This window comes from Ovis canadensis, chromosome 12, assembly GCF_042477335.2.
Source record: "Ovis canadensis isolate MfBH-ARS-UI-01 breed Bighorn chromosome 12, ARS-UI_OviCan_v2, whole genome shotgun sequence".
In the NCBI taxonomy this organism is placed as follows: Eukaryota; Metazoa; Chordata; class Mammalia; order Artiodactyla; family Bovidae; genus Ovis; species Ovis canadensis.
In genome coordinates, this window is record NC_091256.1 from 79,741,272 (window position 1) to 80,255,000 (window position 513,729).

General features: G+C 42.6%; 3 protein-coding genes, 1 long non-coding RNA gene and 1 pseudogene across 5 annotated transcripts; 1 reads left to right on the forward strand and 4 right to left on the reverse strand.

Annotated features, from left to right (window-relative positions):
* Window positions 1–32,122: 32,122 nt before the first annotated feature.
* LOC138415856 (histone-lysine N-methyltransferase SETMAR-like) lies at window positions 32,123–34,207 on the reverse strand (annotated as a pseudogene).
* Window positions 34,208–92,255: 58,048 nt separating this feature from the next.
* On the reverse strand, window positions 92,256–155,742 carry CENPF (centromere protein F). The gene is made up of 20 exons (XM_069544949.1): window positions 155,438–155,742; window positions 152,489–152,691; window positions 151,017–151,213; window positions 143,833–143,954; window positions 143,315–143,406; window positions 140,885–141,176; window positions 139,569–139,771; window positions 130,466–130,591; window positions 129,213–129,341; window positions 127,266–127,388; window positions 121,349–121,484; window positions 116,096–119,493; window positions 111,559–114,846; window positions 110,189–110,341; window positions 105,827–106,003; window positions 105,275–105,436; window positions 102,873–103,035; window positions 98,905–99,381; window positions 96,303–96,481; window positions 92,256–93,232 (listed from the first exon to the last, which is right to left on the reverse strand). Exons 2-20 carry the CDS (start codon window positions 152,648–152,650, stop codon window positions 93,029–93,031), a joined length of 9,783 nt encoding a protein of 3,260 aa, XP_069401050.1. The 5' UTR covers window positions 152,651–152,691; window positions 155,438–155,742; the 3' UTR covers window positions 92,256–93,028.
* A 40,023-nt stretch (window positions 155,743–195,765) lies between these two features.
* PTPN14 (protein tyrosine phosphatase non-receptor type 14) lies at window positions 195,766–382,429 on the forward strand. Its single transcript, XM_069544951.1, has 19 exons — window positions 195,766–196,327; window positions 266,844–267,165; window positions 278,450–278,619; window positions 326,215–326,312; window positions 329,864–329,931; window positions 339,960–340,030; window positions 340,981–341,068; window positions 344,664–344,752; window positions 348,030–348,117; window positions 348,886–348,968; window positions 351,932–351,989; window positions 355,517–355,595; window positions 357,681–359,164; window positions 363,867–364,010; window positions 365,722–365,940; window positions 369,756–369,884; window positions 373,065–373,299; window positions 376,772–376,935; window positions 382,028–382,429. Exons 2-19 carry the CDS (start codon window positions 266,992–266,994, stop codon window positions 382,154–382,156), a joined length of 3,570 nt encoding a protein of 1,189 aa, XP_069401052.1. The 5' UTR covers window positions 195,766–196,327; window positions 266,844–266,991; the 3' UTR covers window positions 382,157–382,429.
* Window positions 272,943–300,705, reverse strand: LOC138416162 (uncharacterized). Its single transcript, XR_011247559.1, has 3 exons — window positions 300,561–300,705; window positions 278,797–278,907; window positions 272,943–274,907 (listed from the first exon to the last, which is right to left on the reverse strand). It is a non-coding gene; the product is annotated as an uncharacterized lncRNA (long non-coding RNA).
* Window positions 382,430–392,914: 10,485 nt separating the features above from the next.
* On the reverse strand, window positions 392,915–446,774 carry SMYD2 (SET and MYND domain containing 2). Of its 2 annotated transcripts, XM_069544952.1 has the most exons (12): window positions 446,434–446,767; window positions 426,062–426,125; window positions 415,804–415,914; window positions 413,121–413,181; window positions 412,282–412,406; window positions 406,711–406,778; window positions 403,881–403,983; window positions 400,406–400,516; window positions 399,593–399,713; window positions 398,306–398,480; window positions 395,494–395,602; window positions 392,915–393,354 (listed from the first exon to the last, which is right to left on the reverse strand). In XM_069544952.1, the coding sequence occupies exons 1-12, from the start codon at window positions 446,604–446,606 to the stop codon at window positions 393,274–393,276; spliced, it is 1,302 nt and encodes a 433-aa protein (XP_069401053.1). In that variant the 5' UTR covers window positions 446,607–446,767; the 3' UTR covers window positions 392,915–393,273. The 2 variants fall into 2 exon arrangements, with proteins under 2 accessions (XP_069401053.1, XP_069401054.1); XM_069544953.1 differs by lacking the exon at window positions 426,062–426,125 and having other exon boundaries at window positions 446,434–446,774.
* Between the last annotated feature and the right edge of the window lie 66,955 nt (window positions 446,775–513,729).

Sequence of the window (513,729 nt, forward strand, 5' to 3'; positions counted from 1 at the left end):
GCTACCATGCAAGATACAGTAAATGCTCTGAAATAGAAGCAAATCTATGGAACCTAACAATGGTTTCATTGGAAGCTGACAGTTTCAGACATCTTCTAATAATGGGTAAAAATGAGGGAAATTATGGTATGGCACTGGTGATTATTTCTGATGAGCCAAAAGAATAAACTGGCAGCTACTGCCTGGAGGACAAGAAAAAGAGTATGGCCAGAGGCCAGATTATCTTTTGTAAAATCCCCCTGGTATAGTCAAGTCTAGAGGAAGAGTTAATTAATTAACCTACTCTGTGCCAGGCACTGGAATAGGCATTTGGAATACTGAAGTGAAAAAATGGGCAAGACTAGAATCATCCTGACCCCAAAAATCATGTGAAAGGTTGACTCATTGGAAAAGACCCTGATGCTGGGAGGGATCGGGGGCAGGAGGAGAAGGGGACGACAGAGGATGAGATGGCTGGATGGCATCACTCACTTGATGGACGTGAGTCTGAGTGAACTCTGGGAGTTGGTGATGGACAGGGAGGCCTGGCGTGCTGCGATTCATGGGGTCACAAAGAGTCGGACACAACTGAGTGACTGAACTGAAACCGACCCCAAAAAAGAGAGAGGCAAGGGATTATCTAAAGAGTTATGCAGAAGCATAGCATCAGCATCCCTCTGTTCTAAAGCAATCCAAGATATTTAAACCAGAATATTCTAAGTCTGGACTCTGATCATTTCACTCTTCAAAATCTTAGTAGCCATCTACCAACATATCTCACCTCTGCCACCTACTGAATTAAGTGATACCCTCTCACCATGGATGAGCTTTCTGGCATTATGCCCACTACCTCTCTGTCTCTACAGAATGCTATGACTTTCTGTTCTCCAAAGCACACACCATGTTTTTATGATACTGTACCTTTGCTTACCCTGTGCTCTCCATCTATACTGTTACATCTCTACCGATTAAAGTTCCATCCATCAGTTACGGCGCATCTCCAACGGCACCTCCTACATAATACCTTGCAAATCTACCGCCCAAAACATATAATCTCTTCTTCTTTTGAATTTTTCAGAGTATTTTGCATTTCTTCTCTTACATCAGTCATAGTATTTCATCTTATAATTATTCATGGACTTCTCTTCTCATTTTAGAATGGAAATATTTAAATATTTTTCTTTGTGGATCCTAAAGCACCTGGTACGTATCCCCTCGCAAAATATGACTGAATAAGATTATTGGATGAATTCGACACATAATGCATCAACTGCTAACACACGAAATGACACACGTTCTGTGTGAAGAAAAGTTAAATCACCATGTCCAATATGACAAAGGTGCTTATTGGAAAGCAAGTAGCCTTCTAACATGGCTTCTTGTACTAGAGAGGCTGGAAATCTGGGACCTGGGGACACACCAGCCACAGTTTTTGTACTTCCCAGAAATTTGATTATATATATACATACATATATAATGACTTGGGCTCCTCACATGACTTGGACACCAAGAAAGCAAACACAATCACATTATAGTTGGGAGTGGGTATGAGTGATGGAGACAGTGCCTCACTAAAGGAAACTGGCCAGAGACTCGTTTGCCTGCTTACAGCAATGTCCTGTGCAGGCCCAAAGGCAGCAAGTGTCATGTGCCATCTACTCAGATGGCATTTCTCTTTCTTCTAGTTCAATTTTATAACTACATTTGGCTGGGATATTATGTCTGTAGTTTTTCACTGTGCATTTCCTAGAAAAGACACATCAGCCAGTTGTTAGAAGGAATCATTACTTGTTTTCATGGAATCTGAAACGGATTTTTTGATTAAATATCTTTGACTTATTTATAACATGTCACACTGAAGTATTTTCCCCAGACAGTAAGGCTTTAATGAATTTTAAATTCTAGGCTTCATAAGAGATTTTAAATATCCAAAGCAATTAAATTCTTTATAAATTAAATCCTTCCTGTGTAATGTGTCGAGGTTCTAGCCATTATTTGAAAATAATTGTTTTATTTGTTTAGCACTATGTTATAGAGCTTTTGTTCTTTGTCGTTCCCGGCTTTCACTAATAACAGTGGAACAATAATACAGTATTCTATCATTTTTATTATGCTATATGCCCCCATTTCCCCTCATTTTATATTAAATACAATAGGTAGAAAATAATCACACCATCAAATCTACTGACAGAAAAGCATAGTAATGCATTCATGTCTGACTAGGAAACACGGATTGTTATCATCCTTCAAAATCAAAAGACATTAATACTGCACTGCAAACACTCAATATGAACGGGTCTTAAATTCCTGCTGCACCAAATTCTCTCAGCTCCCCAAAGATAGCCAAACCTTCAAGATTCCATCTTAAATTTCTTTCCGTATCAGATCATACATCATACTACTAAGTAATAAAACTCAATGATAGAACACAGGCTTTTATGTCAGTAAAAAGCTTTTGCAAAGTTGTTCATGCAGACTGCTGTGTCAGGCACACATGCCTGGTATATTTCTCTCTAAAAGCAGTTCCTTAATGGCTCTCTCTGGGGTGCTGAGTTAATTATTAGTCTTAATTATAGTGCTCTCCATTCAAGAATTATAAAGTCTTCTCCACTCATAAACTTACTGATAGGATATACTGTTACAGTATTTCCACAGAATACCTTGACAATGTATTAAGCCTTAATATACATTTGAAACTCTTTAAAAAAAAAAAAAAGCATACTTTTGTCCAAAACCTGCGACTTTTAGAAATTTATCCTAAGAAAAAAATTACTCTGAAAGATGGCATCATATATGTGCATAATAATGTTAGATGCAACATTGTTAATCATATTAAAAATCAGGAAAAACCTAAATATCTAGCAATAAAAGACTGGCTAAGAAAATGACAATACATTTTGTTACATGGTGGCTACCAAGCATATATTAAATATGTTCTAGAAAAATATTTGTTAGCATGCAAAAAAGTCACAATAGATTGTTAAATGAAAAAAAAAATCACATCACTCAAATACTATTTTGTTCAAATATGTATCCAGAAAAGGGGTGGACTGCTTACAAAGCCAGTACACTTCAGTTCCAACCCCCACTTTGCACCCGCCCTTCTAAAGTCAGGCATATCTTTGCTCAAGAGGAAAGGAACAGCTTCAGTCACTGCCCTAGATTGGAGGTCACCGTCTATATCCCGGGGATCATCTGGGAGTTCGTGAGCCTGCAGGCTTCCAGACCTACCTGCATATCTGCCAGGTCTGCAAACACACACCTCAGAGAATCTTCTACAGCATTTAGATCCTATGTTTGTCCCCTAAAAGAAGGATCTGAATGAGTCACCGCCTAGTCACTGCCTAGACGGAAACACCTTTCTAGGTTTGATATAGAATGTTGTTCTTGTTGTTTAATCACTAAGTCATGTCTGATTCTGTGCAACTTCATGGACTGCAGCCCGCCAAGCTCCTCTCTCCACACGATTCCCTAGGCAAGAATAACAGAGTGGGTTACCATTTCCTTCCCCAGGGGATCTTTCTGACCCAGGGATCAAACCCTCATCTACTGCTTGGCAGGAGGATTCTTTACCACCGAGGCATCTGGGAAGCCCATTTCTGTAGAATATGTTATTTCAAAATTGTTGTCTTATGAAGAAGCAATAAATGATTGCTCAACCCAAAATGTGGCAGGGGGGAGGATAATCAAACAAAATATTAAACAGTAATTTGTTATTTTTCTGGATTGTGTGACATTTGTGGTCATTTTCAAGTTTATAAAATTCATGATTTCTGTGATTTCCTTTACCTTTCTATATAAACATTCACTTTTGAACTCAAATTTGTATCTATGCTTGTGTATTCTTTTAAAAGTCCTCCAAAATGTGAAAGTTTGGATCTCATAAAAGTTCTAGATTCACTCCTGATCTAGAAAAAGTACTGAACAGACCAAAATATACGTGGTATTAACAATGAAGAAACCAATCATGTTATGGGGGATTCTTATCTTGCTCTGCTTTTCCATGTTTCCTACACTATGTAGTTATACTTTTTTAAAAAACATACAATAGGAAATGTTTAGAGAATTGCAGTATTTTTTGTATCCTATCATACATCTTATATCTTAACTAACCCCCTAGGCTGAATTTAAAATATGATTTAAAAAATAAACACTATATCCTATATCATAACTAACCCCTTAGTATGAATTTAAAATATGATTAAAAAAATAAGCACTACACACACTCTATCCACTTGGGCACATAAGAAGGATGCCTTACGTTCAGTTAGCACTCAGCAACTGAGTACAAAACATTGGGGAAAAAACTCTTTAAAAATATAGTCTTTATATTTAATTGAGAGAAATATCTTGCTAATGACATTTTTAACATTGGAAGCTTATTAAATTACCTAAATTAGCCTATGAATTGACCTGCCCATAGATTAATTAAAAGCTATTCCGGGAAAACATAAAATTGCAACCAACCCAAGAAATTATTAAACACCTCTCACAGATACGAGCCCTTCTTTAGGTATGAAGGAACACAAAATAATTACACTGAGAGAGTTTCTCGGAGGAGGTTTGTAATTGAAGAAGTAAGGATGTACCATGAAATAATTCATGAACAAAACTAACATCCATTACCATTTGTGTAAAAGTACACAGCAGAAACATCTGAAGAACAAGGCAGTATATATATATTAAGATTCTGATTAGGTAGCACAAATTTGAAAGGATTTAGAGAAGGAAATAAATCAATGTGTGCAGATATCCGGAATGAGGTCTTATAGAATATGGTAAAACAGGACTGGAAAAGGCCTTCCAGATTATATAAATGTATTTTTTTAAAACTCAGGGTAAATGTGAGCATAGCAGGGCTAAGAAACAGGAGGGAGACCAACATGAAGGAAGCAAATTGTATTTGTAGAGGAGGGTTGGACTGTGAAGAAAGCTGAGCGCTGAAGAATTGATGCTTTTGAACTGTGGTGCTGGAGAAGACTCTTGAGAGTCCCTTGGACTACAAAGAGATCCAACCAGTCCATCCTAAAGGAAATCAGTCCTGGTGTTCATTGAAAGGACTGATGCTGAGGCTGAAACTCCAATATTTTGGCCACCTCATGCGAAGAGTTGACTCATTGGAAAAGACTCTGATGCTGGAAGGGATTGAAGGCAGGAGGAGAAAGGGATGACAAAGGATGAGATGGCGGGATGGCATCACCGATTCGATGCACATGAGTTTGGGTGAACTCCGGGAGTTGATAGGGAGGCCTACATGCTGCGATTCATGGGGTCGCAAAGAGTTGGACTGAGTGACTTAACTGAACTGAACTGAAAGATTCATATGGACTTTTTAAAAGATGACTAGACAGTGACATTTGAAAAAATTCATCTCTGCTGTGAAATATAAACTAAGAAAGTCAGTGACATAAATAAGTTTTAATTGAGGAAATGCTCTTGATTAGAAAATCAAAAATGCAAATTATTGTAATTATTCATCCAAGTCCAGTTTTGTTAACCTAGATTTATTTGCATAACTAACTCTCTCCTGTTGAAACCTGAAAACATGGACATATGTTAAAATATACACATATATCTTTTATTTATTAGCAAATGTCAATAACTGAACCAGAATAATTTGCATGTTTTGTATAGATATGGATAGATTAAGAAATCAAGTTTATAAGAATCCATTACATGGTAACTTGGTGTACTCTGGCCAGGCATAATTCTCAGTAGTGAAAGGGAATTATTTTTCACATGTCCACCAGGTACTCTATTAAATCTTTTTAAAAATATTATGATGGTTAATTCATTTCCTGGTAGAGAGAGAACATTTTCTCCTCTAGTTTAGGGTTTCAGGAGATAATATGGTATACTAGAGAGTTTCAGCCAAAAAAAAAAAAAGAAGAAATTTCTGGTTCAGAAATGATGCAGATTTTGAGCCACTTAACTATATGTTCAAATCAAATATTATGGCTCTTTCATAGGAAAGTTTAAAACTGTCAAAGTGGAATATAAAACATAAGAAAATGAAAATATGACATATGTTGAAAACAGAAATAAGAATATGAAAATAAACAGACTCTTGTTCTTTCATTCCTAAATAAAAGAAGACTTACTAGATCAAAGAGCCCATAAGTACAACACAGGCATACTGAGAGTATGAATTTTTAACTATCCTAAATTTCTCTCAGATTCATGAACATCAGTCTTTGTGACCCATCTCTCTCCAAAATAAAATGATCAGAGGGTACAAAAAGATCAACATTAGAGTTAACAAGAGCCACTTCTAAGTTCACTGATACCTAGTGTCAGTTCAGTTCAGTTCAGTTCAGTTCAGTTGCTCAGTCATGTCCAACTCTTTGCGATCCCATGAATTGCAGCACGCCAGGCCTCCCTGTCCATCAACAACTCCCGGAGTTCACTCAGACTCACATCTATCGAGTCAGTGATGCCATCCAGCCATCTCATCCTCTGTCGTCCCCTTCTCCTCCTGCCCCCAATCCCTCCCAGCATCAGAGTCTTTTCCAATGAGTCAACTCTTTGGGTGAGGTGGCCAAAGTACTGGAGCTTCAGCTTTAGCATCATTCCTTCCAAAGAACACCCAGGGCTGATCTCCTTTAGAATGGACTGGTTGGATCTCCTTGCAGTCCAAGGGACTCTCAAGTCTTTGCCAACACCACAGTTCAAAAGTATCAATTCTTCAGCACTCAGCTTTCTTCACAGTCCAACTCTCTCATCCATACATGACCAATGGAAAAATCATAGCCTTGACTAGACGGACCTTTGCTGGCAAAGTAACGTCTCTGCTTTTGAATATGCTATCTAGGTTTGTCATAACTTTTCTTCCAAGGAGTAAACTTTTCATTTCATGGCTGCAATCACAATCTGCAGTGATTCTGGAGCCCAAAAAAATAAAGTCTGACACTGTTTCCACTGTTTCCTCATCTATTTCCCATGAAGTGATGGGACCAGATGCCATGATCTTTGTTTTCTGAAAGTTGAGCTTTAAGCCAACTTTTTCACTCTCCTCTTTCACTTTCATCAAGAGGCTTTTGAGTTCCTCTTCACTTTCTGCCATAAGGGTGGTGTATCTGCATATCTGAGGTTATCGATATTTTTCCCGGCAATCTTGATTCCAGCTTGTGCTTCTTCCAGTCCAGCGTTTCTCACAATGTACTCTGCATAGAGGTTAAATAAGCAGGGTGACAATATACAGCCTTGACCCACCCCTTTTCCTATTTGGAACCAGTCTGTTGTCCCATGTCCAGTTCGAACTTTGCTTCCTGACCTGCATATAGGTTTCTCAAGAGGCAGGTCAGGTGGTCTGGTATTCCCATCTCTTTCAGAATTTTCCACAGTTTATTGTGATCCACACAGTCAAAGGCTTTGGCATAGTCAATAAAGCAGAAGTAGATGTTTTTCTGGAACTCTCTTGCTTTTTCCATGATCCAGCAGATGTTGGCAATTTGATCTCTGGTTCCTCTGCCTTTTCTAAAACCAGCTTGAACATCTGGAAGTTCACGGTTCATGTATTGCTGAAGCCTGGCTTGGAGAATTTTGAGCATTACTTTACTAGTGCGTGAGATGAGTGCAATTATGCGGTAGTTTGAGCATTTTTTGGCATTGCCTTTCTTTGTGATTGGAATGAAAACTGATCTTTTCCAGTCCTGGCATATTGAGTGCAGCACTTTCACAGCATCATCTTTCAGGCTTTGAAATAGCTCAACTGGAATTCCATCACCTCCACTAGCTTTGTTCATAGTGATGCTTTCTAAGGCCCACTTGACTTCACATTAGGAGGATGTGGCTCAGACGGTAAAGCATCTGTCTACAATGCAGGAGATCCAGGTTCGATCCTTGGGTTGGGAAGATCCCCTGGAGAAGGAAATGGCAATCCACTCCAGGACTATTGCCTGGAAAATCCCATGGACAGAGGAGCCTCGTAGGCTACAGTCCATGGGGTCGGAAAGGGTTCAACATGACTGAGTGACTTCTCTCACTCACCTGGTATCAGTTCCAGGTCAAAGGCCACCTGGGGCTGCTCTCACAGGCATACAAATGGCATGAATGCCACCACCCTTCCCTCACTACTCCTATTCTCAAAAGGTTCCCAGGGTGCGAAAATAACGGCCCCAGCCATAATCCTCCCACTGCTCATTATGACTGGGGTCACATAGAGAAAATTCACTTGCACTGCAACCTACCACCAACTCTGGATATTCACTCAATTTCTTAAAGAAATGCTTAATGGTGCAAATTTTACTTAATTTTTTTTATTTAATTTTTACTTCTTATTCAGTCCCTCCTCCTAGGTCACTGACAAAGCTCCCCTGGGAGGCAGAGCCATTTGCTACTCTGGGTTTACACCATTAACCAGGTATTTACGGCTGGCTGAGCTGGTAAGGAATACAGTCAGGCATCACTTTTCTGCCCCATCCTCAATTCCGCATTTTACCTCTACTCACTACTCAGGTATTTATTTGCTATACTAACAGAGGTATGGGCTTCCCTGGTGGCTCAGACGGTAGAGAATCCGCCTGCAACACAGGAGACCTGGGTTTGATCCCTGTTGGGAAGATCCCCTGGAGGAGGGCATGGCAACCCACTCCAGTATTCTTGCCTGGAGAATCCCCAGAGGGGCCTGGTGGGCTGCAGACCATAAGGTTACAGAGAGTCAGACACGACTGAGCAACCAAGCATAGCAATAGAGGTATACTCCCACTTTAGAAGCAACAGTTGAGGGTCAAGAAAAGGGGTAAGGAGAGAGTAGGTTGGTGGGGGATGGAGTGTGAGGTATAGCTTCTATTCCCGAATAATCCTCCTGGACTCTGTTGGAACACCTGGCTTGGTCAATTAGAAGGAGGTGAAGAGGAGCCAGGCTTCAAGAGCTGTGGCCTGGGTGACATCCTGGCTCTTCTGCTTTTCCATCTGTAAAATTGCTGTGATGATTAGATCATTATTTTATAGTCTGATAAATAGTAAGCCCTCTGGATAGAAAAATTAGGTCTTGAGAACAAAATTTTTCCTTTGAATTGCCTACTTGGTAAGTTAATGTGAAAATTGAAAAAATATCTTGTAGATCTTCCTATGATATAGAATATTGCCCTTCTAAAGTACATACATAATTGAAAACTGTGAACAGTGTCAGAAAATCCTCAGTTCTTGCTCTCCAAAGGCCTAGTTCATAAAAGAGAAAACTTAATGGCTGGTTTCTGCCTAAGGAGAGAAAAGTCCATTGCAAAGTTGAGATATTTTTGCTTAAAAAGAAAGTGAAAGAAAAAATATAAGGGGAAAAAAAGGATATTATTAGCAGAACACTGTTCCCACTATCTCAGACTATCACATGAAGAATCCAAGCAAGCCATTTTGGGGACAGCTCAACTTTTCAACATCAGCTCTTGGAGGTCATTAAAAAGTAAACTTCAATAATAAAGGATGTTTATTTAAGACAGTATCTACCCCCCCCCCCAAAAAAAAAACCTTAAAAATGCTTCCAATAGAAGATAATCATAGCCATAACACAATGTAAAAATAGAAGCAATTTCTCAGATTCAGAAAATAATCTCAAAACTTTAAAAATGGCAACCAGGCCTCAACTTGCAACATATGATCGCTAATGCATAGGAGTTTTGTCATTTTCTGACCTCTGTAAAGAGTAAAAAATAAAATCTCTCAGCTATGCAATGAAGGATGATATAGTGTGATTTATTTATATCTAGTTCCACCTAAAGGATCCTGTTATGCTTAAATTTTTCTCCCAAGAGGCATGCATTTAGAATGAAAACAAGTTGTCAGTTTCTCTCCAGCATACCAATTAAAACTTCCACACTTGGTGGGATAAACGGTGGTTTGAGGCTTGAGGTTGCAGGGAAAATGAGAAAATGGGAAAATTTTTAAATCTGACTTTATTTGCTTCATTATCCAAGCATCACACTGGTTAGTCAATTATTATTTTAGTAACTGTCATTATCACAAAGCACTGATTTCTAGTAATACCTATCTCACTTATTCATAAATGTATTCTAATCCCTGTTTTAAAGAACATTCTGTTCATTGGAATAGGTTACAGCACTTTGACACAAGACTAGAACCTAATCAACCTAAATTTTTCTCAAGGATAGTCTTAGAAACACACTTAGTAATCAATCCTACAGGATGTAAGCAAATAATAACCATAAGAGAAGAAAATGCTACAAGTTACACCACATTCAAGGCATATCAAAAGGTATGAGAAGACCTGCAGTAGAGAACACTTGAGTATTTTTCATCTAGTGCTTATAAATTTTGTTTTTGCTACAAAACTTTTTTTTGCACAGAACATCTATAAACATCTTAAACATCGATCATATTTGGCCAGCCCATTGGGAAATGCTGGATTAGAGAGCAGTAAGGCAAAAAGCTGTATGGATGATATTTTAGAGTCCTAGGATGTGTCCCATGATCCTTTGATTTATGGTGTTCTAGGACTTTTCAAGAAGGAATGCACTTTTATGTTATTCTGTAATGAACTTTCTGAATCACGACATAAATCTCAGTAACAGTTCATCTGTATTCCACTTTCATTTCAACCAAGCCATTTATTATGCTCACCCTAAGAGCAAAGCGTTCACAACAACCCTGTGTGGGTAGCAATTATTGTTTCATTTTACAAATGAGGAAGCTGAGTTCAGAAAGGTTAATTAATTTGTGTAAGATCAAGTTGTTATTAAGGGGCAAAAGCAAAGTCTGTTTCAAAAGTCAGTACATTTTTCTAGTACCTTAGAATGCAAAATGAGTATGAATATTAACTTTTTGAGCACTTGTTATAGAGTCTTCCTGCATTCAGCCCTACAGATTCAATATTTAGCAAAAAATAGACAAGACTCTTGCCATCATGGAGCCAGAGGCCAGAGGGTAAAACCAGCACTAGTCAAGTAATCATGAATATGACCAAGGCACTATGATAGTGATTCAGGGAAATATAGATTATACATTTCATTGAAGATGTTACCAACTAATCGAGTGCTTTATAAAATGAGAAACTAACAATAGTAGTACATAACAATATAAACTTAAAATACAACTAATCTTCAGTTCAGTTCAGTCTCTCTGTCGTGTACAACTCTTTGCAATCCCATGCACACCAGGCCTCCCTGTCCATCACCAACTCCCGGAGCTTATGTCCATCGAGTCAGTGATGCCATCCAACCATCTCATCCTCTGTCATCCTCTTCTCCTCCTGCCTTCAATCTTACCCTTTTCCAAAGAGTCAGCTCTTTACATCAGGTGGCCAATTAATATTCAGGACTGATTTCCTTTAGGGATGACTAGTTTGATCTCCTTGCAGTCCAGGGGACTCTCAAGAGTCTTCTCCAACACCATACTTTAAAAGCATCAATTCTTCGGCACTCAGCTTTCCTCATGGTTCAACTCTCACATCCATACATGACTACTGGAAAAACCATAGCATTAACTATACAGACCTTTGTTGGCAAAGTAATGTCTCTGTCTTTTAATACGCTCTCTAGGTTGGTCATAGCTTTTCTTTCAAGGAGCAAGCGTCTTTTAATTTCATGGCTGCAGTCACCATCTGCAGTGATTTTGGAGTCCAAGAAAATAAAGTCTCTCAGTTTCCATTGTTTCTCCATCTATTTGCCATGGAGTGATGGGACCAGAGGCCATGATCTTCGTGTTTTGAATGTTGAGTTTTAAGCCAGCTTTTAAGCCAGTTTTAAGCCTCCTCTTTCAAGAGCCTCTTTTTTCTTAAGAGGGGAATACATGACTCCCAGAATCAAAACTGACTATATGAATAAGAACCTCCAGATATTTATAAGAACTCTGGGGAGAACATTGGACTTTCCAAAGGACATGAGATAGAGGGGTGTGACATACTTACCTAAGCCTTAAAGGTTACTCAGCTGAGAGGACACAACAGGTAGGCAGAACAATGAACCGACCTTTGTTGCTACAGTATAGAGGTAAAGATATAAAGACACTTATTTATTCATCAATGAATAATTACTGAGTCACAATTACATGTCAGGCACTATGTTGCATTTGGAGCAGATTATAAAGGGCTTTTTTAAACCAAGACAAAATGTTTAGCCAGCCAAGCAAATTCTCATTCCTGGCTCCACTATACAGAAGTTGCATGAGGGTGGACAAAGGACACTGTAAATTTTATTTTCATCATCTATGGAATAGATGCGGCAGGAAAATAGACTTCATTGGAGCTTTTGTGATATTTAAACCAGAAAGTGTATGGGAACAGCTTTCTAGAGTGACGGGAATATAGTGCAAGCTCAATAAATAGCAGTGATCAGTAGTCAACAGAAGTGAAGAGTCTTGGGAGTTTTCTGAGGATAGAGAGGACACGACCAATGAATGACTGGAGAAGATTAATTGGCAGTGAGGTTAAAATTGGTTGCAGTAGGGAAGGATGAAGCCATGTGCTCTACCATACCAGACAGAAGGGCAGGCTGGGTATGGGACGAAAAGAGAGTGGGGACAGGCGTCATGATCTTCAGAACTACAGGTGAGAAATGTATCAGGGGAGAATGGATAGGACAGTACTGAACCTCAGACAATACTGAATGCTTATTGGTCAAGGACATTTTCATTGACTGTCAAGTTGTTATATATTTGAACATGGTGATTTCGCAGCATGTCCTGCCCCTCCAATAGCATGGCCCCAGCCCACTGCTTGGTTCAAAATGATTCAAGATTCAACAGTGACCTATGAAAAAATGAAAAGCATCACTTTAAAAGTCATATAGGCACTATTATGTACGAGCCTTTCTGTGTATTTTCTATTTAACAAATTAGACAGCAGAGAAATTGAAAACTGAACTCAGCATTTAAAATCCTACAAAAGAAATGCTTTAGCGTTTCTCTTCATCCCTGCTTACCTCTAGAAATGTTTCCCAGGAGCCCCACAAAATGAGCAAGAGTGTTCAGGCGGTTTTATGAATAATGAGTCCTGATTATATTCAGACCCAATGCAAGGCAGGCAGACCAATAATGCCATCAAAGGGATATTTAGGGTGACAGCAAGGCCAAGAGGTAGTGTGTGGGAGCATCTGTGTCAGAACTAGGAGGGACTGGAAAGATCATCCATTAGAATTCCTCACCCACTGTTCCTGTGGGCCGTTGACCCAACATGTTCAAGGATGCAACGATCTACCTGAAAAATGCCATGAGGGAGACCACAGATATTTTAGGGTTTGTGAAAGTACTGGTTGTTAAGAGTTTCACTTAAATGATTTGAAATTCTGCACCCACATGCCTTGGCTGAGGGCGTCTTAGAACCTGGTGTTCTCATCGCCAATTTCTTCTGAATTCTTTCAAAAGACAACTTCAATTCATTAACAATAGGTAGCAAATGAAGCATTGTACTTTCTGTGGTTCTCTAATTATGTTTTAATTCCAGTATATTCAGCAAACAAATTGCATTTGCAAAACAAAATCCACCATTTATGAAATGGAAATAATAACAAAAATGAAAAAGAATGAAAGAAATATAGTAAGAGACAAAGGGATAAGAGTAGCTGAAGAAAAGCACTTCCTAAAAACAAATATTGGTAACTTTTAAAAACACATAGGATTTCCATTAACAGCAGATTGAAAGCCATGGGCCATAAAACATCTGGAAATGCTAGATAAGAGAGTTTAAACACTTTTAAATGCATTGCTGAGCTTGTAAGAAAGTAACAAATCTCCAGATGCCATAAATAAAGTCATGACTATAAAAGCCAGCCCAGCAGATGCCTATTTCCAGTAAACTTGAACTTCAGTTTTAGTAGGTGGCTCTTTGCATATAAATAGTAAATTAATAAAGATGAGAAAGAAATCACAAAAATAGCAACACAAATCAAAGCAGACTTCTCAGTTATGTGCAAACAAATAGGAAAACATAGATGAAATGAATTGCTTTCTAGAAGAGTCAAAAGCAGTACAATAATTTTTATTCTCTGATACAAACAGTCAACTCATTTGGAAAAGACCCTGATGCTGGGAAAGACTGAGGGCAGGAGAAAGGGGTGACAGAGGATGAGATGGTTGAATGGCATCATCAAAACAATGGACATGAGTTTGAACAAACTCCAGGAGATGGTGAACGACTGGGAAGCCTGGTGAGTTGTAGTCCACGGGGTCACAGAGTCGCACATGACTTAGCTACTGAACAACAATTTTCATTAGATCAAGGATAAGTCTTAGCTTGTTAACTATTGCCACAACTGACTAGCAGAGTTCTCAACCTACTAACCAAGGCAAATAACGAACAGAAAGAAATAAGTCAGGCTCTCTGACTACACATGCACAGAAGGGCTCCTTGGAGGTCAAAAGGAAGGGGGTGTCACCTCATAGTAAGTGAGGTGGACTACCCATAGGCCTCATCACTAGAATCCATCTTGGCTAAGAGATACATGTGCACACATGGGAGGACCCTGAGATACACCAAATACGGACTCAGAATCAGGCAAAGCAAGATGACTGGCCAAAGGAAACCCAGAAGAAATGCCCCATAAATGTGATTCAAACTGTGATTCAAACTGTCATAAGGGCATAACTCTCTCTGAGCCTACCCATGTGTCTGTGTATACATACTCTTTTCCTCCTAATAAACACTTCCTTGTTTCACTACTTTCCATCTCTCTGTGGAAATCCATTTCTATACAGCTGACAGGCCAGGGTCTCGCCACTGACCACGGTCCCTGGTGGTCTAGTGGCTCACTGCTCTCCCTACCTCTGCCCGACCTTGACCTCTGGCCAAGAACCTTGCTTCAAGCCGATTCAGGCCAAAGTCACCAGAGATCAGTAACATGTACATTTTTTTCAAGATGAGATCATTATAAACCTGGAAAATCCAAGATAATTCACTAGGAAACTATTATACTGCACACATATGAGAATTCAAAAGAGGATGGTGTTCAAAATTAATTCAAACGATAGGCAAAACCACTAGGCACACACTAGAGGAGAAGACACTCAAAATAGTATCAAAAATATCAAATATCTAAAAATAAACTTAGTCCAAGTATGAAAACTTTCTATGCAGAAATATTTTAAATGTGACTGAGAGATACATTAGACCTTGGAAAGTGGGAAAACATACAATGCTATTATTAGATAGGAAAATTCATTGTTACCAAGATGCCAGTTTTCCCTAAATAAATGTTTATTACCACTGCAACTATTTATAAAACAAAATGGGAGTTACTTTTTATATAAGCAAGCTGATTCCAAAATTCCCATGGAGGGGGGGAACAAAAAATATTCTGAAAAAATTTAAAGAGAAATGATGACTAGACATGGTAGACCCACCAGATATTGAAGTCTATTTTAAAGGTACAATAATCAATGGATCAGAATAAAGGATCCAGAAATAGGGGCAAATACATTGCGGTCTTTGTGTCTTTCTATTCCCCAAAATAATGACTGATTACTGGATAAATTTATTATTCAATAAATACTGCTGTATCAACAGGGTAGCCATATAGGAAAAACTACTTCACTCCTCTTCCATTCTTTACTCATGCTCAATCATGTCTGATTCTGTGACCCCATGGACTGTAGCCTGCCAGGCTCCTCTGTCCAGAGGATTTTTCAGATATGAATACTGGAGTGGTTTGCCATTTCCTTCTCTAGGGAATATTCCTGACCCAGGAATGGAACCCACTTCTCTTACAGCTCCTAAATCAGCAGGCAGATTCTTCACCACTGAGCCAACTGCAAAGCCATTTTATTCTTTACATATATATATATAAGTAGACAAGAAAATAAAACCATAAACCATTAGCAAATACCAAGGGAAAAAAAATATTTTATCTTTCATCTTAAGGTATAAAAGGCCTTTCTAAGCTTGGCCAACAGATGTGAAGAACTAATTCACTGGAAAAGACCCTGAAGCTGGGAAAGACTGAAGGCAGGAGGAGAAGGGGATGATAGAGGATGAGATGGCTGGATGGCATCACCAACTAAATGGACATGAGTTTGAGCAAGCTCTGGGAATTGGTGATGGACAGGGAGGCCTGGCGTGCTGCAGTCCATGAGGTGGCAAACAGTCGGACACAACTGAGCCACTGAACTGAACTGAAATATGACACGAAATCCAAAAGTCAAAGAGAAAAGACTAAATATTTCAAACACATAGAGAAAATAAATTTCTTCATTGCAAAAAACAGAAACAAATATTTACAGCAATATGTCATTAACCATTAATATATAATGAATTCCTATTAAGACCAACAGATCAACAGAAAAAAATGATCAGAGGATATAAACAGATGATTCACAGTATAACAGAAATGGCTGTCAACATTTTAAAAGATACTGCACTTCACGCATAATAAAAGAAATTCTAAATAAAACGATAAGATACCTGGTATTTTCTTACGTATCACCTTATTAAACAAAATTCCAAAAATCAAAAAGTCTGATACTTTTTGGTAAGGGTAGGGATAAACAGCCCCTAATCTCTTCACTGGTGTGAAATTAGTGCTACTTTATGTTGTTAGTGAATGTCAGGTCCATGAATCAAGGCAAACTGGAAGTGGTCAAACAAGGGATGGCAAGAGTGAACGTCGATATTCTAGGAATCAGCAAACTAAAATGCACTGGAATGGGTGAATTTAACTCAGATGACCATTATATCTACTACTGTGGGCAGGAATCCCTCAGAAGAAATGGAGTCGCCATCATGGTCAACAAAAGAGTCCAACATGCAGTACTTGGATGCAATCCCAAAAACTACAGAATGATCTCTGTTCGTCTTCAAGGCAAACCATTCAATATCACTGTAATCCAAGTCTATGCCCCAACCAGTAACACTGAAGAAGCTGAAGTTGAACAGTTCTATGAAGACCTAAAAGACCTTGTAGAACTAACACCCAAAAAAGATGTCCTTTTCATTATAGGGGACTGGAATGCAAAAATAGGAAGTCAAGAAACACCTGGAGTAACAGGCAAATTTGGCCTTGGAATGCGGAATGAAGCAGGGCAAAGACCAATAGAGTTTTGCCAAGTAAATGCACTGGTCATAGCAAACACCCACTTCCAACAACACAAGAGAAGACTCTACACATGGACATCACCAGACGATCAACACCAAAATCAGATTGATTATATTCTTTGCAACCAAAAATGGAGAAGCTCTATACAGTCAGCAAAACCAAGACCAGGAGCTGACTGTGGCTCAGATCATGAACTCCTTATTGCCAAATTCAGACTTAAATTGAAGAAAGTAGGGAAAATCGCTAGACCATTCAGGTATGACCTAAATCAAATCCCTTATGATTATACAGTGGAAGTGAGAAATAGATTTAAGGGCCTAGATCTGATAGAGTGCCTGATGAACTATGGAATGACGTTCGTGACACTGTACAGGAGACAGGGATCAAGACCATCCCCATGGAAAAGAAATGCAAAAAAGAAAAATGGCTGTCTGGGGAGGCCTTACAAATAGCTGTGAAAAGAAGAGAGGTGAAAAGCAAAGGAGAAAAGGAAAGATATATGCATCTGAATCCAGAGTTCCAAAGAATAGCAAGGAGAGATAAGAAAGCCTTCCTCAGCGATCAGTGCAAAGAAATAGAGGACAACAACAGAATGGGAAAGACTAGAGATCTCTTCAAGAAAATTAGAGACACCAAGGGAACATTTCATGCAAAGATGGGCTCGATAAAGGACAGAAATGGTATGGACCTAACAGAAGCAGAAGATATTAAGAAGAGGTGGCAAGAATACACAGAAGAACTATACAAAAAAGATCTTCACGACCCGGATAATCATGATGGTGTGATCACTAATCTAGAGCCAGACATCCTGGAATGTGAAATCAAGTGGGCCTTAGAAAGCATCACTACGAACAAAGCTAGTGGAGGTGATGGAATTCCACTGGAGCTATTTTAAATCCTGAAAGATGATGCTGCAAAAGTGCTGCACTCAATATGTCAGCAAATTTGGAAAACTCAGCAGTGGCCACAGGACTGCAAAAGGTCAGTTTTCATTCCAATCCCAAAGAAAGGCAATGCCAAAGAATGCTCAAACTACCACACAATTGTACTCATCTCACACGCTAGTAAAGTAATGCTCAAAATTCTCCAAGCCAGGCTTCAACAACATGTGAACCGTGAACTTCCTGATGTTCAAGCTGGTTTTAGAAAAGGCAGAGGAACCAGAGATCAAATTGCCAACATCCGCTGGATCATGGAAAAAGCAAGAGAGTTCCAGAAAAACATCTATTTCGGCTTTATTGACTATGCCAAAGCCTTTGTCTGTGTGGATCACAATAAACTGTGGAAAATTCTGAGAGAGACGGGAATACCAGACCACCTGACCTGCCTCTTGAGAAACTTCTATGCAGGTCAGGAAGCAACAGTTAGAACTGGACATGGAACAACACACTGGTTCCAAACAGGAAAAGGAATACGTCAAGGCTGTATATTGTCACCCTGCATATTTAACTTCTATGCAGAGTTCATCATGAGAAATGCTGGGCTGGAAGAAGCACCAGCTGGAATCAAATTGCCAGGAGAAATATCAATAACCTCAGATATGCAGATGACACCACCCTTATGGCAGAAAGTGAAGAGGAACTCAAAACCCTCTTGATGAAAGTGAAAGAGGAGAGTGAAAAAGTTGGCTCAACATTCAGAAAACAAAGATTATGGCATCTGGTCCCATCACTTCATGGGAAATAGATGGGGAAACAGTGGAAACAGTGTCAGACTTTATTTTGAGGGGCTCCAAAATCACTGCAGATGGTGACTGCAGCCATGAAATTAAAAGACGCTTACTCCTTGGAAGGAAAGCTATGATCAACCTAGATAGCACAGTCAAAAGCAGAGACATTACTTCGCCGACTAAGGTCCATCTAGTCAAGGCTATGGTTTTTCCAGTCGTCATGTCTGGATGTGAGAGTTTGACTGTGAAGAAGGCTGAGCGCTGAAGAATTGATGCTTTTGAACTGTGGTGTTGGAGAAGACTCTTGAGAGTCCCTTGGACTGCAAGGAGATCCAACCAGTCCATTCTGAAGGAGATCAGCCCTGGGATTTCTTTGGAAGGAATGATGCTAAAGCTGAAACTCCAGTACTTTGGCCACCTCATGTGAAGAGTTGACTCATTGGAAAAGACTGTGATGCTGGGAGGGATTGGGGGCAGGAGGAGAACGGGACGACAGAGGATGAGATGGGTGGACGGCATCACTGACTCGATGGACATGAGTCTGAGTGAAATCCGGGAGTTGTTGATGGACAGGGAGGCCTGGCGTGCTGCGATTCACGGGGTCTCAAAGAGTCGGTCACGACTGAGCGACTGAACTGAACTACGGTGTTAGTATGTCAACATCTACCAAATTTTAAAACATGGTTCCTTTGTCCTAACAACTCTACATCTATAAATGAGTCCTACAGAAACGCTCCAACATGTACTCAGCATTGTAAGTGCAAAGCTTTAGCTGAGCAAGAGCAAAAGACTGTTTAAGGCTGCAGACAACCCATTGATGCAGACTGGGTAAATACACCTTGGTACATATGTGTGTTTAAGTGTGTGTATGTGTGCGTGGTCAGCCGTGTCCAACTTATTTGTGACCCCATGGATGGCATCACCGATTCGACAGACATGAGTTTGAGCAAGCTCTGGGAGTTGGTGATGGACAGGGAAGTCTGGGGTGCTGCAGTCCATGGAGTTGTAAAGTGTCCAACACAACTGAGCAACTGAACTGACTAACCAAAAAATATTGTAGATCTTTAAAAAATATACATTAAAAGAGGAATATGTATTATTCCACTCAATTTCCATAAAGATGTTTTATATCTCAATTCTAAGATGATCATAATCATCTACATAATGAAAGTTTTAGTAGCAAAAGTTTTTTTTTTTAATATAGTGATAAATGCCTAAGAACAGCCATTTATAGAGATAATACAATTTTAGGAAATGTGATGGCAATTACTTTAATATGTGACAATTCTTAAAGTTCACTCTATAAAGAGTCAACATTAATATATAATTAAAATGTTAAGATAGTGTTCGAGGGTTCTACTAATAAAGTTTTAGGAAGGAAAACACAGCTGTGTGACTATTTCCCAAACAATCCTTAAGAATGTCAAAGTAAGTAACCAAGAATTCAGAATATTAACCTATTAACTGACACATGCAGAATGAGAATCTCTTATGAGTCCAGTATTATGTCAAAGTCATAGCTATAAAAACCATGTAACCACGTGTGAGATGCACAAAGACACACACACCTGTATCACATAATGGAAAAAAAGAAGAAAGAAAGTTAGTTGCACAATCGTGTCCAACTCTTTATGATCCCATGACTGTAGCCCACTAAGCTCCTCTGTCCATGGAATTCTCCAGGCAAGAGTACTGGGGTGGGTTGCCATTTCCTTCTCCAGGGTACTTCCCAACCCAGGGATCGAACCCAGGTCTCCTGCATTGCAGGCAGATTCTTTTATCAACTGAGCCACTAGGGAAGTACATATATAATATGAGAGACTTTATGAGTAGGGATTGAATGGGGTATGCTATATACTCAAAACAAGAGTCCAGCAAAGAGGGAGCTCATATAACCTGCAAAGGCCTCTAGGATTCATCATCATGTGATAAATAGGGAGGATTCTTTTTTTAATTAAAAAGTTTAACCTAGATAAAAGACATAAAGAATGGAGTTTTTTGGTCCAAAAAGTTTATGGGCCAAGGCAGAAATCCACTTTTCCGATGTGTATGTTGGAAAATAGGAAGCACAGTAAGATAAGCAGACAGAGGGCAGGCTACAGGGATTTCGAAGCTCAACAAATCAAGGAATCTTCCTAAGATCACAGAGCCAGTGAGGGCCTAAGCCAGGACACAGCCCACCAGGACTGCTGCATTACTTGTTCTTACGCCCTCCAGCCTCAGATATATTTTACAAAATTTGCAGTTAGGAAAAAATTGTTTCCAACACAAACAACTATTTTGGGGGGTTAATGGTTCCATCACCATGAAAGCCTTTTCTTCAACTCCCTGCCCATATGATGGATCTTCTCTATCACACTTTCATCCAGCCAATTCCTACGGGGCAAGAAATCCTTTGTCACCTCCTCATCTTTGCTGGGTGCTGCTCCATCTAGACAAGCATGCCCTCCCTCTTCTTGGTTTCTGAACGAATTCTAACTTTCCTTCAAGGATAAACTCTCAGAATGTTCTGTTGCCCATCTCACTTCCTCTAAATCCACCCCAATGTCGGCTTTCTCTGAATCTTTCTAGTGTTTACAACTTACACCACATGACTGAGCTCTTAATTATATATTATTTTGTATTGTTCTCTAATGTTTACATCTCTCTGATTTATAGTTTCTTACTAAAAACATCATATATATAGGAATCACATTATATTTTTTCCTGTGTTTGCCATAACTCTAGATAGGTATTATTTACCTTTATTACTCTTTCCCCTTTCCTTCAGTACTGTTTTACTTGAATGGTTCCACAGGTCAGATATACTGATGGCTAACAGGGGCAGTGGTTTCCAGATCCTCTCCTGGGAGAACTGAATAGGACATGAAACTAAGAACATCTTGTAAATTTCCAAGTCAGTTAACCTTTTCAAAATGATCTCACTGGACATGTTAGATAATACAGAGAGCTAAAATAACAAAGACTTCCCCCCTCCCCCGCCCCTGCTCATTTTTCTGTTTGAAACACAGAGAAATGAATTATGGGTTCTAAAATCTGAAATGTTCAATTCAGCCACTTCAGAAAAATAAGCAAATTAAAATGCAATGTTTATCTTAAAATTTGCTCCTAGTAGGATCCAAAATTTAAAATCAAGATGAGTCATAAGTTTTATCTTTATGTTTAATTCAAGGACCAGAAAGAGTCAAAGGTCAATAAGAGTTGAGCTGCTACAAACTGATATGCAAAACTGCATCTCCCTGGCAGTTCATAACACTCCTTCAGGCAAAGAGTCTCAGGGCTACTCAATTAGCAATGGCTTAATCCGCTGGAGAAGGGATGGGCTACTCACTCTAGTATTTGGGGGCTTCCCTTGTGGCTCAGCTGGTAAAGAAACCACCTGCAACGCAGGAGACCTGGGTTTGATCCCTGGTTGGGAAGATGCCCTGGAGAAGGGAGAGGCTATCCACTCCAGTATTCTGGCCTAGAGAACTCCATGGACAGTCCATGGGGTTGCAAAGACTCAGACACGACTGAGCAACTTTCACTTTCACTTCAATCTGATATTTGAAGTGTTAGAATATAAGAGATTTCATTAGGAAAAGCATTGGATAAAGTGATAAGATCAAACTACCAACATCCACTGGATCATGGAAAAAGCAAGAAATTTCCAGAAAAACATCTATTTCTGCTTTATTGACTATGCCAAAGCTTTTGACTGTGTGGATCACAATAAAATGTGGAAAATTCTGAAAGAGATGGGAATACCAGACTACCTGACCTGCCTCTTGAGAAACCTATATGCAGGTCAGGAAGCAACAGTTAGAACTGGACATGGAACAACAGACTGGTTCCAAATAGGAAAAGGAGTATGTCAAGGCTACATATTGTCACCCTGCTTATTTAGCTTATATGCAAAGTACCTCATGAGAAATGCTGGACAGAAAGAAGCACAAGCTGGAATCAAATTGCTGGAAGAAATATCAATAACCTCAGATATGCAGATGATACCACCCTTATGGCAGAAAGTGAAGAGGAACTCAAAAGCCTCTTGATAAGAGTGAAAGAGGAGAGTGAAAAAGTTGGCTTAAAGCTCAACATTCAGAAAACAAAGATCATGGCATCTGGTCCCATCACTTCATTGGGAAATAGATGGGGAAACAGTGGAAACAGTGTCAGACTTTATTTTTTGGGCTCCAAAATCACTGCAGATTGTGATTGCAGCCATGAAATTAAAATATGCTTTCTCCTTGGAAGAAAAGTTATGACCAACCTAGATAGCATATTCAAAAGCAGAGACAATACTTTGCCAACAAAGGTCCATCTAGTCAAGGCTATGTTTTTTCCAGTGGTCATGTATGGATGTGAGAGTTGGACTGTAAAGAAAGCTGAGAGGCAAAGAATTGATGCTTTTGAACTGTGGTGTTGGAGAAGACTCTTGAGAGTCCCCTGGACTGCAAGGAGATCCAACCAGTCCATTCTAAAAGAGATCAGTCCTGGGTATTCTTTGGAAGGAATGATGCTAAAGCTGAAACTCCAGTACTTTGGCCACCTCATGCAAAGAGTTGACTCACTGGAAAACTCTGATGCTGGGAGGGATTGGAAGCAGGAGGAGAAGGGGATGACTGGAGGAATGGATGGCTGGATGGCATCACTGACTCGGACATGAGTTTGAGCGAACTCTGGGAGTTTGTGATGGACAGGGAGGTCTGGCGTGCTGCAATTCATGGCGTTGCAAAGAGTCGGACACGACTGAGTGACTGAACTGAAAGTGATAACTATTGCCATTCTTGCAAAATGATTGGTGAAGTACCTTTCTACTTTACCATGTAAAAATTCTTGGACATACACAAGAATGGGGTAAGACAATTTAAAAGAAGGTTTTACAGTGCTAACAGGTGCTTCCTTAACTCCTCCACTTAAGACTGACAGTTAATATACTCCTAAGAGGACATATCAGGGGCTTCCCTGATAGCTCAATTGGTAAAGAACTCAGCTGTAATGAGGGAGACCTGGGTTTGATTCCTGGGTTGGGAAGATCCCCTGGAGAAAGGAAAGGCTACCCACTCCAGTATTCTGGCATGGAGAATTTCATGGACTGTGTAGTCCATGGGGTCTCAAAGAGTCAGACACAACTGAGCCACTTTCACAAGAGGACATAAATTCTACATTTTATTCTCAGATTATAATTTGACATGTCAGGAGATACAGGAAGGTTCTGCTATATAAGAGCATTTACCTCACCACCTCCCATGGTATCTATGAGCCATACAGATGGACCAGACTCAGGCACTTTTCAGGCTGCAAGGAAAGGGGAGGTATGCTAAACAGAGCCCAAAGTTGAGGAGAAGAGACTGAGTTGGGGGAGGCCTAGATGGTTAGAATTTGCAGGGTCAAGACCAGGAGAGGAGGCACTATGTGGAGAGAGGGCACCTGAACCCTGGAGACCCTGCAGGCTGAGCACTGGCTGGCACACGTGTGTAAGGCCAAGGAAAGAACTAACAGAAAGGAGCGGAACAATTTCCAAAGATCACACAAAGCTGTGAGTAGTTCCTATTCCTGCCAACTTTTAGGGAGCAAAGAAACTCAGCACCAAAGTGGTGGGAGGACTGTTCAGGGAACTGCTACTTTTCATAAGAGGCCTCGTGCCCCTATCTGACTTTCAAACTATGTGTTTATACAGTTTTGATTTTTTTTAAAAAAATGCTTAAAAACACTTATTAGAGCTTCACTATTCACAATAGCCAAAAGGTGGAATCAGCCCAAATGTTCACCAACAAATGAGTAAATAAACAGACCTTGGTAGAAGCACACAATGAAATATTATTAAGCCATAAAAAGGAATGAAGGGATAATTGTGGTGTCACATCACCAAGGTGGAGACATAGCCTGATCCTGAATTTCCCCCCTTCCACAGATAAATTTACAGCTATGCACAGAGCAGCTCTCTCTCAGAGAAATCCAGAAACTAGTTGAGTGACCCTTCCATTTCAGATGACAAAAAAATTATCCACATTGAAGCAGGTGAAAAAGGCTAAAAACAATCTCACGATAAACCCCACCTCCAGCCCCACCTCTGCAATCAGGAGTGAAGCTCCAAAGTCCAGCTTCTCCCTAAGGAGTGAAGGGCCTGGACTACAAACGTATCACTTCAACTTTTAAGGCTGCCACCCAAAGGTTCCCAAATCATCTACCTCTGAGAGCCAATGGAGTTTGCACCAGTCCCACAGCACTATAGAAAACATAGAGCAATTTTTAAATGGGTGTGCAAGTATTTCTCAAAGCTATCCCCCAGGCTCAGCCCAGGGGAAGCAGACAAAAAAACCTCCATCTCCCAGATTTTTTCTAGAAGGAATTTGAGGGCATATGTTACTAGCAGACATGGAAAAAATGTAAAGTCTCTATCCCCCCCTCAAAAAAAAATCTGTTTGAAACTAATAAATTCAGTGAAGTTGTAGGATAGAAAGTCAATATATAAAAATCAGTCACATTTTTTAAACATTAACAACAAACTGTGGGAAAGAAATTCAAAAAACAATCTCATTTACAAACAGCATCAAAAATAAAATACTTGGGAATAAATTCAACTAAGGAAGTGAAAGATCTATACACTGAAAACTATAAAGCACTGACAAAAGAAATTGAAAAAGACACAAAAGAAAAGATACTTAGTGCTCATGGATGGGGAAAATTAATGCTGCTAAAATTCTTACTACTGAAAGTGATCTACAGATTCAATTCAATCCTTAGCAAAATTCCAGTAGAATTTTTCGCAGAAACAGAGCAAACAATCCTACTACTAGCATGGAACCACAAATTACCCCAAATGGATAAAACGATCTTGAAAAAGAACAATGCTAGAGGCATGACAGGGCCTGATTTCAAAAGACATTACAAAGTTCCAGTAACCCAAATAGTACTATTAGCATAGATTAGTGAAACATAATAGAGAGCCCAGAAATAAACCCACAGATACATGGGCAATTAATTTTTGACAAGGCATGATATTACTTATATGTGAATCTTAAAAAAAAAAAAAACAACTCAAACTCTCAAGGGCGCTGGACGATGCCCGGGAGCGCTGACCCAGTGGCTTCCCTGAGTTCAGGACGGTGACTTGGGGTCCTTGCACAGGCTTGGCTGCGTTTTCTGGCCACACGGGTTCTGAAAGGGCTGGTGCCTCCTTAAGCCGCGGGTCTGGAAACACGCGGTGCCTGATGGGAGCAGAGAAGGCTCTGCACCGCCCCCTGACGCGTCGAGGGGCGGTGCCAGTCGCGGCCACGCCCCCAGGCCCGACTTGGCCTGGCTTTCTTGGATATCCCGGAAATCGGAAGCCAGAGACGTCTGTGTGGGTTCTGAGGTGAGGCTTTGTACTGGAGTCTTCCCCTCGTGACGTGGTGGTGAGTGTGGTGGTGGCAGTCTTGGCAGCTCAGACCCAGAAACTACCTTCCTCTTTCGTCATCTTCCCATGGAGCTGTGGCGCCTTCCTGCGCCCCCTGCCTGCCAGCCTTGCAGTGGGGTGACCCTAGCACAGGCTGTCGGTGCTTCTTGTACTGGTCTTAGGTTCCCAGAAGAGCCAAAGCATCTTATTTGGCCGTAAGTGGGGAATGAAGAGATGGCAGTGACTTTTGCCCGTCCCGAAGGCCTCAAGCCTTAGGCTGAATAGCAGCACCCCCGCTGGGCCGTCTAGTACCGACCCACCTCTTTGGCACCTGTTCACGGAGAAGGCAATGGCACCCTACTCCGGTACTCTTGCCTGGAAAATTCCATGGACGGAGGAGCCTGGTAGGCTGCAGTCCATGCGGTCGTAAAGAGTCGGACACGACTGAGCGACTTCACTTTCACTTTTCACTTTCATGCATTGGAGAAGGAAATGGCAACCCACTCCAGTGTTCTTGCCTGGAGAATCCCAGGGACGGGAGAATCTGGTGGGCTTCCCTCTTTGGGGTCGCACAGAGTCGGACACGACTGATGTGACTTGGCAGCAGCAGCAGCAGCATGGGCTGCCGTCAATGGGGTTTCGGTGGAGTCGCCTTTGGTGGTAAAAGACCTTCCCGTGATTTAGAGTCTCAACTCCTACCTACCTCTCTGTGTCTGTGGCGCTGGGCCTGCTGGTGGTGACCCTGTGGAGGCAGCTGGCCAGGGCAAAGGCCTGAGCGGGCCCCCTTCCGTGGTCTCCTGCTGCTGCTGCTGTGGTGACTATTGGCTGTATCCAGGGGCCCAGGGCCTGGGCTGCAGGTGGGAGCCCCTGGAGTGAAGGTGGAGGCCTACCTCTGCGGGAGCCATCCAGCCAAGCAGCAGGCATCACCCCCAGCCCAGACCCTGTGGACCTTTGGTTCAGTTCAGTTCAGTCTCTCAGTCGTGTCCAACTCTGCAACCGCATGGACTGCAGCACGCCAGGCCTTGCTGTCCATCACCAACTCCCAGAGCTTGCTCAAACTCATGTCCATTGAGTCTGTGATGCCGTCCAACCATCTCATCCTCTGTCATCCGCTTCCCCTCCCACCTTCAATCTTTCCCACCATCAGGGTCTTCAGCTGCTCTCTACCCGTCCTACCCTCCTCCTGGCCACCCCCAACGCTTTGATCAAGGACGTGTTGCTGTTGTGCAGAGCTAGTTCTGCTTGCTCTGTGGGTGCCTGGCCTAGGACTTGGTAGTGCTGGTCTGTGCCACCAACTCCCTCACCTGCTTCCTGACCACCAGTGTTCTAGTCAGGTCTCTCTATACTCTACATGCTCTTTGGAGCCTAATGGCGCTGGCAATCCTGAGCCCCCGTGTGTCCCCTGGTAGGTACCTCTTCCAGGTTGGCCCTTGTGTGGTGTTGTGGATTCTGTGTCTGGGCATGTTCCATGCGAGGGTAGCTGGCCAGCTCCTGGCTGCACTGGGAGGTTAGGAGGGGTGGGGGGAGCAGGGAGCATTTTTATTACAAAGAAAAAAATCAGACTCACAGAAACAGAGTAGAATGGTGGATGCCAGGTATTTTCATTATTTCAATGAAAACAGATTGGTGAAGAGTACAAACTTTGTTATAAAGTGAGTAAGTTCTGTGGGTCTAACATATAGCATGGTGATTATAGTTGATTAGACTGTACTGTGTATTTTAAATTTGCTAAGATAATAGATCTTAAGTGTTCTCACATGCACACAGACAAAAAATAAATATATAACGTGATGAGAGTGATGGATATATTACCTTGATTGTGGGAATCCTTTTATGATGTATATGGATATGAAATCATCATGCTGTACCCTTTAAATATATTTCAGTTTTGTCAATTATACCTCAGTAAAGCTGAGAACTAAGATCATGGCACTTGGTGCCATCACTTCATGGGAAATAGATGGGGAAACAGTGGAAACAGTGTCAGATTTTATCTTTTGGGGCTCCAAAACCATTGCAGATGGTGATTGCAGCCATGAAATTAAAAGACGCTTACTCCTTGGAAGGAAAGTCATGACCAACCTAGATAGCATATTCAAAAGCAGAGACATTACTTTGTCAACAAAGGTCCGTCTAGTCAGGGCTATGGTTTTTCCAGTGGTCATGTATGGATGTGAGAGTTGGACTGTGAAGAACGCTGAGCACCAAAGAATTGATGCTTTTGAACTGTGGTGTTGGAGAAGACTCTTGAGAGTCTCTTGGACTGCAAGGAGATCCAACCAGTCCATTCTAAAGGAGATCAGTCCTGGGTGTTCATTGGAAGGACTGATGCTGAAGCTGAAACTCCAGTACTTTGGCCACCTCATGTGCAGAGTTGACTCATTGGAAAAGACCCTGATGCTGGGAGGGATTAGGGGCAGGAGGAGAAGGGGACGACAGAGGATGAGATGGCTGGATGGCATCACTGACTCAATGGACATGAGCTTGAGTAAGCTCCAGAAGTTGGTGATGGACTGGGAGGCCTGGCGTGCTGTGATTCACGGGGTCACAAAGAGTCAGACACAACTGAGCAACTGAACTGAACTGAAAGCTGAGAAAGAAAAGGAATGAAATATTGATATATGCTGCAAAGTGGATGAACCTCAGAGTCATTATACTGAGTGAAAGAAACCAGACACAAAGGATTACATATTGTTAAATCCAGAGATCAAATACAGAATGGTGGTTGACAGGGGCTTGGAAGGGGAAGGAATTGGGAGGAACTGCTTAATGGATAGGGACTTTACTTTGGAGTGATGGAAATGTTTTGAAACTAGACAGAGGTGGTGGTTTTACAACATTGTTATTGCGCTAAATGCCACTGAATTGTTCACTCCAAAATGGTTCTTTTTATGTTATGTGAATTTCATGTTCATAAGTCATTTTTAAAAGCACTTATAAAACAAAAGCAATAGATGCTGTGTGTAATCAAGCTTTAGATGTGAATTGCCACTCAGTTGAGCTCTAATTAAGCTTCGTAATAACCAACACAATTTATTTTCTCCAGAAATCTTGATGGGAGGACTTTCAAAAGAGTAAATCCACAGTGAGTGCCAGTCGTCATTGCCAGAATATTAACACAAGAAAAGTTGCTAATTTGTTTGCAATTTAATGAAGAAACAAACATTGACGAGAGTGGGGAGGATTTGTTGACGTTGAATCTCTGCCACATTTGTACAGGGAAGCCTTAAAGCACCTTTATCTTTTAACAAAATGTAAATTTGCTTTTTGATTCAACACTGTTACCCTAACAAATGAGAAATTTCTCCTACTTTAAATTCAGCTGAAGATGAGAATTGTATCTTAGTGTATAATGAAGGAGAGCTATTTAGAAACATAAATGTAAATGTTCCATGGCTTATGGTCAGTCCTTTGTTTTCAACAACTTATGCGTTTGGCTTCTCTAGCTTGTATTTGTATTCTGATTGTGAAGATTATTTCTGAATCTTTATTTCGTATATTGCCATGTCATTTAACATTTGAAAAGCTGGACGATATGATTGTGACTCAGCTGGTAAAGAATCCATCTGCAATGCAGAAGACCTGGGTTTGATCCCTGGATTGGGAAGATCCTCTGGAGAAGGGAAATGCTACCCACTCCAGTATTCTGGCCTGGAGAATTTCATGGATTGTATAGTCCATTGGGTCACAAAGCACAGGACACGACTGAGCGACTTTCACTTATGATTCCTTTGGGTTGGATTTTCTTTTGTTTGAATGCAAATCAAAATGACATGGAAACATTACAAGCCTTTCTGCAATCTGCACTTTCCTTTATTTTTAACAAGATAAATCAAACATTAATTTCTTCCTTTGGATTACAATAAGGAGGCAACATGATGTGGAGTTTGGGAGTCAAGAGGACCTGTATTTGAACCTTGGTCCTGCCCCTTAAAAACTTACATTGCAGTGCACGTAATAGATAGCTATAACTATTACCATTACCCAAAAAAGCAGACGTTTGAAGGAGAAAAGAAAGGAAATATTTGAGAAAGGAAGGGGAAAGAAAAAAATTAGGAAAATGAAAGGGAAAATGAGGAAAGAATAAATTAGAATTTCAAGAGAAGCTAATTGGTAATTTATGCAAGAATCCTGAATCTTTGCCTTGGTTATTCCTCTGATTTTACTGTTTGTTCTTCCTTTTCTTTGCTTTCCTCTCTGGGGATGTTACATAAAATATCTCATCATTTTCCATCTCCTCTTGGGTAATATTTTATGAATACACAGAATTCATTAGTGGGATAAAGGAGCAACAAGCCAGTGAGGAAAATATAACTAGATCATAACATAATGGAAAGGTAGTTGTTCAAGCCCAAAGACTTGGCTTTACAAGTTTTTTTCTGACTGTTAAAGTCACTATTAATACATGACCCACAGAAAGTTTAAAAACACAGGAAAGTACTAGGAAAAAGTTAAAATCACAGTAAATATGCCCACCCTGATATAACACAGGTAATTTTTTTTCCAGTCTTTTTTCCCCTAGTCTTTGGTCTCAGTCTGTAATGTAATACTGTCTTCTGATGTTTTAGTTTGCGTTATGTCATGAGCATTTTCCATGTCATTTTTTCCAAAAATGCCATTTTTATTGTATAGGTATATCTTAGTTCCATTTAACATTAATAAAACATTAATATCACCTTCTACGCCAACTCATACCCCCACCCCAAATGCATCCCCTCAGAATCCTGACAGAGCTGTAAAAGAAAGGTAATATGGGCTTTAAGAGTTGGGTATTGTTATATGTGTCTTAATTTTACAAGTAAAGACTAACAGTATATCTGAAAAATCTAAAAAGTTGGAAAAGATTGAGAAATAATACAGCCTTCTTCCCAACTATTATTTTACTCTTCTTAGTTTATTACACCTGCCATTTCAACATCAACTTCCATTGAAGCATAAGGAAAACTCTTCCCCTCAAGTCCTTTTTTGACTTAAATTTGTTCCTTGCTTTAGCAAAGGCAAGGCCATGTCCTCCAGAAGAGAAAGATCATTTTGGCCACAGACATGCTCAGGCCTTGACTTTTCCTTAGTCAGGGAGGCAATTTGCCAATGAAATTAACTAAGTCATGTCTCAGCTGACTGCAAGTTTTCCCTCAAATTTGGTCCAACTTAGCCCAGACCTGACATAAAAATTAAAATGAAAACAAATTCAGGTGCTATCTTGAGCTTTTGGGGTTTTGTTTATTTCAGAAAAGAAACTGTGGAATGCACATCTTCTTAGTTCTCTGGAGACAGGAAATAGGGAGAGGCATCTTAAATATTTCAACTCCCTTAACTATTTTAATCTCATAAATACTATGCACTAAATATTTGTTGACAGATGAGTGCATAAATGAATAAATTTTAGCCTTAAATAATGTAGAGTTTGGAAACCAGGGAACAGGAGTCAGTTCTTGTGAACCCCAGTGACAGGAGTGTTAAGTTGAGATAATCATGAATGTCCATGTATGTTGCAAACAGCAGAGTAAACGGAGAGCCATAGACCTCAGACCACATTTTTTTAGCCATGCCAACTTGGGCAAATGACTCAAATTCAGTAAACCTGGTTTCTTACCAGTAAAACTGGGATAATATGAATTTAGGAAACTGCAAGTTTTAAAATGTGGTAATATGTGTAATACACGTTGCAGATTAAATACTCTTTTCCTCAGGAATTAAAATTGTTTAAATTTGTCAAGAACTTTTAGGTGTAGATTAAGTTGTAATTATGTTTCAAGAACTCTTGATGCTACAGTTTAAAAAGTAGCATCAAGTAGCATACTTGTTTGTCTTTAATTTTTTCCCCTTTGCTGGTTTCTTAAAAACAGAACAACTTTCACTATTCGTGACATAGATATAAGGCAGAATAATAATTAGGAGACTACTAGTATTTAATGTCAAGGACATTTATTTGGCAGGTATTGATGAAATTTTGTGTTCAAACATTAATAGTTTTCATAAGTAAGGAGTCAACTTCAGAGTTATGCTTCCTTAATGAAATGATTACCACCAAATAATTTCAGAAACATATTTTATTAATAAAAGTATAATGAACAAAAACCAATTGTAATGCTGAAATTGATAAGGTGATATAAGTTTATTCAAAATAATTTTGCTTCCATTAACACCCTTACAAAGTGAATTTTTGTATTTTTCAAAATAAAGTGGAAATAAGCACCTAGACACACCCTCCCCAAGGACCTCACCCATCTTGAAGGCATGTAAACTCCTGCAGGAAGTCATCTAATATATAGTAAGAAACTATCCCCCAAAGTCTTGCAACAGTTAATTCATGTACTGTGCAAAGAATAGTCTTTGTGATAGTTTTTTCCCCAGATAGTTGCCATTATTTTTCCCTCCTGATACCATTCCCCCATCATACAGTGGAATGGATTTTTTATGTCATTCCCCCATGGAAAAGTGGAATTTTCCCTTCCTTCCCTTGAAACTGGGCTGAGTTGAGAGATTGGACTGACCAATAGAACACAGAGGAATGAAGCTCTGGGACTTTTGAAGCTAAGTAGTAGGTTGGTGCAAAAGTAATTGTGGTTCCGGACCATGAATTTTAAATCATTATAACTAGGCTCATGTTTTGATTATCACATTTTGCCAACAAGAAATGTTTGTTTATTCCTGTAGCATAAAAACTCATGCTTTGGAATTCAACAAACTCTTGGAAAGCATTTTCTGCCTCCTGCTGGTTGTAGAAATGTTTTCCCTGCCGAAAGCTATCAAGATGCTTGAAGAAGTGGTAGTTGGTTGGCAAGAGGTCAGGTGAAAATATCGGAAGAGGCAAAACTTCATAGCCCAGTTCATTCAACTTTTGAAGCATTGGTTGTGTGACATGCCATTGGACATTGTCATGGAGAAGAATCGGGCCCTTTCTGTTGACCAATGCAGGCTACAGGCATTACAGTTTTTGGTGCATCTCATCAATTTGCTGAGCATACTTCTCAGAGGTAATGGTTTCACCAGGATTCAGAAAGCTGTAGTGGATCAGACTGGCAGCAGACTACCAGTGACCATGACCTTTTCTTGGTGCAAATTTGCTTTGGGAAGTGCTTTGGAGCTTCTTCTTGGTCCAGCCACTGAGCTGGTCATCACCAGTTGACATATGAAATCCAGTTTTTGTCGCACATCACAGTCTGATCAAGAAATGGTTGATAGTTGTTGTGTAGAATAAGAGAAGACAGCACTTCAAAACGATGATTTTTTTTTTTTTTTGCAGTCAGCTCATGAGGCACTCAGTTATCGAGCTTTTTCACCTTTCCAATTTGCTTCAAATGCCGAATGACCATAGAACGGTCAACACTGAGTTCTTCAGCAACTTGTTGTGTAGTTGGAAGAGGATCAGCTTCGATGATTACTCTCAATTGGTCATTGTCGACTTCTGATGGCCAGCCACTCTATTCCTCATCTTCAAGACTCTTGTCTCTTTTATGAAACTTCTTGAACCAAAATTGCACTGTACATTTGTGCCAAAGGAATCAAACTTCTCATGTGGTAGCTGGTTTCCTCTAGAGCATTTTAAGAGAAAGCAAAAACATACCAAGCTGTAAGGCTTCTAATTTTTAAGTCAGTACAAAGGTAATTGCAGTTTTGCATTGTTGGAATTTTGCCATTTGATATTGAAATGTATTCTTAAATAAGTGTGGTTATGTTATACATCATTTTAGTGCATGTTTCTAGCCTTTTGTGTTTTGCTAATGACTTATTACTTGCTGTTTATTTTAGATTTACTTTAAACTGTAGAGGACTTCCCTGGTGGCTCAGCTGGTAAAGAATCCACCTGCAATGCAGGAGACCTGGTTTTAGTCCCTGGGTTGGGAAGATCCCCTACAGAAGGGAATGGATACCCACTCCAGTATTCTGGCCTGGACAGTTCCATGGACTGTATATATAGTCCATGGGGTCGCAAAGAGTTGGACACGACTGAGCAACTTTCACTCACTTAAACCAGTCAGATTCTTTACCAGCTGAGCTATGAGGGAAGCCTTGAGACTATAGAAATGATGTAAGCAAATTAGAGCGACTTTTTTATTCAAGTTCATTAACCGTTCCTGGGCAAAATGCATTGTTGATGTTTGGAGTTGTCTCTGTTGCTTTATGACCCATTTTGAACTCAAATAAAAAAGTGTGTTCTGAGGTAATGCTCAAGTGAAGGTAACGTATGTTGTCATGTCTCATAAATGTATTTTTTATCATCGTTAAATATTTATACATTTGTATCTTTTTGTATTGAATTTTTTAGCCTTAGTTGGTGACAGTGAATTAGAAATTAAGTCTAAAATCTTTAGACGTTTTTCAGCCTGACATGTCATTGATTAATGTAAATATTTAGAGTTTAGAAAGCACTAAAAAAATGACAACTTTATCTAGAAAGCAAGGTAAACTACTGCATAGTTACAATTGATGTCTAACTAATGTAATTGCAATCAATTATCCTGTCAGTATCTTTTCTTTTTAAGGGAACCAGATATTGTGTTTTTATTTTCTGATAATCTCATTTTATTGTTCTACTTCAAAGGGCATTTGGCTTCATTTTCAGACACACACTAAGAATAGATAAGTTCTCAAATAAGCCTGAGGTTTGGGGACAAGAGCTTGAATTCACCTCCTCCCATATAAATACCAAAATCACGAGTAACTGCAAAAAAAAAAAAAAAGAGTAAAAAGATATTCTATATCTAAAGATGAAGAAGATGAAGAAGAAACCACAGCAAGAGGGTAAGAAGGGCATACTCATAATATTATCAAATCCCATACCTCCCAGGTGGGCAACCCACAAACTAGAGAAGCCCCCAGAGCACTTGACTTTGAAGGGCAAAGGGGCTTGAATCATAACTTGAAAGAAAAGCTGTGACACACCTAAACAGCATTTTAAACACCAGAGACATCACTCTGTCAACAAAGGTCCATCTAGTCAAAGCTATGGTTTTTCCAGTAGTCATGTATGGATGTGAGAGCTGGACCATAAAGAAGGCTGAACACTGAAGAATTGATGCTTTTGAACTGTAGTGCTGAAGAAGACTCTAGAGAGTCCCTTGGACTGCAAGGAGATCAAAGCAGTCAATCCTAAAGGAAATCAACCCTGAATATTCATTGGAAGGACTGATGCTGAAGCTGAGGATCAATACTTTGGCCATCTGATGCAAAGAGCCAACTTATTGGAAACAACCCTGGGGGTGGGAAAGATTGAGGGCAGGTGAAGATGAGGGTGACAGAGAATGAGGTGGTTGAATGGCATCACCAACTCAATGGACATGAATTTGAGCAAACTCCAGGAGATAGTGAAGGACAAGGAAGCTTGGTGTGCTACAGTTTATGGGGTTGCAAAAAGTCAGACCCTACAGAGCAACTAAACAACAACACAGTCATAAAACGAGAAGTTGGCAGTAACACAATTAATATGTGGGATTTTAACATCTCATTTTCATCAATGGACAAATCATTCAGACAGAATAAGGAAACACAAGCCTTAAATGACACAGTAGACCAGCTCTACTGAATTGAATATTCCATTCAAAGGCAGCAGAATACCCATTGTTCTCAAGAGATCATAGAACATTCTCCAGGATAGATCACATGCTAGGCCAAAAAGCAATCCTAGGTAAATTTAGGAAAATGAAGATCATATCATGCATAAATTCTGACCACAATGATACGAGATTAGAAATCAGCTACAAGAAAAATTTCAAAGAAACACGAACACAATGCTAAACAACATGCTACAAAATAACCAGTGGATCACAGAGGAAATCAAAAAATATGTAAAGATAAATGAAAACAATACCACAATCTAAAACCTATCAGTTTAGTTCAGTAGCTCAGTCATATCCAACTCTTTGCGACCCCATGGACTATAGCACATCAGGCTTCCCTGTCTATCACCAGCACTGGAGCTAGTGCGAACTCATGTCCATCAAGTCAGTGATGCCATCCAAACATCTCATCCTCTATCATCCCCCCTTTCCTCCTGCCTTCAGTCTTTCCCAGCATCAGGGTCTTTTCCAAAGAGTCAGTTCTTTGCATCAGATGGCCAAAGTATTGGAGTTTCAGCTTCAGAATCCGTCCTTTCAATGAATATTCAGGACTGATTTCCTTTATGATTGACTATTTTGATCTCCTTGCAGTCCAAGGACTCTCAAGAATCTTCTCCAACAAGTCAGTTCAAAAGCATTAATTCTTAGGTGCTCAGCTTTCTTCATGGTCCAACTCTCACATCCAGACATGACTGTGACTTCACTTAACTTTACTCTGCTTTACTGGAAAAACCATGGCTTTGACGAGACAAGCCTTTGTCGACAAAGTAATGTCTCTGCTTTTTAATGTGCTATCTAGGTTTGTCATAGCTTTTCTTCCAAGGCCTAAGTGTCTTTTAATTTTATGGCTGTAGTGACCATCTGCAGAGATTCTGGAGCCCAAGAAAATAAAGTTGGTCCCTGTTTCCATTGTTTCCCATCTATTTGCCATGAAGTGATAGGACTGGATGCCATGACCTTAGTTTTTTGAATGTTGAGTTTTAAGGCGGTTTTTTCACTCTCCTTTCATCTTCATCAAGAAGCTCTTTAGTTCCTCTTCACTTTCTGCCATAAGGGTGGTGTCATCTACTTATCTGAGGTTATTGATATTTCCCCCGGCAATCTTGATTCCAGCTTTTGCTTCATCCAGCCTGGCATTTCACATGATGTACTCTGCATATAAGTTAAATAAACAGCATGACAATATACAGCCTCAATATACTCCTTTCCCAATTTGGAACCAGTCTATTGTTCCAGGTCTGCTTCTAACTGTTTCTTCTTGATCTGCACACAGATTTCTCAGGAGGCAGATCAGGTGGTCTGGTATTCCCATCTCTTGAAGAATTTTTCATAGTTTGTTGCAATCCACAAGTTAAAGGTTTTGGCATGGTCAGTAAAGCAGAAGTAGATGTTTTTCTGAAACTTTCTTGCTTTTGCTGTGATCCAGTGGATGCTGGCCATTTGATCTCTGGATCCTTTGCCTTTTCTAAATCCAGCTTGAACATCTGGAATTTCATGGTTCACATACTGTTAAAGCCTGGCTTGGAGAATTTTGAAGATTACTTTGCTAGCATGTGAGATGAGTGCAGTTGTGCAGTAGTTTGAGCATTCTTTGGCATTGCCTTTCTTTGGGATTGGAATGAAAACTGACATTTTCCAGTCCTGCTGAGTTTTCCAAGTTTGCTGGAGTATTGAGTGCAGCACTTTCACAGCATCATCTTTTAGGATTTGAAATAGCTCAACTGGAATTCCATCACCACCACTAGCTCTGTTCATAATGATACTTCCTAAGGCCCACTTGACTTTGCATTCCAGGATATCTGGCTCTAGGGGAGTGAACACACCATTGTGGTTATCTGGGTCATGAAGTTGTTTTTTTTTTTTTTTTTATAGTTCTGTGTATTCTTGCCACCTTTTCTTAATATCTTCTGCTGCTGTTAGGTCCATACAATTTCTGTCCTTTATTGTGCCCATCTTTGCATGAAATGTTCCCTTGGTATCTCTGATTTTCTTGATGAGATCTCTAGTCTTTCTCATTCTGTTGTTTTTCTCTATTTCTTTGCACTGATCACGGAGGAAGGCTTTCTTGTCTCTCCTTGCTATTCTTTGGAACTCTGCATTCAGATGGGTGTATCTTTCCTTTTCTCCTTTGCTTTTCACTTCTTTTCTTTTCACAGCTATTTGTAAGGCCTCCTCAGGCAACCATTTTGCCTTTTGGCATTTCTTTTTCTTGGGGATGGTCTTGATCACTGCCTCCTGTACAATGTCATGAACCTCTGTCCATAGTTTTTCAGGTACTCTATCAGCTCTAATCCCTTGAGTCTATTTGTCTCTTCTATTGTATAATCGTAAGGGATTTGATTTAGGTATTACATAAATGGTCTAGTGGTTTTCCCTACTTTCTTCAATTTAAGTCCAAATTTTGTAATAAGGAGTTCATGATCTGAGCCACAGTCAACTCCCAGTCTTGTTTTTGCTGATTGTATAGAGCTTCTCCATATTTGCTTGCAAAGAATATAATCAGTCTGACTTCGGTATTGGCCATCTGGTGATGTCCATGTGTAGAGTCATCTTTTGTGTTGTTGGAAGAGGGTGTTTGCTATGAACACAACTATGGGACACAACAAGAGCAATTCTAAGAGGAAACTGTATAGCAGTACAGTCTTACCTCAGAAAACAAGAAAAATATCAAATAGACAACCTAGCCTTACACCTAAAGCAACTAGAGAAATGAGAACAAACAAAACCCAAAGTTAGTAGAAAGAAAAAAATTCATAAAAATCAGAGCAAAAATAAATGAAGTAGACACTAAAGAAAAAAAAATAGAAAAAATCAGCAGACCTAAAAGCTGGTTCTTTGAAAAGATAAACAAAATTGATAAAAATTTAGCCAGACTTATTAAAAAACAAAGCGGGGGCCCAAATCAATAAAATTAGAAATGAGAAAGGAGTAATTACAACTGATATCACAGAAATACAAAGTAGCATAAGAAACTAGTATAAACAACTATATCTCAATAAAAAGAACAACCTGGAAGAAACACAATTAGAAAGGTACAATCTTCAAAGATGAACCAGAAAGATATAGAAAATATGTACAAGCAAGTTACAAGTCCTGAAATTGAATATTTGATTTTAAAACTCCCAATAAATAAAAGTCTAGGACTAAGTGGCTTCACAGTAGAATTCTATCAAACATTTAGAAAAGAGGTAACACCTATCCTTATCAACTATTATAAACAACTGAAGAGGAAGGAACACTTCCACATTCATTCTATAAGACCTGATACTGAAACCAGATAAATATATCACCAAAAAAGAAAATTATCAGCTAATATCACTGATGAACATAGACACAAAGAACTCAACAAAATACTAGCAAACTGAATCCAACAGTACATGAAACATATAATACACCATGATCAAGTGGGATTTATCCTAGGGATGCAAGGATTTTTCAATATACACAAATCAATCAATGTGATACACCACATTAATAAATTGAGAATAACAGAGATGATCGTCACAATAGATGAAAAAAAATCTCCTAATATTCAACATCTTTTTATAATTTAAAAAAAAAATACTCTCCAGAAAGTATGCGTAGAGGAAAAATACCTTGACATAATAAAGGCCATATAAGACAAACCCACAGCTAACATCATACTCCCTGCTGAAAACCTGAAAGCATTTTTCTCTAAAATCAGAATCAAAAAAAAGGATGTCCACTGTAACCACTAAAACCAATGAAACTATGCTTTATTCAACATAGATTTGGTAGTCATAGTCACAGCAATCCGAGAATAAAAAGGAAAAAAAGGAATCCAAACTGGAAAAGAAGAAGTAAAACTGCCATGTTTCTGGGTGACATGATTCTATACATAGTAAAGCCTAAAGATGCTATCAGAAAGCTACTAGAGCTCATCAATGAATTTGGTAAAGTTGCAAGATATAAGATTAATACATAGAAATTTGTTGCATTTCTATACACTAACAATGAAAGCTCAAAAAGAGAAATTAAGGAAATGATCCCATTTACCATCACATCAAAAAGAACAATATCTAGGAATAATCCTACCTTAGGAGACAAAAGACATAAATTCCAAAACTGTGAGACACCAATAAAAGAAATTGAAGATGATGCAAACAGAAGGAAAGATACACCAAGTTCTTGGATTGATGGAATCAATATTGTCAAAATGACTGTACTACCTAAGGCAATCTACAGATTCAGTGCAATCCCTGTCAAATTACCAATGGCATTTTTCAAAATGTTTAAGTGTGTATGAAAACACACAAGAAAGACCCAAGTAGCCAAAGCAGTCTTGGGAAAGAAAAATGGAGTTAGAAGCATCAAGCTCCCTGACATCAAACTATGTGCCAAAGCTACAGTCATCAAAAGTACAGTATGGTACTGAAACAAAAATAGAAATACAGATCAATGGAACAGGATAGAAAACCTTTCAATAAATGGTGCTGGGAAAACTGGCCAGCTACATGTGAAAGTATGAAATTAGGACTTCCTTGGTCCAGTGGTTGAGAGTTTGCCTGTCAGTGCAGGGGACACAGGTTCTGTCTCTGGTCTGGGAAAATGCCACATGCCAAGGAGCAATTAAGCCTGTGCATAACAACTACTGCACCAGGGCTCTAGAGCCTATAAGCCACAACTGCTGAGCCAGCACATTATACAACTACTAAGGCCTGAGCACGTGCAGCCCATGCTCCACAAGAGAAGTCAGTGCAATGAGAAGCCCATGGACCACAAGAAAGAGTAGCCTCTGCTTGCTGCAACTAGAAAAAGCCCATATGCAACAATGAAGACCCAGAGAAGCCATAAAAAATAAATACCTTTTTTTAAAAAAAGAATAAAATTAGAATATTCTCTAATACCATATACAAAGAGAAACACAAGATTTATTAAAGACCTAAATGTAAAACCAGATATTATGAAACTCCTAGAGAAAAACATAGGCAGAACATTCTTTGACAGAAATTGCAGTAGTATTACTTGGGTCCACCTCCTGTAGTAAAGGAAATAAAAACAAAAATAAACAAACAGGACCAAATTAAACTGAAAAGCTTTGCACAGGAAAGGAAATCATAAAACAAAAAATAACTTACAGAAGGGGAAGAAATATTTGCAAATGATGCACCTGACAAGGGATTAATCTCCGAAATATATAAACAGCTCGTGCAACTCAGTCTTAACACCACCTAATAAACCAATCAAAAATGGCAGAAGATCTAAGTAGATATATCTCCAAAGAAGACATTCAGATGGCCAACAGGCACATGAAAAGATGCTCAACATCACTAATTATTCAGTTCAGTTCAGTTCAGTCGCTCAGTCGTGTCCAACTTTTTGCGACCCCATGAATTGCTGCATGCCAGGCCTCCCTGTCCATCATCAACTCCCGGAGTTCACTGAAACTCATGTCCATCGAGTCAGTGATGCCATCCAGCCATCTCATCCTCTGTCATCCCCTTCTCCTCCTGCCCCCAATCCCTCCCAGCATCACAGTCTTTTCCAATGAGTCAACTCTTCTCATGAGGTGGCCAAAGTACTGGTGTTTCAGCTTTAGCATCATTCCTTCCAAAGAACACCCAGGACTGATCTCCTTTAGAATAGACTGGTTGGATCTCTGATCTCCTTTAGAATGGACTGATTGGATCTCCTCGCAGTCCAAGGGACTCTCAAGAGTCTTCTCCAACACCACAGTTCAAAAGCATCAATGCTTTGGCACTCAGCTTTCTTCACAGTCCAACTCTCACATCCATACAAATCAAATCTGCAGTGAGGTATCACCTCACAGAGGTCAGAATGGTCATCATCAAAATGTCTGCAAATAATAAATGCTGAAGAGAATATGGAAGAAAAGAAACCCTCCTACACTATCCTTGGGAATGTAAATTGGCATAGCCATTATAAGGAACAGTATGGAGGTCATTTAAAATACTGAAAATAGAACAACAAAGTGATCCTACAGTCCCACTCTTGGACATACAGCTGGAGAAAACTCTAATTCAAAAAGATAAATGCACTCAAATGTCCATTGCAGCGCTATCTACAATGGCAAAGACATGGAAGCAACCAAAGAGTTTACTGACAGATGAATGGATAAAAAAGATGTGATATATATACACACAATGGAATATTACTCAGCCATTAAAAAGAATGAAATAATTTCATTTGCAGCAACATGGATGGACCTTGAGATTATCGTACTAAGTGAAGTAAACCAGACAGAGAAAGACAAATATCATATGATAAATGTTTTTATGTGGAATCTTTAAAAAAAAATGATACAAGTGAGCTTATTTAACAAAAGAGCACTAGACTCACAGACATAGAAAACAAGTTTATGGTTACCAAAGGGTTAAAGGGGGGATAAATTAGTAGTTTGGAATTAAAAAATACACACTGTGCTAGTGGTAAAGAACTCAACTGCCAATGGAGACATGAGATGCAGGTTTGACTCATTGGTTGGGAATATCTGGAGAAGTCCATGGCAACCCACCCCAGTATTCTTGCCTGGAGAATCCCAGGGACAGAGAAACCTGGTGGGCTGCAGTCCACAGGGTCACAAAGAGTTGGACATGACTGAAGCGACTTAGCACACACATATATAAAATAGATAATCAGTAGAACCTACTGTATAGCACAAGGAACTATACTCAGTGTCTTGTAATAACCTGTAATGGAAGAGAATGTTAAGGTAGCTTTGGCACCTAAGGATTCAGATTTTATTTTTTTAATTAAAATAATATTGAAATATAGTTGATTTATATTATAAATTATATATTTTACATATATATGAATTCAGTTATATATAGTTATTCAGTTTTATATATATATTCTTAGGGATTCATATATATTATATATATAGTTGATTTACAATATTTCAATATTGTTTCAGTTTTAAAAAGCTGAATACTTAGGTACCAAAGCTGCCCTATGAGTTTGAACTTTGGAGGAAAAAAAAAAGAATAGATAAGCCTGGGCTTGCTGAGATAGGTTAATCTAAGTATATTAAGTTTGCATTTTTGTAGTCACCTCACAGTCTTTCTTAACATCTTTCAAATCAAGGTTGAAAACTAAAGTTGTTTTAATCCACTGTGTTCCCAGATAGTAGAAAGAACTTCCAAGCTTCCTTTCTTTTATGTTTTAATTTTTTTTGGTAACTTCTGCCTCCAAAATCGTAAACCATTTGGACACTGTGCTTACTGGTTTAAATACTTTAGGTCTTGGTAGAGGTGCTGTTTGTCTCTACAAATTTCTTCTCTGTCATGTGTGAAGCACAAGAGAGAATGAACATATAACTTTTGTTTTGAAATCGATCTGAGAGTAGATCCACTTCAAAAGCTTAGGGTCCAGCTTTGAAGTTTACTTCACTTCAAAAGCTTTGCCTTGAAGTGTGTTATAGAAAGAAATGCACACCAAGATATCCTGAATTTTAAGGTTTATTGAGAATTACTTCCTGTAGAGAAAAATAAAAACAAAATAATAAACGAGGGAAAACCAGCCTGAAAGTAAACTTGAAGAGAGGTAGAAATAAATTTTTTTCTTTAACCAAAAAAAAAAAAAATCATATGTTTATTTTGCGTAAGTTTTAGCCTACTTTTTCTTCAAGGCTTATTCTACTAATAATTAAAAAAAATTTTCATTCTAAATAAAATAATATTGTAAACAGTTTGAGTATTTTTTTAATCTAATAAAATTTAAAATAGTATTAAATAGAGACCACAACTTGGAGTCAAGGATAATAAAGAATAGTGCTATTTCTCTTTGTCATGTAAAAAGTTTAAAGTGTTACTTTATGAAATAAGGAACAGAAAAAGATGTAGTATAAAAGATACCTGTCATTTTATTTTCTTTAGAAGTTTCACTTAAACAAAGGCACTTCCTTAAAGATAAGGTGTTTTCTGTTTTATTCACTGATGTATATATTTCACTAGATTAATGCCAGCCACATTGTAGGTACTCAAAAATCGTTTACTAAATAAATGAATGCATCATGAGTGAACCAGAGAGGATACAGAGCCTCAGAATTTTTTTTCCTTTCATCTGCAAATTCAGATAATAATACACATTTCATGTGACTAGCACTTTCACTTTGATACCCTTCAAACTATCAGTTCCATTCTTTAGTTCAATTCAGTTCAGTTGCTCAGTCATGTCCAATTCTTTACGACCCCATGAATTGCAGCACACCAGGCCTCCCTGTCCATCACCAACTCCCGGAGTTCATCCAGACTCATTTCCATCGAGTCAGTGATGCCATCCACCCATCTCATCCTCTGTCGTCCTCTTCTCCTGCCCCCAATTCCTCCCAGCATCAAAGTCTTTTCCAATGAGTCAACTCTTCGCATGAGATGGCCAAAGTACTGGAGTTTCAGCTTTAGCATCATTCCTTCCAAAGAAATCCCAGGGCTGATCTCCTTCAGAATGGACTGGTTGGATCTCCTTGCAGTCCAAGGGACTCTCAAGAGTCTTCTCCAACACCACAGTTCAAAAGCATCAATTCTTCAGCGCTCAGCCTTCTTCACAGTCCAACTCTCACATCCATACATGACCACTGGGAAAAACATAGCCTTGACTAGACGGACCTTAGTCGGCAAAGTAATGTCTCTGCTTTTGATATGCTATCTAGGTTGGTCATGACTTTTCTTCCAAGGAGCAAGCCTCTTTTTATTTCATGGCTGCAGTCACAATCTGCAGTGATTTTGGAGCCCCAAAAAATAAAGTCTGACACTGTTTCCACTGTTTCCCCATTTATTTCCCATGAAGCAATGGGACCAGATGCCATGATCTTCGTTTTCTGAATGTTGAGCTTTAAGCCAACTTTTTCACTCTCCTCTTTCACTTTCATCAAGAGGCTTTTGAGTTCCTCTTCACTTTCTGCCATAAGGGTGGTGTCATATGCATATCTGAGATTATTGATATTTCTCCCGGCAATCTTGATTCCAGCTTGAGTTTCTTCCAGTCCAGCGTTTCTCATGATGTACTCTGCATAGAAGTTAAATAAGCAGGGTGACAATATACAGCCTTGACGTACTCCTTTTCCTATTTGGAACCAGTCTGTTGTTCCATGTCCAGTTCTAACTGTTGCTTCCTGACCTGCATACAGATTTCTCAAGAGGCAGGTCAGGTGGTCTGGTATTCCCATCTCTCTCAGAATTTTCCACAGTTTATTGTGATCCACAGTCAAAGGCTTTGGCATAGTCATTCTTAGACATATACTTTTAACTATAGACAATCTTGCACATGTGAACAAAAAGAATTTCTGTAGCAACATAAAATACTAATAGCCAAACTGAAAACAACTAAACCATACCTTGACTGAAGAGCAGATAGATAAATTGTAGTATAATTATATAAATGGAATAACTTACAGCAATGACAGTTCATGAATAAAATCTATGTATTTTGGCTAAATCTTTATAATATTAGATTTAGAGATATAAGCAAACTCATAAGGACTAGTACTACTTTGTTTTAATTAAAGTTTGAAAGCAAATTAAACTTAAAATGTTGAAGTATTTGTAAGTATTAAAACTGAAAAGTAAGGCAAGGAATGATAAGCACAGAAGTTCAAAATAGTTTCAACAGGATGGGAAAAAACAAATGGAGGAAATAAAGAGAAGCATAATGATGAAAGTTGTACCAATACCCTTGAATTGAATCCTGGATAGGAGGGTACCAATTATATTATTAAATAAATGAATCTAAAGGCCAATGATTAAACTGTGTAATAAACAAGGATGATCACTAATGTCAGGGCTGTACACTGACCATGCTAATTTAGAAAAGAAAATAATAGAAAAAGGGTTAAATTTTTTTATAAGGTTGCAAAAGTCAAATATCTTGTGAAAATTATCAAATCATATATAATCAGAAATATTAAGAAATCATTTGAGTTATTTTTACTCTAAGAATAAATACATATGTGCATTTAAAGGCAGAATATTGTTAACTTTAAGATAAAATCAATTTATTTTCATAATTTTAACTTTAAGTGTCAAACTTTTTTCTGTTTGTTGTTTTGCTCAAAATGGTAAATTTTGATTGGTCCTTTTCTAGAACCAATAATCTTAAATTAATATGTGTTGGAAAGAGCTTCCACATATTAGTCCAAAATCTGCCCTTTGCAGTTTCTCTGTTGCTCAAGTTCCGTGTTTTGGTATGCTTCCCTACTTACTTGAAACAACCTTGCTTCTAGATTTCTGCCTTCTCCTTTATAAATCTTACTCTGAGTACCCTAACACTCCTAAAAGATTGCTGTCTTTTATGAATCCTTGTCTGCACCAGTGGGCTGATCATTTAAATTTTTAATTGAATTTATATGCTCATTCCTGGCCTCCTCAACTACATTATAAGCTACTTGAGGGCTACAGACTTACATGTTTATATCTCATATTTGGAGTGTCAGACACTCCCGTTTCCTCCTATCCAAGTTCTTCCCAGTAAAGAAAGGATCCTGGAAGATGTATAGATATATAAAATCCAGTTTTATTAGTGATGATCTAATAACTTAAAAAAACTGATAAAGCTAGGTTGGAGAATGTAACTGAAACCTGAGGCCACACTGGGAGCTCTTGAAAACAGTTGAGTCTTCAAAGTATTTGCAGCTAGAGAAAATGGAAAATGTCAGACTTTCCCTCCTCTGTCCTTGGTCTCTTAAAAAGCCCCTCACAAGGGTGCTGTGGTATGGAAAATAGTCATGCAGGACCATCCTGCGTGAGCACAGAGTACAGGCATTTCCCAAGAGGGAGATTTCCCACTGTCAGGTAACAGCCCCAACCAATAAAATTGTTAGTCCATCTAATTAGGTGAAAAGAGGAAGAAACTGAAGTGTTCACTGCGCCAGTCCCACGTTCACTGGGAAAGGAGTAGCACTCTTCCCTGGTAGAAATACCAGGGAGAACATGAGCATCCTCTGTTGAATGAATGGATGAAATGAAAATGTTCATGAGACAAAAGGCAAATTGTGATAAGGGATGCCCCTGTACAAAGAGAAATAAACACAGATATTCTTGATGCAAATGATACCTGACCTACAATCTTATTGGTCCCCTGTACAACAGCTGCAAATCAAAATAGTGTACACTGGGCTGGTATCCTATATACATACAATATTATAAACTGAATTTTCATGTCTGAAAACAGTTTATATCTAAAGAAATGAATATAAACCACAAACATGTTTTTACAAATAACTGAATATAAAGCTAAGTATAAATATTGCTAAATCCTAAAGGAAATCAATCCTGAATATTCATTGGAAGGATAGATGATGAAGCTGAAGCTCCAATACTTTGGCCACCTGATGAGAAGAGGCGACTCATTAGAAAAGACCCTGATGCTGGGAAAGATTGAAGGCAGGAGGAAAAGGGGATGACAGAGGATAAGATAATTGGATGGCATCACTGACTCAATGGACATGAGTTTTGAGCAAGCTCCAGGAGATGGTGAAGGACAGGAAAGCCTGGCATGCCGCAGTCCATGGAGCTGCAAAGAATCGGACACGACTGAGACACTGACCAACAGCAACAATGACTATTGCAGGGCTTGGCAGGGGAAGGTTCTCTAACTGATCTGAACTAGGTCAGGCTTTCTCAGGTATATGTCCAAGAATATGCCTCTTTCCTGATCAGTCTTCCCTACATCAGACAAAGACATTCTTTTCCTCCAAGGAACTTTGATCCGCATTCCATCTTTTCTACAGTTATCATTGCCCATGCAATGTTCATAAATGTGTTCAAAAGTTTTTGAAAAGTAAATGGTAAGAGAATGAGAGAGTGGAGGAGGGAAGAGATGGCAGTTTCCATAGTGACTTCTTTACTGTGCCTAGTAGATGTATTTAGTGGAACAGTCATTCATTCTGCGTCACATTCTTTAGACTGTCATCCATAAATAAGAGTTAGGATCAGTATTATAAATAGCATAAAAGCAGAAGTGGAGGGACTCTTAGGTCAAACTATTTATGAATGTCCTATGCCAGTAAGTGACTTAAGATGTGCATATTTGTTCATTTCCTAGTCTCTTTTTTATTTAATTGACTAAAATGTTTTAAATGGAAAATTATACATATTTATGCCTTTTAGGCACCAAAAAATAATGACTCTTAGTTTCTCATTTCTAGTAAAGTAATAAATCCCACAATCTATTTGAGGTGGAGAGAGAGGAGTTTCAAATATCTTCAGCTGATGGTGAAGTAGCCATATGTATAAAGCCAAGGGATGTAAAAAAGAAAAGAAAAGAAAAGAAAAAAAGTGATAGCATCAATAGGTCCTTCTGTGTCATTTAGCTTCACGGGGGTAAGTGATCAAATAAATACAGAACTGGAATCAGAGTGGTATCATTAAGTTTTCCACCCTTCACAGCTTTGTGGCAGCCAACTACCATAGCAAAAGAGGGAGAGGAGTTAGTGACTTAAATCAACTTATAAGCTCTGTCAAAAGTAAGAATATAATCACCTATTTGCAGTTCTTAAGCTTTTTGTCTTGTTCGGTAGAACTCTTCAGCTGGGTTACTTATAGGGTATGCCTTTCCTAAGAGGACAATTCTTTACATTCAGGCACAAAGAAAAGCAATATTAGAACCAGCAATGACAACAATGCTATGTAAACATCAATTTAGTAATTTTCTCCTATAGATTACCAGTTTTATCATAGAAATTCTTTAAGTACTTACAGAAGTAGAAAATATCTCCACTGGATATTGTAAGGGAAGACAATGAGGAAAGCACAGAATCTCCAAGGAGTTTACAAACTAATCCAAAAGTGTTAATACAAAAGTATGACAGCTGGCATTTATGGAAACTGAAAGATAATCTAAGAAATAACACCTTCATTAAAGAGGAAATTTTAAGGAAAATTATTAAATGCTAAGCACTGAGTAATACCGAAGACACTGCATGCCAATATCTGTGGGATATCACTAAAGCAGTACTCAAAGAAATTTTATATGTGCTACTATATTCCCTGGTGGCTCAGACGGTAAAGCGTCTGCCTGCAATATGGGAGACCCAGGTTCAGTTTCTGGGTTGGGAAAATCCCCTGGAGAAGGAAATGGCAATCCACTCCAGCACTCTTGCCTGGAAAATCCTATGGACGAAGGAGCCTGATAGGCTACAGTTCATGGGATCACAAAGAGGCGGACACAACTGAACGCCTTCACTGTATAGCACAGGTAACTCTACTCAATATTCTGTAATGACCTATATGGAAAAGGATATAAAAAAGAATAGAGTAGGTATGTATATGTATGACTGATTCACTTTTCTGTACAGCAGAAACTAACACAACATTGCAAATCAACTATATTCCAATAAAGATTAATTTTAAAAAGAAATGTTATAGTTTAAATAAAAATTTTAAATAAGGGATCTACATGTCCAAATTGAGAAGAGATGAAAAGCAATGAATAAGCCCAAAAGAAAAAGAACTAATTGACAGCTCACTAAGGGCTCAATGAATTAGAAAACAAAAGAATCAAAACTTAATAAATTACACAAAAGTCAGATTCTTTGACAAGTTTAATAAGAAGGGGAAAAAAGGAGTTAAAATATATAATAAAAAGGAGAAATAATGTATCAAAATGTAAAAGAATAAAAAGATAGAATGAAACTTTAGAATAAAAAGATAACAAGAAAAAGCATACACTGGTAATCTAGAAGAAATGGACATAAGTTTGAAAAAATAAAAGATGCCCAAATTGGAAGAAATAGTAAGCTTGAACATATCCAGAAAATTGTACAAGTGAATTCCACCCAACATTAACGTAACAAATGACCTACTACAGGGGGAAAAAAAACTGTTCGAAAAAAGACAGTAAGTAAAGTAGTCCTCTTTATCTTATGAGGTCAAAGTAGTCTTGATTCCAAAATTGAAATATAAAAGCAAGAAGAAATGAAGAGTATAGGACTATTTCACTTAAAAATGTAGATGCAAAAGCATCCTAAATAAAATGTTAACTGAATAGAACGGTTTATTTCAAAATATAGTACTACATAATAATAAAATGGAATTCAGTACAAGAACAGAAATAAATCTCAGAAAAATCAATGTGATTCACCACATTAATTATGGAAGAAAAACCACACAAAAACCCAGAAAACTTTTTGATACAACTTAACAAATTAATTTCTAATTATTAGAAATTAGTAACAGAAAAGAATTCCCCTGACCTTATAAAAACTATTTACCAAAAACCTCTGCAAATATCATGGGTAAACAGAAACTTTATATTGATGTGTGTTAGTTAATTCTTCGGGTAGAACTCCTTCTAGGCATGCTAGAGAAGCTGTGCTAGACTTGCTGGAGGAGGAAATTGCAACCCACTCCAGTATTCTTGGAGAATTCCATGGACGGAGGAGCCTAGCAGGTTACAATCCATGGGGTCACAAAGAGTAGGACACGACTGAGCAACTGAGCATGTATGCACCAGACTTGCTTTCACAACAAATATAGCTATAAGTAAGAAAATTAAAATCAATGATAAAAGAGATAAGATATGTGAATGACTTATTTAAGATAAGAAAAAAGAATGTCCTTAGTATACTAGAGAAGTTTTGTTTCCACAGTGGTTAATATAGCATCTGGAATAAAATACATGCTCAGTAAATATTTTTAGAATGTATGGTCATTGGTACTCCAAAGTCTTCACCAGCACCTAAGAAAAGAAAAAAAAAAAAGGAGTTCTTGTAAGTATTGGGGAAATAATACAGTTCAGCCTCATATGCATATGATTTCCTCTTTTACAGAGAAACCGCAAGTGAATCAATATAATGCACAAACTAATTGTTTAATTGTTGTTCAGTTGCTCAGACATTTGCAACTGTTTGCAACCCCATGGACTGCAGCACGCCAGGCTTCCCTGTCCTTCACCATCTCCTGGAGCTTCCTCAAACTCATGTCCATTGAGTCTGTGATGCCGTCCAACCATCTTATCCTCTGTCGCCCCCTTCCCCTCCTGCCTTTAGTCTTTCCCAGCATCAGGGTCTTTTCTGATGAGTCCTGTCTTCACATCAGGTTGCCAAAGTATTGGAGCTGGAGCTTCAGCAGCATCATCAGTCCTTCCAATGAATATTCAGGATTGATTTCTTTCAGGATTGACTAGTTTGATCTCCTTGCAGTCCAGGGGACCCCCAAGAGTCTTCTCCAACATCACAGTTCAAAAACATCAATCCTTTGGCACTCGGCCTTTTTTATGGTCCAACTCTCACATCCATGCATGACTTCTGGAAACACCATAGCTTTGACTTTATGGACCTTTCTTGGCAAAGTAATGTCTCTGCTTTTTAATATGTTGTCTAGGTTTATCATGCATTTCTTCCAAAGGAGCAAGAGTCTAGAACTAATGCAAATTTCTACGATATCAATCTACATAAATTGTGTTCTCCTATGCCAGCGATATCAAATTAGGAAGTACAATGGATAATAAGCTACATATCAGTTAGCTTTTGTTCAGCTACATGTACGAGGAAAAAAAATAAAGTCACTTATAGCAGTCTAAACATAGGTGTGCCAGTCCCTTCTCCAGTGGACCACGTTATATCAGCACTCTTCCACCATGACCTGCCTATCTTGGGTGGCTCTGCACAGCATGGCTCATAGCTTCCTTGAGTTACACAAGCCTGTGATCCATGTGATCCTTTTGGTTAGATTTCTGTGATTTTGGTTGTCATCCTGGAGGCTGTGACATTCTAGTTCTTGCTTCCTGATGAGAGGGACTGTTGGTAGGGAAAACTGGGTCTTGCTTTCATGGGCAGGACCATGCTCAGTAACTCTACTTATTTAACTTTTATGCAGAGTGTGTGTGTTAGTCACTCAGTCGTGTGCAACTCTTTGTGACCCCACAGACTGTAGCCTGCTAGGCTCCTCTTCCATGGAATTCTCCAGGCTAGATAGTGATATTTTTTCTGGAAAGCTGGAATCAAGATTGCCAGAAGAAATATCAACAACCTCAGATATGCAGATGATACCACCCTAATGGCAGAAAGTGAAGATAAACAAAAGAACTTCTTGATGAGGGTGAAAGAAGAGAGTGAAAAAGGTGGCTTTCAAACTCAACATTCAAAAAATGAAGATTATGGCATCCAGTCTCATCACTTCCTGGCAAATAGATGGGGGGAAAGCAGAAACAGTGACAGATTTTATTTTCCTGGGCTCCAAAATCACTGTGGATGGTAACTGCAGCATGAAATTCAAAGATGCTTGCTCTTTGGAAGAAAAGCTATGACAAACCTAGATACTGTATTAAAAAGCAGAAACATCACTTTGCCGACAAAGGTCCATATAGTGAAAGCTTTGGTTTTTCCAGTAGTCGTGTTTGTATGTGAGAGTTGGACGATAAAGAAGGCTGAGCAACAAAGAATTGATGCTTTTGAATTGTGGTACTGAAGAAGACTCTTAAGAGTCCCTTGAACAGCAGAAGATCAAACCAGTCAATTCTAAAGGAAATCAGTCCTGAATAGTCATTGGAAGGACTGATGCTGAAACTCCAATACTTTGGCTACCTGATGTGAACAGCTGACTCATTGGAAAAGACCTTGAAGCTGGGAAAGATTGAAGGTGGAAGGAGAAGGGGCTGACAGAGGATGAGATGGTTGGATGGCATCACCAACTCAATGGACTTGAGTCTGAGCAAACTCCAGGAGTTGGTAAAGGACAGGGAAGCCTGGCATGATACAGTCCATGGGTTTGCAAAGACGTGGATACAACTGAGCAACTGAACAACATCAAAAGGGGTTACAACTCAAAATCAGAAAAACAACCCAATTTAAAAAGGGGAAGAAGACTTGAGTAAATATTTTTCCAAAGACATACAGGTGGTCAGCAGGTACATGAAAAAATGCTCAATATCATGTGATACTTAAAACTTGAGATAGTAGCAGGACCAAGGGGAAATACGTTGTAACAGGAAATGACATGTTTAGAGGCAGAGATGGAGCAAGCAGAAAAGGCAAAAGTGAAGCGCTACCAGAGACTGGGACTTTGTGTGTGTGTTCAGTCCATAGGCCATATCTGACTCTCTGTGACTATTGCCATGAACTATTGCCCACCAGGTTCCTCTGTCCATGGGATTTTTCAGTCATGAATATTGGAGTGGGTTGCCATTTTCTCCTGCAAGGGATCTTCCTAACCCAAGGATCAAAGTCATGTCTCCTGAATCTCCTGCATTGGCAGGAGAATTCATTTACCACTGAGCCTCCTGGGACATAGTGTAGCCAAGAAGGACACACAAAATGGAATCATGAGCTCAGATACCAGTTTTGAACTTAGCAAGGACAAGGGAAAATTCTTACCTAGAAAAGAAGTGGGAAAGCTAAGACATGCAAAGTGATCCAGAACTCAATCTTATCTATAAAATTGAAGCCGAGGTTATTGTCAAGAAAGAAATGGACAGAGATGAGTTAAAAACATTAAAAAAGCAGACAATCTTTTTGAAATTTTGCTGTCTACCATAAATATTTCATCATCCCTGTCTTGATATTTGAAAATGAATATTATATCTAGAAAAATATTGAGAGCCTGAAATCTCACCCTATGGTTAGTACCCTGCAAATTCCAAAGCTGATTTTGCAAACAACCACTTCATTCATTCAGTCTGCAGTATATATACTACAATTTGCATACCTGCTATCTGGCCAGTAGGGTTGGATACCCTTGTCAGGCAGTGGGGGAAGAAGCTGTTTTGCTTTGTTTTACTGTTTGTGCTGCCTAGGGAGAGAAATGATTAGTAAAACACATTCAGTAGGTTGATGAACATTTGCACTTATTTTGACCACATGGATGAGACCCTTAAGAAATAAACCTGAAATCTGCCCTCAAGGAAATGTGTTTGAAGCCAATTTGATTTTATCTAAAATAATTATAATAATGTATTTGAATCTTAGTAGTGACAGCTTCCTCAAGACTTCCTAAAAATATTCATGTGCATTTAACCATTTTCTATTAGCCAAATCAGTAGCAGAGGACTTTCTGAAGTGAATGTGGTGGTGTTTTAAAGTTACTCAAATTGTGGTAGAATCAGGTTTTTGAAAATTTGCCATAACTTTTTTTTCTAATACTATCATTCTACACATAGAAAATGTCAGCATCCTGATGTTTGGTTTTGCATTATTTTACATGATAGGTATGTGGGAGTGAAATATGTGCAGTGTATGAAAATGGAACCACAATCAACATACTTTGATAGTGTGTTAAATGCAAAAAATAATCTCAGATTCTTCATGAGGTCTCAATTAGTATAGAATTGATGTTTTCAGTGGTTGTTTAAATTTTAATTTGAATGACATAGGGTAGGCAATGAATATTCTCTTACGGAAAAAGAAGTTGAAATCTTTCAGTTAATCTTTTTGACAAAAAGCAACTTTGTAGAAAGAAATGAGTATCTGTAATGATCCATGCTTCCCCTCTCCTAAGACTCACTTCAGGATTGTTTTCCTTTGTAATAGCTTCTCTTCCCTATGAGTGTTGATTTTCAACTGATTGTTGCTCTCTGGGTGTTCTCTTAAACATTCAGTTCAGTTCAGTCACTCAGTCGTGTCCGACTCTTTGCGACCCCATGAATCGCAGCACACCAGGCCTCCCTGTCCATCACCATCTCCCGGAGTTCACTCAGACTCACGTCCATCGAGTCCATGATGCCATCCAGCCATCTCATCCTCTGTCATCCCCTTCTCCTCCTGCCCCCAATCTTTCCCAGCATCAGAGTCTTTTCCAATGAGTCAACTCTTCACATGAGGTGGCCAAAGTACTGGAGCTTCAGCTTTAGCATCATTCCTTCCAAAGAAATCCCAGGGCTGATCTCCTTTGGAATGGACTGGTTGGATCTCCTTGCAGTCCAAGGGACCCTCAAGAGTCTTCTCCAACACCACAGTTCAAACACATCAATTCTTCGGCGCTCGGCCTTCTTCACAGTCCAACTCTCACATCCATACATGACCACAGGAAAAACCATGGCCTTGACTAGGTGGACCTTAGTCGGCAAAGTAATGTCTCTGCTTTTGAATATGCAGTCTAGGTTGATCATAGCTTTTCTTCCAAGGAGTAAGCGTCTTTTAATTTCATGGCTGCAGTCACCATCTGCAGTGATTTTGGAGCCCCTAAAAATAAAGTCTTACACTGTTTCCACTGTTTCCCCATCTATTTCCCATGAAGTGATGGGACCGGATGCCATGATCTTTGTTTTCTGAATGTTGAGCTTTAAGCCAACTTTTTCACTCTCCTCTTTCACTTTCATCAAGAGGCTTTTTAGCTCCTCTTTACTTTCTGCCATAAGGGTCGTGTCATCTGCATATCTGAGGTTATTGATATTTCTCCCAGCTATCTTGATTCGAGCTTGCATTTCTTCCAGTCCAGCGTTTCTCATGATGTACTCTGCATATAAGTTAAATAAGCAGGGTGACAATATACAGCCTTGACATACTCCTTTTCCTATTTGGAACCAGTCTGTTGTTCCATGTCCAGTTCTTAAACGTTAGCTCCTGGCATTACTTTACAGTCACTCAGACTCAGCCAAAAGTACAAACTTAATCCTCTTTCTAGAGGACATTGTGACACGTTTTTTTGAGATTTATAACTGTATGTTAAATTTGTATGTTTACCATGAGCAGCAGTTGCTGTCCATGTATGTTCCCTAGTGAACAAGGGAGACTCTTTGAAAATCACTCCAGAAGTCTATCCAGGTTCATTCTATCTAGGTTTCATGCATTCCCTCATATAAAAGAGAGAGTTAAGCACACACAATAAAAGAAACAAATGACTGTGCTCTGTGCTGCTTTTCCTTTTATCTCCCTACTGTGCATAGTCAATGCTCCATTGTGGTTTGGTCGCTGCATTGTGTCTGACTCTTTGCAGCCCCATGGACTGCCACATGCCAGGCTTCCCTGTTCGTCACTGGCTCCTGCAGTTTGCTCAGATTCTGCCATTGAGTCAGTGATGCCATCTAATGATCTCATCCTCTTCTGCCCCATTCTCCCTTTGCCCTCAGTCTTTTCCAGCATCAGAGTCTTTTCCAGTGAGTCAGCTCTTCTCATCAGGTGGCTAAAGTATCGGAGCTTCAGCATCAGTCCTTCCAATGAATATTCAGAGTTGATTTCCTTTAGGAACAATTGGTTTGATCTCCTTGCTCTCCAAGGGACTCTCAAGAGTCTTCTCCAGTACCGCGGTTCAAAAGCGTCAGTTCGTTGGTGCTCAGGCTTCTTTATGGTCCATCTCTCACGTCTGTACATGACTACTGGAAAAATCTTAGCTTTGACTTTATAGATATTTGTCAGCAATTGATGTCCTGGTTTTTAATTGCTGTCTAGGTTTGTCATAGCTTTTCTTCCAAGGGCAAGCTTCTTTTAATTTTATGACTGCAGTCACTGTCCACAGTGATTTAGTGATTTAATGCTCTGTATTCAGTAGCATTTTGTATTATGTGATGTACTTCTTCTTAATAATACACCAAAGACATCATATTTAGCAAGAAAACAACTAGCAGAAATTTAGATCCAGAAAGTTGTATAATTTTTTAAAACTTACCCGGGCTACTTGTGCCAGCAACTAGAAGAGCTAATTCTAGAAACCCTGCTACAATTTCAGATAGAGAACTGTGGTTGGCTCCTCACTGCTCCATGTTAGTTCATAAATCCAAACCAGTTCTCAAATGATACAGCAAATGCAGCGCACAAATCTACAAGTTAAAAAAACGGAGACTTCTGGGAATTATTAAATTACCAAATAAATATAACCAGTCATACACCAGGATAGGAACAGATAGAATACACTGCTCCTTTTATTTTTTATTTATTTTTTTAATTCATTTATTTTAATTGGAGGTTAATTACTTTACAATATTGTATTGGTTTTGCCAAACATCAACATGAATCTGCCACCGGTATACATGTGTTCCCCATCCTAAACCCCCCCCTCCTTCCTCTCTCCCCGTACCATCCCTCTGGGTCATCCCAGTGCCCCAGCCCCAAGCATCCAGTATCATGCATAGAACCTGGACTGGCGATTTGTTTCATATATGACATTATACATATTTCAATGCCATTCTCCCAAATCATCCCACCCTCGCCCTCTCCCCACAGAATCCAAAAGTCTGGCCTATACATCTGTGTCTCTTTTGCTGTCTCGCACACAGGGTTATCATTACCATCTTTCTAAATTCCATATATATGCGTTAGTATATGGTATTGGTGTTTTTCTTTCTGGCTTACTTCACTCTGTATAATAGGCTCCAGTTTCATCCACTTCATTAGAACTGATTCAATGTATTCTTTTTAATGGCTGAGTAATACTCCATTGTGTATATGTACCACAGCTTTCTTATCCATTTGTCTGCTGATGGACATCTACGTTGCTTCCATGTCCTGGCTATTATAAACAGTGCTGCGATGAGCATTGTGGTACATGTGTCTGTTTCGATTCTGGTTTCCTTGGTGTGTATGCCCAGCAGTGGGATTGCTGGGTCATAAGGCAGTTCACTGCTCCTTTTATTGTAGTTCGGTATCTTTCCGGGATTACTTTTCTGTGTTTTCCATGTTATTTTTTCATGCTGTTTCAACACCATTTGTAGATCCCTATCATGCTATGAATGACTGGTTCTTCTTCCTTTGGACTGATCCAGACTCTCACACTTCTGAACACAATCTGCACAGAGGTGCTAGTGAGGGTAGGGTGGAGGTGAAGGTTTGATATGTGGCCTAGAAGTAAAGTTCAACATTTTAAAACTTGCTCCCCTGTGATACCAAAGAGTTGACATTTTTGTTTTCCATGTCATGTGATCCAAATGCCACACCTTCTAGTCAAAGAATCAGGAGAGGGACTTCCCTGGTGGTCCAGGGCAGAGGGCCTAGGTTTGATCCCTCATCAGGGAACTGGATCGTGCATGCCACAATGAAGATCCTGCACATGGCAACAAGGATCCTCCATGCCACAAGTAAGACCCGGGACAGCCAAGTTTATAAAGAAAAATCTGGAGAGGAGAAAACCTAGCAATAGAGAAACATTTTGGACAATAACCACTCTATTCTGAAAACAATATGTGGGTGCTAAGTCGCTGCAGTCATATTCTACTCTTTGCACCCCTATGGACTGCAGCCTGCCAGGCTCCTCTGTCCATGGGATTCTCCAAGCAAGAAAATGGGAGTGGGTTGCCATGCCCTCCTCCAAAGGATCTTCGCAACCTGGGGACTGAACCCGCATCTCTTTGTCTCTGGCATTGGCAGGCAGGTTCTTTACCACTAGTGCCACCTGAGAAGCCTCTACCCATGCCAGAAAAGGGCAAATGGGGAGCTCAGAATTCAGCCTTAGCAAGGCTATAACAAGGCACCCAAACACTTCTCCACTGGCATGGCATCAAAGGAACTCTAGTAGGGACTCAGGACATTCACCATTACCCAGTGTTAATATGGCCACCATGCCATGGTGTCAGTGGAGACCATGTGGAGAGGAGAAACTTTCATCCTCATCCAGTGGTAATGAGGGGTCTCCTCTCTCAAAATATCCAGAGTCTCATAATGTAATACAGAAATGTCTGAGTTTCTATTGAAAATCATTTGCCATACGATGAATGAGGAATTATCTCAAACTAAATAAGAAAAAGAAAATCAACAGATGTCATCACCAATATGACAGGGATGCTAAAAGTATCTTGACAAAAATTCTCAAACAGCCATGATAAAGATGCTAACAATGAGCAACTATGAACATGCTTGAAACAAATGAAAAAAAAAAAAAACCTCAGAGATTAAGTAGAAAGTCTCATCAATGAAATATAAAAACAATGTAAAGAACAATGTGGAAATTTCAGATCTGAAAAATAGAAATAACCAAAATTTAAAAGTTCAGTCGGATAAACAAGGTCCTACAGTATAGCACAGATTAATAGATACACATTACTATATATAAAATTGATAAACAAGGACCTACTGTACAGCACAGAGAACTATGCACAGTATCTTATAATAGCCTATAATGAAAAAGAATCGCAAAAAGAATATATATATATATATATAAAATACACACACACACATATATATAATTGAATCAGTTTGCTGAATACCTGAAACATTGTAAATTAACTATATTTTCAATTAAAATAAAATTTACATGGAAAGGCAAGGGAACTGTAGTAGCTAAAATAGTTTCATAAAAATAATGTAGATGCAATCAGTCTACTTGATTTCAAAACTTATTATATACCTACACTCTTCAAGACTGTGAATTATTGGGAGAAGGATAGATACATAGGTCAATAGAACAGAAAACCCAAAAGTAGACCAACATAAATATGCCCAACTTATTTTTGACAAAAATGAAAAATCAGTTCAGCAGAGAAAAGATAGCCTTTTCCATAAATAGTGCTAGAGAAAAAAAAAAAAAGAGAAAGATTTTCAATTTAGGTTTCCCACCTTACACAAATAGTCACTCAAAATTGATCGTAGACTTAAACATAGAAGATAAAACTATAATCAAATTTTAAGAAAAATATCATAGAAAAATCTTAGTCTAGGGCTAAGCATAGAGTTCCTAGACTTAACAGGGAAAGCAGGAAAGAAAACATTTGATAAATTGGTCATCGTCAAACTTAAAAACAGTCCTCTGTGAAAGACTCAGTTAAGAAAGTTAAAAGACAAGCAACAGAGGGGAAAAAAACATTTACAAACTACCTATCTATCACAGGACTGTCATCTAGAATATATAAAGGGACTCTGGAAACTCAGCAGGGACAAAAGATATGAAGTGACACTTTACCAAAGAAGATATACAGGTGGCAGATAAATACATAAGATGCTCAACAGCATTAGCCCCTAGGAAAACGCAAATTAAAGCTACAAGGAGATATCACTGCACACCTATCAGAATGGCTAAAATAAAAAGTAGCGCCAACACCAAATGTTGACAAGAATGCAAAGAAACTGGATCATTCATCCATTGCTGACGGGAATGTAAAATATTACACCTTCTCTGGAAAGCAGTGCAGCAATTTCTTTAATAAATTAAACATTAAGCTACTATATGACTCAGCAATTGCATTCCTGGGCATTTATTCAAGAGAAGTAAAATTTTATGGTAACACAAAAACTTGTACACTAATGCTTATTATAATTTTATTCCTAATAGCCAGAACCTAGAAATAACCCAGATGTCCTTTCAAGGAGTGGTTCAATAAATTGTGGCATAGCCATACCATACCTTTTTATTACTCAGCAATAAAAAGAAATAAACTACTGGGGACTTCCCTGGTGGTCCAGTGGTTAAGCATTTGCCTTCCACTGCAGGGTACATGGGTTCAGTCCCTGGTCAGGGAACTGAGATCCCACATGCTGCCGGGCAACCAAGCCCGTGTGCCACAACACTCTGGAGTCCGCACCACAGCTAGAGAGAAGCCTGCCTACCCTAAACGAAAATATCCCACGTGTGGCAACAAAGATCCCACCTGCCACAACTAAGAGCTGACTCAGCCAAATAAATAATTATTTTTAAAGAAAGGAAGAAACTATTAACACACACACACACCAAACTAGACGTATCTCTAGAGAATTATGCTGAGTGTTTTTTTTTAATCCCCAAAGATTATATGCTATGTGAGTCCATGTCTCTAATATCCTTGAAATGAAAAAAACTATAGAAATGAAGAACAGATTACTGGTTGGCCAGGGTTAGGGAGGGAATAGGGGTGGAAGGAATGTGGCTGAGGTTATAAAAAGTAATGTGATGACTCCTTATGCGGATGGAAATATCACGTATCCTGACTGCATCAATGTCCATATTCTGGTTGTGACATTGCAGTATACGATTGTAAGATGCTACCATTGGGGGCATTGGAGCAAAAAGTGCATCAGAGCTCTCTGTACTGTTTATTACAACTGCAAGTGAATCTGCAGTTAGCTCAACGTGAAATCATTAATTAAAAGGAATAAAATCAATGAGAAATTACTATTAGAGGCAATTCTGCCAGCTTTTCCTTTATAATTCTGGTGTTGTCTGCTTGGGAAGTGTCTGCTCTGCTCACGATTGCACAAGTGCCCTGATGCATCTAATGCTTTAATAGTTTTATTTTTAAAATTTGGAACTTTTCTCCATTTTGATGTTTTAAAATTCAACAAGTCATGGCATTCCTTCTTCTGGATCAAACCACAGGTCTCTTGATAAAATCCTGTATGCACGTATGCTGTTTTTACACCACACAGATTATCTGCATTCTCTTAAGAGACGGGATGACATTGGCCCATCTGTATTCTCTCTCACATACCGTGAACTGTGCTGTTGGCAACTATGATGGATTCTATAAATTCTCAAAGAGAATTGCTAATTTTAAGAAATCACCTTATTTTTCCACAAGCATTTTCACAAGCAAAACCTAAACACAGAGTTAGGAAGTTAGTCACTGACATGAAAAGTAAACTAGTAGGTCTTCAGTTAAACCGCGTTGCACCTGGCTGAGGTTGCCCCGTGCAGCGGTGCAGGTAGGCGCAACTGCGGACAGCACCGTGAAAGTGAACGACAGCCTGCACAGCCTACTTGCAGCACTTTTCATTCAGCCTCGCCACCCTTTTGTCCATTGGCTCTCTGCCAGTTTACAACACCCAGGTGCTACCGCCCATGGCTCTGCGATGGAAGAAAAGCTTTTGGGCAAAGGGAGGAAGTTTACTAGGAAAAACAAGAGGAAAGGCTCATCAAGAGAGGAGAGTAACTGAGCATCTGAGCTTTCTTCTCAGATACCCTGACCACACATTTCGCTGTACTGAGATATGAAAAGACAGGCCATTTTTCTCATCCACATTCCTCCATCTCCCGAGTTCCAGCTCTCTGAATCTAGAGTAGGACTCCCAGTGACCAGGTGCAGAGAGAGAGAAAGGGTCACTTAAGGAAATGGACCCAGGATGAAGAAGCAATGCAAGGGCTTGCCCTGCCTGAAGCCACGGGACTCCCTGACAGCTGGAACAGTTTCTCTGGCACTCTTCAGCCCACAGTTCAGAAGTACAGCCTGGGGAGATCAAAGAAAGTACAAAAACCCCAGGCTTCTAGTAAGCAGCAGAAATATGTGATTGTAGTGACCGAAGATTTGGAGTCCTGCTAAATATATTATGGCCTTCAATTTCCATAAGCACTAGCCAAAATGTCTAAACTCTAGCTTAATTATCTAGCTTCCTTGAGAAAACAAGAAAATGACATCACATCAAGTATACAGAGTCAAAGAGAATAACTGTCTTTGAAAAACAGACCTAGAGAGTATCCTCAAAATGTTTAATCATGAAGAATGATTATAACAAGGAGTCGCTGAGTGCTACTATCCCCGCAGCACAGTTACCAAGGGATTCTGAATAGGGACTTAATCTTGTAGGTGGAATGTCTTTATTCAGCTTCACTTGCCCCCTGCTAAAATGGATGGGTACACAATTTAAACAAAGAAATATCAATGGAAAAAATTCTAAATCAAAATCTAGCTTTTTTCATCCAGTTATCATAGAACTAGCAAGAAATCTGCATTTCTAGTGTAATCCAAATATCATTTCCAGTAAACCAAACACTGAGAATCTTATATTAATGTTTTGCAGATTTAAAACTAAGAGGTTTATGTGTGTGAGGAGAGATTATTCCAGAAGTTGAATTTGGTTGAAATAACACCAGTACCATTGATTTAGGTGGTGCTGTCAGTAGTAAGAGTTCAAAGTGCTTTCACAGGGAGGTGCTTCACGTACCAGTAAATCCAGAGATTACTGAGATTCAAACCACTCCTCACGTTTGTAGTCTGATTTATGTTATCCGCTAGAAACTACTTCCAGTGAGTGTTGCTTGAAATAAGCAAGGAGCGGAAATATTTTTTATGAATTTAAGATTGAGATTTGCTGGGGATGGAAGGTATTTATTTCCTCATAATGGGATTCAGTTCAGTTCAGTTCACTCCAATTGCTCAGTTGTGTCTGACTCTCTGCAACCCCATGGACCGCAGCACACCAGGCCTTCCTGTCCATCACCATCTCCCAGAGTCCACCCAAACCCCTGTCCATTGAGTCGGTGATGCATCCAACCATCTCATCCTCTGTCATCCCCTTGTCCTGCCCTCAATCTTTCCCAGCATCAGGGTCTTTTCCAATGAGTCAGCTCTCTGCATCAGGTAGCCAAAGTATTGGAGTTTCAGCTTCAGCATCAGTCCTTCCAGTGAATATTCAGAACTGATCTTTAGCAAGGACTGGTTGGATCTCCTTGCAGTCCAAAGGACTCTCAAGAGTCTTCTCCAACACCACAGTTCAAAAGCATCAGTTCTTCTGTGTTCAGCTTTCTTTATAGTCCAACTCTCACATCTATACATGACCACTGGAAAAACCAAACCCTTACCTAGATGGACCTTTGTTGACAAAGTAATGTCTCTGCTTTTTAATATGCTATCTAGGTTGGTCATAACTTTCCTTCCAAGGAGTAAGTATATTTTAATTTCATGGCTGCAGTCACCATCTGCAGTGATTTTGGAGCCCCCCAAAATAAAGTCTGACACTGTTTCCCCATCTATTTCCCATGAAGTGATGGGACCAGATGCCATGATCTTCGTTTTCTGAATGTTGAGCTTTAAGCCAACTTTTTCCACTCTCTCACTTTCATCAAGAGGTTCTTTAGTTCTTCTTCACTTTCTGCCATAAGGGTTGTGTCATCTGCATATCTGAGGTTATTGATATTTCTCCCAGAAATCTTGATTCCAGCCTGTGCTTCCTCCAGCCCAGCGTTTCTCATGATGGACTCTGCATATAAGCTAAATAAGCAGGGTGACAATATACAGCCTTGACATACTCCTTTTCCTATTTGGAACCAATCTGTTATCCCATGTCCAGCTCTAACTGATGCTTCCTGACCTGCATATATGTTTCTCAGGAGGCAGGTCAGGTGGTCTGGTATTCCCATCTCTTTCAGAATTTTCCACATTTTATTGTGATCCACACAGTCAAAGGCTTTGGCATAGTCAATAAAACAGAAATAGATGTTTTTCTGGAACTCTCTTGCTTTTTTGATGATTCAGTGAATGTTGGCAATTTGATCTCTGGTTCCTCTGCCTTTTCTAAAACCAGCTTGAACATTTGGAAGTTCACGGTTCACGTATTGCTGAAACCTGGCTTGGAGAATTTTAAGCATCACTTTACTAGCATGTGAGATGAGTGCAATTATGCGGTAGTGTGAGCATTTTTTGGCATTGCCTTTCTTTGGGATTGGAATGAAAACGGACCTTTTCCAGTCCTGTGGCCACTGCTGAGTTTTCCAAATTTGCTGGTGTATTGACTGGAGCACTTTCACAGCATCATCTTTTAATCTTTCCCATTCTATTGTTTTCCTCTATTTGTTTGTATTGATCACTGAGGAAGGCTTTCTTATCTCTCCTTGCTATTTTCTGGAACTTTGCATTCAGATGAGTATATCTTTCCTTTTCGCCTTTGCTTTTTGCTTCCCTTCTTTTCACAGCTATTTGTTAGGCCTCCTCAGACAGCCATTTTGCTTTTTTGCATTTCTTTTTCTTGGGGATTGTCTTGATTCCTGTCTCCTGTACAATGTCATGAACCTCTGTCCATAGTTTATCAGGCACTCTGTCTATCAGATCTAGTCCCTTAAATCTATTTCTCACTTCCACTTTATAGTCATAAGGGATTTGATTTAGGTCATACCTGAATGGCCGAGTGGTTTTCTCCACTTTCTTCAATTTAAGTTTGAATTTGGCAATAAAGAGTTCATGATCTGAGCCACAGTCAGCTCCCGGTCTTGTTTTTGCTGACTATATACAGCTTCTCCATCTTTGGCTGCAAAGAATATAATCAATCTGATTTCGGTGTTGACCATTTGGTGATGTCCATGTGTGGAGTCTTCTCTTGGGTTGTTGGAAGAGGGTGTTTGCAATGACCATTAGCCTATTAGCCTTTGCCCTGCTTCATTCTGTACTCCAAGGCCAAATTTGCCTGTTACTCCAGGTGTTTCTTGACTTCCTACTTTTGCATTCCAGTCCCCTATAATGAAAAGGACATCTTTTCTGGGTGTTAGTTCTAAAAGGCCTTGTAGGTCTTCATAGAACTGTTCAACTTCTGCTTCTTCAGCATTACTGATTGGGATATAGACTTGGATCACTGTGATATTGAATGGTTTGCCTTGAAAACAAACAGAGATCATTCTGTCATTTTTGAGATTGCATCCAAGTACTGCATTTCAGACTCTTTTGTTGACCATGATGGCTACTCCATTTCTTCTAAGGGATTCCTGCACACAGTAGTAGATATAATGGTCATCTGAGTTAAATTCACCCATTCCAGTCCATTTTAGTTCACTGATTCCTAGAATGTCAACGTTCACTCTTGCCATTTCCTGTCTGACCACTTCACTTGCCTTGATTCATGTACCTGACATTCCAGGTTCCTATGCAATATTGCTCTTCACAGCATTGGACTTTGCTTCTATCACCAGTCACATCCACAACTGGGCATTGTTTTGGCTTTGGCTCCATCCCTTCATTCTTTCTGGAGTGCTTTCTCCACTGATCTCCAGTAGCATATTGGGCACTTATCAACCTGGGGAGTTCCTCTTTCAGTATCCTGTCATTTTGCCTTTTCATACTGTTCGTGGGGTTCTCAAGGCAAGAATACTGAAGTGGTTTGCCATTCCCTTCTCCAGTGGACCACATTCTGTCAGACCTCTCCACCATGACCCGTCCGTCTTGGGTGGCCCCACATGGCATGGCTTAGTTTCACTGAGTTAGACAAGGCTGTGGTCTGTGTATTCAGATTGACTAGTTTTCTGTGATTATGGTTTCAGTGTGTCTGCCCTCTGATGCCCTCTTGCAACACCTACCATCTTACTTGGGTTTCACTTACCTTGGGCGTGGGGTATCTCTTCATGGCTGCTCCAGCAAAGCACAGCCGCTGCTCCTTACCTTGGGCAATGGGTATGTCCTCATGGCCACCGCCCCTGACCTCAGGCATGGGGTAGCTCCTCTCGGCCCTCCCCTTCCTTAACTGAACATTTCCTAAAAACAGTGAATGTATCACTTAGATAATGCATCACCTTTATGTAGTTAATAATCAGGGCAAAGCTTTTTAAGGTACCTGCCAGTCCCTTTTCTAAACACTGTAAATACACAAATATCACCTAATAGTTAGTACTATTGTTGTCCCAACTCTATAGCTGAGGAACTTTCCCAAGAGCACGCAGCCAGTGAGTGGCAGAGCCATGTCCACACCAGGAAGCACTGAGGGTCCCCTAGTGAATCTGAGCAGGACCTGGATGCTCAACTCTGTCCTGGGCTCCAGGGAAGCTACTATGAACCAAGCAGACTGACTTTCTGGAGCACTAAGTCTGGTATGAAAGGTAGAAATTGATCCTATCAATACACATATGATTTCAACCTATAATAAATATATGAAGAAAATGAAGCAGGAGCTAAGAAAGCATAACAGGGACCTCTCTTGTGCTGATCAGGCCAAGCAGGCCTCTGTGAGAAACTCCATCTAAGCCAAGACCTGCAATGGAAGAGGAGCTGGGCACACGGAGCCTCCACGCCCAGAAAGCAGTGTGTGGAGGCAAAACTGATGTTGGGACATCCTGACAACATCAACTCATTTCCTTATTATTTTAAAACTGTAAGAACATCCTAAACTGTGGCTTGTTCTATGTTTATTCTCCCCATTGGCTGACAGCAAAATAATAAATCCAAGACATCCCCACAGAACTTGCCAAGAGGGTACCCAGGCATCCTTTCCTCAATCCCTAATCTACCACCCATCTTGAGACTACAACAGAGTTGGAGTTGAAAAAGTTGAGAGCAAGAATTTCTCTGAAGAAGCTCTCATTCTGCATCCACTCCCTCAATCTGTCTCTTCCACAATGAGGAAGAAGAGGGATCTTTTACCCCCACACTTTGCGATCTAGTGGGAGATTCCAGGAGACTCCTCAGTGTACTGCAGTCAGATTTGGCTGAAATATCTGAAGTCATGCTAACAAGCAGCATTCAGAGAAAGTGAATGTGAATTGCACTTTACACAGGCAAGGATGTAAGGAGAGATCCTTTTCAACCATATAAGGGTCTCCTGGGAGCCGGACTGGGGCCATCTTCAAAGAGACCTTGCTCTAAGAGGCTTACCACAGAGAGTCTGGTAAGGTGGAAGGCCCAGGGCTCCAAGTCTGAGAGCTTGTACTGTAAAGTGGCCAACCACATCCCACATCACAGGACTGGTCACTGTCGGAGATTCCTGGTGAGGCCAGGGGCGGAGGGTGGGAGGCGGGTGGCAAGCAGGGTTTCTTAGAAATCCACAAGATGTATTGCAAGAGAAAGACCTAGATCTAGGTTTATTTTTGCCAAGCCTCATGAGCACCAAGGACAGATTGTAAAAACAGCAATCTCTGATCCTGTTTGTTTCCTTAATGCCTTCTTCCCAATTCAGAAGGAATGAGGAGTCATAAGCTGGCCTAGTGAGCAGGATTTAGAAATGGTAAGTCTATGGATTAGAAGCATCCATGCTTCCCTTCCCAGTACAGGATTCAGCAGCTGGGGATGGTGATTCAATTGTTTTTCATCATTAAGCAAGTATGTAGAGTGCTTTCAACGTGCCATGTATCAGTATGATCCCATGCTTGGAAATATCAGCAAACAGACCAGATATCTACATTCTTCTGGGGTGGGGGTAGGGAGATAGGATAAGAGAACACAGTAAATAGGATGAATAGGTAAATTATATATTATGTTTCAAATGATTAATACTTGGACTTCCCTGGAGGTCCAGTAGTTAGGAATCTACCTGCCAGTGCAGGGGACACGGGTTTGATACCTGGCCTGGGAACTAAGATCCCACATGCCAAGGAGCAGTTAAGCCCATGAGCCATAACTACTGAAGCCCATGGGCGCTACAGCCCATGCTCCACAGCAAGAGAAGCCACCCATGAGAAGCCTGTGTACTGCAACTAAAGAGTAAACCCCACTCACCACAAGGAGAGAGAACCTACGCACAACAACACAGACCCAGAATAGCCAAAGATTTTCTTTTAAGTGATGAATGCCGTGTGTAATTTGATCAAACTAAGGGCATTGAGAATGCTGAGAGACAGGGTAGCTTTATACGTTTAAATCAAGTGTTTATTGTCAAGTCTTAGGAGATTTAAATCAAAAGTCAGATCTTGTCACTCCTCTGGTCAAAAAGCGAGCAATGGCTCCTACAGTTTGGCTGCTGAGTCAACAAACTATAAATGGGAAGAGTGGAAGCAGAGAGAACTGATAGGAGGCCACTATAATAAAATGGGAGATCGTGGTGGCTGATAGCAGCAGTGCGGGAGGTGAGAAGTGACCAGATTCTGGAGATATTTCCAAGTAGACATCCTGACCGGTAGATGTGAAGTGTGGGGAAAGGGGGAAATGGGAGGAGAGGTAAGTTCCAGTTGATTCCAAGGTTTTTGACCTAAGCAGATGGAATTTTGGAATTACCCAAAACTGACACAGGGAAAACTCCTAGTAGAATATATTTGGGGTTAAAAGACAGTCTTGGGCTCTGTTCAGTGTGAGGTGTCCATGGGACCATCAGGTTAAAAACTACCTAGATTATTTGGTACATAAAGATGTAGGCTGGGGCTCCAAACTTAGGGATAGAGACCAAGAATTGTCTACAACTTGTAATAAGGGCCCCAATATAAAAGACAAACCTAGACAGCATATTAAAAAGCAGAGACATTACTTTGCCAACAAAGGTCTGTGAACACTTTGGTTTTTCCAGTAGTCATGTATGGATGTGGGAGTTGGATCATAAAGAAGGCTGAGCCCAAGGAATTGATGCTTTTGAACTGTGGTGAAGACTCTTGAGAGTCCCTTGGACTGCAAGGAGATCAAACTAGTCAATCATAAAGGAAATCGATCCTGAAGATCCATTGGAAGGACGGATGCTGAAGCTGAATCTCCAATACTTTGGCCACCTGATGTGAAGAACTGACTCATTAGAAAAGACCCTGATTCTGGGAAAGATTGAAGGCAGGAGGAGAAGGGCATAACAGAGAATGAGATGGTTGATGGCGTCACGGACTCATGGTGAAGGACACGGAAGCCTGGTGTGCTGCAGTCCTTGGGGTCGCAAACAGTCGGACATGACTGAGCTGCTGAACAACATAAGAGAAAAAGCAGCTATTGTAAAGCACCATGAGTGAACTGTGAGGTATCCAGAACCCAGGTAGAAAAGAAAAGAAACAGTAATGAATTTACTTAAAACCAGAACAGAACTTTCTGCCGAGTCTTGTTGTTCAAAAAAAATCTTACTACATAGATACTGTTTAGTAATTCAGAAAGTTTTTTCAATAATTACTGTTTTTTAAAAGATATTCTGGGTTTCTTTTTCTAGATTTTTATTTGTTGAATTTCTTAAAATGGGAAGCACTATGTATCTTCCATACTGGGGAGAAGAGAGACTGCCTAGGGTCAGAGGTGGCTTGAAAATGTGATAGAAACTCTCTATTCTCAACATATAAAAGGCTCTCCTGTTAAACTTGTCTCTCTTGTTTCATCTATTCATCTTTTCTCTTGGTTGACATAATAATCTGTCGATCACGTAATCAGGGCCCTGGAAGGTAAGTGGCCCACTCACCCAATTCTCTTCCCAAAGAGCACCCAGGGCACCAGCTGAGACTCAGCCTGCTTGTCCAGGAGAGCTTCTTGCTCATACCTTCCTGATAAGCCTTCATCAGAGCCCAGTTAGCTCTGCAGTTCTTGACAACGTAACTGGCATGGCATTTTTCTGGTAGAAGAAAAGAAATAAATGTCTAAATCAGTGTTATCAATAAAGCCAAATATAATTACTTTTCTCCCTGAAGAGTTGGAGTAAAGTCCTTCTTCAGCAATTTTTTTCAAATTTAGAGTACCACACCTCTCTTAAATATAGACAAAATTATTTATTATAGAAGAGTGTTAATTTCTTTATGCCAACCAGTCAGTTAAGAATATTTTTGGAGTCCCCTCTGCTTGTGAAGTATTAGTTATCTATGATTTCAGAACTCAGAGCTACATTCCTACCATTGTTCCTTGGTGAACCCTCTAACTACAATTTAAAAAAAGGAAATTTAGCCTCCCCTCTCTGCAGTCCAGACAAAGAAAATTGCAGCCAGAGGTCAGAGGAATGGACTAAATGTCACTCTGACCCAAAGGTTTGGAAAGACTGTAAAAAATGCCATTATGAAAAATAAGGGGCTGAGAGAAATCATGGTATAATATCAAACTGCTAGGTATATTCCTGGGATGATTATGTTCCCATGATGGATGGATCTGGAACACAGAAGTATAGACAGTCTGTTCAGTTGCCTTTCAGACTGAAGGACAGACTAGACCAGTCAGTCCTTAACAGTCCCAAGGCTCTAACACAGTGCATAACCAGAGTACAGAAAACAATGGCACAAACCCCCAAAACACAGAGATGTAAGAATAAACATAGCCTAATAAAGGAAAACATTTGTAATAGACTTAAACTCAGAGGATTTCAGTAGAAGAACTAGTTCCAAATCAGGCTGAGAGAGCTGTTTATTTTGCTTTGCTCAAGTCAGAGCTAATGATCCTAATGACTTTAAATGTTCCTAAATTATTCCCCAGACTTGGTTAGATTTTGTGCTGGGGCCATAGTTTAGACAACAGACGCTGATTTATTTAGTGTTCAATCAATCCAGCTCTCAGTTTGCCAACATTCTGGCCCACTGTTCATACAGTGAGGGTTGAAATTCATACTCCCACCTCTAAAATATTTCAAAGTCATAGCATCACTTCAGATTTATCAAGGTACATTTTCAGAGTTAACTGTATAGGCTTTTTTTTTCTTTTTTCATTTCTTTCTTTCTTTGATTTGTACTTCCTGAGCCATATGTGTTATCTTTCTGTTACCCAGAAAATTCCACTGACTAGAACCTCTTTCTCTAGAACTGTGCTGTGCAATAGAACTTTTCTGCAGTAAGGGACATGCTCTGTATCTGCATTGCCTAATACAGTAGCTACTAGTCACATATGACTTGATGTGTGACTCGTGTATCTAAGGAACTAAATTCTTAATTTAATAATTTTACTTAAATTTGTATTTTAAAGAACCGCATGTAACTAGTGGTGACTATGTTACTGGACAGTGCTATTGCAGAAAAACAGAGAAGGTGTTGTATATTACTAGATTGTAGACAGATACTGCCTTTATGTGCAAATGTGTCTGCAAAACAGTGATTCTTTCCATACTCTAAGCAGAAGAAACCTATCTTTTATTATATGGCCTGTAGTAGGCCATACGCAGAATTGATATGTGACTGCTGACAAGATAAGAAGGAGTATTAGTTATACCAAACAGTGGATGGCTTGAAACAATAAGACTATATTGTCTTACAATGTTGGAGGCCAGAAGTGCAAACCAAGATGTTGGCAGGGCCATGCTCTCTCTTCCACCTCCAGAGGAAAATCCTTCCTAGCCTATTCTGGCTTCTGTTGTTTGCCAGCCATCCTTGGTATTCCTTGACTTGTAGATAGCATTTTTGAGTCATATGGATAAAGTCCCCTGTGCGTCTTCATATTGTTTTCCTTCTGTGTCTCTGTCCTAATTTCTCTTTTTTATAGGGATACTAGTCACAGGGACTAGGGCCCACTCAGTGACCAGATTTTAACTTGATAACCTCTGTAAAGACCTTTATTTCTGGGTCAGAGACTTTCCCAGTTTTCCTGTAGATATCACGTTTTCCCTAAGGAAAATAGAGGCAAGTTCTGTTTTCCAGTCTTTTAAAAGAATAAAAATAATAATTATAATAAAGACCCTATTTCTAAGTATGGGCAATCTCTGAGGTGCCTGGGATTAGAACTTCAGCATATCTTTGCCAGGGGGAAACTGAATACAGAACATTCACTGTAGCAGTCATTTCTTTGCATGGATGTAAGCGGGTCCCTGAAAGCTGACAAGCCCCATCTTTCATTCTGATCCTTAAAAGGCAGCTGGTACAGGTCAGAAGTCCTGATGGCCCTCCATTCCCATGTAAACAGTATTGATCACATAACTATGAAAAGAAGATATTGAGAAGCCTCATCTGCTTGTCTTTAACCTTCTCTAGTCCTTGCTGTGTACAAGTTTCACCCTAGACTAAGGAGAAAGTGACTTTGAATGGAAACCAAGGCGTCATTCTCTGGCCTTCAAACGAGACCAGCTCTATGGTCCGGCCTGCACAGTGTTGCTCTCTGAACTCACCACTGTTCACAGCTTTCAGGAAGTTTAAGGAAGGCTTTCCCTTTCATTTCTTTTTCCTTTAGGAAGTGCATACTTGCCCTTCTCTCCTTTTGCCTGTCTTCTCAATTCCCTCCGCTAAGTGAATCCGATGTGTCTAGTGCTCCTTTTGTGTCAGGCAACATGCTTCTGCTACCCCTTCACTTTATACCTGATGCTTCAGAAAACCTGTTAGGTCAGTCAAAAGCAAAGGGCACAAATCTCCCCCAGATTAAATCAGATCCAGGCAGCAGCTCAGCGGAAAGCCATAGGCCCTGATGAGCTGGGCTGTGGAAAATGTCCCTGATGAAGCTGAAGACCCATGACTGCTAGGAGGGAAGAGGATTTGCATGAGCAAGAAAGTCCAAGGGGCTTCCCAGATGGCTGTACAGGAGAGGCAAAAAACCTGGGTTCGATCCCTGGGTTGGGAAGATCCTCTGGAGAAGGGAATGGCAAACCACTCCAGTATCCTGGCCTGGACAATTCCATGGACAGAGGAGCCTGGCAGGCTACAGTCCATGAGGTCACAAAGAGTCGGACATGACTGAGCAACTGAGCAAAAGAAAGTCCAAAAGCCACAAAAGGAAGGGAAAATGGTATGAAGGGACTGGAGAGATGAGGTTTGTCAAGGTAGCTCAATAGGGGACTTTGAGAAGCAGAACAATAAGGAGGGTATGAGATGAGATGCTGAGGAACTTACTGTGTTGTAGCATGAGGAGTGAAAGCGAATGACTCAGTCGTGTCCCACTTTTTGTGACCCCATTCAGTCTATGGAATTCTCCAGACCAGAATAGTGGAATGGGTATCTTTTCCCTTCTCCAGGGGATCTTCCCAACCCAGGGATCGAACCCAGATCTCCCACATTGCAGGCAGATTCTTTACCAACTGAGCTATCGGGGAAACCCAACATGAGAAGAGGGAGGTGAAAAAATAAAAAAGAGAAAAGCCTGTTCAATCAGCATCTCCAAGGACTGAGTAAGATGATGTCAACCAGACTCTCAATAATACTTCATCAGTGGAAACCTGAGTTGAGTTAGACAATAAGCTTCTTGAGGGCAATCTTATGAGCTTTCTCTATCAGCACCTAGTGTAGTCCCTGGTGCATGGAAATTGTCCAGTAGCTGCTAATGTGTTTTATTTCACCTGCATGGGGTTAAAAAATAGTTTTTAAAACGGAGATTTCCAATGGACATAAAACTCACTGGACTGTGGTTCACAGTGGCATGCCTGCTCAGGCTTACCACAGTCTGCACCGATCTCTGTTATATCTCCAGAGTCCATTTTACCCCACCTCTGTGGCCAGTGTCTGTTTTGATTGATAAATGTCACTCCCGTAACAGTGAAACATCATTAATAGCATCTCTACATGTAGGTCACCTGCCAGTTTCCCACAGGCCTTTGAGACTGCCACCTCTCTCAAACATTAGCCATCTCTCCATCTCATCCACAGGTGCTCATCTGAGCTTCTGTGCCCTATATATCTTCTTCTCCTGCTCCCCTATATGTCTCAAAATATTTGGCTTGTTGACATCCTCATGTCACCTGTAGAACGTGGCTTTTTTAATAGCCTCATTCCCCTGGAAAGCCCTAAGTAATTTCTGTGTCCAGCCTCTAAGTTTAATCACTCCTCTAGTCCTCTTCATTGTTGGTTGTTAGTTTCCATGATCTCTTCCCGGAAAACCCACTTTTGCTCACTTCTCTGGGGCTCCGTCCACCCCCATGGTTGCTGTTTATTACTGGATTTGAATTCTAAATGTTTGGGTACTCTTTGTTTACCTAAAATTTAGGCAAAATAAAACAAGAAGAGGGAGTTTTATTGCAGAAAATATTCTATAGATTAAAAAAATTACTTTCCTAAAGAAACTTGAATCATCAGCAGATAAGAAAGAAAATCAGAAGCATAAATTTTTGGACCAATTTTCTAAGGGTTCTGTGTAAGCCAAGAAAATATCTAAAGTACTAGGAGCTCCGTCTTAACACTGAACTCCTGTGGTGGCCGGAATTTGGCTGCATTTCAAAATAATAAGCATTTGGTTCAGAAGGCTGTTTAAAGGAAATAAAAAGGCATAAAATCTCAGTCATTCAATATGGTTTGTATTAGAATAAATTGATTACCCAAAACCTAACGTGATTAGAGCTCTGCCAAGAGGCTGGCAAGCAACCACTGTTGACATAGTCCAAATTCTAATCAGTTACTTGTAACAAGTGATTATTTAATAACCATTCACATTCATCTTTGCTTCTTCAGCCAAAAAAAAAAACGAGAAAAAAGAGAAGAATCCTCAGAGGGAATAGAGTTCCAAGCTTTTTTTTTCTTCTCTTCGTGAGTGCAAGAAAATGTATCCATATGCAAAGAAAAATTCAGTGTTGTCAGTCAGACCCTACAGAGTGAAAATCCAAGTCCCTCTCTCCATCCCTGAAACTTAAAGAGCAGTTGACTTACTCAGCGGTCCTTAGGGTATAAATATTGGATGAGATGTGGTGTCATGATGCTTCTCTTAGAGAGAAAATTATTTTTTTCTCTTGTAACCTGTATAAAAGCTTGAAACTGCAAAGCAGAATTCAATTTAAAAATGTTCCATTCTTTCTTGGTACTTAATATTGAATGATGAATCCATTTCATCAAGCTTCTGAAATTCCAAAAATGAACTTATCAGGTATATTGAATAATGATAAGCGTGGCAAATTTAAAGAGAAAATTCAGAACATGTTTAAGACAGTGATGCTTTACTAATAGACAATTAACTTTAAAAAAAAAGTTTTTGTTAACCAGAATCTTGAACAGAAAAAAAAAAAAAAGCAGCATTTCTTTTTACTGCATGTTATCACTATAAAGAATATTTCTCCTCATTTCTTCCTTGATGAATTTTGGTAAAAACATTTGTAGTTAGCTTTTGACTTCCTAGTATTTTATTTACTTCACAAGACACCCCTTAGTTGTTCAGGTTGCTATCCAGTTGTCTTTTGTAACTGTCTGAAAACAGGATAGAACTGTCAAAGGTATATGAAACTAGTTACATAAATCTTGAAAGTCAGTATTATTTGCTCTCTGATGGTATATATTTTCAGCCAAAAAGTTAATATAAAGAAAAGCTATAAATGCCATTTGCGGGAGAGATCAGACACAACCATGCCTGTTTACCGGCATCAGCACCAATGGCAGCATCTGTGATGTTGGCACAGAAGTTCCGTGGCCGCTTGCTCTTGAACTGAACTGAGTGAGGTCTTAATGCAGACCCTTCCCACCACCCTACAGTGTACACCTCTGCCCTGGAGAGCACTGAGCGCAGAGCCAGCTACATCTCACCCTTTTCCCACGTTTTCCCAAAAAGGCTGAGCCGGGACAGGCATCTTCAGCATGGGTCAGGAGAGACCCTGTGAGAGGGACCCTGAGAAGGATAGCTTTCTCTGGGTCATCTCTGGTATTCCCTGAGAAGAGCTCGTGTCTGAGAAAATTGCTTCTGCATCTTAGGTTGCTCAGGTGTTCCTAATCTTCTAGCATTTGCTTTTTCATGCACATGGAAGAAGGCCTTATAGGATGCTAACTCAGCCCATGTGTGTGTGTGTATGTGTGTGTGCATGAATGTGTGCATGTGACTGTGTGTCTTGCTAACTCCGTTTTCAGCCCATACATGTGTGTGTGTGTTGCTAACTCCATTTTCAGCCCATACGTTTGTGTGTGTGTGGGTATGTGACTTAGTCACTCAGTCATGTCCTCATGTCCAACTCTTTGTGATAAATCCATTTTCAGCCTATACCTTCATGTGTGTGTGTGAGAGAGATTTAGTCACTCAGGCATGTCCTCATGTCTGACTCTTTGCGATAAATCCATTTTCAGCCCATACCTTCGCGTGTGTGAATGTGTGTGCAGGCATGCACTTAGTCACTCGGTCGCGTCCAACTCCTTATGATACCTTCCTAGCTCTGTTAACTGGCAAGCAAAGTCTCCATGGCCACTTGTCAAGGCTACTGTCAGGACCTTCTGGTGCACACACACTCCTGCAGTGGCCAATTTCTCAGCCAAGATAGGGAATTTGGAAGGGAGAAACCTCTTTTTTCGTACCTTTTAATTGAGGCTCACTTCCTTCAAAATCCTACTGAGAAACATTCTAACCCATGAAGTCCTCTCTTGGCTTTTAATTAATTCCCTTGACTCAATTAGTTCATCTTATTTAGAGATCATAGTCTTAAAATATTGCAATGAAAAGAAAAAAGTATCACTGTAGTCTCAAATGCCTTGTCTGTCTCTACAAGGGTACAAGATCTTAAGAAATCATCTAAAGTTTTGTACCTCAGTGTTCTCAACTGTAAATGGGTATTTGAGTATGTTATTCCTCATTCATTCAGCATTTATTTCATGCTCAAACACTAAGCTTCTAGGGGCATCTCTGATAGCTCAGCCAGAGAAGGCAATGGCACCCCACTCCAGTGCTCTTGCCTGGAAAAGCCCACGGATGGAGGAGCCTGGTGGGCTGCGGTCCATGGGGTTGCAAAGAGTTGGACACAACTGAACAACTTCACTTTCACTTTTCACTTTCATGCATTGGAGAAGGAAATGGCAACCCACTCCAGTGTTCTTGCCTGGAGAATCCTAGGGATGTGGGAGCCTGGTGGGCTGTCATCTATGGGGTTGCACAGAGTCAGACATGACTGAAGTGACTTAGCAGAAGCAGCTGATGGCTCAGCAGGTAAAAAATCTGCTTGTAGTGCAGGAGACACAGGTTCAATCCCTGGATCAGGAAGATCGCATGGAGGAGGGCAGGGCAGCCTACTCCAGTATTCTTGCCAGGAAAATCCCATGGACAGAGGAACCTGGTGGGCTACAGTCCATAGAGTCAAACAGTCAGACATTACTGAGCATGCATGCACGCATAAGCTCTTCTTTCCTTGAGAAGCTGATAGTTTACCGGGATTACCCCAAAGTGTCCCTATTTCTCTTTCTTGCCTTTACTCCCTCATTCCACAAATATGTTATGAGTTTATATTATATTGCAAGCATTATTCTAGTCACCAAAGTGGAGAGAAGAGAATGAAGGGAGAGGAGAGATAAAATTCCCTAACCTCATGGAATTTGTTGGGGAGACATAGATTACTTTTTTGAAAAAGAAGATCTAAAATACTAAGCAGGTAATAGACACTGAAAGCATAGACTGTATTAAACTCTAAAGGAATTGGAGGGAGAGAGGTGTGTGGATATCTGGCAAGATTTTCCCCCGCAGGGAGCATAGCAAAAACCAATACTGAAACAAGAGCACCTGGCACTTTAACAGTCAGAGAGGCCAGACCAGACAAGAGGGTGAGACTAGGAGATGAGGGCCGGAGCACAATGGGATCCTGCTCACGAAGGCCATGGAGAGGACGTTGACATTTACCGCAAGGTAGAAGGGAGCTCACTGGGGATTTTTAGCAGAACAGTGACATAATTCTACTTTCTTTTAATGGAAAGGCGAAGACATCATCAGAGAACTTTATAAAGCAACTTAAAAAATCAAGGTGAAAAATAATAGTATCAGGGACCCAAATGGAAACAGTCATGACAGAGGTGGGAAGAAATTTGCTTTTGTTCAGTCACTCAGTCATGTCCGACTCTGCAACCCCACGGACTGCAGTGTGCAAGGCTTCCCTGTCCTTCACTATCTCCCAGCGCCTGCTCAAACTCATGTCCATTGAGTCATTGATGCCATCCAGCCACTGCATCCTCTGAGGCCCCCTTCTCTTCATGCCCTCAATTTTCCCCAGCATCAAGGTCTTTTCCAGTGAGTGGGCTCTTTGCATCAGGTGGCCAAAGTATTGGAGCTTCAGCATCAGTCCTTCCAATGAGTATTCAGAGTTGATTTCCTTTAGGATTAACTGGTTTGATTTCCTTGCTGTCCAAGGAACTCTCAAGAGTCTTCTCCAGCACCACAGTTTGAAAGCATCAATTCTTCTACACTCAGCCTTCTTTATGATCCAACTCTCACATCTGTACATGACTCCTAGAAAAATCATAACTTTGACTATTCAGACCTTTGTAGGCAAAGTAATGTCTCTGCTTTTTAATATGCTGTCTAGGTTGGCCATAGCTTTTCTTCCAAGGAGCAAGTGTGAAAGAAAATTTTAGTTTCATGAGAAGAAATGGTTGGATGTTTTATATGTTCTGGGAAGTCTTAATACGCTGTGTATCTTTCCATTGTATCATTTACCAAGCTGTTCTGTGAACGGTGCATTTATTAGGACTGAGAGCTGCTGAAAACAGTGGTTTTGTCTTTTCCCTTTGTACCTAAGCAGAATTCTCTAGACTTTATTTATTAATTGCTTAATAAACATTTTCTGAAAATTGAATGAACCTGGACCAGAACATAGAGCTCAGAATTGACCCACACGAATACAGTCAATTGATCCTTGACAAAGGAACAAAGGTAATGCAATATAGAAGAGATAGTCTTTGCAGCAAATGGTGCTGGTACAACTGGCTGTTATACAGATAAAAATCAAAATCTGAATACCTTACACCCTTTGCAAAAATTAACTCAGAATGGATCACAGACCTAAAGATAAAATTGAACACTATAAAACTTCTAGAAGAAAGCATGGGAGAAAAGTCTACGTGCCTTTGGATTTGGTGATAACTTTTTAGGTGCAACATCATAAACATGTCCCATGAAACAAAGAATTGTTAAATTAGACTTCACTGAAGTTAAAAACTTCTGCCCTGCAGAAGATACCATTCCATAACAACAACAAAAAAAAAAACACACAAGAGCACTGCTCTCAGCACAAAAGTTCTCAAGGGAGAAACTTTGCTCTGACCTCAGAATAGCCAACTTCAAGCCAAAGTCTCTGTTCCTAAAGCCCATCTGCACTCATGCTGAGCAATGTTGAAAGGAATATTTAAATCGATTCTGTTGCTCCCACTGGGGCTTCTCCTTCCCTGCCAAGAACAAGAAAGACCCAGGATCACTGCTTCTTGGGGGAGATGATTTTCATAATGTCCTGCATTGCCCCCTCCTGTGATTTGGAAGGTGTCACAAGAGTGGAACTGACTTGGATACTCCCATTCCAACTCATCCCCTCTTCCTAGGATGTGAGGAGACAAGGAGACACAGAACCATATCAACTCTCATCTGCTGGAAATGGAGATTGGTGGACTTTTTTTTTTTTTTTTGAGGTATTAGCATCAAGCCTGGTAAATAGATTGTTGCAGAAGGATTTCTAGAACATGTCACTAATTCAGACACATTTGGTGAACAATTTAAAAGGTGGAAAACATAGAGAATTTTATATATTTCCATTACCTCCATATACACCAGAGAACCTGTGTGGTCTTTCACACAGGGTCCAACCAGAATGCAGAAATGACACCAACTATTTCAACAGAATGAATTTAATAAAGAATTGTTCATTAGATATTGCGGAACTGAAAAAGCAAACAAAAGAACACGAAGGGTTTACAGAGACTGCAAGTGCGATAAGCAGTCATTATTCCTAAGATGAAAGGAACAAAGGGAAGAGGTGAAAATTATTAAAATAAAAATACCTGAAGGAAAGGCCTTGCAGGTGCAGGGTCACTCAGGGAGGTTAATGAGGCTGGTAAGTGCTGGGAATGTTGTAAATTGAATCCATTTGGAAAGCCTGTTCTTCCCAGATGGTGCAGACAGATCTCAACCTAGATCTGAAAACGTATGTAAGACGTTTTCACAAGTGCCAAATTAATGAAGAATGGATACATTAGGTTTTACTATACCTGCAAAGTTATATAAGGCTTGAAACTTCTAATCCAGTTCTCAGAATTGTACTACGGTGGTGAATGTGAAAGTCACTCAGTCATGTCCAACTCATTGCAACCCCATGGACTGTAGCCCTACCACACTCAGATGAGCCTGGAAGTCCACGAGTCCATGGAATTCTCTAGGCAAGAATATCGGAGTGGGTTACCATTTTCTTCTGCAGGGGATCTTCCTGACCCAGGGATCAAACCCAGGTCTCCTGCATTGCAGGCAGACTCTTTACCCTCTGAGTCTAGGGTAGAGGACTGCAAACCATTCCAAGTCAATACAGGAGAGCATCACTGGTCACAAGTGTGAGGGTGGGAGCTACAACTATTAGTTAAATCAGAGTTGGAATCGGAATAACCTGACTTTAAACTTCTTTAAATAAGCAGAGGCTTTTTGACGATGCCTGAAAAGGAAGTGTGTATGTACGGAAGGAAGACTTTAAACACTGGATAGAGCCTTGGAGTGGCTTCCATGAGTTCATAGTTGTGAAATGGGTTTTGGCAAGTAATAGCTGTGAGATAAGGGTCCAAGGTCTGCCCAGCCAAGAATTAGCAGTCCTCTCATGCAACTGAACTTCCAGTTCTTGAACTGTAACTGTGAAAGCCTCCAGTGCTCTCTGGGTGTGTTCTGACCCCCAGCCTGCATTCCTTTCCCGTGTGTGTCCCTCCCCATCTGCTCAATGTTCTCCTTCACACCTTTTTTTCCTTCCTTCACTGTGTATCTTTCCGCATTTCCTGATCACCACCAGTAGTACATTCATTACCAATTACTGTGAGCTGGTCATGGTATCTAAGTCAACCAACTTTAAATCCTGGGGCTCATTTACTTCAGTGACTAGAAACATAGTCTCTAACATAGTTAGATAACTCTAACATAGTCTTTAACATAGTTAAATTGGAAATGTAATATGTGAAACCAGAAAACAAAAAAGACTTTTTTATCTTTTTGAACTTAAAAAATATATAACAGTTAAGAACAGAATTGAGAGGAAACCTTAGTGGGTAACTCTCTAGCTAAGATGAGTGTGTGGTTAGTAACTCTTCTCTGATGGTGTGTCATGAAGAGTTACATGAGGAAAAAGAGTTTTCTTAATATCTCTATCTCTGTTAAAATAATTTTTGAGTTAGGGTGAGTTTATAGACAATATTTCTATTTTCAAAATTCCATTATTTTTGATATTGACTTCAAATATATTTTCAGGATTTCTCTGGTGTCGCAGCGCTGCACGCCCAATGCAGGGAGCATAGATTCAATCCCTAGTCAGGGAACTACCACATGGTGTGGCCACAAGAATAAATAAACAAAACTAAACACAAAAAATTAAATATATTTTGCTTTTGCAATGACCACCATGGATTCTTCATCTGTATTTCTACTTGATCTTCAGCGGGTGTAACCCTCTAACTAACCTCACTATTAAATTTCTCTCTAAACACTCTGTCAAGTGATTAATTCTCCTCAAAGCAATATAGTAGAGCTCTCACCCACTGTTACTTCAAGGGAATACCTGGGAATGATTTGGAAAGGTTGATATTCATACTCTGATTTGGTTCTGGTCTTCATCAATTGAGGATATAGGTTGTACATATGAAGAGAAGGAGTCTGGGAGGAGAAGTTCTTTAAATTCTGACAAATTCTATCTGAGGATTTTTTTTTTTTAATTTAAAGCCCTATTTGTGTAAAAGACACATACAGCCATGTTTGAGAGCTCAGCAGTGGCTGCAGGACTGGAAAAGGTCAGTTTTCATTCCAATCCCAAAGAAAGGCAATGCCAAAGAATGCTCAAACTACCACACAATTGCACTCATCTCACATGCTAGTAAAGTAATGCTCAAAATTCTCCAAGCCAGGCTTCAGCAATACGTGAACCATGAACTCCCTGATGTTCAAGCTGGTTTTAGGAAAGGCAGAGGAACCAGAGATCAAATTGCCAACATCCGCTGGATCATCGAAAAAGCAACAGAGTTCCAGAAAAATATCTACTTCTGCTTTATTGACTATGCCAAAGCCTTTGACTGTGTGGATCACAATAAAATGTGGAAAATTCTGAAAGAGATGGGAATGCCAGACCACCTGACCTGCCTCCTGAGAAATCTGTATGAAGGTCAGGAAGCAACAGTTAGAACTGGACATGGAACAACAGACTGTTTCCAAATAGAAAAATGAGTACGTCAAGGCTGTATATTGTCACCCTGCTTATTTAACTTATATGCAGAGTACATCATGAGAAACACTAGACTGGAAGAAACACAAGCTGGAATCAAGATTGCTGGGAGAAATATCAATAACCTCAGATATGCAGATGACACCACCCTTATGGCAGAAAGTGAAGAGGAACTAAAAAGCCTCTTGATAAAAGAGGAGAGTGAAAAAGTTGGCTTAAAGCTCCACATTCAGAAAACGAAGATCATGGCATCTGGTCCCATCACTTCATGGGAAATAGGTGGGGAAACAGTGGAAACAGTGTCAGACTTTATTTTGGGGGGCTCCAAAATCACTGCAGATTGTGACTGCAGCCATGAAATTAAAAGACGCTTACTCTTTGGAAGGAAAGTTATGACCAACCTGGATAGCATATTCAAAAACAGAGACATTACTTTGCCGACTAAGGTCCGTCTAGTCAAGGCTATGGTTTTTCCAGTGGTCATGTATGGATGTGAGAGTTGGACTGTGAAGAATGCTGAGTGCCGAAGAATTGATGCTTTTGAACTGTGGTGTTGGAGAAGACTCTTGAGAGTCCCTTGGACTGCAAGGAGATCCAACCAGTCCATTCTGAAGGAGATCAGCCCTGGGATTTCTTTGGAAGGAATGATGCTAAAGCTGAAACTCCAGTACTTTGGCTACCTCATGCGAAGAGTTGACTCATTGGAAGACTCTGATGCTGGGAGGGATTGGGGGCAGAAGGAGAAGGGGACGACAGAGGATGAGATGGCTGGATGGCATCACGGACTCGATGGACGTGAGTCTGAGTGAACTCCGGGAGATGGTGATGGACAGGGAGGCCTGGCGTGCTGCGATTCATGGGGTCACAGAGTTGGACACGACTGAGAGGCTGAACTGAACTGAAGAGAGGAGCCTTTGAGCACACAGAGGCATTGGCTTGGGGGAAAGCCTGGTGAAGGAGGTGGATAGCTTCTGTGATTCTGTCACCAGAAACACTGAGGGTTCATTCTCTGTGTGTCTGTCCCACAGTGATTCCATTAACATGCACACTCGTACATCTCTCTGCAGCTGGCATCCTAATCGTGGCTTCGTTACTGGTTTTCCTAGTGAAATCGCCTGTAAGGCCAGAACAGAGCAAAGGGATATTCGACCCGCGTAGAACTCAAGATCCAATTTTCTGGGTGTGGTTCACACTTGCTGCTCCTTTGGGGGCTGCAAATGATCATTTCTAGAAAATATTATTCATATTGGTCACATGCTTTATTTTTTTTAAAGCACCATTCTGAGGAGCTGGAATGCAGGTTTCAGGACAAAGTGTGGGATGTAGAGAAAACAATTTCTTATTCAGGATCTCAATGTCTTCATCTTCAAAGTGATAAAGGAGACCTAAATAATTAAACCATACTGTCATAATAGAAGTTATGGATGCCCCCCAAGGGCATTTGATTTTTGGACTTTGTATTGGATACAATACAAAGTATTGTACTGGATATTTGTACTGGATATTGAGGGAAATCCCAATAGAGTAATGAATGACTTTCAAGATGAGCATTAAGAGGCACTGGGGAGACCTCCCTGGTGATCCAGTGGTTGAGAATCCACCTTCCAATGCAGGGGATGAGGGTTTAATCTCTGGTCAGGGAACTAAGCTCCCCCATGCTATGGGGCAACTAAAGTGAGTGCTGTTAGTAGAGAAGCCACCAGGCGCCTCCACTACCGAGCCCATGCGCCCTAGGGCCCATGCACCCCAACAAGAGAAGCCCATGCACCGCAAGGAAGAGCCCACACACGCTAGGACCCAGCGCAGCCAAAGATAAAATAAAAAGCATCAGGAAGTGATGTGCTTTCTTTATGTCCTCCCCAGTGTAATTTAGGTTTCAGACAGGTACCCTGTGCCAATCCAGGCAGAAATGCTATTCATGACAGACCTGGAGAAAGTAGGATTGTTAGGCATATGAGCTTCAAAGGGCTCTCTTGCTCAGGTAGCAGACAAAAGACAAAGTATGAAGAGTGCAGGAACTGGCTAACAAAAATCAGAAAACAGGCTTTGCAATTATATCAGGAAGCTTGTGGGCAGCGTAACAGCGTTTCCTCCTGAAAGTTACCTTAAAATATAATAGCTTATTTTCTGACATGACGAGAAATCCAAGATTGGTTCAGAGGCTTGACATAGTTGTCAATGACCCACCTTTGTGATCTGGCATCTGTGTTTTGGAAATGCTTCATTTCTGGTCTCAGAATCAGTGACTATAGAGTGGTCATGATAATCAATCTCTGGCAAAAGAGAATGGAATGACCATAATTGGCTTATGCTAATTTCATTCCTTTCCTAGGAATGGGACCATATTTTCTGAGCAAATGCTGCCCAGCATCTGAACAAAAGCAGGTTCCATTGGCAAGAAAGAAAGTGGAAGTGCAGTTGAGTAGGCAATCAACCATCTCTACCACAACAAGGAAAATTTTCTGTCTGGGGATAATTTGATTTTTAACTTACTAAATTTGCTTTAAAAATATTAATAATTCTTCATTGACTACAACCTTCATTGACTACAACATTCCAAATATGTTTGGAAGAGCAGTGTGAGACTCTGCAAACCAATATATTCTCAATGAGTTTATAACAACTTCAAGGAGGAAAAAATTCTAATTTTGTTATACATGTTGGAATAAGATTTAGGATGCTAATTTGGGCTTCTGGTTTTTATAACAACAGATTGGTAAGTGGGATCTTCAGTAAATCTTCTCAATAAGAACTTGTTTTTACTTCTAGGAATGATGGGTATCTTCCATTTATTTGCTCTGCCATTAAAATCTGTTATATGCAAGCCCATGAACATCTCGCATTTCAACTTGTCTCACAGGTTGAATACGTAACCTCTGAAAGAACCTAAGTGAGCCAAGGTGTAGCTCACATACCTGCTCCAAATCGTGGCTGTTTCCAAAGAAAAATAAGACTCCACACTCACTACACCAGTTTACGAATCAGCAGTAGCGCTTCTTTCCTTCCCCACAGGTCTATGATTTGGAAGAAAATGACCACCAGCCTGCTGTGAATACATAAGTTGTGGGCCGCCCATAAACAGCACAGAGACAAAGCATTGCGGGCGGACACAAGGCACGCTCATGACCCTCTGCTGGCCCACGTCCAAGAAGATGACCATTAAAACAACAGGCAGGTGGCAACCAGGACAATGGACAGCCCAAGAGATAGATAGCAAGAAGGCAAGGGCTCTCAGCCAGTACACGTGGTTAGAAAACAGCTTCGATTTCAACACCCAGAGAATCAGCTCACATTTAAAACTCAAAAAAATCCCAATATTTCCCTAAAAAGCATGTAACTGCGGAAAGCTGCCATTTTCCTACCTCCTTGCAAGAGCAGCATTGGAGGAAATTTTGAAGTGGAAAAAATTGAAATTCCCTATGATTACAAGAGTGTAACTTTTACTAGAAACCATTCCTGACTAAAGCGTTGCTGCCGCTGCTAAGTCGCTTCAGTCGTGTCCGACCCCGTGCGACCCCATAGATAGCAACCCACCAGGCTCCCCCGTCCCTGGGATTCTCCAGACAAGAATACTGGAGTGGGTTGCCATTTCCTTCACCAATGCATGAAAGTGAAAAGTCAAAGTGAAGTCGCTCAGTCGTGTCCGACTCTTAGCGACCCCGTGGACTGCAGCCCACCAGGCTCCTCCGTCCATGGGATTTTCCAGGCAAGAGTACTGGAGTGGGGTGCCATTGCCTTCTGCTGACTAAAGCGTTAAGTAAAGTTAAATACAGCACATTTTCCTTGGGTGTGGAGTTGTACTGAGCCCTAAAAAAAGAACTCCCCCACCACTGGGTTCAGAATAGGATCCTAAAAAGAACTCATCGGGATGGTGTTTGACTTCTTGGTCTCCTTTACTCTCTACTAGAAGGTATATGGTAATATATGAGGAGCTTTGGCCTGGAGATCAGTCTAGAACCTCAGCTTTGTTTTGCTACAAACTTTGTAACATTTTTGGCTAGCTTGGAGGGTGTCTTCTTGAGTGCCAAAATAGGGCCCACTCCAGTATTCTTGGGCTTCCCTGGTGGCTCAGACAGAAAAGAATCTGCCTGCAATGTAGGAGACCTCGATTCAGTCCTTGGGTTGGGAAGATCACCTGGAGAAAGGAATGGCTACCCACTCTAGTATTCTTGCCTGGAGAATTTCATGGACAAAGGAGCTTGGCAGGCTACTGTCCATGGTGTCACAAAGAGTCAGATACGACTGAGCAACTAACACTTTTCACAAAATTATTAAATATCAAATGAGATAAGGCATTTGAAACTGCAAAGATTCCCCTTGACAAGTATGGTTATTTGTATACATATAAACATTACCCTTTGATCACCTTCAAGGTGTCCTAGAGGAGAGGAATAACAAAGGACAGTCATCTTATTCATCTCCTACGGTCTTTGTTTGGAGGGGATGAGGGCTGGTGGGAATTTTGTGTGCTGGAATTCAATCTGCAAGTCAACAAAAATGTATTAAGTTTGGGGATATGCGTGTTTCCTTGTGGTTTTCTAAAACATCAGTAGAACATTTACATACATAAATACATCCACATCACATAGGAAGATCTTGCTGCAGCATCAGAATCAACACAAAAGCAGTCCCTTTGGCTTTCATACCAGGAAAGACTGCTGCTAGAAATGTGGCAGGCAAGAATCTGCACACCTATTACTCTCCAGAAACCACAGAAAATTCTGTCCAACACTACACCGGGTGGAAGAGTGGGACGTACTAGAAAAAAAACTGAGGTGTAGAAAAATGAGTTTCTGTAACGCAAAGCTTAAAATACATTTTTCTTCCAGTAAAACAATGCTATGAGTGGAGGTGCTGATAGTTGAAACGAAAGTATTTCTCATTTTTAATTTATTATGTGTGAGCTCAGTTGACTTTCTAAGCTTGAATTAGGCACAACTTGTAATGCTGTTTCTGTAAAGAAATGTATTTTGAGTTCCAAATGGTCAATTTATATGAACTTCAGTGACACAACTTATTTGTAATTAAAATTACAGCAACTGTTTTCTTTGAGTATTTTTAATGAGCCAAAGAAAAAGCAAAACTAGTGGACAGTACATTTGCAAGATCAGTAATTCAACAATATGAACAAGTCTACAGGGATTAAATTCATTTGCAAAACAAGCATTAGTGGTTTTGAGAATGGTGAGAATTTTGTAGGACAGAACTTCATCTGAAATTAATGTGTAGCGTTGGATGAACAGATTTATCTAACAATTGTAAACGGAAAATTTAAAATCACCTGTGTAATTATCTGTATATAGAATTGTTTGATTGTTAAGTCGTGTCCAAATCTTTTGCAACCCCATCGACTGTAGCCTGCCGGGTCCCTCTCCATGGGATTTCCCAGGCGAAAACACTGGAGTGGGTTGCCACTTTGTTCTCCAGGGGATATTCCCAACCCAGGGATCGAATCTGGGTGTCCTGCATTGGTAGGCAGATTCTTTACCACTGAGCCACCAGGAAGCTCAGGAAGCTACAGAATAACCAACAGTTTATTAAGTATAAAATCATTTGTGTAAGTAAATAGTAAGCAATGAATTTAATTATCATGACCGCATCAGGAAGTATTGTTGTTGTTGTTTAGTCACTAAGACGTGTCCAACTCTTTGCGACCCCATGGACTGCAGCACACCAGGTTTTATTCAGTTCAGTTCGGTCGCTCAGTCATGTCAGACTCTTTGGAACCTGTTGGATTGCAGCATGCCAGGCTTCCGTGTGCATCACCAACCCCCAGAACTTGCTCAAACTCACATCTATCAAGTTGGTGATGCCATCCTACCATCTCATCCTCTGTCATCCCCTTCTCCTCCTGCCTTCAGTTTTTCCCAGCATCAGTGTCTTTTCTAAGGAGTCAGTTCTTCGCATCAGGTAGCCGAAGTATTGGAGCTTCAGCATCAGTCCCTCCAATGAATATTCAGGACTGATTTCCTTCAGGATTGACTGGTTTTATCTCCTGGCAGTCCAGGGGACTCTCAAGAGTCTTCTCTGACACCACAGTTCAAAAGCATCAATTTCTCAGCACTCAGCCTTCTTTATGGTCCAACTCTCACATCCATACATAATTACTGGAAAAACCATGGCTTTGACTAGATGGACCTTTGTTGGCAAAGTAATATCTGTTTTTCAATATGCTGTCTAGGTTTGTCATAGCTTTTCTTCCAAGGAGCAAGCGTCTTTTAATTTCATGGCTGCAGTCACTGCCTGCAGTGATTTTGAAGCCCAAGAAAGTAAAGTCTGTCACTGTTTCCATTGTTTCCCCATCTCTTTGCCATGAAGTGATGGGACCAGATGCTATGATCTTCATTTTGTGAATATTGAGTTTTAAGCTAACTTTTTCACTCTCATCTTTCTCCTTCATCAAGAGGCTCTTTAGTTCCTCTTCCCTTTCTGTCATAAGGGTGGTGGTGTCTGCATATCCAAGGTTATTGGGTATTTCTCCCAGCAATCCTGATTCCAGCTTGTGCTTCATCCAGCCCAACATTTCCCATGATGTACTGTGTGTATAGGTTAAATAAGCAGGGTTACAATATACAGCCTATATGTACTCCTTTCCCAATTTGGAATCAGTTCGTTGTTCCATGTCCAGTTCTAACTGTTGCTTCTTGACCTGCACACAGATTTCTCAGGAGGCAGGTAAGGTGGTCTGGTATTCCCCATCTCTTTAAGAATTTTTCACAGTTTGTTGTGATCCACACAGTCAAAGGCTTTGGTGTACTCAATGAAGCAGATGTTTTTTTTCTGGAATTCTCAGGCTTTATTACTATTCCCAATTTTACCAGAGGAAACTGGGGCACAGTGAAGGTCAAACTTGGCCCAAGGTCACATGGGCAGCCCAGGCATTCTGACACTTGACTTTTAATGTCTACATTATATTAAACATGCATTTTAAATAGTGCTTATGCATTGAGTTGGGGCTTCCCAGCTGGCGCCAGAGGTAAACGTATCTCTGCTGCCTGCCAATGCGGGAGAGATAAGAGATGTGGATTCCCTCCCTGGGACAGGAAGATCCCCTGGAGGAGGGCATGGCAGCTCACTCCAGTATTCTTGCCTGGAGAGTCCCCATGGACAAGAGGAGATTGGTGGGCTACAGTCCATTGTGTCTCAAAGAGTCCGACATGACTGAAGTGACTTAGCACGCACACATGCATGCATTGTGTTAGTAGTTATAAGTTTTACAAGTTGAAATTTATAGCTAGCCTCATTTTAAGGTTTTGAAAATTCAACAGAAGGTAACACAAGCCAGATGCCATCATCCTAGACTGAAGGACAGACATCTGCATTGCACAAAATGGAAAAGCTACTTCTATCACAGGAATATCTGTGCTATCAAAATTATTCTGGAACAGCCTGCTCCCAGAGAGGCACAGTATAAACAAGAGAGTGGCCTCTCGGCTCACAAAACCAAGTTTGAAATACTTCAACTCTCTGAGCCCCTGTCATTTTTTATCCAAGGAGGATAATCCCCATTTTGCAAGCTTGTGGTGAGATCCATTGTTATGATTCTTAACAAGCTCTCTCCAGACGTCAGCAGCTCTGTGTCTCTTCCTTAATCTTAGCGGATGAAATGGAGATCCTAATGCCTACCTCACGAAGGTGTAAGGTCTGAGCAAACATGTGAAACACTTTGTGAGATGAATACAACTTTCCACACAGTGTCTTAAGTGGCTGAGCCACAGCTCAGGTGACTAGTGCCCTTAGATACACAGCTCCACCCGGAGGGAGGATGCTAGTGTTAAGTCCTCAGGCTTTTCTCACTAGAACGACCTGGTTCTTCTGAAGCTCCCCAAGTTCTATCTCCTCAGTGTTCCCTCTGGTCAGTAAAGCCCATTTCTCTAAAGGGAAGGCAGCTTATGTGAATAGAAGTAGGAGAAAAAAACGTAGCTCAACTATCCTCAGTCGTCAATTAATTTGCAGCTACCGATTCCAATGTCCTGCTGAAGAAACACTTGTATCCACTTTGTCAACCACAAAAGGAAAATAAAATACATGCCAATGATTAGTTCAACTCCTGATTGTGGTATAAGAAACCTCTGACTTAAAAAAGGACTTCCCTGGTGGCTCAGTGGTGAAGAGTCTGCCTGCCAATGCAAGAGACACAGGTTTGATTCCTGATCCAGAAGATTCCACACGCGGCAGAGCAACTAAGCCCATGTACTGTAACTACTGAGTCTGTGCTCTAGAGCCTGGGAACCACAGCTACTGAGCCCCCATGCCCTAGAGCCCGTGCTCCACAACAGAAGTCACAGCAGCGAGAAGCCTGCACCCAAGGAGAGCAGCCCCTCGCCACAACTAGAGAAAAGCACACACAGGAACAAAGACCCAGCAGAGCCACACAAATGCATAATCCTTGTTGAAAAAACAAAACAAAACATTGGTCATAGTTTATTCCCACTTATTTTCATGACATCTTGCCCTAGCCTGAATGGCTTTGGGAAAGCTAACTTGGAAATTCCAAGATCAATGTTCTGAGCCATCCTAAGAGTAGTAGAACTCTTTTTAAACAAAAACAGTTAGCAAGGGAAACAGATCACCCCTTCTAGAGTTAGGAGCCCCTGGGAAGAAGTATACTGACTACTTTCCAGGTTCAAACAAATGTAAATTTGATAGTTCCAATAAAAGAAATAGATTGGAATTGAATGAGAAAAATCACAAATCTTGGAGAAAATCAGTATGTATACAGAGTTGAGGGGTTACCCTTAGACACTTGGGCTACAATTCCAATGTTGGTTTTTATTCCTTTTTATTGAAGATGCAGTCCCTTTGGACTCCTGATAACTCTTAATAATACAAAGAGCCATCTCAGTTCCTACAAAATATTCAAGATGAAAATAATCATCTCAATCGAGCCTGTCATTGTACAAATGAGAATCAAATACCTAGATCTCTGGACCTGGTCTATTTTCCCCTATGATTTTTCAGCCGGCTCTTACTTGTGACTCAACTGGCTTATCAGGTACTTCGGGGTTAGGACTAGTATATAAAGTTTTCATGCTCTATGCAATGAGATGGGAATGGCAACTCACGCCAGTATTCTTGCCTGCAAATCCCATGGACAGAGGAGTCTGGCAGGCTATAGTCCACAGGGTCACAGAGTCAGATACAACAACTAAACCACGACCTATATGCAACTCAGCTCATAGTATAACAAGTATTGTTAGCTTAAGGAAAAAAATATTTAACGTCTTGACTGTCCATTTATAAGACTGTGAACAATTCTCTACAATTATATAAATGGAAGACATGCTGAGTATTTCCCATAACAAGGAGCAGCAGCTATAGTCCACCTGGGAAAAGATCAAGATGCTTACATACAATGGAATATTACTCAGCCATAAAAAGGAACAAAATTGAGTCATTTGTAGAGACATGGATGGACGGAAATAGTGTCATACAAAATGAAGTAAGTCAGAAAAATAAATACCGTATATTAATATATGTGGAATCAAGAAAAGTGGTATAGATGATCTTATTTGCAAAGCCAAAATAGAAACACAAACATAGAGAATATACAGATACCAAGGGGGAAGGTAGGAGGGGTGGGAGGAACTGGGAGACTAGGATTGCCATATATACACTGTTGATACTGTGAGTAAAATAGATAACTAATGAAAACACACTGTATAGCTTAGGGAACTCTTACTCAGTGCTCTGCAGTGATCCAAATGGAAAGGAAATTCAAACAGGAGGGATTATGTGTATATACATAGCTGATTCATTTTACTGTACAGAGAATACTACATTGTAAAGCAAATATACTCTAGTAAAAAATTAATAGGAAAGAAAAAAAAAGGATGCTTTCAAGGACCCAGGGAACCACCCAGCCAGACCTACTGAGTGGAATCTTCCAATAACTGCAGGCAGCCAATAAAGTTGATGGCCTGGTATTAGTAATGTCTCCTCTGGGCCATGCCCTTGAGCACATGGCAGCCTTGGGATGACTTTTGATAAGGATATTGCACCAGACCACAACACCGAGCAACTGAAAAAACAGGAGGAAAGACAGGATATCACTTTCAGCAGATGAATACTAAGCAGCTTCATATTATTGAAGCATTATCCAGCAATACAGGCCACCTAGCTAAGGACAATTTTAAAATGTAAATGTCAGTATTTGTCAAAGTTTATACATAAATCTGAACTGAAAGTCAACAGCAAATTATCTTTTACTAGTTCATGTCCTGGAAAACTTCTTTACCCTGGTTCGAGGACACAAGGACTTATTCCAGAGTTCTTGGAATTGATATGGCTCAGAATGCCTGCATATTTACAAAACTTTGTCATCCATAAATGAGCTGGAAAATACCACATACTTGTAACCTTGTTGATGAGATTTAACGAGTACACACAATGTGCTAGGCACTGGCTGAACGTATTATATGCCTACATAATCTTCATGACCCACATTCCAAACCATGTCTTTTTAATATAACTGAATGTGTTTTCTAAATGTAGTAGTACCATTTGTTAAAACTTTATAAGAGGCTGTTGAAGTTAGCAAGAAATGGTACCAAAGTTCATAACATATTTATATTTAGAAATCATTTGTACGTAAAACAAAGGTGAATTGAATTTTTTATTGGAAAAAATGCCATATTTTATAGATCACCATTTATGAGAATCCTACCAAAACACTACAACAAACTGGCCTTGAAGAGAAACAGCACAATGACAGAAAACTCAAAATACTATACCTTTGAGGAGCCTGCAACCAGGCTAATCAAAAATCAACATACAACGCCCACCACACCACACCACACACAAATATGAACAGGTTACATAAGTAAGCCGAGATTTAGAACACACACTGGAAGAGGGGACACACCCACACATGTATCTGCGTGCATGTTTTCCTGAAAAACATGTAACAGGGTTTCCTTCATTTTACTCAACTCAAAGGAATTCTTGATCTAAAATTATTCCATGTCTAACATTATACAAAAGAAATGTCATAAAGCAAAAGTTTACATTTTCCTGGGAGCTGTCCATTGCAAGCAAAAAAAACGTTACTTGCATTTTTTAGTGTAAAATCCACATAAAAACAGGAGTTGTAATATAGTGCTTGCCATTTAAGTGTAACATTGCCAAAATGCTTTATACAGGACTATTTTACATTACAGAAGAGGAATATCAATGTAGCGGTAATCAGTGCTTCCAAATTTTTCTAATTCTTCTACGGGGGGATCTAAATAGTCAATATATTTCTGTTCAAAAGGAGTTGTTTTCTTCCCTCTGGTACAGTGCTTGCTGATGAATAAAGACAAGCGCAGTCACACTGCTTTCTGTTCAACAACTGCCACCTTCCAGGAGTCCTGACACACACGGGCTCTTCTACTGGACCCTACAGTTCTCACTGCCCTTGGACTGCAGGCTGGCTTCTGGGCTGGGGGCGTGGTGGCCTCGCTTGGCTCTCAGGCCCTCCCTGGGGCTGCCCGCTGGACTTCTCTCAGGAAGATTACTGATGGAGAGAGATCTGGCAGTGGGATCTCGGAAGGTTGTGCCTGAATCCACTGGGCTCTGCTGAGAAACCTTGACCTGCAACACAAGTATGACAGAGGTCTAAAATCACATTCGCATTTCTACAACATGAAAAATAAAGTACTTATTTAGGTCATCACATTTGAAGTGCAATTCTTCTTCTAGGAGTTGTACACGGTTTGACTATTTCTTCTTCTCTGAAAACAGGCCCCCACCTAAACAGAGAAGCTAGAGAAAAGGGTCAGACACCACCTCTGATGAGCCACTTTGCAAAGCTTTCCTTGACATGTCTAATGACCAGACACTCGTTCTGAAGACCACTGTGACCTTCTCAGATCAGAAGGTAAGCTCTCTGAGGGCAAAGACTATGTCCTCTTTACCTTTGCATCCACAGTGCCCAGAATATGCTTGACTAATGGCAAACATTCAATATTTGTATAAGAACCCAAACCAGCTTCCATTTATCTTACTTGATCCTCTATCATTCAAATAAACGTGTACCAGTGAGTCATAACAGTTGCATAAGGTGGAAGCTTTATTTACAACATTTAAAAGACCTAGATTCTCTTCCTCACATAATAACATTTTCATCATTCTCCTTCCATTTAAAGTCCAGAAAAAAAGTAAGTTCCCTTTCCAATGTCCTGCCTTTTAAGAGAAAGGGGGATCTCAAAAAATGTGAGACTTTAAGTAGATGAGAGGGTAATGCATTACCAGGTAACACAACACTGGTAGTGTTGAGATTTTTTGAGGTTTCTATAGTAGTGAGAAAAAATACGGGGTCAGGAAAGAGAAAGAGCAAGACAGATGAAATATAGAAAAATGTCACAACCAAAGTGAAAGGGCAAGAGTAGACGGTTCAGGTAGGAAGGTCTTTAACAGAAAAAGAGGAAGGACCCTTAACCAGGGTGATACGTGTTTAGTACCAACTCTGAGAAGCACCTATGTGACAGGCCACTCCCTGCCCAACCGCCTGCCCGGGACCGCCTTCTGAAGCAGAAGAAGAAAGGATGGAAATTATCTCCCTGTGCATATTCTTTCCATAGGAAGTGTGTGGTTTTAAAAGGCAACTAAATACTTTTCATTACAGAAAACATAGTAAATCTGGCCAACAGATCAGATCCCTAGAAAGGTTGCCTCTACCTCAGATGATGTGCGGGACACTTAAAAGGAGTGGCCTTGAAGGATCAGGACTTAATGGAAAATTACTGTCCATGGAAATTTGAAGGAAAAAAATAAGAGTTTTACTGGCACTCTTTTCTTTCCTTTTTTTTTTTTAAAGTAGAAAGTGATACAGAAGACAGACACTTCCCTTGAACCCATGAGCTGCAGGAGAATCAAACCTTTAGTTGCACCCATTAAAAAACAGAGGAGGTGGGGAGAGAGGCTGCACTGGGGAAAGAGAATCTGAGCTAGTAACACTCCTTCTGAAACCCAACAGAATAGCCAAAGTTCACCCTTGGGCCTCCCCTTCCGGACTCAATCTCTTAATTCTGAATTGAGGTAACTGTAGTTGGTAATCAGAGTTTTAACTTTGGATTTGATCCTCATGTTGGTTAGTTAGCCTCAGACTTATCCGTAACTAGATGAGGTCAGACTTCCCAGGTATTTAACCTATTAAGTGCACCATACCCTAACTGTCTACAAACCGTGTCTGCAGCCACAGTGGGGAGATGGCGGGTATGCAAATAGCTCATTGGAAAAGGAACTCATAAGTAGGAAAAATGGTTAAGATCCCACTGAACTGCTGACAGGCCCTGTGGTGATGACCTCACAATCACCTCGTACAGTTAATGGATGGCCCTCTGGAGCTAACTCCCAGAGACAAAGCAGAGACTGATCCTCACCTATTCTGCATCTTACCCATGTTCCCCTTCAAACTTGTCAGCTGTCACTAACAGTTCTGTTAAATAATCTAGGAAATCTCTCAACACTCAGCCAGTGACTTCAGGCGAAGATTCATAATCTGAAGTTTCTAAGCAACCGTTTTAGCAAAGGATAACTTGCTGTCTCTTTTTTCAAACTGAATGATGAAATATGCTCAGCAGATGAGGCAAGAATTTTATAAAGTGACTCAGAAAATGTTGAGTTACATTAAAAATCAATAGGCTGGGTTTTGAAGGCTTGCATCTAATCATGAGTCCCCTATAACCTCCTTTCAAGAGGAACCACCCGCCATTCATGTGCACAAGTGCACAAAATTGCTTAGCAATTCATAACCACTGGCGCCTGCTGCAGCCTATAGCTCCTGCACTCGCAAGTCTGCAGGAAACCATGGTTACTGCTCTGTCCCCAGCAGACGCGACAGCAGTGTGGAAAGCAGGCCCCCTAGCGTGCAAAGCTCTCTTAGAAAGTAAGTTCAAACTCCACGTGAAAACTGCTTTACCATCAGTACCTCATAAAAGAAGGAAACGTGACCCCTATGGTAATCTTATGAGGTGATTTCCTGCACACCTTTAAACATCTACCATTGCAATCACTTCAGGACATTAACAGCTCCATTAATTCAGAAGATATCTGTATTAGATATGAGGACACAAGTAAATTGTTAACATAATCAGCGACATCACAGAAGGGATACTGGAAAGAGCCAAAGACTTCACTTCAGGAATTAGGTTGCAGTTGATAGCTTTGGTCAAGTCTGGAAGCTTCACTCTTTAAAGGCACTAGTTACTTTATGGAAAAGAAACTCTTCTTATGGTCCCTGGAGAGTTAGGACCTACTCCAGTATACTTCAGTGTTTTATGGCTACCAACATTTAAAAGTTAACTCCAAATGTGAGTGAGTGAGTGAGTAAGAAAGAAAAATGGAGAAAGGTAGGTTGGAGGTGGGAGGACTGATGGGGAAGGGAAAGAAATATGCACAAAATAGCAGAATATTTCTAATTGCAAGTCTCGAAGGGTCAGACACGACTGAGCGACTCTGATGGGAAATGGTGGTGTCAGAGCAGAGCTCCAAGGGTGTGTTAGCAAGTTTTGGGCAGAACCACGGAAGGACACGGCACAGGCAGTGGTCTTTGCTTGTTTACAGGAGCTCCTGAGTCAGCCAGTGCAATGGCAAAGCCTTGCCCAGATGCCACTCTCATTTCCTGGATTTCACACAGTCGATATATGTTCACAGAGCTTACCTTTTGTGATCTGCTGCCACCAGCTGTTGGTTTGGAGGTCTCGGTGAGATTTTCTTTGTCGAGACTTAGCGGGGATGCTGCTAACTTCTGGGCAGCAAGGCGGGGGCTGGTCCTGGTTGCCATGGTTGTCCTCCGCAGGATGTACGGGCTAGTCTTTCCGGTTGGGATATCGGCAAACCCTAAGGGCACAAAACTGATTGTCAGCACTGCTGGCTGCAATTCCATCAGCCTCTCCAGTGGGAGTGATATTCACAAGTGACATTCATGAGTGAGCAAGGATAAGGGTGACTCCAAAACCACTTCCTCCTTGCCGCAGTGGACAGTGGACCCATTTTATTCATAATTACCCTGGAAGGCAGCAAACAGTAAATCCCTAACAGGTTTTGTTTTTTTTTTTTCTTATTAGAAACATAAGAAACAACATGGGGAAAAGGGAGGTGGGGGCGGAAATAATATTAAAGAGAAAGAAGTTCTTCCTGCTTCTACTAAGAACAAACCAGCAGGCCTTCCTGTTAGACGGATTGGAGGGGAAAATATGGGGGGTAAAATGGAAAGAGACAGGCAAAAGAAAAGGCCTGCTCCCGTGGAAAGGGGGAAAATGTGAAGTCACAACAGCTACTTGCAGTGACTACTCTCACGTTGAAAGACTGGATGGGAGGAAAGTCTGGATCTTGCTAAGAGCGATTTCCCTCGGTATCATCTGCCCCCATAGAGGGAACTGATGCAACTCGTGATGACCAAGAGGAGAACAGCAACCCCAAGGACACTAAAAGAAAGCATGTCACACAGGCTCGGAACAGCTTTAAAGTAACTACAGTAACTACAAGAGCTGTGTTTTTGCTTTGTTTTTAACCCTTTACCTACAAATAAAAAACAGTAATGAAAAAGAGCAAGCAAACTATTTGGAGGTTAGATTTCCTAAGGGTTAGAATTACTCAGAATAGTGCCTCTCAAACCATCTATGGCAAAAAAAAAAAAAAAAAAATTTCTTTTTTTTTACCCCCAAATCATTTCCCAGAATTTTTTCTTTTTAATTGTGGTATAGTTGATTGACGGTATTATATTAGTTTCAGGTGTACAACACAGTGATTCACAATTTTTAAAGGTTATATTCCATTTTAGTTGTTATAAAATATTGGCTACATTACTGGCTCTATTCACTATGCTGAATGATATATCCTTGTAGCCTATTTATTTCAAACATAGTAGGTCTGTACCTCTTAGTCTCCTGCACCCATCTTGCCCCTCCCCCAGTCCTCTCTCCACTGGTAACCATTAGTTTTCTATATCCCAGAATTCATTTTTAAAAATAAATTGTTACTGGAGTATAGCTGCTTTACAATGCTGTGTTAATCTCTAGTGTACAGCAAAGTGAATCAGCTATACGTATACACATAACCCCTCTTTTTGGAACTGCATTTCCGTTTAGGCCACCACAGAGCACTCAACAGAGCTCCCTGCGCTATACAGTGCATGCCGGTTTAGTCAATTAGCTGTGTCTGGCTCTTGGTGACCCTTTGGACCGTAGCCCACCAGGCTCCTCAGTCCATGGGATTTCCCAGGCAAGAATATAGAGTGGGTTTCCATGCCCTCCTCCAGGGGATCTTCCCGATCCAGGAGTGGGATGCTGGTCTCCTGCATTGGTAGGCAGATTATTTATCATTCTTAAAGAATATCATTTACTCTTTATCACCTGGGAAGCCCATGCTATACAGTAGGTTCTCATTAGTTACCTATTTTATACATAGGATCAACAATGTCATATGTCAATATATATATATATGTCAGTCCTCATCTCCCAAATCATCCTGCCTCCCCACTTTTCCTCTTGCTGTCCATGTTTGTTCTCTACTTGTGTCTTTATTTCAGCTCTATAAATAAGATCATCTATAGCAATTTTTTCAGATCCCACATATACGCATTAATATATGATATTTGTTTTTCTCTAGTTCTACAGAAAGAGGGGTGGGGAGCAATCTCTCATCAGCTGTGGAATGATACTTTTATATAATACAATGAGTATAATAAAAACGGATTATGTGCTTGGATATTGCAAACAGCAAAATAGCAAATGGCTATGAAAATTTTAAACTCTAACTCATGATTTCTATACATTGTTTTGGTCATGGGCCAGTAACAAACATTCCTAGACTGGCCCCAGTCTCTGGGCTACACGTTGAGGAACACTGGGGTTAAAAAAAAAAAAAAAAAAAGTGGTAAGCAGCTGCAGCCAGGAGCCAGCATCAGGGCCCATCCCTCCACTCCCCTACTACCTGGGCCGCACAACACTAAAGGTGGGAAACTTGAAGGGTTATCTTTGATTTGGGGATTTTTCAGCACAGAAATATCAAATTCCAAACAGTTTTCTGACAGTCATTTTTCAAATCTCCTAGTAGTTTTTGTACTGTGACATAAGTAATTAGACCTGTCATTCTCTCACAACAGAAAAGAAAGTATATACCTTACCAATTTAACAGTGGACTATTGCTTCTGAAGATTAACTAGGACCATGGTGTAATAATCCCCAAATACAAATGCCTTTTTTCTTTTTGTATGTGAATTTCTTTAAAAGAACACAAATACTTTTAAAATCATGTCATACCTTTCTTTACAACTTCTGGAAGCCCCTCTGGCTCAAATTCAGCATCTTCTGCATCCTCTGGAGGGTGAGTACCACTTTTGATGGCTTTCCTGCTTTTTTTGGAAAATGTCTCTGGTGTAGAGGGTGTGGTTTCTCCCCCATCTTCCCGAATCCCACTGGACCTTTGCCTTTTGCCTGAAGATTTATTTTGGCCAGATGGTAACTTCTTTTCAGTGGCAGAAGGGACTGGGGATGGTCCTGGAGCAACCGAATTCACCAAAGGAGAACTCCGAAGATTAAGTTTAGATTGTTGTGAACTCAAACGAGCAACTTGTGTTTCTAACATCTCTTTGGCTTTCTCTAACTTCTCATGGCTTATAAGCAGGGAACAGTATTTATCCAGGTATTCGTCTGCCTCCTTGGTTTTTTCTTCAAGGGATTCTTTCAGTTCTTTCATTTCAGTTATTAATTCATCGACATTAGCATCTACAACGGTATCTGTCAAAAGTAAAATGACAAGTTATTTGTAACATGACACTTCTCTAGTTAACACTGGGCATCATCAAGCAGATAACCTTGATTTTTTTTATTTTGCAGGAATGGGGGAAAATGTAGCTACAGATGTTCTTATATTTCAAACAGCTCTTATTTGGAAGGGATTGTATGAAGATACATATTCTAGTGAGTTACATACTTATTGTTGTTTACTCACTAAGCCATGCCCGATTCTTTTGAGACCCCACAGACTGTAGCCCACAAGGCTACTCTGTCCATGGGATTTCCTAGGCAAGAATACTGGAGTGGGTTGCCATTTCCTTCTCCAGGGATTGAACCCACGTATCCTCCTTGGCGGGCAGATTCTTTACTACTTTGCAGGCAGAGTCTTCAGTCAACAGGGGAACGCACATACTTACTGGGATAGTTTAAATATAACCCAACAATATCTCAAACTAGTATTTCAGCCAATCCATCAAACCACCTTGTAGTTATACTACCTAAAATGAATTAATTTATTACACTCTGTATATTCCTCTGTCCATTCTTTCTATTTTAAGTGAATGAACAGTAAAAGTCGACAGAGAATACAAAGTTACTGTTGTAAAGGCTTTGGGAGGCAGTTCAGTTGCTCAGTCGTGTCTTACTCTTTGTGACCCCATGGACTGCAACACGCCAGGCCTCCCTGTCCATCACCAACTCCCAGAGTTTACTCAAACTCATATCCCTTGAGTCCGTGATGCTATCTAACCATCTCATCCTCTGTCATCCCCTTCTACTCCTGCCCTCAATCTTTCCCAGCATCAGGGTCTTATCTAATAAGTCAGCCCTTCCATCAGGTGGCCAAAGTACTGGCATTTCAGCTTCAGCATCAGTCCTTCCAATGAATATTCAAGACTGATTTTCTTTAGGTTGGATCTCCTTGCAGGCCAAGGGACTCTCAAGAGTCTTCTCCAACACCACAGTTTAACAAGCATCAATTCTTCAGTGCTCAGCTTTCTTTATAGTCGAACTCTCACATCCATACATGACTACTAGAAAAACCATAGCCTTGACTAGATGGACCTTTGTTGGCAAAGTGATGTCTCTGTTTTTTAATATGCTGTCTAGGTTGGTCACAACTTTGCTTCCGAGGAGTGTCTTTTAATGTCATGGCTGCAGTCACCATCTGCAGTGATTTTTAGCCCTGAAATTAAAGTCTGTCACTGTTTCCACTGTTTCCCCATCTATTCGCCATGAAGTGATGAGACCAGATGCCACGATCTTAGTTTTCTGAATGTTGAATTTTCAGCCAACTTTTTCACTCTTATCTTTCACTTTCATCAAGAGGTTCTTTAGTTCTTCTTCACTTTCTGCCATAAGGGTGGTGTCATCTGCACATCTGAGGTTACTGATATTTCTCCCTTGATTCCAGCTTGTGCTTTACCCAGTCGAGCATTTCTCATGATGTACTCTGCATATAAGTTAAACAAGCAGGTTGACAATATTCAGCCTTGATGTACTCCTTTCCTGATCCCTTAGGATTATACAGAGGAAGTGACAAATAGATTCAAGGGATTAGATCTGATAGACAGAGTGTCTGAAGAACTATGGATGGAGGTTCATGACATAGTACAGGAGGCAGTGATCAAGACCATTTCCAAGAAAAGAAATGCAAAAAGGCATAATGGTTGTCTGAGGAGGCCTTACAAATAGCTGTGAAAAGAAGAGAAGCGAAAGGCAAAGGAGAAAAGGAATGAGATACCCATTGGAATGCAGAGTCCCAAAGAATAGCAAGGAGAGATAAGAAACCCTTCCTCAGTGATCAATGCAAAGAAATAGAGGAAAACAGAATGGGAAAGACTAGAGATATCTTCAAGAAAATCAGAGATACCAAGGAAACATTTCATGCAAAGATGGGCACAATAAAGGACAGAAATGGTATAGACCTAACAAAAGCAGAAGATATTAAGAAGAGGTGGCAAGAATACATAGAAGAGCTACACAAAAAAGATCTTCATGACCCAGATAATCACAATGGTGTGATCACTCACCTAGAGCCAGACATCCTAGAATGCAAAGTCAAGTGGGCCTTAGGAAGCATCACTACAAACAAAGCTGGTGGAGGTGATGCAATTCCAGTTGAGCTATTTCAAATCCTAAAAGATGATGCTGTGAAAGTGCTGCACTCAATATGCCAGCAAATATGGAAAACTGAGCAGTGGCTACAGGACTGGAAAAGGTCAGTTTTCATTCCAATCCAAAAGAAAGGCAATGCCAAAGAATGCTCAAACTACCAGACAATTGCACTCATCTCACATGCTAGCAAAGTGATGCTCAAAATTCTCCAAGCCAGGCTTCAACAGAATGTGAACTGAGAACTTCCAGATGTTCAAACTGGTTCTAGAAAAGGCAGAGGTACCAGAGATCAAATTGACAACATCTGTTGGATCATCAAAAAAGCAAGAGAGTTCCAGAAAAACATCTATTTCTGCTTTATTGAATATGCCAAAGCCCTGTGTGGATCACAACAAACTGGAAAATTCTGAAAGAGATGGGAATACCAGACCACCTACCCTGCCTCCTGAGAAATCTGTATCCAGGTCAGGAAGCAGCCGTTAGAACTGGACATGGAACAACAGACTGGTTCCAAATCGGGAAAGGAATACATCAAGGCTGTATATTGGGATACAAGCAGGGGCCAATGAAAAGACAAGTCCAAAGAAATGCTGAAAAGTGCATGGAGGCAATGGAGGATCTGACGGACAAGTGTTTGAAGGACACTACATGGAAAGATGTCTCAGTCACTTGTAGCCGCCTGGTTGGCATTGATTCCATCCTTGAAGCCCCAGTCCATTCTGCCTACTCTTCTCAGCAGGGAAGACTGTTGACCCCTCACCCCTGCCAAGCTATGTATGGTCCAGAAGAGCCATGCGTACTATATTTGCCGTCATCTATCCATACAGAAAAAGCATTCCACTCTAGGGGTGTGTGTGTGGAGAAAAGAGACAAAAAGCGTTGTTACTACTGTTTCATTCTACCTACACACCCAAAAATATAGTCCCCAACCTATTTAGTAGAGCCAAGGACAACTAGAATCATCTGTTTGTAAATTCCCAGTGCCAGCTCAGAGGCCAGTCTTCCTTTGATGTAGGAACTAGGTAATGGACATCCACATGAATAACTCTTCTTGGAAAGGCTCATTAGCAAACGGGGCTGCCAGGTTTTTGAACGTTTGATAGAACAGAAGGTGCAGTCATTCTATTTTTTAAATGCAGGCTTCATTCTGAATCCCATTAATGACCCCAGCCCGTGCACAAAATTCAGAAATTGGGAAACGGTTCACCGCTCAATCTCGGCGTGCCGCCACAAAACAGAGCGCTGACCACGCTTCCTGCGCAGACACACCAGTGTGATGTCACTAGTCGGCGCCAGTCAGGGCCTGTCGATGTGTATGTGACGTCACTAGTAGGCGCCAGTCAGGGCTTGTCTATGTGGGCCCGGCTAGCACCCACCTGCTCTCTGTTTCTCCTGTGCAGCTTCAAGATGAGACAGTTCTTTCTGCAACATCACCTTTTCCTCTTCCAGCTGTTTACAGGATTTCATCAACAACTTTATTTTACTCTGGGCACGATCGTTTTCCTTCTTCAATTTATCTGCATGTTTTAGATTTTCCATCTACAAAATGAAAGCAATTCCACTTAAAAACCTTGAATTGCTTTTCGTGAGCATATGGAAAAATAATAATGAGATAAAATTAAGAATCATATGCTGTAAGTTTAAGAACAAGACAAAACATCTAAAGATGCATAAAACAATTCCTCGTCTCTGTTCAGTGTCCTAAGTCCCCCCAATAAACACTGTCTTTGTCACTCCCTTTCTTAAGATAATGCCCTACTAAGTAGCCCAATATATCTGTGTTTACCCAACAGGAATCACACCCGGGAGGTAGGGGCAGGGGTCCATGGACCTACTCTTGGTGGGCCGAACACTCCAGATGAGAGGATTGTGTCCCATTTGCAATTCTGTGCTGTTGCACAGTTTCAATGCCTGAGATGACATTTGCTGAGTCACACCAGATGAAGGCCAGAGATGTGGCTCACAACACTAATTTAAAGCCAAATGATATTATGGTTTATAACATAAATTTAAATGTTATAGTACCTCAAACAAAAAGTGAACAGAATGGTGGGAGAATTATGTCATCAAGCACTTCTTAGTAGTACATGTTCATAGTTCCTTAAGCACAATTGCAAAATCAAAAAAACAAGTTCTGAAAATGATTTACAGGCAAAACTTGACCTGAACAGATATAAAGGAATTTACAGTCTTTATTTATCCCACCTTGTGAAAATATTCATACATTTTGCTATAAAACTATGAATTTGATTAAAGTATCACCCAGACTTTGATAGGATATTATGTGATCTGTGGCTTATGCATTACATTATCTAATATCTAAGAAATACAGAATTCTAAAACAATCTAGCTCTAAGAGTTTCTGATAAGAGATCATAAACATACAAAGGCAGACCAAACTATCAAAAAAAGAAAGAAGCAGCTTAGTAGCACATTGATGTTACAAGTAGATTTCCCTCTTTGTACCTTTCACCTTGAAATAATTTCATCAGCAATGTTGCAATAAGTCTGCACTTTCAGAATTTTCTATTTCTGATTCCAAACATAAATGGATCAGAGACAGATTTAATTCAATTTCAACAATGCTTATCAACTTCAATAAAATTATGAGATTTGAATAGACTCAACTAACAGTGTACCATTTTGTACATATATAAATAGACATTCCCCACAGTACAACTGTCAAAGATTTTAAAAAAGGAGAAAGTAAGTAAATTAAAAAGTAGACCTGAAGCTATTTCTTTCTGTTATTAAACCTATTATCTCTCATTTTGTAGCAACAGGACATTATTGATCATTAATGTTATTTTAAACTTAGTTTGTATTTCCTTGGTATATTTCCTTCACTGTGATAATTGTATAAGACTATAAACATAAGAAATCTATACCTAGTTATCTTAACTTTTCTGAAAGATATTTATTTTCCAGGTTCATATTTTACATTCTGGATGGTATTCGTTTTATGCAAAGTATTTGTGGGAATAAAAACAGCCTCCTTCTCCAAGTAGAATTACTATAGGACTTCCTATACTCTAACAATGGAACTGTCCAGGTGGCACAGTGGTAAAGAATCCGCCTGCCAATGCAGGAGACACAAGAAACATGGGCTGGATCTCCGGGTAGGGAAGATCCCCTGGAGTAGGAAACGGCAACCCATTCCAGTATTCTTGCCCAGAAAATTCCATGGACAGAGGAGCCCAGTGGGCTACAGTCCACAGGGTCGCAAAGAGTCAGACATGACTGAGCAACTGAGCCCACACACACAGTCTAACAATACTGAGATTAGGGTTCACCTTTTTTCTAAAGAAAAAAGTTTGATGGTCCCTGCATCGAGAGGAAGAGGAGAACGTATACTTATGTATGGCTGGCCACGTGCTTGGCCCACCTTGAGCCCCAAAGTCATGGAAAAGAAGATTTGGTGGTAGTGAACCTGAAGACCAATCATTAAGACTTTCACCAAATCATTATCTACATCTGGAGGGGCTTGCCGTCATCTGTTATAGGCTTGATCTTCATATCCACTTCCAGAAGTCTCTGACATCCTCTGCTTTGACAGGATTCACTGAGTGATGAATAAAGTCTGCTCAAGCTGTGGAACTGCATGCTGTCCTCTCATTTGTAGAAACAACTCAGCAGACAACTGATGAATGATTTTATTCATCACTACAAAAACCTTTTTCATGAAAATTAAAATGAAAACACTTAATTTCATACCGCTCAAACCATTGTTACATGTATGAGCCATTCTAAGTTATGAAGTAATGATAAGTGTACATACCTTGGTTTTCTCCAATTCTTCTAAAATCTCAGTGGTCGCTTTCAAAGAATTATTGAGTTCTTCTTTACTGGACTTTAAGAGGTCTATCTCCACCTTCTGTGAGCTGAGACATTCCTCTTTAGAAGTCAGTTTCTCTCGATATGTCTGGATTTCCATTTCATGCTAGGGCAGAAAAATGTTACTTTAGCCAGGAGGCTCAAGTAAAAACATCATAAGGGAAACAAACAGAAAAGAAAACTGCTATTCCAAAGTGAAGTGAGCTCGCTCAGTCATGTCCGACTCTTTGCGACCCCATGGACTGTAGCCCACCAGGCTCTTCCAAGACCATGGTTTTTGGAACTCTCTCCAAGATGGAAATGTATTTTTTAAAAACTCAAGGCATAAAATAAGACACGTGCAAATAACTGGGGGAAAGAAAGGGAAGTTAATAGAACGAGACCATTCAAAAAATTGTGAAGCATAACAACACTGGCTTCCTTGCAAAAAATGCCTCATCACCACCATCGACACATACTCTTCAGCTTGCCCAGTCACCAGACCACCCATTTTTACCTGTTTGTTTGTATCCAGAAGCAAAGCCTGATGTTTGTTTTCAGCTTCCTGAAGCCGTAGCTGATATTCAGCTATTTCTCCTCTCATTTTCCCTTGTTCTTCCATATGGTCTTTGTGTACACAATCCAAACTCTTCTTCAATTCACTATTTTCTAGCATGAGCTCATTCAGTTGACCCTAATTAGAAAAACAATAAAATTATGGGAAGATAATTAAGAACCTGGACATATATATTTAGGAACACTGAGCATAGAAGGGAAAAAAATCATTTACAGGCAAGACAAAATCTATATAAAATTAGTGCTATAATTCTTAGCAATGTACAGTTGATGTTCTATAGCCACAGATTAAACATCCACAAATTTAGCCAACTACAAAACAAAAATATTCCATACCCCCTCCCCCAAAATTCCAGACAGTTCCAAAAAGTCAAACTTGAATTTTCTGTGTACCAGGAATTTTCCACACAGCATTTACACTGTAATTACATATTCTAGTGAGTTACTTATTGTTGTTGTTTAGTCGCTCAGTCCTGTACAATTCTTTTCAACCCAATGGACTGGGGCCCACCAGGTTCCTCTGTCCATGAGGACTCTCCAGGCAAGAATACTGGAGTGGGTTGCTCTGGAAGATACAGAGGATTTTCCCAACACAGGTATCGAACCCAGGTCTCCCACACTGCAGGTGGATTCTTTACTGTCTGAGCCACCAGGGAAGTCCAAGAATACTGAAGTGAATAGCCTATCTCTTCTCCAGGGGATCTTCCCAAACCAGGGTCTCCTGCATTGCAGGCAAGAGTATTTACAACTATTTACATAGTATTAGCTATTTTAAGTAATCCAGTATGGGCTTCCCAGGCGGCTCAGTGGTAAAGAATCCACCTGCCAATGCAGACACAGAAGACTTGGGTTCGATCCCTGGGTCGGGAAGATCCCCTGGAAGAGGAAATGGCAACCCACTGCAGTATTCCCAAGGATAGAGAAGCCTGGCGGGCTACTGTCCATGGAGTTGCAGAGTCGGACATGACTTAGCAACTGAGCACATGCAGACTTGAAGCATACGGGAGGATGTGTGTAGGTTAGATGCAAACACTATGCCATTTTATATGAGGGACTTGAACTTCTGTGAATTTTGGAATCTGGAGGGCCTAGAACCCATCTCCTGTGGATACAGAGGGATGACTTAATCCACTTTAAATGGCGACTTCACCTCCAGGGGCAATTTCCGTTGTTCCAACCCCAGGTCACCTCCACAAGGAACACGGGATCTCTGAAACCTCAACTTTACAACTAAGACACCCTGGACCAAACCTTCCTTGGCTCCTTTGGCTTCTCACTTTTTTAAGTACTTCTATTACAGTAATTTCTTGACCTCATCAACAGGACCACCAACACCTTTACACTCAAGCCCCTCCAGGCTTGTGTTTCCTTCCTTGGCCAGCTTAGGTGCATCTTCTGTCACTTTAAGAATTTCCTTCCACATGCTCCCCACTCCTCTGCCCCTCTCTCCCTTCACGGTGCAGGACTAGCAAAACTGCAGCCCTAGAGGCATCTGGCTTCTCTGTGCATGATCCCAAATAGCTATTCCTACATGTGTTTATATACATGCTGTGTCCACTTTCTCATCAACCACTCCTCAACCCACTCCCACTCCTTTTATCCCAGCTGCTCCTGAAACAGCATCAAGCCCCATGTTACAGACCCCATCCTTTAGCTCTCATCTCTTTCAACCTCTGAGCAGAATCTGATGCTGCTGACCACTCCTTCAGTCCCAAGACAGCCTCCACTCGTGCCTTCAGGAACAGGATACTCTCCTGGTTTGCCTCCTCTTGTCTTCTCAGTTTCTTTGCTGGCTCTTTCTCCTGTCTCACCCTACGTGCTGGGGGTCACCTGGGCTGGGCCCAGAGCCGCCTCTTTTCCACCTTCTCTTCTCCGTCTGTATTTTCCACCATCCTCATAATTTGTAAACACTACCTATATTGTGAACTAGCCAAATTCATGGAGCTATCCTAAACCTTCCCTTCAATCACCAGCCTCCTGTGTTTTGTCACTTTAGATTGTACCCTAGTTCTTTACCATCTCTTCCTACTGCTCCAACCTTCCTTCGTACTATTTTCCACCTGACTCCAGCCACAATGGCTTCCTTTCAATTTTGAAAATGTCCATAGGTGTTTATAATTTCAGAGTTTTGTTCCACCCACCGCCCCTCCCCACCCCCCTTTTGGCTGCTCCACGTCTTCTCAACACACAGGACCTTCAATCTTCATCACAGCATGCGGGATCTTTAGTTGAGGCACGTGAACTCTTAGTTGCAGCATATGGGACCTAATTCCCTGACCAGGGATTGCACCCAGGCCCCCAGCATTGGGAGCATGGAGTCTTTGTCACTGGACCACCAGAAAGTCCCTAATTTCAGAGATTTTGTCACACTGCTCTATAGACTCAGAAGGCTCCCTCCTTGGTCGTGTTCTTCACATGGTGACTTCGTGCCTTTTGGGTGGCATTCTCAGACCACCTTGTCTAAATTAGGTTGTTCCCTACTCCTATACCCAACTTCCTAAACGTTCTGCAGAAAGAATCCTGTTTCCTTTATCACACTTAACGGTTGTTTGTTGTTTTGTTTTTTATTTATTTGCCAACACTGAGTCTTCACCACTGCACACGGGCTTTCTCTAGTTGCAGCAAGGGGGAACTACTCTCTAGCTCTGGTGCCCAGACTTCTCACTGCAGCGGTATCTCCTATTGCAGAGCACAGGCTCAGTAGTTGGGTACATGGGCTTAGCTGCCTCAGGGTTTGGGGAATCTCGCCGGACCAGGGATCAAACCAGTGTCCCCTGCAGTGGCAGGCAGATTCTTAACCACTGGACCACCAAGGAAGTCTTATAGCACTCAAAGCGTTTATGATTATTTTATACATTTCCTATGAGCGATTTCCTGTGTCGAGATGGTAAGCTCTGTGAGTGCAGGGACCACTGGGTAGCTATCGTTCACCATTCCGTCCTCTGACCTTAGCAGTGTTTACAGAATGAATAAAGCCACTGCAGACCAACACATACACACGGCCTTCAAGCTGAACACTTAGCTTTTTTTTTTAGTAGAGCCTATAAATGAAATGCAAGTAACAATATACTAGGGATACTCTCAAACTGCTCAGTTCCAAGCAGATTTCAGCAGGTGCAGGACTCAGATATCATTCATAGGAACTCCTTCCACATAGCATTGCCACAAATCCCATGAACCAACTGCTGAGATTAAATGCCAAAGCTTTTCCACTTTTATTAAATATCATATTTAAAGAAAAGCACAGGGCTTCCCTGGTGGTTCAGTGGTCAGAATCCACCCTGCAATGCAGGGGACATCGGTTCCATCCCTGGTCCAGGAAGATCCTATAAGCCGCACAGCCACTAAGCCCATGTGCCGTAACTACTGAGCTTGGACTCTAGAGCCCATCCTCCGCAACAAGAGAAGTCACGGCAGCAAGAAGCCTGAGCGCTGCAACCCCAGACTAGCTCCCGCTCTCCATAACTAGAGAAGGTCCACAGGCAGCAGCAAAGACACAGCAAAGACATCAAGTTAATAATTTTTTAAAAACCTACCTTATTAAAAAAAAACACACACACACAAATTTCCCCCATTTCTTATACAGGCTATTCCAAATATCATTGCAACTTTATGTGATTATTCTGTGTCATAATCACAATTATATTTTGCTATCCTTTTCTAAGAACTACTTGGGGATGAAGTTGCACACAGACTATATGGATATAGGAATTTTACCCTCTGGCTGCATGGTAGCTGCTACCTAAGGCTCGTTGTTAAGAGATTCAGGAGAAAGCACATGAATCAGCAATGTCTATTATGAGACCAGCAGTGGGAGTGGCAGCCCAAATGCTATAGTTCTGCCATCACCGGCCCTAAAATAGCACCCCAAGACGGCTCCAACTCTACATTTTACTGTGACTCTGTTACACTGTTAGTTCTTTGCAAGATCAGTGCATCTGTCTCTAGCAACACTCTGGCTTGTAATCTGGGGCAGGCCAGGAAAACAGCCTATTGAAAGCTGCATGCAATCCATTTCTGGTATGAGTTAATATAGTCAGAAGGGCTGTCTTCTATGAAAAAGGTATCTGGGCTCCTTGACAGGTATTTTGATGTGTTTGGGGGCCTCTTTGGACTCCTTCAGGGCTCATGACAGTGCTGGATGGCAACGATTACTGCACGTCTGACCGTGACATACCTTTGGGTTACTCTTTTCAAAAGCTAAAAAAAGTTTGATACATCTCAGAAGATCTTACAAAAATAAACAAGGAAACAGTGCACAAGAATTATTAGAGTATAATGAATCGGTCATAGAGAAACTTACTTTGCTGCTCTTTACTTCTTCCAACATTAAATTTAATTCTTCCGTTAGCCTGTTTTTCTCCCCACTAAATTCTTCTTTCAGTTCCGCCGTTTTTTGTATCATTGCATGCATTTCCTTCTGAAGCTCAGTTTCCTTCACAGTCATTGTGTTTACCTGAAATTTCATTTTCCATTAGGATCTGCTTATGGTTGTCTGTTTGATCAAATTAATCACTGTGATACAGCATATTCGTGACATCCACATCACTCCAATAATAAAATAAAACCCAGCTAATCCTCCTGTTACTAATCCACTCAACCAATATTCTCAAAACCGACTGATAAGCTTGCCTTTTCTTCTCTGCAAGATTTAACATAAGACAGCAATAAGGAAAGGAATGACAAAAAAAAGATAATATTATCAAATCTTAAAATCCTTCATAGAGGTAATGATTTGAATTAAACATCAGAAAGTATTTACAAGGCAGTGACTTAATCTATCAGACCTTGGATCTCTTATGTATTCTCTAGAGCCATGCTAAAATTCAAGAAACAGGATGATAGTTTGTTAAAACCAGTTAAAGCAGGATTGTATCCATCCCTACACCAGACTGAAATAGCCTGGTAAAGTCTGTCTACTTGTCTCTACCATAACTGCTACCCTTGCAAGCTATGCAAAAACTTGAAATTCTTGGAAAATATTGAGATATGATTGACTGTATTTTCTGGATAATCTACTTGTCCAATAAAAACTTAATTTGAAGGCATCACTTTCCTAGATCAGTAAGTATAGGGGAAATTTTTAACTTTTCTTTAAAAATTGAGTTTCTTGATGGCAGATCTTCCCTTTCATCATCAGCTAACAAAAGAGGAGACTGCCCAAAGAGAATGGGGCTGAAAGCACCAAATCCCTAGGAGGGACATGTCCTGGGAGCCGCGAGGGTTCTGTTGGTTATATCAGTATCTTTAACAGTTCTTTCTCCTAAAGGCAAAAATGGTAGGGCAGAGGCAAAAGCGATCTCTACTGATTCTGACTAATATGTGTTATACTCTCCGCAGCAGTGGTCCTCAGCTGGGTATGGGTATGCAGCCTACTATTCTGATGTACTACAAGAAATGAACCATACACAACCCAAAGCTTCTTCCCTGTCCAGGTGTCACAGTGAAAACTGGGCCAATCCACAGAAGCACCCCATGGAAGTGTGTGCCAAAGGTAAGACTCACTCACTATTGGAGCCAAATCAATATCCCCCACAGCTGAAGACCCCCAAACTTAAAGCCTTTACAAAGTTTGATCCAATACAGCAAACACTGTCCAGAAGGAAATAGAATTCACACAGTGGTTGCCCCTCCTGACAACAGATTCAAATGTAAAGACATAAAGCCACTTACTTTTTCAACAAAGGACGTTTTTTCCAAATTTGTCAATTCAAGCTCTTTCTCCAGATTCCTGTAAGAATTCTGCAGAGCTTCTAAGGTGTCCTGTAAAGCATCATTTTTGGATTGCAGCACCTGAATCTTCTGCTCCAATTCCACCATCAGATTTTCCAGGTCTGCCTTTTGCTTCTTCCAAAGTTGCTGTTCTCCTTCCATCTGGGACAGTTTAGAGACAAGCTGCTCTTGGTCCCGAGTCTGACTTTTTAGTATGCTGATTTCTTCATCCTTTTTCTCTAGTTTCTGTTTGCCATCTTCAACTTCTTGAATGAGGTCATTCACAGAAGACTGCAAAATCATGTAATTACTTTTGGCATCATCAAGGCCCTGCAGCAGCTGAGCCTTCTCATGTTCAAGGGAATCTACCTGACTACTCAGGCTCTGTTCTTTGACCTTCCAGGTCTCTTGGTCATTACCCAAGGCTGCCATTTTCTCGTTTAGCTCTTCTAATTCTTTTTGCAGCATCTCCAATGCAGCTTTAGATTCTTCCTGCATCTGTACTTTTTCTTGCTCTTTTTCCCGCAACATATTTTCAAATGAAGAATTTAATGTTTCTAATTCAGACACTCGACTCTGCTCTTTTTGTAATTCTTTACTCAGATCTTCTTTTTCTGATCTTATATTGACAAGATCTAATTGCAAACCTCTCAGATTTTGGTCCATCTCCTCCATTGTTGTTTTCAGGGTCTCCACTTCTGCTTTGGACTTCTCAGCCTCAAGAGTCACATGCTCTTGGTTTTTTCCTGATAGCTCGAGTTCTCTTTCAAGGTTCTCAACTGTATCCTTAAGGAAATCTGCCTGATGCTGACTTTCCTTCAATTTTTCTAAGATACAGAGCTGTTGCTTTTTATCAGCATCTAAGCAGACTTTCAGCTTTCCAAGGTTATTTCTCAGCTGTTGTACCTCCTCAACTGGGGAGTCCAGACTCTGTTCTTCAACGTTCCAGGTCTCCTGGTCAACATACAAGGCTGCTACTTCCTCACTTAGCTCTTTCAGTTGTGTCTGCAGCATCTCCACTGCAGCTTTAGATTCTTCCTGCATCTGTACTTTTTCTTGCTCTTTTTCTCGCAATAGGTTTTCAAATGAAGAATTTAATGTTTGTAATTCAGACACTCGACTCTGCTCTTTCAGTAATTCTTTAGTCAGATCTTCTTTTTCTGATCTTATATTGACAAGATCTAATTGCAAACCTCTCAGATTTTGGTCCATTTCCTCCGCTGTTGCTTTCAGGGTCTCTACTTCAGCTTTGGACTGCTCAGCCTCAAGAGCTACATGCTCTTGGTTTTCTCCTGATAGCTTGAGTTCTCTTTCAAGGTTCTCAACTGTATCCTTAAGCAAATCTGCCTGATGCTGACTTTCCTTCAGTTTTTCTAGAATATGGAGCTGCTGCTCTTTATCAATGTCCAAGTGGAGTTTCAGCTTTTCAATGTTATTTCTCAGCTGTTGTACCTCCTGGGCAGGAGAGTCCAGACTCTGTTCTTTGACCTTCCAGGTCTCCTGGTCATCACATAAGGCTGCTACTTCCTCACTTAGCTCTCTCAATTGTGTTTGCAGCATCTCCACTGCAGCTTTAGATTCTTCTTTCATCTGTATTTTCTCTCGCTCCTTTTCTTCTAATAGGTTCTTCAATGAAGAGAGCAGCGTATCTAACTCAGACGCCTGACCTTGTTTTTCTTGTAGCTGTTTCACAAGATTTTCTTTTTCAGTCCGTATTGTGACAAGGTCTGATTCTAAATCTTTCAGGCATTCAGTCGTCAGCTCTATTTGTGTTTTTAGGTTCTCCACCTCTGCTTTGCAATTCTCAGCATCAAGAATCACCAGCTCCTGGTTTTCTTCTGCCATCTGCAACTCCCTTTCAAGGGTCTCAACCTTGTCCTGAAGCGAGTCATTCCTCCGCTCGCTTGCTTTCAGTTTTTCTGAGACATGGAGCTGCTTCTTTTCATCAGCCTCAATGCGGACCCTGAGTTTCTCAATGCCTTTTCTCAACTGGTGCACTTCCTCTTGCGTGGAGCTCAGCCTCACTGCGACCTCACCCTTCTCCATCAGTGCAGTCTCCAAAGCCTTGGTGATGGCCAGCTTTTCATTCTCCGATTCACTCAGTTTGGTCTGCAGGCTTTCGGATTCCCATACAAGTGAGTCTTTCTCTTTATTCAGTTGTTCAATTTGGTTTTCCAATTCACTTCTTACCAGGGACAGTGCCTGTGAGTCCTTTTCCAAACTCTGAAGCTGCTCTTGGAGATGCAGACACTCACGTTGATGAGATTCAAGCTCCCGTATTTCCTCCTTCATCTTTTCAGACATCTGATCTAGCTCTTGATTTTCTTTTGACAAAGTATCTAACTCTCCACGAAGCTGATCTCTCTCACTTGTGACCACAGAGAGTCCTTCCTCAAGACAGGTTATAACTGTTTGTTTATTTTCATTGTCTTTTTCTAAATATAGTTTCTCTGTTTGAACTGCCTCTAAGCTGGCTTCCGCAGAGAGGGTGTGATGCTCCATGCTATCTTTCTCAGATTGAATCCTCTGTAGTTCATTTTCCACCTGGAGACATTTCTCTCTCCAGTTGTCAGTCACCTTGGCTACATCATCTTCAATATCTTCATGTGGCAATTTGCTTGTGACCATTTCTAAGCTAGGAGTGAGACCTCCTGAACTTTCTTCTCTCTGGTTATGATAAGAAAAGGATGCCAATTTTTCATTTAAATCCAATTTTTCTTTCTTAAGTTCCTCAACTATTTTTTCCAATGCCACACATGCTTCAATCTTGGTAGTTAGTTGTACTTCCAGTAAATGGAATTTTGAATCTAACTCTTTGATTTCATTTAGCAAGTTGTCAACTTTTTGGTCACGTTCCTCTATGCCATGAAGTAATCTCAAATTCTCATTTGATGTCTCTTTTACTTTCAGCTCGAGACTCTGAATGGTTACCTGATTCTCCAGAACATCCCTAGGCACTGAAGCATTAGGCCCAGGAAGGTACAGTTCAGAAATGCACTCTGAACAGCCCTGGGCTGGATCTCCCACTGGGGCCTCAGGGCTGGCTTCTGAGGACTGCTCTCTGGACCATTCTTCTGTAAGTTTGGCTGCACCAGTCTTTGTTATTTTCTCCATCTCTAGACTGAGGTCCTGCTGAACATCTTTTTCACAAACCTGGTGAATCTCATGCTTTGGGGTCCTCTCTTTAGGTTCTGAAGTATATTCTTCTGATTCTCTTATGTCACAGCTATCGTTTCCACCCGGAATAGCCTGTAATTGCAAAATATAATAAGAATGCAGCTTACTTTTCAAGAAGAATCAGAATAAATAGGCTTATTATTTTTCTTGGAAACTAGATACTTGTCTCTGCTAAACACATCTCTTCAAATGGCATACTGCCTACCAGATTCACGTCTCTCCATCCAAATAGTCAACACAATTAAACAAACATTCAGGAAGTGTCTTCCATGTGCAAGGTCCTGGGTATTTATCAAGAAGACAAAGCCTTCAGGTCAGTTTATGCGAACATCATCTAAATTGTGATGTCGTTACATTTCAAAATGTTTTTCCTGTTAGGAATATTCTAAGTAGCCAAATTTGAAATTTTCTTTGGGATTATCAAATAAGAGGCTAACAAATTCCAAACTAAATGGTCAGCTTCCATCTGCAGCATTTATGACACTCTTCAATAAGAGAAGGCAGTAAGGCTTCACGACCAGATTTCCAGGTCAAGGACTTAATCACTTAATATAAGCAGCCTACATTCTTGGATAAACCACATGTTTGAACCTCCCCTTCTCTTATCTGTAAACTGGGGATCTGCTCCTTTGACCACAGTGGCCGTCACCTCTGCACATGCCTCCTGCCACTCTACAGAGGTAGAGGGAGGGAATCAAGTGAGACCCATTGACTGTACACCATTACTAGTTTAGCTGGTAGACTAGAAAAGACAAAGGTATAAGTAACTAAACAACTTTTTATCCAACAAAGAAAGAAGTGTCTCAGAATAACTGATATCAAATCATAGATTTGTACCCAAACAAACTGTTAGAAAAGTATTCATAATTACAAAATGAACACTAATATTTAGCTTCATGACTATAACTCTGTAACATTACAAACAGTCTGAAGAGAGTAAGAGATTGATCACCTTACCATTCCTAAGTGCCAGTTTGAGATTCAATGTTTAATTAAATCACAAAGTGAAAATATATAGCCATCCTCAAGAAGATATTCTGACTCCGTAACATGATCTTCTCTAGGAGACTTTAAAAAACATCTGTAGTAATGTCCAATATAATAATTTTTAAAGATGATGATGATAGAAATTACCCCCCTAAATAAAGCTGACACATTTTCCTAAAGATCTGGCTTATTTTTTCAAAACTTTGGTATATTTTGCTCTTATTTCCTTAAACCCTAAAAATATTTTCATTTGGATTTAATGTCGATTTCAACAAACACTGCATGCCTCCTAGGCACTCGATTAGAGAAACAGCATGTCAGCCCGTGTACTCACATCTTCTATGTCGGTGCCAAGCAGCGACCGAGAGCTTAAGTCCAGACCCTGCAGCTGGAGCCGCGCCACTTCGAGCTCAAGTGTGAGGTGCTCCGTGTGTCTCTTTTCAGCCGCCAACTTGGACTCCATCTCCGCTGTCACATCTGTCAGCTTCTGCTGCCACTGTTCGTTTTCTGACAAGTACTGCTTCCTGAGGTAGTCGAGCTCCTCCCTCGAAGAACTCAGCAACTCCTTGAGCTCTTCGATTTCCTTGTTTTTCGTAAGCCCTTGACTTTCAATTTCCTCTTCCAGCTGCTTGAGGGACTGGAGGTACGTCTGACAGAGGGTCTCAAGTTCTCGAGTGCTCCTCAGTGGGACAGAGGGGATGTCCTTCTCGGTCAGATTCTCCTCCTCCAGACTACTACAAGAGACTTCCTCTACACTGGACTGGGTTGCTGAAACAGTCCCTTCTAAATTATTCAAGAGGGACGTTTCTGTTGTGTGCTCTAAAAGATCTTTGTAAAAAGAGGATTCTCCCAAACTTGCGTTTCCAGGGCTGTCAGTCACACAAGAGAATGACAAGGACAGTGAATGCTCCTCCCCGGGCGCTGGTGTCACCTCCTTTACCAGGTCACCTTGAGCGCTCCTCAGACTCATTGACAAGACTGAATTTTCAGCCTTTAATGTGTCAACGTAAGACTGCAGCTCTGACATCTTGGAGCTCATCAGACAGTGCTGTTCATGTAAAATTTTGTGTTCACTCTGTAAAGATGAAAATTTCTCCTGTAATTCAGCGAAGTGCATTTGAACCTCTTTGTTTGACATGGTCAAATGCTCATAGAAATTACAGTCATCCAAAGGATTTAAGTTCACAGATGTCTGCTCATCTTGTTGTACACCAAATTCACCTTCTGGTGTTTCTTCCACTGACTCGCCTTGGAGAAGTCCATTCTCATCATTTAATGTTTCAACTTCCTTTACTAGTTTCCCTACCTCTTCCGCCATTTTACTAGTTGCTGTGATACATTCTGATCTTGAGTCATTCAGCTCAGATATGAGTTCAGACTTTTCAACCTGCAGGGCTTCACACATTTTCTCTAACTCATTCAGCTTGTTCATGGCTGTCTGTAGAGAGCACTGCAGGTGGGCATTGTCCTGCTGACTTGTTGACAACTCATGAAGCACCGAAATATATTTTTCTTCTGGATCTATTTCAGAGTCTCCAAGGCTACTAATATCTTGTGACTGAGTATCTTGTTGCAAATCTTCAGTTTCTAATTCTCTAGCTTGTAATTCGTGCTGTAGACACTCTTCCTTCTCACTCTTCTGAAGTCTTAATTCCATGTTTCTGACTTCAGATTCTACTTGCACCAGCTGTGCTTTGTAAGTGTCTAGAGAAGAATCTTTAACATCAAGATCCATCGGAAGTTGAACATGACATGTGTTTATCTCCCTCTCTCCTTCTTTCTCAGAGTCTTGAATTGGTTCCAGTTCTAGACATTGATGTTCATGTTTCGTCCTCATTAATTCCATCAGGTGCTCATTCTCTTGTAATAAGGCATTAACTTCCTGCTGCATCTTATTTTGCTCTTCCTTTAACTTCATGATTTCTTGCTTTAAACCATCAGCCTCCCTCTTGGAGCTGTTTTGGATATCTGTAATCTCAGACTGCAGGGCTTGCTGCACCGTCTCCAACTCCAGAATTAAATTCTGGTTTCTTTCTTCAGCTGATGCTAACTGCGATACAAATGCTTGGTGTTCCCTTGCAAATGTTTCCTTTAGCTGTCCTAATTCATTTTTTCTGTCTTCACAAACACCCGTGCACTCACTCAGCAAGCATTCTAATTTAGAGTTCTTTTCCTGAACTGCTTTATATTTTTCACTCAGATCCTGAAATGCATTTCCTGTTTCTTCACATCTTTGTAGTAAAGTAAGCCTTTCTTGTTTGTACTGATTAGATAACTCTGAAATGCTTTTATCTCTTTCATCTATACAGTTTGAAAAACTCTCAGTTTTTTGGAGCAAGTTCATCTTCTCTCGAGTTAAGGTGGCATTAATTTCCTTGAGAGTCCCATTCTCTTGGGTCAACCCTTCAATGTCCTTTTTATTTAGAGAAATGATGGAATTCAGTTCCTTTTTCTCCAAGCTCAGGGTTTCAGACAAAAACTGTAGCTCCTTTAGAGATTCCTGAAGTAAATGGTTGTTCTTTTTTAACTCTCCAATCTCTGCCTGCTCAGTTTCTAGTTTTTCATTCAAAAATTGCAACTCTCTTTCCTTGCTCTCCAGGGCAGCTAAAGTTTCAGTAACAACATTCTGATGAACAGAAGTGTCTTCTTGTAACTTACTAATGTGTTGACTTGTTTCAGCCACAAAACTTTGATGCATCTGTTCTGCTTTCATGAGGTTTTCTTCAATTTCTCCTTTGATTTGCACCAACTCTTCACACTGCTTCTGCAGATCTGAGTTCATCTGCTTTTGCGACTCTAAGGAAAATTCAAGAGAAACGACTCTATTTTGCAACATGGATGAACTTTCCGGACTTTGGTCTGTTGCTACATGGCATCCACTCCTTTCTGAAGACACACTTTCTTGCTCTCCAATTATACTTGCAAAGGAATTGTTCAGTGCAGACTGCTGTTCAAAAGCCAAACGACTTCTCTGATGAGGCTCAACTGTCACTGCAGAGGAATCTCTGGATTTTAGCAGATCCCTGAGACTCTCATATTCAGCATGCAAGTCTTGGTAACGCTGGTCTTTGTCCATGATTTCACTTGACAGTAACTGAAGCTTATGTTCTAGGTCTTCCACTTGCCCGGTGAGGTGAGAGATTTTCAAACACATGTTTTCTATCTCCTTCTCGTGTTTCTGATCTGAGAACTCAGCTTTCTGTTGCAGTTCTCCATAAGCGCGTTTCTGTGTCTCTGCCTCTGCGGTCTTGCTGTCGATCACATTTTGAAGGTTCCTGATCTCCACGTTTAGATTTTCTCTTTCCATCTCCAGGGTTCTTACCCTCTCGTTATATTCGTGACTTTTTATTTGCTGTGTCTTAAGACAAGTTTCCAAGTGATTAACTTTACTCTGCAAGCTTCCCTTTTCTGATTCCATCTGATTTAAAAGTTGTTCGTTTTCCCTTTTCCAGCGAGAAAACAGAGTTTTCTCTTCTTTCAATTCTTCATATTCTTTCTTCTTTAATTCCAAAGCGCTCAACAATGCTTCAGATTCTCTCTCTGTTTTGCTTAACTTTTCGTTCAGTTGTTCAATGTGGTGTTCCCTTTTCTTTAATAGGTCTTGAGAACAATCTCGCTGCTTTTCCAGGTCAGCCAAGGCAAGCTTCAGTTTCTCTAAAGTCAAGGAATTCTCTTGCTGATTTATCTTTTCTTGAAGATCTCTTAACATGGTTTCCTGAGAGGTGTTCTTAGCTATTAAAACAGAAAAAAATACATAAGTTGTCATGGCTTTAATAAATACTTATTCTACAAGAATTCTAAACTCTGAAAAAAAAACTAAAACTAACAGCTTAAGTCATGTAAAAATTGGCATTACTGCCTGCATATCTCCTTGAAAGTAAACCACCTGATAATTATCTAAGCTCATATAAAGAAAATGGTCCTTTTCAGGATGGCAATACATTTGTTTATCTTCTTTCTAAGCTGCATAACAAAGTGCTATTGTATAAAACACCAAGGGGTTATTTTCCTAAGCACTTGAAACTTTCTTTTATTCTTTTACCTTGTATATGCTTATGTATATCATATTTTTGCCCTTTGGAAATAGCTACTCAAGGAGAGAAAAGTGTGACAAGAGCAGCACTAACATGGAAATATCCCACATCACTATGCAACATCCCCGATATCTGAGAAAAGTTAATAACTTCTTTGCCAGTTTAGCCAAAAATCCACAGGATCAAGCTTAAGTACAAGAGTATGTGGTGCTACAGGGAATTATACTCAATTATTCTGTAAGGGAAAAGCATTTGAAAACGTGTGTGTGCCTGTGTGTGTGTGTGTGTAACTGAATCACTCTGCTGTACAACTGAAACTAACACAGAATTGTAAACCAACTATGCTTCAATTAAAAATTGTACATTTTTTCCCCCAAAGTATACATGGTTCTATATATCAGCAGCTCTGGAGGCGAACATAGGAATGTCAGTGAGGAGCAATGGCCCACACCCCAGCCCCTCAGAGTCAGGGTGGTACCTGTGAAGATGAGAGTCATCAGGAAGATGTCATAGACTCCATCACTGCCTGTTCTCTGCTTAAAAACTCCCCTCTGCCCACGGATCCCTCTGAGTTGAGAATAATCACATCGCTTTCATTCAACAATGGGAAGTCTTAAAGAATCTCAGTAGTAGATGAAAAAGGTAGCATGTATTATAAACTCAGGTGTTATACCAACTGGACAGCAATTCCTCTTTTTAGCCCGCTCATCTCCATCTACCTAATGAGAGTGGATGGCTGCTGGAGACAGCGCCATAGGGGCTATTTGCTTGGGAGAGCCTCAAGCAATGACACTGGAGACCAACGCTGAAAAAAAACACCCTCTTTCTTTTGGTATAGTTTTCTTTCAAAAAAAATCTGAAGATTGATATTTCTACCTCCTGCCATGGAAAACTGAAAGCTGTATGGGAAGGTTAGAATTTACAAAAAGGAAAGAGTCAGAGAAGTGCTCAGGTTAAAAGAAATCCAAGATGTGCAAACACCCCAGGGGAGAAAATAAATCTAAATAAAGACACATGGCACATACAAATAAATGTGAAACAAACAGTGGAATCATTTGGTGTACATAGCATCATTCTGTGGCTATATAGAAAGTAAGGAAATAAAATCATTCAGTCAAGTAAGCCATCCAAAAACAATGGTCACTAAGGGCTGGGAAAACATGCAGTTAATACAGAATTTTCCATTATAAGGGAAACAGTAATGGGTGAGTAGATGAGCCGTCTGGATATAACTAACAAACACGCTTGAGACACAAAATAGCACGCTGGGGAATGAGACAGCACCAACAAGTTACTTTTGTATGGAAAGTATTTACCCTTTTGGTTTTAAAGTGCTGAAAACCAGGCATTTGGGGACTCAATGTGTTTCAATAAAAAAAAAAGTCCAACTATCACTCTGGAAACTAAAAAGTGAAAAAGCAAAAACTTTCCCACATCAGCTGCTGACATCTCTCTCGGAGAAGATATGGAAAAATTCAAAGAAGTTTCTAATGACATCCGCCCTCCCTCGAGGGAACATTAGCCTAGAGAAAGAACTCTAATAGGCCACTCACCCTTCATTTCTTCCGCAAAATTCTGGCTCTGACTCAAACACTGCTTGGCCTTCTTCAGTTCCTCCTCCAGGTGGCAGACTTCTCGGGCCCTCTGCTCAGACTGACTCTTGAGGAGGCTGTTTTCCCTCTTCATTTCCTAAAAGACAGGTTTAGTTAGTTATCTTACTGCCCAGACAGATGCTCAAGCAACTCAGGGCTTCTGCCTCGGTGGGACTTCTGCCCCATGGGGCCATGTGTGCCTCTCGCTAGCGGAGGAACCACACTTGCCCTTCGAGCAATGAAGTTAGATAGTTTTATTTCAATAAAATGATACTATAAATAGAAGTCAGAAGCACAAAATCTAAAAACTGATGATAATCTTTTTCCTTCAAGAAGTTTACTTTTCGACCTTTCCAGGTGTCCCTATGGTTGTTAAAACATTCGCATATAAAGAAAACCCTTTTTACAAGCTTCCCAAAGAAACAATCGCTCCAAGTTTACATCATGCCTAAATAATCAAATATATCTTTGTAAAGTTCCAAAGTGCTAATGAACCAAAAAAAATTCATGTGACAATTTTGATGTTTTTTTGTAAAACTATCTTAAGTTTCACTGCTATAGGGGAATGCCTTCATGAGTAAATTACCTTTAAGAAATGTTTATTAAAAGTTTGCAATGTACAAGATGTTGGAATGGGCATTCTGAAAGGTGCAGTTACAAATTAAGACAGTCTCTGCCCTCAGGCCAGGTACCTGCCAGGGGGCCATCACTTAACACATGGCAGCTGCTGCTGCTAAGTCGCTTCAGTTGTATCTGACTCTATGCGACCCCATAGACGGCACAGCCCACCAGACTCCCCCATCCCTGGGATTCTCCAGGCAAGAACACTGGAGTGGGTTGCCATTTCCTTCTCCAATGCATGAAAGTGAAAAGTGAAAGTGAAGTCGCTCAGTCGTGTCCGACTCTTGATGACCCCATGGACTGCAGCCCACCAGGCTCCTCTGTCCATGGGATTCTCCAGGCAAGAGTACTGGAGTGGGGTGCCATCACCTTCTCTGTAATACATGGCAGGATGTGTTATTTGCTCAAGAGAGATGAAGTGTGCTATGGGAAATGAGAGGGCTGGAGCATGGAAGGATCAATTCTAGATGGAGGAATCTGAGGCTTCCCAGTGAAGACAGGTCCTTTGGCGGGCACCTGATTAAATGAAGAGCCGTGCACTGATGTGCCATAGACTAGCAGACAGACACATGCAGCCTCACTCTGTTTTCTAGGGAGACCTATTTTTCTTAGACTTAAAACAAAGTAGTATTTGTCTGCTGAATAAAAATGCTTCTTATTAACCATGTGACTTGCATAATAAATATTATAAATCCTCTATCCATATTCCTCAAACTGCTGTTCAACCTTCAATGATGTTACAGTTGTTAATTATTTCAACTTATATTATATGGCACCTTCTGGATCACTGGGAATTGGCAGGTATCATGACAAACTGACAGAACTAAGCAACCCCCATCCTTGGAGTGGTGTGGGGAGGGGAGACTCATAAGCCTAATTTTAAAAGCACACAAACACACTTAGAAAAATATTTCTCTGAGAAGTAAAGGGTATTTTTGAATTCTTCAAGAAACAGTTAAGACCCATCCTCCAAAACCCTACTGCACCGTTAGAAAACAGATGGCCCTGGCAACGTGGTGCTGGAAGCCTGCCTTCAATTATCAGTCTGGTTACTACCAGCAGATGGGTACTGATGTAGCAAAGCCAAATTCAAGAAGAGGGAGAATCTGGCTGGTACAAAGTACTTGAAAACTTGCTGGCAGCTGCTGTGTTCGTGTATATATGTTCATTTCATCATCAAAATTTAAGAGCCCGCTGCAGTTATATTTCTGTCTCCTTTGTCTTGATCCTCCCACCTTTCCATGTGCTCAACTGAGACTCTATCAAATTAAGAGATCCACCAGAACTAAAGGCCTGCACCGACTCATGTCAAGACTGACGTTCATACCAGTCATTGTGAATTCTGCACAGGATGAATGATCACTAAGGTGCAAGGATGTGATTGACTTAAACGAGCATCATTCAACTAAGAGAATGTGTAATCACTTGTTTGCTCTTCAGACTCAGAATAATCACCACTCAAATGAGATCATAGATGTGAAAGGAAAAATACCTTAACTCACTCTAATGTGGGCAATGGGGCATTAATAGTAGTGTTTCTTCCTAATATTCAACAGCCTCTAGATTCTGTGTGTTCAATGTTAAGATCAGCTAAATGAGCTCAACATGAGAGTAACTAGGATGTAACCATCTTTGATACATTTTGCAACTTGTATTTTTTGCTCTAAAAAAATCATTGAATCAAATGGCATCTATATCTAGAGGTATGACAAGAAAGCTAAAGCTGGGTGCATCCCAGCAGGAGGAAGGTGAAAAGAAGACGAAGGAGGGACCCCAGGAGGGAGGGGGACAACTTATATTTATGTGTCTGCTCGTCTCTATCTATCACGTCCATAACTGGAGACATTTAAGTGAGCACCAAGCCCAGTGGAAAGATTAACGTGCCTTTATTCTGGCATTAGCTCCGTAAATATTTGTTTCAAATGAAGAAACGTTCCGCCAACCCCGAGACCCTGAGGCTTATCATGCTATAGCTGTGGCCAACCCAAGAATTTTAAAAGGCCAGAATTTAGAAAATGAGTATCTGAAAATGAAGCTGTAGGCTGCCATCCATCAGCAATTAGTTTTCTGCACAGCTTACAGCCACTTAAGACTTGATTGGGTAGCTCATTACCAACAATGAGTTAAGCATACAAGGACACAGTCTCCCAGGCATCTCTCGCCACCAAACATGATTCGAAAAATTGGGCACCAGTCTGGAAACACACAACAAAAATCCCTATAAACCACAAGCCAGCATTAGAGCTTAGCAAGCAATTCCACCCAGATCAACTTTGGTTTTAGAAGCAGCAAGGGAAGTGTCATTTCCTAGGGCCAGACAAAACACATTTCAGCTACTGTGTGGCATCTCGTGATGGCACCCATGAATGAAGCTTAATACATCCCCTGCTGGTGCAAAGTCTATGTGGTGAACCAGGGATGGATGCAAAGGATGTGTTTCTCCCCTTCCAGCCCATCATTCTTGCCTGCCAGACCAGGTCCCTTAGAGGACCCTGTGTCATACAGGTCCCCACGCTCAGGAAGGTCCCCAAGCAAGTGTTCCCTAGTCTTGGCTGTCAAATGACGGTTTATGATCGTCTAACCCCAGTGCTGTGGGGCTGGCACTAGATGTTGGATGAGCAGCCTAGCTAAACCCTCCATTCACTTTGATACTAAATGTTAACTTTACCCTTGATTGGGCCATTAAAGCACGTTTCCACTACTGATAACCTCTCATTGTGAGCGGCATATTAGTTTGCTAAACACGGACAAGGAACATTTCGGTACAACTGTCACATTATTTCGGCATCCAAAACCTATCAGCGCACTCAACTTGCTTGCACTTACTTATAATTAGATACAGAAAGACACCCAGAGTGATAGACTAGAATCGGCTATAATTTTAAATGTGAAAAATCTCAAGTGCCGTGTCCTTTGCTCATCACTTTCTATGCCTCGGGGTGACAGCAAACAGTGGTCACACCAAAAAACTTCTAACAGTTATCAAGACCAAAGGGCCCTTATGGGTTGGGCACAGGTCTAAGCATTTGACATACAATACTTAATCATTAACTCAACTCTGAAAACAGAGGGGTTCTATTAGTCCTCATATGAAGATAAGGCAAGTCACACTCAGAAAGGGTAAGTCATGATCCCAAGGCCACAGAGCAGGTTCAGATCTCACTTCGTCTAAAGCCACCATTTTACCACAAAGTTATACCACTCGTCAAACTGGGTAGATTGTTTTTCTGATTCCAATCCCAATTCAAAATGTGAAAGCCAGCTAAGCCCTTTGAATTTCTGATATTATTCTCAAAAGAAGACACATATACACAAACATGCATTGAAGACTAATTCTAAATGAACTCTCTGGCCCTGTGCTAGACACCTCCATGACTGCCCTCACTGGACAGAGAACTTTATGAAATATTGAGCAAAACATGACTGGCATTGACTCAGCACAGCTCGACTTCATGGTGGACAGCTCCTCGGCTGACAAACCAGACCCTGCAGGGACGCATGAGTCTTCAGAAACACCTGCAAGATATGTCCAGCTCGCTATGCAGCCTTGGCCCAGCAAACCGTTTAAAAGAGTGTTTGGATTCATTTAACCAGACAATCACTTTTACAAAATGTTTCCACCAGGCAGCCAGTGGAGTCGCAGGAGAGTTCCTGGCTGAAAGGGAAGCTCAGAGAGGGAAGAGTTTGGTGCCAGTCTGCCTGTGGAAATGTTAGCAGAAGCATCTGTTGGTTGGTCCCCACTGGCCAAAAGGCAAACATTTGTTTTGCTGAAACAAACGCTTCCATTTAAAAACGTTTGCTGATGAAACCATCATCTGATATGAAGCTTTCCTCTACTCAGGCGGCTGGGGCTGGGGCCGCCTCTCTCCAGCAATATTACCCCTCTGAGGCTATAGCTGCTTTAACAACCTCTTCTTTGCCACTGACAGATGTTCTGATTCTAGAACCGATACACTTTTTGAAGCTGAGAGGATAAATACATTTAGACTTGCCTCATCTGGATAAATCACTGTTCCTTACAAAGATCTTAAAAAAAAAAATCTGTACAATCTAATAAGTAATTTTAGATATGTAAAGGATTTAATATTTAATACTTTTAAAAATATTTTTAAAACTAGTGAAAAATAGTCTTCCCTGTGACATTTGATGGAGAAGAAACTTCTACTGTTCTGTTATGCTTCTTCATAAAACTATGAGGCTGACTTATGGCTCTATTCAAATTGTTTCATCCTATTAACTGTCCCTAACTGGTTTTTAATTAAGTCCTTTAAAATAAACTCCAAGCAACTAGATAAATTCAGAGAGAAGCAAATTAAAGTAAATACGGATAAATCTATTGGTAGAAGCGCTATCAGGCTACTCCGTGCACCCTCGTCACTGGGAAACCGCACCCACCAGGTGTATCGTGACCATGACTCTACAAAGACAGCAGCGCCCCTGCCTGCAGAGGCTTAACACGAAGGTCAGTGTGTGACTGTTGAAGCCAGAGTCATACAATTATTAGTTAATGCTTTTGTAACAATATTAAATCTAGAAACCCTTTATCTGTCAAAAAAATTGTATTTAAGTCTATCACTTTGCACAAGGTTTTTAATATTTGCTGACTCAAAAGCCAACCCTTGGAAAGGGGACTTAAATCATACCTTCTATCACTAATTTTGTTACTTTTCACTTCGAAAGCCCCTGGCAGGACTTCCCTGGTGGTCCCATGGTTAAGAGTCTGCCTGCACTGCAGGGGACACTGGTTCTATCCCAGTACTGGAATATCCCACATGCCATGGGGCAACTGTGTGAGCCTGCGTGCTGCAACCACGGAGGCTGAGTGCCCTGGAGCCCCCGCTGCACAACAAGAAAAGCCACCACAGCTAGAGGAAGCCTGTGCAGTGCAGACCCGGCCCAGCAAAAAGTAGATACATTTTAAAATTAAAAAGAAGAAAAAGAAAAGAAAATCGCGTGCTTTCTTCCATCCTTCCACCTTGCAGGTGGTCTAAATCTGTCTTAAAATAATACAGAATAGTACCAAATGGTCTTACTATAAGTCATGTTTTCCTATAATTGTTAGATGCATATTAGTAAGTTACATCAGAACAGAAAGGGAAAAAACCACTTATGTTCTATGTCATAGATTATATATAAAACACTTTGTAATACTTCCAGCAAATAAAAAAGAAAAACACTACAGGAAAATGGTGCAGAAATTCTTTAACCCTCACACTTCCTCACGCACAGAAGCAAATAAATGCTCTCTGCTCCTCACCTCACTGCTTCTCCTCAGCTCATTTTCCTTGGTCTGACTTGCCTGTAAGACCTGTTCAGTTTTGCTGAGATTTTGCTTAAACTCTTCCAATTTTTTTTCTACCTGGTGCTTTACAGACGTGACCTACAAAGAGAAAACAAGGCAAAGCTTCATTTTTGTTTTTACTTTTCAATAGCTATTCATATTCTTAAATAATAAAAAAGTCATGGAATATAAGAACCGAAGCAATCTACTTTGGTTGAGACATACTATATATATTATAGCTTAACATGGTCCTAGAAGCTGAACTTAAAATACCATCATGTTAACCCATGACATCACTTGGCAATAGCACATGTTGATGAATACAGCTGGGTTTGGGGAGGAAATCACAAAAGAAAAAAAATAACCACAAGAAATAAGACAACTAAACAGTAATAAACAACTAAAATTTGTTTAAAAAAATGAGATGAGAAATAAACAACAAAAGATGGGAAAACAAATTAAGAGAACACATTTGCAATAATACAACAGAATAAAAATGATATTCCCAAAATGTAACCCATAAAGCATAGCTATGATTCAATGTACAAAAAAGCAAGCCCATTTAAAAATGAGCAAAGGACAGAAATAGAAATTTTATACAAAAGATACACATGGCAAGTCACTCTCTGAAAGAAATAACCTCAGTGGTAATCAAGAAAGTGTGAATTAAAAAACAATAACATTTTTCACTCTTTGGCAAAATTTTTAAAACCAGGACTGTCCGCTACTAGCAGGATGGAGGTGACAGGCCTCTTACACCAGGTGTCAGGTAAACTGCTACGACTTTCCTGGAGGGCGGCTTGGAAGTACCCTGTCACATGTGAGAAGATATTTGCCCTAGAGGCCACCAATGTCACATGCAGGAAGCTGTCATACAGAAACATCAGCCCCACACACATTTACCTGCCCAGTGATACTACCAATGGTACTACACAAACCTCAATACCCATCAGTAGGGAAAACAAGTAAACTACAAAACATCTGACAAGGACGAAGCTCAGACAGTTTTCCTTTTTTAGCAAAGATTAAAACAAGCAAGAAAAAAAAAATTATACATCTGTAAATGTTCATTGTTTTTTTAATCTTGGAGGACAGCCAATAAATAATCCATAAAAATTTATCCTGACACAGGAGGGTTCTGCTAGTACAGAAACCCAGGTGGGTGACGATGTGTATTAGAGCACAGATATACACATGCATGTGAATATACACTCAAGTGTGTGTGTGTGTGAACAAATAAAGGTACAGTCAGCAGAGTTTTAAGGGATTACTTTGACATATGAGAGGAAAGAGGAGTTGAAGATGATGGGAAGGTTTTGACCGAAGCAAAACGTGAAGAATGGAATTGCTATTTACTGGGACAAGGAAGCCTAAGCAAAGAACAAGTCTGAAAAAAGCTGGAGTTCCAATAACAACACGTTAAGTGTGCAATGCCTGTTAGAAACGTGAGTGGAAATATTGGATGCACACCCCCAAGTCTGAAGTTCAGACCAGACATCCAGGCTGGAGATTTAAATATGGGTGTCATCATCACATGGAGAGTCAGAAAGCCAAAAATCTGGATGAAATCATTTGTGCAGTGGGTGTTAAAAAAGTAAATTATATATTTTTTTAGCGCTTTGCCTGGCGGCATACACACTTAGGAGAGCTCCCATGTGGTGGCATGACCAAGAACCACCAGAATATCAGAGACGCCCACAGACCCTCCTATCTGAGATCCCCACTCGGAGTCCCCTTTCTCTAAATGAGAACACCCAGACCCAGAGAGGTTCAGTTTGCTCTCCACTTGAATAACTACAGAAAGTGAGGAAAGTTTTTTTCTTTTAAAGGAATCCTATTTCCACTGAGGTACAGAAATGACACGTTATTTTAAAATGTGGGGGAGGAGGTTACGGAGGAGGGAGAAATAAGTTAGCACCCTACTTTATCCAGTTCAGCCTGTAGGATGTTGTATGTGTTCTTAGCTTGCTGTAGCTCCTGGGTGAGCCTGGCTTTCATCTGAGTGCACTCCTGGTCCAGGGTTTGGAAGGAACGCTGTTGACGGGAGAGCTCCTAAAAAGTGAAAGACAAATGTATCCAACAGACGCTGGTTAACAAGGGAGAGCCCAGGGCGAGACCCAGACATCCTCCAGGCACTGCTCTTCTGAAAGAACAGGAGAGGATGGAGCCCGTCGGCATCTACTTGATGACCAACACAGGCAGCCTTAGCACCGGTCCCAGGAATCAGATCCCAGTTTCTGAGCGGAAGAGGAAGCAGTCCACCCGGGGAACACGTGGAAACTGGCCCGTTGGCACCTCATCCCCATCCTAAATGAATCACCTCTGTTCTGAGGTACCCAGGGACAAAAGGGTAGGGCTGAGAGCCAACCAGTCACAACTCCACTGAGAAATCAACACACTCGAAAAGGGAGCTTAAGACATCAAGTATCACACACCACTGACCATTGAGAATAACAGAAAGTACATGCCACCAATTAACTTTGATAACCACACAGGGACACCAGATTAACAATTCCAATAACTCTCACTGAAGGACTACAGACCTAATTCCAGGCTAACTCACCTGAAACTGAAACCAAGATTTATCCAAGTGCATCTTCAGCCCTAACTTGTCTGCCAACTTCTTCCCCTCAGACATTAATCACCTTTCTAATGTATTTGCCAACTCACAGACTTCAGAAACAGCTGGAAGGACCTCCCCTGTGGACCGGTGGTGAAGACTCCACCTTCCAAGGTGGATCAGGTGTAGGTTCAATCACTGGTTGGAGAACTAATATTCCACACACCGCAGGGGATGGCCAAAAAATTAAAAAACAAAGAAAACTTGTAAAAAAGTTAAAAAAAAAAAAAAAAAACACCAGCTGTAGAATGTAATATAATTTCCCTTACAACACAGAGTGTTTGAAACAAGAAATACTATCCTTTTCTACTTGGTATCAAATTTCAAACAAATCAGAAAACATGGATTAAAAAAAAATTTCTAAAGCCCTTCTCCAATCAAAAACTGCAGGATGGAAAAGTATGAAGGAAAGTACAGTAACCTTTTCCACACACAGCATTTCCCCTCCAGTGGGACATCCCAAATGATGACAGACACTCCTCTTCTCAAATGATCAAACGAGGAAATGACCACAAGAGCCTTCTGGACAAACTCCTCATGAATCCGTTTACCTTACCTCTTGGAACTCTTTTTCTTTCTCCTTGATTTTCTGTTCCAGAGAACATCTGGCACTTTCTGCATTTTGACGCTGACAACTAAGATCTTCAGTCAATTTTTTCAATTTTTGTTCCAAAGCAGTACACTAAAACAAATTAAGACGTTCAATACAAAACAAAAATTATTCTTGGAAAGAAGCAAACGTTTTGAATTTTAGAAAAATTAGTCCCACGATCTGGTTCAAGTTTAACATTGTGTTTTGACTTTTTTATATCATACAAAGTTGGGGCTAAAACAATTAGCCAAATACCAAAACTACAATTATTTTAGCACACATAAATTTATATTTGGGAAATAACAGCAAGGATATAAATCTACATAGGCTATTTAAATAAGCCCTTCATAAGTTGTGCCATAAAAGAAATCAGTGTGTCTGAATACTGAGTCACCTAACATTTTGTTGTACAGAAATGAGAGGTTAAAATGCAGTGATGTTGACTAATGCAAATTAGAGGCTGCAAAATAACCAGAGGGTACCTATTATCCTCATACGTAGTCTGTTTCAAGCATAACAGATTTTGTGAGAAATTTTAAATATTAATATGCATCTCTCCACAATGCTCCCACTATGTCATTTTAAATGTTTGGAAGTTCACAGCACTCCAGAGAGCATCACAATGGGTTTTAAACCAAGCTGCCAAAAGCAACACAAAGAACACTCAGTCGCCTTCTTATATAGCCGTTTCTCTCTTTTTTTAAACTGAACTATAGGTAATTTACAGTGTTACAGCAAAGTTATTCAACTACACACACACACACACACACACAGATTCTTTTTCAGATTCTTTTCCATTATAGATTATTATAAGATATTGAATACAGTTCCTTGTGCTGTATTCTTTATCCGTTTTATATATAGTAGCGTGTATCTGTTAAGCCCAAATCCCCAATTTATCCCTCTCCCCACTACTTTCCCCTTTAGTAACCATATATGTGTTTTCTATGTCTGTGAGTGTTTGTTTTATGAATAGGTTCATTTGTATGATTTTTTAGATGCCACATATAAATGATATCATGTGATATTTGTCTTTGACTTGCTTCTAATCTCTAGGGCCATCCATGTTTGCTGCCAATGGCATTATTCCATTCTTTTTTACACACAGCCAGTTATATTTAAAATAATTTTTAAAACATGAACTACACTGAAATTTAGGATCCTCTTTAAAATTAAATCTTCAAAGTGTTAAAACCCATTCCTCTAATTCTTCCCTGTGGTGTTCAAATCCTAGAACTGCCCTACAAAACAACTCTAAATTCCCAAGGAAGAATAAGAACAATTCACATTGCTGGGGGAGAATTCCTGATCCAAAAGAAATGTACCCCAGTGTGGCAAATCTCTCCATTAATACATTTCTCTGAGACTCATTATAGACCCATTTAGAACTATTAGAAATTTAACAAAGAGGAAAAGAAACCACTATGTAAAATTTTCCCATAAGACCTGACACCAATTATTAACTAACCAAAGATGAAAAGATAAAGCTGGTCTGATCTTGCAAATATCAGAACTTTCAAGATCCTGAATTTAAAAAGTAAAATATTGAGCCAGTAGTTCGAATTAATTCACTGCTTTGAACATTAAGATACCGCTATCATTATCCTTATTGTTCTTGAATTTTTAAACCCCTAAGGAAAAGTATGAAAGAAATTATTTCTACCAATAATAAATATGAACTCAGCAAATATGTCAAGCACCATGCTAGGCACTGGGGACACAGCAGTAAGCAACTAAGACAAAAATCACTGCCTAAATGATGGTCTAAAATTTTGACAATTCTGGGGGAGGTGGGGGAAACCACGCACAGCAGAATAAATGAATGAATCCCTGGCGCCCTCTGCTGGCACTCCCTCAAACTGCAACCCACAAGATCCCAGAATCAATAATGCTTTCTTTTTATTGTACAAACAGTTGGTTTAAGAAAAAAAAGCCTTTAGGAGTAATTTATATTTTATTTAGATTGTTTTAGATGTTGGTATTTATGATGCACCAGCCATATACAAGTACCTGGCCACTAGGTGTCATGAATGCTCCATAATACTCTAAAAAAGGGTTCAAGGCTCTAGTCCTTTAACAGTTTGTAGAGAGTATATAACAGTGTGTATATAGAGACCCTACAGGCTCAGTACTCTGGGCCTGAGTTTTTAACCATAACATATGAAATCCAGATTTGCTGCCCAGCCCCAACACTCTGTCTCTACATGAGTTCAAACCTTGTATCCCAATGGTGTGTAAATACTTGGAAACGAAGCATACTAGAAACAGCATATGTTTACTGAAGCACGTGGTTGACTTTGGCTAAATTAGCTCCATTTCATTTAATAGGTAATTCTAAAGGTGGATCAGGGGATAAATAGCATAAGCAAAGGATAATCTGATTTCAGCAACATATTGGACAAGGTCATACTATCTTTAGAGACAAGATGGAGAAAGGTAGACTGAATTTTCAGTTAGGTGGATTCGTAGTTTATGAGAAAAAATGGAATCCAGAAAACACGGAATAAATGAGTCGTGAGAATCTAGAGGGAAGTCTCTAATAGGAAGAAAGCAAAAGCTATGTTTTCAGCACTGTCCTATTCAAAAATTTTAATTCATGATCTGGTAAGTGACCTCATGATATATGCTAGAGAGAAGGATCTGGTGATCCTGTCACACCAAAACCAACAAAACAACATGTAAAAGTTAGTTGCTCAGTATCTTTGTGACCCCATAGACTGTAGACTGCCAGGGTCCTCTGTCCATAGAATTCTCCAAGTAAGAATTCTGGAGTGGGTAAGCATTCCCTTCTCCAGGGGATTTTCCAGATCCAGGGATTGAATTTGGATTTCCTGCACTGCAGGCAGATTCTTTACCATCTGAGCCACCAGGGAAGCCCTCAACATGTAAAAGAATAAGCATAATTCTCATATACAAAAGAAGCCGGAGTTGGCAGAAATGCAACTGAAAATGAACCAAACTGACTAGGAACTCAATATAACAATAACAACTATTATAAGTTCACCATATGCCAGGCACTACGCTAAAGCCTTTATAAAAATTATAAAAACTTTACAGCAATCCTATGAGAAAGGCATTACTACTAACACCATTTTATTGATTAGGCAACTGAAGCTCCGAAGTTAAGTAAATAGCTCCAAAGTAACAAAACTGAGAATAAATAGAGTCAGGGCTTGAATTCAAGTCTCACTTAGACAACCAAATTACATACAAACCCAGACTGCACAAAGAGAGTAAATATACACACAGATCAAGGGAGGTCATGTTTCGTCACGTATCTAACCCAAAGTTGTTGAGAATGTTTCTGGGGAAAGCACTGCACTGGAGGAATTCTAAACATGAAGCAGGACTACCACCTCCAGGAACACGGAAGAGATGAGCATTTCCCTATAACTCCCAAAGCAAGAGCAATCCAAAACCCACATGTTTTATTAAAACACACATAAGAAAGCTCTGAAAAGAGAGAAAAACGCAGGTTAACAAGAAACTTCGAGACCTAAGAAAAAGCATGATAGTACTGAAAGAAAAAACTGCTAACCCAGAATCCTATACCCTGCAGAAATATCTTCCAAGAATAAACACATTCCCAGACAAAAGAAAATTTAGAGGATTTGTTGCTACACTAAAAGAATGGTTAAAGGATGTTCTTTACAAAGAAAGGAAATGATGAAAGAAGGAAATTTGGAAGAAAAATAGGAACATTTGTATACCCAATAAATGTATATACAATAGGCTTTCCTTTTCTTCTTCAGTTTTCTGAATTATGTTTGACAAGTAAAGCAAAAGTGTAACACTACCTGATGTGGCTCTAAACGTATATATAAAAAATGCTCAAGAAAATTAGACTATAAATAGGGGAGGATAAAAGGACACAAAGAGAAGCAAACTTTCAATAATTTATCAGAGCTGACAGAATGACAACACCAACAAACTGAAAAACTGTATGTAGACATACATTATCTAGAACAATCATAAAAGCCCCACACAGAAATATACTCAGAAACTATTGATAATTCAAAATGGAATTCTAAGAAGTGTTCAAGTAACCTGCGGGAAGGCAGAAAAAATGAAAACAGCCGAATGGAAAATGAAAGAAATAAAACACAAAAACTAAGATGTAAAACTTAAGTCACGACATATCAGTAATTACATTGACTATAAACGGTCTAAAAACACTAATTAATAGAGACAGTGTTTCTAAAACGGAATAAAAGAGTAGATTAAAAAATATGACCCAACTATGTGCTGTCCTACAAAACTAACATTAGGCTATTTTTTTAATTCATAGTAAGGTCATATTTTTAAACTTAACAGTATAGACAGGCTGAAAGTAAAAAGAGAGAAAGAAATACATCATGACACTTTAACCAAAGGAAAGCTGGAGAGGTTATATTACTACCAGATAAAATAGACTTCACAGAATAAAAAAAAAAAAAATTATCAGAGACACTAAGGGATATTACATGATAAAGGTCAATCCAAAAGAAGACATAACAGTCCTAAATGTGTATGGACTAAACTACAGAACTACAAAATAAGTGAAGCAAAAATTTATAAAACTGAAAGGAGAAATAGACAATTATGGGAGACTGCAATACCCTTCCCTCAACAATTGCTAGAAGCAATTAGACAGGAAATCAATAAAAATAAAGAGGTATTCAACAAAGAACATTAATCAACAGGAGCTAATGACACCCAAAAAAGATGTCCTTTTCATTATAGGGGACTGGAATGCAAAAGTAAGAAGTCAAGAAACACCTGGAGTAACAGGCAAATTTGGCCTTGGAATACAGAATGAAGGAGGGGAAAGGCTAATAAGAGTTTTGCCAAGAGAATGCACTGGTCATAGCAAACACCCTCTTTCAACTACACAAGAGAAGACTCTACACACGGACATCACCAGATGGTCAACACCGAAATCAGACTGATTATATTCTTTGCAGCCAAAGATGGAGAAGCTCTCTACAGTCAGCAAAAACAAGACCGGGAGCTGACTGTGGCTCAGATCATGAGCTCCTTATTGCCAAATTCAGACTTAAATTGAAGAAAGTAGGGAAAACCACTAGACCATTCAGGTATGACCTAAATCAAACCCCTTATGATTATACAGTGGAAGTGAGAAATAGATTTAAGGGACTAGATCTGATAGACAGACTGCCTGATGAACTATGGACAGAGGTTCGTAACATTGTACAGGAGACAGGGATCAAGACCATACCCATGGAAAAGAAATGCAAAAAAGCAAAATGGCTGTCGGGGGAAGGCTTACAAATAGCTGTGAAAAGAGAAGCGAAAAGCAAGGGAGAAAAGGAAAGATATAAGCATCTGAATGCAGAGTTGCAAAGAATAGCAAGGAGAGATAAGAAAGCCTTCCTCAGTGATCAATGCAAAGAAATAGAGGACAATAACAGAATGGGAAAGACTAGAGATCTCTTCAAGAAAATTAGAGACACCAAGGGAACACTTCATGCAAACATGGGCTTGATAAAGGACAGAAATGGTATGGACCTAACAGAAGCAGAAGGTATTAAGAAGAGGTGGCAAGAATACACAGAACTGTACAAAACAGATCTTCACGACCCAGATAATCATGATGGTATGATCACTCACCTAGAGCCAGACATCCTGGAATGTGAAGTCAAGTGTGCCTTAGAAAGCTTCACTACGAACAAAGCTAGTGGAGGTGATGGAATTCCAGTTGAGCTATTTCAAATTCTAAAAGATGATGCTGCGAAAGTGCTGCACTCAATATGCCAGCAAATTTGGAAAACTCAGCAGTGGCCACAGGACTGGAAAAGGTCAGTTTTCATTCCAATCCCAAAGAAAGGCAATGCCAAAGAATGCTCAAACTACCGCACAATTCCTCTCATCTCACATGCTAGTAAAGTAATGCTCAAAATTCTCCAAGCCAGACTTCAGCAATACGTGAACCGTGAACTCCCTAATGTTCAAGCTGGTTTTAGAAAAGGCAAGGAACCAGAGATCAAATTGCCAACATCCTCTGGATCATGCAAAAAGCAAGAGAGTTCCAGAAAAACATCTATTTCTGCTTTATTGACTATGTCAAAGCCTTTGACTGTGTGGATCACAATAAACTGTGGAAAATTCTGAGAGAGATGGGAATACCAGACCACCTGACCTGCCTCTTGAGAAATCTATATGCAGGTCAGGAAGCAACAGTTAGAACTGGACATGGAACAACACACTGGTTCCAAATCGCGAAAGGAGTACATCAAAGCTGTATACTGTCGCCCTGCTTATTTAAATTATATGCATGAAGTACATCATGAGAAACCCTGGGCTAGAAGAAGAACGAGCTGAAATCAAGATTGCCAGGAGAATTATCAATAACCTCAGATATGCAGATGACACCACCCTTATGGCAGAAAGTGAAGAGGAACTACAAAGCCTCTTGATGAAAGTGAAAGAGGAGACTGAAAAAGCTGGCTTAAAGCTCAACATACAGAAAATGAAGATCATGGCATCTGGTCCCATCACTTCATGGGAAATAGATGGGGAAACAGTGGAAACAGTGTCAGACTTTATTTTTGGGGCTCCAAAATCACTGCAGATGGTGACCGCAGCCATGAAATTAAAAGACGCTTACTCCTTGGAAGAAAAGTTATGACCGACCTAGATTGCATATTGAAAAGCAGAGACATTACTTTGTCAACAAAGGTCCGTCTAGTCTAGGCTATGGTTTTTCCAGTAGTCATGTATGGATGTGAGAGTTGCACTGTGAAGAAAGCTGAGCGCTAAAGAATTGATGCTTTTGAACTCTGGTGTTGGAAAAGACTCTTGAGAGTCCCTTGGCCTACAAGGAGATCCAACCAGTCCATTCTAAAGGAGATCAGTCCTGGGTGTTCACTGGAAGGACTGATGCTGAAGCTGAAACTCCAGTGCTCTGGCCACCTCATGGGAAGAGTGGACTCACTGGAAAAGACTTTGATGCTGGGAGGGATTGGGGGCAGGAGGAAAAGGGGATGACAGAGGATGAGATGGCTGGATGGCATCACCGACTCGATGGATGTGAGTTTGAATGAACTCCGGAAGATGGTGATGAACAGGGAGGCCCGGCGTGCTGCGATTCATGGGGTCACAGAGAGTCGGACACGACTGAGAGCCTGAACTGAACTGAATGACACTTTTAGAATATTGCTCTCAACAACAGAATATACATTTTTTTCCCAAGTGCCTATGAAATATATACCAAGACAGACCATATCCTAGACCATAAAACAAACCCCAAGAAATCTAAAAGAACTGAAATGGTAGAATATGTTCTCTGACAGCAAAGGAGTCAAACAATAAATCAATAACAAAAAGAGGAAAATCTCAAATACTTGGAAACTAAACAAGGTATTTCTGAATAATCCACCAGACATAAGGGAAATTTATCGCATTAAATGTCTGCATTAGAAAAGAAGAAAAGTCTCAAGTCAATAAACTAAGCGGCCCACCTCAACAACCTAGAAAAAGAGCAAAATAAACTCAAAGCAAGCAGAAGAAAATAACAGAGGGCAGAAAAACAAAAAAAACTGAAAGAGTAAATAGACTAAATCAATGAATTAAAGAGCTGACTCTTTAGCAAGATCAATAAATGAGCCATAAAACTGGAAACTCCCAGCGACAGTGACCAAGAGAAAAACAGAAGACACAAATATCAGAAAGGAACAGGGAATAAGCCTGGCCTACAGTCAGCAGAAGAAGAAGGAAATATTATGAACGCCACATATATAAATTTGACAATTTAGATGAAAGTTACTTTAAAATCACAAACTAACCCACCTTATCCAATGTGAAATAAATCATTTTAATAGTTGTCACTATTTTAAAAATTGAATTTGTCATTTTAAAACTCCCAAAAAGAAATCATCAGGCCCAGACAGTTTCATGGAGAATTCTACCAAATGTTATAAAGAAATAACACCAATTCTACACAATATCTTCCAAAAAATCAGAAGAGGAGGGAACGCTTCCCAATCCATTTTATGAAGCTACAATTACCTCTGATACAAATACCAGACGAAGACAGTACAAAAAGATAAAAGAGCAGACCAACATCCCTCATAAATATAGACACAAGAATCCTTAACAAATTATTAGTAAATAAAATTCAGAAATATATAAAATGAATTCATTTTTCTCTACTCTTGTCGCCATATAGCGCACTATCAATGTGCCTGATACCTTTTCGTTACATCCCCCATTAGGATGAAGCTCCATAAGGGCAGTGCTTTTTGTCTATTTACTCACTGCTACTGCCGCATTCTAGGTTGTCTAGAACAGTGCCTGACATACAGCAGACTGTCAATAAATATTTGTCAAATGAGTCAGTAAATGACTCAAATTGCATCCAGAAACAGACTCACAGATTTAGACAGTGAACTAATGGTTGCCGGGGGGAAGGATGGGTGAAGGGATAGTTATGAAGTTTCGGATGGACATGTACACACTGTTATGCTGAAAATGGATAGCCAACAAGGACATACTGTTCAGCACAGGGAACTCTATTCAATGACATGTGGCAGCCTGGATGGGAGGCGAGTTTGGGGGAGAATGGATGCATGTATATGTATGGCTGAGTCCCTTCGCTGTTCACCTAAAACCATCACAACACTGTTATCAGCTATACCCCAATACAAAAGAAAAAACTTAAAAAAGAAAAAAGGTTAAATGGCAGAAGGGTATATATTGGTTTCCATGAGTAGATCGATTCAACTCTTATCATATGTCCTAAACCTCTTTTGAAGCTCCATGACTTCAAGCGCCTCCTCTACGTATCAGGCACCTGCCAGATGCTGTACACACATCTCCATTCTTCACCACCCTCTGAGGTGCGAGAGAGATCAGCAACCTGTCCAAGTTCCTCACCTAAAAAATATACAGTCCAGATTTGACCCAGATCTACCAAATTCTAAAAGAACTTACTGTTCAACTGCAATCAATACTGCCTAGTATATATTAATAAGGTTCATTACTAATATTTATTTTACAAGTCTAAGTATTTCCAAATAATTGTATGAAAAAATGCAGATTTATCAATAACTAATGAAAAGTGGAGTACCTTGGTTGAGGCCTGGTCATACTGTGAAGTTGTTCTCACTAGTTCATCCCGGGTTTTGTTCAAAACTTTCTCTTTTTCGTTTAATTCCACTTTTGCTTTCTCCAGTTGGAGTTGGAGTTCTTGAAGTTTATTCACTTGGCCTTTCATTTCTTTTTCTTGTCCTTGCAGACGTAGTTCCAGCTCACTAATCTTGCTCCTTAGTTCTTTAAATCACAAACAAAACCCATACTTCAATTAACACATATTTTTCACAAAGAAATTTACAACTAAACTCAGAATGTATCACCGTTACCACACTCTGAAATCTTTGGTGAGTCAAATAGAAATCAATTCACATTAAACAAAGAAGCTTTTAATTGGATTTAATTTCAATATTTAGTTTTTATTGTTATTTGTATTCAAAAATCCTATTAAAAGCAGAAGAAAACTTTTATGTTTTCATAGAAAACTTGTGGCAGGGGAGAATGCTTTTCTAAAATCAGGAATAGTATTTTATTGAGACAACTGCAAAAATTGTATCACATGTAATACCCCATGTTAAAATTACCACTTGGTTTTAGACACCCTAAAATATTTGCTTGCTTGTACCTGTATCAATGCAAATGAGTGCTAAGCAGTGAAAACTTCATCCCCCTGTGTTCTCTAGTGGCTTTACCTCCAATAAAGAGCAAGACAGTGTGAGCCTCTCTACTGCCAAAATTAACACTAATTTTTTTTCATTTTTTTCTCCCCACACATACACAATACTGGTTCCAAAGGCACTGGCCGTGCAATAGCTAGCTCTCACCAGTGCACACTGATGGTGATTTTCAATCTATCACAGCACTGGAAATGATCGTAGTCTGCAGAGCAGATTCCAAAACACCACCTGGCACCCTTGGCTGTCAGCAGCAGCGTGGCGCAGCAGCCAAGGTTACAGGTTTGCCCCCATATGGACAACCTGGCAGCACACAGAAAAGCCGTTCTGCAGACACATGCCACACCTCTGGCCAAAACTAGCTTGTTCCACGGGCCACAAAAGGAGCCAGGTGAGAAGCGCAGGGAATGTCAACAGTAACCACTTTTCCCTGCTTTGGAAAGTCAAAGCCACTCACCCTACTTTTGAAGTCTTCACGGCACCAGCTTTTTAGTAAACTAAAGGTATCTTTCCAAATGGTGATAGCTTTTTTCATTATCCCAAAGACACTATTTTCATATCACCAGGCTGGGATGTTAACCACGGATGGGTCTAACAAAACAGATTACCACTTTCTAGGATTAAAAGTGTCTGGAGTCATGTCTGAAATTATCTCAGAAAATTTAACTCAAGAAGTTACCTTGGTTCTGTGCTTTTAACTGATCCAAAAGATGAGAATTGCTAGAATTATCACAGAAACTGCTATTAGCATCTGTTTTCCCTATTTGCAAAGTTGATCTACTTGGAGTCACTTCTTGTTCCCCAGAATAATGAGATGCAGAGAAATCTCTCCTAACTGGAGTTTTTAGAGTGTTAGATGAAAGACGGCTTGGGGTTTTTTCTTGTTGCCATGAGAACACAGATGAAGAAGCCTGATGTCGGGCGATGTCCCGGTGATTCATGGTGCTTTGGGGAATAGCCTGGCTTGCTTTCTGTAAAAACAGAAGCCCTTTAGAGCCCTTTAGAAGTCACAATATTTAAGACTACGTACTAGACTCACAGACATAAATATGCTCATGAAAGAGGAAAGTGGTGGTTGGGGAAAAACTACTACATGTAATATAGATAAACAAGATCTTACACACAGGGAACTATATTCAATAACTTGCAATAAACTGTAACAGAAAAGAATATGAAAATGTGTGTGTGTGTGTATATATATATAACTGAATCACCTTGCTGTACACCTGAAACTAATACAACACTGTAAATCAGCCATACAACAACTAAAATTTTAAAAAAAGACTACGTACTTATTTTCAAATAGAACATAAAGCCATGCCAAGAAGGTATTTAATAGCACTTCTACTGCGTACCAAGAAAGAACATTCATCAAGTCAGGGGACCCACTGAGTCCCATTACCCAGTGAAATGTTCTAACGGTCAGACTTACCACTGGAAGGTGAAGCCAGCACCATCTGAGGTCCAATCTATTTTAACTGGGCTCAGCTTTTGTATTTATCCTGCATCCCTCCTATACTTCATAAAAACGCATGTGAGCACTCACTGCCATTGTGAATTTTGAAATATGATCTTCCTTTGCCCATCCTTGGTCCCCTCCCCCTAGAGCTTTGCACACAGAGACTCAGAATTCAGTACTAACCAAAGAACTTTTCCATCTTCCACCACACTGTTCCCCCCAAGAAATGTCCTAAGAGGCATTCTGTATTACATAAAACACATTTGTGGATCTTCTGCTGTTTAGAATCCTGTTTGTTCTCTCTGTCTCCATTCTGACAAACATCAAGTCACAGCTACAGTAGCCGAGTTAAATTTTTTATAGCAGGGGCTTTTCTCACCACGGGGAGAGGTTTAATGTTTCTGGAGACTCATAGTCCTCCACAAAATAACTCTGGGAACAGATGTCAGGGCCAGAATTGATACCAATGACTGAAATGGGTAACAAAACAAATGATATTTCCAAGACAATCAGAAGTTTCCTGTTTAACTTTTATTCGTGTTGAAAAGCAATGCCTTTGCTATGTATCAAAACTCTGGTGATCTCAAAACAAGGGTTAAAGGCTTAAAAAAAAAATTAAAATTGCTAAAACTCTAACAGGTACTTTTTGATCCTCGCTATTTGAGGCATCTACTTATAAATTCAGCCTTAACCTGTCTGCTAAGTTGGGCCATCTCACCAAGTTCACATGCTTAGTGCAATTGTGCCATTCAGTACCAAACTGGAATTTAAAAAAACAAACAATAAATAATACCATGTGAGCAGAAATAGGAAAGGTATATTCTACAGATACAGGACTGACCCTGAAAATACCTGGTAACTAAAAGCTGGGGTTCCCAAAACATGCGTTTTATTTTATTGATGTTAAGCAAATCTTTTCACCTACCTCTCTCAGCCTTTTTTCCCCTATCAAACTGGAGTTTAAATCCCTTGTCAGCTACTTATTTAAAAGAACTAGAGAGGTTATGTTGACAACCTTCTCACCTGAAATAAACATTTCATTAATAATGATCCCCAAACCTCTCATCCCTGTTAAAAGTGAAAGTGAAGTTGCTCAGTCATGTCTGAATCTTTGCGACCCCATGGACTGTAGCCTATCAGGCTCCTCCGTCCATGGGATTTTCCAGGCAAGAATGCTGGAGTGGATTGCCATTTCCTTCTCCAGGGGAACTTCCCGACCCAGGAATCGAACCCGGGTCTCCCACATTGCAGGCAGACGCTTTACCGTCTGAGACACCAGGGAAGCCCTAAGGTCTGAATAGGAACCAATTGCCTCCAGGTGCCAAAGTCAGCCAGGAATAACTGGTCCCACCCTCTCCAAACATATTCTTTATCATAAGATCTTAAGTATGTTTCCACAGTTTCTGGGGAATTTGGGGCCTATTTGATATTTAGGGATAAAGTCACCTGCCCAATCCATTTTATTCCACTCTTAACCTATTTTTAAACTTAAAAATATCGTAACCAATGAGCCCAGAACTCTGTTTTCTCAGTGTAAGAAAAACGGGTCAATCCTATGCAGAGCAGATTTTTCCTTCTTTGCTCTATCCTACCTATATCAAAGTACTTCTTCAACTGCACACTCCATTAAACGGCCCATAATTAACTTACCTTTGCCTGCAAGGCTTTTACCTCTGCCTCTAATCTTTTTCGTTCTTCAACTTCTTTATTATATTTCTCTTTTAGATCTTCATATTTGGAACCTAAACACAGACAATGAGATACAGTTTCAGTTTGATCACTGATTTTGCAAAGAATCATTATGATAGTCTAGAAATGAGTATCTTCATACATCAGATAGAAAGAACATTTTGGTTAAGGCAACCAATACTGCTCAAATTACCCAAGTATTAAAATGCATGGAAACACAAGTATTTTGAATATTCCAAAGCTGAATTATTTTAAAAAATACCATAGACGGATAAAGTGAAAAGCTTAAAGGCTGACTGATGGTGCAACATATTTCAACAGATACACAAATATATGTGTAACAACTAATGGCTGCTTTTTGTTGTTGTTTTTAATGCTTAAATTAGAAGCTGAATTCAAGGTTGAATGATTTCATTTTCTTGGGCAGAATGAAAATCTCAACAAAAGAGCTATTTATACAAAGGGGAAAGAATCCTTACCGCTATAATACTGGCTTGGTGTGAGCGGAGTTGCAAAAATTTTCTGTGGTGTAAGGCATGAATTCAGAGAGACATCCGCAGATTGTGCCGCTTGCTGGCTTCTTTCAAGTTCAGATTTACACCTGTGAGAAAACGACCCGAGAGGATGCCACACCAGAGTCACAGCTGCAGAACGCCAACACCACACATTCCCAGAGAGCAACAAACTGACAAGAAAACCCACCGGCTAAGAATTCCTGCCACTGCATTTATCCAACAGACACTTCATAAGAACTAATTGCGAGACAGTCCTTTGTCTCCAAAGGAACTCGGTCTGGTTAGGAAAACAGAAATATAAGCCAGCCAATTACAGTGTGATAAAGGCTATAATGAAGATCTGTAATAACCACTATCATAGCAAAGAAGAGTTGGGAGGGTTGGGACACATTCCAACCAAATTTTATATTCTAGGCCAAAGAAAGACACGGTGCTACCAAAAAAAAAAAAAACAAAACAAAACAAAACCCAGAACTTAAGACAGGAGGACATTGGTATCATTGAGGCAGGGGCTCAAATCTTGAAACTAGATAACATTACGTATAATATTGTCATTATATTAATAACATAGACTTTGGCAAGATCCTTTTGACCTACCTTCTAGAGAAATGAAAAGAAAAATAAACAAATGGGACCTAATTAAACTTAAAAGCTTTCACACAGCAAATGAAACGATAAATAAGATGATGAAAAGACAACCCTCAGAATGGGAGAATGGAGAAGGCGATGGCACCCCACTCCAGTACTCTTGCCTGGAAAATCCCATGGACAGAGGAGCCTGGTGGGCTACAGTCCATGGGGTCGCTAGAAGTCGGACACGACTGGGTGACTTCACTTTCACTTTTCACTTTCATGCATTGGAGAAGGAAATGGCAACCCACTCCAGTGTTCTTGCCTGGAGAATCCCAGGGACAGGGGAGCCTGGTGGGCTGCTGTCTACGGGGTCGCACAGTCAGACACGACTGAAGCGACTTAGCAGCAGCAGCAGAATGGGAGAAAATATTTGCAAATGAAGCAACTGACAAAAGATTAATCTCCAAAATATACAAGCAGCTCATGGAGTTCCATATAAAACTACAACAGCAGGGCTTCCCTGGTGGCTCAATGGTAAAGAATCCACCTGCCAATGCAGGGGACATGGGTTCGATCCCTGATCCAGGAAGATCCCACGTGCCATGGAGCAACTAAGCCCATGCACCGCAACTACCGAGCCTGTTCTCTGGAGCCCCAGAGCTGCAACCACTGAGCGCACGCATCCCAACTCCCAAAGCCTGCGTGCCCTAGAGCCTGTGTTTCACAAGAGAGCAGCCCCTGCTCACTGCAACTGGAAAAAGAGCCTGCGCAGCAATGAAGACCCAACACAGCCAAAAATAAATACGGAAATAAAAATTATTTTTTTAATCAAAAAAATGGAAGATCTAAACAGACATTTCTCCAAAAAGACAGACAGATGCCCAACAACATGAGAAGATTCTCAACATCGCTCATTATTACAGAAACACAGATCAAAACTGCAGACAGGTATCACCTCACACAGGTCAGACCAGCCATCATCAAAAAATCTACAAACAATAAATGCTGTAGAGGATGCAGAAAAAAAAGAGAGCCCTCCTGCACTACTGGTGGAATGAAAATTGATACAACCACTGTGGAGAACAGTACTGAGGTTCCTTAAAAAAGCTAAAAACTACCATATGACCCAGCAATCCCACTACTGGGCATATACCTTGCTGCTGCTGCTGCTGCTGCTGCTGCTAAGTCATTTCAGTCGTGTCTGATTCTGTGCGACCCCATAGACGGAAGCCCACTAGGCTCCCCCATCCCTGGGGTTCTCCAGGCAAGAACACTGGAGTGGGTTGCCATTTCCTTCTCCAATGCATGAAAGTGAAAAGTGAAAGTGAAGTCACTCAGTTGTGCCGACTCTTAGCGACCCCATGGACTGCAGCCTACCAGGCTCCTCCGTCCATGGGATTTTCCAGGCAAGAGTACTGGAGTCGGGTGCCATTGCCTTCTCCGGGCATATACCCTGAGAAAACCATAATTTAAAAAGACACATGTACGCCAATGTTAGGGCTTCACCAGTGGCTCAGCAGTAAAAGAATCCACCTGTAATGCAGGAGACATGGATTCAATCCCTGGGTTGGGAAGATCCCCTGGAGAAGGGAATGGCTACCCAATCCAGTTGTTTTTTTGCCTGGGAAATCCCATGGACAGAGGAGCCTGGCAGGCTACAGTCCATGGGGGTCACAAAAGAGTCAGACAAAACTTAGTGTCTGAACAACAACGACAACCCCAAATGTTCACTGCAGCACTATTTACAATAGCCAGTTCATGGACTCAAGCTAAATGTCCACAGACGAATGGATAAAAAAGATGTACAAATATACAATGGAATATTACTCAGCCATAAACGGGAAAGAGATTGGGTCATTTGTAGTGATGTGGATGAATGTAGAGTCTGCCACATAGAGTGAAGGAGGCCAGAAAGAGAAAAACAAGTAAATCACATATTAGGACATATATAAGGGATCTAGAAAAATGGTGCTGACGAACCCGTCTGCCAGGCAGAAACAGAGAATGGACTTGTAGGCTAAGGAGGAAGGAGAGAGCGGGGGGATGGAGAGAGCAGCACTGTCATATACACTGCCATGCATCAGACACTCGGCTGGCGGGAAGCTGCTCTGGACCGCAGGGAGCGCAGCTCAGCGCCCCGTGACAACCCAGAGGGCTGGGACGGGGGGCTGGCAGGGGGGCTTAAGAGGGTCGGGACATACACGTACTTATAGCTGGTTCCCACTGTTGTACAGCAGAAACTAACCCAGTATTATAAAGCAATTATACTCCAGTTAAAAATTAAATAAGTAGAAATTTTAAATAAATAAAAACATAGCCTTGATATATATACCATGCCTTTTATGACATTTTTTAAATGCATATATAAAAATTAAGTTAACTTCATGCATGTAGAAAAGATACTGGCAGGAAACAGACCCAAAGAAATAGAGAAAGTGAGCTAAACACAATCATTCTCAGTATGTGTGGAGCATTGGTTCCAAGACCCCTGCAGATGACAAATATCCAGGGATGCTCAAGTCCCTTATATAAAATTGGCAGTAATATCTTCAGCCCTTCATATTATTAGGTGTGGAAGCTGAGGATACAGAGAACCTGGACTGTGCAGGTGTCAAGTATCCTTACCATTTAAGTCCTAACACCTTTCAAAAGAACTCAATTCTTGCAGCTTGACCTGTGTCTCTGATTTTCCCTTAACACAAGAAACAAAATGAAACTCCTCAGACAATTGCTAATGATGGGTACCATTCTGTTTGCCAAGGACACATTACTCAAAGCAGGGAGGGAAGAAAGGAATAAAGGAAGGGCCTCAGCGCCCTAGCTCCTCCCGGCTCTAAATTCTGGCCAAGAAAGAAGAGTAATGTTATGAGCCGAAAATGGCTATGCAGCAAATAAAATCACCTTCGAATTTACAATAAATAACACCTCTCCAATAGAAATGTTCTAGTAGTGTGAAAAAAATAAGAAATAAATGAATTCAATCTTAATATTTCACTCAATATTTTTGATATTATCATTTCACCTCAATGCAAAAATCATTAATAAGGTATTTTACATGTTTTTGTACTAAATCTTCAGAATTTGGAGTTCAGTGTGTACTTCCAGCACACCTGCACTTACACTAACCACATTTCAAGTGTCCCACAGCCACATGTAGCCAGTGGCTACCATACTGGACGCTGCAGATCTATAGACTTCCCAAAGTGTAAAAGGCTGGTGACTCTGGAGAGAAATTTTGAAGAAATTCGCAAAATTGGTGTTTCTTTTCCCTCTCAAATTCATATCTTATCTCCTTTTCCCTATCTTTTCATTTGAAAAAGTTTCTTAATTTTAAATATTAAATAAAAATATACCCTGCTGTTATTTTTATAAACCTTTGTATCACCTGTCTCCTAGGGAAAAAAAACACACAAACTATCACCACTGAAAAAAATGTACTAAATTAAGCTCTTTTCTACTAGGTTTCATTTAGCCAAGCATCTCTTCCTCAAATGTTAAAATATGAATGTTTCTGTCTAAATTATTAAAATCAATATTCCTAACATTGGCACCCAAAATGTTCTTTTCAAAGAAATGATTATTCCAGCATACTGAAGTGAACTTCCTACTTCCCAAGCACCTGCTTTCCAAAACAAAAGCTTCTTTCATTTATTCATTCAACAAGTATTTGAGGACCTGCAATTGCCAGGTGCTAGGAATACAGTGATAAACAAGACAGACAAAGATAAAGTTTAGGAAAACAAAGAATAAAATAGACATTTATCATTCTAACATTGCAACTGAATAGCCACCTTACACATGGATAGAAAACAAAATTAGAAAAAGACTGCTGTGTACCTATCATCTTCATAAAAAGACAAGCATACAGTCAACCCTTGGTACCTTCAGAAGGTTGGTTCTAGGACCCTCTTAAATACTAAAGGGCTTCCCTTGTGTCTCAGCTGGTAAAGAATCCACCTGCAATGTGGGAGACCTGGGTTTGATCCCTGGGTTGGAAAGATCCCCTGAAGAAGGGAAAGGCTCCCCACTCCAGTATTGGCCTGGAGAATTCCAGGGACTGTATAGTCCATGGGGTCGCAAAGAGTCAGACACAACTGGGCTACTTGCACTTTCACTTTAAATACTAAAATGTGCAAAGGCTCAACGCTCATATAAAATCACATAGGTAGCATCTGCATAATAATCTATGCACATTTTAAATAATATTTTAAATCATCTCTAGGTTACTTATAATACCTAATATAATGTATATACTGTGTTAATAGTTGTCAGCATGCAAATTTAATTTTTGCTTTTGGAACACTCTGAAATTTTTTCCTCAAATATTTTTGACCCTAGTTGGTTGAATCTGTGGATGCAGAACTCATGCAGAACTCAACTCTCAATTTTTAAATGTTCTACCTTTCAAAAATATGTTTGCTTTGTAGGTAGAATTAAAATAACCACAAGCTATGCCTGGAAAAAAGTTCTTGGTATCAAAATACTTATTAAATACAAATGGAAAGACACTAATTTACAATCCAGAAATTCAGGTGACACCCTAACCAAGTGGTGGTTTAAAAGTCAAATTGAATCATGTACCCTCTGATATGAGGCACTGAGAAAGGCATGTCACTGGTTCTGTGATACTTTTACCAAAAATCCATAGCCTCAGTCTGACCCAGAGATTCTCTCCAGGATGACTCTGCCCTCCCAAAGGGCATTTGGCAGTGCCTGGTAACATTCCTGACTGTCAAAATTTGGAGATGGGGTAAGTGCTATTGGCATGTAGTGCGTGGAGGCCAGGAATTCCACGTATCCTATGGTGAACAGGGCAGCCTTCCACAGCAAATAATCCAGTCCTAGGTGTCAGCTCTGCCATTGCTGAAAAACAGCGGACAAATCCAAATTGAGTACTATTGTACAATAAAGGGGTCTAGTGCTCCTTAAAGATGTCAAAGTCACAAAAGTCAAGAAACCATCACAGCTTAGGGAGAAAAGAAAACATCCACTAAATGCAACATGGAATCCTGGCTCAGGTCCTAGAGTACAAAAAGGACATTCCTGGAAAAATGAGTAAGGACATGACTGGAAAAATGAGAGAAATTCCAATAATAGTACTGAATTAATATTTATTTCTGGTTTGGTCATTGTACCCCAGTTATGTAAGGTGTTAACAACTGATTCTGGAAGTATGAAGTTATTTAAAAATAAAATTTATTCTTAAAATTTCTAGGGGAACATTTGCAGAATTAACATGGGGCAATTTGCTAGTCTTTTTTGCTTTTAATCTTCCACTGTTAGAATCAGAAGATTCCATTTATAAGCTTGCAGTGCTCAAGTCCCACTAAACTTTGATTAATGCCTCTAGTTGTTTAGGGATTTTTTTTTAATGGAAAAATAGTAATAAGCAGTTTTTTTAAAAATTGCTTAAATATGGCATTGAAATTGGTGATTTTTTCCACATTTAACAAGTATTTTATTGGCTGCCTTTTGTAAGACGAGCAGTTTTATTTTTTTAATTGGAGTATAATTGCTTTGCAATGTTGTGCTTGGTTTCTGCTGCACAGTAAAGGGAATCAGCTCTATGTATATACTCCCTTCCCTCTTAGACCTCCCTCCTACCCCCAACGCCCCCAGCCCACCCATCTAGGTCGTCACAGAGCACTGAGCTGAGTTCCCTATGCTTTACAATAGGTTCCAACTAGCTATCTCTTTCATACAAGGTAGTGTACGTATGTCAATCCCAATTTCCCCATTTCCCCCACCCCCCTCTTCCCCAACTGTGTCCACGTGTTTCCAGGGCAGGAACAGAGATGCAGTCATAGAGTGAAATCAGTGAATTGATTGGGGAATTCTTAAGATGGAAGAAGGGTCTCCCAGATGGGGATCTCAGTGGGAAAGTCTTCCAGACTTCACTTTCCTCCTCTCCAGCTAAGATTCCGTGGCACCCAGCTGGCACCCAAGTTCATTCACTCTCTTCCACACTCTCAATTACTCCATTGACGTCTATCCCATCACCCTTGCCCCCAAACCCTAAATCAATCCTCTGGGATATCTTCTCAGCATTTACATCCCACATGCTAAAGAAAAAAAGAAAAAAAAAAAACCTTCATACAGCTCTATAGACTGGTCCCACTATAAATTCCTGGCCTCCAATCTTAACTGAGCTCTCAATGCTCCTCACCCTTTGGGACTAGTTCTCTCCTCTACAACAGCTTTTCCATGCAGAGAAGACACAAGCCGTCAATATAACCCAAGTTTTAACTTCCCTCCATCTTTCCAGTAACCACTGTTGACAGTTTGGGAATTTATCATTGCACCCCCCTCGTAACAAACACAGTGCCTGGCACATGAGGCAGCTTAATAAACATATACTGAATAAGTAAATGAATAAGCCAGCAACCATTTAATGAATTCACACAGCCCTGAGCCATGCGACAACAGGACTGAAGCGTATAAGAATTGTCCTCAAATCACTGTCCATTCCACTGGAAAGAAAAAAACTGCAATATGTAGTAGTAACATCATAAAAAGGACACATCTGATAAATACATATGCAGACATCCATAATAAATACTATTCCCAAAAGTTACCTTTTAAGTTCCTGTTCCAGCTTTTCTATTTGCTTTTTGCTCGAGTTCAGTTGACCTTCTTGGAAATTCACTTGTGACTCTTTGACTTGAAGTTCATGAGAAATCTTCTGCTTCGTCTTCTCCAGATTTTCACATATTTCCATCAAGCTTTGGTTCTCCCTTTTCAGGTTTGCACCCTCAGTTTTTTCATTCTCAATCTAATGGGGATTGTTCAAAAGGAAATACATCACTTACTCATGAACTTATCAGACATTACCTGTGAATCTGAGTCTAACCCTGACGACTAATTTTCTGAGATACGATTGTAATAATCCGGAAGTCAATGCTTGATGAACAAAGAAATCCTAGATGATCTCATTTTGAAGTTTATTAATAGAAAAGTTTTACAAAGTCATGTATTACACTGTCTTTGGCTAGGTCTACACATACCAATCCTAGAGAGGCTTTAATATGCTTTCGAGAATTAAAAAAAGTTAACCTTAGAAACCCTCTCTTAGCTATTCATTTTCAAGTTCAGTTGCCAAAGCCAGTAAGTGTAAGAAAGTGAAAAATTCTCCCACTAGCAAAAACATTTTAGAAGCAGTAATTGTTATTACTACTTTCGTATGAAAGAAGTACTACTTAAGTTTCCATTTACTAGTCCAGGAGAGATCTGGGAACTCCACCGTGAAAGCTCACTGTCAGAAAGCAGTATCTAGGAGACTTCTTCCGAGAAGGCAATGGCAACCCACTCCAGTACTCCTGCCTGGAAAATCCCATGGACAGAGGAGCCTGGTAGGCTGCAGTCCCCGGGGTCACTAAGAGTCGGACACAACTGAGTGACCTCACTTTCACTTTTCACTTTCATGCATTGGAGAAGGAAATGGCAACCCACTCCAGTGTTCTTGTCTGGAGAATCCCAGGGATGGGGGAGCCTGGTGGGCTGCTGTCTATGGGGTCGCACAGAGTCGGACACGACTGAAGCGACTGAGCAGCAGCAGGAGGCTTCTTTGGTGATCCAGTGGTTAACACTCTGAGCTCCCCCTGCAGGGAGTGTAGGTTCGATTCCTGGTCAGGGAACTAAGATCCCACAAACCGCACAGCCCCACCACCCCCCACCCCCTCCAACCCCGGCAAAAAAAGCGTGGTATCTATTTTGGCTGCAAAGTGGTCTCATACTGACCCCAGATTCAGAGCTAAAGACTTTTGGCCATGTTGGTGCTGAATGCGAAAGCAATGTCCCATTCATGGTCCCTAAGAGGAGTGAAAATGGAACTCGGCACTCCTACACACAAGCACATAAGCAGAAATGAGGACAGAGGAGGGAGAAATAAGGTGATCACAATAAAAAAAAGGCTCAGTAGAGGAGAGGAAGGAGGATTACCACCTGAAGACAGCAAAATCATCTTCCTCTAAATTAAAAAAGGACCAAGATAAAACTGTTGATCCAAATAATGAGTGAACAGTTGTAAATACCAGCATTTCGGTGATACCTTCTGTTTTTGCTTCTGCAATGCAGCCTCCAGGGTCTCAAGCTGAAACTGCCTTTGCTGCCTTTCTTTCTTCAGTTTGTCGAGCTGGCCTTCAAGCTCTTGAATCTTCTGAAGAGCTCTTGTAGGCAGGCCTTCCTTCCATTCTTCCAAAGCCCAGCTCATTTTGCTCTCCTTTCTTTATTACTCAAACATTTATAAATAAACTGAAAAGAATAAACAGACTGTTGATCCTACCACAGTAAAATGAAACTTATAGTCTCAGAGACAAACTAATCTACATAACCACCTCTAAGAATCAAATTTCAAAACTTCTTTCAAAAAATAACAAAGTATGGCATCCATCTAGCCACCCTCTGCCAGGTGACTCCCAATAACTCTGACTGCGAAGTAGTACACATTATGCTCATTTGGTTTCACCTTGCTTTCGGTTTTTCTTATTTCTCATTTCTTACTTCTCATTAGGCCACCTGCTTTCTACCACTCAGTTCATTTTCATTATACAAGGTATGAATTTTTTGGTACAAGGCTTCTGGCGAAATTGGGCTTACAGGACAAAGAAGATGCATAAGTTATTTTGCAAACACTTGTCTTTCTTCTCTTCATGTCATTAATTCCCACTCATACTCCATCCCTCTTCCTCCAGGAAGACTTCCCTGGGGACATCCATCATAATCTGGTGTTTTCTCTCCATCAGAGTCTTCTCATGGCACAGGTACCGCCTCCTCCTCCCACGTGATTATCATTTGTTGAGTCGGTGCACAAATGAACAAACTATAAATGCCATACAAGCCCCAGAATCACTGCAAAATGCAGTCAAGTCAGTCTCCAGGCCAACTGTGACCAGGAATCAGGTATATAGCCTCAGTGATTCAAATCCCTTCTCAGCTATAGGCAAGATGTGTGGCCTTGGGCGTGTTATTTAACAGGTCTGTGCTCTGGTTTCCCTGTTTGGGAATAATAATGGTGGTGACTCCCTAAACCTTTAGAAAACTATCTCCTGATAAGCTTTCCATACATATCAACTATTATATTAGTCCCTGAAAAACACTTTTTCATTTGTATATTGCTACATATGGTAACAAGACAGCAATAGCCTACCTCTTTCTGGGACATATCTTAGAAAATTTAAATCAGCTGAGAGAAAAGTATGGCAATTATTCTTTTCTCATTAGCCTTTAGAACTTAAATAGAAGGAAAAAAAAGCATTCATTTTCCAGTTATTTTAGGAAGGGGATGAGAATCTGTTTTTTTTTTACTAAATGAAGTTCGTAACCATTTTAGTGTTTTGTTTCAATCGACTTCATCAAGGAAATTTATCAGCATGATTAAAAATTAGTTGATGAAAATACTAAGAATAATAATTTTTTTTTCCAAAAATTAAAAGAGAAGCAAGGGTCTCGGAAAGCACATAATTTCAAGCCTTGGAAAGTGGTTTTCTTTCCCATTCTCCCCTCCCCCTTAATTATTTGAACACAGTATCTTAAACCCCATTCCCATCTACCCAAAAACTACTTCAAGGAGTGTCACGCCTCTGCAGCAACAAAGACAATTTACACTTCCCCAATAGGGAAGCTCATCTATTATAAACTAGCTCGTTCATTCAGGAGTTCAGGGGTGCCTTCAGAGGAACACAACTATAACTCCTAAACAATTCTGCCAGCCATGGAAAGCATTACATCAAGACACCATAGCAAACAAAATATTAAAACAAGCAATTTAAAAAGGTGATACAGACGATGGAAATAAACACAAGGACGACTGGCAAGTTAAATGCTTTTCCATTTCAAAGTCTAAGATACAGCAAAACATAAACGGTTAAAGCAATCACCAGACCCAAGATAATATTGATTGGAGGGCACGACTTCGAAAGATTTAAGGTATCGGTCATTCACCAATCTATATGGAGCCACTAGGGCAACAGGACCAAAAAAATTTTTTAAATGTAAACCTCAAGATGAAAGAGGCAAAGGGGGTGGGGGGCGGAGCCTGTGAATGAAAACTCTGCCTGCTCCTCCAGGACAAGCTCGAGAATAGGACTCAAAGTCGCTCCGCGGTGGCACTGTAGGCGAGGACTCCAGTTTCTTGCCGAAGATGGGGATTCTGATACAGGGAAAAGTGTGAACCCGGCCTGCCGTTTGGGCACTTTATGGGGTTGAGTGATTCGGGCCTGGGAAGTGTCTTCCACTTGGTTAAGACAGAAAGAGCATTTCTGGAAGGATCGTAGCCCTGCAGATCCTTTTGGCAGGAACCTTGACTTCCTGGGCTTTTCTTCATCAGCCCACCCCCTACCCCCTTTGCCTCTTTCATCTTGAGGTTTACTTTTTTTTTTTTTTTTTTGTCCTGTTGCCCCAGTGGTTCCATATAGATTGTTGAATGATTGACACCTTAAATCTGTCGAAGTCGTCCTCTCTCATCAAAATTAAAATTTCAGAGTCCTTATCCCATAGCGCAAGCCAGATCCACAGGCGCAGTCCAATAAACGCGTAAAGAAAGGGAAGGCAAGAGAAAATGCTCTCGCAACGAACAACAGGCACACCAAAGCGTTGCCCAGATCAAACCTCTCAAATCCCAAGTTGGCATCTCCTCCAAGCGACAAAAGACCGATGTCCAAATTTCAAACAGGAGGTGTAGAAAGGATGCCAGTGAAACACCTGCTGAGCTTCAAGTCCCTTACCGTACAGAGGAATCAGTTCCCCCAAAGGGCAGAGCAAGGGCTCCAGACACTAGCGCAAGCCCACTTTCACCCGGAGCACAGGGGCGCCGAGACCCCTAAGAACCTGGCCCAGGGCCGATTCTCTAGTCCGTCGGGTAGGAGGAGGCAGCGGCCCGCGGCACCTTCAGTGCCGAGAAGCGCCATCCCACAGGCATCGCCGCCCAGGAGCCCCCAGCACAAGGACCGCGGCTCCCTCACGCCCGCCGCCAGAGCTGGGACCCAAGGAGAACGCTCACCTTGCTGGCGGGAGAGGGCAAACAACCCCTCTCAAAGGCGAGTCCTTGTCCAGCCTCCGTGAGCTGGAGCACAGAGGCCAATTCAAACTGCCCGCGACCGCCACCCGTTTTCGATTCGACCGCTTCCGGCCTCGAGACTGAACTCGGCTGCAAGCCTATTGGTCACTATCAGAGGTTGTGAGCCAATCGGCTTCCGTATAGTCGAACGGCTGCCTCTGATTGGCCCTTTTGGATGGATTTAAAAATCAAGCCAAGTCCGCAGAGGGGCCGGGGCTGGTGCTACAGGGTTTTTTGTTGTTGTGGGGAGGCGGAGCCCACGTGCTTTAGCCGAGGCTGGGAGGCGTTACGAACCGCTGTTTCCTCCAAAGGCAGGGAATGGGACGGCGGATTAGGAGGGTGTGGTCTATCGGCTACAGCCAGCGGGAGAAGGCTGCCAGGTGAAAACTTAATACTTCACACACGTATCTACTTACTTATTAAATATATAATTTAGGACATATCTGCTAAAGTACTATTCTGGCAGACATTCTTCCTCCTGTGTCATTCCTAACGATTCTTTAGGAAAGTATTCTTGTTTTTATTTAAAGGTTAACTGAGGCACGGAGAAGCTTAAGTCTTTTGAAACTGAAATCTAGAAGATAACAGGGTCTCACGTTTAACTGCTTCTAAACAAGTGATTCTAAGCATTTGTTATCTGTGATTCCAGGGGAGAAGATTGTACCCAGAAAAACTGTGAACGTAGGATGTAACCCCCTCTTTTCTTATGAAGCTCCCTAGTAATGTGTGTACTTATGTACCCTAAACTAAAAATAATGGACTTCCCTGGTGGCTCAGTGGTAAAGAATTTGTCTGCCCATGCAGGAGACGCGGGTTTCCATCCCTGGGTGGGGAAGATCCCCTGGAGAAGGAAATGGCAACCCACTGTGGCAGCCCACAGTATTCTTGCCTGGAGAATCCCTTGGACAGAGGATCCTGGCAGGCTACAGTTCATGGGGTCGCTAAACCAATCCAACAGGACTTAGTTACTAAATAACAGCAACAAACTAAAAATAAGCCTTAGAAGACAGGATCAAAACAATGAATTGTTAAATTACTATTTCTCTGACACCATTGTGTTCCTCGATAGATTCCAACCTTTCTGTTTACCTTCCATTAGGCTATTCCTGCAGCCCCTTACCCTTCACTGAAAGTTTACTCATCCTTCCACCCAACTCAAACACCACTTTCCTCTTAAAATTTTTGCTCTTCCCACCCACCCCTTGAAATAATTCCCTAGACCTTTTGTAGATTTTGGCTTATACTTCACTATAAGGATTTTTGCTGTGTTTTAAAATGGATGGATAGATAAATATAGGTATACATATAGATATCTAATTTTGTCTGGCTCCCCCTACAGACTCAAAAATTCCTGTAGGGTAAAATCTTTTTGAATTCATCTTTACATTCCTAGCAACTCCCTAGTAACCTTGCACATTGTAACTTAAAATTATCTTGGCAAGGCCTTGTTCTCCACTCTTCTTGAAGCCCTAAGGAGAGAGGAGGGAGCAGGTAGGGGAGAACTGTTCTCAGACACTGCTGTATGAGTCTAGTATCTGACTGTTCCGGGATTTAAACCAAATTCCAACAATGGTTACAGCTGCATTGTTTTCCAGGGTAATTATTCAACTATTTATTAGCTGTCAAAGGAAAACAGAACTAGAAAGAACAGAACAGAGCAGCCTAGTAGGCTACAGTCTGTGGGGTCACAAAGAGTCAGACCCAGCTGAGCTCATGAGCATATGTTATGAAGTTAGGATTGATATTTTTACATTTTCCCATCTAGAGACCCAGTTATTCTACCACTATTTGTTGAAAAGATTATCCTTTCTTTTTTGAAAACACCTTTATTGAAAATTAACTGAATATACAAATAAGGATATATTTGCGCCTTTCTTCTGTTTTACAGATCTATATTGTCTGTCTTTATATCTGTAACACACTGTTTTGATTACTGCCACCTTATAGTAAGTCATGAAATTAGGTGACATAAATTCTTGATTTAAATTCTGATCTTTTAAAATTGTGTCATCTAATCTAGGGCCTTTATCTTTCTAAAAAAAAATAGAATAAGAATATACATTTTTCCAAGAGCCTTCTGAAATTTTGATTGGGATTATGTTCCTAGGTGAGAGATGAGTGGTCAACACACTTGGGTTTCACTTGATTTATATCACCAGATATATTCAAGCATTGGCCCAGCAGAAAGCTGAGAGCCACTGCTGTGCAAAATCAAGGGAGGGCCTTGTATGTGGCCATGTCCTCTGCAAACCTAACAATGCTAGAGATGAGTATAGCGGAAAAGGCCAACCCGCGTGCAAGCATCAGGGAGCAATTCATTGCACAGACTCCCTAGCATCCTGGAGCAAGGCCGTGTTTTTTCCATAGAGAATGACTCACCATCTGAATAAAAGCATCCTGACGTGCTGCTGTCTTTATTAAAGACCGAGCGCCTGACCTGAGAACATCAGAGGTGTCCATCACTAGCTGTGTACTGTCAGACCCACCAAGTCAGGGGTTCTAGTGGGTACAGCAGCAAACCATTCTGTGATGGGGTCCAAGCAGGTCCAAATGGCATAAATAACTTACATAAATAGAAAAGTGGCCATAGGTCACCTGTTCTGTTTCACCAAGAGTCTGTGAATATCTGAGCTCTTACAGTGCGTGCGTGCATGCTCAGTCGCTTCATCGTGTCTGACTCTTCGCCACCCCATGGACTGCATAGTCCACCTGGCTCCTCTATTCATGGGATTTTTCCAGGCAAGAATACGGAAGAGGATCACAATTCCCTTCTCCAGGGGATCTTCCCGACCCAGGGATGGAACCCGTGTCCCTTGCATTGCAGGCGGGTTATTTTAGGTTCCCCCAAAAGGAGAAAATGCCTGATACTCATTCACAGATGGCTTGGCTTAATGTGCTGATGATCACCCAGCAGATCACATCACCACCAGCAGGGAAGTGGGGCTTTCAGGACATCCTTGCACACGATGCTCCTGCAGCAGAGATCCTAATGGGAACTCCCTGAGTAGGGAGTCCGCACTGACTGGAGAAGCTCCCCCGCTGCCCTGACCACCAGGCACAGGCTGATGCTTCTGCACCTAAGGGGGCTCTGTCCCTGCAGAGGGCGGCTCCATGGGTCCCAGCTCACAGTGTGCTTCCAGAGCAGCAAGGAACCACTGAAAGGTTTTCCCTTTTCCAGTATGCAAGAGGTTTTCTTGAAGCAGCATTTTTATCAAGAATGATTTTTTTTTTAATAAAGGCTCAATACTTCGAGAACTGTGCTGGGGTGTCCTGAAAATAAACTGCTGTTCCCTACAGCACCACAAGGGGAACACCCCGTGGGCAAAGCTGTGAGCGGAACAGTCTACTGCCTGCTTCACACGGAAGAAAAGGTAGCCCACGATCAGGATACACCTCTGGGCAAATGACTTGGCTGATTGATCAGGGGCCTGGAAGGAACAGGATTAAATTATTAATATTATAAACAGTTTTAGAAAAGGGCATTATGGGTAGACCTTATAGGAAAAAGAACAAAGTATTCAAGTCTTTGTGTCTTACGTCAGTACTCACTGGAGAGCGTCCACCGCAGAGGAGGCACACTAGGTGGACAAGATGATTGATCTGATGGATTGTCCAGTGGATGTCCTCAGTCACCCAAGTGCACAATGGTCCCATCATCAGAGCAGCCATGATATCAGGGATGATGGCTGTAAATGGACCCAACAGCATGGGCTCAATAAGGCAGTGGCACCCCACTCCAGTACTCTTGCCTGGAAAATCCCATGGACGGAGGAGCCTGGCTGGCTTCACTTTCACTTTTCACTTCACTTTCACTTTTCACTTCACGTTCACTTTTCACTTTCATGCATTGGAGAAGGAAATGGCAACCCACTCCAGTGTTCTTGCCTGGAGAATCCCAGGGATGGGGGAGCCTGGTGGGCTGCTGTCTATGGGGTCACACAGAGTCGGACACGACTGAAGCGACTTAGCAGCAGCAACCACCATTTCTGGTGCATAATCAACCTGTCATCATAAGACTGACACTGGGCCCTCAGAAACCCAAATAAAAACAGCCAGCTTCTTGATGGCAAGTCAATTGCATTGGATCCCTTCCACTCTGAAGGACTTTACACCTGCTCTCAATATTGGTTTATCTTCTCTTTCTGCAGTGCCTCTACCAGTTGTACTGTCTGAAGGGCTTACAGAATACCTGATTAACAATCATAGCATCCTGCATAAGATTGTCTCGGGTCAAGGCACTCCTTTTATTGAGAAATGTGTACATGACTATGGGATTTGCTGGTTCTACTGTGATGCTGAAGCTGAAACTCCAGTACTTTGGCCACCTCATGCAAAGAGTTGACTCATTGGAAAAGACTCTGATGCTGGGAGGGATTGGGGGCAGGACGAGAAGGGGACGACAGAGGATGAGATGGCTGGATGGCATCACTGACTCGATGGAAGTGAATCTGAGTGAACTCCGGGAGTTGGTGATGGACAGGGAGGCCTGGCGTGCTGCCATTCATGGGGTCACAAAGAGTCAGACACGACTGAGTGACTGAACTGAACTGAACTGTATCCTACCTTTTTCCTGGAAGTTGCCGTTCAGTCATTCAGTCATGTCCGACTCTTTGCAACCCCATGGACTGCAGCACACCAGGCTTCCCTGTCCTTCACCATCTCCGGAAGCTTGCTCGAACTCATGTCCATTGAATCAGTGATGCCATCCAACCGTCTCATCCTCTGTCATCCCCTTCTCCTCCCACCTTCAGTCTTCCCCTGCATCAGGGTCTTTTTCAATGAGTCAGCTGTTTGGATCAGGTGGCCAAAGTATTCCTGGAAGTAGCTGGTCTAATACTGTTTGAGTTGAATTGTGTCTTCCCCCCACCACCCCATAAACTCATATGTTGAAGTGGTAACTGCCAGTAACTCAGGATGTGACTTTAATTGGAAACAGGGTCATTTCAGATATCATCAGCTTGTAGATGAGGTCATTAGGTGGCCCTTGATCCAGTATGGCTATGTCCTTATTAAAAGGAGATATTCAGACACAGAGATAGCCGCACAGGGGGAACACCATGTGAAGAATGGAGTTACGCTGCCACGGGCCAAGGGACACCAAAGACTGCTGGTAAATGACCAGGAGCTGGGCGAGAAGCATGGAACAGTCTCCCTCACGGCTCAGTTCACGGCCTCAGAAGCAACCAATCCTGCCAATGGCAGGATCTCAAACCTCTAGGATACAGAAATTTAAGACAATAAATTTCAGTCATTCTAAACCACCCAGTTGTTTGTACTTTGTTACAGCAGGGTCAGGAAACTAATACAAATACCAGACTGGAACAGCCTATGAACAGCTCAACTAAGGCAACATCCTATAGACCTGGGAAAATATCCTCCGTAACTCACTATCTGTATTAACCAACATATCAAGCTGTGTCCCCCATGGCTAGAATCCAGATGCCAAGAAATGGAACAGGATTTTGCCCTTCTCACTACCACTCCCAATAACCCATTTGTGCTTCCCATTCTAGTGTGGGCTCTACTGTGTAAAGTGGGGAGTGGATCACCGTACTCCTAGTGACACATGAAGGGTTCCACAAAATTAGAAGCTACAACTGATCTCTTTGGTTTCCTTATGTGGATGTAACAGCAGGCAAAGAAAGGAGTTACAATACTGATGAGGTTACTCAGTCTTGATTAGCATAAAAAGCCAGCACTGGTGCTTTGTTAAGGGGGCAGTGGAGAATATGTCTGGAACTCAGGGGATTTGTTGGGGTACCGTTACGTGTCTTTGTGTTTGATAATAACAGTGAACAAGCAATTGCTGTCACTATAGCAAAATAAGGGCAAGACAGTGAAAGGCCTGACCTCTCAGATGAAGTTCTGGGATTCCCCCACCAGGCAAATAAATTAGACCAGCCAGTGTTGGCCAAGGATGAGATCATCCAGAATAAGTGGTAGTTGATGAATATCAGTCATGGCCTTGGGACCAGCAGGCATGATGACCTTATTCCACTATTTCTCCTGCACAGAGTCCTTTCTAGAAATTGTGGCCACCACCTTGAAGGTACAGTGACAACATGAACTTAAAAGGACAAACAGATCTGAGTAATATAAGGTGTGACCCTTCGTTCGTACTTTATGACGTCCCCCTGGCCCAGCTCTGATTTCAGCCACAGTTGTAGTAGAGAATTCCCTGTAGGCTCAGACTTTTTCCACCTCAACAAGCCACATGTCACTCCAATTCTCTGATCCAGGGCCTTCTCTGAAGCTGAGAGAGGCAGCTCAGTCAGCATACAGCACAGCTTGGTGATATGGGACAGTTACAGTATACAGGAGCAATCCTCAGTGAACGGAGTCAGGAGGCAGATAAATATCACAGGGCTCCATCTTTCCCACAGGCAATTCTGAGAGATGCTGGGAGAATCAAGCCATAGGCATCTACTGTAATAACTGCCATTTGTCTCCCTTCTCCTGGCTTCTCCCCCTCCCCTATCTCAGCCTCCCTGCTCCCTACTTTGCTTCCTGGAATCATCACCCAAGTGAACTACTTCCAAGTGAACTACTTCCAAGTGAACTACTAAATCTCTATCTTAGTCTCTGTTTGGGGAGAACCGAAACAAAAACAGAAGTTGCCGTCCTCATATGTTTCATTATTATTTTCAACAAGTGAAAATTCCATCTGGGTCCCAAATAGTTTAAAGTTTCTGTTATATAGATAGAACCTCAGCTAATCTCAACTGTTAAATTAGAAGTACAGTCCTAATGGATTTACCTGGGCTTCCCAGGTGGCTCAGTAGTAAAGAATCCACCTGCCAGTGCAAGAGACATGGGCTTGATCCCTGTGTCAGGGAGATTCCCTGGAGACATGGCAGCCCACTCCGATAATCTTGCCTGGAAAATCCCATGGACAGAGGAGCCTGGCAGGCTACAGTCTGCGGGGTGACAAAGAGTCAGACACAATTTAGCAAGTAAACAACAACATGGTTTTTAGACCAGAGCTTTCTGATAGGTAAGGGTCATGCTTTCATGCTTGTTTTGCGCATATCTAGACTTTTTCTGACCTTGAGGTGAAAGTCGCTCAGTCGTGTCTCTTTTTTGACCATGGAACCATGAATTTAACACACTCTTTGAGACAAGAGTTAATTTTCCAAGCTTAATATTAGGAGATTTTTGATCCCTCTAGAAAAGAGAGGCTTGGGGTAAATATTTACGTATTCAACCTATTAGTATGATTTCAATAAAGTTGATCACAAAAATACATATTCAACATCATCTCATGTTTTAAATAAATTGATTGCAATCCATATGGACCCTCACACAGGAATCTTTTAAAAAGCTTTTCCTAGTTCTACCACTAGGTGATCCCCTATACCGTACCTTACAAAGTGTTTAAAACTTGCTGCTGTCCCCATATGCTGGGTTGCTACATTATCTTTCTACTTTCCTCTCCCCCTCCCTCGGTGGATCTAATGTTTTTGCTTACTTTCTTTTTAAAATAACGTGTTTGTTTAAAGTAGAGGAAAAAATAATAGCTCATAATCCTACTGCTTATAAAATCTTTCTTACTAACAAAATAATAAAACAATAATGTGCACATGATAAAAATTCCAAACATTCAAAAAGGTTTAAAAGATGAATTCAGGAAACTAGAATGACCATTGGACAACCACTAGACTAAAATCATTTTGTAGCTGAGGTCAGTGAGATCAAGATATTTCTAAAAATTCACACAAGCGGTTACTGACCCTCCCCCCACAAAAATCCCCAAAATGCAAATTAAGAAAATAAACAGATAAAACATCATTATTCTGGAATCAGCTACCTTACAGAAACTCAAAACATATCTTATGACTCTAGCAGTAGTAATTTTTACGAATGAAATGAAATAAAGTATGTTTTTTAAAATTTTAGTGGCATTTTTTTTAGGAGGGAAACATCTCACCTAATGCTTATCTCTTCCAAAGTATTAAAAGCGATGTTCATTATATATTCCTTAGCTATAAACTTAATCCTTAAAGAAAGAAAGTGGCTGGTATAGGGCCAAATTCCCCAACAGGCAATGATGTAGCCAAAAATAAATCTCTCAACTTGCAAGACAAGTTTGCTTAATGAGAGGACAGTATTTTTATCTTGCGACTTAATTTAAGTTCAATTTGTGTCTAGCTCATTTTCAATAATAGTTTCGATCCAAGTGTTATATCAGCCATGGAGTGAAGCACGTGATCCTCCCAACCTCTCTGACCGTGGGGCTTGACACAGTAAAAAGTGAAGGAATTCCCTAAACCAGGAGGAAAACTTTAGTGTCCCAAAGAATACCATGGAGGGAACTATACTCAATATTTCATAATAATCTATAAAAGAAAAGAATCTGAAAAAAAATAGATATATATATAGATGTATAACTGACTCACTTTGCTGTATACCAGAAACTAACAAAACATTGCAAATCAATTACAATTCAATAAAAAAACAGATTAAATAAATAAGCAAATAAATAGAATTTAAAGCAAACAAGAATATCATGGAAAGCTTCTTATAATACAAATTTTGATGCTATACCTTGTTCAGATTTAACAGGTCTGGAGTAGAATACAGAAATCCATTTCATGAAGCACCCCGTGGTAGTAGATAAGGTGAATATACTTCCTGATCTGCTTCTATTGTCCTGGCAGCCTTCTGGTTTAACAGGTGTTCCAGAACTGTTGTTGTTTTTAAGAAAACATTATTCAAAACAGGTGTATTAAAATAAGCCAGGCTAGGTCTGATAGATCACTTTGTACTTCCATATTCTATGACTGGCCTTCTTTTTATGTATTTACGTGGTTTTGGCCACTGTTGGGTCTTAGCAGTTGCCACGCCAGCTCCGTAATTTGCAGCACACAGGCTTTAGTTGCGGCAGGCGGACATAGTTGCCCTGTGGCGTGTGGGATTTCAGTTCCCTGACCAGGGATGGAACCTGAATTCCCTTCACTGGGAGGTGGATTCTTAACCACTGGCCCACCAGGGAAGTCCCCCATGGCCTTCTGTGGTAGCCAGTGAGCTACACGGTGCATAAGCAGAGTCCAGCAATTAATAAGTGGATAAATCCAAACCAGCAGTGATAAGACCTCTGACTTATTCAAAACCAATTTCGACACTGGTAACTAACTCCACCACTTTCCTCCTATATGCTGTATAGAATGCAGGCTGATAAAGTGCAGTTGCCTGTAGGCAGGCGGTTTGGGACAAGGAGCTTCTGGTTCTCAGTGATGTGGGAGAAGCGTTTGCTGCTGCCCCTGGTGGCCATCTGGTGGATGAATCGTGGTTTCTTATCCAGAGAGAGGCCTGTGAGTGAGGAAGGAGACTGCCAGTCTCCCAGTGGGAGAGGTCACTTTGAAATGTGAGATATCAGAAATTCCCAAGCATGCGAAATACAGGTGGGAAGTGAGGGTGAAGCATGCCTGCAGTAGAGCTTTTACAGAGAAGTGTGAGCAATCTTGCTGAAACAGTTTTGTCTTATACTACTATGTAAGACCACAACACCTTACAGCTATCCTCCACTTTTCGAAAATTTGGTTTAAGCCACTTATAGTACCTTTCTTTGATAACTGAACCAAATCTGAAGAGGATTTTTGCTTTCACAAAAAAGGGCAAAAAAGGAAAACAGTATTGCGTGTTTGTTTTGCAGGAGCCCATATTATAGAGGCAGTACACACTTGGCGTCACCAACTTGATGGACATGAGTCTGAGCAAGCTCTGGGAGATGGTGAAGGACAGGGAAGCCTGCCGTGCTGCAGTCCATGGGGCCGCAAAGAGTCAGACACGACTGAATGACTGAGCACACACTTGGAGCTGGGAGAGAGGCACTGCCAAGCTCCTTCCCCAGGAACTACATCCACCGCAGCTTTGAACTTTGGGCATCCGTGCCTTAGCTGGATTTATTCTGTGCCTCCATTAGCAAGATGTGCCCTAAATAAATTGCTTCCTCACTTCATATCATTTCAGCTTAGGAAAGATAATAGAAACACTCTACTTTTGTAAAGCAGGGGAAACCTGCATTTACTTTATTATTGTAACAATTTTTAAAGATTTTACAATGAGCTCTCTCAGGAACAATGAGCTCAAGAAACAAAACTAAACAAAATGAAAACACAGGTTTAGTGAAAATGAAGTACAGAATTTTTATTTTTCAGTAAGGTTGATAATAATTGTACAACATACATAAAATTTTTGCCAACATTTACCATAAACCATGGGGTCTGTAGTAACAAAAACTGGAAAGTAAATATGCTATAAAGACCCCAGAATTTACTTTAAATCTTAGATACTATTTTAAGGTTTTCTTGGATGAGTATGAACCATGAAAAATAACTATTAATGTGCTTGGCTTGATTAATAGGAGAACTCTGCAGACAGCTAAATGACTCATTTTTTATATGTCAACAGTTTCAAATTAAAAATTAATTCCAATAATTGTTCAATTTTTTCAAGATTCATGAATCAAAGTTTTAAAAGTTCATTAGACCTTATTGTGAATGCTATTGTAAATTTAGTTAAAAGTTTAATTTTGAAGATAATTTGTTTGGTGAAGATCATATAGGTAAAATTCTGCCTACAGTCTATCTTTTAATAAATTTATTGCTAAATAATATAGAGTGCAGAAGTGCATTTTGAAGCTTTTAGAAAATTGCATTTCTTAAAAACAAATTTGGAAACAGGGAGATATTGAAATGTATACTACAAAAGCAAATTAAACAAATTAAACTATGAGAGCATAATCAATTTGCAAGGTTTACTTTTGAAATTCTACCATTGTGCCTTGGAATATCCAGACTTGTAGAGTAATCTTCTGAGAGAGCCTCCTGCTTTTATTTCATGGATGTATATTCTGTCCCAGAGGGAATGAAACTGCAAAAGCTGACAATTTTGAAGCATCCAAATTGTACAAAATATTTTAAAGAAGTATAAGTGGAGACAACTTAAAAGTTTTGTCTTGTTAAGTGTATTTGTAAAAAAAAAAAAATACTCTGAATGAAGGCAAACATAAAGCACCTGTGAAAATACCTTTGCTGAGGTATTTACACAATTAAAAATAAAAAGAATAGAATTGAGAATCTCCTCCATTCAGCAGAATTTGTTCTGAGCTTACCACGAGTCTCACCACCTGAAGAATAAGTTCTCAGTTGAAAATACTGTGGGCTCCAGAGAAGAGTCAATTGGAAAAAATTGCGACAATTTGATGGAAAAAGTAAAGATCATATTGGAAACAACATATTCTTCAGAAATATCTCAGTAACAAAGTATTAGCAAATGATACAGCTAAGAAACTGAATAAAGTATATAAATACGTACTAGCAATAATTGTTCTGCTTATATTATTTTTAATATTCAGATAATCAATATAAATGTTTCCAAAAGTTTGCTTTATTATACATGGGTATATATGGGTTTTTGCTTTCTGATTTTTGGCTGCACCTCATGGCACCCGGGATCTTACTTCCCCAACCAGGAAGGGGACACGTGCCCCCTGCATTGGGAGCGTGGAGTCGACCAGTGGACCACCAGGGAAGTTCCTGGTGCATATGTTTTTAAGAGCGAATTTTTTTTGAAAATGATTTTTAATGGAACTATTTTATAGATCCACTGATATAAAAAAAGAGTTTATTGCTCAATAAATAAATATGTTAAAATGACACGTGTTAAATAACTTTAGTTAGCCTTTTTATTCTCAAAAATATCTTTTTTAATTAAATTGTATACTCACTCTCTTTTAAGCCCAAATTTGAGAAACAATTAAATCATTCACACCCTTTATTGGTTCTAGAATTTTTTTTTAAAGAAGGTATCCTTTTTTATTTGGCTGCAGTGGGTCTCCGTTGCTGCTTTTTGGTTTTCTCCAGGTATAGAGAGCGGAGGCTACCTCTTTGTCGTCACGTGTGGGCTTCTCACTGTGGTGGTTTGTTGTGGAGCATGAGCTCTAGGTGTGCAGGCTTTAACAGTTGTGGCGTGGCCTCAATGCTCTGTGGCTGAATCTTTCCAGACCAGAATCAAACCAGTGTCCCCTGCACTGCAAGGTGGATTCTTAACCACTGGACCACCCAGGAAGTCTAGTTCTGGAATGTTTTTAAGTGGATTTAGATGGAGATTCTTTTATTATTTTAGGGTATAAGACATTGAAAAAAAAAAAATAAAGGCCAGAGAATGTTTAAAACTGGTTCATTTGCTTCTAAGCAAAACATAATCCTACATATTGAGGGTGTAGGTTTAGCTTGTTGCCTTTCAAGGAATCACTGAAGGACCAACATGACAAACGCCCAAGAGAGAAGGATGGATTCGTGGGTTGTGCGACTTTCAATGCTAAAACTGTGACTGTCTCACGCAGGCAGAATTGATGATCTCCTCATATTTATTACATGAATGCAGACGCCAGGGTGTTTAGCTGAGGCTAGGTTTGCATGAGAAGAAACTAAATCATGAGTACTGTGCCCCTGAGCCAGGATTTCAGAAAAATCTCTTTACCTTCACTATATCACAAAATGAATAGCAAGTTTTATGACTCCCTTATATTCCAGTCCTCACTTCTCAAATTAGAAAAATTCAAGACAAATATGAGGATTCTTTTCCTTCTCTTTTCTCTCCAGGGGATCCCTGACTTTGCTTCTTCACACCCTCGGCCTTAAACCTATTCCTGCTATGAGAGCAGGCGCAATATTTAAACAGCACATAGGGACTGCCTGACTTTATAGATGTCCATTTCCCTGCATAGCCACCAAAACAGCTGAGCATTGAGTCCTTATGCCTAGTTCAATGCTGGGCACATAGTTAATTTCAATGACTGTATGTAGAACTTGTAAATGATAGATCAAAGTGTCCCCCAAAAGAAGAAACTCATCCAACTCTTCTCACCCAGCTCTGCCGTGAAAGTCCTTGGGAGCAGAAGGGAGAGAACAAGTTGGGAAATGACTGGTTTCCTTTTTGCCTCACCCCAGACCTCAGAGGATGAGTTGAAGTGTAAACGAACCACAAATGGGCAATTCTTTTTTCCCGTCTCCTCTGCTTCTTTGAGAAGGAAACTAGCTCTCCTCTCATGGTTGGTATTGGTTACCCAGACAGCTGAGAGATAAAAAGTATAAAGTTATCCCTTATAGTTTCCCTTCGAGAAGATTTTGCTTCTAGACTCCTAGAACCAGAAAATAGGAATACCTGATTATTTTAAACCAGGTAGCCACCACTTTTCAGATTTGCATGCGACTCTCAATTACCAAGAAAAAAGATATCTTTTTCACGAAAAGTCAAAGGTGACAGAATATATGTTCAGGATGTATGAAGGTGATCCATTGACCACAGCAACTGAAGGGTGTTTTCCTCTCCTTCTAAATTCCTATCCTGCCTGGTGACCGGCAGGCAGCCCAGTGCTGGGCTGTAGGTATCAAACTGAAGATCACTTCTCAGGGCCACCACCTACCAGCTGTGAAATGCTGGGCAAATGACTCAATTTCTTTTCACCTTTATCCACCGAATAGTGTTGTCATGAGGATTAAGTGAAATAATCTGTGGAGAGCTCTTAGTGCCAGGCCACACCGTAAGTACTCAAAAGGTAGTTCTGGGTAGGCTGTGTCATCTAATTACCTGTGATTTCTGCTGGAAGAACTAAGGTGATTTTTACACCTCCTAGTAAGTTTATAAGGTATATTAATCATAAGAAAGGTTATACGGTGAGTTGGTGGTTGCCTAATTTGATGAGTCAGATTGTTTTCTTTTTTTTCACTTCTGTGCTGAAAATAGAAATTTGGGTCAAATTTGTGCTTGAGGCAGAAAAAGCGTCTGCAAGGAGAACGTAATGCTTTTTAATGCCTGGCCACCGACCCACCCTTGTGGCTCATAGATCTCCTTTAGGAATCACAAGCAGGAGTCTTAGGATAGAATCTGTATCTGGCTCTTAAGTTAGGAAGCATAGATGACAATCCAGTTTAGAGTCTTTTATCTCCAAGCTCGTCTGAACTGAAACGTTTACAGACTCAGAACACTAGAATTCTCCGGTTGACTTTAATGGACAGTGTAGGCTGGTGAACAGCTACACCAGATCGGAGCTCATTACTTCCGTTGCCCAGGGAGGCAGCATCAGGAAGGCTCCAGAGCAGAGGGTGTATGTGATGGGAAACTAGAGGACACCTGGGGACACCCAAGGTGGTCTTCCTGCTAAGAAGAGCTCATCTAATGAATCGTTCTAACCGGCTCCTAGGTGGCTATTAATAATAATCCTATGGCTCTAATGAGCAGTAAATGAGCACCTACTTAATCAACTTAGAGTCCCAAGGTAATGTGATCTAACAAGAAAGGTGAACTGCCTATGTCATTACCACTAAGTGGCATAACTTTGAACAAAACTGGCAGATTCTCATTTTCCCAGCGTTCTCCTCCGTGCATGAAACTGGCTGCTGGCTTAACAACTCGCAGCCATAAAATACTGTAACATGTTAGTTCATGCTCAGTGGCAACAGGTTTGTTTTTCATGATTATGTAATCTGAATTCTTTTTCCAAGAAAGGATTTGGAAATGAGTTATTACATTGCATGCCAGCAAGTGTTTGGTCTAAATGCACATGTGTATTAGCTACAGACCTTTCCTCTCAAACTGTCCCCGACCCCTAGACAAATCTGTAAACTACAAATCGAGTGTGACTTGTGAGAAATGTCCAGTAGTCGTCTGAGGTTTACAGAAGGCACTGAGATGCCTACTAAGGACTTTTAGGGAGGGTATTTGATCTCCCTCAGTCTTAAATAGCAACCTAATGAGCCAAGAGATCCAGGCTCTCTGTACACTAGTACCCATATTAGATTGGCTTTAAAACCTAATACAGTGTTAAAATACTGTGTAAAGGGTGCATACTGGAGTAGGTTCAAAGACTCTGGGAGCTAGGTTGGTACTTATTGACTAGAATGCTACGTAGAAAAGAGTTCACATTGTTCTTAACTTCTAGGACAAAACTTGAAACCACAGCAAATAACTGCTTGGGGGTTTGCATTCCATAGTCCTGGGCTCAGAGGCAAGCTTCCTGTTCCCTCTTGGCTGGCAGACCCGATCCCAAAGCCAGACAGTGAATGGTTTGATTCTTATACTTGAAGAATCTGCCCTGGCTTTCAGCCCTTAGTGTTCTGGGTGCCAGACCAGGTGTGGGGTTTTTTTTCTTTTGTTTTTCTTTTTTTTTTTCAAGTTCCTCCTGGAGACTCGGATTTCACTTGAAGATAACAGGACCACAACAGATTGAGTTAGGCATTTGGGCAAAGACCAAATCTAATAAAGATCCACACACTCATGTAAACCCCAAAGAAGAGTGTTTTAGAAGAACTGAGGACCAAGCTTGGGAAACTCTATAATCATTCTCTGGGATCTTCTTGTTAGGTTTCAGGAATTAAGAGGGGAAATAAAAGAACACTACAAGATTCTTGGGCCAACGTGATTTTTTTTTTTCCTCTGGGGGAAACGGCAGATTTATTTTCCCCCTGAGTGTTATAATTCTATGCTTTCCTATGCAACGTGTACACACAGTTGAATGTTTAGTATGAGTTGAAAGTCAAATGCTAAGATTTCCTTTGCTGCTTTCACCAGTTAGCGCTATTAAGTGGGCCCCAGGTCAGAACCTATGGGAAATTCTGAGTGAGGGAGAGAGATGAGATTGTAACTGGCCATGAGTGTGAGTGTGTGTAACAAAGAAAGAATTCCAAAACTTGTCCTTGTGTGGAGTAGCTATGAGTCTGATATGAATTTTTAGCGAAAAATAAATTACGAGAATACCAGAAAACTTGTTACTCAAATAGCATTCCCAAATTAATTGCTTAGGAAAAACTGTTAACCTTTTCTTCTCTGCCTCATTGTTTCAGCAGCGTTAAAGGTCTTATGGCCAAAGGAAAGGATCCTGAAGGGTTGGTGGTGGGATGGGGGAGAGTTTAATTTTAACTCACCCAAACTGGGGACTAATTTCCTTGGCAGTTCAAAAGCTCTTAATGAAGGCTTTCTGCCAGACAGAAGCAGCGTGGGCCACTGGGCAGGCATGTTAAGGCCATCCTTCAGAGAAGAGGCTGTATCCTGTTCCTCAGAGGCAGCCCCTCCCTTGGCTGGAACAAACAGCCTTCCTCGACCCCCACCCCCATCCCCATCACTGTGCTCATTCGAACCTCTGTGCCCACCTTGAAACTCTGCTTGGAATTCTTTCCCCCCACCTCTCTAATTTCTCTCCTTCCAGGTTCAACTCAAAACAGCCTTACCAATTAAGACCTTCAACCCAAGGGCACTCTCCTTCCTCCAAACTATCATGAAGCTGCTACAGTTTTCACTATTTCTGGCAGATTCTTTGAGCTAGCTGGTCAACTCTAGACAAAGTGAAGTGTGAGTTGCACAGTCGTGTCCAGCTCTTTGCGATGCCATGGACTGTGTAGCCTGAGAGGCCCCTCTGTCCATGGGATTTTCCAGGCAAGAATACTGGAGTGGGTTGCCATTCGCTTCTCCAGGGGATCTTCCCGATCCAGGGATCGAACCTAGGTCTCCTGCATTGCAGACAGATTCTTTACCGTCTGAGCCACCAAGGAAGTCCCACTAGAGACAAAAGCCTTTCTCTTTGATTTCCTGGCTGCAGTTTTCTTTCTTTTCTTAAAAAGTAAATAAAAATAGTCTCCCTGCCTGATTTTATCATTGTTTACTATATCCACAGAAGTGGAACATAACCAACTTTTCACTGCTGTTGCGTCCAGGCATGATATTATTTCAGCTTAATCCACCATGATCAATCCAAGTGCATATTTGGATTTTGCAAAAGTTCTCTGACATTAGAATTTAAAAGCATTCTGAAAGAATGGAAACTATTTCTCCAACAAGGACAGGAGGAACTGAAGAAAAAATGCACAGAGGGTATGTCGTGTTACTTACATTCTCTGCTCTGGGGAGCATATGCAGAGAAGTAACCTAGGGGAACTTTTCAGAAACATGTCCAAAGATACTAGGGAAAATCCTCTCTCTATTAACAAAAATGTCTTAAAGGCTTTTTAGATGAAACAAAAAGTAGAAATGTTTTTCTATTTAGGTCTCCCTAACTTTTAAAATCTCCGTTGGTAGTAATAGAAGTGGATACAGGGAATAGAGATTCATGAGAGAGAAATAATTCTTTCTTGTGTGTCTAGACGTCCCTACCTAGGGAAGCTTAAAGGAAATTGAGTGCAGTCAACCTGCAAGGGTGAGCAGAGATCATGGAAATGCACTGATAATTCAGAATCTCATTTCCACCTCATTAATTTCAACCCCTGTTCCCTTCTACTGGTACTTCTACAAAAGAACAGGCAGACTAAGTTGAAGATAACATCCTCTCTGCACTCCTGCCCTCTCCTCCCCAAGATGCTCAGTTGAGTGGAAGATCATGAACAGAAGAAGGCAAAACAAGTGGCCCACAAGTTTCACAACCTACCTAGCCTCCTCTTCATCACTTAATTGTGCAAAGACTGCAGATGAGTATACCACTTTAATATTGGCGAGATCTAATATGAAAATTATTTCTGGCCTTGATCTGTTTCCAGTTTGTCAATTCCCTAGATTTTTACCAAGTTAGGGAACCTTAGCATAATGATGGCTAACATCACTTAACTACAGCTAGTGAACTTCTGGGTTTTTACTCTCCCTCCCATTCTTTGGGAAGGGGGAATTTTGCATTGCTTTCAATAGGACAGTAATTGAAATAATTTCAATAGTTGATAGGGTTATTAATTATTGCCTTTACTAGAAAGTGACTGAGGTGCTGCCTCTCTCAAATATTTTCCTCTCTTATTTTACAGTATGTGCTCATCCTATTATTGTATAAGAATGTGAATTGTAAATACACTAAGTCATTATAAGGAAAAAAGCCCTATATTCTTGCAAGGAAAATTTGAGGATTTACCAATACTAGATAACACATCTGGGCGATAATCTAGGGAACATCAGACATTAAGTAAGTATTCTAGACCAATCAGGTATAAGTGCAAAGAAGAATATTCAAAGTCATAGGAAGCCATTGTAAAGAGAGAGGAGGAAATTAAAGCAGATGTAGACACCAGAGAGTAGATGGAGAAAGAGTCAGAGAAGGTAGTTTCTTGTGAGAGTCAGTGAGTCCTACTCAAAACTAGCTGCAGACAAACTGAACTTTCCTTTTTCCTCTTCTTTACCAAGACCAGCTCAGAATTTTCAAAAACACGATAATTATTATTAATACTTACAGAGTTTACATTTTAAGTGTTTGACACTTAAATTATCTCTAACTGGCAAAATTTTAGGCTGGAAAAACATGGATGAAGGGAAACTTGCGGAAGCAATTCCCTAGCCCCAAATTTCTCTTGCACATTAAGAGTGCTTTAGTCCAACCTTGAATAGTGATAAGGAAAAATTCTAGGCCCTGATCAAGGTATCTGGTATGAGGAAATAAAACACATATGCCAGCCACATGAAAAGAAAGATTAAAAAGAGTCCAATACGTCTAGCAGGGTGTGTTGGTTGGCTTTATGTGTCAACTCAGCTAGGCTATAGTATCCAGGTTTTCAATTCAATATTAATCTAGATGTTGCTATAGAAGTATTGTGTAGATGTGGCTAACATCTACAATATGTTGACTTTCCCTTTTATTTTTTCAGTTGACTTTGAAATAAAAGAGATAATCCTACTTAATGAGGGTGGGCCTCATCTAATCAGTTGAAAGGCCTTAAGAACAAAACTGAGATTTCCCTGAGGAGCAAAAGTCTTTTTTTTTTTTAAAAACATAATTTTAAACTTTTTATTTTATATTGAAATATAGCCAATTAACAATGTTGTTACAGTCTCAGGTGGAGAGCAAAGGGACTTAGCCATACATATACATATACATATATGCATTCTCCCCTGAACTCTCCTGCCATCCAGGCTGCCACATAACACTGAACAGAGAGGAACAAAAGTCTTGACACAACAGTTTTGGGGAAGAATTTACCCAAGACTGCAGGGTCAGCCCTTGCCTGGAGTTGCCAGCCTGCTGGGCTGACCTACAGATTTCAGACTTGCTACCACCCCTCCCCCCATAAACTGTCTATCTATTTATCTATCTACATAGCTCCATCTCTGTCTATCTGTCTGTCCTTCTATCCATCATCCTTACTGGTTCTATTTCTCTAGAGAACCTCAATACAGAGAGTTACCAGGGAAGACCTAAGGAGGTGATAATAAACTGACCCCCAATGAATAAGGAATCAGCTATATGGGAAATAGAGGTTAATTATATTCCTTTCAAAGGGATGAGCATATATATATCCAAAGGCCCCGAAATGGGAAGTAGCTTGTGATAAATAAGGATGTGAGGCAGAACTCAGGATGTTTTAGGCACCGTGAGAAATAGAGATGGCCCAATATGAGGTTGGAGAGGTTTGCAGAAGTCAGGTCATACAAGACTCTTAGTAAAATACCTGAACTTGTTTTTTGAACTACTATAGGAGGCCACTGAAGGTTTTTAACCTGTAGAAAGATGGCTGCCTCTGCAAAAGACAATGGAGACCAATCAACAGGTAGAATGTTACTATAGTTGTCCAGGTGGGTAATGGAAATAGCCAGGCCTAGTATGCTGGCAGAGGAGATGGGAAGATGTGGGCTGATTCAAGGTTATATGATGCAATGCATGAAGAAAGTAAGAGGTGAGGGCTTCACAGATACTCCAATGATTCTGGCTCATACAGTTGGGTGGATGGTGGTGTTAATGCATACAATGGGCTAGACTGGGAGAGGAACAGGCTTAAAGAATGTAAATTAAGAGTTTAATCTTGCTACTGGAGCTCAGAAGAAAGACTGCAGCATTAGATATAAATTTGGAAGACATCTTTTACCAATGGCATTTGAAGTCACATGAATGTGCATAATTGAGGAATCAAAGACAGAGTGCTCAGGACAGAGAACCCTGAGTCATTCCAACATTTAGAGACAGGTAGAGAAGAGCTAGAGAGTTCAGAAGGGGGCAGTGAGAGGAAGAGTGTACCAAGAGGTGTTGTGTTTCAAAAGAGAAGGTCGTCAACTCAGCAAAATGCTGCCAAGAAGCCAAGCAAAAGGAGAACAGAAAGAAAAATGAACGTAGGGCTTGATAGCATGGCCTCACTCTGAGAGTCCTGATGTCCGGTGTGCCTGATTCTTTACTTAAGGTGTCCTCATCTACCATTCGCCATTTATCATGACCCATCATGTCTAATTCCTGGCTATTACTGAGTCTCCTGGGTATTGGTTTTCATAACTGGGTGTATGTGTGTCCGTGCTGTCGTTCCAGTCGTGTCCGACTTTTTGTGACCCCATGGACTGTCACCCACCAGGATCCTCTGTCCACAGGAATCTCCAGGCAAGGACTGGAGTGGGTTGCCATGCCTTACCCCGGGGATCTTCCCGATCCAGAGATCGAATCTGCCCCTCCTGCATCTCCTGCACTGCAGGCAGATTCTTTACCACTGAGCCACAGGGGAAGCCCAGCTGGATGTACATGGGGGCCTAATTGTTTCGGAAAGAGAAGGAAGGAAAGAGTTGGTTTCCAGGAACCTGTGGATGAAGAAGGAAGACCAGAGAGAGGGTTATGGAGAGAAAGGACATTCTACATTCCCCAGCCTGATCTTCAAAAAAAATCTGATCTATAGGAAGCATCTTATATAAAAGATGAATGTTTTAGGGAATTCCCTGGCAGTCCAATGGTTAGGACTTGGCACTTTCACTGCTGTGGCCTGAAAGTTGAATCCCTGGTCAGGAACTAAGTGGGGTACACCTATGGGGTATAGCCAAATAAATAAATAAATAGATAAAATTTGGAAATTTTTTAGAAGATGAATTGTTCTAAAGGTTCAAATATCCCAAGTTCTAGGTTACTGTCTCCTTTAATAATGGTTTTTTCTTTTTTTCTTCATTGTATTCGAAGGTTAATTTTATGTGTTGACTTGACTGGACAAAGGGATGCCCAGATAGCTGGTAAAACATTATTTCTGAGTGGCTGTGAGGGTGTTTCTGGAAGAGATTAGCATTGGAGTTAATAAGATGAATAAAGAAGATCCACCCTCACTGATGTGAATGGGAATTTTCCAAACCATCGAGAACATGGATAGCACAAAAAGGCAGAGGAAGTGGGGATTTGCTCCTTCCACCTGAGATGGGACATCCATTTTCTCCTGTCCTTGGACATCTGCACTCCTGGTTCTCAGGCCTTCGGATCTGACCTGGACTTACGCTGTTGCTGCTGCTGCTGCTAAGTCGCTTCAGTCGTGTCCGATTCTGTGCAACCCCATAGATGGCAGCCCACCAGGCTCCCCCGCCCCTGGGATTCTCCAGGCAAGAACACTGGAGTGGGTTGCCATTTCCTTCTCCAGTGCATGAAAGTGAAAAGTGAAAGGGAAGTCGCTCAGTCGTGTCCCACTCTTAGCGACCCCATGGACTGCAGCCTACCAGGCTCCTCCGTCCATGGGATTTTCCAGGCAAGAGTATTGGAGTGGGTTGCCATTGCCTTCTCGTTAGCTCCTCTATTATCGGGCCCTGGGACTTGAACTGAATTGCACCCCCAGCTTTCTTGGTTCTCCAGCTTGCAAATGGAAGATCATGAGATTTCTCGGCCTACATAATCATCTGAGTCAATTCTAAAAGGACTCTCTCTCTCTCTCTGTGCGTGCTCAGTTGCTCAGTCATGTCTGACTGTTTGTGGCCCCACAGACTGTAGCCCTTTAGGCTCTACTGTCTGTGGGATTTTCCAGGTAAGAATACTGGAGTGGGTTGCCATTTCCTCCTCCAGGGTATTCTTCCAGACCCACCCAGGGATCGAACCCACGTCTCCTGCACTGGCATGGAGCCACCAGGGAAGCCAAATATATATATAGCTTCTATTGATTTTGTTTCTTGGAGACCCCTGACTGATACACTCAGCCTGGCCTCAGAGATCACATCTGACCTGGCATAAAAGAGAAATTGTTTTGAAGATTCAAGTATCCCAGATTCTAAGTTAGGAGATTTATCCTCTTTCTCTTGACACTCTTGTTTTTCTCCCTTCATTACCTTTAGCACAATTTGTGATTATGAATGTATTTCGTATAACAATTTATTTAGTGCTTGTCTGTGCTAGCTGTAACTTTCATGAGGCCAGAGCCTGTCTCATTCCATCTACTTGCATCTAGTGTCTAGCACAAGGCCTAGCACATAGTAAGAGTTCAAGTTATAGTTGTTGAGTTAGTAAATGATTATAGTTTACATAGGAATAGAAAAGGACAGCCATACGTTTATAGGCATAAATAAACTCATGAACTAAAATTCAGTATTCTGCTATTTCTCCATCTGCATTCATTTGTTACCTGTTTATAATGCTGTCCTCCACTAATAGACAAATGGTGGAAGACCTTAGAAACTTAATGTTTGGAGAAACGGTAGAGAGCAGTTGGTGTATTAACTTGCTTTTCCAGAGATTTTTTTAAAGAAAAGACAACTGTTTTATTTTACCTGTAGAAAGTCTCAGGTAGACTTCTGTACTGATATTTGGAGTTTAAAAACATTTTTTCTTGACATGTCCCCCAAAGTCCAGATGTATAGAAGCCGAAGTTCTAGAAACCACAGGAAGTTCAATTGTGTAGTTTCCAGACCATTGGCCAAAACCACCGCTCTTTAAAATAGGGAGTCTGGGGACAAGGTGTATAAGGGAACTGTGAACTTATACCACTGATGTAGTAAACTTATCTTAGAGAAATAAGAGAATCATATAGTTTAGAGTTAAAACGGGTTTTAGGCCAGTTGTCCTGACTGTACAGTTTGGGAAACAAGGACCCACAAATGAATTGTAGATTTACATGGCCAGTTACAACTTGTAATAATCTCATGCCTGACCTCAAATCAAAATACTACATCGTGTGTGTGTATATATGCGTGTATATGCATGTGTATAATTGTATAAATTTTGAATTCTGACGTGTAATCAATACTGGAGCACATAATATAAGTGAGCCGGTGATTAGAGCCTTGACTATTTACCTTGAATGGGAAACAATCCCTCAATATATTTAGTTCATGAGTTTAGAATTTTTATATTAGGTTTTCTCCAAAATGAGGCACCGCTGAACTTTTCTGATGAAATATCAGTTTTAGTATGAGTGAAAATGTCACTTTCTCCTCTTACAAACTCTTGCTAAGACATCGGTGAGCTCAGCAGGGGCTTTACAGTGCGGACAGGCGGCCTGTGCTCCAGTGACCCAGGCCTGGCCAGCAACAGCCTGAGTGGAGGGTCTCACACATGAATTACACCCCTGTCCTGCCAACTGTTTATAACTCACTTATTTCTGTGCATTTTTGAGGAAATTGATAGTTTTGTGTGGCCATATATTAATAATACTTTCTCGGTTACAGAATTTGGTTTAGAAATGACTACTCCAGTAGTTTTCTCAAATGTTTTTCCACAACATAGAGAGAGTTTTCTCAAATGTTTTTCCTAGAGTGCTTGCTTTCTATACTAAAATGGGTACCAATGGCTTTGCTGGTTGCAAATCAGTAAAAATGTGAGTTCAGTCAGATAGAAAACACACATAACGATGTAACTCACTCGCAGAACAGCTATTATTTAGAGTAAAATTTTTAGTTCCTTATTTTAACATTGTTTTCTTCCTTTGTATGGTTTTCAAATACTAGGAATTCTGAAGTCAGACTCCTTTTATATGCTTCATTTACAGTTCTTACAGCAAAGTGCTATTTTAGCCAGAAATGATATTCTTGTGCTCCTCCTAAGGACTGTTTTCCTAAATCGTCATGATTTGATGATATCATAATATTTTTCAAGTTTTACCTTAAGTATCACTGAATTCGAATGATTCTTTTTAAAATTAAAGAATATAGAAAGACGTGGTAATAGTGTTTCAAGGAAAGTAGCTATTAAACTTTTTCCCCAAATTCTGTTATAAAAAAACACTCTTCATTTGTATAAAAAACCATGTATTCATGCATAATTTTGTCTTACAGATAAGAAATTATTAAAAGATGATAACAGAGCCTTGCTTTAGTATAAATATGGAAGATTGTTTAAAAAGTTCACCCCAAAACATGTCTTATTCAACTGGATATTATCAACACTTAACAAACAGTAAGGGCTTATTAAACACTTTTGAATTAATGCTAATATCAGCTGGGTACACAGAAAAGAATAATTAACATTAGCCAGTATTAATCTGTATACCATCTATAATAAATAGATTAAATTTTACACAAATTCAGTCATGTAAGTGCTTTGAGGAGTTTGCAGAAAAATTGAGTAGGAAATGTGCTCTCCTTAATTGGAAAAAAAAATCTCACAAAGAGATACATTGATTTTAGAGACCATATGGAGCTGGCCTGGCAGATGGGTGGGAGTAGGTGGTTCCTGGCATGCAGAAGGGCCCTACAAGTCCATCTTTCTGCTTCTTGTCAGAAAAGAGATAATAAGATTGATGCACACCCTAAGTGTTTCCCTCTGTATTTTTAAATAAGGTCTGTGTAGTTATGATACTCGGTGGCTATTTATATTCTTATGCTTGCTGAGCTTTCTTTTCTTCTCTTTCCTGGACAGGTCTACTGTGAGTAATTTATCAACTATTTAAATGGAGTATTTCTAGCTGAAACAGATAGTTTTAAAAACCTCACTGACAGGATTGACCAGTTGTTTGGATTCCCAGCACACAGGTTATCAATAGACTCAGGTCTTCCGACTTCAAATCCAGATCATGGATCATGGAGTGTGTGCCTTTGAGAAGGAAATGGCAACCCACTCCAGTGTTCTTGCCTGGAGAATCCCAGGGACAGGGGAGCCTGATGGGCTGCCATCTATGGCGTTGCATAGAGTTGGACACGACTGAAGTGACTTAGCAGTAGCATAAATTCAGTAGAACTTAAAAATCAAAATCAGTAGTGGAATGCACCACCTAAAGGAGCCCTAAGCTATACTTATGTTTACTTGTTTTGAGTGAAGTTTCCTTCTATCCAATCCCAAACAAATTTGTTTCCTCAGTTCGGAATGTTTATACTGTGTTTTCTCCTAAGTGAAGTATCTTGGAACTTGTTCTGATAGCTTCAAATCCCAAATTTAGTACAAATGAAAATGTCATTTTTCTCTTCTATTTTGTTAACAGTTTAACATGTATAATTACAGACTTTAAAAAAAACTTACAGTCTTGTGTCTATCATACCCAAAATGTAGGATGGCTGACAGCATTTTGTAGTAGCTAATGGTTCGCTTCAGTTTTCTCTTTCACTTAACATATATATAGCTATAAAATAACTCATAAAACCTTTGTATCAGTATAGAATTAAAGTGATCACCTGCAGGGAATTTTAAGATGGAAACAGGATTTGAAAACATGCAACCCATCTTTTAATTATATACTTCAATAACATTTGAGATGAGGACATATTATTCTTATATTTTTCTTTTTTAAGCTTTTTATTATTAGGCTTTTAAGTTTATTATTTCATACTTATACAGGATTAACCAGAATAGTAAAATGAATGCCCATATATCCATCAACAAGTTTCAGCAATCATAAACTCTTTGCCAATCTTGCTTTACCTATACCCCCATAAATTTCTCACCTCCTATCTTATTTGGAAGCAAAGCAGAAATATAACATTTCAACTATAAATAAATTTTTAAAATATGTGTATATATATGTATATTTAAAACAGAAGCTATTTTTAACATACAAACGATCAGTTATCTAAAATATTTCACAATAATTTCTTAATATCTAATCAGTGTTCAAAGGTCTTCATAAATAGAATAAATAACTTTTTTTTTAGATGCTGTTTGAATCAGGATACAGATAAGGCCACATGTTGTGACAGTTAATATGTCTTTTAAGTCTCTTTTAATCTATATATTAACCTTATTTCTTCCCCACCATTGAAATGTATTGTTTAAAAGGAAAAAAACAATGTGTTTTTTCTAGACACTAGTGTTTCTTCTAGACACTACCACAGCCTACATTTTGCTAATACTCATTTACTGATCTCTGAGATCTGTTTGAACATATTCCTCTGACGTGCACGTTTTGTAAATTGGTAGCTAACTCTAGAGGCCTGATCAGGTTCAGATTATCTTTTTCAAAACAAAATAGTCCTATGTTTGACTCTCTTTAGTCTTCAAAATAGTCCTCTTTTTGTGATGTTAGTAACCACTCAAGCTGTTGCCTAGATCCATTCCTTATCAGAAGTTGTGAAATAGTGATATTCTAATTTCATCATCCCTTTGATTTGTTATCTAGGGTATTTCCATCATGTAAAACCCCTCCTCATCTACTATTTGGTTACCAGTGGAGTAATTTCTTAGGAAAGACATGGTGATTTATTTCTATGCCTTCATTTATCATTTTTCAAAATAATGAGTTGGTTCCAATGGTGACTAGTTAGGGTTTTTTTTTTTCTTTTTCTTTTTCTTGTACCATTATGAACTTACAGGTTTCAACACAGTTGAAATTTTATAACCAATTGCTGTTATTATACTTACAAATGCTAAAATTGGTCTATCTACACCCACTGGGAATCTCTTCAAGGTGGTTCCTGAGTTTTTCGGTTATGACCCTAGTGTTCTTTTGATACCTTTCTTGTACATTTCTTTCCTCAGACTTGAAGTTTGCCATTTCTCTGAGGAGTCCATGTTTTGGTTAGTGGGAAACATTTGGAATGAAATAATTTTTTTAGTTGAATGGATAATTTGACCCAATCACTTTTCAGCAAACCCTGAGCATAGTTTAGGGACTAACATCACAAGGACTGGCATAAAAAAATTAAAGCTTGAACCTCAGCTCCATCACTCACAGCTGGTGATCTTGGGAAATTTACAAAGCTTCTGGTTCAGGGCAAGATAGCAAAGAAACACAGATTGAGTGTTCTCTCCTGGAGAATTGCCACGGGAGATGACAGACCTTGGAACTGTGCTCAGCAGTTAGCCACGGAAAGAAATTCTTGGAGAATATCGGAGTTGACTTGATCTACCAGCAGGGAAACTGGCCAGGGGTGGGGAAGCCCTGGGGTCACAAGCAGGGACTCAAGTTTGGGGGAAATGTTTTAGTTCTGCCCTTTCTTCATCCGTGTTGCCCTAGGCAGATTTGTCCCCTCCTTTGGGTACCGTGGAGGCAGGATTTTCAGAGCATAGGCCAGAAGCAATGGGGTAACTATAAGGCAGAGCTCAGATCAGGTATGGGTATAAGCAGAGGGCAATGAGTGTAGCTGGTCTGACCAGTCCCTAATAATACCCCCTCCTCACACATCTCCTCGCTCTCATCCCCACTATGGTATTTACTTATGATACAGAGTGGCTGCCTCCAATAAAAGATAATTCAGAAGTTCTTTGGAGACCAGTTGAGCAAAGCCCTGTGCCTTTCCCACAGATGCACATAACAAATATAGGCACCAACTCATCTAGAGCAGCATAAGCTTACTATAGATGTCTGCCCCTCTGCACAGACGAATTTTGCTAACCAAGGCAGCCCACGGATAAAGACTTAGCCTGCCAATGAAGAAGATGCAGGAGACGTGGGTTTAGTTCCTGATTAGGGAAAACCCCTGGAGGAAGAAATGGCAACCCACTCTAGTATGCTTGTCTGAAAAATCCCATGGACAGAGAAGCCTGGCAGGCTACAGTCCATGGAGTCGCAGAGTCAGACAAGACTGAACAACTGAACACACACACACACACACACACACACACACACACACACAATGGTCCCAAAGGAACAAGGATGAGTTCAGAGGGCAAATACTGAGAACTGTGAGTCTGAGGAACAACCAACTGAACAGCTTATGTCAGAGAAAGCAGAACACATGGAAAAGGGAAAAAGAATTTAAAACCAGAATAACAAATATGCTTGAAGAGCTGAGAGAAGATATTGGAAACATAAAGTGAGATTAAACAGTTCTTACTAGAAAAGTAACCCCTTGCCTGATGGCTCAGAAGGTAAAGCATCTGTCTGCAATGCAGGAGATCCGGGTTTGATCCTTGGGTGGGGAAGATCTCCTGGAGAAGGTAATGGCAACCCACTCCAGTACTATTGCCTGGAAAATCCCATGGACGGAGGGCCCTGGTAGGCTACAATCCATGGGGTCACAAAGAGTCAGACACAACTGAGTGACTTCACTTTCACTAGAAAAGTAAAAGAATTAGAATGAACCCCAACAGAGAAAGACAGTACTGATGTTGTCACTTCTAGGTGGAATCTAAAAAAAAAAAAAAATCAAACTCATAGAAGCAGAGAGCAGAAACAGGAGCATGAGGGTGAGGGGAATAGAGAGAGGTTGGTAAAAGGGCACAAACTTTCAGTTACAAAATGAATAATGTCCGAAGACCTAATGTGTAACCTGGTGACTATGGTCAATCACACTATTGTGTAATTGAAATCTGTTAAGAGGGGTAGAATTTAAATGTTCTCACCCACCTGCCAACAGTAAATATGTGAGATGATAGACATGTTAACTTAATGGGCAAAATCCTTTCACAATGGTTACATATATCACATCAGGGCACCATATATTTTAAGTATCTAACAATTTTGTTGATTATACCTCAATAAAAAGGACAAAATAATTTTAAAATCCTGTACTTATTGAATAAATAATTCAATGGCTTGCTTATAGAATGAAGGTATCTAGTAAATATATGAGCTGGAAGATTAGGTTAAGGAGTTTCCCCAGGAGGCAAAGAAAGTGTAAGGATAAAGAATGGAAAATGGAGAGAAAAGAAACGTGGAGAATCAGGTAAGTGTTAAAGTCTCTGTACTAGGGACACAGAAGGAAAAAAAAGGAAATGGAGAGAGATCAAACGTTCAAGAATCATGACCAAGAATTTCCTAATGTTACAGCTAATAAGTGGCAAAACCAGGAGGTCAGTCCAGGCAAACTAGCTGGACCCTTAACTATTATTTACTGCCCTAGACATACAATGTCAAACGCAAATCTGGAGGAAGAGAACCAAGTTAGGAACAGGGCATAAAGAGGGAAAATTATAAAATAAGCAAAAGAGAGGCAGTGTATAAACTGAAGAACAGAGTGTGTTTGGAATGGAGATTCCAGGCTTCTCTGGTGGCTCAGATGGTAAAGAATCCACCTGCCATGCGTGAGACCTGGGTTCGATCCCTGGGTTGGGAAGATCCCCTGGAGGAGGGCATGGCAACCCACTCCAGTATTCTTGCCTGGAGAATCCCATGGACAGAGGAGCCTGGTGGGGCTACAATCCATGGGGTTGCAAAGATTTGGACATGACTGAGTGACTAAGCACAACACTTAACTCCATGTGACTGAGGTTCTTAAAAACAAACAGTTAGACTTCCCTATGGTCCAGTGGGTAAGAGTCTGTCTTCCAATTCAGGAGACGTGGGTTCAACCCCTGGCTGGGGACTAAGATTCCACATGCCATGGGACAATTAAGTCCAAGTCCCACAACTAGAGAAAGCCTGTGTGCCTCAACTAAGGCCCAGGGCCACCAAAAACAAATAAGCAAACAAACATCAAAACCCCCTAAACACAGAAACCACCAGCTAGAAATAACAACAAAAACAGGTAAGTTATTTCATCTCTCTAACCCTCAATTTCTTCATCTGCAAATGGGAGATTATAACCCCTACATCATAGGGTTGTTGTAAAGATTAAATAACATAGTACATGTAGAATTCTTAGCACAGGAAAATAACTGTATATAATGACATAAAAATTATACAGTTTTTATTTATCCAAATATTCATAAAAAATTTGTTGAAGGTCTATGTACCAGACAGTGGAATACAGTTGTGACCAAAAATCTCTACCTGTGATGGAGCGTCTGGAGGGGCAGGGGTTGGGGTGCGGGGCAATAAACAAACAAATGTAAATAGATAGTGTCGGGTAGTGTATGTGCTATCAACAAAATTAGAGCAGGGTAAAGGAAGAGAGGGTTTCCCAGGTGGCTCAGTGGTGAAGAACCCACCTGCCAATACAGGAGACGCAGGAGACGTGGGTTCAACCCTGGGTCAGCAAGCTCCCCTGGAGGAGGAAATGGCAACTCACTCCAATATTCTTGCCTGGAAAATTCCATGGACAGGGGAGCCTGGAGGGCTATATAGTCCACGGGGTCGCAAAGAGTCAGACATGACTGAGCATGCGCACAAAGGAATAGAGACTGGAGTGTGAAGAGGTTCTATTTTGACAGGACGGTTGAGAAAACTCTGTCCAAGGAATGAAGTGAAAAAACACCTAGAGGAGTGGGGTTCACGGCAGAGGAAACAGCGCGTGCAGAGATCCTGGGGTGGGAAGAACTCCGAGGGTATGTTCAAGGAACAGCCAAATGGCAGCATCCGGGAGCAGAGGAAGCCAGGGAAGTAGGGTTGGAAATCAGGTTGGAAAGTTTTTCTTTCAGCATATAAAAGCTCTGTCTTTGTGTATCCCAGGACCTCCGAGGCGCGCATCGTGGAGGGAAGGCCAGGACACGCCCTCCTACATGAGTAAGCTCCTTCTAGCATCTTAAGGGAGAAGGCAATGGCAACCGACTCCAGTACTCTTGCCTGGAAAACCCCATGGACAGAGGAGCCTGGTAGGCTGCAGTCCATGGGGTCGCTAGGAGTCGGACACGACTGAAGTGACTTAGCAGCAGCATCTTAAGATTTAGGATGTCAGCAGGTACCTCTGTCTCCTCTTATAGCAGAAAATATTTCAAAATTGAGCTTCCTAGGCCATTTGCCTTTCCCCTGCTGGCCACCAGAAGTATCTTTCGATCCTCAGTGGTCATTCCAAACCAGTCCTCTAATTGCCCTTGTCTGGGTCCATGGAAATTACTCAGAAATGTTTGAAGTCAGGGAGTCAGCCACACTCTGAGTCACCCCTTATTCTAGGGGAGGCAGCCAGGAAGCAGCCGGGTCTTCGGGAAGGTTTGATTTAGTGCTATTGGATTCACTGACATAGCCCTGCCCATACTCGGGGGTAACCCTATCTCACCCCTGCAGGCTGGGGAGTCCATGTTCTGTAGAAAGGCATCCCAAACACGACCTGATTCTTCCCTCCCCCAGCAAAGGTTGTTCCTTGTTGCTAATCACAGCAGAAGATTCTTTTCATGGCCCGTCCCTTCAGAGGGGTGTTCTGGCAATAGCAGCCAGTGTTAGAAACAAATGCACCCTTTCTTGTCCTGTTATCCAGTCCTCTGAATCTGTAATCCATCTGGAAGTCTATCTAGCTTTTTTCTTTTTTTTTTTTTTTGACTTCCATAAATGCAGTAGTACAGTTTGCATTATTATTTATTGACAATTTCATTTAGGTGTTTAAATTACATTTAAAAATAAACTCAGAACCAAAGAGGTGAGGGGAAAAGAACAAACTAATGAATTGCCTTTTATTGGGGCTTTATTTAAATGTCACATTCAGGACACGAGATGGAGAAGAGTCAGTTGCCCATACAGTTGGAATCCAGCTTCCTCAGGCTGGATATATTTTCCAGGAGATTTTAGGGCAGCTGCGAATATTAGCAAACACAGTGTCAGCAAAAGGGCTGTATCTTGCCTGGCCTCTTTATTCTGAATGCCATCATTATAAGAAGGTACAGACTGACGCTCTAGCTCTAAACATTTTTCCTCTGAGGTTGGTGGGAAAGGAAAGTGTACACAGTGGAGAGGGGGGAATCTATTGACATTTTACTCAGAAATGTCCTGGCTGACTTGACTTTTTTTTTTCTTTTTATAACAGTGTGTTTAGCTATCACTTTATCTCCTATGAAGAATGATTTTAAGATTCCACCCAGGATTTCTCTAGCCCAGTTATTCTTAGCAACCTGGCACCTATAGCCACTACCATGTCACAAAATGACAACAGGCAGATATTTTGGAGATGGTTAGACAGGGATAATTACAGCTCTTATTGACCTGCCCTCACGCAGCTCCTCGAGGTGTTGATGGCTCCTTGGCCAGCCCTGGTAAATTCTATAGCTGTGTACCTTCCTCAGAGCTGGCCCAGGTAGGGATATAAATAGGACGAAGAACAGTTTAGCTCAGTTCATGGATTCCTGAGAGATTCACAAGGCACTATTCTTAGAAATTAGGGTATTTCTGACCTTTTGAGATCTAGGTCATGAACAGAAATGACTCTGCACTACCAGAAACAGTCACTTCATGGCAGAAGGCAAAGGCGATCTGTGTTTTAGGAAGGACCATGGACCCAAACTGCCACTTCTTGGAGTTCATGTAGCTAAATAGTGAGGACTTTAACTCATAGGAATCTTGGGAGCTGATGACATAAATACTGCTGTTCAGTCGCTCAGTCATGTCCAACTCTTTGCAATCCCATGGACTACAGCACACCAGGCTTCTCTGATGAAATAATTAGTAGTGAAAATTAGACGTCTTTGAAAGGAGCCGCTCCCAGACCATATGGCAGCAGCTTCCCTTCCCCCTTTTACAAGCTGCACTCAGAAAGACATGGGAAAAGGATTTAAAATAATTGGAGATACATACTCTGGGTATGTGCCTTCTTATTTGTAGAATTTAACATCAGCCAAGTACAACTGTCCTCTTCATGGGGAATTTTGACTCTACCCTGTTGATGGCTTCATTTCCCTTTTTGACCATACAAGCTCGGCCACCACCTAACCCTATTCCTGAACTATCCTGGTACTCAATAAACTTTGCGGCCACATAATGGTTTAGAAAGAACATGAACAACTGGAATTAGAGAGGTCCATATTCGAATCTGGGTTCTGCCATGTACATAGGTACTATTCGAATCTTGGTTCTGCCATGTACATAGGTACTTAGGTACTCGTCTAAATGCAGCTATTTAATGTCTTGAGATCTCAGTTTATTCCTCTGTTAAACAACAAAAACACTAACCTCAATGCATCAGCCTGCTAGGGCTGCCATAGTGAAACACTATAGGCTGTGTGGTGTGAACAGCAGAAACCAATATTCTCACGGTTTTGGAGGCTGGAAGTCCAAATTAAGGTGCTGCCAGGTTGGTTTCTGGAGGGGCCTCTCTCCTTGGCAGGAGGATGGCCTCCTTCTGTGTTCTCACGTGGCCTTTCCTCTGTGCACACGTAGAGAGAGATCTGGAATCTCTTTCTCTACTTATAAAGACACGGGTCCTATTACATTGGAGCCCCACCGTCATGACTTCATGTAACCCTAATTAGCTTTGTAAAGTCCTTATCCCCAAATACAGCCCTGTTGGGGCTTAGGACTTCAACATATGAATTTCAGAGGGACAGAGTTCAGTCTACAACACTGAAACACCATCACAAGCACTACTTCAGATCACGTACATACAGGCCCTAGCCTTGTTCCTAGTGCGCAGCAAGTGCTCAGGGAATATTGGTTCCCTTCCTTCCTCCCTCTGTCACTCCCCTCCCTAGGAGGTCACTTTCTTCTCTATCATGAGGAGCATCCCTGGGCACTCTCTCCTGTCTGAGAATTCTCTTTCCCACCCAGAGGGCTGCACCAAGCTTGCTCCTTCTCTAAGACCCTATACTGACACCTGAAGACATATTCTTTCTCCTGGGAATTTGTATTGAGATTCAGATGTACTTTCCTGCTGAAGGCAAGAAATCCACTCTATAAGAAATCTACAGAATGAGGTTGGTGATGATATTAATACGTACGTAACACATTGAGAGTTCAATGTGAACCAGGTGCTGTTTGAAGAGTTTCCTACATAGTGACTCACTTACCACAACCTTACTACTGCTCATTACTACAACCCTGTGAGAGAGACATGCTCATCATTCCTCATTTTACAGGTGAGGAAGTTCAGGTGGGAGAGCTTTAGTACTTTGCCCAGGGTCACATAGCTATCAAGTCGCTTCCCTGGGGACTCAGTGGCAAAGAATCTACCTACCAGTGCAGAGGAGACACAAGGTCCATCCCTGGGTCGGGAAGATCCCCTGGAGGAGGGCACAGCAAACCACTCTAGTATTCTTGCCTGGAGAATCCCACGGACAGAAGAGCCTGGTGGGCTACAGTCCATATAGTCGCAAAGAGCTGGACACCACTGAAGCGACTTGGCACGCACGCACCAGATCTGTTAGGCTCTAACAGACTATGCTTTTGAGTTTATCAATCACATGTAAATGACTACAGAGAGCCTTTCTTTCTCTCTTTCATTCCTCTCTCCCTCCCTCCTCCTTCCCTTCCTTTTCTCCTCTCTTCTCTTTCTTTCCTTCTTTTTTAATGACTCTATTTCATTACAAAGTTTAAAATGATTGAAATCAAAATGAAGAAGCTCTCCAGAAAAGATTTTGGAAATAGTGAAAACTTTTTTTTCCCCCTCCTGGGTAATAGATGGCTTTCAGCAGTAAGAGGAGGGTAAACTCTTCCTTGGCAGTGTGCTCCATGGAGCCTATGGTGATGACTCGTGTGTGTGTGTGTGTGTGTGTGTGTGTGTGTGAGTGTGTGTGTGCGCACACGTGCACGCGCGCACATGTCAATGTGGGAGGAAAACTGTGTGTTCTCATCAAGCCTGAAAGGCTGAAAGACAAGGCGGGGGCCGAGAGCAGGGGGGAAAGTCAGCAAGCTGAGACCGGTGAATATGACCAGGAACTTTGCACCTTTAAGACATGATTCAAAGTGTGTTTGTGATCTAAGGTGAAATTAGTAGAGAATAATGAATACATTGAAATAGGCAAGATACTTGATGGTGCCTAGGTTTTATTCTTCTTAAAACTTGCTGAAAATAGTGCAAACGTGTGTGAATTAATTACCTTTCTCAAGTGTCCTTGATTAATATATATTGCTATTGTATCAAATTTTAAAGAGTAAACAATTGGCTGCATTTTATACATTTTCTTTGGAAAAACTAGTGATCAGCCTAGAGTGAGGCTGCCTGGCGTAAATGACCCTTGCTGATACCATTGCCCATGTGGTCAACTGCAGGTGCCAGGGGAGCTGGCACAGAGTCCCAGAGGACAGATTTATCTTTCTCCTCTCAGCTTGAAAGAACACAACCCCCAAATCTTTGGAATTCTTTCCAGAAGGAAATAACAAGGCAATAATTCATTTGTGACCTTGGTTGATGGGCATGGATCTGGGGGCCCTCTCTTCTTTGACTTAAGTCAGAGGATGATCCCTTTGGAAGGCAGGGAGCATTTTCCTGAGAGGTGGATAAAAGAAGAGAAAAGAAGTGGGGCAATAATATGGTGGCCAGGTTTGGTGGCCAGAGATCGGGGTATATCAAGAATGAGAGAGCTGAGACATGAGGAAAGATGATGAAACAGAGTCAGTATGTAACATAAAGGGTGCAAGTATGGTGGGCCTCAAAAAGAGACTGGAAGAACAGGTAACTGGCACTTTCGTCCTATTCGTGCATCCACAAAGGTCTCCTGTTATGTTCAGTTCAGTTCAGTTGCTGTCTTGTCCAACTCTTTATGACCCCATTGTCTGCAGCATGCCAGGCTTCCCTGTCCACCACCAACTCCCGGAATTACTCAAACTCATGTCCATTGAGTCGACGATGCCATACAACCATTTCATCCTCTGTTGTCCCCTTCTCCTCCCACCTTCAATCATTCCCAGCATCAGGGTCTTTTCAAATGAGTCAGTTCTTCGAATTAGGTGGCCACGGTATTGGAGTTTCAGCTTCAGCATCAGTCCTTCCAATGAACACTCAGGACTGATTCCCTTTAGGATGGACTGGTTGGATCTCCTTGCAGTCCAAGGGACTCTCAAGAGTCTTCTCCAACACCACAGTTCAAAAGCATCAATTCTTCTGCACTCAGCTTTCTTTATAGTCCAACTCTCACATCCATTCATGACCACAGGAAAAACCACAGCCTTGACTAGACAGACCTTGTTGACAAAGTGATGTCTCTGCTTTTTAATATGCTATCTAGGTTGGTCATAACTTTCCTTCCAAGGAATAAGTGTCTTTTAATTTCATGGCTGCAATCACCATCTGCAGTGATTTTAGCATAGTCAATAAAGCAAAAGTAGATATTTTTCTGGAACTCTCTTGCTTTTTCAATGATCCAGAGGATGTTGGCAATTTGATCTCTGGTTCCTCTGCCTTTTCTAAAACCAGCTTGAACATCTCAAAGTTCATGGTTCACATATTGTTGAAGCCTGGCTTGGAGAACTTTGAGCATTACTTTGCTAGCGTGTGAGATGAGTGCAATTATGAGGTAGTTTGAGCATTCTTTTGCATTGCCTTTCTTTGGAATTGGAATGAAAACTGACCTTTTCTGGTCCTGTGGCCACTGCTGAGTTTTCCAAATTTGCTGGCATATTGAGTGTAGCACTTTCATAGCACCATCTTTCAGGATTTGAAATAGCTCAACTGGAATTCTATTACCTCCACTAGCTTTGTTCGTAGTGACGCTTCCTAAGGCCCATTTGACTTTGTATTCTAGGATGTCTGGCTCTAGGTGAGTGATCACACCATCATGATTATCTGGGTCATGAAGATCTTTTTTGTATAGTCTTTCTGTGTATTCTTGCCACCTCTTCTGTTATGTTAGCATTATTTATTTGAGTATGGTGTGACTTTCTCCCTTTAGTCACCATGGGGAGATCTGAGCTTTAGAAAGTCACTTTTTGGGAATTCCCTGGTGGTCCAGTGGTTAGGGTGCAGCACTTTCACTGTCAAGGGTGCAGATCCAATCCCTGGTTGGGGAACTAAGACTAAGATACCACAAGCCGAATGGCATGCTCCCTCCGCCCCCTGCCAAAAAAGGGCACTTTTCTTCCCCATGAAGTCCACAGAGATGCAACCAGGAGGGAAGGGCTCAGTCTTCTATGCCAGAAATGGTTCTTCCAGAGCAGATTCCACGATGTTATTAATATCTCTAAAATGAGAGCTCATAATATCACAGCCACCACAGTGCCCTATCCAGAGGATGCCGTTCACACTGCAGACTATTTGAGCTCATGGAATCCTGTATGCTGTGCATGAGGCTGTACGTGACAGTTCTGCAGTCACATAGCTTTTTAAAAAATCACTAGATAACACAAAGTCCGTATTCCAGTTAACTTCCTAATTTGTTTTCATTGATAAGAAGCTCTGAATGTGTACTACCATTAAACAACTCTTCAAGTTGGTTGTTCTAAAATATTTTTTCCTCCTCTGCTACTTAATATTTTTTGTAGGTGTTAATAATCTAGGCTTATTTATGATTACTTTTGTTGTAACTCAACAGTTCTGAATTGGAGGTGGCCAGGCATAAAATAATTACTTGGGAAATGTTTTCAAAATATACTTACCCAATATATCAACAGAAAGATGGATAAGCAAATTGTGACCCAGACCCACATATACATACACACATTATATTTATAATTCTATTTATAGGAAGTTTGAGAACCTGCAGAACTAGTCTATGGTAGTAGAAGTTAATTTTGAGAGGTGATACTGACTGAAAAGTCACTTAAGGGAAGTTTTTGTGGTGATGGACATTTTCTATATCCTGATTTGGGTGGTTTTCACATAGATATATCTGCGTGAAAAAGTCAAGTTGTATGTACATTTTTATGGAGTATGGATTATATCAATAAAATACTGCCTAAAAATATTATATATATATATATACATATATATATATGTATATATATATATATATATGCACCAACTGAAGTCTCTCTACCCTAGACCATGGGGATAAGATGAATGAGACATGGGGAGCAGGGATTACAGAGGATGTGTATTTTGAAAAAGCTTCTCTTTTCTCTTTTCCTCTATCACGGTAAACTGCCAAATATCCTCTTAGGAACTGAAATTAGACTTAGGATAAAAGCAAACATTCTCTCTCTACTTATATATGACTTTACATTTTGTAGAAGGCCCCTAGTGGTTGTCAGACTTCTCCTAAAAGAGCCTGCTCACTTTCCAGGTTCCTTTGATTGGGGAACTTATTTCGTTTTGCTTTTCAATGGTTTTAAAGGTACAAAATTAATAAATTAATGAGAAACACCTCGGAGACGGGAGGAATCACGGTGGCCCATGAGATTTGGCCTTTATTTGTAGTTTAAATTGGGTTTAGAACCAATTGAAAGATTTGGGAGCATATGTAATATTGACAAGTTCCTAAAATTACAAAGTTTGAAATAAATGTGTAGTGATGTGTTTGGAGCTTATCCCATCAACCAAGGTCCTAGTCACTCTGATGCATACTGAAGAGACTCAAGTACAATGAAGACTTAGGCAATGGGTTGCTTTTTTCTCTTAGGAAAGAAACTTGTGACTACTTTTATATATTTATCTAGATAATGAAAGTTGTTTTAAACCACTTTGTGGGCTTTTAAATTACTAAGGCTTTTTTTTTTTTAGAAACAAAATTATTTAACATAAAAATGAGTCCATAGGAGTAGCACTAAATTTTATTTGGTGGTTTTCTGTTTTGCCATTGAACACCCAGCAACATTCTTAACATTTATTTGGATTCTGAAGGCAGTGTGAAAACAGTCCTTTCCCCAAGACGTCCTGGCTTTATCACTTAGCTTCCTCCATAGGCATGCCATCTGCCGAGACGAGTGTATATTCATCCTACTTCAGACTGGGAAAGACTTCAGAGATGAACTCCTTCAACCAAGCTCCAAAGTTCATGTCACACTTCACAATCAAACTCAGGCCTACAGGTGAAGTGGCTTGCTCAGGATCACCCAGGTGCAACTGCTGTCTACATACAAGTCTTTTCTCTTCTACACAACAGTCTCAGCATGTTGTGCTCCAGGGTTTGGTAACAAAGTGACTTTTGAGCAAAAATACACAAATGCCACCTCTTTTCCTTGAAACCCCAAGAGAGCCTGTAGGCATTTCCTTATCTTTGATCTTAATCCTGTCCTGGTTAAATTTTACAGAGTTTATAAGTTTGCATTTTGGGGCCAGACACACCAGGGTCCATTATCATAGTATACTTGCTGTGTGATCCTTGGTGAGACAGATAATGTCTTCACACCTCACTTTCCTCATCTTACAAATGAGGATAATAGTACATGAACCCACGAAGTGCTTTCCACACTTTTTGGTGGACAATAAGGCACTCCCTAATTTTCTTTGGAAATCCAGCAAGTCCATATTGAAGGTATCCAGCTATTTCTTGGAAGTTGGAGAAACCGATCTTAACTCTCTTCAGCCTTTTTCCTTCCATCCCTTAGGGTCTTCTCTGCTTCTTTGTAGTTTTGGATACGGGCAAATGCTCAGAGAAGCCACATGACCACAGATTTGTGCCTGATGGGTACAGGAGACTCTTCCCCAAGAGCCCAGGAATTTCTCTGGGTTGTGGGACATGGAAGGAATTTGGAACGACATCCTCAGTGGCAATTCTCCGAGGACCCTATTCAACCTCGGAAAGGTTGCTCGAGTAAGACCACAGACTAAGGCATCATTTTTGCAATGCCAAGGACCACAGAAAAACAGGCAAATCCTTTAATTTTTACAGCTACAGAGGCCAAGGCTTTCAGGAACGGGGACCCTCCTCGGCCGGTGACGGCAGGGCAGGTCCGAAAACCCGGGCTCCTGGGCCTGGCTCCGAGAGCCTGTTTCGTCTCACCAGCTGCGTCTCATTAACTCCACCTCCGAAAATGCTAAGGAAGTTTCCTCCCAATGCCTACGCCGGCTGGGTGGGGCGATTCTGTGGCAAGGAAAGAGCCGGGAAAACTAACTCCTTGGGTACACTAATTCCTTGGGTATACTAACTCCTTGGGTACACTAACTGTGCGATTCCCGGAGGAGCGGGTGAGGGGTGGTTTAGACGCCAGGTTTGGTACCCAGAGGTTCCAGGAGTCCTAGACAGATTAAACTTAAAGGATTGCCTACTCTGGGAAGCCACCCCTCCTTTCTCCGGGTCTGTTTTCCCTGTGCAGTGACTGCGTGGGGACATCCTGCTTGGAGCGGTCCCCCGAATAAGGTGGGGCGCTGTAGGTCGGGGTGGGCCAGGCCCCGCCGCGGCCCCGCCTCTGCAGGTTGCGGAGTTCTTGGTGCGATTTTTCCTGCCCCACTCCCGCCCCCCGCCTCGGGCCCCGCCCGGGAGAGGCGCTAGGTGGGGTTGCTGTGGTCCCTTCGTTTTCCCCACTCCCCTCGCCTCTTACTCCAGGGAAGTTTCACCTCGTCCTCCCTGCTCAGCCCTCCACCTTTGAAAACCTTCTCCCAAAGCCACCACAGTTATAAAAGTGCACTTCTCCCGGGCCTGCAGATGGAGCTCCGGCAGCCCGGCATTCCTCGGATTCCAGCGCTGTGACGTCCCCAAGGACGCGCGCCCGGGGCTCGGGAGCCGGGGCTCCCCTTCCCGCGCCGCCCCCCTGCGCCCCCGCCCGCCCCGCCGCATTCCTCCCCGCCCCCGGCGCGCGCCCCGCGGCCCCCCCCCGCGCCGCCGAGCCGGGCCCGGGGGTGGGGGAGCCGCGGCCGCCGGCGCCTGCTCCGTCCCCTCCCACTCGCCAGGCCCCTTCCTCCCTCCTCTCGCGGCCGCTCGCATTTCCTGCCGCTCTGGCTCTCCCGGCCCCTGAAAGTTCGTCCCAACTTTTCTCACCCCGGGGAGGGCGCGACGGGCGCAGTCCGGGGGCAGGTTGCTGCGCTCGCGCTCGCTCCGCCGCCTGCCCTCCGGGCGCCGGTCCTCGGCGAGCAGCCGCCACTCCGTGGCCCCTGGCGGCGCGTCCCCTACCACCTCGGCCAGCCTCCCCGTCCCGGCTCCCTCTCTGGCGGGACAGCCCCGCGCCGGGGGGGTTCTCCTTTCCCCCCTTCTCCGGGCGCCCCCGCACCAACTCTCGCGCCGGGATCGCAGCGGAAACCTCCCTCCCCTTTCGCCTCCTCCGGCTCCTTCCCTCCGCCCCTCCTCCGCCAGCCACTGGAATCAATTCCTTGGGGGGACCTGGGGCTCCGCCGCCCGCGGAGGGCAGCCTTTCGGCGCGGGACTCCGGGGTTCCGACAGGGCCATGTAAGCAGGTAAGCGGCGTCTGGGGCGGGGAGTCGGGCCCCAGGTTGGGGGCCGCCCTGGGCGCTCCGGGCGCCTTGCCGATGACTTGGGCAAACGCTGGCCACGCCGACTTGGGATCGGCGGCCCGGGACGCCGGGCAGGGCAGCCGCAGCGCGAGGGGCCGGGCAGCTGAACTCGTTAAGTGGCGGTGGGAGCCGCCCGCTAGTGCGCACGGCTTGGAGTTACGATGGAAGGTGTGCGCTGTCTGCAGAGTGGACGGTGAAACTCACACTCTCGCCCCCTCCTCCCCACTGCTGTTTCCTTTTGGGAAACCACAGAGGGCCTAGTGAGGGCAGCTGAGATACGCAGACGGCGGGGGCCGGAGGATGGAAGCCAAAGACGTCGCTGCCTCTCAAGTTGGAGGGGGTCCCCCGCCGCGACCCTCCTCTGTTCCACACCCCTCCCCCGCCCCCGGTCCCCCCCACTACCTAGGAGACAGGATCTTGAGAGGGAGAAATTTCCATGCCCTTCCACTAGGCCACAGCCTTGCCACCAAACTCCTGGGCTTCTTGGCCCCTACTTGGGTGGTCAGCCGACTCACAGGGAGACCCTCTGGCCCCCTGATTTCAGAGCAGGTCTCCACCTCGAACGCCCCAAGTTCTGAGTATTAACAAGTTCCAAGGGTGGTGTTCAGACACCGTCTCCCCTTTCTCCTGGCATGACCCCTACTTCTGGGCTTTTAACGCTCTGAAGGGGTTTTTCACCTTTTTGAGGAGCAGTGAGGGAGCGCTGCCCCGACCCCCACTTTCCTTCCCACTTCCTCCAGGTCCACCCCTACCCCACCCCTCCCTACAGCTTAAGGCCGATTGTGGGCTTTGGCCTTCAGTCCGTCCAGGGGCTGGCTGTTGCAGGGTCTTTGTGAAGGTGAGGAATTTCCAGACCGGCTGTGGATGGGTTACAGGGTTTCCACCAACGTGTGAATTTCTTCAAGTGGGTTAGTTCCTTGGCCCATTCATTCAACAAACCTAGTATGGCAGTTTCTCCCCCTGGGCTAGGAACTGGGGATACAAAGATGCTAACACAGGATGTTACTGCAGCCTGCCGGAGCAAACCCACTGGCTGACCTGCAAGTAGAGTGTAGTGAGAGGGCCTGGGAAGGCTCGGTCCAGAGGAGAGGGGGCCAGGTGTGCGCTGAGTCTGGAGAGTTGAGGTGCTGCTCGCCTAGAGGACCGATTAGGGGGGAGGAAAGAACTTGTGCAAAGTAAGAGTCATCCAAAATACGGGTGCAAGATCATACCTAGTAGAGAGCTGGGGACTGAAGGGGGATTTATGGCTTGGTTGGTTCAGTGTAGCCAGGACAGCTTTTTATTTATTAAAATATCAGATATTAAACTGGAAGCACTTAGGAACCAAGTAACTTCCAGTGGCGCACACATCCCTCTCTTTAGATGCCTGATGCTGGATCTGCAACAAGCAGTGGTTGGGGGACCATCTGTATTTTCATTGACACTAATTGGCTCATGCTCATGCCTGGTTTCAGCAGAATGGTACTGATTCCCTTTCAAAGGGCCACCTGACAGCAATAGGTGATAATACCGCAGCTTACAGAACCTTGCATTGAAGTCGCCTTATCTTTTGGTGATGGCGTTAAAAGCATGTGCCTTGGGAATGATAGCCTTAACGAGTGGAAGCTGGAGAGCACAGATGCCCTTTCGCCTAATCTGACTGGGCGTCTGTGCTGTGCAGAGTGAGTTTGTGTCTCACTGTGTTGTAGTATTCTCCACTTTCCCACGTCATCACGGCATCAGCACCGTTGGAGGAATGGCTTTTCCTTCCTCTGAAACTTTATGAAAAGCTGAACGCCTTCTAGCAGATTGTTGTCGCCTCCTGGTCCAGGATTCAGCAGATCCTGCCTAGAAAGCTTTTTATAGCGCAGGAGCCTCCTATGCGTGGTTTGCCGCTCAAGGGTGCCTCTTCACTGGGCTGAAGTGGCGGTGTAGTATTATGCATAGTGGCTGTGTCCTGGCCGAGGTGGCGGAAGTCCAGCTCTCGGTGACCTCACACCAGTACATGCCAGTGTAAAGAGCACACTGACTTCCTACAGTGCTGGGTAGGAAGTTGCCTCAACCTCCCCCAACCGCCCCCCCCCCAAAAAAAAAGAAAAAAACAAAAACACACCTTTCTTTATCTCAAGAACAGCCCCTGGACAATGGCTTTCCTGAAGGTATAGGACCTTCATGAGAGAAACGGCTCAAGAGAAACTCTTGCTATTCCCAGGTACCGGTCCATCCTCCATCATTGGCTTAAACATATACTTGTTACTATTAACACTTTAGATATTCAGGTTTGTGTGGACCTTGTGGAACAGACAGCTATAATGGAAAGAGCATTTAGACTATTTTCATGTGGAGGAACCTTAAAAAAATCAAAGAAAGATTAGGATGTTTGGGAGAATTCTTACTTGTCCTGAATGGATGAACCAGAAGTTGACAACTATGAGAACTTTCCCCCCTAGTGCCTTCCCTCCTTATTAAGGGTTTCTGTTTTGGGCTTCAGGGATGCGAACATATACCCTTGGATTGCACCTTGTCCCCCACCTGGGTTCCGTATTCTTATCCTTTGTCACCTGCAATCCTGCATTCGGACTTCTTCAGTCACCAGATGCTGTGCATTTTTTGAACTCATTCTAAGCCTCAGTGCAGTGTGCCTTGTTAGCGATAAGGCAGGGGAAAGAGATAAGATGAAATCTTTAGCCAATTCAATTATTGCTGCTGTGCTGCTTGAAAAAGAATGAGGGAAAACAAGCACGTTTTGGTGGAGAAGAGGTTAAAATTGATGTCTAAAATAAGATTCTGTGGTCTCCCCTTACTGATTTAATTTACCCTTCCCCCCGCCTGAGCCCCAGGGAGGGCTTATTGAATGGTTCAAGGGGTGTGTGTAGCAAATTCAGCAGCTTTTCTGGCCTGTTGGTGTGCTGGAGCCGGAGACCCAGGGTTGGGAGTTCGAGATATAGCTCAGTTTGTGTCCCGGCTCTGCCGTCTGTTAGCTGTGATGTTGACTGAACTTTGCAGCCCTTCCGAGTCTCCATTCCTTCATTTCTAAGGTGGGGGCGGTAGTTGTTAGTATGCCAGGATACTTGTGGGGAATTGTGCGTAATGCCCTGTGCCCCTGTGCTAGCGGGGCCTCTCTCACACTGAGTAGGTGTTGGGTCAAGGATGGCTATTTATATGTTCCAGGAGTTATATGTGGCCATGAATGTGCTCTTTGTGTGTCACTTTTTCCCCGGCAGCCTGAACTCACATGTGTGCCAACATACATATAAGTCGTTGTCTTTGACCTTTTTTTTTTTTCAGTCTGTTGGCTCAAAGCAAACATGTTGGCTGGCAGCTGCTAGCCCCTCATGTAGAAGGAGGGTGTGAGTTGCAGGACCAGGCCGTAGGTTAGTTTAGGGAGGGAAAGTCATGTAGACAAGGGCAGCAAAAGGGATCCTTTCCTCCAGATACTGCTTCCTATAATGAGAATCTAGTGCTAATACAAGGATCCTTGCCTTTCTAATGTTGAAATCCAGTGAATTAAATGATGTTAGAATAAATCCGCCTGCCTTTAACAAGAATGCAAAAGGTAGCCGATTGGCACAAATGAGTCTCTGCAGCCTTGCTCTCCTTCTTTGAAGCTCAGGTCTAAGGAGTCAGTTGCAACGCGCCTCTCAGGTCCTGCCAGCTTCAGGTCGCTTGAACTTTAATGTTGCCTTTCATCCGAGAAGCCTGAAGTATTTGGCAAACATTAACTCACTGATCTTCATGTCAACCTCCCAGCAGGAGGGGCTGTTAGAAGAAAAGAACAACTCCTGAAACGTCAGGAGGACAGGTGTTTAGTAACTGTTCCAGAAGCCGAATGGATTGTTAGAGCCAAAAATTGATTGAGGATCCGACATGATATAGGATTGCAAACAGGTCCCAAGTGAAAGAAGACCCCTTTGAAGAGTAGAGGGAGAAAGTTCAGGAAAATGTAGATCAGGCGGTGGTTTTTGCAGTGGAAAGAGAGAGGAAATCGCATTGCTAGGACCAGCCATTGCCTTTGCTGTGTATTGCATGCATGCTGATTTTGAAAATAAATAATCTCTGAATTATTTATAATTTTGAATGAGAGGATATGATGCAATTCTTGTGGATGAGGATTTAGAGTAGCTGAGGTAAAAGGTAAGTGACTAAGTACCTTTTTGTGGGATAGGAGTGGTTCTGTGTCCAAGTTGGATTATAAATGGCATATGAACATTGTTTCAATTTCCTTTCCCTTTTTCCTGTTGGTTCCATATGCCTTGGCTTGGTTTTGTTTCACTCTTCACTCAAGCTTTTGCTGGACTTGTTTTATGGTCCTTGCTACTGGGGAAAAAAACACATTGTGGCCAGGCTTGAATCAAGCTTGCATGTAAAGTCTGGTATGTGGCTGATTTGGCTTAGTTCCTGAGCGGACTCCATTAGGCTCAGCTCAAGGATTTCATCCTGAGCCTGGTCAGTTAGCTTGACCCAGAAGTCTGTTGCATTTCCAGAGGTCCTGTAAACCCTAGGTGGCCATCCCATCAGTGCTTGATGCTGGTCAACTGGGAGGTGACTGGTGAGAAAAGGAGGAAAAGTGTGGCATGACATCCTCTGTGAAGCTGAGCATCCCCTTCACATTTGTGATGTTTGAGATTTTAGTACTGACCCATATTCCTAAATTGGGGAGCTTTACCGTGAGGGCTGCTGACTTGATCTCCTTCAGCTTCATTGTTGAAAACTTGCAAAAGTTCCTGATGTTTGTCTTTGTGTAAAGTGTATCCTTTTCCAACACTTAATTTCCTCAGGTCTTTGGGTTCCTCAGGTCTTTGGGAATCTGTCTCCCAGGATTTCTTTCTTTCATACTCCATTCCCTTCAGGTAATTGGGACATTAGCTAAGGCGGCGGAGAGCCTCAGAATCACCTGGAGGGCTCATTAAACACTGTTTGCTGGTATTATCCCCCATGCCCACCCGAGCTTCTGATTCTGTAGGTCTGGGATGGGCATTGAGAATTTGCATTCTTAAGACACTCTCAGGTGATGTTAATACTCCTGGTCCTTGGTCCAGCATTTCGAGAATGGCTGAGCCATTTTGGTCCATCCGTCCTTGTCAGCCTTGCTTGGTAGTCACTTAAGTTTTTCACTGCAGTGGTTTGAATGATTCTGGTTCTGGTAGTTTTGGAGCTCTGGAGAGGCTGGGAGTCACTTAATGGTAACTTATTCCTAGCTAGGCCCATGGAGAGCATAAATTAGATGCCTCCATTTTAATGGATTTGCTTGCTGCCCTCTCCCATCTGACCCCACCGCTCAGTTCTAAACAGTTTCGTTTATCTGGCACTTCTCTCTGTCTGCTTATCCGCTATACACGCCCAATTCTACCTGTCTCAAATTGAACTCATTAGTTTCTTGCCACAAAAGCTGCTGCCTCTGTATTTCCTGTCTTACTGACATGAACTGAGTTAGCTGCTGAAGCCAGGCACTTGGAGTTCTCTACAACATGTCACTCTTTGTTAGCACCCAGCGCCCCCGCCCCCGCCCCTCAACCCGCCATAACAAACCCAATTAGTCCTTAGATCCTTTGAGTTTGTGTCTCTAAAGTATCCTTGATTTGTTCCTTTCCCTCCAACACCGCTGCCTCTTGGGATTGTTCAAGAGCTTCAAAGGCTGCCTTTTACATTCTCTTCATCTGTTCTCTTAAAGAGCTTTTTAAAACACAAACCTTTTATAGTATTTAAATTCTTACTGTGCTTCTTAGTACCTGTATGATAAGGCTTCCTTACCCTGACTACCTTCGCATTCCCATCTGCCGTTCTTCTTGTCTCTAAATGCGAGGGCCCTAAGACCCTACGGGTGATGTGTAATCCCCTCTCCTTTATTCCTCACATTCCGACCCAGACTGACCTGTTCCCCTTGGCTGCCTGCTTAGCCCCTGCACCTTCAGCTAAAGCTTTCCCTGCCCTGATACTCCTTCCCACCGCCAGTTAGGCATTCCTTTCTTTAAAGTTCCAGAACGCTTTGCAGTTAGCTCTATCGGTCATTTCTGTCTCACCATATTATTTATGTTTACCTTCCTGTCTCCTCTACTAAGTTATAAGCTTCTCCTGGCAGGATTCACGTCTTATTTGGTTCAGAATCTCTGCCCTATGTGGAGGTTGGCTAGAAAGAGCCACGGCTTACCTTTACTGCTGCTGACCCTATCCCAGTGTTCTTAGCACTTTCTATTATGTCTTTGAACAACCCTGTAAAGTAGGTACTGTTACTCTTGCTGTTATGCAGAGAATGAAGTGGAGTTGACTTTTTATAAAGAAGTGAGTAAAGAACCCATGAATGAATGCATTTCTGAAATGCTGACCTGGAGGTTTAGAGCCCAGTTTGGTGTGGAATTTATTGTTTATTCTTTAATAGGAGGTGTGGTGCGCTGGGAAGATTATATCATGTTAATGACTGTATGTGATTTTCAGAGTTAAACAGATATCAGTGCTGTTTATGATACACATCTTATTTGTTCATTTGAGGAGGCGAATCACATCCCTGAGCTGTTTTCTCAAGCTACTGAGACTCTGGCTCGTATTATTGTTTTGTTTTACTTGGTTACTTTCAAACATGTAGTTATTTTCTTTCTCAATTTTTCAAACCTAGGAAACCTTGCAGATCAAGGGAGTGTGAATATCACACAAAAATTAGTAAGTAGGGACATTTGGGACTTAAGGCATAAGACAAAATTGTTTTCACAAGTTTACATGTAGTATTGATTAGAATATGTTTAATTTCATTTCTGTGCATTATTTTCTTTAGTTCCTTATATTCATGAGGAAAAGGCAAATCACTCATTATTCAACCTCTGAGTTACTAGTCTTTAAAATGGAAAAGAGTGAAACCCTCCATGACATTGTCATAGTGGATACCAACCTGTCCTTAACCAAGATATCCTGTTCGACGTGGTGGTGTTGCTTAGCTGCTCAGTCATGTCCAACTCTTTGCAACCCCCATGGACTGTAGCCCGCTAGGCTCCTCTGTCCATGGGATTTCCCAGACAGGAATACTGGAGTGGGTTGCCATTTCCTTCTTCAGGGGATCTTCCCAACCCAGGGATCAAACCCGTGTCTCCTGCTTGGCAGGTAGATTCTTTACCACTGAGCCACCTGGGTTCTACATATAGAACCATGTAATAAGCAGCACTGATATCACTGATGTTATCCCCCGAATCATGAGATGGGCTTTAGTCATTATTTCAGTTCTCAAGTAAAAGGAATTAAGACAGATTTCATAGTCATGAAAGTGAGTTTGTTATGAATTACATGTACATACTATATATCCTTGAGCTTGATCCTTTAAGGTTTTCCATGAATAACACCTCCCCCTGCCCCCCCCCCCCCACCATAATGTTCCTCTGATTTCTTCAGCTTTATGTCATGCTATTCCCCAGGGTTCTGCCACGCTGCAGCTGTTTCCTGAGCAGGTCCCAGGAATCCTAGAGTTCAGCCATCCTAACCTGTCAAAAGCATCCTCAAAGGTCCACCGTAAACACCACTCCCCTGGACAACCTTCCTGATCTCACCCCCCCACCGCCCAACCGGGCCCCTCTGCCACTTTAAAAAAAAACAAACGTGTTCTTTATTTGGCTCTATCAGGTCTTAGTTGCCTCAGGTGGGATCTAGTTCCCTGGCCGGGGATTGAACCTGGGCTCCCCCTGGGCTGTCTGTGTTGGGAACGTGGCGTCTTAGCTGCTGGACCACCAGGAAGGTCTCCAATCTGCCACTTCATCTCGGCATTGACTTCTCTGTGCTCTGTGTCCTGGTTAACCTGTCTCATCCCTCTCTTGATCTGCCAGCTGCCCAGGAGCTGCCACTGGCCTCACTGCTCTCCACGCCCCTCCTCCGCCCTGGCACAGACTGCCCCAGATGGTTGCTTCTCTTCTGCTGCTGGTCATCTGGACCTGTTCATTCGGGTCTGCCTCCTGCTTGCCCTGGGGATCCCCTCTGAGGCTACCCCTTTTCTCTCCATGACAACAGTTCCTTCAGGAAAGACAGTTATCTCCACCTCTCTTTATCACCTGTCTTGCTGCTGCCAGTGCGGAGACCAGTCCACCCTCTACACTTCAGAGTCTTGTTTTAAACACATCTGGGACTTCCCTAGGGGTCCAATGGGTAAGACTGCCCTTCCACTGAATGGAGGGTCGGGGGGGTGCAGGTTTCATCCTTGGTTGGGAACTAAGATCCCACATGCTGTGCGGTGCAGCCCCCCAAAAACAAACAAAAAAACACACGTCTGAATTTTCCTTCTCTTGCTTGAAATCTATTTCGCCATTTGATACTGTTCAGAGATACATACACCAGTAATAAAAGTGAAGTTGGACCTTGAACAGTGTGTGCATTGGTGGGGGGGCACCAACCCTTTACACGTTTGAAACTTCTCACGTAACACAGACTTCTGTACCGCCCCCCCACCCCCATATCTGTGGTTCCACATCCATGGATTCAACAAATGCAGATCAGGTAGCACTGTAGGTACTTACTATTGAAAACGATCCAAGTATAAGTGGACCCATGTAGTTCAGATCACATTCAAGGGTTAACCGGGTAAAGAAATACCAGAAAGACAATGAACCCCAAATACAGGGGACGAGGTGGTTCTGAAGGTGAGGGGAGAAGTGTAGTGTTCTTTTATTCCCTAAGCTGAATGGTGGGAACATGTATGTTTACTATGTCCTCTTGTGTGTCTAACGTACTTAATTTTAACAATACACAAAGCTGCCCAAGGTCAAGTGCAGACTTAGCTGAGCCTTCTGGGCTCTGCATGTATAGCTCTTGTTTCCACCTAACCTAACTGCTAGCCTGGGCTGGAAACATTTCTCAGGGTTGAAACATTGTGGCTTTGACTTATGTCCACTGTTACTCTTCCATGGATTCCTTTTCCCATCTGGTCACATACTAATTTCTTCTGTTCTGTATCTCCTTAGATGTTCTCTGACATTCCTTTTTTACCATTTGGAAGAGTTCATTGTCACCTGGTCGGTCTTCTTTTGGTCTCCTCATTCTTTACTGATACGCATCACATTAAATTGTAGCTGTTTGTTCATCTACCTCCCCACAGTTTTGAGCTCTTAGGGGACATGTTTTGTTGATTTATTTATCTTTGGGTTCTTGGTACCCGCTGCAAAGTAGATATTCAATAAGTGCTTGGAATTTTTGAGTCATAGATGTAAGATTAGGGTTTTTAATTGGAAGTAATTTTTTTTTAAAGCATGTCCAAAAAAACTTCAAAGCAAATTGAAGGAAAGAATATCTTGTGGATTCAGTATCAGAAATGTAGACTGTAGACTGAATTGATTTATACATGTGTGTGATAAGTCACTTCAGTTGTGTCTGACTCTTTGCAACCCTGTGGACTGCAGCTTGCCAGGCTCCTCTGTCCATGGGATTCTCCAGGCAAGAATACTGGAGCTGTCGTGACAGTAGTGGGTTGTCATGCTCTCATCCAGGGGATCTTCCCAACCCAGGGATCCATTTATACATGGATTTCTTCAGTCAAACCCATGATTAGTTTTAGACATTATTTCTTCTGCTTTTCCCATTTACCTGATGGTGACAGGGGATAGTGTAATTGTTTTGGCTTGTTCTTATTGTTTAGTCCTTTCCCTCCACGGTCATGGACTGTGCTGATGCTTTCTGTAGCAGTGTCTGAGAGTCTGTGGGAGTCTAGGTGTGGAAGTACATCTGGGCTGTGAAGTGGTACCGCTTGTTGTGAGGGAGACTTCTGCCATCAATGCTACTTGCTCTGGGATAGAGCAGCAACACACCCTTGTAGAGGAGAGGCAGCAGAGTTTATTTCTGCGGCAGACATGTCCCACTGCAGAGCTATAATAACCATAATGAAGGAGGATTATGCTGTATTAGGTTTATGAAGGGTGTACTGGTCTGTTACCAGGGTCAGTGGTGACAGCTCAAGCCAGCAATTAGGTTTCATTAAAGACTCCAGCAGGCAATTAGCATTCGTTTCTGCCAATGAAATCCTATGATCTATTAAGCATATTCTTTTTCATTAGACATTTTGTAAACTGTGCTTTACATGACAGAGGTACACTTTTTTCTTTTTTAAGACATACACACGTCTCCAAATTATCATTTGAAAAATGGGCTTTTAGACTCCCTCTGTTTAATGGCAACCCACTCTAGTATTCTTGCCTGGAGAATCCCAGGGATGGAGGAGCCTAGTGAGCTGCCGTCTGTGGGGTCGCACAGAGTCGGACACGACTGAAGCGACTTAGCAGCAGCAGCAGCAGCAGCAGCATACTAACATTCTGGGTGGATTGTGCTGTTTTAAAGTCTGTACATTTTTAAACGTTCATACAGATTCTTTTATTCAAAGGAATTTGTTATGGAATATTATATAATTATGTGATTTATGAGGGGCAAACAGTGTGACTGATGTGAAATGAATTATAATAAAACTCTAAAATAATGAAATGACACCTACCAGTTTTAATTATATTCTCTAGAAAATTATTGTTTTACTTAAGAGGCGTCTAAAAATAAAGGCTGGGAAGGATGATTTGTGCTGTGTTTCAGCTGAGCAGCTGTTTGGTTGTTTTGAAAATGAGGCTTATTTTCCAAGGGGTGGGTTTGGTACAAGTGAATGTTTGATGTAGCTTCATCCTTAGGCATGCGTTTAGGCATTTAAACTTTGCCTGTGAGTATGATGTGATGTTTATACTTACTACATCATGAGAAGAAATTTCCTCCCTCTTCTCTTTGTACCTATTCCCGTCCTTTCTCCTTGCTTCTGTCTTCTTCCCTCCCTTCCTTCTTTTGTAATACATTGCCTTCATGAGGAGGACTCTGATAGGTTAACTGGGGCTTCCCTGGTGGCTCAGTGGTAAAAAATCTGCCTCCAATGCAGGAGACATGGGTTCGATCCCTGGGTCGGGAAGATCTCCTGGATGAGAGCATGACAACCCACTGCTGTCATGACAGCTCCAGTATTCTTGCCTGGAAAATCCCATGGACAGAGGAGCCTGGTGGGGCTACAGTCCATAGAGTTGCAAGGAGTTAGACACGACGGAAGTGACTGAGCACAGCACACAGATAGGTTAATCACTGTGTATGTATCAGGGATGATAAAAGGGAGAGCTGCAGAGTACAGCCTGTCAAGCTGGAAACTCGGTGTAAAGGTCCGTATAGATGTCTATTTCCATGAGTTACTTAGGCTATCTTCCTGCTGTTTGATTCTCTTGATTCACTTATCATTTTTCTCGTTTGTGACAGAATGGTAATAGTGGCTCAGCATAGCAGCTTGAGAAGGAAGCTGCTGAGAAGCTACTGGAGAAGGAAATGGCAACCCACTCCTGTATTCTTGGCTAGAGAATTCCATGGACAAAGGGGCATGGCAGGCTACAATCCATGGGGTCACAAAGAGTCAGACACATCTGAGCGACTGTCACTCACTCACTCACAGCAGCTTGAAATCTGTGTACATGAGCATATTAAAGACTCCAAGAAGTCTTGCAGTAAACAAAAAATAGGTTGAATTTATTTAAGGACTTTTTTTAAAGTCAATTTTATGGAACACGTAATCTCAAGGGACATAAATATTATATAAAATACTTTCTAGGAAAATCTCAGTTTAGAAGGTGGCTGTAATAGAGAAGGCTTGTTTGTTGTCTTTAAGAAACCCCATGTCTAAATTAGAGAGTATAATGACTTAGATTATTAACACAAATAAATAAACATTAAAAGTCTTTGTAAGCAGACTAGGCTAACTTTATACTTTTTATTAGTTGAATTTTGGTGCGGGGAGTGGCAATCGGGGGAGAGGCACAGAACAAGAGCAAGTTTAAAATAAAATATCAAGACTTTATTTGCAAACCAACTTTCAAGGAAAGTTGTAGGAATAGTAAACATCTAATTTTATGTATTTGTAATACATAAAGAAGAGTAACGTGCCAATTGGATTTGAGGCACTACAGCAACCTCACCCTTCAAAGAAAGATCCAGGTATCTTTACTAATCCGTCTAGTAGAGGCCAGAAGCTGTGATTAATATATACACTACCAAAAAATCTTGATTCTCTAAATTTTGGCAGCCAGCCATTTCCCCCACTCCCAGCCCTTATCATTTTGCCTAAAGAAAGCAGTCTGGCTTAGGAGGTATAAACCGTTGAGGGCTGTAGAAATGTCACTGCAATTATTTTATTAATAGCTGCCAGTGTGGCAGTTGTTTTGTGTAACTGGGCTTTTAACACAGATGCTGTGACTATCACATGACCAGTTTTTCTCTTCCATGGCCTTTTTATTATCTCTAGCTAATTTGCTCATTATTTCCTTCAGTTTTCCCCACTTTTATTCCTGACCTTTTACGAAGTGGAACTTTCTGTGTGGAAACCCCTTTTCCTCTACAACCTTTCAATTCATAACAATCTTATGAAAGAGAAGTTATTTTTATCTATAGTTTATCTTTGAGACATATAAAAGAGGTTATTAGCTAACGAATCACAACTACCAAGTGGAAGAAGTGGATTTGAGCTCATTCCACAGCCCAAGTTCTGAACTGCAACCCTAGGAGGTCAGGGACATCTGTTCTTCCCGCCTTCCTCTTTCTTTCCTTTCATCCATTTGTTTAATAAATGTATTTTGATGTTTTTGAAGGTGGGGATGTTTTTCTGAGGTCTTAATCTTTAAAAGACTCAGCAACCATTCAGGTAGCCACTAGGCACATGAGACCAGATGGCATTTGAAATGTGACTAGTTTGAGTTGCGATGTGCTGTGTTAAGTACACGCCAGATTATTGCAGAATTAGTACAACAACAACAGAAAACAATGTTACGTATTTCATTGTAATTTAAAAAAATTGATTACTTCTTGAAATAATTTTCAGATCTACTGAGTTGAATACAATCTGTTATTAAAATTGATATCTTGTGTTCTGTTTTGCTCTTTAAATGTGACTACTGGAAAATTTTAAATGACCTATGCGGCTTGCATTTGTGGTCCACGTTATGTTTTGAGGACATAAGGAATCCTTGAGGACAGGACTGGTACAGATGGTTATCTAACTAAGCTTGGGAAACCTAACCCCTGAGTGATGCCTCAGGGCTGAGGGAACAGTGGATGCAGATGAAAATTAGAAATAGTTTTTGGTGATGGTGAAAAGCAAACTTGATGGTGCCTTAGGATGACCAGCAGAGAGAGGCTAATATTAGCTGGCATTTATTTACTACTTACCACCAGCAAGTACTTGTCAAGCACAAAGTATCTTTTCTATCCTTGTAACAACTCTGTGAAATAAGTGCTCTCATTGGCTTATTTTATAGATGAGAAACCTCAGGCTTAAAATGGCTAAGGCACAAGATCCTATACTAAATACTAGTAAATACTAGTATGCTGTGTAAATGCACAGTAAATACTAGTTTACTGTGTAACACCATTGGCATGCAAATTCAAGTACATAAATGATGGAACTCAGTGTCAAATCCGGGCATGAATCCAGCACGTGTACTTGTAACCCTTCTGCATCACTGCCTCTCAAAGGCAAAAGAGAAAACATTACCTGGAATCAATCAGTAACAGTTCCTTGATTCATTCAGTGCCTAGGAAGGACACACATTCCTCTCTGCAGCCCTGGCTGTGGTCATCTTTGAGTTAGGGAATGCAGTACAACCATCGGTGGCATCAAGTTATCAAGAAATGGTGAAGTTATGCTTAGTTTACTCTCTTTACTAATCCAGGGTTGTCTTAATTAGAAAGGTATTTACCAGAAATTGATTTTAGAAACTTTTAAGTGTGCTTCAGATTGCTTTTGACTGAGAGACATTGATGAATCTCATAGCAAGTACAGATTATGTAAATATAAGTATTAGATCTTTTTCCTTAGTATAGCTATAATATTTTTTCAAAAATTGGTAGAAGTGTATTTTACAAATCTATTTAATTTTTTAGCCTTTGTTCTTATGTAAACATATTTTTATAGTTTTATATAAATGCCCTTGCAAATATGCATGTTTTTCATCTTTCTTACTATCTTAATAATGAATGTTATATATCTGCATATAATTGACATACTGTGAGTTCCTTTTTTTATTGTTGAAAATACATTTATATTTCTTGCTATCTCGTGAAAGAATATAGTGAGAATCTTCACATTAACAGTTTTTTTGAAAGTCTTTACTGAATTTGTTACAATATTGCTTGTTTTATATATTTTGGGGTTTTGGCCCTGAGGCATGTGGGATCTTAACTCCCTGACCAGGGTTCAAACCCCAGCCCCTAGCATGGCGAGGCAAAGTCTTAACCCGTAGACCACCAGGGAAGCCCCACATTAACAGGTTTTAAAACTTACTGCTGAATTTGTTTGATAAATTTCTGTAAGTAACAGTACTTGTTCTAATAAACATGATTCTTGAATCATACAAACATAGTGGAATTTCAAACAGGTCATAAATAAATTCGGAGGTAGCGCAACTTATTTTCGGGTTAAGTGATGTCTTTTCAGATCTTGCTTTTGCACAGTGTTTGATGACTAGAAAGTGGATCATCCCTGAAAATAGCTCTTGCTTTTGTCTGTTTTTTGTTTTTGTTTTTTGACAATTCCCTTCCTTGTAGTCTGACAAAAGAATTTGATCAACCCTGAATTCTTACTTTCTAAAACCAATTAACCTTTCACACTAGATTCACTTTTAGCCTAATTGTTCACTAATCTTTATATCATTTAATGCAGAAAAAAGTGTGTTGGATAGAATTACTTCTGTTATAATTATGATCTGTATATATATATATATGTGTATATATATATATGTGTATATATATATATATTTATATAAGTGAAAGTCGCTCAGTCATGTCCGACTCTTTGTGTCTGAGCCACCAAGGAAGCCCAAGAATATTAGAATGGGTAGCCTACGCCTTCTCCAGTGAATCTTCTCTACCCAGGAATCAAACCAGAGTCTCCTGCATTGCAGGTGGATTCATTACCAGCCGAGCTACCAGGGAAGCCCTATGTTGATATAAAGGTAGCATTTAAAAGGGAATTAAAGATATATAAGGACCTGCTTTATCAATAAAAATAATCATAAACTTGTTACATCATTCTAAGTTAATTTCTGGTGCTTGTTGGCTTGCCTTATTTTATATGAATGTCTTTGGTAAATGCCTTTTAGTTTCATCTTCTATTTTCTCACAAACATTTTTCAAAAATGTTTTCCTATATCAGCTACTCTATACCTTGCCATATTTTCATGACTGTTGTATTAGTTTTTGATATGGTAACAAAAGAGGTTCTAGCATCTCAGTGGCTTATGACAACATCTATTCCCTGTCTGTGTGATGTGAGTGCTGTGGTGCGCTGTGGCTCCTGGTGGCTTGACGGGGCCTTGGTACCACTCCACATGTCTTCATATCTGGGACCGAGGCTAAAGGTCAGCCCCCATCTGGAGCATGCTGTTCTCATGACTGAGGGCAGGAATAATGTGAGAGGTGTGCAGCCTCATTTACAGCTGCTGAATGGAGGTGGCAGGACTTCCCAGGTGGCACTAGTGAGAAAGAACTTGCCTGATGGTGCAAGAGATGTGAGAGACCCGAGTTCCATCCCTGGGTTGGGAAGATCTCCTGGAGGCGGACATGGCAACCTGCTCCAGTATTCTTGCCTGGGAAATTCCATAGAGGAGCCTGGCAGGCTACAGTCCATGGGACCCCAAAGAGTTGGATGTGACTGAGCTCCTGAGCATGGAGGTGGCAAGTAATGCTGCCTGCTCACGTCTCATTGGCCAAAGTATATCCCATGGCCAAGCCGCAGGCCAGTGAGTTGGAGACCAACACTGGCCTGATTCCCAGGCAAGTCACAGGGATATGGATGGGATACATTATAGGAAGGGAGCAAAGAGTTGGGATCAATAATCTCGTCTTTTATACCATGCTTGACTTAACTGTTCTCTTACGGTTTGGTATTTGGATTTTTTCAACGTTAACAGTTATAAATAGCATTGCAGTCAACATTGTTGAACAAATTGCATTTATTTATCTACAGAGTATTTTCTTAGAATACAGTTTCCGAAGTAGGCTATCTGGGTCAGAGGGCATGGATTGCTTGTAGATCTTGTTACATATGGCCAGATTGTTCTTTACAAAGGCTATCAGTTTATATAGCAGCATCATCAATATTTAAGTATACAGTTTTCATCATTGCTTATCACTTAATTTTTGTGATTATCAAGGATGGTATTTTAAAACAAAATGTTTAGAACAAATTGTGTTTTCTTTTCTATTAAATTGAATAAAACCAGGGCCACTTGTAATTTCCTTTCCCGGTTTCTGAAGGTCATTGTAAGTAAATACTCATTTGTGTCTTCTGTTTTTCTCAATACACTGTTTCTTAAATACACCTTTATTCTTGCAGTGAAACAAAATGGTGAAAAAAGTAGAAAGAAAGCATATATTTGATTTGAGGTTTTATAACTTTTATCCAAAGCAAATCAGTAATTCTTACTGTGGAACTAGGTAAATGGCTGAACCTACTCAAATTGCCGACTTTTGCTGCATATCTCAGTCTTAGGAGAGGAGATTTGTTTATTGTTCTATTGCCTAACACTGGATGGCTTTAATTCCACGGCATTCAGATTCCCCATGGCCGTATGGTTTTTATAGCAGAAAATACCAATTGAAACTTAAGAACCAGTCTTTCCTACAGTTTCCCCCTCAAGCTGTAAACTAAAACGCTTTATTACCAACTGCATCCTCTCTCTTGGCTTACTTTACAAGTGTCCTGTTGCCTGCTGCTATGCTTGTGCTTGTCTTTAGTTTCTGCTTAGAAATAGTAGTATCTAGACATGCCCATCAGTGTCCTTGGTTATACTTCCTCATGTAAGATCTGATATCTCACAGCCAAGGAAACAAGAGTTGCCAGACAGATAAGAGAAATCCTTAGGCCACTCAATCCAGAGTGCATAGGCAGAATAAGCAGGTGTGTGTGTGTGTGTGTGTGTGTGTGTGTGTGTGTTCATGTTTGGATGGGAAATGGTGTGCTGGAATTTGGGGATGATAGGTTTGATTTTGCAACTACCATTGAAGTGCAAATGCCTCCCACCTCATTTAGCAGAGGAATGTTAAAAATCCTCAGAACTGAGAAATTCATTTTCGAGAGAGATGGCCTGGTCAAGCTTGCAAGAAATATTACAGTTCAGTGGGAAACAAGTGTATGTGTGAGCCAGACATCAGTGTGTGAACCAGAGTTTATCTGAACAGTAACAATTGATGCTGATTACAGAATGTTAAAAGTGTGAGTTATTATTGTGAATAGTAAGACTCAGATTAGTGTTGAAGAAATATTAATTTCAATAGATTTGCCATGAAAGTCTTCGGGTTTTTGTTCCTGAGATGGTTTCCTATTTCAACTTAAGTTCATTTTGTATAGGTCTTCTTGAAATTTGGTACAAATTTCTTTGGAAGATAAGGACCCTTCCTTTATGAAGTTTTGATTTGGTAATTAAATCTTTTGGGAAAATTGGATTCTAAGGCTCAAAGTAAGGAGAATGAGGATGTTTTACATTAATATAGAGTAAACCAAGTAATCACAGAAGAGGAGCTTTTAAAAATCAGTGTTGTTAAATAGGATACTTGTTTTATATTGAGTGGTGATATATCTATTGAATTTATAAGCAGAAGGTTATTGCTGAACTTTTCTCAAAGGTTGTTGTGCTCATTGTAAATGTTTTCTTAAGCTGCTAATAATTTTAAAGACAAAAGAAGTGCTTATCTTTGCAGTGTGTTCCTCTGTTCTGATTTCTGTATTTCAGAGTTGAGGCTAAGGGTGTAGAGGTGAAAGTGAAAGTGTTAGTCCCTCAGTCGTGTCCGACTCTTTGCGACCCCATGGGTTGTAGTCTGCTACACTACTCTGGGGATTCTCTAGGCAAGAATATAGGAGTGGGTAGCCATTCCCTTTTGCAAGGGATCTTCCCCGGGATCGAACCCAGGTCTCCTGCATTGCGGGCAGATCCTTTATGGTCTGAGCCACCAGGAAAGCCCAAGGGTGTAAAATATATGTAAATATAGCTTTTAGGTCTAGGACTGATGGTCCCACTTATGGGTCTCTGTACAGTGTTGCCCCAAATTAGTTAGTGTTATCCTGTTCACTCCTCAGAACGTCTTCCTTTCTCTTCTGTTTTCCTTCCTTCTTAGCCTGTGTGTTGGCCTAAAAGTGGAATCCACTTATATAGTGCTGTGCACTGAAAGTGTCCCCCTAAGATTCATATCCTGAAATCCTAACTCCCAGAGGTGATGCTTTTAGAAGTGAACTTTAAAATGCTTAGGTTGTGAGGGTAGAGCCCTTATTAAAGAGATTAGAGCCCTTATTAAAGAAACTCCACACAGTTCCCTAGCCTCTTCTGCCCTCTAAGGATACAATAAGAAGTCTGCAGCTTGGAAGAGGGCCCTCACCCAATCGCGATGACACCCTAATCTCAGAATTCCATTCACCAGAACTGTGAGCAGTAAATTTTTCTTGTTTGTAAACCACCCAGTCTGTGGTATTTTGTTCTAACAGCCCAAATGAACTTGGTCTCATGGCTTAACCCGATGGATGATTGTCAGGCGCAATGTTGTGGTTGTTTACCTAGGAAGACCTGTGACTACTAGACAGTTTTAATATACCTGCATCCAACTGACTGTGTCTTTCACCAGCGTTGAGTGTTCAGTGCTTTTTAGACATGATACAGACTTGGGGTTCTTCTCTCCCATTGTTGGTCATGTAGTACTTAGTACCTATTTGTTGATATCCACAAGGTGCCTGAAGCAGTTTGTAAGGAGGGCAGTGGCAAAAACCATGTTAATTTCCCTCCAGTCTTCTTGCTCCAGGCTCCCCAAAGAAACATAGGCAACACACTCTGTTGCACTGGCGTGCTCAGTTGTCAAATTCAGTTGCATTCTGGGTGGTGGCTACCTTGTGAGTGACCTGTCATCTTCCCCTTGGTGCTTCGAGGACCTTGGTCTCACAAGCACGTACTTCGCCTGTGATCAGGTATCCTTGACTTACAGCTTAGAATCCGCCATCCACGACTGCTATGCTTGTGGGTATCACACTGAAGTCCCATTTTAAAAAACAACCATACTTCAATTCTTTTTCTTGTATTTTTGGCCATGCTGAGTGGCTTGGAAGATCTTAGTTCCCTGACCATTCATCTTTATGTGTACTTTATTGATTTTTTAAAAATGTTGTTTATAGATTTTTTTTTTTTTTGGTGGGGGAAGCAATGAAGAGGAAAAAAATGTAAAAAAAAAAAAATCCAGACAGCATTTGTCTGAAAGACTTCAGGATCTGCTAAACTGTATTCCCCAACTACTTTTTAGAATTTTCTGTTGGGTTGATTGTGATTGGCTAAGGATATCTTAGCATGCATTTCTGTGCTACTATGAAATCAGGTCCATTTTTAAACTACTTGAGTATTCAGACTCTCGGATGTGCCTGCTAGAAGGAAATATTGTTATGCCAATAGGAGTTTTTAGTTGATGAAAGGAAATGTTAAAAAAGAAGAATTAAAAGTATAATTACAGTAGTGTTTAAGGGTCATTCTGAACAGGTAGCAGAAGAATCAGTGCGTGTAACAGACTCTGCTTGTTTTATAGCAATAGGTAGAATGATCTATTTCTCTTCATTATAAATTTTTGAGTCCTAAACAGATTTGCCAAAACCCATTAGTCCTTTTGAGTTGAGAGTGAGCAGAGTCCCTTTGAAAGTTTAGCTTCTCAGTATAATTTCTCAGTTGGCATTGGTCATTTCTGGTTGAACTCAAAATCAAGTTCCTTAACCGGCAAAGTCAAAGACCAGACTTGATCTGTAGACAGCCTCTGTTGGCATTGGACAGAAATTTCCAGATATCCTGGGACATGTGATCTGAGTCTTATGTCTTGATCAGGATTTTCCCCCATGAAGGCATGAGGGCGTTCCTCCTGCCCTCTTGGATAATATACACCTTTTTTTTTTTTTTTTGCCTTTCCTGGCTTGTATCTCTGGCTCTTTAATTCTTCATTACTTTCTTCTGATTTTCTATTCTCCCCTCCTGTTCTGTCCCTTCTTTCATCTCTCATTTATTCCACACATCCCAGGTTTAATATAAAAAAACAAGCAAACAAGACCCTCTAGATTTTCAGATGTCTTACCAGTCAAAAAGCCCAGTTTTCTCTGCTGTGTCTGGGCCAGTCAAGACTGGGTTAAGACCTTGAATATCTTTGTTCCTGGGAGCTGTGCTCAAAGAATTGCTTTTCTACTCAAGTTAGTTCTGTCTCTCTCAAATGAGATGTATCTTTCTAGTGTCTGGGTGGAGAAGGCAATGGCACCCCACTCCATACTCTTGCCTGGAAAATCCCATGGGTGGAGGAGCCTGATGGGCTGTAGTCCATTGGGTCACTAAGAGTCGGACACAACTGAGCGACTTCACTTTCACTTTTCACTTTCATGCATTGGAGAAGGAAATAGCAACCCTCTCCAGTGTTCTTGCCTGGAGAATCCCAGGGATGGGGGAGCCTGGTGGGAGGCCGTCTATGCAGTCGCACAGAGTCGGACACAACTGAAGCGACTTAGCAGCAGCAGTGTCTGGGTACCTACCTTGAGTTGTTACTAAACAGACTCTCAGGGTAGTCTCCTCATTGTGCATATTTTACATTAAAATGATATTTTCTCATAAATTACTATTTAACCTAGAAAACGGAATAATGACTTCATTGCATGATATTTGAGCTGCTGTTGGTATGTGTACACTCAGCTTGATTTTTGATCACACATATGTCTAAAAAAGCTACTACCCCTTAAAAAGGCAGCACTATTATGAAGTGACTAGCTTGTTACATGAGAGTCCTTAGGTCGTGTAAGATGAAACTACGCTGGGCAGATGTGTAATGGGCTGAGTCCAGTTTGAATTTTTGCAGACTCTCCACTCATCCCCCATCATCACCCATGTGGTCTGAAATTGCTTTCCTGTGCAATTTAAGAAACCCTAGTCCTACTTCTGCCACTGATTAGCTATTTTGGTTTTAGGCAAGTTTCTTAGCCACTCTTAACTCAGTTTCTTTGTCTTCATCATGAGTTTGTTGACCTAGTAGAGCATGATTTCTCAGGTTCCTGGTTTCACACTTCTCTGAAAATTCAATAGTTCTGGAAACCTTTTTGTTTTAACTCTGTGGTTGAGTTTGTGGTCAGAGCAAAGGAGAGCTTTGCTATTACTCTTCTCAGAAGAAACTACTAGTTGCCCCGTTTATTTTTGTCCAGGAAAAGATTCAACTAGCATATTTAAGTGTAAAACTTTTTTGCAGTGATGGTTAATTTTATTTGAATGAATCTGTGGCATTTCTCTTCGATCCTTCCCATAAAAAATGGGGTTATCCTGTATGCTATATATGAACTTACTCCTTTTATTTAGATCGATACTAATTTTGTTTGAATATATTTTCAGAGTTTCACCCTGGTCATTGAGATCATTTTAGATAGTATTAGGTATTTTCCTGTCAAAGCTTGGAAATCAGGGGGGTAAAAGGATGAGTAAAATTTAGCAGAAGTGTCTTTGTATTGTGGAAAAGGATTCCAAATCTTGGAGATTAGTGCTGACCATTGTTACCATGTAGGTCTTAGAGTGTTTGTGGGTTGCTGTATGTTACATATGTGCCTGTTTGGCATCTCCTGAGCTGTGATGCTTTTGAACTGTGGTGCTGGAGAAGACTCTTGAGAGTCCCTTGGACTGTAAGGAGATCCAGCCAGTCCATCCTAAAGGAGATCAGTCCTGGGTGTTCACTGGAAGGACTGATGCTGAAGCTGAAACTCCAATACTTTGGCCACCTCATGCGAAGAGTTGACTTATTGGAAAAGACCCTGATGCTGGGAGGAATTGGGGGCAGGAAGAGAAGGGGACAACAGAGGATGAGATGGTTGGATGGCATCACGGACTTAATGGACGTGAGTTTGAGTGAACTCCAGGAGATGGTGATGGACAGGGAGGCCTGGCGTGCTGCGATTCACGGGGTCGCAAAGAGTCAGACACGACTGAACTGAACTGAACTGAGCTGAGCTGTGAGTTGTCTTCTTTTGGGAGTTGCAACATTGTCTCCGAGGGTTTTAGATTTCTTGATGCCCTCCAGGGTAGATTTCTTTATAGCATACACTTATTACATTGATTTGTTTTCAGAATTTCATCACTTATTTTGAAATACTTTAAGACATTCAGGGTGTTTCAAATTCCAGGCTGGAAATCTAGTCTAGAAAGCAGTAGGTGGTGGATAAGAGAGACAAGACAAGATTGGGAGGTGGGTCAGTGATTTCCAAACAGAGCCGAAACTGATGTATAGAAGTTGCTGGGTAACAGTAGTCTGAAAAAATAGAGTTCATAGTATATATGCGATATTTTCTCCCTATTTTGTTTTCAGTCCTTTCATATTTTTAAAAGCACATCTTGTGTTGCTTACTTTCCACTTTAAGTGATTGATTTTAATGTAATCAGAGTATTGTTTTTTTCATCACACACACACAGAGTTTTGTTTATTGATACAAATTGCAATTCTTTCACTTTTGCTGCTTTGAAACATGCATCCTATTTCAACTTCTAAGCCCATTTTATCAAGAATTGATTCCGAAAGTTTGTGTGTAAATCAATTAGCCCAGAACCAGGAATTGATTTTCCTATGGAAAGATGTTAAAATTGATCCTAAGTTCTCAGCTCCCTGGAGAAAAAGTCTCTTGTGTTGTGTATTATAGAAGAAGCTCATCTTTTAAATACTATTTTAGTGCAAAAAGTGACTCCTATGTCTTTGCCCAGTAACAGGAGTCAGCAGGCTGGTGGGCAGCTGCTACAGGAGGAAGGACTCTGGACTTCACAGTGTTGCTCTTGGGGGCAGCTGCCTGGGGATTGCTGCTGGACCCCTAGGCTCCCTTACCCCTGGGCCCCTTCATAGAAACTGCCTTCAGAGCCCCCAGCTGTCAAATCCATGAAGCCAGTTAAAGTTATTACTCTGGGTTCATTCCTCATTAGGAAAGACTACCCATAAGGGATGTACAAGGAAAATGGGAAGATAGGAGAGGGGCAGGCAGATGTGCTTCGATGAGAGATTATTTTGACCTTTGCTTACAAGGTCCAAGGTCACTGCCCTCTGTAAAGTTGGGTCATGCCTGTCCCTATAGATCCTGCACTGTGAAAAAATCAGGATCATTCAAGAATTAATAACATATTAGTCTCCTGTATGCTTAGATGCCTCAGAAGTACGATGGAGTCAAGTCAGAATAATTTTCATTATTTTGGCAATTAACTCCTGACCACTATTGTAATAAAAAAAATCTTATGCTGGTATTTCCCTGCTGCTTAACTGGTCTAGATGGATGTGAGAGTTGGACTATAAAGAAAGCTGAGCGCAGAAGATTTGCTGCTTTTGAACTGTGGTGTTGGAGAAGACTCTTGAGAGTCCCTTGGACTGCAAGGAGATCCAACCAGTCCATCCTAAAGGAGATCAGTCCTGGGTGTTTATTGGAAGGACTGATGTTGAAGCTGAAGCTCCAGTACTTTGGCCACATGATGTGAAGAGCTGACTCATTTGAAAAGACCCTGATGCTGGAAGAGATTGAGGGCAAGAGGAGAAGGGAACAACAGAGGATGAGATGGTTGGATGGCATCACCAACTCAATGGACATGAGTTTGGGTAAACTCCAGGAATTGGTGATGGACAGGGAGACCTGGCATGCTGTGGTTCATGGGGTCGCAAAGAGTCGGACATGACTGAGTGACTGAACTGAACTGAACTAACTGGTCTAGTGGTGGCTGCTTTTTCCTTTTGTCTTATCTTGCCAGTATTTTAAATGTAATTGATATCACTGGCAGTTATTAAGTGTTAAGCATTAAGTTGCACGTTAAATCATTAAAAATGCCATGGCATTTATTTTCACAACTGGTGATCTTTTGTTTACAAGTGCAGGTTTTTTTTTTTTTTTTTACAACGTTCTTGCTATTTTTTCTTCTGGTGGTCTTCATTTATACTTTCCAATGTCCTTTATTTAAAATAGCCTGAAGTCTGCTAACTGTACTTCTTTTTTTTATGATTTTTTTATTTTATTACTATTATTATTATTACTTTACAATATTGTATTGGTTTTGCCATACATCAACATGAATCCACCACGGGTGTACATGTGTTCCCAATCGTAGGCAACCTCTTCCATTTAGCACCATTTGGTTTAGACTCATGGAATGTTAGCTATTTTTTATGCTGGTTTGAGCCAAATGTAATTAGGAAAGCAAGTTTGTTTCGGAATTTGATATAAACCATGCAGCACAGGCATTCTTGCTTACATTCTACTGATTTGGGATGTTTGCTTGTTCCTCTTCTGAACATAGAGAATCGAGTCTCTGGAATTGGCTGACTCTTTTGCAAGTTATCCTTTTTGAAAAGGAGGCCAGGTGGCGCAGTGCTAAAGAATCTGCCTGCAATGAAGGAAACATGAGAAATGTGGGTTCGATCCCTGGGTTGGGAAGATCCCCTGGAGGAGGAAATGGCAACCCACTCCAGTATTCTTGCCTAGGAAGTTCCATGGACAGAGGAGCCTGGCAGCCTACAGTCCATGGGGTTGTAAAGAGTTGGATGCAACTGAGCATGCACACTGGCTATTTAAAGCTTGCCTTGGCAGAGATTGTTATCACAGACTCTGCAACCCAGTTGGCAATTGTGTATTTAATTACAACTACTTTTGAACATTTCAGTTGCCATAATACTGATATGAAATCACTCATACTTGTGAAAAAATGATTTAAGAAGTTTCTGATTTATGTTTTCTTGTAAATTAAATAAAAACAAAGTGAAAATATTGTGAAACATGGTGGTTTTAGGTGCCTTTGACAAACAACTAGGAGAACATAATTAGGGGGTCAATATTGCCCATATTCCTAACTGTTTATGTTACCTCTTTGGATACATCTTTTATTGAAGTCCTTTAGTTTTTTCTTGTTTGTATTTATTTATGCTGTCCTCAATTTAGTACTTGTATATGCTTTTCTTACTTGACAATTTTAATTGTGTTAGTTGTTTTGTAGGAATTTCTTTTGTATAACCTGGGCCAGAATAGGTAGCTAAGAAGTTCTTTTTGCCACTGATTAAGGGACTATCAAATACTTTATGAAAGGAATATACATGTGTATGCATTTATATGAAAAGTCTTTTTATTTACTCTGTTAACATGTCGTATCGGAGAAGGCAGTGGCACTCCACTCCAGTACTCTTGCCTGGAAAATCCCATGGACAGAAGAGCCTGGTGGGCTGCAGTCCATGGGGTCGCTAAGAGTGGGACACGACTCAGCGACTTCACTTTCACTTTTCACTTTCATGCATTGGAGAAGGAAATGGCAACCCACTCCAGTGTTCTTGCCTGGAGAATCCCAGGGACGGGGGAGCCTGGTGAGCTGCCATCTATGGGGTCGCACAGAGTCGAACACGACTGAAGTGACTTAACAACAGCAGCAGCAGCAGCAACATGTCGTATGTCTCATGGACCACGTACTAATTGATGCCTTTTCACCAAAACTTGAAACAAACATGCATTTATCTCTCTCTTTTTCTTTAAACTGCCACTTGCAAAGATAAATTTTATTCTCTACTTAGGAAAACAAATGACTCTCTTTCCCTAAAATTCCCTCTGTGAAATGGAATGTGGACCCAGCAGCCACTGTGAATCTGTTTTATTTTTCCCTTGTGTTATATAAAGCAAGGAAGGCATTTTAGCCCCTTTAAGGAGATACTGGCCTGCGGTAAATAACAATTTAGTCCAGGTGGGTAGAAAAGAATGCTTATGACATTCTTTTCATCGGCTCCATGTGTAACCTCCAAGCAGGAGGTCAGGCAGTAAAACATTTGAGTGAACTGGTGAAATGTTTTGTATTTATTTACAAGGCTCTTAATCACAAGACTGATCCCAATAAACTCAACAAGTCAAAGTGATGGAGGAAAGTATATGAGGCATGCAGAACAGTAAAAGTGGGGAGGGGACGGGGGTCTTCAGACTGACTACATTTAGCCTGCCCTTCTGTTCCTGCTGTGGAATGATGGCCGTCAGAGTCTCTGGTGCAGCGGTCATGGGTAAATTTGATGAAGAATGCAGTTATACCCATTCTGTCCCCACCTGCTGCTGAACTACTTGGCAGTTTGCTTTTAAGGTTCCAGACGTCTTGAAGTAGTTGAATTCTCTTTTGCAAAAGTCCTCAATTTTTTTTTTTAACCTTCTCTGCCCCAAGTCTGTCTGTCTTTGTTCCTAGGGTATTCTGCATTTTCTGTGGCGCTGGGGTTGATGACTTGATTTCATTGCTTATTACAGCCTGATTGAAAGCAAAAAACATTCAAATACCTTCTTTTGGAAAAAAATCCATTGATTTTTGACTGTGCTGGGTCTTCCTTGCTGCACTAAGGCTTCCTCTAGCTGCAGCTCGGGGGCGTCTCCCTCGTTGCAGCGTGCGGGCGTCTCGTTGCGGTGGCTTCCCTTGTGGCAGAGCGCAGGCTCTGGAGCTCGAACTCAGTAGTTGTGGTGCATGAGCTTAGTTGCCCCGCGGCATGTGGAATCTTCCCAGAGCAGGATCTGAAGCTGTGTTCACTGCATTGGCAGGTAGAGTCTTGACCACTCGACAATCAGGGAAGTCCCCAGCTCCCTTCTAAGTTCTATCATTTAAGGTTATTGTATTTTTAAAAAGTTGTTTGGATGTACTTATAGATTATTCAGAAAAGGGAAGTGGACAGTGCCTCTAGATAAGCAGTCCCTAACATTTTCTACCCAGAAGGCCGATCACATAGTGAGCTCTGGGGTCACAGATGCATCCTCCTTGTCTTTCTTGTGGCCTGTTCACATTTTGTCATGGCAGTGTCGCCAAATGATGGGCAAGGCTGTAATCCATACCTGACAGCTCTGCTTTCTTTATCTCAAAAGATTTCATGAGGTGGGAGGGTTCAACCCTTTTTGAATATTAATAATCCAAATGAATGTGAAAGAACCTTCATTTTATATGCTACTGGAAAAACAGTTGAGATAAGCATTTCTCTCACCCAGCAGAAGTCTAGGCAGAATAGATACAATGAGTAAATTAGAACAATTTAGTGTTAGCCTGTTAGACAAATAAGAGTGCTTTGGTATCTGGAATAAGATTTTGCCAGTTTTTGGACATTTCTTTTTTCAAACTGACTCTGCAATATATTAATGAATATTTGGCAGTTACTTCAGTATTTTATGGACCAGCAAACATTGAGGACTGACTGTGTTGTGGGTATGATGCAGGGACTATGAGAATGAGGAAGGTGCTCCTAGCTGGAGTGGGGATGGAGACTAGACCAGAATCAGCCAACTTTACTAGAATGGTAAGAACCTGGTACAGGAATGCAGTTGATGCTGCTCTCGGAACACGCTTCCCACTTGCTTCTTGAGAGATTTTTTTTAAATCTATTTTTAATTGGATGATAATTGCTTTACAATATTGTGTTGGTTTCTGATATACATCAACATGAATCAGTCATAGGTATACATATGTCCCCTCCCTCATGAACCTCCCTCCCACCTCCCACACCATCCCACCCCTCTAGGTTGTGATTTTTTTTTCATTTGGGGGGGAGTAGTTTGCAGCAACCATTTCTGGAATATGAAATAGAATATAGGCCAGGCATTTTTAGGACATTTTCATCAGGTTACCATTTGTGTTTTTCTTTGTTGTTGTTTGTAGTTTAGCTTTTTCATTTTTCCTCTTTATTCAGTATAGTTGATTCTAACTTAAAATAGAATGCAAAGTGTTGTCTAGAGGTAGAGCAGGTAACAGACAATTCTATCATTTCCTTATATTTTTTCCCCACTTGGATCCAGCTGATCCTTGTGTCCAGTGGGATTTTAGTTGATTTAGATGCTGTCTCTTGAGCCAGGAACTCAAGAGAAACCATAGGAATCTATTTTTGAAGCTTCGTCCTCTCTGTATGAATAAATTACTTATCATTATCTCCTGCTTTTTATTCTTTGTGAAAGAAATGAAAAGAGAACTGGAGGCAGGGAGAGAAAAGAAGGAAAGCAAAGAGACTTATAATATATGCAAAACATAATAAAATCCTCTAAAGAAGGAACTTAAAATTCATCATCTATAATAATGGATAATGGACAAGAGTAGTGTTCTAGACAAAAGAACTTATATTTGGAATAGGTCATGTAATACAACATTTACTCTATTTAATGACTTTTATGAACAAAGGGCTTCCCTGGTGGCTCAGACGGTAAAGAATGTGCCTGCAATGCAGGAGACCTGGGTTCCCTCCCTGAGTTGGGAAGAATACTGGAGTGGGCATGGCAACTCACCGTAGTATTCTTGCCTGGAGAATTCCATGGACAGAGGAGCTTGGCTGCAGTCCATGGGGTCACATGGAGTCAGTCGTGACTGAGTGACTAAGCACAGCACATGAACAAAGAAGTGAAATAAAATATTGTTGTTCTGGGAAATAATTTACCAACGTCTAAAGGAGATTGTCCTGAATCTGGCTGGGACATCTATTATTAGTCCTGGCGAATAGAGGCTACTGTCTTGGATATGCTGGAGTCATCTTTTCATTGGGTTGAAATCTCTCTAACATTTCTACATGACATCAGTTCAGTTCAGTTCAGTCGCGCAGTCGTGTCCGACTCTTTGCGACCCCATGACTCACAGCATGCCAGGCCTCCCTGTCCATCACCATCTCCCGGAGTTCACTCAGACTCACGTCCATCAAGTCGGTGATGCCATCCAGCCATCTCATCCTCTGTTGTCTCCTTCTCCTCCTGCCCCCAATTCCTCCCAGCATCAGGGTCTTTTCTAATAAGTCAACTCTTCGCATGAGGTGGCCAAAGTACTGGAGTTTCAGCTTTAGCACCATTCCTTCCAAAGAACACCCAGGGCTGATCTCCTTTAGAATGGACTGGTTGGACCTCCTTGCAATCCAAGGGACTCTCAAGAGTCTTCTCCAACACCACACTTCAAAAGCATCAGTTCTTCGGTGCTCAACTTTCTTCACAGTCCAACTCTCACATCCATACATGACCACTGGAAAAACCATAGCCTTGACTAGATGGACATTTGTTGGCAAAGTAATGTCTCTGCTTTTGAATATGCTATCTGGGTTGGTCATAACTTTCCTTCCAAGGAGTAAGCGTCTTTTAATTTCATGGCTGCAATCACCATCTGCAGTGATTTTGGAGCCCCCCAAAATAAAGTCTGACACTGTTTCCACTGTTTCTCCATCTACTTCCCATGAAGTGATGGGACCAGATGCCATGATCTTCATTTTCTGAATGTTGAGCTTTAAGCCAACTTTTTCACTCTCCTCTTTTCTCTATTCTCCCCCCAAATGATAATTTCATCCTTGGGTAAAGAAGTCCATCATGGCTGGGTTTTCAGGTCCCTCCTTTGATGAACACTTATTGTTTACTGTGTGCTAGGTGAAGTCACCGTGATAGTTGAGGGATTGTGAGAAGAAAACAAAGCATAATTCCTTTTTTAGAGACTTTTATTATAAGTTTTAGATGTTTTAAGCCTCTTTTCTTCCTTCCTCTCCTTGCCTTCAGTTTTTGTTTTCGTTTTGTTTGTTTTTATTGTTTTAAAATATTCGTTAATTTATGGTTGCACAGGGTCTTCCTGGCCACACTTGGGCTTTTTCTACACTTGTGGCTTGGGGGCTACTCCTTGGTTGCAGCCTGGTGGCTTCTTATTGAAGTGGCTTCTCTTGTTGCAGAGCGTAGGCTCTAGGGCTTTTGGGCTTCAGTAGTTGCGGTGCGTATGTTCAGTTGCCCCTTGGCATGAAGAATCTTCTCAGGTTCTAGAGATTAAACCCATGTCCCCTGCGTTGGCAGGTAAATTCTTAACCACTGGACTGCTAGGGAAGTCCTATTTGTTTGTGTTTTGTGTCCCTTTCCGTTTTATCTGAGAAGAAAGACTGTTTCACCTTGCTGGTGTGTTCTTGCCTCTTTTCATTTATGGCTCCTGGTTAGTGCTCTCATAAGATTTTCAGATGTGTGTGTGTGTTGAGTGACATTTCTTTCCTGAACTGTTTTCTCCATTTTTCTGAGGAAGGCTGCTAACCTGTTCTAGCAGCAGCATTTCTCAAGCACCTTCAGATTCAACGTTTGGGCTGACTTTTGTCTTAACTAGTCTTAATCTTCATGGCTGGTGTTCCGCTGAGATATAGTTGAGGAAGAGGTCTCCTTCTCCATCTAGGGTCCTTAGGATCTGGTGCAGTAATGAGTTAGGAAGGCCCTGCTGAACTCAGGCATGCAGTAACGTTGTAGTGGATGCATACAATCTGGGGAAAAACTTTTGCAGTGCACCTCCCAGGCTTTCGCAGGAACAAAGTAGAAAGAAGAAGACACGCAGGATTGATGATTGCTTAATAAATGCCGTGAATAAGATGTGACGCTTAGAGGCAGAACTGATTGAATTTGCCTGGACGACATGAGGCAATCTTAGCAGATGAAAGAGGTGGTTCAGGAGGAATGAGTAGGATGTACTTGTTGGGAAGAGAAGAAAGAATGTCTCCAGGAAGAGAGAAAACAGGAGCTGAAAGACTGGTGGAGTGGGGATACCTTGAATGCAGGGCATGTTCAGGAAGCCAGGAGTCCAGAATGTGTTTTTCTTAGGGTAAGTAGGGTGAGGTGGGGTGGGAAATGGAAATTGATTTCAGTCTGGGTTTTGATGGTAACCCAAGAATTGTGTATGACTTTTCTCTTTGGAAAGATAAGAATTTTCCTGGATGGGCCCCTTAGGACTTGCCAGTGTCACTGACTTTCTTTTTTTCTTGTTTCCAAGTCAGTCCTTTGTTTGCAAACATAAATTGCCTATCTATTCCCATTTGATTCTGTCCCCGGAGAAAATACATATTTACAGTCCTGGTAGCAATGTGGATTGCCTGGGTAAGCTTTTAGGAGTAGGTAACGTCAAACATACCTTACCAAGGCACATTTTGTATTTGTCTTGCTCTGGTGATAATCTGGCGAGAATGATGGCCAGCGGGAAAGTCAGCATATCTTAATAAACCATCTGTTTTACAGGAATGCTGGGGTTCTGGCAAAGGTCATATCTGCCTGGCATACATTTTATAGTGATGACTCTTTTGAACTTGTTTGGGTGGCGACAGAAGTGTGTGTCTCCGGTCTCGGTCGTCCTTGCAAAGGGTAGTCTGAAGTCCTGTGAATTACTCTTCAGTTCGTTTGCATCCCTCAGCCTCTCACACTGTGAGCCTGAAAAACCAAACAAAAAGCATCAAACGGAAATTATTTCTACCATCTCACTACTGTGGCGTCAGAAGTGGGTGGTAGCGAAGGATGAAGAAACTGGAGAGATTACGTGTTCTCTCTTTTTATTTGGCTGCACCAGATTGTGGCCGTGGCCCTTGGGATCGTGAGTCTTTGTTGCGGCATGTGGGATCTAGTTCTCCAACCAGGGATCCAGCCTAGGCCCCCGGCACTGAGAGTGTGGAGTGCTGGTCACTGGACCGCCTGGGACATCCCTGTGTGTTGTTTTGTGGCTGGGTTTGTCAGCTGTGCGTGTGCCAATGTGTGTGTGTGCAGTCGCTCAACTGTGTCTGACTCTCTCAGACCCCGTGGACTGTAGCCCACCAGGCTCCTCTATCCATGGGATTTCCCAGCCAAGAATACTGGAGTGGGTTACCATTTCCTACAAAGGGGATATTCCCAACCCAGGGATTGGACCCGCGTCTCTTGTGTCTTCTGCCCTGGCAGGTGGATTCTTTACACTGCGCCACCTGGGAGGCCTGAGTGTGCCAATAGGGGGATTTCCCTTGAGAACGTGGGCATAGGGTGAGCCCAGCTCCTCTGAGATGAGGTGGAGATGTACTTCCTGCTTTTGTGGTTTGGCAGGAGGGGTTCAGGAGAATGATACCCAGATATTGGGAGTTTCTTTAAAAAGTTGGCTACCACCCTCTTTATCAGATATAGGACAAGGCCTAGTGAAAGTATCAGCCCAATTGCAGTTTGGCCAGAAAAGCCGTATTTGCCAAATGTTACTGTTCCAAGGGCAGTGATATAGCAAGACATTTCCGGAGAGAGGAAAGGAAAGAGGAAATTCCATGTTATGGGATTAAAAATGGAGAGAGTATGCTGAAGGCAGTTTCTAAAAACTCAAATAGTGTATACGTTTTTTATTGTCTTTTAATCCCTGAGGTAAGGCTTTTTCTACTTATGGAGGGATCTTTCTGCACTCTTGAAGAGCTGACTATTGAGAAGGCATTGAAGTGATGCCATTCCCTGGGCACGTTGTCATTTTGATGAGGTGGAAATGTGTTGGAAGGAAAGGATTTTTTTCTTGCTATTTCTGCCTCTCCATGGTATAGAGAGAGCTATGGTTGACTGGAGGGGAGTCACTGTCAGGAGACTAAACAGGGTTAAGAGGGCTCCTGCTCAGTCTGTGACTTACACTAAGCCTCTAGGGCCTTTTCTGGTCCTCAGGCTGAGCTTGGGATGCTGCCGTGTGAGGGCCTGAGGGTGCACAGCTTGTCTCTTTTGGAGTCCTGAATGTGTGGCTTTGTGCGCAGTGCAGCAGTTGGTGAGCGGATGTGGGGGGTGGTGACTGCTGGATCAAATGATGGAGTAGACATACATTGGTATTTCATCACACTCCCAGATTTGCTCACCTGGGGGCTCGTTAAACCTAGTTTCCTGCTTGGAGTTCCCCGGTGGCCTGGTGCTTAGGATTCCAGGCTTTTACTGCCACGGCCTGGGCTCAATCCCTAGTCAGGGAACCGAGATTCTGAAAATCATGCTTATCAGCCAGGAAAAAAAAGAAAAAAAAAGAAAACCAAAAAAGTAGGTTCCTGCAAGGAACCCTGGACATGGGGAATCACACTCTTTAGTGAAGCCTTGGAATCTGCATAACAAATTCCTTAGGTGGCTTTTCACTTGGGAAATTGCTGGTTCCTAGTTGCCTATCTGCAACAGCTCTAAGTTCATTTAGTAGCTTGGAAAAGTCTTCCCCCCAATTATCCAGCTGTGGGGAAGGAGTGTGAGTGGCCCAGAGTGGTTCTGATATATCAACAGGACTCATATGTGCTGTGCATTCTAAACTCAGGGTCACCTGATGATATTTTGCAGAGAGCTTGGGAGTCTATTTCAGGAGCTAGGTTTATTGCCCTTTAAAATGTGGTATTTTCCCCTGTTTAAGAACAATTTAAGACTGTTAATTTGCTCCCTGGGGTTACAGGTTGAATATGCTTGCTGTTCTGGAATTTGTAGCCTGGGCTTGGCCAGATGGTAAAAGACCACCTGATTTTCCTAAGTCAGCTCTCAAAATTATCCTCCTGAATATTCATTGGAAAAACTGATGCTGAAGCGCCAATACTTTGGCCACCTGATGCGAAGAACTGACTCATTAGAAAAGACCCTGATGCTGGGAAAGATTGAAGGCAGGAGGAGAAGGGGTCGACAGGGGATGAGATGGTTGGATGGCATCACCGACTCAATGGACATGAGCTTGAACAGACTCCAGGAGTTTTTGGTGATGGACAGGGAAGCCTGGCACGCTGCAGTCTTTGCAGTGGTAGCAAAGAGTCTGACACGACTGAGTAACCGAACTGATAAAATAAAAACAGGAGAGAAAAGAGAAAAATTGTTGCCCTAGGAGTGGTGTGGGGGAGGAGTCTTTCACAACTGGATGGGTCCTAGAATTTCCTGCATGTTTTAGTTGTTTTCCTTGCCATAATAAGGATGGTGATGGTGACGAGAGTAATAACACACACACACACACACAATAAAAATAGCAAGTATTTAATGAGGACTTACTCTGTGCCAAGCATTGTTCCCCACGCTTTGCATACCTTGTCTCATCTAATTTCTGTGACAATCCTGTGAAGTAAATATTTACACTTCATTTTACAGATGAGGCAACTGAGTAACAGTGATTAGCTCAAGTTGCATAGCTAGTGGTGGCACATATGGAATTCAGACTCTGTGAAGTCTGACTTCAGGTGCAAAATCCAGTGCAGATTATAGATTCTGTGCCTCTAGGGCAAGGCAGGAAAAATGAATGAAGGGAGCAGAGCTACAGTCACATAGGGGGCAGTGGGGACCACAGCCAAACCAGAGTCCTTGCCTGTCAATGCAGTAGCCACTGCAGTCCCACCTCCTTGGTGCTAGGCTGAAATCCAGGCCATTGCTGTCAAATTTTTTGTTTTTTCATGAGCTAATGGTATCTGTATTTTTGTGGTGAGATATCTTGATTTCTGGGCTTTCCAGGTGGCACTAATGGTACTTAAAGAACCTGCCTGCTAGTGCAGGAGACGTAAGAGACATGGGTTCCATCCTTGACTTGGGAAGATCCCCTGGAGGAGGGCATGTCAACCCACTCCAGTATTCTTGCCTGGAGAATCCCATGGATGTATGAGCCTGGTGGCCTACAGTCCAAAAGGTCACGAAGAGTCAGACTTGACTGAAGTGACTTAACACACAGACACACATCTTGGTTTTTAAATAGGGGCAACAAATTCAGATTCTAAAATAAAAGTATCTCGGTCGAACAGAACAACAGAATGTAAACAAGATCTTTAATCTGTTGTGTGTACTGCCGTATTCGCAGCTTTAAGAACAGTGCCTGGCATAGAGTAGGTAAAGAAGGAAAAGTTGAAGTGACGGTGAACTTTTTGTTTTTCCCCAGAAAACTGAACCATCTCATAGTGGCAGAGCTTAGTGTATTTAGAAAGGATGGATAAACTGAAGTAGCCACATAAGAAACGTAAATGAATGCTCTTTCCTTGTGCTGCATTGCTAGTTGGTAATGATTGAACAAATTTGATGGAATCAACGTGGTGAAGTGTTAGACGCTCAGTCATGTCCTGCTCTTTGCAACCCCATGGTCTGGAGCCCACCAGGCTCCTCTGTCCATGGAATTTTCCAGGTAAGATTACTGGAGTGGGTTACTATGCCCTCTTCCAGGGGATCTTCCTGACCCAGGGATCAAACTCGGGTCTCCTGCATTGTAGCTGGATTCTTTACTGTGAAAATAGTGGTAAAGTCTAAAACTCTCAAATCCCAGAGAAGACTAAATTTAAGTCTGTGACAGCTAATTTGTAGTTTCAGGGTTAAAAGGTGTTATGTACACCTCTTGAGATTTTCATTCTAGAATTTAATATTACAGAGTGAACCTCTCCTGACTCAGGATTAATTGAAAAAAGGTACATATGTTAAGAGGTCTTAACTTCTGAGATGTTCTTTATTGATAGAGCATTGCTGTGGGATTAACCATATCTGCAGCCTTAGAAACAGGAGGCATTCCTGCCTTTTCACTGTCTGGTTCACAGACATGAAGGCTGGGAAGGATTGTCAAGGCTTTTGTGAGGCAGTCGGTTAATGGTTAACTCCTGCAGCATGCCAGACATAACACCTAATCTTTGATGAGACCTACAGCTCAGAATGACTAATGGTTAACCATTCCTTACCTTTGACTCAGACCATCTACCATCCATAGTTTGTTCTCTTAAATATGTGAGACTGTGAAGGGTTTTTTCTTTCTGTCGCAAATAAAATTTACATCGCACAGACATTTTATGACTCATTCCTTGCAAAGAAAGCAGGTGCTATGAATAGTTTGGTGTTTTTTTTCGGGACTAGTAGAATGATTGCTTCTGAGTTTTTAGTTAACTCTATCACAGCTGTGTCGCCAGAGATCCATCTCAAAGGGCCCTTTCCTCAGTGCAAAATATGAAAAAAATAGTGCTGGTGTGAGCAGATGGTGTGAGCAGTGCTGGTGTGTCTTTTTGTCTGCTGTGCTGCGTATGATGGTGAGACTTTCTTATTGACGGTGACCAGTCATCTGGACTGAAAAAGGTGAAAAATAAAAGCAAACAAAGAAAGACAGGGAAGCCTGGCATGCTGCAGTCCGTAGGGTCACGAAGAATTGGATGCGACTTAGCTACTGAACGACAACAGCAAAGAAGCAAAGAGAAGTTTGAGGCCTCCGTCTCCTCACAGGGGTTGTTTGAGTTGGGTTGGACAAGGAGTCAGCCCCCTCACTGCTGGTTACTGAGTGGTGGGCACCAGACAGAATGCCTGTTCCATGATGAGAAGTTTCAGATCTACCATGTGTTATGTCCAGCTGAAGCTTTTGGTGCTCTTGCCTACTTAAGAGCAATCTATAAACATTAGAAAGTCTTTATCTTTAAAAAGAAAAAATGAACCTGGGCTGAAGATTAGTTTTTGCCAGTTCTGAGAAGTTGATCCTTAGTGGTGTTAATGGTTTCATAGTCATTATCATCAGGGTCCTGGTTTCCTTTCTTAGTAACCTTGCTAAGCGGTTGTTCTTAATTTCCTCTCTGCAGTTTGTGTGCTGTCTGAGCCGAGGATGCATGGCTGACATGACCAGCGTCTGTCTGGCTTGGATTTACTCCTGAGAGCTCGTTGTCATGTCGTGTGCTCAGTTGTGTCCAAATCTTTGCGACCCTGTGGACTGTGACCACCAGGCTCCTCTGTCCTTGGGATTTCCCAGGCAAGAATATTGGAGCGGGTTGCCATTTCCTATGAAGGGGATCTTCCCCACCCAGGGATCAAACCCATGTCTCCTGTATCTCCTGCATTATAGGCAGATTCTTTACTTGCTGAGCCATTGAGAAAGCCCTTACTGACTGAGTTCCTTGTAAATGTGTTCTAAACTGACAGTTCAGTCCAGGTTGGAATATATTTTGTTTATTACAAACTCTTAAAATTAAAAGAGAGAGACTGGGCACCCTTTCCTTTGTAGGTAATGGTTTTTGAGAAAGTTCTGCGGGCTGGCTGCATCTCACATTCAGACTTTGGTTCCATGCAGATGCTGGCAGCCCCACCTCACCTTGGACCCTGTCTTTGCAGAGGGTCTGGCCATCTCCTAATGGCCACAGGGCATGTTTCTCAGTTCTCATCTGATTTGACCTTCCTTTGGAATTTGACATGGACCTTGGCTGCCTCCTTGAAGCACTACCTTCTTGGGCCCCGGTGATGTTTCTCCTCCCCTGGGTGTTCCCTGCCACTGTCCTTTGGGGGTTCTTCTCTGCTGCTTAGCTGTGAGTGCAGGTGTGGTCCAGCAAGTGACCTGTGTTCTCCTGTCACTGATTTCCAGGTTTGGCTGTAACTCTTCTCTCTCTGTCTTCAGGGCAGCCACGTTCCAGCTGCCCCTGGATTTTCCATGGGATTGACAGCAAATATCAAACTCAGAATGTCACACACATGCATTAACTTTCTCCTGAAACCTCTTCCTTTTTCCATATTCCCACTCTTGGGCATGGTGTCACCTCTTGTCAAGTTAAATGCACTGGAGACTCAAGTCAACCTCCTTCACCCCTAATGTATGTAATACCAAGCCCTTTTCCTTACTCTGAGGTTGGTATTTTTCTTCAAACTGAGCTGATTCTACTGTCCTTCAGAGACAGTCTGTACCTTTCCTCGTGCAGATTCCCCGGGACTCTTGACCTGTTCCATTAGTTGTAATAAATCTTGTTTACCTGTTTGTCTCCCCCTTGATGGATGGAACTCAGCCATCTCCAAGCAGAATAGTACCTTGGAACTATGTGGTCTAGTGGAAGTGTGTGAATACTATTCCGTGGCTGATGGGTGTGCTACCTTTTACGTTCAGAGTTGGGGCTGGGATATCAGTCTGTGGACTTCCTGCTTCTGAGAACCCTGTTTCAGTGATGCCTGTCATTTGGGTGCTTTAAGTTGGTGTGACAGTTATGAAGGTGATAGAGGGCAGGAGGCAGTTTTGGTTCCATGGGAAGAATACAGACTTCCAGAACATTGCTCTAAGGATCAGGTAAGACTCATGCATCAGGAGCTCCCAATGAGAAGCAGGTTCTCAGTCGTAATAGGTTTTGGGCAGCTCCCCACTGCCAGGGCTGGACAAAATGCTTGCATGCAGCAACTGAGAGAGATGGTCTTTGGCTAAATGGCAATTGACCGGAGTCACAATCCTCGCGTATTTATTTCTTCACTCCTCCAATGTAAGTATGAAGGTCATCTCAGAGGTGGAGCTCAGGTGAAGGCAGTGGCTGTGCTTCAGTTCTGCAATGTCGGTTGAAAGACTCCAGTCTCAAGTTGACTCTCTCTCACTTCCAGAACTAGAGGGAAGGAATTGGGAAGGGGTGACGTCACTGACGGCATTCTAATGACCATTTCCTAATTCTGCAGTTGGGGCAAGGTACCTGACTTCCCTATTTCTCAAACTTCCCCAGGACAACAAAGTTCTGTATTCAAAATGGGTAGAGTCCCAGACAGCTTATTAGAAAGCAGAGACATTACTTTGCCGACAAAGTTCTGTCTAGTCAAAGCTATGGTTTTTCCACTTGTCATGGATGGATGTGAGAGTTGGACTGTAAAAAAAGGCTCAGTGTCGAAGAATTGATGCTTATGAACTGGGTGTTGGAGAAGACTCTTGAGAGTCCTTTGGCCTGCAAGGAGATCAAACCAATCAGTCCTAAAGTAAATCAACCCTGAATATTCATTGGAAAGACTGATGCTGAAGCTGAAGCTCCAATACTTTGGCCAGCTGATGTGAAGAGCTGACTCATTGGAAAGGACCCGATGCTGGGAAAGATTGAAGGCGGGAGGAGAAGGGGAAGACAGAGGATGAGATGGTTGGATGGCATCACTGACTCAATGGAGATGAATTTGAGCAAGCTCTGGGCAATCATGAAGGACAGGGAAGCCTGGCGTGCTGCAGTCCCTGAGGTGGCAAAGAGTCAGAAGTGACTGAGCGACTGAACAACAAAGGGTCCCAGAAACCAGCCGTTGCCCTAGGCTTGTCCTTCCTGGGAAGGCTCAGAGACTCAACTGTAAGCTAAGATAAATAAGTAAAAAGACATAAGGCAACCTTGTTAAAGTAGGTATGTCAGGTATATTTGCTCCCAGACAGGTAGAAATATTCTATATGCAGATAAAATTAAACAACACATAATTATTGCTGATGTTAGTCTCTCCTCTTCCTGCAGCTAAATATGTCATGTGATTTTTGCTGATCGCCCCAACTACAAATTTCAATAACATCTCATTTGGCTTTTTTGCTATCTTATTAGAAAACTTGAAATCTGGTTACAGCCTATGTAAATAATTGACATAAGAATGATAGCACTGTTTCATTTGTGTATTCCACATGTACATTTTCTGTGAGTTTTTTTTAGCATTATACTGCTAGGCGCACAGGGCCACATATAAAGGTGCTGCACTTTGCTTTGAGAGGAAAGAATGAGCCCCTGGGGAGTTGGTGGAAATATAACAGTTCTAAACCAAGGTTTGAAGTGACAGTGCAATGCTGGATTTTATTTTTCTGCTCCTTAAAGTCTATTTTTAAAGTTTATCTTGTCTTGTAACTATATACCTGCATATTGGAGATAAGAATGGAAGAGGGGCAGCTGGCAATAAATTTATGACTGTGTTTACATAAGCTTTAGTCTTCTGATTACTGAGGTATGTCAAAGAAGTCATGCCTGAAATGTCTTGCAACATCTTTCTCCATGCCAACCCCAATACTGGGTGTAAGTTTAGGTCCGATTACCTCTTATGTATTGTTGGAGATTATTTTGAAGATGTAATGAGTTATTTCTTACAAAATATTTAGAATAGTGTCATAGAAAACCCTAAATAGTGCTTGCCGTCTTATTGTTAATGCTCTTGTTTATTTTTAACAAAATTGTATTTAAATCTTACTTTTGATTTAAAACTCAGAATTCCTCTGTTAATTGGATTTTGGGTTTTTTTTTGGTTGAAATTTTCTTTTGAGATCCTTTGTTTACTTTTATAGGGTTAGGCTACAAAACAAACTAATAATATATATTACCAATAATATACCTAAAAAAATTTTAAATTGAAGCATAGTTGATTTACAATGTTGTGTTAGTTTCTGGTATACAGCAAAGTGATTCAGTTATACATATACATATATTCTTTTTTCATATTCTTTTTCACTATAGGTTATTATAAGATATTGAATATAGTTCCCTGTGCTATACAGTAAGATCTTGTTGTTCATCTATTTTATATACAGTCATTGTTAGGTTTTTAAAATTACAAATTTCAACAAAGTCTCATCTGATCTTTCTACTGTCTTGTTAAAACACTAATGGTCATCTGGTTACCTCCTATGTGAATAATTGGTGTGAGTGATAACGGTGTCTCATTTATGTTTTCCACATACATATTTTCTGTGATACTATTACTTTTAACATTGCTGTGTTATGTTTCATTATGGAACACTTCCACACAGTCAAATAATTCTGCCTTTGTTTTTCATAATTTCTTCTAATTCTTAGACCTTCAAATGCTATATTTCCCCCAAAGCTTAGATTAAAATGCCTATCCTTTTCCTTAGCTTTTAAATGATTAAAATGTTTAATATAAATTATTTTTCAGTTCCCATATTTTTCTTGTATAATTCTTGTCCCTTTGTGAGTTGTATTGTAGCAAGAGGAGGCTTATCTTGCCCCTGGGAAAACAAGCTTATAAAGTGTCCATCATTTGCCTGCCTAGTAAGAAAGGGAACTGAATTAAACTCAGATCTCTGTCTCTAAAGCCCAGACTCTTAACCAACATAATAAGAACATGTCATAACAGTTGCTCTTAAAATTGAGTATATGGCATGGAAAATGGCTTTAAGTTAATTTTTCTCTATATTACACCTGGTGATCCCAGTTTATTTTCTTAAGTGTTTGTTAAGCTCCTAATATGTTCCATACACAGTGTTAGGTAGAAGTTCAACAGGGATAAATATAAATAGTGTCCCTTCTTGAAGAGTTTATAGCTTCTTGTTCATAGAATTTTTATGGTGTTTTTACTGATTAAATTTTCTGTTTAATCGGCTCTCTTCTGGTTAATGAGACCATAATATTATTATCACACTTTAATACTGTTAAAATATGAAAAGAAATTTTAACATTTTTGCCCAGTTCTGCCAGATGATTCTCAATTATTTGCCATGATATTCCTTGAACTTTGATATTGATTTAAAACTGCACAGCCTATCAGTTAGAATTACTATAGTTAGTTTTCTCTAACTAGTCTTGAGCATGGTTAAATCCTTCATTATTAGTGTCTGACATAGCTTCTCACATTAATGAATAATTACCAAGTACCAGAGGTTTTCTTCATCTTTCCTCTAAGGTTCACACTTGATCTCTGGAATGAATATATGCTTTCCTCATATTCATAACTCGAGGATCTAAGGCACCACATGCCCTACAGATGTGGTCGTTCCAGGCCAGAGCAGTCCTGGCTGGCTTTAGGTTTCTTTCAGACTTTCTTATAAAGACCTTAGATAGGCTGTAACAAGTTATCCCTTCATCTGCTCCTGTGATAACCAAGGTTCCTTATTGCCATGGAAATCTGGTGAGACCAGTGATGAACTGATTGCTGGACATTCATTTCTGCCTGTCCCTCGGTGGTCCTGACAGCATCAGGATGTTGTACTTCTCGAGAGATTTATTCAGTAAACACTATCCCAGAAGCCACTTGTCTTCAAGCCGCTTATATTAGGAACCATCTCTTGTCATTTACTGAGATGGAGAAGGGCTTCCCTGGTGGCTCAGATGGTAGCTCATTAATGAGATGGAAAAAGATGGTATTTCCTGCAGGGGTGGCTCTGATGATGAGAGCCCTCAAGTAGAGAGTGCTCAGGAGAGGTAAAGTTGAGCCGTATGGAAGAACATGGGAAGTTGGGGGTGTTTGAACAAAACTGGAGCCTCCTTGGGTATGTTGTAAAGGAAACTGCAGATTTGACTGGCCAGGGAGTGAGGCAGATATATGGTGCCTTTTAATTGGGAAGCTGGGTCGTGACTATGCCCTTTTGTTCCAGGCTCCTAAAAATCAAGGTGTCTTTCATGGTCACAAATATACCAGCAACGTGGATATATGAGTAGATGGTACTGAGTTGGGAGAATATTCTTCAGAGAACTTTTGAGCTTGGGCACATCCATGCTGGTGTCTTGGAATTAAGTATAAAGCCGAGATGCCCTCGACTGGAATTGTGACTCGTCGCCTTCCGTGAGAAAACGTCACACGGAGTTGCGGGCAGACACTGGCAGGTCGGACTGTTTGCCCTTTGCCTCCTCAAGTGGCTGGTACATTTGTGTCCCCAGGAGCAAGAGTTCCTGCAGGACATGCAGTGGCTTTTGAAGTTGAGTTTCCTGTAATAGGAAGTGTTTTCTGTATTTGGAGACAAACGGAACTGAACATTATTTTCCTTTTAGGAGTTGTCTATCTTATAGTAATTTTTTGAAATTTTGAATTAGAAGTCATATAACAACCCAGGTTCCATCCCTGGGTCAGGAAGGTCCCCTGGAGAAGGGAATGGCTACCCACTTCAATATTCTTGCCTGGAGAAATCTATAGACAAGTCTATAGACAGAGGAGCCTCGAAGACCACAATCCATGGGGTCACAGGGAATAGACACAACTGAGCGACTAACAGGCATAACTCTCATAAACATAACTAACAGCTTTACAGAGAGTTTGACATATTAACCATTTAAAAAATTATAGTGACGGGAACTTTAGCAGACTTTCTGAGTTCATACAAATAGATAATTTTACCATGTAAAGTGTTGGCTTTGATGTTTTCTTTTGAGGGCAGAGATAAAGTGCATTAAATTTAAATTTGAAATCATATGTTTTAAACAATTTTTTGAAATGTTGCTTTATTTTTGGACACATACTAAGAAATGTGATCAGTGCTTCATGTAGCTCCTTTAAGAGCTAATAGTTTTAATGAAAATGCCAATCAGTTAATCTTTATGACTGTTAAGACTATTGCTACTGTATCTTTCTTATTAATTTTTGAGTAATAATTATTGTTGTAGAAATATAGAAAAAATTTTAAAGCAAAAAATAAAAAATCACCCAGCATCCTCCTACCCATGAGTAATCGCTGTATCACTTGTCTTGTCCTTTTCTGTGTTGTGTGTGTGCACAGGTATGTGCAATCCTGCGTGTGTGCATGTGGATGTATGTGTTTTTAATTAAATTGGGAACAACATACTGATACAGTTTTATGTTCACCTTTTTTCACCCTGTCAATAGCTGACAGTTTGGGGTATGTGTTCCCTGAACTATTTTTATGCACATGCACATGTGAAATGTAAAGAAAGCTTTAAGAAAACAAACTAGAGACAACATTAGGCTTTTGTTACTCAGAGATATGTGGTAATAGCTCCTTATCCTGTGAGTATGTATACATCCTGGTTCTTTTAAATGTTTGCACCATGTTCCACACAAAATTTCAGTTTTATCAAGGTTTCCCTATTATATCCTTTTACATAAATACATGTAGAATCTTGTAGGATAGATTCCTAGAAGTAGAATTACTGGGTTAAAGGTCATGCACACACGTTTTCCCAGGTAGTGCCGAATTTCCCTTAAAAGGGTCTTAAATGTGTCTGTTCTGGGCTTCCCTGGTAGCTCAGAGGTTAAAGCGTCTGCCTGGAATGCGGGAGACCTGGGTTCGATCCCTAGGTCGGGAAGATCCCCTGGAGAAGGAAATGGCAACCCACTCCAGTATTCTTGCCTGGAGAATCCCGTGGACGGAGGAGCCTGGAGGGCTACAGTCCACGGGGTCCCAAAGAGTTGGACACGACTGAGCAACTTTCACTTTCACTTGTGTCTGTTCCAATAAAAAGCACTGTATCCTCATTGGCACTGAAAATGGTCAGTCTCTAATTTTTTTTCCAACTTGAGAGTTAAAAAATAAAACAACAGACCACTTATGCTTAATTTACATAATTTCATGTGTCTAATTTACATTTCCCTAATAATTTAGTGTGTTTGAATGTCTTCTGTACTCCTTAGCCCTGTGTCTTTCAGTTATGTATTGCCCATTTTTCTAGTTTCTTATTGATTACTTACTGATTTCTTATAGGATATCTTTGATATTGACTTTTTGTCTGTTATATATGTTGCAAGTATTTTTTCCCCAGCAGGTCTTCTAACCTGCTTTATCTTTAGCCATGTAGGAATTTTAGATTATGTAATAAAATCTGATATGGTTTCTGAAGGTCAGGATCTTATTTAGGAAAGACCATACCTTCACATTTATAACGTATAAATTATACAGTTTTGTAACTTTAACATTTAATTTGAGCTAGATTGGTGGACTTCTACTATTCCTTTTCCCTGTAGATTAACCATGAAAACTGGTATATTTTTGTACGGAATTTTTATGAATTTTTATACCAAAGCAATTCTGTATAATAATAAACCAAGTTAAAACTGAATGATGGAAATTTACATGTCCTAGATACATTTTTCTTGAGGATCTTCCAGTTTTTCTCTAGCTCCCATTTATTAATAGTTTGTCTTTTCAGATTGTGTTTTCTGTCAAATCATCTCCTTCGCCCACTGAGTCCCAAAGTTTCATATGTAAATTAGATAGCCAGTGAGAACTTATTGTATGATGCAGGGAACCCAGGGCCGGCGCTCTGTGAAGACCTGAAGGGGTGGGGTTGGGGGGGTGTGGTTTGGGAGGGAGGGGGGCTCATGTATGCCTATGGTCGATTCATGTTGATATATGACAAAAACCATCTCAATTTTATAAAGTAATTATCCTCCAATTAAAATAAATACTTTAAAAAGATTGTGTTTTATGGTTACTTTAGAGGTCCCAGGACTCGGGGCTGGGGGTCAGGGTGACTCAGAGGGTGTCACCAAGTCAGTTCTGCTTTCCTCTGTAATATTTGAGAATAAAGATGTTGCTTTTAAAAAAGAAGCATACCTACTGATTTGCTAATGTGTTTGATATTTGGGGAGCAGGGCAGGTAAAAGCAGCCTCTTTTTGCCTGGAGGGGTCCAGAGGGGCAGCACTTCCAGGACTTGGCGTTGATCCTGCGTGTAGTCTGTGGCTTCTGGAGTGAGGATTCCTTGCCTCGGGGACCGGCGCTGAGCTCCCTGGGCGGGCCTGGGCTCAGCCTCACCCTGCTTCCAGCCCTATCCTGTTACAGTTATAAAGTATGTTCCATGGCTTGACCTTCTACTCTAGAACACTTTGCACGCTATTATTCCACATTTCCTCCTGAATACCTTTCTCATCTGTCCACCGGGATGTAGTTAAGCAGAAGCAATAAATACTTCAGAGCATAAATATTTTTGTTAAGCACTAAAGTGCTTTTCTAAATCTGTGAGCACAAAAGTGACGTGGAAAATTACTGAGAACATTCTAAGCTCCGGATCAAGAATGCCAGGAGAGTTTTATTTTTATGTTTAGAAAAGAAGCATGAAGTGTTGTTTGTCTGCGGGTGTGAAAAAAGTATTAAAATAGCATTTGCTAACCATGTTGTGAAGCTTTTTTCCTGCCCTATCTTAACTGGATAAGTTCAGTCTTGTTTAAATATGTTTTCTCCTGGAGTAGATGGATGGCAGTCTTTCTTATTTGGATTCCTTTGACTTACTGCAGACGTTTTGACTCTTTAATTCTTACGCCTCATCTTAATGTTACTGTTTTTCAGACATTAACAAATAAAGTTTAGTTGTTAGTGTCACCCTTCAAATTTATTTATTTCTTGAGTGCTTTTTTTGTTTTTGTCTCTGGCTGCTCTGTGAAGCTTTTGGGATCTTAGTTCTGTGAGCAGGGATTGAACCTGGGCCCTTGGCAGTGGGAGCCCTGAATCCAAACCACTGGACCACCGGGGAATTCCTTGAGTGCTAATTTTTTACCACCTTTCCTCCAGCTGTAATAGATACATTAATAGAAAACTCATGAGGGTTTATTTGCGGTCAGAATACCCTAACCGCTTTATATGTATTGTCTCATTTAATCTGTCATGGTGCTGGTGGTAAAGAGCCCACCCGGCCAACACAGGCGACGTAAGAGAAGAGGGTTTGAGCCCTGGGTAGGGAAGATCCCCTGGAGATGGAAATGGCAACCCACTCCAGTATTCTTGCGTGGAGAATCCCATGGACAGAGGAGCCTGGCAGGCTAAAATCCATGGGGTCCCAAAGAGTTGGACACACCTGAAGAGACTTAGCATTCTACCCTGTGAAGTGTAGTGACTGTTATTTTTATCTTACAGATGAGAATATTGAGGTTCAGAGAAGTCAAGATAGTTTGCCTAAGATTTTACAGCTAGTTAAAACTCAAGCTTAGTATTCAAATTTAGGACTTTCTTACATCAAAGCCCAAGCTCTTAACTCTTAGTAATGTCTTTAGATTTTTTTTCAGGATGTGTGTCCATCCTTTTCTGGCATGAGGCTAAGGAGAGGGAATCTCTTCATCACCGGTGATGGTCCCAGTTCTCAGACTGTTGTTGCTTGATCTAAGCGAGTTGTTAAGTAACCTTCAAGATCTATTTAGTTTTGTGAGCTGGACAAGAGAAATTCCAGGTCTTGTAGGCATCTCTTTCCTTTAGGTTCACTTGTGGTGAAGATGACACACCGTCATTGTTGCTAATTATACTTCATTCCTTCCTTCCCTTGAACCTTGTCAAGGAACAGAATCACCCACCCTCACTTCCTCTCTTTTCATCCAATAGTGCAGTGGAGACTCTTGGTCTTAAAATGGCAGGAGAGGCCATTCTTCCTTTAGATATGCAAGTATTTTGTCAGCTTTCATTCTCTCCGCCTTGCTCCTGTTCAGTTAAGAGCTTCTATGTGATCAGTTTCCTAACATCATCTCTTTCTACTCCTTCAGAAAAAAGAGCAACAGCTCTAACTTCTTAGATGATAGAACACAGTGGAGCATACTGTGTTTTAGCTCGGCAGGTAAAAGAGGTATATACAGAGTTTGCTCATATTTTGACCAGCGAACATTACAGTGTAGGTTATATGGCAGGAATCACCCCACCTCTGTAACCTTGGGGACCATCAGTAGGCTGCCAAGACCACTCCTGTAACATAAGGAAGAGAGGAGGAGGAAGAGGAAGGCGCTGAAGATGGGAGAGAGGACACTGGTGGAGCATCCCAGCAGTTTTATATTTGGTTGTCTTCATATGAGTTGAGTGCCACTGGTTTAGAAGCTGTCCTTATTTTCTTTGATGCAATAAGAATGTGTTCTGTATAAGCTCCTCTCAATATAATCATTCTGCCAATATTTCCGATTTGAGCAGCTTCTCATCCTGTATGTGTGACCTGGTGTGTAGTGCTCTTGTACATAAAGTAGGTCTAACACGTGGGCCAGCAGATCAACTTGGAGCATCACCACTGATCTCACTGTGTCTCTGAGGAAATAAAAATTGTGTTTAAAAAGTAAATGTCTCGCTTAGTGTTCTGGTTTTTTAAGACTAAGATCTACTGTAATAAATAAGCCTTTTGTTGGAGGAGGGTGGTGTATGTGAGAACAATGACGCGTGGAAGGAAAAAGGTGCAAGTTTGCTGTGGCAGGCTACGTAGCTGAGTACCCATCTCATCTGGTCTCCTTCCAAAACTAACTTTCCATGTTCCAAAACTTTCATTGTATGTTTCCGGAGGTGGGGGGCGGGGTGGGAAGTGTGGGAGGATGCAGTGGTATTTTATCAAGGCCGGTGAATAAAAGTTGGAATATTTCAGCAGCATTGCCCATCTACAGCCACTGTAGATCTCTTACAATCGCACTTTTATCCATGAATTAATATGACATTATGGCATCATGAGAACATATAAGATGAGGCTTGGTTTTCGAAATTTTCCAGGTCATTCCTAGTTCTATATCATTATTTTAATAAAACCTATAGAGTTTTAACACGTATTAAAGAAAATATAATTTGAAAAGCAAATTGTTCCTACCTGAACAGGAGGGGAGTTTGGGGGAGAATGATACATGTATGGCTAGGAGAAGGCAATGGCAACCCACTCCAGTACTCTTGCCTGGAGAATCCCATGGACAGAGGAGCCTGGTAGGCTGCAGTCCATGGGGTCGCACAGAGGCGGACACGACTGGAGCGACTTAGCAGCAGCATAGGTACGGCTGAGCCCCTTTGCTGTTCACCTGACACTGTCACAACACTGTTAATTGGCTGCTGTTGTCATTGTTCAGTCGCTAAGTCGTGTCCAACTCTTTTGCGTCTCAGTGGACTGTAGTACTCCAGACTCCCCTGTGCATGGGACTTCCCAGCAAGAATACTGGAGTGTGTTGCCATTTCCTTCTCCAGGGGTTCTCCCCAACCCAGGGGTTGAATATGCGCCTCCTGCCTTGCAGGTGGATTCTTTACCACTAAGCCACCAGGGAAATCCTAATGAGAAATAGACTTCCCTGGTGGCTCAGATGGTAAAGCATCTGTCTACAATGCGGGAGACCCGGGTTCAATCCCTGGGTTGGGAAGATCCCCTGGAGAAGGAAATGGCATTCCACTCCAGGACTATTGCCTGGAAAATCCCATGGACAGAGGGACCTGGTAGGCTACAGCCCATGGGGTTGCAAAGAGTCGGACACGACTGAGCGACTTCACTTCACTTTACTTCACTTCCAGTACAAAATAAGTGTTTTTAAAAAAACAACAACAACAAAAAACAAACAAAACAAAAAAAACAATTGCTCCAATGGCACTGAATATGGGATTAGGCCATATTAAGCAAATTATATTTCTTAAAGTAGCAGAAATAGAAATAAATAAATTCTGACATGGTTCATGGTATTGTCACTTGTATATACAAAAAGGGAAACACTTATGTTGTCTGATTTCTAGCTAAGGAGGTTTTGACCAGTACGGTATGAAAGGACGAAACTTTTGAACCTGAACTTCAGTAATGATACAGTTACTAATAGCGCTCTGTCAGGGGTAATTGTTACAGTAGCAACTGCTTTATTCTGAGCTAGGTCATCAGTTCCCAGGGAAATGCTTGTTTTGGGAGAAAAGGTGAAATTCAAGGTTATAGGTGAAACATTTTTTTTCCTCTCAAAGCTTTACTGAGAAACCTAAGTGATTCTTAAAAGTTTAGCTCTGGAAGGGATTCAGATTGGTTGTGGAAGTGGTCTGTCCCGCCCCTGCAGCCATTATCTGCTCAGAGCCTTTAGGCTGGAGGGGAGAGAGGAGCTGGGTATCGGGGCCAAAGTACTTTACTGCTAAAGGGTTGGTTATTGACTTGTAGTTTACTACTAATAGCTGATATTTATTGAACACATACCATATACCACATCCTGAGCTGTGTTGTTAAATCTAAATCCTTTGAACAGCCTTTTAAGCTGTATGCTACTGTTAACCTTCATTTTAGAAGCATAGAAAACTGAAGTTGGTCAGGTTGGTAAACGATCAAGTTAGGACTTGAACTTGGGTATTTATTTCTGGCTCCAAAGAATGTCCTGGAATAAGCCCTTAGCTTCAGTTCTCTCTCCTTGATCATTTGTTCAGCCAACCAGCACAGCTGATTTGATGCCTGCTTCACATAAGCACTCCACAAAACTCTGAAGCTCCAAAATTGAATGTGAGATGGCCCATGACCTTGAGCAGATCAGGACTGAGTGACATGTTGAAATAAGTACTGTGAGACAGAGGACCCATGCCCAGGGCTGCAAAAATCCAGAGAAGAGACATCAAGACCTTAGAGAGGGGCAGTCTAGAAAAGTTTCCTGGAAAGGTGACACCAAACGAGTCCTGAAAGATGAGGAGGAATCAACTGGGTGAAGGTTGTAAAGAGAGTAGGACCTCTCAGAGGCCAGAGCACTTAAGGACTTGGTGATTAGGAAGGGTGTGCTGGGTTCCTGCCTCTTGCAGGTGATGGGTGCAGGTGGGGAGGGCAGAGTACACTGGGCAGACAGTTAGGTATGACTCTGCCACTTCCTAGCTTTGTACCCTTGAGCAAAGTCTCTGCCTCTTCAATCCTCAGTTTCCTCATCTGTAAAATGGGGATAAATTATATAGCTATCCCATAGGACTATTATAAGCATTAAATGACCATGAACCAAGACTGCTTAGCCCAATGTTTGACTTGAAGCTTGGTTTTAGAATTTTTCCAAATGCTCTGTTCATTGAAGCTGCAGTTATTAATCACCATCATTAACACCATCATTCTCTAACTCCTCCTCAATATTTAAGGAAGGCAAAGACCAGATCTTAAAGGGCCTTCCTTATAAAACCATATTTAGTCTTTGGGAGCAGCCTTTAGCCATACCAAAGACTAGGGAAAATTCAGATGACTTTGAATGCCATAGTGGGAGGAAGAGTGAATTTCATATTTTGTGAAGTGACAGCAGGCTCATTTTGATACGCACATTCCACCATAGCAGAGGTCAATAGCCTGATGTGATGTCAGTGCTTACTTGGGGAAATTTGTAAGGAGAAAAAAGCAATAATATTACTATGTGTCAATTTTGCAAAAATCTTCTTTTTATAAAAAGAAAATTATTTACTTAATTGATTGTGCCAGGTCTTAGTTGCGGCATGCAAACCCTTAGTTGTGGCCTGTGGGATCTAGAGCCCCGACCGGGGATCACACCTGAGCCCCCAGCATTGAGAGTGCAGAGTCTCAGCCACTGGGCCCCTGGGCCACTGGGGAAGTCCCTCAAAAATTCTTCTTAAACACAGCTCTGAAACCCCTTTCCAGAGAATACTCATTGCCCTCCCTGATTTTTAAGCTTTCATTCTCACTAGATTATGAGCTTCCTGAAGACAAGAACCAGATTTGTATGCATGTTGATATCTGTGGTGTCTACAGGGTTGCTCAGTGGAAATGAGTTGAGTTAGAGACAGTTAATGGTGTTCCTTAGTGTTCTGGTATCTGTCCGTAAACAAGCGCAGCTATCATTAAGAAAAAAGGTGAGACTTAATGCTGCTGCGTTATTTGGTGATTTTTATGTGCTCAGCTGTGATACTCCCCTACTTGGATGCTTTAGTGATTTCGATCTTTTGTGTACTGTACAGACAGTTGTTTTAGAGATTAAGGTATTTTATGGTAGGTGAGCTTCTTGAGGACAGCAGAGCTGTGTCTGTTTTGAGGAGTTTTATCTCTGCTATCTAGCATGGTGCCTGGCACATTGTAGGTCCTTGATAAATATTGGTAATAATAAATTTCTTTAAAAAAATGTGTTGTTAGGCCATTGCCCTGAAATACAATCTCAACAAATTTGACTCTTACTGACTTCTCTTGGCTTGTACGTGGGAGGGTAGCCTGCGGTCAGTACAAAATTTGAGTTTGGAGAGAAACGCCCTTCTGTCTCAAAGGTCGGCTTAGATGCTGTTTGATGTATACAGAGCCCTCACTTTCTCGCGGAGGCACCGTTGGCGCGGTGTTGTAAAGGTAAGGTCTTTGGGCTGAATGGGTTCAGTGCGTCGGGTGTGGACTTCCCGTGCCGGCTCTGTTTCGTATCCGTTTGCTCTCCGGACTCTAACTGGAGTGTTGGAGGGATGTCCCGGCCGAGCGGGAAAGCCGTCCTGCAGGGCTCTCCCCTCACCCTCAGATGAGCTGACTGTGTGGCCTGAAGACCACACCCAAGGCATCCTCTGCCGCCTCTTCCCAGGCAGGTCGGAGAGAGGCCTTCACCCAGAGCCGGTTTCCCTTCCAGTCCCAGTTTAGCGTGTGACCTGGCAACACAGTGCTTTCCTACCCTTTCCCTCTGTTATCTGCACAGTGTAGGTTGGTTGAGCTGCTTTTTCCTCGTGCTTTCTTAATTGGATTTCACAGTCCTTGATTCACCTTCCTTAACTGTAGGCTAGTTTTTGAAACCTCTCAGTAAGTTTTCTTTTTTTTTTTCAGTAAGTTTTCTGTCTGATCTTTCTTTTCCTTTTCTCTCCTTTTTTCCTTTTCTAAGTGTATGTGAGCTACCCACAAATTGGTGACTTCAGGATATGCCTTGGAAAATAGGCATAATTTACTTTAATTTTGTTATTTTATCTTTTTTACTGTGTATGTGGCTTCCCCGGTGGCTTAGCTGGTGAAGAATCCACCTGCGATGCGGGAGACCTGGGTTCAATCCCTGGGTTGGGAAGATCCCCTGGAGAAGGGAACGGCTACCCACTCGAGTATTCTGGCCTGGAGAATCCCATGGATTGTATATCCATGCAGTCACTAAGAGTCGGACACAACTGAGCGACTTTCACTTACACATAGCTGATTTACAATGCTGTGTCAGTTTTAAGTGAACAGCAAAGTGATTTAGTTTTTATATATATATGTGTATGTGTATATATATTCTTTTTCAGGTTCTTTTCCCTTATAGATTCTTGCAAAACATTGTGGTGGTTCACTGGGCTATATAGCAGGTCCTTATTGGTTAAATTTGTTTTAATACTGACGCTGGCTTAAGAGGCGTGGGTGCAGTGCCATTTGCGTTCGCTTTTGCACTTACCCTTGAGAATATAAAAGCATACTGTTTTTTTCTGGTATTAAGATTTTTAAAACTCAGCTTTATTAGGGGTATAACTGACATGTAAAACTGTAATGTTCTTTTAGAATGAGCGTGATAGTGATTTGATATGCATGTATACTGTGAAAGGGCTCCATCCATCCAGTTAATGAACATATCCGTCACCTTATGTCTTTATCTGGTTTTTATTATTTGGTTGGTAGAATGAAAAGATGGCTTTGGAGAGTTCGACCAAAGTGCAAAAATGAACATGAATAGGTAGAAGGTTGGTACCTCTGGTGACAGTGGTTCAGCTTTTCCAGATTCCGTGAGAAGTGTCAAAGCTAAAACTTGGGAGGTGCCAATTTTTCACGTAAGCGTCCAAGAACTTCCCCACATTTTGGTTTATTTTTTTCGGTCCTACAGTATCAAGATTGGCCTCTGTTCATTAGTAGGAGGAGTTTCAGGATCCAGGGAGGTTGTTTTTGTTTTTGAAGCAGAGGAGGAACAGTAGTGGCAAACTCCAGGCGTGTGTTTAGAGCAAAGGAGCACACGGAGTGAGGACCTGGCTTTTCGCCTTCCAGTCCCTCCAATCGCAGTTCTTTCTTCTCCTCCTGACCGTGGGTCATCTGGCAACTTTGTTCCTCTCGTTCTAATTCTAGGAACTCTAAGAGTGCATTTCTCTTAAGTGGTAATTAGCTGTGTTCCACACTGTCAGTTGGTCTTGAGCTCTGAGCTCCATGTCCATGGGTCGAGACTGACTTCCCTCTGACTTCCCTCTTCCCATGGGACACCACATGGCCAAGTGGAGACCGTGTGAGCTCCATTGCTAGCGAGTGAGCTGTCTTAGGTGAGTTACTTAAAACTTGGGGAGCTTCAGTTTACTTATCTATAAAATGGTCTTGGAAATAATATTGGAAATATATGTACACAGAGTTTAGTGTGGAGGAAATGCTCCATAAATGGTAACTGTAACGTCTGGCTTTTGGCCATGAACACTTAGTGATCAGCTCTCACTGGCCTTCACTCGTTGACCCAGAGTGGTTCCAGCATCTGTACACAACTGTCCTCAAGGAATCACCACTTACATATAAAAGCTGGAGGTCTTCAGTGCCCCCTGGTCATCCATCTTCATGGATTTAGACTCAGTGCAGAACCACTTGTATTTCCATTTAGATTAGCCTCTGTAGTATCTGAATGGTGGAGGTCGGAAGTTGGAGGTCTAAGTCAATTGTATTTCAGATTTCTCTCCCCATTCACTTCTCCCAGCTCAGGGTCCATGGGCCCTTCTTTGTCCAGTCTAGCTTCCTCTAATGAGACCCTGTTCTTCGGTCACAGACATCCTGAAACCGAGCGGGATGCTCCTCTTCTCACTGAAGGAATCCCAAAGGCTGACTTTGCAGTGTTCAAGGGGACCTTTCCTTCCTGGAGAAACATTCCTCTTTTCTCAGCCTGGGAGGCTTCAAGGTGCCTTTTGTCTTGACCCCTAGGAGAGACAGGAGCTGACTTTTAAGTGCTCAGAGTAAAAATTACAGAACACAGTTAAGTGTTCAATAACGTAGCTTGGCTGCTGCTGCTGGCGGTGACGGTGGTGGGAGGTAAGGGCTTGAGCTCATTTATAGTGGATCTTCCTTTCCACCATCCTTTCAGAGTGATTAGAAGCATGAGTACTCTGGTTAGACTCAGTCCAGTGCTTTCTATTCATATGAATATGCAAGTAGTGTTTACGGCTAAGCCCAGGGTGTTGAGATTGCATCTGCTTTTTCAAACACAGTTTGATTTTTCCTTGAGTTAGTAAATGCTTTCCCTTTCCCTTTGCTGGCTTTTCTTTAATCGTCCCACACACCTCCAGTGGCTTTGTGAAACTCCTTTTATACAACTTTCCACATGATCCAGTCTTGTCGGATAATTTCACACCCCTCTCCTTTCCCTCTTCCCTCCTGTAGACCTCTCTTTTGGAGCCCTCTGACTTCCTGTTCCATCTGGACTGGGAGGAGTAACACTTCCTTGTGAAGATGCTCAAACAGTTCCCCTACTTTCAAATCTTTACTCACAACCTACCGACTCACAAAGCAAAACACAACAACCTACCCACCCCAGCAAACGAAACGAAACACCGGTGTGTTGTGCCTCTTAAAGGTAGGCTAGCAGGGCCAATTTAACCTGCTCTCCCAGGTTTTTCCAATCTGGATTTGCTTTTTTTTTTTTTTTTCTTTGCTGGGGTTTTCTGAAATCCCCTCCTTTCATCAAGCTTGGAGCTTTTAGCATTTGTGTCTTGTTCCTCTCCTCAGTTTGAAGTGATCTTTCAGTTGGGAGAAGAGCATAAACAACTTTATTTTGTCAATTAAACTCATCAATCTCCTAGCTTCTAGCTGCATATTTGTAGTTACTGATTGGATTCAAGCAACTAGATGGAGCAAGGAATCAAGCCTACGTATTCCAGACTGATTTTATACTTTCTTTTTCCTTTGCCCTATTCTTTTTCTTCACCTGGTACAAATGAAAACAGAACTGGGTTTGTTTGTTTGTTGTGTTTTGGTGTCTTCCTCTAGTGAGAGATCTTTTCCTTCAAGTAAAGATATGGGATGAGATGGTTGGATGGCATCACCGACTCGATGGAAATGAGTTTGAGCAAGCTCTGGGAGTTAGTGATGGACAGGGAAGCCAGGCAGGCTGCAGTCCGTGGGGTTGCAAAGTGTCGGACACGACTGAGCAACTGAACTGAACTGAAAGATATGGGAAACTGCTTGTGTCTGCTATGTTTTCTGTTGAATCATGAGCTCATCTTAATGAAATAAGTTGTAAAGATAGCTTGTCTCACTTCACTTCTGCAACTAGAAAAAGATAAGGGGAATTTAGAGTTAATAGGGAACCACAGAGATAATTAAAGGGCAGCAAGCTAGTACCTAAAAAGAGAAGGTAAGAAAGGAAAGATTAAGTTGGAATCTGAGGCAGTGCATGTCATAAAAAGTGTTAAATATTTGAAGGTGTGATGTAGAGATGATGGCTCACAGTTTCCCTCTTCAAGATGAAAGACTGTAAGAGGAAGTGGGTAAAATTAGAAGTAGAGATTTAAGGGTATTTTACAAAGAAGAAATTTCAACACAGTGAAGATTGTTGTTGGAATGGGTTACTGAAATATGGTCACCCTGGGTAATTTTTCTTTGTTGTGTTTAACCATCATCTGAAAGTTCTAACCTTGTGACTAAGTGCCATTACATTTTTTCCGAATCAGTTCACTCTCCCATGAGAATGTCCACGAGCAGGTGGTAGAATGGCCTCTTCATTCTTCACTACTTGCCTGTTCGAGCTGCTGTATTAGAATACCCCTTTACCATCTTGACTTAACTGCTCTGGAGAACTAGTGATTATGACAGTGTTTGAGTAAATGAAATGGTTTCAAAACACTGTATGTGATAGTAAGATCAATAGAGTTTTACTTTTTATTCTTGTGCTGTATGTGTTCAGACCTTCCATTGCTTCTGTCTCAAATCTTGTGTTTATGTGAAACAAAATGAGCTTGAATGTCACCTTCAGCCAAAAACCTCTCCATCCTTGAAGCTCTTCTTGAGCCACCAACTTTTGTCATTTCCCTTTCTACTTTTTGTAGATTATCCTAAAGCCTAAAACAGTCTCCAGATGGTTGGTGTGCATTTTCATCTACTCCTTTCCTTCTTGCCCTTGCTCTCTCTGGGCGAATCTCTTTACAGCTGCTCCAAGCATTGGCTGCTCTTGGTTTTTATCCTTACCTAGCATTTCCTATGACTCGGTAGGGAGAGAGGGTGTCTTTACTTGTTCTTTGGGATTTCCCACAATCAGTAGTCTGTGCTGAGTGAATAATAGTTTTTGAGGAAATGATATATAAATATAAGGAAGTATAGTCATTTGATGTTCAGGCCAAGTAATTTCCATAGTTAGCTCTTGATGGAGGGCAACATATTCTGTTTCTCAAAAGCTATCCTTAGAACTGCTGCTGTGTTACAGCACTGTACCTCTGGAGAGAGGGGATCCCATTTATTGCAGGCTGGATATTGGGGGGCGTTCTGTTGCCCAGACCTCTTGTCACATGGCACTTTGGGGCTTTGCTGTCTCCTTTTTGGGTTGAAAGTTTCCTTTTCTGAGGCTTTTCAGGTTTTGGGGTAGTTGTGCTGATGGTAACCCAGTAAGAGAAGGAAGCTTTAACTTCATCTTTATACTTTGGACTCCCAAGTTTAATTTCTTTCTGTTTTATTGTATAGCTTTTTATTACAGTATTTAAGGAAACAAAGGTATTTCAGTCATTTTATAGGTGAAGAATTGGAAGTCTTAGCAATTTGTCATGGTTTCTGCATTTTATAGTCCTTTGGGAATTGATTTAGAATTATACAGTGAGACTTTTAAAAATGTGTAGCTTTTGACTTGATAACACTCCGTCTTATCTACTATAAAAAAATGATCAGAGGTCTAGGCAAATCTTCTTTACCAATGGCAAAAAATCAGAACCAAGTTAACATTTCAGCAATGGAGAAATGTTGATCTTTCCCATAGAATATGATGTAACAGTTTAAACTTGTTTTTGAAATATTTTCAGTAATATGGGTGGATAAAAAGTTGGAGTGAGAAAGAAGGAAACAGCTCAATGTTGTACAATCCCAACTTTGTAAACAAATTTAAAATAACTTAGTTAAAAGAATGGGATAAAATGGGCAAAAGTTTTATATTGATCATGACATTATGAGTGACTTTTATTTTTTCCTTTTAATTTTCTATAATTTCCCATTTTCTTTTAATGAATTTATAAACACAAAACCTTAAAGATTATTAACAGTTTTAAAGGGAGAAAAAGAATGACATTTCTAACTCTAATAATTCAAAAGAATGAAAACTCACGCATGTTCCACAACTAAGTGACTTTGAAAATGGCTCAGGTTTGTCAGACTCTTTGTGTCCCCATGGACTATACAGTCTATGGAATTCTCCAGGCCAGAATACTGGAGTGGGGAGCCTTTCCCTTTTCCAGGGGATCTTCCTAACCCAGGGATCGAACCCAGGTTTCCTGCATTGCAGGTGGATTCTTTACCAGCTGAGCCACAAAGGAAGCCTTGTGATTAAGTGGCTTTAATTAGTTCTAATTTTGAAAAGGAATGCTTGATCCCAAGTGACTTTTTTCCTTTTGCTTTTACTCAAGGGATGATTATATATGATGCTGAAAACCATATGGTTAGTGAGATAGTGTTCTAAATATTGATATTTGTCAAGAGGTCATATATGGCAAATGTGCATCTGGCTGTATAATCTAATGGTGAAAGACTGGACTTTGGAGGGAGCCTCTGGCACCCGCTTGCTTAGGGACCGGCCAGGTTGTGCAGTCTGTTGTCTTAGATTGGGATTGTGATGCTTAATTGATATGATGCATGAAAAGTCTTTAGCTCAGTTTTGGCACATGGTAGTTAATCACTCAAATGATGCTATGACTGAAGTGATAGATGATAGCTGATATAATACTACTCCTGAAGGAAGACTGCTTCCAAATTTCCTTCATATAGTATTTAGGAGAGGCAGAGACTAAGTGGTTTAAAGTAAATTTTTTTTTTTGGTGTAATACAGTATTAATACTCCAAAAGCTATAAAGACAAAGTAGACATTTTGCTTGCCCTTCATCTCTCTGAGGATGGATGGAAATGTTCTTCACTTTTCTCCGAGCTTGTATAAGCAGAAACGCTCAAGGCTGTGCTGTTTTCCCCCTTTTTTTTCAACTTTTCCAGGAAGCCAATAGTTATAGAATTTTTAACGTGTTGCTCTGAGTTCATAGGTTCAGATATTCCTAATATATTAATAACTGCATGATACCAAAAATAATGTGACAATTATAGAATTTATTTGGTCATAACTCTACTAGGGGTTGTTCTTAGTCCCCACTCTCTGCTATAGATGATGTTTACTGCCGCATCCTTGCATGTAACCTGAAGATCCATTGCTTTTATTTCCAGGTAATTTCCCCAAAGTGGCATTGCTGAGTCAGAATATGTGTTAAGTACAGTGCAGAAGCATTTGGGGTTATAGAAGTTGTGTAAAACATTGTTGGTTCCTGCCCTCTAACAATCTAGTTGAAAAGCTGATATGCACTTATTTTCCCAGGGATTTCTTTCTTTCTTTCTTTCTTTTTCTGTTTATGTACAAAGATTTCAGTAGATGTTGTTTATTTCCAGGGAAATTTGAAATCCTTAACGTTTTCAAATATAAATCAGAGCAAAAGGAGGCCTCTTGGATAAGATTTACTCTGTATAGTCTTTATGCGTTTGTTAGATATGAACTTGTTAGATTGTACCTGTGTAAGTTTTTCAGTTTTTAAGAGCTAAAAGTCCAAATTGCAAACTGAAGCACTTGACATTTGCCCTGGTCCTAACGGGGCTCACACCCTATAGGGCACAGACATCCGCTGGGCAGGAGAAGGGTTAACCCGTGTGCAGTATCTTCTTTCTCAAGGCCCAGAATTGCTCTGCGAGATGCAGGCAGCTGAACAGATCTTCAGGTTTGAGGTCACTGATCCTAACATGAAGAAAATGTTTTTACAACAGTGAAGTTACTATGCTATGCTAGAGGTAGACAGATTTTTGTACTGTCACTCAGAACTACTTAGTACAACATACGTTTTACCAAGTACCCACTGTGTGTGTGTGTGTGTGTGTGTGTGTGTGTGTGTCTGTCTGTCTGTCTGTCTGTCTGTCTGTCTGTCTACCAGGTAAGGGACAAAGAAAAGAAAGGATAGTTAGGGTGGGTTTGCCATGCATCGGTGCATACGTGTACGTAGTCTTCCTACATGAAGGGACGTACTTGTTGCATGACCACCTATCCATATGTAGAAGCTTTGTTTTCTCCCATTAGTAATTAACATTTGATTGCATCAGTGGGGATTATGCAACTCTCTGACAGCTGACACTAGTTCATACCTGTTTCCGATCTTTCTCCCCCCGATTCAGCATCTTGGCTCCCGAACGGTGGTTGTGTTGTAACACTTTGGAACCCACTTGGCTGTGTTCCTGACTCCCTGAGGTGGTCACATAGCTGAAGTTCACTGGGCATCCTGGCGTGGTTCTCCATCAGCGGGACCAGTAATTGCTCATTTTTCATTCATGTTTTGCCTCCTTATGATGAATAGCCTTAACTTTAAGCATTCTAAAACCATTGATTGTTGGAAAACTGTTTGTTTGTTTTTTTAACTCTTTGGGGACTTGGCGATAGTCTGGGTTTTCTTGGGCTTCCTGCAATATTCAGTGAAATAACAGTAACAAGGGCAACGAGAGCAAACAGCCGCAGTGCGGACCACATGCCAGGCACTGGGCCAGCCCCCTCAATGGTCCTTAACTCCTCTCATTCCTCCAACAGCTCTGTGAGGGGTGGGACTCGTATCACCCTCCTGTTACAAATGGAGAAAGTGAGGTGGCTTTTAAGCGGCTCGTACCTGGAAACGACTCCACATCGGGGCGAGGCTCACTTGATGGGGCTGGAGAGTCTTGGGAACAAGGCGACGCACCCAGGGAAGCCAGAGCTGGATGGTGCAGACCCGGAGGGAGAGAATGGGCAGAGATGCTTGGCTGCCGCCTCTGCAGAGGAAGTGACACAGATGAGTCCTCCCATCCGAAAGCCCTGGACAGGGGACTCAGGGCAGGAAGGAAGCGGAGGAAAGGGAGGTGTAGAAACCGGGCTGAGGGCGTTCGCTTGCTGCAGCCTCTCACGAAGAGCCCCTGCCCTTCATCAGCTTTGTCCCTTCAGGGTGTTCATCCCAAGGGCAAGGGGGTGAAGCAAGTGAAAGGTGTGTTTACCTTCAGCCAGTTTTTTTTTTTTTTTTTTTAATTTTTGCAAGTGAGTCACATGACCAGGCTGGAAAACCTCGGTGACAGCTCTTGCGATTGTTTCTGAAATTGGTTTTTGAAGAGGTTGTATGTGACCTGCTAGGATTGCCCCACTGGGTGGCATAGACCACAGACCAGGACTGTAGGAGGAAAGCCATTTAGGTAAGAGGCCTTGGGGGTAGGGGGGCGTGTACCGTGGGCCAAACAGGGCCTTGTCCTGCTGCTGTGGTCTCTGGATAGAACATGCTAGGGCTGAAGATGGCTCAGCCTCCTCGGGGTCTGCCTCTGCCATGTCTGCGTCTTGTATCTGGGGGGAGCAGCGGCAGGCTGCAGAGGGCGTGCCGCAGTCCTCCTGATGGAATGTGGTGGCTTGCTTCTGCACTGTCATTTTCCTGCCACCAGGTCATGGCTTCCAACCTGCTTCCTGGATTTTATTAGAATGGTTCCTTGAATCAGAATGTGGCAGGTCAGATAGCATGATTAGGAACTGGCGAGATCTTGAGCTCTGCAGCCTTGATGCCCTATCCTGTGAAATGGGGTGTTAGGAAGCACCATCTCCAAGGGCCTTTGGAGTTAAAGCTCAGCAGGGCACCCCTGGCCTCGACTCTCCTTTAAACATGGAGGCGCCCATCATTGCCTTCTTCATGCTCTGACTCTTGTGGGAATCGCCCAGTCTGATCCCTGACGGCGATTGGCTTGAACATTCCAGGACACACATCACCATGCTGTGGGTGTAGACAGTGACAGAAGAAAGAGCTGGAATTGAGAGCTGCAGATTCTACGGTCTCTCAAAGAAGGGTGGAGTCTTGAGGACAAAGCATTCCTGGCATGAATAGACAGAACTCATTTAAGGAGTAAACCCGAGTCAGGTATTTTGATACAAGTGATTATGCAAATTGGACAGAGAAGAACCCCTTATCTTATGCCTGATTGATTGTTCTCTGTATTTTATCCAACTTGTCACTTTACCTACCAAAAGAGCTATTCCTGTCATCTTTTAAAGATGAAATGAAAAACTCCACTGTCAATTTGATCTCCTGAGATGTAAGGTTTACTTTGGAAGGGCAAGAGGGGTTGGGTTGGAGGGAAAATATTGACCCTATTTTTCTGTAAAATGCCTCTTGCAAAGTAGGCACTGTTATCTGTTATGCCAGGTTGCTTTCAAAGTACCATTTAAGAAATACTTCTTTATTAAAAAAAAAAAAAGCTTTTTAATATGGAAAAGATGGCAAGCACAAAGCTGTAGAGAGTGGTCTGAGCCCTGACTTGCCTGGCTCCAACCCTTGAGACCTGTCTACTCATGGCCAGTAGGCCAGTATTGCTTCACCTCTACCCGCCCCTCCCACCCCGAGTTCCCCCACCCCATTCCTTTAAGCAAATTCAAACACCATATCGTTTCATTGGTAAATATTCAAGAGGTACTTTGAATGCCTTAAAAGTTTAGTTAAGTGAGAAATGGAAATTTTCACATGTTAAGGTCCTTCTTGTGGGAAGACCCTGTCTCTCTAGAAACCTCAGGGCAGTAATCTTCAAAGTTCAGTTCAGTTCAGTCGCTCAGTCGTGTCCGACTCTTTGCGACCCCATGGGAAATGATTTCTTTAAACATCTACCTTGGGGGACCTTGTCTACTGCTTGTTTTCCCAGAGTTGCCTTCCACAGGTCTCCTCCGTTTCCTCTGCATCTCCCCGTCCTCCTCTCTCCTTCTCCCTTCCCCGGTTAAAAATGGCAGCATCTGATACTTCTTGGAACTGGTTTGCTTCTGAGTGTAAGAGCAGAAATAAAAGGGAACCACTTGCTTAAGGAAAAAAAAAAAAGATTCCAAGTAACAGAAGCTTTACCTTCTCAAGAACCATTTTTTTTTCTTGTTATTTCTAACCACTATGAATGGGACTGTTTAAGAATATATTCATTTTCTGCCTTCTCAGCCAGAGTCCACTGGATGTTATTTAATCATTCCCTGTTACTGCAGAGTGTTCTCAGTACAGCTGTTGTGCGCATGCTCAGTCATGTCTGACTCTTTGTGACCCCCTGGCCTGGAGCCCGCCAGGCTCTTCTGTCCACGGGATTCACCAGGCAAGAATCCTGGAGTGGGCTTCCATTTCTTACTCCAGGGGATCTTCTCAACCCAGGGACTGTACTTGCACCTCCTGCATCTCCTGCATTGGCAGGCAGTTTCTTTACCACCAGTGTCATTTTCCAGTTTATCTGTCACCTCCCTCATTGCGGATTTTATGCCCTGTCAAGGTGCTTTTGCTTATCCCTTTTAAATCTGCTAAGGGCAGATTTAGCTATATAAAGGTATGTAAAGTTAGAACAAATGAACTGTGAGAGTGTTGTTTCCCCAAGCAAAACTGTATGTTGTTGGACTTAAGGGCCTTGTGATATATGAATGCTCAAAGGCTGTTTTGGCTCTGTTTCCTGATTTTCAGCCATATTCTGCAGAGATGTTACTGTGTAGCTACCTTTCCTGTGGGTGAGGCACCCTTGTGATGGGGCACTATATTAGGAAGCTTTCTTCTCACTCTAAATACAGCTTAAGAAAGGCTTGAAAGGCCACCTACGTAGTTAGTGCATGGGAATGTTAGGAAACGTCTTTTTGGACACATTTCTTGCATCTCACCGCTGGATGTTTGAAAGTGAGTTGGTGGGAGAGAAATAAAGGGATTTTAAAAGGTGGCCATTCTGTTTTTGTTGTAGTTGTTTAGCAACTGAAAAGTAGACATTTGCATTTCAGACCTTGCACAAAAATTTTTTTTGGCTAAAAATAATTAGACATATGGGTATATGTCAAATTTATAGTAGAAACTAATAGTCTGATTTTTTTTTTTTTTACTAAAAATGAACTTCCTCTCTGCTATTCTTTCTGTTTGATAATTGCTTTACAATGTTGGGTTAGTTTTGCTGTACAATGAGGTGAGTCAGCTATAAGTGTACATGTACCCCCCATTCCTGACCCTCCCTCCCACCCGCTCCATCCCAGGCCTCTAGGTCCTCACGGAGACACAGGCTGGGTTCCCTGTGCTATGCAGCAGCTTCCCCCCAGCTCTCTCTTTTACACATGGTAGTGTTTATGTGTCGAACCCAATCTCCTGTTTCACCCCTGCCTCCCTCCTTTCTGCTGCTCTTCAAAGAGGGAGTCAGAGAAGACATTTTCATCCCCTCTCACTCCATGCTTTTTTAAAACTCCCCTGAGGAAAATGACATAGTATTTTTCAGAACCAAGCTGTGCCTTCTGCAGCTTTATACACAGGATGTGTGAGTTACATCAATTTTCCCCTTCTCACACCCAGACCAGGGTTACATAGTTCTGTGAGGTGTGCTTGGGAGTTGCAATAACATGGAATGCTGGAAAGATTCCAGAAGCTGTTGGTAAATAAAGAATGCAGCTGAACAACAGTTAGCTTCTGCTAGTGATTTCAGAAGGTTACATCTTGGGGGGCGGGGAAAGGAGGCAAGTATATGTAACAGAGCATGAGAATGCAAGAGAAAGTGTGATGACCGTCTTGAAGATTTGGGTTTTAATTTCTGTCTTTCATTTTTCTAAACGCTGTACAGGTAATTTAATAAAGCAGATTAAGCTGTATTTGGTTGACATTATGAAAGATCTCTCTACTTTTAACCCATCATATTTAAAGATTTATTAGATCAGCCAAATAATTTTTTCTGTACGATGATGAAGCTGTTTTTGCTTTGTGTTTTTAACTGGCAGGATTTTCACTGATATGTTTAGATAAAAGGAGTACAAAGTACTAGAAATTCACAGCTGATAGTTAGAGATGGATATGTACATGTTAGAGGTTTGGGAAATCTGATGGATTAGTCAGGAGTGGGTTTTAGAAGTGACTTTAAAGCTTTCTGTGCGTTCTCTCTTACTGTTGCCTATTACATGAAAGGAGTGGGGTGTTTACAGAGCAAATATCCCAGCAAATTGCTTTCAGCAGTCACGGGCACACTGAAACCCTGACCCATCAGTAGTTCCAGTGTAGTTTTTGCAGAGAGCTTCTGGGCATATGGCATCTTTCTGGTCTTCAAGACCACCCCTGGAATATGGCACATCAAAGGCTGGAGAAGCAGAACTTTTAGAAATCTGGGTAAAACTCTTCCCCCAAGAAGCACCAGGGAGCTAAATAACGTCTCATGCCATTTTTTCCATGGTTTAAGCCTCTCTTAAGCTTCCCCGAGTCCATCCTCTCTGAGGCTCCAGATTCCTCCGGACTCACTGAGGTCATCTGGAGACGCCTGTCCTACTCTGGTTTCAAAAATCTCAACTGTTTTCAGGATTCATTCTTTCTTTCATCATAACGACAAATATTTATTCAGCTTCCTGCCACGGCCAGAGCTCCATTTCCGGGTCACAGGGGACCACAGAGCTGAATCCGACACAGATCTTTCCCTTCAGGATGCTACTTGGGAGCCCAGAGGCCTCTGGGAGATTCTTCAGTGTGAGAGAGACTGGGATATGCCTGCGGCTGTAGAGACACAGCCAACTGGGTTATAAAACCAAAGACAGATTAGAATCAACCTTCTACCAAAAAACAAGCAAAACAAACCAAACCCCAAACCAGTTGCTGACACCACACACTCTCTACACGTTATTGCCTGAGATGACAGTCTTCTGACCCACTGAGGATGGGCTGGTAATGGGACATTTCCTCTGATGGCTGGTTCATTTCTGCTCCCGATGTCAGAGTCAGGGGGATGGCAAGGGAGCAGTGCTGGGAGAGGCTGTGATTTTGTTTTACACTTGGCCAGGTTTCATCATGGAATTGTCATTGCTTCATGCTAAACTTTATATTCTTTGTTTTGCCTTTTTCTTTTTAAAATTTTTTTTGGAAGGAGGGATGTGGGCTGTTTAAAAAGTCTTCATTGACTTTGTTACAGTACTGTTTCTCTTTTATGTTTTGGGTTTTTGGGTTTTTTTTTTTTGTTTTGTTTTTGCCTTAAGGCATATGGGACCTGTTTCCTGACCAGGGATCTAACCCACACCCCCTGCATTTGAAAGCAACTTCTCCACCACTGGACCACCAGAAAAGTACCTGCCTGTTTTCTCTTTTAAAAGACTTTGTCCACAGTAGGTGCCAAGATCCTCAAGTCCTTTCGAAACACACCTGCTCTGCTATCCTTGAGCAAACCCAGCTCACAGCTAGGGGCATAGGAGGGGAAAACGCCCACACTTACTGAGCACACCCAGGAAACGTTTTCTCATTGGCACCTCACAAACACCTGGGGAAGAGATTATCTTTACAGGTGAGTAAAGCCACTCCAGTACTCTGACCATGGAGAATCTCATGGTCAGAGGAACCTGGTGGGCTACAGTCCATGGGGTCACAGAGTGTCGAACATGACTGAGCAACTGAGCACAGTCTGAGGTTGAGTTTATCTTTATGGATGAGTAAACTGAGGATAAATAATTGACATCCATTTTAGGCCTCTCTGGATGAATCCAGTTCTGCTACCAAGGTTTGAGTGTGTCCTGTTCCCTAAGATTAAACTTTGAATTATAGAACTGCTCAGCTCATTTGGAATTCTCTCTCCTTCTGTTAAGTGAGTGACTTTTTACACCTAAATATATAATGTTGTGGTTTAGTCACTAAGTTGTGTCCGACTCTTTGCGACCCCGTAGACCCTGTCAGGCTCCTCTGCCCATGAGATTTCCCAGGCAAGAATACTGGAGGGGGTTGCCATTTCCTTCTCCAGGGGATCTTTTTGACCCAGGAATCAAACCCGTGCCTCTTGCATTCCAGGCAGATTTTTTACCACTAAGCAATCTGGGATGAACATAACCACAATTCCACTATTGAAAAAGAAGAAAACCATAAAATATTCATATCATCTCATTTCTACTCCCTATTTCAGGTTTCCCTAATGTCTTATGTGTTTTATAACTTTTTTTTTGCAAGCTCGGTTTTATGAAGGTCACCCATTGCATTTTGTTTTTATGACTCCAGGATTTCTCTTACTCTGGAGCAGTCTGCCTCCAGTCCTTCCTGTCCAATTTTTGTTTCATGACACTGACTTTTAGAGGAACCAGACCAGTTTTCTTTTAAGCTTTTTTGTTCATAGTTTACCTGGCAAGTGTCTGACAAACTGAAGATTTCAAAAGTTCTTTAAAACTTAAAATAGGTATTTTCTAGGAGATGTACGGAGAAGGCAATGGCACCCCACTCCAGTACTCTTGCCTGGAAAATCCCATGAATTGGAGGAGCCTGGTAGGCTGCAGTCCATGAGGTCATAAGAGTCAGACATGACTGAGCGACTTCACTTTCACTTTTCACTTTCATGCATTGGAGAAGGAAATGGCAACCCACTCCAATGTTCTTCCCTGGAGAATCCCAGGGCTGGGGGAGCCTGGTGGGCTGCCGTCTATGCGGTCGCACAGAGTCGGACACGACTGAGGCGACTTAGCAGCAGCAGCAGCAGATGTATTGTCAGATGTTTCACCTGATGTACCATTTTCTGTAGCTAGTATATTTGAAAAGAATCTTTAGTTACAAAAATAAGGCAGTTGTAAAATGTTAGAACAATTCAGAAATACAATTGGCCCTTTGTAGGCACGGGATCCACATATGTGGGTTCAACCAACTTCAGATCAGAAATATTTTTGAAATGGAAAGTTCCAGAAAGTTCCAAAAAGCAACACTTGAGTTTGCCAGACTGGCCAGCTCTTTCCAAAGCATTTGTATTGTATTAGGTATTGTAAGTAATCTAGAGATAAAGTATAAGATAGGTTCTTTGCAAACACTGTGCTATTTTATTTTACATAAGGACTTGAGTATCCTCGAATTTTGGTCTCTGTTGAGGTCCTAGAACCAATTTCCTGCAGAGACTGATGGATGATTGTACAATATATGAAATATAAAATGAGAGTTCTGCTTGATACCATCGCCATGGGGCCCTGAGATAACAGTCATTTTGGTGACCTAACTTTTTTCCCCATTTCTTTGTGTGTGTTTTGTTCATTATAAAAACAGTGTTTATCTGTGCACCCTGTTGTACGGTGTACTTTTTATCGCTGGATTATGGATTGTGTCCTGTCAAATATGTGTTTAAGAGCAGGGACTGTGTTTAGCAGTGGCTGGGATAAATGTGCGCCGAGCCAGCCGCATTCCTTCCTAGGTGTTCAGAGTGACACACCCAGGGGTAAGGTGCCCGGCCCAGGCTGAGAAATGTGACTTGTGCCCACAGAGCAAATATTTTTCTCTCTCTGAGGCTCTCTAGTTTTTCATATAGGAATTGAATCTTGATGTCTTCTGCCCTGTGTGTTAGCAAGTTCATGGAAATGTGAGAGGAATAAACTCTTTAAGGACTCCATAGTTGAATTCTGATACCCTTTTTTTTTTCTTTCTCCTTTTTTGGGTGGGTCCCTCCGTGTTTTTTTCTGCCGATATCAGGAGATCATCAGGTTGGCCTACCTTGGAGGTAAACACGACACCCTGCCAACATAAAGTGATTTAGAAACGTTCATCTATTTTACCAAGCCCGAGCCTCTTGCATATGTATTTTAAGCCTTCATAAAACATGTACCTGTCACGCTAAGGAATGTGCCGAGGGCAGACGACAGAGGCTGGCCCAGGGAGTCTCGGGAGTGTGTTTGGCTGTGTTGTAGGGTTGTGTCCTGACAACCTCCTGGCTTGAGGCCTGGGGTGATTTCTGACAAGGAGTGATTTCGAAATATTGAAACCATTAGAATTATTAATTCAAGAATTCCTGCAAGTAGCTATTCCTGTTTGTCTAAGTGTAGGGGGGCTCAGAGGTAATTCTGTGTGGCAAAGGCTTAACAGCTGCCTGACTTAGGGAATCAAATGAACAGAACGATCATATGAACAGGAGATGATGGTTCTTTGTGCTTCACGGGAAACAGAAAGTTGAACAGAGAGGCCATGTGGACATGTCTGGCTTCTTTGGAAGATGACAGCCCTGGAAACCTCCCAGCGAGAGCATTGCTGGCACAGGGCGGATGGTAAAGCTGCTGCTGTTGTTATTTTATTCTTGTGTTGTCCATGGCGATAATGTCATCACTGGCATTCATGGGACATCTGGGGGTCAGTAAATCTTGTTATTACTGAGTTAAATTTGGTGTCGTTTGGTGACGGGCTTTTGCATCAAACATTTTGTAAAGGAACAAAATGAGAATAGGGTGGTTCCCCACATCTGTCTAAATATTTGGTGAAAAAAGGATACAGCTGTGATTTTAAGTACATTAAAGAATTCATGTATTCACTTTTTCTTAAAAAAGAAAGTTGCAGACTGACTCATCATTAATTACTAATTTATAATTAATAATTAAATGCATATTTGTTTCATTTTCTATCACCCAATAATATAAGAAAATAAGTATTAAAAATAGAGACAAATAATGTTAAAAGAGGAGCAAGATTAGATTTTAAGTTCAGGATCAATGAATTGCTTGAATCGTTGAACCTCACTTTTTCCATCTGTAAAATAGGGATTATAAGTCAATACCAGAGAGCTGGTAAATGGGGTTGAAATGGACAATATATTTAGAAGTTAAAAAAAAGTTCAAATTTCACTCCTTCTTTCTTGAGCAGACAGGCTGTATTATGTAACAACCTAAATAGGAAAAGAATTTGAGAAAGGATACATGTATATGTATAATTGAATCACTTTGTTATATACCAGAAACTAACACAACGTTGTTAATCATCTGTACTCCAATATAAGATAAAAAGTTTATCTAAAAAAAGAATAGAGAAGAGACTTAAGAAATTTGAAGTTAATGATACTTGAAGCAAACTTTCTGATAGCTGGGTAAAGAGGGGCAATGAGATATAAATATCTTATTGAACTCCAAGTTTTGCTGCCCATCTGAGACTTCTCCAACCTTACGGTTAAAGTGACTTCAGTACAAGCTGTTGGATGGTTTTAATAGAAGGTTGGTTCTTGAGTAAACATGATATCTTATTCACTATGGTTTACCCGATCATTAAAGCAGTGTTCACGACAATAAAAACAGAAAATCAAGAGTAGTCAAAGAAATGTTTAAACCACAAAGTCTCTCATAATTCTATTCACCAGAAACAACCATCATTAAAACTACCATGGGCACACTGAAGGAGCTTCCCAGTGGCTCAGAGGGTAAGGAATCACCTGCCGTGCAGGAGAGGGTTCAGTTCTTGGGCCGGGAAGATCCCCTGGAGAAGGGCATGGCTACCCACTCCAGTGTTCTTGCCTGGAGAATCCCATGGACAGAGGGGCCTGGCGGGCTACAAGTCCATGGGGTCACGGAGAGTGGGACACAACTCAGTGACTAACACTTTCACTTTCATACATTGAAGGAGATTTTCTTTACCTGCGTTGTCATAAATATTTAGTTTTTAACTCAACCAGAGTTAATATAGTAACTTTTCCTTCTATCATCAGCGATCTAGCAGCACACGTTTTGGCTACCTATTTTTTTCAATTTTAAAAGTGATACTCTGTAAGTAGATTAAGAATAAATCTTTATTAGAGCACACGGAAAAGTAAAAGATTTCTCTCCCAAGAAGCAGCCACCCAACAGCTTTCTGTGCATCCTTTCAGAAATATTTAATGTATACACAAGAATATATCTTTCTCTACATATTTTTAATTTTATGCAACTGGAATCTATGCATACAGTAAGCATCTTGCTTTTTAAAATTCCATTTAATTCCATGTCCTAGACTGCCACACTAAAAACACTAGCTACCTAGCCGAATTCAAACAATTTGCAAATGATGTATTTATTTCAATTGTCAGTGATAGCATATTTTTACACTCTGTGGGTATAGTACTACTTATGTAACCAATTCTCTGTTGACAGAGAAAATGTTTCAGTTTTATGCTATAGGTACATGCTAAGTTGCTTCAGTCGTGTCCAACTCTTGGCAGCCCTATAGACTGTACCCCACCAGGCTCCTCTGTCCATGATTCTCCAGGCAGAATACTAGAGTGCTACTTATAAACAATTTTTCAGTGGATGTCCTTTTCAAGCTTGGTCAAATGTATCTCTAGGAAATCTTTCTTAAAGTAGAAGTTTAGAGAGTAAAAGGATATATACATTTAAAGTTTTATGTATTATTAGTAACCAAGCTTTGTTTTTTTAGCATTTCATCAGTTTACACTCTCACCAAAAAATATTACCCAGCATTTTCCTCAGTGGTGGGTATTACTAATTTTTTTGGTCTGTGCCTATCTAATAAATGAAATATGATCTCTTAAAAATTGAAATTGCATGGACATCGGTTTGAATACTGACTTTGCCACGTGGGTTCTTGGATGAGTCTTTTTAATCCTCTGAACATCCGTGTCTCTAGCCATGAAGTGGATCTTGTCATATCACCCTTGTATAAGGTCAAGTGCATGGGTTCCCCCAAGGCGCTTGGGAGCATCAGAGTTTGCAGGCTCTTGAACCTGGGCCTCAGGGGGATGTGCTCATGCGGGAGGAACGTGTGCCGCCTGGAGCTTCCCTTCCAGCCCGTAACCTTGCTGCTACATTTGTGTTTGCAGCGACCCTCCGGAGCACCACGCCGGGCATGGACGCCCTTTTCCGCACCTGGAGGAGCACGGGTGGTAGTGCCCCGTCACGAAGCTGCTAAGGCCATCTCAAGGGCGTGGGCGCCGGGACACGAGGGCGGCATCCCAGGCCTGCAGAGCCATGCCTTTCGGCCTGAAGCTGCGCCGGACGCGGCGCTACAACGTCCTGAGCAAGAACTGCTTTGTCACTCGCATCCGCCTGTTGGACAGCAGTGTTATCGAGTGCACGCTGTCCGTGGAGAGCACGGGGCGGGAGTGCCTGGAGGCGGTGGCCCAGAGGCTGGAGCTGCGGGAGGTAAGGGCGCGCGTGTGAGGAGTGGAGAGGCCGCAGTGCGGCCCGGGGCCGGCTTGTCAGCCTCAGCCTGGTTTCCAAGCATCCTGTGATTCCCAGCGTGACCTCCTTCGTAACACCTTTCAGTGGATGTGGAGACCTGCTCTGACGCTGGGAGAAGCAAGGATACCCCCTAGAGCTTGCACGGGGCTGGGGGCGGTGGGGGGGAGGAAATAGGGGTGTGTGTGTGTGGCAGCTCCCCTTTGCTTTCAGCCCATGAGGAGGCTGTAATGAGATTCTCCTCCCCAAAGTCATTTACTCTCTTTAAAAACAATCAAGTGGGGTAGCTGGGGTTTTGATGTTCCAGCTACATATCAAGGAGAAAACTCCCACATACTGGGTGGATATAGCTGCTTTTATTTTCTGTTTGTTTCTATACTCTGCTCTTCAAAGAGGGTAAAAGAAAAAAAAAAGAAAAAAATTTATAGTGAGCATGACTGTTGAAGCTTTTTTTGTGGGAGCTTGTAAAATGGGAGTTTTGTTCCTCTTAAGATTCCTCATGACCCGTGTTTTCTTTGGGCTTTAAGCAAACCCGGGGTTCACCATTCAGACAGTCACGTTACCTCTCTTTAGAGGAGACTCTTAGAGCAACATGCCCTTTGGTAATAAGCAAGCCCTGCTGTTTTGCAGCCGTGTAGACTTTCAGGAGAAGAGACTTTTGAGAGAGACACTCAGGCATTTGTTTCTTGAGAGCTTTGTAGGTTGGTAGGTAAGGGACCGTGGTTGAACGGTTGCCAGCGTTGAACTGATGGCAGACCCCTGAGAGTCAAGCCCTCCTTAGGGTAAGGAAGAGCCTGTGATTGCCCTGGGCCCTGGGATATCATTGCCCAGTTCTCAGGGTAGTCCCTCTGGAAAATGATCATGTTTGATCTCTTTCCTCACTTCTCAGGATCCACACCCTCTTTCCATTTGCACAAGGAGTTGGGATCAGGGAAGGTCTTCCTCTCCCCTTGGCACCTACCGCAGGCTGCCTCTTATCCTCTGAAGGACTGTTTCACATGAGCACTTGTTTCTCTGACTGGTCTTCATGTTTATACTTTGGTTTGGGTGTTCAGGTCTTCCTTTGACTTTTCTTTTCCTGTGGAGGAGACTGTCCGGCCCAAAGGATATATGTAGCTTGGTAACTGACACAATTGGATAAGCACGTGAAAGGTTCTGACCTTGGTGGTTGGTAGTTGGCTCTTTTTTCCTTATTAGTAGCACATTTGGGTGTACGCATTTAAGCATCCGTATGTAAATCGGCATAAAGCATGCATGTTTTAGAGTTTGCTGCTGCTGCTGCTGCTAAGTCGCTTCAGTTGTGTCTGACTCTGTGTGACCCCATAGACGGCAGCCCACCAGGTTCCCCTGGCCCTGGGATTCTCCAGGCAAGAACACTGGAGTGGGTTGCCATTTCCTTCTCCAATGCATAAAAGTGAAAGTGAAGTCGCTCAGTCGTGTCCGACTCTTAGTGACCCCATGGACTGCAGCCTACCAGGCTCCTCCATCCATGGGATTTTCCAGGCAAGAGTACTGGAGTGGGGTGCCATTGCCTTCTCTGCTTTGTATTAAGAAAATAAAATAAATTTTGATTTCAGTTTTGATATACATTAATTACAGTTGGTGTTGTATTAGATAACTTAAAAATAGACTATAGGGGGGATCCCTGGTGGTTCATTGGTTAAGACTATATGCCCCCAATGCAGGGGGTCCAGATTTGATCCCTGGGCAGGGACCAAGATCTCACAAGCTAGAATTAAGAGTTCACATGCCACCGCTAAGACCCAGTGCACCCCAGAAAACAAAAAAGCCCCAAACATTGTAGGGAATTTCCTGGCAGTCCATGCTTCCATTGCAGAGGACACGGGTTCAGTCCCTGGTTGGAGAACTAAGATCCTGCAAGTTACATGCTGTGGTCAAAAAAACCCCCCAAAAAACAGAGGCTGTATTTTTTCAGGCAGTTTTAGGTTTATAGCAAATTTGAGTGGAAAGCACAGTTCCATATGCCTCCCGTCCCGCCCACACTGCTTCCCCACTGTCAACACCCCACACCAGGGTGGCACCTTTGTTACAGTCAATGAACCCACATTAACACATCATATCACTCAAAGTCCATAATTTACGTGAGGGTTCACTCTTGGTGCACATTCTGTGGATTTTGACAAATGTACAATGATCTCTGTCCATATGGTAAACTTATTTTTTAATTTAATGAACAGTGATTTTTTAAATATACACAAGTGTTAATATAAAATGATACACGTTTTAGCATTAAACACATATTCCTCTTCCAACAAAATGAAAGGTCATCCTGAGGCACCTTGGATCACCAAAGGCCTCGTTGTCTTTCTACTGGTGTTTGACTATGTCCTGTATGACTTCATCCTCCTGTTACTGAATGCAGGATCCTGTGTTTGATACACAGTGAGGCCAAACCAACATATCTGAGTTTGGAGCAAAGAAAGGTTTATTGCGGGGCCAAGCAAGGAGAACAGTGGGCTGGTTCTCAAAAATCCCTAAACTAATACGGTAAACTTTTCGAAGGTCAAATCTGGTTTTGAATGCACGGCTTTGCTGCCATTTCAGTTCCCAGGCCTGGTTCATGTGATTAGTAAACGGTCATCTCCTGGGGAAGCAGAATATGACAGGGTCTCTGCTCCCAAAATCCCGAGAGCTGGGAGAATAGGAAAAACAAGAAACAAAGCAAAGAGAACATCCTGTGCCAAGGTATAGAAACAGGAAAGAACGTGGAATTTTCAGGCAAGGGCAGAGGGCAGTTTGTACTGATCTCTGTGTGTGTGTGTGTGTGTGTGTGTGTGTGTGTGTGTGTGGGTGTGTGTGTGGGTGTGGGTGTCTAGGGGTTATGGAGGGGAGGAAGGAGCAGGTGCGTAGATAGGTGGAGACCATTTTTGAAGGGTTTGATGTATCTAAGTACTTTTAATTATTAACAGATCCCACAGGACATTGTTCCTAAAACATGTCACAAAAATAATTAAAATAATCACCAGCTTTTAATGTATCACGTGCTATGCTAAGCACCTTTTGTTGATCAACTCATTTAATGCTTCTTACAAGCGTGCCAGGCGACTACTCTTGGTTTCTACTTTTATGGTCCAGGTAGGCCGACTCCACTGTTCTAATTCCCAGGGATGTGTAGTGGCAGAGAAAGGGGCTGTCGTAAGATGCTTTGAGAAACACTCTCATAACTTCTGCAGTTAAAAAAAAAAAAAAGAATGTGTTGAGCTCAGTGTTTCACAGTTATTTAAGCCTTCTAATAAATACTCTTTGAATCCTTTAGGGAATAAAACACTGCCTTGAAATAGAAAGCCATCGAAAGATTCCAAGGTGAAGCATGGCACAGGCACCTTGCGTTGTAAGAAAGAACCAAATGGCAGAAAAATGATGGGGATTGGGGTGACGGGAGGAAGTAAGTAAGCGCAAGTGTTAGCCACTCAGTCGTGCCCAACTCTTTGTGACTCCATGGACTATAGCCTGCCAGGCTTCTCTGTCCATGGACTTCTCCAGGCAAGAATACTGGAGTGGGTTGCCTTTCCCTTCTCACAGAGATGCCAATTAGGCATAATAAGAACCTGGCAAGAGGAAATAAAATGAACCCTTTAAGAAAAAAAATTTAATTCTTTTGAATAAGTTCAGAAAAAAAGGTGTGAGTTTCTGACTGGGAACTTTTATTAAGGAGGAGACTTGAGAGATACAGGAGGCTCAGAAAATTAGAATTCTGATAATACAGCTGCAATATATTTGAATCAATGGGTTTTACCATTTCCCTTTTCCCCAAATAAACTCTTGTGTGGAACTCCGACAGATAAGGTGGAGCTGCTCTGTTTGCTGAGGGGTCGATAGGGTTTTCTGGAGTCCCATCTCCTTGTGCCTTTCTTACCCCCCACATGGCTTGAAAAATAACTGACCTAGATTGGGAGGAAAATAGCTAAAAACAATGCTGCCTTATGATTAGCTCTTATATTTGAAAAATAAACACCTGGAGAACAGCAGAGTTTAGTGGCTAGGAATGTGAACCAAACTGTCCGAGTTTGAATCCTGGCTCTGTCACTGATTTGCGTTGTGATCTTGGGTAGTTTCTTAACCACCCTGTGCTTTTGTTTTCTCATCTGTGAATGGAGATGGTCAGAGTAGCAGCCTCCATGCATTGATGAGAGGATTAAGTGAGTTAGTTTTTGCAAAATTGTTACTGTATCACAGTGTCGGGCACATAGGAGCCACTCAATACAGTGGTCTGCTTGGCAAGACAAACCACTCAGATCAGACAAAGAGAAATATCCTATGATATTGCTTATATGGGGACTCTGAAAAGAAATGATACAAGTGGACTTATTTGCAGAAACAGACACAGACTCACAGACTTAGAGAAGGAACTTATGGTGCCAGATAGGGATAGAGGGGAGGAGGGGTAGTTAGGTAGGGAGTTTGGGATGGACATGTGCACACTGCTATAGAATGGGTAACCAACAAGGACCCGCTCTATGGCACGGGAACTCTGCTCAGTATTACGTAACAACCAGAATGGGAAAAGAAGTAGAAAACAATAGATACCTGCATATGTATAACTGAATCACTTTACTGTACACCTGAAACTAACATCACGTTGTTAACCGATTGTTGTCCAATATAAAATAAAAAGTTAATAAAGAAGATATTACCCAGGCCCCTCCAGAGATTGGACTCTCACCTTTTCGTAAGTCTCCTTGTTGCATTTTTAGGTGGCTTTAGTCATAGAAACTATGATCTACCACTGAGCTAAAATCTTTCAGTTCCTTGAACAGTTACTAATTGCAGATTGTGCTGTCCAGTAGGGTGGCCATTGGCTACATGTGGCTATCAAGTGCTTGAAGTATGGCTAGCTTAAACTCACACGTGCAGTAAGTATAAAATACACAGCAGCTTTTGAAGATCTAGTATGACAAAAGGTTAAAATAATCTCATTCGTCATTTTTATATTTATTACATAAGTAAGTGTTAGTCACTCAGTCATGCCCGACTCTTTGTGACCCCATGTCCTGCAGCCCACCAGGCTCCTCTGTCCATAAGATCTTCCAGTCCAGGATACTGGAGTGGGTTGCCATTTCCTCCTCCAGGGGATCTTCCTGATCCAGGAAAGACCCAGGGAAGAAGTTGCATATTAAAAGCATAAAACTTTGAATGACCATTTTAAATAAAATGTATTGAAATTTGAATTTTACTTCTTTGTGCTTTTTAATGTAGCTGCTAGAAAATTTTAAATTAAGTATATGGCTCACGTTATATTTCTGCTAAATACTGCTGCTCTAAGAAAAGCAAGGAGACCACTTTAATAGTAATAAGGAATATAAATAATTCCAATAAAACATAAAAATATGCTGGAATTACTTCCTTCAGGAATAATCTTGACTCTACATTTTTTTCTGAGTTATTTTTATTGGAAAGTAATTTGTTTATAATTTTGTGTTAGTTTCTGCTGTACAATAAAGTGAATCTGCTATGTGTAGATATATCCCCTCTCTCTTGGATCTCCCTCCTACCCCCACCCCCATCCCACCCATCTAGGTTGTCACAGAGCCCTGAGCTGTGCTAAACAGCAGGTTCCTACTGCTTATCTATTTTTGCATATGGTAGAGAATTGACTATACTTTTCCCCTTGTGGCTCAGAGGGTGAAGCATCTGCCTGCAATGTGGGAGATCTGGGTTCGATCCCTGGGTTGGGAAGATCCCCTGGAGAAGGAAATGGCAACCCACTCCAGTATTCTTGCTTGGAGAATCCCATGGATGGAGGAGCCTGGTAGGGCTACAGTCCATAGGGTCACAGAGTCAGACATGACTGAGCGACTTCACTTTTACTTTAATTAAAAAATAATAAAGAGAGATATATAACAGAAGTACTTGAGACTACTCTTCCTGGCCATATTCTATTCAAGATAGATAACTTTTTTATTAGGAAATCCAGCACTTGGTGGAAGGATGAATTTGATAACTCTTGGGTCTCTTCTAAGGCTGGAATAAGAGTCCTGGTTTTTAAAGTAGCCTAAAAAAAATACATAACCATTTCATAGGGTTGGTGATTATCCTCCAAATTATCCCCTTTTCTTTTACAAATTTGTATTTTCATCTTTTCTGAAAGCTGATTTATCTAAAGCTAGCAGTTATGGTAGAAGTGTCTCACATTTTGCTATTTTCATAATGGCTAGAGTTTATAAAGGTACAGCATCTTAACATGCATTTCCTTTCATCAAAGTAAAGCTAGCCTACATTAAAGACATTGCTATGGCTTGATTTTATGTTAATCTTTTGGGAATTGGAGATTTATCTGTGATAATGGGAGTACTCGAACACCTCATTCCCTGGCCCTGTGAGATAATAGCAGAATTTGCTGTGTTTTATAGCCAGCTTAAATGCATCTAGATATGTTTGTATTTGCAGAGGACTAAAATAGTCAACCGTGATTAAGAAACGATTGAAGAGTAGGCTGCTGGGGAGATTTCTGAATTTTGTACTGTGTTTTCTCTTTGTAAAGATTATAATGTGAAATCTTATTAGCTTAATGTCAGTTTTGTAAGGTAAATTGGCACCGTGTCTGTTTTTGTGATTGTAGGTGAGGTAATCCCCTGGTCTTCATCTTTTTGTGTATTCCAAGTGAGTGGTATAGCCTCTGAAGGAAGGATTTTTCTTGGCTATGAGATTTGCTTCTTTGGTCTGTGTTACCCTGCAGTTTCTTTTCCTGTACTTTTACAAAGAGATTGCCTAGGAAAATGAAGATGGTGCAGTTGTTAATTATAGACGTGTCAGTTACAGAAATCCCAGACTACCCAGAGTAGAGGTTGATTGCGCATAAGTTGTTTTTTGCAGTTATCCAACTGATGTATGGTGGTTTATGTTCCAAAGCCGTTGGAATGTAATTGCGTGAACTGCTATTTCAGAGTCTGCATCTAGTCATCTTTTGAAGTATTTTCCATACTTCAGTGAAGGTTTGAATGCTTGTGTGTAATTCCTCTATATTTTATGTGGAGGCATCTCAACTTCTCTGCTTCTTAATTTACAACCGAACTATATGTTCCTACAGAGAAACCCTTACAACCTAATGCAAGGTATTTTAAACTTTTGCTTCTGGATGATTACCTCTTCAAAATGCTTGTGATAAGATCATTGGATTTAATCCCTGGTCCCTAGTAATTGCCAAGACTGTGTCTGTTACCCTTATAAACAGTTAGCATTTAAGCTGTGCTGTTGGTCACAAAACTAGAAAAACAAAACCCTAAAAAAAATAAAAACAAAACCTTACCCTCATTAATAACTACTGTGGGGAATAATACCATTTTTACAGATAAATGGACAGCAAATTAGAAACATCTCAAATTGTTTTTAAAGCCCTTCTTCACTATAGTCTTTTGATGATCCCACAAGAGGGGTCTAACTTTCACGCTGGAGGATTTACAGGCCAATCTGCCACTGAAGAAACCTATTTTTGTGGGCTCACATACACTTATGCCTTCCTGTTAAAATGCAAAACTCCAAACCAAATAAACCAGGAAGCTACTCATATGAAAATGACAGTTTAGGGTGACTCTTCTCCCATTGTTATTTTAGTTGTGCATTTTTAGCAGTTGATTCAGAGATGTGGTTCCTCTCCCTGGGAACTGGTTCTTCTGTCTCCTTTTTCTTATCTGCAGTGAACGCATTGCAGACTTCGCAGCACCGGAGCTGTTTTTTCCTAAAGAAAACTAGAGAAATAAAATGGGATTTAGAGCTCACACAGAGGTATTGTGAGGCTTAGATGGACCTGGCTTATGTTTGGTACTTTGGAGATAAATCAAGCAAGCGTCTCAGGCATTTTACTTGGGCAGTGCGGTAGAATCCTTGGTCGAAAGGATTTCGAAAGGATTTCGAGGAGGGGGTTTCTGTTCGGAATCCACCACGTTTTCTTCAACCACGTGGCAGTGTTTAGCAGAGGAGCTCAGCTTTCAGAATTCAGCTGGAGTTGAAATTGGCAGGTGGCTTATGCACAGGCCTGGTGTGGCCTCAGCTGGGCTGGATGGGATTAGTGTCCCCTTGGATGATACACAGGAAGTTAACTGGCGTGCATGTTAGTTTGAGTGAGAGGTTAGGTTCTGGTTCTGTTTCTTGTGACACACTGTGAGACATGGCTGAGTAAACGTGCGGCCTTGTGGACTTGAATAGAGCAGGGTAATAAGAACTTGGGGACAGGGTCCTTCTCCTCTGTTGAGCACTCCAGAGCAGGCATATGGCAGAGGAGGAATAGGGAGGGGTGAGGTGGGAATGGAGAACATTACTTGGAGCAGAGCTTTACGAAACAGTGTCGGATAGGGTGGATAACGGAATTGAGCACTTCTAAAACTAGGTTGTTCTGGCCATAACAGGTAGAAACTGTGTCCTCCAGGCTATCTGCCTCTTCTGCACTGTAACCCCATTTCTTGTATAGTTAAATAATTTGTTTCACTGGATAAATGCATGTGAGTCACCCAGAAATACCCTGTATCTTGTGGAAAAGGCTATACTGCAGCAGCAAAAGTATCTTATGCCATGGATTAGGTTTTAACGTTAAAAGTGGTTTGCCTTGTTATTTGGAATTCTATACTATTAATTATAGCTCGAGACTATTTTCACAGCATGATTCTCTTATACCTCATCACCTTCCTTTTCTGTGTATCCACATGTGTATATGTGTATTCCATGGAATACTTTCTCAGGGTGTTTTTTCTTTCTTTCTTTTTTATTTTGAAGAGCAGAGATCAGGTCTCGTTTAATGATTGGGTGGGAAGGAGAAAAGGAAACTTAAAATGCTGGCCTTTAAAGCACAGGAGAAGTAAAAGTTACCTTGTTTTGTTTTGTTTTGTTGCAAAATCAATTATAGAATGTTTATGCAGTTATGGTGGACCCTTTATAGTTTAAGTGCTACTAATTTGAGTGAATGTTACAGTTTGAGTGAAATAGGGACCATAAAATCATACCTCCAAATGTCAAGACTGCTCTTAGTGAAAGGTGATAAATCACAGCTGGCCTGCGAAGCAGTTGCAAAGTTTGCCCTCACTTTCTCCACCCAGGCTTACAAAAGGGCTCTTTTCCAAGTAAAATAATTATCACATAGCCCATCACTGCTTACATATATTACCTCATTCATCATATACAGACTCACTCCTGGTCATCCTGAATACGATGGAATACCCTTATACGGCACCGTGCTCCATGAAGGGATTTGGTGCAATGCAGAACTGCATTGGATCTTTTTCAGATGGTTTATTAAGTCCCCAGATTGCCTCATTTTCAGGCTAGCCTAAGCCCACGTGATAGATCCCCTCGGAAAGCTTCAGAGTGATATTCCAGTGTCCCATAAACACCTTTAGTGAGACTCTTAAAGAAACTCTTTGGGGAGACACTGCTTTGTGATGTTTTTTCTTATGCCTTTTAGATTTTTATGTTACTCGTGGACCTTCCAGCTTCTGCTTTTGCCTGCCTCTTCTCCTTTATTTCCAGATAACTTCTGTTTTCTGATTCTGTGGTTGACAGGGATGGCAATAGCGGCTGATGACAAAGATGCTTAAGGCTTGCCTGCTTTTGTTTTTTTATTACTGAGGATGATGATCGTGGCGATACATAGCTGCAACAGAAAGCACCATTTGTGAAGTAGTTACTTAAGGTGGGCCACGCACATGGTGGCTGGTCTTTATCTCATTTACACCCCTAACAGCCTGTGGCTGATGGGGGTAATCACCATCCCCATTTCGCAGAGGAGAAAGCTCTGAGACTCTGGGAGGTTCTATCACTCATACAGTTATGGAGACAGCGAGTGTGGAAGCTGGGAGATGAACTGACATCAAAGCCTATTTTCTTTCCGTTCAGCCACATTTCATTTCTTCTATATCATCGGTCACATTGGAACAACTAATGGACTTGCTGGAGCTGGGAAATGAACAATAGGGTCAGAATTCACTCAAGCAAGTTGGCCTAAGTTTTGAATAGAAACATAGCCTTGGTTCTGTTTGTTGGCATTTTGTTGCTCGAGAAATGCATAGATTTCTGGTGTGGACTTGCCCTGTGAAACATCATGGAGGAAATGGTCCCATCTGAAAGCTCACACATTTAAAAATATCCTTTAGCATTTTTAGATCTGCAGTTTTATGTAGGGAAGGACGTGTCTGGTTTTCTAGTAAACTCAGAGTCAAGACTTGATTACACATTTTGGTGGCTTGGTGACGGGGATTGACGTACTATATCGTTGAGGGTGCAGCCAGCTGTAGTGGGAACTTGGGCACAAAAACGCCTTTGGAAATTAAACATTGTAATGAAATCATGCCTTTGAAGGCAGATTTCCAGGTGTGCTGTAAACCATTCTAGGCTATAATTGAAATATAAAAGAATGCTTCAAAAGCAGTGATCTGTTTTTATTTTTGGGGGGGGGGTGACTGCTGTGCTAATCCTGAAATCCTAGCATGAATTAATATATAAAGACAGGATTGAATGCATAAAAGTACCTGTTTTAATCATTTAGCACATTGTTCAAAACTCAACCAGTTGAGGCTTCAAGTCCAAGGGTGAAAAATCTCACTTTCATCTATCAAATCCCCCCCTGCTAATCTGCCAAGAACAGCCACTGGGGGCTCCTGTGGCAGCTGTGAAGAGCGACTCCTTCCACTCTCCATGCTTAATATAGGGGACAGACTCGTTGCAGTTCATGTATAACGAAGTGGTAGAGGCCGATGTTTCTTAAGGTACTTCATTAAAGCCCAAACAGAGTGAATCCATTTTCTGTTCAAATCAGGTACCCTATGAAAACATTCTACGCTGCAACGCTTAATGTTGGCAGAAGGGTTCATCTTCAGAGTTGAGCAGAGTTAAGCTACTTTGCAGCAGGTGCAGGAGCTGTGTTTGCCTCTGCTAGCGAGCTCCATGTGATATCACGAAGCATTCCAAAAGCACAAGGAAGTCAGCCTCGAGATCTTAGAATAAATCCACACGGTCTCCACTCTGTATCGCCCATTGCCCTTACCTAACACAGGTGCATCCGTACCCATGTGTACAAAGAGCAGTCATGGGTAGGAATACTGCCCTCTGGAGACTCGGGGTGGTTTACAGTAAGTACTGTGTGCCTCTGGTTTCTTTTCAAAAGTTCCAAAGTAAAAGCTGGATCCTGGTGTCCGGGCTAGGGGACCAAAGGTGAGGTTAGACGCTGGAGTCTTATTTCCTGTGTGGTCTCAGGATGCCCCTTAGGAGGCCCGAACTGACGCTGTCTTGTCTTTTTACCTAGACACACTACTTTGGCCTTTGGTTTCTCAGCAAGAGCCAGCAAGCACGATGGGTGGAGCTGGAGAAACCTCTGAAGAAACATCTGGACAAGTTCGCTAATGAGCCTCTGCTTTTCTTTGGAGTCATGTTCTATGTGCCAAATGTGTCATGGCTTCAGCAAGAAGCCACAAGGTAGGTGCTTTTCTCCGTATTCCAAGGAAGGGTGTGGAGTAACTGAGGCTTCAGACGAGGTAGATGAGCTGGTTGCTTTAGGTGTGTGTGCGTGTGTGTGTGTGTGTGCGTGTGTGTGTGTGTGTGTGTGTGTGTGTGTGTAGTGGAGGAGAGGGGAGGTAGTTGGGGATTGTTTACCAGTCACTTTGCAGCTTTAGAATTTTTGTCTGAATCCATGTAGCCCATGCCAGTGGTCCCCTCTTCTGCTTGTGAGGTAGCAGTGATCCTGAGACAGGTAGAATTTTGTGTCTAGAAGCATAGAAATATTAATTGGAGACTGTGAGTAAAATAAACATGCTAAAAAAAAATTAATTAACCACCAAATGCTGTTTGGTCCACTCCTTCCCTCAAAATGTCCCCAGATAAAATGCATCATCCGACTTTGGATTTGAGGATTGAGAAGGTCACTGAAGATGGGAGTAGAGTTGAGGAAAGCTCAGACAGGGTAAGAGTTTTGATTTGGTAGGTTTAATACAAAGAAACAGGAAGCCAGCAAACCGAGAGACCTGGGGATTGGCCCCACCCTCCTGCTCATTGGCTGCTTTACCTGGGAGAAACCCTGTGTGGTCTTTGAAATGGTATTTCTCCCCCATCTGTAAAGTGAGGGATTTGTGTCTAAGTCTTGAATGATCTGATTAGTCTGCAGCTCTGTGAATGAAATGAGTATGTTTTTATTGATGTTCGTTAAAATATGCAATGGGGGGTGTGTGCTTATCAAATGTTTATTTCCAGTAATGAAGGGAATTGCATAAACTCTCTACTTACAAGCCTTTTACTTGGATCACGACATTCAGAGTGCTTGGGAAGCAACGCCAGTGACATCTGGGGTAGAAGGAACAGTATGCTACTTGATTCTTAAATGTGTCATTTCTTAGATTTTAAATTTCTGAAAGAAGGATGCAGTTGAAATTTTTATTAACATTTTAAGGTGATAGTGTCCATCCTCTTCTTTTTTTAATCCAAATTATTGTTACATAGGTGGTGTTTCTATAAAACAGAGCCTGTGAGAGGGCTGACTGTCTGACCCAGGAAACCTACATCAGTCTGCAGGTGTCATTCATTTGAAGCACTTAATTATAGACCGTCATGTGCTGGTTTTGAGTGATTTCATTTAAGTCCTTTCTGTCCAAGAAATTATCTCCTCAAATCTCCTCAAGTCAAATCAGATCAAGATGATTTCCTCCAGCTTTTGAATCCTTCTTGAGTACTTTATACAGTGTTTGGAGCACAGCATTAGGTTAATAAATACTTGCTGATTCATAGCTCTTGGACCTTTAAATGCAAGACCATGAGTGCCAAGGGTGAAACATGGGCTATAAATTAATGCATACTGAGAAAAGTTCAGCCTGTAAGAAAAAAAAAAAAATGAAGTTGTGTTCCTCTAGACAGATTTATTCTGTAAGGTTTATTTAGGAAGAGCAGTTGAAGTGGTGAGGGACTCAGAAATTATGCTTTATGAAGTTAAAAAAACAAAAGATTGTTTAAGCTTAGAAAGATGAAGACTTGCAAGGGTACAGTAGCTGCCTTTGGACTCTCATGGGGAAGGAATTCTGTGTTAGCTCTGGAGAACAAAAGTAGGGTCAGTAACAATGAAGTTCAAGGAGTTGAAAGACGTTGGTTATTTGGCTTGACATAAGAACAGAGTTTCTAATAATTAAAGCCATATAAATGTGGAAGAAGCAGACTTAACCAAAGAGCAGGCTCCTTGGTCTCTGGAATTGCTGTAGCTCAGGGTGAATAGCCTGTGTGGTGTCTTGAAGAGGAGACCGCCATACTGGATAGGATGTTGGAATCATCAGTGATTCTCAGACCAGAGCTTGCTGGATCATAATTAAGCCAAAGCATTTATTCGAAATCTGGATTCTAGGACTGCACCAGAAGTCTGAACTAGAATATCTCAGGCTGGGGATCACAAGGATGTGCTGTTTAAAATAAACAATATTCCTCAGGTAGTTCTGATGTTCATCCAGACTTGGGAATCAAAATAAGTTAGCTAACCTATAAAGCTCTTTACAGTTTTAGATTTTCTAGATAAGTAAACTTAATGCTACATTATTAGTCAATATTCGCCTATATAAGCTGAAACAAAGCATGTTTAAATCTCAAAACCTGAGGTAGAGAATAGGAACTTTTGACTTTCTTTTTGCTTGGTTAGGTTGGTTCACGTAAGAGGTTTGATAAGGAAGGAAAGGAGTGTTTTTCAACACAGGAGTTTGAAGCAGCCTCTCTTACTGCTATTTGAGCAGAAAAACTAACTGAAAATAATTCAGAACTTTGAAGGACATTTTTTTTAGATGTAAACTCTGGAACTAACCTATGTAAATTTCAGGTGTAACCTTCTCTCTGTGAGAAAGGATATTTGTAATTAGGAGCTGGGTTTGCAAGAGGAGTTTTTTGGTATTCCTCCCCACACCCCACCCCCGAGCCCCCTGCACCAGCATTGCAGGAATTTTTGTTGTCTCAGAGGGCCCGAAAACTGAAATGTGCCAAGGGGTGGCAGAGCAGGTCAAAGACTTACGCTGGAGAGATGGAGAAACAAGACAGAAAAGTGTTGTAAGTAAATAAAGGAACGTTGATAGAGGGATAAAGAAAAGAAGCAGGGAATTCCATCGGGGTTCAGTGGTCAGGACTCAGCGCTCTCACTGTGGGGACCCTGGGTTCCAGCCCTGGTTGGGGAACCATAATTCCATAAGCCACACAGTGTGACCGAACAAAGAAAAAGAAGAGAAAAAAGGAATGTATATACTTGGGCAGGTTGAGGGCCACAAACCATCACCCAGATTTGGCTCACTGAGACCCACCCTTAGTTTTGGACATATAGGCCAGAGTGTAAAGGAGGCCTGGTTCAGACAGAACAACATTGTGGAGTGTTTAGGATTTCTGAGTTTGAAGTTAGAGATGAACAGATGAGCTGAATTCAAGTGGAAGAGAGCTGTAGTACTGATAGTCATTAGGAGCCCTAGGGAATGTGAACCTTCCTGGGAGGTTTTAGAAGCATCTGGGGTCTCCACTGAATATTGAAACTGTCTTCCAGGCAGAGCGGCCGAGGAGAAGCCGTGGTGGGGCGGGGTCCCTGAGGACTGTCTCACCGAAGGCCCCAGTAGCGCTCACGAGGAGCTGGCTAGTGACTGGCTCCCCAGTCAGTTCCTGTTTCCTGAGTGACCAGGGTCTCAGGTGCAGCTGGCCTTGGGCTTCTGAGAGCACCTGGAGTCCGCAGCTTTGACACAGAACAGTTAGTCTTTGTGATGCCCACACAGTAAGATGTTTGCATAGATCAGAACTAGAGATCTGTCTTTCACTGCAGGCAACCCTTTGGAGGAGGCAACCATTCAACCATCTGTGCTTAAAAAATAAGCCTTTGTCTGGAGCCCACCACACTTGTTTTCACGCGACACATGTTTGCAGTGATTTGGCTACCTCTATTTGAGAGTAAAACAGGTTCTATAACATTAGCCACTTCTCTGGATAAGAACAAAGAAGTTAGAATTAATACTGTCTCTCTCTCTTTCTGTGTGAATCTATATAAAAACACACAGAGGCGAAAAGAAGATATATTTAATGTATATTTCGTTATGTGTGTTTCATTTGTGGTCTTCAGACAGTTCTATCCTTGAAAACTTGCAGGTTAATACAGTATTTGAAACAATACAACAAAAATTGGAGAAGGATGTTGATTGCGTGCTGTTTAAGAAAGTGATTGACTTTATTAAGATGATCAACATCTTTTAAATTAGAAAATTGAGATACTGTTTTTTAGAAAAATAATTTTACTTATTTATTTTATGCCGTGCTGGGTCTTGGTTGCTGTGCGGGCTTTTTCGCGAGCTGTGGCGAGTAGGGGCTCCTCTCTAGTTGCAGTGTGCGGGCTTCTCGCTGTGGGGGCCTCTCCTGTGGACTCTAGGCCGTGTGGGCTTCAGTACTTGCGGCTCCCGGGCTCTAGAGCACAGGCTTACTTGCTCCTAACCCTTTCTTACTGGCATGTGGTATCTTCCCAAACCAGGGATTAGACCTGTGTCCCCTGCATTAGCAGGCAGATTCTTAACCCCAGGACCACCAGAGAAGCACCACCCCCCCCCAACCCTTTCTTACTGGCATGTGGTATCTTCCCAAACCAGGGATTAGACCTGTGTCCCCTGCATTAGCAGGCAGATTCTTAACCCCAGGACCACCAGAGAAGCACCCCCCCCTTTTTTTTTCCTTTAATTTTGACATACTGTGTTTCCTCTCATCTCCCAGATCTGACTTTTCAAAAACAAGCCTCTTCATAAGGGAGGGAAAAATGCCAAGATAACTATGGTGGAGTCAGGGATGAAACAGACAGTTCAGAACCAACATTTAGGTGGTGATTGAATAGAAGACCAAAGTTATCAGAAGGAGCACACACACAGAAGTACACATAAAAGGGGGAAAAACCTCTTAATATTCTTAAAGAAGTGTGAAAAAGCTGGTGAAGAGGACACACTAACAGACAGATGGAGGATGAGTCATGAAACCATGAAAAGGAAAGAGATTAGGGAGAGAATTCTCTCCACGCTGTAAGATACATTACCTTGGGGCTTTAAAAATGTTCGTTTTTCCCCCTTTGGTTAAAATGACTCAAGGATGGACCACCATAATTTTTTCCATTTTGCTTGGCTTCTCTTCTGCCTTTTTGCCAGCTTTTCTGTTCAGCAATGGGACTCTGGTTAGGAGTTTATCTTCCCCCGTTCTGCCCTCCTCCTGACTCAAAGGAAAGATTTTTGTAATGTGTTTTAACGATGTGCATAGCAACAGGCTCATTATAAACACATGGTGTTCAGATTTTTCTGGACACAGAATGAAGAAAGATGGTTTGTGAGAGGTGGAGAAATTCTTAGTCAAACAGAAGGATCCTTAATAATAGCCAGGGGAAACCAGAAAGCTGCTGGCCAAGATCACTGCTTTTCGTTTAGGTCTGGGGTTTTTCCAAGTCTTCCTCCAGTGAGGAAGTCCCTATTTAGTTTTCTCAATACTAAAGAGAACACTTTGTAAGAGAAGAAGTAATTTTTGAAGCGTGAATTGGCTTCGAGGTTGAAGTTCCTTGATTTCTAGAATTTTCAATTCTGGGGCTTTTTTCCGTTATCAGAACGTGTTTAACTTTGCTTTATCCCCGTTGAATGGTCTATTTGCATAGTGCCAAGGGCCTTCTAGGCTTCCCAGATGGTTCAGTGGGTAAAGAATCTGCCTGCAATGCAGGAGACGTGGGAGATGTGGGTTCTATCCCTAGGTTGGGAAGATCCCTTGGAGGAGGAAAATAGCAACCCTCTCCAGTATTTTTGCCTGAAAAATCCCATGGACAGAGGCGCCTGACAGGCTAAAATCCAAAGGGTCGCAGAGTTGGACGCAAATGAGCAACTAAGCAGCAAGCAGCAAGGGGCTTCTGATTGTCCTAAGGAGGCCAGATAACCGTTCCTTCTTTTCCAGGACACGTTTGTAGCCCGCTGTGGAGGTGGGGTGGTCCGCACTTCTAGAGGTGAGCGTCGTTTAGGCAAAGCAGTGCAGCCGCCGCTGTGGCCAGCACAGTTGCTCTGCAAGGATGGTCTCGGGACACTGTAGCTCATCTGCTGGGGACTCCAGGTCTGTGGGGCCTGTGGCAGGCTCCCTCCACCCAGTGGGCGCTGCCTCTGTGTTTTCTGCACTTCTCAGCCCCTGTGAGTCGCTCTTCTCTCGGTATCACTCTTCTCCTGTACATCTCCCAGCTTCCCTAAAGTACTGGACAATGAGGCTACATGCTAGTCTGCTTGGTAGAACTGCCTAGCAGTTATTTCCAGAAAGATTTTGAAAAAAAAAATTTTTAATCTCTTTATGGACTAGTAGGGAGCATTCCACAGTGTTAAATGTAATTCCTTGTCTGGGAAGAACTAATGGGACAATGTGTCATTCCTCCAACTGGAAATACACGGCCGCGTTGAAAGCTGCGCTCTTTTGGTGCCATAGAGAGCATGGTGCATTTTGTGTTGTGATGGTGAGTGACAGGGAGGTGTAACATTATTACAGTGTTAGATGGTGGTGGGGAGTGGTACCCCACTTTTCTTCCAGTTATATGTTTTGGGCTGTTGGCAATTCTGTTGATGTTTAAGGTAGATTTGCTTAAGACTTTTTACATCCCCGTGAAGGTCAAACGTGTTTTGATTTTTTGTTTTTTAACTAGGCTTCAAGAAGTGGTTCCAGTGACCTTACAAAAGCTTTCTTCACCTTACCTTTCTTGTAAATACCTAAGGTTTCCTCCTTAGTCTCTTGGCCTCTGCCTCGAGTGCTTTTGTAAACAAGTCAGTGTTCAACCAGTGTTTAAAATGTCTCTTTTAAAAGCTCTAATTATGGTAACGTTTCCATTTCCTTGTACAACACCATATATTTTGTTCCTCCGGTTCTCTGAGTTCTTTTATTATTTTGAAATGTCATTTTAATGGCTATTTAAAGTTTACCCGTGGGCTGGGAAATAGGGACTCCCTTCAAGTCAGACTTAAGATTCAGCATGAATTCCCTGTGGATAATATAATTTGCTGAGAATGGCAAATCCTTCTCCGAGCCAGCTCCAGCCAGTGAATGAGAACTTGTTCTCTCTCTGTCTGATGACTGAGAACGAAATTGTTTCTGCCAGATATTTTAAGATGCTGTTGATACTGAGCTTTAATCTCAAACATTATACTGTGTGGCCAATGTCACGTATGATGAGATGGGAGGGGAGGATGGCTATGTGCCACAAACAGCCATCTTGAAGGCCAGAAGAATTGATTCCCCAAAGGAGATGAGTTGATGAAAATGTGAGTTGCCATTTGCATTATTTTTTATTTCAACCTTTGTGTTAAGCACCTATTCCATGTTAAGACACTTTGCTAGTCAGTTGGGAGTATAAAATGAACAGATCTCAACACGTCCTCTCTCTTCTGAAAGAGCAGTATCTCCAAGCAGCGTCTATTTCATTTCCACTTATTTGATTTATTGGAAATTGGAGTTTGTCTGTAAAGCTTACACTGCTCATGTTATTTACTTCCTGGCGTAGGCTTTCTTGCTCTTTTCGTGAATCACAGGGAGCCTGCTAAGTATCTTCCTGGCCCAGCTTTGTGGGCCTGTGACCTGTGCAGTTATTTGCACGGGGCCCCACACTCAGAAAGGTGCTGAACTTGGCTTTGTGCTCTGCTGCCATTCTTTGAAACTCTTAATGATTTTTTTTTTTTTTTTTGGCTGCACCAGGCAGCATGTGGAATCTTAGTTCCCTGACCAGGGATTGAATCCGTGCCCCCTGCAGTGGAAGCTTGGAGTCTTAACCACTGGACCACTGGGGAAGTCCCAGAAATTCTTAATGATTTTTGAATTATGAACCCCACATTTCATTTTTCACTAGACTCTGCAAATTTTGTAGCCAGTCCTGCCCAGGACAGCCTGCTGCCTATGTCCCTGTTCATTCATTTCTGCTTGTTTTGTTATTGTCTTGTGACTCGCTGGGTGGATCTGAGTCTGCTGTTATGGGTGTGATCAAAGAGGAAGAGTAAATAATAATAATAAAATCCACAGAGGAGCAAAAATAAAATTTTCACTCTGTATGCACACTCTGACAGATAGTATGGAACAGGGAGGCCTGGTGTGCTGCAGTCCATGGGGTTGCAAAGAGTCAGATACAGCTTAACGACTGAACAACAGCATGTACATGTGAAAATAAAATTGAGGCCTTAGTAACCGTTTCTGTCCCAGGACTTGACTTAGTGGAAAAATCCTGCAGAGTTGGGGGAGCCATTAATATTCTAAAATCAGTTGAATTTCCTTTAGGGAAGCTGATTAATTAGCTTATCTCAATCCTCAACTAGGGTTTCCTTACGTTTTTCTGTAAAGAGGATGACTCTCCAAAGTTTAGACTTTTGTTAATTAAAGCAGAACACGCCTTAGTGCCTACCTCATCATACCCAGTCTTCCACATGTATGGATATCCTTTTTATCCTTGTCTTTCCCCTCTTGGGAAAAAGATCTCATTTCCAAGAATATGTAGAGAGATAGACGTTTAGGCAGCAGAACAATGAGGTATACCCAAATAAAATGAAGTTAGTACTTAAACACAATCTGGTTGTTTCTTTGTTTAAAATTCTCATTTTCAATCATATGGCTAATGTGTATTTACTAGTATTTGATGATCTGTTCTGAAATTCTCAAAAGCAAACAAAACTCATGTGTTTCTGTTGAGCTACTTGGATATAACTTGATGTCTTAAGCAAGGGCAACGATTTTGTTCATTTTGTATTCCCTGATCTTCAAAGATACATTTATTCATGTGTTTATTCACTGATTCATTGATTCCAGATGGTTCTGAGACTGAGAAGGATCCAACATTTGACTCATGGAGTAATAAAGATTTATAATACAGCAGGGATTAAAATTTTAGACTATTGAATTATTTCAAAAGCCTAGTAGAACCCAATGATCCCACACCACAGTGTTTACCTTCAGAGAGGTAGAGAGGGGGTGAAAATAAACAGTAGTGATGAGAAGAGGTGTTTTGTCATGTCAAAGCATGCCAGCTATGCTTTATGGATTTTTTTTTTTAAAGAAAGCACCCACTTCCTTAAAAAGTATTTATTGGATTTTTTGGGATACCATTTGTAATGGGTGGGATTGGGAGGAGTGTGTTCATTTCAATACTGGGGTTTTAAAAAAGTCTTGCAGGGAGAGAGAGGCACAGGGGGGTAGATGTTTTAGAATCCTTTGCTCTGCTTTTCCCCTGGCATCTCAGTGAGGGGGTCTGTAAGTTGGGGCAGAATGGGTGGGGAGGGAGGAGGGAAGTGGCAGGCGTGCGGGACTCCCACGTGAAAGAGCCCCACAGTGCCTGAGAAGCAGCAGCATCTAGAAAGCATAGAGTCCTTTTTTGTGCTTTTTTTGGCATAGCTGTTTTCTGACCCAATACGAGACCTCCCAGCCTAGCCAGCAGGGCCTGAGAATATAACTCTATGGGGTTTCGTGGAAGAAGGTAGTTGGTATTCTGTCACTCGACAGAATTTAATAGTAGTAGACATGAGAGTGCGAGGTACTGCAGTAAGTGTGTTCAGTAATTTTCTTTTTTGGTCCTCACTCGTGTGCTTAGCCGCTCAGTTGTGTCCGGCTCTTTGTGACCCCATGGGCTGTAGTCTGCCAGGCTCCTCTGTCTGTGTGGATTCTCCAGGCAAAGATGCTGGAGTTGGTTGTCATTGCCCCGCCTCCCGGGGATCTTCCCAACCCCACGGATCAAACCCAGGTCTCCCGCATAGTAGGTGGATTCTTGTCTGAGCCACCAGGCTACAACCCCATGAAGGGGGCTCTATTAGCAGTCTCTGAAAAAGGATTGTGGGTTTTTCCCCTAACAGAAGTTTTATTATTAATACGTGGAGATTTCATCCATCAAATTAGTTGAATTCTTTACATTTCATTGCCAGAGAAATACTTCTGTCCACGTGTCCCCCGACTCCCCAGCTTTAGTAGGGAAACAAGAGTGGGGGTTAGTTCCTACTGAAGGGTCAGCAGAGAAAGGCGAGGGCAGGAGTACCTGTGAAGTCAGAGATGGTGAACTGACAGTGTGAGAGCTGATTCTGGTCTACTGGTGGGTTTTGTTGTACCTGGACCATTTTTTAAAGAGTTGGATTTGGATGCCTTGCAGGTGGGCATGTACTATCCATCCAGTTTGCCCATTATCCCGACTCCCTGTGGTACAATATGGACTTCTTCAAGTGACCTGCTGGCTCTGTAGGCATTTAGGTTGTGACCGCTGATACTTGTACTTTCTATATAACTTGGCGTGCTTCTCAGTACTGTGGTCAACCCATATCTCCGCAGTGGCCCATCTGGATCTATGGCACTCAGAGTCCAGCTGTCTTCATGCTTTAGCCACCTACCAGTGGCTGGATGGTCCAGAGGGATGTGCGAGTATCCTTCTCCTTACATCCTTGTTTGAAAAGTTTCTTTCTATGTCAGATCACTGCAGAGTGCCAGATAACATGTTCCTGTACTTTATGTGGTGGAGATATGGCCCAAGTCGTTCAGATTTCCCCTCTTTATTGCTTTCAATATCTGCCTCATCTCTGATTACTCATAAAAGATTCCATCCATCAGAAAGGTACCAAATGTTCTGGTACCAAAGGTACCAAAAGAGAGAAGAAACCACCCAAATTTTAAGCAAACATAGCTTATTTGAAAAAGTAGTTTGCTGTCTATCAAGATAAACTAAGCTTTACCAGAGTCATGGTTTTATATCCAAACGTGAGATGCCACACATTCTAGAGGCCACTTGCTTTATTGTACAGATGAAGGAGATGAGAACTAGGGAGATGAAGGGGCTTTGCCCACAGTCACACCACTGCTTAGAGATGGAATTCTGGCTCTTCAGCCGGTACTGGCATGGTTTGTAGGTTAGCCAAGGATGCAGACATGGGAGAGGATTTATTTAAATTTCCAAAAGCCTTAGCCCATACTCCCCTCCCTTGCCCTGCCACAGCTAAGACACCCTGTAGAACTGGAAGAGATATATTTTGTCCAAGGGAAGGAAGTAGTTTAGACGGAAGAAACAAAGGGCAAAGGAAAACAGGCGCTTCTTTGAATGGAGTCCTTTAAATAGTGAGCCTTCTGTCGAGATTGGAACTGAGATGGGTTTTATTCAGCATTTTTATCAGTGATCTGCCGCCCTGGGCATAGAGTGAAAGTGCCAAGCTTTCAGATGACACTAAGCCCTTTAGAAGAGTGGAAAATTGAGACATTGGAAATAAACAGTAGAAAGGTGTCAGCTGGTGTCAAGTTCCCAGGTGTGACTGTGAAAGGATGATACTGTGCTTTCTGGTGTAATTTGTGAGCGGGGGGAGGAGTCGTCCTAGCAGGGACATGTTGCAGCCTGTTCCAGTTTACAGCAGCCCAGCTCTCAAGGTTAGCCCATCAATCTTGTGCCTGCAGCTGGCCAGAATGAGTGGATGTGTTGCCAGTGTAAAAATGTTTCCTGCCAACATGAAAAGGTGTTACTGTTATTCAGAGCAAATCCCAGCAAATTTTACGTAAGTTTCACTGAAATACAAGCCAGACACATGATAATTTACCAGAAAATCGGAGAGATTGAAGAAGCAGTGTTAGAAACAAATGTTTTTGACCAGGACACCAAATGTTTTGAAGAAGGTCTTCAGAAGACATGAACTGTGATAAATAAACAGAGAAGCCCACAGATCAAGGAAGACTCAAAAAGGTCAGTAATTTGGATCCTTGAAATAAATGACCAACTGTGAAAAAATGGCTATTGGTGGAAAATATGAAGGCAAGTTAGGTATCTGCCAGACTGCACTGTGTATATATTTTGAATGACTAATAGAATCAGTGAAGAACTGGTATTTGGTCTAATCTTCAAGGAAAATATTAGCTGGAAGTAAAATATAGTTCAAAAACAAACTCTGCTGTAGTAGATTTGTACTCAGGAAATCTGCTTTGCGGTTATTTGTTTCTTGGTCAGGGTCTGTAAACTCCCTCAAACTCAGCTTTTGTGTATATTATCAACTGGAGATGATGCCAGCATAGCTCCTGTGAGGATTAATTCAGAAAGCACCCATTACTATGTCCAGGACATAGTGGATATTCAAGTAATTTTTTTTTTTTAATAACAAAGAGGTACTGTGAGGTAATGAGAAATTGCTGTGCAGATAGTTGTCAATCAGTTTTGGCCCTGGTAACCAGAAACGTACAGGGAGGAGAATTCTGGGAATGTAGATTAATCTAGTCAGGTTGTGACATTACAGTGCCACCAAGGGGCTTAGTATCTAACTAAGCTAACTGAGCTCACTGTGCTCAATTATTCAGTTGTGTCCGATTCTTTGAGACCCTAAGAACCATAGCCCACCAGGTTCTTCTGTTCATGGAACTTCACAGGCAGGAATACTGGACTGGGCTGCCATTCCCTTCTCCAGGAAAGATTCCTGATGCAGGGATCCAACCCATGTCTCTTGTGTCTCCTGTATTGGCAGGCGGATTCTTTACCATTAGCACCGCCTGGGAAGCTCTTGATTCTGCTAACCGATGATTAGCAGGGTCCAAATCACTAAAAACCCTGCTTTTGTAGAAACTCTTATTGGCTAGAAACTTTTTAATAGTACTGACTTACGAGTGCTAGCCCCTTCATGGATCATACCCTTGTCATGGCGAAGGGGCTTGCCATACAGAGCCACCCAAGATGGACAGGTCAGAAAAGAGAGTTCTGACAAAATGTCATCCACTAGAGGAGGGAATGGCAAAGTGCTCCAGTATTCTTGCCTCCAGCACTGCATGAATAGTATGAAAAGGCAAAAAGATAGGACACCGGAAGTTGAGCTCCCCGGGTCAGAAAGTGTCCAATAGACTACTGGGGAAGAATGGAGAAATAGCTCCAGAAAGAATGAAGAGACTGGGCCAAAGCGGAAATGATGCTCAGTTGTGGATGTATCTGGAAGTAAAGTCTGATGCTGTACAGACAATTCTGCATAGAAACCTGGAGTGTTAGGGCCGTGAATCGAGGTAAATTGGACATGGTCGACCAGGAGATGATAAGAGTGAACACCGACATCTTAGGAATTAGTGAAGTAAATTGCACTTATTTTACATGCTAGCAGGGTAATGCTCAAAATCCCTCAAGCGAGACTTCAGCAGTACTTGAACTGAGAAATTACAGGTGTACAAGCTGGATTTTAAAAGGGCAGAGGAACCAGAGATCAAATTGCCAACATCCACTGTATCACAGAGAAAGCAAGAGAATTCCAGCAAAATCATCTGCTTCACTGACTTCTCTCAAGCCTTTGACTGTGTGGATCACAATAAACTGGAAAATTCTGAAAGAGATGGGAATACCAGACTACCTTGCCTGTCTTCTGAGAAACCAGTATGCCGGTCAAGAATGGAACAACAGACTGTTTAAAAATTGGGAAAGGTATATGTCAAGGCTGTATATTGTCACCCTGCTTATTTAACTTCTATACAGGTTACATCAAGCAAAATGCCAGGCTGGATGAATCACAAGCTGGAATCAATATTGTGGGGAGAAATATCAACAACCTCAGATATGCAGATGATACAACTCTTATCTCAGAAAGTGAATAGGAACTAAAGAACCTCTTGATGGGAGTGCCAGAGGAGAGTGAAAAAGCTGGCTTGAAACTCAGCATTCAAAAAACTAAAATCATGGCATTCGGTTCCAACATTTCATGGCAAATAGATTGGGAAACAGTGAAAACAGTGACAGACTTTATTTTCCTGGGCTCCAAAATCACTGCAGATGGTGACTGTAGCCATGAAATTAAAAGACGCTTGCTCCTTGGAAGAAAAGCTACGACAAACCTAGATAGGGTATTAAAAAGCAGAGATATCACTTTGACGACAAAGGTCCGTCTAGTCAAGGCTATGGTTTTTCCAGTAGTCATGTATGGATGTGAGAGTTGGACCATAAAGAAAGCTGAGCACTGAAGAATTGATGCTTTTGAACTGTGGAGTTGGAGAAGACTCTTGAGAGTCCCTTGGACTGCAAGGAAATCAAACCAGTCCATCCTAAATGAGATCAACTCTGAATATTATTGGAAGGACTGATGCTAAAGCTACAATACTTCCACCACCTGATGTGAAGAGCTGACTCATTAGAAAAGACCCTGATCCTGGGAAAGATTGAGGGCAGGAGAAGGGGTGACAGAGAATGAGATGGTTGGATGGCATCACTGACTCCATGAACATGAATTTGAGCAATCTCGGGGAGATAGTGAGGGTCAGCGAGGCCTGTCATGCTGCAGTCCATGGGATCCGAAGAGTCAGACACAACTTAGCGACTGAACAACAGCAATGTGAGTGCTAGGAATCAAATTACCCTCCAAAGATAAAGGATTGGATGTCCTTGAAATGAAGTTTAACTTTGTCCCTTATTTCCTCTGGCACTTCCTAAGAGTTACAAAAAGTAATTTAAGCAAAAACTGTATTGTTATCATCAACGTGTATTTCCTAAGTAGATTCCCCACTCCTGTCCCAGTCCCATACGAGGGGTCAGATCTTGCCCAGAGGGTCGTGCTTACTGTGCAGAGGTTATCAGACCAGTGTGAGAAAACAGGATAAGGCAGGCAGGCCTGGCCTGCAGCTTCACAGATGGTCAGAGCAGCTGTTCAGGGTCTTGAAGCCAGGTTGGCTACAGAAAGAGGGGCCAGTCTTGCAGTACTTGTAACTTGAAGAGGGTGTAGTTTGAAGAGTATAAACAGATTTCAATTAAATTATTTAAGAAAATGATGACTCTTGGTAAGTGATGATGATTATTTTTTTTTTTTAAAGCAAAACTAAGAAATTGGACTGCTTGTGTCTTTAAGTGTGGTCTTTAGCGTGCATGGCTCAGAAGCATGAAAAATGCATGAAAAAATGAAAGTGTTGGTTGCTCAGCTGTGTCTGACTCTCTGCAACCCCATGGACTGTAGCCCGCCAGGCTCCTCTGTCCATGGGTTTCTCCAGGCAAGGATAGTGGAGTGGTTAGCCATTCCCTTCTCCAGGGATCTTCCTGACTCAAGGATCGAACCCAGATCTCTTGCATAGCAGATGGATTCTTTACTGTCTGTGCCACCAGGGAAGCCCTTTGCTCTACAAAAGAAATTAATACAACATTGTAAATCAACTATACTTCAGCAAAAATTTTAAAAATGAATCTATACCTTAAAAAATTGCATATTCTTATACCCCGCTCTTGATTGCCTGGTCAAAATCTTTTAATTAATGCCACGTTGAGACTTAAACTTTGTTTGGTTAAATGAAAGGAAATTCTACCCTGATGTTCTTTCAGGTGTAGCTAGTGTTTTATGTTTGGAGAAGGCAATGGCACCCCACTCCAGTACTCTTGCCTGGCAAACCCCATGGATGGAGGAGCCTGGTGGGCTGCAGTCCATGGGGTCGCTAGGAGTTGGACACTACTGAGCAACTTCACTTTTCACTTTCATGCATTAGAGAAGGAAATGGCAACCCACTCCAGTGTTCTTGCCTGGAGAATCCCAGGGACGGGGGAGCCTGGTGGGCTGCCATTTATGGGGTCGCACAGAGTCGGACATGACTGAAGTGACTTAGCAGTAGCAGTGTTTTATGTTAGTAAATAGAGATTCTCAAAATACAATCTCAAGATAGATTGGAGGAATTGGAAAGGAATTAAAGAGTTGCAAAGTTCATTTTAGGCTGAGGAACCTGGAGGATAGATTATTTTTGTTGTTTAGTCGCTCAGTTATGTCCAACTCTTTGCCACCCAATGGCCTATAGCCCTCTTGGCTCCTTCTGGTCCATGGGATTTCCCAGGCAAGAATACTGGAGTAAGTTGCCATTTTCTCCTCTAAGGGATCTTCCTGAACCAGGGATCAAACCTGGCAGGCAGATTATTTATCACTGAGTCACCAGGGAAGCCCAGAGGATAGATGGTCTTATTTGTACAATAAGTGGGCATCTTCACGATGCCTAACATGAACACAATGGAGAAACTGAGGTTCTGCAGTAATTTTGATTAGTTTTTATTTCTCATGTTTTATAGTCTAAAATTTTAGCCTTTTAGTTAAAATCTGTTAATGCATAACTGGTTATATATAATATAATGTATGATATATCCTCAAATAAGTCATTAAATTTCCTGACTGTACAAGAATTTAGCATTATGTTGTTGTTCAGTCCCTCAGTAGTGTCCGCCTCTTTGTGACCCCATGGACTGCAGCACACCAGCCTTCCCTGTCCTTCATCGTCTCCCAGAGCTTGCTCAAATCCATGTCCATTGAGTTGGTGAGGCCATCCAACCATCTCATCCTCTGTCGTCCCCTTCTCCTCCTGCCTCTATCTTTCTCAGCATCAGGGTCTTTTCCAGTGATTGGGCTCTTTGCAGCAGGTGGCCAAAGTATTGGAGCTTCAGCATCAGCATCAGTCCTTCCAATGAACACTCAGGACTGATCTCCTTTAGGATGGACTGGTTGGATCTCCTTGCAGTCCAAGGGACTCTCAAGGTCTTTTCCAACACCACAGTTCAAAAGCATCCATTCTTCAGCACTCAGCCTTCTTTATGGTCCAGCTCTCACATCCATACATGACCACTAGAAAAACCATAGCTTTGACTACATTTGACATTATGTACATCCTTAAGAGAACTGGGCTAAATTGTAGTACTCTGGGACCCTAAAACCGTATGTGAGACCTTTTCCATTGTTTACTCATGCTTTGAAATTATAAATTTAACTTAAAAAAAATTTCAAAACTGAGAATCTGTGTGTGGATTTCAGTAATTCTCTTGCCATGCCAATATGTCAACTTCTACTGAATTTAGGTAAGTGTAAGATAAAACAATAGATGAATTTAGAAGTGATGATGAAAATATTTCAGCCAAATAAAAATCCCAAGTTGTAAAAACATCAGTTTTCATCATGAGTTTTATTAAAGAAGGTATTATTTTCTAGACTGGTTTATGGAATCCTTGATTCTAATTACCAACCAGAAGCACAATATATTTAAGTAAAAAAAAAGCAAACTAAAGATAAAAATTCTCAGTTCTAGACTGGAGGTATTTTAATTTTCTAAACTATCTTTTGTGACCTTTCTATACTTTGAGAGGTTTTGTGTTTTGTGTGCGTGTGTGGAAGTGCTCCCCTTTGTTATGAGTACTGAAAGTTTTATCCTGAGAGCTAATACTCTGACAATCTTTTACAAGAAAATTTAACTCGTATTTTTTGAAAACTATGGCCTGGAAGTTTTTTATCCACAGGAAGTTGGAAAATACCACATAAAGGAAAGCTGTGTTCTTTACATCTGGTTCATTTTCAAAAGTGTCACGAATCTTATAACCATTATACACTAAAGGAGATATTTTTCCTTCCTGATTTAATGTGATTATTTGCCAATTTGTAACTGTGTGATTATAAGGACAGTATGATTAGAAATCTGTTTAGAGCTTTGACCATCTGCAGGAGAGGAATGCTGAATCACAGAGGTTCTTATTCATTGCTCTGTGATACTTGCATTTACACCTGAAAATACACACACACGCGCACGCGCACACACACACAGACACACACACACAGACACACACACACAGACACACACACACTAGGACTATAATATTTTCTTTTCCCTTGACTCATCATATAAATAATTGGTTAGAAAGCATTAAATAAATGAGAGACTCAATCTAGCTTTTGATCATCCATAATGAAATACTATATATATAATTTAATTATTATGTCTACTAACGTTGTGAATGAGGCTCATTTGGCCATTGTACAGATTCTCCTCTTATGATTTTCATTTAAGAAACACAAAACTTTATCATGATAAAGGACAGTACAGACCATCAAATGGGGCTCTTCTTTAAAGAAACCTCCCTGATCAGATCCAGAGCCAAAAGCCCAGGCTGGCGTCTGCTTCTGGAGTGGCGTCCTGTGCCCATTAGTATGTTCCAGCTCCTGCTTCTCTTCTCCCACCCTTCACCAGGCCCCAGGACTGGGTGTCTGCTGTCTGCACGAAGGTTGACCCTTCCACTTTTTTTTCCTTGACTGTCATTGCTTTCCACAGGCAAGCTCCAGTTTCCAGTGATGTTCAAATATCTTTAATATCTGCTTCTCATAGATTCCTTGCCTTTTTTTTAATCAGACTTTTTTTTTCTATTTTAAAAACTCACCCCAAATATTCATTTCACATTTTTACTTCTTAATTACCATTTAGTATTTCTATTACCTCTGGGTGCCTGGTGTTTCTGCGTGTATTCTATTTATCTCCTTACTGCTTTTATCGTTTTTTGTTTAGCCATTCCATCTGGAGCCCTTGAGAAATTATGTCCATCATTTATTTGGCTCATTTGAGCCCCTTGCAGGTTACCATGGGAACCCCCACCTCAGAACCAGGGACCTTTTCCTATTCATTTCACTCCCGACCAACACTAGACATGGAGAGTCCACTCCTGAAATTCTCTCCCTCTTAGACTCCCAGTCCCGTTCCCTTATCTGATCCTTCATTTGCCAGAACTCTGCCCATCTAAATTTTTCTTTATCTATGATCTTTATAAAGCTTAAACATCTTCTGACTTTACAGGTAGTTTCTGATAGATGTGTCTTAACTTACATCTTATTCTTGATTCCCTACTGAGGACAGTCTCGAATACATTCTTACATATATTGAGTATCTACTGTATACATGGCCCTGGAAGCGTATGCATAGCACGGCCTTTTTCTTAAAGCGTCTGCGTTCATAGGAGCCCTTCTGTGGCCTGTTAGTCTTGCTTTAGGCTCCTCGGGGTGATGAGGGCAGTACTGTTTGTTGATAACCTCTCCCTGGGGCACTTTGCTCACTCTTGCACAACAAAGTTTTGCAAGACCTAGAAAGCTAGACAGTGATGAACTGTTACCCTCCTACTACCTTCTCCTGACCTTAAATCTTTCTCTAAACATCCCATTTTCCTGTAGATAGCTCTGTCTTTCTTTCCCTGTCATAAATCGACCGTCATCCAGGGCTCTCTATCCTTTTATCATTTGTTGTACCAGGCCCTTGCCATTCCTCCGCGCTCTCATAGACACTTCCACTTGAAGTCATGTTGTTACCTTCTTTCTCTACCATGAGTCATTTTTTTTTTAGGTAAATTTTTATTGAAGTGTGATGCATACAAGTGCAGAAATCAGACTGTGTGGTTACCAGTCCTTAGATCAAAACTTGGAGCATCACTAGCCCCTCATCCTTTCTCTTGTTCCCTCTCAGTCTCTATGCCCCCAGAGTAACCATTAATCTGACTTCAAACAACACAGGTTAGCTTTACTTTATTTTTTAAAAAACTTTTTAAAGTGACTAAAATGATATGTTGTCTTTGGTCTCTTACTTCTGTAATCACCATTTTGTGAGTCATCCGTGTAACAATATAGGACAGTTAGAGCTCAGTCCTCTTCATTGCTGCCTAATATTCCAGTACAGACATACGCCACAGTTCACACATTCTACTGTGAGGACATTTGGACTGGTTTCAGTTTGGGACTGTTGTGGACTGTGCTGCTGTACCTGTAATAGACATTCTAGTACATTTTCTATGGACATTCTCCCATATGGCTTTGACAAATGGACTCGTTTCCTGAATATGCACGTTTGTTTTATTCAACGGTTCTACAGAACTTTTCATTATTACTGGGAAAATAAAAAGCAGATTTTAAGGCTAGAAAATTTTAGCTACTTGACCTTGCTTTCTCTGGGCTCTGTATATTGAGTTCATTATTAAACAAGCATGCCTACTGTGTTTGAGGTCCCTAGAGCACATCAATAAACATAAAAACAGGTATTTGGGCACTTAGTTGCAGATCCTTATGATTATTGATCTTTCTAATTATTAACAATAATGACTATTATCATTTATTAAGTGTTTAATATGTGCCCGGGTACAATTCTAACGTCTTTATATGTAGTAAGTCTTTTAGTCCTTAACAACAGCTCTTAAAGTTGTTGTTACTAAAATACTACTACTTTTCTGATTTTACAGAATAGGCAACAAAAGCCCAGTGAAGCTGAGGAACTTGCCCCAGATATGAATAAGTGATGGAGCTGTGATTCAAACCTATGCATTGTGGTTCAGAAACCATGGTTACCCCTGTGCTTTCCTACTTTTCATTTAAATCCATTCTGCCTTGTTTGCCCTGCTTTGTGTTTTCTTTCCTCTGGCCCAAGATATAGGGAAGTGGTGAGGACCACAGGCTTTTGAGTTGCACAGACTTGGGTTTGAATTCTAGCTCTGCCACTCACTCTCTCTATGCCCTTAGGTGAGTTATTTATCCTTTCTATGATTTAGTCTCTTCACAGCCAGATCTGGTGAAGATTAATCTGGCTAGTAAATGGAAAAGCATGCTTCATAGTGCCTGACACCACTGTCGTGGTTATTGTTTGGCCTCCTAACTTGTATCTTTCCCAGCCATCTGCATGGTACATACCACATACATACCAACTTTAAGCATCTTCCTTGAGGGTGGCTGTTTACATCATTTTCCTTTTATCAAAAAGGTTTAAGTATCATTGCCTTGAAGATAAAGACAAACATCCACAAGCATTTGAAGCATTGCAAAATTGTATCTTCCTTCAGTTCATTTCAGTTCAGTTCAGTTGCTCAGTCATGTCTGACTCTTTGTGACCCCATGAATCGCAGCACGCCAGGCCTCCCTGTCCATCACCTACTCCCAGAGTTCACTCAAACTCATGTCCATCGAGTCGGTGATGCCATCCAGCCATCTCATCCTCTGTTGTCCCCTTCTCCTCCTGCCCCCAATCCCTCCCAGCATCACAGTCTTTTCCAATGAGTCAACTCTTCGCATGAGGTGGCCAAAGTATTGGAGTTTCAGCTTTAGCATCATTCCTTCCAAAGAAATCCCAGGGCTGATCTCCTTCAGAATGGACTGGTTGGATCTCCTTGCAGCCCAAGGGACTCTCAAGAGTCTTCTCCAACACCACACTTCAAAAGCATCAATTCTTCGGTGCTCAGCTTTTTTCACAGTCCAACTCTCACATCCATACATGACCACTGGAAAAGCCATAGCCTTGACTAAACAGACCTTTGTTGGCAAAGTAATGTCCCTGCCTTTGAATATGCTATCTAGGTTGGTCACAAGTTTCCTTCCAAGGAGTAAGTATCTTTTAATTTCATGGTCGCAATGACCATCTGCAGTGATTTTGGAGCCCCCCAAAATAAAGTCTGACACTGTTTCCACTGTTTCCCCATCTATTTCCCATGAAGTGATGGGACCAGATGCCATGATCTTCATTTTCTGAATGTTGAGCTTTAAGCCAACTTTTTCACTCTCCACTTTCACTTTCATCAGGAGGCTTTCTAGTTCCTCTTCACTTTCTGCCATAAGGGTGGTGTCATCTGCATATCTGAGGTTATTGATATTTCTCCTGGCAATCTTGATTCCAGCTTGTGCTTCTTCCAGCCCAGCGTTTCTCATGATGTACTCTGCATAGAAGTTAAATAAGCAGAGTGTCAATATACAGTCTTGACGTACTCCTTTTCCTATTTGGAACCAGTCTGTTGTTCCATGTCCAGTTCTAACTGTTGCTTCCTGACCTGCATATAGGTTTCTCAAGAGGCCGGTCAGGTGGTCTGGTATTCCCATCTCTTTCAGAATTTTCCACAGTTGATTGTGATCCACACAGTCAAAGGCTTTGGCATAGTCAGTAAAGCAGAAATAGATGTTTTTTTGGAACTCTCTTGCTTTTTCCATGATCCATGTCCACCTTTAGTACTTCCTAAAAATTTCTTGTCATTAAATACCACATATTTATCCTTAGTATGGAATATAGCAATATAATTTTTTATTAGCTTAGACCACCAGTTGGGGCAATATACCAGTCAATTGGGCTTTTCATTTATTCATTCATGTGAGCAGGTATACATTCAGTAAGTATTTACTGAACATCTGTTATGTGCTGGGAATATCCTAGTAATTAGAGATACAACAGTGAACAAAATAGCCTACCTCCCTGCCCTCTAAAAAGGTCGCATTTAAAAAATATTTATTGTAGTTTATGAACATCTCCTTCCCTTTTGTAAAATTCAAGGAATTATAAGAGGATATGGTACCTAGTTTTCTGAATAATTAAAATCAGATACTAGATTCCCTAAAGAAAATTGTGAAACAGTTTTGTTCAAGTCTCCCCAAATGGTTTCTTCTTACATAGTTATTAAAAGCCTTGCCATAGAGAAGATGATAATCATATAGATATTAAATACACACACACACATATATAATAAATATAATATAAACTGTAGAGGGGTCTACGATGTTTGTTCTTCTTTAAATAAGCTTTTGATCTTTAGGCTTGACTTAAATCTATGATTATGACTTTGATGAGGAAGTCCTTGTTTACAAAGCCAGTCATTTCTTTATGTATGAATTGATGGAAGTTATACAGAATATACTTACTTGAGACAGTGAAGAACTGCTTGAGCCTTAGTTCTGTGTGGAATGTTTTCAGGGCTTCAGTTCAGTTCAGTTGCTCAGTCGTGTCCGACTCTTTGCGACCCCATGAATTGCAGCACGCCAGGCCTTTTCAGGGCCTAGTTGCAGTGTTAAAGAGGACAGTGGCTCTTGATGAGTCTTCATAAAGATAAAATTTAACAGGAAATACATGAACTAGTAACTAGGAATTACACAAACTTGTTTTTTTTTTTCCTCCCTAGTCTTTTTAGTGCAGGTTTTTCCATCAAGTTATATTGCAAAACATTTTTTTAGTGTTACTATTCTTTAATTCGATGATGACGATGTTGTTTTTAAAGTATGGTGGTTTTATCATGGAGTTGAAGTGGGAAGGGCCCATGGTTTGGGCTTCTCAGGGGTTTTGCAAAGACTTGATGGGAGTCGTGGTTCATTTCCTATTTCGTACGTGTCCTTTTGCTCACTCCACATTTGCCACATGGGCCATTTTTCTGTTATTGATCAGAACTCAGAATTCAAATCACAGGGAATTTCCTGGTGGTCCAGTGGTTAGGACTTGATGCTTTCACAGCCGTGGGCCTGGCTTCAATCCCTGGTCTGAGAACTAAGATCTCACAAGTGTCATGGCGCAGTTGGAAAAAAACCCAACAGTTTAATCATAGAAAACAGGAAGAAATATCTATGAACTTAATTCATTTCTGCTTTTTTTAAAGAAAAAAATATTTCAGCCATGCCACGTGGCATATGGAATCTTAGTTCCCTGACCTGGGATTGAACCTGTGCCCCTTACGTTGATAGCACAGACTCTTAACCACTGGATCACCAGGGAAGTCCTTCATTTCTGCTTTTACAGAAATAGAAAGCAGAAGATTTGGGGGGACGAGGGAGAAGAAGAAACAGAAGAATGAGGAAAAAAAAAGTGAATCCATTACTATATCAAAGACACCCCCTTGAAATCTAAAAAAGAGTAAATCAAATATTCAAATGTTTGCAGTGTTTTAATGAACTCATCATAGTAAAAGATAATCTGGTCATAACTGCCTTTTAACTGATAGTAAAATCCATTTCCCTTCAAATTGACTTGTTGAAAAACAGTCTGTCAGTTTTCCATAAAGGAAAAGTCTTTATCTGAAAGCGTTAGTTTAGTTGTTCAGCTCAAAAGTCTTGCCATCATCCTTAAATTCTCTTTCTCCTACACCCTGTAGCCGGCCAGAATATGTCCAGATTCCCATGCCCACGGCTGCTGCTCTAGCTCAGTGTGTGGTCATTTCTCATGATTGGCGTCCCTACTCCCACCCTTGCCCCTTGCAGACATGTCCGTTTATGTAGAGGCTTCACTTGTGGCTCAGATGGTAAAAAGTCTGCCTGCAATGCAGGAGACCTGGGTTCTACCCCTGGGTTGAGAAGATCCCCTGGAGGAGGACATGGCAACCCACTCTAGTATTCTTGCCTGGAAAACCCCATGTACAGAGGAGCCAGGCAGGCTACATACAGTCCATGGGGCTGCAAAGAGTCAGACACGACTGAGCAACTTCACTTTTTTTTTTTTTCTTTGCCCAGCTCCTCCACTGATTTGCCATCTTCCTTAGAAAAGTCAAATCCTGACATTTTGCCCTAGAAGCTGTTTACAATCTGTACCGCTTCTTGTCTTTCACCCATCTTTCCCTGCCATTTGACTTCTTGTTCACTCCTTGTTACACTGGCTGTCTTGCCGTTCTTGAACAATCACAACTTGCACTTCCCCACAAGCCTTTGTACTTTCTGTTTATCTGCTTGGAATGAGAGCATCCACCACCACTCCCACCTCCCCCTCCAAGTAGCCACGTGTCCAGTTCCTCATTTCTTTTGAAGATCTCTGCTCAGAGTTCATCTTATCAGTGAAACCGTTCTTGACTGCTTCCACTTTGTTACTTCTTACCTCGTTTTATCTCAGTGAGCTTATTTATTTACTTAAATATTGCTTGTTGTCTGCACCAAATGTAACCCACGTGATTGAGAGCAGGGATGGGGACTTTTGAGCCACTGCTATTTCCAAGTGCTGAGAACCGCTCTTGGTGTAGTAGGTACTCAGTAAGTTTTATTGAATGGGTGAATACATAATTGAATTTATTTGCATTTTACCAGTAAATTGGGTCTATGTTGGCCTTACTTGTTTTTTTTTTTAGAGAGTAAGTTGGCTAAAAGGTTGAAAGTGACTCTTTTTCGAATATAATTTTCTGTATTTATTTTGGGCTGTGCTGGGTCTTTATTGCTGCACAGGCTCTTCTCTAGCTGTGGTTCTTGGGCTTCTCACTGTGGTGGCTTCTGTTGTTGTGGAGCCGAGTAAGCTTCAGTAGTTGCAACGCCTGAGCTCCAGAGCGCAGGCTCATTAGTTGTGGTGTGCGGGCTTAGTTGCCCTGTGGCATGTGGGACCTTCCCAGATCAGGGCGTGAACCCGTGTCTGCTGCATTGGCAGGCAGATTCTTGACCACTGAGCCACCAGGGAAGCCCTTGACGTTATTTTTGAATAAAGGTGTTGTAAGAGGTTGAAAAAAAAAAATCTGTAGCAGTAGAATTTTATTAGAATTACTCCCCAGTGGGTCTTGTGCTGGTTTCATGAACAGGTTAGCAAAGTATAAGAGGCCATGTCTGTTCTGCAGTCATAATTTTTAACGAGAAACCCACTGAACTTTTTGCTTAAGGGGGAGTTTGAGTGCTTACGTAGTCCTTTTCTGTAGGAATCCTGCCCTTTGAACATGGCCCCAGACCCCGTGTAGCCACTGATTCTCCGGACCTGGCTCCCTTCTTGGTTTTGTGTACCTGGGTTTTTGGTTCCTAAAGAAACATTTGATGTGTTTTTATTCTGGTTCCTAGTGAGATAATTTTAAGTTCTTAAACACAGAAGGATAAAGAAACAGGTGTTTGTAGCAGCTTTCTGCATGAAATGAGGAATGAGGAATTTTCTTTGATGTGGAAATTGCAGTTCGCTGCTTATCAGTCCCCTTCCCTGCCCTCACACCTAAACAAAGGGCTTCTTTCCACCTGGGTATGGCATGTTGTCACTGTGGGTCATCATATTCATTTCTAGGAAATTAAATTTCCTATCTCTGATGGCTCAGTTGGTAAAGAATCCATGTGCAACGAAGGAGACCCCAGTTCGATTCCTGGGTTGGGAAGATCCGTTGGAAGAGGAATAGGCTACCCACTCCAGTATTCTTGGGCTTCCTTTGTGGCTCAGATGGTAAAGAATCTGCCCACAATGCGGGAGACCTGGGTTCGATCCCTGGGTTGGGAAGACCCCCTGGAGAAGGGAAAGGCTACCCACTCCGGTATTCTGGCCTGGAGAATTCCATGGACTGTATAGTCCATGGGGTCACAAAGAGTTGGACACGATTGAGCAACTTTCACTCACTCACTCACCCCTTTAAGTATTAGTAAACTGAGACTCTAATGGAAGAAAGGACAGTGAAAACTGTTTCAAAACTGTTTCAAAACTGTTTCAAAAATTATAGGCACCACAGGGAGTATCTAGTCCTTCAATCCTAGAGACCTGTGAAAGGAAGAATTTCGAGAGACATTTTCATGCCTGAAAATATTAGAGACAGTTTTGCCAGGAAGCAACAGGACAGGAAGATGGTAGATTCTTGCCCAATGAGATGTTTGCTGGTTTGGTATTTTATCTTTGGCTGTTGTTGCCACATTTGACATTCTCAGCTGCTTTTGAAGATTCTGCAAAAGAATAGTAGTATTCATTTCCAGCAGTACAAATTCAGTAAGTGGTCAGTGGATTCATGTTGCAATGTGTTTACAACCTCCTGGAGTTTTTTTCTTCCTTCCAGTTTCTCCTTTGAGGTTTATGCTTCAGACTTATAGAAACTACAGACTCTGCCAGTTTACTGCCCAGGCGCAACGTTGTCATGAAAGAGCACTTGACTCTGACATCAGAAATCTTGGCAAGTCACCTTCCCTTTCTGAGTCTTTGCTTCCTCACGGGTGAAAGGGAAATTGTAGGGACTGTCTCGAAGGGTTGTTGTGAATACGAGGTAATGCGTCGCAGTACCCGTGAAAACGCTTGGAAAGTAGCTCTTCAAATGGAAAGCACGGTTATTATTAAGGATTACTTGAATCTTCTGATTTCTTAACATCTAGAGAATTTGACTTGTGGAGAATGCAAGTTGTCCATAGGTTTTGATACACAGAGGTGCGTTTTTATTGTTTCTTTCAGAGAACCCCGAACGATGTAAAGTTTTTTTCAGCTAGCCTGTAATTAACTGGCTTTTAAGTAAGGCTGCATCACACATGGCTGGCGTGATGTCTTGCTCTAATGAAGAGATGCAGTGAAGACCTACTTTATGTAGATGTTGAGGTGAAATACAAAGATGTACATAATAAGCTCATAAAGTAGCCAAAGAGGCAGAAATAAACCCCCATAATTAAACACATTGCCTGATTAGGCATGCGAGAGTTACCAAATGCTGCAGGAACATAAAGGATGGAAAGAATGACTCCAATGCTGTGGCTGGGGAAAGTCTTTATTTTGCAATACCTGGGGAATAGGTGATTTGAGGGTTTTGTTTTGTTGCTGAGTGTAGTATTCTTTTATGCCAACTATTTGGGTGGCTGGCTTCCAAAAAAAAAAAGTGTTCTATTTTATCCACTGGGTTTCTGTGAGTCAGTAAATGATCATAGTGTGTTTTTAGCACAGTTATTAATGTCATGTCTGGGATCATCTGTGGGTCTGTGAATCACTGAGCGATGAGGGGTGGTTCTTGCCCTCAGAGTGCTTCTGGCTTGATGGAGATGGGTGAGCCTGCCATCATTAGGAATGTGTAAAGTCTGTGATAATGTGAAGTGCTGTGACTGGGGAGAAGTTGAACATGGATCTCATTGGCCAGATAGGAAAAGGGCTGGAAGGGGCACAACAGGTCCACACAATGGGAATTTCAACCATCCCTTAGGATTTCAAGGTCTCTCCTGTATTTCTGACTTCAGGACTGAAATTGCAGCTGTTTTGTTGTTTCTGATGAACAATCCATCCAACTTATGTGGTGTTGTTTTTTTCTCCTGTCAGTGTTTTTAAATATACTTTTAACATGAGTCACTCCATTAGGTCTCAGACATTTTAAGCAGTGTGCATGAGGAAATGTGTAGTAAGTGACTAAGAGAGCATGGGGTGAGTGGGCACCTGAAGACTTAAGCACTAAAGTCCAAAGCCTAGTGATGAAAAATATTTAAAACTTAATTGGTCAATATGTAAAAACAGCAGCAGGAGTGTAAAATTAGACTTGACTAGCTCTTAGTTCGGAGAAGGCAATGGCACCCCACTCCAGTACTCTTGCCTGGAAAATCCCATGGGCAGAGGAGCCTGGTAGGCTGCAGTCCATGGGGTTGCCAAGAGTCGGACATGACTGAGCGACTTCCCTTTCACTTTTCACTTTCATGCATTGGAGAAGGCAGTGGCAACCCACTCCAGTGCTCTTGCCTGGAGAATCCCACCAGCCCTGTCTCCGGGCTCTGATACCTCAGTACTCGGTATGATCAGCACAAAGACACACACCGGCCCTACCACACAGTATCTCTGTCATCAAAACCGTGACCCCATTCAGGTTTTGTCCCTAAGAGCTGAAAGTGTGCACAAGTGGGGGAGCCTGGTGGGCTGCCATCTGTGGGGTCACACAGAGTCGGACACAACTGAAGTGACTTAGCAGCAGCAGTTCTTAGTTGGAGCTTCCCAGGTGGTGCTAGTGGTAAAGAATGTACTTGCTGAAATGGCAGCCCACTCCAGTATTCTTGCCTGAAAAATGCCATGGACAAGAGGAGCCGGGCAGGCTATAGTCCATGGGGTCACAAAGCGTCTGAGTGACTGGGCACCACTGGCTGCTTAAGTTACTGACCTAGTTATTGGGCTTCCTAGTAGTTCAGTTGGTAAAGCGACCACCTTTAATACAGGAGACCTGGGTTCAATCCCTGGGTTGGGAAGATCTCCTGGAGAAGGGAATGGCTACCCAGTACTGTATTCTTGCCTGGAGGATTCCATGAACAGAAGAACCTGGCAGGCTAGAATCCATGGGATCGCAAAGAGTCAGACAGGCCTGAGTGATGAACACTTGTGCACACTTTCAGCTCTTTGGGACAAAACCTGAATGGGGTCATGGTTTTGATGACAGAGATACTGTGTGGTGGGGCCGGTGTGTGTCTTTGTGCTGATATACAGAGTACTGAGGTATCAGAGCCTGGAGACAGGGCTGGTGGAAGACAGCTAAAGGCAAGGAGGATTCCCAGCCCATCATTGTGAACAGAAAAAAACCTCACAGTCAGTGACAGATTATTCTCTTCCAACACTTATTTTAGACTAGAGATTCTCTTGGCCGGAGGGTATTGCCTTGGTTTGACTTGTCACTTGCCTTTTGCCAGTGTAGAATCTTTTATTATTTCTCGAGTCTAGTGGGGGGTGTGTGAGAGTTGGATAGACTAGCACTTTTCATTTATAAGAACTAAAGAAAGCCTCCTCTTTGTGTTGCCCTGCTCTGATGATAGGAAACTGAGTTGGAGAAGATATTGGTAGAATCCTAGTACTCAACGGTCTCCCCTTTCTGCTCTATCCATACTGAGTTTCCTGGACACCAGTAATGATCAGATACCCTATGGGTCAAACCACGTGACTTAATACAGAGTGGAAACTTCTGTTTTTATCATAGTTTCTCAGAATGTGTAATTGATTAGTTACTTTCATTCCATCATTCATTCATCAAACATTTATTAAGCCCATAGTCAGAATGTCCTTCTCATTTCTGGGGCATTACCTCGTTGACCGAACTGGCTTCTTTTAACAGTCGCTGTGGAAGTGTGGAGCTACCTTTAATTAAGGATTCTATCCCTAACTATGTCATATTTCCTCCGCCCACTGCAGTCACTGATCTTTTGGCCATCTTCATAGGTTTGCCTTTTTGAGAATGTCATGTAGTTGGAATCAGACAGTATGTACCCTTTCACACTGGCTTCGTTTGTCAATTGATATGCATTGAAGTTACCTCCGTATCTTCTCATGACTTGATAGCCTAGCCACAGAGATGATCCTCTTGCCAGCCTCCTGTTCGTTGATTTATACTCATTTTCTCCTTCAAACCAGGCGTATTGCTAACAGCAGTACTGCTTTTCCATCTGCTAGCTCACCATCATTTTAAGGATGTTATGCAAACTTTTTAGCCACAAACCTGGCTCTTTCCCAGGAAGCCAGATCTTTGGGCAGTTGACTCACCCAGTGGCCAGGTGTAATTGAAGCACTCTTTTTCGCACAGTGTTGTTGTAGGTGATATTATGAACATCTGATTTTCGGGGCAGGCAGATGTGTAGTTGGCGCTGACGAGTCAAGACATATTTATTCCTAGTGTTATGGGGCTGCGACTCCTGTTCTACAGCAGTGGTGTATTTGCCCGTGTAGAGTGCTAATTCGAATGGACTTTGTTCCTCCTTGATTTGTGCTGCTTTTGCCACCAGGAGGATTTACTTCATGCTATTGTTGATCATAGACTGTGATTCACCCCCAAATTCCTTCTTTGCCTCTTGGTAGCTCAGAAAGCAGCATAAATAATTTGCAGGTAAACAAATGATTCACATGCTGAAAGAGTATTTATTTATTTTTATTGAGTCTGTTGTGTGTTTTTTTTTAAGCAGTTTTAGGTTTATAACAAAATTGAAGGATGGGTACTGAGATTTCCCGTGTACCCTGCTGCCCCAACACATGCATGGTCCCCTGCATTATCAATACCTCTCAGCAGGATTTTTACCACAGACCTAGATTGACAGATCATAATCACCCAAAGTCCATAGTTTACCTTAGAGTTCACTTTTGATGTTGTGCCATCTAAGGGTTTGGACAAAGTATAATAACATGTATCTGTCATTAAATGGGGCTTCCCAGGAGGCACTAGTGGTAAAGAATCCGTTTGCCAATGCAGGAGACACAAGAGACACGGGTTCAATCCCTGGGTCAGGAAGATAATCTGGAGAAGGAAGTGGCAACCCATTCCAGTATTCTTGCCTGGAAAATTCCATGGACAGTGGAGCCTGGTGGGCTAAAGTCCACGGGGTCACGGAGAGTCGGACACGGCTGAGAGACTGAGCAGCTTCTGTCATTATATAATCATTGAGGGTGTTTTCACTGCCCTGAACCCTGCTCTTTGCCTATTCCTCCATCCCCTGTAACCACTGTCCTTTTTACTGTCTCCATATTTTTGCCTTTTCTAGAATGTCTTAAAATTGAAATTGTACAGCATGTTGCCTTTTCAGATTGATATGTTTCACTTAGTGATATGCAATTAAGTTTCCTCCATGTCTTTTTGTGTCTAGACAGCTCATTTCTTTTTAGCCCTGAATAATATTCTAGTGTGTGGATATACCAGAACTTATTGATTGATTCACCTACTGAAGGACATCGTGGTTTCTTCTAAATTTTAGAAATTGTGACTAAAGCTGCTGTACACATCTATGTGTAGGTTTTTGTGTGGACATTAAGTTTTCAGTCCCTTTGGGTAGATACCAAGGAGTGCTGTTGCTGGATTGTATGTTAAGAGTATGCTTAGTTTTGTAGGAAATCACCAAACTGTCTTCTGAGATAGCTGTGCCATTTTGCAGTCCGCCAACAATGAATGTGGAGAAGGCAATGGCACCCCACTCCAGTACTCTTGCCTGGAAAATCCCATGGGTGGAGGATCCTGGTGGGCTGCAGTCCATGGGGTCATTGAGGGTCGGACACGACTGAGCGACTTCACTTCCATTTTTCACTTTCATGCATTGGAGAAGGTAATGGCAACCCACTCCGGTGTTCTTGCCTGGAGAATCCCGGGGATGGGGGAGCCTGGGTGGGCTGCAGTCTATGGGGTCGCACAGAGTCGGACACGACTGAAGTGACTTAGCAGCAGCAGCAGCAACAATGAATGAAGAGTGCCCATTGTTCCACATCCTTGCCAGCATTGGGTGGTGTCAGTGTAGTAGATTTTGGCCATTCTAATGGATACGTAGTAGTATCTCATTATTGTTTTGATTTGCATTTCTCTGATGCTTTATGAGTAGCGCATCTTTTCATGTGTTTATTTGCCATTTGTCTGTCTTCTTTGATGAGATGTCTGTTAAGGTCTTTTGCTTTTTTAAAAAGTTGAGTTATTTGTTTTCTTATTATTGAGTTTTAAGAGTTCTTTATGTTTTGGATCAGACTTCTATCAGATGTGTGTTTGGTAAATATTTTCTCCTGGTCTGTGGCTTGTCTCATAATTCTCCTGATATTGCCTCTTACAGAGCAGAGGTCGTTTTTATTTTATTTTTTTATGTATTTGGCTACACTAAGTCTTAGTTGCAACATGTGGGATCCCGTTCCCCGATGGAACCGAACCCAGGGCCCCTGCACTGGGAGCGTGGAGTCCAAGCCACTGGACACCAGGGAAGTCCCACACATCAGAAGTTTTTTAATTCAATGAAGTCCAGTGTATCAATTATTTCTTTTATGAATTTTTGTCTTTGTTGTTTTATCTAAAAAGCCACTGTCATACCCGAGGTTGTCTAGATTTTCTTCCGTGTTCTAGGAGTTTTATAGTTTTGCATTTTGCATTTAGCTCTATCATTCATTTTGAGTTAATTTCTGTGAAAAGTGTAAGGTCTGTGTCTAGGTTCATCTTCTTGCATGTTGATTCACAGTTGTTCCAGCACCATTTGGTGAAGAAGCGATGTTTCTTCCATAGTGTTGCCTTTGCTCCTTTGTCAGAGGTTAGCTGACTATGTTTGCGGGGGTCTGTATCTGGGCTCTGTATTTTGTTTTGCTGATTCATCTTTTGGTAATACCACACTATACTCTTGCTGTCACACTCTAGTAAGTCTTGAAGTCACGTAGTGTCATTCCTCCGACTTGAGTCTTCTTCAACATTATGATGGCTCTCCTAAGTCTTTGAATATTTTTTCCCTTTGCCTGAAAACAAATAGGTGATGGCTTACATTTCTGAAACTTGAGGTGCCTGTTTCATACCGTTGAGACAGCAACTGAAAATCTTACCCTGAGGAGATCAGCCTCACTTTCTCCCACTTTCTCTCTCTGTCAGTATTTCATCAACTCGGAAGCACATATTGTGTCTCTCCTTGGCACCAGGTACTGGCATTAAATGGTAAGACCTGTTCCCGAGTCTGTGGAGTGCAAGAGATGCTGAGAGCAGTGAAGAGGTGCCTGGGTGAGGCGCTCTCAGGGCTAGGAGAGAGGTTTGTTAGCTGGGTGAGAGGATTTGGGAAGCTTTACAAATGAGATACCTTTCCACGGAGCTTTGAAGGATGAGGAGGGGAGTGTCCGAATGGAGAGGGCTAAGTCGGGGCATTCAGATAGAGGAAATAGCAAGAGGGCAGTACTGGGAAGCACAGTACACCCAGGGTAACGCAGTGTGTGTGCCTGCTGAGGCATAAAGTTAGAAAGAAAGTACCTCTGAGTGAAGCCTGAAGAGCCTGCTGTGCTGTCTCAGGACTTCCCCCTGAGTAGGCTTATTGGATATTTCGTTTTGTTGAGATACAATTCACATAATATAATATTTACTATTTTAATGATGGTAAAGTATACAGTGGTTTTTACTATATATACAAAGTTACCACAGCCACCACCGCTATCTCATTTCAGAACATCCACCGTCATACCCCGTCCCTTGTCTCCCAGACTCCGGCAACCACTAGTCTACTTTCTATCCCTATGGATTTGTCTGTTCTTGGACATTTTGTGTGAATAGAATTATCCAATACATGGCCTTTTTTGTTTTGAGTTATTTCACTTAGCCTAATGTTTCCAGAGTTCATCCATGTTGTAGCAGTCTATCAATACCTTCTTCATTTTTGTGGCTAAATACTATTCCATCGGTATGACTAGACCACACTTTGTTTATCCGTTCATAGGTTGATGGATGTTGGATTGTTTCCTTTTTCTTGGTTGTTACAAATGATGTTGCTGTTTGTGTACCAGTTTCTGTGTGAATATGTGTTCTCAGTTCTCTTGGGTGTATACCTAGGAGTGGGATTGCTGGGTTAGATGATAACTCCATATTTTGAGGAATTCCTGAACTCTTCTAAGTCACTGTGTTTTTTCAGCCAGGGCGAAACAGACTCAGGTGCTGTTTTAACATCACACACTTGAGGTCAGTGTGTGTGTGTGTGTGTGTGTGTGTGTTTTGATATGGAGTATTATTACTGCTGTTGCCTTGTTTCACTACTTTAGAGCATCACAGTTCACAGCAGGAAAACATATTTGGCTCTTTAAAATTCCATTGATGTGATTACCGTAGAGCAATCTGTACCCAGTAGCACATAGTGGGACAGAAAGAAGTACTGTCAGGGTATTGACGTTCTCTGTCTGGGATGTATTGTAGAGAATGAGTTTTTCTAGTTTAAAAAGGACCCTTGATTAAATTATAGGCTATTATTAGGGAGCTTATTGTACATATAAACTGTACTTGGATTCCCTGTAATTTGTTATAATTAATGCAAGAGTTCAAGAGCAGAAAGCAAGGATCAGGTTGTGGCATGCTTTGCTCTTTTGCAACACCTGGCTATCATTGGCCTTTTTTTCACTAGCAGTTAAGGCCCGTGTCTGTTTGTGTGCATTTAAACAAACATTATCCTTTTTAGGAAGGAATTGCAATCCTTTGACTCACTGAAACTTAAGGAGCCTAGGTAAGAAGTTAAGTGTCTCTGGCAAAATGGAATATTGATCAGTGATTGCCAAGACAGTCTTGTCTCTATGTATTTGAATGTGTGCACGTTTGTATTTTCGGGTATGCATGTGTGTTGGCTTGTAGTGTGAAAAGGCAAGAAGAATAACTTTCCCTTTTAAGGTTCTCTTTGTCGAGTGATGGTTCAGCCTTTTCCTTTCTTTTATCCCCTCTCTGTTGGTTTGATTCAGTTTTGCATAATTGCAGGCAGTGTGGAAATCTGTAAGCTGCTTGATGATGCAGAGTTCTCATTGACTGTCAACCTGAACATTTCATTAAATAGAAAAGATTTTAGATAGTTCACGGCTCAGGTACCGAACACATTATTATACTTGAATAATCACAAGCTGGGATCTCCTCAGAGGCTTTGAGGACAGAGGGGCTGAGAGAGGGGAGCCTTCAGGTTTGTTGGGTTGCCTGCTCACATGTGGGCTTCCCTGGTGGCTCAGCTGCTAAAAAATCTGCTTGCAATGCAGGAGACCTTGGTTCAGGTCTGGGTCGGGAAGATTTGCTGGAGAAGGGAGAGGCTACCCACTCCAGTATTCTCGGGCTTCCCTGGTGGCTCAGCTGGTAAAGAATCCACCCGCAATGCGGGAGACCTGGGTTGGGAAGACCCCTTGGAGAAGGGAAAGGCTACCCACTCCAGCATTCTGGCCTTGGAGAATTCCATGGAGAATTCCATGGACTGAATAGTCCAGGTGGTCGCAGAGAGTTGGACATGACTGAGTGGCTTTCACGTTCACGCTCACGTGTGTACTGTTTATCTGGTCCTGGCAGATAGAGAGCAGGGTGGGCCACCCTCTCTATTATCTGGATTTACAGCTGTGAACACCCTTCTGAATGGCTGGAATGTGCTGTTCCTTTCGTATTGGTACCTCTGTCAGTCTAAGAATTAGAATTATGCTTTGCCATCCCATATCCCCGACTTTAAGGGCAACTTATGTTCAATCCCCTCCTTTCTTTTTTTTTTTTTTGTAGTAGAGAAATTTGTGTGTTTATTTCTTATTGGCCCAATATAATGCCAACCAGAAAGTAATGTGAGTGTTTCAGCACCTGTTGCAGTGTCCTGGGAGAAATGGGTTTCTAGGACATTCTAGCAAGATTCTTCTGATATTGCTGATTTTACTAAAGAGAGTTTTCTAATGAGTAAAGGACAATTTAAGTCTTCAGTTCAGTTCGGTTCAGTTCAGTTGCTCAGTTATGTCCGACTCTTTGCAACCCCATGAATTGCAGCACGCCAGGCCTCCCTGTCCATTACCGACTCCTGGAGTTCACTCAAAGTCATGTCCATTGAGTCCGTGATGCCATCCAGCCATCTCATCCTCTGTCATCCCTTTCTCCTCCTGCCCCCAATCCCTCCCAGCATCACAGTCTTTTCCAATGAGTCAACTCTTCGCATGAGGTGGCCAAAGTATTGGAGTTTCAGCTTTAGCATCAGTGCTTCCAAAGAACACCCAGGACTGATCTCCTTCAGAATGGACTGGTTGGATCTCCTTGCAGTCCAAGGGACTCTCAAGAGTCTTCTCCAACACCACAGTTCAAAACCATCAATTCTTCGGTGCTCAGCTTTCTTCACAGTCCAACTCTCATGTTCATACATGACCGCTGGAAAAACCATAGCCTTGACTAGATGGACCTTTGTTGGCAAAGTAATGTTCCTGCTTTTGAATATGCTATCTAGGTTGGTCATAACTTTCCTTCCAAAGAGTAAGCGTCTTTTAATTTCATGGTCGCAATGACCATCTGCAGTGATTTTGGAGCCCCCCAAAAACTAAAGTCTGCCACTGTTTCCACTGTTTCCTCATCTATTTCCCATGAAGTGATGGGACCGGATGCCATGATCTTCATTTTCTGAATGTTGAGCTTTAAGCCAACTTTTTCACTCTCCACTTTCACTTTCATCAGGAGGCTTTCTAGTTCCTCTTCACTTTCTGCCATAAGGGTGGTGTCATCTGCATATCTGAGGTTATTGATATTTCTCCTGGCAATCTTGATTCCAGCTTGTGCTTCTTCCAGCCCAGCGTTTCTCATGATGTACTCTGCATAGAAGTTAAATAAGCAGAGTGTCAATATACAGCCTTGACGTACTCCTTTTCCTATTTGGAACCAGTCTGTTGTTCCATGTCCAGTTCTAACTGTTGCTTCCTGACCTGCATATAGGTTTCTCAAGAAGCAGGTCAGGTGGTCTGGTATTCCCATCTCTTTCAGAATTTTCCACAGTTGATTGTGATCCACACAGTCAAAGGCTTTGGCATAGTCAATAAAGCAGAAATATATGTTTTTCTGGAATTCTCTTGCTTTTTTTGATGATTCAGTGGATGTTGGCAATTTGATCTCTGGTTCCTCTGCCTTTTCTAAAACCAGCTTGAACATCTGAAGTTCATGGTTCATGTATTGCTGAAGCCTGGCTTGGAGAATTCTGAGCATCACTTTACTAGCGTGTGAGAAGAGTGTAATTATGCGGTAGTTTGAGCATTCTTTGGCATTGCCTTTCTTTGGGATTGGAATGAAAACTGACCTTTTCCAGTCTTGTGGTCACTGCTGAGTTTTCCAAATTTGCTGGCATATTGAGTGCAGCAGTTTCACAGCATCATCTTCTAGGATTTGAAATAACTCAACTGGAATTCCATCACTTCCACTAGCTTTGTTTGTAGTGATGCTTTCTAAGGCCCACTTGACTTCACATTCCAGGATGTCTGGCTCTAGGTGAGTGATCACACCATCGTGATTATCTTGGTTGTGAAGATCTTTTTTTACAGTTCTTCTGTGTATTCTTGCCACCTCTTCTTAATATCTTCTGCTTCTGTTAGGTCCAGACCATTTCTGTCCTTTATTGAGCCCATCTTTGCATGAAATGCTCCCTTGGTATCTCTAATTTTCTTGAAGAGATCTCTAGTCTTTCCCATTCTTTTGTTTTCCTCTATTTCTTTGCATTGATCACTGAGGAAGGCTTTCTTATCTCTCCTTGCTGCTATTTGGAACTCTGCATTCAGATGCTTATATCTTTCCTTTTCTCCTTTGCTTTTCGCTTCTCTTCTTTTCACAGCTATTTGTAAGGCCTCCTCAGACAGCCATTTTGCTTTTTTGCATTTCTTTTCCATGGGGATGGTCTTGATCCCTGTCTCCTGTACAATGTCACGAACCTCTGTCCATAGTTCATCAGGCACTCTATCTGTCAGATCTAGTCCCTTAAATCTATTTCTCACTTCCAGGAGAAATAATGTATAATCATAAGGGATTTGATTTAGGTCATACCTGAATGGTCTAGTGGTTGTCCCTACTTTCTTCAATTTAAGTCTGAATTTGGCAATAAGGAGTTCATGATCTGAGCCACAGTCAGCTCCTGGTCTTGTTTTTGCTGACTGTGTAGAGCTTCTCCATCTTTGGCTGCAAAGAATATAATCAATCTGATTTCAGTGTTGACCAGCTGGTGATGTCCATGTGTAGAGTCTTCTCTTGTGTTGTTGGAAGAGAGTGTTTGCTTTGACCAGTGCCTTCTCTTGGCAAAACTCTATTAGCCTTTGCCCTGCTTCATTCCATATTCCAAACCCAAATTTGCCTGTTGCTCCAGGTGTTTCTTGACTTCCTACTTTTGCATTCCAGTCTCCTATAATAAAGAGGACATCTTTTTTGGGTGTTAGTTCTAAAAGGTCCTGTAGGTCTTTATAACACTGTTCAACTTCAGCTTCCTCAGCGTTACTGGTTGGGGCATAGACTTGCATTATTGTGATATTGAATGGTTTGCCTTGGAGACGAACAGAGATCATTCTGTCGTTTTTGAGATTGCATCCAAGTACTGCATTTCAGACTCTTTTGTTGACCATGATGACTACTCCATTTCTCCTGAGGGATTCCTGCCCGCAGTAGTAGATATAATGGTCATCTGAGTTAAATTCACCCATTCTAGTCCATTTTAGTTCGCTGAATCCTAGAATGTCGATGTTCACTCTAGCCATCTCCTGTTTGACCACTTCCAATTTGCCTTGATTCATGGACCTAACATTCTAGGTTCCTGTGCAATATTGCTCTTTACAGCATCGGACCTTGCTTCTATCACCAGTCACATCCACAGCTGGGTATTGTTTTTGCTTTGGCTCCATCCCTTCATTCTTTCTGGAGTTATTTCTCCACTGATCTCCTGTAGCATGTTGGGCACCTACTGACCTGGGGAGTTCCTCTTTCAGTGTCCTATCATTTTGCTTTTTCATACTGTTCATCAGGTTCTCAAGGCAAGAATACTGAAGTGGTTTGCCATTCCCTTCTCCAGTGGACCACATTCTGTCAGACCTCTCCACCATGACCCACCTGTCTTGGGTGGCCCCATGGGCATGGCTTAGTTTCATTGAGTTAGACAAGGCTCTGGTCCGTGTGATTAGATTTGACTAGTTTTCTATGATTATAGTTTGTGTGTCTGCCCTCTGATGCCTCTTGCAACACCTACCGTCTTACTTGGGTTTCTCTTACCTTGGACGTGGGGTGTCTCTTCAGGGCTGCTCCAGCAAAGTGCAGCTGCTGCTCCTTACCTTAGACGAGGGGTATCTCCTCACAGCTGCCGCTCCTGACCTTTACCCTTTTCTTAACAATAACAGTGGCAAAACAATCTGTCTTTCTCTCTTGTTCTCCCATCCTGGTAGTTTTATGGAAAAGCTTCTTCAGTTTGAGGATTTTCAGGATGGATTTTCAGGGCACCGAGAATGCCCCCTCACTCTAGATTGTCACCGTGCTACTGACCGTGCGCATGGGAAGAGAAGGGTCGATTGGACTGACATTGAACTTAGAGAAGGGAAGGGCATATGTGGCCCTCTGATGGTGACACTGCATGTGCATAGCTCGATAGGCGAACAGAGTGCTGTTACTGACCTGTTCTTAACTATGAAGGAGCATTTTCTTTCTGTCCCTGATCTCCTTGGGCACTGGGCGCAAAAGAGGTCAATCTGTGGATAGTATCTGCTGATCAGACAGCTTCAGGTGTTATTAATACCTTAACTGAGGGAAGTCTGTGTAACTTTTAATGATCTGTAATAGGGAAGTATGGTTACTCAATGCAAGGCAGTAAAGACTGTATGTAATACTGATGATGAACTCCTGTTTACTCTTTAAAAACATGTTGCATTTAGAAATAAATGCATTTAAGAGACTAGTCTGCGTCTGCTTCTGGGTATAGCCTCTCCTTTTAGGTAGGAGCCTGTAATCCGAGAACCCAGGCTCTAGATTTTACTTTTTTCCCTCAGTGCGTCTTTCAAGGTTGTCAGGGAGTAGCTAGAATGCATAGCACAGTTTCTTTCTCCTTCCTTCTGCCTCCGAGGGAGGAACGTGCAATATCCCAGAGGCTACTGCTGGGAGAAAACACAGATCTGAGTAATCCACGGGCCAAACTGTGAAACGTGTCGGGTAATGTCTTCACAGAACAGCTTCTGCGTCAGTGTTTGTCTCATACGCTGTGGCATAGATGCTCTAACAGGGGCGGGAGGGCAGCATGGTTATCGAAGCCTGGGATCATGAAAATCACCCAGCAGTGGTGTTTGTATTTTTGTTTCTCTCTCTCTTTTTAACGTGGCTGTGCTGCACAGATTGCAGTATCATAGTTCCCCAGTCAGGGATTGAACCCGGCAGTGAAAACTTCGAGTGCTAACCACTGGACCACCACGGAATTTCCTGTACTTTTATTTCTACAATACTTTTTGACTTCAGTGAAATCGATGGTTTGCCTACAATGGCTGGGAATCCGATCCCACTCTCGTCACCTCGTGGTTGCCGTGCAGAAACGGATCTCCAAGCTCTGGTCTGGGTGGTCCTGCCTTTAAGGAGCAGTATTACCTTGGACCAGTCCTTCTCCTCCCTCAATGGAGTTTCCTTCTTTAGAAACGAAAGACCTGGACTTGAGTTGTTGAAATCCTTCCGTTATTAGATCACTTAGGCTAACTCATGCTGCCACAGTGCATGACCTCCAGCTGTGTGTGGCTTTCAAAACCAAAGGCTCACCCTTCACCATCCTCCATGTCCGCTGTGTCCACTGCTGTCTTTCTCTGGGGCTCAGACTAACTGAGTAACCGTGCCTGCTTGGGTGCTGCACGTCTCACGGCAGAGGGAGGCCGAACAGGGAGCCCGACATGGGTTGGAAGGCTTCTGCTTGGAATCCGCACGCGCCGTTTGCTCCTCCACGTCATTGACCCCAGAGCTAACTGCAGAGTTAATTCGGTAAGTGGCTGTGCCTCTCTGGGAGGGGCAGCCCCGTGGCGCATTTCGGCAGACATTCAGAACAGTGATACAGACTTTTCGCCCTCCTGCCTCCACCATCCTGTGATTTTGGCCCAGGCTCTTGCCCTCGTGGGTAGAAGCCCAACCAAAATCACATCTTAATTTTATTTATTTAGTTTTTTCTAGCATAGCATGTGGGATCTTAGTTCCCTGACCTGTGATCGAACCTGAGCCCTTTGCATTGGAAGGCAGAGTCTTAACCACTGGACCGCCAGGGAAGTCCCCCCAAGTCACATCTTAAAGCTTTCAGATTTTCATGTCATTTCTGTGTTTAAGGCATTTCTGCTGAACTGGACTTGGAAAAAATATTTCATTTGTGAGAGTCGGCGGGGGGAGTACTTCAAAAGCAGCACGTACTCTGCCTCCGAGTTCTCTCGCCTCATCTGTGGTTCTGTGGCAGCGCAGTCCAAATTTCCAGGCCAACACATGGAATTTCTCAATCTGAGAAGTATCAATAGACCTGCAAGGGAAATAGGCTTGCACAAGTGCTTAGATAGAGTCCTCATATGTGAATTAAAATGAGAGACGAAAGATCTTAGCGGTACATCTGTAAACATTGAGGATAATGTTATGGGGTTTTGAAAGAGTCCTTTGATACCACTGGCAGAAGTACTGAATGCCTTATTGATTTAACTCACTGTGGAGCTTTTTTTAAAACTTTCTTTTCATAATCTTAGGGAGAGGAGGGAACATGGAAAAGTCCCTTATTTTCTTGAGTTTGTGTAGAAAATATCCTGATGCTGGGAAAGACTGAAGGCAAAAGGAGAAGGGGATGACAGACGATGAGATAATTAGATAGCATCACTGATTCAGTGGACATGAATTTGAGCAAACTCTGGGAGATACTGAAGGACAGAGGATCCTGGCATGCTACAGTTCCTGGGTGTGCAAAGAGTTGGACATGACTTAGTGAGTGAACAAAAACAAAATCAAGACAGGTGAAATCTCTAGGGATAGGTTCTCAGTGACTTCCAGTTTCCAGGTGTGATGTTTAATAGCACCAGTTACCAGGAAGCCTTTGTTACTTTACCCAGAGAAACCTGCGTTCAATCCACAAATTACTATTCTCTGGAGATTCAAAACAAAAAACTTTGAAAATAGAAATGTAACCCTTATTCAACAAGCACAATTATGTTCACTAATTCTTGGAGAGAAAGCAAAATCTTCACCTAAAAGCATTCATTGGACCTCAGCAGTCAGATGGATTATTTCCAGGTCTTTGAATATAAAAATTATTTAAAAGTTTTCCTTGTGGGCTTGGGTTTTCAAAGAGGATCCCTTTGGAAAGTTGGCAAATACTTACTTTCCTGGCACAAAGTTTGGTTTTTTTCTTTTCCCCCTCCACCCAAAGCTATGACAGGGTGGAGTGGAGTATACTTCCATGAAATTGCATGTTTCCAAAATAGGATTCGCTGTTACATTTGACTTCTGTTAGAATTGAATCTCTAATCAAAAATAAGCAAAAACCAAACACTCTAGAAATAGAACTTCAGCTCATATTCTCTAATTTGGTCTTCATATAGGATAGAATTATTATATTTTATAAAAGTGCCTTTTGAGCAGAAATGTAGCAAACAATCAATTAACAAAGTGGTTCAGATTCCATTCCCGTGTCTGTGATCTCATGTAGTAATATCCACAGTCTCAAATGGCTGTTGTACCATATCATTAACGCTATTCAGATTCTCTTGTAGTCTGGATGGCTTCCAGGAAAGAGCGCTGCATTCTTCAGCTCCTTGGTTTAGTTTCCCAGTATTAGACCACGTTTAACCTAAAGGACCAGGAAACATCCTGGTGTTCTCTTGCTAGTGGATTGGGATTCGCTGTTGCCTAGCATCGGATCTGTAATAGAACCTGCTCATGTGTTTTATAGAAGGATAATTGTAGCTGAAAGTTAGGATCAGCAAGGTAAAAATAAAATCATGACTATTGTTTAGCTGGATCCTGTGGATTATATTTCCCCAAGGTCTCAGCTGCTCATTCTTTCCTCCAGGTGATGGGCAAAAAGGCTTCTAGCTGTGGTAGCTAATGCTAGGATAATACCTTTTACAATGCTTTTACTCACTGGTTCTTAAGCATTAAACCCTTAATAGTGCACTAGAGAGAGAAACCACGACAGCAATGGTCCAGGAGATGATGAGCATCCTTGCAGGGCAGAGACTGCCTTTAGACTTCTCCAGGAACTCTTCAGCTTCTAGCCGAGTTGGACGTACAAGGAAGTGCTTAATGACTATGTGTGAATATCCATGCGCGGAGCAGAAGATGAGTTGAAACCACTTGAGCTAGGATGGTTTCATGTATTTAGAAGAATTTCAAACATTGTATGAACAGGAGGAATAGGCAAGCTTTACTCTCCCTTCCCACCTTGAAACTGTGTCTTCTGGCTTATTTGGGTTTGGGGTTTTGTGCATGTTGTTCTTGTTGTGAGATTCCCATTGTAGCTTTCTTCAATAAACATTAACATTCCTTCCTGTCCTGAGAGTCTCTTCTTGAGGTTTTGAGATGTTTCGTTTATTTGTTTTTAATATCCAATAACTTTTCTGAAAAAAGCCACGGGTGGAGGGTTCTCTGGTCATAGGCTAGTTAACACTTTTCCTTATCCCTCTTTTCTTACTCCCCTAGTTTTGAAAGTGTGGTCTTCAGATTCTAAGTAACCTTCCTTTAAAGGTCTAACTGCTTTCACAGTGAATTCTTGCCACTTGAAAGATCTTTGATGCCTAAGGACCACCTTGTTTGCCTGGGTTTCCATAGGAAGGTGTTCTGTCTGAGAACCAGCCAGGTTATCAGCATAAAAGATCTTCCACGAAAGTGTTAGTTGCTCAATTGTGTCCGACTCTCTGCAACCCCTTGGACTGTAGCCCACCAGGCTCCTCTGTCCATGGAATTCTCCAGGCAACAAGGGTGGAGTGGATTGTTGTTTCCTTCTCCAGGAGATCTTCCCAACCCAGGGATCGAACCTGGGTCTCCCACATTGCAGGTAGATTCTTTACCATCTGAGCCACCAGGGAAGACCCACCAGGTTCTAAGCATAAAAGATCTTCAGTGAAAGTTTCCCAAGCAATTCCTTAAGTCTCTTGAGGGAGAAGTTACCTTTTATGAATGAGTAGACCTTTTACTGTTTCCTGGAGAATTGGCCCAGAAGCACAAGAGAGGTGCCAGAGAAAAATCAAGAACCAGTTTGGGGACAGGGAAAGAGTGAGGCAGAGAGATACTGAGGAAAAACCCTGAAGGAAGGGTGGAGGACACCCCAGAAAACGTGGACTGTAGTTTCGCACCAGAAGAAAGCTCCCAACGCCTGTGTCTCCTTTCTTCCAGGAGATGAACCAATAGTGTACATCAATAGATTATGGTTTTAGGCATGAAACTGTTATTTAAGTAAGGGCTATAAAACGCTGGGCTTTGCTTGTATTGATACTTAATAAGGGTGCATGCTCCTTGAAGCAAAGGTGCTAGTGTAAAGCATTTTTGTTGGGGCTCTTGATTTGCTGAATGAAACCGTGGAACCTGTGACCCTTGGCACTTGCCATGTGCGGGCTGGCCGTCCTTCCCCTTGGAACAGCAGACACGCAGGCAAACAGCAGGCGTGTGGATCCCAGGAATGTATGGGACTGCCCTTCTGTGATGGTAACTTTCCTTGGGTGAAACATCTGAAAAATATGCCTGAGCTTAGGGACTTGGCTTGAGTGAACAGGGAGGAAAAATGGAAGCTAGAGGTAACATGTAACATATTTTAACTGCAGCAATTCAGGTTTCTTAGGTCTTCAGTACTTTGATCCTCTCTCATGCTGTTTCTTTTTAAATTCGTGTACAGTTACTGCTTCAAAATATTTTCATTTACTCCGATTCTCTCCTATGAAGAATGAGCAGGCGGGTCATGGCTTCCCCTTTTCCCGCCATTGTGTATTACTCCCAGAAACTCCGTCAACAAAGAAATGCACACACACACACACACACACACACACACATAAGGGTGGTATCTTCAACTTTACAGGATTTTAAAAAGCATCCTATCTAGTATTTGCTCCAAATTGTGCACACTCAGAAGCAGCAGACCGCCCCTTGAGTACCAGGAAAAGACTTTCAATCACAAGTTTTTAGATGTAACCTCTGTTCCTATTTGTTGAGATTTAGACTCCACGATGCCTTTAACCAGCTAAGAATGCAATGAGTAGGTGAGGGCAAGGCTGTGTCCTCTGAACTCAGGGTGGTGAGTGGACACAAAGATTTTTTCTACACATACCAGGGACTTGTCCCTGAAAATCAGTGAAGATACTTGTTATGTACATTAATTGATTTCAGTTCAGTTCAGTCGCTCATTCGTGGCTGACTCTTTGTGATCCCATGGATTGCAGCATGCCAGGCCTCCCTGTCCATCACCAACTCCCAGAGTTTACTCAGACTCATGTCCATTGAGTCAGTAATGCCATCCAACCATCTCTTCCTCTGTTGTCCCCTTCTCCTCCAGCCTTCAATCTTACCCAGCATCAGAGTATTTTCCAATGAGTCAGCCCTTCTCATCAGGTGGCCAAAGTATTGGAGTTTCAGCTTCAGCATCAGTCCTTCCAATGAATATTCAGGACTGATTTCCTTTAGGATGGACTGGTTGGATCTCCTTGCAGTCCAAGGGACTCTCAGGAGTCTTCTCCAACACCACAGTTCAAAACCATCAATTCTTTGGCACTCAGCTTTCTTCACAGTCCAGTTCTCACATCCATACATGACTACTGGAAAAAACATAGCTTTAACTAGATGGACCTTTGTTGGCAAAGTCATGTCTCTGCTTTTTAATATGCTGTCTAGGTTGGTCATAACTCTTCTTCCAAGGAGCAAGCATCTTTTAATTTCATGGCTGCAGTCACAATCTGCAGTGAAAATGGAGCCCCACAAAATAAAATCTGTCACTGTTTCCACTGTTTCTCCATCTATTTGCCATGAAGTGATGGGACCAGAAGCCATGATCTTAGTTTTCTCAATGTTGAGTTTTAAGTCAACTTTTTCATTCTCTTCTTTCACTTTCATCAAGAGGCACTTTAGTTCTTCGCTTTCTGCCATAAGGGTGGTGTCATCTGCATATCTGAGGTTATTGATATATCTCACGACAGTCTTGATTCCAGCTTTGCTTCATCCAGTCCAGAATTTCTCATGATGTACTCTGCATATAAGTTAAATAAGCAGAGTGACAATATGCAGCCTCGATGTGCAGCCTTAATTGATTTAGTCAGCTGATTTTGACAGGAAGTCAAATTATTGACTCACTAGTGGACCCCCTGAGAGGTAGGGAAAATAGGGGAAGGTTGGTAAAAGGGTACAAACATTTAGATAGAAGATGACTAAGAGCTGAGGAACTAATGTATAGTGTGACTGTGGCTGATAACACTATACTGTACATGTGCTCAGTCGTGTCCGACTCTTTGCGACCCCTTGGACTGTAGCCCACCAGGCTCCTCTGTCCATGGGATGCTCCTGGCAAGAATACTGGAGTGGGTCACCTTTTACTCCTCCAGGAGATCTTCCTGACCCAGGGTTCAAACCCACATCTCCTGTATCTTCTGCACTGGCAGTCAGATTCGTTACCACTGCGTCACCTGGGAAGCCCTGCTCTACTGTATAACTTTGTATAATTGTATTGAAAATTTCTAAGAGAATAAAACAATTTTTAACCAAGAAAAATGAGAATAAATAATAATATTCTCATATATATATGTATATGCTGCTGCTGCTAAGTCGCTTCAGTCATGTCTGACTCTGTGCGACCCCATAGATGGCAGCCCACCAGGCTCCCCCGTCCCTAGGATTCTCCAGGCAAGAACACTAGAGTGGGTTGCCATGTCCTTCTCCAATGCATGAAAGTGAAAAGTGAAAGTGAAGTCGCTCAGTTGTGTCTGACTCTTTGCGATCCCATGGACTGCAGCCTACCAGGCTCCTCTGTCCATGGGATTTTCCAGGCAAGAGTACTGGAGTGGGATGCCATTGCCTTAATGGACCCTGTAAAATGATTATGAACATTTTAGGTGAAAGATAAAATGGTGGTAGGAAAAATAGGTGGCTTTTCTAATAGATACTAAATTTGACTAGAAAAAATATTTAGAAAACTCAGAGTGTTGGTCTTTCTAATTTTAAGTAAACGTTTTCCCACTAGAGACTTCCCTAGTGACTCAGATGGTGAAGAGTCTGCCTACAATGTGGGAGACCCGGGTTCAATCCCTGGGTCACGAAAATTCCCCTGGAGAAGGGAATGGTAACCCACTCCAATAAGCTTGCCTGGAAAATCCCATGGGTGGAGAAGTCTGGTGGGCCTCCAAAGAGTCGGACACGACTGAGCGACTCACACACACTTTCCCACCAGAGGCTGACATGGCTGTCTTTACCCTGCCCTGTAGACTCAAGAGGAAAGAAGTAGAGAACTGTTTTGTAGAGAGAACTGGACTCTTCTTCTCAAATAGGTGCTAGGTTGACATGTAATAGGCTTCCGCAGTGGCTCAGACAGTAAAGAATCTGCCTGCCAATGCAGAAGACCTGGGTTTGATCCCTGGGTTGGGAAGATCCCCTGGAGAAAGGAAGGGCTACCCACTCCAGTGTTCTCGCCTGGAGAACCCCATGGACAGAGGAACTGGTGGGCTACATACAGTGCGTGGAGTTACAGAGGGTCAGACACGACTGAGTGACTAACAGTGCTACTGACATGTGATGATGTCCTTGATATCAGGGCAGAGACAGCAATAATTTGCTCTCAGGACTGGTTGCCTCTCTCCAAGAGAGCAGGGTTTTGGGTCACTCCTAAGTTCCCTTGGTTGACATGCTGAAGTTTTGAAGACATAGAGTTGTGGTTACCAGGAGCAAAGAAGTTGCTAGCATTTGCCAAGAATTCATGCCTAAAAAGTGTGACTGTTCTGGAGGTAGCTTGTTTTAAGAGTATATTTAAAGGAAGTGGAGTCCTGGGATGTAAAGTTTGGCATAAGGAGATTTCAAAACGCTTAGGTAATTCTAATTACGATTTTACTGGCAAGGAAACAATAGCACTCTGTTAGCTTCTGAGAACAGTGGTCTGATCTGAGGTTGATGTTGTATATGGGCACATTCTGTCTGTCTGCACTTTGCTGCTTTGAGGATGTACTTTGGGTTGGAAGGCTCAGTGTCACATTTGATTAGATTTTTATGAGTCACAGATGTGGAGGGTGAGCCTGACTCCAAAAAGCTTTATCCTGTCCATTAGCAGAATTCTAAATGATTTGGCCTGTTTGTCTTCTACCCTCTATAACCTTGGGATTTAAAAAAACAGTGTGTTCCCATAATTTTTTTTTTCAGGAATGCGCACTGTGGCGTGGCTTTGGCAGCTGTGTGTTGTGCATGTCCAGGTGTGCAAGAGTGCTCCCATCCTCAGTCTCTTGTTATGAAGAGCTGGTCCTTATCAGTAGTTCCTCCTGCTGGCCTGCCATGAAATGGTGTGATGAGAGCACTTTCGAACTCAGAGCGAAGGGGACGTGGCACCTGCCACATCAAACAAAGACAAACAGGGCAGAGGTTACTTTCCATCTTTTATAGACCTGACCTTTATCAACATCACCTGTGTATCCTGCTGTGTGCACAAGGGGTCATATCTAGAGGCATTCATGGCGTGGGAATATATTCCAAGTATGTGTTTTTAAGGTGATTTCTTCTTCTGTTTCCACAAATAGATATCAGTATTACCTGCAAGTCAAAAAAGACGTGCTTGAAGGGCGGTTGCGGTGTTCGCTGGAACAGGTGATCCGGCTGGCAGGCTTAGCTGTGCAAGGTAAGAGTGGGGACCGGTGTGTGACAATCCAGCTTGTCTTAAATGCTGGCACCACTAGCCTCTCGGAGGGAAAAGTTAAATTTACTTAAATGATCCCTTCGTAACTCTTTTTACATTTTGAGGTATCTTACATTAAAAGTGCAGAGGTAGTGACTTTTGGTGGCAGGATGGTGGATTCCTCAAAACTGTTTGCAAATTGCTCAACCTTGTATAATTTTAGTTTTTTTTGAAGAAATAGCAGCTTTCATCCTGCCTCTAATTAAAACTCCATTGCAGGGTTTGTAGACCATTTTCTTAGAATTTTTCCACTGCCCAGTGTGGTCATATTTTGTGGCTTGATGTTACGACTATGTGACTTTCTCATCAGTTTCAAGTATGAGAGCTTATGACATTATAGTGTACTTTATTCTAACAGTTAAAGAGAGAAATTTAAAGTGCAGTGTTGTAATGTGAGATAGCTAATGTGTGTTAGAGTCAATTTATCTTTCATCCTACCCTACTTACATCGATCTAGATCAATCAGACAGCTGTTTTTGTTTTTTTTTTTAATCTTCTGTAAATTTTCACACCTATTTGTGTAGCACAGTGTGTAATCTTTTACATGTATTTATACATTTTTCTTTATCGACTGGTAGCTTCATTGTCTTTAGTCATGTTAAAAACAAGAAGATAAAAGACAAGTTTCTTTTTAAAAAGAAACATGTTTCCCTTGCAGAGACTTTCCTTAAAATCAGATACCATCCAAATATACGCCGGTCAGCTGCAGAGTCCTTGCTGTGTGGATTGTTATTTTAGAAGCTGTGAACTGAACTTCTCATCCCAAACTCTGCACTAAAGTTAAACCTTCTAGATTTAAAATGCCTAAAGTGGCAGCCTTTCCTTGATAACTTTCATTCCTGGGATATTAATGGGTTAGCAGTTTGGGTTGGCCGTATGATGCTTATTAGTTAGCTTCTCCCTGTGGATTGGAAGTCTGAAAAATACGTTGTATCTCATCTGTTCACCTAAAGACTGGAAAGGGAAGGAGCAATGCCCAGACTGCATAACAGAACCATCAGTGGTTATAATTGAAAAATCAAACAGTGGAGAAGATACCCTTAAGGGGGGTGGTGCAGAGAAAGATCTGATGGGTCCCTCATCTTCCAATTGGGTCTTTCTCCTTTAAGTGCTTCCTTTTCTTCTTCTTCTTTTTTTAACTCTCTATTTTCCCCTCTCACTCTTCCATCATTGGGCTCATTACAAGCATCCTGGTTATTGGAGGGACCTCAGTGATCACTTTTAGGCTGAAGGAAGTTGGTGAACTTACTCTGGGGTCCTTTTACTTGGATTCTTGAAGTTCGCTATTCAATCTGATGAAATCCTCTAGCTATAATATTTGTAGAATATTTTTTTCTGAGAACTTTCATTGGGCAGTTAGAAAGTCAAATCAAGAAAGATATAAGCTGTGACAAGTATGATAACAGATGACTGACCTTGGAAATAGGCAGAGCTGTCGGCCTTTGGTATTTCCAAATGCCTCACCTCAGCAATACATGAACCATGAACTTCCAGATGTTCAAGCTGGATTTAGAAAAGGCAGAGGAACCAGAGATCAAATTGCCAACATCTATCTGCTGGATCATGGAAAAAGCAAGAGAGTTCCAGGAAAACATCTATGTCTGCTTTATTGACTATGCCAAAGCCTTTGACTGTGTGGATCACAATCAACTGTGGAAAATTCTGAAAGAGATGGGGATACCAGACCACCTGACCTGCCTCTTGAGAAATCTGTATGCAGGTCAGGAAGCAACATTTAGAACTAGATATGGAACAACAGACTGGTTCCAAATAGGGAAAGGAGTACGTCAAGGCTGTATATTATCACCCTGCTTATTTAACTTCTATTCAGAGTACATCATGAGAAATGCTGGGCTGGAAGAAGCACAAGCTGGAATCAAGATTGCTGGGAGAAATATCAATAACCTCAGATATGCAGATGACACACCCTTATGGCAGAAAGTGAAGAGAAACTAAAAAGCCTCTTGATGAAAGTGAAAGAGGAGAGTAAAAAGTTGGCTTAAAGCTCAACATTCAGAAAATGAAGATCATGGCATCTGGTCTCATCACTTCATGGGAAATAGATGGGGAAACAGTGGAAACAGTGTCAGACTTTATTTTGGGGGCTCTAAAATCACTGCAGATGGTGACTGCAGCCATGAAATTAAAAGACACTTACTCCTTGGAAGGAAAGTTATGACCAATCTAGAGAGCGTATTCAAAAGCAGGGACATTACTTTGCCAACAAAGGTCCATCTAGTCAAGGCTATGGTTTTTCCAGTAGTCATGTAGGATGTGAGAGTTGGACTGTGAAGAAAGCTGAGTGCCGAAAAATTGATGGTTTTGAACTGTGGCGTTGGGGAAGACTCTTGAGAGTCCCTTGGACTGCGAGGAGATCCAACCAGTCCATTCTAAAGGAAATCAGTCTTGGGTGTTCTTTGGAAGGACTGATGCTAAAGCTGAAACTCCAGTACTTTGGCCACCTCATGTGAAGAGTTGACTCATTGGAAAAGACTCTAGGAGGGATTGGGGACAGGAGGAGAAGGGGACGACAGAGGATGAGATGGCTGGATGGCATCACCACCTCAATGGACATGAGTTTGAATGAACTCCGGGAGTTGGTGATGGACAGGGAGGCCTGGCTTGCTGCGATTCATGGGGTTGCAAAGAGTCGGACACGACTGAGCGACTGAACTGGACTGAACACCTTATAATTACTTGTAGGAATTTATACATACTTGTATGTGCAACCTTGCCTTCTTGGTAACGTCTTTACACTGGCCTTCTGTGTGGATCCTTTATTCTTGGTACCTTAAAGATGTCTGGATCCATTTCTACCTGAAAGTGAACATTTAACATGAAATTTAAATATCATACTGTTTTGATTTTTGTTGTTGTTGTTGTTGAGAGCAAATAGGATAAGATGCAAGACATTTATTGATTTATGATAGAGGTTCTCTGTATTCATTTTATGTGTGTTCAGACTTACAATTGTGAGATGAAAACAGGACAAAACGGAATTCGGGGCATCTTGTAACACATGGAGTTGTTTAGGAGGTGTAAAAATTTGCAGCGTTGCTTGCCAAGGATGATTTACAGTGGGAATTTCCAGCTGCAAATATATGAAGAGATGCAGATGGGTTTGGCTCTTCAGTTCTCAAAATTAACCTTGTTTTAAAAAGTCCCCTTGGCAGATAGTCTAAAGATCTGTGTTGGCACGTATTTCATAAAAGATAAATATAGTTTGTTTTAAATTCTTAAAATAGATTAAGAATCACTTTCAAATGTCTCTGTTCTTTCTAGAAAATATGTTGCAGTGCTTGCCTGCTGATATTTACATTATTGCTATGTAAAAGTGGTAGTAATAGCAAACCCATCTTGGCACTGTTTGTATTTAATACTAGTGCAGAAATAGGATGAGGTGAGAAGAGTAAATATGGTAATAAGTTTACCCTATTTTATCCCATCTTTAATGTCATATAATAAAGACTACACTCCCCCCCTTTTCTTTTCAGCTGATTTTGGAGATTATAATCAGTTTGATTCTCAAGATTTCCTCAGAGAATATGTACTGTTTCCTATGGTAAGTGTATCTTCCTTATTCTTAATTCATGTTCTGTCTTCTTTGGATATTTAATTCTTTCCTTCGAAGATCTCAGAGGAATTTACACATGTATTCCCTGAGAAGAATGTCCCTGCATTTATGGAGATGAGTTTTATAAGACCCTGAGAAAAATAAAGATGCCTTTTCTTACCTCTTAAGAACCCTTCCCTGCCTCATACACTAGCCTTGAGTACTGAGCGCGCTCTTCCTTTTTTTTTTAAATATTTGCGTGTTTATTTGGCTGCACCAGGTCTTAGTCGCGGCATGTGAGCTCTTGTTGTGGCATGTGGTGTCTAGTTTCCTGACCCGGAATCGAACCTGGGCCCCTGCATTGGGAGCTCAGAGTCTTAGCCACTGGAGCCCCAGGAAAGTCCCTCTCTTTCCTTCTGAGCTGCTCAGCTTGGTCCCACTCCAGAGCCTCTGTCCCATCAGTCCTCTGTCTGGAATGTTCTGCCCCAGGTCCTCCTGTGACTGCTCCTTCAGATCTTGATTCAAATACCGCCTCCTTGTCCTTGACTGCCTGTAGGACACACTCCACCCATCCAGCACTTCCTGCTAAATCCCCTTTTATATGCATACTTTAGAGCTCTCCCAGGATCTAAAGGTGTTCCTTCTTTCCTTCATTTTTATTGTCAGCTGAAATGTCTTCTCAATGGTGCTTAAACAGGGGGCTTCTCTGTCTTGTCCATGGTTGTCTGGTTCATAATTTTGTGCTCACGTGGGTTTGTTGAAAGAGTCTATGAATTAAAATGTCCATTCTAGGGTTAAATTAGGGATGAGGCTAGGTTTTTATTCTTGGGAAAGTTTTGGTAGCTTTGGAGTAATTGAGAAGAGTTTTCATCAGGAAAGTTAAAATATTTGAAAAGCCATCTTAGGGAAAAGCCATGCCCACTCCAACATTCAGCTCTGATTTTATAAATCATGGTCATTCACCACTTTGTGTGTGTGTGCATGCTCAAAGCACTGATCTGGGTTTGCAAAATCTGAATGCAAATCCAAGTGTGATAAAATATGATCAGGATTTTATGTAGGGAGAGGTTACCTGTGTTTTGGGCTTGAGGGACTAATGGTGTGTGAACTGCATCTTAAAAGATGAGCAGCAGTGTGGCAGGTGGTGGTCAGGGCAAGCAAGGGATGCTCTAGACAGAGGGAGGAGGAGCAGAGGTGAGGTGGCAGGCGTGACTGGATAGGAGTCAGCTGGCCATCCTGATGGCCACTCAGGGGAGCGGCAGTAGAGAAACCGGAAACATCTGAGGGGTTCAAATGTGTGGGCTCCGTCCAGGGGTTCACAGACCCCACACTTTGAGAACTGCTGGATTACAGCAATGAGACTTTTTGCAGGAGGATGTCGGATGAGTGTTCTTGGCATGACATAGGAATTAGGTGTTGGTCCGTGTATCTCAGATGGTAAAGAATCTGCCTGCAGTGCGGGAGACCCAGGTTCAATTCCCAGGTCGGGGAAGATCCCCTGGAGAAGGGAATGGCTACCCATTCCAATGTTCTTGCCTGGAGAATCCCATGGACAGAGGAGCCTGGTACAGTCCACGGGGTTGCAAAAGGCTGGACACGACTGAGCGACTATCACTACTACACTATACGATAGAAACAAAAAAACCAACACGAGATATTTTGAAAGTGCAATGGGCAGAGCTTGGCATCTAACCTACTGTGGCCTCTGAGAGAGAATTGAGTGTCTGGAGACAAAGGTATTAAGTTTTGAGAGGCTAGAAATTATCTGTGTTAGTGCATGAGAGGAATCTAAATTAGTCCCAAGTTAAAAACTTTAAAATTTTTTTTTATAGAATTCTTAAAGGTTAGTTTCAGTTTACAATTATTACAAAATCTTGGCTGTGTTCCCCATATTGTACAATACATTCTTGAGCCTGTCTTTTGTCCAGTAATCTGTACCTCCCACTCCTCCACCCCCATGTTGTTCCTCTTCCCTCCCTCGGCTGATCACCACTGGTTTGTTCTGTGTGTCTGAGTCTGCTTCCTTTTGCTATGTTCAGTACTTTGCCGTATTTTTTTAGATTCCGTATATGAGTGATATCAGACAGTATTTGTCTTTCTCTGCCTGACATGTTTCACTTAGCATAACACTCTCCAAAGCCATCTACATTGCTGCACATGGCACAAGTTTGTTCTTTTTATGGCTGCGTTACCTGTGTCGTGTGTGTGTGTGTGTGTGCATGCACGTGTGCGCCTGCCACATCTTCTCTATCCATTCATGTGCTGATGGACGTGTGTGTGTGTGTGTGTGCGTGTACGCATGGCACATCTTCTCCAACCATTCATCTGCTCATGGACGTGTGTGTGTGTGTGCGTGTGCACACGCATGTGCTTAGCACATCTCCATCCATTCATCTGCTGATGGACGTGTGTGTGTGTGTGTGTGTGTGTGCATGCACGTGTGCACCTGCCACATCTTCTCTATCCATGTGCTGATGGACGTGTGTGTGCGTGCGCGTGCATGTGCTTAGCACATCTTCTCCATCCATTCATCTGCTGACGGACGTGTGTGTGTGTGTGTGCGTGTGCATGGCACATCTTCTCCATCCATTCATCTGCTGACAGATGTGTGTGTGTGTACGTGCAATGTGTGTGCACTTGCCGCATCTTCTCTATCCATTCATCTGCTCATGGACGTGTGTGTGTGCGTGCGCGTGCACACGCGTGTGCTTAGCACATCTCCATTCATCTGCTGATGGACGTGTGTGTGTGTGCACGTGTGCACATGAGTGTGCTTGCCACATCTTCTCCATTCATCTGCTGATGGATGTGTGTGTGCACGCGTGCACGTGAGTGTGCTTGCCACATCTCTATCCATTCATCTGCTGATGGACGTGTGTGTGTGTGTGCATGCACGCACATGCGTGAGTGTGCTTGCCGCATCTTCTCTATCCATTCATCTGCTGATGGACGTGTGTGTGTGCGCGCGTGCGCACGAGTGTGCTTGCCACATCTCCATTCATCTGCTGATGGACGTGTGTGTGTGTGCGCGTGTGTGCGTGCGTGTGAGTGTGCTTGCCACATCTCCATTCATCTGCTGATGGACGTGTGTGTGTGTGTGCGCGTGCGTGCGTGCGTGTGAGTGTGCTTGCCACATCTCCATTCATCTGCTGATGGACGTGTGTGTGTGTGCACGTGCGTGCGTGCGTGTGAGTGTGCTTGCCACATCTTCTCTATCCATTCCTCTGCTGATGGACGTGTGTGCGTGCATGCGTGCACACATGCGTGAGTGTGCTTGCCACATCTTCTCTGTCCATTCCTCTGCTGATGGACCTGTGTGTGCACGCACGCACGTGAATGTGCTTGCCACATCTCTATCCATTCATCTGCTGATGGACATGTGTGTGTGTGTGCACATACACGTGCATGAGTGTGCTTGCCACATCCTCTCTATCCATTCATCTGCTGATGGACGTGTGTGTGTGCGCATGTGTGCGCGTGAGTGTGCTTGCCACATCCTCTCTATCCATTCATCTGCTGATGGACGTGTGTGTGTGCACATGTGTGCGCGTGAGTGTGCTTGCCGCATCTTCTCTATCCATTCATCTGCTGATGGACGTGTGTGTGTGCGCATGTGTGCGCGTGAGTGTGCTTGCCACATCCTCTCTATCCATTCATCTGCTGATGGACGTGTGTGTGCGCATGTGTGCACGTGAGTGTGCTTGCCGCATCTCTATCCATTCATGTGCTGATGGACGTGTGTGTGTGCACATGTGTGCGCGTGAGTGTGCTTGCCACATCTTCTCCATTCATCTGCTGATGGACGTGTGTGTGTGTGCATGCACGCATGCGTGTGAGTGTGCTTGCCGCATCTTCTCTGTCCATTCATCTGCTGATGGACGTGTGTGTGTGCGCATGTGTGCGCGTGAGTGTGCTTGCCGCATCTTCTCTATCCAGTCATCTGCTGATGGACGTGTGTGTGTGCGCATGTGTGCGCGTGAGTGTGCTTGCCGCATCTTCTCTATCCAGTCATCTGCTGATGGACGCGTGTGTGTGCGCGTGTGCCTGCCGCGTCTTCTCTGTACATTCATGTGCTGATGGATGCGTGTGTGTGCACGTGCGTGTGCTTGGCACATCTTCTCTATCCATTCATCTGCTGATGGGCGTCTAGGTTGTTTCTGTAGATTGTCAGGGGCTTCTTCCCTGGTGGCTCAGGCACCAAAGAATCCACCTGCAAAGCGGGAGACCTGGATTCGATCCCTGGGTTGGGAAGATCCCCTGGAGGAGGGCACGGCAAGCCACTTCAGTATTCTTGCCTGGAGAATCCTCATGGATGGAGGAGCCGTGGTGAGTCCGTGGCAAAGAGTTGAACACAACTGAGCGGCTGAGCAGAGCACACAGTTTGTCAGCTGTAAATATTGCTGCTGTGGACTTTTCGGTGCATGTATCTTTTAGAATTAGTGTTTTTGTTTTTTCCAAGTACATACCCAGGAGTGGAATGGCTGGGTCATGTAATGGTTTTTTTAATGTCTTAAGGAAGCTCTATACCGTTTCCTGCAGTGGCTACGGAAGTTTGCATTCCCGCCTACAGTATACAAGGGTTCTCTTTTCTCTAAATTCATCTGAACCTTAACCTTAGTCTTCTGAATTAGGGAAATACTGCAAGATCTCTAACTTTTTATGAGTAGCTCTGTCTTTAGTCTTATTCCAAGATAAGAGCAGTATTATCTGCTGGACCTGCTGTTTTTGGTACCTTATTAATTCCACTGATTAAATCAACCTCTGTTCAAAGAGATTTGCAGATCACTTAGCAGAGAAGTTCTGCATGAAACTTGGTGTCCATGTCTCTGACATCTCAGAAGTTCACCTCAAAAGTCAGGATATTTTCCTGTGTGCGTGGTGGAAGGAAAAATGAAGCTCATTCCTCAGAATTTTACAGTGTGCGTGGTTGTGTCAAATGAAGGTGATGAACTTGATCATTTTCTATAATTTCTTTCCTTTTTCTTTACCTTTCTCTCATTAAAGATCTCTGCCACATAGCCTTTAGGCAGAGGCCAGGAGAATATTCAGAGTTGATTTCCAGCATGAGATGTGTGCATTTGTGGATGGTAAAATGCTTTGACAGGTTTAAGTGCTGTGAAGCAGTAAAGGAGTTAGTTTGTACATATCATATCTTTTTCAGAATAAAACCTATCTCCACTTGTCTCTAAGCAGATTGGATATTAAAATAGCCCAGACCTCATTCAGTTTCATTATGGACAGACAGATATTGGTGGTGGTGTTCTTGGGTCGAAAACTTCCCCTTTTGGGATAGTAGCTACTAGTGATGGGTGCCTATTTACAGTCAGATTGAAATGAATTAACCTTAAATAAAATTTTAAATTTAGTTCCTCAGTTGCATAAGATACATTTTAAAAAATGCTCAATAGCCACCTGTGGCTCATGGCTACTGTCTGGAACATTTCCATTGTTCCAGAAAGTCCTGTTGGGCACTGTTGAGGATGAAGTGGCAGAAGCTGATGTCGGCCTGTATGTGTGAATCGTGAATATTCCTTGGCTTTTGTCATCAGTCATGTATCTTCTAGGGCTTCCCTGGTAGCTCAGCTGGGAAAGAATCTGCCTGCAATGCAGGAGACCCTGGTTCGATTCCTGGGTCAGGAAGATCCCCTGGAGAAGGGATAGGCTACCCACTGTAGTATTCTTGGGTTTCCCTGGTAGCTCAGAGGGTAAAGAATCCCCTTGCAGTGTGGGAGATCTGGGTTCAGCCCCTGGGTTGGGAAGATCCCCTGGAGGGAGGGCATGGCAACCCATGCCAGTAATTGTGTCTGGAAAATCCCATGGACAGAGAAGCCTGGTGGGCTACAGTCCATGGGATGGCCAAGAGTCAGGCACAGCTGAGCGATTAAGCACAGCACAGCGCGTGTCTTTCCTTCCACCACACCCCCCACCCCTGTTGTATTCTGGATGCACTGTGGCCCGTGGTCAGGCGGTCTAGAGTGTATTCTGGATGCACCGTGGCCCGTGGTCAGGCGGTCTAGAGTGTATTCTGGATGCACTGTGGCCCATGGTCAGGCGGTCTAGAGTGTATTCTGGATGCACTGTGGCCCGTGGTCAGGCGGTCTAGAGTGTATTCTGGATGCACTGTGGCCCATGGTCAGGCGGTCTAGAATATAGGGGTTAAGTGTTCAGTGCCTGTACCCTGGCTGTGCCATTTACTGGCTGGACAAACTTGGGCACGTTATTTAGCCAAAGACTCCATTTTCTCATGTAAAAGTGAGGATGACAAGCCTGATCTGATTGTGAGGATAAAAGGAGAGAATGCATGATGTGAAGTGCTTCGTTTGGCACACGGTAAATTCTCAGTATGTTTATTCATTCATCACTGTCGTCGTCATTCATGTTATCATCATCATCAGCGTATTTTTCTGTCTCAGGCAAGCACAGGATGCTGAAGTGCATGTTTTCTAGGCATGAATACTCTGTGCTATTTGAAATGTGAGCAGACAGAGGACAAGCAGAGGGTATCAGTGATCACTCAGCAGCTTTGTGTAGTTCAGACTCTACTCAGTACTCCATAATGGCCTATGTGGGAAAAGAATGTAAAAATGAGTGGATATATGTATATATGCAACTCAGGGGACCCAGGTTCAATCCCTGGGTGGAGAAGATCCCCTGGAGAAGGAAATGGCAACCCACTCCAGTACTCTTGCCTGGAAGATCCCATGGATGGAGGAGCCTGGTGGGCTGCAGTCCATGGAGTTGCAAAGAGCTGACACGAATGAGTGGCTAAACAGCAGCAATAACAAAATGTAAGGAAGACAGTAGGCAGATTCTGGTAAGGGCTACGGGAGAGACACACAGGGCCGAAGATATAGCTCCAGAATGGGAAAGGCTTCTGTCCTGCCGGGGCAAACATGGAAGCCTTGTCCAGGGAGTGGTAGGTGTAATGGACCTCAAAGACGTCAGGGTGAGATGTGAAAGCGGTTTGTGTTGGGAATAGTTGGCCTGAGGTTACAAACTCTTGGGAGAAGAGGTCTGAAGGGACGTCTGGGTCGCCCTGAAGCGCGGTCTGAATGCCAGGCCCAGGTGGTGACCTGATTGAGCAGGCGGTGGGGAGCCATGGCAGGTTGTACACTTTCTGCTGGGTTCCACTAGTGCTTTCAAAGGGAAGAATGCATTCCTTTGGTGGGGGAGGGAACCAGGGATGAATGGCTGTGTTTGATCTCATAAAGCCACTGAAATTTGTCAAATGGCATTTCTGCGGCTGAGCAAAAGAACAAAGTTAAGTACACAGGGCGCTCCCCAGGTGTGCAGCTGTGTGCAGGCTCGTTCCCCCCCATTTTTCATCCCAGCTCAGCCGCTCTGGCCCAGCCCAGTGGCAGGGCCACATGCCTCAGGGAGGCCTGGATGCAGATGGAGCTGGTAGGGTTGAGTACAATAGTGGAGGGTCCCTTTGGACTTTTTCTTCTTTCAGAGAATCGGAGACAGCGGTTTACTAGAGCACTCTTTGATCTTCACTTAGCTTTATTTTATCCTATTGTGCCACGCCTTTTATTGGCTTTTCAAAATTAATATCGAGTTATCCCTGGTCCTCGGTAGCCAGATGTATACCCAGAGCTAGATTTCTAAGCCATGTAGCATCTTTGTGATCCCACAGCGTAAAACTGAAAACGTTAAGCTTTATTTCCTAACATGGACTTGAGTTGCTTCAAGTGGGTGGCTAAACAGACAACAGCAAATGAAACAGCTCACCTATGAAAAATAAGAGCTGCCGGTAATTCCCTCAGTCTTCTCTAAGGTGTCTCAGGACCATCTGCAGAGCTCTAAGAATTTTGCAGAGCTCTAGCATTTTGCAACTTTAAAAACATTCTGATTTTTTTTCTTTTTTTTTTTTTTTTACAATTTCATCATTTGAGATGGGATGTTTCTTACAGTTTTGAGATGTACCTTCTTGGGGATAGTGTTTCATGAAAAGTGGCTGAAGTGGAGGTAATCTTTATGTACATGATATTTTACAACCAAGGGAATGAGGCATTTTGGATGGTTTGAAAGCATCAGCCTTCACCGCCTCACACCCCGCCCCCACCCCCAAGTGGCTGTGATGAGCCTCGGAGGGCCTCCCTGGGACACACAGCTCACACAGCCCTCCACTGGGGCTCAGAGGAGGATAGAACTTCCCAGGTTGCTGCCTAGGAAAGGCAGAGACAGCAGGGTTCCTGGCTGGAGCCACCCACAGGATAAGCTTTAGAATCACCATGCCAGTCAGTGTCTCAGGAACCGACTGGTCTCCCCGTCTTGGATTTATGCCTCCAGACTCCATCTCACTTTCCCAGTAGGTGTTTAACAAGCTCTGTAAATACTCACACTGTCCTAGAAGGGGAGTTGAGAAGCCCTGTGTCCAGTTGACTCTACTCCCAAAGGAGCTGGCACAACACTGGTCCAGGGGCCTGGGGTTTATCTGGTTGAGACGCCAGCTGGTTAGCTCCCCAGCTGTTATCTTCCGGAGCTCCCTTGAGGTAGTTTAGCTATCGTGGCCTCTTTTGCTCCCAAGGCCCTGCCAAGTAGCCTCTGAATGAGCCTGCTTTGCCTAAAGTGGCTCTGAATTAGTTTGCTGGGATTGAGCCAGTGGATAAGAAGGTCAGGCACTGTCCCTTCCTGGGCTCAATTTTTGAGGAAATGATGGCCTGGAAACTCATTTGCCTGTATATCCTCACATTTCTGTTAAAAATGCATAGGCACTTACAAAGCATTTTTTTTTTTTTTGCCGTGCCAGGTGGCATGCAGGATCGTAGTTCTCCAAGTAGGGGTCAGACCCGCGCCCCCTGCATTGGGAGTGTGGAGTCTGAACCATTGGACTACCAGGGAGGTCCCTTACAAAGCGTTTTAAATAAAAGTCTGAGAGACAGGCAGATAGGGAAGAAGAAGCAAAATGAAAAAGAGCTATTCTTAGGCCCTCCAGAGTTTAAGTGGCAACCCCAAATATGCCTTGGAGTAGCCTAAGTTATAATGCAGAGCCCTGTTACAAAAGTGAACACGAACCTCTGTTCTAAAAATGACAACCTTTAATTCAAAGGAATAAAAGGAGCAAAACAGAAAGACAGACATAGACATAGAGGACACATATATGGACACCAAGCAGGGAGAAGGGGGTGGGATGAATTGGGAGATTGGGATTAACATATACACACTACAGTGTATAAAGCAGGTAACTAGCGAGAACCTGCTGCATAGCACAGGGACCTCTGCTCATGCTCAGTGGTGACCTCAGTGGGATGAAAATCCAAACAAGAGGGGGCATCTGTATGCTGCTGCTGCTGCTGCAAAGTCGCTTTAGTTGTGTCCGATTCTGTGAGACCCCATAGGCCACCAGTCTGTCTCCCACAGCCCACCAGTCTCCACCGTCCCTGGGGTTCTCCAGGCAAGAACACTGGAGTGGGTTGCCATTTCCTCCTCCAGTGCATGAAAGTGAAAAGTGAAAGTGAAGTCACTCAGTTGTGTCCAGCTCGTAGCGACCCCATGGACTGCAGCCTACCAGGCTCCTCCATCCATGGGATTTTCCAGGCAAGAGTACTGGAGTGGGATGCCATTGCCTTCTCCAAGGTATCTGTATACTTAAAGCTGATTTGGGTTTCCATAGTAGCTCAGATAGTAAAGAATCCGCTTGCAATGCAGGAGACCCAGGTTCGATCCCTGGGTTGGTAAGATCCCCTGGAAAAGGGAATGGCTACCCATTCCAATATTCTTGCCTGGGAAACCCTATGGACAGAGGAGCCTGGCGGGCTGCAGTCCATGGACCACCAAGAGTCAGACATGACTGAGTGACTACCACTTTAACACTTTAAAGCTGATCTGCTTTGCTGTCCAGTAGAAACTAACACAACATTGTAAGGCCACTCTACTCCAGTAAAAAATTAACTTTAAAAGAAAAAGGAATTGCAGAGGAGTAAAGGGAGGTTGAGGAAGTGAGGCGGGTCAGGGATATCTTTTAGAAAAAAGGAGCGTGTTCAAGGCTTACGAGCAAAATTGCTAGGGACCTGAACTGCTTTCCATTTTGACAGGACTTGGCCCTGGAAGAAGCTGTTCTGGAGGAACTGACGCAGAAGGTGGCCCAGGAGCGCAAAGCCCACAGGTGAGGCAGGGCTGCCCGCTGTCCTGTCTGAGACAGGAGGTGGTGGCCCCCAGCCCGCAGCCTGCGGCTTGAGTCCGCGCAGTTCTGTTCCTTGTAGCAAGTGACTCAGCTCTGTTCTGAGAGTGCATGCAGACTGGAAAACTGTGCTCCCTGCCCCTACTCCCCTTTCTTTTTTTTCTCTTCCTTTTTTTTTCCTTTCTCCCCCCACCATCCCCCCTTTCCCCTGTTCTTTGACACCGGTAGACCCACGCTGATGTGGAGCTGTTGGCCAGAGGACTTCCTCTCTGTGACCTTCCTAAAACTCTGCTGCTGGACTTGGGAAGCCTGGGGCTGCCTGTGCTGAGTGTAGACCTCAAGAGCTACTTTGGGTGGGAAAGTCAAGGTCAGGGAGAAAAATGGTGAGATTCAGGTCATCACTGAGAGCTTGCTCAGGGCTGCTTGGAGCTCTTTGGGATGAATAGAAAATAAACAGCTTCCCTTCCAACTAAACCACCACCACTTCCAACCTCAGAGGATGTGTGCAGCGGTCCTGGACTCTCTTAACTTGGTTACTTGGCTCCCAAATTGTCATCCTCATAATCTTTTTCCTTTCTTCCTTCTTTTTTTCTTAACAGTGGAGATATTTTTCCCAGGTTGGAGAAAAATATTTTTTTTCAACCCCCCTCCAATGGTCAGCATTATTCACCAGGACTTCTGGATAATCCATGTTCATAGGGCTGGGGCTCTCAATTAAATGCTTTGCCTTCCTCTTATTATTCCCTGTTGAGTGAAAGATTACTGGGGGAAATGTTAATGAATTACTTAGCAATGCACCGTGCCCACAGTTGGGTGATGATGGCTTTTCTCAGAACTAAAGCCACGGTTCTGGAATTTGCCACCAGGAGGGTCGGGCCTTCCACTGATTTTATTGCCCTTAACCGTTTCCTCCTTTGATGCTCTTTTGGTTTTAGTGGAATCCTGCCAGCAGAAGCCGAGCTTATGTACATCAACGAGGTGGAACGTTTGGATGGATTTGGACAGGAGATCTTCCCTGTGAAGGTAGCATTCCCTGTCCTTGCTTCAGCTGTCTCAGAACAGCACAGGCATTTGGAAAACCAGTGTTGCTTGAGAGCAGAGAACCAGAAGGCTTGGCTTTCTCATTTCTACGTGGCATTAGTTAGCAAGTCCAATATACTTTAGTGAAAGCAAACCCTTTTCTGTTAATGGAGAGATTTTGAAGCTTTCCACAGTTCTCAGCAGACTATCTCAATTGTAAGACAGTGTTCTGAGTGAGTACCAACACCAGCCCATCTGGTGCTGAGAAGTTATCAAGGTCACAGCCAACGTTACAGCAGGACACGTAGCAAACGTCGCGTGTGCCTTAATACAGACCCTCCCTGGCAGTTTTCCTCCCCAGCCTTTTATTTTCTCTTCTTGGGGCTAATGCAGGGATAACTGTTTGTGAGGAAGAATGAAACATTTCCTGGATACAATCATACTTTATTTCTCTGGCTCTAGAGAGACTCTGTTGTGGATTTCCAGCCCCTTTGGTGTTTTCTGGAAAGTATGTGTAGGAAATGGTTATAAGCACATCCCACCCTTTGCAGCAGATTCACCTCCTGAAGTGAGGGTGTGGTGGTGGGGTCATGGTGCAAGGTCATCTATACAGCAGAGTCCATCATCCAAACTCATTTTCCTCTCTCTGCTGACCCACTTTACCAAAGACGGAGTTTTATCAGAAACCTAAAGCAACTGGCACATTTCAGCAATTTGGGAGACGCCTGCAATTTCAGCGTAAACATTTCACTCCAAACTGGCTCCACTGGCTGTTTTATAAGCGTTCTGTTCCCCCTCCGTTGCACGTTTGCAATTTGCCTTAATGAGAACTGCCCATGTGTATCAAGTAGAATCGAGCAGGGTGGCCGCAGCTTGCAAAAAAGGCTAAATGACTCTTTTTTAGATTTGTTTAATTTTCTTTTGCTTCTCTAATAGCTGCCCTTCATAGGGTTGTAATCCATTTTCCTTGCAATAATGCCTTATGAAGCCATCTGCATCCCACTTACATTTCAGCAGCCCATATATAGTCATGATATTTTGGAAAATCAGAGTAAACTTTTCTCCACTTCTAGAAAACCGACTTCTCAGGCCCTGGAAGTTGGAGGTTTGGTCGTGGGGGTCATTTGCTTGCGTGGTTTTTAGTCATTCTGAACTGTGGGAAACAGAGGCAGTGGAGACGGCGTTAAAATCTGCTGTGCTGGGTTCGGATGCATTTTTGAGTCTGTCCTTTAGTGGGAAAAGTACAGGGAGCTACCAGAGCTACTCCGAGTGGGCAGACGGGCTCGGCTGACTCACAGCCCGTGGGCGTAACTCCACTGGGCTGCTGCCTTTTTTCCTCCCCCACCGCATATCTGTTCATGACTCAGGTGACCACCTACAGACCACATGATTCCTGGTGGCCCAAGGATGAGGGGCAGGGTGGTGGTACCCATGGGGGCTGTGATGGAGCTGGCTGTAAGTGAAAAAGCACCTAGGGCAGCCTGCCCATGGTGACAGAGTCCCTCTGGGCTGGTTGGGTCCTTCTTGACCAAGGAAGGTTTCAAACATATGTTATGGATATGTCCCAGGGAGGACCGTTTAAGTTTAGTGTGGGGTTTTTTTCCCCCCCATAAGTGATTTCTCAAAAAATTTTTCAAGATTGGGGAGCAGGAATACCAGTGCATTTCCTGATAGGTCTTCCCTTGCCCTCCACAAACACGGGTGTCTGCAGCCTCCGTGGGCTCCTGTACTGTCGGAGCAGGTGGGCATGGAGGGAGGGAGCTTCTGGAATGGGTTACACGGGGTCTGGAGCCTCAGTCCTAGCTGCGTGTGCTGTTCTAACAGGGGTCTGGTCCGTGTTTTTTCATTGTCCCACGCTGATGGCCTGCTCCTCCCACATCCCCCTGCATCCTCCTCAACCTCTGCACCCACCTCCTGGCAGCGTCCCCAGGGAAGTCTTTCCACCAAATTTTCCTTTTTCTTCCCATCTCTACTTTGCCCATCTTCTTTTCCCGCATAGATTCTTTTTTTTTTTTTTTATCATGTAACTTACCTTTTAACCCCTTGTAATTACTGAGGCCCTCTCCCTACTCCCTAGTTCTTTCTCGCTCAGCTTTTGCCACCAGCAGTTGTCTTTCCCTTTCTCTCTCTCTGTGAGAAGAGTCCTACGTTAATGGAAAGTTTTGGGGAGGCGGGTTGAGAAGAGGTCCTTGAGAAGGGGGTCTTTGTGTCTTAAATGGGTATTCTGAGGAAGGTAGGGGTTTATTTTTTCTTTCTTGGGCTGAGTTGGACGTGTCTCTCCCCTCACTCCACAAAGAGGATGCCTCCCACGTGAAAGCAGGGGACTGGGTGACAGTTCGCTCACTTGATGCTGAGTCCTGCTCCTGCTCTGCTCTCAAGAACACTGGAAGCTGGGTTATGCTTTCCCAGGCAGGAGGTTGGAGGCACCTGAGTGGACCAACAGACAGGACTGAAGACAAGACCCCTGGCCTCTCCCAGACAGGGCCCAGCAGATTGCCCAGCAGTGAAGCTTACAGTCCATGTGCCCGTCCTGTGCTCACAAGGGTCCCAGCCAGTGTTTAGCCTCCCACTCTGGAGTGTGAATACATACCCAATCATACACCCCCGCAGGGTTGCCCCAATAGGAAAAACAGAGCAATGAGAATGAAGCATCCCGAAAGAGGCAGAGATTCTGCAGGGTGAAGGATTCCACCATCCCTCACGCTGTGAGCTTCAGGGATTTTACATATATATGTATAGGTATTTATATATATATTATGTATTACCTCATTGAAGGAATAGATTGCTTTTGAAAGAGAACATTTAGAAAATAAAAACTCTCAGAAATTTACAATACGATATCGGAATGGTAAACTTAATGGATAGGTTAGAAGAGAAAGAAAAATTTCACCCCAAAACCCAAAGTTATAGAACGTGGGTGGCAGGAGATAAAATTGGAGGGCCAGCCCAGATGTTCAGCATCTGAATAATGGGAGTTCTGAAAAGAGTGAACGGGGGAAACAGAAGGTAGTAATTTGAGAAAATATCCCAGAACTGAGGAACACGAGGTTCTAAATTGGAAGGCCAAGCATGGTGGATGCAAAAAGACACACTCTAGGGCTTTAAATGGTAGAAGCGGATGCCTTTAAAGGAGGGGAAATGGTAGGGCTGGGTCTGCTGCTGGCTGCTTTAAACAAGATCTAAAGAATATTAGATTCTTCAAATTATGTGCCTGTGTAATTGCACATATACAGTATGGATGTATAATCAAAATGTATGCACATGCAATTTTGATTTAAAAAAACCGCAAATACTAGGGTTAAAAAAGATATCAATAGATGCACATGAAAGAGATCTTAACTGCCAGCCAATCTGAGAAAAATCCTAAAATTCTTTCTTAAACAGGAAATGTGACAAGTTGAAATAAAAGAAGAAAACCTATCTGTGTAGTCTCTTAGGAGGTGCAGCGGTGTGCCTGCCTTCAGATCGCCTTGTTACCCCGACGCTGTCTGTGATTCATTCCCCGTGTGGGCGAGAAACGGGGTGTGGTCCCCAAGGGGAGGCTGCCCGACCGCTGGGATGTTTTTCATCACGACGATCTCTTGTTGATCTTGTGCAGGACAATCATGGAAACAGTGTGCACCTGGGCATTTTCTTTATGGGGATTTTCGTGAGGAACAGAATTGGAAGACAAGCAGTAATCTACAGGTAGTCTGATTTGTCTCCTTTTTCCTTTTTTCCCTGGAGGTGCTCTCACAAACCGCATGGAGTATGAAAGTTATACGGATGAGTTAAGAGCTAGACCGTGGATAAGAGTTGATCAGCCCCCTCTGCAGGGTTTAAGTGGTTATGAAGAAATTCCTCTCACTTTCCCTGGGGGTTTGTTTGGGGGCGGGAGATGGAGAATGCTCTTTCTTCCCACTGACTCCAAGAAGTGCATAGTTGAACCCCCACTGAGCCAGAAGCGTGGAACCAAATTCTGTGAGTCTGGTTAGAAATGGGCTCTTTAGGCATGAGGCTCCTGCAGGATCACCTTTGCCCAGATTACCCATGACCAGTCATTACCCATGACCAGTCATTAAATCCAACCTGGCTTCCATCCATTGCCCAGCGTGCCCTTTGCCTAATGCTATGTGCTATAAAGGTGCAAACTAATTTTTCTATTAAAGAAAGAGGGCTCTTTGTGAAAGTGTATTTTGAAAAATCAATATTTGTTATCATTAATGAAAAGACCTTGGTCCTTTTTTATTACTTTGATCCTTCAGCCTTCTTTTCCATTTAACAGGAGTGGAAACAGCATAGGGAAGTGACAGGGTGTCCCCTGCATTACAGGTCCATGAGCTTGCCTTGTATTGATGCCCACAGGTCCCATGCTAGTGTTAAAATCCAAAAAACTGCATGCTTGCTTTAATTTATGAGGGCAGTGTGGCCTATTATTTACAGGAAAAGCAGCTTTCCTGCGTGTGCATCTGATAGGCAGAGCTGCATGTCCTAGGAAGATCAAAGATGGCTCTTAGAGGTAGAGCATGGTCCACCTTCTGGATGTATATTCTTGGCCAGCCGTGTACTTGTTGGATCATCAGTTATTGCAGGTCATTTTGAGAAAGTTTTCCCATTAAAAGCTTCCTAATTGGCTTTTGTTTTCCTAGGTCCCCACCCTGCCATTATTTTCGCCCATTTGTTTTCTTTTGCTCTTTGAATAGAGACATTATTGAAGGAGAGTGGAGAGAGAGTGCGTTGGGGCTACAAAATAAGCTTTTTGATTTTTGGACATGTTTTTGACTTTGGGACATGTTGCAGGACTCACATACCTGCAACAAATTGAGCAAAATATATAAATATGGGCAGAGTCGGAGCTATACATCTCTATGCCCAGGTAAAGCTACCCAGGCCTTTTGTCCCACACAGTCCTCTGTGGCTAAATCAGTGCTTGAGTCCAGAGAAGAGAAGCAGATAGATTTTGCATTCTGGGGCTCTGGATTAAATAGAAAAGAGCAGTTTGAAAGTTCACTGACCATAATAGGCCCCTCACAGGCTTTGTTCAGTTTCCCTGGGAACTGCTTCCAGCCCACTTCCTTTAGCATGTGCCTTGATAACCCTTATAAGATGTGAATTTACTGCTACTATAGTGTCCTGTTAACTGTGCCACTAAAGGTGAAGTCATATGGTGGCGTGAGGAGTGGATCCAGAATTTTGGCCATTGATTTGAGGGAATGGAGCCAGAGAATATCAAATATCTTTTCTCTTTCAAGACCCTCAGTAAGGAGCATGTAGCTGTGAGGCCATGTAGATGTGATCTTATGGAACTATTAGCAGACAGCTTGCAGAGTACCTGTAGATGTATATAAACACAGATGACATTGGTGTAATAGAAGGGTGATTGGAGGAAAACCTAAAGGGGATTGATAGAACTCATGCTGATAAGGAAGGTTGCTGCTGCTGCTGCTGTTAAGTTGCTTCAGTCGTGTCCAACTCTGTGCGACCCCAGAGACGGCAGCCCACTGGGCTCCCTTGTCCCTGGGATTCTCCAGGCAAGAACACTGGAGGGGGGTTGCCATTTCCTTCTCCAATGCATGAAAGTGGATAAGGGTAATTCCTCCCCTTTGACCTGAATTGCCTCATCTCCAAAGTGGGAAACTTGTCTACCTTGAGAGCTGATAAAAGAACTGACCTTTATACAGATAGGCAACATCATTACTTTTCATTATTTCAGCAAGATCTGGCGTATGGTCTATTCCAGATGTACTCGGCCCATGGAATACAGAGATAAAGCAAGCAGAATCTCTGCCCAAGGCGCGAGACCTATGGCTGAGTTTGGTTTAGTTAGGAATCTGATCACAGACATAAACCACTGTAATACAATGTGGTGACTGATAAAGGACTACACCCAGCTTTTTCCTGGCATGTAGGTGGTTGGGAATGAGGAAAGGCTGCCTGGAGAAGGTGGCCGCTTCTGAGTCTTAAAGGAATCACGCAGGCAGAGATGGGAGTGCAATGAGCAAACGCAGGATGGAAAGGGACTTCCATGGCAGTCCAGCGGTTAAGACTCTGAACTTCTACTACAGGGGGGTGTGAGTTGGAGCCATGGTTGTGGGACTAAGATCCCTCATTCTGCCACAACGTGGTCAAAAAAAATTTTTTTAAGTTAAAAAAAAAAAGCAGGATGGAGAGGAAAAGGCAATGGACAGGGAATTATAGGTTGGGGAGCAGACTGAAGGGCAGGTAGTGTAAGAGATTATTAGAAACTGGCTCTAAATAGAATGAGAAGCAGGAACTTTACCTTCCCTTGTCTGGTGGTTCTCTCTGTGTATCTCATTTTAGGTCAGATCTCCATGAGGAAAGGGAAGGAAATTTGTCTCTGTGTGTGTTTAGATCACAAAAATGTAGGCACACTGAACATTCCCTCAGCAATTTTTCTAAGTGGCATAATCAAATCTGTAGTGTACACTGCAACACAGAATCTCCGTGAATTCTTCAGCCTAGGTTCCTAAAAACACATAATTTATTATTATTATTTTGCTGTCCTCTGTGACTTGTGGGGTCTTAGTTCCCAACCAGGGGTGATCCAGGGCACACAGCAGTGAAAGGCTGAACTCCTAATCATTGGACCTCCTGGGAACTCCTCACGTGACTTTTAAATGACCTGCTCTCCCAGCATTGAAAATGGGGTTCAGGGGAAAGACTTTGTTCGTCTGGAAATATGAAAAACTAGGCAGCAGAAATCTCTTGCATATTTTTCTCCTAGCTCATAAGGGAAAGTGTACTTTATCAAACAACAACGTTGAGATGGTGTGTAGCTATTTAAGTAGATGAATATTGCCTTTTATTTCCATTTCTGCTTTGAAGGAAGAAACGTTTAGCTTTTAAAAATACAGCTAAACCATAATTTGTAAAGTGAGGCTCAGTAATAGCAGATGACCCTCCTGTGGTGTCATAAATGTCTGGAAAGTCTTTGGGCAAACACTGTGGGATTTCTTCTGTGCAGGTGGAATGACATGGGAAACATCACCCACAACAAGTCGACTATCCTGGTGGAACTCGTCAACAAAGAGGAGACCGCCCTCTTTCACACGGTAAACAAAACAGACAATGAAGGCATGATCCTGCAGGCAGCTTGCGGCCTGACTTCTCAGCTCCTAATGTGCTTTCCTTGGTCTCCACGTCATGAGAGAATGAATAGTCTATCAGACCCATAACTTCCCATTACGTGCCCAGTGCTGCCATCGCTCATTTCCAAGGGGTGTTGGTGACCTGATGCTCACGATGCCAGGGTTCCAAGCTGAGTTTCACTCCAGGCTTTGCGTTCCTCCACCGGCCTTATTTGTGCTGGATCGCAATGTCTGGCATGCCCTTCACTAGTCAGCTCTGATGATATGGCGTGGTATTTTCTTTCGTTGGCTTATTTGGATTTTCTTTGCCATCACAGCCCAAGGCTGATCTGAAGCAAACTGGTGATTGCCTTGAGTGCCTCCTTGGGAACCAAGGCAGTTCACACACCTCTCTGCCTCGAACTAAATGATGCTAGATATCCATCCCACACTCTGCCTCGATTCATTTACTGATTTGCAGAGCACTTGGTTTGGCATGATGTAAAGACACGCCAGATCACCAGTGTAACTCATGGACATAAGGGATTCTCTAGCAGGCAGTATCATCTAACACCCTTGGGTAGGCTTCATCAACATGACCGCCGCTGAATTTCAGCATGTTGGTTTGTGGCTCAGGCGGCTATTTTGTGCCTGACGTGAAGGGAGGAAGGGACGTGTCCCTGACGAGAGGAATCGTAATAAAATGCATATACAAACAAATGTTTATTTTTTCACCATTTCTTCTTTTCCAAGGAGGATATCGAAAATGCCAAGTACATATCTCGACTGTTTGCTACGCGGCACAAATTTTACAAGCAAAACAAAATCTGCACCGAGTAAGTAAACATTTCATCCACCTGCTCCCTGGATGGCTCGTTCCAGCTTAAATTCTTATGCTTTCGGAATGTTGTAGATCACCTTTTCGGCTCACTCTTTTGCCTCATTCCTCCTAGAAGCTAAAGGGGCAAGCTGAAGCCAGGCGGGAGGGAAAGAGCTTTAATGATGAAGACCGTCTGGTATCGCCTATATGCCTAGGGGGAAAATAATTTGCAAATTGACTGTGAATGCTTGACTTCCTGGACGGAGTGGCCAACATCAGTGCCTTTCCAACCTCCGCCATGAGTTTGGAGGAGCCGAGCAGTTCCCAATTTGCCAGGGCGCCCCTTCGTGTCAGATGTAGTGTGTGTTCAGAAGCATGTAGCAGAGTGATGAGCCAACTTGAAAGAGAAGAAGCTGCTGTCATCCTCAGCCCCGTGGCACTCACACAGTTGGCTAACCCTGCGTGTGCTTCTGGGTCAAGTCACCCGCCTGTAAATGAGAGGCCAGGGTAATTAGAGGAAGACTTGGAAGACACTAATAGATGTCACAAATCCATGTGTGTGTTTTCAATTTAATTTGGAAATGGGGATGATAAAGAGAGTCTGATGAGAGAACTTAACCGTGACCTGACCTTGGATAGAGTGTGTCTGGCTCATGCTATCGTTGAATTTCCTCTGGTTGCCTTCAAAAGACATTCCTCAGCAGAGTACCTCAGCAGTTGGGGCGCCCAAGGTGCTTAATTTTGTTTCAAAGAACTTCAGGGATGTAAATGCGAGAGAAGAACTGCTTTCCTGCTTCCCCAGTGGACACAGCCAAGAGTGAAAACGCTGTCCTAGAGCAGATCCTGCTGTAGAAGGCACTGCTTTAAACCTGGAGGATCAGGTCCTGGCTAATTTTTTTCCCTACGTGATGGAGACTCTTCTAAGCCAGTCTCTGCCACTGGTCACTCTTGGAGTCTGAAAGTATATTTGATAGTACAATCAGTCAGCCCTCTCTATCTGTGGTTTCACATCCGTGGAGTCAACCAACTGTGGATCAAAATATTTTTTAAAAATTTCAGAAAGTTCCAAAAAGCAAAGCTTGAATTTCCTTTGTACTGGCAGCTGTTTACATTATATTAAGTATTATGAGTAGCCTGGGATGATTTAAAGTATGTGGGAGGATGTGCATTGGTTATATGCAAATCCTATGCCATTTTACACAAAAGCATAGGTGGATTTTGGTATCAGAGGGGGTCCTGGAACCACTCCTCCTTGGATATCGAGGATGACTCTATCAGGTCTGCAAACAGAGTTTGCAAAAGGAAACAGAAGAGCACTGACTCAGGAGCAACAATTTAAACAGCCGTGTCTGTGTTATGAAAGCACACGTACCTACACATGCTCTCGTGCGCACACACACACAAACCCCATTCTTGTGCACACGTGCACACACACACATACCATTCTTTTGCCCATGTGCATACACACACCCCCCATTCTTTTGCACGCACACACACACACACACCATTCTTTTGCGCATACACACTATTCCTTTGCATGCTCACACACACACACACACACCCCATTCTTTTGCGTATACACACCATTCCTTTGCATGCTCACACACACACACACACCATTCTTTCGAACAGATTCCCTATAGGTCACATCTTTGCAATTTTCTGCTACTGCCTTTTATTTGTTGAGATGTCTTTGAGTGAACAAGAATTCTAGAGTTGACTTCCTTCCGTAGGGTGGGTTTAAGAAGAAAACTATTTTGAGGAGTAAATATCACTGTAGTCTTCTTGTTCAACCATATCTTAGCAAGTGGCTTTATTATAAAACTTTCTGAGTATTTGTATTTCTTTTGTGTCCTTTTCTTCTTATACAAGTGAGCATCACCTATTAGACTGAAAATTAAGGAAACTCTGTCCTCCTTCTTACTTCTGTAATAACCATTCCTTTCTTCTTCCTAACCAGGTGTGGGAGGTTCCTATTCTCATATCTGATGAAAACTGGGACTCTCTAAAAACACCCTCATCCCCGACATAGACAGTAAACTCTGTATGCAGTTGCAGAGTCTCACCGTGGGCTACGTGAAGGCTTGGGATAGCTCTCTGGAGTTTATGAAATCAGCATCATCTGAGCAGTATCCTTCTCCAGAGGTCTCTGTTCTCTGACCTCTAAAAGATGGTCATTGATTTTTATTTCCCTTGTAATTCATCTTTAGAAAGAAGCCTCATTCTTTTCATATTACTTTGTAAAACATTATAAAATATCATTTATTTCAAACATTTTGCAAATAAAACAAGAGGAAAAAAGGAAATTAAAATTGTCTTGGCTTCACCAACCAGATATAGAAAATGTTTTTGTTTTACCATAGTTCTTATTTATTTGATATGTAGGTCGGCTGGATCTTCTTTGCTGCCCTCAGGCTTGCTCTACCTGCGGCAACTGGGGGCTGCTCGTCATTGCCGCGCACACGCTTCTGTTGTGGCGGCTCCTCTTTTTGCAGAGCACAGGCTCCAGGTGCGCAGGCTTCCGTAGCCGTGGCCCGAGGGCTCCAAAGCCAGGGCTCCGTAGCTCTGGCCTGAGGGCTCCAAAGCCAGGGCTCCAAAGCCAGGGCTCCGTAGCTCTGGCCTGAGGGCTCCAAAGCCAGGGCTCCAAAGCCAGGGCTCTGTAGCTCTGGCCTGAGGGCTCCAAAGCCAGGGCTCCGTAGCTCTGGCCTGAGGGCTCCAAAGCCAGGGCTCCGTAGCTGTGGTGTGCTAGCTTTGTTGCTTCTCGGCATGTGGAATCTTCCTGGACCAGGGATTGAACTTGTGTCTCCTGCACTGGGAGGCAGGTTCTTATTCACTGTACCACCAGGGAAGTCCCTGTTCTACTGAAATTCTTAACCCATTTTGTCTGCTTTCCCCTCTTCTCCCTCTCTCATCTATCAGCTCATCTTATACATGGTAAATAAGAATAACCATCCTCATTTTTTTCAACTTTTCATATAGACAATCCAATTCTCCACCCCCTATCAGACGCCAGCCCACCTGGAGCCGGTCCTCCCTGGTATGTATGACATCTTCAGTTATCAAGTTCTCTGACTGCTGGGATTCACGTGTCCTTCTGTGGTTAATTTTGAGGGGAGGGGTGGCCAGGGCATCATGACCAGGTGAAATCTGGTGAGAACGCAGCAGGACATCAGTCTGCTCTGCAGGTGGGGTGTGCACACCCATGGCTCATCACTTCTCTAAATGTGACCCCAGGGTCACCCCTGGGAGTCTTATTCCAGGCCGACGAGGTCTTAGGCCTTCAGCATGCAGCTTACTGTGTGTGGGTTTTTTTTTTCCCACTTGCTTTATCACTGGTCCTGATTTTTGCACATTTAGACATGTCATCAGTTATAATCTCTGCAAATTCTTTTGTATTCACTGCCATAGACAGTTTAATAAACTAGTCAGAAAATGACTACTTGAAGGGAATATTGAAGGAGTCTAGTTGATGCTCTCAGGTAGAATATTTAGTGGGGAAGAAAATTAAGGTTAGTTCATTTTCTAATTTTAAGGTCAACAGAATTTGAGTTGAGGTACTTTTCTACCTACTGTTAGCCTTTAAAAAAAAAACGCACAAAAAACTGCTCTCCTCATATGAATAAGGAAGCAACTCATGTGAATAAGGAAATAACTTATTCTAGGTTATTATTTATTTTACACAAAATCAGAATAAACACATGACCTTTAAATGTCTGTAGGTGAAGAGTTCCTTTGAATTGATGGGAGAATAAAATTTTTCTTTATACATGATATATATCCTATAGGACATCTTTAACCTGTCATTTAAAAGGAACTGTTTAAGGAATTTTTTTTTTTTTCCTGGAAAATGCGTTCACATGAATTCTTAGAATTCTAGAGTTTGGACATCTTATCATCACATAATAATTCCTGAGAACCCATGTAAATACAATTAATTCTCTGTGTCAATGCACGATCTCTCACAGAAAGTCCTTGGAGATGTAATGAGTTGCTTTGGGCTTCTCCCCTGAAGCAGCAACGGATTTCCTCCTGGCACTGTTTTCTTTAGTCTTCTCGTTTGTTGATATTATTTCCCTTTTCCCTTCCTTAGAGTCCACAGGTCTTTACTAGTGAGATAAACGTTCACTTGCGTCCATGAAAAGCCAGGGGAAGCAGAGTGTTTCAGGGCTATCTTGTGATTTGATCATATCCTGATTATCTGGAGAAGATGCAGAGGCTTTCCTGTTTCATTCGGACGCAGATAATCTGCAGGAAGCCAGGTTCCTGGCTTCTCCCTTTCCTCTGCCCTTTAGGATTAAACCGTGTCAGCAAGCGTTCCTTGGGATGAGTGAGAGTAAAGCCAGATAACGTTGTCGCCTTTGGGTTTCCTAGCTGATAACCAGGGTTCCGGGCGCTTGTTTTTCTCTTGCTCCTCTGGCTCCTATATTGTGGCATCTAATTTGCCGTTATCTTAGCAGATCTGGAAAGAAACAGAATAATACACTGAAATATATAAAGAGATAGAACAAATAATACAATCCTGAAATGGTATTTGGAAGATTGCTATTATTACTTCTCACTTGTATTGCTGATACACTTATGTCGGTTCATAAACAGCTACTTACTTGTAGGGTTTTTCTTTTCAAAAAAATTAAAGCAAGAGAAGGCAGGATGAGCCAACTTTGCCTTGCTGTGTATTTCTGTTCTCTTGTATGAATCCTTCCCCACTGGCTTTTTTTGTTTGTTTGTTTTATATTTTTTTGTTGACTTGAAAACTGGCTATCCAGTCATGGAAAAAATTGAGTTGAATTAGGTGTTACCAAAAAGAGGAAAAATATTTTTATTTATTTATTTACTTTATTTATTTTATTTTATTTATTTTTTAAATTTTAAAATCTTTAATTCTTACATGCATTCCCAAACATGAACCCCCCTCCCACCTCCCTCCCCATAACATCTCTCTGGGTCATCCCCATGCACCAGCCCCAAGCATGCTGTATCCAGGAAAAATATTTTTAAACTGCTCGTCAAAAACCAGCCAAAGAGAGATTTGGGAATGTTTAGAAGAACTGATACCCTTAACTACTGTATTAAATTGGTTTCAATTTTTATTTCTTCTCCTCTGATTCTCCCTAATTTTTGGATTTCTGGTCATTATATCTTCTTTATGTGCTCATAAACATTATTTGCAGAAAAGGAAATAGTAGATGAGTATCAACCCAGCTTCATACTGCCAAGTGTTCTTCAGTCTAGGGATACTGAGAAAGTGTGACCCCTGCTGGCTTTGTATGGTTTTTTGGCTTGATCTCAACTTCTGTCCCAAAGCAGTAATATTTAAACCAATGTGTATAAGACAAATTGAAAGATAATCAAATAGAAATGTAAGAGACCATCCGGTTTGGTGGTTTACAAGCTTAAAGTTTATTTTTTTTTAGCATTACAACTCTTTCTTCAAACACATTTTTACTTGCTGCTGCTGTTGCTAAGTCGCTTCAGTCGTGTCCGACTCTGTATGACCCCAGAGACGGCAGCCCACCAGGCTCCCCCGTCCCTGGGATTCTCCAGGCAAGAACACTGAAGTGGGTTGCCATTTCCTTCTCCAGTGCATGAAAGTGAAAAGTGAAAGAGAAGTCACTCAGTTGTGTCCTCCATTTTTACTTGGAACCCCAATATCTAAATAAAATGGATAATGTTCGAAGGAGAAGACTGATTTGATTGACAGGAAGCTGAGACCTACTGAGATTAAATGACTTCCTCTAGACCACATTAGCAACTAATTATATTTCCTTTGTTGGCTCCCCAAATGGCAAAACTGTCTAAGCATTTTGGTGTTTTCTCTAAGAGTTCTACCCTCCTCTGCAACACGCAGTTATTCAGATTGAGTGTAAATGGCCATGTTTGAGTCTTATGGCAATGAGTCTTCACTGAAAGGGGAGATGATTGCACTTGCAAGGTTCTCTGCAAGACCTTTCCACATTTGGTTCTGCAATGGGGGAGGGTCAGTAAGTGATCTTGGGAATTGCAGACTTACTGTTATGGGTCCTCATTTCAGATTACATACGTTTGCAAGTGGGCCCAGCTTAACACTCCCCCACCCCTATTAGAGGTTGTTGTGGCAATGGAACTCGGGCCACAGGTACAGCTATGCCGATAGATAGAAGCTTGTGGCTTTAGGAGGTACCCAGTTTTGAATAGAAGGAAACAGGCTTCCCCTTGACTCTCATTATGTTTTAGGTGGAACATAATAATATGCATGTTCTGAGTTATTCCTTTGAAAAATGGCAGTGGGAACTTTGCAAGGGTGTTAGAAAATAGGCTATAATGAAATACCTTCATGCCGATTGCAGCCTCTTTCTCACCTTGAACCAGCATCCCCATTCCCCGCTTTGTGTGTCTCCAGTCCAAGGCTTGGTGATGAGATGAGGGTGCAGATGCTCAGAAGAGGGTGGGCTAAGGGAGGAGGGCAGAGAATCCCTTGCACATCTCCTTGCAGGGATGAGGAGTGGGGCCCGTTGTGTGCTTGGGCTGGCGCTCGTGAGTGTTTCGGTACGGGACCTCCCACGTGTGCTGTGTTCTCTGTTTCAGCCCCGGCAACAGCCCTACATCCTGCCTCCCATGCACGTCCAGTGTGGTGAACACTACTCGGAAACACACACTTCTCAAGGTAACGCTGGCTTGCTGCTGTCCCTTCTTAAGACCTGAATTTGAGTACTGGGGATCAGTGCTGAGATTATTTTGTTTTAGGTCACAGCGATACTTTTATTTTAACTTTGTCATGATCTGAATGGCAGCAGTTTGGGATTTGTGAGAGTCACGGAATACCATTTACCCCTGAGATGAAAACTTCCCCAGAATTGCGTGCGGAAGGAGTTGGGGGAAGACAGAAGGCGAGTTCCTTTCTCTTCCTCCTCATCCTCAAAAGTGGGTTAGAGAAGAGAGTGACAGCTAAGCCCAGCGGAAGACTCTTCACTTTCCTTGCCAGGGTCAGAGAGCGTGTAACAGTCAGCCAGATTTTCATGGTGACAGAGAACACAGGCATCCAGAATAATTGAAAGAAACACACACATAGTCTTCAGCCCCTCATTTTAGCTCTCATTTGCCACCTCTCCCCCAGTCTCTTTCTCAGTGAACTCGTTAAGCTCTTTAGTTCCTTGTCCCTCTAAACACTGCCCTGCAAAATGTATGGGAAAAAAAAAACCTATTTCAATAATGGTCTAGCGATGAGCATTTATAGAGCAATTCTTTTCCTTAAGCACTGTTCTAAGTACTTGCACTTCATTGTCTCATTTCATCCTCAAAATAAATGAAGGAGATAGGTACTGTTGATGTTGTTATTTCCATTTGCTGTAGAAACGGGGATACAGAAAGGGTATTGGAGGAGCTTGGATATGAAAATCAGTGTCTTAACTCTGGAGCCGGTGCTCCGTGATCATTTCGGTAACTGCATCTTAGAAAACGAATGGGATTAAACACTGGATGTTGACAGTGGGGTAAAGGATAATTCATTTCTGGGTTATTGTATGCTGGCTCTTGTACTGTCAAAGTGCAAGCCTGGAAACTAAGATCATCAAGATAATGTAATTTAATAAAACACGACTGTTTATGAGCAGACCAGCAAAAGTTACCCTGCTTCTATGGGAAGGCACCAAACCCCATTAGAGGTGGATAAATGCAGTGTTCTCTCTCTCTAGTTTTCCTTGCCTCTATCATTTCATTTTGTCTGTGTTCCCACCTCTCCTCTTTAGGCAGCCGAGTATTTTCAGCCACCTTTTCTGTTTTTTAACCTTCTCTGCCTTTGAATTCCTCTACTCTGCTCATGCTTAAATCTATAGTGTACAAACGAATATATTTTGCCCACAGAAAAATGTGTTTATAAGAGCTTGCCTCCCTAGGGTGTATGTCTGTGTGTGTGTGTGTGTGTGTGTGTGTGTGTTAAAGGAACACTGGATGCACAGAATGGTCCTGACTTTAGAAATCTGCTTTCTATTCTCTTTGTTATTGCTGTTGTTCAGTCACTACGTCGTGTCTAACTCTTTGTGACCATAGACAGTAGCATGCCAGGCCTCCCTGTCTTTCACTGTCTTTTATCTCTTTAGGTACCTGTTTAAAGTATTAATAATTGTAATGTGAAATTGACCTTGGTGATGAAACCAAGTCTAGAGGCGGGTTTTAGACAGTGGCTAAAATTACACTCCTGAGTGTAATTTTGCCTTCCCCTGGTGATCATAATGAAGTAGCCATGTTTGCTGACATCTGACTTTGTTACTTGCCTTGTGTCTTGATTGATGCTCGGCAGTCCCTTAGATACAGGGAGTTTTTCCATTGCAGTCAGGAAGATCAGCTCCAAGAACTCAAAGTTCTTCACTTCCTGGCCCAAATATCCAGTTCTGTCATTAAGCCCTGCACAAGAGGGACTGGTCTTCCAGTGTGAGGACCGTTGTTGGTACCTGATTTAAAAACTCAGGCCAAATCAAGAACTTAACCCAGCTGACAACAGTTCCATATGTACCGAGCTTCATTTGTTTAGATTCACTTTTTTTTCATAGTGTGCTTTAAAATACCCTTTCAGTATGTTGGCATCTTGCCCAAGAAATTGCTGGTTTTTCCTATGGAATATGTGGGTGGAGACCTTGGGATTTCCCTTTTTATGACTTCTGTGAGTTAAAAATTACCCCCATGAGTGTGAGGACCAACTCGATGGAAGCAGGGTGGCGTGGAGGTTCATGGGCCTCTGTTTGACTTCTTGCAGACAGCATCTTCCATGGGAATGAAGAAGCCTTGTATTGCAACTCACACAACAGCCTGGACTTGAGTTATTTAAACGGCACCGTCACCAACGGCGGCAGCGTGTGTAGCATTCACAGTATCAACTCCCTCAGCTGCTCCCAAAGCTTCATCCAGGCTTCTCCCGTCTCCTCCAACCTCAGCATCCCTGGGAGTGACATCATGCGGGCGGACTACATCCCCAGCCACCGGCACAGTGCCATCATCGTACCATCCTACCGGCCCACGCCCGATTACGAGACAGTCATGCGGCAGATGAAGAGGGGTGTCGTGCACACAGACAGCCAGAGCCAGTCCCTGCGAAACCTCAACATCATCAACACCCACGCCTACAACCAGCCGGAGGACCTGGTGTACAGCCAGCCCGAGATGCGGGAGAGGCACCCCTACACGATCCCCTACGGGCCCCAGGGGGGCTACGCGAACAAACTGGTCAGCCCGTCGGACCAGCTCAACCCCACTAATCCCACGGTGCCAAGCAAGCCGGGGGGGCCCAGCGCCATCTCACACACGGTGAGTACGCCGGAGCTGGCCAACATGCAGCTGCAGGGCGCCCATAGCTACAACGCGGCCCACGTACTCAAAAACTATCTCTTCCGGCCGCCACCCCCCTACCCACGGCCCCGGCCGGCCACCAGCACACCGGACCTCGCCAGCCACCGCCACAAGTACGTCAGCGGCAGCAGCCCCGACCTGGTGACCCGCAAGGTTCAGCTGTCCGTGAAGACCTTCCAGGAGGACAGCTCTCCAGTGGTGCACCAGTCCCTCCAGGAGGTGAGCGAGCCCCTCACGGCCACCAAGCACCACGGTGCGGTGCACAAGCGTCACAGCCTGGAGGCGATGAGCAGCATGGTGAGGGGCATGCAAGCCATGACCCTGAAGTCGCTCAACATCCCCACGGCCCGCCGCAACACCCTGCGGGAGCCGGGGCCTCCCGAGGAGGGCCCCGGCAGCCACGAGGTCCCCCAGCTCCCCCAGTACCACCACAAGAAGACTCTCTCGGATGCCACCATGCTGATCCACAGCAGCGAGAGCGAGGAGGAGGAGGAGGAGGCTCCCGACCCGGTGCCCCAGATCCCCGTGCTCCGGGAGAAGGTGGAGTACAGCACCCAGCTACAGGCCGCCTTGGCCCGGATCCCAAACAAGCCCCCACCCGAGTACCCCGGGCCCCGGAAAAGCGTGAGCAACGGGGCGCTGCGGCAGGACCAGGCGTGCCTGCCTCCTGCTGTGGCCCGGGCCAGGCTGCTGCGGCACGGGCCCGCCAAGGCCATCAGCGTCTCCCGGGCTGACCAGCTGGCGGTCAACGGGGCCTCTCTCGGGCCATCCATCTCGGAGCCCGACCTGACGAGCGTGAAGGAGCGGGTCAAGAAAGAGCCTGTCAAGGAGAGGCCTGTGTCTGAAATGTTCTCCCTGGAGGACAGCATTATAGAGAGAGAGATGATGATTCGGGTAAGTGGCCACTTCTCCCGGGGGCACCTTTGAAGGGACAGTTAAAGGGGCTGGTCCCCCCGACCCCCACCCCGGAGCACCCTCTCTGCTCCTTTTTGGTGATTCAGACACACCTCCCTCCTCTGGGCACGGAAGAAAGCGTGAGGCTTATCAGGGAATATGGGAGGATTTAAACGTGATAGAATTTAAAAGTCACTTGCTTTTAAACAGGTAGGGTTTCGTTTCACAAAACTTTGCCTTTCGCTCCTTCCATTCTCATCCACGGCTTCTCATAGGCCTGCGTGGGGCAGAGTGCTATGACAAAGTTAGGATCTTACAGGTATGTGATATTGAGATCAGTGTCTAAGCCAGCATGTTGGTGTATATATTCAGAGTCAGATTTCCCATTGCCTGAGCTGCCAGGAGCTCACCTTCCTCCATCTCCTGGCATTTTGGTTTTCTCTGGGGAAAGCAGTTCTTCCCCAGTTAGATTTTAAAAGAGCAGCCTCCCTTCCAAGCACAGCTTTCTGTGTAGATCTGGATGTCAGGATTGCTCATCAGTGTTGACCTTGGTATGTCCAGTTTCAGTTTCAGATCTTCTTTCAGTAGATGGTCAGCACAAATCTATGAAAAATTACAATAAACTCAGAAGCGTGCAGTTGAGCTTGAATTCACCAGTGAACTTACTCTATCAAGAACTCACACAGGCATCTTCATACACTCACGCACATACGTGTAACATTTGACAATGCCCAATATTAGACATAAGTCACTCTTCTTCAGTATGTTTCCTCTGGAAGGTTAGTTATGTTGCTGGAGCAAAAGTATGCAGTAACAGTTGGACATTTAGAGCAACAAAGTGAATTACATCTTACTAATGAGAAAACTGCTGGACTGTAGTTGCTACTTTACAAAATGTTTTATAATACCATTGCTGTTTGTCCTGGAGATGTTCACTCCCTTAAAAAAGAAAATCCTTTCATTATAACTACTCAAACCCAGATTGACTTCTCTGCATGTACCACATCTGGGTCATAAGGTAGCCAGCGCTTATTTTAGGAACTCCAGCACAGTTGTAACTTACATTTTGCTTTGAGGGAATTCATCAAACGTTCTTCATGTATAAGTCTCCCCAGTTCTGCAGTGGGAATCAACTTGTAAAGAATAGTAAAGAGCCAAAGTTTTAAGAAAGCCAAGTCCCTAGGCTTAGGAATCTAATCCATAGCAATGTTCCAGCTTGAGACAAACCTCAAGAACATTCTCAGCCTCACGGTCTTAGCCATCCATGGAGTATTGCTAGGAATTTGGTACAGGCATAAGTTTTTCCACTTTTCGCAAACCTGGAGGGAAGTTGTGAAAGACGTGCTTGTGCCTGTGGCAAATAAAACCGTTTGGCTTGGGGATGGAATGAAGTGCGGGGTGGGTGCCTGGGGGAGAACTTTCCATGTTTGGGGAAAGTAGTCATTGGTAGAAAGGGAGTTTCAGCACTTCTGGGCCGGCCCCTTTCACACAACTCAGTGTCAAGAGCTCATCAGCCCAACCATTTGGCCTTGTTGTTTCCCCTGCTGACTGGCTGTTTATTGCCACCTACATGATTGCCTAGCCTCACTATGATCATATTCATCCTCTTGTTACCTGTATCAAACAAAAGCCTGTAGCTGATACTTAACGGCACTGATTCCTCATATAGAGCTTCATGCATTATCACAGAGCAAAAACAAAGCCTTTCTTCACTGTTTATCCACATGTCCTCCCAGCCCATCCATTGGGTAATAGTGAATAGCTGATTTTACCTCTTAACTAGTTCAGTAACGTTGTTACCCTGGCCCTATGTCATTTTCCCTTATTTTTTTTCAAGTGTACCTTTTTAAAAAAATTTTTTGTTTTTTGGCCATGCCACAGAGCTTGTGGGATCTTAGTCCTTGACCAGGAATTGAACCCATGCCCCTCACATTTTAAGCACAAAGTCTTAGCTACTGGACTGCTAGGGAAATCCCTTCCCTGGTTTTTCCCCAAATCCTACATACTCATGAGCTCAAGGGCAGCCACCCTTGGTGGTTGTCCCGACCTCAGAGGAAGACTTGGAGGGTCTTCAGTGAGCCAGGCAAGATGGTGGCCTGGCCCCTGACACTGGAGCTTGGGGTGGGTCTCCATTGTCTTTCTGAAGAAACTCACCCCAGTGACCTCCCCACATCTCGGATGCCTTACTCTGGTGCCCATCATGGTAGCTTTTGCCTGGCTTGTTAGGCATAGCTAAGAGAAGGCTGTCAAGGCCTTCCTCGGATGAGAAAATGTCACCAAATAGGAACTGGAAGCAGACAGCTATGGTGAGAATTTGCCCTGCAGGCAACCCCCTCTCCCTTTCTGGAGTGGCTTGTCCCTTGATGGATAGTTCAGGCCTGTGGTGTGGATAGCACGCTCCGCACGGCTCCTGCTGCTGCTTTGAAGACATTCCACTGTCTGTGGTTCCCTAACCCCCAGGCAGGTACGGGGGAGAGAAGAGGCCAAAGCAGATCTTTGAATTCATTATTTTTTTTGTCTCTGGTAATAAGCTCATAGGATAAATGAGGAGGAGCTAAGAGAAATAGTTTATCATTGGGGTTTCAGTGTTGCCTGGGTAGTAATCCTTTCCCAAGAAAGACAAGTAAGTTACTTTTTGCTTTGGGTCCAGTTGGGGTCACCTTATGGTGCAGGTGAGAAGGAAGCAGAAGGACTGTCAGAAGGATCTGAGGACCATTTAAAAAAAAAAAATCATTGCTGTCTTAAAATTTTGCGGAGGAGTGAAACATTCTCAACTGAAAGAGATAATAGCAGGCAGGGAGGAAGTTCTCCCTTACAAAAACAAACTAGTAAGTAAATACACCGACAAAACTCCCCAAGTTTAAATCCTGAATTTTCAAAGTCTGCCCAGGGTTGAGAAACCAGGATCATTCTTCAGAATAGAATATATTTTAGCCCTTTCCCACGTTCTCACAGTTAATCCTCCTCTGAGATGCTCCTTCGGTTTATCTGATGGGTTAGCCCTGTCACGGGACCGAGCATCTTGACAGCATCACCCACAAAGGCCAGGGCTCCATTCTTCTTTCTTTTTAATTGAAGTATAGTTGATTGGCAATGTGTTCCCTGGTGGCTCAGATGGTAAAGAATCTGCCTGCAATGCAGGAGACCTGGGTTCGATCCCTGGGGCAGGAAGATCCCCTGGAGAAGGGCATGGCTACCCAATCCAGTATTCTTGCCTGGAGAATCCCATGAACAGAGGAGCCTGCAGAGACACAGTCCATGGGATCAAAAAGAGTTGGACACAACTGAATCAACACACACAATAGGTGCTCTATCCTCTACCAATACCATAGCTCCATCAAGACACTTCTTTAGGAAGTAAATTGCTAAATGACAGGCTAAGAAAAAAATACCTGAAGATTTGAAAAAAAAAAAAAAAAGACAGTAAGATCACTCCTTCATCTGTGGCAACCAAAGGAACCTGCAAACTGTGGGTCAAAATTATTGACTCTGTAAAACTCATCTGTTTCTGTGCTTTGTAGAGTCCCTCTGTCCTTTTGTCTTCTAAGACAGAATTATTGGGTGGAAAATGCCCCTGTTGCCTGAAGTGAGCAACTGGAGGTTGGTCACACCCCAGTCAGCTTAGAGGAAGTGGGAAAGCACAGCTGTAGATGAAATAACAGGGGCCCAACAGTTTCAGAGTGTCTGTGCAGGTGAGGACAGAGAGGGGTCACAAAGTCATAAGCAAGGGCTGGGCGCCGTCTGCGTGGTCCCAGAACCGTGGGAGAACCGTGGTGTTCTCCCACGGTTTAGTCACCGGGAGCCATGGCGTCCATTCCTGTGGGTCTTCTGGATGAAGCATGAAGGATCCTGCTGGGGGGTCATCTCAGGTGGTTCCACGCTATGGTATTAGTGAGTTTGTTAAACTACATCAGCTCCCTTTCTGGGGATAATATCCCAGGGACCAGAGAGATTCAATATAGAGTTAACACCTCAGTCTTAGCCCCTCTGAGTGGGAACTTGGGAAGGAAGTTTTTTCTCTACTTCTATATGTATCCATCCTCTTATCAAAGGGACAGTTTTTCTGCTATATCCTTCTGCTTCTCTGTATATTCATTCTACTGATTTTTGAGAGTTTGATATTGAAACTGCAACTAAAAATCTTTAATTTTGCCACTTAAAAAATAATTATGCGATGGAGCTGTATATAACCTTGTTCTGTATTTTTCAAGTCTCCTATAAATGTGTTATCACACTTACATAATTTAAAACATAAAAAAAATAATCTAAAAAAAGAATGCAGCAGTTTTTATAAGCTTTTTACCATTTAATCTGCGTAAAAGGCCCATCATTTTGATTAGCTCTGATTATTCATGAATCTCTGTTTCTCTTTTCTTTGTCCTGTCTTCATTCAATGCTCACCTTCCTAAGGTGACTCACGCATGCTGTTTTTGTGAGCCCTGTGGCAGGGTGTATTTGTGTAGAGTCTCTGCTCTTGTTTGTTTATTTACTCCATTTTTAAAGAAACGCTCAGGAGGCCCAGAGGAGCCGGCTTCCTTGGGCGCAGTGGGAATGAAGGGGAAGGCTGTGTTTGAATTTGCCCTGCTAATGGTAATTGTCTGCATTCCTTGGCTGGGGAGTTATAGATTTGGGGAGATTAAAACACATTCCAGCATTCTCCTGATATTACAAACAATGAGAACATGCCTTTTCTTGCCGCAAGAATCTAGAAAAGCAGAAGATGGCAGGCCTGGAGGCGCAGAAGAGGCCACTGATGTTGGCAGCCTTGAATGGACTCTCAGTTGCTCGGGGCTCAGGGCGGGAGGAGAGTCGCATCGATGCCACCCGAGTTCCCATGGACGAGAGGGTAAGCGCTGGGCTCGTCAAACACGTGACTCATTCTCTGTGGTCTTAGGATTCTGACGCTCTCTCCTCGTCCAGGCACGCCAGCACGAAGGTGTGTTGGACGAATTCATTCTTCAACTTGAAGATTAGGGCGACCTGGGTTGTGCTGTATTAGACTGATCCTTTCCAATAACTCTTGTTTCTTGGTCAGGTTGGTTCAGTGATGACGCCTAGAGACACCAGCCCCTGGCCACCTGTCTGTGTGGCCTCAGTCAACCCATATTTCTCTGGGCCTGTTTCTTTGTTTTGCAGAGTGAAGAGGTTAAGCCCTTGCCCTAGTGCTCGACTTCTGTGATTTTTGTGAACAAGTACCCTTTATTAGGGAGTAATTATTTTACCCAAGCACTTATAGAATTCTTTAATATGCTGGCCCCTTGCTAGGAACTTCCTAGATGGCGCCAGTGGTAAAGAATCCGCCTGCCCATGCAGGAGATGCTAGAAATTCAGGTTTGATTCCTGGGTGGGGAAGATCCCCTGGAGGAGGAAGTGGCAACCCACTCCATTATTCTTGCCTGGAAAATTCCATGGACTGAGGATCCTGATGGGCTACAGGCCATGGGACTGTGAAGAGTCAGACATGACTGAGCAAATGGGCACATGCTTGGCTATAGAGTAGGACTGATATATAATTCTTGGGGTAATGCATTGTGAGAACTTCAGTTTTGAAAAGCAAAGAAAGTTGCACGGTAGTGTTTCAGAGGTGAACAAACATGTTCCTTTAGTCCCTGAAATTGCTGTCAGGTTAAAAAACAGGTTGTGTAAATGTATTAGAGTGCCAGTAAGATTAGGGTTTTAGGTTTTGTCAGCGTATATGAAGTATTAGCATGCTCTGAGAGCCAGAAGTGTCCTACTTTTTCTTTTTTTTTTTTTTTGGCTGCACCACATGGCATATTCCCTGACCAGGGCTCAAAAACTGTGCCCCCTGCATTTGAAGCATAGAGTCTTAACCAGTGGACCACCAGGGAAGTTCCTAGAAGGGTCTTCAGCGGGATCATTTAATCCAATTAATACCACGTTATTGTAATTAGTATTTTGGCCATGGGAAAAATAAAAGAGGAAGATGTCTAATCTGCATGAGTAGAGAACTACGGACCAATATCACCTTAAAATTTAGCTAAAAACAACTACATAAGTGGAGAAAAGGATTTTTTTTGATAACTAAGGTTTAAAAATCTCCTTATCACTAGAACTTGAAACAGCAGGTGGCTCAGTGGTAAAGAATCCTCCTGATGATTCAGGAGATGTGGGTTGAATCCCAGAGCTGGGAGGATACCCTGAAGGAGGAAATGGCAGCCCACTCCAGTATTCCTGCCTGGGGAATCCTATGGACAGAGGAGTTGGCAGGCTGCAGCTTATGGGGCCGCAAAGAGTCAGGCACAGCTGAGCAGCAGCGCATGCATACACGTTAATAACAAAATGCTAATTTTGAATTTCACCTCTTGCCTAGTCTGGCAGACTTTACTGTTTAAGGTATGAGTGTGGAGGCAGTTGGTTATTGGAAAAGAGAAACTTGCAATATGGTGAATGAAGGAGACCGAATCATCAAGTTTTGATTGTCCATCTTGAAACTACTGATTAACACTCTCACTGTAAATATTTTGAGAAATCTGGTGGTTTTGTCAGAGTGTTTGGATCAGATTATTCAGAGAGCTGAAGATCACCTTCTGTTGCAGTTCAGAACCCTGAAAAAGAAGCTCGAAGAGGGAATGGTGTTCACAGAATACGAGCAAATTCCAAAGAAAAAGGCAAATGGCATTTTCAGCACAGCGGCTCTGCCAGAAAATGCTGAGCGCAGCCGAATCCGCGAGGTGGTTCCCTATGAGGAGAACCGCGTAGAGCTAATACCAACCAAAGAAAATAACACAGGCTACATTAATGCCTCCCACATCAAGGTAAGAAGGGGGGCGTGTTGGGAAGGCTGGTTGAAGATTGCTGGGTTAATGGTAAAAATGCAGGGAGGAGAAAACAGACGGGCTGCCACTGCGCAATTTGGCTGGTCCCCAAACCCTGAGGGAGTGTTTTTGAACTCATGGAGTTTTTCTTAGTCAACTCGAAGGCCATGCCTACTGCTGCAGAGAGAAGGAAGCCGAGTGGCCTCAGGGAAAACCTCAGGTCAGCTATTTCTGAAGCTTGATTATGTGGAGGATTTAACTTTTTCTTGTTTCTGTAAGTGGTAACTTTTCAGGAAACTCACAGGTAAAGCTGAGGATTGTCCCTTTCAGTTTGTAATTTGCAGGTGATTGAGGCTGTGGAAGTTAACTGGCACTGTGTTTCTGTCACTGGAGTTTTTCTGATGTTCAAGAGAAACAGAGAGTTGTCATTTCTCACTTGTGATACTGGTTATGCATTTTGTAGCTGAAATCCCAAATTTGTATGATATTCACAAGAGCGGACTAATTTAACCATCAACCATAATGGTGACGTTGATAATGAATTTTACAAGGTTTGCCAACTTTATTCAATGTATCTGAGTCATTACATTTTTTTAAACTAGTTTGAATACTCCAAATCTTCATATCTCAGTATTTCATAGACTTTAAAGTTAGTCAGTTTAGCTTTACTTCAGTTAGAATTTAGAGTTATAGATACATCTGTGCATGCAAACAAGTTTTCCCTAAACAGCTTAATTTCACCAGGGCCCCTAATGACAGAGCATATTTGTTTAGACTGTCACCGTTTGCCCTGGCCTCCAAACTAGGGGAATTATTTGTATACTAATGTGAATTGGATCCGTGTCACTCTTACAGTTGTTACGGGATGTTTTTCAACAATACAAGGTTCACATTAGTAGTCTGTTGTGGTCAATAACCTTAGAAACCTATCTCTGGCATTATTTCCTTTCTTCATTGAATTTTTCAACTGTAGCCAAATCACAGGTAGGTTTCTTTGAGCCTCTAAAATACAGCCAGTTGTCGGCCTGTGTATCAGTTCAAACAGTTTTGATGCAGAATGTGGAAAGTATACCACTGTTGATATAGTGTTTTGTTCACTGAGCATAGGTAACCACATATTTTTCTATTGGAATATAATTGCTTTATAATGTTGCACAACACTGTGAATCAGCCATATGTGTACATATATCCCCTCCCTCGTGAGCCACCCTCCCACCCTCTCATTCCACTCCTTTAGGTCATCATAGAGTGTTTTTTTTTTTTAACTGTCAGAAAGTCCTGTCCAAAGAAATAGAATGGCATAACTCTCATGGATCATAATTGTGTATTTTAGTCATATTTTTGAGAGTGAGGACTCTCAAAACAATACTAATACAATAAAAAACAATAAATAAACTAAAACAATAAAAACAATTAAAAAAAAAACTGAGCCCCATAAAACTCTGCAGGAAACTGACAGTGGTGAGTTTCCTGGGCTGAATTTAGATGACGAAATAATGACCGAAAAAATGGACTCAAGCAGAGATACGGATCGCACAGCTGCTTCTTGCTAGAGTATCTGTGAAAATCTTCCACAGCTGTAATATGCTGTCTTCTTTTGGCCAAATCGCCTCTCCTGTTTTCCATCTACTCTCTGGAAAAAGCTGTCAGTCTGCATGGGCTGTGCCCGTCGGGCGTTGTTAACAGAAACGTGCCTTCCTCCATATTCTCCGAGGCCCACATTTCATCTTGTGGATCTGGGTTAGACATGGGTGCGTTTAATAGACCCAGAGAGCCTGTGAGAACTTGTCCTTGTGTTTTTGGAGTGGAGTTGTATATCTTGCCAGTGTTTCCTCCCTGGATTCCAAGCAGCCGTTAACATAGAACAGAGATTTGTTTGCTCCAGAGGTGAAATCACATTTGTGAAACCCACCTCAGTAGCATTGGCGGTTGGGTTTTTAATGCAGCTTTTAATATCCTCCTGTCAATACTTGGGAATATGCTGAAAGGCCCCAGGCAGCAGCATACTCTGGAAGTATTTATGGCTCCTATATGTTGGGTGCCAGAGAGGATAATGTTTAAAAGCATGATTCCACAGATAAGCCAAATTCCTAGCCAGCCAGCAAATACACGAGTGTCATCTCCCACCAGTAATCAGAAAATGGATTTTGCTTGCCAGCTTTGACCTAAACATGTCTTGTGTAATGAGATAATAACTGACATGGTTTTTGTTTGAATCAAGTTAGTATATAGTTTCATAAAACAAATGAGAGAAAAAGTTGCAAACAGTGATCACTCCATTACCCCTAAAGCTATCTTGAGATCCACACCGGTGAATGTGTAAGGAAGCCTTACTTGGCAATATCAAGGCACAGGAATGAAGAGATACCCAGAGAGAGTCCCTCCAAAGGCCCATTTCCCCCTGCTAGCATCACCTCCCACACTCGGGGCACGCCTTTTTATTGATGAGTCTCCACTGCTGATATTTATCTCTGCAGAATTATCCTCCCAATGTGGGCTTTAAAAATATTCACAACCTAAAAGTTGAGAGTTATGCTTTATTTGGTGGGGATTTTTCAGAATTTAAAGCCTAGGAGACAGCATCTCAAGTAAACCTGAGGGAATTGCTCCCTGGAGGCTAGGGGAGGAGCCAGGTTATATAGAAGTTTTGCAACAAAGGGCGGGGTAGTCAGAACATCAGGAGATTATTGTTAATTAAAGAAAACCAGATAACCCAAGTTGAGGAATTTAGCACTTTTCTGTGAATGGGAAGGTGCAAGAGTCTGGGCTCACTGAAATCATTCCTTTGATATGCACCTCAGCTATCTGGGGCCAGTATGGTCTTTTTACCACCTGAGCTCCCTGGAGGCTCACCATGGGGAGTGGCTGCAGTCGGATGGCTGCTAGAGGGCAGGTGTTCTTTCCTTCCCAAGTCCCCTCAGGGCTCACCAGCTCATCATCCACGCTGGTGGTGACTGTGATATCCTTTGTTTACTGATATGGCAGGAAATACTCCATTTCTCACGAAGGTCACCCTGAACTGTGTAGGGTAATGTTTTTATTATCCAAAATCATGTCAGGATTCCAGAGTTCAGTTGGATGCTATGATACTGCACAAGGGGAAGGTAGTGATGAAATATCATGTACTGCTGGCTTCTGTGCATTCATAACACCTTTACTGTATGTGGTACAGAGCAGTGGGTACAAGAGACGTTTAGGACACACTTCCCATCAGGGCAGTGGCAGAAGGACATTGTTATTCCAAAGGGGTGTTATTCCATGGTTGACTTTTCTATTATTTAAAAGGATGCCACAAAGTACTGTTTCTCAATATAGCAGTGGGGTATAAAACCAATTTAGTAAGGGAGAGCTTGTGGAGTTTTGTTTTGTTTTGTTGCTTGTTTTGTTTTTTTAATGGATAGAATATAAAAAAGGAAAAGAATGGCAATTATTAATGCATTGCATATTGGAAACATAACTATTATGTCTGTAAAAATTGTTAAATTACGCACATATATATTCATATAATATTATACGTGTGTGTGTATATATATATGTGTGTGTATGTTTAATATGCACTGATTTATACATAATTACTGTGAGTTGAAGACCAAAACCCATGAGATATATTTTGATAAGCTTGAGTGGCATAATGTTTTCATGTGAGGCTGTGTCGCTAGCCACTCCTGGTCTCAGGACTGTTGATAATGGCACTAACACATTGGACCTAAAAATGTTATCCAAGGTTTTCAGGTGGCTGCAAAAGGACCTGTGGTCAGCATGGAATTCTGTCCTGGATTTGGGGTTCATTCACTGATGCTTCCCTTGGCTTCCAGGTGGTGGTCGGTGGGGCAGAATGGCACTACATCGCCACTCAGGGGCCCCTGCCACACACATGCCACGACTTCTGGCAGATGGTGTGGGAGCAGGGAGCCAACGTGATCGCCATGGTCACCGCAGAGGAGGTAAGGGGCAGGGGCACCCCGCCATCTGTCCCCGGGGAAGGGAGCGGTTGGAAGATGAGCTTTGTGTTGGCGACCCCACTGCCCTGTCCCCCTTCTGGCATCTTTTCTCTGCTTCTCTCTGATGTGCCTCTCTTTTCTCTCCTTATTTCCATATAGGTTTGTTTTGTTTTCCAAAGATCAATTTATTGTTATGTCCCATTTTGATCCAGCTTTTAACTGTTTTTCTTGAATCACCATGTACTACGATTAAACAAGCAAACAAAAAACAACTAGACTTCAGTCTAGCCAGCTCACTTTTGTTGTGTCAAACAAAGCAATGGTCTTTTTATTGGAGTCTGAGAACTTTGGGGGATCTCCGAGTAACTCGGCGTATATTCCCAAACCCTGGGCATGGCAGCTCATAGGCTCTCCTGTTTATCAGCTGGAAAGAGACCAGAAGTTGTTATTTCTGTAGAGGAGGCCTCTATTCTTTGGGGAGAGAGAAAAAAAAAATCTGTTTCTTCCTTTGCCAAGTCAAACATAGTTTTTCCATTGTAACTGAAGAAGTCTACGTGGTGTTGCCAAAACTGGCGTATACCCCCAGTCCATCTAGCAATTCACTCAGAGCCTCTTGTCTTTGGGGAAAGATGTTTTGTATTTCGGCTCTTGTCACAGTCTAAATTTTTTTTTAACCACTTCCTTTGGTTCCCTCCATTAAATTTTACCTTATGTTTTGAAGTCATTTAGGGTCAGGCTTCATCTGGGTGTCTGGGTTTTTTTTTTTTTTTAACCATGTATGATCACATGCTTTCCTGGTGGTTCAGACAGTAAAGAATCCACCTGCAGTATGGGCGACCTGGGTTCAATTCCTGGGTTGGGAAGATCCCTGGAGGAGGGCATGGCAATCCACTCCAGTATTCTTACCTGGAGAATCCCATGGACAGAGAAGCCTGGCGGGCTACAGTTCATGGGGTCACAGAGACTCAGACATGACTGAGTGACTAAGCACAGCACAGCATGGTATCATATACCTATTTCCTAACAAGTTTTAAAGGATGGGAAACAGAAAGATGTGAAAAACAAGTCATATTCCTTTTATTGACTCTTCTGAGCAGATGCTTTCCAGAACAGCCCATTAGAAGGTGGTGATGAAAGGACTTCGGCCCCTTCAAGCCAGCTGTATTTCTCTAGGCTGACCTTTCTGTCCGGACAGGGAGTAAATGCTCCTTACAGTCTCTAGTTTTATCACCCTATTGAATTACATCCCTAGAAGGGATTCATTCCATTGAAAACAATGTACTTGCCCTCTGTGCTGACCCCAGGGAGGGACAAGGTGGTAAACACAGCAGGTATGATCCTTGTCCCCAGGGAGCTTACATCCCAGTGGGATTTACCGTAAAAAATGAACCAATAAAGTCAGCTTACCATAAAAAGTGAACCAATAAAGTCAGCTCAGATAGTGGTGAGTGCTGTGAAACCAGTAATGGGCTGGAGGGTGACTGCGGGACTACTTTAGGTTAGATGGCAGCCCAGGGCCCTCCAAGGAGGCTGCATTTGAGCTGAAACTTGAGTGTCAGGAAGCCTTAGGAAAAAAGTCCAGTGATCTGTGAAGCAGCCAGAGGCTTACAGTCTCTTGAAATCTGTAATTGATGTAGGTTATTGCTGAGTCATGTTGAACTCTTTGCAACCCCATGGACTGTAGCCCCCCAGGTTCCTCTGTCCATGGGATTTCCCAGGTAAGAATACTGGAGCAGGTTGCCATTTCCTTCTCCAAGATGATGTAGGTACTCAGCAAGTTATATAAAGACCTCCGATAAATCCTCTTTCATAGGATGGTTCAGTAAAAGAGGTGTGCTTCAAATTTAAGAAGACTCAATTCAACCAAAAGAGTCAGGGCAGGACCACTTGGGTCCCTGAAGATGTGTTGCTCTGTCAGCAGACCAGCCACCACTTGCGGCTCATTCCCCCCGCCCTGTACGCTGGGCTTCTCTCCTCTCTCTCCACCCACCTCCTGCCCTAGGTACCCTTCTTTATTTTTATTTTTAAAAATTTTTAATTAAAATAATGTTTTTTGGCCACACCATGTGTCATGAAGGATCTTAGTTCCCGGACCAGGGACCAAACCTGTGCCTCCTGCATTGAAAGCACCAAGTCTTAACCACTGGACCACCAGGAAAGTCCCCTGGGTCCCCTTGTAAGCCACCATCTCATCTACCCTGGCTCCCACCCCTGTGATGTCAAAATTCTGCAACACTTTAAAACAGACCCTGTTTTTGTTAATGGCTAAGAATGCATATTCCCCAGAAAAGATTATAAAATTAAGAGAGAGCAAAAGGGGGTAGAGCCAGTTTTCTCCTCTGCTTCAGTTGCAATGGAATTAAATGAATCAGGCTGGGGAAAAAAAAAAAAAGGAAATTGACACCAGATGATAGAGACGGTGTCGCTGGTTGGTGGGGGTAACAGAGAGTAGTACCAGGGTCAAGCATATGAAATGAGAAGCGTGACCTAGAATGGGAGCTTCCCAGGTGGCGCTAGTGGTAAAGAACCCTCCTACCAGTGCAGGAGACATAAGAGACATGGGTTTGATCCCTGGGTCAGAAAGATCCCCTGGAGAAGGGCATGGCAACGCACTCCAGTATTCTTGCCTGGAGAATCCCATGGGCAGAGGAGCCTGGCAGGCTATGGTCCATAGGGTCACAAAGAGTTGGACAGGACTGAAGTGACTTAGCATGCATGACTCAGAATGATTACTGGGATCTCTCACTCCTCTGCTTAAGGTCACTTCATCACCTTCGGATGGCTTCCCACCATCCATGGCATGAAATCCCTCCCTGCCATGGACCACAAGGCCTTTCTAACTAACCTCCTCTCTGCCATCCACACTGAAGACCTTCCCGCAGTTCTCACAGTACCTAGCTTGTTCCCATCTCTGGCTCGTCCTTACTCTGGTTCTTGTCTCTAACATTCAACTGCAGCCTGGTTGGGAATCTTTACATTTTTCCATTGATATAACTGCATGGTAAGTCTTACTGCTGGCCTTAGCTAAACTGTATGAAATCTGCTCTGTGGGAAACACTGCGTGATGTTACTGAGTCAGTGACTTAGAAGCCATTCAGGTTTTCTGCGGTCCTCAGATTTTAAAACTAAGAGGATAAGAGCTTCCCTTGACTCCTGTCCAATTTTGCTTCTTGTGTGATTCAGGAAGGCGGACGAACCAAGAGCCACCGATACTGGCCCAAACTGGGTTCCAAGCACAGCTCAGCCACCTATGGCAAGTTCAAGGTCACCACGAAGTTCCGAACAGATTCCGGTTGCTATGCAACCACAGGCTTGAAGGTCAAGCACCTTCTGTCTGGGCAGGAAAGGACCGTGTGGCATTTGCAATATACTGACTGGCCAGACCACGGCTGCCCAGAGGATGTCCAAGGATTTTTGTGTAAGTTTTTGCTTCCCAGTCGGAGTTTTACCGACAGCATATATGGTTTGATCAGTTAGAGGTGAAATGAAAAGAGAGGATACTTTCTCTTAGGTGGTGAAAGTATTATAACATTGAAGTGTATAGTACTTTATATGGTATGTATAGAACAGAGAAGATGAATACTTATATTCTGTTTACCATTGATGCAGTGAGCTAAATATGGTAAACTAATTGGTTCTACCGTGATTTAGATCTGTAGTACCTATTCTGATACACAGCGCGTCCTGGAACCTTGGAAACATGCTAAATAAAATAAGCCAGATAGAAAAGGACAAATGCTGTGGGATTCCACTTATGTTGAGTTACCCAGAATAGGCAACTTCATAGAGATAGTATAATAGAGGTTACCAGGAGCTAGGGGGAAGGGGAATGGGAAGTTATAGTTTGATAGATACAAAGTTTCTGTTTGGGACCACAAAAAAGTTCTGTAAGTGGATAATGGTGAGGTTTGCAGAACTCTGTGGCTATACTTACTGTCACTGTATACTTAATGTTATGTACTTTTAGAATGATCAAAGTGGTACATTTTATGTTATGCATTAAATGTATTTTACCACAATAAAAAACAGAGCAATAAAGAAAAAAAAAGACTTTTAAAATTTCTCTTGTAAAGTAAAATAAAGTAAAAATTAAAATTAAAAAAAAATTGTAATGTAAAATAAAGTAAAAATAAAAATTAAAAAAAAAAGCATGCTTAAAACTCAGCATTAAAAAAATTAAAAAAAAATTTCTCAGGAAGATTTATATCTCAGAAGCCTTGCATTTCCTACAGCAGTAAATCCCCATCAGTAGTTTCTCCATACCTATGATTAAAGGTAGGTGGCTAACTCTAAAGACAGAGAATTATTGAAATCAGCCTGTAGTATTTGAAACTTTCATTTTCAAATTCATTCATTTATGTATATTTTTCGAGTTATGATCCTCTTAGAAACGAATTCATCCAGATTGTATGCAGTAGCTATTTGAAAGGCCAACACCTGGGCGTGTGTGCCCACCATGTGCCAGACACTGAATGCGGCTCTTAGCATGCAGAGATGACATGGTCTCTGTTTTAAAGACTCTCTCAGTCTTCTGATGAACAGCCCAATGATCACAGTCTGGGGTGAGAGCTGATGCTTCTGCTGCTAGCTGTAGCATCCTCTTTCCTTTCCACAGACTCCCCTAAACATCCTGCACTTGTGGAAAGCCCCATTGCTTCCTCACCCATAGGAAGGTGGTGCGAGGGTGCCCTGCAGATTATTGATTATATCCCTGCTAAGTTGTTGATTCACCAGCTGGCAGAGGACCTGTGACCACCACAAAGGGAGAATGTTGAATGTCAAAACCTTGATTTTCATTTTGATAACTCATTTAGAATAGGAGGGGTGGGGAAGAGAAGTGAGAATAAGTTTTCAAAAACCTAAAAGTACCATTTCACAAGTCCAGCTAGAAAGACTCTGGTGCGTATTTCATTCCCCATTAATGTGCTGATGGTTCTTGGGGAGTTGGACACTGAAAGTAAGAAAGATGACTGGACTCAGAGGACCTAGAACAAGATCTAGAGTGGGTTAGTGGTTTGCCTGAGGCCCGACAGTTACCTATAGCTCAGAATATTAATAAGGAGCATGGTGACCTCTGCAGAAGTTTCTTTCTTCGTAACAGTGTGCTTTTTATTCTTTTTTGGTAACCTTTTGCTAGTTGCTATTAGAAACAAGACTTAGAAATTGGAACCAATGAAAGTAAATCCATCAGATGGTTGACTAACAGCTCTGATAAAAGATTGAGTTTATAAGATGGCTAAAATTACAATCAAATCTTTTAAATCTGAGCCAGTTTAAGAAAGATCAATCTAAATTACTGAAAAAAATAGAGAAAAATTTTAAATAGTATTAATTAGTTTACCTTTCTAAGAAACTCAGGACAAGTGTGCTGAGCAGGGTCTTAGAAATGATGGCTCTTTAGGTCATTAAGAATTTTAAGAGATTTTTGTTTGTGTTTAAATTAGATTGCCTGGATGCAGAGAAACTGGGTCAAACTGTCTTCCAGCCTCCAGAGGTCTTCACTGAGTTACAGCTCCAGAAACTATATTAATATGATTGCTGGAGAAAGAATTCACTGAAATCTAATTTCTCTGTTTCATGAAATTCCATTTGATAGTGGCATCTATTTTATTGATCAATATTCTTTTCACTTCTCTCCTTAAATTTAACACAAGAAAAACCTTGTCTCTTGTATGTGAACATTGCCTGCCATCAGAGAATGTTCCTCGCTTAATATCTCTGGAAAAAAATTGTGAAGGGGATTCCACGCTCAGTATTTAGCTCATGTTGGTACAAATAGCAGCTACTTTATGTAGTCACCTCAGACTGCCTTCCGCCTTGTTTTGTTCTATCTCATTTTACATCACTGATGGTGGTAGTAAATGTTCATTTGGGTAAAACTACTTCAGATTACTAATTAAATAAGGTTATAAAGGAAAATAGGAGTTCTTAGTCATTGTATATAAACTGGTGCTTTTACATTATCAGAATGGTTTGAATGCAGTTTTTTTCTCTTTAGCAGTCTGAATTTTTCTCCTCATTTGATTTTACACTGCTGCCCTGGAACAAAATTTTCTGAGCATCAAGAACCTTCAAATCTGCTTCTCCCCTGAACTATAACAATCTCAACTACAAACTGACTTTTTCTGATTTTTAGACTGCATGAGGATTACAATTATTCTTTTCCCTTTTTTTGTGATCATGGAAAAAAAAAGTCTTTAAGGTTTAGATTGACTAATTTTTCATTTGTGACCAACTGGAATATTAAACAGTTCCTTGCATAGCCCTGCGGGGCCAGGCAGATGTTGGAAGCAATGAGGGAGGTGGCACCCCCCTCCCAACCCACACATTGCATCCAAGAAAGGGGGGGCCATTACCTTGAGCTACTCACGTAACCACAAGGGATCCAAGCTGAAAACCAGGCTCCCCAAAGTCTATTTTAAAGTCTGAAAATGGAGTCAAGCCTCAGCTGATGTTCACTCTCTCAGTGAAGGGAAGGAAGGAAGGGCAGATGGATGCTCTTCCCACCAGAAATTGGCTCTGACAGGCGGGCGTTTCAAGGGGACCTAGCTGGTGTTCTGATCCCAGTCTGTTAATAGTAGGAATTGCTGTAAGTAATGTCGAGAATCATCTGCTTGGGGGACTTTGGGATTTGCAGAGGGGAAAACAGAATTTAATTTTTAAAAAAGAACTATTTAATTTAAAGAACAAATTCTCCCATGGACTAATTGACTCCCAGCTGGTCCTTTCTGGATCCAGGACTGTACAGTGGGTACCAGCCAAATAATTAGTGTCTTGTAAGAACTGTAAATTATTGTCACTTAAAAAAATTCACCGTCATTTTTGCCCCCCTCTCTTGTATGCAAAGCCGTGGAGGACTTCAGTGATGATATTTGCATTTTGTCTTGCAGCCTACTTGGAGGAGATCCAGTCAGTCCGTCGCCATACCAACAGCATGCTGGAAGGCACCAGGAACCTGCGCCCCCCGATCGTGGTCCACTGCAGCGCCGGGGTGGGGCGGACCGGTGTGGTCATCCTTTCTGAGCTGATGATCTACTGCCTGGAGCATAATGAAGTAAGTCTCTCCGGGCTTCTGAATCATTCCCTTTGGGGGCCAGGCTGCACCACGGCCAACCTTTGACCTGTGCCCTTCTGTTTCCACAGCTTAGTTTCCCCTCTTGACAAGAGTTTTCCAGACCCGTGATTCCCACCTGGACTCTGACATTTACAACCTTCCGTATCTTCTTTCCCTTTCATTGCTCTGTGTAGAGACCCAAATAATATAGAAGAAGAGTGCAAAGTGTAAGAAAGGAAACATTTAGAAAATCTGATCTTCACTGGCATCGACTTCCAAAAGCCTGCAGTGATTTTTGTAGAAGGTCTGGTTTTATTGTGGGTAATTCTCCATGGTGGGTTATTCAGTCCATATAGCTTAGCATTTCTGGGATGTATTTTGACTTAACTCCTCCGTGAAAATGTGTGTATTTTAAAAGCCTGTTTCATTCTTCAGAGGGAGGTTTCATTGAGGAGGCTGTTTGCTCTTGTCTAGGTTGGCAGTGGTGTGTAGCAGAGCTGGGTGGATGACCTGAGGGTACAGACATGGCCTGCCTTTGCCCAGGCTAGACGTGGCTGGCTCTTTCCCACTAGATGCGGGCTGTGGCTATCTGTGCCCACACGGTGCATGGCATTCCCTTCTTGCTATAGGTCAGAGTTACACTGAGGGACTTTTGATTTTGTGGAGATGAGAAAATAGCAATTAAAGGCTAAAGACCAGTTCATCTGCCCTCTATTCTCATGAGGCTTTAGGGGGTTTAAATGGCTTTCATTTTTTTTTTATTTTTTCTTAGCTGGATTCTTCATAGCAGCTTTGTTAGTTTTCTGATTTTAGAGATGACGATACCAAGGGCCAGAAACAATCGAATGACTTGCCTAGTGCCAGGTGGCTCTTAAGCACTGGTGCCAAGGTTTGAAATGAGGTCCTTCACTTCCTGGCCCCGAGTTATTTCTTGTCTTCACTCTGCCTCCAAATGCCGAGTGTCATTTGGTTCTTGTTCAATTTCCAAATTGTATAACTTGGCGAATCAAAGGAGACTTTTGAAATGATAGTTTTAAAATCAGGAGATGATATCATGCACGTTCTGTGAAGGAATTTATCCAACAATACATGTATTTGCTCAGTAGCATCAGTGGTTTGAAAAATCAGATTAAATATTGCCCCATGAAATTTATTATATTGAAATGTCTAGGAAAACAGTCAGTGCAGAGTTTAAACATGTTCAAAGGATGTTTTAAGTTCCCTGACTATAAAAAGTTAATTTTGGAAACTTTCAGCCTGTACATATGAATGTTTATGCTGCTAAAAAGTAGAAGAAGGATTATATCCATGTGGCCTTTTGTTCAAACAGACAAACATTCTGTTGGGGAATGAAATGCCCATCACGGAATCAGTTGAGTCTACATCCCAGAAATCTCATCATCTTCTGTGAGTTTTTATCCTTTTTTCTCACGGAAGATTTCTGGGTTGTTTGCTTCCCTGTCCCTGCTAGAAGTCTCTAGGAGTTTCTATTAGAATAATGGCTTACCACTAAGTCACAGATCCACTCAGTGCTGGGAAGGTGGATTGAGAAACAGTGGAAATGGGGTACATATGACTGCAACGTATCCCAGCTCCCCTGGTGGGTTCCTGGGGAGGAGAAAGGGCCTCATCGTCCCTGTTCCACTTAAGAGATCTTGTCCTCATGTCAGTTTCTTTGACAAACTCCTTCTTTTTGCCATCCCTCACGTACCCTCCTGTGCTCCCCTTTCCTCCTTTTTGACTATGAGAAGCTGTTTTCTCTGTCTTGTCTGACATGGAGGAGCGCTCTGTTCTGAGCGCTCTTTGGAGACCCATCAAAGACTGAGCTTCACTAATGCAATGACATGAAGGCTCATCGATCACCAGATGTCATTGGCCCAGGGGAACATAAATAACACGTGTCAGAGCCAGCCTGGTGCAGAGTGAGGGATGCGGCCACGAGCACCCTGTGTGGACTTGGTGAAGGCTTGGGGGGGATTAGACTTTCCATGGGGTTTATCCAGACGTAGCGGATTTCCTCAATGCCTAGTTGCATGCCAGAACATTCTTTATGGGAACCGGCGGTCAGTCCAAAAACGACTTCTGTTCCCATTGATATTCCAAGATAGCAAGATGACTCATATTTTTCACTTCCCTTCCCCTAGCACAAATATAGTGAGCCTTATCTGTGCCGTTTCCCATAACTGCTATTGGTAGATAGCTAGGGGAAAAAAACTTCTCTACTTGTTCTGCTTCAGGCCTGTCTAGTAAAATTCAAACCCTTATTTTAGGAGTGGGACTCATTGCTTTGTTTTTTAAACAAAAGATTTTGCTAAATCAGTATAAAATTGAGTGACCGATTTTTCTCCTGTCTAAACTTTCCCATCTCCTTTTCCTGTCTTCTGGATCTCGGATACTTTATGTTTTTGTCGATAATCCATAGAGTTTGAATTTTCTCAGGGAGATGCTTTTTATCGGAGCGAAGATCCTTACTGGGAAGTTGGGCAGCTGTGAGGTAGGAACGGGAGGGGATTCTCAGGGGCTGCCCTGAGAAGCTTCGGTGTGTCCTGTCACCTTTGGTCACCAAATGTTAGCTGTAACACTTCAATGCCCAGACATTTTTTTCCTCCAGAATGCACCAGTTTCATGGTTTGTGATCCTCTCCTGGCTGCTTGTCCCCGATCAGCTAGATTACAAAAGGTCAGGTCCTCACTAGCCACAGAGCAAGATGTCTTGATCTTGCTGCTTTTCTGAATCGGCTACCCCCTCCTCTCTGTTCATAGAGTAGGAAGAGAAAATGTCTCCTAAACAAGGTAGAGAAAGTATCAACGGCCTCCTGATTCCTTGAGCTAGGGACAATGGACAGCGGAGCCTGTGGGAGTGAATCTTCAAGGCAGGTTGAAGGATTTCGTTGAGGACCAGGGGAACCTTGGTCTTGTCCCCAAACGGCCCCACATCAGCTAGTACATCACCCTTGAGTCAGCCTCGGGGGCTGTCTTGCAGGCTAGGGAGATGGTAGTGATCTTGATGATAGTGGTGGTGGCAGAGATGCAAATAGAAGTGATGGCGGTGGTAAGAAGGTGGTGGTGGTGATGATGATAGAGGTGGGGAAGTTGGAGGAGACAGTGGTGGAATTGGAGGAGAAGGTGGAAGTAAAGGGGATGGTGGTGGTGGAGGAGGTGATATAGATGGTGAAGGGGGTGGTGGAGATGATGAAGGATGGTGACAATGACGAGAAGAATGAAAATATTCTAATAACCACACCTAACATGTGTTTAGCATTTACCAGGTGCCAACACTGGGATTTCCCTGGTGACTCAGCAGCAAAGAGTCTGCCTGCAGTGCAGGAGACCTGGGTCCAACCCTAGGGTTGGTCAGATCCCTGGGAAGAGAGCATGGCAGCCCACTCCAGCAATCTCACCTGGAGGATCTCATGGACAGAGGAGTCTGGTGGGCTGCAGGCCATAGGGTCCCAAAGAGTCTGATGCAACTGAAGCAACTGAGCACTTGGACATGTGCCAACATTGTTTTAAGAGCCTTACACCTCGTAGCCTTTACAGCAACCTTATGAGAGAGGCCCTCCTAGTGTGTGCGTGCTTGCTAAGTCACTTCAGTCATGTCTCACTCTGTGTGACCCCGCAGAGGGCATGGCAACCCATTCTAGTATTCTTGCCTGGAGAATCCCTATTAGAACCCGCATCTAACAAAGAGAAACTGAGGCATAGGGAGAGAACCTCTTAGCTCCTATGTGACTCTGCCTCTCTTGTCAAAGCCTTTGATGGGCGTGAGGTGGAAACAGTCTTATCCTATCCTTCCATTCAGGGCCCCACACAGAGCAAGGCTCATCATGCACTATGTTAATTGTCTCTGTTAGGCGCCCTGTGGTACTTTAGAATATAGTTTAGACACAGACCCACTAGTTACCATCAGAAACTTATGGTCTAGGCTCTGTATTTTGACTAATAGTTTGAGGATTCACATGCTTTTTTTCTCTTTCCTTATTACCAGGGACTTGTCCCTTTGAAATCTGTGGTGTGTGTTACTTAACTCGTTGTGCTCAATGAAATAGGATGGTATGTGTGGTATGGCTACACAAAATTTGGAAATAGCTGAAATGACTTTTGAAAGTAAAGGAAGAGAAGACATATGACTGAGTTTTTATTGTTATTCTGTTTTCGATGCTTGCTGAGTCCTTGGTAGTTTCCTGGGTGTGGTTGTTTCCCTGGACTAAGGGCTCCCAGAGCAGGGGGGCCATCTGCCAAGGGCACAATGGCACATGACTCCATGGTGCTTCTGCCCCAGCTGGTGCAGGAGGATGGAAGTGACACAAGGAGGGCACACCAGGGCTCTGGTGACCCACCGTTTTCACTCCTTTCCACTGGAGATCCTCAAAGGATTTACACACAGGCAATCTCATTTAACACTCAGGATATTGTTTGTTAAAGGTGATCACTCCAAACATGAGTGGTGTCCAGAGATTGTGCTTTGACATTTTAAGGGTTTACACATACATGATCTCACGGGGTTATACCTGAGATCCTGCGAGATAGCAGGATGGGCACGGGTGCTCTTATTTCACTAAGACTGGGACCCTGAGTAGGCTTTATCGAGAGCTCTTGTGTGCCAGACACTGTGCTAAATGGTTCACATGTGCTTCTTCACTTGATCCTGTGAGCTGGGTATGGTTTATCATCCCGTGTTACTGCTGAGGAACCATCACTGACTTGGTCAAGGCTACATGGTGTTAAAGCAAAGCATCGGTATGCTGATATCACAGAGGAAGAAATGAAGACCCAAACCTGGCTTAAATCCTACCGTTGGGCCATGGTAGCCTTGAGAGGAACCAGTTGGGTTTAACTCCAGCCTCTTTGTTTTCTCTAACAGAGTGGTCTGTATTTAAAATATCACACCAGTGGTGCGGGACAACCAGCTCCTCCAGTTGTAGGCACGGTCTTTGACGGGGTAACCTAGAGGGGGACTGTCTTTGGCTTCCTCCCGTTCCTGTACAGGGGCCGCGGGTAAATACATTCCTCATTCGGGTAAGGGAATGAGAAATGACCCAAGGGAAGCACCCCCCGCCCCAACCATCTCAGAATCTTTTCTTTTCTTGCAGAAGGTGGAAGTACCGATGATGCTGAGGCTCCTCAGGGAGCAAAGGATGTTTATGATCCAGACCATCGCTCAGTACAAGTTTGTCTATCAGGTCCTCATCCAGTTTCTCCAAAACTCCAGACTCATTTAACCCCCGCATCCCCGACGGCAGTTCCTGGAAGGGGGGCCCAGCTCCATCTCATGGATGGGGAAACACCTCCAGACAACATCTGTTTCTCAGCAGGGTGCAGATGGCCGGAGCAGGCAGAGGCCGCGGACTCCCTGAAGGCGGGAGCCAAGATCACTCGCAAACATTGTGTACTATTTTATATGAGATAATTTATTTTTTCCTCCTTCGGGATAACTTTTGTGAATCATCCTAACTCAGTTTTCACAATAATATAGTCTTTTCATTTGAACCACATTTTGACTGATCTGCAGTGTAAATAGGGCTGTATGGAGGGAGGGTTGCCTGGTGCATCCTTTGTGGAGGGGGCAGAGGCAGAAGGGAACACATCTCTAGTGAAGTTGGAGCCAGATTTGTGACCAACCCTGAAATTCATCAGCCTAATTGCTCATATCCAAATCAAAGATGGCAAGAAAATGAGTGCATCCTAAAATATAAAGCGCTAAGACCCTATTTCTGAAGGGGAAAAGCAACACTATTCTCTTATATAGGGGGTTCCTGTGGCTTGATGGGGGCTTTCCAGGTGGTTCTAGTGGTAAAGAACCCGCCTGCCAATGCAGGAGACATAAGAGACACATGGGTTTGATCCCTGGGTGGGGAAGATCCCCTGGAGGAGGGAATGAAAACCCACTCTAGTATTCTCGCCCAGGAGAATCCCATGGACAGAGGAGCCTGGCAGGCTACAGTCCATGGGGTCACAAAGAGTCAGACATGCTGAGTGACCAAACTACAACACCATTGGTTTGCTGGTCACCGTCCTGAACTTCATAGGTTAGTACACAATAAAGCATGTTCTGGGTGCTTTCCCTCTTGCTGACTTTGGGGAATTCTTCTGTCATCTGGCTTCTCTTGGTGCAACTTTTCAGTCGTGGCTTTGTTCTTAAAATGACCTTTGTGGGTATTCCATGATGTAGTCCTCCACTGCTTTTTTTCCCCCTCCTGAGCTGTAAATACGTGGAAAGAATGGCACCCAACCCACCAGAAGGGGTGCGCCTTTGTGATTTCCAGTCACCACACAATAGACGGGTGTGGAGGCTGATCCCAATGGGCTTCCTTGGAGTATAAATCAACTTGGTTTCATTCCTGGCCAGGTATGAAAAACTCAGTTTCACACCTGAGTCTGTATTTGGACTCAGAGTATCTGGTGAGGGAGGGTCTCTTCCCTTCTCCTCCCAGGACTGAAGAATCAGTCAGGAGTAGAGCTTCTACTGAGCCCCCTCGGGTCTGGAATTTTGCTGAATGATCTGAAGAAGAAAAATCACTAGGATGACATGTATTTTCAGCGGATCAGAGCTCATAACTCTCACGAGGAGATGCTCAGAACACGGATCAGCAGCAGGCAGAGAGGTACTTGTTTCCTTTTCCTTAGAGACTTTCCATCCTTGGGATACTCTGCCATTAGGGATGTTTTAACGGTTGGTCTGCAGTTACTGGCTTGTTGTTTGATGAACCACATCAGTATTCCTCTTTCCTCTCTCAGCCCCCCACATGGGCACTGTTGATGTCTCATGTGGGCAGCGAGTAGATGTGCAGTCTCTTTGAGCCCACCACTCTGGACCTCCTTTCAACTCACCCACTGTTGCCACTTGGTGCGAAGGGAATATTCATGAATGCACAAAATGTAGAGAAGAAGTATCCAACTTCTTGGATACTTGAAGAAGTTGGTTCGGTATCCAACTTCCTAGCCAGAGTTTATATTGAAACGCGAAGGAAAACATTTAAAAGTGATTCCCCGTATTTTGTTTTTAAAAACAAATGCTTTTGGTCCTTCAGCCCCTTTTGCATTCCTTTTCGCATCTCCAGTAAATGCCAACCTATCTCCTGTTAAATTAGCAGCAGCCATTTAAAGTCCTTTCAGTGGCATCTGCATCATAATTGCCCAGAGATGCTTTATATCTGGGAAGCAAGCCAAGGAATAAACCTTGAAGCAAAGTGTATTAAATTAGTTATCTAGTTAGAGCTTTTGGAATGAGTTCCTGACAACATATCAAGTCTGAAGCTGGAGCTGCCGGGGTTTGTTGCTGCAGTGGGGAAAAATAAAAAATGGAGGGGGGAAAAAAAAGACACTGTGTCACCACAAGGCTGTCCAAAACTTTCAGGACTCTGGGTTTGCAGCTTTTCTGGTTGAAATGTCTTCTTTCTTTCATCCATCTCATTTGGATGCGTTGACCCAGGGTTCATCCTTGTTTACTGTAGTCCTTGGACCAGGGGGAGCTGAGTTTGATGTCTTCATCCTTGAGCTGAGCTGAGGCTGCCAGCAAAGCCAGACCATGTCCTGCTGTGCTTTACTGGAATCCTTAGGCTCTAAGGAGACACCACCTTTTGGCTGTATTTATCTTTAGACCCATCTCTTTCCCTGGATGGGAAGCAGATAAGGATTTGGTGGCTTTAGGCAGGGATGCCAATCGCTGGTCCCTTTATAGGCAAGGAATGGGGTTCCTCCCCTCAGCTGGAGAGAACAGTAAGGTCAGGGACATCTCCACGTGGACTGTTTTGAGTAATAAACTTTGGAGAACTTTACTTCTACATTTGTGGTCCTAGATTGAGAAGCACGACTATTGTTTTGACTGTCATTAGTCATTTGCCTCCAAGTTCCTTGGTCCTCTGGCACCTTCCTCCATCAGTCTGGATAGAGGGTCCTTGTGGGCTCTGCTGGGTGGGGTCCCGTGGGACTTGTCCATTGGTTGCCCAGGACACATTTAACCTTTATCCTGCCTACACTCAGCTCTTTCTATAAACCCTGGTGGCTACAGTAAGTCAGCACTCTGATCCAGTTGCTGACCTTTCTTATCCTTTTCCAGGTTGACTCCTATGAAATTTCCAGTATTTGGACCATTTTTAAAATTCACAATGACAGAAAATTCACTTGGATCAACCTAATATGTACACTTTGTTTCTTCCCCTTGATTAGTGTGGATCCCAATGCGCCATATGTCTTTTCTCAAGAGCTAATGAACACGAAAGCGTGTACATTGGGTTCTTTCTGTGAAGGGCCCTTGCCCTTGCTGCAGCGACCCTTGCCTCACTTGATGAGTGGACTGTCTCCTGGGGCTTGGAGTCACACTTTGCAGAGATCTCCACGCACTTTGGATTCTCATAAGCATATGTCTGGGGGTTTTCAGCTGTTGTTCTTTCTTGATGTATAGTCCGTATTAGCTGGCCTCAGCCCAGTGGTTATGGAACATAATCTGTGGGCCCAAAGGTGTCCAGAGTGGCAAAGCAAAATGTGCTTTCAAATCTCTCCCCCACTTCCAGTCATGTGTATGATGGAGAAAGTGGAGAAAGTGGGTAGAGTTACTGATTTTTGTGGAGGGGGGAAGGAATCTGTCAATCAATTGAGATCAAGGGGTGGGTAAGCACAGGGGCCTTCTAATATGTTTGCCAGGGAGCTTAGATTCAAGGAATGGGGATTGAGTCCCAGGTATATCAGTGTTAATCTACCCTTCATTCCTCTTTCGTGTTGGGAATAACTGTCAGCATCCTAGAGTAAGAAACTTCCAGAAGCACCAGGTAATTCCTGTTGGGCTGTTAAGGTGGCTCTTTGTGGGAATTCAGTTTCCTCATGTTTTACCAAAGATTCTTCTGCAACTGTGTTTTGTTTTATGGCCTAGGGATTTTATCAGGCATTTATCCTGCTCTTATTTACTCATTTCTTTTTGTGAGCAAAGTAACAATTCATCTAGCACTACTTTCCAATGGAGAAATTTGGGGTTTTCATGGCGACTGCACAAAATTTCCATTGGTCTAGAACTTTATGGGTGACAAACTAGTTGGGCCTATGGGGTTAAAATAGTCCTAGTTGGCCCTACCGGGTGGAAATCTCTAGGACATTAAGAATACGTTTGACACTTCTGAGTTATGAGCAAGGTAGCAGAGTGGTCTTTCTCTTTGCCTCAGCTTCTAAGACATTTGGGGGCAGAAGACCTTACTGGTAAAAGGAGCAGCAACATTTCTGGGAGAAATGGGCAGGTGTATTCAATCAAATTCTGCCAACTCATATGTATTACCCTGAAAATTCGATGACCTGCTTGCCGAATACACAACCTTTATCCTGCCTGCTCTGAGCTTTTGAATTTCCATTAGAAACTCAGATGGGTAGAAACTCAGCTTACTACTTTACTTATTTTTTCCAGCTTATTATAGCTGCATCTTCTTTCTCAAGGCCAGACTAAAAAGTTCTCTGTTAAATGTCCATGAGGCTGGCATTGAATATCTGGCATCCAATCGATGTCACAAGGCCGCATAATTTATTGTTGTTTGGTGCCGTAAAAGGGAGGACGTGCATCAGTTCCTATTGTTCAGCTTCGGTCAGCCTTCCCATTTTAAAAATAAATTCAAGGACATTTTAAGACAGGAGGGCATGAGCTGATGGGCAAGCCGGACTATGATGAACATCTGTCTAGAAAGTGTCTGTTCCCTCTGCCATGCTTTGGGCTGTCAAGGACATTCTTTCCCCAAAACACCAGGAGCTTGCCCAGAGAAGAGCTGTAAATGGGGGGAGGAAGAGGAAGGCTTTTATAGATCAGCTGTGGAGTTGCTATCAAAACGTTCTGGACTCAAAGAACTTTTTGAACTCAGGGGTGTCTCTCCTACTCCGTCCTTCTCTGCGAGGTCAGAGGGGTGCAAGTGAGGCCTCACTCCTAGGTAAGACCTGGCTGCAGTGGGAAGATTGGTGGCATCCTCGCTGGTCGTTTTAAACTGTGTCCTCGCTGTTGTGGGAGAGCTTGAAGAACGTTCTGCGTTCTGCTCCCTGCCTCGATCCACTGCTCAGGAAGACCCCTCCCCTTGCTTGCTAGTGGCCCTCCCTTTGCTGGCAGCCTTTTCAGCAGAATGTTTTGCTCATCCACGCAGCTCTGGAATTAGCCATCACTGCTCCTGGGCGTCTTGACTGTGTCTCTCCTGGGGGCCCCCGGGTGGCTGCAGAGTGGAGCACCCCCTTCCCAGCATGCCGTGTTTGTAATCAGCGCATGAGAACCAGGAGGATGTCAATACATAACGGCAGTTCCCTGGCTCACTTGAGAGCACAGGTGGGAATACTTTCTGATGTCACCCTCTCCTTTCTAAGAGCACCCCACGTGCACTTAGGAGGGTGCCGACCTTTCCTTTTCTCATTTGCTTTTATGGAGCAGCTCTCGACAGCAACACCTTTTCCTTCCTTACCCTCCTGGTGCAACCCTTACAAAATGGTTGAGTCTAGTCATAGGGACTCACTCTTTAAAATCTCTCCAAATTATAAAATTAGGAAATCTAATTCTTATCTTAACATGCTTCTAGTTTCAAAAAGTAAAATCTGGCACTTGCGTGGTTTCAAGGAATAGAATCTGGCAAATGGAAGTAACCAGAATGAAAATAGCCAGGTGCTGTCAGCAACCAGGAAGCTGACCTTCCACCCTCTCTTTCCCCTTGGTGATCAACACTGTCATTCAGGACTAGAAGGGATGAACGAAAAGCTGGATTCGATAATCAGTCCTGTTTGAACAAAGATTGCAGCAGTCTCTCAGGCTTATTTTGAGGTGACCTTTTATGGATCCCCAGTGACTGCCTTTGGCATCATGACATGTGTGAGTCAGATCGTCTCCAGCCCCTTCCTGCAGACCGTGTTCCTTTCATCGTGGCCCCTACAGAGCCTAGCTGGTCTGGTGAAATGGGTGGAGCTCTGGGCTCTTTGCGGACTTTTTACAAGCTGCACAGCTGTCTAGGGAGGGGCAGGATTGCTATTCATCCAGTCTGTGATGGGACCTTTCTTCCCAACCTCCTCCTCAAGGGAAACACAGAGGCTGCCTTACCTGACAGAGGTCTTGGGGACAAGCCTGGAAACATTGGATTGGGGTCTTTCTGTGCTTTGGGGTGGAACTGTTTTGCTAACAGCTCAGGAATCCTGCTCCGAGTTGAGCTCGGCTGGCTCTGAGCAGAGGTACCTGGTATTCTCAGCATTTCTCAGGGGCCGCCCACCTCCCTGAATTGCAGTGTTAGCTAATAAATACCTTCAGCTTGGAACTGAGAGCTGTAATTCAGAGCCATTTTCTGCCCCCAGCGTGAACACTGTAAGATGTTACTGCAACTTCCTTTGACTGAACTTTCTTGCCAGTTTGGAATCTTTAAAATCTATCAAACTTCTCCTTTCAAAAGTAAGGTTACTCTTCATCAGAGATGATTTCCTGTGTATGTCCTTAGTTCCTTCAATAGTCAACTGACTTGCTTGAGGATATATATGTAAATGGGATAAAAAAGGGTTTACATATGCAGATGACTATTAAATGTGTAACCTTATGTAACCTGTGTTACATCAAGTAACATGCTAATCTGTTTTGTTTCACTGGACTGTAATTGTGCTACTTAATTCAGTATTTTGAAGTTTTCCTTGGTCTCTGTCTTTAATATGTTGTCAGTTTTTATATCATTCAAGCCAGTTGACATTTAATAGGCCTCATTTCGGATGTCCAGACAAGTCCCTAATGTAGAAACCGGTTTGTTCTTAAGGTTCTTGAGTCAGTCCACGGAAGCCTTCTGACATCCAGCACCACTGAACTGCAGGGCTCTCAGCCGTGCGTGGCTGGCTGGCTGGCTGGCTGGCAAGGGCTGACCTGGACATTTCACCACCTATCGAGTTCTTGCTGTGAGACATGCATTCCAGAGTGGGCACTTGGGATCCTGAGAACACGTTCTTCTCCCCGAGGTGTCCACTTGCTACCATGCAAGATGGAAGTCCAGTCTCATTACGACTAGCTAGTTGTAAGGAGAGGGGGAGGGGGAGACATTTGTAGGACATTCCCTGAGTTGGGGAGTGATTAATATTCAAATGTCAACTTTACTTTTATAGACTCTCTCGAAAATATTAAAAGCCTTAAATAAATCTATGCATGCTCTTCTATGTGCTTTTTTTATATCAGTAAATAAGCTTATGCTTGCCAGTTTTATACGCAGTTATGAAGTGTATGAAACTGACTTTTGACAGTATTTTTGCACTGTTTCTTATCTGTTTTTATAAAGTCTTTAGATATTGGTCCTAGTTGTGTATTGTTTTACGTCCTCACTGCCCTTGTCATTGCTGTAAAATGTTTCATATGTGCCTTTACAAATGTGAGATCTTTATTCTAACCTTTTTTGTAAAAGATATCTATTGACTTCCAAATGCAATAAACTTTTTTTTTTTTCCCAGAGAAAACAGTTGAGTCTTTTCTGTACTCTGTATGTTTTGCCTTAGTTGAAAGCATCTGCTCACTTTTTGGGTTATTTTCATAGGCAAATGTGCCTGGGAAAAACCTGCTTGTTAACTTCTTTAAAGCCCATTTATTTCTACCCACTTTTCATTCCTGTATAACACGCTGAAGAATTAGTTTGAAATTTCCCAAAGTCATCATTGTTAGAACAAAACCTGAAAGGGGTAATTGCTAAGTAAATGGAGTGTGAAGAGCCTAGAAATGGCGCTTTCTCACTGCTAGTGATAACCCTTATTAAACGCCAAGAATGTGCTGTCCCCACCCCACCGTCATTTACTTACATCCCGATCTGTCGAGGGAGAGAAGACAGGCAGAGGCTGCGATAGAAAACCCAAATTCTCGTTTTTGTCTTTCAAGTTTACTAACAGCATGACTCATCTCTTTAAAAATGGCTTCCCAGGTGGCACAGTGGTACATAATCTGCCCGCCGATGCAGGAGACACAAGAGATGTGGGTTCGATCCCTGGGTTGGGAAGGTCCGCTGGAGGAGGGCATGGCTACCCACTCCAGTATTCTTGCCTGGAGAATCCCATGGACAGAGGAGCCTGGTGGGCTGCAGTCCAGGGGGTTGCAAAGAGCTGGACACGATTGAGCTGGGCAGAGCACAGCCCTGGCCCGTATTTTCAGCCAACTGATCAACTGCCATAGACTCTCACAGGGAGCCCCTGGTGATGAGGGTGGACACTTTTCCTGTTTCTTTGATGAGTAACAGGGCACTATAACCGCTTCAACGACTAACCCATTTTTCAACCCTATTACTGTACAAGGAGTCACTCACCCACAGAGGCGTCCCGGCTTGTTTCACGTCATGAAGATGGGAGGCACCATAAGCCACAAGGGGTGACAGGAGATGCAAGCAAACTTCACTAAACACACGGGCCATTCTGCGTAGAAGCTGACTGTGGCAACAAGACAGTGATACGTCTTCAAAAGAAAAACGATGTCGTGTTTGAAAAGAAAAGCTAACAGGAGATCCTCAGAGCCTCAGCTCCCCTCCTCTCACAAACACCCCCAAAATCACAACTGTCTGCAGCACCACCACTGATGAGCAAGCTGGAACCCACCAGCAAAGATCTTCTACAACTAAAGACACAAGAGAAGGAACCGCAAAGAGAAGGGGCAGCAGGGGCAAACTCGGGACATCATCAAGTGCCACGCTCCCTGGGTGACCCACAAACTGGAAAATAACTCGACTGCAGTGGTTCTCCCACAGGAGTGAGGGCTCTGAGCCTCCCATCAGTCTCTCCCGCCTGGGGGTTCTGCACTAGGAAGATAAGCCCCCAGAGCACTTGGCTTTGAAGGCCCAAGGGACTTAATTTCAGCAGCCCCACAGGACTGGGGGAAACAGTGACTCCACTCTTAAAGGGTGCACGCAAAACCTCTCGCACTTAGGGACCCAGCAAAAAGCAGCAATTTGATAGGAGCCTGGGCGAAACTGACCTGCAGGTCTTGAGAGGCAGGGATGGCTGTGGCTTATCCTGTAGATATAGACACTGGCGGCAGCCATACTGAGGGGCGTTCTACCACGTGGCCACTGGGGCAGGTGCCATCGTGGGATCCTCCCTCCAGCACATTAGTGCCCAAACTGGGCCCCACCCAACAGCCTGTAGGGGCCAGCGCTGGGCTGCCTCGGGCCAACCAGCTAACTGGGGAAGTGACACAGCCTCATTCATTAGTACACAGGCTGCCTAGAAGCTTCCTGAGCCCACAGCCACCTCTCAAAACACCTTTAGACGGGCCCTGCCCACCAGGAGTCCAGCATCCACCTCTGTCTGCCAGCAGACAGGCCCCAGCCCTGCTCTAGCCTCTAGACCAGCCTTATTTACCAGGGGGCAGACACCACACCAAAGAAAACCACAATCTTGCAGTGGAATGAGTTCACCCAAAAGAGAGACCAGACCCTACCCTGGAATCAGCCAGTCCCTGACACTGCCCACTAGCAGGGCAACACAAGCTTTCAGACACCCAGACTCCACACCCAACTGTGTCAATAACCGGTCTCCAATGATGGTCTCCAGTAACCAGACCCAGGAACTGGGTCTCCCCTGGTCCTCCCAGCAATCCGACAACAGCTCTGGTATCTCTGAGCCCCGTAACCAAACTCCAGGACCCAGCTCTGCCTACCGATAGGCCAGCACTAAGTCCAGGGCCTGACGTCACCCACCAGGGGGCAGGCAACAGCCCCGGCGGCTTCTGGGCCCTGACACTGCCCACCAGTGAGCCGGCACCACTCCAAGGCCCCCAAGGGTTCCAAGGCCAGCTGCCTCAAGACCAGGCCCCACTAACCAGCAGCATCCATACAAGGCAGGGATGACAACCAACCAGACTAGGGGCCAAACTTACCAGACCACCCACATAGCCCCCCAAAAGAAGGATACATGCAGCTCTTTTAGGGGGAACTTTCGAGCATACAGCTTGGGCAACGAGAGGGGGAGTGTTCTGCTGGGAAACAGAGGACGTCTCCTACAGAGGGCCACTTCTCCAAGGTCGAGAAACGCAACAAAGCTACCACACACATAAAATACAAACAGCAATTCAGACAAAATGAGGTGGCAGAGGAAGATGTTCCAGGCAAAGGAACCAGACAAAGATGCCAGAACTAAGTGAAGTGAAGATAGGCAATCTACCAGCGAAAAGTGTTCACGGTAATGACTGTAAAGGACTCGGGGGAAGAATGGATGCACAGAGCAAGTTTTTAACAAAAAATCAGAGAACAAAGAAAACCAGAGATGAGGAACACAATAACCGAAACGAAAAAGACACTAGTTGTTCAGTCACTAAGTCTTGTCTGACTCTTTGTGACCCCATGGACTGCATCACACCAGGCTTCCCTGTCCTTCACAATCTCCCAGAGTTTGCTCAAACTCATGATGTCCGTTGTATCAATGATGCCATCCATCCAGCTCACCTGCTGTCGTCCTCCTCTCTTCCTGCCCTGAGTCTTTCCCAGCATCAGGGTCTTCCAATGAGTCGGCTCTTTGCAGCAGGTGGCCAAAGTATTGAAGCTTCAGCTTCAGCATTAGTCTTTCCAGTGAATATTCAGGGTTGATTTCCTTTGGGATTGACTGGTTTGATCTCGTTTCTGTCCAAGGGACTTTCAAGAATCTTCTCCAGCATCACAGTTCAAAAGCATCAATTTTTCAGTGCTCAGCCTTCTTTATGGTCCAACTCTCACATCCGTACATGACTACTGGAAAAAACCATAGCTTTGACTAGATGGACCTTTGTCCACCTAGTGATGTCTCTGATGTTCCCCCAACCAACAGAGGGGGCTTCCTACGTTACTCAGATGGTAGAGAATCTGCCTGAAATGTGGGAGACCTGGGCTCGATCTCTTGGTTGGGAAGGTCCCCTGGTGGAGGGAATGGCAACCCATTCCAGTATTCTTGCCTGGAGAATTCCACAGAGGAGCCTGGTAAGCTACAGTCCATGGGGTGGCAAAGAATCAAACATGACAGAGCAACTTTCACTTCACCCAACAGAGGAAAACACAAACTTCAAATACTATTATGTTTTTTATTCTCTTTCATCATTCATGTTTGCTCAGAACATTACAGTAGTCGTGAAGGGGAAAATAACTACAGTTTTAAATCTTTGGACACAATCTGTCTGAAGTATAATATATGAAACCATGCCATTATCTCTTGGGGTGGGGGGAAGCATTCAAAACTGAATTTGATATTTTAGGTCAAAGATTAAGATCAATGTCCAAGTAAGCCATGTGCAAGGTTTAAGTGCAAGTCATGTTTTCATTCAGTGAGTTTAGAGAAATGCTGGCGTGACGTGAATGATCTGAAATAGTCAACTCCTTGAAGGTTTCTGCACTAGAATTTAAATAAAAACTAAAATGTCGGCATAGTTTCAGTGGCTTTCAATTTCCTGTTTGATCTCAGAAATGTACGGATGGTCTTTGCCATGAGCTACTTCCATGATGGCGATGGCCTAGGAGAGAGAGGAACAGGGGTTGAGAGTTTGAAGCCAGCCCCCTCTCCCTGCCCTAGGCTGACTTTAATTCAGGCTAGACTTCTCTGCTTGACGGTGCAGGATACTAAGTGGCTGTCAGAGCCTCTGGCTTTCAAAAAAAAAAAAAAAGGAAAAAGACAAGATTGTCTCATATCTAGTCATCCAGTCTCTACTGTTGAGGAAAACATTCTTCAGTAGCTGAAGAAATGATAGAGAAATGATTTAGGGACAAACCTTTCTGATTTTAGTTCATATCACTAATGCGTAAGACACGACCAAATCATTTTTCCCTTTCGAAAAGTGTATGCTGATGTCTTTTTATGTATTCTTTAAAAAACCTAAAAATAGGCATGAGGAATCCAGAGAGAATATATTTAATAAGATTTCTTTCCAATGAGAGTGTGGTGGCTCCATCCTTCCTAGCTGTGTGACCTTGGGCAATTAACTTAACCACTCTGTGCCTCAGTTTCCTCATCTGTAATAATAAAACAGGAGCAATACCTCCCTCTCAGAGTTGCTGGTATACATCAAGTGTTTAGAACAGTGTCTGGCATATAGGAATGACATAGCCAACGTAATCCATAATAATTTATCTTGCTCTTCTGTGTTCAAAGGTATTATTCACAGATAGAAACACTTAAATCATTCCCATTCCCTCAAACAGGGAATTTTTGACGGCTTGTGACTGTTGAGCAGCCTTCCTTTCTGTTCCTATTCTCTTCCTAGGTCTCAGACCAGCGGGAGTGCAGGTCTTCAGGAACTGTGTGACTTAAATGTCTCTCCTCACTCCCTGCATTCACCTCTGGACATGCGTTCCTTCCTCAGATCCACTCTATCCTTCAGGGATCTGCAATCAGTTTACTTACTCTGCACCTGAGACCTAACTGCTTAATGTTCCTCTAGCCTCACCGAGGCAATAAACGTCGTCTTAGAAAAACCAATTCCGTGGTTCATAACCAGAATATTTCATCCTTAACTCCCACGTCCAGGCTGGGTGGGCCCTGGCACTTCCTTCCACCATGTGGGACCGTATTCCATCTTCCTGTATAGTATACTGGGGAGGTTTGGGGAATCTGGAGGGTTTGGCATCCAGGCCTAGTCCATGACCCTAAGGTGTTTCTCTTAGTGGTACAAAGAGACTGTCCCAAAGGTTATAGTTGATCAACTTTGGGCTTCTCCATAGATAATGACTGTCCCAACGATTGTATTTCATCAGCTATTGACATCCATAGAAAGAGCAATGAGAAGAAAGATGCAGAATAGTGACTGTGCTTCTGTAAGGAAAGGGGCACGGCCTGGCGCTCTCACCCACTGGGCACAGGGCAGCTGGCAAACACCACACCCAGAGTCTTGGTTCTCCCTGCGTGTTTGTCCCAGCGTGAGTGGGTAGACTTGAAGCTTTCAACTCGGAAAGACCCCAGTTTGAATGAGAACCGCACCATGTACCCTCAACAAATTACTTAACCTGCTTGCATCTCAATTTATTCACTGGGAAAGCCTCATTTTTTTTTTGAGAATTAAAAGAAAAGGACCACATGAAGGTCCTGGCATGTAACCGGACTCAGTGAACACTGTCAGTGATTATTAGGTTCACTTTAAAAAGCATAATTCTCACCCTGAGGGCCTCTCCAGGCCCAAATGCCTTGACTTTACCACAATTGGGCATCATGAATCTATAAACCCCGAAGAGCAGAAATTTGGAGAATTCCTTCACCACAGTCTTCTGACCTATCCTTGGCCTTTTTTTTTTTCCTTTTTATCTGTTATAGTGGATCAGAAAAGACATTTTAATAATGCTGGCCTCTTAGCATGGTCATATTCAGCACTTCCAAGGCTTCCCAGGGCACAAGGGCAGTACCCCCTTCACAGCTGTGAGCCTGTAGCCACAATGTGGACGTACCTTTCTCAACAGGAGGGTCAGGACGCAAACTTGCCACAGGCGCAATTACTTCGTCCCCTGCTGCCTGCAAACCCACCTTTGCCCACTCCTATGGCCAGAGGGTGGCCCACAGCTGGTCATTCTCTGTGGCTCTATCAGTCACCCACGTCCCGCAGGAAGGGAAGTACAAGGAAAGGAAGTGCAGGGCACTGGGCAGCCCAGTTGCATCGCACACGCACCTTCTTCAGGGCTCTCTCCCCAGCCGCTTTGTTCTCCAGGCCCATGTACAGTCTTCCTAGCTTCAGCCACATGGAGGCCACGTTGAGGGAGTACAGAGGGTAGTGCTTACTGGAAAAAGAGAAGACAACAGGCCATCTTGTCACAGCTTCCGAGGGTCCACAGGCCTGACACAGTGAGCCTGTGGCTGCCCAGCTGATGGCTGCACTATCCACAGCAGCCAGGCTCCTGCAGACCCTGGCAGGGGCTGGGCAGACATGGATGGTTCAACCCTGCCTGCTCATTGTGGATGCACTTCCTTTTATGCAGTTTGTGTGCTTCTGAAAAACCAACACAAAATCTATCGGGGAGAGCCTACATAAAGACACAAATAGACACACAATTCAATCCTAGCCTCAGATTTTTGTTTTACGTGCACCTGCTGCAGGCATTGCGAAAAACATCTTTTAAAATAAATTCCTGGGACTTCCTGATGGTCCAGTGGTTAGGAATCTACCTTCCAACACACGGGATGCAGGTTTGATCCCTGGTCGGGGAAGAAACATCCCACATGTCTTGGGGCAGCTAAGCTTGTGTGCCTCAACTAGAGAACCCGCATGCCACAACTACAGAAAGCTTGCACACCGCAATGAAGACCCAGCACAGCAAAAAAATAAAAAGGTAAATTCCCTCTTTATGAATATGCCGTCACGTTAAAAAGACAGTATCCTTAAAGATACACACACACCAGTGAATCAAGACCTCAGCTTTCTGTCACACTCTATGATGTCATTTGGTTTAGCAAAATTATAAGCTCTCTAAAGTCATACTTCCTACTTCTTTTCTCCACTGTCCAAGAGAGGGCTTTGTATACAAGAGGTCTTCTCTTTCTGGTTTCAACTGAAGGCTGACTGATAGGCCTGACTAGGAAAGAGCCATCTCCCTATGAAGAGCCCAAGAGGCTTTTGGGGGTGGGGAGGTAGGAGCTGGAGGTGTTTGTTTACAGGCTGGTCTGTTCTACCTGCTGTGTCCTCAAAGTCCACAGACACATTCACGCTGTATTCCCAGGCATGTGGAATCCCTGGGGATGCCCACAGTATCAAATTCTTCCCTGGTAGCTCAGTTGGTAAAGAATCTGCATGCAATGCAGGAGACCCTGGTTGGATTCCTGGGTTGGGGAGATCTCCTGGAGAAGGGATAGGCTACCCAGTCCAGTATTCCTGGGCTTCCCTGGTGGCTCAGATAGTAAAGAATCCACCTGCAATGCAGGAGACCTGGCTTTGATCCCTAGATTGGAAAGATCCCCTGGAGAAGGGAATGGCAACCCTCTCCAGTATTCTTGTCTAGAGAATTCCATAGACAGAGGAGCCTGGTAGGCTGCAGTCCATGGGGTTGCAAAGAGTCAGACACAACTGAGCCACTAAGCATGGCACAGTGACCCAGGGAAGGCAGTGCTGGGCCTCCCCAAAGGGCCTCCCTAAAGCTAATAGACAGAGGAGCATGGCAAGCCCTGCTGGGAGAGCAACCACAAGGCCAGATTCATGCACGTTCTCTCTCCCCGTACAGATCTCAAGGGGGGAAGTGTGCATGGACTTCCTCACCCATCTCAGGAAGGACAGGCTGTGAGATTATCCCCACAGGGTCAAATTCTGCTTCTAGGAGCAGATTTTAGGAGCTGGCTGCCCCGTGGGCTCCCCCTGCTGGCTAATCACGGCACTGTGGGGTAAGTGGAGGGCCAAGTGGTCAGTGGAGATTCAGATTAGACACAGGTTACAGCCCTGATCTTAGAACTTGAAGGAGTACTGAGGACTAAGCAAAAGCACCGGGGTGCCTGACACACAGAGATTTCAGGTGCGATGCCAAGAGACTAGAAGACGCTTGGTCTTGAAGAGACTCTGTGACGTTTAACAGAAATATGTTTAACAAGCACCCCAGTGATCTGATCTAGGTCAGCCTGGCCCTGAAGCAGCTAGTCAGAGCCGCCTCCTGTCACCCACTTTAAGGTTTACTAACCTTCCTAACCCTCTCGACAGGAAACCTTCCCATGATTTACATTCATTATTATTACAGGTTAAAATCCAACTTACTTTAATTAAATCTATGGGAGAATATTAAATAACTGCAACCACCAGTCCCAGAGTTTCCTTATTTGCAAACTGAGTGAGTGAGTGAAAGTCACTCAGTTGTGTCTGACTCTTTGCAACCCCATGGACTGTATAGCCTTCCAGGCTCCTCTATCATTGAGATTCTCTAGGCAACAATACTGGAGTGGGTTGCCATGCCCTCCTCCAGGGGATCTTCCCAACCTACAGGTCGAACCCAATTCTCCCGCACTGCAGGTGGATTCTTTACCACCTGAGCCGCCAGAGAAGCTGGTGCAAACTGAGGCTGCACTTTTAAAAAAGCAAAAGAAGGAGATGGAAAACAAAAGAGTGTTTCTGAGGCCACCGCTAACCAATTACTCAGAGCCATTTAACTTAAAAGGCACAGCAAGGAGGAGAAACCAGCCGGTGGCTTTTCCACACTGGTCTGAATTAACTCCAGTGAACAGTGCATCCTGGACGGGTCCTAGAAGGGATCCTGCCCCAGCCCTCCCCTCACCCGGTGTCACCTCAACCTGCCTCCCTGGGTGTCTCTTCCGGGTGGTGGAGGGCACAGGCTGGGCCCAGGGGAGGCACCCTGAGCCTGCACCTGCAGATGTCATGGAGAGGAGAGAAAGCTGCTCCTGGCCCGCTCCAACATGGCAGTGTGAAGACTCGGGACGGCCAACGGGCACATTCCAAACCACCCAACTCTACTCTGAGCTACGCTGATGGGAAGAGCCCGTGCAGTCACCTGTAGGGCTGGATGATTTTCTGCCCGTACCGCAGGGCTCCCTCCCAGTCCTGCATGTACAAGCAGACGCCCATGGCCTGGTACATCATGTGCAGCATGTACACGTTAGTGTCCTCGAACACGCAGCTCATCTTCTCCTGGCTGAGCTCGCAGATCTCCAGCAGCTCACTAGGGGGTGCTGTGGAGTCAAGGAACCAACCGGCCTGGCAGTTCACGAGGATGCTTCCCAAGGGCGGAGGGCGGGGAGGGGGGAGAGGGGCGGGGGGAGGGGGGCGGGGGGAGGGGGGAAAGGGGAGGGGGGCGGGGGGAGGGGGGAAAGGGGAGGGGGGAAAGGGGAGGGGGGAAAGGGGAGGGGGGAAAGGGGAGGGGGGAAAGGGGAGGGGGGAAAGGGGAGGGGGGAAAGGGGAGGGGGGAAAGGGGAGGGGGCAGCGGAAATGGGGCAAGGAGTTACTGTTTTGCCCACTCCACCCCCAGCTACACCCTCTGAAAAAGTAAATTACAGAAAGGCAAGCAAGTGAAAGGACTCATATTTTTCTGGAAGGAAAAAAAAATCTAGGAAAAACGGAAGACCTCAGCTGTTAAACACAACTAAAGAATTTTAGCCACAGGGAACACAGCCTTCCTTCAGCTGTTAACAATGTTGATTAGAATAAAAAAATTCTTCAATCTTCTGGTTAAATCTAAATCCTCACCCAAGCTGGGAACTTTTGCTAAAGCTCTTAAGGAAGCGTTCTCCAACACAGGAAAGTTCTTTCTTACGCTCAGGAAAAAAAAGTGCCTTTCTTTAATTCCCTTTCACTGGTTTCCTTTCTTCAGTACAAATCTACCCAAGAAAACGCTATAATATGGTGGTTAAAAATACGGATTGTGCTGGCAAACCTGGGGCAAAACCTTGTCCTGCTGAACAGCGTGCCCTGGGCAAATGACCTGCTACATTTAGCCTGTTTCCACCTGTTACACAGCAAAACCCTCAGTAAGGTGCCTTGCCCAAAGGAAGATACTCAATCAGTAAGGGTCTTCAAGGAACTGTTCTCCACTTTTAGAAAATAAAAGCCGTCCAACAGGATGAGCTCCTGAGCAAACTAGTCCAACACAGAAAAATAAGGGCAACGTTGTGAAACACTGACGCAGCTGACCACAGGTCGTGGATGGCCAGTAAGTCTTCACCCTGGCCATCCTTTAATAGGAAACGTCTTGCCTTCAATACTCAGAAACCCACCCTTCTCCTGCTTCCGGTGCCCAGCTCGCCAACGCCCCCTGTAAGACCGGGAAGGTTGCAAAGGATATATTTGTAGTGCTTGGCTCGCCGGAACTCCTCAATGACATTGCGCGCATATCTGACCATGTCGCGGATGGTTTCTGCCTTCGGGGGGTCGTTGAGCTTCCGAATTTCCACCTTGGCCTTATCCTAAGGGAAATGGCCATAGGTTACTTCCCACGGAAAACATACTGATGGGTGAATCTCTCAAATAGCACATTTTCCCACCCAGAGGTACAGGCTTGCCCCTTCTAAGGTTACGAAAGAATGAAAGGGAATCAGGCAGCGGGAAAGTTCGATATTCATTACCTACTCACAAAAAGACAATACTACTCATTTTTGAGGTGCTCCTTATCGAGGCAGGACGCCTGCCTCGATGTTTGCTGTGGGCAAATATGTCTTCACACATCTATGAAGTCAAAGGAACAAAACAAGGAGGGGAGGCGCTGACAAGGTAACCTGGGCGATGTCCGAGAAGATTCTGTGGAGTCTGGTGAAGAATGGGAAAGCTGGAGAACGCTGTCCACCTCCTAGTGGGTGGACCTCGCTGCTCATCTTTCTGCCTCCCCTCTCTTTGGAGCATCCATTTCTTTTAAAGAAATAGCAATTTGGCGAATCCTTCTCTTATTTGTACAATGTGATGGAAATGTTTTCATCAGCTCTGAGAATCAAGTTGGAACAGAGACCTGGTCTGACTGGATCCCCTGGGCTGTGCTAGTAAAGCAGGTTTAAAGGCTCAAAAACACAAGGAGGAGACGCCCAACTCAGGCAGGGGTGCTCGCTTGGCAGAAAGGTCCGGAGAGAGAGCCGAGTCAGCATCTGTGCTGGGAGAAGGTGCTGACCTTGTCTTTGGTGGTGCACTCCTGGCATTCACAGGTGAAGAAATAAGAATCTCTTAACCGGTCATTCCGATCTTCCGTTGGGTATAGGAGGTCAATGTAGCTGGTAAAAACCTAAAGTGAAAAAATAAAAGCATTAGTTGCTCAGTCATGCCTGGACTCTTTGTGACCCCAAGAACTGCCACCTACCAGGCTCCCCTGTCCATGGAATTCTCCAGGCAAGAACACTGGAGTGGGTTGCCACTTCCTTCTCCAGGACCCAGGGATCGAATCCCGGTCTCCTGCATTGCAGGCAGATTCTTTACTGTCTGAGACACCAGAGAAGCCCGATAAAAACCTAAGGGAATCTGAAAAGTTGGTTTGCCACAGGCCAGCTCACGCTGTGTCCTCCCTGTTTGGCTCTGCAGACACTCCTGATGGTGGCTGTGAGGAGGGCCACAGCTCAGCATACAATCTTCACCCTAACACACTGAACTCCTGACTGGCACCGCTAGTGTTGTCCACCTCCTCTTACAGAATCAAAGGGTCCCTAAAGTGGTAAGTTGGAGGATTCAGAGCAGCCCTGCCTCCCTCCTCCGCAGAGAGTGAGCTGGGCTTTGGCCAAGCAGTGGATGCCCTTGTGGAAGGGAAGCAAAGGGCACCATCAGCAAAGAGTCTGCTTGGCCTTGGGATGGGGCCTGCGCTGTCTCCGCTTGGCCTTTGTTAGGCGTCTTTTATCTCACGACCTGGGATGGCTCACATGCACTGCTGGGTGGGTGGTGGGGAAGCATGAACGCGCATATGTGGACACACACACACACACAGACACACACACACACTTCCCTTTATCCTGCCACCAGCTGGCGATGGAGCAGGAAGTCAGATCAGCAGGCTGGGACAGGTCAGTGCAGGAGGGCACAGCTCCTAGGCCACCAGCCCGCTGCTGCCTTACCCAGCCAGGCCGGAAAACCTGGAAAAGTCGTACCTTTGGGCTCATCAAGTCCGCCTGTCCTTGCTTTTTCCTAGCAGTCTCTATAACTGAGACCTGGAGCATATGGAGGAGGCCGGCATTTAACTGCCCATTATCTACTCATTGGGACAGCACTGGCGGCTCGTCCCACACCATCAGGCAAACGTCTGATGGAACAGATGGGTGTCCCACAGCCGTCACTGTGCCAGTCACCTCAGGTTCTGGCAGGCAGGCCGGGGCGGGGACCCACACGAGCTGGGTGCTCACAGGTGCCCTGAGCTCTCCCCAGCCCGGAGGGCAGAAACGGAGACCCCTGGCTCATCGGACACCCCAGCAAATGGCTTCCTCCCCTTTGAAGGGCGGGTCACCCCCAAAGCAGCAACTCCCCCCACAAATGCGGAGGGTGAATTTCTGATGGGTGACAGCTGCTGCTGCTGCTGCTAAGTCACTTCAGTCGTGTCCGACTCTGTGTGACCTCATAGATGGCAGTCCACCAGGCTCCCCCATCCTCAGGATTCTCCAGGCAAGAACACTGGAGTGGGTTGCCATTTCCTTCTCCAATGCATGAAAGTGAAAAGTGAAAGAGAAGTCACTCAGTATTGTCCGACCCTCAGCCACCCCATGGACTGCAGCCTTCCAGGCTTCTCCATCCATGGGATTTTCCAGGCAAGAGTACTAGAGTGGGGTGCCATGCAAAATCACAGGAAGGAGGCCTGTCCTGCTCGGTGGCCAGAGCCCACCTCAGCGCTTCAAAATGACTGATGGGCACGGGGTGCAACAGACAGAAGGGCCCAGAAGAGGGCGACAGAGGCCGCTCAGCATCACAGCTCGTGGTCCAGACACAGCCAGGACAGGTGACAACGTGCTCCAGGCAGTCCAGGAGCAGGGGCCTGGGGACTTAGGTTCTGGCTGACGGGCATTGGCTGTTCTAACAAGAGGTGCTGGGGCAGCCTCCACAAGACATTCATAAACTGAGACACCCAGGTCCTCAACAGGGTGCCCCCTGCAGGACGCATTTCCTACAGGACGGCAAGTCTGATCTGTACATGGGACCTGCGGTCCAGTTCAGCTGTGGCTTATTGACCACCACCCAGAGAAATGGAGGCTTTGATCATTTTGCCACACTAATCATATTGAAAAGATTCTAAATATCCAGACATGTAACTTTAAAAAATAGCAGTAGTGTTAGTCCATCTCTTTGTGGCCCCATGGACTGTAGCCCAGTCAGGCTCCTTGGTCCATGGAATTCTCCAGGCAAGAATACTGGAGTGGGTAGCCATTGGCTTCTCCAGGGGATCTTCCCAACCCAAATTATTTTAAATGAAATGTATTTAAAGTATTTACATTGCCTAAATATTCAAGTGTCTTGTTATAGACATCAGGATTTAAGAACGTATCGTATACATCTGGTCGGAGAAGGCAATGGCACCCCACTCCAGTACTCTTGCTTGAAAAATCCCATGGACAGAGGAGCCTGGTGGGCTGCAGTCCATGGGGTCGCTAAGAGTCGGACACAACTGAGCGACTTCACTTTCACTTTTCACTTTCATGCACTGGCGAAGGAAATGGCAACCCACTCCGGTGTTCTTGCCTGGAGAATCCCAGGGATGGGGGAGCCTGGTGGGCTGCCGCCTATGGGGTCGCACAGAGTCGGACACGACTGAAGTGACTTAACAGCAGCAGCATACACCTGGTAAGGGCTGGTCAGCTTTCTCAAGGGGAGACACCTGACGCGGTGGTTGTGGAACCACATGGCACAGGACAGAAGGGAATCGCTGAGCAGGCTCGCCCCCTGCCCCGAGGGAGGGTAGCTCGTGGTGGCCCTGACCGCAGACTGCCTCTCCCCACCCCATCTGAATTCCATCCCCAGGAAGGGAACTGTCCCAAGGGCAGAGGTGCAGGGGATGTGATGTGAACGCACCATGTGTCATCTGGGGCCGTAACTCATTAGCTACTGCTGGGTTGCTTTGCTCTTTGGGGGGAAGAAACACAGGCCGAAATTCACGAATCAAAAGTAAACTCCATTATTTGGAAGTGGGAACTCAGAGCCTCTAAGATTTCATTATGGTTATTTTGGCAGTCTCGTTTCTCTATAAATCTCTGTAAATCTTTGTGAGGAACTTTATTCGAATTTAATCTTCCTTGTTCCCTCCCCGCCCCCACCCCACCCCGCCTTTGGCCACAGCTTCCCAGGTGGCGCTAGTGGTAAAGAACCCACCTGCCAATGCAGGAGATGTAAGAGACATCTAGGTTCAGTCCCTGGGTGGGGAAGATCTCTTGGAGAAGGGCATGGCAACCGACTCCAGTATTCTTGGCAGAGAATGCCATGGACAGAGGAGGCTGGTGGGCTACAGTCCATGGAATCACAAAGAGTCAGACACAACTGAGCAACTAACACTTTCACAGGTGGACACACTGAGCACCCAACGGGAGCGAAAAGTGTGGACTCCACGCCACAGGTCTGATCCTGAACCCGGAGGACCCGAGGATGGTACCCACCGCCACAGCCACCCTCAGCCACACACTCACCTCCTCTCCCGGGTGGATTTCCTGCACAGCTCTGACTTCAGCCAGGGTCCCCTTGTAGGTCACAATGACATTGGGGCAACAACTATGATTCATCAGTGCAACACTGTCAATCAAAAGAGAAAACCCAACATTCTCAGGAGGCAGATGGACTGCTCAGGTAACTCCGTGGCCACTTACTTGCTAAGTTATGGAAACTGTGTCTTTGCAGGACATTAAAAAAAAAAAAAAAAAACTAAGAGCTGGTCTAAGGGGCTGTTCTGCATGCATTTATAACAAGATCTAACATCTTAAATTGGAACAATAGTGAAAAGTGAAATCTGCAATGCAAAACAGTGATATCTAAGCCAAAAACAAAGAAAAAATAAAAACACATAATAAAGAGTGAAAACAACAAATGCCTTCCTGTTAGATGTAGGACTCAAAACTCAACACCCACAGTAAACTGCTCCTCCACCGGAGACTGTGTAAGACAAACAGGCTGTCGTTGCCAAGCAGGTTTTATATCAGAGGATGACTTCTAACATGCTGTCTTCAGATGTTGAGAAATCACCACTGGGGGAGACGCTGGCTTCCTGAGTGAGGGTGTGGGATCCCCCGAGAGACCCGGAGGGGCCCGTCTGACTCTCTGCAACCTCCATCTCCTCATCCGGAAAATTGGGCCATCAGTCGCTCCTGCTGCTCGCGGGTCGCTTTACAAGGGACAGTGGGGACAGACAGTCGCCTACGCGAGGGCTTTGAGCTTTCTGGTTACATCAAGGTCAAAGTTCTGAGAACAGAAATTTCTAAACTACAGGGGAAGAGTGCTTGATCTCTGAAAACGCTGCCTTTGAAATCACAATGTTGATATGATTCTCAGCAAAAGGAATTTTTCCCCCCCAATTAAAACTGGAATCTGGGACTCAGAGGGGCACTCAGATCCACGTGTACAGCAGCTCTGGTGGCCGGGGTCACCTGCCTGGACCCTCCACGACCAGAACCCATTCTCCTGTTTGCTCCGTGAAGATTAAAAAAAGCGAGAGGTTGGAAACGGTGCAGAAGAACCACCCCAGGTTGCTATGTCTGGGGAAGCCACTGCTAGAAGTTTCGATGAAGGGTGGGGCTGGCCTGGGGCCGGACGCGCAGGGGTTTCCTGTCTTGTCTGCGGGAAAGGTCATCTCCACCCTCCTTCCTGGCCCACCTGACTCCCTGGCAACTCATGCACAGGGAATCAGGCCCTAGGAAATAAACAAATGCCCCAGACACTGTTCTCAACACTTTGTCATTGGTGTTTAGTCGCTCAGCCATGTCTGACTCTTTGCGACCCCATGGACTGCAGCCTACCAGGCTCCTCTGCCCATGGGATTTCCCAGGCAAGAGTACTGGAGTGGGTTGCCCTTTCCTTTTCCAGGGGATCTTTCTGACCCAGGGATCAAACTCCTGCATTGGCAGGTGGATTCTTTACCTCTGAGCCACCAGGGAAGAAGTATTAAGTAACCAAGCTCAAAATAGACCGCTGGCTATCTTTCTCATGAAGGCAGGGGAGCTGCCTGAAGGCAGAAGACCTGACCTAACTCATGTTCTGGGTGCCGTGTTCTCGTGGCAGCCGCTGGGGTGAAGCCTCAAACACCACCATGCTGAGCCTGGTTTTCACTCTTTCAGATACAAGACGAGACATTCTAGGGCTCGTTTCAGGGCTGAAGTAGTCAACGCAAGCCGTCTAAAGAGGTCTAGTCACCTTTCTCTGTTCTCCTTCCTCTTCTCAAGGGCAAAAGTCCTAAAGAACCTCTACTGAAACCATTTCTTCCCTCCCTGTCGGAAATCTAAATGCAGACAATTTTGGCCATAGAAACAGTAATATGACGGGAATACACTGTTCGTTTCTCTGGTTCGAGAAAGCCTGTGTAGCTTCTCAAGAGACATGCCCCTAACAGAGTTTTCTCTTTTGGACCCATATGATGCATGGAGCTGGGTATGACAGATGTGTAGGCTTCAGGTGCCATCCATGGCCAATGCGTGGGTGTTAAGGGTTTCCTGCAACTGCTCCAACCTAGAGGCAGAGGTGCCTGTAGTTTATATTAAGCAACATCACTCTAGACCAAACTAATCTCCAGTGTGGATGGACTCAGATAGGGGGTGCTGGAAGCTCTCCTTTGTTCCATCTGTGAAGCCAGGGCTTGATGTTTGGGACTGATGTATCAGGAGACTATCCTGTCCTTTAAACAGATAACGGCAAAGCCATGCTTGGCAGAGCTGTAACGTTAAAGTCAGAGCTGTAACGATTTCCACTGGTCAACTGACTGGCCTTTCTTGAATTACTTGTATATTCCTGAGGTTAAGAAAAATCCTATAGGTCTGTGAAATTTATCCCTAGTTCACTACTTTAGCATACTGTCCCTCCAAAATGTGCTGTTTCTATACTGGTATATTTCAAAAAAGGACAGATAGGGAAGGAGCTTATATAGTCCCTACGTACGTCTACAGTCAATTCCCAGCAATTAATGTTTTCCTTTGAGTGAAAGAAACCCAAAGATTTCCAGAACCACAGCTATGCAAAAAAGCAAATTTCTCAGCAGGACCTGGGTTGTTTCTTCTATGCGCACTCTGAAATATTCTTTAATAACAGCTCTCTACCTAGCAGGACTTAACAAGCAACTGTTCTCTTAACTACTACCTTCAGATCCTTAAATGCAGGGGAAATATTTTGAAATCTGGCAGAATTAAAAAGGGGATTTAATTCACTCAGAGTTTCATGTCTGCCACATGCAGCTAGGGAGGTTATTGGAAATTTAAAAAAAAAAAAATCAGTGTTAAATAAGTAAAAAGGAAAGAGATGAAGTCACACTCAGCCTACTCAGGAAATATTGCTGATCCCAAATGAGAAAGTTCTTCATCTTCGATTGTGAAGCCATTACAGTTAACCTGCGGTGAGAAAGGGGAGAGAGAGAAAGGGGGAAAAATGAGCTAAAGCTTCTTTCTGGATAGAAATCACCTCTTTAGCTGGGAAGACGTTTGGTTTAGTGATCGGAACACCTCTTTTGAACAAGGTATCCTACGTTCAGACACTACTTACCGAGCGGTCTCACGTGTAAACAGATACAAGCTGAACTGTCAAGTCTGAAGCATCTAGTCCAGCCCACCTGCCCGTGGTGGCGGAAGGTCACAAAGCACCACTAAGGCTCCAAGGACTCAAGTCTGCAGAGCTGCATGGGAGCCCGGACATGTCACTCTAACCCCAGTTCTGCCCCAGGTCTGGAGTGGGATCTCAAGCCCGTCACTGTGTCCCTTCTGTGCTCAGTCTTCTTCTGCTAAAAAAAGAAGCCACTTGATCTGGTACCTCGCTCATAAGGTGAGGTGGTACATCTGACAGGCTTTACACAGCTAATCTAACTGCTGTCCATCCCCTTGAGAGGCAGGGAGACCAACACCCTGAAGCTAGGGCGCTGCGAATGTCCCTTCCTGCCTCAGACACATCAACCACTGGCCACCTACTCATCTGTGGCAGGAAGTATTACCCTGAAAATCACCAAGGGCAGCTCTCAGCATCCCAGAAGTCAAGCTTAGAGCTGGTGGGCTGAAGATGAAGACTATACATCTCCAACTTTAGGCTGTTCCATAAACTCACTCTTTGCACATTCACCGAGGAAACCTTATATGCTGGGCGCTCTGCAGAGAAGGAAGACCAGGCCAAATCTGCACTCTCCAGGAACACTGGGAGACAGCTCAGTGAGGGTTTTTCATTTGTACCTACAACTTCACAGCTGGAAGGGAACTCTGTCCCTTTACTTCTCAGATGATGAAACTAAGGTCAGAGAAGGGCAGTGACTCGACCAAAGCCAGCAGCAAAGGTTGAGAGCCCACCTCTTCCCGTGCTGCTAAGAGGCTGTCTGTGAAGCATGCATGCTGAACAATTCCACCCCGTGAGCTGCAGTCAGGCTCTTCCCCATCAGACACACAGCACGGCTGTGTTTCAGGCCAAGGGATGAGCTTTGTGAAACACTACTTTGCTGAGCGCTTAGTCCAGACTACCCACTGGGCTGGGTGCTGCACATTGACTCTCCCTCAAATCTACAATACTATCCCATTTTACAGATGGGGAAATTGAGGCCCAGGGAGGTCAATGATTAAGTAATGCAAGGCCATATAAGTAGCAAGTGGCAGAAAAGGAGTCAAAAGTCAAACTAGGCATTCTAATAGTGAGGCTGTCAGAAACACAAGTGTGTCTTTTCACCATACCATGCTTCTTCTAAAATTGTTCTGATCTCTGATTCTTCTGGTTGTAATTTTACTTAAAAGCAAAGGGCCAGTGTCAAAGGCTTGGAAATCTTGGTACATAGAGAAGTAAAGAATCCGATGGGTTTGACTTACAGCTTTAACCATTCGATACATTTACAACCAGTATTTACGATTTTCAACGCAAAAAGAGATGACTGCAGTGAGTAAAACAATATACAGTCTTTGGAATCCTGAGGTGTCAGGCATTTTTATGTAGAAAACACAGCATACTGTGTTTTGTGTGGGCCTCAGGTACTCTAACCTCTTCTGTCATCAGGACATTCACCAACCATCATTCACCAGGGACCACCAACCAACATCGGGTTAAGAGTAAATCAGGATTTTCATTCATTCAGCTAAATTTACTGAGGCCTGAACTATGCGTCCTGCACCTGACCAGGTACTGAGGGATCTATACGCAGTCTCGGATTGGGATACTAACATGCCTCGGCCGTGTCTGGTTCCCATAGGACAACAACAAATTTTGCAAAGTGGAAGAAGGCGTGTAAGAATGTAGCAATTTTCACAATGGATCTCTGGACTGACAGCTCCTGACTAGCTCTGAAGGGTGAGGGCCCCAGACATGCGCCTTTGCTTTGTAATCTCTTCCTCTGTAAGGACCGTTTGTAATTCCAAATTCCTTCCGGCTTGATGTTCACGCCCACGGGCCCCTTTATTCCCTTTCCCTGTCCTCTTACTGTGAGGGAGAGTGCGTTTCCACCACAAAGAAAGACTCCTGTGAACGCAGGTGTCATCGGGGAGCTGGCGGTGAGGTTCAAGCCTAATCGCCTAGCAATTTGCTTGCGAGCCTTCCCTCCCTTCTGAAAGATCCCTAGGGAAGAAAAGTGAACTTGCCTGTTAAGAAAGATGCATAGGCCATCGTCTTTTTTTTTTTTTTTTCCGAGTCAAATCAGGCGTAAGTGCCTTGCTGAAGCTATTCTCATAATTAGCATTTAGACTAGATGTAGGCTGCACACCAAAAAAACATTTCCCAACCATGCATATGCTCCTGGTGATTAAAATGCGCCTCGGTGCTGTCGAAGGAGCGCAGTCACCTTCTGCTGCCAGCTGCTGCTGGGCCACGAGTTAACCCACAACAGCCTCCCACGAACCAGACAGGAAAGGGCTCCAAGGCCAGAGGGGAGGACATGCGGGGGGGGGGGGGGGGTGCAGGGGGAGGGCGCTGAGCAGCAGGGCCAGAGGGGCTGGGGCTGGGACAGCGCTTTCCACCTGCGCTTCAGAGTTTTCTTTGGGGATACCGAATGTCCCCTTTCAAATTTGTATGTGAGAAAAGGCATGAAGGTGCGTGTGTATGTACATCGGTGTGTATGTGCACCGTCTCAGAGTGGATATTATGATTTGATTAATATGAAAGTCAAAGTCACTCAGTCGTCGCTGACTCTTTGCGACCCCATGGACTATACAGTCCATGGAATTCTCCAGGTCAGAATACTGGGGCGGGTAGTCTTTCCCTTCTCCAGGGAATGATATCTCCATTAATTATATTGATTAATATAAAGCCTTTGAAAAAACTACTTACCTATATTTACATATGTGTGTGCGTGTGTCTGTATCTATCCCCTGAATACTCTAAGTCAGTCCAAATTTCAAGGACTCTGAGTGACTTTCAGCACAAATTTAACAGTTCTATTTTTGACAACAAAGGTCCATCTAGTCAAAACTATGGTTTTTCCAGTGGTCATGTATGGATGTGAGAGTTGGACTGTAAAGAAGGCTGAGCACTGAAGAACTGATGCTTTGGAACTGTGGTGTTGGAGAAGATTCTTGAGAGTCCCTTGGACTGCAAGGAGATCCAGCCAGTCCATACTAAAGGAAATCTGTCCTGAATATTCATTGGAAGGACTGATGCTGAAGCTGAAACTCCATTACTTTGGATACCTGATGCGAAGAACTGACTCATTTGAAAAGACCCTGATGCTGGGAAAGATTGAAGGCGGGAGGAGAAGAGGATGACAGAGGACGAGATGGTTGGATGGCATCACTGACTCGATGGACATAGTTTGAGCAAGTTCCGGGAGTTGGTGATGGACAGGGAAGCCCGGCATGCCGCAGTCCATGGGATCGCAAAGAGTCGGACACAACTGAGCGACTGAACTGAACTGATTTGTGACATCAACTGCCTTGATTTTTGGTAAGTATGGTCCCATATCTACAATGTCAACACTGAGAAGGCCCATCAGCATGCACCACTCTGTTGCTGGAAGTGAAAAGATACCTTATGTTTACTTCATCACTCTTTCTTTCTCACAAAACCATGCCTCATCTAATCCAGAAAAGTCATATATCCAAGTTTTTCTAAAAATGTAATAGGAGAAGTCAATTCCTCCACTGTGTACTGTTACCCAAATCCATTGCCTTAGCGTGGGTAGGGAAATACGCTGTAATCCCAGGATAATATAATGAAATCAGGAAGGTTTTTCATTATGTCTAATTTAACACCCATGACTTGAACCCATTTTCTCTTTTACTGAGAACAGCATTTTTTTCTGATTATGACAGTCATATAACAGAAAAAAACCCACATAAACATAAAGTCTATTAAGGAACTCATCAAACTGTTCTCACTAGTTCTCACTGGGGGATGAAGTAGGTCAGTGAAGTGGTGAAGACTCACCTCTTTCCTTATAGGAGCAATTTTTAAAGTGGGAGAACTATGGGTGCTTTTCATCTTCTCTTCTTTTCACTATTTTCTTAAGTTACAATACTCACTGTAGAAAATCCAGAAAAATCACCCCCAAAAAAGTAAAAATTTTCCACGACTCATGAGATAACTAATGGTGAACTTCCATTTAAGCTTTTTTTTTAACCAAAGTAAATTTTCATATTACATATTTTTCCCCGGCTTTTACACTTGACGTTATGTCATCAGCGTTTCACATATCTTTGCTCTTTGAAATATAATTTATAAAGGCTATATAAACTTTAATTGAAAATCTAAGCCATGATTTACCTAATGACTACTGCTGCCCATTTATAACATGTATTTCCTTTGCCTTTTTCCCCTTTCTTTTTGGTTTCATGTTTTTTAAAAAGAACCACACAGCAAACAATTTGCATGTCAATTTTTGTCCATAATTTCTGACTACTTCTTAGGATAGAGTCCTAAAAATGGAATTAGTGACTCAAAGAGTACCGAGGTGATGCTGACTCTCTTCTAAGACGACAGTGTGTAAGTACCCACCCGAGCTTTTTCTCCTGTCTAGACACTGAAGGCAGGGGAGTGTAGCGACTTGCGCCCACAAAACAGTATTCCAGTGTTTCTCCCTCTGCGAAGGTCACCTTCAACTACACATTCGGCTTATAGGGGAAAACACAAGCGTATGTTAGGGAGAGAAATCTGATCTAGTGAGTCAGGCCAGGAAGAGCCACCCTCACAGAAACAGGAGGAAGGATGCGGCCACACGCGTCCAGCCCAGGGTGCTGACCACATTGTCTTCTCCTGTCCTGGCCAAGTCCAGCCAAGCCTCAGCCTTTCCAAAAGGTTGGTCGTCAGTTCCTTGATGCATTTAAGTGGCTCTTGTCTAGAAGTCTAATTTTTTTTTTTTTAAATCCTATCTGATTTTGGTAAATCTAGGCTTCTAGTCTACACAGGATTACTTAGCAATCATCGGGAAAGACCTACTGTACCTAGACCCACTCAGGCTCCTCTCTGTGATGTCTGTCCTTCCTGGCCATCTGTATTTGCCTCTGCTTTATCAACACAGTGTTGGTAAGAGTAAAAAAAGAAAGAGTAAAGAAAAACAAAAACCTACAATCCACTACTGTCAGACGGGAAGGTTTAAGAGAAGAGTAAAATTGAATGTAGGAATCTCAAATGGTCTTTCCATCCAAAGGTGTTGCAGTCTCCCACAGTTCTGGGACCCTGGCAACTCTGTTTGCATAAACTCTTTCTGCAGCAAGAGGCAAGGGAGGGTGGATTTCCTACGCTCCACCATCGGTGAGGGCCAGCACAGACAGGACCCTGATCTGCTCAAGGTCAGTTTAGGCAAAACATGGACCAAGATGTCAAGAACTGTATCAGGTAGACAGCATCATTCTGCTTTCATTCATCTTCACCAGCTATGTGCTGGGAGAGGGACACTGGCAGGGAAAGGCTAAACTAAGTGTCGCCTGACACTCACGTGCTTACCTGGGCAAAGAGCACTACTAGGCTATCGTTGTCGGGGAACTCAAGGTGCTTGGAGTAAAAGTGATGGAGAGCAGCAATGTCACTCTGAATCAAATCCCTCTTCTCATTGTCTAATTTATCCAGATCTGTGGATAAACAAACCATTATTCAGCACGTAGAAAACTCTGGATCTCTAGCTATACATCCTTTCAGTACTATCAATGGCATACAGAGAAAGAAAAAAAAAAAAAAAACACGTGGAGCCCCCAGGAAATATTATCCCTCCTCCCTTGGTCTAACTAATAAGCCCTAGGGCAAAAAGAGCATGCCATTTCTTCCTTCTCTTCCTCTGACAAATGGAAGTCACTCAGGACAGGGAATTTCAACTGACCATTAACAGTGAGGTCAGGAATAGTGGCAGTGACTGATAACCAGCCTTGGTCTAGTCAAGGGTCCCCCAATTGGCCCCAGAGTCTGTGTCATGATGGAGAAAGTGGACAGCCCCTGATTTAATGCCTCCAGTAAGGACATCAGCTGTGTACAGGACTGCAATTCAGCAAAGATCCAAAAAATATTCAACATGCCAGGAGAGCCAGCAAGAGATAGCTCAGGATGTAATAATTTATCCTGCAAGTTCGCACTTCCCCTTAATTATTTCCTAGCAATCCTGTCAACTGAGGGGGCGGGGGGAAGTTATAGTCCATTTTCCAAAACAGCACACAAGTCAAAATAAAAACTGATAACTATAAAATCCCCACCACCACAAAGAACCCAGCTATCCCTTCCTTCTTTCAATCCTGTCTAATCCACAGAAAACATGTGGCTGAAATAATTCCTCAGCCAGTCACAGACAGACTTACGTGACTCAAACTCCTTCACGGCTAACAATTTCTCTGAAGGTGTTCTCTCTGGGTGGATTTTCTAGTAATTGGGGAAGAAATCACAGTTACAGACTGCAACAACTTGTGCAAAAAATAGTGCTTTCACGCTTACATCAACATGAAGAAAAAAGCAACGGTTCTAAATGAAGTAAAGAGGAAGCCAAGGATTCTGCCATTTGGGCTCTGAGAGCATTTGCCCAACGTCCAAACCCAAAGGACTCTTTTGAAAAGCTTTTAAAAGCATCGGCTGCGTTCCTAACACCCTGATAATGCTATGCACACAGTAGGCTCAAAAATGCTTGTTATGGGAAAGAACAGTGGCTAGAAAACAACTTTTTAGGGCCCCGACTTAAAAGGACCGAGTCTACAGATGAGCCATCCCATTTATTATCTCTCCTTCTAAAAAGGAACAAAATCAACCCCCCCCCCCATCCATTTTACACTTTCTTTAAGCATAGGCTAAAATGATCTCAAATTCCTGCGTTTCAAAAAGAACACTTTCGGTTGTATCCGTGAGCCGAGATTCACTTGAAACGTGTTGCCGGCTTTGTTCTAGACACCCCAAGAGGAGCTGACAATAGTAAATCCGCCAGGCTTTGAGAACATGAATAAACTTGGTGTTGACAAGAGTTCAAACGCAGAGCTCAAGAGCCGGCCCAAGGCCGTGTCTTTGTAATCGGGCTATTCAGCTTGAGGATACAGGTGGTCCACCCAGGCGTGCTCACCTCCCTAGTTAACATGTTACGCTTCCCCTCGGTAGTTGGGTAGCCTGTCCCCCTCCTGAAACCTTTGCAAGTGACTAGAATACAAATGGTCTGTTTTTTTAATCATTAAGTCCTACAGAGATAAAAAGATGGCCAGGTAACTTTTCATTTAATAGACTATTAGTGGTAGCAGTAATTATAATAACAGTTGAATGAAACTGGTATAAACTCATCATAGCTTTCAGACTACCCTCCTGGGGCCAAAACATTTCAATAGTTCTTTTTTGGAGTAGAAATCTTCCCATTCATAGGATCCATTTCTATAAGATTAGTAAGTCATTTTGCCTGGGAAAACTTTTCATTCAGAAAAGGGCACCAGCTCCTTCTGAATTCTTAACCACCACACTTTCAATAATGTCAGGAGATGGGGCCTGGGGAGAACCAGGAGACTGGTCACTCAATCCTGGCAAGGTGCTTACGGATTGAATCTGATGGCTTATTTACCCTGACACCTTGGTGGCTCAGACGGTAAAGAATCTGCCTGCAATGCGTGAGACCCAGGTTCGATTCCTGAGTCAGGAAGATCCCTTCAAGAAGGAAACGGCAACCCACTCCAGTACTCTTGCCTGGAGAATCCCAGGGACAGAGGAGCCTGGTGGGACTACAGTCCATGTGATCGCAAAGAGTCGGACACGACTGAGCAACTAACGCACACACACATACAGTCACCCAGTCACACCATTTTCTCCCACCCTTTTCTTCCGACCAAGTACTTGGCCTGTATTTAAAGACAACTGTGAGCAAGGAACCAAAAGTTAACCTCCTCCAGCGAAAACAATTCTGACTTTTCGTTCCCACTCTAAAGGCCAGCCTTGAGTGCCTCTGGTTACCCTGAGCGGGCGAAGTGGCATTTCATCAAGCACCTGACCCAGGCTTAACATAACGAAACTATGACCTCAGAGGTTCAAAATGTTCTACTTCTGTTTACGAGGTCGAGGAGCCTAACTTGGTCTGGGGACAGATTTGAGTCGACCATTATGATCACATTTGGTTTCGATCAAAAAAAAAGAAAACAGAAAGTTTTAAATGGAGGGAGGTGTGGTAAGGGAAGATAGAAGGGGCAGATGAAATTTCAGCTTTAAGATTTCCAGTACAGAGGCCCTGCCCGCAGCTTATCACTGGCAAGCAGCTCTGTGGACATTCGCCTTTCAAGCTCCGTGCAGCCCATTTCACCGTCACAAGGACACATCTTGTGGCATTTTCCTCCCCTCCATTTAAGCTGGTCCTGTCAAGATCAGGCGTCTTATTATCATGCAATCAGTACGGGACTGAGCCAAAAAGGGGTCAGGACAGCCAGCCCTGGCTTCATCTTTGGAGGAAACTGTTGATGGCCACATCGTTCCCACCCCACCTCCCCGGCCTTGATTTTTACTTTTCCACTCCTCTTGTTTCTCTCCCAGCAGGTGCCATGCTGGTTATCTCATCCCATTCCCTGCCCGCTGAGGCAGGACAAGTATGGAGACAGGGAAGAGCAGGAGCCAGCCCAGGACGGGGGGTGAGGGGAGGTGGCAGCAGGGGTGCATGCTGTAAGAGAAGGAAAGAGGGGACCTCCCAAAGCTTTGAAGGCCAGTCTGGTTCCCTAGGACGCTCTCATTACTGTCACTCAGGTTTTCATGCCCTGAGAGGCCGTATTTTTCTATGCAAACCTGTCTCATATAAAAGCTCAGAACTTAGCAGCGGCTATGTTCCCGGCCGGGGATGAGTGACATCCTAGGTGCACAAGGCAGACAAGCCAGCTCACTCCTGGAGCCTTGCACTCATCTCTGTCCATAGGAACGTGACGGGAAATGCGGTCCCAGAATGCTGAGCGAGAGATGATCACCACGGGTCACTCACTCATCTTTCTGACCTCAGAGTAAAAAAATAAAACACACTTGAACCTGTTCCCAATTCCTCACCTGTTTGGCCAGAATCCTTGCTGTCAACCTTACAGTCTCGGAGGGATTCCAATTTTCCCCAAAAACAACCATGGGAGAACATTCCAGCTTGTGCATGGGCCAATCTTCTCTCTGGGAAAGTTAAAAAAAAATATATCACACACACACATGTGCACGCGCACACACACACACACACACAGACACGGCAATAAAGTTCGAAACAAGAGGATGCAGCAAGTTCTCCTAGTTGAGGTCAAGTGAAATATGTTTCCTTTTGGAAAACACGACGGTGCTCACAAAAGTTAGAGACGAAAACATCCTTTAAGATAGACGTGGCTGTATGACCTTGACTCAGGCCTGGCTGAGCTTGCTGGCAAGAGAAAATCTGCTTTGTGTGGTTTCCTCAAGCATCTCACGCCCCTCACTATTCCGAACACCATGCACACCTTTGCATTATCTGTGGACGCTGTCATGCCAGTCACGGGGTGAGTGACTTGGGTATCAGCTGTTGCTCTGGCTCTGCTCGCTACGGTTCTGGTCTGGTTCTGTTCTCACATGAGGGCAAATAACCGAGAAGTGACATCCACAGCACCTCATCCTCTTCTATGGGTGATAAAATCCTACCAGAGACGAGGGCTTGATCAAGGACCCGTGAAAAGTCTGGCCAGGGCAACTCTCGGGAATATTTAGGACACAGACTCCCTGAAGAGTCACTGGATAAAAGAGGAAAACTGGACGCCTTTCTAACACCGGTCTCAATGCTTTTTGCCCCAGGCTGCGGGGTGAAGGGCATGTGCTCACTCCTCGAAGGGTGGAGATGCCCCTTTCGCGACGGGAAGACTGGGGAAGGAGGAGGGTGGGGTGCTGGGGAGGAATGCACTGAGGACCGGGGCGTAAAGGACGATGCTGGTGCTGGTAACAGGGTCAGCGGGGGATGGCTGGGAACTGGCTGAGCCACTCAGGCTCTGATAAAAAACCAGCTGTGGTGGCGCGATGGGCTTGGCCGTGGGAGCGGACTCAGTGGAAGTCTGCAGACACTCCTTGCTGCAACGGAACTGGGTACCATTGTGGGCTTCCCTCTGCCTCTCCTGCCTCAGAAAGGGGCAAGTCTGACTTTTCCAATGCTCAGGCCAGAAACCTGGAGACTTCCTGGCTGCCTCTCTCTCCCCCACACTCCATGTTCACCTTTCCAGTGAATCCATCCTGTCTGCCTGCGGAATACACTCAGCCTCTGATCATTTCCCACCCGCACCTTCCTCACTGGGCGGCAGACCCTACACCTATGCCGTGACGGCTCCCTCTGCCTCCTACCTGGACACGGGCTTCTGCCCCCTCCACCCCCCACCCCACCCCCAGCTCCGCTCCAGAGAGCAACCGGAGTAATCGATTCTGAAAAACACAACTCAGATCCTGCATTCATGGCTCAGCATGCTCTAATGGCTTCTCCCCTCGGAGCAAAAGGCCAGGCTGTAACGATGACTCACGAGGCCACATGTGGTAGGAGCTGACTCTCTGCTACTCTGAGCTCATCACCCCCACCACGCTCCCCTACCTCACTCCACCCGGCCACCATGTCTCCTCGCTGCTCCCTGGAGCGACCACGCTTGCTCCTGCCTTGAGAGCTTTGGCACTTGCTGCATTTCCTGGAGAGATACCTCTTCCCCAGACGTCCTGTTGGCTCCCTCCCTCCTCCATGTCTCTGCTCTGATGCCCCTTTTCAAGGTACCCTCCCCAAACCAGTGCTCTCCCCCCACCACTCTCCCTTTTCCTTGCTTTATGTGTCTACCTGACATATTTATTACACACTGATTAGATGTTTGGTTTACTACGTTTTCCCCCCTGCCCCCACTATTCATCTGCCCAGAACCTAGAACTGTGCCTGACAGTCACTAAGCACTCAATAAAGTTGTTGAATGAATGACGGTGTCTCCCTCCCCACGGCCAAGAAGGAAAGACACACTGTCACTTAATGATTTAATGCAGCCCCCGTGGCACAGACCCTGGGCTCAAGCACTGTGCCAAGGTGTTCTGCAGAGTTAAATAACAGCATGCCGAATATAACCAAGAGCAAGAAGAGACAGAAATGACAAGATATACACAAGGGAGAAGAGGATCTGTTTTTAGCCAAAGCCTAAAACGAGAGCTCGGTGATGAAGCAACGAGGTAGGAACAGGTAGGTTCAGCTCCCAGCAGACAAACCGACTCCGCACACAAATGCAAAGCAAAAAGGGAAAGACAACAAGGGCTTCTGGCCCTGGGGCATCCGAAGGAAGTGAAGAACGCTAGTGGGGGACAGACGGGCAACTGACGCCTATGAACACACACAGGAATTTCACTGTGACCCTAGCTGTGCTAAGAAAAGGTGTTTGCATGGCCTTAAACATGCTAGTTTCCTGAAGTATACATGGTGTCTTTGGCGTTTAACAACGAGCTTCGGTGAGAAAAAAGTTTAACATTTCTTAATATGACTTATGTGTTTTTAATACAATTTAATTAATACGAATATAAATAAATAAATACGAACACACAATGCTGACATCTATTGATGTTAATGTCCTCCAGGGAAGAGAACCTCACTACAGCGCACGCTGTGGGGGAGAGCAGAGCTCTATTTAGCAAGAGGAGACTGGCCTGGGGCTCGGGGAGACCTGCATTCTCACCCCACCCTCCAGCGAAGCAGCTATGTCACACCAGACAGTCCTCTTAATCCCTCTGCCTGTGTATCCTCGGCTGTAAATAACATGATCCCTAAGTTACTTAGCAGGTCTGGAATTCCGAGTCTACGATTGTATGCCTTCCAACAGTGATAATCAGACACAAAGCTTGAAGCCTACCATTATCAGGCATTCATGCAACCACAAAGGGTCGTTGTGAGGATCCAATAAACAAGCTAACCCACAAGAAGCACTCAGACCAGTGCCTGGCACACAACGTGCTCTCAACAAATGCTGGTAATTGTTCACGTCCTGGTTCCTTCATTCATTCAATAAGCCCTTGATGACCCCAGAGGCAGGGATGGGAGATGGAGTCTTTGACTTCAAGTCGTTTATGACTGTATCCGAACACAAAGAAAAGCAAGAGCACCTAGAATGTAATGAAGACCCACACAGAGCAGTGAAATCAGAGAGCTGGGTAAATTCAAGGACCGGCAGCATTATGCTAAGTTTCATCAGGGGAAATTTGTCAGCTAGTAAGAAGTTTTCCTTTTCTGTCAGACGGTGGAAATGTCAGAGACATACCAAAGTGGCACTACTTGGCTTCCAGTTTTCCTTCAAAATTTAAGCTGTTACTCTTTTAATGGTTGCAATCTTTATAAAACTTTATGAAAATTCAGATGGATCCCATTTTCTAGGGAAGTAATATATTATAAACAAATGCACAGGAAAGATTCAGAAAGACACATGCCGAAGTGTTACTAGCGGTTTTCTCTGGAAGGATAAAATTATGAAGTATGGATACTCTTTCTGTTCCTCTTTCAGTCTGAAACTTCTGATTTTTCTATAATGAGCACAGATGATTCATGCAATAAATTTAAACAATTAAATCTATGTAAAAAGTATGAGAGGGAATTTTTTTGACACCCTTTTAAACTTCTAGTTCATTTTCAGCCACTGTAACAACAGCTCTGCATGACTTTCCTTTTTGTGCGTGTGTGGACCGAAATGCTTAAAGATGCATAAAGAGTTGAAAAATTGTCTCATGGTACACCAGCACTTCCAACGCTGGAAGAAAAGAGTGATTGTTATGTCAGCCAGTTTTCTGCTGAGCAAATGATATATTGTCTCCCTGTATAAGGAGACTGGATTTTTATTGTGAAATCCCCTTTTCTAACTCCTGCATTTGGTGTTACTCTTGTTCTAAAGGGGCTTTCAATTTAGACCATAATTCCAGGGGAGCTATTTCAAATCCTGAAAGATGATGCTGTGAAAGTGTTGCACTCAATATGTCAGCAAATTTGGAAAACTCAGCAGTGGCCACAGGACTGCAAAAGGTCAGTTTTCATTCCAATCCCAAAGAAAGGCAATGCCAAAGAATGCTCAAACTACCACACAATTGCTCTCATCTCACACGCTAGTAAAGTAATACTCAAAATTCTCCAAGACAGGCTTCAGCAATATGTGAACCGTGAACTTTCAGATGTTCAAGCTGGTTTTAGAAAAGGCAGAGGAACCAGAGATCAAATTGCCAACATCCGCTGGATCATCGAAAAAGCAAGAGAGTTCCAGAAAAACATCTATTTCTGCTTTCTTGACTATGCCAAAGTCTTTGACTGTGTGGATCACAATAAACTGGAAAATTCTGAAAGAGATGGGAATACCAGACCACCTGACTTGCCTCTTGAGAAACCTGTATGCAGGTCAGGAAGCAACAGTTAGAACTGGACATGGAACAACAGACTGGTTCCAAATAGGAAAAGGAGTACATCAAGGCCGTATATTGTCACCCTGCTTATTTAACTTATATGCAGAGTACATGAGAAATGCTGGGTTGGAGGAAGCATAACCTGGAATCAAGATTGCCAGGAGAAATATCAATAATCTCAGATATGCAGATGACACCACCCTTATGGCAGAAAGTGAAGAACTAAAGAGCCTCTTGATGAAAGTGAAAGAGGAGAGTGAAAAAGTTGGCTTAAAGCTCAACATTCAGAAAACGAAGATCATGGCCTCTGGTCCCATCACTTCATGGGAAATAGATGGGGAAACAGTGGAAACAGTGGCTGACTTTATTTTTCTTGGCTCCAAAACCACTGCAGATGGTGACTGCAGCCATGAAATTAAAGACACTTACTCCTTGGAAGGAAAGTTATGACCAACCTAGACAGCATATTAAAAAGCAGAGACATTACTTTGTCAACAAAGGTCTGTCTAGTCAAGGCTACAGTTTTTCCAGTGGTCATGTATGGATGTGACAGTTGGACTATAAAGAAAGCTGAGCGCCGAAGAATTGGTGCTTTTGAACTGTGGTGTTGGAGAAGACTCTTGAGGGTCCCTTGAACTGCAAGGAGATCCAACCAGTCCATCCTAAAGTAGATCAGTCCTGGGCGTTCATTGGAAGGACTGATGTTGAAGCTGAAACTCCAACATTTTGGCCACCTGATGCGAAGAGCTGACTCTTTTGAAAAGACCCTGATGCTGGGAAAGATTGAGGGCAGGAGGAGAAGGGGACAACAGAGGATAAGATGGTTGGATGGCATCACCGACTCAATGGACATGGGTTTGGGTAGACTCCGGGAGTTGGTGATGGACAGGCAGGCCTGGCGTGCTACGGTTCATGGGGTTGCAAAGAGTCGGACATGACTGAGCGACTGAACTGAACTTATTTATATACATGCCTGTGTGATTTCCTGAAAAGCAGAGTAGCATGCATAAGTGATTTCATAAAATGTGGAATAGTAAGAAAATGTCATAGGACTACTGTTCTCCACCACTATTCTCTGTGAGAGGAAGAATGCAAAAGGAATCAGGGGCTTAGCGACTACCTCACACCGGGATGACACCGGGATGACAGCCACTGCTGGCCCCTATCTGCTTTGTTTTCTCTTTCCATAAAAGAGTGATGGGACACACTCATTGATTCTTACTGGTGATGTTAAGCATTTATTCACAGGAAAAAATCAGTGGCTCCTTTGAGGATGCTTCCTATGTCTGAGTGAAGAGAACAAAGTGAGTTTAACCAGGACTAAACCCCATGACTCTAGCCCACTCACTGATCACCCAAAAAATGACAGGGTCATGGGAGCATTTCTTAGACATTTTCTACACTTCAGTTACTTTGTAATTGGTGATAAAAGTCGAGAATGTTCTCACATCTTTGGTCACATACTCCTCATACATGCTTTCTTCAATCTTCATCAGAACATGCCCCCTCCTCCTTTCAAAATCACACTCGTAATCCTAACACCTCCACTTACAACACACAAACCGTTTTCTTCTATTTTTCAATGTTAAGAAATAACACCTTAGAAAGTTCTACTCCACAATGATTCCTCTATGTAATAACTCTAAAACTCTTCTCTTCAATGTGCCGTGGTACAATTTAACAAAGAAGTCTGAGTGAACAACACTCTTAGTTTTCTAGGCATATTTATAAAAATAAATATAGTTCATTAAAACACACAGCTTACAAACTGAGCCTAACAAAAAAGGAATTTCTATTTCTTTTATATTTCCTCCCATTACCCCTTTCATGCATTGTCAATTAAAATCTCTCCTCTGGCAGGATCACACTGAGTCAAATGAATGAAAAGGAGAATAAATGGGACAAGACTTGAGCCAAACTGTATAAAATAAAGCATGGTCCTAGAATCTCCTGCAATCAGAGAGGATGGAAACAGTGAGGAAGTCAGCCACTGTTTACACAATCAGAGAGGATGGCTGGGTGCAGGAAGCAGAGTCCTGAGGAGCTCTAACGTGCTGCATTCCTGGAAGGATGCTATCAGGCAGGGATGTGGACCTTACACTTAAAAGGATCTTCCCTTTCACCTCCATGAAAGGCCACTTCGTCTCTGACTCATCCCCACAGCGCCTCTTCTCCTGGAGGGTCCTCAGGACCCCCAGGCGCAGTGCTGGAAAGCAGTGAAAGCCCTCCCCAGGGATTCTGCACACTCTGGTCTCAGTTTTGTTGCTGTGTGACCTTGGGCAAGTCACTCAGCCACTGGGGACACTGCTTTCTTATTTACTGATAAGCTCCTTTCAACCCCCGTCATCTGCTCTGTGGTGTGGACCCCCTGGTGGCTCCAGGTGGGTGGGGTCTGCCTGTGAAGAAGGCCCAGTGAAGAGGAAAAGACACTGATGCTGGGAAAGACTGAAGGCAGGAGGAGAAGGGGACGACAGAGGGTGAGATGGTTGGATGGCATCACCGACGTGATGGGCATGAGTTTGAGTGAGTTCTGGGACACGGTGAAGGACACGGGAGCCTGGCGTGCAGCAGTCCCAGGGGTTGCAAAGAGCCAGACATGACTGAGTACCTGAACAATAGGGGCAACGCTTTCTTAGGTGGAGAATCACTCAGTCACCTTCCCCACTGCTGCCCTTGTTTTAAACCCCTTGTTTTACCCTGCAGCAGAGTCTCCACCTTGATCCCATCCAAGTATTCCCTTGGGCAGAATTCCGAGTCCATTTCCATCTAGAGCAAATACCCCACACTCCTCCCCAGTGATTTTATGGACGAAACCCTTCTACGGCCGTTTGTTTCTAGGCACTTAACTTTATGGCCATCCTGTCTCACTGTGATACGGCGTCCTGCTCCTACTCAGCCCTTCAGATGACAGGACCGAAGACCTTAATGATTATGTGCCTCCTCCTGCCAGGACAGGAGAGACGGGAAACAGACATGAAACAGGCCAAATCCAGCCTCATTTCTGGAAACAGGTGGCTTTTGGAAAGTGTGTCACTACTTGTCATCTACGAGAGTACTTTGGTCACAAGATACTTCACAGAGCACGGGGAAGCTGAAGTGCAAAACGACCCTCTAGGACCAAGGGTGTCCTGGCCCAGGGGCTGGCGAGATGCAAGGAAAACTGCACACAGTGGGGCTGGACACAGCAAGCTGTCACGCCCCGGACCTTTGACATGACTTAGAATCACAGGACTGTGTCCCCCATCCTGGGGTTCCTTGCTACAGCAAGCACATTATGATGTGACCTGTACAATCTATCTACACCAGGAGGAGGACATGCAGCCTGTCAAGCTGCTTGATGTAAAGTAACAAAAAGGCTCATCTTTCAGTGTCGTATCTTCTTGCCTTTTCATTCTGTAAGGTGACTGATGCGGAGGCTGAAGCTCCAATACTTTGGCCACCTGATGCAAAGAGCCGACTCACTGGAAAAGACCCTGATGCTGGGAAAGACTGAGGGCAGGAGCAGAAGCGGGAAACAGAGGATGAGATGGTGGGATGGCATCACCGACTCAACAGACACGAGTTTGAGCAAACTCTGGGAGATGGTGAGGGAGAGGGAAGCCTAGTGTGCTGCAGTCCATGGGGTTGCAAAGAGGAGGACATGAATTAGAGACTAACCAACAATAAAGAGGCATTCTGCTTCACACAGGTTGATATACTTGGTTGCCGGGAACCTCCCAAGGCCAGGCACCTATCACAGTGAGTCAGCAAATCTGGAAGACTAGGTCCTAAAGGCAAGGGAACCACAATGGCCCCCACAACACCCCAACCTGGACTACGGTTATGCATCAGTGTAATGCCACCTGGGGGGCCTAATGGAAGACAGCTCAAGAGACCAAGAGGTAGCTCAGCATCTCACAGATGCTTATGTTTCATATCCATGCCGAGTCTACAGTTCATCAGAGAAGTTAAAGCTCCATTTTGTAACAAGCACTATTCATATAACGTATACCATTAAGGATCTCAAGTTTCTTAGACTCCGTCCATACACTTTGGTGAAAAAAACCCAGTCCTTTAAATCTAAAGTGGGCTGCCTACTTTGTTCTCTGCATAAAGCTAAGCTTCGTCCAGCCTGAATTACTATCATATTATTATTTACAAGCCCTCATGCCTGCACGCAGCATCACAGTTTACATAGAACTCTGATATCTCACATATCATTTGATCCTTATAATTCATCAAGATAGGGGCCACTGTCCTCATTTACACTTAAAGAAAAAGACTCTGAGACGTCCTTTGAATTGTCAAGTTCACAGAGGTAGGCAGGTGCAGGGCTGGAACTATACCCTCCGAGTCTTCTGTGTTACAACAGTCTGACCTGTGTGTGAGTTACTAGCTGGCTTCTTTAAAGAACCAGAATATCATGAGCTACTTTTTCTAGAAGCGTTTAACTTAAATATAGAAACAGCTAACTTATCAGGCCTGGAACCTAATCACGTCATTCTGGCGCTCACTGACCTCTTTGCGGGCCCAGCAATCTAACCACAGAACTCTCTGTCCATAATTGGGAGGAGCAAAGCACGGTCTCTCCTCTTCAGAGGAAGCCACACTCCCTGATAAACCAATGACAAGCCCATCTATATTCTCACCGCCCTGCAGGCCGGAAGCCTGCGTGGAGACACAGGGAGGTGGACCATGCACATGGCCTTCAGAGCCAAGGCAGCCCTTCCCAAGCCAACGGCTCAGCCTGTGTTTCCTCTGGCCAGGGGCTCTGTGAGGGCAGCTCTGTCAGATAAGACTTTGGGGCTTACCAACCTCTCCCACTGCTGCACAACACCCTTTGGAGACATTCAGAGACCAGCTGTGTAGGGAGAAAACAGAGGAGAAAAAAAAGAAAAGAAACCATGGGCAATGTGGTCGACCAGAGCAGGGGTGGGGGGCAGAGGAGAGTGACAGTTACGTATGGGAAGAAGAACGAAACCGAGGTGCAGGTATGAAGAACGGCCTCCCTCTCCCTTAGAACCACTATTTAGTAGCATCATTTCCCAAGCCATATTAGTAGGTTCCCATTTAAAAAATAGATTGGGGAGGATACACAGAGGTTGAAGATCACATCCTCCCCAAATTCAAACTGCTAGAACGTGGAGTGCATTTTCTGTAATACCTGTGAACATTCTGTGTAACTATACAGTATTAAGTAGAAAAGTTTGGGGGGGGGAAAAAAAAACTTATCCCTTAAAGAGTCTACCAAGAGTTCCTCCAAATACCCTCTTGAAATCCTCAGTCCTGGGTTACAAGACTCCCTCGAGATGCATCCAGCCAGCCAGATGGCCTGTGGTCTACGCGCAACCTGCTGCCTGAACCGCTCACACCCCGCCCCCAGGTCTCCAGGTCCAAGTTCAGACCAGTCCACCTCTGGCTGCACAAAAGCTGTGTCAGGGGTCCACCTAAGTCCAGCTGGAATCAGGCTAGATTAGACCAGCCCAAGGGTGACGTGTAGCCTGCCAGGGGGATAGATACAAATTCAGACTTGGTGATGGTAAAGACTAAACAATTTTAAAGACAGCATTTTAACATTTTTCACTGGTTGTCTTTGCACATTCCATTTGTTGCTGGGAGCCGTGGGGGGCAGACTGTTGACCTTGGTGAAACACCTGCCTGTATCCAATGTGGTCCCTATGTCTTTCCCACTTTACCAACCTTTATTTTTGATCCTGTGTTGGGCCCCAAAATGTTACTGCCCACTGGCTGCCCATCACCATCAGTCTTGGGTGCCAGCACACAGGGGCATCCAGCCACGCCCTACGCCACAAGGAGGCTTTTCAGCTCTGGCTGCGGGAGGGCCCTGGGATGCCGTGACAAGGATGAGAAGGATGCTGGGGTCCCGAGCTTCCGAGGAAACCAGGCCCTCCCTGCCAGCTGGCCCAGAGACACCTACCTGACACTCCACATTGCAGTAAAATGCCTGCTTGCATCTTCCACATTTGGACAAGCCTTCTTTCCTTAAAAAACAGAAAGGGCACTGTAGTGGCGAGAGGCAGAGAAACGTGAAGCCGCGCATTTTATCATGCAATAACAACAGCCATCTGGTTCGAAAGCAGAGGCAAGAGTCACCTTACCTTGCTCTCCCACTGCTACGTGGGATTTTCCCAAAGGAGAGTTTGACCAGACTCAGCCCTTGAGTGGGAATGAGTTAGTCAAAGGGGACACACGCTGCCACTGACCAACCCCGACAGCATGAAGGGTACTTTCCAAAGAGACGAAGGACATGCTCCCTGACTCGTGAGCCTGGCCTGGGACACCACAGCTGTTAACATCAACCTGCACTATGACTCAATGCTTTGGGGCAAGTCAACGGCTCTTGTGTCCTGATTTTCTCAGCTGCTAGAAAGGGACAGAAATAAACAAAGCCATCTTGGAAGCCTGGTCTGTAAAGACAGAGGACTGGGGTCGACCTATACTGCTGAGAACACAAAGTGGGTGACAATCTTTAGTATTTAGGGATGGAGCGTGTCAGTAACAAATGTTGTCTGAGAAGCGAAGTTTAAAAACAACGCTACCCAGCAACTGGAGGCATATTCTTAAATAAAATACCCCTGGATCTGACTGGCACACACATCTACCTTGTCTGTATCCCACTGAATGATTCTTCTGCTTTGTCATAATTAGGTTAGTCCTCCCCGTTCATCACCATAGAATTCATTTTCTTGCTTCTCATAGGGGACAGGGACGTTGCTATTCCCCAACTGTTAGGTGCTGGTGTGTTTGCTGCGTTAGACAAGCCACGGGATTTTTCAAAAACTGTGAAGCCACTGAGTTAAACCGCTTATGACAGAACCCTTCAAATTTTTCTGAGATGGGGAACAACCACTTCGTTAAATGAGAGTGTGATCTGTAAAGCCCGCTGTCTGCTTCTCACTGACCACCCTAAAGCCAGCTTTCCAATGTACAGAAATGCTGGTGCTGCAAAGGGCACTCTCGCTTACTGCCAGGGGTGCCCCCTGCCCTGCCATGGAGCCCCCTCACCCCAACCCCATCTGCAGCATGCCCGGAGGGCTGACATTGCAAGACATACATATCATCACTCTGCAGAGTCCTCCTCCGCGTCTTCTCAGAGAGTGGTAGTCACCACACTACTCCCACGGAATCGGGAAAGGATTCCAAAAATGCTACTGTTGGAACGAAACTGGCTGCCTTGCAGTTTTCATGACAGTGCTTGGATTCCAAGCAGCAGGCTGAAGAATTGTGTGGGAGAAAAAAACGCAACTCACAGTTGAGGTATAAATAAATATTCCGAGTTTGCACATCTCAGTGGTTCAAAGAGGAGCCCACTAATTTGGCTGAGTGCATCCTCTGGCCTGAAATACCCTCCGAGGATACATGTGGATGAGACGGCCGGCCCTGGCGTCTCCTGCATTTTATGCCAAGGGGTAAGGACAGGCGATGTGCTCAAAGACAACTGTGAAGTGACTAGTGAGCAAGTGCTAATTGACAGGCACCGTGAAGGAATGCCAAAGGGACAGAAAGAGCAGACGGGCAAAGCCGCAGAGGGAACTCTGAAAATTCTTTTCCAAAAGACGTGTGTTGGGACCTGGACAATGGATGGGTAGACGCCACCCATAACAATGTCCATCTGAAACAGCCATTTGGTGACGGTTGGTTTTGCAGGGGGCGAGGTCATAAAACCTCTCTGAGAATTTAAAGCTATTAACTCTCCCCAACAACCCAGCTTATCCCCAACCCTCAAAGAACAACAGAAAATGTTGTGAAATTTTGAGGTCTCACCAGCCACCTAGAATCTATGCACAGACTAGCGAAGTGTCTCTGAAACCAGAATTAAGACCCTCGATATAACAGACCAGGAAACTATAACAAAAAATGTCTTTCTTAGCTCTACACCATACAAAAAGAAAACAAGGATTATATACAGAGATCTTCCACACATAGATGTGAGCAGTAAAGCTAATATGAAACCAAGGTTTGTTTTCAGCTTGTTTTTGACTTGTTTCGGATATTACCAAGGTACTATCCCAGGAAGGAAAAAAAAAACTGGGCTCTGGTGAACGCAGGAAGAACTCTATTGGGGTTTCATCAAAATAATAGATCTCCCAAAGGCCAGGCTTCATTCAGCCTGGCTAGTCACCAAGTCCGCGGCCACAGACAATGAAGACCAGGAAGAAAGAGCTAACTTGTCAGGAGGTTACATAATGCCAGTGGTTCTTGAGGTGTGGTCTGTAGACTACTGGAGGCCCAGAGGCCCTTTCAGGGAGCCCATGAGATCAAAACTATTTCCAGAATGAACTACTGCCTTTAGGGTCTTGACATTTGTGCTCTAGAAAGTGAAGGGTGCCCCGAGGGTGAAACCCGCAAGGCTTTGAAGTGAAATGAAGTGAAATTCGCTCAGTCGCGTCCAACTCTTTGAGATCCCATGGACTGGTACATGGGATTCTCCAGGTCAGAATACTGGCGAGGGAAGCCTTTCCCTTCTCCAGGGGATCTTCTCAACCCAGGGATCGAACCCAGGTCTCTTGCATTGCAGGCAGAATCTTTACCAGCTGAGCCACAAAGCCTTTGGTACAAATCAAAGCAGCTAGTTAAGTCGTCCCTGTATTCTTCCCTTCCACATGCTCACAGTCAGGGGGGAAAAGCCAGTTTCACTTAGGAATACCCTTAAAGAAATCTAAACTATGATACAAATGAACTTACCTACGAAACAGACTCACAGACTTAGAGAGCAGACTTGTAGTTGCTAAGGGGTAAGGGATGGACCCAGAGTTTGGGATGAGAGAATGCAAACCATTACACAGTGGTGGCAGTGTCACTAAGCTGTGTCCGACTCTTGCGACCCCATGGACTGTAGCCCGCCAGACTCCTCTGTGTGTGTGTGTATTCATATACATATATAACTGAATCACTCTGCTATATAGCAGAGATTAACACAACATTGTAAACCAAGTAGACTAAGATAAATTAAAAAAAGAATGTCCCTAATAAAGCCGTGTGTGCATGCTCAGTCACTTCAGCTGCATCCAGCTCTTTGCGATCTCATAGACTGTAGCCCGCCTCTGTCCATGGGACTCTCCAGGCAAGAACGCTGGAGTGGGTTGCATGCCCTCCTCCAGGGGATCTTCCTGAACTAGGGATCACACCTAAGTCTCCTGCAGTTCTTACATTACAGGTAGATTTTTTACCACTGAGACACCCGGGAGGCCCACTAAAGCAGGCACAAATGTTAATGTCCTTGAATCGTGAGTCTTTGGTATGTATCATCTCGGCACCCTGAGATGAAGGGGGCAGAAGGCAGGAAGTGTTTCTGCTCCTACTGAAGAATGAGGGTTATCTCAAGGATGAACTCTTGGCCATCCCTGGAGCTATAAATTGAACGTGCCACTGTTTTCTTGAAATATCACTTTTATTAAGAAGAACAACTTTAGACAAATTGGCTGTTCAGACTTGTGTATTTGGCAGGTATATTACGGAAATAAATGAAGTGAGTCCATCACATCAAGGAAAATAACTGGCAATATTTGTTGCCAATGATAAAATGTGGGCTCTTAAGCAAAAACTAGAATTTTGGAACACATGTATCTGCTGCCCAGAGTTTGACAGTCTTTCATCTGAAAGATTGGTGATGGTTTTAAAAATTGTGGGGTTTTTTTTTGTTTGATTTCATGGTTTGATGAAATAAAGTTTTAGGACGTCTATATAACTGAGTGAACCAATGTTTTCCAAATGACCAGAGTATGATGTTTAAAAAATTACACATGACTAAAAGAGTCATTCAAAGTACAAGACAGACTAAGGATTTTATGTAACAGAGTACATAAAATTCATAGACATGGCTTCAGAGTGCATGTTACAACTAATATTTAAGACAAAAATCACTTCACTGAGTTCTAACGGTGAATCAAAGAATATCCACAATTAACTGAAAAGGCTATTAAAATACTCCTTCCCTTCCAATTATACACCTATTTGAGGCCAGATTTCCTTTGCATATGTCAACCAAAACTACATTACATGCCAGACTGAATTCAAAAGCATATCTGAGAATCCACTTGTATTCTTTAACCTCTCATTAAAGAGATTTGCAAAACTGTAAAACACCACTCATTAATTATTCTCATTAATTCTTTTGTCTTGAAGAAGAGTCCTCATTTTAAAAAACAAGTGCTTTATAATATTTTTTATTTTTAATTATAAATATGGTAAATACTGATAAATATCTAGGTGAACAAAAAAAGCTCTTTGGAGTTCTCAATTTTTATAGGTAGAGAGGGATCTTAAGAACAAAAAGTTTGAAAACTGCTGATTTCTTCTAATCATTCCATCAGCTCTATGAAGAGGTTATTATTCCAGCTTTTCAAATGAAGATACTGAAGATTTTAGAGGTGAAGTATCTAACTCAACATGGCCATTCAGCAAGTTGGTAGCAGAATCAGAATTCACACATCAAGGGACATATTTTGTCTCCATCATGCAAAATATCCTTCCTTGAGTATGATGACATGATCAAGGAGCATATACTACAGCAAACAAAAATAATCTATGCATCTAGATAAGGTAATTCAGTTCAGTTCAGTTCAGTTCAGTCGCTCAGTTGTGTCCGACTCTTTGTGACCCCACGAATCACAACATGCCAGGCCTCCCTGTCCATCACCAATTCCAGGAGTTCACTCAGACTCACGTCCATTGAGTTGGTGATGCCATCCAGCCATCTCATCCTCTGTCATCCCCTTCTTCTCCTGCCCCCAATCCCTCCCAGCATCAGAGTCTTTTCCAATGAGTCAACTCTTTGCATCAGGCGGCCAAAGGACTGGAGCTTCAGCCTCTGCATCAGTCCCTCCAGTGAACACCCAAGACTGATCTCCTTTAGGATGGACTGGCTGGATCGCCTTGCAGTCCAAGGGACTCTCAAGAGTCTTCTCCAACACCACACTTCAAAGGCATCAATTTTTCGGCGCTCAGCTTTCTTCACAGTCCAACTCTCACATCCATACATGACCACTGAAAAAAACCATATCCTTGACTAGATGGACCTTTGTTGGCAAAGCAATGTCTCTGCTTTTGAATATGCTATCTAGGTTGGTCATAACTTTTCTTCCAAGGAGTAAGTGTCTTTTAATTTCATGGCTGCAATCACCATCTGCAGTGATTTTGGAGCCCCAGAAAACAAAGTCTGACACTGTTTCCCCATCTATTTCCCATGAAGTGATGGGACCAGATGCCATGATCTTAGTTTTCTGATAAGGTAATAGCAGTAAGTAAATAAGTATTAGTTGTTCAGTTGTATCAGACTCTTTGTGACGCCATGGACTGTAGCCTGCCAGGCTCCTCTGTCCATGGAATTCTCCAGGCAAGAATATTGAAGTGGGAAGCCGCTCCCATCTCCGAGAGGGTCTTCCTGACCAAGGGATCGAACCTGTAATTACACTATGAAGAGTAAATAAAGGCATTCTTTACCCTCGTCTGCACAATGTCCCAGCTCCAGTGGAATCCTGTTAATGCTGCGCCATGCTGTACTTGGCCACTCAGTGTGTCCGACTCTTTGTGACCACATGGCTATAGCCCAGCTGGCTCCTCTGTCCGTGGGATTCTCCAGGCAAAAATACTGGAGTGGGTTGCCATGCCCTCCTCCAGGGGATCTTCCCAACCCAGGGATTGAACCCAGGTCTCCCGCATTGCAGGGGGATTCTTTACTGTCTGAGCCACCAGGGAAGCCCAAGGATTCCAGAGTGGGTAGCCTATCCCTTCTCCTGTTAATGCTACTTGGCTTCAAAGATACAATGGGAAGAATCCAGTCATTTCTAAAAATGAGATCCAGGAAGGGGAACATCCCCACAGAGGGTCTCTTGACCAACTATGCGAGAGGACTCAATGTCACCTGAAGTGGACTGGAATTAAAATAAGGGCTGATTTTGTATTCAGCCTGTGCAAAGAAGGTCCCTCTGTCTCATTCAGGGAGTAAATTCAGGCAGTAAATCCAGGTGTGTTTGCAGACAGACACTGGGCCAGTCCACATGGGATTGCGTCCTTTGGGAACTGGGCGATAACACACTGCAGCTCTCAGAAAGGACAGAAAAGCCTTGCCTGGCTCGGATGCAGATGTTACTATATATGTGATTATCGGGTCATCTACCCGGCTTACCTGTGTGAATATCCTTCACAAAGATTCTCCCGGCCAGACTGCCTTCAGCGGAGAGAAGGAGAAAAGCTAAGCCAGTTACTGACAGCGAACAGTTTAAGAATCTCCTTTGGTCTATTTGGTAATAGCAGTTCTCAGTGAAATGGGGTAGGGATGGGAACTCTGTTTAAACTACCCAGATATGTGCTTCAGTTCTTCCCATAGCTTACCACAGGGCTAAACACACACGGTCTGTAGGTCTAATGGTGGAAACCCCGATTACAATGTGCTGAGCTGGCTCATGCGGGTGTGTGTGCTTCAGAGAGCAAGAAGTAGAGCTCCTGAGAGTCCAACTACTGCTGACTGCAAAGTTCAGCCAGAGAGAAACTTCATATGGGATATCCATTTTCACTGTCGGAATACACAAGGCTTTTAGAATAAACTCTGTGCCTGCAGAAGACCCAGCTGTAAAGCTTTCATTTGCGATGTAACCCGATCTGAATTGTCCAGGAGGTTTGGGGAAAGACTGCAAAACAAGGAACAGAAAACTGCCCGCCGTGACAGAAGAATAAAGGTCATTCGGAGGAATGAAGTGAAGTAACTGAAAAGGAAGGCAACGAAAGGAACACTAATGGTGAAGTCACGCACAACCTCTCAGAGCGGTTCTCAGCCTCAGCTGCCCACGCCCGTCTGGGGCTGGGTCCAGCTAGTCTCATCAGACTGGTTGGTGCTGGGAGTTTTAGAAAGCCACCCAGGTCGAATGTGCCTCCATAACACACAACTGCGGGTCTAGGCCTATGGTCGTCCATCTGGGTTGAGAGTTTTTGAGGGCAGAATTTGATGAAGAGTGTTGAAGCATTCTTCTCTGCAGTCCAGACTGCTTACAATGTAACTCTTCTTAAGAATGACTCACACACAGGATGGATTAGGTGGTTTAACTACCTTGATGATGGATGGATAGGTTGGAATAAAGTGGCAGACACTGTATTTTCTTACTATGACAAGCAAGTGTTCTGGAAGCCAGGCTCAGCTTTCTTTCCACCTCTTCCTGACTCCTGCTTCACAACGCAGGATGACTGTGCTGGGCTCCTTTTCCTACTTCCCTGTCTCAAATCCTTTTTCCTTCTCATGCTTGAGTGCTATGCGATCTTGGGCAAGTTATTCATCCTTTCAGAACCTGTTTCCTCCACCATAAAGATATGGTTTCTATCTCGCAGGTTTGTTATGTAAATCAAATGAAAAAATAGAAGCGAAGCCCGCCACTACTACACTTTTAATTAGTCTTCATACTTTTGTGTTTTTTTTTAAGTGATGTCAACTCCTGAAATATCTTCAGTACCATCTTGCTCAGACTCATATTTAGAGGATTTACGCTTCTAAAGCCTTTGTTTTACAGGCAAATATCTACTTTGCTGTGAATGGAAGGGCTCTTTGAACTTAAGAAATGGTTCCATCCACAAAAGGAGGAAAGAAATGTGACAGGAAAATGCAAGTGTGTGATTATCAGTGGCTGAAACAGAACTCAGAAGACACGCTCCGGTCATTTTCGACAGGAGGAGACACGCGAAGTGATTAATTTTCTTGCTTTTAAAATTCGGAAGCCGGGAAGATCAACAAGTTAGGATCGTAATTAACAACTCCTGCTAGTTAATGCATTGCCGCAGGTGCCGCGGGTCCAGATAAAAAGGATTTGATCCTGTAAGCTCCCTCCTTTCTGCTACTGAAATGAATGCTTTGTGGGTTTTCCCCATGAAAGAGAATGATACTGGCATGGAGTGGGTTTGCAATAACAATTACTTTTAACTAACGATGATAGAAGAAGTGACAAGGAGGCTCTGTTGAACAGAGGCAGCCCCGGCCAAATGAAAAAAGAGAAAAGGAAAAAAGCCCCAGCGGCACAATATAACTTCACCATGGGTTGAAATAAGACAATCAGAAACAAAGTTAGCCTCCCACCCAGAGTGAGTGGTTCCACTAGCAAATTTTTATTGGAGAGAAATAAAAATTGGAGGAATTGTGGCAGAACCCTATTATAGCCCTGGTCAGGTGACAAGGATAATACTCAGGGTATGGGTTTTTGTGTAACCCTGAAAGATGCTCCATGTAGCACTTTAATCCACAATGTAACAGTGAAATGGGACCACGTGCTGTGGGAGCTTCTTCCCAGAGCAGGGCTGAACCTTCCCCCCAGGGCATCCGGCTTTGTTCTGAGGCTTGTTAAAAGTTAGAGCCCAGGGCCTCCAGGGAAGCAGGAAATATTTAGGGCAGTAAGGTAGCAACTAATAGGTTTTCCCAAATGTTGGAACAGAAGCTGTAATTTACAAGGAGAAAGAGGAGGCTTGGTGGTCAGCACTGAATAGTTGACCTTGTCATAAAAATGATGACCCTGGAGAAATGGAGTGACACAGGTCAAAGGGCAGAAAGTTTCGGCTGTAAGGAGAAACAGGTCTGAGGATCTACTGGACGGCACGGTGACTACAGGTAATAATACAGTAGAGTATGCTTGAAAGTTGCTGAGACTTGAGCTTAAACATTCTTGTCACACAAAAGGAAGTTACCTATGTGAGAGGATGGATGCACTGATTATCTTGATCTTAGTAATCATCCCACAGTCTCCATGTACACCAGATCATCAGGCTGTACACTTTACATACAATCATATCTGTCAATTTTTCCTCAATACAGCTAAAAAAATACTGTAGACATGACTCTCCACATCACTGACTCATGAAAATCAAACTCAGCAATGAGAAAACAGTGAGCATGCTGATTTAAGATTTGTTTCAGTGAAGGCTCTAGGGAAGCCTGGCATGCTGCAGTCCATGGGGTCGCAAAGAGTTGGGCACAACTGAGCAATTGAACAACAGCAAAGACTCTAGTTGAGACGAAATCCTCCTCTGCCTTAGAAAGAAAAAAAAAAAAAACCATGAGGCTCACATACAGAGCAGAGAGCTACTAAGCCTATGGAACAGTGGCGATGACTCTTTTCAGCCACTGGACAGCACCTACGACCAAACCTCATCTTGCAGGCCCTGTAAAATCCCTAACAGCTGAAGCCTGCCCGAAGAACAGATGTGTGCGCTTTTAAACTGAACATTCTCCTCTGAAATTCTGTATATGAACTTCTGTGGGAGATCACAATGATGCTTCCTTGCAATGTGTCTTTGACTTCTCTGATGCTTACCAATGAGGAAGTCAAAAGGAAAGAAACAACAAACTCATTTTTAACTTATTCTCATATAAGAACTGACCATAGGTAACAGCTACCATTGGGGAATGACACAGCACCATTGTGGGGGAACTGGAAAGACCACTTACATTCTGTTTAGGTTTTAAGTGAAAAAAGCAGTAAGGGATAATTCCAGGCAGGGTGGAATATGGAGGACTTGAGCAGTCAAGATTCTATCCTGAAGATAGGGATCAACGAAGTGTTCTGTAAGAATCTATAAGGATCCAAGAACGAACAGAGAAGGGGATGAGGCCTGCCCACAGAGCTGTTTGTAAAATAAGACTACAGAAATGAGACTGTTCATTGATTAAATATTTATTGAGGTCATGGACTATCAGGCCTCAGGCTAAGTGCTGGACCTACAAGGTTGAAGAAGACCTGGTTCCTGTAGTCAAGTAGCAAGTGTGATGAAGGAAGCATGCAGAAGGTGCTACGGGTGCAAACACACGCATGTGTGTGTCCAAGCATGTACGCATGTACGCATGTACCACTATAAGCACTTTGGAGCTGCTGGAGTGAAATTAAGACTGAAGAGCAAACTGGACCATTGTGATGCCCAGCCTTGGGGGCGCGTCTGCAGGCAGCCTTGACCTGACAGTGGCCTTCCACTGGGTCACTCTCTGAAGATGCACAAAACAGAAGTTGGCGGTGGGCTGCTTTCCCCACTCTGTGCCTAGAAAATATTTAGCAGGTAGGCACCTCGGAAGGCCTGAACACGTGCTGAAATCAATTTACTATTGAGTGAAATAAGTCAACTGTTAGTTTCTGAATCACTACTACTTTGTGACCTTGTAAGTTTTTAAGGTGAAAAAAATCCTAAAGCTTTTGAAAGTTGTATTTAAAAATATTTATTCAAATGTATGAATAAACACTTCTCAATACAGTTGAATAAATATTTCTAAATACAACTTAAAAAGCTTAATGGATATACGTGAGTTTGAGTAGGCTCCGGAAGTTGGTGATGGACAGGGAAGCCTGGCATGCTGCAGTCCATGGGGTCGCAAAGAGTCGGACATGACTGAGCGACTGAACTGAACTGATTCAAGTGTATGAGTAGACCAAATTTCACCAAATTCCAAAAAATGTCTACCCAAAGTGCTGCTATTTTAACACAATGCAGGGATGCTACAGTTTCATTTGACCCAGTATTATCTGATCAGAGTTCTCCCTTAGTTTGCATAAGTCATGAACTAGAGTGTGTGCTTAAACTTCTTGGTTAACAGTTTTATGACATACATACACGGATTATCAGTGTTTGAGGAAAGAAAGCACTGAACTCAAAACATTACTGCCTTTAACAAAAACTCTGCTAAAATGACAAAGTTCAAGGCACTACAGCATCAGCTAAAAATTGTCACTTGCTATCTGCTTCTACAAGGATGACATCACTAGCCACTGCAGTTGCTGACCTTGAACCACTGCCTGAAAGGAGTCCAGGGTAGAGACAAGGAGTGAGGCACTCTGCGCTCTGGGAAGAACCGGCAGAACAGGCCTTCAGATAGCTAGAAATTTTCAATTTTATGAGCCCAACTTCTGACATCTCCTCGTATCTAGAAAAGCACTAAAATCATTAGCAGAGACATCTGCTGCTCGTGACTAGTCACAACCTTCTTGAGACTCTTTGCGACCCCATGGACGGTAGTGCACCGGGCTCCTCTGTCCATGCGATTCTCCAGGCAAGAACACTGGAGAGGGTTGCCATTCCCTTCTCCAGGGGATCTTCCCAACCCAGGGATGGAATCTGGGTCTCCTGCATTACAGGCAGATTCTTTACCCACTGAGCCACCAGGGAAGCCCCCTTGGGATTAGCAGCAACCTTCTGCTGTGGGTTTCACCAAAATCAAACGTACGCTGAACTCCCACATCCACCTTTTCAGAACAGGGCCTCAGAGCTATGTGAGAAGCTGTCTCTTGGGCAGTAAGTCCTCATTCTGCCCCCAAATAAAACTTAATTCACGACTCGCATGCTGTGCTTTTTCTTTTCAGTCTACGGTGCATAAAATAAAGATGAATTAAACCTACTGGAACAGAAGCTTCATGGTGGGAGGGATTTTTGTTCCTTTTTTCCACCGGGATTCAGAACCTAGTGTGTGCTCAGTTGCTCAGTCCTGTCCGACTCTCTGCGACCCCGTGGACTGTAGCCCACCAGGCTCCTCTGTCCATGGGGTTCTCCCGGCAAGAATACTGGAGTGCGCTGTCATCTTCTTCTCCAAGGGATCTTCCCGATTCAGGGATCGAACCTGCATCTCCTGCACTGGCAGGCAGATTATCACTGTACCACTTGGGAAGCCCAGAACCACAGTGAATGCCCCATAAATATAAATATTTGCTGGATATATTAAAAACAGAATCCCTGCTCTCAGACAGCTTAATCATTAAATGTCTCTTACTGCTGAGGTTTTAAGAACCTGTGACTGACAGTGACCGTCACTCTGCTCGAGATCTGTGTAACTGAGGAGTAAGAGATGTTTTCAGGTGGCACAAGTGAAGAAAATCAACAAGATCTGAGCCCAGGGCCCACATCCCTTGAAGAGCCTTTCCTGGTCCTCACAGACTCAAGACAAAAAACTCCTCCGGTCCAACATCTTTTCATTTTGTCACAGATGGCAACATAACTCCTTTCAAGTGCCAGGATATAAAATCCTTGAGATTTCTATTTGGCTCAGATGAAAAAGTGCATCCTGCTGTCAGCCAGACTTCCTTTGCACCTCCCTCCCCCAGGATACGCCTATGTCTTCAGGCCTTGGTGTGAAATTCGCTTCTCTGTGAGGGAATCGTCCTTATTCTTCCTCTCCCCCAAGTGGTGACCGCAGATTCCCTGGGCGATGAGATGTCCTGTTCATCGCAGTGGACTTGCAGATACACAGTGGTGTCTCAGCTATCACAGCAAGCATTTATTTTGGTTTCTAGGGACTATAAACTTGTGAAACAGAAGCACTGATGGATTCTTGGATGTACTCCTTTAAGAAGCGAACCCAATCCACTTGAATAATGCAAGTGCCATATTCCCACTCAGTCATCAGAAACCTTCCACTTAGCCCCTAGGTTTTATTTAATACATTGGCACAAGGAGTCCCACAGTATTTTTAAATTTTTGATGGAAGGAAAATATGAGACACACAGTTGGATTCTCAACAAATGCATGGACTAGAAAGATAAGTTGTTTCCTGAACCCTCAAGACACTTTGGTCTTATTTTCCTGCTAAATCGCATATCTCTGGCCTTCAGAGAAGTCTAGAAGAGATCCGATTTCCTTCTGTTCTATTGTGCTGGCGTGAACGCCTTTGCAATTGAAAAGGAGGCCTCCGAGGGTGGTAGGAACAGAGTCAGCAGAAGTTACACAAAGTGAGGTGTGTGGCTTTGTGACTGGTTAGAGCGCCTGTGCTAATGAGGCCAAGGTCATGGGTTCAGCCCCTGAAAAGGCAGTTACTTCAGTCAATTCCCTGCTGGAGGACTGCACCCCTAAACTCCCACAGATTCACTAGAAATCCAGAGATGCGAGGGTTGGGATGAGAATGGGAGACTGATGGTGGTGTACAGAGATTGATCGCATTAATACAGATCCCTTGAGAGAGGACAGAGACCTCTAGTCCCAGAGTGGGCCCCTCTCCAGAGGCAAGGGGACGGCTCCAGAAGCGACTAACCTCCAGGCTGACCAGCGCTCTGTTGTGCTTAGTGGCTCCGTGTCTGACTCTTTGTGCTCCTATGGACTACAGCCCGCCAGGCTCCGCTGTCCATGGGGATTCTCCAGGCAAGATTACTGGAGGGGGTTGCCTTGGTTGCCATGCCTTCCCAACCCAGGGATCAAACCCAGGTCTCTCACACTGCAGGCGGATTCTTTACTGTCTGAGCCACTAGGGAAGCCCAAGAATACTGCAGTGGGTAGCCTATCCCTTCTCCAGGGGATCTTCCCAACCCAGGAATTGAACCAGGGTCTTCTGCATTACAGGCAGATTCTTCACCAGCTGAGCTACCAGGGAAGCCTCTCCAGAAGAGGGCTCAAAGCCTGCAGTTGGTCAAATACAATCAGGGTGCCCTGTTCCTAGTTCCTTGGTGGTGATCAGGACTATATACTCATGGACTTAAAGGCAAGCAGGCAAAGCAGAGCCGGGCTGCCTTTGAGAGGAACAGGACATGGGAATGCAGAATCAGTAAGAAAGGAGAAATTTCAATCCAATTGTCCTGGCACAGGTCAGATGAAAGCAGTCCTCAAACTGAGAAATGTGATTACTTCCCTCCACATCTGAAGTACAAAAAACAAGATGTGCGTATGGTGGGAATGACCTTAGTTACTGATGACTCCAGTTACAAAGGGATATTTGTAACTACTGACTGCCTCCTCGGGATGCAGAAATACAGCGGCTTAAAATTACAATGATTTCATGTTTTCTTTATACTGACAAGAAAAAGAAAGGGGATATGAACCTCAGGCAAAAGAGTTAAGTCTCAAACACCAAAATCAAGTAGCAACTTTCTTTGCAGTTTTCAAGTTCTGTAAGATGAATTGATGCTTTTGAACTGTGGTGTTGGAGAAGACTCTTGAGAGTCCCTTGGACTGCAAGGAAATCCAACCAGTCCATTCTGAAGGAGATCAGTCCTGGGTGTTCTTTGGAAGGAATGATGCTAAAGCTCAAACTCCAGTACTTTGGCCACCTCATGCGAAGAGTTGACTCATTGGAAAAGACTTTGATGCTGGGAGGGATTGGGGGTAGGAGGAGAAGGGGACAACCGAGGATGAGATGGCTGGATGGCATCACTGACTCCATGGACGGAGTCTGAGTGAACTCCGGGAGTTGGTGATGGACAGGGAGGCCTGGCGTGCTGCGATTCATGGGGTCACAAAGAGTCGGACACAACTGAGCGACTGAACTAAACTGAACTGAAGATAACTTCACTGTCCCAGGTTCTTAGCAATTCTGAGTTCTGTTGTAAATCAGCTGCTGCCAAACTACAGCCCTGAACCCTGAATCTTCCCAAAGAAATTTAAGACATTTCTGAGCATCTTTTAAAGAATCTTTGGACAGACAGTGTGCCATTAGGTCAGACAGTGCTTGTCCTACAGGAATACCATCCAGGGGCCTTTCAGCACAGCTGCATCATGAATTCCATTCCCAAACCATGTCTGTTTAACTTTGCATAGAGCAAAGTTCTGAAGAATGGGTCTGTTTAAGAAAAAAAATAGGCAGGAATGGTTAACATCCTTATGCTGCCCTACCAGAGCACACAGAAACAAACTCTTTATACGTACCTATAAAGACGAAGATGACAAATGCCTTTTAAATAATTTGAACACATTTAAGAATATCCCAGACTTCCCTGGTGGTCCAGTAGTAAAGAGTCCATCTGCCAATGCAAGAGTCCAGTCCATCGAACCTGGGTTCGATCCCTGGTCTGGGAAGACCCCACATGCCATGGGGCAACTAAGCCTAGGTGCCACAATGACTGATGGTGAGGACTGCAACTACTGAAGCCCACGTGCCCAAAGACTGCGCTCTGCAATGAGAAAGGCACCACAATGAGAAGCCTGTGCACCTCGACAAGGAGTAGCCTCCACTCACCCAACTAGAGAAAGCCTGCACACAGCAACGAAGACCCAACGCAGTCAAAGTAAATAAATAAAAGTGAAATTAAAAAAAAATAAAAATATTCCAAACTCACCAAAGGACAAGAGCCTCATATTTATTTTCACATTTTATCAGGTAATAGTGGACGATACAGAAGAATATATGCAGTTGTTATACAAATTCCAAACCATGGGAATTTAAAAAAAAAATTCCCTAAAACCGCAGCAACATAAGATATAAATCCAAGACAGATGAATCAATTGATTTTGCTGAACTTTTAGAAACGATGCATTAATCTGTTGCATTATCCACAGGGGCAGGGGGAAGCAAAAGAAAAGAGGTGATAAAAATTGTGTTCACTTGAGAAAGCAGAAGTGACGTAAGTCCTCTTGTCCAGGTGTGAACCACATGGTAGTTTCAGGTCAAAAGGGACAGAGATATGTGTGGCTGAGTCATGTAGATATATGGCAGAAACCAGCAAAATATTGAAAAGCAATCATCGTCCAATAAAAAATTTTAAATAAAAAAAAAAAAGAAAGGACAGTGAAGGAAAACCACACTCAGAACAGAAAGACACAGTTCCCTCCATGGAGAGGCTGGCCCTTAGGGCGCACTCAATATCTGCCCCCCAAAAATGTGAAATTCAAGGAAACAACTTTTCCAACGCTCAGTTACTTCCCATGTAACACAGGACAAGGTCTTCTCTACACAAGCCATCCTGGGAGGATCAAAACACAAATGTACCTGGAAACGCTTTATGAGTTGCAAAGAGCAACACGATTTAAAGGAATATCATTTTATACGGGATCTTCAAATTTTTACAATCGAGAGGATATTGTGCAATTGCTTTTTGGAGGGAAAGGGGTTAGATGGTGGTTTTAACTCACCAGGGTTTGAATTTCACTTAGGATATCTATCCTGCTGCCAGTCTGCCTCTTTCATCTCAAATCGTTGCTAATCATGCAGCTTGGTCACTGGGCCCTGATACACCAGCACAGAAATGATGCTCCCTGCGTGTGAAAAATGTTCCTGTCCTGGCACTGTGCACACCTGAAGTCTTGCAGGACTGCCCCTTGCCACAGCTGAATCATGCTGAAGGCAGAGAGCAGAGCAGAGCCATGGTATCCTTGCTAGGTGGAACATTCTGTTTTCCTCTGTTTCTTATTTCAAACCTTTGTTTAATTCCAGGGCAAAAGAGTATTAAAGTTGTTAATCATTTTGGAGCTACACAAGGCTCCTTAAAAAAAAAACAATAAAGCTTTACCTGTGTAGGCTCATCATATCATTTTCATCAGGTTTTGGAAAATACTGAAAACTGATCCCAGACACCCATTATTTACGCAATTGAATGGGAGGTTGAGAACCGCTGCTTTCAACTCTGGGTCAACTTGCCATCTGAATGATGATTCCACTGGCCAACAAGGTATAATATTTTCTTCCCAGTATTCCCCAGTTCAACCTGACCGCCATAAAAATGTTCCTGAAACAATATGTTCTCATACTGTTCAACATTTAGCCAACAGAGCTCATCAAACAAGTCCATAAAAGCAAGACACCGAGCCAATTGTGACACCTCCCGAGGGGTCTGGGTTGTACTAGGCACTTGACTTCCCTGACTCAGGACCAGCTCAGGAGGTGGGTGTTAATGTGCACTGCTTACAGATAAAGGAAGCTGGGAGTAAGTGCGTGCATGCTAAGCTGCTTCAGTCATGTCTGACTCTGTGCCACCCTATGGGTTGTAGACTGCCAGGCTTCTCTGTCCATGTGATTTCCAGGCAAGAATACTAGAGTGGGTTGCCACACCCTCCTCCAGGGCATCTCCCCCACCCAGGGATCAAACCCACATCTCTTATGTCTCCTGCACTGACAGATGGGTTCTTTACCACTAGTACCACCTAGCAAGCCCAGAGGGGCTAAATAATTTGGCTCAAGACAATCCATTAGGAAGGGATGAAACCAGAATTCCAACCCAGTCCATCTGGCCCCAAAGTCCCTCCTTTGCAGTCTCTAAATAAAAGAAAAACTTGAAATACTGAAATGTTGAAAATGGCAAACCAATATCTCATTATCTACTGTACAAATGGCTGAATTTTATATTCTTCAGTGTAACTTTTTAGAGGAAATCTGTTGTCTGTGTGTGTGTGTGCGTGTGCCTGTGTGTGTACATATACCTTTTTTGGGGGGAACACCATGCACATGAGGGGTCTTAGTTCCTGGACCAGGGATGGAAACCTATGGTCCCTGCAACGAAAGTGTGGATTCTTAACCACTGGACCACGAGGAAAGTCCCTGTTGGCTATCTTAATCTTCCTACCCATTTCTTTAAAACACATGTAAAAAGATGCAGGGAACAGATTATAGGAGCATGTGCCTATAGAAAGTGAAAGTCACTCAATCATGTCCAACTCTTTGGGACCCCATGGACTGTAGCCTGCCAGGCTCCTCTGTCCATGGAATTCTCCAGGCAAGAATACTGGAGTGGGTTGCCATTCCCTTCTTCAGGGATTTTCCTGACTCAGGAATCAAACCCGGGTTTTCTGTACTGGCAGGCGGATTCTTTATCACTGAGCTACCAGGGAAGCCCTCTCAGATGGAACATGGGTTACAGGTTTTTCTCTTTCTGAGACAAATACTAGCAAGTGTTAAAATACATTAAATGTCAAGTGGAAAAGTGTGCCACAAAATACTGACCATACCCAACGTATGTGCTTGCATGCATTGTGCGCGCGCACACACACACACACACACACACACACAATCTGAGAGGTCTGATGAGGACAGCTCCCAACTTGAAGACATTTATATTTTTAGGAGCTGCCTCTTAGCAGCTGAGGCAAGATACACATCTTCCCAAGTGTCACCCTGAAAATGTGATACAGAGGCAAACTTTTGCCTGTGTTACCCTGACAGTAAGAATTCCACTTTGCTCTGACTTAAGAGACTTCCTATTATTTTTCCATTTGCAGAACATACTTATTCTGAAAAACATCACTTCTTTTCCTTCAAAATAAGTCAAACCCTGATACAATTAATATGATAGGGAAGATCTCTGCAGGCTCATTTGTCTTAAGCAATATTATTTACCTTCAACTTCTGGCACAAGAAACAATATGCGCAGTTTTCTTTTTATGGCAGGGGAGGGGAAGTCATGGAAGAGTATTTGAGAATTTTGTTCCTATCCCTGGGGGAACCATGGGGACATACACGTGACCTCCAGTATAGCTGAACAGAATAATCTGTCCTCGGTCTATAGGAACAGCTGACAGGGGAAAGAATGCTAAATCTTTGAGATTGATCTAGCCACTAATTCTAAGTGAACTGGATTTAAAACAAACCACAGAGTGAGTACAAAGATATTTCTGATTTCACAGGTGTCATGATGTCATGATGTCATCATAGCCTGTGTGTTATTTTAGCTGATTTCAAATGAGGCCTCAGGGAGAGAGAGGAAAGGAACTGTGGGTGTTGACAGAAGTTCACCTAAGCCAGAGAAAAGCAGGAGGAGGTGCAGTGGTCCCTCCCCGGTGCAGGGGCAGCGCCGGAGAGGGGCTGAAGGCAACAGTGACACTAATGACTGTCATTCAGAAAAGGGGGAAACAGAGGCAAACGCCATCCCATAGGTCAGGGTGACTGGCCAAGCTGCACCTGGGGCACCTTCCGGTCCGGAGGTGAGGGCGTGTGTAGCAGGTACAGTTCGGAGGCGAAAGAGAACCATCTCTCCGCTCTGCTGCTCCACTGCGAACCCAGCTGGATTTGATCTATAATTCACCGGAGGAGGAGTCTGGTAACAGACATTTGAGCGCCTACTAGGTGCCTGGTCCCGCAGTCTTCTCTGCCACGATGGATCCCAGGAATCACCAGGATCCCTGACAGAGGAGGGAGGCCCCTTCTGTGTGGGGTGACCTTGCTTTGCTCCTGCCACTCCAGACACCCACGCTGCTTCAGACTCTGAGCCACAGCGAGGCTCAGAAGATCAAGGGACCAGACACAGCAGCCTTTTTAACTTTGGGAAAACCCAATGCTCACTTCACTCAAACGTCGCAAAGTGGTGCCATGACCCTTTAGCTCTTGGCTCACCAATTCAAAGAGACACATCACATACAGCCCTTAAGCTGCCCACGGCATGATTCTGTGTCTAGTTCCTTTCCAGGTCCCCCCAAAGCGGAAGACAGCTCTGGCAGGGAGTCTGGGCAAGATGACTATAGTATTTAGCTTTTGTCCCTTCTTTTGCTCTGTCTTACCGTGGAATAAGATGAACATATCTCAGGCACTGAGTTCTTCGGTGTGTGTTGGACTGGAGACCTGTATTCAAAAGGTACCTGCAAACCTCAGGTGGGCTTAATCTAGCCCAGAAATCTCCACTTGGAAGATGAAGAAACTGAGGTTCAAAGAAAGGGAAACAGGGTCCGGGAAGGTCCCATGGCATAAACTCCAATGCCATGGTTCCTGCCTCAGTCCTTTTATTGAAGACTTGGCTAGGTAGGCAATGGGCAGAACTGAGAACATCAGATTTCATTTTCTTAACTATAAGCGTGAATATACATACTTCTTCTCTGGGCAGTAGTTCTCTCCCCCTTAAAACTGAAAGTGTTGCATTCACGCTTTCTAAGGGTGCCTTTAGGTCTGAAATTGTCATAAGGCTTGAAGATATAATTATGCGTTGGTGTATGTGAATATATACACATATACACACATACATGATTTGCTCCATTTAAATACCAATTCTAACCAGACGTTTTGCCTAATCCCCCAAGCAACCAGGTTTTCCCAACCCCAAACCAGGGCTAGATCCCGTCCCCCCCCCCGTTGCAGTCCCTCTGAACCCCGGATCGGTGCCCCCCTGGCTTCTCCCCAAACACCAAGCGCAGAGGGTGACAAGAAAGACGAGGGGCGACGTACTTCACAAGAAATACGAAGTGTCATTAAGTTCCTCGGCGGTAACACGGCAAGCCTGCGGCAGCGCGGGGCTGGGGGGAAGTAGGAGGGCACAGATCTCATCGCAGGAAGCACAAGTGAAAGGTGACTTGTGCTGTGGCCGCTGCGCGAAACCTGGGGCCCCGCCGGCAAAGCGCCGAGTGGCCAGAGCTGGGGAGCAAGTCTGGCTCCGAGCCCACGTGTTGCAGGCACGACCCTGCCCTGGCGGGTTCGCACAGCCCGCCGGGGCCAGCAGGGAAACGTGCCGTGGTGCAGGGCGTGCGGCGGGAACTTGGCAGGTCTTGCTGAGTGCACGTGGCCCGGCCAGTCCCGGGTTCCAGGTCCCCTCCCGCTCCCCACCCCCGCCCTGGAGCCGCGGGCGCTAGGACCCCGCGAGGCGCGCGCACTCCCGCCCGCCCGCGCGCGCGGCGCCCCCCCCCCCCCCCCGAGCCCCTGCGCGCCCGCCGGCGCCGCCCTACCTGGCGAAGCAGAACTCGCAGTGGTTGCCGCGCTCGCTGACCGTGAGCACGTAGGCGTAGGCCGGGCAGGAGAAGAGCAGGTCCCCCACCTGGAAGGGCTGCAGGGCCCGCAGACCCCGGCCCTTGCCCGGGCTGCAGAAGCGCTCCAGCCCGCCGTCGCCCTCGGCCCTCATCCCGGTGGCCGGGCTGGCGCGGTGGGGGGGGGGGGGGGGGAGCCCCGCGGCTGCGGCTCCCCGCGCGCTGTTATTGGAGCAGCGTCACCCGGAGCCGCGGGGGCGGGAAGCCGCCCGGCGGACGCGGCGGCCACCGCTTCCCCGGAAGGGACGGCGGCCCCGCCCGGCGCTCGCGCGCCCCCGGGAGGCGGGGGACCCGGCCCGGCGGCCCCGCCCCGCGCGCGGGACCCTCGCCCGCGGCCCCCACTCGGCCAACTGTCGGCCGCTGCGGCCACCGCCCGGAGCTGCGTCCCACCGGGCGGCTCCAGGCAGGAGGGCGGAGGCGTGTGCGTCCTGGCGGAGGGCGCGGGCCGCGGCCGCGTTCCGGTGGGCGGGATGGGGTCGCGGTGGGGCAGGTACCCAGCGCCTCCCCTGGACCAGCCAGTAGGATGGCCCGCCCGGGGTTAATAGAAGTTGGCGGGGTTGGGGGGCAAGATGCTTCTCAACCTTCAGTTGGTTCGTCTGTCCTTGTCGAAAACCCTAGAAGGAGTCCTCGGGGAACGCCGAAGGGAAACCGCAGTAGGAAACTGATGTGCAGAGGGTTCAAAGGTGCCTCCCCAAGGTGAAAGGTTTTTAGAGCCCAGTGTGACTCCCAGCAATCTCAAGTATTGACTGTGAACCTACTTTTTTCCCTCTGCCCCTCCGGTGGAAGTTAATTACGTGGACGGAAAAGGAAGTGCACTGGTCAGGCTTGCTCACTCAGACTCTGCGTACAGGCAACGATGCGGAGGAGGCAGGAGATAACCTTTCAGTCAAGGAACTTAAGACTTGCCCGGAGACAGTGCCCTGCTGTGGCCAGAGCACACGGCTAGGGGTCGAATCGGCTTGACCACGCACTGTCATCTTAGAAAAGTCAATTAGGTTATGAGTCACAGAGAGGATTTTCCGTATGAGAAAGAAGGGTTTAATCTGTTCTGCATAGGAGTGTGGAAAGGCTGCAGTTGATGTGCGGGCTTAAGGACTCCGTGTATGAAGAGAGGATTTAGCAAAAGCGCTAATACTGAAAGTGTGATCTCAAACTGGGTTGCCTGTGTAAGTTCAGGAGTAGTTCAGCAAAGGGTAAGATCAATGTGATTTGAGTATGTCATCAGAATTTTTGACCCTTCAGTAAAACTCCTAAAATGAATAAGCCTCTGGCTTTCCTGAAGAGAAGAGTACATCATGGATACTCTCCCATTTAGACAGTTTAAGAAGCATTCACTGAGCACCACTGTGGCCAGTCAGTGGGATAGAAAGAGGGGCAAAATGTGGGCCTGGGCCTTTTCATTGCATACATTCACAATCCTTATTGGGTGTTACCAGGTCAAATACTGGGCTAAGTGGCTTAAACACATTACCCCCATTAAATATGTAATTCTAACTGCCCAGTGAGTTAGGTGTTATATGTTTCCCATTTCCAAAACTAGGAAACTAAAACTCAGAATACTTTTCAAGGCTACACAGCTAGGTTGCAAAATTTGGTTTCAGCCTCCAGTCAGTCTGACTATGAGGCCCAGGCTCTTAAGTGAAATGACTCTCTGCAAAGACAGCTCTCTGAGACAAGTGGTGTTATAGCGGCTTGTACAAAGCGTTCTGCAGGCAAACAGGCAGGAGAGGACAAACAGCGTGGAGAATGCAGGTTTGGTCAAAGCAGGTGCCACATTCACGTAACCTTTGAGCTGGGCATGGATGATGGATGAGACTTAAGCACAAAAGAAGAGGACAGTTGGCCGGGCTGAAAGAATTGCGAATTGCGTGTGAAGACAGAGGGACTTGAAAGAAAGAATGGTGTGTGGTTGCAACCTGCTGTGTTGAGTGGAGCCTGAGATCTCAGGGAGAGGACAGGAGGTGAGGCAGGAGCATACGGAGGGCATCTTCTCAGGAGATGAGTTTCCTCCCAGAGGAGGTATGGGGGTCACTGAAAATGGTTAAGCAGAGGGGTGCGCTGATCAGTCCAGTGCTGTGAACAGTTCTGCTGCAGCCTCGCCGATAGACTGGAAGGGAGGCGACTGAACACGGGACCACCTGTTAAGACACCACTGGACACGGCGGGCACATGACAGTCAATCTTGTAGGCTCAAGATGGGAACCAGAGACTTCCCTGGTGGTCCAGTGGCCAAGACTCCAAGCTCCCAATGCGGGAGCCCGGGTTGGATCCCTGTTTGGGGAACTAAATCAGTATGTTGAAACTGAAGATCCCACATGCTGCAACTAAGACCCAGCACAGCCAAATAAATAAATAGTGTTTTTTTTAAACCGCCCCCCTCAAAAAAAACAGGAACCATAAATATTCTAGAATTTGGGGGAATGGAAGAGGCATTTTCTTACTAATGAGGAAAATGAAGCAGAGCTAGCAAGAGATTCCAAGACATATTCATTCATCATTTAAATATTTATGATATGCTTACTGTGTTCCAGCAACAGTGATAAAGGCTTGTGATATAATGGTAATGAGAACAACAACAAAAATCTGACTTAGTCCCTGTCCTCACAGAGCTTTGTACAGTCTGTCTGGCAGAGGAAGCGGACGTTAATCAGATAATCACATAAACAAATATAAACTGTCAACAGTCTCAAGTGCTGGAGCAGTGCTTAGAGGACATGACCTAGTCTAGGAATGCTTTTCCGAGCACCGAAGAATTGATGCTTTTGAACTATGGTGTTGGAGAAGACTCTTGAGAGTCCCTTGCCTGCAAGGAGATCCACCCAGTCCATTCTAAAGGAGACCAGTCCTAGGTGTTCTTTGGAAGGAATGATGCTAAAGCTGAAACTCCAGTACTTTGGCCACCTCATGCGAAGAGTTGACTCATTGGAAAAGACTCTGGTGCTGGGAGGGATTGGGAGCAGGAGGAGAAGGGGACAACAGAGGATGAGATGGCTGGATGGCATCACTGACTCGATGGACGTGAGTCTGAGTAAACTCCAGGAGCTGGTGATAGACAGGGAGGCCTGGCGTGCTGTGATTCATGAGGTCGCAAAGAGTCGGACACGACTGAGCGACTGAACTGACTGACTGAGGAATGCTTTTCAGAGACAGTAATGACTGAACTAATATCTGAAGGATGAACAGAACTTAATCAAGAGAAAAGGAGGGACAAGCATTCTAAACAGAGGGAACAGCATGTGTAACCGAGCAGGACCCCGTGGGGCCTTCTGGGAACAGATCCCAGCCCCTCCCATGTCCCCCACCTGCCTCCTGTCTGTAGGAAAACTTTAGCCTCCCAGGCCTTCCCCAGGTTCCAAGGAGTAAGTTTAATCTAAGAAGTGAGAGAATGTACAAAAAAGGGAAAACAGTCAAGCAAGACAAAACAATAGTTTATCCATTAAATAAAGCCAAAATAATTTAGTTCCTCCTCAAGGGTTATATGGCAACTCACTCCAGTACTCTTTCCTGGAAAATCCCATGGACGGAGGAGCCTGGAAGGCTGTAGTCCATGGGGTCGCTGAGGGTCGGACAAGACTGAGCGACTTCACTTTCACTTTTCACTTTCATGCATTGGAGAAGGCAATGGCAACCCACTCCAGTGCTCTTGCCTGGAGAATCCCAGGGACGGCAGAGCCTGGTGGGCTGCTGTCTATGGGTTCGCACAGAGTTGGACACGACGGAAGCGACTTAGCAGCAGCAGCATCAAGGGTTATAGGTAATATTCTGAGCCATCCTCTGGGCTGCTTTACAGATACTGAAATCCCTGTCAGGTGGAAGAAGTTAACTGCATGGTGACCATCAGCACATCACAGACCCCAGACAGGTTGGAACCAGAAGGTTGATGATGTTGACTCCAGATTACCTCCCTCCCAACTGGTCAGAATGTCTGCAAGTTGGTCGTACACCCTACAACCCCATCACCATTTTTAAAACCATTCCCTGAAAGCCACTGGGGAGTTCAAACCTTCTGGGCACTAGTTATGTGGACTTCTTGCTTGGTATCCTGCAATAAATGCTGCACGTTCGTCACCACAACCTTGTATCAGTAGATGAGCTTTACTGCACACGGTGAGCAGACCCAAGCTTGGTTTGGTAACGTGCAAAGTGTCGTTGGTTGGAAGAAGTGTGACCGTGATGAAAGGGTGACTAGAGCAAGGCTAGAGGAAGAGTGTTGTTCTAGATGATTTTAGGAGGTAAGTAGGTCCTGTTGGACAACCCACAGGAGTCTCCTCTGATTAAAAAAGCCTCTGACAGATGCCAGATTCTGTTAAATTAGCTTTATGTCAGTTACCATACCTAAATCGTATTCCCAAGTGGTACAGTGGTTAAGAATCTGCCTGCCAGTGTAGGAGACACAGGAGACAGGGGTTTGATCCCTGGGTCAGGAAGATCCCCTGGAGGAGGAAATTGCAACCCAATCCAGAATTCTTGCCTGGAAAATTCCATGGAGAGGAGCCTGGCAGGCTACAATCTATATGGTCACAAACAGTCGGACATGACTGAGCACACACTTACACCTAAATCAATTTTTATTACTGTGTTTTACTACACATGGATGTTGTATGTTAATGTGAGAATTATCTTAAACCTCAGAAGCTTTCAGATATACACCTACATAGGCAAATCTTGGATAAATTCAGTGACTCCACATAGTTTTATAACTTTCTGATTTCTGGCAGCTCTAACCAGCACAAAGATGAAAAGACTGGCATAGAAATGCGCAGTTACAACACAGTAAACAATGTGCCGTATAAGGATTCCTTATGCAAAGTAATCTGCTTGTTAGCTTTTTACTGCGAGTCATCTTTTCCTCTTTCGCTGAGAAGGATTTCCAACAACTGAGCAAAACAATCATGTTAACTGCTGAATTGTCTTTCCAGGTGAGTGGTGGTGGGAACAGACTTATGGTGAGGATGAGTCTAATTTAAGAACACTGGAAAAGAAACAGCCTCATTTGAGAAAAATGCCTGTGCTGAACCCAAATGACTCAAGATGGAAAGATGGTCAGTTAAGTTTAGCCATTAATTTAGGAGCTTAGCTTATGAAGAAAACTGTGTTTAAAATAAACTGCCAAGGGATGGCAGCTCACCAGGGCAGCAGATCGATGACAGCACTCTTAATGCAGCTCATGCTTGTCAGCCAGCCGCCACGCATTCTCGCATTCCGGGAGAGTCTCCATCCACCTTTTCACTGCCTGCCACCCCACAGCTTGGAAAGAATGGAGCTTGAACGGAGCTTTTTGGGGACTTTGCCTCACCATAGCTCAGGAGAAGCGATAAGAAGTGGTAAGTTCACTTAACTTCTCTAACCTAGAAGGTGATCTATTGAATAATGTATGAGTGAAATATCCTTCCGGCCACAGATTAGCACATGAAGGCAACAGCTCTGGCCTGGGGATATAAAGCCTTAGCAAAGAAGGAATACCAATGAACACAGACAGTGGGCCCCTTGCCTATACCACCGTACCTCTGTATTCCGTATATTCCGCTTATTGACTGCATGTTCTTACCCGGTGCTAAATCCTTGTTGTACCATGGTGAAAAGACCAACACATGTGCAAGCCGTTCTGTAGTAGCTGAATAATGGCACCCAAAGATATTAGGCCCTAATCCCCAGAGCCTGTACATGTTACCTTATATGGTTCAAAAGGGTCTTGCAGATGTGTTAAATTGAGGATCTTGAGCTGGGCGATTATTCTCGATTGTCCAGATGGGCCCTCAATGCCATCACAAGAGCCTTCCCACATCCCCAGAGGGGATTTGACACAGACCGACCCAGAGATGGGAGGGATGTGGCCATAAACCCAGGAGTGCGGGACCTCCAGCAGAAGCTGGAAGAGGCAAGAAGCAGATTTTCCCCTTGGAGCCTCCAGAAGGACTGTGGTCTTTCTAAGACCTTGATTTCAGCCCTGGGACACCAATTCCAAACTTCTAGGCTTCAGAACCTCGAGAATACATTTCTGTTGTTTCAAGCCACCCAGACTGCGATAATTTGTCCCAGCAGCCACAAAAAACTAAAATAAATTGTAATACAATAAAAGTGTTCACAGGGGGATTAACAAAGTGAAGTGGAAAGGCTTCACAGAGGAACTGACTTTTTAACTCCTCCTAGAAGACTGGGCTCGGAGAAGGCAATGGCACCCTACTCCAGTACTCTTGCCTGGAAAATCCCATGGACAGAGGAGCCTGGTGGGCTGCAGTCCATGGGGTCACTAAGAGTCGGACATGACTGAGCGACTTCCCTTTCACTTTTAAGTTTTCATGCATTGGAGAAGGAAATGGCAACCCACTCCAGTATTCTTGCCTACAGAATCCCAGGGACAGAGGAGCCTAGTGGGCTGCTGTCTATGGGGTCACACAGAGTTGGACACGACTGAAGCGACTTAGCAGCAGCAGCAGAAGACTGGGCTTCCCTGGTAGCTCAGATGGTAAAGAATCCGCCTGCAATGCAGGAGACCTGAGTTCGAGCCCTGGGTTGGGAAGAACCCCTGGAGAAGGGAATGGCAACCCACTCTAGTATTCTTGCCTGGAGAATCTCATGGACAGCGGAGCCTGGTGGGCTACAGTCTATGGGGTTGCAGAGTCGGACACGACTGATTGACTAACACTTTCACTTTGAGAAGGAAGACTAAAAATTGACCGAGGGAAAGAGGGGCCCACAAATGGGATTAAGAACCTGAAGGTATAAATTCCCTGGGGTAGGAGAGACCTTGACAATCTGGGGAGGTATTTTTGTCTTACTGCAGATGCTTGCATAGTTCTGACTATGTACTAAGTGCACTTTTAAAATAAAGTCTCACCTAATCCTCCTAACAACATTTTATAGATGAAGGCTCACTATAAATAACTTGTTCAAGTGAACAGCGGGGTGAGGACTCAAAGCAGGCTGTGTGTAACGAGTCTGTGCCCTGGACCACTGCACCTCGCTGCCTTCCTGCTTGGCCCAAGCTGCAGCTTTAGGAAGGAGACCTTAGGTAAAGCCGGACCAGCAGGAGTGGCCCAATGATGAAAGGTTCTATAAAGGTTCTATAAAGTTTCTATAAAGGTTGTATAAAGCTGTGTGCCTAGGAGTTAGATGCCCTCTATGGTACTATGGAGCCAGAGAAGTTTGGCAAGCGTGATTCGATTGTTGCTTAAGGTCATTTTCACAGCTGAATCAAGGATACATTACAGGAGGGTGAGGACAGAGAGAGAAATAAGAAGTGTAATGCAGTCTGTAGCCCAGAGGAAGATGTCGCTGGCATGAACAAGGGCAGTAACGGAAAGAAGGGATACGGGTTTGGAGAACTTTTAATTAACAGGACCTGGTGCTAATAGTGCATGAAGGGAAAGGTGAAAGGGGAATTTGAGCCATGGAAAAATCTGTCTAATGACAGCTGACATCAGTTCCATTCAATCCCTCAAGTTCATTTACGTCCTGTGAGTATGTCACAAACAAGATCTTGTTATTTCTTTCTTCCTTTCCGCTATTTCTTGCTTAACTTCATTTCTATTCTTATGCCACTCCTTGCTGATGGCTTTGTTGCTGGATTATCACAGCAGCACTAGGCAGCCAGAGATCGTACACAGCTCTGCATTTCTTTCTGAACCCCTTCCATCACCATCCAGTCTGCGGCGCTGACTCAGAGATGAAATGACATCGCAGAGCAGGACTGAGAAAACTCTTGGGCTCCAGGAGCCTAGGAACTCAGGAGACTCAGGGCTCACTCCAGTCATAGCAGATCCGTGGTGATGTAGGAGCAAGGCCTCTGTCCAGGAATTAAGAGGGAGAACTGGAGAGAAAGCCAGAGGGAAGATGGAATGTTTGTGAAGGGGGCATGCATGTTTATTTCCTCCCAGGCTGCACCCTGAAGGAATGGAATAACGCCGTAAGAACCCCCATAGGTTTGAGAGGGTTCAAAAGAGAGATAGCCAAGGACCAGGGGTTCTGACACGGAGAAGGCAATGGCACCCCACTCCAGTACTCTTGCCTGGAGAATCCCATGGATGGAGGAGCCTGGTGGGCTGCAGTCCATGGGGTCGCTAAGAGTCGGACACGACTGAGCGACTTCACTTTGACTTTTCACTTTCATGCGCTGGAGAAGGAAATGGCAACCCACTCCAGTGTTCTTGCCTGGAGAATCCCAGGGATGGGGGAGCCTGGTGGGCTGCCGTCTATGAGGTCGCAGAGTCAGACACGACTGAAGCGACTTGGCAGCAGCAGCAAACACATCTTGCCTTAGCATCATGGTGCCACCCAAATACAAGACCCCACCCCCAAAACTGATAAGACATTTCTACCACCCCGGGGAAATGAAGGCTCCTAACACACTCTGTTCCAGTTTTTCAAAATGTTCTGTGCATTTATAGGTGAGCTTCATCTCTGGTCTCTCCCAACTCTGGGTGCCTTGGTTACTGCTGTCAAACACATCATCTCAAAAAACTGCTTTTTCTGTTGAAGAATGTTCAGTTGCTCCTTACTGGATATTGCATCAAGGACAAGCTCTTCTTCCTGGCTTTAAAAATTCTACCTCTGACTGTCATACTCAGCTTGAGTTCTATCTGTTCTGAGAAGCTGTCTCCAAACATTTCTGCCCATAATGATTTCCATTTCCTAAGGTAAGTCTTTATCTATCTGTACTTCCTGACATATAATCAACAACTTTATATATATAATCAACAACTTTGTATATAACCCCCTGTAAGTCAAAAGGTCCTTAAAGGAAGACACTCTGTATCATATTTATTTGTAGTATTAATACTTGTTATGTGGTAAATTCTGACACATTTTCTGAGTGAATAGAATCATATGTATTGACTTGGAGTGTTTACAAAGCAGACAGCCAGAGGCACCCATGTATTTCTCACTGGCAAGCAAAGTTGTGGACTCAATAGAAATCAACCTCTGTTTCCAGGCTGGAGTGCAGCAAAAGCTTTCCTAATGCGAAATTTACAGTCCAAACACTGGCACCTCAGTCACATTGCATCATTTTTACTAGAGTCAGGGTTTCTCCAGAATAAGGAGCAGAAAGAGAGCCAGAGAAAAATAACCAACTATTTCAGAGTCAGATGGATCAAGTCTCAAACTACCAATCATGTTCTCTTGTATCTGGAGTGAAAAAGAAAGGAAAAGAGGCGGGAGGGTGGGGAGGTTAAGCTGTGTTTGTCCTCATGATGCAGGCAATATAGTGATTCTGACTAGATGCAAAAAACTGAGTGAAAAGGCAGCCCCCCAAAAGGGGTAGATTGGGAGCTTGGGGTTGGAAGATGCAAACTATTATATATTGAATGGAGAAACAACAAGGACCTACTGTATAACACAGGGGACTATATTCAATCTCTTATGATAAACCACAATGGAAAAGAATATGAAAATATATATATGTATATATATATACACACACACACACACATATATATATATATAACTGAATCCCTTTGCTGTACAGCAGAAATTAACACACCACTGGAAATCAACTGTATATATTCAATAGAGTAAAGTTTTTAAAAAGGCAGCAAAAACCCAAGAAAAATCCCATTACCGACATAGTTGGTTCTGATCTAGACTTGTGAGCTTTTTTCTTTATCTCTAGAAAGTCTTGCTACCTTTTTTCCCCACTTGAAAAATGTATTGATGGTAACAGGTAACTGAGTTTAGAGGTTTTACACACTTAAAGGTCTTGCTGAGAACTATTAGCAGCTTTCTTATTGGAGGTAGGTAGTGGAGGAGGGGTGGTGGGTACAGAACTTGACTTTGTTACCAAAGGCGCATGACCTTGAGCAGCTCACCTGGAGCCAGAGTTCCAGGGCTTTGTGCTGCCTATAAAGTCCCCACTGATTTAGCTGAAGGCAGAAGAGTTCCACAAAAAAGAGAGAGGAAATATGATGTTTAATGCCTTAAAGCCTGAGTCTATCCCTTTTACAGGCTTAATCTTTACACAGAATTTGAATACATCAGTATAGTTTATTATTTTTTTAATAAGAGGGAAGAAAAGATTGGGAGGAAAAATGTCAATCACTGTGAATTGAATTCCTGAAGAAGAATCTGTGCAAAAGTGACTGTCATCATCTCCACTGTGAGCAGTGGCAACACTTTGAAAAAATCTTTGGTTTAGTTTTCTTTCCTATTAAGGGTGAACAATTAGTAACATTAAATGTTTATTAAATCATGCAAGTTTAAGGTAAATGTATTTTTTTTCAAGCTGCGAAAAGAGGATTTATGACTTTGCTTGATAAAAAAATAAATGTATACAATAGTATTTTTAAATACAGCAAATTTAAGACCCCAATAGGTTTTTGAATGATTTTGGAAAATATATACCGGTCAAAAATTTTTCTAATCGAATATATTTTAAATGCTACTTTTTATGAAAATTTAAACATTCAGGCATTTATTTCACTGACGTATTTCTGAAATAGAGCACTTTGAATGCACCAGGTGAAATGTTCATTTTTTTTGCTTGCTTCGTTGCTAGTTTTCCTTCACCACAAGTTCTCTCTCTGATTTTTCCTCATCTTCAGAATTTTATAAATTGAAATCAGGAAAATTAAAAACTGAAAAAAGGACAGGTTAAGTGGAAAAAAGGGAAAATGATTGGTGTGGTTCTTAGGGCCAAAGTGTAAATAAACTGAAGGGCTATGGAGACTTTCGTTGTTCAGTTATTCCCTGATAGCAGTGCAGAGGCTCTCTTGTGTGCTATGGAGGAGTCAGAGTTAAATTAGAGCCAGATCTGGTCCTCCCGGGACTTACAGTCTAGAAGAGGAAACATGCCATATCCTTAGAGAGCTGCAAAAGCCTACTAGAGTGTGAGCCTACTGAAGGTAAGGACTGTTGTCTGCTTTGCCCACTCACTGCTTTTCCTGGGAAGTGTCAGACACAAAGTGGGTGCCCAAGAAATATTTATTGGATAAGTGAATAATACAAGGTAGAGAGTGTTGAGCCATTTAAGAACTGTTAAAAATTGAAATTGGTAATAGGAGAGATAGGTAACTTGCAACATCTGTAAAATTACACAAGTATCTTACAGACAATTAAGCTGACATGTCATGAACAGAATCTCCTATGCATTGCTACTGTTTTTCAAATCCATTAACAGCCCTGCCATTCTCTTCAAGGAAGACCATAAACACAGAAGTAAAAAAGAACATTATTTAACACGCTGCTCCTCAGTGAAATGAGGAAGTTAGACTACGTGAGTGTTTGTGGAGACAAATATCCAAGATCCTTTAAATGGCAGAATGGTTAAAAGTGTACACTTACCTGCCAAACCTTTGATCATGGATATTACTGCCCAGGAAAGAGGTTGAGAGGAAAAATATAAAATAAATAATAGTGGAGGTGTTCTGCAAATATGACAAAACTTGTAAACACAACACATGAATGAGGTTTGGGAAACAGGAAGAAAAATGATTAGGTTCATTTTAGTTTCAGTTTACTGTTATTTAAATGAAATTCAACAGGAAAAAAAAATTGTCCTTTCCTAAATAATGTTAAACAGTTCACTTTCTTAAATCCTCTGAATTGCTTCTCCACAGCCTTCTGAATAGCTGACCAAATACACACAGTGTTTACCCTGATTTCTTTTTTTAAACAGAGACCTCTTGACTAGATAACAGACTTAAAAAGCAGTGCTAGTACCTGCTAAAGGCTTTGCCAGCAAAATGAGACAAACACGAACAAGATACTGCTTTTATTTGTAAAGCTAAAGGGACTTTCCTTGAAGGACTTTAAAAAAAATCTGAGATTAGGATCTTTTCAAGTGTAGAATATCTTTTCTTTTTAAATGATGGCTGCTATAAATGATGGAATATTTTAGGCAAAGTAAAAATTGTCAGCCTTCTGGGGATCCCATCACCTTTTAAATAAATCATACTATTTTCTGAAATTTAGAGGTATGAATGTTAAGAAGGGCTTTACAGTTTACAGAGAGTACTTGGAATTATTCCTTAGTGTGGAAAATGGTGAGTCTTCAAAGAACCCAGTGATAGGTATTCAGAATCTTGACACCTTGGTTTCCTTTATTTCCCTCTTAGTCATGGACCTTGGTGATGATCTGCACCATTTAATTTTCAGACACCTGGGGATTAAGAAACATCAAGCTATGTGCAGTTGAAACTATCATTTTTCAAGGGCATTAAAAAATTCATTTCTGTCCTTATTACAGTTTTATTATTTTTGGAAAAGTGACTAGGCGTCTTTGATGATTTTACCATTTAGCATTACCATTTTAAGCAAGGATTTACTGATACAGTTCTAGTGAATCTTTTTTTTTTTTTTTTGGACAATAAGTGGTTTATTTATGTTATCCGGAGTCCTTAGAATAAACTGTAGAAAAAATCCCTAAGTCCACTGATTGTATTGTTCCATAAGCAATGTATATTAACTTTATAAAGTTTAGAAGACACATATAAACCCACTGATTGCCAGGTAAAATTTTTGTTGTAGATCCTTCCATACCTTTGTTTATGAACGTATACATATTTTACAACAGACATATGGGACCACCTTATAAATGCTATTTTATAACCTTTTTTCAACTTAAAAATGTGTTGTAAATCTCTTTCTATGACAAATATTTTCCTCCATCATTTAATGACTGTGGTGATTTTCTATGATGTACAGCAATCCATTTAACTAGTTCCTTGTTGGCTACTGTTAATGTCTTTTTCCCCCCATTATAATGTTGAAATAAGCATCTTTATTAAGTTAAATTTTTATATATATTCTTGAATAACTCATTAGGATAAATCCTAAAAGTAAAATTGCTGGGTAAATTACATACAAATTTATAAGACCTTTGATAACTCTGCATGGAACTGATATAAAAATATATGCATATATTTATTTGATGATTTATTATAATGTTTACCATATGTGAAGAGGATAGAAAAATAACTTAAATCACTGTATAGCACTCCCTGCATTTCATTTACTTTCCAAAAAATCTCATTACAATTAAGATGAGACATCTTAGGTAAAACCATTAAGTTTTGGCTAAAGGAGAGCTACCTACCATTTGGTTCCTACGCCTTATTCTAGAGTTCAGGAAATTGAGGCTAAAGCCATTACAGATCCTGGCCACAGGGATAGTTAACAAGGTGAGAGTCAGTCCGACCCTGGCTCCGGATGCTGTCTTTGGCTCCCAAGATGCTCACTGTGGTTCAAGTTGTTCTTTAGATAGTCAAGTAACACTAATAACCGAGATGCAAAGAAGTATTAGACAGTATAAATAAGTTATACCATTATACTTACCAGTATAAGTTTTACCATTAATTTTGTTATTGCTGCTTTTAGCAAGCTAGACTATTTAAAAATAATTTTGTGATGAAAGTGTTCAGCTTGGAAAAGTTTTCTAAAAGGTTGGTTTACTATTTACAGTTTTACACCACTGAGTGCTGTGTAATTCCATTCAATCAATGCAGCTTATATTTACTTATTGCTTAAATATTGAAATAACTCTATTGTTTCTTCTGACCAAATAGATGTATTGGTCACACAAAAAATAGTAATCAAAAATAAAAATATAAAATACAAAGGGAAAATCATATATAATTGCACCAACCAAAAATAATTACTATATACATGTATATATCTACCTATCTATTTAGACAGCATACAAAATTTCATAGTGTTCTAAAATCTACTTTTTCTCATATGTCATTGACATCTTTTAGTGTCGATAAATATTAACCTATATTATAATTTGTAATGGCTACATGGTCTTTTACTGCACCATAATTCATTCAGCCAGCCTCTAAGGTGATGGACATTAGGATTGTTGGTTGTTTTTATTTTTATTTTTTTAAATATAAATTTATTTATTTTAATTGGAGGTTAATTACTTTACAGTATTGTATTGGTTTTGCCATCATCAACATGAATCTGCCACATATGTTGGTTGTTTTTAGTTAGTCCAAATAATCCCACCATAAACAATCTTTTAAATAGTTGTTTAAATATCTCAAATAAATAAATTGTTTTCTTTTACCAATTTACTTGTTACACGTAGTATTATTTCTTGGAGATTCATAATGCACATTCACATATTAAGCAAATATTTATTGGTCACCTGCCAACTGTGCTAGGTGCTGGGATTAATGTAGTAAAGGCTCTGAAAATTCTCACAGTAAGGAGACCCTGTAAAATTTTTCTTACAATTTTTTTTTTTAAATAATGGAGATCCCTCCCACTCCCTCCCTCTTTTTAATATAGAACATCTGCTAGTATTTCACTGATTTTTTTCTGGAGCAGAATTTGGAAAATGCTAATTTTGTTGAAAACTACTAATTAAGTGCCTGTGCCTACCTGTCACTTTTCTGGGAACTCTGAAAAAATCCTGGGAATTATTTAGAGGAAAGATATATTTTAGGCACTTCAGAAAAATACATCTTTGATCTAAGTTGCCCTATTAACTATCAGAATAAATAGCATTTTGGTACAAATATTTCCGTGAGACACTGGAGTTTTGTTTCCTTAATAGTATTCATATCATTAGAACAAAAGGGAGACTTGAATGTAAAAGGAGAATGTGGGCCTTTTTATAAAGTACTTTTTGGCTCATCAGCAGATTTGTTGGGGAGAGAACGAGTCAAGAGATGCAATTATTCAAAGGAATTAAGGGTGGAGGTTATGGAGATTATATGACAACGTGAAGTAATTAAAATAAAACATCTTGTAGAAAAAGGTTACAAAATCCTATACATGGGATGTGAAAATCCATTTTAAAAAACCCCGAGGAATCCAGTGAAATAACATTTTTTTGGGTTGGGGGTGCTTTTTTTCCTTCGACCTCTAATTGTCGTTTTCATTTTTATTTTTAAAATATATAATAAAATAGAAAAGAAAGAAAATACTAAAGGATCAGAGAAAATTAGGAGAAGAGAGGCTTATGGAGGAGGAGGAAGATAGTGGTTGAGTCGAACAAAAGCAACAAATAGATTAAAGTGAATAAGGGTGGAAGAGCGAACATTCCATTTGTCCTGGAAGAGATCATTAATGGCTCAAGTGCTGTGAAGTGGACAAAAGCCAGACTGTAGTGGGGTCAGATGAGAGAACCGGAGAAGAATAATTTTTTTTAGGACCTAGGATCATAATAATTCTCCCCCCCAACCACTATTACTTTAGTTCTGGTTTTATCGTGTTGGGATTTTGCCTATACCAGTTTTTTTTTTTTTTTCCCCAGGAGCTGATAAATGAAAACCATAAAAAAAGAAATCCTATGAGTAACTTTCTTTGCCCTTATATTTGAACTGAATAATAAAGAAATGGTAAATGCTCTTACTGAGCTGTGCTAGAAATGCTACCATATAGAAATCTTAATAATATACCCTGTGTCTGCCATTTAAAAACAGAAGAACTTGGCCTCCCAAGGTCATTTCAGATGCCTTTTTTCCTAAGTGATTTGTGTATATTTTATCCATAAAAGACAAATTACTATGAAAGGATATGAAATATAGGTTTAAGAAACTCAAGGAACAAAGTGCATCCTTTTCTCTTTGAATTTCTTAAAATTAAGTTCTTAAGACTCCTGCTGCTTACCTTCAAACAAGCAACCTTGAAACTACTCCATGAAACCCAGTTAAAGGACGAACCAAAGACTTTTCACTTATAAAGAAAAAAAAGTAGCACATGGGAGCGAGAACGTTCAAGTCTTCAGTATCCATACTTATTAACTAAATTGAATGCCTGCGGTGGGTCTCACGGGAGCACACAGTGGCAGCCTCTTTATATTACAACTCAGCCAGAAGCACTTATTCCCTTGTAATTAAGGCCAGGGGTGCAAACCGGTGATGCAAATGAAAGCAGCCATGTGGATTATTCCGTTCCCTCAACAATTCTCAAGAGGTTGTGTGTTTGTGGCTTTATGTTTATTTGAAGTCCTTGTATGACTCCCTCGGTTCTCCTTGCTACTATTGGTTCAACCTCAGACAAGAACAATAGCTAAAACTCAGACAGCACTTCCTATATGCCAGATGCTGTTTTAGGTGTTTATCCTCGTCTGTCCTTTCTAAACTCGAAGAGGGCTAAATATGAAGTCCTGTGTCCCCAGAAGCAGATGCTGAGATGAGGTCCGAATGCAAGGGATTTATCCCTGAGTTGGCCACAGAAGAGACCAGTATGGAGTGGGGGGAGCAGGTCAGGAAGGGGAGTTGAGCCAGGTAAGGCTGCATCTCAAGCCAAAGTCCTTCAGGGGCAACACTGGGGCATAGGCTAGAAGGGGGAGCTTGGCTTCCATCCTCCCCCAGAGTCACTGGTTAACAACCAGCAGGAGTGGCAAGAAATGTGGGGTGGAGGGGGAGTCCATGAAAGAAGAGCATCAGTTGCTTACTGAAGGTGATGAGTCAGAAACATCCACATCATCTGCTACAGGTGGGTACAGGCATACCTCGGAGATGTGGCACGTTCAGTTTCAGACCATTGCAAGAGAGCAAATACAGCAACAAAGTGAGTCACACAAATTTTTTTTTGTTTCCCAGTGCATATAAAAGTTATTTTTACCCTCAGTTCAGTTCAGCTCAGTCAGTCAGTCATGTCTGACTCTTTGTGACCCCATGGACTGCAGCACGCCAGGATTCCCTGTCCATCACCAACTCCCCGAGTTTACTCAAATTCATGTCCATCGAATCAGGGTTGCCATCCAACCATCTCATCCTCTGTCATCCCCTTCTCCTCCCACCTTCAATCTTTCCCAGGATCAGGGCCTTTTCAAATGAGTCAGCACTTCGCATCATGTGGCCAAAGTACTGGAGTTTCAGCTTTAGCATCAGTCCTTCCAATAAACACCCAGGACTGATCTCCTTTAGAATGGACTGGGTGGATCTCCTTGCCGTCCAAGGGACTCTCAAGAGTCTTCTCCAACACCACACTTCAAAAGCATCAATTCTTTGGCGGTCAGCTTTCTTCCCAGTCCAACTCACATCCATACACGACCACTGGAAAAACCATAGCCTTGACTAGACGGACCTTTGTTGGCAAGTAATGTCTCTGCTTTTTAATACGCTGTCTAGGTTGGTCATAGCTGTTCTTCCAAGGAGCGAGCGTCTTTTAATTCCATGGCTGTAGTCACCGTCTGCAGTGATTTTTACACTGTACTCTAGTCTTATGTGTGCAACAGCATTATGTTGAAAACAACAATGCACAGGCCTTCATTAAAAAGTAACTGGTGGAAAATGGTGCTAGTAGACTTGCTTGATGAAGAGTTGTCATAAACCTTCAATCTGTTAAAGAAAAAACACAATATCTGCGGAGTACAATAAAACAAAGCACAATAAAACAAGGTATGTATGTGTTTTGAGGGCTTCCCTGGTGGCACAGACAGTAAAAAATCTGCCTGTAATGCAGGAGACTTGGGTTTGATCCCTGGTCTCCTGGGATCAGGAGATCGCTGGAGAAGGGAATGGCTCCCCACTCCTGTATTCTTGCCTGAGAATTCCATGGGCAGAGGAGCCTGGCGGGCTATAGTCCATGGGGTCACAAAGAGTCAGACACGACTGAGCGACTTTCACTTTCCTGTGTTTTGAGATATGTGACTGTTGAGACCACTGAGTCTTGCCCAAGATCTCAAAGCTTATAAGTGAAACAGCTGGGTTTGAAACCATGCTGTTTGACTCTAAATGCGATGTGTTTAAACCACTATGTCACAATGGAAAGATCAAAACTTTACAGTGTGCTGTGGTATTATTAAACTTTTCTACAGTTTTCACAACGGACTATAGAGCATAAATTGTTTTGATTTTATTCGGTTTCTAGAAATGCTGAAAGTATGTCTGAGGAGCAATCATTAATAATTTGTTGAACTAAGCTTCAGATACCCAAGCCCCCAAGCCTAAGAAAAGCTTAGAGAACAGACTAGAAAATTAGACAGTTGGTATGTTTGCACTGCTCTGAAACCACTCTAAACACTGGAACCCACCCGGTCCTCAGAGACCACAAGTCTTTCTTAACAAGATATATTCACACAGACCCTGTTTTTACATAAGATAATCTCAGTTTAAAAATGCTGATCCTATTTTCTATATATTCATCATCTTCTTAATCTCCTATTTGTTAAACAACATTTATTTTCCCTCAAAATCACTCAAGTGATTTTTGTTGCTATTCTTTTGGTATAACAATACCTGTTTTCTGAAATGTTTTTAATTCTTTTTTTTTTTAAATTTTAAAGGAGTTCATTTTATTTTTACTAAAGGAACTCGATTGTTTCATTTTAATATGGGGAAATATGTATAATATTTTTAATAGGGGGAAATATGTATAATACAGTCTATCTCTTTCGACTTGGTTAAAGGAGAGGAAAGCTTGTGCATAATGGTGGGTGACCAGTCAAGTATTGTCCCTAAGAGGGTAGAATGGCAGTGCTGGAGCAGGTGATCCAGAGAGAAACAAGTGATCACCCCACCTGCATCCAGAAAATCAGCTGGCACCTTGCTGGTCCAGAGAGGATAATGCAGGACTATACTGAAAGGAACCAGATGGGTCAAGGGCCTTTACATGGGGAAGGCTTAGGAGGTGCAGGAATTGTCCAGTTTTTTCCTGTGTGTTTTAGTTGAAAGGAAGAATGCTCCTTTTTTTTTTTTTTTTGCAGGGTGGCTCAGATGGTAAAGAATCTGCCTGCAATGTGGGAGACCTGCATTCGATCCCTGGGTCAGAAGATCCCCTGGAGAAGGGAATGGCTATCCACTCCAGTATTCTTGCCTGGAGAATTCCATGGACAAAGGAGCCTGGCAGGCTACAGTCCATGGGGTCACAAAGAGTCAGACACCACTGAGCGACTGTCCCTCACTCACTCATGCGGAGTAATGCTCTGTGGACACACTGGATCCTAGGTGCTGCTGTGCCGCCATGGATATCCAGAAGCAAAAATAAGGCAGGGAAAACTTGAACACTTGCCAAGGATTTTGAGACTCTAGATAATAAAAGCTAACACTTCTATGGTGCTTATTAAGTACAAGGGCCTGTTTGAAGAGTTTTATACATATTAACTCCTTAAATTTTCCTAGCAACTCTATGAAGCAGGTACTATCATTATCCCCATTTTACAGAAGAGGAAACTGAGGTACAGAGAGATTAACTTGTTCAAGACCACATGGCTAGTAGTTGTGGAGCTGGGATTCACGCCCAGGTTATCTGCTTTCATATTCCATGATCTTACCAGTGACCCGTACTGCCCATCTGAAATGTTGAGAATGTGCTAACCATGTTGCTGATAATTATTTATTTACAGTTTACTCTATTTTTGAATACTCTGAAAAAATTTTTGTAGTTGTTTAGTCACTAACTTATGTCCAACCCTTTTGTGACCCTGTGGACTGTAGCCCGCCAGACTCCCCTGTCCATGGGATTTCCCAGGGGAAAATATTGGAGTGGGTTGCCATTCGCTCCTCCAGGGGATCTTCCCAAGCCAGGGATGGAATCTGAGCCTCCTTCATTGGCAGGCAGGCTCACCACCACTGATATACCAAGGAAGCCCAGAAAAAAAAAATTTAGGAGATGTCTATTTCGGCACTTGGTAATAACTCAGCTATAGGAGAACACTTGAATCCTGATAGGAACATTCACCATAAGGTTTCAGAGTTGACAGGAAGTAGAAAAACCTCTGTGCCCGTGTTTAGACACCAAAGAAGAGATAGCTGCTGTGCCTCTGTTCTGCTGGGACAGGGTGGTATTCCCTGCCCATGGGAGCTGGCACTGGCAGCAGTTATATCGGAGTCACTCTCAACACTCAGCTGCTTGCTAAGAATTAAACTGCTGGAACCAGATCTAGTGAGTTTCATGTTACCATGGTTTGGATGAGGCGTTCGCACTGGTGTGATATATTTAGTCTTTAGAAACAGTTAAATCTAAGCTTAGCTTTCTTACCAAAATGATAATGTACGTTGGTATTACTTGTGGTTATTTGCTTCATCTCCCAAGTAACAGATCGCACACCTCTTTACTCTCTTAGGGGTAAGGCCAACCTCCAACCCTGTTTATGGAGTGAGTCAACCGGGAATTTATTGCAACGAGCCGGGAGCAGCTAGTGCCTCTGCTGCCCTCTAGAGGCGCATCAGAGCATGACCGCTCACCTCGGAACCATTCCCGTGGGTTGCACAGGGCCGACACCGTCGCTCTCCGTTTTGAGTTTCCAACCAATGCCGTTTGTCAAGAGGGGATGAGGTGAAAACACTCTGAACTTCCAAAAACAATAATGGGACTTAGTTAATTTCAAGCTAGGACTTTCATAGTTATCTTGTGTCCTCCTCTCAGCCACTAACTGGAAATCAGTCCACATTGTTTGAAAACTATAAATAGAGCTAACATAGAGCATTTGCCAAATGCCAGGTACTGTTTAAGTGTTTCCCATATACTAAACGGAGCAGGCAATGGCACCCCACTCCAGTACTCTTGCCTGGAGAATCCCATGGTTGGAGGAGCCTGGTGGGCTGCAGTCCATGGGGTCACTAAGAGTCGGACACGACTGAGTGACTTCGCTTTCACTTTTCACTTTCATGCATTGGAGAAGGAAATGGCAACCCACTCCAGTGTTCTTGCCTGGAGAATCACAGGGACGGGGGAGCCTAGTGGGCTGCCGTCTCTGAGGTCGCACAGAGTCGGACACGACTGAAGTGACTTAGCAGCATATACTAAACTGGGGGCTTCCCTGATAGCTCAGTCGGTAAAGAATCCGCGTGCAATGCAGGAGACCCCGGTTGGATTCCTGGGTTGGAAGGATCCCCTGGAGAAGGGATGGGCTACCCACTCCAGTATTCTCGGGCTTCCCTTGTGGTTCAGCTGGTAAAGAATTCGCCTGCAATGTGGGAGACCTGGGTTCGATCCCTGTGTTGGGAAGATCTCCTGGAGAAGGGAATGGCTACCCACTCCAGTATTCTGGCCTGGAGAATTCCCTGGACTGTATAGTCCATGGGGATGCACACAGTCGGACACGACTGAGCGACTTTCACCTCATGCACTAAACTGTTTAATCTACATGACAGTATGAGTAGAAGGATCATCTCTATCTAATAGGGGAGCTGGAGCAAAATACTACTAAATATTTCTTGCAGTTCATGAGTGGTAGAGCTGGATTTAACCACCCCCTGCCCCCCGCCTGCCTTACATCTGGCCACATGGAGTAGGCTAGTAACCAGTTCATGCGCTGACACTTTTATAACTATCAAAACATGCATCGAAAGCTTAATTCTAAAGGAGAGGTTTTGCTGAAAATCTTTAACCTGAATCCAGTAATGAGGAAATGATTGGCTTGGATGCTTTTGAAATGTCAATGACATCACAGAGAAGGAGAAAGAGAAGGGGAGGGGGGAGAAGAAGACAGCTGGGAGAAAGAAAGAGCAGTAGGAACTGTCTTAGGTACATGGTGTCTAAATATAACGCACCGTCTACGGTTATATCCTAAACATAAAAAACAAGACCATAAACAACATTATTGGGAAACTGAGGAAATTTTAGTATGGACTATGTTGGGTAATAATGTTGAATTCCTTGAGTATGATTCATTTATTGTGAACATATAGAATATGTCTTTATTCTTAAGTGATGCTCGATTAACGTGTTTGGAGGTAAAGTGCCATGACACCAGAAAATTGCCATCAAATAGTTCAGGAAAAAAAATTCAAGTATAAATGAGAAAAAGGAAATGTGACAAAAGGTTAAGAACTGGCAACACTAGGCAAAGGGGTATATGATGTTCATTATGTTATTTTAAAAACTTTTTTGTAGGCTTAGAATTTGGGGAGTAAAAATTAGAGGAGAAATAAACTTCATCTTAAGATAAGAGCCAGCCAAGGATGTGGCCACGGTATCGGCCTGGACTGAGTTAGGGCCAGTGAGAGACATGTGCTGGGGTTGTAACCCATAGGCAAGCTTTGAAATCTGTAGACATGTGTGATATATGGGTGTTCTGTTCAGTTCAGTTTAGTCGCTCAGTCCTGTCCACCTCTTTGCGACCCCACGGATGGTCATACGCCAGGCCTCCCTGTCCATCACCAACTCCCGGAGCTTGCTCAAACTCATGTCCATTGAGTTGACGATGCCATTCAACCATCTCATCCTCTGTCATCCGCTTCTCCTCCCGCCTTCAGTCTTTCCCAGCATCAGGGTCTTTTCAAATGAGTCAGTTCTTCGCATCAGGTGGCCAAAGTATTGGAGTCTGAGCTTTAGCACCAGTCCTTCCAATGAATATCCAGGACGATTTCCTGTAGGATGGACTGGTTGGATCTCCTTGCAGTCAAAGGGACTCTCAAGGGTCTTCTCCAACACCACAGTTCAAAAGTATCAATTCTTCAGTGCTCAGCTTTCTTTAGAGTCCAAATCTCACTTCCGTACATGACTACTGGAAAAAATCACGGCTTTGACTATATGAAATTTTGTTGGCAAAGTAATGTCTCTGCTTTTCAATATGCTGTCTAGGTTGGTCATAACTTTTCTTCCAAGGAGCAAGTGTCTTTTAATTTCATGGCTGCAGTCACCGTCTGCAGTGATTTTGGAGCCTCCAAAAACAAAGTCTTTCACTGTTTCTCATCTATTTGCCATGAAGTGATGGGACCAGATGCCATGATCTTCGGTTTCTGAATGTGGAGCTTTAACCAACTTTTTCACTCTCCTCTTTCACTTTCATCAAGAGGCTTTTTAGTTCCTCTTCACTTTCTGCCATAAGGGTGGTGTCATCTGCATATCTGAGGTTATTGATATTTCTCCCGGCAATCTTGATTCCAGCTTGTGCTTCTTCAAGTCCAGGATTTCTCACGATGTACTCTGCATAGAAGTTAAATAAGCAGGGTGACAATATACAGTCTTGACGTACTCCTTTTCCTATTTGGAAACAGTCTGTTGTTCCATGTCCAGTTCTAACTGTTGCTTCCTGACCTGTCTACAGATTTCTCAGGAGGCAGGTCAGGTGGTCTGGTATTCCCATCTCTTTCAGAATTTTCCACAGTTTGCTGTGATCCACACAGTCAAAGGCTTTGGCATAGTCAATACAGCAGAAACAGATGTTTTTCTGGAACTCTCTTGCTTTTCCAGTGATCCAACGAATGTTGGCAATTTGATCTCTGGCTCCTCTGCCTTTTATAAAACCAGCTTGAACATCTGGAAGTTCACAGTTCACATACTGCTGAAGCCTGGCTTGGAGAATTTTGAGCATTACTTTACTAGCGTGTGAGATGAGTGCAATTATGCGGTAGTTTGAGCATTCTTTGGCATTGCCTTTCTTTGGAATTGGAATGAAAACTGACCTTTTCCAGTCCTGTGGCCACTGCTGAGTTTTCCAAATTTGCTGACATATGGAGTGCAGCACTTTCACAGCATCATCTTTAAGGATTTGAAATAGCTCAACTGGAATTCCATCACCTCACTAGCTTTGTTCGTAGTGATGCTTTCTAAGGCCCACTTGACTTCACATTCCAGGATTTCTGGCTCTGGGTGAGTGATCACACCATCGTGATTATCTTGGTCATGAAGATCTTTTTTGTACAGTTCTTCTGTGTATTCTTGCCACCTCTTCTTAATATCTTCTGCTTCTGTTAGGTCCATACCATTTCTGTCCTTTACTGTGTCCATCTTTGCATGAAATGTTCCCTTGGTATCTCTAATTTTCTTGAAGAGATCTCTAGTCTTTTCCATTCTGTTCTTTTCCTCTATTTCTTTGCACTGATCGCTGAAGAAGGCTTTCTTATCTCTTCTTGCTATTCTTTGGAACTCTGCATTCAGATGCTTATATCTTTCCTTTTCTCCCTTGCTTTTCGCTTCTCTTCTTTTCACAGCTATTTGCAAGGCCTCCCCAGACAGCTATTTTGCTTTTTTGCATTTCTTTTCCATGGGGATGGTGTTGAACCCTGTCTCCTGTACAATGTCATGAATCTCCGTCCATAGTTCATCAGACACTATCAGATCTAGGCCCTTAAATCTATTTCTCACTTCCACTGTATAATCATAAGGGATTTGATTTAGGTCATACCTGAATGGTCTAGTGGTTTTCCCTACTTTCTTCAATTTAAGTCTGAATTTGGCAATAAGGAGTTCATGATCAGAGCCACAGTCAGCTCCTGGTCTAGTTTTTGCTGACTGTATAGAGCTTCTCCATCTTTGGCTGCCTTTCTTATTTATTTTTTCATTTATTCAGGAAATATGTATTGAATGTTCACTGTGTTTCAGACACTGGTCACAGTGCTTGAGATACGCAAGTGGAGGAACCAAGATTCCTAAACACAAGGCACTTATCTTCTGGCAGGAGAGAGAGATAATAAACATGATAACTAAGTACCTTGCAGAGAATGTTACTGATCGCTGCCAAGGAAAAGTAGAAAGAAAAACAGCTGTGGCAGGAAATTGGAACAGATGGTTGCAGAGAAGAGGGCTTGTGATTTTAAATAGGATCCCTAGGGTGGGTTTCACTCAAATATGACCTCATGGTGATCTAAAAGGAAAGTGGAAGAGAACAGGGAAGAAAGACTGTCTAAGGTGAGGGTGTGCCCAGTGTGGCAGCAGCTGAGTGATAAGGGGTGGACGCATAGAAAGACAGGAAATCACAGAGGAAGTAGAGGGCTATTCATAGAGGTCATTGTGAAGGTGCTGTTTTTCATGCTGAGTAAAAATAGAAAGCCTTGGGTGATTTTAAGGGGAGTAGTGACATGATGTAACTTAACATTTAAAAGGAGTTATCTTGGAGTTACAAGATAAAGGTGGGAGCAAGTTTCCAAGTCAGGAGCTATTGCCATGATCCAATCAAGAGGTGACAGTGACTCTGCCTAGGCTAATAGGATTCATGGTAGAGAGATGTCATCAGATTCTGGGTATGTTTTAAAGTGAGAGCCAACAGGAAAGATTATTGATAAGTCAGAATGTGGTGTTTGGGAGAGAGATGAGTCAAGGGTGACTCAGTGTTTTGTCCTGAGCCACTGGAAAGATGAAGTTGTCTTCCATCAAGATAGGGAAGACAAGTCGAACAGATTTTGAGGGGGAAGAGCAAGAGTTGTTTTGGATGTGCTGAGCTTAAACTATTAGACATCCAGATGGAGATGTCAAAGAGGTATTTGGAGACAGAAGTTGTGAGATTGGAGAGAGGTCAAGGGTGAGGTTTTAAAGCTGTTCTTAATTCATGTACAGATGTTATTTAAAGCCATGAACCTGGATATGATCACCAAGATAGTGAGTGTGGATAAAGACAGGAAGAATATTAAGGACTGTGCCCTTGGAATTATTCTGTTTTATGTGTTTATAATTATTTTGTCCTCATTTTATTTAAAAAGTTATTACACAATGCAAACTAAAAGGGAAAATTGACAGTTACTTAAATTACTGAAGATAGTCCATCAAATAATTAAATTTGCAAAATATATTAATTTGCCTCCATTATCTGGTTTTATTTTCTATAAATGTCTGCATTATTCAAGCACTAGGACAGCTAAAATTTGAGCTGCTTTATCCTTGTGTTATTTAATCAATAACACATTAATCTTTGGGACAATAGAGATCAAAAATCCTTTCAAGTAAATCTTGAGGTGGCGTGATTCTCATGGGTATATGTTTTCTTAATGTAAATAAAATGTTTTGTTGAAATATGATGATCATTTCCTAGTTTTCAAATGCTTATGCCTTGACAGTTCTTATTGTGATGGTATAGTAAATGGCTTCTAAAAGTTTTGCCCAAGCAAAACTGTTAGTACTGGTCAAGAGGAGGCAGGGGCAGGAAAATGCTTTCTCTAGGCAAAGACAAAAACATGTAAATATATTTGTTGTTTCATCTTGTAAAGATAATTTGTGAAGATAAGTTCACTTAACTACAAATAAGCCCATGCCATAAATGTATTTGGTCAAGATTCGAATTTTTAATATCAGAACCATTTTTATACTATCTTTATGGTTAAGTGAATGTGGACAAGCTTAGAAGCATTTTGTTTTTTTTTTCATAATGAACTATATAATAGTGGTTAGGCAATCTAGAAATGTGGGCATGTGATCATATTTATTAGTAAAGAAAACTCAAATTCAACCAACTTTCAAAATAAAGGTGTTTGCTGACCCATATACAGTAGAAAATAGGGAGGTAGTCAGGCTTCTGGGTTTGTTTATCTAGAGTCTAAATTTTTGGCTCTCTGCTCTGGCCGTCCAATGTGTTGTATTCAGTCCAAAGCTGGCTTTTTTGACAGGCCTAGGGAGGCTGCTGCAAGAGCCAGGCTGTTTGCTTTCTTGAAAATGCCCCAGGAGAAGGAATGCTTTCTTCAGTTAGCAGGCAAGTGATCCGAGCTTAGTGCCAGTGCTTGTGGCCAGCAGAGTGCCATGTGCTGATGGTCTTAAAGCCTGGGCCACTCAGTGACCCAAGGATCGGATTGCCTTAACTTGCTTACATCTTTGGAGATTTCAGTGGAGCCTGTGCCCTTGGAAGCATGTGGACTGCTACATAGCAGGGGCAGGATGGCACGTTGTGGGGGAAACAGTCATCATAGAAAATCCATGGGATCCAAACTTGACTGGCGTTCCACTTGGATTTGCTCTTGAGACTCAGCTTCCTGACCATTTTCTCTTGCTGAGGGCCTTTCTCCACATGGTAGTGATAGAAAACCAACGATTGATATATCTAGTTATGAAAATGTTTGAGAAGAACTCAGAGGACATGGAAAAGGGGAAAACTTTTACTTTTCCTCATTTACTAGTCAATAGAAACAATTTACTTGAGTTGGGAAGATCCTCTGGAGACGGAAATGGCAACCCACTCCAGTACTCTTGCCTGGAAAATCCCATGGATGGAGGGGTTACAAAGAGTCGGACACTACTGAGCGACTTCGCTTTCACTTTATAAGCAGTTGATGCCTTTCCACATCTCTAGAGAATCTCTTCATTGCATCTATAATGTCCTTTCTTTCCTATTACTAGAGCAACAGATATATAAAATCCTTTTTATATGAGTACTTCTCTGTTACTAATGTTTAACAAATTTTTGTGACAAAACATATTTCTAATGCCTCAAGTTTTCTTCATATGAGTGATTTGGAGAAAGACCTCATATTTATATCACAGTTTAATAGGAGACAGGGGGATTCAGCTAGTTGATGAACTGAACATTTGTGATTACCACTTCCTCCTAAAATGATGCCAAAATAAAAAAATAAAGGTTTTTTTAAAGGCATAGATCATCAAGAACAAAGAGAATGTGAGAGCAGGTAGCAACAACAACACCACGATACTGGAAGTTGGAAAGGCAACGGACAGATACTAGACATGAAAACTAGCAGTGAAAAAGCACAGAAGCAACTGGATTTGAACTTCCAAACCACAAAAGGCTCAGGAGTACAAGGGTCTTTGAAAGTGAAGGTGTAGATGGGACTGAAACCGGAATTGCTCACAAGGCTGTTAAAGAATCAGTTAGGCCCCAGATCAGTATTCTTATACTGGCAATTGCTCCCTTCTCCATTCCTCACACCACAATATGAAGGGAAGGTATTTTTTTTCTGGAGGGGTGAACCCAAGGAACTCTGGACGGGGGAATACCAGCACAGCTGAGGGAAAGGGTAACCTCTAAAAACAAGATGATTAGAAGGGATCATAAAAAGGGGAGAATCTCAAGTTTATCCCCTCAGTAGGCTTCCAAAATGCCAGAAATGAGGCAGGAGATTGGAAGCCTTTCTCTGAGTAATCTGACTAGCCTAAGAGCACAGACTCCAAAGTACATACAGCATCCAGGAATGACAAGGCCAAGCAAAATTATCTTAGAGTGAAGTCCATCATTCATGAAACCTCGCTCTCTTAGAGCTTCCAATTCATTTTCTCTAGTTCTCCGTTATGAGCAGATATATCCAAGGAAAACTCCTAACTGGAAAGACAGACCAAATAACTGAAAAAGGAATTTGGAGGAAATAGAGACCATGTGTAGAGAAGAAAATTGTGAGGAGAAAAATTAGCCTCAAAAATATGAGAAGTTATACCTATGAAACAAGAACATGATGCTATAAAACAAGAACATTCAGAAACTATAAAAGAATACTTGAAGTTAAAAGTATGATTGCAGAAATAAAGGAGAAAGATGAAACAGTGGAAATTGTTTAATAACGTAAAACAACTTAATAAATATAAGACATAGAATTTTTTTAATTTAAAAGTTTGAATCCTTCTAGGAATTCCTGTATTTAAGTAATAGGAGTTCCAGAAAGAGGAAATAAACAAGCATAAGGAATAGAAATCACTAGAAAAATAATTCATGGAATTTTCTATTACTAATTGAATGAACCCACCAAGAGCCTCAAGAAATGGATGAAAATAGATTTATCTACATTATGAGAGATCACCATAAAGTTTTAGTACACTAGAGACGAAGAGAATGTCATAAAGCTTTGAGGGAGCGGAAGGTGGGGGTCAAGTCACATACCCAGGATGTCAGTAGCATTTGAGTTAGCAATAACAACACTAGAAGCTAGAAGAGAATTGGGATAATGTTGTAAAAATTGAGGGTAAATGCCTTCCAACCTGAAATTTTATATCCTGTCAAAGTATCACCTGAAGATATTTCTTGACATGCAAGGTCTCCAAAAATATGACTCCTATGAATCTGCTTCACAGAACTAACTAGAGGATGTGTTATACCAAAAGGAGGAAATAAATCAAGGTGAATGATATGGTATGAGGTACATATATACAAGGAGAAAGAACTTTCCTAGAATGCTAGTGATGGAGGATAATAGGATATCAGCTGCACAATAAACCTCAGAGCACCCAGTTCAGCCTGGAACTAATCAAATGAAACTGGGAATATTCCTGATCTTGATTTCTTTCAGATATTTATACTTTTAGAGAACAAGTTGTGGATGAATCTGTGACAAGCATTTAGAAAACAAGACAAATGAAAAAATTAAACATATTCAAAAAGAAATTAATCATAATACTATATACTGGTACAAAAGTTATATTATTAGTATATTACATTCCATATTTCGTTGACTCTCAGACTATAAATAATAAAATGCACCAACATTTTAGACTACTAAGAAAGAAAAATCTCTGTAATCAAATGATGACAAATCACTTAATGTTAGTTTTGTATGATGTATTAATAAATGACATCAATCTCTTTTTGCTTTGAAACTTTTTTCTTCGGTACAGATGGATTTGGTGTATTTTCCTGTCTTCAGCTGCATTGCTGTGATAAGGTACCTTTTCCATATTCTTATTAACCAACATAACACGGTTTCTCTACCTTAGGCATCTTTCTTAGATCTACATGAAGAACTTGGTTATGCTTTGTAACAAAATGAATTGTTATTCTTCCACTGAGATATTTGCTTTACTAATAACATATTTATGCCCCACTACTCTAGGTTTTTTTTTTCTTTTAAGGTACACAGTTACTTAGTGTATTAATTCAGTTCATAGTGTAATAGTTTGAAGATGTTTTGAATGGCCGTTAAACTCAGCATGTGTAGTGCCTGACGTGTACAAACCCAACTGAAGTGGTAACATTATTAACCTCTTCGACCAGACTTGTACATACACAATGGCAGCTACAATACAACAGAATATTGTCTGGCTAATCAGACAATAAATGAAAGACACACCCAGACTTCAGAGATGTTAAAATGTAAGAAAAAATTTATCTAATAAAGTAGCACATCTATGATTAGGATAAGCATAGTAATAATACTGTAAACATTGAATATAAACTAATCAAAAGTTTAAGACATAACAATATTGGAGAATTGGGGAGGGAATATATATATATAGACACATGATTATATATGATGGTGGTGGGGGCAACATTGTCAAAGGAAAGTTAAATCCTGAATTTTTATAGTGAGAAGACAATTATTTATGCCCAGTGTTAAAAATTTATGAGTTACATATAAACTTGCTGTTGAAAGATGATATTAATATGTATTAGCTAAAAGAACAGTCAAAACCTTTGACTGTGGATCACAATAAACGTGGAAAATTCTGAAAGAGATGGGAATACCAGACCACCTGACCTGCCTCTTGAGAAACCTATAGGCAGGTCAGGAAGCAGCAGCTAGAACTGGACGTGGAACAACAGACTGGTTCCAAATAGGAAAAGGAGTACTTCAAGGCTGTATATTTTCATCCTGCTTATTTAACTTATATGCAAAGTACATCACAAGAAACGCTGGACTGGAAGAAGCACAAGCTGGAATCAAGATTGCTGGGAGAAATATCAGTAACCTTAGACATGCAGATGACACCACCCTTATGGCAGAAAGTGAAGAGGAGCTAAAAAGCCTCTTGATGAAAGTGAAAGTGGAGAGTGAAAAAGTTGGCTTAAAGCTCAACATTCAGAAAATGAAGATCATGGCATCTGGTCCCATCACTTCATGGGAAATAGATGGGGAAACAGTGGAAACAGTGTCAGATTTTATTTTGGGGGCTCTAAAATCACTGCAGATGGTGACTGCAGCCATGAAATTAAAAGACGCTTATTTCTTGGAAGAAAAGTTATGACCAACCTAGATAGCATATTCAAAAGCAGAGACATTACTTTGCCAACAAAGGTCCGTCTAGTCAAGGCTATGATTTTTCCAGTGGTCGTGTATAGATGTGAGAGTTGGACTGTGAAGAAAGCTGAGCTCCGAAGAATTGATGCTTTTGAAGTGTGGTGTTGGAGAAGACTCTTGAGGGTCCCTTGGACTGGAAGGAGATCCAAGTCCATTCTAAAGGAGATCAGCCCTGGGATTTCCTTGGAAGGAATGATGCTAAAGCTGAAACTCCAGTACTTTGGCCACCTCATGTGAAGAGTTGACTCATTGGAAAAGACTCTGATGCTGGGAGAGATTGGGGCAGGAGGAGAAGGGGATGACAGAGGATGAGATGGCTGGATGGCATCACCGACTCGATGGACGTGAGTCTGAGTGGACTGCGGGAGTTGGTGATGGACAGGGAGGCCTGGCGTGCTGCGATTCATGGGGTCGCAAAGAATCGGACATGACTGAGTGACTGAACTGAACTGAAAAGAACTGAGAGAGTTGCCTCTAGATTGCAGTTCTGGGTCAAGGGATTATTAAAAAATTATTTATGAATGTATGTATTTATTTGACTGTACTGGGTGGTAGTTGCCACACACAGAATCTTCGATTTTCATTGCAACATGCAGGATCTTCAGTTGCAACATGTGGGATCTAGTTTCCTGACCAGGGACTGAACCCAGGCCCTCTGCATTGGGAGCACGGAGTTTTAGCCACTGAACTACCAGGAAAGAAGGGACTTTAAAAAAATAATAATGCTTTGTACTATTTGAAATATTTAACTATGTATATATGCATGCTAAGTCACTTTAGTTGTGTCTGACTCTGTGACCCCAGATACTGCAGTCTCCTTTGTCCATGGGATTTCCCAGGCAAGAATACTGGAGCGGGTTGCCATTTCCTTCTCCAGTGTATATGTAACTTTGATAAATATAAAATTTAAATTTGAAATAAATCAGTGGCAACACAAGGATTGCTAGCATAATTTTCCATTCTTAGCAAACTATTTTGAAGCTTACAAGTCTTATTTGATATTTTAAAAATCTCAGGAATAATTTTCTAGTGGCAAACGTAATATAACACATGTGGTATATAGAGTACACTGTAGGCCTATTACTTTTATGGAGTTGGACTGAACTAAGAGAGAGATCCCCTGTGTTGATACTGAAAGTGAATTTTTGTATTTTGGTTCACGTATAATCTTACCCCAAACATGTGGAGATGAAAACTTTCTGTCTAGATATTTCATTGATGAGAGAATTTATTGTTTGAATTATTTCCATCTCTCTGCATGTTAGTAATCATGACTAGCTGGGTTTTTAGTCATTCCCCAAATTTTCTCCTTCATATAGTTTGCAGATCAACCTTCGTTCCTTGTGATTTATCACCTCTTTGTGGGTTCTTCTTCCTCTGCTCACATCTTAGGTTGCTTGTATGCTGATAGATAAGTTTTCTTATTCAAGAGTAAGTAACTCTAATTTCTTAATTAATTCAAACCCTGTTAATTAGTAACTATCAGGGAAATATGGTTTAATGGGAAAAACACTGGACTAGGAATCAGGAGACTTGATTCTTATTCAAGCTGGACCATCTGAGGGTCTCAGATCTCTGCACCTTTCTCTCTTGTTGATGGAAAGATTTAGAATATAAGCTCTTGAAGGTATCTTATGGGGCTTCCCTGTAGCTCAGCTGGTAAAGAAGCCACCTGCAATGCAGGAGACCCTGGTTCAATTCCCAGGTTGGGAAAATCCCTTAAAAACGGGATAGGCTACCCACTCAAGTATTCTTGGCCTTCCTTGATGGTTCAGATGGTAATGAATCAGCCTGCACTATGGGGGACTTGGGTTCAATCCCTGGGTTAGGAAGATCCCCAGAGGAGTACTTGGCAACCCACTCCACTATTCTTGCCTGGAGATTCTCCATGGACAGAAGAGCGGGGTGGGCTACAGTTCATGTGGTTGCAAAGAGTTGGACATGACTGCGTGACTGAGCACAGCACAGCAAGGCATCTTATAGTCACCATATTGTATGATTCTGGGAATATGCATTTATCTAAATAGTTTATTACAAGATTAAATTGTAGTATGAGTGGATTGGGACTTTAAAAAAAAAAAAATTCTGAATGACTGTGTGTTGGTAAAGAACTCTCTAGCCAATGCAAGACACATAAGAGACTCAAGTTTGATCCCTGGGTCAGAAAGATCCCCTGCAGGAGGCCACAGCACCCGCTCCAGTATTCTTGTCTGGAAAATCCCATGGCCAGAGGAGCCTGGTGGGTTACAGTCCATAAGGTCACAAAGAGTCGACACGACTGAAGTGACTTAGCACCCACGCATCACTGTGTGGAACGGGCTGACAAATAAGGACTTAAAAGAAAGTCGGATAGACTTAAAAGAAAGTCACTGGACCAAGGAAATATCTGGGTAAAGAACACACACAATTCTTTAAAGAACAATATTAACATTGCATTCTATCTATATTAGTGTGTCTATCAAGATATTCTAGGGATAAATGCTTGATTAGTTGCAGCTTATTTGTGAATAAACAGGGCATATACTCTATATTTCTAAACATTGCATCTAATCAAATTAACTACTTTAAATAATAATCCATTGGCTTTTATTCTGCCACAACTATAACTGCTTGTTTTATCTACTCTGTGAAGTCACCAGTCAATGCAGAAGCTGGTTTTGCAAAATTGGATGAATAATTGCCTTGAAAACATGTCATCTAAACTCAGTTAACTGAAGAATTAGAAACTATCCTGAAAATGATGTCAGATTAAACATAAAAATGCTTAGTGGATATACATAATGCACCATCTAAGAAAAATATCCTTACTTCAGGTATTGTATTTAATGTAAACAGTAATAAACATTTGGAGAAAGAAATGGCAACCCACTCCAGGATTCTTGCCTGGAGAATTCCATGGACAGGGGAGCCTGGTGGGCTGCAGTCCATGGGGTCACAAAGAGTCAGACACGACTGAGTGACTAACACACAATAAACATTGGCCCTAATATTAAGAGCTACGCCACCTCTAAAAGGCCTTACAGTAGAAGACAGGCCATACTGTGCTTGCTTTATCTGGTGAGTCAAGGCAATATGAGCTCTGTGCGGCTAGTGGGGAGTTGAGCTATAGCCGAAGGACGACTAGCTTTCCCTTCCTCAGTCCTACCATCTCTATGGAATGTCGTGCGATAAACAGGAACCAGGGGAAAATACAGATCCAATCCTTTTACTGCAAAAAGTAACCAGAAATGTCAACCACATGTCCAAGAAATCACAGATGATTAATTATCTAAAGCCTTTAAATTGTGCATTGACCAAATCCTTACCTTAACAGTTTTCCCCTTCTGACATATATGACAACAATCTGAAGATCTGTACTTTCAAATTCATGTTGCCCAAGCCCCATCCCTTGATATTTTCTCAATCTGTCTACTGTCTATATATTCTGAAAACTACATTAAATGTTGGTTCTAATGTCAACCAAAGATGAAAAATGCTGATCTACTTGACAGCTAAATTTTTCAATGAAACATTTCCAACATCACCAATTTACCTTAAAATCTACCCAAATTCTAGACCATTACTCTAGGATCTTTGTGAGGGAAATGTTAGAGATATACCCTATTAACTTACCAAGTCATGGCTGCTTGTTTGGACAATATTTCATTGCTTTAAGGAAAACAACTAATTCTAGTTTATTTTAATCATCTTTATTCTTTCCTTTTTAGGAGGTTTTACTGAATTATTTATTCTGTATTCCTTAAAGTCTTGGGAACAGGAAGATCCTTGTCTTAGGGCACGACATATGAAAAAAATAGATAATAAATTATGTTACCACCACTTTTCAATATCTCATTTCCCCCTTTGGCTTTCCTTCATTTGTATGTGGGATCAATACCCATCATATGGTCATTTCCCAAAGACACTGGACAACTTCAGAATGTCACACTTTTTTGTAGATTTTTTTTCAACTCATTTATTCCCCATTTTTATGGAGTACAGCAGTTAAGAAAAAAAAAAAAGTCCAAAGTTAAATATAAGTTACAAGTAGATTTGCTTGCTTGGCTCCTTTTGTTTCCTATTATTCATGACAAAAAGTAACAGGGGTATGAGTGATAAGAATGAGGCCAAGGGAGCAAAGATTGGAAAATTTTGACAAACACTGTTGAGTAGGAAATCTTTTAAATAAAACTTTCTCCCCAGCAGGTCTCAGTGAATCTCACGTCTTTGACAAGGATGAAGACTAAGAGATGAAACTCATTCCATGTGCAGTGAAGAACCACAGAGTAATTTAAAAGCCAGCGGGGCTGACTTGGAAGGCCTTCATGGAGGAGCTACTCAGCAGGGCCCTCTCCTGGCCTTGTGATGGGCCACCTGCAAGCTGTCTTTCTGTTTTCACTTCCGGGCACGGCCAGAGCCTTAGACTCCAGCCCCCAAGTTACCTTCATGAGCTGTCGAAACCAAAGCCTTTCTTGGGCTAGGTTTTATCCCATCTTACCCTAGATATATTCTTTAATTCACACACACATGCGCATCCTTTCCTTTCCGATGAACAAGATGAAGGCGAGAAAAAGGAAGGTGATGGATCCCAGAGAACAGACAGATTCTTTTATCTCAAGTCCTTTGCTTCTATGGTTCACGGGACTTTGGTTTTGGAGTCTCAGCCCAATTTTAACGTTCAAGCTGCCTATTACTGGTGGAAAAAGGGGGGGAAGAAAGAGCCGCTTCCCTGTCTCTTTGCCTTAATCTGCCGTGCACGTGGACGTGTGTGCAGCTGACCCAAACCTCGCTGACATGTCAGCGTGCAGCCCGCAGGGCGAGGGGCGTTTGATTTATAAATGGAATGTATAATAGGCACGGTGCCTTGTGAGCCGAACGTTCATGGAAAAATCACATGCCGCTCACATGAGGGACCAAGATCTTTTTTTATTATTTTAATGAATTGAGTTTTTTCAGTGCACCAGGGAGATAAGAAGATACCTGCCAATAACCCTCTGATTGTGTCCTCGGCCAATGGGTGGGCTTCAATACCGGTACTCCTCTTGTCAATTGAGTTTGTGTGTTAAGTCAAGGTTTAGCTTTGGATTTGAAGCTCTCCCTCAAACAAAGCCACAGACGCTCCGACGGTGGAAACCATCGCATAATTCTCCTCTTTGTTTCTTTAAAGAGCACGGGGTTGGTTTAAAAAAAAAATCCATTTTGGGAAGACTGGGTCTGGAGATAATGATAGAGAAGATGAGAAAAGACAGCAGGCTGTAAGTTCTGGCCTAAGTTCGGAAACAGGCGGAAAAAAAAAAAAAGGTTGAAAAGGTAATAAACTACAGCAAGGCCAACAGATCAACCAACATGAGAAAAACCAACAGGTAACAAGGGGCCTCTGGAGCTTCTGAAGAATAGGGATCAGTAGGAAGGCATTTTGAATGAGAAATAAAATGCTCCTTCCTGTCAGGGAGGAAGGGAGGTATCTGGTGCTTGAGAAATGGAACAAAAATGCAATTAAAACCCAGAGATGAATAAAGATCAGGTGGGAGAGGATGTCACCCTGTGGCCTTTGGAACTGTGTTTCTGCTGCTTCCCCAGATTATTTTTTTTCCTGGAACAAAGGAATAATGTTGTGGAAAAGTGGGTGCCAGCTACTTTAGGAAAACAAGACACAGCAAAGCGGATAACGGAGACAAAGACAATTGCCGTCCTAGGCAGTAACTGAAGGCAGCTGAGGCCTGACACAAAAGGCGAGCATTTGGAGCCAGCAAGATGACTGAGCCATGGGAAGGAAGGAGGGAAAGATGATTCACAATAGCACTTGAAAGACATTGGCTTGAATATTTATTAGCATTGCACACTGCTTGGCCTTGGGGGAACTGCCTTTGTTCCGCAAGCCATTTCCCAGTTTTAAGGCAATAAACAGGAAAAGAGCTTGAAAGATGGCCCTGTTCACTTGGTACATCGTGTTGGAGAGGGAAGGTGAGATAAGACCTTGGCTCTCAGAGAGTGACGGATGTGGATGGAGGAGCTGTCACTGAGGAGCCTCCTCCATTCCCACACTCTGCCTCTAGGGGGGAATGTATGATTAAAATGCTATGAAAGGGAGGATTCCTTGTCATGTGGCTAAACTTTCCATCACATCTGAGTTTGGGGTAATTTCACTTACGTTTAATTCATCTGGAATACAGAAAAGAATAAAGAAGGACGCAAAGCCAATGGTAGGATAACTGAACTGCATCAACCCATAAGCCATTCACCTTTGAGCGGGCCCGACGTCTATATTTGTATCTATATCCTCTCATCAAAGAAGAATCAGGGGCAATTTTAAGTAAGACATATGGTCCATTCATCTCAGGATTTTTCTTATAAGACACAAGGATCATTTGCAGAAGAGGATGATCATCAACTTTTAGGATGCAATTCTCAAAATGTTAGCAGTGTACCCCAAATTATAATATCCCCAATGTTCCCTTACTGAGCACTATGGCTGTGTCAGCGTGGAATTTTCCTTCTATGTTTTGGTCTTACCTATAAAATGAATTTTTCCTAAGCCAGTCAAGGACCTACTCATCTAACTACTTGATCAGAGTTTATTCTGGCAACAACAACAAAAAATCACTCGAAACTCTGGAGTTGCTGGTTAAGAATTTATTAGGAAAACTGTGCCCGAAATGGAAAACAAGAGCATCTACAGATAAATGAAAAAAAAAAAAATCCCAAAGTTAGTTGGCTTTCAACCCTGTGGAGTTGAGATATTGTGCCAAATGGCAGGAGAAAAGACAGAGAGTGAGAAGCGAACTTGGATAAGAGACTCGTCTGAGGCATCAGTGAGCCCGAGCTGGCTCACCAGTGTTTCTGTGCAGTTAGCGGAAAATAAATGCCTTTCCTAATCTTCCAGAGCTCTCTATCAGGGACTGAATGCACCCACACTAGCCACGGGAATGGAAAAGTGACTCAAGCATTGTCCAGCTCAGTACCCAAAGCAGCATAGTTTCCACTGTTGAGCCTGGATCACTGGCAGACCAAAGGGGCAGAAGAAATGGGGCAGTTGAGACGACGGTGCTGGACAAAAGCGCTGACTTGTGGTTGGAAAGGACATCCATGTTCAGAATCTCAAGACATACTGAGGTGGTTATTGTTGCATATCCTCTGCAGAGGCACAGCAGAACAGTTCTGGAGACATTGAAACCTACAGTCCCTTCATTTGCCCTTTTCTCCATTGATGAGGAAGTTTATTTACAAAGGTCAACTGGGATAAAGTCAACTTGGTTTCTGACTAGTTAGTTCAGCAGATATGCAGAGGTTATTTATCAATCTTCCCAGACTGGGGATATGGATGCCTTAGGTTGCTCCATCATATGATAAAACTCTTACCACAATATCCTGAAAAGAAAAAGCAGTGCAAAGGTGTTTGCTTTACATAGAATTCCAGGGTTCAAATGCAAATAAGCCATAATTATACATTATGTCTCCCTAACATTCATGGTTTGCAAATGCTTTTAAAATATGCTAATTCATTTAATAACTAGAGGGTGATTGTTTGCTTTGATGTGGTAAGATGATTGAGGACAAAGCTCACATCTTGTTTATCTTCATCCTGTCATTGCCTAATATAGAGCAGAACACGTGGTTGGCATGTTGTTAAATGCTTGTTGAGTGATGAAAACTTTTTGTTTTGTTTCAAAAGAGATTGAAGTGTCTCATTAACAATTCATTTAGCATCTCTGTTTCTCACTTAAAAAAATAAGATGTTTGAACTTGATTTGTCCACCTTGGCTGGATGTCAGATCAACTCTGGGGCTTTTTAAATGAACTCATTCCCAAGTTCCTGCCCAGTCTGCACAATCAGAAGCTCTAGTTGTGGGTCCAGCCAGCAAAAGCAAGTTGGAGGACCAGTGAATTAGATGAGCTGTGCAGACCCTTCCATCTTTAAGGTTCTCCAAGATAAAAAGCTCCTTAATACTTCTAAGGGCTATTTATCATTAACTTTCTGACAGCTAAGTAAGGACATGGGAGTTTTCAAGTCTTTACCTATTAGAAGTGAAGAGAATGCATCTTTGAAATGATCACATAAGGCAAAAAAAATCATGCTTGGTTTATAATATTTTTTTAATATCCTTTTCAGAGGAAGCTGTGGCTATTGTAATCTCTTGCATTTGTATACTGTGTTGTCAGTGGCTTCACTTCATTATCTGGTGTGAGTTTTCACAATAATTCCTTCCATCCCCATTGTGTTTGTCTTCTGAGACTCACAATGACAGGTCAGAGAGGAGAGAAGCGAAGTACTAAAAGCACCGAGAGCAAAGAACTATAAGAGGTGGAATATTTTACCCTCCTGGTCATTATGGGATTTTTGTATTGTTAGTTATCCAGTTTACTGCAATTTGGAAATTTGTAGTTGTCCGTCTCACCTGAATGAGCCACATTGACCCAGCTGCTTTCTTGCCATGGTTGATAATGAAAGAGTGACTTCTGCCCTCCTACAATAGGCAAATTTGGAGTCACACTACCTTATTTTCACCATGTGGACACTGCAGGGCTCTCTCTGGGCAGTTTAACAGCTAGAGAGCAAGATTTCAGACAAGACCTGATAGAGTCACACAGGATGGAAATAACTGTTAACGAGAATTTTAAAAAATGTACAATCTAGGATGACAATACCAGTGTTTCATTTCCTCTTAATGAACATGGTGTGGACTATTTTGGATTTAAGACCACATTAAATTAAAAGTAAAGACTTAGAAAGAAGCTGCAGCCAAGAAGAGAAGAAAACCTAGTTTTTATGTCACTGATTGCAAAGTCAAGTGAAGATGTTTTTGAAGGAAAGATGAAGATTTGGAGGGATATTCCCAGAGGCAATTAATTAGACCTTGTCTTGGACAATTAAGGTGTGTGTGTGTGTGTGTGTGTGTGTGCGTGTGCGTGTGTGTGTGTTTGGAGAGTAGGAAGTGAGCTGAGGAAGGGGTTGATGAGTATTTCCTAAAGCTCACATAGCTTTGCAGGAGAAGGAAAGAGCTAGAGAATTCCTCCGGCTGGATGGATCCACAGAAAATCCCTAGGCAGCCCTAGTGAAGTTGCTCAGTCGTGTCCGACTCTTTGCGACCCTGTAGACTGTAGCCTACCAGGCTTCTCTGTCCATGGAATTCTCCAGGCAAGAGTACTGGAGTGGGTTGCCATTTCCTTCTCCAGAGGCAGCCCTAAGGCAACTGAAATAAGCTCTTTTCTCTTGATCCTCTGGAGATACGTCTTTATTGAGATATAGTGTTCTGAATGCCACAGGCTGTGGGAGGGTGGACATGAGCCTCTAGGAGGTGTGGAGGGGAGCATTATCCATCCTAGAGGTGGAGGAGGCAGCTGTGATGGATGAGAGCAATGAAAGGAACTCATGAACACATTTGGAGAAGAAACCCAGAGTCATGAAACCACCTTTGCATTGTAAATGCACACGCTCAGTTACAACCATATGAAAATATCTATGTCTGTATCAGCAAAATGGGGGGATTTTAGAATGGTATAAAAATTTCAAAGTTACTGTATGTGTGTGCATGTACATGCACGAAAAGTTGTTAAAAAGTTAAATTCTTTTAGAAAAGAACATTAACAACCAATGTATCAGAGAATTAATTCATTCAACAAATACTGATTGAGAACATTTCCCAGCCTTTGGGCAGACAGCAGTGCCCAAGCTCCCTGTTCCGTGTCTTCTAGGCAGACACACCAGCTTTTCCCAGGTGGGTCCTCAGCGCTGAGCACAGAGAACCTGGAGACACAGGCTGTCACCATGGAATTGAAACCCGCAGACATGTCTGCAGTTGACTTCCTATGTTCTTCCTCCAAGTGAGGTCTGGATGAAGGAAGGGAAACCAACATGTTGCTTTTATTGATATATATATTTTTCAGGCCATCCTTGGAAAAAGTCATCCTTTCTAATGTAAATTAGCTTGTTTACCTTCAGGAAAGAGATATGCTTCCCCTTTGACATCACTTTGAGTTACTAATGTGGTTCTGTGCCCAGGCAATAATGCTTTCATTTCCCTCATCACTTTAAGATGTATATTTCTCCTCCCATAACACCAGGGGCAGACCCAGGACAGTCCAAATGTGAAGTCACATGGAACCCAAGTTGAAGGGACTCTGAATAGTTTCTTTTCTGCACTAATCTCTCTCTCTATGTGCACACACAGACACAGGCACACACAGAGACACACACAGACACACACACACACACACACATTTTCCTTGAAACTGACATGAGGCTTTATTTAGTGTCGAGGTTAAAGCATCTGCCTGCAAGGTGGGAGACCCGGGTTCAATCCCTGGGTTGGGAAGATCCCCTGGAGAAGGAAATGGCAACCCACTCCAGTATTCTTGCCTGGAGAATCCCATGGACAGAGGAGCCTGGTAGGTTACAGTCCACGTGGTCGCAAAGAGTCGGACACAACTGAGCGACTTCACTTCACTTCCATGGTAAAGATGTTGATCTCCTAAGGTTGAGTTTTACAGATCTGGAAAATCTGAAATGTGGCAAACATTAAGACAGAATGAAATTTAAGAAGGATGCTGGGGCAATGTCTGCAATATTTCTTCAAGTGTTTAGACCATCAGCATCAAAATCACCTGGATGTGTTGGTTAAAGTACAGATTGCTAGCCCCACTCCAGACCTGAGAAATCAATAGCTAGGGTTGTGGGTTGAGGGGCAGACAGGGAGCTCTAGGCAATCTTGTGTTTCAAGAAGCAGCCTGGGAAATTCTGGTGCACCCTTCATGATCCAGCGCTTTAAGGCTCGTTGTTTGTGGTGCCCGTGCTCCGTTGCTCGGCGGAACATGGGATCTTCCTGGATCAGGGATCGAACCCATATCTTCTGCACTGACAGGCAGATTCTTCACCGCTGAGCCACCAGGGAAGCCTTTCTTGAACAATTTTAGATCCAGTTTCTATGTAGCATTATTCTAAAGTCTCTAGAAGACAGTGTTAAAAACAGGTCAAAACTAAGATCTCTGGAGGTATAGTGTTAATTACCCCACAGAATTCTCCTTTTGCATAAGCCAATCAGCACTGATGTTGAGACACTGGAAGAAGACCTGCAAACTTCCCTTTTGCCTCCGTCTGTCCACTTGGTTCCCAGGTTCCCTTGCATCCCTTTCCTCTGCTCTGCTCTTCGCCCCTGCCCCCCGCCATTGTCTTCCGTTAGAATGCTCTTGTTTAAAGGATCACCATTCTGATTTGTAAATTCTTCTCTACATCTTTCTGTGTTTTCTCACTTCCCCTCATCTTTCTGGCTTTAACCAGTTCTCAAAGGAGGATCTTTTGAGGCTATTTCTAAAAACCATGGTGAAGAGGCCTGACTGTAGGGCTGTCTTCTTTTCCATGATCTTTTGCCCCGACAGCCTCCAAAAATAGAGGAACACAAATGAGCAAAACAGATCCAAATGTCACCCTAGAATAGTCCAGCCTGTGAGCTCCCAGATCACTATACTTGACTGATGATAATGTTGATGGTAAAAGTTTATTATCACATCATGTCTGCCTAAGGGCACCAGAGCCTCCCTCTAAATGACATAGATTGGGTTTAATCTTTGGCACTGGTGTTTACTATCCAGAATGGCAACAATAATTCAGTGACGGTTATTCCTCTCTCAACTTGCAGAACATTATTATCCCATGAGAGATGGGAGGGAGGAAGTGATACAATAAATACAAGACAGCTTGATAGAAAGCTGGAATAGAAATGTCCCGAGAACATTTATGAATGAATGAGCCTAAATGCAATCTCTGTAAATAACAATGGTCTGGAGAAAAAACAACAACAACAACAACAAAGGAAAGATTTACAGCATTGAGATTCATGGGATTAATAATTGAATAAATTAGCCTATTAATATTGTAACATCATAAAAGAGAAAGTATTCAATGAATATTTGATGACTGACTTGGTGAAAAGTTTGTTTTTGTTTTCCTCATTAAAATGTGTGAATAAACAAAGCCAAAAATATATTGCTTTCCATGTGGGAAAGCCATGATCACTAAAAATTAATCTGTTTCAGATATTTCCACAAGTTATCAGCTACTCTTTAAGGATTCAAGGGATTGTTGACATTAACTGGGATTTCCAGGAAATCAAGATTTGATTCAAATTGAGAGATGTAAGATTTTATGAACCCAAAGATTTAAAAGGCATTAAAATAAATGTTGACTAATCCCTGAGGGAAATCAGTCTAGGATTAGATTATGTTCCTATGATAAATTAGAAATTTTCAAGAAAATGGATAAAACACCATGGACATATTAAAATCTGTGTATTACCTGGAAAATGTGAGGAACAATATATTTATGTTGATGTTTCATAATATTTGTGATTCTTATTTGCAAATTGTACTCAATTTTATTTAAACATAATATCATAGAATAATGTCATGAACATATTGGTTATTCTTTTGATTTTTCAGGGAGGAAATAATGCTGACATCTGAATATATAAAATCATGGCATGACATGATGGCAAGGATCTTTATAAACTTTGTAGAGAAACCCCTTTCCTTTTCATAAGGGGAAACACAGCTCACAGGGGGACTGAGTCGAGTCAGAGGGGGACTCAGTAGAGTTTACTCTAAATCACATCCGCAGTTCTCAGCAGAGATGGTCTAAGTGCAAAGCCTGTAATTTATATCTTCTTCACAATCACTGTCTTTGACAGATGGTTCTTCAAAAAGGAAGAAACAACCTTCCTTTTGAAGAGCTAAGCTGCCTCTTGAAACTTTTCCTGATTGTTATAAGTCACTTTGTTGCTAAAAATGTGATATTATAGAAGAGGAAGAATTAGTTCCTTGCCATAGGAAGAACCAACTGTTCACTGAAGCCTGAATGGAGTTTAGAAAAAAAAATAAGACCACATTGAGGAGTCTGTGTAGCTACCAACTGACTCGAAAATAACAGCAAAATTAACGGAAATGCATTGACTGATTACCATGTGCTACACATTTCATTCCACTCACTTCTGAGAATCATTATTTCAGTTAATCTTCCCAATAACCTCATAATGATTATATTATGATGATATGTATTATTATATGTTGTAGATGAGGAAATAGCTTCAAACAGGGTGAGTATAACTTGCCTCTTGCTTCATGTGGGTAAGCCAGGATTTGATACCAGGCAGTCTGAGTCTGGATCCTTAACCAGGCTTTAAATAAATTTTTTTTCCATAGAGTTGATTTACAACACTGTATTAGTTTCAGGTGTACAGCCAAGTGATTCAGTTTTTTATATATATACGTTCTTTTTCAGATTCTTTTCTTGTATTATTACAAGGTATTAAATATAGTTCCCTATGCTATACAGTAGATCCTTTTTGTTTATCTATGCCACAGTATATATAGTAGTGTGTATCTGTTAATCCCTAACTCCTAGTTTATCCCTCCCCACTTCTTCCCTGGCTATTAAGCTTTATACCTTTGTCACAAACAGGAGGGGACTGCTCTGTTAGACATCAATGAGGAGGCTCACAAGAACAGCTCATTTGGCATCTCAATGAGAATCAATGATTCAGTGAAAATCAGACATAGTTTTACGTCTGGTAAGCAACCTGTGATTTCTCTTCAACTTTGAAATGAAAAATTCCCACCACATAAAATACAATAAAGACCCTTGTGTTTTTGTTTGTTTATTTGCTAATTCTGGTGATACCTTATTGACTAGGTTACTTTACTTTGATCATTGTTTTTTACTAGGCTACTAAGACTCTGAAGTTGGAGTGTCTTTGATCTGTGGAAGGTAGTTCAATATAATTCTTTGTTCTTGAACTCTCTGATCTGTTTTACGTACTCTTGAAAATGATTGAGAACTCCAAAGAGCTTTTGTTTATATGGGTTATTTCCATAAATGAATATTAGAAATTAAAACTGATAATTTTTACATACAAGAATATACAAGCCCACATTCTATTACTATTAGCTGTTCAGAGTATTGCCAATGCATAGCTTCTGAAAAACTTAACTGTATATTCCTGAGAGAAACTTAAAAAAATAGTATTTGGATTATGAAAAAGTGTTCGGTCAGGGAGAGGCTCACTGGTATAATGAGAAACACTGTTATTATGGTTCAAATTCTCGTTCTGTTGCTTACTAACTGGCTAAGTTGCTTGATCTCACTAGGATTCCGTTTCTTCATCTGAAAACGTGTAGAATAGTGTCTTCTTGCAGGTTTCGTGTTGGTATTCAACGAACAGTGTACACAAATACTGTCTCATGGTTCCAGTGCTGGTGACTGTTTTTAAGACGGGTTGTGTACTTGACTGTGCCCACTACCATCACTGTGTAGCAGAGCAGAGATTATTTGTATAACACGATATAACAGTGTTGTATTGTCTGTCCTAATGGAGTCCTCTGCAGTCTGTTTTATCCCCACAATTAACACTCATTTAAGTAAAACAATATCGCTTTAATAAAAGCCAGTCTTCTACAATAAATGTGATTGACAGAAAAAGAAGGTAACATAACAGTGTAAAGTTACTTAATACTTTTATAATTTATGAGCAAAGTAAGATTAACATATTTTATTATCATTTAATTTTCATTAAAAAATAAAAGTATTTTTACAGAATGAGCTATTCCATAAAAATGTTATCTGTGCCAAGGAAAAATTCCACTCAAGAGCTATTACAACAAATAGGACTAAAGTTAGCTTCTCTGAGATCCAGAAGATCTGCACGTATAAGTTCATGGCCCACTTACTTCAGGACCTCTTTTACATACTAACACTCTAACGAAGTAAAGAGTTGGGCATTTGCTGAGACTAATTTGATAGTAATTTATGAATAGCAATTGTTTGTGGTACAGAGAATAATTTGTAAGAAATGCCTTGAAAACATGGGAAAAGATGTATAGGTATAAATTTCATCTTGACTCTATGTGTAATTAAGTGTAATGTGATATTCATTGAAACAGAAATTCCCACGATCTCATTTGTCTTATTCTTGCTATTAATAAAGTAACCCACTTAATTTAGTCACCAAAGAGCTATATTTATATATACTAGGATTGACATGTTGGGATTGAAATGTCCACAGAATTGGTAACTGAATCAAAGGGAAAGGAAAAGAGTCAGATAAGTATCTAGGTTTTTCATTTTTGAGAAAGTGAAAAAAAAAGAGAAGTCAAAAGATATTTGAACCTTGTTCTCTAAAGCAATGTCTGTGGTATGTCAACCAAACTTGTGTGTGTGCGTTTGTTTGGGGGTGTTCGACTCTCTTGCGACCTCATGGACTGCCAGGCTCCTCTGTCCGTGGATTTTCCAGGCAAGAATTTCCTACTCCAGGGGACCTTCCCAACCCAGGGATCGAGCCCATCTCCTGCATTGCAGGCAGATTCTTTATCACTGTGTTGCCTGGGAAGCCCAACCGAACTTTCTTCTATGTAATTGCTCTATGAGGTAACTGAGGGTCAGCATTAGTACTTGATTCTTTGCAAAACTTACGAGCATCTTCCAGATGAGCCTGGAGGGTCTGCCTTGTTCACAGGGCTTCAGGATCCAATGATTCTTGATTCTACCAATTGAGACATCCATACTTCAAGTCACATGGATGAATCTAGAGGATATTATGCTAAGTGAAATAAGCCAGTCAAATATCTACTACATGATTCCCTGATAGGACATACCTAACAGTCAAATTTAGAGAATCAAGGAGAGAAATGGTGGTTCCTAGGGGCTGAGTGAGGGGGAAATCGGAGAGCTGCTAATCAGTGGGCATAAAATTTCTGTTAAGCAAGATGAATAATTCTAGAGACCTGCTGTACAACATTGTATCTACAGTTAACAGTATATCCTATACTTAAGATCTGAGAGAGTAAAGTGTTCTTACCACAATAAAATAAAATGAAATAAATAATTTTAAACAACTCCTTTCTCTGAACATTCCAGATAAATGTACTGTTTCCTGACTCAGCCTAGTCAGATTCAGGAAACTCAGTTGCAGGGATTTCTCTTAGATTTGAGAATCAGGTCTGGGAAGGACTGATGCTGAAGCTGAAGCTCTAATAATTTGGCCAACTGATGTGAAGACCTGACTTATTAGAAAAGACCCTGATGCTGGGGAAGATTGAAGGCAGGAGGAGAAGGGGATGACAGAGGATGAGATGGTTGGATGGCATCACCGACTCAGCGGACATGAATTTGAGCAAGCTTCGGGAGATGGTGAAGGACAGGGAAGCCTGGGGTGCTGCAGTCCAGGGGGTCACAGAGAGTAGGACACGACTGGGGGACTGAACAGCAGCAACAGTGAGTGATTCAGGGAGATTACCCAAATTAACTGGTATTTTGAGAGACAGTATAAGTGAAAACCCCAACTAGTTGTGACTAATTGAAACAGGATCTCCACATGAGATTCAAGAGCACATCTTGTGAATCTTAAAAGTGAATGGTAATGTTTGCTCTTATCCCATTGTTTTTAGACAAACCTGCAACAGCAGGAAAAACCAGATCATAGGCCAATGGTGAAGAAGAGTCGGGAATGAGTTACTTCAGGCGAGGAGCCTGAAACGACCCCTGCCAGGTGCTCCAGATGTTTCCTCTCGGCTTGTCTCATCTCTTCAGTTTTATCTGTGTTGAACTCTTGCCAATTTCTTCTACCTAACCACTCACTTCCCTCACCCCCAACCGATACTCTGTATAAAGCTTCTAAGAATTGAGAAGGGACGTGTTGACAAAGTGTTGGGTATACTGCCAGCAGGATCTATTTCACAAGTGTGAATGCTCATCCTTATCTGACCTCCACTTACTGAATGATATTTCCACCCCATCTCCAGAAGACGTTTTGTGCTCACATCTAGTACTCTTTCTGAAGCTGTGGAATGGAAAAAAAACAAAAAACTCCCTCCTCACAGAAGATTATTTATGTTGGAGCCAACCAGATATTTCTCAGGCTCCTATACTGTCGCTTCAGCCAGTGATGAGCGGATGTTAACTTCTTCTGATACACAGAGAAGAAGAGTATAATGTTCTCACCATCCTGATGTCATCTCCGATTATTATTTTTGTTGTACTTCTAAATAATAGGATTTCTGGCATAAAGATTTATCTCAGGATTCAGCACAGTGGTATTCTAAGATCAAGGGCTCCAGTGACGATAGATTTATGCAGGTTGTGATTCTCTGACTAATTTGCTTTGAATCCAATGAACACTTGGGAAAACCAAAAAGTTATTCCCAAGATTTTACATCCTAACTGGAAAATAACAGGAAATATAGTGCAAAAAAAACCCCAACTATTTTTCACTTCTGAAAGTCAAAATGGGCTTTTATATTTGTTACTCAAATGAATTTTAAAAATAGGTGATAGATACTTCAGTCTTACTTCTTTCCACAAAATTTCAAGACCTTGCAGAACTTTTTATTTTCCCTTTTGCTAACGTAAATTATTTTAAACACTCTCTGTGTCACTGGAAATAGTGACTATTTTTAAAGTTTCCCACTCCATGCTACATATATGTATGTTACTGTTTTTAACCTCAACGTCAGGGAAGGGAAAGAGTTCAAGGCACAACTGGGATTAGGATTAGTCAGCTAATAACAATGTTATTGACATCACCAGATGGTCAATATTGAAATCAGGTTGATTATATTCTTTGCAGCCAAAGATGGAGAAGCTCTATACAATCAGCAAAAACAAGACCTGGAGCTGACTGTGGCCTAGATCATGAGCTCCTTATTGCAATCCAGGCTTAAATTGAAGAAAGCAGAGAAAACCACAAGGCCATTCAGGTATAACCCAAATCAAGTTCCTTATGATTATACAGGAAGTGACAAATAGATTCAAGGGATTAGATCTGGTAGAGTGCCTGGAGAACTATGGATGGAAGTTCATAACATTGAACAGGAGGCGATGACCAAAACCATCCCAAAGAAAAACGAATGCAAGAAAGCAAAATGGTTGTCTGAGGGGGGTTTACACATAGCTGAGAAAGAAGAGAAGTGAAAGGCAAGGGAGGAAGGGAAATATATACCCAACTGAATGCAGAGTTCCAGGGAATAACAAGGAAAGACAAGAAAGTCTTCAGTGAACAACACAAAGAAATAGAGGAAAATAATAGGATGGAAAAGACTAGAGATCACTTCAAGAAAACTGGAAATATCAAGGGAATATTTCATGCAAGAATGGGCATGATAGAGGCAGAAATGGTAAGGACTTAATAGAAGCAGAAGAGATTAAGAAGAGGTGGCAAAAATACACAGAAAAACTATATTAAAAAGATCTTAATAACCTGGATAACCACAACGGTGTGGTCACTCACCTAGAGCCAGACACCCTGGAGTGTCAAGTCAAGTAGGCCTTAGGAAACATTACTATGAACAAAACTAGTGGAGATGATGGAATTCCAGCTGAACTATTTAAACTCCTAGAAGATGAGGCTGTCAAAGTGCTGCACTCAATATGTCAGCAAATTTAGAAAACTCACTAGTGGTCACGGATTGGAAAAGGTCAGTTTTGATTCCAATCCCAAAGAAGAGTACTGCCAAAGAATGTTCAAACTATGGTACAATTGTGCTCATTTGACATGCTAGCAAGGTAATGCTGAAAATCTTTTAATCCAGTACGTGAACTGAGGATTTCCAGACATACAAGCTGGATATAGAAAAGGCGGAGGAACCAGAGATTAAATTGCCAACATCTGCTGAATCATAGGAAAGGCAAAGGAATTCCAAAGAAACATCTACTTCTGTTTCAGTGACTATGCTAAAGTCTTTGACTATGCCAAAGCCTTTGATTATGTGGATCACAACAGATGTGGAAAATTCTTAAAGAGACGAGAATACCAGATCACCTTACCTGTCTCCTGAGAAACTTGTATGCAGGCCAAGAAGCAGCAGTTAGAACCGTACATGGAATAGCAGACTGGTTGAAAATTGGGAAAGGAGTATATCAAGGTTGTATGTTGTCACCCTGCTTATTTAACTTATATGCAGAATACATCATGTGAAATGCCAGGCTGGATGAATCACAAACTGGAATCAAAATTGCCAGGAGAAATATTAACAATCTCAGATATGCAGCTGATACCACTCTAATGGCAGAAAGTGAAGAGGAACTAAAGCGCCTCCTGATGAAGGTAAAACATCTTGAGAGTCAAAAAGCTGGCTTAAAACTCAAGATTCAAAAAACTAAGATCATATCATCTGGTCCCATTGCTTCATAGCAAACAGATGTGGGAAAAGTGGAAACAGTGACAGATTTTATTTTCTTGGGCTCCAAAATCACTATGGACGGTGACTGCAGTTACAAAATTAAAAGATGCTTGCTCATTGGAAGAAAAGCTATGACCAACATAGATAGCATATTCAAAAGCAGAGACATTACTTTGCCAACAAAAGTCCATCTAGTCAAAGCTATGGTTTTTCCAGTAGTCATGTATGGATGTGAGAGTTGAACTCTAAAGAAAGCTGAGATCTGAAGAATTGATGCTCTTGAACTGTGGTGCTGGAGGAGACTCTTGAGAGTCCTTTGGACCTAAAGGAGATCCAACCAGTCCATCCTAAAGGAAATCAGTCCTAAATATTCATTGGAAGGACTGATGCTGAAGCTGAAACTCCAATACTTTGGCCACCTGATGCGACGAACTGACTCATTGGAAAAGACCCTAATGCTGAGAAGGATTGAAGGTGGGAGGAGAAGGGGACAACCAAGGATGAGATGGTTGGATGGCATCACTGACTCAGTGGACATGAATTTGAGTAGACTCTGGGAGTTGGTGATGGACAGGGAGGCCTGGCGTACTGCAGTCCATGGGCTTGCAAAGAGTTGGACATGACTGAGTGACTGAACTGAACTGAACTAATGGTTTTTCCAGTAGTCATGTATGGATGTGAAGGTTGAACCATAATCAAGGCTGAGCACTGAAGAACTGATGCTTTTGAAAGTTGATGTTGGAGAAGACTCTTGAGAATACCTTGGACAGCAAGGAAATTAAACCAGTCAATCCTAAAGGGAATCAGTCCTGAATATACACTGGAAGGACTGATGCTGAAGGTGAAGCTCCAACACTTTGGCCGCCTGATGTGAAGAGCTGACTCATTGGAAAAGACCCTGATGCTGGAAAAGATTGAAGGCAAGAGGAGAAGTGGGCAGTAGAGGATAAGATGGTTAGACACCATCACTGACTCAATGGACATGAGTTTGAGCAAACACCGGGAGATAGTGAAGGACAGGGAAGACTGGTGTGCTGCAGCCCATGGGGTTGCAGAGTTGGACACGACTGAACTACTGAACAACAAGGGCTGTTATTCTGAACAGAAGGTAAAACTCGGTTACCTTGTCTCTAGAGGTTTCTGGAGCCTCTCTGCACACTTCTACTAAGAGCTCAGAACAGAACCTGCTTCTCTCTCAAAAGAGGTCACAACAGGGAAGGTCACAACAGGGAAGGTCACTGGGGAAAACCAGGTGAGGAGTATGGACCCTCCGCTCCCTGAATGCTCCCCCACCTGGGTTCTTTACTAGCTCAAGGTGACATCCCTGGACGAGGAATTGTGATCCTAACTTTACAGACCAGGAAGCCTTGACTGGGAGTGGTTTAGAAATGATTGTAAAGCACTTAGTCACAGAACCAATCCGTGTGGGAATGAGGATGGGAACCGCATCTGCCCTCCTGCAGGCATCACTCTTCGCTTGGAGGATTTAATTATAGCCCGAGTGAGAGGCGGTGTGGAGAGTTCTGCGAATGGGGAGTTAATGTTGGCATGGCCATTTGGATTAAAAGAAATAAAACCTTTTGAAGGCTTTGGATGAGCTTTGGAAAAGGCTTCGCTTTCTTCCTTTAAGCCAGACTTCTGTATCTGTGTCTTGGTGCAAAGGGAAACAAAGATGTGATAAACACTGGGTCCTGTGCCCCATTCAGCATGCCTGAAGTGGTCAAAGGACGCTAATATGATTGTGAAGAACTCTGTTATGTCTGTACGTGGAAAATAACATTTATTCTTTTTTAAATTTTTGGCCATGCTGCAGGGCATGCCAGATCTTAGTTCCCCAACCAGAGACTTGAACCTGTGCCCCCTGAGTTGGAACTGAGGAGTCTAAACAACTGGACCACTGGGGAAGTCCTTATTCTTTTCCCTTAAATAATATAATTTTTGCATAAACAAGCCACACAAACTCTGCGAGCCTCATAGTTACCTCAACTATGAAATGGAAAGGATTGAATAATGTAAAATTTAAGGTTTCTAAAATAAGTGTCTGTGAAATCCAAATTGTGTGAAAAATATACATGTATAAATTTATATGTACATATATATTTAAGGCAAGACTATAGAAGCAATTTGACCACACAGACCATAAGCTCTTCAAGGGCAGGGACCACTTCTTTAATTTCTTTTGATTCCCCCTAATGCTTGGTACTTAGCACTAAGCAGGTGTCCAGTAAGCCTTGTTGGCTGTCAAGCCAAGTGTTAAGATGCAGAAGCTTTATTTGTCTGCACAAATCTGTTCTGGGGGCCATCCCTGCCAAAGTAGGCCAGGGAATTAAAGACTCTATAATTAGGCCTAGAGAATGGCACCAGGCACTCTGTGTCCCTGTTTGTCAGTGTGTCCCCATGATGACGTAGTGACACTTGCCAGTCTCTCTGGGACCTGTATTCAGCTAATAGGAATGTTAATTTCACTTTATTTTTTTTCTTGACAGAGGATAAGCTTATCATTCAAGCCCATCACAGTAGTGCTATTGTTTTATAACTCAAAAAAGGGATTTCCCTCCTTCCACCCTTAAACTGCAAGTCATGGGTTGCGGGTTTAATTTAGAAAAAGGAAAGTCTGCAAAGTAAACCACATGTGGTGTGGGTAGTCTGAAAAAGGAAATACATATATGACTTAAGCCCATTAATGAAGAATTTATGATGTCAGGAATTTGACTTTATTTTCACAAAACCTCATGGCAATGCTAGTATATTATTTGCCCTTTTTACAAATGAGAAAATAAGTTCAGAGAGATAAAAAGCTTGCCCACATTCACATAAATGGTAGCTGGTGTGAAAGATCATGTCTCTGATCCCCAAGCTGCTATGCTCAATCTGTCCTCACTTCCCGCCCCCCCCAACCCCCACTTACTGTTATCTTCCCTGCTCCCTGTTTCATAGGGAGGGAGGGAGCAGGCATTGGTGTGTTTCTACAGTTGCCTTTCTTCTGCCTTCTCCCTGTCTTCAGTGTGTGCTAAAGGGATAAATTAGTAGTCCTCTGAAAAACATGTTATGATTGTTCTGTTTGTAGGCAATTCTCCATAGAGTTCTAGGAGCTGAATGTAATATTTCAAAATTTTTTCAAGTGTTTTCCTCTTCTGTCCCTATTACTTTAGCTTAAAAAAAAAAAGAAAGAAAAAGAGCTAGGGTTAGGAATAATAGCAGTCACAAAGACATATCAGCATTTACAACTGAGAGTTACTGGTTTACCTGATCCTCATAACAAACCCTTGGCGGCAAGTAGGGCAGTGTGGTTAATCTTGAATTGATAAATGAGGAAAGGGAACCCTGTGTTTTAAAGGACTTGCTCAAGATCACTCAGATGGTGAAGAAAGCATGGCATTCAAATCCAGATCATTGACCCTTAGGATTCTTGAAAGTACGGGTGCGATTTAAATACTCAGTGCCGCTAGTTTTCTAGGGGATTTGGGGCCAGATGGCAACCTGACTTCATCCCACTTCCCCATCATTCCCATCACTAAACCTAGTTGTCAGTCCTGATTCAAACAGCTGCTGGGCTGGCAGGCGGCTCAGAGCAATTAAGACCTTGGACTCCATGGGAGTTCCAACAACTGGGAGAGGTCCCAAAGAGCAGACAAAGAAAGATGACACGAACAAGCGTGCCCCTCAGCCAGATAAGAGGTGAGCAAACAAGACAATGGGAGCAAGGTAGAGCAGCCTGCGAGACATCTGCCCAACTTCATTAAGAAAATAAGACCACTTATGGGGATTTAAGGATAGCTCAAAATAGAATTTACATAAAAAAACTGTGACTTGTGAGCGAAAATGCTTAGTAAACAATTTGAAGACGAGGATGGACACTGTTGAGATTCAAATGATAATTTGCAAGACCAGGTGGAAGGAAAAAATCTTAAAGCAAAAGATAAAAGCCAACCAACCCAAACAAACAAAAACACAAAAAAGGCAATCATGAGGGAAAAGTTAAAAGACTTGAAGAACAGATCCTGGATGGTTAGCATGTGACAAAGGAATATAAGGAGAAAACAGAAGAGTTGGAGGAGAAACAATAATAAAACAAAGAGGAGGAGACAGTCGACAGTTGTGTTGAGCCGAGGCTACTAAAGGAATCCAAGAGGAGATGGTAGGTGATGGACAGTTCCATTAACCCATGGGATTCAGACTTTGTTTGATCAGTAATGATGGTCACTCAGCGATGTCTCTTTGCGACCCCATGGAATAGTTCATGGAATTCTCCAGGCCAGAATACTGGAGTGGGTAGCTGTTTCCATCTCCAGGGGATCTTCCCGACCCAGGAATCGAACCGGAGTCTCCTGCGTTGCAGGCAGTTTCTTTACCAGCTGAGCTACCGAGGAAGCGCCAGTAACGATGGAGAGGTTATTTTTTTGACTTTCAATGTGTTGAACACTATGTATATGTATGTGTATAATCTTACAGTCTAAGGTGTAAAGAGATGTATGAGGAGGAATATGTACATAGTGTGTATTACTATATGTAAGTGTGTGGATATATATATATATATATTTGCTCTCCCCTCCCTGTCCCACTTCTGTGTCTCCTCCTACCTTAAACTGTAAGTTTAAAGGCAAGATCTATATGTTTGCGATCTGTGGTGGCTTGTATCTCTGAATCTAGAAAGTATTTAAGGTTGGTGACCCATTTACTCTCATTTTTACCTTTTCGTTGCACTTTCTCTTTGTTCTCTGGCCAGAACTTTCAGCTTTTAATATGTATTTGTTGAATATTGGCTGCGTCGGGAGGGAAAGAAACCATGAGAAATGATTTTGGGGAATGGGAGAGGATAACATTTTTTTCCTTAAAATCACAGCTGCCTCCAGGCGAGGTTGTGAAGTGGCACGTTGCCCCCACCTATCCACTCACCTGTCCCATGTTAGGACTTTAAAGATCCTTTCTCCGTCTTACTCTCCCTCTGTCAACAGAGGTCCCCAATCCAAAGAGATACCAATCCTTGCTTTCTTATGCAAATTCTCCAAAAGCTAATTGCGTCCATTCCTTTGGTTCAAATCTAATAACTTCTAAAGAGTGAACTTTCAGGTATTATTGGACCATGAAACAAAGTATTTGGGGTCAGGAGAGCCTTTGATGAGCTCCTCAAATGACAAGGATTGACCCCTAAAAGAGTCATTTAATAGGAAACACCAAGTCAACTCACATAAAGGGGCAGAGCCAATGGTCTACGGTTTGAAGCCACCAGCGTCCTGATGGCTAATCAGGTAGGTTTCAGTACAACTTTTCTTTCTTATCCTGCTTCTGAATGACCAGGCTCGAGAGTGGCAAACCATGTGTAAGATGCTCAGGCTTCTTTTAAAATGGAGCCAAGAAAGGCCTGACAGATGAGCACGCAGCACACACAGAAATATTCAACGGGGAGAAACTGAGCAGAAAGGGAAGGAGGCAAACAGCTGAGCCGGCTTCCCATGAGCATTAACGCAGGCATCAGAAAGGAACCTGATGACGATGGAGCAGCGGTCAAAGGCCTTGTTGTGGGAGCAGAAGGCGATGAGGCAGGGCTGCAGAGCTGAAAGCACGCACTGTCGGTGCCTCCCCAGAGCCAGGCCGCCTGGCCCCGGCGCGGGGGGGTGAGGAGGCGGCAGAGAGCAGGGCAGCACCAGCGGGAGCGGGCGGGAGGAAGGAGCAGGCGCTGGGGCTACGTGGGCGAGGCTGTGACTGAGACCAGAACGCGAGAGTCGAATTTCTCCAGATTTCATTCACTCCACGTCAACATGGGAAACCGAAAGGGCTGAAGAGGTGAAGGGCCTGCAGAGTTGGGCCGCAGGACGTGCTCTGGATCACCCGTCGTCATCTTTTTCTCTTTTTCACCTGCCTCCCAGATGGTTAAGCATCCAGCCCAGCGACAGTGGTGAGCATTTGCGGAATGCCAGCTGTTTGTATGAAGCTGGGTCCACATTTAGTTGAGTCTTAACTGCTGGGCCCTTCTCTGCTTCCTTAGTCTCGAGAGGGAGACTGGACTGGGTGGGGGATGGCCTCTCCTTGATGGAGCTTCAGCCAGGCTCCTCTGCGTTCTCTTCCCAGCTAGGCCTGGACTTTTCCTGCCAAGCTGGATTAGCAGACTCTCCCATCCAATCGCACTCCTGTATCTACCCAGATTGCTCATTCCTCACCTTTGCCTGGGTGTAATATCTGATTTCTCTGACTTCAGCAAGAATCTTGTAAGTTAATTCAACCAGAATCGCCTCTTACCTGTGATGTTTCCTTGTAGTAAATTTCCATCCACTGACCTCCCACCTCTCCCCCTTCTCATTGACTCTAAAAGCCCCCCTTTTCCTTATTGCTTTCAAGGCTGAGCTCATCTCTCTCCCCTACTGCAAAACCCCAGTGTGGTAGTCCCTGTATCTATCACAATAGTCCCCCTGAATAAAGCTGGCCTTCCTGTTTTAATGAGTGTCATGAATAAATTTTTTCTTTCACAGAAGAGAGGGCCAGTTATCTTCTGATAATCTCAGGAAAAGCAGATGAACTGAAATGAGGCACCCAAGAACTCACTAGAAGTAAAAGCATAGCCTTCAGACCCAAGGGTGGGTTCTGCTCACTGCAGCAGTCTGAATTCCTCTTCCCTCTTTCATGTTCAACCCTACCAGTCCTCTCTCTCTGCCAGCCTCCACATTTGCATAATTAATAAATGTGAAATTTAGAAGATAAAGCCAGACTTTTGAAGCCCACTTTAGGCTCTCAGTGCTTCCTTCTTAGGTCAATCCTTCCGAAAATTTAATGTGCATTTAAATTGCTTGGAACTCTTCTTCCATGCAGATTCTGATGTGGTGGGCCCAGAGTGCATTTTGAACAAGATCTCAGAAAATGCCAGTTCAGGTCTTAAATCCTTGTTTAATTCCCCTAAAAACATATTGATACCTGGGTCCTACCGCCAATGTTTTTGGTTTATCTGGTCTGGGTGTGATCTGGGCGTGGATTACAGTTTTGTCTGGATATATGCCCAGGAGTGGGACTGCTGGGTCTTACGGTGACTCTATTTTTTGTTTTTTGAGGAAATTCCATATGTTTTCCACAGTGGCTGTACCAGCTGACGTTCCCGTTGGTTTTGCCTTCTTTGGGAGAATAGCAAAACCTGGTGAGAGTGAGTGTCGCTGGGCCTTGGAGCTGAGCAGCGCCCATCTGGCTTGGAGAGGGCACAGTCCCCGAGCCACGTGCATCCCACTGTCTTCACCACACTCCGAGTGTGCATCACTACTGCCCAGCCCCCTCCACTGGCATTGCCTCCCTGGGCCTCCCAGACCTTTGAGTTCCCACTGCTAGCCTACAAACCTATGCTCCCGTTCCTCGCCGTCCAGGATATGGTTCCAAACGACTCCTCTCTCACATGGCTTCCTCATGTGTAGGCACGTGACACTCTGGGTGTGTTCCTCTTGCCATGTGTCACACAAAGTTTCACACTCTGGTGCTCAAGGTCTCCTCCCTGCTCCCTGTGAGTGAGATGACCTTCTTGCTTCTTCACATGTTGAAGGATCCCAGTATTTGTTTAATGAAGGAAAGTGCACATTATGGATTGAATTATATGTCCTCTTCCCACTTCATGTGTTGAAGCCCCAATGCCTCAGGGTTCCAGTACCTCAGAATGTGAGTCCGGAGATAAGACCTTTATAGAGGTAATTAAGATTATGGTTAAATGAGGCTGCTAGGATGGGAAGAGGAACTTTTCGTATACAAAGAGACAGCAGGGATGTGAGTACGCAGAGGAAAGGCCACATGAGGACGCAGCGAGGAGACCTTACATGCAAGGAGAGAGACCCCGAAGTAGCAACCTGCCAACACCTGCATCTTGGATTTCTAGCCTCCAGACTTTGAGAAAATAAATTTAAGTTGTTTAAGCTCCCTAGTCTTTGGTATTTTATTATGGGAGCTCTAGCAAACTAATACAGTGGGGAAGAAAGTTTCTGTTTTAAAGAGAATCAGGTCTTTGAAAGGGATATCAAGTTAATGATACAGGATGGTCTGGTAGCTTTTCTGTGGTTTCTGTGTGTGGTTTGATATGGAAAAACTTTATCTAAAGAAATTTTCCTACCTAAAATGACCCTTTATTTGTCACTTTCTCATGGGGATTCTATCCATTTGTTGTTCTTCTCAGTTTTATTACTTCTACCATCATGGATATTTCGAAAACTACCAGAGACTTGAGTTGATAGGTAGATGAGATGGCCTGCAATGTGAATCCTAGTATTCTCGAGATGTGAGGAAGAAAAATCCTGAAAACTTTCTTAGACAATAAGCTTGTTTTAAAATAAATTTTAGGAATAGAGATTTTTTTTCCCAATAGACAAACCAGTAAAAGAACCAAGGAATTAGATCATCTAGTTCTACTTTGGGTAAAAGTCATCTGAGTTACTATAGTTAGCCATAAACTCCCAAAGGACATTTTTTAAACATCTGTTGGGGTAGATATCCACACTTGGCCCAATCTGGAAGCCCACAGTGGCACCAGTCAGGTGTCCACTTCCCTGGAATTGCTCATCTTCCCAGTTTATTGGCAAGCATCACAACTGGTCTCGACAACCAAAAGTGAAACATTAAAGCATGGCTTAATCAGCAGTAGGGTGAGTTTGCCTTTGGAGGCCAGGAAAAGGAGACTAAGTAGACAAGAAGTAGTGTTGGAGGAAGTCCTAATCTCAGAAGTGCCAGCAGGAGAGAAATGTAGTCTTCATAAAGGCCATCAGTTCAGTTCAGTTCAGTTGCTCAGTTGTGTCTGACTCTTTGCGACTCCATGGACCGCAGCATACCAGGCCTCCCTGTCCATCACCAAATCCCAGAGTTTATCCAAACTCATGTCCATTGAGTTGGTGATACCACCCAACCATGTCATCCTGTCACCCTCTTCTCCATCTTAGTTCCCAAATACCAAATATTCTGAGACTTTACCAGGATGTGCCTTGTGTTTTGTGGGTTATTAATATTTTCTTCTACTGTCCTAAATTTTCTAAATAATTTCTATGATGAGTTTCTCTGAAAGAGACTGTTTTTCAGAGCAGTAGGCTGGAGTTTCTCCATTTTCATTAGGGCAAAAAAAAATATTTTTGTTTAAATTCATCTTTTTATTGCCAGCATCTTAGCAATAGCACCAGGCATTTGCTAAAGTGGTACTCAACAATTTCAGTAAAGGAATCCAATTAAAATAAGCTTCTTGCAAAGTTTAAGTCTTTGGATTCAAATTTATGATGATACTTCTCACTGTATCAGCAAAGGCGCAAGATGATCAAAGTACTGAGAGACTGGCTTGGTTGATGACCTCTTATTCCATCTAAGGATTCAGTAAAGTGAGATTGTGGAGTGACTAGTTGGTAACATGAATGTTCCCAAATGTCCCATATCTTTCCTGTGAAGTATTCCTCCAGAGCTAACTCATCTTTCTCCATCTCTTCCCACAATATATGCTGGATTTTCCATGCGGGGGGCATGGGGGAAAGTGGTGGTCAAGGAAGGAGGCAGAACATGAGTCTACCGGTTTCCTGCTGAGCTGATGGAAGCTTTTCCTGTCTGACCTGCCCTTAGAAAGAACTGCATGCTAAGGCATATGCTGAAGGCTGGGAGAGACTGGAGTTGAGGGTAGGGCCGGAAATGATGTGCAGTCCTGTTGGGAAAATCCAAAGAAATGAAGGTTAAGTGTAGGAATTGCTGGATTTAAAAGGAAATCCTTTGGGATGCTTATGAGAAGTAGTTTATCTTTTAACTCAGGATTTAAGTTTGAAATGTATATGGTTACAGAAGAAAGGAACATTCAAATACTTCTTTTAAAAATGAACAGAAATATCATTCTCACCCTGAAAGTTCTGCACTTAGTTATAGAATTAGTAATAAGTAAGACATCTGGAAGGGACTGAACAGAAGTGTTTCTAAAGAATGTTGGGATCTGGGCATACTTCTCTGTAAATGAAGGGCAGGCTTGGCTTTGAAAAGTATTCTTTAAAGAAACGGCCAAGGGCTTGTCTCCCATTCTCTTCTCCTTGGGTTACCTTCACCAACCACAAACTTTAAAAAAAAGAAAAAGAGTTTACTTCTTCAGAGCAGTTTTAGGTTCACAGCAAAATTGAATGGGAGGCACAGAGACTCCCCATATACGCTTTGCCCCCATGAATGCAGAGCCTCCTCTATTATGAACACCCCCCACAGCTCATTAACCTACAACAATGCATCATAGTCACCCAAAGGCCATAATTTACATTGGAGTTCACTCTTGGTGAATGGCTTTGATTAAATTTGTAGTGATGTGTGCTCTGTGTGTGTGCTCAGTGGTGTCTGACTCTTTGCAACCCCATGGAATTTTCCAGGCAAGAATACTGGAATGGTTGCCATTTCCCACTCCAGGGGATCTTCCCTACCCAGGGATTGAACCCATACCTCCTGCATTGGCAGGCAGGTGCTTTACCACTGCGCCACCTGGGAAACCCTATAGTGATGTGAATCCATCATTTTAGTATCAAACAAAGTAGTCTCACTGCCCTAAGAATCCTCTATGCTTTGCCTGTTCATCCTTCCTCCCTATAACGCCTGACAACCACTGACTTTTTTTTTTTTTACTGTATCAATGTAAATTAATTCCTGAACCCAATTTCCGATGTAGGGGTGGAGGTTCCCATGAAGTGAAGTGAAGTCGCTCAGTCATGTCTGACTCTTTTCGACCCCATGGGCTGTAGCCCACCAGGCTCCTCTGTCCATGGGATTTCCCAGGCAATAGTCCTGGAGTGGATTGCCATTTCCTTCTCCAGGGGATCTTCCCAACCCAGGGATGGAACCCGGGTCCCCCACATTGTAGACAGACGCTTTACCGTCTGAGCCACATATCAACATGCAATTCTTGGAACACCAGCTCAGTGTCTTGCACTCAACTCATTTCTGCCACTATCGACCCAGAGATACTATCAGATTCCACAGCTTAAGGATTCAGTCCTACAAGCCTGTGCCCAAGCCCCTAGGAGCCGATTGAAAACCCAGGTTGTTACTTGTGCTTCTAATCAACTAGCTATAATTTAGACGTTCCTGTGAACTTCTTCTTTGGGTCAATTAATTTGCTAGAGCAACTCATGGAACTCAGAGAAGCATTTTAAGTAAAATGCTAGAGTAGTGGCTTATTATAAAAAGATATGGTTCAGGAACAGCCATATGGGAGCGAGGCAGAGGACGAGGCATGAGGAAAGCACTCTCTAGGCGTGCTCTCTGCATCTCCACGTGGCCATCAGCCTGAATGCTCTCTGTATCCCATCCTTGTGTGTGTTTTATGGCTTCATTGCATAGGCATGAGGGATTAAATCATTGGCCATTGAAACTGATTCAAACCCAGCCCCCTTCCCCTTCCTGGATGTCAAGGGCTGTGGGACTGCAAGTTCTATCACAGGGATCAATCACAGAATTGGTTCCACTGGCAATCAGCCCCATCCTTAGATGCTTTCCCCAAAGCCACCTCATTAAATAACAAAAGACACCTTGAATACTCTTAACACTCAGGAAATTCCAAAGGTTTTGGGAACCCTGAGCCAAGAACCGTGACAAAGCCCAAATATATATAAGAAATATCCTTTGGTCATCCCAACAGCCAGATATATGTTTTTCTTAAGAATCACAATGTTGCAGCGCAGTTCTGCCTTTTCCAAAAAGTCGTGTAGTTGGAATCATGCATAGAACATGTGGGCTTCCAAGGTGGCGCTGGTGGTAAAGAATCCACCCAGAATGCAGGAGATGTAAGAGACACAGGTTCGATCCCTGGGTCAGAAGATCCCCTGGAGGAGGGCATGGCAACCCACTCCAGTATCCTTGCCCGGAGGATCCCATGGACAGAGGAGCCTGGTGGGATACAGTCCACAGGGTTACAAAGAGTCAGACACAACTGAAGCGACTTGGCACAGCACATGGGATATGTAGCTTTTTTAAACTGACTTCTTTCACTTAGTGATATACGTTTATGCCTTCCCCAGGTCTTTTCATGGGATGATAGCTCATTTCTTTTTAGTGCTAGATAATATCCCATTGTTTAGGTATACCACAGTGTATCTCTTCTCTTACTGAAAGATATCTTGGTTGCTTTCAAGTTTCAGCAGTTATAAATGCAGCTGCTATAAATATCCACGTGCAAGTTTCTTTCTTTTTCCTGTGGATGTATGTTTTCATCTCTTTTGGGTAAATACCAAAGAGAGCAATTGCTTGATCATATGGTAAGAGCATGTTGAGCTTTGTGTAAAGCTTGTCAAACTGAGCTCCAAAGAGGCTGCGCCACTTTGTGTTCCTGCCAGCAGTGAATGAGAGTTCCTGACACTCCACATCTTTGCCAGCAGTTGGTGTTGTCAGTGTTTTGGATTTTAGCCATTCTAATAGATATGTAAAATTGTTGTTTTAATTGACGTTTCCCTGATGACATGTGGAGTATTTTTTTCCTGTGCCATCTCTATGTCTTCTTCGGGGAAAGCATACACCAAAAGCGTGTATATCTTATGATTGGATCATTTATTTTCTTATTGTTGTATTTTACCTAGGGTCTTTGGGGGTAACTTCCTATAGGAGGTGATATGGACTAAGCTCATAATTTGAATTCAGATCCTAAAATGGAGGGAGAAGGTTTAAAACAAAACCAGCTTTTGGTGATATCTGGTTTAGTTTAAACCAAAGGTAGAAAAGTGAAAGTGTTAGTCGCTCAGTCGTGTCCAGCTCTTTGTGACTCCATGGACTGTAGCCCTCCAGGCTCCTCTGTCCATGGACTTCTCCAGGTGAGAATACTGGAGTGGGTAGCTGACCCTTCCCCAGGGCATCTTCCTGACCCAGGGATGGAACCTGGGTCTCCTCCATTTAGGCAGACAGAAAGGATACTTCATAAGGAGCAGCAGCTAATGGGATTAGGTTAGTCCTGAAGGGTCATCAGGAGTGGGCAACAAGAAGCAGAACTTCTTCCTAACTGTCTCCTTCTTCCACAGAAACCATCCCAGAGCTGTGGGCCTCAGTAGCCTTCAGTTTAGTCTTGCTCATTCCCCTTCCACAAATATTAATAACAGGGCCAGCCTTGCTATTTCTGCGTCCTCTGTTCAGAGCCTTGCTTGAGCAGAAGGTAGCATGGAGAAAACACAGAACAAAGCTCTAGGACGTTTTCTGTGGTTCGAAGGACTTATGTAATTTTTTTTTCGTGCCCACTTGCTCTGTTCCCAACATCTACAGATGGCATCCACTCTGAGTGTGGTACTGAACTGTTCCCCATAAGAGAAGTCAAAAAGGGCAATCAGAGTGATTCTAAGGAAATTCTTGTGAAATGAATGGATGGAGGGTCAGCACAACAAACCCATGTAAGCAGATAGCCGCAAACGTGTATGATTTCTGTATGGACCGAGCTCTTTCAGAGAGAGTCTTGCAAGTTGGACCTGGGAGGGTGCTCGGGGCAGTTTTGTTGAAATTGTGTCCCAATCTGCCTCCCTGCACTGATGCTTCCTCCCTGGGCTGCTGGTGCTTGGGATGTATGGCCCTTTTCAAGTAAATAATGTTCCAGAAGTGTCCATGGGAACCTTGACTCTCGTACATGAGCATAGCAACAGTGAGTTTTAACCTTACTTGTAGAAAACCCCCTTCTTAGGGAATGGGTTGTACAGCGCTTAGTCGCTCAGTTGTGTCTGACTCTTTGTGAACCCAGGGACTGTAGCCCGCCAGGCTCCTCTGTCCATGGGGATTCTCCAGGTGAGAATACTAGTGTGGGTTGCCATGCCCTCCTCCAGGGGATTCCCAACCCAGGGATCAAACCCAGGTCTCCCACTTTGTGGGTGGATTCTTTACTGTGTGAGCCACCAGGGAAACCCAAGAATAATGGAGTGGGTAGCCTATCCCTTCTCCAGGGGATCTTCCCAACCTAGGAACCGAACCAGTGTCTCCCACATTGCAGGCGGATTCTTTACCAGCTGAGCTACCAGGGAAGTTACTTTGCACTGAAAGTGTGGACTTTTCTCCTTAGAACCTTTGTAGTTGCCAGATCTGCCACGTGAATGGTGCAGAGAACCTGTTGACATCTGTGAAGGATGTTATTTCATCCGAATTACCCTTCTGGAATACTGCTGTTTAGGGACAACTTTCATGCCATTTCGTTGCTCAGGAAAGCACTTGTGATACAGATTAAGTTTCTAAACTTAAATGTAGACATTGAGTTTCTGTCACTCTGTAAACTTAATTGTAGACAAAAATCCAGCATGATACATAAATAGCCAAGCTTCCCCAAGTCTTGGCTAACCCCGGGGGCCCTGCAGTGGTTCAAGGACTAAGGGAAGACAGTCTCCAGAGGGCAAAGCAGCAGTCTGTCTGCTCTGTGCCATACCTGCCCCAAAGCCTTGTCTATAGTAGCTGCTCAATGATCAGTGAAGCAAGCAAACAGTAAATGCAGTTTAATAACTCTCTTTATCCTCACACATGTTCCTCTCTGCATCAGATTCTGATGCAGCTGGTATTTAATGGACACTTGTTGTGTACAAGGCTCTGTGTTTCAAATTTGTTAGTTTACTTAAGCCTCATAGCCATCCTGTGAGCTTCCTTAAAAGTCAAATCTAAATACTACACTTGTCTCAAACTTTTAGTATAGTGTCAGATATCATCAGTGAGACCTCAGGGCAGCTTAGGGTCAAAATCCCTTTACTAACTCGACTTCAGCTTTCTGGAAGGTTAATGCAGTTCCCTCTTGTAGCCTAACAACAGAGTGCTTCTCTGATAGTCTGAGCTCTGGATTCTCTGGTTTCCATGTACCATCTTTTTTCAAAGCTTAAAAAAAAAAAGCATTGTAAAAGAAGTAAAAATGTTTTAAAAAACTTTCAAAAATGGTACAGAAATATATTTAAATAAAATAACAATATGCCTGGTTCCTGCTCTCTTCCCCGTGTCTTTCTCTGAGAACTCTATTTGCCTTAGGTAGCGGACCAGTCATCACTAGTTTGGAGGTTGTCTGTGTGCTAAGTGGCTTCAGTCGTGTCTGACTTTTGTGATCCCTTTGGACTATAGCCCGCCAGGCTCCTCTGTCCATGGGATTCTCCAGGCAAGAATACTGGAGCGGGTTGCCATTTCCTCTTCCAGGGAATCTTCCCAACCCAAGGATTGAACCACACCTCTTACCTGCATTGGCAGGTGAGTTCTTTTCTACTAGCGCCACCTGGGAAGCCCAGTTCCCAGATATTTTCCTTATTCTAGTGCTATATTAATATTCACACTGTTTTGTAACTTCAGCCTTTATTTCATTTAACGACATGTTGTTCCAATATAATTGGTTTCTATAGTTTTCACACAACAGTAGGATAAAGATTCTATTCAATTTTCCATATACTATAAACTAGGAGACACTGGAAGATATCCAGGGACATAAAACAAGCTGCAATAATTTCATGGTCTAAAGATATTGATAATTTCACTCATTTTTAAAAAAATGACTGCTAAGTAGTGACTGCATTTATTGAGTGTGTCTAGGTACCAATTACTGACCATTATTTTATTTTATTCTCATAAAAACCACATGAGGTAGGTACTTCTATCCCCTCTATATTCTATATGCAGAAATTGAAGTTTTTAAAAAGATTATCATAGTTCATGTAATTGTTAACTAGTCCCTATTAAGGGTCTTCCCTGGGGGCCCAGCAGTAAAGAATCTGCCTGCAATACAGCAGACAGGGTTTGTTCTCTGAGTCGAGAAGATCCTCTGGAGAAGGAAAAGGCAACCCACTCCAGTATTCTTGCCTGGGAAATCCCATGGATAGAAGAGCCTGGCGGGCTACAGTCCACAGAGTCACAAAAGAGTTGGACATGACTGAGCGACTAAACAACAGCAACAAGTCCCTATTAAGGCAAATTTAATTGAACGTATATTAAATATAATTACTTACTATAGTGTATATATAGTAATTATATTTTATACATATATATATATATATATAGTCTGCAATGAGCATCTGCAGGTTAGAGTCCTAGACCCACTTATTCTGTACCTATTTTTAAGAGCTTGCTATGTGCCAGGAAATGTTCTAAGTATTAGGAACACTGTGCTGAAGACAGATGAGGGCTCTGTTTTAATGGTGTTTATCTGGCAGTGGATAGAAAGATAATACATAGGCAGATATGTTAGTATGTCAAGATGTGGGCTAAGAATGACAAAGCAGGGCGAGGGAGTGGAGAGCAATAGGGTTTCTGTTTCAGAAAGGGAAGACTTCTCTGAATGAAAGACCTGAACATTGGGCTGAACACCTGAGTTCCCATCACACAGCGAGGGAGAGAACATTCTAGAACAGCAAGTGCAAAAGCCCCGAGACAGAAATGTTTCTGGCATGGTCAAAGAGAAAGGAGTATCAAGGATGACTCCGGGTTTGAGACTTTGCTAAAATGCTAAATGGTGGGGCCATTTACTGAGAAGGGGTGGGAGGGGAGAGGCAGCAGGCTCGCGTCTGAGGAGGCGGGGCAGTGAGGAAGGGTCCCTTTAGGGGCTGAGCTTTGCCTTGTTTGTCGCACAGCTGGGGGGCAGGTTCAGAAAGGAGCCGCGGGCAGAGGAGCGCTCAGGGCTGGCTACCTGGTTTGGGCACCAGTGGCCGACAGGACACGTTTGAAGATGCAGGAGTGGGTGAGTGCACCCAGGGAGTGAGGGAAGCAGAGAAAACTGGGATGTCTGAGTCAAGGCCACGCGGGCATGTTTTTAAATGTTGCCAAATTGCTCCTTTAAAACTTTGGCCAGTTTCCACTTGTTAGTATCCTGGGAGAGAGCTATACCCAAAAGTAAGCTATTTAAATGTGCACTTGGACTTCTCTGGTGGTTCAGTGGTTGGGAATCTGCCAGTGAATGCAGGGGATATGGGTTTGATACCCAGACTGGGAAGACCCCCATTAGCAACTAGGCTCACGCACCACAACTACTGACCCCACGTGCATAGAGCTCTGTGCTTTGCAACCAGAGAGGCCACCACGATGAGAAGCCCACACAGCCCAGCCAAAAAGTAAGCCCCTCTCAGCACAACAAGAGAAAGCCTGCACACAGGAGTGAAGACCCAGCATGGCCAGAAACAACAAAATAAACTGAATATAGAGAAATAAAGCCTAACGCATTAAAAATGCATTTAATTATAAATAAAATTGAGCCAATATAACTTATATGCAGAGTACATCATGCAAAATGCTGGGCTGGATGAAGCACAAGCTGGAATCAGAATTGCCAGGAGAAATATCAATAACCTCAGATATGCAGATGACACCACCCTTATGGCAGAAGGCAAAGAGGAACCAAAGAGCCTCTTGATGAAAGTGAAAGAGGAGAGTGAAAAAGTTGGCTTAAAACTCAACATTCAGAAAATGAAGATCATGGCATCTGGTCCCATCACTTCATGGCAAATAGATGGGGAAACAATGGAAATAGTGACAGACTTTATTTTTTTGGGCTCCAAAATCACTGCAGATTGTGACTGCAGCCGTGAAATTAAAAGATGTTGGCTCCTTGGAAGAAAAGCTATGACCAACCTAGACAGCATGTTAAAAAGCAGAGACATGACTTTGCCAACAAAGGTCCATCTAGTCAAGGCTATGGTTTTTCCAG

Bases quoted from the DNA above. Each gene is read 5' to 3' on its own strand.
- PTPN14 (XM_069544951.1), top strand. From the start codon at position 266,992: ATGCCTTTCGGCCTGAAGCTGCGCCGGACGCGGCGCTACAACGTCCTG. The intron at 267,166-278,449 runs GTAAGGGCGCGC...CTTTTTACCTAG, and splicing joins AGAGGCTGGAGCTGCGGGAG to ACACACTACTTTGGCCTTTG. The intron at 340,031-340,980 runs GTGAGGCAGGGC...TTTTGGTTTTAG, and splicing joins CAGGAGCGCAAAGCCCACAG to TGGAATCCTGCCAGCAGAAG.
- CENPF (XM_069544949.1), bottom strand. From the start codon at position 152,650: ATGAGCTGGGCTTTGGAAGAATGGAAGGAAGGCCTGCCTACAAGAGCT. The intron at 129,342-130,465 runs GTAAGGTAAACG...TTCACTTTTTAG, and splicing joins AAGAAAAAGAGTTCCAAGAG to GAGCTCTCCCGTCAACAGCG. The intron at 121,485-127,265 runs GTGAGGAGCAGA...CCTGTCTTTTAG, and splicing joins AGCTGAGGAGAAGCAGTGAG to GAAATGAAGAGGGAAAACAG.
- SMYD2 (XM_069544952.1), bottom strand. From the start codon at position 446,606: ATGAGGGCCGAGGGCGACGGCGGGCTGGAGCGCTTCTGCAGCCCGGGC. The intron at 399,714-400,405 runs GTCAGCACCTTC...CATTTCCCTTAG, and splicing joins AGTGCACCACCAAAGACAAG to GATAAGGCCAAGGTGGAAAT. The intron at 398,481-399,592 runs ATATCCTTTGCA...ACTCCACAGCAC, and splicing joins GCGAGCCAAGCACTACAAAT to CCCCTAGTGAGCTGCTGGAG.